Genomic DNA, 576,716 nt, shown 5'->3' with positions numbered 1-576,716 from the left:
GGCGACTACATGGCAAATGAGGTTCAATGTAGAAAAATGTAAAATAATGCATTTGGGTGGCAAAAATATGAATGCAATCTATACACTGGGGGGAGAACCTCTGGGGGAATCTAGGATGGAAAAGGACCTGGGGGTCCTAGTAGATGATAGGCTCAGCAATGGCATGCAATGCCAAGCTGCTGCTAATAAAGCAAACAGAATATTGGCATGCATTGAAAGGGGGATCAACTCCAGAGATAAAACGATAATTCTCCCGCTCTACAAGACTCTGGTCCGGCCGCACCTGGAGTATGCTGTCCAGTTCTGGGCACCAGTCCTCAGGAGGGATGTACTGGAAATGGAGCGAGTACAAAGAAGGGCAACAAAGCTAATAAAGGGTCTGGAGGATCTTAGTTATGAGGAAAGGTTGCAAGCACTGAACTTATTCTCTCTGGAGAAGAGACGCTTGAGAGGGGATATGATTTCAATTTACAAATACTGTACTGGTGACCCCACAATAGGGATAAAACTTTTTCGCAGAAGAGAGTTTAATAAGACTCGTGGCCACTCATTACAATTAGAAGAAAAGAGGTTTAACCTTAAACTACGTAGAGGGTTCTTTACTGTAAGAGCGGCAAGGATGTGGAATTCCCTTCCACAGGCGGTGGTCTCAGCGGGGAGCATTGATAGCTTCAAGAAACTATTAGATAATCACCTGAATGACCGCAACATACAGGGATATGTAATGAAATACTGACACATAATCACACACATAGGTTGGACTTGATGGACTTGTGTCTTTTTTCAACCTCACCTACTATGTAACTATGTAAATATGTAACTATGTAATTTACTGGTCACGGTCACTGATGAATGAATTTACTGGTCACTGGTGAATGAATTTACTGGTCACAGATTAATTAATTTACTGGTCACGGTCACAGATGAATGCATTTACTGGTCACGATCACTGATGAATGAATTTACTGGTCACTGTCACTGATGAATGAATTTACTGATCACGGTCACTGATGAATGAATTTACTGGTCACGGTCACAGATGAATGAATTTACTGGTCACGGTCACAGATGAATTAATTTACTGGTCACGGTCACTGATGAATGAATTCACTGGTCACGGGCACTGATTAATTATTTAACTGGTCACAGATGAATTAATTTACTGGTCACAGTCACTGATGAATTAATTTACTGGTCACGGTCACTGATGAATTAATTTACCGGTCACTGATGAATGAATTTACTGGTCACGGTTACTAATGAATGAATTTACTGGTCACAGATGAATGAATTTACTGGTCACGGTCACAGATGAACGATTTTACTGGTCACGGTCACTGATGAATGAATTTACTGGTCACGGTCACAGATGAATGAATTTACTGGTCACGGTCACTGATGAATGAATTTACTGGTCACAGATGAATGAATTTACTGGTCACAGATGAACGATTTTACTAGTCATGGTCACTGATGAATGAATTTACTGGTCACTGTCACTGATGAATGAATTTACTGGTCACAGATTAATGAATTTACTGGTCACTGTCACTGATGAATGAATTTACTGGTCACAGATGAACTAATTTACTGGTCACTGTCACTGATGAATGAATTTACTGGTCACAGATGAATGAATTTTACTGTTCACGGTCACTGATGAATGAATTTACTGGTCACAGATGAATGAATTTACTGGTCACGGTCACTGATGAATTAATTTACTGGTCACGGTCACTGATGAATGAATTTACTGGTCACTGATGATTGAATCTATTGGTCACAGTCACTGATGAATGAATTTACTGGTCACAGATGAACTAATTTACTGGTCACTGTCACTGATGAATGAATTTACTGGTCACAGATGAATGAATTTACTGGTCACGGTCACTGATGAATGAATTTACTGGTCACGGTCACTGATGAATGAATTTACTGGTCACTGATGAATGAATCTACTGGTCACGGTCACTGATGAATGAATTTACTGGTCATGGTCACTGATGAATGAATTTACTGGTCACAGATGAATGAATTTACTGGTCACTGATAAATTAATTTACTGGTCACTGATAAATGAATTTACTGGTCACGGTCACTGATGAATGAATTGATGTACTGCCACTGCTGGTCATGGTCACTGATTATGAATAAATGTACTGCCACTGGTCACTGATGCATAATGGCTGACCACTGGTCAGCCATTAATGCATCAGTGACCAGTGGCAGTACATTCATTCATCAGTGACCAGTGGCAGTACTGATAGTCTTGGCAGCAGCACTGCTTGGGGAATAACTGCTGGGTTGGCTGAGAGCTCTGCTGAAGTGCTCATTCACCACTGAGCTGATATCTCCCTGGAAATAGGTGACAGGACGCTTCTGGAGGGCTCTCCTTCTCTGGACTTCTCTGGACACCTGCCATTGAACGGAGTGTAACTTACACATGTCATTCTAAAGGCGTCTGTAATGTTGGAATGCATCTTTTTTTCTAAATTAAGCATAAAAATAAAAAAGCCGTTTATACTTACAGTGGAATGTTTTTACTTATTTTTTTTTTTGCGCAGTTGCGTATAGTTTGTATACTGTTTTTGTGTGTGTTTGCAAAAATAAAGTGGCCCGGTCTGGATGAAGTCTAGGGCCAAATTTTTTCCAGTCCAGCCCTGTACTTGCCCAACAAGTCCTAGTTCCTACCGGTAGGCTCTGTCCTTCCCAGATGCATAGCAGTTCATTTCTGCTTCTTCTGACTTACCAAGTGATGGCTGGGGCTGCAGCACAACCTTACCAGTGTAATGTGCTCTCTCTCCTCTTCTCCTCACTGACAGCCCAGGAGAGGGAGAACAGCTGCAGCATTCACTACAGTATGTGTAAGCAGCTGCACCATGTGTGACACTGTCAGTGACAGTCTGATCCATACACCTGTAATCCAGGAAATGCCTTACTCTGGGGCTATGCATCAATTTCTTTTGTTTTATATTTGAAATACAAACACTGTACATTCCAGTATGTTAAAGTTATGTTTACACAAAATATGTGCTCAACTCTTTATACTCTGTTCCTGTATTTTTTTAGGCTTTGTGCATAAATATTAGTCTCAGAAGCAAGTCAAATACTGTATACTTTCAGTTGCTTTCAGGCACGATTTGAACTTTTTTCAGATATGTGACATTTTAATTAACGGGCGGAGAGGAAACCAATGCAATCTACTATTACTTTGTGATATAAGCACAAAATAGATTCAGAAATCATACTTGTTACTGTAGCGCTACCCTTGGCTAGGGTTACTGTTTTGAAATCCCAGGTTCTATTCCTGCAAGTGCAGCAGCCAGTCAAACGGCAACTTCACACACTGATTCAGGAACACAGTCCATAAGGGTTGCCTTTGTAGCGCCCTGGGGTTTAGTCAGGGAGCTCCTCACCAAATTCCTTGTCAGGGGTAGCTACCTTAGTTAAATTGTTAGAGATCCATTGATTTCTCCCTAAGTTTGGCCTTGTTGTACTTTTCTCTTCTACCACTAGGTGGTCAGGCACTTGGTGGTACTAGGTCTGGTTATGGGTATATGGGGTATCTCAGCCAATGGGCAGAGGTTTTCTTGAATCCCTTGGCCTGCTGGGAAAGCCTATATATTTGGGGGGAGTCAGGTGATCTCTGTTCTGTGCCAACCGGACTGCCGTCTGGGTGGACGTGTGTTATCTGCCCTGGGCTGCTAGTCCGGAGATTGGGCCTATCCCGGGGCATCTGGCTGCCAGGCTGTGTGAGGGCTTATCTAGAAGTAAGAGGGCAGCGCAAGGTTGGGACTGCGGCTTGCAGTCCAACCAAAAGTTACGGTTCTGCCGACTGGAGAACCTGTCATGGTCAGAGGTAGGGAAGCTGTCGCCACTAAGGGGCTGACCACATTTACCAGGGACCACAGTGAGTAACTAAAGCAAGTACCGGAGCAAAATTCTCACCGAATGGGCACGGTGGAGAATCTGGAAACTTCAGGCGGTGATCAAGTCAGGGACCCAACCAGCGGAGGTGACGATGGCAGAGCAGCCTTGTGTATCAAGCTTGGGACCGAGCCGGTCAGCAGGGGTGAAGCTTGAAGGTATCCGAAGTGCCAAGCTAGGGACCCAGCAAGGAAGCGTGGGTGACGCTTGAGGGAGATACCACAGCAAAAGCGTGGAGGAGCTCACAGGATTCAGAGTTAGTGAATCAGAGGGTCCAGTGAGAGACCAGGAGCTCAAGGAGCTGAAGAACTACAAGTCGAAGTTGTAATAAAGCTGAGAGAACTGTTACGTTTGAAATAGGAACTGCTAACCGCTTGCCGCCCACCGACTGTCATATGACGGCCAGGCAGCGTGGCTCTCATTCTGGGAGGGCGTCATATGACGCCCTCGCCTTCCTGGCCCACCAGGGGGTGCGCACGCGCTGGCGGCGGCAATCGTGCGTGCCCGCCTTGTGTCACTGGGGACCCGATGCGCGTGCCCGGTGGCCGCGATGTTCACCGGGCACCCGCGATTGCCCGGTAACACAACAGGATCGTGGATCTGTGTGTGTAAACATACAGATCCACGTCTTGTCAGGTGAGGGGAGACCGATGGTATGTTCTCAGTACAGAGGAACAATGATCGGTCTCCTCCCCTTGTGAGTCCCCCCCCCTCTACAGTTAGAATCATGCCCTAGGAAACATAATTAACCCCTCGATCACCCCTTGTGTTTACCCCTTCCCTCCCAGTCACATTTATACAGTAATCAGTGCATTTTTATAGCACAGATCGCTGTATAAATGTGAATGGTCCCAAAAATGTGTCAAAAGTGTTCGATCTGTCTGACGCAATATTGCAGTCACAATAAAAATCGCAGATCACCGCCATTACTAGTAAAAAAAAATAATTTAAAAAATGCTATAAATCTATCCCCATTTTGTAGACACTATAACTTTTGTGCAAACCAATCAATATACACTTATTGCAATTTTTGTTTTACCAAAAATATGTAGAAGAATACATATAGGCCTAAACTGAGGAAAAAATTTGTTTAAAAAAAAATTGGATATTTATTATAGCAAAAAGTTAAAAATATTGTGTTTTTTTCAAACTTGTCCCTCTTCTTTTGTTTATAGTGCAAAAAATAAAAACCACAGAGGTGACCAAATACCACCAAAAGAAAGCTCTATTTGTGGGGAAAAAAATAAAAAACAATTTCATCTGGGTACAGTGTTGCATGATCGCGCAATTGTCATTCAAAGTGTGACAGCGCTGAAAGCTGAAAAATGGCCTGGGTGGGAAGGGGGTGAAAGTGCCTGGTATTAAGGTGGTTAAAGTGATTGTAAGCCTTCGTTTTTTTTTAATCTCCACTGTGCATCTCGTTTTGCACAGTGTGGCCCCAAACCTCGTCTTCTGGCCCCCCCGCGCGGCTCTTCCTCGCATTTGTAAACCCCCTGGGAGAAGCGCTGTCCCTGGGGGTTACTTTGCGGGCGCGCTCCCGAGTCCAGCATTTGCGTGCATAGACACAGAATGCCGGACTCTGCCCCGCCCCCCAGCGCCCGCATCATTGGATTTAATTGACAGCAGCGGGAGCCAATGGCTGCGCTGTTATCAATCTATCCAATCAAGAGCCGAGAACCCCGGGCAGAGAAGGTAATCGCGTCTCCGCGTCTCAGAGGGAACAAACGGGCTCAGGTAAGTAAAACGGGGGGGGGGGGGGGCTGGGGGGGCGGTCAGTGTCAGAAGTTTTTTCACCTTAATGCATAGGATGCATTAAGGTGAAAAAAAGGAGGGTTTACAACCGCTTCAAGTACTTTAGCCATAGGGGACAGCAAGCCTGCACGTGCAGAAGTGGCACCTTGCTGGGGCCTTTCCCTATACAGCTGTCTCCCAATTGAAGTCTCGGAGTCTGCCTATTGAAATTGCAACACTTAAGGGTGTCCTGGCCCTAACCCTCTTTCCCTTGCAAAATATAAAAGGACTATTAAAAGAAATAAAACCTCTTTTGCATCCAAGAAGTGTCTGGTGCCCAATGACTTTTACCACCTTTGCGCCTACTATGCCTCACAACCCACTACATATTGAAGGATTTCAGCTGTCTGTGGCCTCAAAGGTTCTCATTAGACTGGAAGAGGTTAGAGATTCTGCTACATTTGGCACCCAACGTGGGGCTAAAGTGTCGTCTTTGCAGCAGTCCCCCATAGCAACCGGCTTCTGCTCCATCGGGACTTCGCCTGGCTCCGTGGGAAGGTGGCAAGTAACATTTACCCTTGTTATAGACTGTGTTGTCGTGTGTGTACTATTAGCGTGGGGAAGAACCAATGTGTCTCACTGCACATGGGAAAGAATCAGCCTGGTCTTTTGACACTTCCCACCAGCACTGTAAGGGTTAAAACAGGCCCCAAAATGGACTCCTGTACAGTTTTGGCGCGCCACAGCAAGAAGGAGGTGGGCGCCACAGTTCCCGAGAAACCTTTGCATCAATCCGTTGGCAGGGGGAGGAGCTCCCGCTCTGCAAAGGAGGATAGTGCCACCACATGTGTTTGATCATGAGTTAGTGAAGGAGATGGTGCAGTTCGTGAATGAGATGGCGGATTGGAGAAAGTACACTCCGGGTGTCTATATTGACCAGAGCGGCGGAAAACCTGTCATGACCGATACAGGAGTGCGGTACACACCGAATGGTCAGCTGGCTTTATACACGGCTGGAGGCTACGAGTCTCTGGGATTGATTTGTGGAAAATTTTCTGGCCTGACCACGCAGCTAAAGGCCTTGGATTGTATGTGGACGCTGTTGGGAGCATCTGTTCGAAGTTACCTCTTCAACTCTACCTCCACGGGTCCTACAAGTGGATTGGGACAAGAGTGTTGCTGTCCTGTCGGAGGGGGATGTCCAAAGTTCCTCTGTGTTTACCCAAGCTGTGCAGGAAGCTGCTGCCCCTATCTCGGCATCTACCTCAGGACCCAGTGCACCGATTGCTCCCAAGGGTCGAGGCCAGGCCAGGATGCTGGCGTTGATGACTGGTTTGCCCGAGAGAAAAATACCAGGGCTGGGTAAGTCAGTGAGCAGTGAGCAGTGAGCATGGTGTGCCTGTGCGGGAAGTGATACCGGTGGCCACAAGGGGAGTTGACCCAGAGGTGCCAACCAAGGCGAAAGCCAAGAGATATTATCTCTGGCCGAAGAGTGTTCAACCATCTCAGGTTCGGACATTTCATCTGATAAGTTATTGGAACTCTTTTCGGACACTTTGGGGGTTATTTACGAAAGGCAAATCCACTTTGCACTACAAGTGCAAACTACAAGTGCAAAGTGCACTTGGAAGTGCAGTCGCTGTAGATCCGAGGGGGACATGCAAGGAAAATAAAAAACAGCATTTTAGCTTGCACGTGATTGGATAATAAAATCAGCAGAGCTTCCCCTCATTTCACATCTACCCCTCAGATTTACAGCGACTGCACTTCCAAGTGCACTTTCAGTGCAATTTCAAGTGCACTTTGCACTTGTAGTTTGCACTTGTAGTGCAAAGTGGATTTGCTTTTAGTAAATAATCCCCTTTGTCTTACTCAGGGAAGTGGGGAGAGAGTGATGAGAGAGGAAGAGTTAACTAGCAATGTGCAGGAAGACGAAATGCCTGCTACTACTACTACCAGTGTGCAGATTATGCTGTCAGCCAGTGCAGCTCCGCTGATCAGCATTACCAGGTCCTTTGAGGAGGACCCAGGGAATCAATGGGTTCCCACAGCTCTGCCTATTACGCCCATACCAAGCTCCAAAGCGGATCGCAAGCCGGAGGTGGTTGCTGGATATCTAGTTCAGTGCGCCCCAGATGCTCGGGTTCTATCTGGGTACGGAGATCCTAAAACCCTGCCTCGGCTGTCCAAGATACAACAGATCATCATTAAGAGAATAGCAGAAAATTACGGGTATTTATACCCTTACATTCTCCCTCATCTGAAAGAGGAGATGTGGCACCCTCTACCAATAGGTAGGTGCTAGTGTAGGATTTTTGCTGGTTTAGGCCCCATGTACACTGCTGCTGTTAAACAGATGTTCAGAGGCAGTTGGACGCTTTTTTTCAACTGCCCCTGAATTCATTCAAAGTTATCTTACCTGACCATGTGCACAGTTTCGTTTACAGTCGTTTTTAGGCGGGTGCCTAAAGTTTCTTTGAAGGCAAAAAATTAGTTCAGGCGGCGAAGATTTCCACGTTTCAGAGGCCAACCGCGGCCTAAACGCGGTACTGGCGTTTAGCCGCTTTTTTTGCTTATAAGCGTTTTTAAAGGTACCCTGTTTTTTGGACATTAAAAATCTCAAAAAATGATGGCAAATGATGAAAAGCAATTAAAAAAATATTTTAAAAAATTGTAATTGCTTGCAATGATTCATAGACCATTTATATACCCTAATGAGCCCTTGATCCAATCCAATACACCACTAGCAATGCTTGTTAGATTTGAACAAGCAACTTGTGGCAGGTGACGTGGCAAGTGGACAATCCACAACTTGTGGCAGGTGACGTGGCAAATGACAATTCGCAACATGTGGCAGGTGACGTGGCAAGTGGACAATCTACAACTTGTGGCAGGTGACGTGGCAAGTGGACAATCCACAACTCGTGGCAAGTGGACAATCCACAACTTGTGGCAGGTGACGTGGCAAGTGGACAATCCACAACTTGTGGCAGGTGACGTGGCAAATGACAATCCACAACTTGTGGCAGGTGGCATGGCAAGTGGACAATCCACAACTTGTGGCAGTTGACAATCTGCAACTTGTGGCAGGTGACCTGGCAAGTGGACAATCCGCAACTTGTGGCAGGTGACGTGGCAAGTGGACAATCCGCAACGTGTGGCAAGTGACAATCCGTAACTTGTGGAAGGCGACGTGGCAAGTGACATGCTAAATACAAGTACACTGCTGCTCTCTCAGCTGCTGCTACTCATTCTGGTCTCACAAAATGGCTGAAATAGTTAAACAACACTGTTTTTTGAGCTTGGGGAGGGTTTTATGATGTTATCTTAACTAAATGCTTCTAGATACAAACGCCGCTAAACACGGCATGCAAACGCGGCTAAATGGGCGTTTTAAATGCCGGTTTCAAGGTGTAAAAAAAAACCATTCAGAGGATTTTGCCTTAGCGTCCCGTGTACATGGAGCCTTAATCTGTCAGCGGAAGTAAATTTGGGCAGGCCTATGCTTTGAGCTAGGCCTGTCTGTTTTGATCTGGGGGCAGGGAGTGGTTAGTGTAGCAGTGGGTGTGGCCGCCTGTGCTCTAGTTCTGAGGGGCCTCCCCTGCTTCCAGGGAGAATGTTCTGATAGAGGGACAGGGCCTGGAACTAGAGTGGCAGGCAGCTTATATGGGAGCCCTGACTAATCCCCAACTGGTATTGGCAGGGGGCGGGCCTCCTATATAAGCTGAGGTAACATACCATTGGGGAGGAGTTGTCGGCCGGGTGGAGAATGGAATACTAGACAGCAGCAGGAGGGCACCCCTATCGGGGGGGGGGTGCGCCGATCGCAGGGGGAGGCCCTGGGAAAACTGTGAAGGAACTTTGCCTTTACACGGTCATTGGCAATGTCCTTATCATTACACGGTCAATGATAAGGAACCCCTGGAGCAGAGGGGCAGGTCAAGTTCTCCATCAAGGACTTGGGGCAGAGAAAGGTCGGTGAGTGTACCACAGTGGAGGGCTGGATGTGCCAGGAAGTCTGTGGGTGAACTTTACTTCTACACGGTCATTAGTGAACTCTTCGTTATTACACGGTCAATGATGAGGAGTCCTGGATCAGAGGAGAGACTGTGGGGAGTTGTGTCAAATTGATGTGGCCTGAGGGCACAGAATTTGCAAGCAGGGCTAGCTGGGAACAGTAGTCCATCACACTTAATGTGCTTTTAAACTACTAGGCCTCCAGGGAGAGGTACTGCAGGCCTCTGGCCTAGTAGTAGCGAGGAACTGAGTCTGCATTGAGGAACTATTCAGAGTGGGTCCCTTTGCTTTAAGAAGAGGATGTGACATTACACTAATAACTACAGTATAGTTTGTGCAGGAGGAGAGGATTTTCTGGGAACATCACACTTACAGGGTCAAGAGTGGTGTCCTCATCCTTACACAGTCACGGGTGAGGAAGTTCTGGAAGCAATAGTCTGCAGGAGTTACGCAGAGGAGGAGCAACCGTCTTCATGGAGATGCAGGGAAAAAAAAAGGACTGTAGCTGTTAATCATGCACATCCTTCCTTCAGGCTCAAACTATGTGCTAATCAGTAAAATCTACAAATATGATGGCAAAGTGAATTATACTATGGGCATCTCATATACCCCTTTCCCCAACCAAGTTGTATCCCCCAATAAACAAAAAAAACAAAATCAGCAAAGGACTGTTCATTGTCTCAGTCTGCAAGTAATATATGTGAGTCTGGCAGCAGGGAAATATGGTGGATGTTTGTAACTAGTGGCAACTACACCGCTACACATACCTTGTGGATTACAAATATGGGTTGTGTGATGTCAAAGACGCTCTGCCGACAGTTACCTTGCACACCCATTTAAAATGTTATTAATGGGAATATCCCAGAAAGCTGTAACGCCAGGACTGTGCTGGTCTGAATGCTACCAGCAGTTACAGGAAGCGATCACTTGAGTCCATTGGTTAAAAAGATTAAAATTAGTGGGGTGTTTCACTCTGAAGAGCGATCTGTGAACTATAGCAGGTTGTTGGTTGCAAAAGAACGACGAAAGTTTCTGTCCTTGGCTACCATGTGGGAAGACTGAAGGTGTCCGTGCAAGGGGGCTTGTGTCCCGAAGTGTGGTCCCTTGCAGTTTGGCCTGACTGCTTGTTGCTTGAAATGCAGTCATGCCCTGTGCCTAGAGTTTCCATTAACCACTTGCCGACCAGCCGCCGCAGTTTTACTGCGGCAGAATGTTACGGCTGGGTGAAACAACGTTATGTAATGTCGCTTCGCCCTGTGGCCACTAGGGGCGCGCGCCCGGAGACCATGCGAGTGCCCGGCACTCACACACACTCACACACGTTTACACACACAGATCCCGGTTCTCTGAGGGGAGAAGAGACTGATCGTCTGTTCATACAAAGTATGAACAGCGATCTGTCATCTCCCCATGACAGTCCCCTCCCCCCTTTAGTTAGAACACAGAGAGGGAACACAATTAACCCCTTGATCGCCCCCCCCCCCCCGTGTTAACCCCTTCCCGGCCAGTGACATTTTTACAGTAATCAGTGCATTATCATAGCACTGATCGCTGTATAAATGCCAGTGGTCCCAAAAATGTGTCAAAAGTGTCCGATGTGTCCGCCATAATGTCACAGTCCCGATAAAAAATCACAGATCGCTGCTATTACTAGTAAAAAAAAATAATAATAAAAATGCTATAAATCTATCCCCTATTTTGTAGACGCTATAACATTTGCGCAAACCAATCAATGTACGCTTATTGCGATTTTTATTACCAAAAAAATGTAGAAGAATACATATTGGCCTAAACTGAGAAAAAATAGCTTTTTTTAAAAAAAATGGGGATATTTATTATAACAAAACGTACAAAATATTGTGTTTTTTTTTCAAAATTGTCGCTCTTTTTTTTTATTAGCGCAAAAAATAAAAAACACAGAGATGATCAAATACTACCAAAAGTAAGCTCTATTTGTGGGGAAACAAGGACATCACCGCACGACCGCGCAATTGTCAGTTAAAGCGACGCAGTGCCGAATCGCAAAAAATGGCCTGGTCATTCAGCAGCCAAATCTTCCGGGGCTGAAGCGGTTAAAGAAGAAAAGGAATTGCTGGGAAATGTAGTCCATTTACAGTAAAGTTAATGAACGGTAACCGGTCATGGACACTGAACATGTAGCTAGTTAGAATAGGCTGTGATAGGGAAATGATTGCCTATTTCTTCAAATGATGGACTCATACATATACAGTGGGGCAAAAAAGTATTTAGTCAGCCACCCATTGTGCAAGTTATCCCACTTAAAAAGATGAGAGAGGCCTGTAATTGTCATCATAGGTATACCTCAACTATGAGAGACAAAATGTGGAAACAAATCCAGACAATCACATTGTCTGATTTTTGAAAGAATTTATTTGCAAATTATGGTGGAAAATAAGTATTTGGTCAATATGAAAAGTTCATCTCAATACTTTGTTATATATCCTTTGTTGGCAATGACAGAGGTCAAATGTTTTCTGTAAGTCTTCAAAAGGTTGTCACACACTGTTGCTGGTATGTTGGCCCATTCCTCCATGCAGATCTCCTCTAGAGCAGTGATGTTTTGGGGCTGTCGCTGGGCAACATGGAATTTCAACTCCCTCCAAAGGTTTTCTATGGGGTTGAGATCTGGAGACTGGCTAGGCCACTCCAGGACCTTGAAATGCTTCTTACGAAGCCACTCCTTCGTTGCCCGGGCGGTGTGTTTGCGATCATTGTCATGCTGAAAGACCCAGCCACGTTTCATCTTTAATGCCCTTGCTGATGGGAGGAGGTTTGCACTCAAAATCTCACAATACATGGCCCCATTCATTCTTTCATGTACACGGATCAGTTGCCCCAAAGCATGATGTTGCCACCCCTAAGCTTCACAGTAGGTATGGTGTTCTTTAGTTGCAACTCAGCATTCTCTTTCCTCCAAACACGACGAGTTGTGTTTCTACCAAACAGTTCTACTTTGGTTTCATCTGACCATATGACATTCTCCCAATCCTCTTCTGGATCATCCAAATGCTCTCTAGCAAACCTCAGACGGGCCCGGACATGTACTGGCTTAAGCAGGGGGACACGTCTGGCACTGCAGGATCTGAGTCCCTGGCGGCGTAGTGTGTTACTGATGGTATCCTTTGTTACATTGGTCCCAGCTCTCTGCAAGTCATTCACTAAGTCCCCCCCGTGTGGTTCTGGGATTTTTGCTCACCGTTCTTGTGATCATTTTGACCCCACAGGGTGAGATCTTGCGTGGAGCCCCAGATCGAGGGAGATTATCAGCGGTCTTGTATGTCTTCCATTTTCTAATTATTGCTCCCACAGTTGATTTCTTCACACCAAGCTGCTTGCCTATTGCAGATTCAGTCTTCCCAGCCTGGTGCAGGTCTACAATTTTGTTTCTGGTGTCCTTCGACAGCTCTTTGGTCTTCACCATAGTGGAGTTTGGAGTGTGACTGTTTGAGGTTGTGGACAGGTGTCTTTTATACTAATAACAAGTTCAAACAGGTGCCATTAATACAGGTAATGAGTAGAGGACAGAGGAGCCTCTTAAAGAAAAAGATACAGGTCTGTGAGTGCCAGAAATCTTGCTTGTTTGTAGTTGACCAAATACTTATTTTCCACCATAATTTGCAAATAAATTCTTTCAAAAATCAGACAATGTGATTGTCTGGATTTGTTTCCACATTTTGTCTCTCATAGTTGAGGTATATCTATGATGACAATTACAGGCCTCTTTCATCTTTTTAAGTGGGAGAACTTGCACAATTACTGGCTGACTAAATACTTTTTTGCCCCACTGTATATCAGGACGGTCACTGATCGACGTATTGCTGAAAGTCTTATAGTTCTATACTGCTGATGAAAGGGGGCGGCATTCTTACAGAGAATGGGGCCTGCTTTAAAAAAATGTAAGTAATCTAGACATTGTGGGGGATTAGCTCATGGGGATCACCTTTTTCTGGGAAAAAGGGTCAGCGTGCAGGCAATTTCTTTAAAATCTGGCGGGTTGCCAGGTTTATTTAGCTTTGGAGGTTTGCACAATAATGAAAACAAACAAAAAATAGTAAAGCAAATCCTTGCCGTCTAGCGCTAAACTATACAGCAGACTTCCTCTCTATACGGTGTGGAGCTGGTCCGCGACACCCACAAACATGTGGTAAAGCAAACCTTCCTTTTAAGTGCAAACAGAGCTCTCTCTCGTGACAGGCCAGAGCTAGCCTGTGCTCTCTTCCTGCTCATTTAAAGTCCACCTAAGCGTGGACTCAAGTGGACCACAACATCCGGATCGGAACCAAGCCTGCCACAGAGGCTGAAAAAACCCGGGCAGGATTCAGGTTCAGTCTCTTACAACAGAACGCATGCGAGGTGAAATGTACCAATTATCCATTACCTCAACTCGCATACTGTCACAACATATATACGATGTTCTCACGTTTCGTACTGCCCTCGGCTGAGGACCAGTTTAAATCACTGTGTACGTATCGCACAATGCTCTTATAGGATAGGATGCTTTTGCATTGTTTGTTTTCTCTCTTTCAGGTGTTGCTGAGTCGGTGCGTCTTCCTTGGCCAAGGAGAGACAGGGATCTAACCGGATAACAACACTAACCATTTGTATATTGTTACAACTGTGTATATTAGATAGATAGTCAGGGAGCAATGCTATTGCCTTACTGCCTTTAAAGTGTAAATAATCATTTTGATATCTAAATGTCATACGTGACTAACTATTTCATGTTCAATAATAATGTTTATTCATGGGGTACGCCACATACATTTGTTATCTTGTTATATTGTTAATCCTTTCCTGTTTTCCCTACTTATCCCAGTTTTGCCAAGACATCCACTCTCAGGCTTGGGAGCTCAAATTATTTTGCAAACTCTGTAGTTTGTAGTTTCTTGGGCAGGGGGAGGATGTAGCGCCCTCAGTCAGGAAGCTCCTCACCAAATTCCTTGTCAGGGGTAGCTACCATAGTTAAATTGTTAGAGATCTATTGATTTCTCCCTAAGTTTGGCCTTGTTGTACTTTTCTCTTCTACCACTAGGTGGCCAGGCACTTGGTGGTACTAGATATGAGAAGGACAACCTAAGGTCAGGTTATGGGCTTATGGGGTATCTCAGCCAAGGGGCAGGGATTTTCTTGAATCCCTTGACCTGCTGGGAGAGCCTATATATTTGGGTGGAGTCAGGTGATCTCTGTTCTGTGCCACCCGGACTGCCTTCTGGGTGGACCTGTGTCGTCTTCCCCAGGCTGCTAGGCCAGAGTTTGGGCCTGCCCCGTGGGCATCTGGCTGCCAGGTTGTGTGAGGGCCTATCTAGAAGTAAGAGGTTAGCGCAGGGTTGGGACTGCGGCTTGCAGTCCAACCAAAAGTGACGTTTCTGCCGACTGGAGAACCTGTTGTGGTCGGAGGTAGAAGGGAAGCTGTTGCCACTTAGGGACCAACCATCTTTACCAGGGACCAGGGACCACAGTGAGTAACTGAAGCAAGTACCGGAGCAACATTCTCACCGAAAGGACATGGTGGAGAATCGGGAAACTTCAGGCGGTGGTCAAGTCAGGGACCCAACCAGCAGAGGTGACGCTTGCAGAGCAGCCTTGTGTGTCAAGCTAGGGACCAAGCCGGTCAGCTTGAGGGAGATACCACCGCAAAAGCCTTGAAGAGCTCACGGGTTTCAGAGTTAGTGAATCAGAGGGTCCAGTGAGAGACCAGGAGCTCAAGGGGCTGAAGAACTACAAGAAGAAGTTGTAGTAAAGCTGAGAGAACTGTTACGTTTAAATTAGAAACTGTTAAGTACTGTAGCCATAGGGGAGAGCAAACCCGCACGTGCAGAAGTAGCACCTTGCTGGGGCCTTTCCCTGTACAGCTGTCTCCCTATTGAAGTCTCTGAGTCTGCCTATTGAAATTGCAACTACTTACTGGTGTCCTGGCCCTAACCCTCTTTCCCTTGCAAAATATAAAAGGACTGTTAAAAGAAATAAAACCTCTTTTGCATCAAAGAAGTGTCTGGCGCCCAATGACTTTTACCACCTTTGCACCCACTATGCTTCACAACTCACTACATATTGAAGGGTGTCAGCGGTCTTTGGCATCAAAGGTTCTCATTAGACTAGAAGAGGTTAGAGAATCTGCTACACCTTTTTGAAGTTTTATTGCAGCATTAACTTGGTTGGGTTCTGGGAGCTGTGGGGTACTCCACATTACTAACTGGAACAATGAGGAAACTCTTCCATGTAGTAGCTCTGCTGAACAGTTGCTTAAAAGAGAAGTATGGAACTGCTGCTGTGGCACACAGATGACACCGCAGGGTGTGTTCATACTGCCAGGACATGTGTAGTCGCAAGGGCTGTCAGGAAATGCATTTCAGAGTCTAGGACCTGCCTCCTTCCGCAGTCTGTAAAGCTCCAGAAACAGGGGGAAGCAGTCCAGACTAGCAGCCTGCAGGACCCAGAGCAGTCTAAAGCAAACAATTATGCTCTGCTGATTACAGGAGAACCAAAAACTAAATTTGCCTTAGGGTCCTTGCACACTGGAGCGGGGGCGTTGTCGGTGGTAAAGCGCCGCTATTGTAAGCGGTGCTTTACCGTCGGTATGCGGCCGCTAGCGGGGCGGTTTTACCCCCTGCTAGCGGCTGAGAAAGGGTTAAAACCACCGCAAAGCGCCTCTGCAGAGGCGCTTTGCCGGCGGTATAGCCGCGCCTTCCCATTGATTTCAATGGGCAGGAGCGGTGAAGGAGCTGTATACACTCCGCTCCTTCACCCCTCCGAAGATGCTGCTGGCAGGACTTTTTTTACCATCCTGCCAGCGCAGCGCTCCAGTGTGAAAGCCCTCGGGGCTTTCACATTGGAATTAAAGCAGCGGCTGTTTCGGGTCGGTTTGAAGGCGCTATTATTAGCGCAATAGCGCCTGCAAACCGCCCCAGTGTGAAAGGACCCTTAGCAAAAAAAAAATAGCAGCCTAGCCAGAAGGTGTTACATTACAATGGATATACCAACTTGTATGAAGGTATGTCAGGTAGTAGCTAAATGTTACTTATGCTAAAGACTAGATTTAGGTTGACGCAGCCCTCCACACCTCATGTTGCTGTCATTACCAAATTCCTGCCACAGCAGTCTGGCTAGGTCCTAATTGTTATTCTCCCTGCACAGTTGTGCTTTCGTGTTGATGTAATAGTATATTGTGTAATCACATTCTGTGTTTGTACACTTTAAAATTGAAATATTAGCATAGCAGGGCGAAAGTTTGTCCTACTCTTCTAGTCGTCAACTTTAGGTATACTGATGCAGAGTGAGAAAACTGTCTCTTTTAGGATTGGACTACTTGCTATGACCATAACATTAGACCTTATGTAATACTTAAAGGGGTTGTAAACATTCGTGATTTTTCACCTTAATGCATCCTATGCGTTTTAGGGGTCCAAAACAGAGCTTGTGATGGAAAATAATATAAATGGACTAGAAGTGGACTAAACCTGTAATGGTATTTCTTCTTTATAAACACAGGTCTTATTAGAAGCTGGCTTAACAGCAGTGGGAATCCTCTGGGGTATAGAAGGCACCTGCCTGGGAACCAAATTGCCTACATCAATACTACAAGGGCTAAGTTTACCTTTACAAAAAAATAATATTTGCACATATTGTTGCAGGTAAAAAATGTGCTTTTATTATTTTCTTCCAAAGGAGTCTGCAAAGTATTGCACCTGTGATTATTGGATCGCGGGTGCACTATCAGGTTCCTGCAAACTCTTTCTCTAGCTCTCTGCCCTTACCTCCCTAAAGCCCCATAAACACGATAGGTCTTTGTGCAAACTTTCCCTTGGATTTTTGTACAAAGGGCGTTGGCCATAAGTTTGTATTGCATACAGACGGCAGGACTTTTCCAGCCAACTTTCACAAAATCACATGGTTTTTCAGCTCTTTACCACCACCCTTTGGTCAACTTCTGTATTGTTGCCTGATATTATGTCAATCTCGCCACTTTTATCGGCGAGATTGACACCTTGCGAGCCGGATTCACACTGGTGCGGGGATCCGACTTGGATCCCCGCCAATGCCAGGCACTGTGTTTGGTATGAATCTTGAGGGGGAACTCCATGCCAAATTTTAAATAAAAAACCAGCATGGGTTCCCCTCCAGGGGCATACCAGGCCCTTAGGTCTGGCATGGATTTTAAGGGGAACCCCTACACCGAAAAAACGGCGTGGGGGTCCCCCCAAAATCCATACCAGACCCTTATCCGAGCACGCAGCCCGGCCGGTCAGGAAGGGGGGTGGGGACGAGCGAGCGGCCGGGCTGCGTGCTCGGATAAGGGTCTGGTATGGATTTTGGGGGGCCCCCCACGCCGTTTTTCGGCGTAGGGGGTTCCCCTTAAAATTCATACCAGACCGAAGGGCCTGGTATTCCCCCAGAGGGGAATTCCCTCTCGCGCCCGCCGCAGTAGGAAAATGTGTTTTTCCTATTTCAGCCAGCGCGAGATGTACAGTACCCTGTCGCCGAGAACCAGCGCGATCGGATCACGCTGGAAACATTCTCGCGGCTGCGTACTGTAGTTTGTACAAAAGTCCGATACTTTTGTGTACACACGATCGGACTTTGCTCCATCGGACTTTTGTTGCCGGAAAGTATATGCGTTCGCACAGCCAACAAAAGTCCGATGGGAACAGAAAGTTTGTCCGATGGAGCGTATACACGGTCGGATGTTGCACCAAAACAGCTAATTTGCATGTTTGTTGTCAAAAAGTCAGATCGTGTGTATGGGCCTTAAGGGCTTTCAGTTGGAGAGCTAGAGGAAGTGTCAAAGTACACTGTTCCACTGATAACTATAAGTGCAGTGGTGGCAAAGGGTACTTGTAGTTCATTCATAGATCCTTGTGATTTTTAAAGTGACAGTGGCTGCGGGAGAGTAGAACTCTAATGCAGCGTACACACGATTGGACTTTACGACCGGACTTGTCCGACGGACGCCGATTCACCAAATCCGGCGGACAATCCGATCGTGTGTGGGCTTCACCAGACCTTCAGCTGACTTTTCCAGTCGCAAATCTGACAGACTTTAGATTTGGAACATGCTTCAAATCTTTACGTCGTAACTCCGCCGGACCCAGAAATCCGCTCGTCTGTATGCTAGTCCGACGGACTAAAACCGGCGCTAGGGCAGCTATTGGCTACTGGCTATCAACTTCCTTATTTTAGTCCGGTGTACATCATCACGTACGAATCCGTCGGACTTTGGTGTGATCGTGTGTAGGCAAGTCCATTCGTTAAAAAGTCAGTCGGAAGTCCGTCGAAAGTCAGCTGGAAAGTGTATCGGACCAGTCCGGTCGAAAAGTTCACCCGTGTGTACGCGGCCTTATACTAATAAAATAACCTTATGGGTCCACCGATATTTTTCCGTATTAAAATTTTACATGTCTGAGACAAATCAGAGTGCAGTCTATATTGATGATAAATGATAGTACATTTGTCTTTTTTTAAATGTAGTGTAGCACCCTGGTGTTTAGGCAGGGTTGCTAGTAAATTTATTTTGCCAGGTGGTAGTTGCCCTGGTTAATTGTTAGATCCACTGATTCCTCTCTAGTTCTGGACTTGCTGCACCTTCTCTCTTCTGTCGCTAGGTGGCATTATGCTGGTGACATTAGACAAGGGCTTAGCAAGGTCAGGTTATGAATGGATGGGGTGTCTCAGCCAATTGGCAGGGTTTTCTTGAGTCCCTTGGCCTGCTGGGAGAGCCTATTCATTTGGGTGGAGTCAGGTAATTGGGGTTCGTGCCACCTGGACGGCTGTCTGGCCGGACGGGTGTTATGCTTCCCCCAAGCTGCTAGGCTGTCTGAGGGCCTATCCAGAAGCAGGAGAAGCAGCGCAGGGTTGGGACTGCAGGATTGGAGTCCAACCGAGAGTAACGGTTCAGCCGTCAAGGAACCAGATGTGGTCGGAGGTAGAGTGGAAGCTGTCGCCACTAAGGGACCAATCACCTTGTTACCGGAGACCACTGTGAGTGAGCTGGAGCCAGTACCAGAGCAGTCTTCTCACCAGCTGGGTGAAGAAGTGGGAAAACTTCAGCAGGTGCCAAGCCAGGGACCCAGCAGCACAGCAGAGGTGACATTGAGGAGCATCAGTGAGTGCCAAGCCAGGGACCTAGCATGTCAGCAGGGGTGACGCTTGAGGAGTATCTGTGAGTGCCAAGCCAGGGACCCAGCAGGGAAGCGGGAGTGACGCTTGAGGAAGATACCAATTTATGGAAGTGGAAGAGCTCAGGGGATCCAGTGGAGATTGGGTCTGAGAGTCTAATAAGAGACTGGGAGCTCAGTGAGTGAAGACCTACAGTGAGAGACTGTAGAGTGCGAGGAGAACTATTTGTGTTACCAATAGTTAAATACAACTATTGTTAGTGATTTGTTGCCATAGGAGACAGCAGTCCTACCTATACAGAAGTGGTGTCTGGCTGGAGGCCTTCCACTGTATAGCTGTCTACCTATAGAAGTCTCGGAGTCTGATAATTATCATTGCATCTACTTAATGGTGTCCTGGTCCTAACCCTCTCTCCCACAGTTCTTGTTCAAGAGACAATAAATCTCTTTGCATTCAAAAAAGGGTCGGGCACCCATCACTTACACCCACCATGCTTTGTAACCCACTCTACAAAGAAGGATGTCAGCTCTCCCTGACTCTGGAGGTCCCCATTAGGCCTCTAGAGGTCCGGGACCTTGCTACATTCCGCGCCCAATGTGGGGCAAAGGCGTTGATCCTGCAGGAGTCGCCCATAACAGCCGGTTACAGCTACATCTGGATTTCATATGGCTCCGTGGGAAGGTGGCAAGTAACATCTTTACTTTGTTTAGACTGTGTTATTGTGCATTCCAACAATGTGGGGAAGAACCAACATGTCTCATTGCTCATGGGAGAGTGTCAGCCTGGTCTTTTGACATTTTACGCCAGCGCTGCAGGGGTTAAAACGAACTCTATTAAAGTTTTGGTGCGCCCTCGAGGCCATGTCCATGTGGGACCCGCAGCTGAGCTGCTCCTTCAGCCTGCGCTGCTCACCCGACCTCTCCGCACCTGCCTCCTATTTGGTTCTGCAGTCGGGGCCAGGGGGTCGCTGAAACTATCCAGCTGAGCTGCACTATTAGTGTGAGGAGGAAGGAGCTCTTATGCTGCCTGGCCGACCAGAGAGAAGGTGAGTGCCCGTGCAGCCTCCCTGTGTGCCAGAATAGGAGAAGCAGTGGGGAGACTGAACATAGTGGAATTGATTTTTCCATATTCCTCCATGCAGCCGCTGAATGCCTGCAGGAGGGAGAGGAGGAGAAGTGATCATTCAGCGGCTGCATGGAGGAATATGGAAAAATCAGTTTCACTATGTGCAGTCTCCCCACCGCTCCTCCTATTCTGGCACACAGGGAGACTGCATGGGCACTCACCTTCTCTCTGGTCGGCCAGGCAGCATAAGAGCTCCTTCCTCTTCACACTAATGGGGCAGCTCAGCTGGATAGCTTCTGCTCCCTGGCTCCGCCCCTCCTGCTCTCCACTCCAATTCTTTCTGCCCCCCTCTCAAGCTACCCCCCAGTGCTCTCCAGCCCCCACCCCTCCTGTGCTCTCCACCTTTCCCAATTCTCTCTGCCCCAGCACTCTCCGGCTCCCACCCCCCAGCGTTCCGGCTCCCACCCCCCAGCACTCTCCAGCCCCCACCCCACAGCACTCTCCAGTCTCCAGCCCCCACCTCCCAGCACTCTCCAGCCCCCACCCCCCAGCACTCTCTGGCCCCCAGCAATCGTCGGCCCCCACCCCTCAGCACTCTCTGCCCCCCAGCACACTCCAGGTCCTCCCTGCTCTTTGCCCCCCCCCCCCCAGTGCTCTCACAGACTGGGACATGGGACACAGGAAGTGCTGCAGACAGGGACAGGGCTAGCTAGGGATCTCTCTCACCCCTTTACCGCACCCCCCTCTTTCTCACCTCCCCCTCTCTCTCTCTCTCTCTTACCCCCTCTCACCCCTCTCTCTCCCCCTCACTCCCTCTCTCCCCCTTCCTCTCTCCACCTCTCCCTCTCTCTCTCTCTCTCTCTCTCTCCCTCTCCCTCCCCACTCTCTCTTACCCCCTCTCCCCACTCCCACTGTCTCCCTCCCCTCCCTCTCTCCCTCCCTCCCCCCCTCTCTCACTCACCCTCACCACACTCCTTCTCTCTCTTACCCCTTCCCACCACTCCCTCCCTCTCCTCCAATCTCCACCACTCCCTCCCTCTCCTCTCCTCCCTCTCTCTCTCTTCCCCTCTCTCTTCACCTCTCCTCCCTCTCCCCCTCCCCCTCTTTCTCTCTCTCCCCCCCCCTCCTCTCCTCTCCTCCCTCCTCCCCTTCTCTCCACCTCTCTCTTCCCCCTCGCTCACCCTCTCTTGCTCAACCCCTCTCTCTCCCCTTTTTGCGCACCCTTTTTCTACCCTTCTCTCTCACCCCCTCTCCCTCTCCCCCTCTCACTCACCTTTTCTCTCTCTCTCCCCCTCTCACTCACAATCTCTTGCTCCCCCTCCCCTCTCTCTCCCCCTTTTTCTCCCTCTCTCCCCCTCTCTCTCCTTCCCCCCTCTCTCTCTCCCCCTCCCTCTCTCTTCCCCTCTTTCTCTCGTTCTCTCTCTCTCTCCCCCTGGTTCTCTCTCTCTCTCCCTCTTTCTCTCTCCCCCCTCTCTCTCTCCCTCCCCCCTCTCTCTCTCCCCCTTCCTCTCTCCACCTCCCCCCTCTCTCTCTCTCTATCCCTCCCCCCTCTCTCTCTTACCCCCTCTACCCCTCTCTCTCTTCCTCCCCCTCTCTCTCTTACCCCCCTCTCTCTCCCTCCCCCTCTCCCTCCCCCCTCTCTCTCACCACACTCCTTCTCTCTCTTACCCCTTCCCACCACTCCCTCCCTCTCCTCCCTCTCCACCACTCCCTCCCTCTCCATTCTCTCTCTCTTCCCCCTCTCTCCTCACCTCTCCTCCCTCTCTCTCTCTCTCCCTCCTCTCTCTCCCTCTCTCTCCCTCCTCTCCTCTTCCCCCCCTCCTCTCTCCTCCCCTCTCCCTCCCTCTCTCTCCATATCCCTCTCTCCCCCCTCGCTCACCCTTTCTCTACCCCTCTCTCTCATCTCCCTCTCCCAAGACACGGGAAATTCTTAGAGAGGTTGCCACCTTGCTGGGTCCCAGATGTTTTATTGGCTGCATATGTCTGATGGGTGAGGAGGGTGCCCTGGAAGTGGTGCTGATGAACTGTGTGCTAGATCTGTTCATCTTTTTGCAGCTATTTTTATTGCTTGAATTTTTTTTCCCATTATGGGCATGATTGGGGCCTCATGTGTAAGTTTTGCTTAAGGCCTCACAAAGCCTAGAGCCGCCTCTGCCTGTGGCCTTTAAGGGAGACAATGCTGTTGTGCCGATCAAAGCCAGCTCCTAGCATAACTATCTACTGGCCGAAGAATGCTCCACTATCTCTGATTCGGATATACCATCCAATCGGGTCTCTGAACTGTTTTCAGACACTTTATCATGGACTGGGAAGTGGACTGATAGTGATGAGGAGCTATTGTGTGACCTAGAGGAAGATGAAAGTTCCTCTGTGCCAGCAGCCAATGTAAAAATTGAATTGTCTGCAAGTGCAGCTCCCTCCTTATGCATTGCTAAGTCCTTTGAGGAGGATCGTTGGGCAAGATGGGTTCCTAAAGTTGCATTGACTAAGCCAATCTAGTTAACCACGTTTGATTGTAAACCAGACATTATTGCAGGATACCAAGTTCAACATGCAGCAGATGCACGGGTCCTAACCGGGTATGGAGACCCTAAAACACTGCCCAGGCTGTCCAAGACACAGCGCATAATCATTAAGAAAGTGGCTGAGGAGTATGGCTACCTGTATCCCTATATACTGGCCTATCTAGATGAAGAGATCCAGGATAAGGAAACACAATGGGTAGATGAAGCTGTGCAGTCTACTTCGAATCCCTTTACGATTAGATTTGCAAAAGTTGTCACCTAAGATAGCTGAGAGATATACTTTGGTGCTACAAACCTGGGGCTATGGTCGCAAAATCAACTCAGATAATGTTCCTATTCGCCGGCCATCTATCTATTCGCCGGACATCTATCACTATATTACCACTGTAAATACAAGAGGGGAAACCCTGCAGTTACCAGATCCTAGGTATTACTGGTAAATGACATTGAATTGTGTTCGTTTACTGAAACTTATTGGATTACAAATATGTGCTTTGTGGAGTCAGGACGCTATGCTGGAAGTCACTCCACTATTTTTGCAGAACTGTTGCTAGTGGGGACACTCCTGTTTGGCTGTACTGCTGGGACTTGTTCTGCTGGCAGTTGCAAGGAGTGCCTACTTGAGTCACACTGGCTTGTGTTCTGGAATTGCTAATGTGCCTCCACTAGGGTTGCCACCTTTTCTTCAAGCCAAACCCGAACACTTTCACGGCGCACGGCAATTTTTTTGTAGTACACGCTATAGGATTGTAAAAATACCTGGGACACCTTTTGGGTTACCCAAAGAGAGTATTAATGAGGTGTGCTACGGTGAACAATGGCTGTGGCCAAATTGCATTAAGAGTGGGGGGGGACTTAAAGGGGCATGGTTAAATAAAACAAAAGCATTAGTGCACCCATAAAATATGATTCGATAATAAATTAATAAAAGAAATTCAGTTAAAATATGAAACTAGCCTACCGTGGACACTCTTAGCCAGTAGGGCAGTGGATGGTGTCAGTAGAGCAGTGGACGGTGTCAGTAGGGCAGTGGATGGCATCAGTAGAGCAGTGGACAATGTCAGTAGGGCAGTGGACAGAGTCAGTAGGGCAGTGGACAGAGTCAGTAGGGCAGTAGACGGCGTCAGTAGAGCAGTGGACGGTGTCAGTAGAGCAGTGGACGGCATCAGTAGAGCAGTGGACGGCATCAGTAGAGCAGTGGATGGTGTCAGTAGAGCAGTGGATGGCGTCAGTAGGGCAGTGGAAGGCGTCAGTAGAGCAGTGGACGGTGTCAGTAGAGCAGTGGACGGTGTCAGTAGAGCAGTGGACGGTGTCAGTAGAGCAGTGGACGGTGTCAGTAGAGCAGAGGACGGTGTCAGTAGAGCAGAGGACGGTGTCAGTAGAGCAGAGGACGGTGTCAGTAGAGCAGTGGACGGTGTCAGTAGAGCAGAGGACGGTGTCAGTAGAGCAGAGGACGGTGTCAGTAGAGCAGAGGACAGTGTCAGTAGAGCAGTGGACTGTATCAGTAGAGCAGTGGACTATATCAGTAGGGCAGTGGATGGTATCAGTAGAGCAGTGGATGGTGACAGTAGAGCAGTGGAAGGCGTCAGTAGAGCAGTGGACGGTGTCAGTAGAGCAGATATCGGTGTCAGTAGAGCAGTGGAAAGTAACAGATTAAATATCAGACTGTGCCTGTGCCCCCCCAATAGAGACCTCCATTACAGCGAGACAAAAAAAACACTTACCTTCCAGGAGCCACTGCAAAGATGTATGTGTGTGAACCTGTTAGGGGGCGGAGTCTGTAATACCATGCTTTCTCCTGCAAAAGCGTCCTTGGTTGCTAGGATACCAGTCCAGTGGCCCTCCATTCACTGTCTCTGGTGGCATCAGCACTGGCGGCTGGGTGGGAGAGAGAGAGCGCACAGACAGTGCAGTGTGACCCGGCTGCAGGGCCTTAGCCCCGCTGGAGCGGGGGAAGAAGGGGGGAGGTGCGTGGTGTTTGGGGGGAGCTGACAGAGGAGGGGGGGTAGCTGACAGAGGAGGGGGCTGACAGAGAGGAGGGGGGCTGACAGAGAGGAGGGGGACTGACAGAGGAGGGGGATGAATGACAGAGGAGGGGGGCTGACAGAGAGGAGGGGGGCTGACAGAGGAGGGGGGTGACAGCGGGGGCTGACAGAGGAGGGGGGCTGACAGAGAGGAGAAGGGCTAACAGAGGAATAGGGCTAACAGAGGAGGGGGGCTGACAGAGGAGGGGGGCTGACAGAGAGGAGGGGGCTGACAGAGGAGGGGGGCTGACAGAGAGGAGGGGGGCTGACAGAGAGGAGGGGGGCTGACAGAGAGGAGGGGGGCTGACAGAGGAGGGGGAGCTGACAGAGAAGGGGCCTGACAGAGTGGAGGAGGGCTGACAGAGAGGAAGGGGGTGGCTGACAGAGGAGGGGGGCTGACAGAGAGGAAGGGGGTGGCCGACAGAGGAATGGGGCTGACAGAGAGGAGGGGGGCTGACAGAGGAGGGGGGGTGACAGAGGAGGGGGCTGACAGAGGAGGGGGCTGACAGAGGAGGGGGAGCTGACAGAGGAGGGGGGCTGACAGAGGAGGGGGCTGACAGAGGAGGGGGAGCTGACAGAGGAGGGGGGCTGACAGAGGAGGGGCTGACAGAGGAGGGGGCTGACAGAGGAGGGAGCTGACAGAGGAGGGGGCTGACAGAGGAAGGGGGGCTGACAGAGGAGGGGGAGCTGACAGAGGAGGGGGCTGACAGAGGAGGGGGAGCTGACAGAGGAGGGAGCTGACAGAGGAGGGGGGGCTGACAGAGGAGGGGGAGCTGACAGAGGAGGGAGCTGACAGAGGAGGGGGAGCTGACAGAGGAGGGGGCTGACAGAGGAGGGGGGGCTGACAGAGGAGGGGGAGCTGACAGAGGAGGGGGCTGACAGAGGAGGGGGAGCTGACAGAGGAGGGGGCTGACAGAGGAGGGGGCTGACAGAGGAGGGGGAGCTGACAGAGGAGGGGGAGCTGACAGAGGAGGGGGCTGACAGAGGAGGGGGAGCTGACAGAGGAGGGGGGCTGACAGAGGAGGGAGCTGACAGAGGAGGGGGGCTGACAGAGGAGGGGGCTGACAGAGGAGGGGGAGCTGACAGAGGAGGGAGCTGACAGAGGAGGGGGGGCTGACAGAGGAGGGGGAGCTGACAGAGGAGGGAGCTGACAGAGGAGGGGGAGCTGACAGAGGAGGGGGCTGACAGAGGAGGGGGGGCTGACAGAGGAGGGGGAGCTGACAGAGGAGGGGGCTGACAGAGGAGGGGGAGCTGACAGAGGAGGGGGCTGACAGAGGAGGGGGCTGACAGAGGAGGGGGAGCTGACAGAGGAGGGGGAGCTGACAGAGGAGGGGGGCTGACAGAGGAGGGGGCTGACAGATGAGGGGGGCTGACAGAGGAGGGAGCTGACAGAGGAGGGGGGCTGACAGAGGAGGGGGCTGACAGAGGAGGGGGCTGACAGAGGAGGGGGCTGACAGAGGAGGGGGAGCTGACAGAGGAGGGGGGCTGACAGAGGAGGGAGCTGACAGAGGAGGGGGGCTGACAGAGGAGGGGGCTGACAGAGGAGGGGGGCTGACAGAGGAGGGGGGCTGACAGAGGAGGGGGAGCTGACAGAGGAGGGGGGCTGACAGAGGAGGGGGAGCTGACAGAGGAGGGGGGCTGGCAGCATTCAGGATTCAGCGAGGGTAAGGGGGACCGGACCGAGACTGACTCATCACTGTCACCGTTCACCAGTGGCAGTGAAACTGCCACAAATCATTAGCCCTGCTGGAGCAAAGGCAGCGTGCTGCTGGCGGGAGGGCAGGCTGCATTTGCCGATTGGCATTAACACACTGACGGGGGGAGAGGTGGATGGAGGGGAACTCTCACCACTGAAGCCACACGGGACAGGAGCCGTCGGGGGGGGGGGGGGCAGGTGCTGTTGGAGAGTGTGCATCCAGCAACAGGATGGGGTCACGCTGCTTCCGAGACACAGGACGGAGCGCAGTCAGCTACAGGAGGGGGGGGGTATGCTGCTGGAGGTATGAACACCCACTTCCCACACTGGCAGGAGCCTATGCTGCTCTGTCCGGGTTTCAGGAGGAGAGAAACCCGGGCACAGCTGTCAAAACCCGGACTGTCCGGGTCATTCCCGTACAGGTGGCAACCCTAGCCTCCACCTGAAAAGTAACAGGATGATCTGACGGTCAGCGTGTTTGTTCTTCAACAAGTGAAGAAATCTTTTCTCAGTCCCTGGCTGTTGTGTGGACAGGCTGAGATTACCAATGCAACTGGATCTATTTCAAGAAGTGTGGTCCCTTTTACCATGGCATGGCTGCTTGTTGCACCTTAAAATTTAACAACGGACTGAAAAGTACACAAGGACTGTTTTCTGAATATGCTGGCCACCAGGTGGCGTGAGAGTGCCAGCCTGAGTGAGCCATTGCTCACATTATTATTATTATTATACAATATTTATATAGCGCCAACAGTTTACGTAGCGCTTTACAACTTGAGGGTAGACAGTACAAATACAATACAATTTGATACAGTAGGAATCAGAGGGCCCTGCTCACTTAGAGCTTACAATCTAAGAGGGAAGGTTAAGAGATACAAGAGGTAATAGCTGTGGGTGATGTGCTGATTGAGAAGATAAATGTACAGTTGTTAGGTGGGGGCCAGATAGGCTTCTCTGAAGAGATGAGTTTTCAGGGATCGTCTGAAAGTGGATAAGGTAGGAGAAAATCGGACGGATTGGGGAAGAGCATTCCAGAGGATGGGGGAGGCTCTGGAGAAGTCCTGAAGGCGAGCATGGGATGAGGTGACAAGGGAGTTTGAGAGCAGGAGGTCTTGGGAGGAGCGAAGAGAACGATTAGGTTGGTATTTTGTGACTAGGTTAGAGATGTAGCTAGGGGCCAGGTTGTGGATGGCTTTGTAAGTTATAGTTAGTATCTTGAATTTAATTCGGTGACTGAGTGGCAGCCAATGGAGGGATTGGCAGAGGGGTGTAGCAGACGCTGAGTGGTTTGTGTGGTGGATGAGCCTGGCCGCAGCGTTCATGATGGACTGAAGTGGGGATAGCCTATTTAGAGGTAAACCAATGAGGAGGGAGTTGCAGTAGTCAAGGCGGGAGATGACCAGGGAGTGGATTAGAAGCTTTGTGGTGTCATTGGTTAGGAAGGGGCGTATCTTGGAGATGTTGCGAAGACAGAGGCGGCAAGCTTTGGATAGTGATAGAATGTGGGGTCGAAAGGATAGTTCAGAGTCCAGGATTACACCTAGGACCTTGGCGTGGGGAGATGGGTTGATAGTTGAGCCGTTGATCTTGACAGGGAGATCAGGGGAAGTGGCACCTGAGGGAGGAAATATCATGAGCTCGGTTTTGGATAGGTTGAGTTTGAGAAAGTGATGTGACATCCAGGCTGATATGTCTGCTAATAAGTTGGTAATGCGTGAGGAGACAGATGGAGAGAGCTGGGGGGTGGAGAGATAGATTTGGGTGTCATCAGCGTAGAGATGATATTTAAAGCCGTGGGAGGCAATCAATTGACCCAGGGAGGTGGTGTAGATTGAGAAAAGGAGAGGTCCGAGAACAGAACCTTGGGGAACCCCGACGGAAAAAGGAAGAGGAGAAGAGGAAGTAGAGTTGTAAGTGACACTGAAGGAGCGGTGGGATAGGTAGGATGAGAACCAGCGAAGAGTACAGTCACGGAGACCAAAGGAGTGGAGTTTTTTGAGGAGGAGGGGGTGGTCCACTGTGTCAAAGGCAGCAGAGAGGTCCAGGAGAAGTAGTACAGAATAGTGTCCATTGGCTTTAGCCATTAGTAGGTCATTTGAGAGTTTAAGGAGAGCAGTTTCCGTGGAGTGTTGAGGGCGAAAACCGGACTGAAGGGGAAGATTGAGCCATTGCTCACATTATACAACTGTTTTATGGGAATTGCTAAGTAAATTTATTCAGGTCTGTTATGGAAAAGGGATGGCACCCTTGGATGGGGTGGGGCCCAGTTTTCATCTGTACTCATGTTTAGATATGTCATAAGGTATATTTACACCGCATTGCTGCTCTCTGCTGAGGGTAATTAATGTTCACTCAACACTCACTATAAATATATATATATATATATATATATATATATATATATATATATATATATATATATATATATATATATATATATATATATATATATATATTACACTGTGTTATTGTAGGGATAGGATGTATTTCTATGTTCCTGCACCCCATGCGTCTTTGTGCGCTAAGGAAAGACAGTGACTTCAGCTTTTATAACCAAGCTAATATTTTCTATATTTTTCCAGGTGTACATAATAGATAGATAGTTAGGATATAAGGCTACTCTGTTATCTTTTCCCCTTTTATATTGTTTGGGTGGTACTCTACACGTAAAATTGTACATATCTGCTATTTATATGCCCTTGTGTGAAATGTCACTTGCCTGTATATACACTGTTGTTTATTTCATATGGTATGCCACATGTCTTATTATTATTTTTTTTCTTCCCTCCTAGTTCCCCCGCCCATCCCAGTTTTACCAGGACATCCACTCTCAGCCTTGAGGGTTAAATTCTTTTCTTGCAACTCCGAGATGTTGTTTCCTAGGGATGAGGATGTAGCACCCTGGTGTTTAGGCAGGGTTGCTAGTAAATTTAGTTTGCCAGGCGGTAGTTGCCCTGGTTAATTGTTAGTAGATCCACTGATTCACCTATGCTGGTGACATTAGATAGACAAGGGCTTAGCAAGGTCAGATTATGAATGGATGGGATGTCTCAGCCAATTGGCGGGGGTTTCTTTAGTCCCTTGGCCTGCTGGGAGAGCCACCTGGACGGCGGACCAGGTTTGGTGCCACGTGTGTTATGCTGCACCAGGCTGCTAGGCCGGAAGCCTAAGGGCTTATCCCAGGGACATTTGGCTGCTAGGCTGTCTGAAGGCCTATCAAGAAGCAGGAGAAGCAGCGCAGGTTTGGGACTGCGGGATTGTTCAACCGAGACTAATGCGTACACACAATCAGAATTTTCGTTGGAAAAACCTTGGATGATTTTTCCGACGGAATTCCGCTCAAGCTTGGCTTGCATACACACGGTCACACAAAAGTTCTCTGAACTTTCGACGGTCAAGAATGCGGTGACGTACAACACGTACGACGGCACTAGAAAAGGGAAGTTCCATACGAAGCGCGTCACCCTTTGGGCTCCTTCTGCTAATCTCGTGTTTATCTCGTATTACCAGAGCGAGCGCTTTCGTCTCGTATTTGATTCTGAGCATGCGTGTTTTTTTGCACGTCGGGAATTGCATACAGACGAACGGAATTTCCAATAGGAACTTTTTCTGACGGAAAAATAGAGAACCTGCTCTCAATCTTTTGCTGAGCAGCAAAAGTCCGATGGAGCATACACACAGGGTGACATGCCGGTGGTAAGCAATTTTTTGCGGGCAAAGGCTGATATTGGCGTTTCAAATATCATAGCACCATGGTTGATATGGTGTCAGGGTGATCAAAGCGCATTGTTTCTATTGTTACATTCTAATATATAATGAAGTGGTTCAACTCACCATAATACAGAATAAGTGAGAGCCCTGGGCGTGTCACTTGCCACATCTCCTGCCACCAGATGCATCATGTCACTTGCCACCGTCGCCTGTCACCAGATGCAGCTTTTTAACTTGCCACATTACCTGCCGCCATTTGCAGATTGCCACGTCACCTGTCACCATTTGCAGATTGCCACATCACCTGCCACCATTTGCAGATTGTCACTTGCCACATCACCCGCCACCCTTTACAGATTGTCACTTGCAACGTCACCTGACACCATTTGCAGATTGTCACTTGCCACGTCACTTGCCACCATTTGCAGACAGTCACTTGTCACATCACCTGCCACCATTTGCAGATGGTCACTTGCCACGTCACTTGCCACCATTTGCAGATTGTCACTTGCCACATCACTTGCCACCATTTGCAGACTGTCACTTGCCATGTCACTTGCCACTAGATGTGGGTTGTCACTTTCCATGCCAGCCAGTGCCACCAAATGTGCATTGTCGCTGCATTGGTGGCAGGCTGGCAGCACTGGTCCATTTAGTGAGGGCAGGAGAGCAGAGATGTGGGGCGGGCAGTGAGAGATGATGATGTAATCCCTCTGCTCCCCGCCACACCTCCGACATTTAAGAGGCCTGCGCTGCGAGGGCAGAAGAGCGTGTGTGTGGGGGGCAGTGAGTGATGTCATCTCTCTGCTCCCCGCTGCACATCGCTCCCCCATTGAAGTGGCCCGGCTGTGAGGGCGGAAGAGTGGTGACGTGCGGGAGAGGGAGAGAGAGATGATGTCATATCTGTTTGTCCGCCCGCTCGTCTCTCTCCTCCACCTCTAATGCCACTCGCCCACCGCAGCCGCGACCCACTGGTTAGGCAGGGACATAAGAGACTCGGGGCTATGGGCTCCAGATTTGGGGCTCCGGCCTCAATAGCCACCCCCTGGCGACGCCTATGCCGGAGACCACTGTGAATGAGCTGGAGCCAGTACCAGAGCAGTCTTCTCACCAACCGGGGATGGTGAAGAAGTGGGAAAACTTCAGAAAGTGCCAAGGTGAGCATCACTGAGTGCCAATCCAGGAACCTAGCATGTCAGCAGGGGTGACGCTTGAGGAGTATCTGTGAGTGCCAAGCCAGGTACCCAGCAGGGAAGCGGGGGTGATGCTTGAGGAAGATATCAAGTTATGTAAGTGGAAGAGCTCAGGGGATCCAGTGGCGATTGGGTCTGAGAGTCTAATAAGAGACTGGAAGCTCAATGAGTGAAGACCTACAGTGAGAGACTGTAGAGTGCGAGGAGAACTGTTTTTGTTACCAATAGTTAAATACACCTATCGTTAGTGACTGTTGCAAAATTTGTTGCCATAGGAAACAGCGATATACAGAAGTAGTTTCCGGCTGGGGGCCTTCCACTGTATAGTTGTCTACCTATAGAAGTCTCGGAGTCTGCCAATTATCATTGCATCTACTTAAAGGTGTCCAGGCCCTAACCCTCTCTCCCACAGTTCTTGTTCAAGAGACAATACATTTCTTTGCACTCAAAAAGTGTCTGGCTCCCATCACTTACACCCACCATGCCTTGTAACCCACTCTACAAAGAAGGATGTCAGCTCTCCCTGACTCTGGAGGAGAAGAAGGAAACAAATAGACAGATGAATGCGTTTTTTTTTTTTTTTGGCCTTACAGGATAAGGCCACGTTAACGTTAAATGATTTGGAATCAGGGGCAGAATTGACACAATACTTCCCGCAATTCCAAATCATGGCGAAGCAACACCAGACCTGTTGCGGAATCAGAGGAGATAACGTGTTATTTATTATTGGCCTTGGAGTTATTGTTTTGACATTATTTTTTTGGTCGAATAATGATTTGATTTGATATATTTTCTATATTTTTGGATGCATAGAATGCACTTTTTGGTTAAGTTCTATTGGCAGATAGCATGTCTAATCTTGTTTTCTTTTTTTAATGCACAATAAAAAAATTGTGGAGAATAATACTTGGCTATGTATTTTACTTCAAATGACAGTTTGGGAGTAGGCAGTTACATTTAAAAAAATACAATGTAAAATTGCAAGGGACACCAACAGTTTTATCTTTGATCCTAAAAACTACGGGATAATGGTGTTGTGGTAACTTGCTCAAAAAAAATTTAAAAAATTAAAATAATATTATTCTTGATATCACTAGAAAAAAAAAGCCTTTGAAAATTAGTTTGCAATAACTCCATCAGTATCACCAGCATTATTATCCCATTAAAGAAGAAGAGAATATGCGCTGCATTTTGAGATTTCATAATTTGCCACGTCACAAATGTTAATTCTCCATTACAAACGCTAGTTTACAAGACCGACCGCTTCTGGCTCGTCCTTGCTTCCGAGCATGCGTGTTTGTACTTTGGACTTTTGTCCGACGGACTTGTGTACACACGCTCGGAAAATCCGACAACAGACATTTGTCCGAGGAAAATTTTAAAACCTGCTATCCAACATTTGTCTGCGGAAAATCCGGCAACAATTGTCCAATAGAGCGTACAGTTGGATTTTCTGCCAACAGCCTGTCATCGAACAATTCCCGTTGGAAAATCCGATCGCGTGTACGAGGCTTTAGACTGCTTGATAGGACTGCCTTGATTGTAGTAAGAGCTGAGACATGAGTAGGTTTTGTTTTTATCATTTATTTTACTCTGAAGCACTGTAGAGCACTTGTAAATAGCCTGTGTATAGCACCAATAAACTCACCACTGTTTGACACCACATCCTTGGACTGGTATTTGAGCATCAAAAGGTTGTTCACTCCAGGGAGCATTATACCTGCTCACAATACATCTCCAGCTCACAATAGATACTGTATAAATATCTATCTCTATATATAGATATCTATATATCTATATATAGATATATAGATATATCTATATATAGAGAGAGATATAGATATCTATCTATCTATCTATCTCTCTCTCTCTCTCTCTCTCTCTCTCTCTCTCTCTCTCTCTCTCTCTCTCTATAATCTCACAAAAGTGAGTACACCCCTCACATTTTTGTAAATATTTTATTATATCTTTTCATGTGACAACATTGAAGAAATGACACTTTGCTACAATGTAAAATAGTGAGTGTACAGCTTGTATAACAGTGTACATTTGCTGTCCCTTCAAAATAACTCAACACACAGCCATTAATGTCTAAACCGCTGGCAACAAAAGTGAGCAAACCCCTAAGAGATGTCCAAATTGGGCCCAATTAGCCATTTTGCCTCCCCGGTGTCATGTGACTCGTTAGTGTTACAAGGTCTAAGGCATGAATGGGGAGCAGGTGTGTTCAATTAGGTGTTATCGCTCTCAGTCTCTCATACTGGTCACTGGAAGTTCAACAGGGCACCTCATGGCAAAGAACTCTCTGAGGATCTGAAAAAAAAAGAATTGTTGCTCTACATAAAGATAGCCTAGGCTATAGGAAGATTGCTAAGACCCTGAAACTGAGCTGCAGCATGGTGGTAAAGGCCATACAGCGGTTTAACAGGCCAAGTTCCACTCAGAACAGCCCTCGCCATGGTCGACCAAAGAAGTTGAGTGCATGTGCTCAGCGTCATATCCAAAAGTTGTAGAAATAGACGTATGAGTGCTGACAGCATTGCTGCAGAGGTTGAAGGGGTGGGGAGTCAGCCTATCAGTGCTCAGACCATACGCCGCACACTGCATCAAATTGGTCTGCATGGCTGTTGTCCCAAAAGTAAGCCTCTTCTATAGATGATGCACATGAAAGCTTGCAAACTTATTTGGTTCAAATGGTGTCAAGCGTGTGTGGTGGCAACCAGCTGAGGAGTACAAAGACAAGTGTGTCTTGTCTACATTCAAGCATGGTGGTGGGAGTGTCATGGTCTGGGGCTACATGAGTGCTGCCAGCACTGGGGAGCTACAGTTCATTGAGGGAACTATGAATGCCAACATGTACTGTGACATACTGAAGCAGAGCATGATCCCCTCCCTTCAGAGACTGGGCCTCAGGGCAATATTCCAACATGATAACGACCCCAAACAGACCTCCAAGACGACCACTGCCTTGCTAAAGAAGCTCAGGGTAAAGGTGATGGACTGGCCAAGCATGTCTCCAGACCTAAACCCTATTAAGCATCTGTGGGGCATCCTCAAACGGAATGTGTGCAAGGTCTATAACATCCACCAGCTCCGTGATGTCGTCATGGAGGAGTGGAAGAGGACTCCAATGGCAACCTGTGAAGCTTTGGTGAACTCCATGCCCAAGAGGGTTAAGGCAGTGCTGGAAAATAATGGTGGCCACGCAAAATATTGACACTTTGGGCACAATTTGAACATTTTCACTTAGGGGTGTACTCACTTTTGTTGCCAGTGGTTTAGACATTAATGGCTGTGTGTTGAGTTATTTTAAGGGGACAGCAAATTTACACTGTTATACAAGCTGTACACTCACTACTTTACATTGTAGCAAAGTGTCATTTCTTTTTTGTACATCACGGGACACAGAGCCACAGTATTTACTGATGGGTTATATAGGTACCACTAGGTGATGGACACTGGCACACCCTAGACAGGAAGTTTAGTCCCCTATATAACCCCTCCCCTTACTGGGAGTACCTCAGTTTTTTCGCCAGTGTCTTAGGTGTTGGTAACGAGTAAAGATGTGCTGTGCTGAGCTCCGCTGGAATATTCCTTACTGGGGCAAGCCATGCAAACGGATCCATTCAAAGTGCCTTTTGCAGGTCATATTGAATGGTACCCGGGCCTCGTGTCTGAAACAGAACGCTAAAGCCTCTGTATGAAGGGGCGCCCCCGCTCGTTCGAGTGGGGGGAAGACTGCTACAGTTCTCAAGGGTCTGGCAGGGGGATTTTCAGGACAGATGGGTGGACAATAACTCTAGGTTACAAACTAAAGTTCTGAGAATTCCCGTCTCCTCGTTTCCTCAGATCAAATGTTCCCAAGAACCCAGAGAAAAAGAAGTCTCTTTTTCAAGCATTCAACAGAAAAAAGGGGATGACCAACCAGTTTAGGACCAAGAGGGCCGTGCCACGTCCAATAATCTAAAGATACAGAACAACAGGATTCCCCTAGGTGGACTTTCCTGGCACTTGCAATACGTAAAAGGTGTATAGAGGTGTGTAGAGAATCAAGGGCAATATAAAAAAGTACAAATTTTATTCGTATTCACAAATACATATGGATAAAAACAAGCAGTAAATAATTTTGACTAACATAGTGCATAATACATGATAGCCATAATAAGCAAACAAACAAAACCAATGATGATGAAAAAGCTCTTCTCAAACCCGACGCGTTTCGGGGTACTTAATAACTGTACAATCCTTCTTCAGGGGCATAATCTGAGAAAGAGGGGTTCATCTGACCATATGTAATTATTTACTTGTGGAGACTAGTTTTTTTCTCTAAAAACAAGAAGAACCATGGAGGAAGGGCAGGATGTGAGAAAAAGTATATGTATTATAGCTGGTATAAACGAGGATACTTAGGTGGTGAGAGGTGCAGGTTGGTGGGCTGCAGTCACCATGGAAGGGTATGACAAAAACTCCCGTCCCGCCCGTCCCGGGCGCGCACAAGCCAGAGCGGCGTGCTGAGGTCACAAAAGGCGTCCCTTAAAAAAGCAGATTAGCAGCCTCACAGCCAAGCGTCCGGTATGTTCCATGGTGACTGCAGCCCACCAACCTGCACCTCTCACCACCTAAGTATCCTCGTTTATACCAGCTATAATACATATACTTTTTCTCACATCCTGCCCTTCCTCCATGGTTCTTCTTGTTTTTAGAGAAAAAAACTAGTCTCCACAAGTAAATAATTACATATGGTCAGATGAACCCCTCTTTCTCAGATTATGCCCCTGAAGAAGGATTGTACAGTTATTAAGTACCCCGAAACGCGTCGGGTTTGAGAAGAGCTTTTTCATCATCATTGGTTTTGTTTGTTTGCTTATTATGGCTATCATGTATTATGCACTATGTTAGTCAAAATTATTTACTGCTTGTTTTTATCCATATGTATTTGTGAATACGAATAAAATTTGTACTTTTTTATATTGCCCTTGATTCTCTACACACCTCTATACACCTTTTACGTATTGCAAGTGCCAGGAAAGTCCACCTAGGGGAATCCTGTTGTTCTGTATCTTTTTCAAGCATTGGAATGACTTTTGTCGCAAAAAGTAATCATGGTGGTTCCCATGCAAAAGCAGGGATTGGGATTTTATTCAAACCTTTTCACGGTGCCAAAGTCAAATGGAGATGTCAGACCCATCCTAGATCTCAAAGATCTAAACTGGTTCCTAAAAATTCAATCTTTTCGCATGGAATCAATCGATCAGTAGTCTCCATCCTACAAGGAGGAGAACTTCTGGCATCAATAGACATCAAGGATGCATACCTGCATGTACCTATTTTCCCCACTCATCAAAAATATCTGTGTTTCGAAGTGGAAAAACGTAATTTTCAGTTTGTAGCTCTGCCTTCCGGTCTAGCTACTGCACCTCGGGTGTTCACAAAGGTCCTGGCTCCTCCTCTAGCCAGATTAAAGGCCCGAGTATAACAGTTATAGCGTACCTAGACGACCCGCTCTTAATAGACCAGTTGGTAGCCCACTTAGACCAAAGCTTGGTCACCACAGTCAACTACCTGGAAAATACCTAGGTTGGGTTCTCAACCTAGAGAAGTCTTCTTTAAAACCAGTAAGAAGACTAGAGTACTTGGGTCTGATCATAGATACAACCCAGAAGAGGGTGTTTTTACACCAGGCAAAAATCAGTGCCATAAAGGAGCTGGTTCAGGTATTCAGGGCAAAGGGTCCTTCTATTCACCTTTGTATGAGGTTGTTGGGAAAGATAGTGGCTTCATTCGAAGCGGTTCCCTATGCTCTGTTTCATTCAAGACTGCTGCAAAACAGTATCCTGTCTGCCTGGAACAAGAAAGTCCAGTCGCTAGATTTTCCGATGCGCTTGTCACCAATAGTGCGTCAGAGCCTCAGTTGGTGGTTGGTACCCGAGAATCTGCGGAAACGGAAATCCTTTTTACCAGTTACCTGGAAGGCGGTAACAACAGATGCCAGCCTTTTGGGTTGGGGAGCAGTTCTGGAAGAGACGACTGTCCAAGGGAAATGGTCCAAAACCTAGAGGACCTTACCCATCAACATTCTAGAGATTCGTGCGGCGTACATAGCCCTGAAGGCCTGGACATTCAGGTTGCAGGGTTGTCCTGTCAGGATCCAATTTGACAATGCCACAGCAGTGGCTTATATCAATCACCAAGGGGGCACCAGGAGTCGTGCAGCCCAGGGAGAGGTAAACCAGATCCTAATCTGGGCAGAAAAGCATGTGCTGTGCATATCGGCAATCTTCATTCCAGGGGTAGAGAACTGGCAGGCGGACTACTTAAGTCACCAGCATTTGTTCCCAGGGGAATGGTCTCTTCACCCCGACATCTTCCTGTCTATATGCCAAAGATGGGGGATCCCAGATGTAGATCTGTTTGCGTCCAAGTTCAACAACAAGATCGACAACTTTGTGTCAAGAACACGGGATCCACTTGCATGCAGGACAGATGCGTTGGTGACTCCGTGGCATCAGTTCTAACTGATTTATGCATTCCCTCCTATTCTGCTGCTACCACGACTTCTTCGCAGGATCAAGCAGGAAAAGAAGTTGGTGCTTCTAGTGGCCCCTGTGTGGCCCAAAAGATCTTGGTATGCAGAAATAGTGAAGATAGCGGTAGGGTCCCCATGGACCCTACCACCACATCCAGACCTGCTATCTTAGGGACCAGTCTTCCATCCTACCTTACAAACACTAAATTTAACGGTTTGGCTATTGAAACCCTCATTCTGAGGAGTTGTGGGCTTTCAGGTCCAGTAATTTCTACCTTGATTATTGCAAGGAAGCCAGCTTCCAGAGTCATTTATTATAGAGTCTGGAAGGCATATGTCTCCTGGTGTGAATCCAGGGGTTGGCATCCCATAAAGTATGTCATAGGGATAATTCTTGCTTTTCTGCAAATGGGGTTAGAGATGAAGCTGACCTTGAGTACTATCAAGGGCCAGGTCTCGGCCTTGTCAATATTGTTTCAACGTCCGCTTGCTTTGCATTCTTTGGTCCGAAGCTTTATACAGGGGTAACCCGGCTTAATCCACTGGTTAGAGCTCCCCTGAACCCCTGGGACTTGAATTTAGTTCTGTCGGCATTACAGAAACAGCCTTTTGAGCCGATACAACATATTCCCTTGGTCCTTTTGACAAATAAGCTAATTTTTCTGGTAGCCATTTCTTCTGCAAGAAGGGTATCAGAATTGGTGTATCAGAAGGGTATCAGAAGGGTATCAGAAGCAACTGCTCAGATTCGAAAAACGGATGTTTTGTTTGTGTTGCCTGAAGGTCCTAAAAAAAGGACAGGCAGCGTCGAAATCTACCATTGCTAAGTGAATTTGACAGGTAATTGTTCAAGCTTATGGTTTGAAGAGGAAAGTTCCACCTTTTCAAATCAAAGCGCACTCCACCAGGGCTGTTAGTGCTTCATGGGCAGTGCATCACCAGGCCTCCATGGCTCAAATCTGCAAGGCCGCAACTTGGTCTTCAGTCCATACATTCACCAGATTCTATCAGGTGGATGTGAGAAGACATGAGGATATCGCCTTTGGGCGCAGTGTGCTGCAGGCAGCGGTACAGGGTCCTCAAGTCTGATTGCACCCTACTTTTGTTGTGTCTCCCTCCCCTCAGATAGTATTGCTCTGAGACATCCCATCAGTAAATACTGTGGCTCTGTGTCCCGTGATGTACGAAAAAGAAAATAGGATTTTTATAACAGCTTACCTGTAAAATCCTTTTCTTCGAGTATATCACGGGACACAGAGGTCCCTCCCCTCTTCTAATACACATATATTGCTTTGCTACAAAACTGAGGTACTCCCAGTAAGGGGAGGGGTTAGATAGGGGGCTAAACTTTCTGTTTAGGGTGTGCCAGTGTCCATCACCTAGTGGTGCCTATATAACCCATCAGTAAATACTGTGGCTCTGTGTCCCGTGATGTACTCGAAGAAAAGGATTTTACAGGTAAGCTGTTATAAAAATCCTATTTTCTTCAGTGTTGTCACATGAAAAGATATAATAAAATATTTACAAAAAATGTGAGGGGTGTACTCACTTTTGTGAGATACTGTATATGTGCCCAAGATTAGACATTGGGGCACCTGATCGGCGGTTAGTAGAAGGTTACTTACTACTGACGTCTGAACTCTGTGTCACGTACTACTACTGACTCTGAACTCTGCATAATTTACTACTGACCCCTGAACTCTACATCACTTACTACTGATCTTTGAGTCATTACTAACCTCTAAATTATGCATCACTTACTACTGACCCCTGAACTTTGCGTCTCGTAATACTGATGACATTTTTAGAATGTACAGAAAATATCTGTTGATCTTGCCAGAAATGCAGTGTCCTTATCACTTCCTGTGAGCTGGCAAGATAGCTTATCTGTTATCTCTCTTATGTAAACTACTAATCCCACCAGTTACCATGTAATGGTGATAAACAAAGTCAGACATTTTTGTAGTCAGCCTACTGTCAACAAAGTATAATCTTTCTTGGATTTAATACCAAAGATTAACAAAAAATAAAAGCTGGTGCTTAAAGCAATATTGACGTGTTGTTTTTTTTAAAATAACAAACATGTTACACTTACCTGCTCTGTGCAGTGGTGTTTCGCAGAGCAGCCCAAATCCTTCTCTTCTTGGGTACCACGCTGGCAGTCCTGGCTCCTCCCTCCTGCTGGGTGCCCCCAGAGCAAGCTACTTGCTCTGGGGGCACCCAAGCAGGCACGCTCTCGACCTACGGCTCTGTGTGTCCATTCACACAGGGAGCCGCAGCTCCTGATTGACAGCAGTGGGAGCCCATGGCCCCCGCTGCTGCCAAAAGCCAATCAGGAGTGCAAGTCCCTGCAGAGGCAAGGTTCTCATGCACATCGCTGGATCGAGAGGGGGCTCAGGTAAGTATTAGGGGGGGCTGGGGGGCTGCTGCACACAGAAGGTTTTTTACCTTCATGCAAAGAATGCATGAAGGTAAAAAACCTTGTGCCTTTACAACCACTTTAAGCCGGCCATATATGGACCCAAATTCAGCAGGAACTAATTGAATTTTGATCCGGGCTGGTTGCACATAAGTTGATCTAGTAATCAACTTCTGCACATCTGTCCTGTCAGGTTTTTTCCCAATGGATCATTGCAACCGGCTATAGACAGCAGCACTGATCAGAGTATTCTGATGACGAAGAAGCCTCAGTTACAGTTAGACTACAATAACTCATGGGAAGTGATTCCCCCATCCACATCAAATGTGTGGATTGGGGGAATCGGGTCATTTTTTTTTGCTCAACAAAATTCTTAGAGCAAAATATCTAAGTAAAGCTGGCTGCAGACAGCCCAAATTACAGCCCTGTCAGCACCACCTGCTACAACAAAAGTTGATTTAACAATCGATTGGGCTGGGTGGAAAATTATCATCTGAACAGTGACCACATTCACAGGTGCTGCTGTTGCAAAATTCAATAGCAGGCAGAGGAGATTCCTCCATCCATGTTGTTAGCATGGATGGAAGAATTTGTTTTTTTTTCTCTTTTGGCCCATAGACTGAATAAGACAAATCTACTTGTGTATGGCGAGCATAAGGAATAACTGTATTGAAGATTCAGATTATGAAAAAGAGATCCCAGAATAAGAATATAGAAAAGGGGATACCAGACTAGTGTTAAAAAAAATTATACGAGAGAGCAAAATATAGTGAAAGTGAGGATTTGTTAAAAATTGAAAATAAAATATCAGTATGATTACTACCATCTGTGGTCAAGCAGATAAATATAGGAAAATATTACAGAAGCATTGGGAAATCCAACAAACAACTTTTCAGCGGGCGTTCCGCTACAAGATAAAAGTGGTCTCTGCGGCGGATTCACCGCGAGATCACTTTTATCGGCGGTGGGAGAGGGGCCCCTTCCGCCGCTTACCGGAGCCGTCGGCAGCGGCGGAGGCGATCGCGTCTTTCCCCTTGCTGGGTATGGAGACCAGTGAGGGGAAGATGACCCCCATCTGTCTCCATATCACTGCAGGGCAGAAGCAACGTCAAAACGTCACTTCCACCCATAGCTCTTAAAAGGCCATTTTTTTTTTCATTTTTTTAAATGACAATTTTTTTTTTATTGCATGTTAATGTAAATATGAGATCTGAGGTCTTTTTGACCCCAGATATCATGTTTAAAAGGACCTGTCATGCTTTTTTCTATTACAAGGGATATTTACATTCCTTGTAATAGGAATAAAAGTGACACATTTAAAAAAAAAAAAAAAAAAAAAACAGTGTAAAAATGTAAAAAAAAAAAAAAGGTAAAATAAATAAGAAAAAAAAAAAAATTTTAAACTCGCCCCGTCCTGACGAGCTCACGTTCAGAAGCGAACACATACGTGAGTAGCACCTGCATATGAAAACGGTGTTCAAACCAATCGCCGCGATTGGTAGAGCGAGTGCAATCATTCTAGCCCTAGACCTCCTCTGTAACTTAAAACATGCAACCTGTAGAATTTTTTAAACATCGCCTATGAAGATTTTTAAGGGTAAAGGTTTGTCGCCATTCCACGAGCGGGCGCAATTTTGAAGCGTGACATGTTAGCTATCAATTAACTCAGCATAACATTATCTTTCACAATATAAAACAAATTGGGCTAACTTTACTGTTGTCTTTTTTTTAATTCAAAAAAGTGTATATTTTCCAAAAAAAGTGCGCTTGTAAGACCGTTGCGCAAATACGGTGTGACAGAAAGTATTGCAAGGACCACCATTTTATTCTCTAGGGTGTTAGAAAAAAATGTATAATGTTTGGGGGTTCTAAGTAATTTTCTAGCAAAAAAAAAATGTTTTTAACTTGTAAACAACAAATCTCAGAAAGAGGCTCGGTCTTTAAAGCGGAGGTTCACACAAAAATTGAACTTCCGCTTTTCGGAAACCTCCCCCCCTCCAGTGTCACATTTGGCACCTTTCAGGGGGTGGGGGGGGTGCAGATACCTGTCTAAGACAGGTATTTGCACCCACTTCCGGGCATAGACTCCCACAGGAGTCTATGCCTCTTCCCGTCCCGCCGTGCTGTCTGCTGGGACACACACGGGTCCCAGAGACAGCACAGACCATTCAGATTGCGCTGCGCGACTCGCACATGCGCAGTAGGGAACTGTGAAGTGAAGCCACAAGGTTTCATTTCCTGATTCCCATACCGAAGATGGCGGTGGCAGCATTCGAGGACCAAGGGACGGTTCGGCCTCGGGTGCCGACATCGCTGGACCCTGTGACAGGTAAGTGTCCTTATTTTAAAAGTCAGCAGCTGCAGTATTTGTAGCTGCTGACTTAAAAAAAAAAAATTGCGGGACTCCCTCTTTAAGTGGTTAATTACTTGTTGGAAAGCCAAATCACTTAAAAACATGCTTGTAAAAAATAACTTTAAAAAAATGAAAGTATCCATATAGGAGAGGCAGATTAATGTGTAAAAAGTGGGAATATTGTAAATATATTAGGGAGGGCAATGAAACAGAAGATCAAGTGAACAAGGTGAGGCTGTATCATGAAGCAAATTGCTACATAAAGGAGGTTTATTAAAGGCAAATCCACTTTGCACTACAAGTGCGCTGCAAGTGCAGTCACTGTAGATCGCTGTAGATTTGAGGGGAAGTTCTGAAATGAAGGGAAGCTCTGCTGATTTTATCATCCAATCATGTGCAAGCAAAAATGCTGTTTTTTATTTTCCTTGCATGTCCCCCTCAGATCCACAACGACTGCACTTCCAAGTGCACTTGTAGTGCAAAGTGGATTTGCCTTTAGTAAATAACCCCCACAGTTTGTTATTTATTATTTGAGATAATAGCCATGTCATGTCCATTTTATAGGAAAGTTAATGATATAATGACAGGAAATATGTGCCTGGTGATAGGACGTCACTTTAATTTAGATCATGATGAGTCATCAAAAGATTTATTTATACAGATCCCGGACAGATTGAATGTGGACCCCGGGAGCAGGGATGCAGGGTAATCACAATGTAAACTAAATGAGGTTGGAGGGTAGGTGGATTTATAACTTGAAAGAGCACTCACCTCCACGACCTAATGAAAAATTAGACTACAGCCCTAGCCTTTAATTAGTGGAAATGTGTATTTTCTTCAAAGTTAAAGTATAACTAAAGTTTTTTTAGTTTTGGATGGAGTGGAGAGGGATTAGAACTCCTGTCAGTTTATTTCTGTCTGTGCCCCTGTTAGGGAGATTCACCCTTTCTATTTGTCCTGTTTACCATTATCATTGAAAGTGAAGGTAAAGAAAATCCCAACTTTTGGGTTGTCCCCAAAAGGTGAAATCTTCTAATGGGGACACTAGTTCTGGTGACCTGGGGGTCCCCAAGGAATTCCCTTAATTTGCAGGGATTTCCTCTTACTTCAAGTTTGGCTATGAGACAGGAAGTGAAGGGAAATCTCCGTAATTGGAAAACAGATGGCGCAAAACAATCTAAATATATCTCCTAGAATTGCAGTGTTTAGGAGATTTTCTCTCTGCATGCAGCAGGTGATGTCACCGCCCAGCGCGTGCGCTCTGAAGGTCCAGCATACCGTGCCACACCTTCAGAGCTCCGTGCTGCAGCCGAGGGCTCCCTCACACATGTGCGGGAGTGACATCATCATGGTCCCGGCCACTCATACAGCCAGAGCCCCAGAAACCAGAAGGAAGACCGGGTGAAGATGGGAGCCCTGTCAGCAGTGACAGCATGCCCCCGGAGGGCTTCATTCTAAGGTAAGTGTTTCACAATGTGCCAGTATGCGATGCATACTGGCACATTATACCATTGCCTTGCAAGGGATTATTTTTTTTTTATAATGCTGCGGTTTACTACTGCTTTAATATGGTTCACACCTATGTGTGTGGCTGCGTGTGCAAGAAAACACACTGGGTTGCCATTCATTCTCCACGTATGTAAAAATGCTGTGCAGGTGCAGGAACTGCAGGTAAATCACATGGTCAAAATGACCATGTGATTTCCCTGCAGGCCATGTTTTGAAAAAGGTGCATGCACTTTTTCTGCAGGAACTGCAGCCCACTCAAATGAAATGGGAACCCAGGGTAAGAGCAGAAAAAACTGGAGTTTAAACTGAAGTAAATGTAACACTCTCAATTTGCATTTTCATTTGTTAGGGTTCATTCACACTTGCAGTTGTGGGACAGTAATGGTTGAGCTGCGCTTCTTCCACCCCCTACCCCCAAATACTACCCCCATTAGTCGCAGAGGCAGCGGTTGAGGATTTACACATGCTACAGCTGCGATAATTTGCTCTGCCTCGCAACTGTGTGCAATGTGCGTGGTTGGGGTGGGCTAGTGAAGGGTTCAGTGGGTTCGAGTAGGCAGTAAGGAGGCGATACAATGCCTCCTCACCATCTGTCAAATGCTCTCTGAACAGTGATCCAAACGTGGGTCACTCTTTAGAGAGCAAAGCTCATGTACGACCCTGAATCAATTCAGTACGCTGTTTTGTGGTATTTACCTCAAAACAAGGAAAACCCTTCTTATATACCGCATGAAAAGACATTAAACTCACTTCACAGAAGGAAATAAAAATTAAACACAAGCGGTAATTAAGTAGTGGTCCAGGCATGCGGTTTTACCTCATGCATTCTTTGCATGAAGGTAAAAAACCTTCTGTGCGCAGCAGCCCTCCAGCTCCCCCTAATACTTACCTGAGCCTAGTCACGAACCAGCGATGTGCACAGGAGCCTCGTCTCTCCCGGGACTCTCCCTCCTCATTGGCTGAGACAGCAGCAGGAACCATTGGCTCCCACTGCTGTCAATCACAGCCAGTGAGCCAATGAAAAGAGAGAGGAGGTGGGGCCGAGCTGCGGCTCTGGAGTGAGCCTGTTTGGGTGCCCTCACAGCAAGCTGTTTACTGTGGGGGCACTCGGCAGGAGAAAGGGGCCAAGAGCGCCAGTGGAGGACCCCAGAAGAGGAGGATCAGACTGCTCTGTGCAAAGCCACTGCACAGAGCAGGTAAGTATAACACCTTTGTTATTTTAAAAAAAAAACTTGCCTTTAAAGTGAAAGTTCACCTTTACAGAAAAATCTGTAAGGTGAACTTACACAGGACCCCCTCCTCACCAGCCTCGCCCCTCCCTGCTGACCCGGAGCACAGCGATATCATGTTCTGAGCCCTGCTATAGACGCCTCACCCTTCGGCATTCTCTCGACTTCTTCCTCGCCCATGTAATGGTGCCGACCAATTTGAATGCTCTGAAGCGTCCCTCCTGATTGGGGACGTTTTAGAGATTAAGCCGAGGGGGTTTCTAAGCCCAGTCCAGTGATTTGGCTATAGCAGCAGGGTCGGACTGGCCTACCGGGATACTGAGAAATTTCACGGTAGGGCATCTGCCCTGGGGCCGCTCTGAGCTGTGGCTACAGCACTCCCTCCCTCTCTCCTCCTCCTCCTCTTATGTGTCACATATAGCGGGCATCTCCCGCTGTGTGTCACGGAGCTGGGTCTGTGTTCGGCAGCGCTGTAACAAGGTCCCGTCCCCCTAGACCGGCTCGTGTGATAGTAGATGGAACACTGATTGAATCAGTGTTCCGCCTATCACACGAGCCGGTCTAGGGGGGCGGGACCTTGTTACAGTGACACTGAACACAGACCCAGCTCTGTGACACACAGCGGGAGATGCCAGATGTGTGTGTGATCCAGGCAATGGTGAGTCTGTATTGATGGGCACAGTGAGTTCAGGGAAATACTGGCCAGCACATGCGCACTAGGATTTGCGCAATGCGAACACAAATGCACATTCACGCTTGGCCCTTTAACATTGGCACCAAATGGCATACAGTACATAAGGATGACAATTGCACTAGGGCCTTTGCTGTCTGATCTGCAGTCTCTCCCTGTATCCTGTATCCTGTGCCTATCCTTGATCTTGTTGACCCGGCTTTTCCTGACTATCCTGATTATCTCCAAACCTGACCCCGCTTGTGTTGACTCTGATTCTGCTATTCTGCTTGATCTCCTGATGCCAAACCTTTGCCTGAATTTGACTATTCTTTGCCTAACATCTTGCTGTATCTGCCTTCCTGTGTATGACCCTGGCTTGTCTGACTCTGCACTAGTCTTCTCAACCCTACCAGCCTGCATCATCTCTGCATCCGCAGTACACATCTGCAGTACACCTGCATCCGCAGCACCCGGCACCTACCTCATCCCTGCATCTGCAGCACACCTGCACCCGCAGCACCTGGCATCTGCATCATCTCTGCATCACATCAGAGTTAACTGCTACCTGCCTCTCCTATATATCTACTAACGGAGAACACTTCATGCACTCCTACCCCACCGCTCTCTTGCGGCCACTGTTGCAACCTCAGTGGTCCTTGAACCGGGGCTGTATGAGAGGCCTTCCTCTGCTCATCGGGCTCTATCTGAAGGTACGTGACAGTGAGGCTGCATTGCTGGGCACAGTGAGGCTGCAATGATGGGCACAGTGAGGCTGCAATGATGGGCACAGTGAGGCTTCAATGATGGGCACAGTGAGGCTGCAATGACTGGCAGTGAGACTGCATTGCTGGGCACAGTGATGCTGCATTGCTGGGCACAGTGAGGCTGCATTCATGGGCACAGTGAGGCTGCATTCATGGGCACAGTGAGGCTGCATTCATGGGCACAGTGAAGCTGCATTTGATGGACAGTGAGGCTGCATTTATGGGCACAGTGAAGCTGTATTCAAGGGCACAGTGAGACTGCATTGACGGGCACAGTGAGGCTGCATTGAACGACACAGTGAGGCTGCATTGATGGCACAGTGAGACTGCATTGATGGCACAGTAAAGCTGCATTTGATGGACACAGTGAGGCTGCATTGATGGCTGAGGCTGAATTCATGGTCACAGTGATGCTGCATTCATGGGCACAGTGGGACTGCATTCATGGGCAATGAGGCTGCATTAATGGGCACAGTGAGGCTGGATTGATGGGCACGGTGAGGCTGCAATCATGGATAGTGAGGCTGCATTCATGGGCAGTGAGGCTGCATTCATGGGCACAGTGAGGCTGCATTGATGGGCACAGTGAGGCTGCATTGATGGGCACAGTGAGGCTGCATTGGATAGGCAGTGAGGCTGCATTGATGGGCAGTGAGGCTGCATTAAGGGGCACAGCGAGGCTGCATTTATGGGCACAGCGAGGCTGCATTTATGGGCACAGTGAGGCTGCTTTTTTGGGCACAGTGAGGTTGCTTTTTTTGGGCACAGTGAGGCTGCATTGATGGGCACAGTGAGGCTGCATTGATGGGCACAGCGAGGTTACATTGATGGGCACAGTGAGGTTGCATTGATGGGCACAGTGAGGTTGCATTGATGGGCACAGTGAGGCTGCATTTGATGGGCACTGGTGAGGCTGCATTGATTTCTTGTACCAAGTCCGCAGTCTCTGACCATCTCTTGTACCATGTCCGCAGTCTCTGACCATCTCTTGTACCATGTCCGCAGTCTCTGACCATCTCTTGTACCATGTCCGCAGTCTCTGACCATCTCTTGTACCATGTCTGCAGTCTCTGACCATCTCTTGTACCATGTCTGCAGTCTCTGACCATCTTTAGTATGATGTCCTCCTTCCTGTGTATGACCCTGGCTTGTCTGACTCTGCACTAGTCTTCTCAACCCCACCAGCCTGCATCATCTCTGCATCCGCAGTACACATCTGCAGTACACCTGCATCCGCAGCACCCGTCACCTGCCTCATCCCTGCATCTGCAGCATACCTGCACCCGCGGCACCTGGCATCTGCATCATCTCTGCATCACATCAGAGTCAACCAGCACCCGCTGCTACCTGCACAGTGAAGCTGTATTCAAGGGCACAGTGAGGCTGCATTGACAGGCACAGTGAGGCTGCATTGAACGGCACAGTGAGGCTGCATTGACGGCACAGTAAAGCTGCATTTGATGGACACAGTGAGGCTGCATTGATTGGCTGAGGCTGAATTCATGGGCACAGTGATGCTGCATTCATGGGCACAGTGGGGCTGCATTCATGGGCAGTGAGGCTGCATTAATGGGCACAGTGAGACTGGATTGATGGGCACAGTGAGGCTGCATTCATGGATAGTGAGGCTGCATTAATGGGCACAGTGAGGCTGCATTGATGGGCACAGTGAGGCTGCATTGATGGGCACAGTGAGGCTGCATTGATGGGCGCAGTGAGGCTGCATTGATGAGCAGTGAGGCTGCATTGAGGGGCACAGCGAGGCTGCATTGATGGGCACAGCGAGGCTGCATTGTTGGGCACAGTGAGCCTGCATTGTTGGGCACAGTGAGCCTGCATTGTTGGGCACAGTGAGGCTGCATTGATGGGCACAGTGAGGCTGCATTTGATGAGCACTGGTGAGGCTGCATTGATTTCTTGTATCAAGTCCGCAGTCTCTGACCATCTCTTGTACCATGTCTGCAGTCTCTGACCATCTTTTGTACCATGTCTGCAGTCTCTGACCATCTCTTGTACCATGTCTGCATTCTCTTACCATCTTTAGTATGATGTCCTCAGTCTCTAACCATCTTCTGTATCATGTTCGCAGTCTCTAACCATCTCTTGTATCATGTCCGCAACCTCTGACCATCTCTTGTTTTATATCATGTCTGCAGTCTCTGAGGGAGTCTGGAGAGGAGTCAGGAGTGGGAGTGCTGCCAGGATGGGGGTCATGGGGGAAGTCAGACGTGTGTGGACTGTGGAGAGGAGACTATGGGATAAAACCAGAGCCACCAAGCTGGAGCTGACTGACTGAGCCTTGCATGATGCACCTGAGAGGAAGTCAGTGACAGCACCGCCAGGTCAGTCTGGGGGGGGTGGTGGTCACTGATGTAAGGGGGGAGTGAATACAATAATGTAAGGGGGCACTGATATAAAGTTTTCCCCCTTATATTGGTAACCCACCCCACCTTACCTTAGTGTATTCTTTCTTTGGAAAGGTGGTCTCTGGTCAACAGAGCCGCCCCCCCCCACACACACACACGTTCTCAGAGTTCCTGTGGTCCCCCTTGATGATTGACTACTTTTACCACTTTTAACTGGAATTTGCTTTTATATATATATATATATATATATATATATATATATATATATATATATATATATATATATATAAGCCCTATGTGCTTTCATATCTGTCTTCTTTATATATAGTGCACTCTTTAAAAGTGCTTTAAAATGCATGGTTTTCCCTTCATGAACAAGAAAATAATGACGTTATGATGTTGGGCTGGTATAAAAATGCTATGGCGCTGGTATGAAATTATTCCCAGTCTGGCCCTGTAGTATAGCAGGGCTCATAACGGGAGATCGCCGCGCTGCAGGTCAGCAGGACGGGGTGAGGAGGAGGTGCTGTGTAAGTTGACCAGACTTTTATGTAAAGGTGAACTTACCCTTTAACCACTTCAATACCCGGCACTTTCCCCCCCTTTCTGTCCAGGCCAATTTTCAGCTTTCAGTGCTGTCGCTTTAAGTCATGCAAATAGAGCATTCTTTTGGTGGTATTTAATCACTGCTGGGCTTTTTATTTTTTGCTAAAAAAATTAAAAAAGACCAAAAAGTTTATTTTAAGTTTCTGTCAGAAAATTTTGTAAATAAGTAATTTTTCTTCTTTACTGATGTGCGCTTATGAGACTGCACTGATGAGGCGGCACTGATGGGCACTGTTGGGGTGGCACAAATATGCAGCACTGATGGGCACTGATAGGTGGCACTGATATGCACACTGATAGACGGCACTTATGGGCAATGATAGGTGGCACTGATGGGAACTGATGGGCGGCACTGAAAGGCAGCACTGATTGGCATAACTGATTGGCCTGATGGGCACAGACTGGTGTCACTGATGGGCACAGACTGTTGTCACTGATGGGCACAGACTGTTGTCACTGATGGGCACAGACTGGTGTCACTGATGGGCACAGAGTGGCATCACTGATGGGCACTATTGGGGCTGAATTGTAATCAGGAAACTGATAAGTGCCCTGATTACCTTTACATGTCTTCCCTGTGAGGAGATGCCGCTGATTGGATCTCCTCACCCACACTCTGTCAATGTGAGGTGAGGGGAGCTGATAAACGGCACTTCCTTGTTTACATGTGATTGGCTGTGATTGGACACAGCCGATCACATGGATAAAGAGCCGCGATCGTGGCTCTCCTGGGATCAGGGTCGCGCTGTGTCCCAGGAACACAGTGTGCCCACAATCACCGCGCACCCGCGATTGCGGCTACACTGGGTGCCGTCATGTGACTTTTGTCTCAGAACAAGAGCTGCTCCACTCAAGCGCCATTTTATATACGGCGGGCGGGAAGTGGTTAATATAATAGCCAATTTTGAGTAGTCTCTGCCTTTTTAGATCTGTTATCTCAACAATAATGCATAAAAACCTATATATAGAAATCATTGGGGTTGATTTACTTAAAGTATATCTAAAGGGAAAACTTTTTTTTCATTTTGGATAGGGTGGAGAGGGATTAGAACTTCAGTTTTTATTGCTGTTTTTGCCCCCATTAGGGAGATTCACCACCTCTGTTTGTCCTGTTTACCATTATCATTGAAAGTAAAAGTAAAAAAAATCCTACATTATGGGTTGTCTCCAGAAAAGTAATAGAGGGGACATCTTCCAATGGGGACACAAAAAAAAAAAAAAACTGACAAGGGTTATAACCCTCCCTAACTCTATCAAAAATGTAAAAAAAAAGTTATGCCTATAGTTCTACGTTAACCTCCCTGGCGGTTTGAATATGTCAGATTTTTGAATCTCAAAGCGGTACATTGTTTTGCATAGAAAATGCATTTTATATTATAGGCCTGTAATTCTGAGTAATAACACACTTAAATCTGTCCAAACAAGAGTCTAGTAGACATCCCGGGTATGATAAAGTTTGAAACACAAATCATAAATTATAATATAATAAATAACTATAAATAATTTTTAAAAATAATATAATAATAATAATAATAATAAAATTAATTTCCCTGTGATTCACTATCACTCAATTCTGCAAGTGTTCTAATTTACTATCGCTGTTTTCTAGCTGGTCTAAAACCATTTTTGACATAAAGAGACACTTTTTGGTCACCATGGATAATCTAAAGTTTCCATGCAGAAAGAACAGTATATATAATATAAAAGTGCATGCAGGGCACTAGACCGGATTCGCTACAAGATCACTTTTATCGGTGGCGGGCCCCCCCTGCCGCCGTGATCCGGTGCCCTCCGCTGCTTACCGGAGCCGTCGGCAGTGGCAGAGGCAATTGGATCCTTCTTGTGGCCTGACATGGAGACAAGTGAGGGGAAGATGGCTCCCACCCATCTCCATATCATTGCAGGGCGGAAGCGACGTCAAAACGTCACTTCCCTCCATAGCTCTTAAAGGGCCATTTTTTTTTCATTTCTTTAAATAACAATTTTTTTTTTATTGCATTTTAGTGTAACTATGAGATTTGAGGTATTTTTTACCTCAGATCTCATATTTAAGAGGTCCTGTAATGCTTTTTTTCTACTACAAGGGATGTTTACATTCCTTGTAATAGGAATAAAAGTGACACTTTAAAAAAAAAAAAAACAGTGTAAAAATAAAAGGTAAAATAAATAAGAATAATAAAAATTTTTTTAAACGCGCCCCGTCCCGACGAACTCGCCCGCAGAAGCAAACGCATACGTGAGTAGCGCCCGCATATGAAAACAGTGTTCAAACCACACATGTGAGGTACAGCGAGAGCAATAATTCTAGCCCTAGACCTCCTCTGTAACTTAAAACATGCAACCTGTAGAATTTTTTAAACATCACCTATGGAGATTTTTAAGGGTAAAAGTTTGTCGCCATTCCACGAGCGGGCGCAATTTTGAAGCGTGACATGTCGGGTATCAATTTACTCACCGTAACATTATCTTTCACAATATAAAAAAAAATTGGGCTAACTTTATTGTCTTATTTTTTAATTCAAAAAAGTGTTTTTTTTTCCAAAAAAAGTGCGCTTTTAAGACCGCTGCGCAAATACGGTGTGACAGAAAGTATTGCAACAACCCCCATTTTATTCTCTAGGCTGTTAGAAAAAAAATGTATAACGTTTGGGGGTTCTAAGTAATTTTCTAGCAAAAAAAAACCTGTTTTTAACTTGTAAACAACAAATCTCAGAAAGAGGCTCGGTCCTTAAGTGGTTAAGGCATTATTAAAGGTCTATGCCAGCCCCTCTATTAGAGGCTGGCATAGCACACTGTGTTTGTTGTATTTAAAAATGAGCACTGTAAATATTGAATATAAACTGTCTTCAGGCCGGTCTCATCACTCGTGGCCACTTTCCAGCTCTGATAGATGTCTTCTGAGGGAGGTGCCGTGATCTCCCTCTGACGTCAGAGGGAGATGACGTGGCCGCTCGTCTCCTCCGCAGAAGCCACCCATTGGAGCTGGAAAGCGGCCGCAAGTCATGTGACCGGCCTGAAGACAGCTGACATTCAGTATTTACAATGCTCATTTTTAAATACAACATACACAGTGTGCTATACCAGCCTCTAATAGAGAGGCTGTCAGTGACAAATTTTATATTTTAATATTAAAATAATAGCGGCGGAGGGGCGGGGCCAGGACAGAGACAGACAGAGAGGGTGCTGACAGGGAGAAAAGAGGGGGGTGAGGGGGAGGGAGGAGAGCAGAGAGCAGGCAACCTATCACAGAGGGAGGCACTTTGACCACGGTGATGAGGGTGGAGCTGCCCTGGTTATCGTGGTCTGTTTAGAGAGGGCATACAGGAAGTTGTAGGTTTAGGGTTTTTTTTTACAGAGGTGGGCAGATTACATAGCACAAGCGCTGTGCTGTGTAATCTGGTTTAAGGTACCAGAATCTACATTTTTTGGGGGGGGGTTAACAAACGCTTTAATAAATCCACCCCACTACATTTAGTAAATCTACCCCATTACATGTAGAAATATATATTTATTTTTATCTGGGCATTTCGCCAGATTTGTAGGGACTTTTTTTGTGAATATACTGTACAAGCATATACACCATTTTGCAAAAAACTCCCGATCACTCCAAACATAATACAATGTACATGCCTATCACACTGGTCTAATCCCTTGTTAGCCATATGTAGTCAAGATACTTTACTTATTCACAATTATTTTTAGAGATATCTTTCCACTGACATCATTGATCATTTTAGCTATCTATAAGGGGTTAATTCTTCCCAGTGACCACAAGTGTATAGAGCATTCTTCCCACTGACCATCACACTAATGTATCATGAGTTGTAGATATAGTCATTTTTAGCAGGGGTTCCCTGAGACTGTAAAAATATTTCAAGGGTTCCTCTGTGTTGAAAAGGTTGAGGCTTCTTGAAAATGTAACTAAAGGCAAAACTTTATTTTTCATTTTGGATAGATTAATAAATTAATAAATTAGAACCCCTGTCAGTTTTTTTTTTGACCATCTATGTCCCATTGGGGAGATTTACCTTTGCTTCCTGTCCCAATGTCAAAACAGGAAGTAAGAGAAAATCTCTGCAAATTAGAGTCCCCCAGGTCACCAAAACTAGTGTCTCCATTGGAAAATTTCCCATCTAACCATTCTGGGGACAACCCAAAACTTGGGATTTTCATTTCACTTCCAATGATAATGGTAAACAGGACAAATAGAGAGGGGGAATTTCCCTAATGGGGGCACAGATGGCAATAAAAAAAAAAAGGTCAGGGGTGCTCAACCTTTTGAAAAGCGAGGGCCACTTAAGTGATTTGGTAACCATGTGTGCACCACAATGAAATAAAATGGTTCAGAATTTTTTATTTTTCATTTTTTCCTGCAGCCACTGAATACCGACTGGAGGGAGAGGAGGAGATGCCAGTTTTCAGCGGTTGCGTGAGGAAAATGGCGAGGTTCGGTTCCTGTATATGCCGCCCTTCCTGTCCAAGTTAAAAACAGAATGTGAGAGGGAGGCCGCACGGGCCCCCTAGAGCATGGGGCAGGGTCACCATTGTGACCCTTGACCCTACATCAGTGGTTGGGGGTGTGTGATAGAAACATGTCTCAACCGTGGGGTTTTACCACCCCCTAACCTGGAAATGTAAATGAGCCCTTAGTGTCCTGAGTCTCCTCTAATGCCCTGTACACATGAGCAGACTTTTTGACCGGACTGGTCCTACGGACCGAATCCGGCAGGCAATCCGACCATGTGTGGGCTTTATCAGACCTTCAGCGGACTGTTTCTGTTGAAAATCTGATGGACTTTAGATTTGGAACATGTTTCAAATCTTTACGTCGGAACTCAACCGGACCCAGTTCCTATAGAAAAATCTGCTCGTCTGTATGCTAGTCTTATGCCGCGTACACACGGTCGGACTTTCCGGCATACTTGGTCCGGCGGACCAGAGTGTGCCGGACAATCCGCCCGTGTGTGGGCGGCGGCGGACTTTTCCGGCGGACTTCTTCCCAAAAGCCCGCCGGACCTAGATTTTAAACATGTTTTAAATCTTTCCGTCGGACTCAGTTTCGGGCGGAAAGTCCGCTCGTGTGTGTGCTGGTCCGACGGAAAGCCCGCTCGTGTGTAGGCTGGTCCGACAGACCAAATACGACACGAGGGGATGGTATTGCATCTCGCGCTCGCTGCAATAGGAAAAACAAATCTTCCTATTGCGGCGAGCACGGGGCATACCAGGCCCTTAGGTCTGGTATGGATTATAAAGGGGAACCCCGCTACGCCGAAAAAACGGCGTGGGGTCCCCCTAAAATCCATACCAGACCCCGATCCGAGCACGCAGCCTGGCCGGTCAGGAAAGGGGGTGGGGGACGAGCGAGCGCCCCCCCCCTCCTGAACCGTACCAGGCCGCATGCCCTCAACATGGGGGGTGGGTGCTTTGGGGGAGGGGGGCGCCCTGCGCCCCCCCCCCAAAGCACCTTGTCCCCATGTTGATGAGGACAAGGGCCTCTTCCCGACAACCCTGGCCGTTGGTTGTCGGGGTCTGCGGGCGGGGGCTTATCGGAATCTGGAAGCCCCCTTTAATAAGGGGGCCCCCAGATCCCGGCCCCCCACCCTATGTAAATGAGTATGGGGTACATGGTACCCCTACCCATTTACCTAGGAAAAAAGTGTAAGTAATAAAACACACTACACAGGTTTTTAAAATATTTTATTAAACAGCTCCGGGGGGGGGATCTTCCTCCGGCTTCGGGGGTCTTCTTCCGGCTTCGGGGGTCCCTCCGCTTCATCTTCTCCCGGCGTCCGGTTGGTTCTTCTCCGCTCTCCGGCCTCTTCTCCCGGTGTCGCAGGTCTTCGGCCGGCCCCTCCGCTCTCTTCATGTAGCTCTATTGCGAGCGGAGGTCCGGACTTCTGGGCTTCTTGGCTTCTCTTCTCTTCTCTTCCCCCAGATGTTGACACGACGCTCTCTCCGGCTGGACTGGTCTCTGAGGGCTGCGTTGTGACTTATATAGGCGGAGACCCCGCCCCCATATGATGTCACAGTCCCTGGGCATGCTGGGACTGTGACGTTTTAGGGGGCGTGGTCGACCACGCCCCCTAAAACGTCACAGTCCCAGCATGCCCAAGGACTGTGACATCATATGGGGGCGGGGTCTCCGCCTATATAAGTCACAACGCAGCCCTCAGAGACCAGTCCAGCCGGAGAGAGCGTCGTGTCAACATCTGGGGGAAGAGAAGAGAAGAGAAGAGAAGCCAAGAAGCCCAGAAGCCCAGAAGCCCAGAAGTCCGGACCTCCGCTCGCAATAGAGCTACATGAAGAGAGCGGAGGGGCCGGCCGAAGACCTGCGACACCGGGAGAAGAGGCCGGAGAGCGGAGAAGAACCAACCGGACGCCGGGAGAAGATGAAGTGGAGGGACCCCCGAAGCCGGAAGAAGACCCCCGAAGCCGGAGGAAGATCCCCCCCCCGGAGCTGTTTAATAAAATATTTTAAAAACCTGTGTAGTGTGTTTTATTACTTACACTTTTTTCCTAGGTAAATGGGTAGGGGTACCATGTACCCCATACTCATTTACATAGGGTGGGGGGCCGGGATCTGGGGGCCCCCTTATTAAAGGGGGCTCCCAGATTCCGATAAGCCCCCGCCCGCAGACCCCGACAACCAACGGCCAGGGTTGTCGGGAAGAGGCCCTTGTCCTCATCAACATGGGGACAAGGTGCTTTGGGGGGGGGGCGCAGGGCGCCCCCCTCCCCCAAAGCACCCACCCCCCATGTTGAGGGCATGCGGCCTGGTACGGTTCAGGAGGGGGGGGGCGCTCGCTCGTCCCCACCCCCTTTCCTGACCGGCCAGGCTGCGTGCTCGGATCGGGGTCTGGTATGGATTTTAGGGGGACCCCACGCCGTTTTTTCGGCGTAGCGGGGTTCCCCTTTATAATCCATACCAGACCTAAGGGCCTGGTATGCCCCGCGACGGGGCTAGCAAGGTGTCAATCTCGCCGATAAAAGCGGCAAGATTGACATCCTTTTCTAGTCCCGTCGCACCTGAGTCACGTTCAAAATGAACGGACTTGTCCGTGTGTGGGCAAGTCCGTTCATTCTGAAAGTCCGCCGGAACTCCGGCGAAAGTCCGTCGGAAAGACGGGCGGACTTAGCCCGCCGGAAAGTCCCGGCGTGTGTGGGCAAGTCCGTCCGTTTTAAAGTCCGGCGCACCTGGCGGACAAAGTCCGTCGGAAAGTGTGCCGGACCAAGTAGGATAGAAAGTCCGCTCGTGTGTACGCGGCATTACAGACAAAAACTGACGCTAGGGCAACTATTGGCTACTGGCTATGAACTTCCTTATTTTAGTCCGATCGTACGTCATCACATACAAATCCATCAGACTTTGGTGGGATTATGTGTAGGCAAGTCCATTCGTTCGAATGTCCGTCATAAAGTCCGTCGAAAAGTCAGTCGAAAGTCCGTCGGAAAGACTGTCGGACCTTTGTTGCCCTTGTGTGTACAGGGCATAAGACTGCCTTCACACTGATGCCCTGTGGTTTACCTGCAATGCGAATGCAGCGTAGTTCACCGATGGCTTTCCTTTGGGCTAGCAGCACTTCATAAACTTCTATTATATCTTATGGGTGTGGTACACTTTCTGAAAGTGCACAAAAACACCTGCATTAAGGAGAAATTCAGAAAGCGCACCAAACCCGCAGGATATGATAGAAGTGCATTTCCCTGGCCACATTAGAGGGCTCCTATGGGCACAGGTTGAGCACCCCTGTAATAGGTGTTCTAATACCTCTCCACCCTATCCAAAACATTTTCCTTTACATATTCTTTAGGTAAATACAAAATATCTTTATAAATGTCAAATACTGAAAGAAAATTGTATCAACAATCACACACATCTATAAATACACTTCTTCCACCAATAAAAAAAGACAATGTTGTTTATTTTATACTATATTCTTTCAATATTTGAGATATTTTGTATTTACTTAATTTAACTTAGTTGTTTTAGATATACCACTTGTGTCCGGTGAAAGGAGCTTCCCTTTGACTGGTATTCTAGTCACATTTTTATTAATACATCTGCTGCAAGGACTGCACTGAGTTGGCATATTTCTACACTTTAAACAGGAGCGGCTGGTCCATTAGGGGGGCAGGGGCGTCGCCCCCCTAGTTTGCATGCTGGGATGCATGCAGGGCGCTGGACGGATATAACTGACTTTTCTTTTATCTTTCAAGCCACATGATTAGAGCTTGAGGCTCTAATTGGCTTGAAAAGGCTTGGGGTGCAGAGCACTGCACTCCGAACCCACCCACTTGTGACAATAGCGCATCAATATTCACAACAAATATCTCAATTTTCCTGGAAGTGGTGAAAGATACAAAGTTTTATACAAAGACAAGCCTAGGTGACAATCATGGCTCCTTCCTTAGATACAGTGTGTGAGTGAGTGTTGCTATTCAGGGGCAGGAAGTATATTATTGGCAGGATAAGTAGATACAAATGAAGTAAAACAAGCATTACCGAAAAAAACAAAAACAAATGCATCTAAAACCTTCAAGGACTGGCAAGCTGCAATATATTAAACTTTTATTTTTGAGTTTAGATCAGGGGTAGGCAACCCCCAGCACTGGTGCCGCAAACGGTACGCGAAGCCTCTTTTTCCAGCACTCAACCCCCTCCCCATCAGCAGAGCAGCGCAGGGAAGTGTCAGTGAGACACTGATGTATTCCAATTTCAGAATTCCCCATGTGCACTGAGGGGGAGGCACTGTGCCCCTGCACATTGTAAAAGATGGGAAACATTGTTCAGTTCTCTAACTTTGCTGTAGCTGCGATCGTCAGCTTTTGTGATGGGGAAGAGATTGGGTGCAGTTCTGCTGGGGGGGGGGGGTCCCTGTTTCCAGGAGGAGGAGGACTATCATTGGCCACTTCTAAAGCCAATTACAGTCCTGCTAGCCCCATCCACCATCTGGAGGAAGATGACTCGCTTGGTTACCACTATCAATCTCAGAAAGAAGGGATTTCACTGTGAGAAAACCACAATCAGGTGACAGTTTGTGGAATTACTGTTGAGCTTCTGGGAACTTTGTTGAAATTATTCCTGAACCTTTGCTTCACTTAACACTGAACCCCTGCACTCTGTGTCCCTTTAAGCCTCAGCCAGTATTCAGCGCATTGTAAAATAACACCCGACCACTTTTTCTCAGCTGCAGGGGCCCAACTTATGATCCTGCACACAGGCCTACTGCTTTCAGAAAATGCCCCTGACCTGAGCTGATTGCTCATCCATTTCAGATGCTCGTGTGTGACATCACATGCAAGCACGTGGGCTGGATGCAAGAAGTGGATCAGCAGAATGAGTGCCAGGACAGGTAGATGTGTCTCATCTCTGCTTCCTTTCACCACTCTGAATATCACGCATATTATAGATGAGAAGAGGGTACATCAGTGGGGAAAATGAGCAGGAGGGGTTAAAAGGTGGAACAGAAGAGCAGGAAGGTACAGCGGTGGGGCAGATGTGCAGGGAGGTACAGTGGTGGAAGAGATGAGAAGGGGGTTCAGCAGTGGGACAGAAGAGCAGGGGGGTGCAGTGATGGGCCAGATGAGCAGGGGGGTTCACTGTTGGGGAAGAAAAGCATGGGGGTAGAGCAGTGGGGAAGATATGAAAGGAAGTGTATTGGTGGGGCAGATGAACAGGGGGTTACAGTGGTGGGGCAGGAGAGTGGGGGGAACAGAGGTGGGGCAGAAGAGCGGGGGGGGGTACAGAGGTGAGACAGATGTGCAGGAGGTACATTGGTGGGGCAGATGAGAAAGCAGGTTAAAGTGGTGCAGCAGATGAGCAGATGGGTTCAGTGTTAGGACAGATGAGAAGGTGATTCAGTATTGAGACAGAAGAGCATGGGGATACAGCAGTGGAGCAGATGTGCAGGGAGGTACAGTGGTGGGGCAGATACAAAAAGGGGTACATTGATGGGGCAGATGAGCAGGGGGTTACAGTGGTGGGACAGAAGAGCAAGGGGGTACAGTGGTGGGGCAGATGTGCAGGAGGTACAGTGGTGGGAGGGATAAGAAGGGGGTTCAGCGGTGAGACAGGTAAGCAGGGGGGTACAGTGATGGGGCAGATGAGCAGGGGGTTACAGGGGTGGGACAGATGAGCAGGGGGGATTCAGTGTTGGGCCAGATGAGAAGGGGGTTAGATTGGTGGGAAAGATGAGCAGGGGGTTACAGTGGTGGGGCAGAAGAGCAGGGGAAACAGAGGTGGGACAGATGTGCATGAGGTACAGTCGTGGGGCAGATGAGAAAGGGGGTTACAGTGGTGGGGCAGATGAGCAGATAAGTTCAGTTTGAGGACAGATGAGAAGATGGATCAGTGGTGGAGCAGATGTGCATGGAGGTACAGTAGTGGGGCAGATGAGAAAGGGGGAACATTTGTAGGTCAGATGTACAGAGGGTTACAGTGGTGGGACAGATAAGCAGGGGGTACAGAAGTGGGGCAGATGTGCAGGGTAGTACAGTGGTGGGGCAGATGTACGGGGGGTTACAGTGGTGGGACAGATGAGCAGGGGGGTACATTGATGGGGCAGATGTGCAAGGGGTTACAGTGGTGGGGCAGATTTGCAGGGGGGGGGGGGGGGGGGCAGTGATCTGAGGTGTGAAGGTGCATGAATTGGGGCTCATCTGCGGTGTGGAGTTGCAGGAATTGGGGCTCATCTGGGGTGTGGAGTTGCAGGAATTGGGGCTGATCTGAGGCGTGAGAGTGCAGGATGTTAAATGTTTACAGCATTTACTTTATAAAAAATCATTTTTGTGATTGAGAGTGTAAAGTTGACATTTTTTGTTATAAAATTGGCATGCTCAATTTCTTTGAAAACATTTTTCAACACATTGTGCTCAAAAAGTTGCCTACCCCTGGTTTAGATGCATTGCTTATCCTCTGTGCTGGCTTTTCAAAATTAAAAATGCAACAATGTAGAGGTTGAATTGAATTCTCAGTTTTGTATAACTCTATTAGATGTTTCAGGTAAGGAGGAAATAGAGAAGTGGGACAGCCCCTAAAATAAGGGACAGTTGGGAGCTACTGTATGACTATACAGCAGCACCAGAAACTGGAAACAATACACCAGCTTCACTTTCAGGTCAACCATTCTTATTGAGGGTTAACCACTTCAGCTCTGGATGATTTTATGCCCTTCATGACCAAGCCATTCTTTGCTATGCGACACTGCGCTAATTTGACTGGCAATTACATGGTCATTCAATGCTGTATCCAAACAAAATTTATATAATTTTTTTTCACACAAATAGAGCTTTCTTTTAGTGGTATTTGATCATCATTTTTTTTTTTTTTTTTTGTTTTTTTTTTTTTGTTTTTTTTACGATTTACACGAAAAAACACAAATAATTTGGAAAAAAACCCCAATATTTCTTATATTCTGCTATAAAACACATCCAATAAAAAAAAATTAAAAGTCAAATTTCTTCATAAATTTTGCCCAAAATGTATTCTGCTACATAATTTTGATTTAAAAAAAAAATCCCAATAAGTGTATATTGATTGGTTTGCTTGAAAGTTATAGCGCCTACAAACTATAGTATATACTTGGAATTTTTATTTATTTTACACTACTAATTGTGGCGATCAACGACTTATAATGGGACTGCGATATTGTGGCAATCTGACACAAACTGATGCTGGGGGGAACTGATTAACTTCCACCGACATCACCAGTGACATTATTACAGTGATCAGTGCTAAAAAAATGCACTGTATTAATCACACTGGCTGGGAAAGGGTTAACATTTAGGGCAATCAAGGGGTTAAATATGTGCCTAATTATATGTAATGTGTGTACAGTGTGCTGCTTTTTACTAATGATCTCTCAGTTTCTCATCCCTGCTTTAAAATTCAACACAGAGCTCTGGGCTGTGAATGTACATAGCCAATCAGCACATCCCAGCTGTGAAATCATCGTCCGGGACTTGCTGACAGGCTCCCGCTGTGTGCAATCACAGCGGGAGCTGGCTGGGGGGCACGTATGCGAGCGTCCTAAACCCGGAAGTAGGCAGCGAAAAAACAGGATGTCGCTTTGCCTACAGCCCCCGCTTGCCCACAGTAGAATGTGGGCAGGCAGTCCTTAACAAAGTTAAATAGAAGGAATGTAACTACTCCAGTGTAACAAGTTCCATTGAGAATAGACAATAAAAAAGAACATAAGGCAACAATAGACAGGGTAAATGGATTACAATATAATGTAGATGTGCACAGGTTCGAGGAGCTCTGGCATACGACAGTAAGAGGTAGTGCACCAATGTATCAATGGGAGGAAGAAGAGTATAGATAATGTAGCGCACAGACTGAATTGGTCTGGCTGTTTGAACCCGGGTTCCATTCCCTGGTAGGCACACGCAGTCAGGCATATGGCATTTCCCAGTCAGAGAACAGGCTGTGCGTGTCTTTCTTTGTGGTTTTTATTTTGTTAGAGAACTGGGATAGGGTGAGGGATACTCCAGTAACTGTAAACTTGAAATGAGGACACTAGCTCTGGCACCCCCTTTGCAGTGTATAGCTGAACAGTACAAAACAGGAATATAGTCCTGAGTGTACAGAATAATAACTCCCAGTGGCACCCCCTTTGCAGTGTATAGCTGAACAGTAGGGATGAGCTTCGAGTCCGAGTCAAACGTAAATTTGACTTGAACATCGGGAGTTCGCCCGTTCGTCAAACAGCAAATTTTATGGGGCGTTTGCAGCAAATTCGAGCGCCCCATAATGCACTGCAAGACCGCAGTACATTGCTGTATGATGATTGGCCAAAGCATACACCTGACCTGCATGCTTTGGCCAATCACAGCACGCTCCTCAGCAAGAGCCTTAATTGGCCAAAGGCAGGGTGCCTTTGGCCAATCATGGCTCAGGGGGACTGAGCCCCACTCTATATAAGGCTGCTTACACAGCGCCTGTATAGTGTGTTATAGTGGACGGAGATAGAAAGATTAAGCTAGATTAGGCAGGCAGGTTAGTTAGTTAGTGGCAGTGTATTTGATAGATATATATACTCTGCGTAGCCTATATTTACAGTGCATTCAGCGGTGTACAGTTTCTAATACAGTGCAGGCGGTGTACACAGTATATAATACAGTGTAGTGCGGTGTTAGAAAAAAAATACCCATCATGTCCGGAAGGCCTCCAAGGAGAAGCAGACGCTCACAGGCCACTAAAAGAGGGCAAGCACCCTCTGAAATAATATTTAACAGCAGGGACCATTCCTGCACCCAACAAGAGTAACTGTGAGGGGTTACAGTGTTCTGGCACCACCAACACCCAAGGCCCAATTTTTCAGCAGAGTATATAGTGCAGTCCTTATAGTATATATACTGCAGTTCAGCGTATATAGTGCACTCAGTGTAGTATATATAATAGAGTGCAGGGTATATAGTGCAGTGTACAATATATAATATAGTGTATTGAAGTGGTTAAGGGGACCCCTATGACTGAATTAAGAAAAAACAGCATGGGTTCCCCCCATCCATACTAGGACCTTTGGGCCATTAAAAAAAAAAAAAAATTAGCATGGACTTCACCTTAATATCAATAACAGACCCGAAGGGCCTGGTATGGACTAGGGGGGGAATCCCACGCTGTTTTTTTTAAATTATTTTTTATGTATATTGCCGGGCAGGGCTGGACTGGGACAAAAATGTGGCCCTGGACTTCATCCAGACGGGCCCACTTTAATGTGTATGTATCAGTGACCGTGACCAGCAGTGGCAGTACATTCATTCATCATCAGTGACCATGACCAGCAGTGACTGCACATTAATTCATCATCAGTGACCATGACCAGCAGTGGCACTAGTAAATTCATTCATCAGTGACTGTGACCAGTGGCAGTAAATTCATTCATCAGTGACTGTGACCAGTTGCAGTAAATGCATTCATCAGTGACTGTGACCAGTGCCAGTAAATTATTCATCAGTGACCGTGACCAGTGCCAGTACATTTACTCCTACCCCCTCCGCCCGCCATGCTGCATATTACAAAAATCAGAGACAGACAGTAACAGTTTAATATTAATAATGCAGCCTGACATCAGCTTAGCTTATTTAGTGCTTGCTTACTTGTTACTTGAATTTAAAACACACTGATGAGTGATGACTGACTTTGTTCCTGTGCTGCTGTCTGAACCTGCAGGAATTTGCTGGTTCCTCCTCGGCGGCACTGGCTCCTCTTGGTTGCAGCTGAGCTTGGGCATCAGCTCGCTATGCTCCTCCCATGTTCCCATCCCGCCTCCGGCCGTGAGTGACGTCACGCTGCCGGGACGGGGCTGTAACCTTAGGGGTCGTGGCAGCGATGATGGGCGGTGCTTGTGTGCCGGGTGCAGGAGGAGCAGAGGCGAACCGCTGAGAGCCTGAGCTGGCCGCCCCCGCCCCTCCACAGCCCAGCGCTCCAATGAGCGATGAGGGAGAAGAGCACAGAGCTGTGATTGGCAGTTTACAACTCTTTGCTCACGGAGCTCTGAAAACTGAGGGATCGGCTGTGTTAGATCGCTCGGTTCTCAGTACAGAGGCGCGGGGGGGGGGGGGGGAGATGCAGCATCGGGCCGATGCTGCATGCACCGAGGTAAGTATAAATCTGGCAAAAAAAATAAAAAATTCCCTTCTCTTTTAATTTCTGTAAAATGCAGCACAAACAGGGATCAGCAAGGTGTCTGCACACAGACACTGGAGTCCGTGAGTGGTCCTTGCAATGTTTGCGGCCGCAGCAGACTTTTTTTTAATAACTTGATTCTTGATGACTCACTGCTCTCTCCTCCTGTAGGTGTGTACTGTCTGCGTTGTAGATCCGGCCGGGGTGCGGCGTCAACCCCGCCCACTAGTCCTGCTGCGTACGGAGTGAGGGACTGGTATTTTTTTTACAAATCTTTTATTTATTTCAAAAGGCACAAAAACACATCATCATCAAATATGTAACAATAAGAAATGCCAACGTTTCAAGTATATCAAGCTAACATTACCCGTCAAAAAAAAGAAAAATAACATTTCAAAATTCAGGTACAAACTAGACATATAAATCATTCCTAACAGACACCCTGAGCATATTACCGGGACAACAGAGAAGCCACTATTTCTCTATATCTAGGTGTCTATTTTATCTGATTGTAACCTATTGCAATACGTATCCCTGTGTTCCGGCCTCAAATTTTCCCAGACTTACTATACAAAGAAATTAGAAAAAAAAGAAAACTAATAGGAACAGAAAAAAAGGTACAAAGAGTTAGAGGAATATCCCCAGCAATATAAAAAGGAAAATAGAGGTAAAGAAGAAAGTAATAATAAAATAGGAAAGAATTAAAAAAAAAAAAAGGGGAGGGGGCCGGTATTTTTTTTTGTCTTGAAATGACACCGACTTTTTCTTCTTTACAATGTTTACAATGTAGCAGCTGGTGTGAATGGACCCTTATTCTGGGTTCACATTATAGTGATGCGGTAACCAGCGCGATTACAGCGCCGGTTCCCACATCGCATCTCTCCTGCAGGCAGTTAACACTGCCCTCTGCGAACTGCTGCGGATGTCAATACATTGTTAATGACACCCCCAGACTGGTTCACAGATCGCAATGCAAACTGTGGATTCGGCCAGAAATCAGATTGCATGGGTGTGAACACCCATGCGATCCAATTCCAATGCAGGAAAAAAAAGTCCCTTCGCCTTTTTTGTGCAAATCCAATGCTAATTTAGCCATACAACTGTATGGCTGAACTCACATTGCACAGACATCGCATTTGAACGGCACAGCAGTGCAGGTGCGAATCAAATGCGATGTCTGTGTTCACAATAGTGTAAACCCAGCCTTAAAGTGGATCTTATATGCTACAAGGAAAGTCTGCTTTTTTGGCAAGCCTGCTGCTAAAAGCAAGTCCCCCCCCCCCCCCCCCCAACACAAATAGTTTATCTCTCTTGCTGACTATGTAACACATATGTGTGGTGGCATGGAGGGGGGCCTTACCGCCTACATGCTGCACATATAATGCCATGGGGACTGAGCTTTCTGAACTGAGAGCATGCTTAGTGTGCACTCCCAGCAGAGTGACTGAGCTGTCCATAAACAGCTCTGTTTCTCGGTTCATGATTGGGAGCTAGGGGATAGGCTCCTGATCATGGGACCACTGTGACAGCCAATCACAGTAATCATGTGTCCTGCCTGTCCAGATTAAAGAGGAACTAAAGTCTGCAATCAGAGGCGGCTCTAGACTTTGTGAGGCCTTAGGCAAAACTTAGACATGAGGCCCCACTGTATTATGAACTGTATTAGGAGGGTACAGTATAGGGGAGTGGACAGTACAGGGGGTAGGTAAGTGGGCATAATAAAGATATATTTTCCTCAAGCAGAGCTGCACAGGGAAACTGCTCTCACAGATCCTACCTATTCTGGTAGGCTGTCACAAAGAGAGAAATAAAGGGGGATGGGTGGAAGAAAGAAAGAAAGAAAGAAAGAAAGAAAGAAAGAAAGAAAGAAAGAAAGAAAGAAAGAAAGAAAGAAAGAAAGAAAAAGATGGACAGGAAAGAGAAAGAAAGAAAGAAAAAGAAAGATGGACAGGAAAGAAAGAAAAAGAAAGATGGACAGGAAAGAGAAAGAAAGAAAGAAAGAAAGAAAGAAAGAAAGAAAGAAAGAAAGAAAGAAAGATGGACAGGAAAGAAAGAGAAAGAAAGAAAAAGAAAGACAGATGGAAGGAAAGAGAAAGAAAGACAGATGGAAGGAAAGAAAGAAGGAAAGAAAGACAGAAGGAAAGAAAGAAAGAAAGAAAGAAAGAAAGAAAGAAAGAAAGAAAGAAAGAAAGAAAGAAAGAAAGAAAGAAAGAAAGAAAGAAAGAAGGAAAGAAGGAAAGAAAGACAAAGAAAGAAAGAAAGATGGACAGGAAAGAAAGAGAAAGAAAGACAGATGGACAGGAAAGAAAGACAAAGAAAGACAGATGGACAGGAAAGAAAGACAAAGAAAGAAAGACAGATGGACAGGAAAGAAAGACAAAGAAAGAAAGAAAGAAAGAAAGGGGGATGGGGAAAGAATGAAGGAAAGAGAAAGAAAGACACAAAAAGAATGGAAAGAAAGAGAGGGGAATGGAGGAAGAAGGGAAGGAAGAACATCCCCTACATCAGTGTACTCACTGGGAGGCAGGAGGGACTGGATGGATGGATGGATGGATCAGACTCCCCTTGTCCTTTTTCTGGGCTCCAGTTTGAATCTTCCTGCCCACACATCCCCTTCTCTGAGGCAGAGCAGAGAACACTGCCGAGGAGAGTGGGCGGGGCAGACACAGGAGGAGAGGGCGGGAGGAGGAGGAGCAGAATCTCTCTCTCCTCTTCTGTCTGGCTGTGCGGGCAGAAGGGGGAGGGGGGAGATCTGTCAGAGCTGTACTGAGCGGCTCTCTCTCCCTGTCTGTGATCCGGAGATGTCTGTGAGCTCCGATCACACGTCTCACTCGCAGCCTGTTATCTCTCCCTGTAGCAGGGCGAGGGGACTCGGGACGGAGATCTCTGCTGCTGAACGAGGCGGCTCTCTAATTAGGTAAACTAGCCAGCTGTGCGAGGCCCCTATGACTGCGAGGCCTGAGGCCACCGCCTATTTCGCCTAATTAGAGAGCCGCCTCTGTCTGCAATACTTACCTTTGCTATAATAGTCCGGCGCCAGCATCATCTCTCTGGCTTCTTCGGGGTGCTGGAGGAAAGAAGGGACTTTGATGTGATGGGGGGTCTTTGCTATGAAGAGAGACTTATGGCGTAAAGGGGGGGGGCTCTAATATAAAGGCGGGACTCTGACATAAAGGGGGGCTCTAATATAAAGGTGGGACTCTGCCGTAAAGGGGGGACTCTAATATAAAGGCGGGGCTCTGGTGTACAGAGGGGACTCTGACATAAAGGGGGCTCTAATATAAAGGCGGGACTCTGATGTAAAGGGGGACTCTATTATGAAGGGGGACTCTGGTGTAAAGGGGAGACTAATATATAGGCAGGACTCTGACATAAAGGGGGGACTCTTATGTAAAGGGGGAACTCTGATGTGAAGTTAATTTCCTCCAGGGGGGGGTAGTGTACATTGTCTCCCATTGATAAGTCACAATGACATTCTATAGTGGGGGGTCTGGAGAGTTTTCATACTATGAATGAAGAAAGGCTGAGTAGCGCTGACAGTGGCAGTGTCGGTGTACAGAATGTTCCATCACCCCTTCATTCCAGTGATGGTGTCATCCCTCCATTCCAGTGGAGGTGTCACCCCTCCATTCCAGTGAAGGTGTCACCCCTCCATTCCAGTGAAGGTGTCACCCCTCCATTCCAGTGAAGGTGTCACCCCTCCATTCCAGTGAAGGTGTCACCCCTCCATTCCAGTGATGGTGTCACCCCCCATTCCAGTGAAGGGGTCACCCCCCCCATTCCAGTAAAGGGTTCACCCCTCCATTCCAGTGATGGTGTCACCCCTCCATTCCAGTAATGGGGTCACCCCTGAAAGGATAGCATACTGGACAACCGACCACCCTCCCTTGGTAATCCACAGTGACCCCGTCAGAATTCTGGAGACCCGGGGGCGTGGCCTGGACCGGCATGGCGTGAGGAGTGTTGAACGGGAGCTCCGCTTGCCATACATCCGTCTCCGCAAATCCTGGGGTCCTAATCGCCCTTAAAAACTACTCACAACATCTACTCGAGGGGAGAACATACAAGGAGAAAGTCTCCGACGAAGAAAACCACAGACGCGGCTTCTAAACTTGCCAAATATCGTCTGCAGGACAAGGCGGCCGCAGAGGAAAATGGCGCCGATCAGCCTACCCCGCTCGATTCAAGTGCAGATGACACTGCATGCGTACTTGAGGCTATCTCAGATTGCAAAAGCACCCTCACATGCAAGATAGAGGAGGTAAAGGTGGATGTCTCCTTGATCCGTCAGGACCTACAGAAGCTGAGGGAGCTGGTCACTGAGACGGAGACCCGTATCAGCCAGGTGGAGGACAGCGTGCCGCCATTACAAATCTCAACCGAAAGAATACAACATCAGCTGAATGCGGTGCTCGCGAAACAGGATGATATGGAAAATAGACTGCGGAGGTGCAACCTAAGATTTGTGGGACTGCCTGAAGGTGCGGAGGGCTCTGATCCCCCTACGTTTCTTGAAAATCTGCTTACATCTACTTTCGGGCGAGCTGAATTCTCCACTTCATTTGTGGTAGAGAGAGCACACAGACTGGCATCCAGACCTCCCCCCCAAGGTGCACCTCCTAGAACCTTCATTGCCAAAATGCTCAACTTTCGGGACCGGGATGCTGTCCTCCGCCTCACTAGGCTTAAGGGCAATATCCCATACAAAAATGGAGAAATCAAAGTCTTTCCGGACTTCTCTGCGGAGGTCCAGAAGAAGAGGGCGCACTTCGCAGAAGCCAAGCGACAGCTAAGAATCCGTCACTACTCATACGCAATGCTCTTCCCCGCCAGGCTTCGTGTGGTAGGCGAGGACAGAGCTCACTTCTTCGACACGCCCGAGGCTGTTTTCGCATGGCTGGAGGATCGAGCGGCACCGGACAGAGCACCTACTTAAAGCACCAGACGGCTGCAGAACTTCTATGTGACACCCCCGATTTCAACACGAAACTACTCCGATTACACTCACGTCGGATTAACACAGCCTTTATTTCATTAAGGTACTGTACCCCCTAAACCCTAGAAGTTATTCCTTTCATCTTTCGGGACACTAGAAGAATAGACAATACAACATCGGCGAATCGCCGTGTCCTCCCTCTTCTTCTCTCCCCCCCCTGATGTTCCTCATCTGCCGCTTAATCCTTCCCCCATCAATAAACAGACCCCACGCAACCAGCTTGTGACAATGGCGGGCTGGGACCCGCCACGACTCCCGGAAACCAACCCCAAACCATCCCTTTTTTATTTTTCATACAAATATGCTATTCTGAAGGTTACAACCTGGGAGGCACACTACTCATGCTAATGCTCGCTCTTCAGCGAGTTATTGCCCCCATAGATGCAGGTTCCATAACGGACCCTGTCTTTACAAGTTACAACTGTAATGTTCGCCATTCGGCGCAAGTTTTGTTTCCCTGGAATGTCCGGCGACCGTTCCCCTCCCCTGGGCTGGGGGGGGGGGGGGGGGCTGTGTGTCTGGATGGCCCAGAGTGTTGAAATGCAAAGTGCATAAGTTATCATGTTGTTGGAATATACATGCTACTAATGATGGAAAGAGTTTTATTCACAGGCATATATTTGATTTACCACCACATTTGTGTTGTCTCATGTCACCTGTTAGAAATCCATGGCTGCAAAGTAAGAGGCTGGAAGGTATACACGTTGGCCTTGTTGCTCCGGGTGTGCCGGACGGGATTGCGCACCACCCCAAATTGTGTGGTGGGGCGGGACACCCGCTTGGCCACCGGGCCAACGGGATTAATATTGGGCAGACTCGGTTGCTATGTCTAAGTTAAAATGTGTTACATGGAACGTGCGGGGTATTAGAGCTAGGTCGAAAAGAAACGCAGTCCTATCTGTTCTTAAAAATATGCGTGCAGAGATGATGGTCTTGGTAGAGACCCATCTCACAGGGCAACTAATGCTATCACTCAAAAAACCCTGGGTAGGTTGGCTGTACCAAGCTCCTTATACTGCCAACTCCAGGGGAATAGCGATCATTGTAGCTAAAACGGTACAATTCACCCTACTGACACTCCAATCTGACCCTCAGGGCAGATCCCTATTTTTACACGCTAGAATAAATGGACTGGAACTCCTGATACTGGCAATTTATATACCCCCCCGTTCCATTTTGATGTGTTAAATGAGGGTTTGGCATTTATGTCTCAATATCCAAGTATCCCAACGATTTGGTTGGGAGATTTTAATAACGTCATAGATAGGGAGCTCGACAGACTGACAATGCACCCTGCTATCACTACCTCGCCACAACATACAAGGTTTGGCAGATTCTTTAAAGAATTAGCACTGATAGATACATGGCGGCACCACCACCCTCAGGATAAGGTATTTTCTTGTTTCTCAGCGGCGCACAACTCCATGTCCAGAATAGACATGATCTTTATATCCCGTCCCCTTCTCCCTATGTTAGAGGAAGAGGGATTCCACCCTCGTACATTATCAGACCATGCCCCATATTGGGTTGTACTTAAATTTGACTCTCCACCCAATACATACACATGGAAACTAAATCCCTTCTGGCTGTCGATAGTTCCAGGAATAGATGAGTTGGGGATCGAATGGGACATATTTTTTCAGAATAATAAGAACTCAGCATCCTTTGATGTCGTGTGGGACTCCTTTAAATCACACGCCCGCATGACACTTGCTCACTATATTACTAAATACAAGAGGACTTCCTCTCAAGTGGTCAGACAGGCGGAGCAGGCCCTGGCGGACCTGGAGAGGCAATTCTCTTCGAATCCAACTCCCCTCACAGCAGATCAGCTAAAACAACAAAACCGGCTAGTCTCGGGTTTGCACTTTGAAAGAGCAGAGCGAAAAATATTTTACGCTAAACAGAGGACATACGAGTGCGGGGAACGGGCGGGTCGCCTCCTGGCATACCTAGCTCATATGGATATGAGACCACCCACAGTTGTGTCCCTTAGAGGTACCAATGGGGAACTGATATCCGAGCCCGACAAAGTGGCAAGCGAGTTTCGTTCCTTCTTACTGTCCCTGTACACCTCTACGGCCAATACTACCATTGAGGAAACAAAAACCTTACTAAATGACATAGATTTGCCTACACTCTCTTAAACCTACACTGATATGCTGGAGGCCCCCATTTCCACCGACGATATTTTAGAGGCGCTGTCCACACTCAAAACTTCTAAAGCACCTGGATCTGACGGGCTTCCCCTTGAATTTTATAAAACATACACAGAACACATCGTCCCTAGGCTTCACGAGTTATTCTCCCACATATTTAAATCCGGTATACTACCTCAATCTATGGCTGAAGCTTATATAGTACTCATACCCAAACCCGGTAAAAATTTAGAATTCCCCGAATCCTATCGCCCAATATCCCTTCTTCAACTTGACATAAAAATTCTGGCCAAGGTCCTGGCGCTACGCTTGAACAAAGTCATCCTTACCCTGATACATCCGGATCAAACTGGATTTATGCCCGCCAAAAACACGGCCTATAACCTTTGTAGATTGCATATGAACCTGCAAGCCGAACATGACCAGATGGGCTCCAGAGTCATAGTATCCTTCGACGCCGCAAAGGCGTTTGACTCTGTAGAGTGGAATTACCTTTGGCAGTGTTTGGCAAAATTTGGCTTCGGCCCAAAATTTATTAGATGGCTCCAACTAATGTATCAGGGCCCTAGAGCCAGGATCTTGGTCAACGGGAGAGTCTCCGACTCCTTCCCACTCTCTAGGGGTACACGTCAGGGGTGCCCGCTATCCCCCATACTCTATGCCCTTGCGGTGGAACCTTTGGCAGCGTTGCTGAGGTCACACCCGGGAATCACAGGTTTGAGGAGAGGTGGCCTGACGGAAAAACTCAGTCTATACGCTGACGACATGTTGTTGTATTTATCTGACTCTGGCTCCTCTCTGACAACAGCACTAGAAACAATACAAACATTCGGAACACACTCTGGCTTAAAAATAAATTGGGATAAATCCCAAATCCTCCCTATAGATATAGGCGCGCCCTCCCAGGACCAGGCCTCCTCTCCTCTCACAACCGTTAGCTCCATAAAATATCTATGAATTACCATCACTCGAACTCCTGAAGAATACACCAAATTAAACATAAAACCCCTGATTACAAATTTGAAACAGAAAACCCAAGTTTGGGCTAAACTTCCCCTGGGAGTCCTGGGTCGGGTGAACCTTATAAAAATGGTTCTACTCCCCAAGTTCTTATACGTCTTTTGGCATGCCCCACTTTATTTACCGCTCAGAATCTTCAAGTCAATCGAAAAAATTCTTAACTCATTTGTATGGGGGAAAGCCCGACATAAATTATCATGGCAAGTACTGAAGAATCCCACAGATGTAGGCGGCGCCGCGCTCCCGGATTTTAATTACTACTATCTAGCAGCGCAGTTGTCACATTTTTATTATTTGGACAAATGCGACAAGGAAAGATATATGGCCCTGTTATGTTCCCAACAGACTCATCTGTACACTCACCCATTTCAAATTATTTTCAGGGACCCCCCAGCCCCTGGGACATTGGGCAACCTCAAAGGCCTAATATATGCTCACTGCAAAATATGGGCAGTGGTGAGACGTAGATTGGCCTTGCCATCCACGCATTCACACACACCTCTATGGGATAACCCGGGTCTAAAGGAATTATTGCTTCTACCAGGGCGTCATATGTGGCTCGCTCGAGGAGTGAGGACACTTTCAGATGTGTACCAAGACAACACTCTGAAATCCTTCCAACAGCTCAAAGAGGACTTTGTCCTTCCCAATTCTATGCATTTTAGATACCTCCAGCTCCGCCATGCCTTGCAGACCCAATTTCATGATGGCTCTCCCAATCTTGAACAACTAGATATCCTTCATATTATCGTAGGACAAGACTTCTCCAAACTTATTTCAGTTTTTTATAACTCTCTGCTCCGCCCTGCAGCAGTGACTCTTGCCTATGGGGGGTTGAGGAATCGATGGGCTGGAGATGTGGGGGAGCTGGAGGATGACGAGTGGGAGGACGCGCTGGACAATTGCAAAGCGGTGTCTACTAGACTGGCGGACAGACTTACTCAACTGTATATCTTGCATAGAGCATACCTAACTCCCATAAGATTAGCTAGATTTAAACCTCAACACAACCCTCTCTGCCCCAGATGTGATAGCCCCTCTAGTTCATTTTACCATCTAATATGGGCGTGCCCAGCTATACAAGATTACTGGTCTCACGTGGTACAGTTCATACACGACGAAATGGGATCTCCCCTCTGACTATGCCCCAAACAATGCCTGCTGGGAATCTTCCCAGATCCTGACTCGGATAAATTCCATATCATCTTTCTTAAAGAATCACTCTTTATAGCTAGGCTACTTATAGCAAGAAAATGGATGAGGGTAGAAACGCCTACATTACAGGAATGGATCGCTGCCATTAACAATGTCCTGCCCTATAAAAAAGAAATATACGCCCACAGAGGATGCCCATCCAAGTATGAGAAAATATGGAACTCCTGGCTAGGTAACTCAGCTACATGCAGTTCATGAGCGATACCAATCTAAGGGTCTAACAAGTATGCCTCACAGTATAATCTACTGATGCAACGCGCATAACAAAACCCTGAATGTATGATAAAGCTTGATAGAAGACACTCATTTATATTGCCCGCAATCAGATTGTGAAAATGTACAAAATGCATTGTTTACCCTGTTAATCATTACATCCTTGTACGTATGTCAATGTAATGTTTGCTAATTACCTGTGTACTCTTTACAAAAATAAACAACATCTTTTTTGTAAAAAAAAAAAAAAAAAGAATTCTGGAGACCCCAATGACACACACACAACAGGCAGCTTTCGTGTGCAAAGTGAGTCTAAAATCTTTATTCAGGATTGATAGCAATATATATATGCAAGTAGGGATGGGCTGTCTGTTCGGGTCGAACATCAGTTCGACTCGAACATGGACTGTTCGCTGAATAGCGAACAATTTGGGGTGTTTGCAGCAAATTCAAAAGCCGCGGAACACCCTTTAAAAGTCTATGGGAGAGGGGGGGCGTGGCCAAGATGGCGACCAGATAGGACGTGTGTGAAGGGAGCTCCGTCCTATGCCGATAATTTATCCGTTCTCAGGGGACATAGCCTCACCCTGACGCTACCGAGCGGTGGAGGAAACAAGCGGGTATGAGAAGGGGAAGATCCGGTTCCCAGGGGAAGAGGCAGCGGGCTCCCAGGATCTCGCTAACATCCAGCGGTGCGTGCGGGGCGGCCTACACCAACATGGCGTCCCAGACGGAGCAAACCGAGTCGCCCCAGCTGGGAACTGATCAGTTCCAGGCGCTTATGCAAGCCATCACGGGCTGCCAAGCTACTCTGACCAACAAAATCGAGCAAATGCAGCTCGAGATGGGCCTTATCAGGCGAGACATGGACAAACACCGGGACCGATTAACAGAGGCGGAGCGGAGAGTGGGGGAGACAGAAGACACGCTCAGGGAACATTCCACCTCCCTACGCACGCTACAGCTTAAAATGAAGGCGATCGAATCCCGAGCAGAAGATCAGGAGAATAGAAATAGGCGGAACAATTTACGCATGGTTGGTCTCCCGGAGGGGGCTGAAGGGAGAGACCCCGAAAACTATGCAGAACAACTGCTGCGTACGCTTCTCCCGCAGGCGCCATTCTCCCCCCACTTTGCAGTTGAGCGGGCTCATAGGATGCCATCCGCTCCAGGCCCCCCTGGCGCTCCGCCACGTACTTTTATTTTTCGCTTACTGAACTTTAGAGACCGGGATCTGGTTCTCAGAGAGGCCAGGAAGATTGGAGAACTGCGTTATGAGAACGTGAAGATTATGCTGTTTCCGGACTTCTCCATCGAAACACAACGACAACGAAGATCGTTCGACCAGGTCAAGGCCCAACTGAGGAGCAAAGGTCTCAAGTACAGCATGATGTTTCCAGCACGCCTTAGAGTGATTGATGGCGAGACCACAAAGTTTTTTGTTTCCCCGGAGGAGGCTTCCAGATGGGTTGAATCCCTTCCTAGGCATCGTTAAGATGCCTGCCGCTTTGTCTCCCATTCCCCCCTGTTTTTCGATTGTTTTATTTATTTATTTTTTTTTTTTCTTTTGACCACTTTGGAAGACTCTGGTGAAGTGCGCAGCTGCCGGTGAGGTGCATGACTATCTACAGTTTCAATATGTGGGCTGGTTATCACACGGGCTTTCCCTGGGGACTCCCCTGACGGTTTGTTTGCTGTGGGGGCGGGGGGGATGCAGCATCCTCACTCTGGGGATATAAGAGCTCCTATTTCCATGACACCCTGAGGTTCTCCTTCAGGATAGAAAGTCGATCACCCTTGGATGCTCATGGTGTTTACTGCTGCGGGAATCCCTGCCTTTCCTCCTCCTGGCTGAGTACTTCTACTCTGAATGACATAATTCTCCTGGCACCCATAGAAAGATACTTAAAGGAGCCTTTTACCTTATTGTGGAGAACTCGAATCTTGAACTGGCCTGGGAGGGACGGCGCCCCCATCCCCACCTGGCGCTCTATTTTTGAACCTGCCGCTGATTAGGGGGGATCCCGAGGGTTATAACTGCTTGTTAATGTACAATGCAATTTGGAAAGTACCTTTGACTTGCTGTGGATGGGGTGGGGGGGGATCATTGTGCTTAGCCGGGTTGAGTCAGGAACAGTAACTCTCTTTCCACATATGGGAGGATAGGCATGATTTACACATTCCCTAGTCAGTCCCATTGGTCAGATGGGGATGTACTGAAGGGAAGATACAGATGCTTGAATTAGGCTTAGCTCCGTGCCTCTTTCTCCCCCTGCAGCAGGGGAAGCAGGACGTACCTCCAGGCAGATGTTTATCCTTAGTGAGTCTGAAGGAAACGAAGGTGATTTTGATATAGGGGTGGAGATGTGGCCATCCACATGACTCCCGGTAACTGCGTATAATGCCTGTAAAAGGGCTTTTAAGTTTGTGCCCCTGGATAATTCCAGGTGAGCTGTCAGCGGGGGATTCCTGGACGGTTGATTCTGTTGGGGTCCCCTGGGCGACAGTGGTCTTCATGACCGGTTGTGGGCGGGGCTCCCTAGCCCCGGCTGGGGCTCTAGGTCCTTGGTGCGCTTAGTAATACGCGCCACCCCCCAAGGGAGATTTCTCCTATCTGAAATGTTTATTGGGTTAGGTTCGGGTATAAGTACACCCCATGAGTTACAAATGGAGGTGTGGGGTGGGCTGGGGGGGGAGTTTGATTTGTTTCAGTTTTTTATGTTTTTCACTTTAATTGCCTATTTTTATGCCTTACTGTCTATGAGATTGTTTTACTATGCCCGCCATGAAGTCTTTCGGTGCTCGCTGATGTCTCTGATAAATCCTAGCTATGTGGGATACTCTCTCTCCCGGATCCCTTCGCTAATCCACTACAGTATAACATATGATGGCCCCTATTAAAATTCTGTCCTGGAATGTCAGGGGACTAAATCACAAAATTAAGCGATCCCTGGTCTTTGACTATCTTAAAAAATATTCCCCTCAAATCTGCATCCTTCAAGAGACGCATCTGGTGGGTGGTAGGGTGATGGGTCTAAAGAGACCTTGGGTGAGCCGACACTACCATGCCACGTACTCCAGCTACTCTAGAGGAGTTAGTGTCCTGGTACACAAAAATCTTAATTTTGAATTGATAGATGTGATTACAGATCCGGAAGGGAGATATGTCTTGATACATGCTAACATTGATACAGTAGACATGGTGGTGGTGGGAGTGTATTTGCCACCTCCGGCTAATATTTCTGTGCTGCAGAAACTGATAGGGTTGATTGCCCAATTCCAGACTGACAATGTGGTCATAGCGGGAGACTTTAATATACCGCCCAACCCTTGTATGGATAAATTATCTCCGGACCCCGCTGGGGACTCCGCGTTGTCTAAATGGGCTGATGTGTATGGGCTAGTAGATATATGGCGATGGAAGAATCCATCAGAACGAGCTTACACCTGCCACTCCTCTTCATATAATACCTTGTCCCGTATTGATGTGACCTATGTTAGTGGCGCAATGCTCCCTAGGGTTATTTCAGTCGAGATACTTCCAAGAGGTATCTCGGATCATTCCCCCCTACTCTGCACAATACAAACTCATACTCCCCAAGCAGACAGACTTTGGCGACTTTCTAGATTCTGGATTGAACACCCGACCATAGAAATAGAGGTGGCCAAAGAGATAAGAGGTTTTTGGTTGACTAATGCCGCCTCCACAGGGATGGCGATGGTTTGGGATTCATTTAAAGCCTATATACGAGGGTGCTATATATCATCTATTACACGAGAAAGGAACAATAATAAAATTACACTAGAGGAGGCGGAGGCCAGAGCACAGGAACTGGAGTCTAGGTTTGCCATGACTTCTAATCCTATCGCCGCTCAGGATATGAAGGTAGCATATCGAGAAGTAATGTTGCTTAGAGTTAATAAGGTTCATAAACGTCAGCTTACCCAAACACAAAAGATATTCGAACATGGTGACAAGCCAGGTAGATTGCTGGCTTGGATTTCCAAGGAGCAGTCTCCAATCTCCACCATTGCGAGTCTGCGAAGGGAGGATGGGACTAAAGTGGCGGACCCGTTGAGCATCAATCGATGCTTTAAAGAATTCTACGAGGCCTTGTACTCTACTAGGGTAAATTACTCCCCAGATGAGCTGCACAAATTTCTAGAGGGGGTGACCCTCCCGACTCTCTCTGCTGAGGCAAGGGAGAATCTAGACGCCCCGATCACGATACCGGAGGTGCGAGCGGCATTGAAATCTATGCAGACGGGGAAGACTCCAGGGGAGGATGGGATCCCCCCTGAATTCTACAAACAGTACCTAGATGACCTGACTATTAAAATGCATGACATGTTTACAAAATCACTTCAGGACAAAGACCTCCCACCATCCATGTCCCAGGCCATTATAGTTGTAATACCCAAACCGGGGAAGGACCCACAGTTGTGCTCTTCCTACCGGCCCATCTCCCTGCTCAACTCTGACGCCAAAGTACTCACCAAAATTCTTGCCAGGCGTCTAAATGAAATTATACTTACCCTCATCCATGAAGATCAATCGGGATTCATGCCTGGCAAGGGAACAGATATCAACCTGCGAAGGCTCTATGCAGTCTTGGCCTCTGGAGATGGGGGAGGGGCTGAGGAAATGGTGGCCTCTCTAGATGCGGAGAAGGCCTTTGATTCAGTTGAATGGGGCTATCTCTGGGAGGTCCTCAACAAATTTGGTTTTGGGCCATCCTTCATCTCCTGGGTCAGGTTGATATATGGGGCGCCGAGGGCCAGGGTGCGTACCGGAACAATCTTATCCTCGCCCTTTGCTTTGGGCAGGGGAACGCGTCAGGGGTGCCCCTTGTCCCCGGGACTTTTTGCTCTAGCAATTGAACCTATGGCGGCACTTCTACGGGCATCAACACAAACTAAAGGGATTGATAGAGGACCACTGCAAGAAAAGGTATCTCTATATGCAGACGACACCCTACTGTATTTGAGAGATGATGGGTGCTCGCTACGGTCGGCTCTGTCAATTATAGACAGCTTTGGGCGATTCTCAGGAATCAGAATAAACTGGGGGAAGTCAGTGATATTTCCCCTACATTCTGGGATGGGGGGCCAGCAGATGGATGGACAGTTGCGGAGGGTTTCTCGGTTTCGCTACCTGGGAGTTGAGATACATAGAGACTTAAGGCAGTTTATCCCTCTGAATCTCAACCCGGTGGTTCAGCAGGTGTCCCAGAGCTGTGCCAGATGGAGGTCACTCCCCCTGACACCGGTCGGAAGAGTTAATCTAATTAAAATGTCGATTCTTCCTAAGTTCACGTACCTTTTCCGCCAAGCCCCTGTACCAATACCACATAACTTTTTTAAGAGGTTGGATAGCATTGTGATATCCTTTGTCTGGAACGGGGGAGCTCCCAGGGTGGCTAAAGCGAAACTGCAGATGCCCACGTCGCTTGGTGGCCTGGCACTGCCGTCCCTGTTGAAATATTACTGGGCGGCGACCCTGGTGACGGTCAAGTGGTGGCTGTCGGAGGAGCCAGCTAACCCTGCCTCCTCATTGGAGGCGGCGTTGCTGGGTTCATATGCGGAGCTTAGGAACCTGATTCATAGGGGTCCTAGATCTAACTCTCGGGTTACCCTTCCTATGATTGCGACCCTGAAGGTGTGGGACTCGGTGGCCAAACAGGTGGGTGGTCCTGGGAGGTGGTCCCCTGAGACCCCATTGTGGGGGAATCCTCGATTACCACATTTTCGCTCCATACCTGATCCTATTGCCTGGGCCAGATATGGAATAACAAAATTGAGCGACATAACTCTTCAGGGGCAGCTGATTCCATTTGATGCACTAAAACACGACCGTGATATCCCGAACCATATGTTTTTCAGGTACATCCAACTAAGACATGCCTTTAGATCCCAATTCCCCTCCTCGATCTCACTCGAGATGTCGCCGGTGGAGAAATTGCTTAGATCCCCTGATCAAACTAAAACGATGTCTACCTTATACAGTCTGTTTATCACGTTGAATACCTCTGGTGTCTCCCGGCTCTTGGCTTTATGGCAGAGGGATATCCCGGAGCTAACAGATGATGATTGGGAGGAGGGTGTCCAACAGTATCTGCCCCTTGTGATCTCGGCTAGAGACAGATATATTCAGTTGAAGTTCCTCCACCGAGCATATTATTCCCCGGTTCGCCTGGCAAGAATTTATTCTGATCGCACTGCTACATGCCCCAGATGTAACTATCACGAAGCCGACTTCTTTCATATAACTTGGTCTTGTCCTGCAGTGACGGAATTCTGGAAAGAAATCCTAGCTGAAATCAATAACATTGGGAAATTATCGGTCCCGTACAGCCCGATCCCTCTTCTTCTGGGCATAAGTGACTTCCTTGACTTAACATGGGGAAAAAAGCTGTTCCTCTTCTACACCACGTTTTATGCTAGGAAGGCTATTTTGTTGAAGTGGAACCAGAACTCGCCACCTACTAAACAGCTATGGCAATCACTGATAAACACAGCACTCCCACTTTACAAACTGACATATATGGGCAGAAATTGTACAAAAAAGTTTGGGAAAATATGGTCGGAATGGGTAAAGGCAAAACACCTTACTATCCCGTAGTTGTAATCCACATGTTACTTGGGGGTGGGATTACTCCACCATTTTGCCTCCCCTCCCCCCACCCTCCTTAGGATAGGTCCTGAATACCTCCTTGGTGTGACGGGATGGGGGTTGCCTGGTATTACTCTGATAAGTACATACTACTGGAAATGCTGCAATATGCACTGCATGAGCGGATACGTGAAGCAATTCTTGATATTTGTTTATTAGATGGTATAAACTGGCAATGTAATGTTTTATTTTATTTTGTCTAAAATCTTTAATAAACTTTATGTTAAAAAAAAAAAAAAAGTCTATGGGAGAAGTCAAAAGTGCTAATTTTAAAGGTTAATATGCAAGCTATTGTCATAAAAAGTGTTTGGAGACCCGGGTCCTGTCCCAGGGGACATGTATTAATGCAAAAAAGTTTTAAAAACGGATGTTTTTTCCAGGAGCAGTGATTATTAAAGCGGAGGTTTGCAGAAAAAAAATATTAAAAGCCAGCAGCTACAAATACTGCAGCTGCTGACTTTTAATATATGGACGCTTACCTGTCCAGGGAGCCCGCGGTGTCGGCAGCCAAAGCGATCCGTCCTTCGGCTCTCGGCTGCTGCTGCCGCCATCCTCGGTAAGAGAATAAGGAAGTGAAGCCGTGCGGCTTCACTTCCTGGTTCCCTACTGCGCATGCGCGAGTCGCGCTGCGCGTCTTCTCAGGTCCCTGCTGTATTCTGTGTCTCACAGAATACAGCGGGGGAGGACGGGGTAGGTGGCAGAAGTGGCGTAGGTCACCGCAATCACTGCGGTGATCTATGCCAGGAGGTGGGAGCAAATACCTGTATTAGACAGGTATCTGCTCCCTCCTCCCCCCTGAAAGGTGCCAAATGTGACACCGGAGGGGGGGGGGAACCCAAAAAGTGGAAGTTCCATTTTTGGGTGGAACTCCACTTTAACATGCTTAAAGTGAAACAATAAAAGTGAAATATTCCTTTAAATATCATACCTGGGGGTGTCTATAGTATGCCTGTAAAGTGGCGCATATTTCCCGTGTCCGAGAGCAAAATTACATTTCTAAAAGGAAAAGAAAGTAATTTAAAAGTACTAGCAGTAGCGCCGGCATCATAAAGAATTGTCGGGTCTCTGCAATACTCATAAAAGTCATTGAAAAAAAACGGCCTGGAAATCCCCCACAGTGCATTACCAGGCCCTTTGGGTCTGGTATGAATAATAAGGGGAACCCCGAACCAAAATTTAAAAAATAAAATGCGTGGGGGGCCCCCCCAAATTCCATACCAGTCCCCTTCAGGTCTGGTATGGATTTTAAGGGGAACCCCGCGCCAAAATTTAAAAAAAAATGGTGTGAGGGTCCCCCTCAAAATCCATACCAGGCCCTTCAGGTCTGGTATGGATATTAAGGGGAACCCCGCGCCAAAATAAAAAAAAAAATGGTGTGGGGGCCCCCTAAAAATCCAAACCAGACCATTATCCGAGCACGCAACCTGGGAGGCCGCAGAAAAAGAGGGGGGCGCCCCCCTTCCTAAACCATACCAGGCCACATGCCCTCAACATGGGGAGGATGTCCCGAGGGCCTTATCCCCACAACCTTGCCCGGTGGCTGTGGGGGTCTGCAGGCGGGGGATTCATCGGAATCTGGAAGCCCCCTTTAACAAGGGGACCCCGAGATCCTGCCCACCGTGTGAAATGGTAATGGGGTACAAATGTACCCCTACTATTTCACAAAAAAAGTGTCAAAAAAGACAAGAGCGGTTTTTGACAATTTCTTTATTAATGTATTCTTCTTTCCCCGCTTCTTCTTCCATCCTCTTCTGGTCTTCATTCGGTTTTCTTCCTCCATCTTGTTCTTCGCCCGCTTCTTCCTCCGATCCTCTGCTTCTTCCTTCGGTCTTCTCGTCCACATCTTCCTCCAGCGTCTTCTTCCCCGCTTCGTTCTCTAGACGATCCACATCTATGGGAGGTTCCCGCTGTGTGACGCTTCTATTCTTCTGACAGTTCTTATATAACTGAGTTCCCTATGGCTTTCCCCGTGATGTCAGAGGGGGGTGGGGTCGCCTGGTTACGTAATGGGTGACCCCGCCCGCCTCTGACACCATGGGGAAAACCATAGGGAAGTCCCGTGCATCAGAGGGGGACGGGGTCACCGGGTGGCCCCGCCCTTAGTTATATAAGAACTGTCAGGAGAACAGAAGCGTCACACAGCGGGAACCTCCCATGGATGCAGATCGTCTGAAGAACGAAGCAGGGAAGAAGAAGCCGGAGGAAGATGAGGACGAGAAGACTGAAGGAAGAAGCAGAGGATCGGAGGAAGAAGCGGGGGAAGAACAAGATGGAGGAAGAAAACCGAACAAAGACCAGAAGAAGATGGAAGAAAAAGCGGGGAAAGAAGACATTAATATAGGAATTGTTAAAAACCGTCTCTTTTCTTTTTGAACATTATCAACACTTTTTTTGTGAAATGTAAGGGTACATTTGTACCCCATTACCATTTCACACAGGGGGGGCGGGATCTGGGGGTCCCCTTGTTAAAGGGGGCTTCCAGATTCTGATAAGCACCCCCGCCCGCATACCCCCACAACCACCGGGCAAGGGTTGTGGGGATGAGGCCCTTGTCCCCATCAACATGGGGACATCCTCCCCATGTTTCTACTGTAACAAAAACTGAGGTAAGCTTTACTTTCAGCACCTGGGTCAAGGATTCTAGTGGCTCTAGTAATTAAACACATCATTTTACTTTAATCTCACCATCTCAACAGCATAAGACTCCTTCAGCCAATGGACCCCAGACACCGACTAATTACTCGCCACAGAGAGCAGAATAAGTAAGAATAACTGTTTTACCGTGGCCACTTGTCTGCTCAACGTGAGTTTCGTGTCTCTCTGGCCGGGAGCCCACTGTACTGTATCCGAGTCGAAAGACACCATTCTGTTAAATCAAGTTAGGGAGTCTCTAATCAAGACATTCAGATGAGATAGTAGACCCAGATCTTTGTAAAATAATATAATTAGGTGTCTCTAGTTTACTAGATATTCGACATTTCTCATGACCTGATTGCTTACTTCACCTCCTTTGTCTTTAATATTCCTTTTAGATGTTTGGTTCACCTTCTTCACACGACTGGCATGAATCCAGGTCTGTTATTCCTCTACCAGAATAGCTGTGCAGGTAACTGCGATCACTGTGGTTGGGGGTCCAAAGGGATACTCCTGCTTCTTGGTGCCGTTCAATTGCTGGACCACCAAGGTGTCACCCACCTGGAAAGGGTGTGTAGGTTCCTGTGAAGAAAAAGGAGAGGTGCGAGCAACATTTCTTTCGATTTTATCCAAAGTTTCCATAAGTTTTCTTACATATTCTTCCTGAATGAGATCAAATCCCCCTCTTTCTAACATAAGTGGCTGTCTGGCCCATGGGGTGGGGAATCGCCTACCCAATAGAACTTCAAAAGGAGATTATCCTGTTTTCTTAGAGGGTGTCTTTCTTACCTCAGCTAGAGCTGATGGGAGGACCTTCTTTCAATTGGTATATGTCACGGAACGTCCCACACTCCGCTTGAGTGCTTCCGTCTGTATACCGCTTCCTAAGTTCTGGAACACAAGTCCAATTGATCTGGCTATAGGAACCCCCAAGAACTAGACAACACCAGTCTTGGAGTACATCAGGACTAACTTTTTTTAGAATCAAAATTACAAGACTTTATATGCCGTTGGAACCTCCTCTAACAATACAACTGTAACCTAATTAACATGAGCTAATTATCTAATCCTTTATACAGCCTAGGTGACTGAGACATGACCTTTCGCCCAGACTTGTGGGCACCGAGCTTCACACAGTAGTATAAACACAATAGCTGGAGCTAATTACAATTAACAATACAAACAAAACCTAATTAACCTAATTAACATGAGCTCCAATAGGAGTCGTCCCGTCTCCTACATTGTATAGAGGACAATGTGATCAGCTCATTCAATTAACAGGTTGCGTTCAGAATCAACCAAACCAATAATAGTCTCTACATACATCCTGGGAGATATTGTGGACAAATATTACTGTCCCATTTTAAGTAGTCCAAGATATATTTTCTCACTCACCCTGTGCCAGGATGGCACAGGGTGACTTAGACATAAGATGTATTCTGAGTTCCACGGCCCCTCCCGTCACAGTATACATACCTCCTGTGGCCTTCCTGATCTTATCCTTAATGGGTCTGTTCATCCCTTCCACTATACCTGAACTTTGAGGGTGATAAGGTATGTGAAACTTCCAGTCAATTTTGAGAGTTTTTACTAGATCTTGGCAGACTTTGGCAACAAATGCAGAGCCATTGTGTGAGCTGATCTGAAGCGGGCATCCCCATCTGGGAATGATTTCCTATTTAAGAATTCTCACTACTGTTTGTGCATCTTCCTTTGTTGTGACAAACCATCTATCTTGAGAACATGTCCACTTTTACAAGTAGGTATTCTTGTCTCTTACCTAAAATGAAATCAATTTGTAAATGAGTGAATGGTGTGGATGGATAGATTAGGTGTTCATGTTTTGCCTTGTGAGGGGTCCTGGGATTATTCCGGATGCATGTGATGCATCTTTAAACATATGCATTCCTGGAGGGAAGATCAGGGATGTAAAAATCCTTGTCTAATAATTCACGTGACCTGCCACCCTCTGTAACCTGCCCCAAGGTATTGTGCAATGAATAACGGAGCACTTGCTACAGAAATACATGGTCTCCCCTCATGACAAACAAGCTCAGATTCTGAGCTTTTCTGCACACCTACTGCATTCCATTGTTGGATGCAGTGGCGGCTGGTGCTCAAAATTTTTTTGGGGGGCACAAGCAAACTGAAAAATTCTGAAAAAAAACATCATTTGCAGCCTCACTGTGCCCATCATATGCAGTCACTGTACCCCATAAAATGCAGCCACTGTGCCATCAATTGTAGCCTCTGTGCCCATCATATGCAGCCTGTGCCCATCAAACGCAGCCTGTGTGCCCATCTTATGCAGTCTGTGCCCATGATATGCAGCCTGTGCCTGTCATATGCAGCTTCTGCCCATCATATGCAGCCTGTGCCCATCTTATGCAGCCTCTGTGCCCAACATATGCAGCCTCTGTGCCCATCATATGCAGCTTGTGCCCATCATATGCAGCTTCTGCGCCCATCATATGCAGCTTCTGTGCCCAACATATGCAGCCTCTGTGCCCAACATATGCAACTTCTGCCCATCATATGCAGCCTGTGCCCATCTTATCCAGCCTCTGTGCCCTTCATATGCAGCATGTGCCCATCATATGCAGCATGAGCCTGTCATATGCAGCTTCTGCCCATCATATGCAGCCTCTGTGCCCATCTTATGCAGCTGTTGTGCCCATCATATGCAGCCTCTGTGCCCGTCATATGCAGCCTCTGTGCCCATCATATGCAGCCTCTGTGCCCGTCATATGCAGCCTGTGCCCATCATATGCAGCCTGTGCCCAACATATGCAGGCACTGTGACCCCCCCCCGCTGGCCCGCCATGCCATCAGACTGGCACTTACCCCATCCGGGTGACATCAGCGAGCGGGGGATGGGCACTGGGCAGGTGATGGCTCCTGCATCCCGTGCGTCTTCTCCTCCATTCCGGGCTGTTGGGTCCTCTCCTCCTGTGTCAGCGGTGGCGGCGGAGGAGTCCGATCCTCCAGCTTCCTCTCCTGTGTGTCTCTTCCGCCAAAGCGCCGGGCATCGCTTTGGCCAATCGGGAAACAGGTCTCCTTGACCTGCCTCCTGATTGGCGGGGAGACACTGTGGTTTAAAAATAGTGAAAATTAATTCGCTATGGTCACACAACAGGGTGAGATCAGGGCGCACTCTCTGCGCCCCAAGCCCACCCTTTTTTGAAGCCTATTAGTGCCTCAGGCTCTAATCAGGTGCTTAAAAAAAAACAAAAAAAAAAAAAACACTCCCGCCCACGCTGCCATCGGAGTCCATGCGTCCGGCGTCCTGAAAGGGGCCGGGCGCATTGGATCGGGAGGCGGCGGCAGGGATTAGGGGGGCGGCGCCCATGTGCCCACAAGGCACGGGCCACCCCTGGTTGGACGTCTTTGCCTGTAGCATATGTTTGGAGATCATGCAATGTTTTATTCCAAATAAAGAACCGCGCTACAGGATATTAAAAAACTGCTGCCCCCCTATAAACAGGAAACACTAAAATGAAGCCAGAAAATTGCAAATAAAAAATGTAAAAATAGGGGATGGCGCTGTTTGAGAATAGTGTATCAATCCAATGATCAGTATAAAGTGGCAGGTGCTATGTCTGTGTAAACAGGTAGTAAGGGTGTATCAGTGCAATCTTCAAAAATGTAAAATGACCAGTGCTGTCTCTGTGCAAAGATGGCTGTAAACAATATACATATGGTAGGAATTCAATCACTATACCCAAACATATAGGTGACAAGTGTTCAACCTGTACAAAGAAAATTAATAATAAAAGTGTCCTAGTGCAATAAATTCTCTTATCTTAAGTATAAAGTGACAAATGCTAATATTGTGCAAAAAATGTAAACTAATATACTTATATAATCACTGTACCCAAAGGTGTGAGTAGGGGAACCCACACGCCGTATATGAATAAAATAAAATAAAGTGACATGTGCCAATAATACTCATATGAATTAGCCCTCATGCACACAGGCTGTTAAAAAAACGTTATGAAAACGCCAGTATCTTTGCAGTGATTTTTTAAACTTTTTTCAGCGTTTTTGAGCGTTTTTCCACGTTAGCGTTTTTGAGCGTTTTTTTTTTTTTTTTTTCAAATTTTTTTTTTTTTTTTCAATGGATCAAAAACGCTAAAAAACGTTGGTGAATGACGTTTTTGAGCGTTTTTGAGCGTTAGAGCGTTTTTACAGCTGAAAAACGTCTCTCAGAACCCACCTGGGTTTTTTTTACAGCTTAAAAACGCCTATGCCACTTGCAGCTCAAAAACGCCTAGGTGGGCATGAAGCCATAGACTAACATAGACAGGCCTTTTTAAGCTGCAAAAAAAGCTCAAAAAAGCAGCTGTAAAAACGTCCGTGTGCATGAGGACTTAAAGTGACAAGTGCAAAGATATGTATAAATGTGCAATACAAACCAATGTGCACAAAAACAGCGATAATAACATTTCATAAACCTGCTGTGTATTAATTAAAACGTATATAATGTGTTAATCTAGTAGAAAAGTTCATAGAGGTGACATAATGTTCCATCCAGTATATTTGAAATCCTCTTTGTGCAATAGAAGATGCAGGGATGTGGCAGTATTCCCCCTATGTGAATACACTCACCGAAGTGCCCTACCCCTGCAGGGGTGCGAGCATAAATGTTGATCCCAAGATGCCTGTGTTCTACCAGCTTCCCGCAGTATGATTCAGGGTCATCCACCCGCAGGGAAGGAAGAAATATCTCCACTGGCTCCCGTTTTAATGGAATTCCCGGTCTGGCATCCACATGGCATGCCATTTCCACCACCATCGCACAGGATGCCAGAGCTCCGAAACATGCCGGCATTCCCCTCACTGGCATAGGCACAATTCTTGAAAAAAATGCAATAGGGCGGAGTTTGCCCCCATGCCTCTGTGCTAGGACCCCCGCCATGGTTTTACATTGTCCCTGGCAGAGTGGCAGGTAATCCAAGTCCAGGAGCTGTGACCATTGCATTTTTAAGATACACAAAAGCATTGTACATTTCATCATTCCATTTCACACAATCTGGCATGTTAGTACCTGTGGCTTGCCTCAGGAGATTATTGTAGTAGGGACAATCAGGTATCCATTGGCGGCAGTAACCAATCATACCAAGAAAGGATAGCATGTCCTTCTTAGTGAGTGGGTGGGGCAGACCCATAAGAGCCGCAGCTCTCTTGTGACTGATTTTCCTTTATCCTTTAGAGAGTACAAAACCAAGGTATTCAACAGCCACCTGACACCATTGTAGCTTTTTCTTAGAAACCTTGTGACCATTATCTGCTAACCAATGTAACAGATCTAAACCATCCTCCTTGCATGCAACCTGGCTTGGACTACACAACAACAAATCATAGTAGGACAGAACCATGACAGGGTGTGCAGAACCGCAGGGTTGCCTGGAGGACCACTGAGTAGACTACAAGGGAATCTACATAACCCTGGGGCATTCTATACCAGGTCATCTGGCTTTTTAAAAACAAAATGTTTTGGGAGAACAAGAGTTGTTTAGTGGCTTTAACTCTTCTTTATTTTCAGGTTTCGGTTGGTCTACTGTGGTATGTAAAATATCCAGCACAAACACAATTTTTATGCAGGGGTGCTCTGTATGATGTTGGGGGGCGCATCTCCGGTGAACTCGGGTGGGGTCCTTTCTCCCCTCTGGGGCGCTGGAGCCGGGCTTTCTTACTGGAAAGGGCTTTTTCCAGTATTATTATTGTTCTTTTTATTTTACTTATACCTGTGTTATGGCGGGTTGCTTAGTGGTATCATGGAATGTGCGGGGACTAAACTCTGCTGTGAAAAGATCCCTAGTGCTTAACTACTTACGTAAACTCCACCCACAGGTGGTGATCTTGCAGGAGACGCATCTTGTTGGTTCCCGCACCCTTAGCTTAAAGAGGGCATGGGTTGGCACTCACTATCATGCGCCATATTCAAAACTATGCCAGGGGAGTTAGTGTGCTAGTTCACAGAACCCTACAATTCCAATTGCTAAACGTTCACCTTGACCCCGGAGGTAGATATATTATCCTACACTCTATGATTGAAGAGATCCCTATTGTTATTGTGGGAGTTTATCTCCCCCCCCCCCCGGCAGACATAGGTCTACTTCATACCCTGATGCAACAAGCCACGGTGTACAGTGTTGACAATGTCTTATTTGTAGGAGACTTCAATATGACTCTAAATAGTGAATTAGACAGGATGCAGACTACTGGCCCCCAGCAACAGGACCTTGCCCGTTGGGCATCTACCTTCCACATGACAGACCTCTGGAGACATTTTCATCCCTCTGATAGGGTGTTCACCTGCCTCTCCACTACGCACCGAACTATGTCTCGCATTGACCTGGCTTTTGCCTCCCCCGAACTTCTGCGGAGGGTGGTCTCTGCAGAGATCCTCTCACGAGGTATCTCAGATCATGCCCCTGTGTCAGTAACTATCCGACTTGCTCCAGTGACGGGTGAGCGGATATGGAGACTATCTAAGTTCTGGATTGCGGAACCGGAGATCCAGGAAGAACTTCCAGAGGCATTATGTGGATTTTGGATAAACAACGCTGAATCCGCTGGACCCATGGTGCAGTGGGATGCTTTTAAGGCTTGGCTGAGGGGTGAATACTGTATATGGTTCGCATTTCTGCTAAAAAAAGACGGTCTGTGCAGTCTCTGAGGCTATTAGAAGAACAGTCCAGGTTGAAGGAGGCAGAGTATGTGCGTTCTCCCAATCAGTCTCATTATGTTCATTGGCAGGATGTTCTGAGGGAGCTGTCTCTTTGTAGGGTTGAGATTACCAAGAAATCTATGTTAGACAGCGCACAACGAGTATTTGAATATGGAGATAAAAATGGTAGGTTGTTGGCCTGGCTTGCCAGGGGACAGCATACCACTATTCGCATTGGTAGACTGAAAGATTTAAGTGGCAGACTTTTGACAGCTCCAGCAGATATCAATGCGAGATTTCTGGAATTCTACAAGACTCTGTATTCCTCTAGAGCAGCCTTTGATCACTCACAATTGACCCAATATTTGGACCAAGTGACCCTTCCTTCTCTAGCACCAGAAAAAAGCGCTGAATTAGAGCAGGATATTTCCTTGGAGGAGGTCCAAGAAGCCCTAGGATCCATGCAACAGGGGAAAGCCCCAGGGCCAGATGGAATTCCTATTGAATTCTACTCTGTATATCAGGAATTCCTAGCGCCTAGATTTACTTCATTGATGCAGCGATCTCTTACTTTAGACTCTCTACCTGACTCATTCTCTGAGGCGATTGTGGTATTGGTGCCCAAACCCGGCAAGGACCCTGAAGAATGTGCCTCATACCGGCCTATTTCTCTTATTAACGCTGATGCCAAACTACTGGCCAAAATTCTAGCCAGGAGGATTGGAAAAGTGATAGAGGACCTTGTTCACGTAGATCAAACTGGGTTCATGCCAGGGAAGGGTACCGATATTAACCTACGCCGTCTATTCCTAAATTTAGCTGCCACTCATGATAATGCAGGCACAAGAGTCATAGCCTCTCTCGATGCGGAGAAGGCTTTTGACTCCGTTGAATGGGAGTATTTATGGGAGGTGTTGAGAAAATTTGGGATGGGCCCCAAATTTCTTCACTGGCTAAGTTTGTTGTATAGGGCTCCTAGGGCTAGAATCAGGGTAAATGACTCTCTTTCGGATGCCTTTCTCCTCTGGAGGGGAACCAGGCAAGGTTGCCCATTGTCCCCCAGTTTGTTTGCCCTAGCTCTTGAGCCACTGGCGACACTGGTTCGTGAGTCTCACCGTATTGGGGGACTCCGGGTTGGCCCTCTAGAGGAGAAGATATCCCTTTATGCTGACGATGCCCTCCTATATTTACAAGATGCGAATTCTTCACTGCAGGCGGCCCTTGAAATTTTCGATGAGTTTGGGCGCTTTTCAGGGATCCGTATCAATTGGTCAAAGTCTGTACTCTTCTCCCTGGACGCGCAGGCCAGGGACACAAGGGCACAACCTGTATTGAAGTGGGTGGAGGAATTTACATACTTAGGCATCAAAATAACGCATGACCTTCGTTCCTATCAAAGGCTTAATCTCCAACCTATACTCACACGCCTAAGAGACCACTGTGCCAAGTGGGCCAATCTTCCCCTTAACTTGCTAGGGCGCATAAACGTTTTAAAGATGATTTATCTACCTAAGCTCAATTATTTCTTTCGAAACTGCCCTATATGGATACCTCAGTCCTTCTTTAGGGAGATAGACGGCTGCATTGGGTCCTTCCTATGGAAAGAATCCTCCCCTCGGATAGCTAGATCGACCCTTCAACTCCCTGTTAATTGGGGAGGCTTGGCCCTACCTAATTTCCTAGTGTACTATTGGGCGGCCATGTTGGTAACGGTCAGATGGTGGTTTGAACAATCTAAGGCCAATGCTGCGGTTTGCCTGGAGGGGGCTGTGGTGGGCTCCCTCAAGGAGCTTGGTAATTTGGTGTATCGGGGTGCCTCCTCTAATCCTGCCCTTTTAGCTCCCACTAAGGTCACTTTACGAGTATGGGGGGTGGCTAGGAAACGCTTTTTAGCTCCAGATAGGTGCTCTCCCTACTGTCCACTATGGGGCAATCCAGGCCTCCCACATTTCAGGACAATTCCTGACCCACAATTATGGGCCCGCTATGGGGTTAGGGTGCTGAGGGATATTGTCTCCTCCGGGGTCCTGCTTTCTTTTCAAGACTTGGTGAGGAAGCATGACCTTCCTATGAGGATGCTGTTTCGCTACTATCAATTGAGACATGCTTTCCGTGCTCAGTTCCCGACACCGCCTATCCTTGAGGCGGATGCGGTGGAAGGACTATTAGCACAGGAAACCCTTGATAAACCCCTCTCGGTATTATACTTGACGCTGCTGCGAACAGACTCTAAAAAACTGGATGTTTTGTGGGGTAAATGGAAGGCTGATATCCCATCCCTAGATAGGGAGACTTGGGAGGAATGTTTTGAGAATAGTTACCAACTAGTGATATCATCCAGAGACAAATTGACTCAAACCAAATTCCTACATAGGATTTATTTCACGCCTCAGAGACTGCACAGAATTTACCCACAGAGATCCCCAAATTGCCCGAGATGCCATTCCATGGACAGCACCTATATGCATATGTTTTGGACATGTCCTAGACTCTCCCGATATTGGTCTGCTATTTTTGAATTTCTGGATATACGTCTCCAGCTGCAGCTGCCCAGGACGGCAGAGTTGGCCCTACTGGGCATACAGGATGATGACCAAAGACCTAGGTATACTAAGCTCCTGCTTTCCTTATTACTCTTTTATGCAAAAAAAGAGATACTGCTAAAGTGGACCTCCCCCCTCCCACCTACTGTGGGGTCATGGATGAACTCAGTTAATGCCGTTTTACCAATGTATAAGTTAACATATATGAATAGAGGTTGTCCCCAGAAATTTGAGAAGGTCTGGAAGCCATGGTCTGATCCTTTGTAAATTGTACTATCCTGTTGGTATACCTGCCTATCTGTTCCCTATCCATTGGGGATGTCTAGGCTTTGTGCTGTTGGGGCCGCCCCCACTCCCTCTTGCGTTATTGGATGTGGGATAAATAGATACTGCCTAAGATCTACTGGTGGATGGGCCTGAGGTCTTCCATTCTCTATGCTATATACCATGCACTGCCAATGTATTGTTTTTTTTCATTGTTGTATCCACTGCAATATTTCATGCCTTGTAATGTATTGCGATCCATTTTTTCAATAAAGACCAACCTTGTTGTTAAAAAAAAAAAAAAAGGAGTAATGGCACTAAAGGCGCAATGGGCACCACCAGGTTGTTTACAGCTCTAAGGTTTTGAACAAACCTATAACTGCCATCCAGCTTTTTAACTGAGTTGATGGGTGTGTTGTAGGGAGATACAACTTCTTTTAGAATGCCTTTCTTTAAGAAGTGTTCTACCATAGGGGCAATGCCTTCCTCTTTTGACAATGGATACTGTTTGTGATAAATTGGTTGTGCCTATTCTTTGAGGGTGGCCTTGTATGGGGTACAGGAGATGAGCCCTACATCTAGAGCGCTCTCTGACCATACTTTGTCAGAATCACTGGGAGTCCTGTGTCTGTCTTTTGCACTTCAGTATTCAACATTATGGGCCATATGGTGATCTTTTTTAGAATGAGCAATCACACCTCCCTGATTGGTTATCTCTATTCTAATCCCCAACTTACCTAGTAAGTCTCTCCCCAAAAGACTGACAGGGCAGTTTGGTATATCCTGAAACTGTGGTGCAACAACACTGATCAGCGTTCTACATTTACTACTGGGAGGGGAGGGGTTAACTTTCCTTGGACATACAGAGTCACCACCGGCCGCTCACCAAAGGAGCGAGAGACAAGGGAGAACACTGGGACACCACCCCCTGGGCAGCTTCACTGTTGTGGCTTAGGCTGGGTCCGCTGAATGGGGTATTTCACACCCTGATTTTGCTAAGGGTTCTATATCTGGGCAGGGGCGTGACTATTTTGTTGCCTAATGAAAGGTTCATATGGGCATTGATTTCTCCAGTGGCCCTCCTATCCGCAGTTGAAACAAATGGTTCTGGACTGCTGAGGACCCCTAGAAAATCCTCTCCCTCTTCCCCACTGCCCACCATTACCCCTGGGAGGTATTTGCTCTGCCCCTCCTTGGTAATGGGCACTTACTGTTTTTTCCTTTGCTATATAAAAAATATCCTGCAGCATCCCTATCTGTTAATGTTTTCTAAAAAAAAAATCCAAAGTACTTGTTGGCCATTCAGAAATCATTTGCCTGACCATTAAGCCCATCTGTGGTTTCAGGTTAGAGATGTAAGTCTGAATCATCAGACTAGTCATATCTGCCTGCAAGGATGACCCAGCCTCTGGAGTCCAGGTATTCATAAATCTCTTCCAAAAATCCAATACTGATTCACTTGACTTTTGTTTGCATACTATAGCAGTTGGAAGGGAAGACTTATTTTTAAAAGCACTTGTCATTTCTTTCTCAATTTCTTCCCACATTTTCTTCCTACCGTCTTCAGTGTTAAGCCCATAATCTGCTGCTTTGGTGTCACCGTCTTGTATTACAGCTATAGTCGAGACATGAACCCAGTTCCATGCAGTTGTGTGTCCGATTATTCCATCAATAATCAGGTGCATGTCTTCTTGTGTCTAAGATCTATATCTTCTTTTGTGAGACTGGGATAGATTTTGTTTGTGTATGGTGGAAGGTTAAGCGGAAGGAAGGGGGTAGTTGGGTCTGGTCTCTTTTTATCTGCCTTTTCCCTGTGCTTCCTTTCATAATCCTCCTTACTTAAACATTTGTTGGGTTTCTTATTATCCCTCTGGAACCAATACGTGGCATATTTTAACCAGTTCTTTCCTCCCTGTCTCATATAAGTCATGTCCCATTGTGGGTCCCCGGAGTACCAGGGAAATGCCTTTTTTTTTTTTATCTCCTAGACATAATCCTTTTACCATGTCCATGTGAAACTCATCATTATCACCATCCTGGGGGAAAGGATCTGAGCTATGCATAGTTTCAGTCCATCCCAATAGATATGATACCCAGGGGACTATGAACTCACAATCCGTACCACAAACCCTAGCTACATAATCTTTACATGTTTCCCCAGGGTTGGGAGGATGGGGAAGAAATTCTTTACCATGTTTTTGACCCATATTGACCGTGGGGAAGGACTGTCTTACCTTACAGTCGTCTGATCCACACAACAAATCATCTTATACTCCTAAGCGACAGAAAGAATAAGCAGAAAAGTCTTGGATCGCGGTGGATTTACCTCATAGACTATTCTCTTTCCCAAAAGGAGTAAACAGTACTGTTTAAATATTTGTGTCCTCCCAAAGGACTTTCTTAGGCCTGCCAAAGACCTTCTATATTTGTGTCCTCCCAAAGGACTTCTTAGGTCTGCCAAAGACCTTTTTCTATATTTGTGTCCTCCCAAAGGACTTTCTTAGGTCATGCCTGTGACAGACCTAGCCGGTAAAGAGACTTTTGGAGGGGACTGTATGCTAGCCTCTTGCCGATCGATCGGGGGCCCTTGCATTTGGGGGAACGGTGCTCTTTGTGAGCTGTATGCCTGGGGACCCTTGAGGTGGTATTACTGTGGATTCGGGTCCTGGTCCCCCAGGACACACAGACTCTGGGGACCCTGGATTTGCCATATTGGAATAGTGGCTGATTCATAATGCTGGGACAGATACTGTTAGGAGATGCTGATGTAAATTCCAACACCTGTCTGTCTATTGTCTGCTAAAATGTGTATTGTAAATAAGTCTACTATGGGATCTAAGAGTCATTAGATCCCCATTGTTATTTGTGTTAATTAACTCTGCTATTGTGTGAAGAAGAATCTATGTTGATTGTGATAATGTTGATTGGATTTTCTGAACTACAAGACAGCCAGTCTGGCCTAACGGTCATGTCTGAGTCATCTAGGCTATCTAAAGGGATTAGTTAATTAGCTCATGTTAATTAGGTTACAGCTGTATTGTTAGAGTAATATGAGCAGGAGGTCTGCACCTCCACTTTGAGTGTATAAAAGCCTGTATTTTGCAATAAAGGATATTCCTGTTTGAACTTACATACAGCCTGCCTGGTGTTTGTTCTGAGCTATCACAATTGGACTAGAACAGCACAGAGCTGTAGTTCTAATCCCGGAGCATTGGATGACCGAGCAATCAGATGTTGCGATCTGCAGTCTGATTGAATAGCTGCAGAGGAGTGTCGGGAGAGTGGAACCGAGCGAGCAAAGGGGCTCGTTACAATGCCTATGTAGGCATGGTCCGTCTCCTTTCTATACAATTTAAACGGGACTAAAGCTTTATCAGAGCCTCGGCAAAGAAATAATTCGTCAGATAAGACAAAATTTCACTTACCGTAGAATGACTGCTTTAACCGGGACGAGCCCCCATCTGAAAGGATAGCATACTGGACAGCCGACCACCCTGCCTTGGTAATCCACAACGACCCCATCAGAATTCTGGAGACCCCAATGACACACACACAACAGGCAGCTTTCATGTGCAAAGTAAGTCTAAAATCTTTATTCAGGATTGATAGCAATATATGCAAGGAACCCCACAAGAGGGAAGGGGTAAACTTGCTCCTAAGTTTCTAAGGGTTAACCTGGCTTCTACGGAGAGATTTTTTCATCATTAGTTTTAGGCAGCTGAAAGGAATTTACAAAGTTAGTTTACCTGCATAGACTACCTAGATTCGGCCTAAACACAATGAATCATACAGTGGAACTTTTAATTAAAACTTTGTTCAAACAAAAAAGTCTAAAACTCTAACGAGAAAGAAGTGTAAGATAAGGCATGTAAATTCTTTAAAAACAAGCTTATAGAATGGAGGGGAGATAACAAAATGGAATTGCAGTTGATCATATAGCTCTATTACAACCCCTCCATTCCAGTGAAGGGGTCACCCCTCCATTCCAGTGATGGTGTCACCCCCCATTCCAGTGATGGGGTCACCCTTCCATTCCAGTGATGGGGTCACCCTTCCATTCCAGTGAAGGAGTCACCCCTCCATTCCAGTTATGGGGTCACCCTTCCATTCCAGGGATGGGGCCACCCTTCGATTCCAGTGGAGGTGTCACCCCTCTATTCTAGTGAAGGGGCCCCCTTTATTCCAGTGATGGTGTCGCCCCTCCATTCAAGTGATGGTGTCATCCCTCCATTCCAGTGATTGTGTCACCCCTTCATTCCAGTGGAGGTGTCACTCCTCTATTCCAGTGAAGGGGTCCCCCTTTATTCCAGTGATGGTGTTACCACTCCATTTCAGTGATGGTGTCACCCCTCCATTCCAGTGAAGGGGTCACCCCTTTATTCCAGTGATGGTGTCACCCCTCCATTCCAGTGAAGGAGTCACCCCATTTTTCCGGTGATGGTGTCACCCCATTATTCCAGTGAAGGTGTCACCCCTCCACTCCAGTGAAGGTGTCACCCCTCCATTCCAGCGATGGTGTCACCCCTCCATCCCAGTGATGGTGTCACCCCTCCATCCCATCGATAGTGTCACCCCTCCATTCCAGTGATGGAGTCATACCTCCATTCCAGTGATGGTGTCACCCCTTTATTCCAGTGATGGTGTCACCCCTCTAGTCCAGTGGAGGTGTCACCCCTCCATTCCAGTGAAGGGGTCACCCCACTATTCCAGAGATTGTGTCACTCCATTATTCCAGTGATGATGTCTCACCTCCATCCCAGTGATGATGTCACCCCTCCATCCCAGTGATGGCGTCAACCCTCCATCCCAGTGATTGTGTCGACCCTTCATTCCAGTGAAGGTGTCACCCCATTATTCCGGTGAGGGTGTCACCCCATTATTCCACTCATGTGTCAACCCTTCATTCCAGTGAAGGTGTCACCCCTTCATTCCAGTGATGGTGTCACCCCTTCATTCCAGTGATGGTGCCACCTCTCCATTCCAGTGAAGGGGTCACCGCTCTGTTCTAGTGATAGTGTCACCTCTCCATTCCAGTGAAGGGGTCACCCCTCCATTTCATTGATGGTGTCACCCCCTCCTATTCCAGTGATGGTGTCACCCCTACATTCAAATGATGCTGTCACCCCTCCATTCAAGTGATGGTGTCACCCCCCCCTCCATTCCAGTGATGCTGTCACCCCCCCCCATTCCAGTGGGGGTGTCACCCCACCATTCCAGTAAAGGTGTCACCACTCTGTTCTAGTGATGGTGTCACCCCCCCCCCATTCCAGTGTTGGTGTCACCCCTCCATTCAAGTGATGTGTCACCCTCCATTCCAGTGTTGGTGTCACCCCCCATTCCAGTTTTGGTGTCACCCCCCATTCCAGTGTTGGTGTCACCCCCCCATTCCAGTGTTGGTGTCACCCCCCCATTCCAGTGTTGGTGTCACCCCCCCATTCCAGTGTTGGTGTCACTCCCCCATTCCAGTGATGGTGTCACCCCCCATTCCAGTGATGGGGTCACCCTTCCATTCCAGTGATGGGGTCACCCTTCCATTCCAGTGAAGGAGTCACCCCTCCATTCCAGTTATGGGGTCACCCTTCTATTCCAGGGATGGGGCCACCCCCCCATTCCAGTGGAGGTGTCACCCCTCTATTCTAGTGAAGGGGCCCCCTTTTATTCCAGTGATGGTGTCACCCCCCATTCCAGTGAAGGAGTCACCCTTCCATTCCAGTTATAGGGTCACCCTTCCATTCCAGTGATAGGGTCACCCTTCCATTCCAGTGATAGGGTCACCCTTCCATTCCAGTGAAGGAGTCACCCCTCCATTCCAGGAATGGGGCCACCCCCCCCATTCCAGTGGAGGTGTCACCCCTCTATTCTAGTGAAGGGGCCCCCCTTTATTCCAGTGATGGTGTCGCCCCTCCATTCAAGTGATGGTGTCATCCCTCCATTCCAGTGGAGGTGTCACTCCTCTATTCCAGTGAAGGGGCCCCCCTTTATTCCAGTGATGGTGTTACCCCTCCATTTCAGTGATGGTGTCACCCCTCCATTTCAGTGATGGTGTCACCCCTCCATTCCAGTGAAGGGGTCACCCCTTTATTCCAGTGATGGTGTCACCCCTCTAGTCCAGTGATGGCGTCACCCCTCCATTCCAGTGAAGGAGTCACCCCATTTTTCCGGTGATGGTGTCACCCCATTATTCCAGTGAAGGTGTCACCCCTCCACTCCAGTGAAGGTGTCACCCCTCCATTCCAGCGATGGTGTCACCCCTCCATTCCAGCGATGGTGTCACCCCTCCATCCCAGTGATGGTGTCACCCCTCCATTCCATCGATAGTGTCACCCCTCCATTCCAGTGATGGTGACACTCCTCTAGTCCAGTGGAGGTGTCACCCCTCCATTCCAGTGAAGGGGTCACCCCACTATTCCAGAGATTGTGTCACTCCATTATTCCAGTGATGATGTCTCCCCTCCATCCCAGTGATGATGTCACCCCTCCATCCCAGTGATGGTGTCAACCCTTCATTCCAGTGAAGGTGTCACCCCTTCATTCCAGTGATGGTGTCACCTCTCCATTCCAGTGAAGGGGTCACCGCTCCGTTCTAGTGATAGTGTCACCTCTCCATTCCAGTGAAGGGGTCACCCCTCCATTTCATTGATGGTGTCACCCCTCCATTCCAGTGATGGTGTCACCCCTCCATTCCAATGATGGTGTCACCCCCTCCTATTCCAGTGATGGTGTCACCCCTACATTCAAATGATGCTGTCACCCCTCCATTCAAGTGATGGTGTCACCCCCCCATTCCAGTAAAGGAGTCACCACTCTGTTCTAGTGATGGTGTCACCCCCCCATTCCAGTGTTGGTGTCACCCCTTCATTCAAGTGATGTGTCACCCTCCATTCCAGTGTTGGTGTCACCCCCCATTCTAGTGTTGGTGTCACCCCCCATTCTAGTGTTGGTGTCACCCCCCCATTCCAGTGTTGGTGTCACCCCCCCCATTCCAGTGATGGTGTCACCCCTCCCCCAGAGGGAGACCTTCTCTCCCAGTAATCTATTAGCACACATGTAATTATCGCTCGGTGTTGTATTATCGCACGTTGCGCCCCTGAGCTGGCTGTGCAGTTACCTGTATGACACAAGCACAGAGGAGCAGCGAGCATGCGCATTCCGGGGCCCGGGGCCGAGCATAGATGACATGTGAGCGCTCCATACAGAGTCGCGGCCGTGTGAGCAGTCATGTTTCCGGCCTTCCCCTGAGCCGGGCCCGGGGCCCTGTACTTCTCATAAGGCTCGGTGTAGAAGACATAGGCGTGTTGTGCTGCATGCAGGTTCCGGGGCCGCCTTTTCTCCTCCCTCAGCCCCGCTCTGTTGCTCTCCAGCCCGCGGTGATAATAAGATCCCAGGACACAAAATGGCGCACAGCTGTCGGTGGCGCTTCCCCGCCCGGCCCGGGACTGGCCGCAGACTGGGAGCCCGGCACAGGGTGACGGCGGTGGTCAGAGAGGAAGGGATCGCTTTGGGAGCGGACGGGAGTCCTGGCGCTGCACACGAAACCGTTGTGGCCCCTGGGGGCCCCGGAGAATGTATGGGGGTTGGACCCGGATTTGATGCGGCGCTGCAAGTGTCGGTGACCATTGGGAGCAACCTGAGACGGTTCAGGGACGTGTCCGGAGGGAGCAGCGGAGAGGTGAGAGGATGGAGGGTGGAGGGGGGCGTGTGCACCGGGGGCAGGACATGCTGGGATCTGTAGTCACACAGCATGGGGGGGTGGGGCACACCTCCCTGACCATGTGTTCATCATCATACATCACATATAGAGGGATGCAGAGGGGTACATGGATGAAGTGATGGGTGGGGGACATGAAGTATGGGTGCAGAAGTGATACTTGGGCGGGCAGGGATGATGGAGGGGCATTGGTACAGAAGTCATAGAAGGAGTGATGGAGGGGCATTGGTACAGAAGTCATAGAAGGGATGATGGAGGGGCATTGGTACAGAAGACATAGAAGGGATGATGGAGGGGCATTGGTAGAGAAGTCATAGAAGGGATGATGGAGGGGCATTGGTACAGAAGTCATAGAAGGAGTGATGGAGGGGCATTGGTACAGAAGACATAGAAGGAGTGATGGAGGGGCATTGGTACAGAAGACATAGAAGGAGTGATGGAGGGGCATTGGTACAGAAGTCATAGAAGGAGTGATGGAGGGGCATTGGTACAGAAGTCATAGAAGGAGTGATGGAGGGACATTGGTATAGAAGGGATGATGGAGGGGCATTGGTAGAGAAGTCATAGAAGGGATGATGGAGGGGCATTGGTACAGAAGTCATAGAAGGGATGATGGAGGGGCATTGGTACAGAAGACATAGAAGGGATGATGGAGGGGCATTGGTAGAGAAGTCATAGAAGGGATGATGGAGGGGCATTGGTACAGAAGTCATAGAAGGAGTGATGGAGGGGCATTGGTACAGAAGACATAGAAGGAGTGATGGAGGGGCATTGGTACAGAAGACATAGAAGGAGTGATGGAGGGGCATTGGTACAGAAGTCATAGAAGGAGTGATGGAGGGACATTGGTACAGAAGACATAGAAGGGATGATGGAGGGGCATTGGTAGAGAAGTCATAGAAGGGATGATGGAGGGGCATTGGTACAGAAGTCATAGAAGGGATGATGGAGGGGCATTGGTACAGAAGTCATAGAAGGGATGATGGAGGGGCATTGGTATAGAAGGGGTGATGGAGGGGCATTGGTACAGAAGTCATAGAAGGAGTGATGGAGGGGCATTGGTACAGAAGTCATAGAAGGAGTGATGGAGGGGCATTGGTACAGAAGACATAGAAGGAGTGATGGAGGGGCATTGGTACAGAAGTCATAGGAGTGATGGAGGGGCATTGGTACAGAAGTCATAGAAGGAGTGATGGAGGGACATTGGTACAGAAGACATAGAAGGGATGATGGAGGGACATTGGTACAGAAGTCATAGAAGGGATGATGGAGGGGCATTGGTACAGAAGGGATGATTGAGGGGCATTGGTACAGAAGACATAGAAGGGATGATGGAGGGACATTGGTACAGAAGTCATAGAAGAGATGATGGAGGGGCATTGGTACAGAAGACATAGAAGGGATGATGGAGGGGCATTGGTACAGAAGTCATAGAAGGGATGATGGAGGGGCATTGGTACAGAAGTCATAGAAGGGATGATGGAGGGGCATTGGTACAGAAGTCATAGAAAGGATGATGGAGGGGCATTGGTACAGAAGTCATAGAAGGAATGATGATGGAGGGGCATTGGTACAGAAGTCATAGAAGGGATGATGGAGGGGCATTGGTATAGAAGGGGTGATGTAGGGGCATTGGTACAGAAGTCATAGAAGGGATGATGGAGGAGCATTGGTACAGAAGTCATAGAAGGGATGATGGAGGGCATTGGTATAGAAGGGGTGATGGAGGGGCATTGGTACAGAAGTCATAGAAGGGATGATGGAGGGGCATTGGTATAGAAGGGATGATGGAGAAGCATTGGTATAGAAGGGGTGATGGAGGGGCATTGGTACAGAAGTCATAGAAGGGATGATGGAGGGGCATTGGTATAGAAGTCATAGAAGGGATGATGGAGGGACATTGGTACAGAAGTCACAGAAGGCATGATGGAGGGGCATTAGTATAGAAGGGATGATGGAGGGGCATTGGTACAGAAGTCATAGAAGGGATGATGGAGGGGCATTGGTACAGAAGTCATAGAAGGGATGATGGAGGGGCATTGGTACAGAAGTCATAGAAAGGATGATGGAGGGGCATTGGTACAGCAGACATAGAAGGGATGATGGAGGGGCATTGGTATAGAGGGGGTGATGGAGGGGCATTGGTACAGAAGACATAGAAGGGATGATGGAGGGGCCATGGTACAGAAGACATAGAAGGGATGATGGAGGGACATTGGTACAGAAGACATAGAAGGGATGATGGAGGGGCTATGCTACAGAAGTCATAGAAGGGGTGATGGAGGGGCATTGGTACAGAAGACATAGAAGGGATGATGGAGGGGCCATGCTACAGAAGACATAGAAAGGATGATGGAGGGGCATTGGTACAGAAGTCATAGAAGGGATTATGGAGGGACATTGGTACAGAAGTCATAGAAGGGATGATGGAGGGACATTGGTACAGAAGTCATAGAAGGGATGATGGAGGGACATTGGTACAGAAGTCATAGAAGGGATGATGGAGGGACATTGGTACAGCAGACATAGAAGGGATGATGGAAGGGCATTGGTACAGAAGTCATAGAAGGGATGATGGAGGGATATTGGTACAGAAGACATAGGAGGGATGATGGAGGGACATTGGTATAGAAGGGGTGATGGAGGGGCATTGGTACAGAAGTCATAGAAGGGGTGATGGAGGGACATTGGTACAGAAGACATAGAAGGGATGATGGAGGGACATTGGTATAGAAGTCATAGAAGGGATGATGGAGGGGCATTGGTACAGAAGTCATAGAAGGGATGATGGAGGGACATTGGTACAGAAGTCATAGAAGGGATGATGGAGGGGCCATGCTACAGAAGTCATAGAAGGGATGATGGAGGGGCCATGCTACAGAAGACATAGAAAGGATGATGGAGGGGCATTGGTACAGAAGTCATAGAAGGGATGATGGAGGGACATTGGTACAGAAGTCATAGAAGGGATGATGGAGGGACATTGGTACAGAAGTCATAGAAGGGATGATGGAGGGGCATTGGTACAGAAGTCATAGAAGGGATGATGGAGGGACATTGGTACAGAAGTCATAGAAGGGATGATGGAGGGACATTGGTACAGAAGTCATAGAATGGATGATGGAGGGGCATTGGTACAGAAGACATAGAAGGGATGATGGAGGGGCATTGGTACAAAAGACATAGAAGGGATGATGGAGAAGCATTGGTATAGAAGGGGTGATGGAGGGGCATTGGTACAGAAGTCATAGAAGGGATGATGGAGGGGCATTGGTATAGAAGTCATAGAAGGGATGATGGAGGGACATTGGTACAGAAGTCACAGAAGGCATGATGGAGGGGCATTGGTATAGAAGGGGTGATGGAGGGGCATTGGTACAGAAGTCATAGAAGGGATGATGGATGGGCATTGGTATAGAAGTCATAGAAGGGATGATGGAGGGACATTGGTACAGAAGTCACAGAAGGCATGATGGAGGGGCATTGGTATAGAAGGGATGATGGAGAAGCATTTGTATAGAAGGGGTGATGGAGGGGCATTGGTACAGAAGTCATAGAAGGGATGATGGAGGGCCATTGGTATAGAAGTCATAGAAGGGATGATGGAGGGACATTGGTACAGAAGTCACAGAAGGGATGATGGAGGGGCATTGGTATAGAAGGGATGATGGAGGGGCATTGGTACAGAAGACATAGAAGGGATGATGGAGGGGCATTGGTACAGAAGTCATAGAAGGGATGATGGAGGGGCACTGGTATAGAAGGGGTGATGGGGGAGCATTGGTACAGAAGTCATAGAAGGGATGATGGAGGGGCATTGGTACAGAAGTCATAGAAGGGATGATGGAGGGGCATTGGTATAGAAGGGATGATGGAGGGGCATTGGTACAGAAGACATAGAAGGGATGATGGAGGGGCATTGGTACAGAAGTCATAGAAGGGATGATGGAGGGGCACTGGTATAGAAGGGGTGATGGGGGAGCATTGGTACAGAAGTCATAGAAGGGATGATGGAGGGGCATTGGTACAGAAGTCATAGAAGGGATGATGCATGGACATTGGTACAGAAGACATAGAAGGGGTGATGGAGGGACACATGGGACATTGGTATAGAAGACATGATGGAGCGACATTGGTACTGATGGAATAGAAGGGATGATGGAGGGACATTGGTACAGAATACATAAAAGGGATGATGGAGGGACATTGGTACAGAAGTCATAGAAGGGATGATGGAGGGGCATAAGTCATAGAAGGGATGATGGGGAGGGGGGCACATGGGGCATTGGTACAGGAGTTATAGAAGGGGTGATGGAGGGACATTGGTACATAATACATATAAGGGATGATGGAGGTGCATTGGTACAGAAGACATAGAAGGGATGATGGGGAGACATATAGGACATTGGTGTAGAAGGGACGATGGAGGGACATTTTGTACAGATGTATTAGAAGGGATGATGGGGGACATATGGGACATTGGTATAGAAGGGATGATGGAGGGACACATGGGACATTGTAAAGAAGGGATGATAGAGGGGATGAGGGAGGGACATTGGTATAGAAGGGATGATGGAGGGACATTAGTATAGAAGGGATGATGGAGGGACATTGGTACAGATGTAATAGAAGGGATGATGGGGAGACATATAGGACATTGGTGTAGAAGGGACGATGGAGGGACATTGGTATAGAAGGGACGATGGAGGGACATTTGGTACAGATGTATTAGAAGGAATGATGGGGAGACATGTGGGACATTGGTATAGAGGGGATGAGGGAGGGACATTGGTATAGAAGGGATGATGGAGGGACACATGGGACATTGTTTTAGAAGGGATGATGGAGGGACACATGTGACATTGGTATAGAAGGGATGATGGAGGGACACATGGGACATTGGTATAGAAGGGATGATGGAGGGACACATGGGACATTGGTATAGAAGGGATGATGGAGGGACACATGGGACATTGGTATAGAAGGGATGATGGAGGGACACATGGGACATTGGTATAGAAGGGATGATGGAGGGACACGTGTGACATTGATATAGAAGGGATGATGGAGGGACACATGGGACATTGTTATAGAAGGGATGATGGAGGGACACATGGGACATTGGTATAGAAGGGATGATGGAGGGACACATGGGACATTGGTATAGAAGGGATGATGGAGGGACACGTGGGACATTGGTATAGAAGGGATGATGGAGGGACACATGGGACATTGGTATAGAAGGGATGATGGAGGGACACATGGGACATTGGTACAGATGTAATAGAAGGGATGATGAAGGGGCTGGTGGGGCATTAGTACATATGTGGTGGAAGGGGAGCTGTTTGTGGGTACTGCACATCTCTAGGCACCAAGGTGAACTTTCTATGGCTTGGCAGAGTTGAAGATACAGGCTGACACCTGGGAGAATACAAATGAGTGATGCCATGTGGAGCCACTGCAGGTTTCTGATTGCAGTATGGAAGAGGGAGAAATGGAGCCCCCTCAGGTGGGGTTAATAAGTGACGTCCTGTAAGACTAAGCTTGTCACAATTTGTGCTGCGTACCATAACACTCTGACTACGATTGTGTATGGATGCCTGGTTTGATGGCTGCGTATGGTGCTCATTGGCATGCTGCTTTTTGTGGTGTGTTGCCTGAGGCTAAATCCTCAGGGAAAAGAAAGCCTTAGCCTTGCTAGGTGTACGCAGGTGGCTGTTGTAGAAATGTGTGTAATGTGATGTGATGCTAGGACAGTGAGGGGGGTGTGTCTGCATCATACATACACTGTTATTCCTCCTAATGTCACCCTTCTAGCAGTTAATGGAGACAGCTGGGTCGGATAATGTTCTGCCTATATGTGGAAGGATGTGTGAATTAAAATCTTGTTTCTTTTCTGACGTCTTATGCTGCCAATAAATGCGTCACTTGCATCGTCTTTAAGACGGTGCGTTTGCAGCCTTGTTCCAAACATACAGCGACTCTCTGGAGGAATGTCTTCTATATTACTCGTGTATAGTAGAGGCTTGAGCTGTTATTTTTCTGCTACATGCCAGTGTTTGTGCTGTGTACACCCGTACGCCTGGACCTCCCCTCCTAATGTAGGGCTATCTATAACGTTTATACTGGTAAATTACGTCTTCGCTATCAGACTTGGAGGAAATGTCATGGGGGATTTCTGTCACTCTCTGTTTTTCTGCTTACAGAGAAGGGGTGTGTCCCTGTAGCAGCGTGCTTTTTTACTCCATAGCTTACTGTAAAGGACTCGTGTATTACTGCTTGTCACATCCACTTTTCTGGCTATTCTAGATCAGCTTCGTCCTGGTGCTAATATAAATTTGTGTGTTTTACAACCGTGAAGTATTTTGTATGTTGTACATGTTTGTATGTATAGTGCAGGACGGCAAGCATAGAATTGTGGAGTGGGCTGAACACTTCTTATTGTGCTTTGGACATAATGAGGGGGGCTTTGTTTTGGCGGCAGAAGAGCAGCTGCTGTCTGGGTGTTGAGAAAGAACTTGCTGTTTCCTTTCTTGCTTGTATGCCTTTGTCATGTTGGATGCGTTTGATGCCTTAAAGTCTATTTGTGGCATCTTTGGTTATTATTTTTGCCCTAAATGTCCTTTAAAATGCTTTAAAACTGTGTGTAGTGTGATGTTACTCAAGCTTTTCTGCGTAAAAGCCTCTAGTGTCGCATTTCGTAAGCTTTCTTTAATTACAACATACATTTAAAAGTATGGGAGGCAACCCAGTCTAAGTCCAAATCCAGTCCTAGTGTAAAAAGTGTAAATGTTCCCATCAGCTGGAAACTTGAGCCTGGGAAATACATGTACATAAACATTAGCATGTAAAAATTATAGTCCAATACTGCTGTCATATGCTCTGTCAGTGTTGTGTACCAAACCCACCCCCTCCTGCCTTGCATTGGCATCCAGTGTTGTGCTTCGCCTTCTTGTGCTGTCACTGGGTGTCGTGCCTCCCCCTTCCCTTGCGTGGGCACTGGGTGTCGTGCCTCCCCCTTCCCTTGCGTGGGCACTGGGTGTCGTGCCTCCCCCTTCCCTTGCGCGGGCACAGGGTGTCGTGCCTCCCCCCCTTCCCTTGCGCTGGCACTGGGTGTCGTGCCTCCCCCCCCCCCCTTCCCTTGCGCTTGGACTGGGTGTCGTGCCTCCCCCCCTTCCCTTGCGCTGGCACTGGGTGTCGTGCCTCCCCCCCTTCCCTTGCGCTGGCACTGGGTGTCGTGCCTCCCCCCCTTCCCTTGCGCTGGCACTGGGTGTCGTGCCTCCCCCCCTTCCCTTGCGCTGGCACTGGGTGTCGTGCCTCCCCCCCTTCCCTTGCGCTGGCACTGGGTGTCGTGCCTCCCCCCCCTTCCCTTGCGCTGGCACTGGGTGTCGTGCCCCCCCCCTTCCCTTGCGCTGGCACTGGGTGTCGTGCCCCCCCCCTTCCCTTGCGCTGGCACTGGGTGTCGTGCCTCCCCCCTTCCCTTGCGCTGGCACTGGGTGTGTCCCTTGCAGTGGCACTCAGTATTGCCCCCCCTTGCAGTGGCACTCAGTATTGCCCCCCCCCCTTGCAGTGGCACTCTGTGTTGGTCCACCCCCCCCTTGCAGTGGCACTCTGTGTTGGTCCACCCCCCCCTTGCAGTGGCACTCTGTGTTGGTCCACCCCCCCCTTGCAGTGGCACTCTGTGTTGGTCCACCCCCCCCTTGCAGTGGCACTCTGTGTTGGTCCACCCCCCCCTTGCAGTGGCACTCTGTGTTGGTCCACCCCCCCCTTGCAGTGGCACTCTGTGTTGGTCCACCCCCCCCTTGCAGTGGCACTCTGTGTTGGTCCACCCCCCCCTTGCAGTGGCACTCTGTGTTGGTCCACCCCCCCCTTGCAGTGGCACTCTGTGTTGGTCCACCCCCCCCTTGCAGTGGCACTCTGTGTTGGTCCACCCCCCCTTGCAGTGGCACTCTGTGTTGGTCCACCCCCCCCTTGCAGTGGCACTCTGTGTTGGTCCACCCCCCCCTTGCAGTGGCACTCTGTGTTGGTCCACCCCCCCTTGCAGTGGCACTCTGCGTTGGTCCACCCCCCCTTGCAGTGGCACTCGGTGTCGTGCCCCCCTCCCTTGCAGTGGCACTCGGTGTCGTGCCCCCCTCCCTTGCAGTGGCACTCGGTGTCGTGCCCCCCTCCCTTGCAGTGGCACTCGGTGTCGTGCCCCCCTCCCTTGCAGTGGCACTCGGTGTCGTGCCCCCCTCCCTTGCAGTGGCACTCGGTGTCGTGCCCCCCTCCCTTGCAGTGGCACTCATGCCCAGTCAGTGTTGTGCCCCCCCCTTGCAGTGCACTCAGTGTTGTGCCCCCCCCTTGCAGTGCACTCAGTGTTGTGCCCCCCCCTTGCAGTGCACTCAGTGTTGTGCCCCCCCCTTGCAGTGCACTCAGTGTTGTGCCCCCCCCTTGCAGTGCACTCAGTGTTGTGCCCCCCCCTTGCAGTGCACTCAGTGTTGTGCCCCCCCCTTGCAGTGCACTCAGTGTTGTGCCCCCCCCCTTGCAGTGCACACAGTGTTGTGCCCCCCCTTGCAGTGCACACAGTGTTGTGCCCCCCCCTTGCAGTGCACTCAGTGTTGTGCCCCCCCCTTGCAGTGCACTCAGTGTTGTGCCCCCCCCTTGCAGTGCACTCAGTGTTGTGCCCCCCCCTTGCAGTGCACTCAGTGTTGTGCCCCCCCCCTTGCAGTGCACTCAGTGTTGTGCCCCCCCTTGCAGTGCACTCAGTGTTGTGCCCCCCCTTGCAGTGCACTCAGTGTTGTGCCCCCCCTTGCAGTGCACTCAGTGTTGTGCCCCCCCTTGCAGTGCACTCAGTGTTGTGCCCCCCCCTTGCAGTGCACTCAGTGTTGTGCCCCCCCCTTGCAGTGCACTCAGTGTTGTGCCCCCCCCTTGCAGTGCACTCAGTGTTGTGCCCCCCCCTTGCAGTGCACTCAGTGTTGTGCCCCCCCCTTGCAGTGCACTCAGTGTTGTGCCCCCCCCTTGCAGTGCACTCAGTGTTGTGCCCCCCCCTTGCAGTGCACTCAGTGTTGTGCCCCCCCCTTGCAGTGCACTCAGTGTTGTGCCCCCCCCTTGCAGTGCACTCAGTGTTGTGCCCCCCCCCCTTGCAGTGCACTCAGTGTTGTGCCCCCCCTTGCAGTGCACTCAGTGTTGTGCCCCCCCCCTTGCAGTGCACTCGGTGTTGTGCCCCCCCCCTTGCAGTGCACTCAGTGTTGTGCCCCCCCTTGCAGTGCACTCAGTGTTGTGTCCCCCCCTCGCAGTGCACTCAGTGTTGTGCCCCCCCCTCGCAGTGCACTCAGTGTTGTGCCCCCCCTCGCAGTGCACTCAGTGTTGTGCCCCCCCCTCGCAGTGCACTCAGTGTTGTGCCCCCCCCTCGCAGTGCACTCAGTGTTGTGCCCCCCCTCGCAGTGCACTCAGTGTTGTGCCCCCCCCCTTGCAGTGCACTCAGTGTTGTGCCCCCCCTTGCAGTGCACTCAGTGTTGTGCCCCCAGTGTTGAGCCCCCCCCTTGCAGTGCACTCAGTGTTGTGCCCCCCCCTTGCAGTGCACTCAGTGTTGTGCGCCCCCCCCTTGCAGTGCACTCAGTGTTGTGCGCCCCCCCCTTGCAGTGCACTCAGTGTTGTGCGCCCCCCCCTTGCAGTGCACTCAGTGTTGTGCGCCCCCCCCTTGCAGTGCACTCAGTGTTGTGCCCCCCCCTTGCAGTGCACTCAGTGTTGTGCCCCCCCCTTGCAGTGCACTCAGTGTTGTGCCCCCCCCTTGCAGTGCACTCAGTGTTGTGCCCCCCCTTGCAGTGCACTCAGTGTTGTGCCCCCCCCCCTTGCAGTGCACTCAGTGTTGTGCCCCCCCTTGCAGTGCACTCAGTGTTGTGCCCCCCCCTCGCAGTGCACTCAGTGTTGTGCCCCCCCCTCGCAGTGCACTCAGTGTTGTGCCCCCCCCTCGCAGTGCACTCAGTGTTGTGCCCCCCCCTCGCAGTGCACTCAGTGTTGTGCCCCCCCCTCGCAGTGCACTCAGTGTTGTGCCCCCCCCTTGCAGTTGCACTCAGTGTTGTGCCCCCCCCTTGCAGTTGCACTCAGTGTTGTGCCCCCCCCTTGCAGTTGCACTCAGTGTTGTGCCCCCCCCTTGCAGTTGCACTCAGTGTTGTGCCCCCCCCTTGCAGTTGCACTCAGTGTTGTGCCCCCCCTCCCTTGCAGTTGCACTCAGTGCCGTGCCCCCCCTCCCTTGCAGTTGCACTCAGTGCCGTGTCCCCCCTCCCTCCCTCCCTCCCTCCCAGTTGCACTCAGTTGCACTCATGCCCAGTCAGTGTTTTGTCAGCCACCCTGCGCTTGCACTCAGTGTTGTGCCCCCCCTTGCAGTGCACTCAGTGTTGTGCCCCCCCTTGCAGTGCACTCAGTGTTGTGCCCCCCCCTTGCAGTGCACTCAGTGTTGTGCCCCCCCCTTGCAGCGCACTCAGTGTTGTGCCCCCCCCTTGCAGCGCACTCAGTGTTGTGCCCCCCCCTTGCAGCGCACTCAGTGTTGTGCCCCCCCCTTGCAGCGCACTCAGTGTTGTGCCCCCCCCTTGCAGCGCACTCAGTGTTGTGCCCCCCCCTTGCAGCGCACTCAGTGTTGTGCCCCCCCCTTGCAGCGCACTCAGTGTTGTGCCCCCCCCTTGCAGCGCACTCAGTGTTGTGCCCCCCCCTTGCAGCGCACTCAGTGTTGTGCCCCCCCTTGCAGTGCACTCAGTGTTGTGCCCCCCCCTTGCAGTGCACTCAGTGTTGTGCCCCACCCTTGCAGTTGCACTCAGTGTTGTGCCCCCCCCTTGCAGTGTACTCAGTGTTGTGCCCCCCCCTTGCAGTGCACTCAGTGTTGTGCCCCCCCCTTGCAGTGCACTCAGTGTTGTGCCCCCCCCTTGCAGTGCACTCAGTGTTGTGCCCCCCCCTTGCAGTGCACTCAGTGTTGTGCCCCCCCCCTTGCAGTGCACTCAGTGTTGTGCCCCCCCCCTTGCAGTGCACTCAGTGTTGTGCCCCCCCCTTGCAGTGCACTCAGTGTTGTGCCCCCCCCTTGCAGTGCACTCAGTGTTGTGCCCCCCCCTTGCAGTGCACTCAGTGTTGTGCCCCCCCCTTGCAGTGCACTCAGTGTTGTGCCCCCCCCTTGCAGTGCACTCAGTGTTGTGCCCCCCCCTTGCAGTGCACTCAGTGTTGTGCCCCCCCCTTGCAGTGCACTCAGTGTTGTGCACTCAGTGTTGTGCCCCCCCCCTTGCAGTGCACTCAGTGTTGTGCCCCCCCCTTGCAGTGCACTCAGTGTTGTGCCCCCCCCTTGCAGTGCACTCAGTGTTGTGCCCCCCCTTGCAGTGCACTCAGTGTTGTGCCCCCAGTGTTGTGCCCCCCCCTTGCAGTGCACTCAGTGTTGTGCCCCCCCTTGCAGTGCACTCAGTGTTGTGCCCCCCCCTTGCAGTGCACTCAGTGTTGTGCGCCCCCCCCCTTGCAGTGCACTCAGTGTTGTGCGCCCCCCCCTTGCAGTGCACTCAGTGTTGTGCGCCCCCCCCTTGCAGTGCACTCAGTGTTGTGCCCCCCCCTTGCAGTGCACTCAGTGTTGTGCCCCCCCCTTGCAGTGCACTCAGTGTTGTGCCCCCCCTTGCAGTGCACTCAGTGTTGTGCCCCCCCCCCCTGCAGTGCACTCAGTGTTGTGCCCCCCCCCTTGCAGTGCACTCAGTGTTGTGCCCCCCCCCTGCAGTGCACTCAGTGTTGTGCCCCCCCCTTGCAGTGCACTCAGTGCCGTGCCCCCCCTCCCTTGCAGTTGCACTCAGTGCCGTGCCCCCCCTCCCTTGCAGTTGCACTCAGTGCCGTGCCCCCCCTCCCTTGCAGTTGCACTCAGTGCCGTGTCCCCCCTCCCTCCCTCCCTCGCAGTTGCACTCAGTTGCACTCATGCCCAGTCAGTGTTTTGTCAGCCACCCTGCGCTTGCACTCAGTGTTGTGCCCCCCCTTGCAGTGCACTCAGTGTTGTGCCCCCCCCTTGCAGTGCACTCAGTGTTGTGCCCCCCCCTTGCAGTGCACTCAGTGTTGTGCCCCCCCCCTTGCAGTGCACTCAGTGTAGTGCACTCAGTGTTGTGCCCCCCCTTGCAGTGCACTCAGTGTTGTGCCCCCCCCTTGCAGTGCACTCAGTGTTGTGCCCCCCCCCTTGCAGTGCACTCAGTGTTGTGCCCCCCCCTTGCAGTGCACTCAGTGTTGTGCCCCCCCCTTGCAGTGCACTCAGTGTTGTGCCCCCCCCCCTTGCAGTGCACTCAGTGTTGTGCCCCCCCCTTGCAGTGCACTCACTGTTGTGCCCCCCCCCTTGCAGTGCACTCACTGTTGTGCCCCCCCCTTGCAGTGCACTCACTGTTGTGCCCCCCCTTGCAGTGCACTCACTGTTGTGCCCCCCCCTTGCAGTGCACTCACTGTTGTGCCCCCCCCCTTGCAGTGCACTCACTGTTGTGCCCCCCCTTGCAGTGCACTCAGTGTTGTGCCCCCCCCTGCAGTGCACTCGGTGTTGTGCCCCCCCTTGCAGTGCACTCGGTGTTGTGCCCCCCCTGCAGTGCACTCGGTGTTGTGCCCCCCCCCTTGCAGTTGCACTCGGTGTTGTGCCCCCCCCCTTGCAGTTGCACTCGGTGTTGTGCCCCCCCCTTGCAGTTGCACTCGGTGTTGTGCCCCCCCTTGCAGTTGCACTCGGTGTTGTGCCCCCCCTTGCAGTTGCACTCGGTGTTGTGCCCCCCCTTGCAGTTGCACTCGGTGTTGTGCCCCCCCCTTGCAGTTGCACTCGGTGTTGTGCCCCCCCCTTGCAGTTGCACTCGGTGTTGTGCCCCCCCCTTGCAGTTGCACTCGGTGTTGTGCCCCCCCCTTGCAGTTGCACTCGGTGTTGTGCCCCCCCTTGCAGTTGCACTCGGTGTTGTGCCCCCCCTTGCAGTTGCACTCGGTGTTGTGCCCCCCCCTTGCAGTTGCACTCGGTGTTGTGCCCCCCCCTTGCAGTTGCACTCGGTGTTGTGCCCCCCCTTGCAGTTGCACTCGGTGTTGTGCCCCCCCTTGCAGTTGCACTCGGTGTTGTGCCCCCCCCTTGCAGTTGCACTCGGTGTTGTGCCCCCCCCTTGCAGTTGCACTCGGTGTTGTGCCCCCCCCTTGCAGTTGCACTCGGTGTTGTGCCCCCCCCTTGCAGTTGCACTCGGTGTTGTGCCCCCCCCTTGCAGTTGCACTCGGTGTTGTGCCCCCCCCTTGCAGTTGCACTCGGTGTTGTGCCCCCCCCTTGCAGTTGCACTCGGTGTTGTGCCCCCCCCTTGCAGTTGCACTCGGTGTTGTGCCCCCCCCTTGCAGTTGCACTCGGTGTTGTGCCCCCCCCTTGCAGTTGCACTCGGTGTTGTGCCCCCCCCTTGCAGTTGCACTCGGTGTTGTGCCCCCCCCTTGCAGTTGCACTCGGTGTTGTGCCCCCCCCTTGCAGTTGCACTCGGTGTTGTGCCCCCCCCTTGCAGTTGCACTCGGTGTTGTGCCCCCCCCTTGCAGTTGCACTCGGTGTTGTGCCCCCCCCTTGCAGTTGCACTCGGTGTTGTGCCCCCCCCTTGCAGTTGCACTCGGTGTTGTGCCCCCCCCTTGCAGTTGCACTCGGTGTTGTGCCCCCCCCTTGCAGTTGCACTCGGTGTTGTGCCCCCCCCTTGCAGTTGCACTCGGTGTTGTGCCCCCCCCTTGCAGTTGCACTCGGTGTTGTGCCCCCCCCTTGCAGTTGCACTCGGTGTTGTGCCCCCCCCTTGCAGTTGCACTCGGTGTTGTGCCCCCCCCTTGCAGTTGCACTCGGTGTTGTGCCCCCCCCTTGCAGTTGCACTCGGTGTTGTGCCCCCCCCTTGCAGTTGCACTCGGTGTTGTGCCCCCCCCTTGCAGTTGCACTCGGTGTTGTGCCCCCCCCTTGCAGTTGCACTCGGTGTTGTGCCCCCCCCTTGCAGTTGCACTCGGTGTTGTGCCCCCCCCTTGCAGTTGCACTCGGTGTTGTGCCCCCCCCTTGCAGTTGCACTCGGTGTTGTGCCCCCCCCTTGCAGTTGCACTCGGTGTTGTGCCCCCCCCTTGCAGTTGCACTCGGTGTTGTGCCCCCCCCTTGCAGTTGCACTCGGTGTTGTGCCCCCCCCTTGCAGTTGCACTCGGTGTTGTGCCCCCCCCTTGCAGTTGCACTCGGTGTTGTGCCCCCCCCTTGCAGTTGCACTCGGTGTTGTGCCCCCCCCTTGCAGTTGCACTCGGTGTTGTGCCCCCCCCTTGCAGTTGCACTCGGTGTTGTGCCCCCCCCTTGCAGTTGCACTCGGTGTTGTGCCCCCCCCTTGCAGTTGCACTCGGTGTTGTGCCCCCCCCTTGCAGTTGCACTCGGTGTTGTGCCCCCCCCTTGCAGTTGCACTCGGTGTTGTGCCCCCCCCTTGCAGTTGCACTCGGTGTTGTGCCCCCCCTTGCAGTTGCACTCGGTGTTGTGCCCCCCCCTTGCAGTTGCACTCGGTGTTGTGCCCCCCCCTTGCAGTTGCACTCGGTGTTGTGCCCCCCCCTTGCAGTTGCACTCGGTGTTGTGCCCCCCCCTTGCAGTTGCACTCGGTGTTGTGCCCCCCCCTTGCAGTTGCACTCGGTGTTGTGCCCCCCCCTTGCAGTTGCACTCGGTGTTGTGCCCCCCCCTTGCAGTTGCACTCGGTGTTGTGCCCCCCCCTTGCAGTTGCACTCGGTGTTGTGCCCCCCCCTTGCAGTTGCACTCGGTGTTGTGCCCCCCCCTTGCAGTTGCACTCGGTGTTGTGCCCCCCCCTTGCAGTTGCACTCGGTGTTTGTGCCCCCCCCTTGCAGTTGCACTCGGTGTTGTGCCCCCCCCTTGCAGTTGCACTCGGTGTTGTGCCCCCCCCTTGCAGTTGCACTCGGTGTTGTGCCCCCCCCTTGCAGTTGCACTCGGTGTTGTGCCCCCCCCTTGCAGTTGCACTCGGTGTTGTGCCCCCCCCTTGCAGTTGCACTCGGTGTTGTGCCCCCCCCTTGCAGTTGCACTCGGTGTTGTGCCCCCCCCTTGCAGTTGCACTCGGTGTTGTGCCCCCCCCTTGCAGTTGCACTCGGTGTTGTGCCCCCCCCTTGCAGTTGCACTCGGTGTTGTGCCCCCCCCTTGCAGTTGCACTCGGTGTTGTGCCCCCCCCTTGCAGTTGCACTCGGTGTTGTGCCCCCCCCTTGCAGTTGCACTCGGTGTTGTGCCCCCCCCTTGCAGTTGCACTCGGTGTTGTGCCCCCCCCTTGCAGTTGCACTCGGTGTTGTGCCCCCCCCTTGCAGTTGCACTCGGTGTTGTGCCCCCCCCTTGCAGTTGCACTCGGTGTTGTGCCCCCCCCTTGCAGTTGCACTCGGTGTTGTGCCCCCCCCTTGCAGTTGCACTCGGTGTTGTGCCCCCCCCTTGCAGTTGCACTCGGTGTTGTGCCCCCCCCTTGCAGTTGCACTCGGTGTTGTGCCCCCCCCTTGCAGTTGCACTCGGTGTTGTGCCCCCCCCTTGCAGTTGCACTCGGTGTTGTGCCCCCCCCTTGCAGTTGCACTCGGTGTTGTGCCCCCCCCTTGCAGTTGCACTCGGTGTTGTGCCCCCCCCTTGCAGTTGCACTCGGTGTTGTGCCCCCCCCTTGCAGTTGCACTCGGTGTTGTGCCCCCCCCTTGCAGTTGCACTCGGTGTTGTGCCCCCCCCTTGCAGTGCACTCGGTGTTGTGCCCCCCCCCTTGCAGTGCACTCGGTGTTGTGCCCCCCCCTTGCAGTTGCACTCGGTGCCGTGCCCCCCCTCCCTTGCAGTTGCACTCAGTGCCGTGTCCCCCCTCCCTCCCTCCCTCGCAGTTGCACTCATGCCCAGTCAGTGTTTTGTCAGCCACCCTGCGCTTGCACTCAGTGTTGTGCCCCCCCTTGCAGTGCACTCAGTGTTGTGCCCCCCCTTGCAGTGCACTCAGTGTTGTGCCCTCCCCTTGCAGTGCACTCAGTGTTGTGCCCCCCCCTTGCAGTGCACTCAGTGTTGTGCCCCCCCCTTGCAGTGCACTCAGTGTTGTGCCCCCCCCTTGCAGTGCACTCAGTGTTGTGCCCCCCCCCTTGCAGTGCACTCAGTGTTGTGCCCCCCCCTTGCAGTGCACTCAGTGTTGTGCCCCCCCCTTGCAGTGCACTCAGTGTTGTGCCCCCCCCTTGCAGTGCACTCAGTGTTGTGCCCCCCCCTTGCAGTGCACTCAGTGTTGTGCCCCCCCCTTGCAGTGCACTCAGTGTTGTGCCCCCCCCTTGCAGTGCACTCAGTGTTGTGCCCCCCCCCCCTTGCAGTGCACTCAGTGTTGCCCCCCCCTTGCAGTGCACTCAGTGTTGTGCCCCCCCCCTTGCAGTGCACTCAGTGTTGTGCCCCCCCCCTTGAAGTGCACTCAGTGTTGTGCCCCCCCCCCCTTGCAGTGCACTCAGTGTTGTGCCCCCCCTTGCAAGCCCCGGTTATATCTGTGTCAGGAGTCCAGGGCTTAGAAATCCCCTTGGCATCCACGCATCTTCTTCCCAGCTGACAGGACGGACTATGCGGCTTCTGAACGGGAGGCTGCCACGGTTGTCCAGGTCAGCGGGACTGGTGAGGAGGGCATCCTGTGTAAGTTCATCTTACAGATTTTTCTGTAAAGATGAACTTACACTTTAAAGCGTTTCTAAATGGAGAGCCTGTTATATATATTCTAGGTTTGTAAAGTCCGTTACTTGCTTTTATCTTGAGACTGGGTAGCAGAAGTGCTTGAGTCAGTTTTGAGGTAATTCTCTGGATGTACTTTTGGGGCATTTAGAACCTATATGGTTAAGTTGATTGCTAATTTATTATTTTAACGAAAGAAAAAAATGTTCTACTTACCTGCTCTTCTCTTGTCCTCTTCCCATTCTTCATGCCCCATAGCAGGCCACTTCCTATGGGGCAATCGTGTGCTAGGCCCTGAGCCCCGCTCTGTGTGACAGCAGTAAGAGATAAGGAGACTCGCTGCTGTCTCTAAGCCAATGAGGAGGGAAAGAGCCTCTGCTCTCATGCACATCGCTGGCTCATGATTGAGCTAAGGTAAGTATTTGGGGGGGCTGGGGAGGAGCTGCATTCAGAAAGTTTTCTACCTTCATAAAATGCAGTAAGGTTAAAAAAACAATAAAAAAAACCCTTCTGCCTTTAAAACCACTTTAACTGTTTGTCTATATGAGTGATCACTGTTTCTATTTACAAACGCTCTGTGATAGTGTTTGGTATATATCCTATCGTTATTCTTGAGACTATTCCCTTGTGATCACTTTTCTGTTGAGCGTGTGTTACGGTCCTTTCACGCGAGACGGATCCGTGATGATCCGCCCCGTGAACATCCGCTTGCTCAGCGGGGATCGCTCCATTGATCCCCGTTGAGCTGGCGGATGACAGGGCGGTCCCTGCACACTGTGCAGGGACCACCCTGTCAGATCTCCGCTCTCCCCTATGGGGGATCGGATGAACATCGACCGCCTGTCCGTGTTCATCCGATCCGCTCTGCAGACGGATAGAAAAATAGGATTTTCCTCTGTCTGCAGAATCGGACCATAGCGGGGATGGATGATATCCGGTGTCAACGGATTTTCATCCGCTGACACCCGCTATCCCATAGGGATGCATGTATGTCTGTACTTCATCCGAAAAAGGATGGATGAAATACAGACATACTGTCCGCACTTGTGAAAGGGGCTTTACAGACAATACATCAATATCATCCGTTCTGTACCATTTGGTTGAAGTTGACTTTGGAAGTAGTAAAGTGATACTTCTGGCTATACATTGTGGCAAAAGTAGTCATAAATGCAGTTTTATGTTTCAATTCTATTTCCATTGCTCCTTCCAAGATGAACTGTACATCATGATGGTTTAGAACAGATGTAGGCAAGCTTAAAGAGGTAAAAATATATATAAAACACAAAGCGCTGTGATGCTAAATAGCTGATAATTACACATAAAACCAAGTGAGGCTGCTATCAAAAGAGTGTTTTCAGAGTCACTTAAAAAGAATAAATAATGATATTTGAAGCGCTTCACAATGTGCATGAAAATGAATATATAAGAATAAATATAAATAGTCAAATAAATCCAGCGGTGAGTAAAAATTCCTATAAAATCCAGCAATCAAAATAGTGTAAAATTATAAAAAATTAGTGACACCAAATGTGTAAAAAAATTCACATAAAAAATCCACATAAAAATAAATATATAGGGATGTATTCAGAAGGTTCAATTATACAGGTGTAGAATCCTGATTGGTATAGAGCTTTTGATCACTAGCAAAGCTGTTTAAAAACAATTGCTTAATTAAGGTGCTCATTGATAGTACCAATGTGTTTTTTGCTTCTATTCACAACCAATGTGAGAATCATAAACAGGCAGATAAGAGAAAAAAAAAACAATCATTGTGCAATAGTTAGGATACCAAGGTACACAGGCAAACTTCAATCCACTCACGTATGCCTTATAATGATAAGGCATATGCAGGTTTTACTATAGCAGTCAGCCGCCTTAGACAGGAGCAGATTCAGTGCAGTACACTGTGTGAAACTGCTGATCTGCACAGAGCTTCCTTGGCTCCTCCCACCAATGAGCACCTTAATTAAGCAAGTGTTTTTAAACAGCTTTGCTGAATACATCCCTATATATTTATTTTTATGTGGATTTTTTATGTGAATTTTTTACACATTTGGTGTCACTAATTTTTTTATAATTTTACACTATTTTGATTGCTGGATTTTATAGGAATTTTTACTCACCGCTGGATTTATTTGACTATTTATATTTATTCTTATATATTCATTTTCATGCACATTGTGAAGCGCTTCAAATATCATTATTTAAGCTTAAAGAGGTGGAGTATCTACCTGAACAACATGGGAGAAGTCAAAGATTACCGGGCACAGTATCACCTCCTCAAAACTGAAAAACTTCTATTTGCCGTGTTACCGTGTCGCAATCATGTAGATTGCACGGCACTCATGGGTTTAAATGAGGTGGTGAGGAGGTAACATCGCTTCCGCACCACCTGTCAAACACACTCTGATCGCTTTTCAGAGGAACAGCAGTGCCTGCTGCACTTGTGAATGAGTCCTTAGTTGCATTCGGCAACGGCACCTTTAGGGGCTTGTTCGTGCTTTAAATTGGGGGGTGGTAAAATCCTGTGGTTGAGTTTATCGCCCCCAAACCCTACCCCTTTTAGCTGCTGAGGCACGAGACAAAGGTGTAGACATGCCGCAGCAGGCATTAAACCCCCTGTTGCTTTTGGTGGATGCTACCACCTGGCAATCATGACCCATTCAAGTAAATAGGGCCACTCTGCAAGCTCTCCGCAACTGCATGTTTCTGCGGGGTCCAAGGGGTTAAAGTAGGTGGTGAGAAAGCAACACTACCTGCTTTAACCCCTTGTTTGCTTACTGCACATGGTTATAGGGCACTTGCAGAGTGGCCTCATTTACTCAACTGGGTCATGCTTGACAGGCGCTACACCTATCAACCATGACAGGACATATAACTCCTTCTGCGACATGTGTATACCCCATGGCCATTGCAGCTAAAGGGGGGTGCAGTTGGGGCTGGGGTGATAAAAACATGTCTTAAAGCGGACCTTCAGTCATTTTTTTTCCAGCTTTCCATCTATTAAATCTTCTGCCCTTGTTTTAACTTTGGATAGTAAAACTTTTTTTCTGCCTTATACAGCCCACTTCCTGTTTCTTGTCTGGTAAAAAGCCTAGGCTTATGACATCATGCACAGAGTTTGCTAGGAAGGGAGGTGGGATGAGTCCTAAGAGGGCCAATGATAGCTGGAGTTGTGTGTGTCTGTGTAAATCCAGGAAGTGAACAGGCAGCAGCTTCAGCTGCCCACAGTTAAAATGGTTGCAGCCAGACTCAGTGGAGGGAGATTTCTGCAGCATATTTGGTAAGTACAGAATCACAGTATATATAAAATATGCAAAGTGGTTGGAGGGAAGCTTCAGAATGGCAAAGATGTTTTTATTACAAATGATGTAAGCAGACTGCATATCCTCTTTAACTATGGGGTTTTACCACCCCCCAAACTGCAAATGTAAATGAGCCCTTACTGTTCTGAGCCCCCTGTAAGGCTGCTTTCGCACTGATGTGCTGCGGTTTACTTTCACCGTGGGTACAGTGCATTTGCGACTTTCCTGGGTTAGCTGCGCTTAGCTATAGACTTTCTTTTATATCCTGCAGGTGTGTGCACTTTTCTGAAAGCACACCAAAACTCCTGCATTAAGAAAGTGCTTCAAACCCACAGGAAAGCTGCAGGTACACTGCACCCGCGGTGTGGGTAAACCAGAGCACATCAGTGTGAAAGCAGCCCTATACTACTATGCACCACTCTGGAGACCGCTAGCCAGGGTAAGTGGTGGAGTGCAGTTGGTATCACTCCGCATGGGACAGGAGCCAGCAGTACAGCAGAAGCATCAGCTTATGTGGCTCTTGCTCCCTACTACGGCTCTGATTTCACAAGTAGTCCCTCTGCATTGCACTCTGATGATCTGGGATGGTGGGTCAGCAAGCCCAGACCGCGATCTACCAGTCACCTGGCCGCGATCTACTGGTAGATCACTTTCTACAGTTTGCTGACCCCCCCGGTTTAGAATGACAGTTTATGGGAATGTTTGATCCAGTAAAGTAGAGTATACACTGAGCAGCCATAAAATTATGACCATCAGCCATAAGAAGGCCACACACCTAATATTGGGTAAGTCCCCCCTTTTTGATGCCAAAACAGCCTTGACCTATTGAGGCATGGACTTCACATGGTCTCTGAAGTTATGCTTGAGGATACCAAATGTGATGGCTTTAAACTTGTACCTGTGTATTCTTACAATTATCACCATGGAAAATGTGGTGGCTGCCATTGCCGGTCTCCTTACAAAAATGATAGCTGTCTGCCTTCAATGAGTCACTTAGCCAGAACAAGTTTGCATATTGGGTAAGTCAGAATTCTTTATGTGCATGCCTGTTTGTGGTCAGTGACTCATAGTATCAAAGCAAAAGGGTCAGCTTGACAGTTAAGCAGCTATTCGACTGAAGCAGGCCATACAATTAAAGTGTTTGTAAAAGCTCCAGGTTTTCTACCTTCATGCATTGTTTGCATGAAGGTAAAAAACCCTCCTGTGTGCACCTGCCCCCCCTATACTTACCTGTGCCGCGATCCATCGATGTGCACGGGAGCCTCAGTTCTCCTAGGACTCTCCCTCCTCTTTTGGCTGAGCCAGCATCGGGTGAGAGCTGGGGGCGGGGCTGAGCTGTGGCTTTGTGTGTGAATGGACACGCAGAGCAATGACCCGGGAGCGAGCCTGCTTGGGGGCCCCCATAGAAAACTGCTAGCTATGGGGGCACTCAGTAGGAAAAAGGCACCAGGAGCGCCGGTGGGGAAACCGAGAAGAGGATTGGGCTGCTCTGTGCAAAACCACTGCACAGAGCAGGTAAGTATAACATGTTTGTTGGTTTAAAAAAAAAAACTTGCCCTTTAATATCACTAAGTATGAGGAACATTCAGAAATGTATCACAGCATCGCAGTCCAAATAATCAAGCTCCCGTTTCACATAGCAGCCTTTTAGACCATGTCTAGATCATTGTGACGGTCCTAGCTTGACAACAGGCTAGACGTGGTCTGAACCATTGCTGTGTAAAATGTAGAAGCCTCACTGTTTTGTACTGCCATGATTGTGTGGTAAAATAAAAGAGCTTTAAATACAAAGACCTGTGTGCAGATGTACTACGCTTTTGCATTAAAGAATTGATCATGTAGCTCATCCATTCTCTTTAGCGCAGGGGTTGGCAAACCACGGGCCGAAACTGGCCTGCCATCACTAAACGTCAGTGGCCGTGATTAATTCATGGGCACCCGGCACGCGGACATGTTTGCCGCTGTCCTCTTCATTGGACAGCGGTGAGCGGACAGTATCGCAGAGCTGGATGGGGGCGGGAACTGCTGGAGTTAACTTTTCATTACACAGCAAGTGATTGGTTGCCAGGCGATCCTAGCAACCAATCACCACCAGCCTGTTAGTGTGAAAAGGTAACTCCAGTGGTTCCCACCCCCATCCAGCTCTGTGATATTTATCTCTGCTCGCTGTACACCTGTGTTGGGCAGGAGATTTCTACCTACACAGAGTGTGTGTGTGTGTGTGTGTGTGTGTGTGTGTGTGTGTGTGTGTGTGCGGGGTGGAGGGAGGCAGAGGACACTATAGTGGGGGGGGTGGTACAGAGGACACTATAGTGGGGGGGTGGTACAGAGGACACTATAGTGGGGGGGGTGGTACAGAGGACACTATAGTGGGGGGGTGGTACAGAGGACACTATTTGAGTACAGAAGACACTATTTGAGTACAGAAGACACTATATTTGAGTACAGAAGACACTATATTTGAGTACAGAAGACACTACAGCGGGGGGGGGTGGGGTGCAGGGGACAGAGGACACTGTGGGGGTACAGGGGACACTACAGTGGGGGGGGGGGTGTTCAGAGGACACTATGGGGGTTAGGGCTAGGGAAAAAATTGATTTGAATCAAGTTGAGAGGACAAATCGATTCACATTTTCAGCAAATCGATTTTTTTTGTAGTGTCCTCTGTACCCCCATTAGAGCTGGGCGATTTTCTCCAAAAAAAAAAAAAATTGCGATTTTTGATGGGCACCGCGCCTGTCCTGAGGAGCTGCGGGCAGGAGTTTTTAGGTGAGACTGCGAGACTGGACGCCATGGACTAGGCCGAAGCCGCGGCTGCGCCTAAAAACTCCTGCCCGCAGCGCCTCAGGACCGGTCCATCCAAAAAAAAAAAACAACTTGATTCGAAACATGTATCGAGTTTACAAAAAAAAAAAAAAAAAAAAAATCGCAATTTTTTTTTTTTTTTTTTGAGAAATCGCCCAGCTCTAATGGGGGTACAGAGGACACTACAGTGTGGGGGGGGGGGTGCAAGGGACAGAGGACACTATGGGGGTACAAAGGACACTACAGTGGGGGGGTGCAGGGAACAGAGGATACTATGGGGGTACAGAGCACACTACTGTGGGGGGGTTGCAGGGGACAGAGGACACTATGGGGGTACAGAGAACACTATAGTGGGGGGGGTGAAGGGGACAGAGGACACTATGGGGGTACAGAGGACACTACAGTGGGGGGGAGGGTGCAGGGGACAGAGGACACTATGGGGGGGTACAGAGGTACACATGTAATATGCAATTTTTTCGTTTATTTAAAGTAATAATGAAAATGATGGGGCACTATTCCTCCCGGAACACCAATGATGGGGCAGAACTATTCCTCCCGGGAACACCAATGATGGGGCACTATCCCCCCCCCCCCCGGAAAACCAATGGGGCACTATCCCCCCCCCCCCCAGGAAAACCAATGGGGCACTATCCCCCCCCCCCAGGAAAACCAATGGGGCACTATTCCCCCACCCCCCAGGAAACCAATGGGGCACTATTCCCCCACCCCCCAGGAAAACCAATGGGGCACTATTCCCCCCACCCCCCAGGAAAACCAATGGGGCACTGTTCCCCCCTCCCCCCGGAAAACCAATGGGGCACTATTCCCCCCCTCCCCCCGGAAAACCAATGGGGCACTATTCCCCCCCTCCCCCCGGAAAACCAATGGGGCACTATTCCCCCCCTCCCCCAGGAAAACCAATGGGGCACTATTCCCCCCCTCCCCAGGAAAACCAATGGGGCACTATTCCCCCCCTCCCCCAGGAAAACCAATGGGGCACTATTCCCCCCCCTCCCCCAGGAAAACCAATGGGGCACTATTCCCCCCCCTCCCCCAGGAAAACCAATGGGGCACTATTCCCCCCCCTCCCCCAGGAAAACCAATGGGGCACTATTCCCCCCCCTCCCCCAGGAAAACCAATGGGGCACTATTCCCCCCCCCTCCCCCAGGAAAACCAATGGGGCACTATTCTCCCCCCCCCCCCCAGGAAAACCAATGGGGCACTATTCTCCCCCCCCCCCCCCAGGAAAACCAATGGGGCACTATTCTCCCCCCCCCCCAGGAAAACCAATGGGGCACTATTCCCCCCCCCCCAGGAAAACCAATGGGGCACTATTCCCCCCCAGGAAAACCAATGGGGCACTATTCCCCCCCCCCCCCCAGGAAAACCAATGGGGCACTATTCCCCCCCCCAGGAAAACCAATGGGGCACTATTCCCCCCCCCCCCCCAGGAAAACCAATGGGGCACTATTCCACCCCCCCCCCCCAGAAATACTTATGATGGGTCATCACAGAAATTGAAGAGTATTGTATTGTAATAGCCATAGCCGCTACCTTATATTGCAGGTGCAGCTCGGCGCTCACGGCTGCTTCTCGCCTCTTTCTCTATTCCCTCGAGGCAGTAGCGGGCGGGGCTGAGAATATCGGGGGGGGGGGCTGATGTTAGCGAGGAGGAGAGAGGCGGACGTTCCTGGTCACATGAGTGCCGCTGCCGGCTTGTACACGGGATTCTCACACTGGAACGGAAGTGAGACTAGCAGGGAGGAAGGTGCATGCCGTTAGACCAGCTAATCGATAATGAAAATCATTGTCAACGATTTTCATTATCGATTAATCATTTCAGCCCTAGTAGTCACCACAGCAAAGCACGGGTAAACTGCAGTATTAAATTTAAATTTTTGGGTTAAGATATGTTTGGCCTTGTATGTTGAAGGTTTATACTGGAAGACAGGGATGTTGCAATGGAATGAGGCACCTACAGTTGTGCTCATAAGTTTACATACCCTGGCAGAATTTGATTTCTTGGCCATTTTTCAGAGAATATGAATGATAACACAAAAACTTTTCTTTCACTCATGGTTAGTGTTTGGCTGAAGCCATTTATTATCAATCAACTGTGTTTACTCTTTTTAAATCATAATCACAACAGATGCTACCCAAATGACCCTGATCAAAAGTTTACATACCCTAGTTCTTAATATTGTTTATTGCCCCCTTTAGCATCAAAGCCAGCTTGGAGTCTTTTGTGTTATTTGTGGATGAGGATCTTCTCAGATGGTAAAGCTGCCCATTCCTCTTGGCAGAAAGCCTCCAGTACCTGTAAATTCTTGGGCTGTCTTGCGTGAACTGCACGTTTTGAGATCTCCCCAGAGTGGCTCAATGATATTAAGGTCAGGAGACAGATGGCCACTCATAACCTTCATTTTATACTGCTGTAGCCAATGACAGGTCGACTTGGCCTTGTGTTTTGGATCATTGTCATGTTGGAATGTCTAAGTACGTCCCATGCGCAGCTTCCTGGCTGATGAATGCAAATGTTCCTCCAGTATTTTTTGATAACATACTGCATCATCTTGCCATCAATTTTGACTAGATTTCCTGTGCCTTTTGTAGCCCACATATCCCCAAAACATCAGCTATCCACCTCGGTGTTTCACAGTGGGAATGGTGTACCTTTCATCATAGGCCTCGTTGACTCCTTTCCAAATGTAGGGTTTATGGTTGTGGCCAAAAAGCTCAATTTTGGTCTCCTCGCTCCAAATGCCTTTGTGCCAGAAGGTTTGAGGCTTGTCTCTGTGCTGTATTGTAAGCGGAATACTTTGTGGCATTTGCGTAGTAGCCACACCACATGTTTTCAGAGAGTCCTGTATTTCACTTGAAGTTATTTGTGGGTTTTTCTTTGCATCCTGAACAATTTTTCTGGCAGTTGTGGCTGAAATTTTAGTTGGTCTACCTGACCGTGGTTTGGTTTCAACAGAACCCCTCATTTTCCACTTCTTAGAGTTTGAACACTGATGATTGGCATTCTCAATTCCTTTGATATCTCTTTATATCCCTTTCCTGTTTTATACAGTTCAACTACCTTTTTAAAATTGGGCTTTACACTGGCAGTTAGTTGCTCACAAGGCAAAACTGAGTTTCATTTTAAGGCCTCACGCACACTGGATGTTTATAATGATGTTATAAAAACGCCAGTAGCTTTGTAGTGAGTTTTTCAGTGTTTTTGCAATAGTGTTTTTCAGCGTTTTTTTTTTCAAAGGGATCAAAAATGTTAAATGCTGGTGAGCCACGCTTGTAAGCATTCATCTGCGTTTTTCAACGTTGGAGAGTTTTTACCAATGAAAAACTCCTATCAGAACCAAGTAGTTTTGGGTTTTTTTACAGCCAAAAACGCCCTGGCATGGACACATAGGATAACATGCTGGGGAGTTTATTGACTGTAGAAAAAACATCTGAAAAAACAGCAGCTGTAAAAATGTCCAAAAGCGTCCAGTGTGCATGAGGCCTAAGGGTAAGGATTGGAAGGATCTAGATGATAACTGTGAAATAGTAGATTTTGTCATTGAAACATTATTGCAGAGGGTTCTGGTGCAGGGGAAGCTAGTATGCAAGCAAGGGGTCAGAATTACTTTAGAAGAGGTGGGATTAAAGCCATTTGAGGAAAAATGCTAGTGAGGAAAAATGCTTAAACTCCTGGCTCTGATAGGTAATTCATCAGTAGAACACCTCTTGCAATCAGTAGTTTAATACAGATAGTCAACCTCAGAGAATACTCTATTGAAGCGTTTCCAACCTCATTCCTCAAGTACCCCCGCAGTACCCACAAGCCTTGTTTTCTGAATTTTGCTTAGATAAAATCGCTGTCTTGAATACCAAGCATTGTAAAGGCAATCTTGAAAACATGACCTGTTTGGGGTTACTCGAGGATTGAAGTTGAGAGCCACAGCAAACAGGCCTGTTGCTGCTGTTTTGACTTTTTTATTGACCACTCCTCAGGGCACCCAATGGTCTAGAAATCAGTGCTGGTGTCCTGTAATGCATGATTAAAGCCCCGTTCACACCTGGGTGTTCTAGAATTGCAAAATTTTGGAACGTGGTCAAATCGCCATCAAGCGCGCAACACATGTTAAGACACACAACACACGTTGGTTAAGGGCGCAGCCTATTCAAGTGAATGGTGCTGCTCCAAAATTGTGCATTTAACCATTTATTTACTGCGCTGTAGCCGAAAGATGACTACATGTGGCTCTCTAGTTCTGGGAGGGCATCCGCCCCATGGGATGCGAATCGGGCGCACTCTGTCACTGCTGCATCCTTTGGACATCGCTGATTACAGATCGTGGTAAAGAGCCAATCACAGCAGCCCTTTACCATATAATCTACTGTGTCAATCACAGCTGGTCACATGTTGGTTATCGGTAGTCCTTTCCTCACATGCTGTCTAGGAGACACAACAACTGGCAAGGCTGACAATACATTGTTTACAGCCTCATCAGTGAAGTAGAAAAAAATACTTAATTGCTTTGAGAAATGTGTGGATTTTGCAGAAAATTTTTACTTTTCATTTATTATATGAAGAATGGAGAAGAGAAAAATGCCTGATTAGAGGTGGTGACATGTTAAGATACTTTACAGAAAAAAGGTGTACTGGGTTTTTAATTTCAGATATCTCTTCTATGGTTGTTTGATGAAAGTATGTTTTGAAGATCAAAACTGTGAGGGTTATTAGAGGTTTTTATATTAAAGAAAATTGTAGTACACCATTTGTACCACTAGATGTCACGAGTACATTTCAAATGTGGTCATGACTCATTGTAATGGTTTTGCTTATTAAAATAACTTGGCATGTTGTAAATGTTTAACCCCTTCCTAGTGGAAAGTTAAACAGACCGCCTTAATACAATTTTGCAACTTTGGCATGTGTTAGTAAAACTGTACATCTCATTGCTACTACTAGTGTATACAGGTGAATTATACCTTGTTTTTTCAGGAAATCAGGCCTTCATATAGTGCTAAATAAATATATCCCAGGGTGGATTTGATTTAAATCATGATTTAAAGAGGAAGTAATCCCTGATGGGTTTTACTTCCTCTTTGTTCCCCTGCAAAGTAAAAGCATAATGGGCTAGTATGCATCGCATCCTAGCCTATTATGTGTCACCTACCTGCAAACGAAGCCCGCAATGTCCCTGATGTCCCCACTTGTGGCTGCATATATCTTCGCCCCTCTTCCTTCCGGGGCCGCGGACTCCGGCTCTGTGCCTAGCTGGAGCCGCGTGACCTCACTCCCACGCATGTGTGCTGGAGCAGTCAGTCACAGCACTTGCGAGTGGAGAAACGGCACGGAGGTCCATCACTTCACAGCGCATGCGCTGATGACATCATCAGCGCACTACAAGGTAAATATCTCCTAAACAGTGCATGTTTAGGAGATATTTCCACTACCTATAGGTAAGCCTTATTCTAGGCTTACCTATAGGTAAAAGTCAAAAATCAGAGGTTTACAACCACTTTAAATCACTAGTAAAAAGGCTTGATTTAAATCAACTCTATTTAAATCATAATTTTTAAAGAGCAACTGTCATCTCTGTCCCGCAGTGGCTCCTCCTCTGACCCGCTGTTGACTCACCGACGGTCCCATTCACTTTAATGGCATGGCTGGTGATACGGCAGTGACACAACAAGGTGGGGGACGTGGCGGCAGCAGGTGAGTGGATGCCCGCTAACAGGTGCTGCTATGATGGATCTGAAATGACAGGTGCTCTTTTAAATGTAAGGACTCATTCTTGCTGGTAGTTAGAATCTTTAATATTTGCAAACTAAATGAAGATTTCCAATTTAGAATAATAAGCTGTCAGGGATAGTGAAACAGAGATATCAGAACCGATTTAATCTTACAGTTTGCAGTGTACATAGGTTTGCAAGACAATGGGATAAAAGAATATTCCTGAACTTTGTTTTAACTCATGGTTACTGTGAAATTGTGTGAATGCGGTGCATGTTATCTCAGCTTGCAGAGCTTGGATTCATTGAATGAGTTTACCAAAAATATAAATATTACAGTATATACAGCATCATGCTGCATAACTAAGCTCCATTTTGTGCTGAATAAACTAAATTATTAATGTATCTTAAATAGAAAACTATCTTTAGATAGATTTTTACTCAAAAAGCATTTTATTAACCACTTGCCGACCGCCGCACGACTATATACGTCGACAGAGCGGCACGGGCAGGCAAAAGGACGTATATGTACGTCCTTGCCTGCCCACGGGTGGGGGGTCCGATCGGACCCCCCCCCCGGTGCCTGCGGCGGTCGGCAAATCTCCCCCGGCGATCGGAGGTGAGGGGGAGGCCATCCATTCGTGGCCCCCCCCTCGCGATCGCTCTCAGCCAATGGGATCATTTCCCTGCCTCTGTATTGTACACAGAGGCAGAGGAAATGATGTCATCTCTCCTCGGCTCGGTATTTTCCGTTCCGGGCCGAGGAGAGAAGACTGCAATGTAAGTGCACAACACACTACACACACAGTAGAACATGCCAGGCACACTAAACACCCCGATCCCCCCCCCCCCCGATCGCCCCCCGATCCCCCCCCAATCACCCCCCCCCCCTGTCACAAACTGACACCAGCAGTTTTTTTTTTTTTTTTTTTCTGATTACTGTATTGGTGTCAGTTTGTGACAGTTACAGTGTCAGGGCAGTGAGTGTTAGGCCCCCTGTAGGTCTAGGGTACCCCCCTAACCCCCCTAATAAAGTTTTAACCCCTTGATCACCCCCTGTCACCAGTGTCGCTAAGCGATCATTTTTCTGATCGCTGTATTCGCTGGTGATGCTAGTTAGGGACGTAAATATTTAGGTTCGCCGTCAGAGTTTTATAGCGACAGGGACCCCCATATACTATCTAATAAATGTTTTAACCCCTTGATGGCCCCCTAGTTAACCCTTTCACCACTGATCACTGTATAACCGTTACGGGTGACGCTGGTTAGTTTGTTTATTTTTTATAGTGTCAGGGCACCCGCCGTTTATTACCGAATAAAGATTTAGCCCCCTGATCGCCCGGCGGTGATATGCGTCGCCCCAGGCAGCGTCAGATTAGCGCCAGTACCGCTAACACCCACGCACGCAGCATACGCCTCCCTTAGTGGTATAGTATCTGTACAGATCAATATCTGATCCGATCAGATCTATACTAGCGTCCCCAGCAGTTTAGGGTTCCCAAAAACACAGTGTTAGCGGGATCAGCCCAGATACCTGCTAGCACCTGCGTTTTGCCCCTCCGCCCAGCTCGGCCCAGCCCACCCAAGTGCAGTATCGATCGATCACTGTCACTTACAAAACACTAAACGCATAACTGCAGCGTTCGCAGAGTCAGGCCTGATCCCTGCGATCGCTAACAGTTTTTTTGGTAGCATTTTGGTGAAATGGCAAGCACCAGCCCCAGGCAGCGTCAGGTTAGTGCCAGTACCGCTAACACCCACGCACCGTACACCTCCCTTAGTGGTATAGTATCTGAACGCATCAATATCTGATCCGATCAGATCTATACTAGCGTCCCCAGCAGTTTAGGGTTCCCAAAAACGCAGTGTTAGCGGGATCAACCCAGATACCTGCTAGCAACTGCGTTTTACCCCTCCGCCCGGCCCAGCCCAGCCCACCCAAGTGCAGTATCGATCGATCACTGTCACTTACAAAACACTAAACGCATAACTGCAGCGTTCGCAGAGTCAGGCTTGATCCCTGCGATCGCTAACAGTTTTTTTTTGTAGCGTTTTGGTGAACTGGCAAGCGCCAGCCCCAGGCAGCGTCAGGTTAGTGCCAGTAGCGCTAACACCCACGCACGCAATGTACACCTCCCTTAGTGGTATAGTATCTGAACTGATCAATATCTGATCCGATCAGATCTATACTGGCGTCCCCAGCAGTTTAGGGTTCCCAAAAACGCAGTGTTAGCGGGATCAGCCCAGATACCTGCTAGCACCTGCGTTTTGCCCCTCCGCCCGGCCCAGCCCAGCCCACCCAAGTGCAGTATCGATCGATCACTGTCACTTACAAAACACTAAATGCATAACTGCAGCGTTCGCAGAGTCAGACCTGATCCCTGCGATCGTTAACAGTTTTTTTGGTAGTGTTTTGGTGAACTGGCAAGCGCCAGCGGCCTAGTACACCCGGGTCGTAGTCAAACCAGCACTGCAGTAACACTTGGTGACGTGGCGAGTCCCATAAGTGCAGTTCAAGCTGGTGAGGTGGCAAGCACAAGTAGTGTCCCGCTGCCACCAAGAAGACAAACACAGGCCCGTCATGCCCATAGTGCCCTTCCTGCTGCATTCGCCAATCCTAATTGGGAACCCACCATTTCTGCAGCGCCCGTACTTCCCCCATTCACATCCCCAACCAAATGCAGTCGGCTGCATGAGAGGCATTTTTATGTCCTCCCGAGTACCCCTACCCAACGAACCCCCCCAAAAAAGATGTTGTGTCTGCAGCAAGCGTGGATATAGGCGTGACACCCACTATTATTGTCCCTCCTGTCCTGACAATCCTGGTCTTTGCATTGGTGAATGTTTTGAACGCTACCATTCACTAGCTGAGTATTAGCGTAGGGTACAGCATTGCACAGACTAGGACACACTTTCACAGGGTCTCCCAAGATGCCATCTCATTTTGAGAGACCCGAACCTGGAACCGGTTACAGTTATAAAAGTTACAGTTACAAAAAAAGTGTAAAAAAAAAAAAAAAAAAAAACACAAACAAAAATATAAAATAAAAAATAATAGTTGTCGTTTTATTGTTCTCTCTCTATTCTCTCTCTCTCTCTCTATTCTCTCTATTGTTCTGCTCTTTTATACTGTATTCTATTCTGCAATGTTTTATTGTTATTATGTTTTATCATGTTTGCTTTTCAGGTCTGCAATTTTTTATACTTTACCGTTTACTGTGCTTTATTTTTAACCATATTTTTGTCTTCAGGTACAGCATTCACGACTTTGAGTGGTTATACCAGAATGATGCTTGCAGGTTTAGGTATCATCTTGGTATCATTCTTTTCAGCCAGCGGTCGGCTTTCATGTAGAAGCAATCCTAGCGGCTAATTAGCCTCTAGACTGCTTTTACAAGCAGTGGGAGAGAATGCCCCCCCACCGTCTTCCGTGTTTTTCTCTGGCTCCCCTGTCTCAACAGGGAACCTGAGAATGCAGCCGGTGATTCAGCCAGCTGACCATAGAGCTGATCAGAGACCAGAGTGGCTCCAAACATCTCTATGGCCTAAGAAACCGGAAGCTACGAGCATTTTATGACTTAGATTTCGCCGGATGTAAATAACGCCATTGGGAAATTGGGAAAGCATTTTATCATACCGATCTTGGTGTGGTCAGATGCTTTGAGGGCAGAGGAGAAATCTAGGGTCTAATAGACCCCAATTTTTTCAAAAAAGAGTACCTGTCACTACCTATTGCTATCATAGGGGATATTTACATTCCCTGAGATAACAATAAAAATGATTAAAAAAAAAAAAAATGAAAGGAACAGTTTTAAAATAAGATAAAAAAGCAAAAAAATAATAAAGAAAAAAAAAAAAAAAAAAAAAAAGCACCCCTGTCCCCCCTGCTCTCGCGCTAAGGCGAACGCAAGCGTCGGTCTGGCATCAAATGTAAACAGCAATTGCACCATGCATGTGAGGTATCACCGCGACGGTCAGATCGAGGGCAGTAATTTTAGCAGTAGACCTCCTCTGTAAATCTAAAGTGGTAACCTGTAAAGGCTTTTAAAGGCTTTTAAAAATGTATTTATTTTGTTGTCACTGCACGTTTGTGCGCAATTGTAAAGCATGTCATGTTTGGTATCCATGTACTCGGCCTAAGATCATCTTTTTTATTTCATCAAACATTTGGGCAATATAGTGTGTTTTAGTGCATTAAAATGTAAAAAAGTGTGTTTTTTCCCCAAAAAATGCGTTTGAAAAATCGCTGCGCAAATACTGTGTGAAAAAAAAAAAATTAAACACCCACCATTTTAATCTGTAGGGCATTTGCTTTAAAAAAATATATAATGTGTGGGGGTTCAAAGTAATTTTCTTGCAAAAAAAAATAATTTTTTCATGTAATCAAAAAGTGTCAGAAAGGGCTTTGTCTTCAAGTGGTTAGAAGAGTGGGTGATGTGTGACATAAGCTTCTAAATGTTGTGCATAAAATGCCAGGACAGTTCAAACCCCCCCCCCCCAAATGACCCCATTTTGGAAAGTAGACACCCCAAGCTATTTGCTGAGAGGCATGTCGAGTCCATGGAATATTTTATATTGTGACACAAGTTGCGGGAAAGAGACAAATTATTATTATTTTTTTTTTTTTTTGCACAAAGTTGTCACTAAATGATATATTGCTCAAACATGCCATGGGAATATGTGAAATTACACCCCAAAATACATTCTGTTGCTTCTCCTGAGTACGGGGATACCACATGTGTGAGACTTTTTGGGAGCCTAGCCACGTATGGGACCCCGAAAACCAAGCACCGCCTTCAGGCTTTCTAAGGGCGTAAATTTTTGATTTCACTCTTCACTGCCTATCACAGTCTCGGAGGCCATGGAATGCCCAGGTGGCACAACCCCCCCCCCAAATGACCCCATTTTGGAAAGTAGACACCCCAAGCTATTTGCTGAGAGGTATAGTGAGTATTTTGCAGACCTCACTTTTTGTCACAAAGTTTTGAAAATTAAAAAAAGAAAAAAAAAATTTTTTTTTTTGTCTTTCTTCATTTTCAAAAACAAATGAGAGCTGCAAAATACTCACCATGCCTCTCAGCAAATAGCTTGGGGTGTCTACTTTCCAAAATGGGGTCATTTGGGGGGGGTTTGTGCCACCTGGGCATTCCATGGCCTCCGAAACTGTGATAGGCAGTGAAGAGTGAAATCAAAAATGTACACCCTTAGAAATCCTGAAGGCGGTGATTGGTTTTCGGGGTCCCGTACGCGGCTAGGCTCCTAAAAAGTCCCACACATGTGGTATCCCCGTACTCAAGAGAAGCAGCAGAATGTATTTTGGGGTGCAATTCCACATATGCCCATGACCTGTGTGAGCAATATATCATTTAGTGACAACTTTGTGCAAAAAAAAAAAAAAATAAAAAATAAATTGTCACTTTCCCGCAACTTGTGTCAAAATATAAAATATTCCATGGACTCAACATGCCTCTCAGCAAATAGCTTGGGGTGTCTACTTTCCAAAATGGGGTCATTTGGGGGGGGGGGTTTGTGCCATCTGGGCATTTTATGGCCTTCAAAACTGTGATAGGTAGTGAGGAGTAAAATCAAAAATGTACGCCCTTAGAAATCCTGAAGGCAGTGATTGGTTTTCGGGGCCCCGTATGCGGCTAGGCTCCCAAAAAGTCCCACACATGTGGTATCCCCATACTCAGGAGAAGCAGCTAAATGTATTTTGGGGTGCAATTCCACATAGGCCCATGGCCTGTGTGAGCAATATATCATTTAGTGACAACTTTTTGTAATTTTTTTTTTTTTTTTTTTTCATTATTCAATCACTTGGGACAAAAAAAATGAATATTCAATGGGCTCAACATGCCTCTCAGCAATTTCCTTGGGGTGTCTACTTTCCAAAATGGGGTCATTTGTGGGGGTTTTGTACTGCCCTGTCATTTTAGCACCTCAAGAAATGACATAGGCAGTCATAAATTAAAGACTGTGTAAATTCCAGAAAATGTACCCTAGTTTGTAGGCGCTATAACTTTTGCGCAAACCAATAAATATACACTTATTGACATTTTTTTTTACCAAAGACATGTGGCCAAATACATTTTGGCCTAAATGTATGACTAAAATTGAGTTTATTGGATTTTTTTTAGAACAAAAAGTAGAAAATATCATTTTTTTTCAAAATTTTCGGTCTTTTTCCGTGTATAGCGCAAAAAATAAAAACGGCAGAGGTGATCAAATACCATCAAAAGAAAGCTCTATTTGTGGGAAGAAAAGGACGCAAATTTCGTTTGGTTACAGCATTGCATGACCGCGCAATTAGCAGTTAAAGCGACGCAGTGCCAAATTGTAAAAAGTGCTCTGGTCAGGAAGGGGGTAAATCCTTCCGGGGCTGAAGTGGTTAAAATAAATTTGATAAAAATCAAATCCGATTTTAACCACTTGAGGACCATAAGGATTTGCTTGCCCCCTAAATAACCAGGCCATTTTTTTGAGATGCGGCACTGCGTCGCTTTAACTGTGCGATGCTGTACCCAAACAACATTTGTTCTTTTTTTTCCCACAAATAGAGATTTCTTTTGGTGGTATTTGATCACCTCTGCTTTTTTGTTTTTTTTTTTGTGCTACAAACAAAAAAGACTAACAATTATGAAAAAAAAAATTTTACTTTTTGCTATAATAAATATCCTGAAAAAACCCCACATTTTTCATCAGTTTAGGCCGATGTGCATTCTTCTACATATTTTTGGTAAAAAAAAAATCGCAATAAGCGTATATTGATTTGGTTTGTGCAAAAGTTACAGCATCTACAAAATAGGGGATAGGCGCCCCCTAGTGGTCTTAAAGCAGCCGACGTACCATGGCAGAGATTCGCCCAGGAGAGCCAACCCTGCTGCAGCAGTATAACTGGACGTTTTAACTGGTTAACCACTTGCTGCCTGCTGACGGCGGGACGGTGCAGCTGTTGTTCTGGGCCGCCATCATATGACAGCGCAGCCTTCCAGGCAGCCCAGGGGGTGCGCGCGCCCGCCCGCTGCATCGCTCGGGTCCCAGTGCGCGTGCCCGGCGGCCGCGATGTCCGCCGGGCACCCGCGATTGCCCGGTAACCGAGCATGACCGTGGATCTGTGTGTGTAAACACACAGATCCACGTCCTGTCAGATGGTAGGAGACCGATGGTGTGTTCCTTGTACAGAGGAACACCGATCGGTCTCCTCCCCTTGTGAATCCCCTCTTCTCACAGTTAGAATCATTCCCTAGCAACACATTAACCCCTACAGCGCCCCCTCCTGGTTAACCCCTTCATTGCCAGTCACATTTATACAGTAATCAATGCATTTTTATAGCACGGATCGCTGTATAAATGTGAATGGTCCCAAAAATGTGTCAAAATTGTCTGATGTGTCTGCCGCAATATCGCAGTCACAATAAAAATCGCAGATTACCGCCATTACTAGTAAAAAAAAATAATAATAAAAAGGCTATAAATCTATCCCCTTATTTTGTAGGCGCTATAACTTTTGCGCAAGCCAATAAATATATGCTTATTGCGATATTTTTTACCAAAAACATGTAGAAGAATACATATCAGCCTAAACTGAGGAAAAAATTTGTTTAAAAAAAAAAAAAAAAATTTTGGATACTTATTATAGCAAAAAGTAAAAAATATTGTGGTTTTTTTCAAACTTGTCACTCTTGTTTTGTTTATAGCACAAGAAATAAAAAACGCAGGGGTGATCAAATACCACCAAAAGAAAGCTCTATTAGTGGGGAAAAAAATGATAAAAATTTCATTTGGGTACAGTGTAGTATGACCGTTGTTGTTATTCAAAGTGCGACAGCGCTGAAAGCTGAAAATTGGCTTGGGCAGGAAGGGGGTGAAAATGCCCTGTATGGAAGTGGTTAAATAAAACAAAATAAGTTTTTTTTTTTTTTTTTTTACCTTTCACGAGTGGAAACATTAAAACCAAGGTGGGTCCTAGAATAAAATCATGTTGCATCTGTGTGTCCGACGCGTTTCATGGCATACCAGCCAATCTTCAGGGGCGGATGATTTTATTCTAGGACCCACCTTGGTTTTAATGTTTCCACTCGTGAAAGTATTGTATAGCAATGCGAATAAGTAGTCGCTTTACTGTGTTTTATGGTTTCCTGCATCATGCTTTGTTATATATGTCTACTATTATATATGTCTACTATTATGTATGTATGTTCAAATGCACACTCTGCTGGGTGTTTTATACTAATAAACACATCCGTACTACATTGTCTTATCCCTGGGTCCTTTCATGCATTTCTCATTTAAAGTCCCAAACCCCGTCTTTCTATTCAATTAATAGGGATGGAGATTATGTTCTCGTAAATCTCATCTAAAGTCCCGCAACCCCTCCCATGTTTCGCTTCTAGGGATGGAGGATGCATGATGGCCCCAGGGTTATGTTGTGACTCTTTCAGGTTGCTGCAATCCAATCAGCTGTGACTCGTACCCCATGGTACTGTGTCCTTACACATTTGGGCAATCTTTCCTTTTCATTATTTATGTTTCATACCACCCTTCATTTTATTTTATTTTATTTGCTTTATTGCGGCAAGTGCTGTGGTGTGCGCTGAGTGACCACGGGGCTGCTCTTATCTGCACTTCCAGGAGCTGCGATGCTCTCAGGTGCCCTCCCATCGCCTCCTTTGGTCATTCATCATTGGGTGCGAGGAGATGGGCGGGTCTCTCCTCAGCGTCCCGCATCCGCCCGTCACACCAGAGGCTTCGGCGTCGGAATGTCGGGACTAGTCATGTGATCTTGGCTATCCAATAGGGGGCTTCGCCTGGCTTCAAATGAGCGGCTTCGGCCCAGACGTGCCTCCCTCATGATATGCCAGCGTGACGCTAGTTGGGCTTGTTGGACAAACACTGGGCATACTCACCTTGGCCATCTTTTGCAGTCCACTCCTACATTTTTGACACATCCTTACTGCTGGGTTTTGTGTGTCCTTGGGGCAATCCAGGTACACATACATTTTTTGTTCATGTTTCTACTGGGGTTGGGGGTGGTGACTTCTATTATTCATTTAGATTGAAACCCCTGCATTTTCCACCTGTCAGGTGGACATCTGCCCACCTGGAAATATGTCCATGGTCGTTGTTTTCCACTGGCCCCACTTCAGCTCCCGGTCTGCAGACCATTTGTTGGCCCATGTGCTCCGACTCGCACGCACATTTTGCACTCTGCAATTGAGTAAGTTGGTTGGAGCTGGATTAATTTTCATCTCTTTTTTTAGTTTCCCTTAGTTATTGGGTGATATGACCATAATTACACACTATATTTATGTCCTTTTGCAGATTTTACTCAATCATGCATCCGCCCCTGAAGATTGGCTGGTATGCCATGAAATGTGTCGGGCATACACAGATGCAACATGATTTTATTCTAGGACCCACCTTGGTTTTAATGTTTCCATTCGTGAAAGGATTGTATAGCAATGTGATTAAGTAGTCGCTTTACTGTGTTTTATGGTTTTCTGCATCATGCTTTATTATATATGTCTACTATTATGTATGCCTACTATTATGTATGTATGTTCAAATGCACGCTCTGCTGGGTGTTTTATACTAATAAACACATCCGTACTACATTGTCTTATCCCTGGGTCCTTTCATGCATTTCTCATTTAAAGTCCCAAACCCCGTCTTTCTATTCAATTAATAGGAATGGAGATTATGTTCTCATAAATCTCATCTAAAGTCCCGCAACCCCTCCCATGTTCTTGGAAATGTTGCAGTCTAAGGCAAGTCCCTCAGAGCCAACCCAGTTTACCTGCATACTTTGTCATTGTATTAGCCATTCGGTTAAAAATGCTCCCATGATTTTAGGTGGCTGAATTTAAAGCTATGACAGTATCTTAAGACACATGGGGCCTAAAATTTGAGTTTTTTGGGAGTCCATTCCCATAATGATGACCTGCTTTCTTGTAAATTAAAGAGGAACTGCAGTCTGCTCACATCATTTGTAATAAAAACATCTTTGCCATTCTGAAGCTTCCCTCCAACCACTTTGCATATAATTTTATATATACTGTGATTCTGTACTTGCCAAATATGCTGCACAAATCTCCCTTCACTGAGTCCCTACACAGCAGGACACCTCCAGCTTTGCAGCCCTGCAGCTCTCATTGGCCCTCTTATGACTCATCTCTTCTCCCTTCCTGACAAACCCTCAGGAGAGTGAGAGAGAGCTGTGCATGATGTCATAAGCCTAGGCTTTTTACTAGACAAGAAACAGGAAGTGGGCTGTATAAGGTATTTACTGGCAAAAAAAAATAAAAAAATGCTTTACTATCCAAAGTTAAAACAACAAGGGCAGAAGATTTAATAGATGGAAAGTTGAAAAAAAAAATGACTGAAGGTTGAAGGTCCGCTTTAAATGACTGAAATTTTTTCACTTTTTGATTCAGACTGCTGACTACAGAGGGAATTGACCACTGGCAAACAGAATTGTGGGCCATCCCATGATAACTCCTTGAACCACATGTTTTCCTAGCTTAGAATAACATACTCAGATAAGCACTGGGACCTTTGACTTGTAAGTGTAGTCGGAGGAAGGAAAGCTTCAAACAAACTCAATCTCTGTGGCTTGGTGGCTCTCACACAGCAAGGCACCCCTCGATGGGCACCCAAAAGTAGCTTAAACCATAAAAATACAGAAGGCAGCATCAGACCTAAACCAACTCAGAGTGCGAGATAATTGTATTTGATCTAAAATAAGTCATAAAAACAGCTAATGCATTTCAGCAGCAACACCACTCTCCATTCATCAGGGCTCAACACAGGATAAAACTTTGATGGGCTCAGAGAAACCAGTGACTTCATATGTCTGTATGGAATAATGAATAACAACCAAAGTTTGTGCCATGATTATAATGGTCATGATGTGAACAAGTAGAAGGTAACCAAATTGAGAGGATTACCCATGTTAGAACCACTATTCAACCCTCCTCGTGGAGGAGTGAAGACAGCATAATCAACACACAGTAGGTTTATCAGCAGATTACTAACACAGTGCACTGCAAAAAATTATCTGTTACATTATGTGATATGAATTACACATGCTGGGTTCACATATATGCAGGTCTGGTTTTGGTGAAGAGTCCAGTGCGGTTTCCATTCAGCGGTTCAGGTGTGAATTTGACACTGAAATCACACCTGAACCAGACTGAAAAAACACACAGGACCCTTTTAAAATTCGCACTGCAACTGGCCCGCATATATAGGAAGCCAGTCTGGTTTACATGTTATGCGAATTGGATGCTGTTTGATTTGCATATATGTGAACCGAGCCTTATAGTTAGCTAATATTTGTTTTCAGTGCATTATTGTAATTTGTATAAATGATGCTGTACTGCCTGTGAAGATGGTTCAGTGTGGTTTCCAATGTTGAACAATTCTGTTCATGAGACGCTACTTTTTATTTTTTTATTTTATTTTTTAATCTTCTTTCTTAAAGTTTTATGAAATGCGTTACAAAACCGAGCCTCTGGGCATTCCCACGAGACACTACCTTTAATCTTTTCAGAGGCGTTAAATGTACAGATCACTGACTAAATTGTAAGTCGGTGACTGCCAAATCCTAAATTCCTCAAATGTATCTTAAAACTGTGCTTTCAGACTGTGGATTTCTAACCCGGAGCTGGAACTTCCAAGAAATTATGTAATACTTGGCTCAGCGGAACTATTATCTAACCCCAGGCACTGTATAAATCACAGAGGACAATATTTGCTCGTGTTTTTGCATCAAGAATTATGTTTCAGAATCTCAACTTATTTCCTGTTTGCCTAAATATTTAGGCAAGTAGAGCTCCAACTTCAGTACAAATACACCATTTATTTTCCTCAAGTTCTTTATGCTGCCTTTCATATTAGTGCATGCTTTCACACATATGTTTTCTTTTAAACATTCCAGCCTATTTTTGGGACTTATCCAATTTGGGCTGTGTGCCAATTTTCATCATGTAGTCATTTCCTGTCCCAGCAGCCCCCACATAGTTCTAGATCTACATATGACTATATGATTGACTACATACTACATCAATGACATTTTACACTACTCGCACAAATAGTAAGTGGATTCATCAGCAGATTGGTATAATCAACCTTATTTGCCATCTACTAACACTAGAGGTGCGTATCTTCAGTGGTCTCACAATTAGATTATGATTATCATGGCAATGATTTGATTCTGCAATGCATCACGATTACTGCCCTTGGTTTTCATCAACAAATTCAAGAAGTCAGGAGAACTGAAGAATGGAGGAGTCTGGGGATAGGGAAGGAGGAATCCGTGAATAGGAAAAGAAGGATGGAGGAGTCTGGAAATAGGAACTAACGGATGGAAGAGTCCGGGGATAGAATTGAAGGCTGGAGGGGTCAAGGGATAAGAAATGAAAGATGGTGAAATCCATGAATAGACAATGGATGAGTCTGGGGATAGGGAAGGAGGAACCCATGAATAAGAAAGAAAGGATGGAAGAATCCTAGGATAAAAATGGAAGGCTGGAAGAGTCCAGGAATATTATTTAATAGAGGGGTCTGGGGGGGTGGGGGTATAGGAACTAAAGGATGGAGGGGTCCAGAAATAAGAATGGATGGGACCTCAGATTGTTCAGGGTTGTATAGGGTGGGGGTTGGAGACTGTGAATGGAGGTGGGGTGGGTGAGGGTGGTGGCTATGCAGTGGCCATTGGTTTAAATAGAGAGGTGGAAGAAGAATGGGCCGGGAGCTATGTCCGTCTGATGTGGAGTTTGGGTGATCTGGGGTTAGTGACTGGGAGACTTTTAAAACATATAGGGGGGTTGGGCGTGAGACAGTGGGGATTGAGGGGGGAGGAATGGATTGTGGAGGACATCAGGCAGTTTGACAGCCAGCTGGGGAATATGCTGTCATATCTGCTTTAAAAACAAAACAAAGTGGGCGCTCTATAAGTAGTTAGCAGCTAGCACTCAGTGAATATACAACCAAATACCCAGGGCTCCCTCTTTTCCTCCTCCAACCACCTTGGGAGCCCTCTCCTCTTCCAAGCAGCCACCCAGGGGGCCACTCCTTCTCCCCCAGCCACCCAGGGGCCCTCTCCTCCAAATGGCCACCCAGAGGCCATCTCCTTCTCCCTTAGCCACCCAGGGGTCCTCTCCTTCTCCCTTAGCCACCCAGGGGTCCTCTCCTTCTCCCTTAGCCACCCAGGGGTCCTCTCCTTCTCCCTTAGCCATCCAGGGGCCCTCTCCTCCAAATGGCCACCCAGGGATCATCTCCTCCAAATGGCCACCCTGGGATCCTCTCCTCCAAATGGCCACCCAGGGGCCCTCTCCTCCTTTAGCCATGCAGGGGTCTTCTCCTTCAGCCCCCCCCAGGGGTCCTCTCCTTCTCATTTAGCACCCCCCAGGTGTCCTCTCCTTCTCCTTTAGCGCCCCCCCAGGGGTCCTCTCCTTCTCCAAATGGCCACCCAGGGGTCTTTCCTCCAAATGCCCACCCAGGGATCCTCTCCTCCAAATGGCCACCTAGGGGTCCTCTTCTCCCTTAGCCCCCCCCCGGGTCCTCTTGTCCCTTAGCCCCCCCCCTGGGTCCTCTTCTCCCTTAGCCCCCCCCGGTCCTCTCCTCCCTTAGCCCCCCCTCGGGTCCTCTCCTCCCTTAGCCCCTTCCTCGGGTCCTCTCCTCCCTTAGCCCCCCCTCGGGTCCTCTCCTCCCTTAGCCCCCCTCGGGTCCTCTCCTCCCTTAGCCCCCCCTCGGGTCCTCTCCTCCCTTAGCCCCCCCCGATCCTCTCCTTCAGCCCACACCCAGGGGTCCTCTCCTTCAGCCCACACCCAGGGGTCCTCTCCTTCAGCCCAAACCCAGGGGTCCTCTTCTTCAGCCCACACCCAGGGGTCCTCTTCTTCAGCCCACACCCAGGGGTCCTCTTCTTCAGCCCACACCCAGAGGTCCTCTCCTCCCTTAGCCCCCCCCCCCCCCCCCCCGGGTCCTCTCCTTCTCCCTTAGCCCACACCCAGGGGTCCTCTCCTTCTCCCTTAGCCCACACCCAGGGGTCCTCTCCTTCTCCCTTAGCCCACACCCAGGGGTCCTCTCCTTCTCCCTTAGCCCACACCCAGGGGTCCTCTCCTTTTCCCTTAGCCCACACCCAGGGGTCCTCTCCTTCTCCTTTAGCCCTCCCACCCAGGGGTCCTCTCCTTCTCCTTTAGCCCTCCCACCCAGGGGTCCTCTCCTTCTCCTTTAGCCCTCCCACCCAGGGGTCCTCTCTTCCTCCAACCATCCTGGGCCCCCTTACCCCCTTTCGTCAGTAGACACCACATATACGTTATTTCACAAAGGTGATTATACCCCTCACATTTTTGTAAATATAATAAAATATCTTTTTGCGTGACAACATTGAAGAAATGACACTTTGCTACAATGTAAAGTAGTGAGTGTACAGCTTGTATAACAGTGTAAATTTGCTGTGTCCTCAAAATAACTCAACACACAGCCATTAATGTCTAAACCGCTGGCAACAAAAGTGAGTACACCCCTAGGTGAAAATGTCCAAATTGGGCCCAATTAGCCATTTTGCCTCCCCGGTGTCATGTGACTCGTTAGTGTTACAAGATCTTAGGTGTGAATGGGGAGCAGCTGTGTTAAATTTGGTGTTCTCACTCTCTCATACTGTTCACTGGAAGTTCAACATGGCACTTCATGGCAAATAACTCTCTGAGAATCTGAAAAAAAGAATTGTTGCTCTACATAAAGATGGCTTTGACAAAGCACTTCTATAGTGTGAAACGCGTCAACTTACCTGCATTTCCCCTGCATGTACCTATCCAGTGCTTTTAATATTTATGCTTCAATAAAGACTTTATACTTTACTTTCTGTGTGGGTGTGCTGCCGATCCGAAGTTTCTCTGTTCCATACATTTTCCATGATGCTTAGCTACACTGCAGAGTGCATGAGCATCATGGAAATTGTAGTTCCAAAACATCTGGGGTACCAAGGTTCGCTATCACTGGCCTAGACAATAAGAAGATTGCCAAGACCCTGAAACTGAGATGCAGCAAGATTAACTTATTTGGTTCAGATGGTGTCAAGTGTGTGTGGTGGAAACCAGGTGAGGAGTACAAAGACAAGTGTGTCTTGCCTACAGTCAAACATGGTGATCGGTGTGTCGTGGTCTGGTGCTGCATGAGTGCTGCCGGCACTGGGGAGCTACAGTTCATTGAGGGAACCATGAATGCCAACATGTACTGTGACATACTGAAGAAGAGCATGATCCCCTCCCTTCGGAGACTTTGCCGCAGGGCAGTATTCCAAAATAACGACCCCAAACACACCTCCAAGACGACCACTGCCTTGGTAAAGAAGCTAAGGCTTAAGGTGATGGACTGGCCAAGCATGTCTCCAGACCAAAAAACTATTGAGCATCTGGGGGGCATCCTCAAACGGAAGGTGGAGGAGCGCAAGGTCTCTAACATCCACCAGCTCCAAGATGTCATGGAGGAGTGGAAGAGGACTCCAACGGCAGCAAATTTACACTGTTATACAAGCTTTACACTTACTACTTTACATTGTTCCAAAGTGTCATTTCTTCAGTGTTGTCACATGAAAAGATATAATGACATATTTACAAAAATGTGAGGGGTATACTTACTTTTGTGAGATACTGTATGTGACCAGGCTGCAGAGTGATTAATCAGGGGCATGGTTACCTGCATGTTCCCGGACCAGGACAGAGATCTCTGGGGAGAAGGTGTACTGTGCAGTGTGCACTCATTGGCCATTGTCCCTGGATCAAAGCCAGCAGGATCCCAACCACTGCCACAAGCGTAGCAGCCCCAGGACTCGCAACAGCCAATCGCAGCAGAGTGAGCTGACAGACCGGGCAGCCACTTTCTACTAAAGCGGGGTTACTTCCACCGCCCGACTCCTCCAATCTTCAGTGTCCTCCCTGTGGCCCCCTCACCTGGCTCCACAAGCCTGGCTGCCGCCACTCTCTTCAACTGCAGTGCCAGCATGGACAGACCAAGCCGCCCTTCAGCTCTGGCCCCAGCCCTCCATGTCCCTGCCAACGTGTCCACAGTGTGGCTCCTCACGGACATTAAGATGAATGTGACAAGGGGGAGGAGCCACGATGACTTTTTTTTTTCCTTTTTAGTTTATAATAACAGACGTTATACTTACCTGCCCTGTGCAGTGGATTTACACATCTTGGGTCCCTCTTTAGTGCTCCTGGCCCCTCCCTCCTGGTGAGTGCCCCCACAGCAAGCAGATTGCTATGGGGGCACCTGAGCCAAGCTGCAACTCCCTGTGTCTATTCAGGCACGGAGCTGTGGCCCCGTCCCGCCCCGCCCCCTTTCTCTCCTCATTGGCTGACTGACTTTGACAGCAGCGGGAGCCAATAGCGCTGCTGTCTCAGCCAATGAGGGGAATACCGGGCAGCCATGACACTCCTTCAACAATGCTGGATGTAGATGGGGCTCAGGTAAGTATTAGAGGGGCTGAGGGGAGCTGCTGCACACTAAGGCCGCTTTCACAGAGGCGTGTCCGTGTACGGACTTCGCTTTGCGCAGCAGGGATTGCTCCGGTGATCCCTGCTAAGCTGGCGGATGACAGGTCCGTCTCTGTACACTGTGCAGGGACAGACCTGTCGGAGTTCGGCTATCCTCTATGGGGGATCGGATCCAATCCACCAGACTGATGTAAAATAGGGTTTCCATCCGTCTGAATTTAGCGGAATGGATCGGATGTCAGCGGACATGTCACCGCTGACATGCGTCGCTCCATATACCTGCATGGAGCATCCGTTTAGGTTCGCCTAAAAAGCTGACATGTGAAGGAGACCTAAGGATAGAATGCATTAAGATATAAAAAAAAAAAAAAACCTGTCTTTACAATTACTTTAACTTTGGCCCCTCTTCATGGCATCTGCATAGGCACAAGTGAGATGAGCCCAGCGCTCTTTGCCAATGATATGTTAATTTTCACCTGAGACCCCTTTCCTGATTTAAATACTCTACAAAATATTTTAGATGTGTTCCGTACCTGCTCTGGTCTCCGTGTAAATTATGATAAAAGCAAATTTTGCTCTTGCCCCTCACTCACTCTGCCTCTTTAACTCCGAGGTGGGACTTTCCCTCTGGCCCAACACTACATTGTCTACCTAGATATAAAAATAGGAAAGGACCCCTCCTCTCTACCATCTCAACTTTCCCAATTTGTTCAACAAAATCATAATGGAATTTAAGGAGTTTCCCTTATCTGTTATATCCTCTACAATCTCTTGCCCTCCTCCTGAAACACCAGCATATACACAGACTCAATAAAGCTATCACTTCTTTCATATGGTGCAAGAAAAAGCCATGGATTGTGCTCACAAAGCTGTATCTTCCGAAGAACGAGGGTGGGGCTAATTTACCTAATATTAGGATGCATAATCTATCATGTCTATTGCGGTATGGTTTAGACTGGCTCTCTAACTCCTCAACCTATGTTAACTTTGTTCTAGAAACATCTAGTCTTCCCCTATCACTTATCAGGCATTCTTCATACTAAACTTTGGTCCTTGCAACAAAACATTGTAATTGGGTACAGTGAGGGAAAAAAGTATTTGATCCCCTGCTGATTTTGTACGTTTGCCCACTGACAAAGAAATGATCAGGCTATAATTTTAATGGTAGCTTTATTTTTTATAGCTTAACAGTAAGAGGCAGAATAGCAACAAAAATATCCAGAAAAAACGTATTTCAAAAAAGTTATAAATTGATTTGCATTTTACCTTCAACCTTTTTTCTTATGAAAAGTAATTTTGTACAGAGAGGTCACATAGGTTGGAGCCCCGACCAAAATACAGCGTAAATATATTCAGCCTTAGCTTAAATATAAAAAGACTAGTGCACACAGAGGCAATGAAAAAAACGAATGAGCATATAAGTACTAAAATATTTCAAATGACTAAGAGGGCATCCGAGCCTGAGAACCCAATGCATACCGAAGGCTTAAAACGGAGACTAGCCCTAATCTTAATAGCTTACAATTCAAAAATAAAGAAGGGAAGAAGTAGAAAGAGAGGAGTAAGAGGGGGGACCTGGTTTTAACACTGGAACCTAGGTCCCAGAGGAGGAAAAAGAAAGAGTCAGAATAAAGAGAGGGAAACCCAGACAAAGAGCCTGCATTATCTCGAAACCAGGAATCCTGACCAGGGTGTAGAAAGAGAGCTCCTACAGTTCAATATTAACGCAATAAGCCCATGGCTCCCATACTTTTTTAAACCAAGGTACGGAGTCGTTAAGCCTACTTGCAAGGTGATCATTAAGCATAATCCAAGAGACCTTACGCCTGAACAAGGCAATGTGAACCGAGGAGCTCTTTAAGGAGCAAGCTATAGTAAGTTTAGCGGCTAATAGCAGAAAGTGAATAAACTGTTGTGTGGAACGAGAGACATCGGCAACTTTTTCATTTTAGTAGAGCAATACGGGGTAACTGCAGAACAGGTGTTTTCTGTGAGTTTCCGCATTATCACGAAGACTCTGTTCTAAAAGTCCCGAATTCTAGGACACTCCCACCTGGTATGAAGCATAGTTCCTAAAGATTGGCAGCCTCGAAAACAGGAAGGTGAGGTTGGAAATAGCCGTATGAGACGAACCAGGTTCATATACCATCTAGTGAGGACCTTGATACTCGCTTCCACCAGAGAGATATTTAATATGCCTTTATAGGCAGAGTGGAAAGAGGCATGCCAGTGGTACAGGTCATTCTCTGAAGCCAGATCCGAGTCCCACACCTGCATTGAAGGTAATTTGACAGAGGAATCAAGCCCAAGACCAAGTAGATAATAGAAATCCCTCCCCTCTGTCCATTATCCTGTGCACACCAACTCTCATAAGGAGCCACTCTAAAGTCTTTCAGCACCCCTGGGCCTAATGACCTTAGGAAATGGGAAATTTGAATAAATCTGAAGTTTTCTGACGTCAGCATTTTCAAACGTGACTTGCAATGTGCTAACATGAAAGTACCTCTAGGAGCAAGAAAGTGGCCTATGCGATATAAACCTTTTGTTGAGCCACCAGCGAAAAGATTATGGGTCCAGAATTAAACAGGTGGGCCAGTGGAGAGAAAGGTGAAACCAGGTTGGGATTGTGTGGGACTTGGTCAACGAGTTTGACAATGTAGGAACAAGGATGGGAAATCTGTTCCTTTCCAGTTTGCCATTTGAGATAATCTATTGGGACTTTATTGGTCACCGCCATCTCCATAGCTACCCATTCAGGTTTTTCACCCCGTGAATACACTGCTGATAGTTGAGCTATCTGGGCAGCTTGATAATAACGCATAAGATGCGGAAGGCCAAGACCACCCTTTGTTTTGTGAGCAAAGAGCACTTGTTTAGAGATTATGATTCTTGCCATTCCAAACAAAGCATATAATCTTAGATTGGAATCTTACCAGATCAAAACTCACTAACACTATTGGGAGAGAACGGAAAAAATATAATAAACGTGGCAAAAGTGTCATCTTCACTGAATAGACTTTACCCAACCAGGACAGACCATGTGTCATTCACCCCCCTAAGTCCTTTTTATAAAGAGGTGGGTAATTCTTCTTGTGGTCGCTATAGAGCAGGGATATGCAATTAGCGGACCTCCAGCTGTTGCAGAACTACAAGTTCCATGAGACATAGCAAGACTCTGACAGCCACAAGCATGACACCTAGAGACAGAGGCATGATGGGACTTGTAGCTTTGCAACAGCTGGAGGTCCGCTAATTGCGTATCCCTGCTATAGAGGGTGTTAAACGGACACCTAGGTAGGGGATAAAGTCAGATGTCCAATGAAACATAAATGCTGCTTGCAGCCAAGACTTAAAGTCCTGGGGAAGGTTACCATTCATCGCCACCGATTTTATTATCGTTAACACACAGACCTGAGATCCCCCCTGAACTTCTGTAACAAACTAAGTATCTTGGACAGGGAAATTAAGGGTGATGTAACAAACAATAGTAAATCGGCAAACCGGGCACATTTGTGAGATTGATTGCCACATTGCACAGCATGAATGTTCGGATCAGATCGTATTGCAATTGCCAGAGTTTCGATAACTATAGCGAATATAAGGGGAGAGAGTGGGTAGCCTTGTCTAGTCCCTCACTCAATGTGAATCGGGTCCGAATGAAACCCTTGCATATGCACTCTTGCCGTCTGCGATGCGTACAGCGATCTAAAAACCATAAGAAATTACTCACTAAATCCCCAGGTTCCAAGCAATTCAAACATATATGACCATGAGACGGAGTCAAATGCTTTTTCAAGATCGATAGAGAGCAACATGCCCTCTTGGTGGGGATCCCCTGACCACCCCAATTGCAAAACCGAAATTATATCAACCGCTCTCCGAATCTGGTCAGGTCCCAGTCTCCCAGGAATAAACCCTACCTGATCTATATGGACATAATTATTGATAAAAGAGGCCAATCTATTAGCCTGAATTTTGGTTAGAAGCTTCAGATCATTATTGAGCAACGAGATTGGCCTATAATTTTCCACTTCACCAGCATCTTTGCTAGGCTTGGGTATTACTGAAATATAGGCAGAATTCAGGTCCACATTCAGGGACTGACCAGCCTGAAGAAAGTTGAAAAAATGCTCAAGGCGTGGAGCTAAGGAGGTTGCAAACGTGTGTAGGGCTGCAACTAACAATTATTTTCATAATCGATTAGTTGGCCGATTTATTGTTTTGATTAATTGGATACAATTTTAAAAAATGTAATATGCCATTTTTTCGTTTATTTAAAATAATGATGAAAAACGGAGTGTTACGCTCAAACTGCATCACAACATAACTACTAAAGTAAATTCCTCATTCATAACAATGCAGTGAAGGGGCTGGCCCTAAAATGGGAGAGGGGACCGTACTGGAGGGTGGGAGGGAGTTGGCTAGTTTGGAGACCAGGCGTTAGAGGGAGTAGGTTGGGAGGGAGGGAGTTTGGAATAGAGGCATGTAGGACCGGAACTGGACCAGAGGGGGTTGCGATAGAAAGGGAGTTTGTTTGGACAGGGGACCAGACCCAAAAGGGGAGAGCGGGCTGGAGGAACTGGACCAGAGTGTGGGAAGGAGAAGCCTGTGTATTCCTCAAACTGACACCAATGATGGGGCACTATTCCCCCCCCCCCCCAGGAACACCAATGATGGGGCACTATTCCCCCACCCATGAACACTAATGATGGGGCACTATCCCCCCCCCAGGAACGCCAATGATGGGGCACTATCCCCCCTCCCAGGAACACAGATGATGGGGCACTATTTCCCCCCACCCCAGGAACACCAATGATGGGGCACTTCCCCCCCAGTAACACCAATGATGGGGCACTATTCCCCTTAGGAACACCAGTGATGGGGCACTATCCATCCCAGGAACACCAATGATGGGGCACTATCCACCCCCCCCAGGAACACCAATGTTGGGGCACTATTCCCCCCAGGAACACCAATGATGGGGCACTATCTCCCCCCAGAACACCAATGATGGAGCACTATCCCCCCCAGGAACACCAATGATGGGGCACTATCCCCCCCCCCAGAAATACTTATGATGGGGCACTTGTCATTGTATGAATGTTTTGCCACTGTAAGTAAGGAGCTACCTTATTGCAGCTCAGCGCTTACCGCTGCTTCTCTCCTCTCTCTCTCTCTCTACCTTTGAGGGCAGCAAAGTGGTGGGGCTGAGAATACACCGCTGACGTCAGCGAGGAGGAGAGAGGTGGATGTGCCCAGTCACATGAGCGCCGCTATGAGAAAGCAGCTTGTACACAGGGGATTATGTAACACTCGGATGGAGTTAGGACTGACAGGCAGGGAGGAAGGTGCGTGCAGACCAAGGAATCGATAATGAAAATCGTCAACAACGATTTTCATTATCGATTTTTTTCAATTTAATTGATTAATCGTTTCGGGCCTAAATGTGTGATAGTACTTATAGTGCCTTGCAAAAGTATTCACCCCCCTTGGCTTTTTACCTATTTTGTTACATTACAACCTTTGGTTCAATGTTTTTTTAATCTGAATTATATGTGATGGATCAGAACACAATAGTCTAAGTTGGTGAAGTAAAATCTGAAAAATATATACATAAAACTATTTTTCAGAAAAAAAAACTGATAATTGGCATGTGCGTATGTATTCAACCCCTTTGTTATGAAGCCCATAAAAAGCTCTGGTGCCAACAATTACCTTCAGAAGTTACATATTTAGTGAAATGATGTCCACCTGTGTGCAATCTAAGTGTCACATGATCTGTCATTACATATACACACCTTTTTGAAAGGCCCCAGAGGCTGCAACACCTAAGCAAGAGGCACCACTAACCAAACACTGCCATGAAGACCAAGGAACTCTCCAAACAAGTAAGGGACAATGTTGTTGAGAAGTACAAGTCAGGGTTAGGTTATAAAAAAAATATCCAAATCTTTGATGATCCCTAGGAGCACCATCAAATCTATCATAACCAAAGGGAAAAAACATGGCACAACAGCAAACTTGCCAAGAGACGGCTGCACACCAAAACTCACGGACCGGGCAAGGAGGGCATTGAGCAGAGAGGCAGCACAGAGACCTAAGGTAATCCTGGAGGAGCTGCAGAGTTCCACAGCAGAGACTGGAGTATCTGTACATAGGACGACAATAAGCCGTACGCTCCATAGAGTTGGGCTTTATGGCAGAGTGGCCAGAAGAAAGCCATTACTTTCAGCAAAAAACAAAATGGCACATTTTGAGTTTGCGAAAAGGCATGTAGGAGACTCCCAAATGTAAGGAAGGTGCTCTGGTCTGATGAGATTAAAATTGAACTTTTTGGCCATCAAAGAAAACGCTATGTCTGGCGCAAACCCAACACATCACATCACCCAAAGAACACCAGTGAAACATGGTGGTGGCAGCATCATGCTTTGGGGATGTTTTTCAGCAGTCGGGACTGGGAAACTGGTCAGGGTTGAGGGAAAGATGGATGGTGCTAAATACAGGGATATTCTTGTCTTCTCTGTACCACTCTGTGTGTGATTTGAGGCTAGGACAGAGATTCACCTTCCAGCAGGACAATGACCCCAAACACACTGCTAAAGCAACACTTGAGTGGTTTAAGGGGAAACATGTAAATGTGTTGGAATGGCCTAGTCAAAGCCCAGACCTCAATCCAATAGAAAATCGTGGTCAGACTTAAAGATTGCTGTTCATAAGCGCAAATCATCCAACTTGAAAGAGCTGGAGCAGTTTTGCAAGGAGGAATGGGCAAAAATCCCAGTGGCAAGATGTGGCAAGCTCATGGAGACTTATCCAAAGCGACTTGGAGCTGTGATAGCCGCAAAAGGTAGCTCTACAAAGTATTGACTTTAGGGGGGTGAATAGTTATGCACATTGACTTTTTCTGTTATTTTGTCCTATTTGTTGTCTGCTTCACAATAAAAAAAAAAAAAAAAAAAAAAATCTTCAACGTTGTAGGTATGTTCTGTAAATTAAATGATGCAAATCCTCAAACAATCCATGTTAATTCCAGGTTGTGAGGCAACAAAACAAGAAAAAAGCCGGGGGGGGGGGGGGGGGGGTGAATAATTTTGCAAGGCACTGTAGCTGAAAAACCATATGGCCCCAGTGCCGACGACTGGTTTAACTGTTTGATTATGCTTAAAATTTCTTGGATCGAAATTGGGGCATCCATCACCTCTTTATGCCCTGCTGTCAACATCAGGAGAGGTACTGACTGGAGAAAGGTCTGTAAGTCCTCTGGATCTTTAGAGGTTGAGGCCTTATAAAGAATGCTGTAGAAATTATGAAACTTTGGGAATGCTTTAAGGGGGTCTTGGGTATATGTGCTGGTAGAGCACCTAATTTTAGGGGGCGCCTCCTGCCGCACCCTGGGGGTAAGTTTAGATGTTAACATGGTACCCACTCGGTCTCTGTGTACATACAATTTAGCGGTGGACCAGCGTAGAGCTTTTTCAGTTCTGATTTGCATATTTGCGTTATGTCGGCGTGAAGGGGTTAATGATAGGATCAGAATCTCAGTATTGTTCACATATCGTCTCAGGTGTAAAAGTTTGCGGTTATTGGTATTTAATATAACTCTTTTCAATGAGTCCTCCAACCCTTGTGTCGCTTTCTCTTCACATACCATGCGAGAAAGCTTACCACTGTGCTTTGAATAGCATTGTCTTGCCTATGTTTTATATTGCAGCATTTGTCTTAAATCCTTTCATATTTGTATGCCATATATACATTTCTATTTTTTGTAGCCCATTTCTTTATGATGCTTTTCAAGATAGGGGTTATACTTACTGTGGTTATATGTCCTAAACTTCAAACATATTTTGAAAAGAAAAACTCACTATGCTTCTTACTAAATACCTTGGAGTGTCTACTTTCCAAAAATGGGTAGTTTTGGGGATGTTTGTACTGACTTGGCATTTTTGGGCAGAGATAGGCAGGCAGAACATCATTATTTCAAATAATTAAACCGCAGTTTATAGACTTTTTTTTAACTTTGACACAGACTAAATAATAAACAAAATTATGGTCTAAATTTATTAAGAAAAAATCATTTATTTGCAAAGTTTAAAGTGGTTGTAAAGGCTTAAGGTTTTTCACCTTAATGCATTCTCTGTGTTCATATTACCCCCAAGGTCCCCCTCATACCTACCTGAGCCTGATCTTGATCCAGCGCTGTGCCCGAGAGCAGTGGTACTCTTTCACCTCACAGAACAGAGGCTGCAGCGGGAATCTAATCCTGTTAAGAGTGAGCGGGGGCTGGGGGGGAAAGAAGGGGTGGAGTTGTAGGGGCGGAGGAACTGCATCATGCTGTCTGTGTCTAGGGATGCAGGCAGTATGGCTCGGGATCGTGCCTGTGGCCCCATGGCAAATGGATTGCAGTGGGGGCACTCGTTGAAGAGAAGGAGCCAGGAACGCCAACAGGGGACTCCAGAAAAGGAGCATCCGGCTGCTCTGTGCAAAACCATTCCCTCTGTCCCTTCCTCCTCATGTCACAGTTCTTTAACAATTCCTAGTTAGCAGCTGTGCAAATTCTGTGTAGAAATAGTCTTTATCTTCAGAAGTGGAGGACACATGCACAGTAAGTCTGCTTGGATACAAAGGCATCTCTTGGGAAACACAGAACTCCACAGCACTCTTCCCAAAGTGTACAAACAAGCACAAAATTCCACAAAGCCAACTATTGATAAAAAAAACCTTTATTTGTACTTATCAGGTAAAATAAAGTGGTACCTTGTTAACATGTTTCTGCCAATCCTGGCTTTGTATGTAGCAAAGGTGTTTGATCCATCTACTCCGAAAAAATAACCTTCCAATTTGGTGGAAGAGCATCTGGAAGCGGCTGGTTTGGAGCACCAATGCTTGGGAGCCAGAAGCACCTTAATAAATGCTTTCCTATTTTCGTCTCCCAGAAAAGTGAGCAGCACAGTAATGACATCACCATATCTGACTTCAAATATTCTAAGGCTAGCAATCAGAGGAAGCGGTACCTTAGATTCATACCATGGATATACATTTTTAAAGTTGTAGGCAAAGGAATGCTGAGGTACCTTTGCAGCCCTCAAGCTCATCCTAAAATGTCTCTGCTGACTTAACCGTAGAAGTGATCTGACCAGCTTGATAATTTCTACAGGCCAGTGATTTGCGATTCCTCCATCCCCCTGTGATTCCTGGGCCCTCCTGTGTTTCCATGGACTGCCAGAAGTCATGTCAAAATGGTGAGTTGGAGAAGATCAGGGAACATCCCTTCTCTGATCCACTCTAGAGCCATTGAGAGGCAAGTTTAATGGATCTTCTCTTGCAGGGAACTTACAGATGCAATTTATTTTTTTAAGGGACTCTTTATGTCCAGTATGGCAGATTAACAAAAAGCATCTTGGTCTCCTAAGGCCCCTTGCATATAGGGCGCCCTGGCTGCTGTGTGTTTAAAGTGACACTAAAGGTTATTTTTTTAAAAATAACAAACATATCATACTTACCTCCACTGTGCAGCTCGTTTTGCACAGAGTGGCCCCGAACCTGCTCTTCTGAGGTCGGCGCTCCTCTTGGCTCCTCCCCGCATCCGATAACTCCCTGGGAGAAGCGCTCTCCCGGGGGGGGGGGGGGTGTTACCTTATGGGCTCGCTCCCGAGTCCAGCATTCAGCGTCCATAGACGCCGAATGCAGGACCCTCCCCCGCCCCCCTGATGGCCGCATCATTGGATTTGATTGACAGGAGCGGGAGCCAATGGCTGCGCTGCTATCAATCTATCCAATCAACAGCCGAAAACCCCCTAGCAGAGAGGCGGCGCATCGAGGGTTCAGGTAAGTAAAACGGGGGGGCTCTGGTCACTGCCAGTGTTTTTTCACCTTAATGCATAGGATGCACAAACCTTTAACTCCTTTGTGCCTACGGGTAAAACTAATTTTAATGCCTAAGTACAATTTTGCAACTTTGACATGTGTTGGAAAACCGTACATATCATCACGACTACTTTGTGCATCCAGGTAGTTATACCTTGGTTTTTTTAGGACAAATTGGTGGTAATTTTTCAAATGGTGATTTTTTTTTTGCTCCTGCTCCTGACGATCGCAGTGATACCACATAACACACATCCACCTGCTGTGTGTTTAAATTCCATACTATGGTTTTTCGTGCATACTTTTTGCTATTAGGCCACTTGCACGCCCCTTGTGCAAGTGGCCTAATAGCAAAAAGTCTTTAGGAAACTCTGCCTTTTCAGTTATACAGTTATATATGTCTAAATCTGAAAATGTTTAGCTTGCATGGTGCAGTGGAGCTCTTTCTGCATTGTTCTTATATAAGCTGTCTTGTCCTTCAGCATGGTGTGAATGTTGGGTAGAACTCACGATTTTGAAAACTTTGTCTTGCTTTTTTAATTTCACCACATTGCTGTCCGCTTAACGCCTCATTCACAAGGACGATGAGGCTTGTATATCCTGAACTAGGCAGTTTTTTTACAGCGTCTCTAACTTTCAGGTGCAGCATGGTGCAGGCAGCCCATTGAATGCTGATAGGGCGCATGTTGGTTCGGGGCCACTCACCTGCACTTGTGTGCCTGTCAAATTATGAAGAGCTGTTGTGTTCATGCTGCCGATGTTTAATGATTGGCTTCATAAACGCAGCACCTGGAATTTAGAGTACGGAGTTTAGATTGTTTGGGCTATGCGGGCATTGTTGCCCCTGTAAGTGAAGCCTTATGGAAATGTATGTAGACCATTTTGCTTTTATTTTTGTGCTGTGTAAATTGTCCAGATAACAACGCTAAAAATTGATTACTTAATGCCAAATCTTTTTTTTTCTCACAGGAGGACCATTTTCTAGGATTTGGCCCAGATGAAGATGTTAAAACGCGCAGCCCTACAAAATTCCCCACAGGTACCTAAATTCATTAGATTTATTGTATAAAGCCCATTCACATATGTGCTCACTGTCAGCTTCATTAAAGTGTTTGTTAACCTAAAAAAATAGAAATAAAGATTCTGTTCCTTTTAAAGCATGTTATACAGCACAGTGCTTGCTGTTTAATTTGGCCCCCTGAATCACCTGAAATACCTGGCTGATCCTGCCAGTTTCTACCCTTCCCTCTGTAAACTGACCACGGTTTATCATGGCTGCCGAGCCCTGACACCGTGGTCAGTTTACGTGCCTTCATCATCCGCTCTCTCCTCCTCTGTGCTCTCCTCTGTCCTCCTCCCCTCCTCCATCCCTGCCTGCCAGCTCCTTGTCCGTGCCTGCCCCCTCTGCACCTGCTGCTCAAATTACTGGTAATTTCGTACAGTAGCTTCTCTGTTTATGTATGTAATGTCCTCCTGCGTCTGTGCCTTATATGAATTCTGAATGAACTCATAAGCATTTTGCCTTCAACATCCTCTTGTGTACCTAATCTTGTGGCTGACTTCTGTATTCAGGATTCTTGTGAAAGATCCTGGAATTGTTAAGTTCAAAACTCTTCTGTGTTAGTGTCATTGCAGCGCTGGGCTCCATGTAAGGAGTTCATGGGCACTGTGACCAGCACACAGTGGTAGGCATCAGGAGCCTTGGATCCCTGATGTCTCTTTAAAGGTGGACCTGCTTCCCACAAACGATACAAAAAGTAATAATAAAAAAAAAAATTTATATATAGATATATATATATATATATATATATATATATATATATATATATATCTATATATAAATCCCATCACCCTATATACAAAGTTGGAGGAGATGTTCCTGTGCAGTATGTACCTATTTTCTGCCCTAATTTAAATTAACGTAATTTTTAAGATTTTTTTTTTTTTAATATACAGAATTTCTGAGGCCCCTTTCACAGGATCAGCCCACAAAGATCCGTTTGTCTAGCAGATCCGAGCAGGCCACCCATTGACTTGTATAGGCAGGCCTGCCATCCGATCCGACAAGATCCGCTGAAAACAGACGCATGGCGATACGTTTTCCATCAGTCCAGCGGATCGGATGAAAACAGACATTCTGTCTGTTTTCATCCGATCTTCCATAAAGAACAGTGGGGCTCTGACAGGTCCGTCCCTGCACAGTGAGCAGAGACGGACCTGTCATCTGCCTGCTCAGCGGGAATCAACGGAGGCCTAATATTTGCCATTGTTGATGTTGGCATCATGTATAGCAATTGTTACACTATCGTTTGTTTAAACAAAAGATATTGCTTAACTTTCTCATTTTACATAAATATGTTGGCTATATCCTGCACTTTTGGCTTTGCCTAGCATTGTGCAAGGTTTAGCTTTAATAAAAGTTGATTGTACAGGTGGATTTTCTTTTTTGTATTTTTTTCAAGTAGGTTATGCTTTAAATATAATTAACAATTTCTAGTGATTAGCACTTCAGATCAAGTCAAGTCCCAGAACACAGCCGGCCATTCACAAAGCGCTGCGCGATAGGAAACGGGCAGTAAAGCCGCAAGGCTCCGCTGCCTGTTTCCCTTAGTTCGAATGGCGGCGCCGGGACCCGATCCGATGGACGGATCGGCATCGGGCGGCTGACATCACGGGCACCCTGGACAGGTAAGTGTGCTTATTAAAAGTCAGCAGCTACAGTGTTTGTAGCTGCTGACTTTTGATTTTTTTTTTCTCCTGGACCTCCGCTTTAAAAAAGAACCTACATTCTACTAATTATGGGACATTAACAATAGTGTACTTTGCTGTTACTAAGTTATAACTCATTGCACTTAAAAAAAAAAAAAAAAAAAAAAAAAATCAAATAAAGATCTTTCAAGAGCTGAGCAGTGCAATTTTGCATTTTTCTTTACCTAAAATAAATTATACTTGCCTGCTCTGTGCAATCTGTTACCCCCTTTTCTGGACTCTCTCTAGAGCCCTCTCACTCCCAAGCCGTACTTTGTACTTCCATAGATAAACACAGCATGGCTTGGCCACGCCCCCTGCTCCTTCCTCACAGGATTTGACTGACAGCAACAGGAGTCTGGCTCCTACTGTTGCCTGTGTCTCCTGTGAGACCAGAAAGAGAGAGCAGAGGTGATGCACCTGGGGACAGTGCTGGATCGATAAGAGGGCTTTCACCGAGCCGCGGGGGCCGTCGAGGGTAAAGTGGCGCTATTTTTAGTGCCGCTTACCGTCGTTTTAGCGGCCGCTATTCAACCGCTAGCAGGACGGTTTGCAAAGTGTATCTTTGTTGCTTGTGTCTGGCTGGCTGTTTTTTACCTGTATGATGGTGCACGACGGTGCTCCATTTCGCCTTGGTTCACCATGGCGCATGTGCGTTCGCAAGAGTGCCGCTGTGCTCAGAAGTTGTTGTTTGGTGGCCATGGCGCATGTGCATTCGCAAAAACGCCGTTATGCTCAGCAGCTGTTGTTTGGTAGCCATGGCGCACGTGCATTTGCTAAAGCGCAGCTGGACTTAGCAGTTGTTTGTTTGGCGGCCATGGCGCACGCGGCTTCGCTGCACATGAGCAGTAGCCTTTATCTGGGCGCACAAAGATTTGCATCGTATGTGAATACAGCCACGCCTGTTCGCCGGCACCGCACACATGCGTGCGCACACATGCACAGAACATTCGGGCGCACGCCCAGCTTGTTTAACTGCTTGCCGACCAGCCGCCATAATTTTACTGCGGCAGGATCGGCACGATCCCGTGAACTGTCGTAGCTATACGTCGGCTCGCGGGATCGGGATAGCAGGCACGCCTGCTGCACAGCAGGTGTGCCGATGCTTGTGGCCGACGTTCACGATGAACACAGAAGTGTGTGTGTGTAAACACACAAATCCCTGTTCTGTTCTGAGAGGAGTGACAGATCGTGTGTTCCTATTAGCTAGGAACCACATTCCGTCACTTCCTCTAGTCAGTCCCCTCCCCCTTCAGTTAGAATCACCCCTTTCCTGCCAGTGACATTTTTATAGTAATCAATGCATTTGTATAGCACTGATTGCTATATAAATGCCAATGGTCCCAAAAATGTGTCAAAAGTGTCTGATGTGTCCGCCATAATGTCACAGACCTGATAAAAATCGCAGATCGTCACCATTACTAGTAAAAAAAATAATAAAGATGCTATAAATCTATCCCTTATTTTGTAGACGCTATAACATTTGCGCAAACCAATCAATATAGTACACAATATAGTTTACTTTTTGTTATAATAAATATCCCACCTTTTTTTTTTAAAAAAGACAAATTTTTTCTCTGTTTAGGCCAATATGTATTCTTCTACATATTTTTGGTTAAAAAAAAAAAAATATGTAGAAGAATACATATTGGCCTAAACAGAGAAAAAATTTGTCTTTTTTGAAAAAAAAAGGTGGGATATTTATTATAACAAAAAGTAAACTATATTGTGTTTTTTTCAAAATTGTCGCACTATTTCTTTATAGCGCAAAAAATAAACTGCAGAGGCGATCAAATATCACCAAAAGAAAGCTCTATTTGTGGAAAAAAAAAGGACGTCAATATTGTTTGGGTGCAGCGTCGCCCGACCGCGCAATTGTCAGTTAAAACGACGCAGTGCCGAATCGCAAAAAATGGCCCGGTCATTCAGCAGCCAAATCTTCATGGGGCTGAAGTGGTTAAACTGTGTAGGCAAAGCATGCGGTGCTTCCACAAGGCAGCTGTGGGACACAGAGCAGGCTCTGAACAAACACTAGCAGCGGTTCATTTTTCCTTACCCGGGTTACGTGCGTCATCAAGTGTTGCTTGGCAGGCTAAAGGTTCTTAGCAGGATTGTTACACAGGGGCTTGGTGAGCCTTATTAAAGTGTCTCCCTTCTGAGGTGTTTTTATACTACACCCAAGTACTCTCTCTTTTTGTGCCTAGTAAATGTCTTCAAAAAAGGAGCAGGACAAACACTGTAGGGACTACTATGTCGTCGGTAGTTCCTGATGAACCTAGTCGTATTCTGAGTGTTGTATCCCCTGAAGGACCAGAGGCTTCCGGGCAGTCTGAGCCGCTGCACCTATCTGGTATTGTGCCTACAGTCAACGCTGCTGCTTCACCCTTTATAACCAAGGATGAACTGTCTTCAGCCCTAGCCGGGTTTTAGCACAAGATTGCTGGCATGATGGCCTCCATCCCGCAGGGTGGCAAGAAGCGTGACAGATCCCCCTCAGTGGAGCCTCCTAGTCTGGAGCAGGAATGGTTTGAGAATGGGGAAGAGCTAAAAGCTCAGGATTCAGTGGAGTACCCGGCAGATGAGTCTGCTTCCGAGCAATCTGGACAAGAAGATATCCAGTTGATATCTGCCTCTCAGTCGCAGAGGCTTTTGATACTAACTCTGACAGAAATGATTCGTTCCGCATTTAAGTTGCTTCTTACAGAGGTGACTGAGCCCCCTGATCCTTTTTCGGATCCCTGAGACCTCTTCAGGCCGCGCAGGCTTTTCCCCTGCACCCCCTGTTGGAACAGGTGATGTATGCTGTTTGGGAACATCCTGACAGGACTTTTGTTCCTCCTAAAAGGTTTTCCCTTTTATATTCCATGGATGAAAAGTTTGTTAAAAAATGGAGCATGCCAGCCTTAGATGCATCAGTCTCTTCCTTAAACAAGAACTTAACTTGTCTGGTAGATAACGCACCCGACTTGAAAGACCATGTTGACAAGAAATTGGAGTTATTAATAAGGGCTTCCTTTTCTTTGGCCAGTTCAGCTATTCAGCCAGCTGTTGCAACAGTTTGGTATTTGCCAGTCCGTAAAGGATCAGGTCAAACGGCCCGATAGGCCTAACCAGGAAGATGATCTGGCTGAAAGTAAGACAGATATTCCTCAAGTGCTGTGTTTTGCTGACGCCTTAAAGGATTCAATACAGCAGGTTTCTCGTTTGACTCTCTTGTCTGTTCATATGCGCAGACTTTTATGGCTTAAGAACTGGTCAGCCGAGCTTCCTTGTGAAAAGTTATTGGCAGGTTTCCCTTTTCATGGGGAATGTTTATTTGGTGATCATTTGGACAAATACCTGTATATCCAAAAGATTTCCGGAGGGAAGAGTTCTCTACTTCCTGTGTAGAAAAGCACCAGACGTCCCTCGTTTAAAACCTCAGGGACTGCTTCCTCAAATGTCTCGGCGTCAAGGTGGTTCCGCCGCCGCCAGGGGCAAACCGCAAGGCCAGGGCCAGAAAAAGCCCTTAGTCCAAAATTCTTCTAAACCCAGCACCAAGCCCTCCTTTTGAGGTGACGCCCCCACCCCATCGGGTGGGGGGAGGGCTGCTGCACTTTGCGGACATTTGGAGAACAACAATTCAGGACGAGTGGGTCACCTCAATTGTATCTCGCGGTTACAAGCTGGAGTTGCGGGGGTTCCCCCTCAGAGATTTTTAAGATCCAGCATTCCCTTGGATCCTCCAAAAAGAAACTTATTGCTTCAGGCACTACATCATCTAGGAGTGATTGTAGAGGTTCCTGTATTTGAAAGGGGCACAGGGTTTTACTCAAACCTGTTTACGGTTCAGAAACCAATCAGGGACACAAGGCCCAGTTTGGACCTAAGATCCCTGAACAAGTATCTATTGATACAGTCCTTTCAGTTGGAGTCTGTCCGCTCAGTAGTAACCTCACTCCAGAGGGGACACTTTCTAGCCTCCATCGATATAAAAAGCCGCATATTTACACGTACCTATCTTTCAGCCTCATCAGAGGTTTCTACGTTTTGCAGTAGAGGAACGTCGTTTTCAATTTGAGGCTCTACCCTTTGGGCTTGCTACAGCTCCTCGGGTGTTCACAAAGGTCCTAGAACCTGTACTGGGTCTTTTAAGAGCCCAAGGGATCCTGGTGCTCGGGTATCTGGACGACCTCCTGCTCAGAGATCACTCATTACAGGCTCTAGAACAGAGCATAATATACACAGTGCGGTATTTGAAAAGCTTAGACTGGATCATAAACACCAAAAAATCAGCCTTGAAACCAGCTCAAAGTCTAAAGTATTTAGGTCTGATCCTAGACACAGTCCAAGCAGGAGTATTCTTGCAACCTGTAAGGATCTGTGCCCTGAAGGTTCAGTTGCGTCAGACAAGGGGCACCAGACAACCCTCCATTTGGCTCTAAATGAGTCTTCTAGGGAGGATAGTATCCTCCTTCGAGGCAGTGCCCTATGCCCAGTTCCATTCCGGGCCTTTACAACAAGACATCTTGTTGGCTTGGAACAGAAGAGGAAAAGCCCTGGATTATCCAATGTGCTTATCTCCTTAGGCAAACTTAAGCCTAAACTGGTGGTTGCAGGATTAGAACCTGCGAAAGGGAAAATCCTTTCTCCTGGTAACTTGGAGAGTACTGACTACATATGCCAGTCTCCCAGGCTGGGGAGCAACCCTAGAAGGGCTCACAGCTCAGGGGAAATGGTCAGGGACAGAACAGATCCTGCCCATCAACGTCCTGGAATTACGGGCAGTACGTCTGGCCCTACGGTCCTGAGCGTTGGAGCTTCAGGACTGCCCTATCAGGGTTCAGTCCAACAATGCCACTGCAGTGGCCTATATAAACCACCAAGGCGGTACCAGGAGTCATTCAGCTCTGAAGGAGGTGAACCACATACTAGCCTGGGCAGAGGGACATGTGCCGATTTATATCGGCAGTCCATATCCCGGGAGTAGAGAACTGGAAGGCAGATTATCTCAGCCGCCAGCAGATCTGCCTGGGAGAATGGTCCCTACACCCAGAGGTGTTCCAGGAAATTTGCCAACGTTGGGGATGGCCAGAGGTCAACCTACTGGCATCCAGGTTCAACAACAAACTACAGCAGTTTGTGTCCCGAACAAGAAATCCTCTGGCAATTGGAGCAGATGCTCTGATAGTTCCATGGAGCCAGTACTCCCTGGTTTATGCTTTCCCTCCGATCCCTCTCCTTCCACATTTGTTGCACAGGATTCGGAGAGAGGGGATTCCAGTAGTTTCGGTGGCACCAGCCTGGCCCAGAAGGCCCTGGTTCTCAGAGATTGTGAGACTGACAATAGATGGGCCATGGACGCTTCTACGTCCTGATCTACTGTCTCAAGGTCCTATATTCCACCCCAATTTATAGTCCAATTTGACAGCATGGCTAATGAAGCCAGGGTGCTGAAGGACTGTGGCATCTTGGGACCAGTAGTGTCTACCCTAGTGAATGCTAGAAAAGCGATCACTAGGAAGATTTATCATAAGGTCTGGAAGACTTATATTGCTTGGTGTGAAGCCAGAAAATGGCATACTTGGAAATACGTGATTTGGAGAATTCCCTCTTTTCTACAGTCAGCTGTGGAAATCAAATTTGGCTTTGAGTACAATCAGAGGTCAAGTATCGGCCCTATCGGTATTCTTCCAAAGGCCTTTAGCCTCTCATTCACTGATCCGAACCTTTTATGCAGGGGGCAACTCGCTTGCTTCCCCCCATTAGGTCATCTTGGGTCCTTGGGACTTGAATTTAGTGCTGTCTATGTTACAGAAGCAACCATTTGAACCTATTAAGGAAATTCCATTGGACTTGCTGTCACACAAGCTAGCCTTCCTGATGGCCATCACCTTGGCTAGAAGGGTGTCGAAGTTGGCGGCCCTGTCATGCAGGGAATCATACTTGATCCTTCACCACGACAGGGTCGTGTTACGTCCTGTTCCATCCCTTTTGCCAAAAGTGGTGTCAGCTTTTCATTTAAATCAGGATATTATTATGCCTTTTTTCTCTCAGCCTCGTTGGCAGAAGAGAGACGATTGCATTCTTTGGACGTTGTCTGAGCACTCAAGGTTTATTTGTCTAGATCTGCGGAGATCCGAGGATCAGACTCTTTTTTTTTTTTCCTTTTACTAAAAGGACCCAAGAAGGGGCAGGCAGCTTCCAAGGCTTCCATTGCCAATTGGGTCTGTCATTTGATCATTCAGGCCTCTGAAACATAAAGCTCCTCCCTTTAGGAGGAGTGCTCATTCTACCAGGGGTGTAGGAACCTCCTGGGCTTTTTGCCATCAGGAATCTGTAGCTCAGATTTGTAAGGCTGCTATCTGGTCTTCAGTGGATACGTTCTCAAAATTTTATCAAGTGGATGTTCAAGCAGCCGAGGATTTGGCTTTCAGCCACAGTGTACTGCGGGCTGCCATATAAGTTCTGATGGCTATTGTTTGGCAGGGTGTCTCCCTCCCCTCAAGGTTATTGCTCTGGGACGTCCCAGAATTGAATGAATATTAGCCTGACTCTGTGTCCCATGATGTATGAAAAATAAAAATAGGATTTTTTCATCATACCTGTAAAATCCTTTTCTTTGAGTACATCATGGGACACAGAGATCCCTCCCCTCTTTTTTGAGGATTTAGTGCTTGCTACAAAACTGAAGTGCTTCCTGTGTGGGAGGGGTTATATAGGGGATCACTTCCTGTCTAAAGACCTTTGGTGTAGGGCCCATTCACCTGGAGATGGAATAAAACCCAGCAGGTAATGAATATTAGCCTGACTCTGTGTCCCATGATGTACTCAAAGAAAAGGATTTTACAGGTAAGTATGACGAAAAATTCCTATTTTTAAGTACACAATGGGAGCAGAGCATGTATGTAAAACAGAAACGTACTTAAAGTGAAGCAATACCTTTATTCACTTCTCAATGCATTTACTGCAATGCAATAGTAATTTACAGGCAAAACTGATTACCTGGGCAAGCTGGCCGACCCCAAAATCAGATAAACCGGGAGTAGTGCCATGTCAAGCTGACAAAGGTTTCACATAGACGCCAATGTTAAAAACCGGGAGCAGTGCTTTGTCAAGCTGACCAATATTTTCTATAGACGTGAGTGTGCGCAAAGTGAGGGTAGGTGAAGCGGGGTATGCCTGTATTCAGTTGACATTTGGGAAGTAGAGTTTAACCAGAGTCACTAAGGTGCATTCAAAGGGTACCTTTCAGGAGAAATAGTGACCTTGCTTATTCGCACGCCAAAGTGGCATGTCATGCTGTGACAGTGCTCACACCCCTCAATTTGCAGTCAAGTGTAGTGCCATGATACTTATGAAGAAAGCAAATGCAAATTTTATTTTTTCAGTTTGAAAGTAAAGTGTCTTGGAGAAATACTATGTGCACTCTTTCCCCCACCTCAGGCCACCCAATACTCTTGTTTTTTTCTTCAGAGACCTTCACACATTCCATATAAGTAATTTTTTTGGCTGTTTAGGAATAATGTTAGTTGTGTGGGCCATAAGGCCATAGCGAGTTATGTATTTCTTTCATACTGGGGAAGTGCGAGGATGGAAAGTGGAGAAGTCTGAAGGTGGGGGGTGGGAAAGGGATAAAAGAAAATAGTTATATAAAAAAAATGGGGAGGAAGGAACAGAAGCTTAGAAAAGTAGTGGGGTAAGAAGACCGAATTGAAGATCTAAAGTAATACGGGCCATGGGCTATAGAATGGTGGAAAGACATCCACAGTCCAGTATAAGTATGGTGGGGGGGGGGGGGGGAACAACAAGAAACTAGTTATAGTTCTGCCATATTCACTTATGGGGGATACTTCACAGTCCCTGTATAGTCTGCAAACCTTTTCAAGGCAGGATTCCAGCCTTGAGGGTAATAGATCTTGGCTACACCACAAGATCATCATGATCCATCACTGAAGGTGGTGAAAGCATATCTTTCATCCCTTGGAAGGCAGTTCATAATGGGAAAAGGGGGAGAACCCCCTCATGTCAAGGTTACATGAGGTGACTGTCACCCACTCTATCCTCTTTCTACAGGTGAATGAAAACCGAGGATGTAGAATTTACAGTCCTTGCCCTGTTATCAAACCTACCTCATGGGGAACTTGATTTGGGTGGCCTTCAGTAATTTTTATGCCTAACGCCGAACCAGGTTTTGCATCCTCTTGGGTGGTACAGTGCAGGGTCTACAATATCAACGGTGTGTGGTAAAGTGACTGATTTCAAAGTGCAAAATACAAAATGAATAATGTTGAGACACTACAGTAATTCTTCTGTAATCAGATCAAAAAGGAAAAATGTACTGGTAAAGGTAGCAGTGCACATGCAAATGAATAAATGAACAGAAATAGATCAATACTGTAAACAATAGCCACAGTGGGTTGTAAAGTGACTGATTTCAAAGTGCAAATTAATAATGTTGAGACACTACAATAATTCTTCTATAAAATGAGTGCAAATATAAATGGGCAAAATGCAAAATAAACTCTGCAAAACCAGCAGACATTCTCTCAGTGCAAAGTGCAAATAAGTTTGTGCAAAACGGCAATAGAGTCCTTTCTTCTTTGTGCAAAGAACATCAAGGTGCAAACAAAAGGTGCCAAGGAATAATAAACTCCTCTTCGTGCAGAAACACACACTGGTAGCAATGGCCTCTTACCTTGCGGTAATGAGGTAACCGCATGTGTATACAAATCTGTAAGATTTACTTCTTCCTTCTACCATAGTACTGGGCAACTGTGGATCTAGAGATGTCTTTGTCTCTCAGTGGATGCAAGGGAGATATCAGAAAAGAGAGGGGGTCCGGATTGTGTAGTATTTTAAATAAACGTAGCTTTTATTGATAAAAACAGTGGGGGTACTCACATTCAATCATAAGACAATGGACAGAACTCCATGAGCTGCGAGCTCGTTTGCCAGCATCAATACAGGTGCCTTTCCGTCCCTACGCGTGGTGTCACGGTCACGTGACTTCATCATGTTTCCCATGATGAAGTCGCATTCTACATCCTCAGTTTTCATACATCTGTAGAAAGAGGACAGAGTGGGTGACAGTCACCTCATGTTAGAGCTGCACGATTCTGGCTAAAATGAGAATCACGATTTTTTTGCTTAGAGGATAGATCACGATTCTCTCACGATTCTCGCGGAGTAACATCATCTTTCACATTAAAACAAAAAAAATTGTGCTAACTTTACTGTTTGTTTTTTTTTTATTTATTGAAGTGTATTTTTTCCCAAAAAAATTGCATTTGAAAGACCGCTGGGCAAATACAGTTTGACATAAAATATTGCAGCAATTGCCATTTTATTCCCTAGGGTCTCTGCTAAAAAAAAAAAAAAAAAAATATATATATATATATATATATATATATATATATATATATATATATATATATATATATATATATATATATTCTCTAATGTTTGGGGGTTCCAAGTAATTTTTTTTAGCAAAAAATATTGATTTTAACTTAAGAAAAAAGTGTCAGAAAAAGATTTAGACTTTAAGTGGTTAAACTTCCTGCATTTACACGTTGTTTAAAGCTTGGCAGATTGCCTGGGTTATTTGTTTACACAGAGAAGTTTATCCCTTTGATCTAAGAAGGAAGTTAGATACAATGTTTCAAGTTCTAAACTTGGCAGACTGCCTGGATGTTTTCCTGTGACAGCTGAGTGAACAGATAATCTCTCCACTTGTTTATATGAAAGAATCAGCGAACTCATCAGGGGAGGTGAATCGAGATCACGATTTTTTAACGATTAATTGTGCAGCTCTACCTCATGTATATAAAGAAACGTGATTTTGCGCTAACCATACAAAAAATAAAAAAATTGTGCTGCTGCTCGTGTTAGTCCATAAATACAAAAGACCCAAAAAATAAATAGTAAATAGTGTAACCAGCGCGCATCATATCTTAGTGTGTATTAAATATAAGTGATCCCCATAGTTATGACTACTATTGGTATGCCACACTTAAAGCCATTTCAATCCGGCCAAAACTCATGAAAAACGTTATTACTATAGACATATATTAAAAAAATCGTGAAATTGACTTATTTTTCTATATTAGGAACATTTAAATCCTATACTCACACCACGTGTTCAACAGTGAAACAAAACATGTGTTATTAATTACAATGTTACTTATGAAAATCAATCCGCAACAATGTAGTGAGCACCCTGAAACATGTGTTGCTAGTAACAATGTTACTTGTGAATATCAATTCGCAACAATGTGGTGAACACCATACATATCTAAATTAGTGCTAAAAATGTTTATCAGTGGGACACTTATTCCCCTTGAACATCTTAGATGTAGAAACAATGATCAGTCCTTGATGGAAATATGCTAGGTTGATATTAGCACCAATCTTCTTTATAGAAAGAGACACACCGATATTTCTCCTTTTCACAAATATGGTAAAAAAGGCCGCTTACCGGATCAGATGGATCTCAGGTTAGTGAGATCAAATGAGCATGTTGCATTAGCCTGCCGGCCTTAGATTATCACCTGTGCGTTTTCCTTGGAGATTTCCTCAGCCACTGTGCTCCAATTCACAGGCAGATCTGGGCATTTTCCTGGGAGATTTCCTCAGCCACTGCGCTCCCATACACAGGCAGATCTATCCTCACTGATACAATGTATCCGGTTTCAAAATATTAGTTCATCCATACAGAAGATACACCTCAGTGGGAATAAAATGAAAAGGGCTCCATAGTGCAAATGTGTTTCATAGATTTATTCAAAATCTCTTTCACAGTCACTTTAAAACAATTCTTTCCACTGCAAATAATGCAGTTTCCCCTGCAGATGTCTCCGTTCCCAGTGGAAGCCTGTTTAGGGGAAACGCGTCGGGTGGAGCTAGAAGCTGTGACGCCATTACGTTTGTCTGGTCTTTCTCCATGCAGTCAGCCGGTTTGCTCCCGCTCTGCATGCATGCTGATTTTTAGCTAATTTTTATCTGGTTCCCATTTTTTATCTGAGTTCCGTTTGGTGTATACTTGGGAGTTTTTTTGAAAGAGATTTTGAATAAATCTATGAAACACATTTGCACTATGGAGCCCTTTTCGTTTTATTCCCACTGAGGTGTATCTTCTGTATTGATGAACTAATATTTTGAAACCGGATACATTGTATCAGTGAGGATAGATCTGCCTGTGTATGGGAGCGCAGTGGCTGAGGAAATCTCCCAGGAAAACGCCCAGATCTTCTGATCTCACTAACCTGAGATCCATCTGATCCGGTAAGCAGCCTTTTTTACCATATTTGTGAAAAGGAGAAATATCGGTGTGTCTCTTTCTATAAAGAAGATTGGTGCTAATATCAACCTAGCATATTTCCATCAAGGACTGATCATTGTTTCTACATCTAAGATGTTCAAGGGGAATAAGTGTCCCACTGATAAACATTTTTAGCACTAATTTAGATATGTATGGTGTTCACCACATTGTTGCGAATTGATATTCACAAGTAACATTGTTACTAGCAACACATGTTTCAGGGTGCTCACTACATTGTTGCGGATTGATTTTCATAAGTAACATTGTAATTAATAACACATGTTTTGTTTCACTGTTGAACACGTGGTGTGAGTATAGGATTTAAATGTTCCTAATATAGAAAAATAAGTCAATTTCACGATTTTTTTAATATATGTCTATAGTAATAACGTTTTTCATGAGTTTTGGCCGGATTGAAATGGCTTTAAGTGTGGCATACCAATAGTAGTCACCTCATGTAACCTTGACATGAGGGGGTTCTCCCCCTTTTCTTGTAGTGTCTCAACATTATTCATTGTGCATTTTGCACTTTGAAATCAGTCACTATACCACACACCGTGGATATTGTTTACACTATTGATCTATTTCTGTTCATTTATTTATTTGTATGTGTACTGCTACCTTTATCAGTACATTTTCCCTTTTTTTGATCTGATTACTTGGTTCTCCTTTAAACAGCGCAACACCAGCTCCCATTTGTTTTAATATTCTTACGGGCATTGATTGACCCTTATTCGGTGCTTGCAGCAGTTTTTCATATACCTTTCACTTTCCACACAGTAGCGCAGGAATATATATACACTTTATTACAGAGCAGGGTCTGCCATCATAACAGAGGTTGTGGGGAGTCAGTGGAGTATGAAATGGACAGAGCACCTGATGAAGTGTGCAAGTGGATTCCTGCAAGAATAAAAGGGATGCCCAGTGTAGCATCAATCTAGGTTCGGATGGACCCATCCCGTATGGAGTTTGGCTTCATTAGTGTAGGGGTTGGTGAAATGTTCTTCCCTCTGAGAGGGAGTGCTATTTCTGTTGAGGGAGTTTTGTCTATTGTTTCAACATGGGGTGATTTGGCGATGACCTCCTTCGCTTTGATGTCTAATTCAACAGGTGGCCCCAGCGGTATGAGCTGCAGCTGAGGTCTCCGTTGTCTTCTTATGGAGAGGCTATGGCTAGCATTGTTAAAGTGATATTTTTAAAGGCAATTTTTTTTCTTTATAAATAAACATACTTCTTTGCAGTGGTTTTGCACAGAGCAGCCCCAATCCGCCTCTTCTCGGGTCCCGCGCTTGTGCTCCTGGCCCCTCCCTTTTGCTGAGTGCCGCTAGAGCAAGCAGCTTGCTAAGGGGGCACCCAAGCAGGCTCGCTCCCAAGCCACTGCTCTGCCTGTCTATTCACACAGAACCGTGGCTCGGCCCTGTCCCCTCTCTCTTAATGGCTCAATGGCTGTGATTGACAGCAGCAGGAGCCTGTGGCTCCCGCTGCCTACTCAGCCAGTGAGGAGGGAGAGTCCCGGAGAGCTGAGGCTCTCATGCACATCGCTGGATCGCAATGGGGATCAGGTAAGTATTGGAGGAGCTGGGGGGCTGCTGCACATACATTTTTTTTTACTTTCATACATGAAATGCATTAAGGGAAAAGAACCTTGAGCCTTTAGAACCACTTTAAATACTTCCGGATCGCCGAACACTGATATAGGTCCTTACTTTGAAGGAGGATATCGTTGTTATGGCAGCAGCTAGCTGCCATAACCCCAGTATCCTCTTGTTCGGCCGGCGGTTCGCTACAAGGTAAAAGTGGTCTCTGCGACGGATTCGCTGCGGGTTCACTTTTATCGGCGGCGGCAGAGGGCCCCCCCCATCACGCTCCAGTGCCCTCTGCCGCTTACCGAGGCCGTCGGCAGCGGCGGAGGCGCTCGGGTCCCCTCTGTGGCTGGGCATGGAGACAAGTGAGGGGAAGATGGTCCCCACCCGTCTCCATGACATTGCAGGGTGCAAGCAACGTCAAAACGTCACTTCCACCCATAGCTCTTAAAGGGACATTTTTTTAAAATCCTTTTTTTTTAATGAAAATTTTTTTTTTTTTTTTTTATTGCATTTTAGTCTAAATATGAGATCTGAGGTCTTTTTGACCCCAGATCTCATATTTAAGAGGTCCTGTCATGCTTCTTTTTAATTATATTTTTACATTCCTTGTAATAGGAATAAAAGTGACACAATTAAAAAAAAAAAAAAAAACTGTGTAAAAGAAAAAAAAGTGTATTTTTTCCAAAAAAAGTGCGCTTGTAAGACCAGTGCGCAAATACAGTGTGACAAAGTATTGCAACGACCGCCGCTTTATTCTCTAGGATGTTTGGGGGTTCTAATTAATTTTCTAACAAAAACAACTTGTAAACAACACATCTACAAAAGAGACTTGGTCCTTAAGTGGTTAAGCTCCAGCTATTTTCCACCTGCGCTTTTACCTTTGCATTACATGGTAATTAGCACAGCTAAATATGGTGATGACAGTGATACATTCAGACTGTTTTTACCGCGTTTTTGTACAGGTCACCAATGTAAAAAGCAGAAAAATTTTCTTTTTTGAGCGTGAGGCATTTTTCAGGCATTTTACTTCAGGAGACAAAACGCTCAGATGTGAACAGGTGCCACTGAAATGAATGGGATTTTACTTGTTGGGTGTTTTTCAGGCATTTTATGATGGTGTGAATGCAGCCTCAGAGTGGTGTTCTAGGAAGTGTTAGGACTGTGCTCGACCTTCCCCCTGCTATTTTGGCAATAAGGAGAACGGCAGGTGTTGTGTCGCTCTAATACAGCTGATATTGCTTGCCCATAGGTAAACTACTGTGAGTCATCCAAGGAGAAAAAAGTGTTGCAGGATCACTAAGTTAAAACCAAGGGGGAAAGTCTGGAAAAAAAAGAAACCTTATTCAGCCACTATATTTAAGGACTGAAAAACTGAAATATTTATCATAATTTTAGTATAGGCCACAGGGCTTGTAATTCTAGACCATGGGTTATATACACACTACCTTCAGGTGATTGGACGCTGGCAAAAACATTGCTGGAACATGCTTATATAACCCCACCCACTCTGAGGCACCAGTTTTTTTTGCTAGTGTTCTTAGGTGATGGACCTCTTCCCTGTGGAAGTTTTCTCTTTTTTGACCAATCCTTTTTTCTTTCGTCTGATTCCTAGTGCCTATGGCTTTCTAGCAGTTTCCAGTTCAGTAATCCTCTGTGTCTACCTTGGGGATCATGCCCAGACTCCACTGCGTGGGGCTGGCCTGTAATATTTTTCTTTGTGTGGTGAATCCTGTGTTGGGTGATTACCTTGGCAAGTTGTTGCAACAAATGTAGTTAGCCGCAGCATGATCTACAGATCCAAGGCAGTGGTCCGTCCCTATGATTCCCAGACCCTGAAGACCTGTTTGCGATATGCCCATTGAGACAGGTGAAGTCTGGACCCACTGGTACAGCAACATAAATAAGGTAAGACCTTTTTGGCACCAGGGACTGGCTGCGTGGAAAAAAATTATGCCAAGGCTCGGGGGAGTTCAACTCGCCATAATGCAGAATCAGGGGGAGCCATGAGTGTGTCACTTTCCACGTCGCCTGTCACCAGATGCAGATTGTCATATACCACGTCGCCTGCCACCAGATGCAGATTGTCATATACCATGTTGCCTGCCACCAGATGCAGATTGTCACGTCTCCTGCCTTCAGATGCAGCTTGTCACTTCACCTGCCACCAGATGCGGATTGTTATATGCCTCATCGCCTGCCATCAGATGCATCTTGTCACATCACCTGCCACCAGATGCAGCTTGTCACCTCGCCTGCCACCAGATGCACCTTGTCATTTGCCACATTGCCTGCCACCAGATGCAGCGTGTCACCTCGCCTGCCACCAGATGCACCTTGTCACTTTCCACGTTGCCTGCCACCAGATGCAGCGTGTCACTTGCCACGTGGCCTGCCACCAGATGCGGATTGTCACAGTACCTGCCTTCAGATGCAGCTTGTCATGTCACCTGCCTTCAGATGCAGCTTGTCACGTCACCTGCCATCAGATGCAGTGTGTCACTTGCCATGTCGCCTGCCACCAGATGCAGCGTGTCACTTGCCACGTTGCCTGCCACCAGATGCAGATTGTCACTTGCCACCAGTTTCAGCTTGTCACATCACATGCCACCAGATGCAGCTTGTCAGTTGCCACGTCGCCTGCTACCAGATGCAGCTTGTCAGTTGCCACGTTGCCTGCCACCAGATGCAGCTTGTCAGTTGCCACATTGCCTGCCACCAGATGCAGCTTGTCAGTTGCCATGTTGCCTGCCACCAGATGCAGCTTGTCAGTTGCCACGTCGCCTGCTACCAGATGCAGCTTGTCAGTTGCCAGGTTGCCTGCCACCAGATGCAGCTTGTCAGCTGCCACGTTGCCTGCCACCAGATGCAGCTTGTCAGCTGCCACGTCGCCTGCCACCAGATGCAGCTTGTCAGTTGCCACGTCGCCTGCCACCAGATGCAGCTTATCAGTTGTCTCGTTGTCTGCGCCTGCCACCAGATGCAGCTTGTCAGTTGCCATGTCGCCTGCCACCAGATGCAGCTTGTCAGTTGCCACGTCGCCTGCCACCAGATGCAGCTTGTCAGCTGCCACGTTGCCTGCCACCAGATGCAGCTTGTCAGTTGTCACGTTGCCTGCCACCAGATGCAGCTTGTCAGCTGCCACGTTGCCTGCCACCAGATGCAGCTTGTCAGTTACCGCGTTGCCTGCCACCAGATGCAGCTTGTCAGTTGCCACCAGATGCAGCGTGTCTCTTGCCACATCACCTGCCACCAGATGCAGATTGTCACTTGCCATGTCTCCTGCCACCAGATGCAGAATGTCACTTGCCATGTCACCTGCTACCAGATGCAGATTGTCACTTTCCTGCCACCAGCTGAAGCTTCCCAATTTTTCCTGCAACCAAAAAATATCAGATGCATCTTGTCCCGTTTTAAATGTAAAGGCAATTTGTTGACTGGCAACAGTGACCGCAGAGAAAGGCTTCTGGCAGTCTCTCCCCGGCGTTACAGCGTCCGAGGGTGAACTGGCACATGTGCATTGGCTGGGTCCCAGAGTGAAAGCAGGCAGTGAGCGATATGATCTCTCTGCTCGCCCGCAGCTACACATAACAGAGCAGCCTTTGCGGTTCGGCTGTAGAGAGGCCGCAGCCTGGTGGTTGGAAACCCCCGCTCCTAGACCATTTCCAAACAATACCAAAACTGAAGTGCTTGGAAAGTGGATGCATAGGCGCATAAAAAGGAGTTATTAATTTATTATGATCTCTTTGTACTCGTCTCTAATGCATTTGACACTGTAAGTAATTTTTTTTTATTACAATTTAAAACTTCTGCCTGCCTTATCTGCAGATGGCATGCACAACCTATTTACTACACTTCTTCCTGCTTTCTGCTACAGAACCACAGGGGACATGGTCAGCACCTGCGTAGTAATGGCTCCTGCGTATCAGGCATGCAACCCACATATCTTTCATTTCCATTGTGTTAGTACCCCACAGGAGATCCCCGCAATTAAAGCGTACCTATGGTCAAAATGTAAAACCTATATATTTCCACATTGTACTTCAATTATTTATAGCCTACACTTGGACAACCTTTTACTGAAGGACTCCTCTGCCGTGCCATTTGTTTCCGACGTTCAGGACCATTCAGTTCCTTTGAATATTTGGCTGGTTAATCAACTTTCCAAAGTCTGCTGTCCAGCTGTGTCTCATTTTGAACACAGCCCAAGCCAGAATCTTCTTCCCTCCAGGCAAGATTGCCTCTTTAAGGCCCCAAACACTGACCCTCAGATTCAAGAGGCACCCCTCAGTTTGCTTTTTGCTTCAGGGTTCTGGGTTTAATGGTGGCCTACTTTGAGGCAGTACCTTTTTTACAGTTTTATTCCAGGACTCTTCAACTCAACATGCTCCTGGCAAAAGGCAAACAGATCCATTCTCTGAACTGTCCTATGCTTCTATCCAGTCGGACAAAGCTCTCCCTAGCAACAACACTGGACCCTCTTTTGGAAGGTCACCCAGTCAGGGTTCAGTCGGACAGTTCCACAACAGTGGCCTACATAAACCTTCAGGATGGCACCAGTAGTCAAGCTACCCTAAGAAAATCAATATTGATCCTCTTCTAGGGGGAATTTCACCTTTTGGGGAAATTCCACCCAACCGGGGAAGTCGGGAGTGGCGATGGGGACCCGAGAAGAGGAGGCCATTGCAAAGAGCAGGTAAGTATAACATTTTTGTTATTTAAAAAAAAAAAAATGACCTTTAGTATTACTTTAATCCTTTTGCTGCCATGACATTCCATACATCAGCAGCAGCGGAGTTTTCACATACACTTTTGGCTGCTACAGCCATTCGATCACTTCCACACAGCCTGGTAACAGTTGAGGTAAGAAACATTGGCGAATGGACGTTTGCTGATCTCCCCTTCCTACTAAGAACCCCGAAGCAATGAGTAAAACCTCACTTCCGGGTCCAGCTGTCCCTTTTCCCATCCGGAAAGTGACAGCCTGGAAGAAGCTAATGGAGGGCATGTGAGACGTCAAGATTTTAAAAGACCCCTGATGTCTCATCAAAGGGAACATGCCACCAAAAAAAAAGTATCACATAGGTGATTCAAAATTAGGTTTTGTAAGGGGGGGGGGGAGTGTTACACCCAAGCACTCCACAAATCACCGTGCATGCCAGAGTGAGAGAAATAATTGTAGGCCCATTATTCATGGTGAACTCTAAACTGATAAGCTTTAAATCACCACCTGTGGAAAATTTAATGTACTGAAGTTTGTCGCTGTACTATGGGCACACACAATTAAGCCTTGGCATGTTGGGTATCTTGGCGTAACCTCATCTTTTATATTTTACCAAAAATTGGGTAATAGTGTTTATGTGCCCTAAAATAAACATTAGTACATTTTTTTACCGAAATGTTGTGCTTGTTAAACCGTTGCGCTAATAATATGTTACATAAAAAAAAATTAACCACCACGGTTTTATTCTCCCAGGGTGTCTGCTCTAAAGTAATATATCTTCTTCTTTTTTTCTTTTTTTTGGGGGGGGGGGGGGGGGGTGTTTAAGTGATCTATAGGCCTAAAATGTAAAGTTAAACATATGCAAAAATGGCTTTATCCATTTGTTTCCAAAAAACGTCTTGGTTCATTCTCTAATTGGGACCTTTTTGTAAGGTGTTGCTTGTGTAAATCCCCAAATTTGACCTCCTGTGTTGACCTGTAAGATCTGAATCTGGTGCTTTCGGTACTCGAGACAGAACCCCCCCCCTGGAAATCCTTCTGGAAGATTCACCATATATTCAGGTTATCGGAGTGTACCTGGCAGACCTTGCCTCCATTTGCCAATCAGGGACATCCTGCATTTTACTCCACTGTTGCTAGGTCACACTGAGAGAAAGGGTACTCCCTTTCCATAACAAAGCTCATTCCACCAGGTCTATTGGTGTCTCTTGGGCTATTCAGCATCAATCATCTGCTTCCCAGATTTGCAAGGGTCACCTGGTTCTCTGTTTACACTTTCTTCAAGTTTTATCAGATGGATGTTCATGTCTGGGCTGATTTGAGCTCTAAGGTGCTTCAAGCTGTCTAATAAATGTTTATGGGCTCTTACACTTGTTTTTTGTTGGACTTTTTGGCAGTTTTATTTGCTATGTTGTTGCCCACCGCCTGCTTGGGAACATCCCATGGTCTGTGGATACAAGTCTGTACTGTATGATTAAGATAAAGTTAATTTTTAACTTGCCCGTAAACACCTTATCTTGGAGTACAGTATAAGACACAGGACCCTCCCCTCTGTCCCCTGTAATCATTCCTTATTGATTGAAAAGAAAAACGGGAAAACACCTGGAGTCTCCTTGAGTGGGTACAGTTATGAGTGTGTCCCTAGGGGCCTTCCTATCTTTTTTTTTTTTTTGCCAGTGTCCATTCTCCTGAAAATAGCCTGCATATAACTCATGATCTGTGAATACAATCCCCTGTCCTATTCTGTACTCTAAGATAAGACATTTTACAGATAAGTCAGAATTCCCTTTTTTCTTTGGCTTAGATATGCTTTCAAGGACATACCTGTTCTTATTAAGGTGCCTAGGAGTAAGAAGAAAAGAAAATATTTGCTTTCCCTTTCTCTTTTCCTATCTTTACAAAGATTTTGTTAAATTCAGTATTTTCGTGACAAAATATACAGGATAATTCTGACCAACTTTTAATGCCTTCTTTTTTTTTTTTACCATTCAGAACAGTCAACCCCAAGAAAACCTCGTGGAAGGCCACGTTGCAGTTTGTCCAGGAGTTCTGATGTTTCTTCCCAGCCAGCTGAAAATCATAGTCATGCCACTAGCAAGCAAGAACTTCGACCTACAAATAAAACAAAGAAACCAGAGAATACACCAGAAGAGAAAAGACGAGGAAGACCCCCTGCACATGGAAATGTTAAATTAAAATCTTCACAAGAAAACCATAATGAATCAGAATCCACTAAATCTTTTCGTGAAGAGAAAACAAAACGGAGGAAGCCCTCCGCTGCTTTTAAACATGCTGCCAAAATAAAGAAACTCCGAGCAGTCAAACTCTCTCCACTGAAGCCCAAATTCAAAAGTGATAAACTTGAGCTTGGAAGAAAAGGTGTTGTAAAAATTGTTAGGGGACGTGGCAGGCCTCCATCCTCTGATAAGTTTAAACCAGCACAACCTAGGATTCTTTTGAGACAGACTCACCCAGAGAAGCCCCAGAGAACCCGCAAAGAGGAACCTCTCCAAACCTCAAAAGAAGTTGCCAGGGTGTCTGTGCGCCAAAGTCCTCGACGACTTAAGCCTGTAAGGATAATCCCTGCATCCAAGAGAACTGATACCACCATTGCAAAGCAGCTTTTGCAAAAAGCTAAAATGGGCGCGCAAAAGAAGATGGGACTTGAAGCAGCAAAGCTTCAAGGGCGTAAGGGAGGTACCCAGCTTAAGAATATACGACAGTTTATCATGCCTGTGGTGAGTACAGTGTCTTCTCGCATCATAAAAACACCTCGAAGGTTTATAGAAGACGAGGACTATGAACCTCCTATCAAGATAGCTAGGATGGAAACTGCTCCAAGTGGACGTTTTAGTTTAACATCTTGTGAATCTAGTGAAAAGTCAAGTGCAGTTTCACAGCAATCTTCACAGGTTACTTCTGATGAATCCCGCTCAAGCAGCCCTAGCATAGACACTTCAACAGAATCGCAGGTTTCAGAGGAGACGACTGCTATAGCAGAAACTCCTGGACGAGTCACAGATATTCCTTTGTCTGCCCCTCAGTCAGTCCTAGAAAGCAGTGGAGTTAGCACAAGAAATAGACGTATTCCCAATTGCAATAGAAATATTAATTCCAGGCAAGCAAAGAAAATTTCTCAGCCAGTTCTTCAGCAGTCCTCTGCATCTCCACCTCCTCCATTGCTCAGTCCTTCAGCACCTTTGCAGGCCCCAGCAGCCCACTCTGAACATTCTTCATGGCTTATGCCTCCTGCTATTCCCATGGCTACAACTTTCCTTTCTGGCTCACGTATATATGAAAAACGGAGGTCCATATTAAGGGAACCAACTTTCCGTTGGACATCTCTAAAGCATTCCAGGCTAGAGTCTCAGTACTTTTCCTCTGCTAAATATGCCAAAGAAGGCCTAATCAGGAAACCCATATTTGATAATTTTAGACCTCCACCACTGACCCCAGAAGATGTAGGTCTTGCTTCAGCTTCTGGGTTCAATACAGCCTCTGTTGTAGCTCCTGGAAGACTCTTTTCTGCACCTCATTCTTCTGGGGCTCGATTTGATTTACATAAAAGAAGCCCTCTGCTCCGTGCACCAAGGTTTACCCCCAGTGAAGCACATTCACGCATATTTGAGTCAGTCACTCTACCACCATCTATTGATTCCTCTGGAACATCCACCATTATAGGTATATCTTCTAGAAGAAGGAGAAGAAAAGTCTTTAGTCCAGTGCGTGGCTCTGACACAAGATCGCCATCTCACTCTATGAGGACAAGGAGTAGAAGAGAAAACGGCAATACTGCTGCACCCCTCATACCTCAGTCATCCAGTTCACTTGCAAGCTTATCTGTCAGTTCCCGGACCACCAGTGCCTTAAGTCCCAGCTTTTCTTTCTCTTCCACTTCAATTTCTGCAGCACCTGTGGAGTCTGCAGAGAAATTTCCGAAAACAAGAAGGCAAGCCAGCACTTCAGGGGAGCCTTTCTCACCCTCTTCCAACAGTAGTTCTTCCCTTTTTCCATGGTTTATATCTGGCTCCCAGTCAGATAGAATAAAAAATAAGAACAGAGTATCAGATGATGCATCAAAAGAAAGAGACATTGAAAAATGCAGGGAAAAGGAAAGAGAGAAGGAAAACTCCCATGACTCAAGAAAAGAAAGACGCAAGAAGAGCTCAGGCTCTTTAAACAAAAGCGGCAAGGAAAAGGTTGATGGAGAGGCACTTGCTGCTTCTACACCAATAAAAAATGTATCAAAGAAGAAACAAGTGATCACAGAGCCCTCAGTAACCACTACTCCACCACCCCTTGCTGCAGCCTCCATGTCGGTCAAGAACAAGTTATCAAAAAAAACTTGTGGCATTTCTGACAAACAAGATAATGATTCTAGTGCCAAATCCCCACCCACAAACATCCAGATACTCTTGCCTGAACAGCCTGCAAGTCCTGTTAAGTCCACTACCACCTCTACCACCACCATCAGCTCTGTATTAGACCAAGCAAACAAAATTCTTGTGTCAGAGAAGCATATGGCCACTATAATAAGAACAGCTAAATATCAATTGCAGAGTATAGAAAAAAGCAAGTTGCGAAAGCAGACTGAACAGCCCAAAGCACAGGTGAGCAAATTCTAACTTTGCAAAGCACACGTTAGTCTTGCGCTTCGGTGGACCTTAGTGGGTCTTGTTCATTTCTTTGCATATTCTAACTTCCTACACTGTGTATGATGGCCTTAAGCCTGTGGGACTGGTAATTTTGTTTATTTTAAAATAAATCTATTTTGTTAAACTGTTAAAGTTTTTTTTTCTTCTTCTTACCCTGCAGGGTAATGTCATAATGCGCTAGTATGCATCGCATACTAGCACATTATGTTAAACTTGCGTTTAAACAAAGCTCTTCCAGCACAGAGATGTTAGAGCTGCAGGCGTGCAGAGCCGCAATGACGTCACAGCACAGGGCTCTGAAGGAACTACACGGGTCGGCGTTCCTTCAGAGCGCATGAGCCAGTGATGTCACCGGCTGCATGTACAGTAACAATATTTACACTACTTATAGGTAAACCTTATTATAGGCTTACCGATGGGTAAAAAAGGTTAATAATGGAAGTTTACTTCCACTTTAAAATCCAAGGTAAACCAATGTGAAAACGTAACGCTATGTTCAAGGCAATTCTGAGACCACAGCAATATAGTGGAAGAGAAAAAAAGTCCCATGTATTGGCACTGTATGCAGCTTTCTGTTTCTTTGTTCTATTTATTTCACACTGCCTTGGAAGTTTTCATGTTTTGTTATAGATTGTTGAACACCCCCCTTTTGTTATGGACATGAGTAGAAAGGAAGGTAACATGTAGTTCGTTACGGTAAAAACCGGGGCTGTTTGGATGTATTTACTTTAAAGTGTAGCTTTTTAACCTCAGTGCTAATATTCAACCACTCAGAACATAGTCCCAGGTGGATGACCAGTTGCCATCCCACCACAGGTCACACAAGAGTCCATTTAAAGCAGGGGTAGGCAACCAGTAGCCCTCCAGCTGTTGTGGAACTACATTTCCCATGAGACATTGCAAGGCTGGCAGTTACAATTACTCCCAGAGGCATGATGGGACTTGTAGCTCTGCAACAGCTGGAGGGCCCCAGGTTGCCTACCCCTGATCTAAAGTACCACTTGATGGTCTACGCCCGGGTTGTTGCATACTCCTTCCGACAACACTTATCCTATATTCCTCACCCTATTGCGCGAGTACCTCACAGGGGATTGCCCTTTTCCATAGCTATGGTGGAGACCAGGTCTTGAGGGAGCCACGGCAAAACCTCAGGCGAACATTTACGGTGCAGAAGGTCTGCACAACACTCAACTTCAGAGGGATGATGTTTCCCTGGCTTGTACCATAACAGGAACCCATATTAACCCCGGTCTCTGCATCCAATTCTAGTTCTATTTCAGACATGCAACAAGCGACCTGACAAAAACAGAATGTTCTTCCTCTGTGTCACTATTCCTAGAACAACTATTGGCCCTAATGCAGCCATCTCAATCTATAAAGACATTCCCTAATCATAAACAAATAGAATGTACAACGTATGATGATTGGATCACTCCAGAAAAGATTTTTACTCCAGAAATTTTGGCTGAATTCATGTAGTCGATGTTGCTGCCCCTTAAAACAAGTTTATGCAGATAGGAAGTTTAAAACGCTCTTAAAAACTATCTTTACTCTGTCAGGCCCAGCCCTGTAACCAGCTCTTGCTGCAATTTCAGCATGTCAGACTGTGGTAAACTGGTTCAGGCTGAACAACCAACTTGATCCTATTTTCCAGGGCCTTGCTTTAACAAAGCAATTGCAGCAATTACCTTATGTTCTGCTCTTTTGAGTAGATGCCTTAGAACATGTGATGAGACAAATTTCCAGAATTATTCCAATCTCCATTCACATGCACAGAATCTTGTGGCCCAAAGCCTGGACAGCTGAAGCTGCCTGTAAAAAGTGTCTCACATGTATGACATTTCAAGTCAGACTTTTTTTTGGGGGAGGCAATTGAGTTTGTAAAAGCTGTCATATCACAAGAGAAGGAGTTTTGCTTCCACAGTGTAAGATTCAAAACCTCCCTCTTCAGTATCCTCTACCTCCTCAAAACACAGAGCATCTAATTGCACTACTTAGGCTTCAACTTGAAGACCTAGTTTTGCCCTTCCTTTTGGCACATGACTTGGGCCACAAAGCCCACCAAGTCTTCCCCTTAGCTCTCTTTCCAATAAGGGACACCATTTCTCCTAAGAGAGGGGAGATGCCTGTTAGTTTGCCTCTCTCTGGGTCACGGATGTCCCAGAGCTGTAGATTCCAATCCATGGTTTGAAAGGAGTACAAAATAGAGTTCAAAACTCTACCACACCACTTTCCTCTCTCAAGTCAACCAAAAACTGCCCAAGGACTTTTAGATTTGCAGAATGCCCTGAGCTTTCACTTTTCCCGAGGAAAAGGTGGTGGCAGTACCTTATCGGGACTCAAGGTTCAAAAATTTCTATTTAAAACCTGTTTATGGTACAATTCACTGAGTTTCTGGCTTGCTCTGCCTGCTGAGCCTTTAAACCATGTCTCTAGTGGCTTCTGCGCCATATGTTGAAGTTACTATTTCTCATTCTGACTTGCTCTTATCTCTACCTGAGAAGATAGGAGAAGGAGACTGTTTTGACTCCTATGTGCAGCGTGTACTACCCCCTTCAACAGGAACTTGCTGGACTCGTTCCTGTTTGAATGGAGTTTTTTAAAACTGTAGTTTACACCCAGTATAGATCTGACAGTGGCCCACCTTAGCAAGAAAGCCATGGGGCAGTAAAGGACATTCTGATATTCAAGGATTCTACTGATCAGCAGTTAGACTACCTCTTTAAAATGCTTGTTGGTGGACCTAGCCCTTTGCCCCGTTCTGGGGGTGACTTTATTTTGTTAAACCATGGCAGAATGTTCAAAAACCCCTTTGGAGATTACTTGACTGAGACAGTGTATCCTTCGCTGATAGAGCATGTAAATCAGATGGCTTCCACCTCAGCTGTGATGACCCGCTAAAATCCTCTTGGCTTGTCTTCCATATTGGGCGTTTGTAAATACACATGCACAGAGCACTCTGGTTAAAGTGCTGGTTAGAGAACACTGCATCCAGGGAGCACCTAACCTGCATGGTCTTTGAGGGATGGCTGCTTTCATTTGGGCACTAATATCAAGGATGTTACTGGAAGCAAGAGCACCCACCTTCCTCAGCACAAGAAGCATAGGGAAAGGTCTACTAAGTCTCCTCCTTTTTGTTACTTTATTCCTGGGGTATGTATGTCCTTGGCCTCCCAAAATTTGCTTCACTGACCCCCGCAAAGTCTGGGGTGGGAAGCCAGCTAAACTCTGCTTAGTGCTAAGACTGTTAAGTCTCTTCTTGGCCCCCCTGTTGTCTACCAGAGCGCTGGCCTCCCCACTGTAGAATGTCTCTCTCTGATTTGTCAGAGATCTCAACAATTAAGTTAAATCCTGAATCTAAAGTCAGCACTGGAATCCATTCATTCCCAGCAGACAACTTAGATCAGAATGGAGCGTCATGTCCTTAGCCTTCAGTCTGGGATTTATCCATTAGACACTGTTGCCTGAGTTGTGGGTCTGTAGGTAACCCTTTTTAAAGGCAGCCCACTTTCCCCAGTCACTTTCCAAACTTATCCAGCAATCCACCCTGTTTTCATGTGACACTTTGGCCGTGTTTCTGTGCTGACCAAATTGTCTGACCCGAGGATCAGGTTGGTCCCTGATATGGAGGATAAGCCTTCTACCCTTGGATTCTAAAAAGTCTTCCATTTACACCACCTGGAAGATCCTATCATACTTGGAGAATTCCCATCTCCCAGTCTACATTCTGGCATTTCAGCTGACGTGGTTCCTGAATTGGGGGAAAGCGGGTGTGGTGGTGTCTGTATCCAGTTGGACAACACCATGTGCCTCAACCATCTAGAAACAGGAGATCTTCGTGTGTCAAGAGAGGTAGTTCAAATCCTTACTGAGTAGAACCTTGTTTCTAGTCCTGTTAGCTTTTCCCTATTCAGGTACGGGTCCCTATTCGTGTTGGGTCATGCAGTTCTCATTGTACTTCTGGGTGGTACTATCTCCAAGCTGGGTCTTTAGGATCGGTTGCTTCCTCTGCTGTCAAAACTGCTTTATTGGTTGTGTGTATCTCTTGCAGCATTGTGCATCAATTTTTGTGCAAGGCTACCACCTGTTTTCTGCTTCTCACGTTTTGTTTCTACCAGGCGGAGGTTATTGGCCCTATATAGATCCTTAGGGTGGCTCTTAATCTACAGGCAGCCCGAATTTGCAGTTGTTCTTAGGCTTGTTGGTGTTTGTTTGCTGGTTGCCCACCCCTCTGGTGGACTGCTTTTGAATGTCAAGAAACAGACTACTTTTTGTGTCCCTCCAATGATTGAAAACTAAAATTATTTTTGTACATACCATAAACACAGATTGCAGTAATTCATGGTATATGTGCATTGCCGTGCATCTTGAGTGGAACCCCAGCCACTAATACAGTAAGAATCAGTGCACATGTTGTGTAGAACACCATGATCTAAGCTGTGAATACTTGTGCATTCACGTCTATGCACTGAGGTGTGATGAAGGATCAGGTGTGCGGTGCTGCATTTGCATGTGTTAGTTGCCAATTAAAAATTAATGTACAGTATGTTATCTGCAAATGCAGAGGTGTGAATCCACCAATCCACCCTTAACCATTAGTTTACCAACGTAGCTTTATAAATATGCTTGTATTAGAGATCTTAAAACATTGTATTGATTTTTTTTCAGCCAGAGATCAGCTTTCATGTGAAAGTTATCTGTGTGGCTATGAAACCACCCAATTGTGTTTTAGAGCATAGAGAAGCACAATCTTTGCGTGATTGGCTGCAGTGGAGAGCAGAAGTATCATTTGGGGGCCTAAAAGAAAAGGCTGCTATGTAGACGCGTTTTTTATTTTATTTTTAATTTCATAAAAAAATTTCTATTTTGTTTACATTTACTAAAATTCATTTTGTGTATTTGTATATGCATTTGATAATCAGTTGCACAAATATCATCTGACATTTTATTCTTCAGGACCACTGCTTTCAGAAAATGTATAATCGTTTAGGGGCTTAAAGTAACTTTGTAGCAATAACTGCAGTTTTTCAAGTGTGTGAAATAACTGACCATGGCAGAAAATCAGTTAAAGATGCCTCCACTCTGCAACTTATGGTGTCTGCGCAGTATTTTAATTGTTATGTTTTATATTAGGGTCAGGAAAGTGATTCTTCTGAGACAGTGCGTGGGCCCAGAATCAAACATGTCTGCCGAAGAGCTGCTGTGGCTTTGGGCCGCAAGAGAGCGGTGTTTCCTGATGACATGCCTACGCTGAGTGCCTTACCCTGGGAAGAAAGAGAGAAGGTTCTGTCTTCCATGGGGAATGATGGTAAGCTTTATGAAGTTTAAAAAGTAAAGGCTTTTTGAGAGTTTAAATATTCTTACTTTTCCTCCTTTTTATTAAAGCTGAGCTAAACTTCCCTTTCCTTCCACAGTCTCCATCCCTCAATAGACTGTGTAGAAGACTCCTGCGCTGTCAGAGGAATCCTATACTAAGGGAGTACTGCTGCAACACACAAAAACTGCTCCAGATCAGATCAAAGAATAGTAATAAGAGGGTGGTGGCTGCGCTGTAATAGGGGGGAAGGGGGAGGAGTGGGGATCGACAGGGGGGTAGGGCTATGCTAAAAAATAATAAAGATCATGTGACCGTGGTGAAATAAGGCAAACTCAACTATGGGTGTATAATCAAATACAATAAGAATATAAAAATGTAAGCACAAACACAATATATGTATATATATAAAATAAATATATATATACCAGCAAAAATCATATGCAAGGATAGGTGAATCTACTAGGAAAAAGACATAAATCCAAAGTCTATCGTGATAACATAATAAATACCTCCAATAACATTGCTAGAACCTTGTCTATAGCAAAAATATAAAATAATCAACAAATAAATCCACACGTGGAATAATAAATAATGTGAATACAAAGTGAAAAAAGGTGTCCATAAACAGTAGTCCCAGTGATTGGTGTTGGTGTCCCGCCAACACTTGGCGAAAAAATACCATAAAAATAAAAAATGATAATAGTAAAAAATGACACAAACTGACAGCAGTCCCACCACCAAATTTAACAATCCTGGATGTGAATACGATGTTGAATGAATCAGGGAAAAGGGAGAAACCAGTGTGCTGACAGGTGGGGGCACCTTCGTGTTCCCAGGCCCCTTACCTTACGGCTGTAAGGTATACAGCATATGCCAAAGAAGCTCCACAGGCGGGGGAGTTCAGCAATACCGCAGATAACGTTGATTGATGTTGCCGTGTATCATATATGAAAAAACAAAGAGCGAATGCTACATAGTATGATACCGTTTGGTTTAGAGGCACAGGTGGGAGAGAGGAGAGGGGGGTTTGCACTCACTTTTAGTCAATGAGCGCACGCCTCAACCCACGAACGTCGAGCTCGTATAGTCCCAAGTTCTGGATCATCTGAGGGACTCTCCCCGCTTTCAAATCCACCACCCGTTATGCAGATTTGTTTAGTGCGGTATATAAAAAACAGAAACCGCACATAGCATAATCCCGTCTAACACATACTTTATTAAAATATCTCTAAAACTCGTACACTTACATTTAAAAACAGCTGGGGGGTAAAACATCCACGAGCGCCGGGTGGGACTGCTGTCAGTTTGTGTCATTTTTTACTATTATCATTTTTTATTTTTATGGTATTTTTTCGCCAAGTGTTGGCGGGACACCAACACCAATCACTGGAACTACTGTTTATGGACACCTTTTTTCACTTTGCATTCACATTATTTATTATTCCACGTGTGGATTTATTTGTTGATTATTTTATATTTTTGCTATAGACAAGGTTCTAGCAATGTTATTGGAGGTATTTATTATGTTATCACGATAGACTTTGGATTTATGTCTTTTTCCTAGTAGATTCACCTATCCTTGCATATGATTTTTGCTGGTATATATATATTTATTTTATATATATACATATATTGTGTTTGTGCTTACATTTTTATATTCTTATTGTATTTGATTATACACCCATAGTTGAGTTTGCCTTATTTCACCACGGTCACATGATCTTTATTATTTTTTAGCATAGCCCTACCCCCCTGTCGATCCCCACTCCTCCCCCTTCCCCCCTATTACAGCGCAGCCACCACCCCCTTATTACTACTCCATCCCTCAATGTGCCATCATCTTCTGGGTGCCAGTCTTCAGTCGACTTCATTGGCTGGGGCAGGATGATGTCTTTCCTGGGCTTGTGCAGGAGTCGGTCTTCCTGGCACACAGGGACTGTGCCGGTGATATAATCAGAGTTGCGCAAGGTTCCTTTCATCCCTCTAGTTCCAAATATATGCCAGGAACCTTCTTTTGTGAAAAAACCTTGCCCCTTTACAAACGAGCTAAGGTTGGTTCCTCTTTGCAGTGATGGGGCGCCCCCACTTGTCAGAATGGGGGAACATCGGTCAGCCTTCTGGTCTCAGGACATCTTAAATGTCTGGATCCTGATTGCCATTGCCATGGGCTACAAATTTGAGTTTTTAACTCCTCCGAAGCTACATGTTTTCAATCTTAATTGTAATCCAGCTAAGACCAGGGCAGCTCCTCTTGCTGTCATTCAATAGGTTTCTATCTCAGGGGGTCATTACCCTTGTACCAAAGGAGAAACACTATCAGGGTTTCTATCCAAACCTCTTTACTGTTCCCAAACCAAATAGAAGAGTGTAGCCTATTCTGGATCAAATGACTCAACTTGTTTCTGCAGGTTCTGAAGTTATGTATGCATATCTCCTTGCAGGACACTTTCTGGCTCCAGTAGACATTCAGGATGCTTACTTAAACTTTCCCATCTTTTCTCCCCATCGGTGCTATCTGTACTTAGCTGTGGGCAATCAGCATTACCAGTTTGTCGCCCTATCGTTTGGCCTATCCACAGCCCTCAAGGTTTTGACAAAGTTCTGTGTTTAAGAGACTCATGTTTTGGAGTACCTGAATGATCTCTAGAAGGATCAGTCCCCCCTATCCCTGTTAGCCAAGCCAGTTAGTTTGATCCTCAACACACAGAAGTCATTCCTGGAACTGTCTTACAGATAGGAGTACATGGGCCTGACATTGGACACTGCGCTTTCAGGATCTTTATACCTTGGGGTATATTACTGCTCCCCCCACCAACACTCATGCCTGGGCCCTTAGGGCTTAGAGGAGGCCCTTGTTTCATGCCTGCACAAGAGACCCTTGAAATAACTTTATGTCAGCATGGGACTAGATGACCATGTGTCTGACCCATAAAACCAGACTCTTCTAGCACTTCTGCTGTAGTGTAATGCCAACGATCAAGGTGTGAACGATTCTCCTGACTGATGCCAGCCTATTGGGCCTGGGAGGACTTCTGAATGCCTTCTTGGTACAGAAGAGTTCGTCGTTGGAGGAAGCCATTCTTTCCATCAGTATCCTAGAGCTAAGAGCGAGGTGGTTGTCCCTTCAATGCTGGACCCCTCAGTTGCAAGGGCATCTAATGAAAATCCATTGGGATAATATGATGACCAAGGGGGCACCAGAATTCATGCCGTCCAAATGGAAGTGGACTTGATCCTCTCTTGGGCAGAGCTGCGTTTCGGGGAGTGGGCTCTCCTTATAGAGGGATTTCAAGCCCTTTGCCACAGGTGGGGAATGCCAGAAATAGATTATCTGGCATCCAGATTCAACAACAATCTGGGCAGGTTTGTAGCCAGGTCCAAGAACCCTCTTGACTTCACAGTGGACACTCTGGTGATGCCATGGGATTAGATCAATCTGATCTACACCAACCTCTCCAGACCCCCCCCCCCCATCTGCTCCACAGGATTGAAATGGAGAGCATTGTCGTGATTCTGGTTGTACCGACTTGGCCCAGAAAAATGATTTTTAAACATGCTCAAACTCCTAGCAGACTCTCCGTGTGCCCTCCTGGATTGTCCAGATCTACTCTTCCAAAGGCCAGTATGCCATTCTGCTTCTCAGTTGATGGCTTTTTGATGCCATGGCTGTTGATGCCCAAGTCCTAAGGGACAGGAGCCTGTTAGATATAGGCATACCTGCCCTCTTAAAGGCTAAGACGTCAACTTTCCATACAATCTGCTATCACACCAGATACACTGCAAAGATATTTCATCCTAAAAAGGAATTTGTGGGACTCATTCTGTTCTTCCTGCAATCTGGTCTGGATCAGCATTAGCTGAGAGTAAATCTCTGCTTTAGCAATTTTATTTTAGAGATTGTCATTCTCTGTGGAACCTTTATCAGGTTCTGTCGGCTTGTCAGAAACAACCCTTCAAACTTATTTGGGGTATTTCCTTACATGTCCTTGTTGCTACCAGTAAAATCAATTTCTTGGAGTACAGTATGGGATATAGGTCCCCTTTCTTTTTTAAACCAGTCACCAATTGTGCTAGCGGCATAGAATCCATGGTAAAGAATAAAGATCCTATGTCCCATACTTTTATTGTGATGCTTCTCTGGAGTTACAGCTCAACATTCCTTGTTTGTGAATTTTTGTTACCTCTTAAAGCGGGGGTCCACCTATCTATCGTTTTTTTTTTTTTGGAGTTCATTCACAAACTTTTCTTCTCATGATTATCTACTCACATGTTCTGTGTAATAAGTCCGCCTGTGTCCGATTTCGTTGTAAAGAATAACTTATAAAATTCACTGAAGGCGGTTTCCATCTTCATTGTGGGCATTTGAAGCCCACAAGCATGTTTTCCTGGATGCAGTGAATGCTGTGCTCCCAGCATTCACCGAGATGTTGTGATGACACTGTTGCACAATGCATGCTGGGAAGCCTGAGACTATCTCCCAGGGGACTGTGGGAGGTCTGGGAGAGGCTAGAAACACGCCTACTCCCATGGGAGGAAAACCAGGAAGTGCTAAGAAGATTAGAAAAAAAAAGGTAATTACGGCGATTTAAATTTTTTTACACAGCATGTCGGCATCTAGGCAAGGAAGAGAATGCATAGAGATAATGTTCAAAATTTGGGTGGAACCCCGCTTTAAGTACCTCTTAATTATTGCTGCATGATAGGGTTGTACAGCAAGGATCTTTTCTTGGTCACCAACTAGATGTCACTGTGACCTTCATTGCAAAATATTTTGAACAAGTGTGAGCATTTTAAAAAATATTTTGAAAAGAACCATTTTCACCAGTGCTTTGTATTGCAGATTTGTTCTTGTTTTGAGTATTCTGGCATTTTGTTGTTGAAAGCTACTGAATGAAAACCTTAAAGGAAATGTATAGTCTTTGTTCACTGACTTTTTACATGCATATGTCAAGAGAGCAAGCAGCCTGATATAAATGATGTAAATGTTTAAATTGCACTTTCTATTTGTAGTGTATAATTTGTTTTAATTTCATTACCTGAAGTAATGCATCTTTACTAGGAAAGTTGCTCTATGGTTCTGTGTTTGTTTATTTTTTATTATATCTTTTCTACCCTTCCTTATGCAGACAAATCCTCTATAGCCGGTTCAGAGGAGGCTGATTCCCCTGCTCCACCCATTAAACCAATCAAACAAGTCCCCCGCAACAAGACTCCACAGGAACCCCCTGTAAAGAAAGGTCGACGATCTCGCAGATGTGGACAATGTTCAGGTTGCCAGGTACCTGAAGACTGTGGCATTTGTACAAACTGCCTGGATAAGCCAAAATTTGGGGGACGCAACATCAAAAAACAGTGCTGCAAGTAAGGATATTGTAACAACATGTTATGTTCTTCCCTAAAAAGGGTGTTGGCATTGTTTCCTTGGTATGGCTTTATTCTTACATATTAATGTGTTTATTTTTTAATAGGAATACAATTTCCTAATTTAAATACAGCTACTTTTTCAGCTTGGATAAATAATTTGTACGTCTCTTTTGAGCATATTTTGTTTTTTCTATAGGATGAGAAAATGTCAAAACTTGCAGTGGATGCCCTCTAAAGCTTATATGCAAAAGCAAGCAAAGGGTAAGTTAATATGCAGATTTTAAACTTTTTATGATACTCCTAGAATAACATGCTTTTTGTAACATTTTAAAGTTATTTTAGCCATCAAAGAAACACTTTATAGCTTTAGTGAACATACCATTATGAAGGATGTTCCATGTCATGCAGGCTGCTGGATCCTGTAGAAATCTTCACTGCAGGGATGCCTTCTTTGAACTTCCTCTGCTGTGGGGGGGCTCATACCTTTTGGCACTTCTGTGAATTTGCTGTGGAAAAAGTTCTTGACGAGGACCCGCCCCCTTCCCCCCCATTCATTGCTTTCACCGCCTAGAATACAAATAGATTGTTTTACAAGCAATTAAAGCATGGAAAGAACATGTCTTTATGGTGGAGGAGGAAGGAGGTGGCGGTACTTAACCCCCCACAACACAAAAAGTCAGAGACAGCATAACAGGGTATCCCTGTATTGAAGTTTTCTGTTTTAATGTTTTATTTAGCAGCGAGGAAGAAAGATAAGAAATTGAAGTTTGCTGATAAACAGGAGGCTACAGCTGTGAAACCTTCAACAGAACTTAGTCCAAAAAACGCTGTGAAATCCACTGCTGCCACTCCTACAAGAGAGGATCCTCCACACACACCACCCCCAGCACCAAAAAAAGCCGATCCCCCAAAGTGCACTGCTGAGAAAATGCCAGAGGAGGAGAGTCTGCCAACACCTTCCTGTGAAATTAAGCAAACCCTTTCTGCCCAGAAAACCACAAAACAGCTTCCACCACAGCCTGCAAGCAATCCAACCTCAGCCCATAGCAGCCCTACTCCCATCTCTCGGAAGGAAGCACCGAAATCCTCAACATGTGAGACAAAGAAGAAGCAACTTGCTGTCCCTCCAGAGACTGGTGAGTGCCATATCTTTCAGCTACCGATAAAGATTTTTTACACAAAAGCTTGTTACCTTGCTGATAGTTAAAATACCATCTTATAATATAATCAATATTGCCCTTTAACATGTAAAGGTAAAATGTGCAACAACACATCACTTTTTTGTTATGTTCTGGTGTAAAGAGCTTGCTACTGTACATTTTTTCTTGCTGAGCTATTGAGAAAATAGCAAACTGATCAAATGGCCCTGATTTATACAATGATTTATGGTATACTTGCTGTCTAATGCTACATCCTTCACAGTCAGTGAAACTATAGCTATATTAAAAATTGGAATATGTCTACCAATTTAAAAGAAAAATAAACTTGCATCTTCAGAAAACCTTGCAGGTCCACCCAGAGGAAGGCAAAAATCCATTATTAAATATGGTCTAGTTTAATTAATATTTTTTCCTGAGCTCTGTGATGTCACCCCTCCCCCCGGATTGCCAACACAGCTGATCTCCGCACTGGCTGCAAATGAGCAAGGAGCTGCAATTGAGTACAGGTAAGGCAAGTATACAGGGATGCACTTTCCAGAGTCACTGTCACTTTGCCCTGCATACAAGGTAACAGTGTCTTGTTGAAAGGAGAATTTTTTAGAATGGAAATATGACCGTTGTTTAATTGCTCATTTGGTTTTTAAAGTTGCAGGTTCCAGGGCAGTCCTTATCCTGGTTTCACTACCTAGTAACCCAACAGTAACTCTGACCATAGAAATAGTGAGCACCAGACCAAAATCGGATAAGAGTCCAAGATAGTTTAATTGTTGATAGGTCATTCAAAAACTGCTCCAAACACATGCCAGATCAGTGATTTACTAGGTAAAGTCCAACCTATTCATACTTCATTGGCTGCATACTTGTTTCATGTTAATGATTGATAATAATGCCAGGATCAGGAAGATGGCTAAAGAGCCTACAGCATTAAAAACAAGTCAGAGTGGCAGCTTCCATGTTTTCTTCTCCTACAGATTCACTTAAAAAAAGGAACTACAAGCATCTAGAAAATGCCATTACCTGAGCCATCAGAGTATGCGGAAATTGATTTCCTTTGCTGTGCTTTTGTAAAGGGAATTAAGAAGCTGCATATTGTAGAATCACTTGTAGTTTAGCAGAAATGTGTCTGTGGCCATTTTACATAGAACTGATTGCGTTAAGGTGAGCCTTTTGGCTAAAACATTGTTGCAGTTTTGCTAGCCATGGTAATCAGTTTAGTGGGTTCATTTAAGTGGAATTACTGCTTAACCACTTGCTGTCTGCTGAATGTGTAAAAACATCCTGAATGCAAGTGATTATAAAAAGCTCATTGCTGCAGCTGATCAGCTTGGTATTATTTTTTTTACTGCCAGCTTTCGGCTGTTCAGCAAGTGTGATCTGGGTGGCTCTACACTGAGAAGGGCCACAAACAATACCATAACCTCCCTTGCCCAGTAAGGTTCTTGGACTCTTCCAATATTTTGGGGAGCCTGGAGCTGCAGTAAACCAGGATAGCAAGCTACAGGGAAGATTGGGAAACTTCCTTTCTGCATTCTCCTCTGTAACTAATGAACCTGCAACCAATGATGATTTCATCACTTCTGGTTTCCGTGCTGAAGCAACTTATCCAGAATGGTTAAAGTGGGAGAAAACTCTCATCTTTGACTTTTACCTATAGGTAAGCCTATAATAAAGCTTACCTATAAGTACTGTAAATATCTCCTAAACGTGCACTGTTTAGGAGATATTTACTGTACATGCAGCCAATGATGTCATTGATACATGCGCTCTGAAGGAACGACGGCCAGGGCCGTTCCTTCAGAGATCTGTGCCGTAAATGGTGGCTCACGCGCATGCATGAGAGTGACGTCATCGCGGCTCTGGCCAGTCACACAGCTGGAGTCTGCGGACCCGGGAAGGAAGACCGGGTGAGAATGGAAGCGCCTGCATCGGTGACAGCTCGGCGCTGGAAGGCTTTGTTTTCAGGTACAGTGGGGATCGAAAGTTTGGGAACCCCAGGTAAAAATGTGTATTAATGTGCATAACGAAGCCAAGGAAAGATGGAAAAATCTCCAAATGGCATCAAATTACAGATTAGACATTCTTATAATATGTCAAAAAAAGTTAGGTTTTATTTCCATCATTTACACTTTCAAAATTACAGAAAACAAAAAAATGGCGTCTGCAAAAGTTTGGGCACCCTGCAGAGTTAATATCTTGTACTGCCCCCTTTGGCAAGTATCACAGCTTGTAAATGCTTTTTGTAGCCAGCCAAGAGTCTTTCAATTCTTGTTTGAGGTATCTTTGCCCATTCTTCCTTACAAAAGTATTCCAGTTCTTTGAGATTCCTGGGCTGTCTGTCACGCACTGCTCTTTTAAGGTCTATCCATAGATTTTCAATAATGTTGAGGTCAGGAGATTGTGAAGGCCATGGCAAAACCTTCAGTTTACGCCTCTTGATGTAATCCCCCGTGGATTTTGAGGTGTGTTTAGGATCATTATCCATTTGTAGAAGCCATCCTCTCTTTAACTTCAGCTTTTTCACAGATGCCATCAAGTTACCATCCAAAATTTGCTGAAATTTTATTGAATCCATTTTTCCTTCTACTCGTGAAATGTTCCCTGTGCCACTGGCTGCAATACAACCCCAAAGCATGATTGACCCACCCCCATGCTTAACAGTTGGACAGAGGTTCTTTTCATTAAATTCTGTGCCCTTTCTTCTCCAAACATACCTTTGCTCATTCCGGCCAAAAAGTTCTATTTTAACCTCATCGGTCCACAGAACTTGTTTCCAAAATGCCTCAGGCTTGTCTATATGTTCATTTGCAAAGTTCAAATGCTGATTTTTGTGGTGAGGACATAGAAGAGGTTTTCTTCTGATGACTCTTCCATGAAGACCATATTTGTACAAGTATCTCTTTATAGTGGAATAGTGTACCACAACTCCAGTGTCTGCCAGATCTTTCTGGAGGGATCGTGCAGTCAAACGTGGGTTTTGAATTGCTTTTCTCACAATCCTGCGAGCTGTTCTGTCTGATATTTTTCTTGGTCTTCCAGATCTTGCTTTAGCTTTAGCTTCCACTGTTCCTGATGACTGCCATTTCTTAATTACATTCCGAACAGAGGATATTAACATCTGAAAACGCTTTGCTATCTTCTTATAGCCTTCTCCAGCTTTGTGAGCGTCAACTATTTTCAGTTTCAGTTTTCTAGACAACTGCTTAGAAGAACCCATGGTGCTGATTGTTGGGGCAAGGTCAGATGAGTCTGGCCATTTAAAACCTTTGAGATTGACATCACCTGGTCTTCCCAGACGATGATTGAGAACAATCCATGACACTGGCAGGTCTCAGCTTTGCAAAGGGGGCAGTGTATGCTATAAATTCTGCAGGGTGCCCAAACTTTTGCAGACGCCATTTTTTTGTTTTCTGTAATTTCGAAAGTGTAAATGATGGAAATAAAATCTAACTTTTTTTCACATATTATAAGAATGTCTAATCTGTAATTTGATGCCATTTGGAGACTTTTCCATCTTTCCTTGGCTTCGTTATGCACATTAATACACATTTTTACCTGGGGTGCCGAAACTTTCAATCCCCACTGTATGTTTAACATAATGTGCTAGTGTGCGATGCTGAAAATTTGTGTTTGAAAAACAGCTGACCAAATATTGTATGACATAAAAAAATTGCAATAGCCACCATTTTATTCTTCAAGGCCTCTGCCTTTTGAAAATATAGAAAGTTGTACGTATTTTTCTTGCAAAAAATGCTGATTTTAACGTGTGAAAAATTAAATTGCCCTAGACAGCAAGTGGTTAAAGAAGGACTTTTATATGCTTCATTTGCATCTATAAAAGTAATATAAATCTGTTATAATTGTAGATCACCTACCACCTTTTTTGTGGAAACAAACTTTCTTAATGTCATGGTCAGGGGTCAGTCTCGGATACTAGTATCTACAGCTGTAGAGAGGCTCCCACCTGACCAGCATAAGTACACAAGCAGGTCGCCTTGGTGGATGATGCAGGTTCACCTGAGACGCAGGATCTAAAGACTAACTCATATTCACCAGAACTCCTGATAATGCAGATGGACTTTGTTGCATGTTAAGTATCAGGTTGCAATACTCTAGATTGCCCCACCAGGAGTTGAGCAAGCCAGCATCCTGTAGCATATATTGTAGGTGGGGATCAAGCAGAAGTGTAGTACTGTAAGTAAACAAGCCAAAGGTCAATAAAAAGTGGTTGCAGGTTGAGGTTAAGTGGAAGCGTAGTCGAGGAACAAGCAAAGGTTGATAACAAATGGTTGCAAATTGTGATCAAGCGGTGCATAGTCGAGGCAAGTCAAAGGTCAGTAACGAGTCGTAGTGAAGATGAGAACAGTTTTAGGTATGCAAAGGAAATCTGGATAATAGAAAGGCAGAGACCTGTCTTAATTCAGGAAGTTCATGGAAGGAGCAAAGAGTTCAGAGTTCACCAGAGATGAGACAAGGCAAGATTGTCCTAAGGGTTTAGATAGGGACCTGTCCAGCATCTCAAATGGCACAAAGAAAAGAGCTAGACTTACACCATAGAGGCCGCGGGTTCTGATTCGGACCCTAACAATTTATCATACAGTACAGGACACAAGCAAAGTATTTATAAGCCCTTGGTTATAGGCTTGTACCTTCAGGTGATTGGACATGGGCAAAGTTTTTGAGGACACCCCGTTAGTCCTAAGGTGATGGACCTCCAAGGGATCACAGGATTGCTGCAAGGTGGGCTTGATGCCAATGGTTGCCAGCATTGATTAGTGTGTTCTGGCAGAATCTCCCCTTGGCAAAACAAAGAGGCACAGCGGGAGAGATTGCCGCACTAACATCGCTTGTGTTAGTATTCTACCATCCTTATGCCCTACTCCAAAGCATTCTAAGGAAATCACTCTTTAGTGCCTAGATGTAGCTAGAGCCATTAGTCTAGCTCAAAGTTACAGCTTCATTTAGATTAATTTCCTATTTGTCCTGTTCTTGGGACCTCGCAAGGGACATTTTGCTTCCATTGCAAGGTGGGTAAGTAGGCTGATCATACCTTCCAACAGATGGCTGTTTTGTGGGCATTTCAACACCAGGCCTCTGAAGCTTAGCTGTGTAAGGACGTGAACTTGTTCTCTGCTCATACTTTTTCAAAGCTCTACCAGGTGGATATGCAGTCTTTTACAGATGAAGCTTTCGGCCGCAAAGTACTTGCAGTGGCGTTCTGAAGTTGGGCTTTCTGACTCTTATTGTTGGGCCAGTTGGCATAACTCTGTTGAGTAGTTGCGCAGCCGTCTCATTCATTGTTTAGAGACTTTTTTGAGAGCGGTTACCTAGTTTTGACAGATACCTGCTCTCACTTCTGGGGAAGGGGTGTGGGGAATGATTGAACTTTAAAGTGAAAGTTCACCAACAACCACCTCCCCCCACGCCCCTGCTCGCAACCTCATTTGACACATTAGAGATCCCAGGAGGCTGCGTGTGGTTCAACTCACAATGCTCAGTGAGACTCTTGCACATGCAGTGGGGAGCAGTTGTGAGGCTGCAAGGAGCCACCGCTTGCTTCCCACAGTAAATATGGCAGTGCCGGTGACTCGAAGACAAACAACCGGTCCGGGTGTGGACAGCGCAGGATCCCTGGCCAGGTAAGTGTCTTTTTTTTTTTTTTTTTTTTAACAGACTGAAGATCCTAAGTAATATTTATTCCTGATGTTCACATGTGGATGCTTCATCTAGTACAGTGGTTCTCAACCACTGGGAAGTGGCCTCCCTCCTCCTGGGCCTCCAGGAAGCTGCAGATCCCCTAAACTCCCAAAGTGCTTTCCTGCTCCATGGTGCCATCCAAACTCCAAAGTCCAACCATAGATACTTGTAGTGCCCCTCAACCTCTCAAATTGCCCCTAATCTCTTTATGAGCCCTCCATAACCACAGTTCCTCTCAGCTTCCCGCAGTACTCTCTCGCTTACTGCAGAGCCTCCAGCCTCCAACATTTCTGTTAAAGGGAGGTGGGAGACAGAACATAATAGCATCCACTAGCTCTTATTTAGGTAAAAGGTGAAGGTTGATGGCAAGGCATAGCAGAAGCAAGGACTAGGCTCAGTGCACACAGGTAAAGGAGGTTTTTGTTTACTTTGAGGCTTTTAAATCACACATAAAATGGGTTTGGGCTGTCATAATATATGTGAGCCTTTAATTTTGCTGCGTAACGGCTATATGTAGGACATCGATCTGTATGCATTATATGTACCTTTTCTGCATTATGTTATGGGATGTATTGTTGCTATGTATCATGGTTTGAATACCTGTTGTTTCTTGTACCACTTATACAGTATTTCACAAAAGTGAGAACACCCCTCACATTTTTGTAAATCATTTATTATATCTTTTCATGTGACAACACTGAAGAAATGACACTTTGCTACAATGTAAAGTAGTGAGTCTACAGCTTGTATAACAGTGTAAATTTGCTGTCCCCCCTCAAAATAACTCAACACACAGCCATTAATGTCTAAACCTCTGGCAACAAAAGGGAGGTACACCCCTAAGTGAAAATGTCTAAATTGGGCACAAAGTGTCAATATTTTGTGTGCCCACCATTTTTCAGCACTGCCTTAACCCTCTTGGGCATGGAGTTCACCATAGCTTTACAGGTTGCCACTGGAGTCCTCTTCCACTCCTCCATGACGACATCACAAAGCTGATGGGTGTTCGAGACCTTGCGCTTCTCCACCTTCTGTTTGAGAATGCTCAATAGGGTTTAGGTCCGGAGACATACTTGGCTAGTCCATCACCTTTACCCTCAGCTTCTTTAGCAAGGCAGTGGTTGTCTTGGAGGTATGTTTGTGGTTGTTATGTTGGAATACTGCCCTGCGGCCCAGTCTCCAAAGGGAGGGGATCATGCTCTGCTTCAGTATGTCACAGTACATGTTGGCATTCATGGTTCCCTCAATGAACTGTGTAGCTCCCCAGTGCTGTCAGCACTCATGCAGCCCCAGACCATGACACTCCCACCACCATGCTTGACTGTAGGCAAGACACACTTTGTGTTTGCACTCCTCACCTAGTTGCCTCCACACAAGGTTGACACCATCTGAACCAAATAAGTTTATTTTGGTTTCCTCAGACCACAGGACATGGTTCCAGTAATCCATGTCCTTAGTCTGCTTGTCTTCAGCAAACTGTTTGCAAGCTTTCTTTTGTATCATCTTTAGAAGAGGCTTCCTTCTGGGACGACAGCCATGCAGACCAATTTGATTCAGTGTGTGGCGTATGGTCTGCGCGCTGACAAGCTGACCCCCCCACCCCTTCATCCTCTGCAGCAATGCTGGCAGCACTCATATGTCTATTTCACAAAGACAACCTCTCGATATGACACTGAGCATGTGCACTCAACCCCTTTGTTCGACCATGGCGAGGCCTGTTCTTAGTGGAACCTGTCCTGTTAAACCGCTGTTTTGTCTTGGCCACCGTGCTGCGGCTCAGTTTCAGGGTCTTGGCAATCTACTTATAGCCTAGGCCATCTTTATGTAGAGCAACAAATCTTTTTTTTAGATCCTCAGAGAGTTCTTTGCCATGAGGTGCCATGTTGAACTTCCAGTGACCAGTATGAGAGAGTGAGAGTGATAACACCAAATTTAACACACCTACTCCCCATTCACACCTGAGACTGTGTAAAACGAACAAGTCACATGTCACATGACATCAGGGAGGGAAAATGGCTAATTGGGCCCAATTTGGACATTTTCACTTAGGGGCATACTCACTTTTGTTAATAGCGGTTTAGATATTAATGGATGTGTGTTGATTTATTTTGAGGGGACTGCAAATGTACACTGTTATACAAAAGCTGTACACTCACTACTTTACATTGTAGCAAAGTGTCATTTCTTCAGCGTTGACACATGAAAAGATATAATAAAATATTTACAAAAATGTGAGGGGTACTCACTTTTGTGATGTACTGTATGTTCAATAAAGAGCAATCCTGATTGTTAAAAAATGTTGCTGCATAACATTCATCAGTCCTTATTAAGGGTTTGATGTATTGAACCACAAATATTTTCACATACATGCCTGAATTAGTCTCCTCTTTGACAGGCTCAGAGCAAAACAAACAGAAGAAACTTGCTGGTAGACTGGCAGTCTTGCCAAGATCAAAATCAAAGGAAAAGGTGAGGAAAGCAGTGTAAACTTTTATACATGTGTATTTGTACTTGATGCAAGCTCTTAAATTATTACTAAACACACACTGTTTTTAATTTACATTTACCCTTCTATTTCTGTATATGGGTGATGGCACTGTAATTGTTTAAAAAAATAAATCAATAAATACCTCTAACTACCTTTTTTCTAATTGATATACAGCTGTCACATGACCCAGGTCATTCCCAGCCTGTCTGCAAGAAAACATAAGCAGGAGGAGCTTCTAGTCCTCTGCTGCTGGTCACACTTTCAAAATAAAAAACAGCCTTTGGAATACAGAGTAAAAATAAATAATATTAATAAACTGTTTTAAATAATCATACAAATATATACAGTGTGGAAAATAATTATTTGATCCCCTGCAGGTTTTGTAAGTTTGCCCACTTATAATGAAATGAAGAGTCTATCATTTTTATCATAGGTGTATTTTTCAAGGCATTGTAGGTGTATTTTAAATGATAGAGACAGAATATCAACCAAAAAATCCAGAAAAAACACATGATACAAATGTTATAATTTGAGTTGCAGTTCAGTGTGTAAAATAAGTATTTAATCCCCTACCAACCAACAATAATTGGCTCACACAGGCTGGCTACAGTAAGTGCTCATGTGGTAGATTAGTCGTGTCAATTTAAGAAGGGACTCCTAATGATAACTCGTTATGTGTATAAAAGATACCTACCTGTCCACGGATTCTCTTGCTTCCATTCAAAAAGCTGTCAAAGGACATCAGGGACAAGATTGTAGATCTGCACAAGGATGGAATGGCCTACAAGACCATCAGCAGGAAGCTTGGTGAGAAGGAGACAACTGTTGGAGCAATTATTCACAAATGGAAGAAATACAAAATAACCATCAATTGCCCTCGTTCTGGAGCTCCATACCAGATTTCGCCTCATGGGGTAAGGATGATCATGAGAAAAGTGAGGGATCAGCTCGGATCTACATGGAAGGAGCTTGTGAATGATCTCAATGCAGTTGAGATCACCTTCACCAAACAAACCATTGGTAACACAATACACTGCCATGGATTGAAATCCTGCAGCACCCGCAAGGTCCCCCCTCCTCAAGAAGGCACATGTACAGGCCCATCTGAAGTTTGCCAATGAACATCTAAATGATTTGAAGAAAGGTTGAGAGAAAGTGCTGTGGTCAGATGAGACCAAAATTGAGCTATTTGGCATTAACTCGACTCACCGTTTTTTTTTGAGGAAGAAAAAGGCTGACTATGACCCTAAGAACACCATCCCTACAGTCAAGCACAGAGGTGGAAATATTATGCTTTGGGGCTGTTTCTCTGCTAAAGCTACAGACCGACTTTGCCGCATTGAGGGGCCAATGGACAGAGCCATGTATTGTAAAATCTTGGATGAGAACCTTTTTCCCTCATCCAGAGCGCTGAAGATGTGTCGTGGATGGGTCTTCCAACATAACAATGACCCAAAACATACCACCAAGGCAACAAAGGAGTGGCTCAAGAAGCAGCACATTAGGGTCCTTGAGTAGTCTAGCCAGTCTTCAGACCTTAATCCTACAAAAAATGTGAAAACGGTTGTAAACCGCTGGACTTTTTTTTTTTTTTTTCTGCAAGGCAAAAGCATAATGTTCTAGTACATTATATGAAACTTACCTGAAAACAAAGCCTTCCAGCAATGCTTTGACATCGCTGGAGCTCGCTTCCATCTCCACCTGTCTTGCTTACTGGTTCGCAGACACGGCACAGGGCTCTGAAGGAATGGCACGGGTTGCCGTTTTCAGAGCACATGCGCCAGTGATGTCACTGGCTGTATGTACAGTAAATATCTCCTAAACGGTGCACGTTCAGGAGATATTTACACTACCTATAGGCAAAATTCAAAGTTGGATGTTTACTTCCTCTTTAAGGATTTAGAGAAGATCTGTAAAGAATTGGACCAAAATCCCTTCTGAGATGTGTGCAAACCTGGCAACCAACTACAAGAAATGTCTTACCTCTGTGCTTGCCAACAAAGGTTTCTCCACCAAGTACTAAGTCATGTTTTGCTTGGGGATCAAATATTTATTTTACTCACTGAACTGCAACTCAAATTTATAACATTTGTATCATGTGCTTTTTTTGGATTTTTGGTTGATATTCTGTCTCTATCATTTAAAATACACCTACAGTGCCTTGAAAAAGTATGCATACCCCTTGAAATTTTCCACATTTTATCACAAATTGTGAAGTGGAAGGAAAATGATAAATGGTTTTCACGTTTTTTTGTTTGTTTTTTTTTTTTTTACAAATCAACATCTGAAAAGTGTGGCGTGCATTTGTAGTCAGCTACCTTTACTCTGATACCCCTAACTAAAATCCAGTGGAACCAATTGCCTTCAGAAGTCACCTAATTAGTAAATAGAGTCCACCTGTGTGTAATTTAATCTCAGTATAAATACAGCTGTTCTGTGAAGCCCTCAGAGGTTTGTTAGAGAACCTTAGTGAACAAGCAGCATCATGAAGGCCAGGGATCACACCAGACAGGTCAGGGATAAAGTTGTGGAGAAGTTTAAAGCAGGGTTAGGTTAAAGAAAGGTATCCCAAGCTTTGAACATCTCACAGAGCACTGTTTAATCCATCATAGGAAAATGGAAAGAGTACGGCACAACTGCAAACCTATGAAGACATGGCCGTCCACCTAAACGGACAGGCCGGGCAAGGAGAGCATTAATCAGTAAAGCAGCCAAGAGTTATTTTGCAAAGAAGAATGTGCAAAAATGTCACCCCCTAGTGATTTGTGCAAAGCTGGTAGAGACATCCCCAAAAAAGGCTTGCAGCTGTAATTGCAGCGATAGGTGGTTCTACAAGGTATTGACTCAAGGGGGCTGAATACAAACGCACACCACACTTTTCATATATTTATTTGTAAAAAAAAAAAAATGAAAACCATTTTTCCATATAATATCTTGCTCCCATTGTGTTTAACTGGTTAGCAGGCATGGAGTAGGAGGGAGGGAGTGGGCTGTCATTTACCATTGTGTATACACCCACATATGTGACTCTATAGTCACATGGGCTGCTCAGATGTGATATGGGGGAAATGTTCAGCATAGAAACTCACTGTAAACTGAGCATGTGCAGAATTGCTACCACAGCTGCAAAATCCCTAGCTGAATTGGGGACATGAACAGAAAGTGGAGATAAAGAGCAGCATGATCAGCCAGTTTTTTTGTAGAATACTAAAAGCGAATGTCATAATGACTGAGCATGTAATACAGCTTTTATTGTTGTTTTCTGATGTGGGTTTAGTGACACTTTAAAAGCTGATTTGTATATTTATATGAATCATTAAAATGACCTCTTTCCTTTTTTGATTCTTTTTTTTTTTTCTTTTTTTTTCTTTTAAAGCGGTTGTATACCCCGCTTGGTGATTTTTACCTACAGGTAAGCCTATAATAAGGCTTACCTGTAGGTAAAAAGAATATCTCTTAAACCTGCGGGAGCTTTGTTCTAAGGTAAGTATGCATAATATCATATGCTTTTGTCTTGCAGGTTTTTTTTTTTTTTTTTTTTACAGCAGTTTACTACCGCTTTAATGCTCCAATAGTGGTCCAACATGAAATTAAATTTTAGGCCTGTAATCAATCCACTGTGAAGAAGACACAAAAGGATTGATTTACTAAAACTGGAGAGTGCAAAATCTGGTGCAGCTGTGCATGGTAGCCAGTCAGATTCTCACCGGCTTGTTCAATTAAAGTGTTTGTAAACCTAAAAAAAAAATGTTGTTGCCTCTTTAAAGCAATGTAATATGTTTTTTAATATCACGATTTTACCCAGCCCTGCCTGCTTTGTGTTATACCTGGTTGATTCTGCCTGTTTTCCTCCTCCTTAGAGTAAACTGACCACGCTAGCATGGCTGCCGATCCATGCTAGCGTTTTCAGTTTGCGTCTTGTGTTTTCCCACTCTCATTCTTCTGTACAGGCATGCAGCTCTGTGGTCTGACAGTGGATCCCCAGCCAGTCCTCCACTTCCGTGGTCAGTGCAAAGCCACACCCATCCCACTCTGGATACGCCCACGGCCAGGTCCGTGTATCGCTCTGGGATCTATTGTGATCACATGACCTGCTTTTCAGGAGCCAGGGAATACATTAATGGAATTTTTTTTTCTCTAAACAAAGTCATGACAGGTTTACATTTCTCAATTGAAACTGTTTTTGTGGGAACTAAAGTTTACAACTACTTTAACCGATTACCGACTTTACCAATAAAATAAGAGTTTAAAAGTCAGATTAAAGTCAGTTTTAAACTTGTGTAACTAAAAGCAAGCCAGTTAGAATATATCATAGAGAACCACCATTCTCAGAACTCCTGGTGCCCCTCACTTATTTAAAGGTTCAGTCAGATAATTTGGGAGCTTACTGCTTTTAGTTAAATTGGATTCAAAATACTACAGGCTTACGTTTTCTACTTTATCAATTATATCAAATAAAAATGGCAACACTGTACAAAATTCCTAAACATGACCCCTTTTTTAAAGTAGGCAGTCCAAAGTGATCTTTTTTGCACTCATTTTTTATTTTATTTTTCAATTGAGGAAACATGCTGGTATTGTAGCAGTTTAAACATGGAGTTGGTTAATGCTCAGGCTAGGTTCACACTTGTGCGGGTGGTTGCTGGTAAATCGCACTTGTTCTGCACCCGCAACCACCTGCAGCCAAACCGCGCTGCTCCTTTTGCAGACATCCGTGGCTGCAATTCTTTTCTAATGGCACCCCCACACATCTAAAAGCACATCGATTTTTCTTTTTTTCCGGGAAATCACGTGCCTCAAATGCAACATGCGATTCTCTCTTTGTGTGCATTTTAAAAAATGGTGCAGGAACTTTTTTTTTCACGCATGAAATGCAGGAAAAGCATGCATTTAATTGAAGTTTTGCCTTCAATTATACTTTAATGTGCAGGATAAGGGAAGTGGAGTTAATAAAAGATCACATAGAGACCGCATTGAGACGGACAGGAGGAGAGGTGGGTGATTAAAATGAAAAAACAATTCATTACAACTTCTCATCTATCTGTTGCTCTTCCTTTCTTTACTAATCTTCATAAGTCCTTACTTTTGTGAGAAGAAGGGGAGAGCTTTTAATTGTAACACTAGTGCTTACATGTGTTATCGCTGTCAGTGGTCATCAAAGCAATCACAAGGTACAGAGCCACTCCAATTGCCTCTGTAAATTGTGTCTGTGATCTGAGCTGTTCAGTGACAGCCCGAATCACAGTTATTCACAGGTGCACTGGCCATGTGTTTTTTGAAGTTCTGTTTGTAATCGGCACTTCCGAAATGCACATTTACTGTTCTGCCATTTTAAAAGTTACAGTGGAAGGGAAGTTGTAAAAAACCTGTTGGTGCCCATTCACACCACTGAGGTGTTTTAGCGCACATCTGCTATGCCACACGTTGCATTAGGTGGCCTATTCATTTAAATGTTTATTGATCGTTCTAATGCTGGCCTTACACACATGGATTTCTCATGGGATTGTCTGCCAAGCAGATGTTTTGGTTGGTCAGCTGTCTCAAATCGTAATTTGCAATCCAATTTAAAAATTTGTTCACATCAGTTTTGAACTTTCTGAATGATTATAGTTTTGTGTTTATGGCTAGCATAAGAGACATAAAGGAGTTGTAAAGGCAGAAGTTTTTTTATCTTAATGCATTGTATGTATTAATATAAAAAACCTTTTGTGTGTAGCAGCCACCCCAGCACCCCTAATTAGACACAGCAGCAAAAGCGTTCGACATAGATCCCCACACACGGATCATGTGTAAGGTAAAGTCTACAGGCTTGGAAATATCAGTTTTTAAATGGATAGAAAACTAGCTAAAAGACAGAATTCAGAGAGTAGTGGTTAATGATCCTTACTCTGAATGGTCTATGGTTATCAGTGGTGTACCCCAAGGTTTAGTTCTGGGACCCTTACTTTTTAGTACCTTTATAAATTATATTGGGTCTGGGATCAAAAGTAACATTTCTGTCTTTGCAGATGACACCAAGCTATGCAGTGGAATAGACATCCTTTCAGGATGTCTCCAATTTACAAGCCGACCTCAATGCACTGTCTAATTGGGCGACTATGTGGCAGATGAGGTTTAATGTTGAGAAATGTAAAGTTATGCACTTGGGGGCTAAGAATATGCATGCATCATACATACTAGGGGGAGTACAACTGGGGGAATCCGTGGTGGAGAAGGATCTGGGGGTTTTGGTAGACCATAAGCTCAATAATAGCATGCAATGCCAAGCTGCGGTTTCCAAAGCGAGCAAAGTCCTTTCTTGTATTAAAAGAGGTATGGACTCCAGAGAGAGAGAGAGAGATAATTTTGCCCCTGTTTAAATCATTAGTAAGACCTCATCTGGAATATGCAGTTCAGTTTTGGGCACCAGTTCTCAAAAAGGATATTGGGGAACTGGAGAAAGTGCAGAGAAGGGCAACCAAACTGATAAGAGGCATGGAGGAGCTCTGCTATGAGGAAAGATTAGAGGAACTGAATTTATTCACTCTTGAGAAGAGGAGAATAAGGGGGGATATGATCAACATGTTCAAATATATAAGGGGTCCATATATTGAACTTGGTGTTGAGTTACTCTCTTTACGGTCAACACAGAGGACACGGGGGCACTCTTTACGTCTAGAGGAAAAGAGATTTCATCTCCAAATACGGAAAGGTTTCTTCACAGTAAGAGCTGTGAAAATGTGGAGTAGACTCCCGCCAGAGGTGGTTCTGGCCAGCTCAGGAGATTGCTTTAAGAAAGGTCTGGATACTTTCCTTAATGTACATAATATAATTGGGTACTAACATTTATAGGTAAAGTTGATCCAGGGAAAATCCGATTGCCTCTTGGGGGATCAGGAAGGAATTTTTTCCCCTGCTGTAGCAAATTGGAGCATGCTCTACTGGGGTTTTTTGCCTTCCTCTGGATCAACTGTGGGTATAAAATTGGGTATATTGGATTGTACAATATTTTTTATTTTATTTATTTATTGTTTTTAAGGTTGAACTGGATGGACTTGTGTCTTTTTTCAACCTGATTAACTATGTAACTACTTACCCGAGCCCATCTCTCTCCAGCATTTTCCACGAATGTCTAAGCCATTCGGGACACTGCTCCTAATTGGTTGAGAAACAGCAGCAGTGCCATTGGCTCCCATGGCTGTCCATCAAAGTCAGTCAGCCAATCGGGGCAGAGAAGAGGCCGGGTCAGGGCTCCGTCTTTGAATGGACACACACACAGCTGTGACTCGGCTCCAGTGCCCCCATAAGAAGCTGCTGGCTATAGGGGCACTTGATTGGGAGGGGCCAGGAGCAGCAAAGAGGGACCCGAGAAGAGGATGATCCAGGCTTCTCTGTGCAAAACGAACTGCACAGAGGAGGTAAATATAACATGTTTGTTATTTAAAAAAAACAAACCTTTACAATCACTTTAAGGGCAAGCCAAAACCTGACGATGATACTCATTTCAGTCTGGGTCTAGGTTGCAGGCATTGCCATCGTTTCTCATCACCTGCATTTTAGCATCTCTCTCCTATGATATCTTTTGTCTCACAACATATACAGTTCCTGCCGCCGATATTGTGTTTCCAGCACGATGGGATCGTGCTAGAAATCACCTCTGCGAGGCTGTGCTTCTCACGCTCCCCGCCCCCACAAGATGCGAGCATCCATGGGAATCTATTGGGGGCTGCGAGCAGAAGGAGCGACAGAGCTCGGCGCTGGCTTCCGCGACGGGGCTCGCAGGTGTTGGCGAGGTTGACACAATATCGGTGGCACCTTACTGTAGGTTATCTTTGAATGAAGATGCTTGTATGCCCAAGGTATTATTCACTGTAACCTGCATTCCCATTTTTTCAGACTTGAGCATAACATTTTGAAGCTGTTGCATCAATGCATAGAAATGTTGTTGTTTCATTTCTTTAACGAGCTACCCTATTACATTTGAATAAAACTTACCAGTATATGTTATTGGGGTTTTGTCTCGTCAGGAGAAGCCAATAACTCCCAGCAAGCCTGAGGTTAATTTCAGCCCTCTCAGTTCTCTGTGCAATGGCAGTGTCTCCAGACAGAAACCTTTATCTGATGGAATACATCGAATTCGAGTGGATTTCAAGGTTTGTAACTCTTTTTTTCAGATTTTGTTTGTTCTTGCCTATTTAGTCCAGATAACAAAGGAATGATCCAGTTTTTGTAAACCTTTTGTGTCATGTTCTCAAATGGTTATGATTTTTCCACAGGGGGATTGTGATTTAGGTAGTGCCTGGGAGATGGGTGGCCTCAGCATACTCACAACTGTACCGATAACCCCACGTGTAGTTTGCTTTCTGTGTGCCAGCAGTGGAAATGTTGAGGTGAGTTTATATTGAACAGTGATGTATTTTGAAAATGGACCTACAGCCTGATTTTGAGATGAATGGGGAAGACTTAAAACCTCTGTCATGTTGTTACTATCTCTCTTTAGGAGATTAACTCATACTTAATGTCCATTGTCACTGTTACAGAAAGTGATAAAAAAAACTTTTATGAATGTCACTAGAACAGGAGTAGAGGAGTATTCTTCAGTCTTCTGATGTCTTTACTAGTAGCAGCTGTCAAATTTGTCAAATATTCCTTCCTTGTGTACTTCTTGCACAGGAAGTGAGGGTAAACTCCATCCTAAACTAGAAAAAAGTGTTGGCTGAAATTCCACTTTAAAAGATATATATTTGATGTAGTCTGTAAAAATGTACAGAACGACACTGTTAAAGGAAAATTATCTAGTTCTAACTAAATCTGTCATTTATACTCTTTCTCCATTGTGTTTTTCTCTTATTTTGTTTTCTTGCTTAAAGTGACTCTATTTAAACTAAAAGTGTCCAAAAAATTTACCTGTGAAGATAATACAGAATTAAATAAAAAGCTACTTCACATGCTACCTGCACCGCTGGTTCGTTAAAGACAAATGCCTTAATGCTTCTTCAGAAACTGACACTTTTGGGTCGATTAACCCCTGGTCTTGTGCCGCACTCAGTGGTTCCTGCCCTCAACCCTCATGTCACTACAGCACGTTAACACTCCACAAATGTTAGTTTCTGACCAATATTTCCAAACCAGGGATTTCAGTTCAACATAGTAGTAGCATTCATCAACATAAGGATGTGAAAAGGTAAGTATTCACTATCTGCTTTACAGTTCCATCTTTTATGGACAAGGTTGCTGTAAAGGTAAGCTAGGTTGGTTTTCTAAAGAACATGGCAGTACCTCTTCTGTTTAGACGGAGTCTCTCTCCAATTGAAATTCTGTCATTCCATCAGCTTGGCTCGTTCTCCAGCTTTCTTATTAATTGGGATAAGTCTGTCCTCTTCCCTATAGATACAGTATATCTAAGCCTAGTTCTGGGGCCTGCCAAATCCGGGTGGTAACTTAATTCAAATGTTTAAGGATTTGGGTCTAAATGTTTAGGGATCTGGAGTCTGATGCCTTTGCTGATACTGCACTGGGTCTGCAAAAGGTATGGCATGAGATGAAGGTTATTATGCATTATGATAGGATTTCAACGTATATTCCTTTGTGGGGGAATCCTAGATTAGGGGTGCTGCAGGAATTAGAAGGGTTCCACTTCTGGTATACCCATGGTGTTCGATATGTTGCGCAAATGTGAATCCAAAACAAAATAAGAGCCTGTCAGGATTTGCAAGAGATGCAACACCTGCCTGCTTCTTCTAAAGGTTTTTTTAAGTATCTTCAACATAGGCATGCCCTGATAATTCAGATTTATAAAAAAAACCTCACCCTTCAAAATATGCTGCTAATAACCTTTTTGAAGGCTACTACTGGAAAACTGGGGTTTTATCTTGTCTCTATATAAACAATTGCTGGAAAAGTATCTGGCTAATCTAACACTTCAGGTCATAATGGGTGGGAGCGAGATCTCAGATGATTTCTGATTAAATATACTGGAACTAGTGACCCAGGTGTCCCTGTCCCTAACGCAAAGACTCACTCAATCATTTATGATCCACAGTGTACCCGTACTCCCCTTACATTATTTAATTGGGGCTGTAGGCCTGCTCTGGACTTTCAGCAATATCGGGTTAATCCAGCCGATTGTTTGTTTCGATCGACTTGTTCGATACTGGTGAGTGATTGTGGATACAGTTAATGGTGCATATCAAACACAGCTTGGAACCTTCCCTGTCCATATACCTGTTGGAGGACATAGATGAGGAACAATTTCCTCCTGAAGAGTACCAATCCTAAAGTATTATGTATGGCTCGTAAAACTATTGCCATGAAATGGTTATCTCCTAGTCTCCCTATGCTGGAAGTTGGAGACAACATGTTAATGCTATCCAGTTAAGAGAACAACAGATACATAAACATAGGAGTAACGCCAACAATTTTTCTAAGCTTTGGGACCCCTGGCTAGTGGTTTTGGGTTCAGCCCTTTCTTCTCTGGTCTCATTAAGGCTACTACAATGTTCGTTAGACCTGTGCCAAATGTAGCATTCCCAGGGATTCACCTTAATTTCAAATATACCTCCTATTTTTCTTACATGTGTACCATGAAGTGAGGCTAATACCGCACTTGACTTTTGGTAATAAGAATGAGATGCAACATGGTTATGTTACCTCTACAGTGCATCTGTAAAGTATTCACAGCCCTTCAGTTTTTCCACATTATATTACAGCCTTATTCTAAAGTGGATTAAATTAATTATTTTCCTCAAAATTCTACAAGAAATACCCTATAATGACAATGTGAAAGAAGTTGGTTTGAAATCTTTGCAAATTTATTAAAAAAAACGAAAAATAAATACAAAAAACACCTGTACATAAGTATTTACAGCCTTTGCCATGACACTTGAAATTGAGCTCAGGTGCATCCTGTTTCCACTGATCATACTTGAAATATTTCTACAACTTGATTGGAGTCCACCTGTGGTAAATTCAGTTGATTGGACGTGTCTATATATGCAGCTAACAATGCATGTTAGAGCACAAATAAAGCCATGAGGTCCAAGGAATTGTCTGTAGACCTCTGAGCTGAGACAGGATTTTATCAAGGCACAGATCTAGGGAAGGGTACAGAAGAATTTCTGCAGCATCAAAGCTCCAAATGAGCACAGTGGCCTCCATCATCCATAAATGGAAGAAGTTTAGAGCCACCAGGACTCTTCTTAGAGCAGTCACCCGGCCAAATTGAGCGATTGGGGAAGAAAGGCCTTAGTCAGGGAGGTGACCAAGAGCCTGGTGGTCACTCTGACAGAGCTCGAGCATTTCTCAGAATTCTCTGGTCTGATGAAACAAAGATTGAGCGCTTTGGCCTGAATGACCAGTGTCATATCTGGAGGAAACCAGGCACCGCTCATCACCTGGCCAATACCATCTCTACAGTGAAGCATGGTGGTAGCAGCATCATGCTGTGGACATGTTATTCAGTCAGGATCGAGGAAAAAATGAATGCAGTGACATCCTTGATGAAAACCTGCTTCAGAGCGCTCTGAACCTCAAACTGGGGTGAAGGTTTATCTTCCAACAGGACAAGGACCCTAAGCACATAGCCAAGATATCAAAGAAGTGGCTACGGGACAACTCTGTGAAGGTCCTTGAGTGGCCCAGCCAGAGCCCAGACTTGAACCCGATTGAACATCTCTGGAGAGATCTAAAAATGGCTGTGCACCAACGCTCCCCATCCAACCTGATGGAGCTTGAGAGCCCTGCAAGAAAGAACTGGAGAAACTGCCCAAAAATAGGCGTGTTAAGCTTGTAGCATACTCAAAAAGACTTGAGGCTGTAATTGGTGCCAAAGGTGCTTCAACAAAGTATTGAGTAAAGGTTGTGAATACTTATGTATATGTGATTTTTTTTTTTTATTTTTAAGAAATTTGCAAAGATTTCAAACATACTTTTTTCATGTTGTCGTCATAGGTTATTGTTTGTAGGATTTTGAGGAAAATAATGCATTTAATCCATTTTGGAATAAGGCTCTAACATAAAATTTGGAAAAAGTGAAGAGCTGTGAATACTTTCCGGATGCACTGTATATTCTGTTTTATTAGACTTCTTCTGTCTTGTGTTTTAGAGACAAGTCAAGACTTGCCACAATCGTCTTTATGACCATTTTTTGACAATAATTTGGAGATGTATTTGTTTCTGAAAATTTTCATAAAAATCATGCAGGACACGTGTCATTCAGTTGTGTGTGACCTTCAGCTAATCGGCTCTGATAAGCTTTCTGTCCTACAGTATTATAACTTGAAGTGCAGCGCTAGAACATGTCAACTTAAAATAAATAAAATGCAATATTAAACAAATTATTCTGCTTCCAAAATATGTGCAAATTCTATTTAGAAAAATATGTATATAGGCCAACATATGAATTTTGGGGAATTGTGGATCTTCATCATATCAATCAAGTGAATAGGCCTCACTGCTTGCTAGAGTCAAATGACCCTCCTATCACTGAGAAACCAAACTGCTTAAAATAGAAGGGAATAAGTCGCCCAGGATGTCACAATGAAAAGAATCCACATTATGGAACACAGTGTATAAAAGAAATAAAAACAAACATAGTGCAGTAATATCCAAAACCGATTATATATGCAAAATGTAAAAAATGCCCACACACATGTGAAAAAAAAATGTGATTACCACAATTCAAAAAGCGCCACAGCAATAATTGTGCAAATCCCAATAATGTGAATGTATAGTGCCGATAAAGTCACCCAAGTGGAACAGCAGTCAATAAACAGGTAAGCCCCTTACCAGAACACATGTGACATCCGTTAATAAATGGTCAGAAAAGGCTTGTGAAGGCAAAACTTTAGCTCTGTCAGGGTCCCCAAGAATGCCCCGCTCCACTCAACATAAGGCAATGTAAAAGAGCAGCAACAAAAACAGGGAGGCCAGTTCCATAGTGTAGTATTTTTTAACAGTAACTGCTTTATTAAAGCAGACTGTGCAGGCACATAAACATAGATCATTACCGCAACAAAGTTAAAAAACCTCCAGTGAAAACATCCTGTATGACAGCCAGTTTGCGCGATGAAGTCACATTTCGTCCATCTGTTTTAATAAAGGGGTTATTGTTTGGAGCTGGCTCCCCTTTTTTTGCTGCTTCTTTTTTTTCCATTGATTTATGCTGAGTGGAGCGGAGCCTTCTTGGGGTCCCTGATGACAGAGCTGTGGTATTGCCTTCACAAGCCTTTTCTGACCATTTATGACCTGATGGTCACATGTGGTCTGTAAAGGGGCTTACCCATTCATTATTGACTGTGGTTCCACTCTGAATTCCTTTGTCGGCACTACACATTCACAGGTTTCCACGATTATTGCTGTGGCAATTTTTGAAGCGCTATGTGTTGTAATCATGTTTTCTTTTCATGTGTGTTGGGATTTTTCACATTTTGCACGTTTAATAGTCTTTGAACATATTGCACTATGTTTGAACTTATTTCTTTTATACACTATGTTCCATAATGCGGAGCACTGTTGGGAGAATGTAGATTCTTTTCATTGTGACATCCTGGGCAACTGATTCATTTCTATTTTGAACTCTGTTTGACTTCTCAATGATGGAGGTTTCTTTAACTCTGGTAAGCAATGAGGCTTATTCACTTGATATGTAGAGTAGCCACAATTCCCAAATATTAATTTTTGGAGGCAGAATTATTTATATTTTAACTTAGTTCACATGTTCTAGCGCTGCACTTCAGGTTATTTTGTTTTATATTGCGTATTTACAATATTGGTACTAGCTGCTCTATTGCTTTTCTTTTCACCTAAGTGCAGATTTTCTGTCATTTATTGGCACTGTTTTTACTGTCCAACAGTACAGAATACCAGCAGAATCTTGGACAATTGGGTTATATACTCCCACCTTCAGGTAATTGGACACTGGAAAAGCAGAACTGTAAGGACCTCCATGTAACACCTCCCACTCCCGGCAATCCTCAGTCTTTTGCTAGTGTTCTTAAATTTTGGCTCTCTCCTCTCTGTTGAGAGAAATTACAAGTTCTTTCTTGGGATTTTCCTGCACGGATTCCTTCTACAAGTATCCTGTGTAGCAATCCTCTAAGCTAGCACAGCTTCCAGATTGGTACCCTAGGGATGCCACTGGGACCCATTGTACCCATATCCTGCTGTAAGGAAGAAGTGGGGCTGACCTGTAATGTTGATTTGGCACTGGACCCCAAGCTTGGCACTCCTCAGCACAACATAGGGGTAACCCCAACAATTTATGTAAGCTTTGCAACCCTTGGCTAGTGGTTTTGGGTTCAGCCCTTTTTTCTCTGGTCTCAGTAAGGCTACTACAATGTTCGTTAGACCTGTGCCAAATGTAGCATTCCCAGGGATTCGCCTTAAATTCAAATATACCTTCTATTTTTCTTACATGTGTACCATGTAGAGAGGCTAATACCGCACTTGAATTTTAGTTATAAGAATGAGATGCAACATGGTTATGTTACCTCCTACAGTGCATCTGGAAAGTATTCACAGCGCTTCACTTTTTCCACATTATATTACAGCCTTATTCCAAAGTGAACTAAATTCATTATTTTCCTTAACATTCTACAAGAAATACCCCATAATGACAACGTGAAAGAAGTTGGTTTGAAATCTTTACAAATTAAAAAAAAAAAAAAAATATCACATGAACATAAGTATTTACTGCCTTTGCCATGACACTTCAAATTGAGCTCAGGTGCATCCTGTTTCCACGGATCCTACTTGAAATGTTTCTTCAACTTGATTGGAGTCCACCTGTGGTAAATTTAGTTGATTGGACATGTCTATATAAGGTCCCACAGCTAACAATGCATGTCAGAGCACAAATAAGTCCATGAAGTCCAAGGAATTGTCTGTAGACCTCTGAGCTGAGACAGGATTGTATCGAGGCACAGATCTGGGGAAGGTTAAGAACTTCTGCAGCATCGAAGCTCCCAATGAGCACAGTGGCCTCCATCATCCGTAAATGGAAGAAGTTTGGAGCCACCAAGGACTCTTCCTAGAGCGGGTCACCCGGCCAAATTGAGCTATCGGGGGAGAAAAGCCATAGTCAGGGAGGTGACTAAGAGCCTGGCGGTCACTCGGACAGAGCTCCAGCGTTTCTCTGTGGAGAGAGGAGAACCTTCCAGAAGAACAACCATCTAGATTGAATGCTTTGGCCTGAATGACCAGCTTCATATCTGGAGGAAACCAGGGACTGCTCATCACCTGGCCAATACCATCTTTACAGTGAAGCATGGTGGTAGCAGCATCATTCTGTGGGGATGTTTTTCAGTCAGGATCGAGGAGAAAATGAATGTAGCAATGTACAGAGACATCCTTGATGAAAACCTGCTTAAGAGTGCTCTGAACCTCAAACGGGGGTGAAGGTTTATCTTCCAACAGGACAACGACCCTAACATACAGCCAAGATAACAAAGAAGTGGCTACGGGACAACTCTGTGAAGGTCCTTGAGTGGTCCAGCCAGAGCCCAGACTTGAACCCCATTGAACATCTCTGGAGAGATCTAAAAAGGGCTTGAGAGGTCTTGCAAGGAAGAATGGGAGAACCTGCCCAAAAATAGGTGTGCCTGTGTAGCATCACACTCAAAAAGACTTGAAGCTGTAATTGGTGCCAAAGGTGCTTCAACAAAGTATTGAGCAAAGGCTGTGAATACTTATGTAAATGTGATTTTTTGTTTTTATTTTTAAGAAATTTGCAAAGATTTCAAACGTACTTTTTTCACGTTGTCGTCATAGGTTATTGTTTGTAGAAATTTGAGGAAAATTATGAATTTAATCCATTTTGGAATAAGGCTGTAACATAACAAAATTTGGAAAAAGTGAAGTGCTGTGAATACTTTCCGGATGCACTGTATATTGTTTTATTATTGAAACATGTGGTGTGCTATATTGCCTGATTTAACAAGCCTCTAATCACCCCAGTAGAGGATTTTGTGGTCCTTTAAAAACCAGGTCGCCTAGAGACTTGCACGTCTTTTTTTTGGGCGTCCTTTGCTCTAGTAGACTATGGTATGCAGCCCGCCATTGTGGCTATGAAGGTGACATTTACGGTTTAGGCTGAACCCATGGCCTGGGAACTGGTTTCTATTCCCATACTGTAGATCCTTTTGTCTCACAGCACTAGAAAATCTTCCTGGCTGCCTTGCAATGTGTCGTGAACAACACGGGAGACAACCTCAAACAGATGTAACACCTGCAGTGAATGTTCTTTGCAGGGGAACATCCTTTTGGTCAGCTGCTAGGCTTTCACTAGGAGGCCACCAGCGCTAAGAGCCTGTTGCATAACTTCCAAAGGCTACCATGGTTATGTGTGTGTACCTTACAGGTTTTGGAAGGGTTCCTTTTGTCTCTCCCCAAGTCTTCTATTTAATTCTGGTATCCAGTTTTGTAGCAGGCACAACTTCCAAGCCAGTCAAATTGGGCCCATTCCCCCCTTGCAGTGAGAAGGTGCCCCCACTTCTTCAGGTCGTTGACTGTTGGCCTTCGTGGCTGCCTGGGGCATTTTAGATCGTGGATCCAGAATGTCCTCTTCCTGGGGTACAAGTTGGAGAATGTTTTCCTCCTTCACCCTGCTTTTTGCCTTCCAAACTGCCTTCTTTCTCACATTTAGGGATCTGCCGGCTGCACTGCTGCAGCTGCTAGCCTTGGGGGTGATAGTCCTGTTTTATTGAAGGAGCCTTTTGTGGGCTCCTTTTCCAACCTATTTACCATTATGAAGGCTTAGGAAGGACTTTCATCCCATCCTGGACCAAAAGTCTCTGAATTTCTTTCTTTGGGTTCAGAAGTTCTGCATTGATTCAACCAGGTTAATCATCGCCTCACTCCAACAAGGGGATCTCCTAGCTTATGTGGACATTTATGGATGCCTATTTGAACAGTCCCTTTCTCTTTCATGCCAGTGCTTTTCGCACTTTGGCAGGGATGAGTGTCACTTTCAGTTCATCACTCTTCTCCTTGACCTGTCCGCAGGTCTTTACGAAAGGGCTGGCCCTAGTTCATGCTTCGTTTTAGGGTGTCTACTTTGTGGGCTCTCTGGACGACCTGCTGCTGTAGGATCGATCAATCCAGGCTCTTGCTTCCAACATACAACAGATGGTACAAGTGCTGCAGAGATCATGAGCTTCCTTAACTTGCAAAAGTCTGCACAGAATTCTTCTCACTTTGCCTTGAAACCACCAAGCTTTGGTCTACTTCCTCCAGCTGAGGTCTAGTCCCATGCCTCTGTCACCCAGTTTAATCTGGTGTGTTGGGTCTTTTTAACCTGGCCTTAGAGTTGGGGAAGTAATTTCCACTTTTGACCTGTAAGATACTGGAATGGTAGGTAGTTCTTTGGAATGTTAATGGTCCAGGGAACCTGTGTAGAGGTGAAATCCTTCCTATTAACATTTGGGAGCTTTGATTGATTTTCCTAGCCCTTAAACATTGTCTCTCTCTGCTTCAGGGGCTCCCAATGAAGGTACAAGCAGACTACACACTGCTGTGGCCTGTGTCATGCATTAGTGATCCACCAGAGGTTGCACAGCTCAATCTGAGGCAGATCTACAGTAATTACAATTTGGGCAGATAGTATTTTCCAGCCCTGACTGCCATGCACATCTTCCAGTGAGGAATATTGGCAGATGGCGCTGGACATCAGCTGGGCCCGGGAAAGTGCCCCTTTCACCTACTGGTGTTCCACTATCTCTGATGTAGGTGTGGGGAGCTGGAAAGTTTTTTGTCTTTTAGGTCCAGGGTTCATGGGGCTTTTACTGTGGATGCTCTGGTGACTCTGTGGTATTCTCCCTGGTCTACATTTTTCCTCTAAAAGATGTGTCATCTGTTCTGCTGGATCGAGGTGAGGGTCATTTTGGTGATCCATGTGGCACAAAATTTGCCTAGTAGAGCTTGGATTTCGGATGTACTTTTTGTGGAAACGCCATGTCTACTTTCAGGCCGACCACATTTTTCGTCTCAAGAACCAGTCCTCCATTCTACTTCTTGATCCTGAGAATCAGGGGCTTGGCATGTTCAGTCATACTTTTTTTAGCTTCTGAATGATCTGAAGCGAATTCTCACATAGGCAATCTTCTCACTTGGAAAGCCTAGTTGCATGGTGAAAACTAAAGAAGACAGAACTCTGTGAGATGAATTTTGGGTGCCTTCCAGCCAGATCTGGGTCAGCATTTTTCAATGACCACTGGTCTCACTTCTTGATGAGAAACCTTTATTCAAGAGGTCGAACATATAGTTTCCTCCAGATGCTCCCGATGACACCTTGGGATCTCAACCTGGTACTTTTGGCCCTATCTTGTAAATTCCCTTGGCTGACCTGACGCATGAGATGTTTTCCTTGTCATGTCCTATCCAGGAGGCATAGGTGTGCACAGCCTATTGCATTAGGGTGTGCACCTCAAAACCAACCAAACATGCGTACCCCCCCTTGAGCACGCCTATGCCAGGAGGTAGGTTTTAGAGCTGGCTGCATTATCTTGTAAAGAACCCTTTTTGGTGTTTACAAAATGATAAAGGCTGTTCTGAGACATAAGACTTTCTTTTTTCTGTAGGTGTTTTTTTCCCCCCCACATTAACCAGGACATTGTCCTGCCACTCTTTTGTCCGACTCCTATTGTCCCGAGGTTCTCTTCACTGTGTGGATATAGCCTGTACTGTTTTCAGGTTTGCCTCTAAGCTACGGTTTATTTCAGAGAACTGGATTGTATTTGTCCTTCCTGAGGGTTCTTGCAGGCGATTGCACTTTATTTTGGGGGTGTCTCATGGGCTTTTCAGAACCAGACATCTGTTGCACAGGTTTGCATGGCCATCGCCTAGTCTTCTGTTCATGCTGTGATGTTTTACCAGGTGGATGTTCCAGCCGCTGTTATGTCAGCTTTGGTTACAAAGTGCTTCAGTTTGTGTCTTCAACTTCTGTTCTGTGAGCCTGTTGACATTTTGTTTTTTTGTGTTGCCCACCCCTCATTTTTGCATTGCTTTTGGGTATCCCAATGGTCTAAGACTGCCTGTGTCCTGTATTGTACGAGAAAGAAACAGGATTTTTGATTTGCCTTTAAAATCTGCTTCTTATAGTACAGTAGAGAACACAGGACATTCCCCTTTTCTTATTGCGTTCTAAAAAATGTAGGTTTGCTGGGAATGAGAGAGTTTATATGGTGGTCCTTACAGCTCTGCTTTGCGTTCAATCACCTGAAGGTGGGAGCAAATAATCCAGTTGTCTAAGACTGCTTGTGTTCTGTACTGTACTCCAAGAAACTGATTTTACAGGTAATTAAATTATCCTGCTTCTCTTTTATAATTGTAGTTGTGCGTGTGTGTGTGTGTATGTATGTATATATAGCTATTACTATGCACTCCTAATTCTTTGAATTTTTTTTCTCCTATGTGTCCTTGTTTCATTTTAGTTTGTATTCTGCCAAGTTTGTTGTGAGCCATTTCACCAGTTCTGCTTAGAGGAAAGAGAACGACCTACAGAGGATCAGCTGGAGAACTGGTGTTGTCGGCAATGCAAGTTTTGCCATGTATGTGGTAGACAGCAGCAAGTTAACAAGGTACTAACTTTTTCTGCTTTTAAGAAGAATTGCTATGTGAAACATCTCGGATGTAACATTTTGCAGCAGCGCAGTTACCATTGACCTAAATCCTTATGCAAGAAAGAGGGTTTGGGACTTTAAATGAGGTAGGCCTAGCATGGCCAAAAGATGAGTCAATGTGAGAAGACCTATTTTATTCAAAACTTTAAAAACATGACAAGGCAAAATGAGTACATGCATGGTAAAACAAGCATATCAATTACATATTATTAACCAGATATTCATGAAAGCATTCATAGCAACTTAGAGATGACATATTGAGGTATAGGACAGTTGTCCATCATATAGGATCACTTGAAAAGCAACATGGTGAGGTAACTTGGAAATGGTTGAAATAAAAACTATCTAAAAAGAAAATGGAGCATCAAAATTAGCCCGCTGCACGTTACGTGGTTTCCTACCACATTATCAGGGGCATGAAAGCATAAATAAAACAATATGGTCCAATGTTACACCCAAACAAGAGGGAGACTATATATGTAAAGGAGGAGAGAAATTAACTCATCCCACTGAGTACTTGCATATCAACTAAGTTTAAACCATGTGAACATGAAAACTGGCGGCTGCATAAAATGTTCATCCCAGAAGCTGAGGAAGGGGCCCGCAGGAAATCCGGACACACATCATGATCCCCAGAGTAAAGGAAACAAGTGATCAAAGAGAAATCCATTTGGGCTCCAATGCTGTAAGGTGAGTAAATCGGGTAGACTGTGAATACATGAAGGTATATAATAGTGTTAAAAAGTATTGAACAGTACCTGGAGCCCAACACCAAGATAAAAGGTAGGTACAAATGAAGTGTGAAAATAGTGGAAAAAGCCATACCTGCTCAAAAGGAAAAGAAGAGTGCAGAGGATATAAGAAAAATGATGAAAGCCAGCTAATGCTGTCTTCAGTCAAACACTTAAAAGCATAGGCAAAAAGCCCAGCCAGGTGATTACCTAATGCTGTGACAGAGAAACATGATCCACAGATCTGAGCAGTATGCTGCTGGAGGTCCTGCCATGAGAGCTAGCAGAGTGAACTGGGGATCCTTGTGTGCTCAGCGTGACCATATGCTTTACCACTTCTCCATGAATTGGTGAAAGATATAAAGTGTTTAGTGAGTGACCTGACAAGCAGACTGTATCTCTGACTTATATTCTCTTTTCTGTCTTATTCTTCTTTCCTGCTTATTGTTCCCTGTAGCCACTCCTTGAGTGTAATAAGTGCCGCAACAGCTATCACCCAGAGTGCCTGGGACCAAACTATCCTACAAAACCAACAAAAAAGAAGAGAGTCTGGGTAAGTCAGTTTACTATAGTACTACAAAAACTAGTTTGTTTTGCAATTGGCTTTGCATTAAAAAATGTACTTACCAGACCATTATGTGGTCTGTAATAAGACAGAATAACTATATACAACCTATTGGATCTGCTTTTTGTGGAAAACAAGTTAATCTTTCTTCTTTTTTCAACCTGTTATGGGCAACTGATATTACTGAAATGTTTGCAGTAACAGAAAAAGTAATCAAATTTCTAATACAATCCCATGTGATTTATTTGTTTAGATATGTCATTGTATTTAAGGAAATCTAAAGCAGTAGAATATTTGTTTTCCAGATCTGCACTAAATGTGTGCGATGTAAGAGTTGTGGGTCCACCACACCTGGTAATGGCTGGGATGCACAGTGGTCACATGACTTCTCACTGTGCCATGACTGTGCCAAACTATTTGCTAAAGGTAAGATTGGAGAATAATAATAGAACCTCCTCAAGGTGTATACCCAATAATAAAATATACTTTGTAACATAAAGTGTTAATATCACACAGTTGCTACATATTGTATATTATCCCTCAAATGCAGAAAACCTAAATTCACAATGCAACGTTAAGTGTAAAAGGGTAACATGTGAGGCGTGGCCTAAAGCTGCATGTGGTAAGACGTGCCTGAGCTGAGCTCCGCCGACGAGATCCTGAATCTACCATCCTGTCCCTCTCTTCTCGAGACATCCACCCGGTATCTTACCTGCAGTGCCTCGGTCACCCCTGGAGAGATGTCGCCACCTCGCAAACAGGCCGACAGGGTCGCTAAACTTGATCGATTCCGCCGACAGGACGGAGATCCGCAGGCCAAAGATGGTGCCTCCCCCTCTACCACCTGCATGGCTGATAAGGCAGAAATCCTGGAGGCGATCGCTACCTGCCAGACCTCCCTCACTACGAGGATTGAGGAGGTGAAAGTGGACATCTCCCTACTCTGCCAGGATATGCGACACCTGTGGGAGAGTGTGGGTGAGTCGGAGCAATGCCTGGGACACGTTGAGGAAGCCCTCCCACCTCTGCACGAGTTGGCAGATCAGGCACACCGCTTCATCACCCAGCTCCAGCAGAAACAGGACGATTTGGAGAATCGTTTGAGGCGGAACAATCTTTGCTTCATAGGCCTCCCGGAAGGAGAAGAGGGTAACTAGCCAGCCACATTCCTTTAAGACCTGCTCGTCAACACCTATGGCAGGGAGGCCTTCTCCCAATCGTTTGTTGTGGAGCGAGCTCACCAGATGCCTGCAAAAAAAACACCTCAGGGAGCACCTCCACATGTCTTTATTGCCAAGTTTCTCAACTACAGGGATCATGATGCTATCCTGCGACTAGCTCAGGAGAAGGGTAATATCCCCCTGCAAAACCATCAGATTTTGTCATTCCCCGACTTTTCATCGGAGGTGCAGCAGAAACGCAGTCAGTTCACCGAGATCAAGCGGCGTCTGCGAGGCCGCCACCTCAAGTACTCCATGCTATTTCCCGCTTGTCTCCATGTGGTCGGTGAGGACCGCGTCCATTTCTTTGAAGAACCGGGAGCTGCCGTTGAATGGCTTGATCGATTAAATCCTGCTTGAGTCGTAAGTACTGTACAGGCACCTGCTGCGAAACTCTCCTACCTACCTGTATGATGCTGCCCACGGCCCCTGCTACTCTGTCTGTAGTTTACTGGGGACACTGGACGTGTGTTTTTTCTTCTGTTTCAGCCCCTGTTGTGTTGCTTATGCTACTTTTCTGTTGTTCCAATGTGCCCCACATGCCAACACTTTTGGGCAGCCCATTGACCAGGTTGCAACGTATTTTACACATGGAAATACAATATGTTTATTCACCGCTGGTGGACATGGAACAGCTCTGGGGTTAGATTCACATTTCACTCGCCTACCACAGGTGATAGCCCCTCCGGCGCCCGACTGCACATGCAGTACTTTTCAGAGGATTTTTGACCCCCTACTGGGACGCTTACCTTACAAGATTAATACCCCAGTCGGTGGACCTGAAGCCTCAGACACCAAGCTGGTGCTTACCTTAGAATCCTATGTTTTTTTCGGTTTTGGGACTTATTTTCTTCTTTTTTCCTGATGAACATTTTCCATAATTGTCTGCCACTTACTGTTATGCTACATATCTGGTGTATTTTATTCTGTACCTATTTGCCAATGCCTACTTATGAGCTGCTCAAGACCAGGGTTCCTCTGTCCTACCTTACGCATGTACTATGGCCAGTTTGAAGTTTCTCACATGGAATGGTCTACGCGATAAACTGAAATGCACTGCTGCTCTGTCCTTTCTAAAGACACAACATGCAGACATTTTAGTTCTGTTTGAGACCCACGTGGAGGGGTCCATGCAGTGGGCACTGCGGCGTCCCTGGATTGGATGGGATGGACATTTCTTGCCACACATACAGCCTACTCCAGGGATGTCTCTGTGCTCGTGGCCAAATCGGTGTCCTTCGAGATTCGGACAGTGGTAACAGACCCCCAGGGCAGATATATTTTCTTACTTGCCAAGATAGCGGGTGATTTGTTACTAATACTAGCTTGGTATGTTCCAGTGCCCTATAATTCCACTATCCACAGTAAGGGCTTTTCGTTTATGGCCAGGTATCGATCTATACCAGCTGTATGGCTGGGAGAATTCAATACGGTTGTGAACTCATGTCTGAACCGAATGTCCTTGGGGCAGCAGTCTCCCATGCCAGATCGTGACACCAGGTTCAATCGCCTGATGACTAGTTTTAATTTGGTGGATACCTGGCGATACTTGCACCCCACCCACTAGGTTTACTCCTGTTTTTTTGGTTCACACTCGTCAATGTCTCGTATAGAATACATATGGCTGTCCCGTGCCTTAATCCCTAGGTTGCGGGCTGCGAGATTTGGCCTCCGAATATTATCAGACCACTCCCCATTTTGGATTGAACTCTCCTTATATACTGCTCCACCATCCTTGAATTGGAGATTGAATCCATTCTGGCTAACCATTCTCCCTGATGGCGACAGGTTGGCTTTGGAATGGACAATTTTCTTCAATAACAATGCAGATACAGCCTCTCCCTTAGTGATCTGGGAAACCTTTAAGAAACATGCCAGACTATTACTTACTGAATCCATTTCTAGGCTTAAACGCAATTCTAAAGCAGACTATGTACATGCCATGACTCAGTTGGCGATGTCGGAGGACCGTTGTGTCTCCTCACCGTCATCTTACTCCCTGGCACAATTGACAGTTAAAGAAGCGTTGCATGTTTATACTGCTTTAAATACATCCAGAAGTGTTGGTTCAGGGGAGTTACCACCGTTATCCGTGTCCCACAACTGATTTCTGTGCAGTGCCTGTAGTTGTCATATGAGCAAAGCGCTCCAGTCTACTCCTGGTATCTCTGGTTTCCCCCTCCTAGCACAACCCCCCCTTCCTTTTGTCTTCCTTCTGTGTCAGGAAATTACACAGGAACGCTGTTGGCACAGGACTGGTACAGAGTTTGATTACCGCCTCCTACCCACAATTTCTGCTGCTGGGACAGTAATTGGAACCCTCACCTCCTCCCGGCTCTCTCCTCCACTCTGCTCCTGTCTGTCATCCAGCTGGCAAACTAAGAAAGCTGAGTGGGTGCCTGAGTTGTCCTTAGCAACTGGTGATGTCATCAGTTGGTAGGACGCGGTCTGGACAGCTCACTGGTCTGTAGGTTGTAAATCCTCTCATCTCAAATCACCCTGCTATCTAAGCAACCAATGTCATCAGTTGATAGGGCTCAGACGGACAAGTTCAGTGGTCTGTAGGTTGTAAATACCCCCTGCTAGCACATATTTAGCCTGATGTCATCAGTTGGTAGGACATGGTCTGGCTAGTTGTTGTACATCCTCTCACTCCAAATCCCCTTTGTAGCACAAATCTCCTCTGTACTCCCCCAAATTTCCCCCTCATAGCACAAATCCTCACCTCCAAAACCCCCGCTTCTAGCACAAGTTATCCCCATCCCCAACATTTTCTCTCCTAGCACAAATTCCTCCCCCTAGGAGTGGTAATTTGTTGGGGGGGGCGATTTGGGATTAGAGGATTTACAGCCCACAGGCCATTTAAGTCGCCCACCCACATCCTACCAACATCTCCTTGTCTCTTTGTTGCTTGCTAACAAATTTGGAGCCACACGGTGTGGGTGAACCCAGGGAAGCTTTTTGTCAATGTCCAATCACCTGAAAGTTGCGGTATATAAACTATAGTATATGAATTGGTTCATCTGTCCTGTACGTCACAATAAGAAACATGTGTCACAGTGTAGCTATGCCTGTTTATATTGATATCTTAAAACACACACATGCCCATACACCACCCCTTCTGTTTCAGTGACATAACCACAGGCTCAGTAGCAGCACTGACTGGACACAGATCTTGTCCTTTTGTGAAATATAACAAACCAAAACATCTAGTTTATCCGTACAGTAGTAATCCATGTACGGATTGCTATGTTGGCTCTTCAGACAGTACCAGTGTTCTGACAGCATGTTTCAAGATACAGCTTCACCCTTGATAAAGTTGTGCTTTCGTGGTGACTCTACATTTCATGATGTTAAATTGAGATCATGTAGAGTCTGAGTCTGCTTGCCTGTCAACCTTCCAATGTTGTGGTTTTTGTTTGTTTTTTTGGTACAAAATCCCTGCGCTATTATTTATAAAAAAAAAAAAAAAAAACCTAAAAAGTCCCTTTTTTCTGCCAGGACAATGCTGTCTTTTAAACTGACCAAAGAATCAGCAATACTCAATTAGTACGCAGCACTACCAAGAAGGTGACAGCCTGTATCTAAAATTAGCAAATATACAGTAGCTGCCCCATGTACATACATAATTATAGACTACACTTTGAAAAAGCTTTTTTTAAAAAATACTTTAATACACTTGTAAGCTTTTATATTCCCTAATATTTTGTGTTTTTGTGAATGAGTATACAAGTTTCCACTTAACATTTTTAGCATTCTTTGTTTTACTTTAGGCAACTTCTGTCCTCTGTGTAACAAGTGCTATGATGATGATGATTATGAGAGTAAAATGATGCAGTGTGGAAAGTGCGATCGCTGGGTACATTCCAAATGTGAAAATCTGACAGGTATTTGTCACATAAGCAATAATTGTTTTAAAAAAATAATAATGGCACTGTTAGTCATGGGGCATGTACAAATCAATGTCTGGTATGTTAGAGGTGCATTGGTGTGCCATTCAAAATAAATGGCACTGTACCATGAGCAATATTTTGATCTGAAATATGCATAAAGAAAGATCATGTATAATAAACTGAAACAATACTTAAAATCTTTGCCCTACATTGGTCATATGGCTATATAATCTCCTTCTAGGCATATATACTGCAACTATATGTTTCCCTATTAGTTTAAAACTATTCATATCTCTGGGGAAGTTTCTTTTATACTAAAAGTAATGAGGTTTAGGATTCACAATTGGGTGGTTTGATTACTCATAGTTTTAAATGCTAAAGAGTTTCTCATGACTCAAATGAACTGGTGAAGCTGCTGAGGCAAAATGAGAGGTTTTCAGAACTGCAAATCAAATTACTAAGCTTTTTCTATACTCCTTGCAATGTACCAAACACAAGACAACCCACAATAAATGAATTTAATTATCTCCATTGGCATGCAGAATCGTACAGTTTCCCACAATATGTTAATTTAATTCTCTCCATTGGCATGCAGAATCATACAGTTTACTTTCATTTTCTATAAGTATGTTTAAGATGATGACCTCCCTGTTCTAAATGCATAATTCGCTAGTTTCTATAACTATTATAGCATTTTTAAATTAGGATCTGTTTTCTAGAAAAAATGTTATGCTTCTACACTGTTTGTGTAAATAATAATTTATTGTTTTTCTTCAGATGAGATGTATGAAATCCTTTCAAACTTGCCAGAAAGTGTGGCCTACACATGTGTAAACTGCACTGAACATCACCCTGCAGAATGGAGGCTAGCACTGACAAACGAGTTACAGGCCTCCCTCAGATATGTCCTAAACACATTGCTGAATTCTCGAACTGCCAGTCATCTTCTGCGCTACAGACAGGTGGGACCTGAAGCATGAAAAAAAATCTTTATATTTATATATCCTAAAACATTTTTTTTCTGAGAGCGCATGTTGTTGTTGTTTTCTATGCTGTCATCAAAATGAGATGTAGGGAATGTATATTATTTTCAAGTTTGAGCTGCTTATTACTTCAAAGTTGTATTTGGTCGGGATTTGAACAGAACCTTCTTTTTAAACCATATCCTTCTTTACATTAGTCTGCAGTACCTGAATTTGTCACCTTCTACTTGCCTCTCAGGAATGATCTGCAGATTGCTGTGCTAGTGCAAAGGAAAATTGGTTGTGTAATTCCTATCATTGCTGTAAAGGAACAAACGTACAGTGCTGTAAAGTAGTATTTGCCCCCTTCCTGTTTTGTTTTTTTGCACATTTGTCACAACTAAATGATTCAGATAAGGGAATCACAGTTCTGCACTCCTGTGACCTGTTTTTAGCAGGCAGCGGGCTAATGCCCACTGTCAGTTGATGTCACAGACCCAGTCCAGGCGATGTAAAGGATCCCAACCATATGGTTGAGATCCCCCCAGAAGCCTGGATCAGCAACTAGCTTAGCCTCTCAGCAAGCCTCTGAGAGCCTGAGCCAGCCGCTCTCGCTCCCTGCACAGCCCAGCACTCCAGTGAGCGCTGGAGGGGCAGAGCAGAGGGCCTGTGATTGCCAGTCAATGGTTGTCTGCAGACTAAGCACCAAGCAATCACCGCTGTTCGATCGATCATTTCTTGGCCGGGGGGGGGGGGGCGATGGGCCAGCTGCAGCTGGGATCGGTGCTGCAGCCATCTAGGTAAGTATGATTGTTTATTTTTTTTCCAATCCCATACTTCTCTCTCTTAATTTCTCTCTTTTTTCTTTTTGTGCATGCAAAGATATCTTCCATTGATTGGATTTATTTTACCTTACAAAGCCAAAGGCTCATTGGTGGAGCAGTCAGTTGGCGCTTGGAGATTCTTCCAAGAACTTCCATTGCACTGGCATATCCCCTACCTTACAGCCGGCTGTAGCTGCCTTCTGGTATTACCAAAACTATGGCTAAATGGTCTGGAGAAAACAATGCTGAATGCTCTCTTACTATAGATGAGTTCTCATCTTTCTTGCAGAGCCCTTGGCCCTACTATTCTGTGTAGATACCATGAAAAATACTATCTGTTAGATCTCCAGAATGCTTTCTGGGTCTTTGCACAGAATATTATGGCTGAAAGCCTGGGAAACTGAACCGGCATAAGAAAGATGCCTTTTGCGTGGGCCTTTTGATGACAAGTTTCCCCTTGTAAATGCCCTTGATGAATACCTTGAGTTGGCTACTGATGGGAGGGTCATTCACCATGAACATCGGCTATGATGGGTCCTTCTGGTCATGGTTCTCTTGAATTCAAGGGAGCGATCAAAAAGCTTTCCTTACAATAACAGTTCTCCTCCTCCCCCGGATTGGAGACGAAGGGATAGCCTTTTGACACATAGCCCCAATTTAAAAGAGAACTCTGAACCATTTTTCTTTCATTGTAATTTATAGCAGAGATGAATAATAATTTTCCATTGTTATCCATGCTCTCTCTCTAAGAACAGTATTTTCCTAACCTCGCTTGATCTTAAAGCGTTTGTTAACCCAAAAAAATAAATAAATAAAGGATCCCGCTCCTTTAAAGCATGTTATGCAGCACAGTGCTTATGCTGTATCATTTGGCCCCTTGTAACACCTGAAATACCTGGCTGATCCTGGCAGTTTCTACCCTCCCCTCTGTACGCTGACCACGATATGTCAAGGCTAGTGAGCCCTGACACCATGGTCAGCGTATGTGCCTCCGTCATCTGCAGCTATCTACAGCTCTCCTCTGTCCTCCTCCCCCTTCCCTCCCTGCCTGTCAGCTCTCACTAGCGCTGCTCTGCTCCTCTCCCTGCTGCTTTAAAACTATCTCATCTTTATACCATTGCCTCTGTCAGATAAAAAGCTGTGTCCTAGTGCCTGTGCTTTATAAAAAAAAGCCGATTTCTACCTGTTTTCACAGCATCTGCCAGCGATCACAAACTCCAGTCTCTCTCCTCCTTTCCTTCCCGCCTCCCCAGCTGACGCCAGCAGGGGAATCTCGGTCCGGTCGCTGGAAGTATCAGATGGGGAGAGCATGGAGTTACATGATCGCTGGGAGATGTTGTGAAAACAGGTAGAAATCGGCTTTATTTATTTATTTATTTAGAAAGCACAGGCACTAGGATACAGCTTTCTTATCTGACAGAGGGGATGATTGAAAGATGAGATAGTGGCTTAACAATCACTTTAATGGCGTGATTGGTGTTTGCCTACTTCCTACTTGAATGGAATTTTTTTCTTCTATATAGGAACCCCTGTTTCTCTAAAGCAGCCCATGCTATCAAGCCTGTATTGTCTTGTTGCAACCTCTGTTTCAGCATCAGAACTCACATGTGGTCTCTTCTGACCTAGCCCTTGCCTGCATAATTATTACCGACCTACATTGGAGAGGTTTCCAGCACGTGTGCCAGAGGGTTTTTTGGTCACCTTTGACCCATTAGCTGTGCTATATTGGAATAGGCAGACACACACCGCAACGGGATACCAATAAAATTGTCTTTATTGTAATGTAGACAGATGCAGTCACAGGCATGGACAGAAGGATAACATGTTTCACACATCTTGTGCTTTGTCGTAGTCTGGCTATGACTAAGCACAAGATGTGTGAAACATGTTAACCTTCCGTAGATTCTGAGTTTCCTTGTTTGTCGCGGTGGCGAGTGGGGCCAGCACCTGTGGGGTTACCTGCTGTGAGTTCTACTCTACTCACCTGGAGCGGTGATTTCTCCTCTGCCTTCCTGCCAGCAGTGCTATCTTAATGTAAGTTAAGTCCTCCTGCTCAGTTGTCCCTGCCAACCTCTGAGTTTTTGTTTGTTATCTTGAACATACTTCCACCTTGTTCTGCTTACAGTGTGCCATCTGGTCCCTGTGGGTCCTGTTCTATCTTGTATATCCTCTCCCTGTTTTCCTAACCCCTTCACCTCTTGGGAACCTTATGCTGAGAATGGTTCTCCCTGGTTACGTGTGGGGACAAGGTAGCTTAGCCAGGTCCCTACCCTTTGTAATAAATGGTTCCCCTTCTGTGTGGACCTAATAGATACACATCCCACTGCTTTTTATTCCCATTAGCAGTGTTACTCTTCTCTATTTTTTTCCATCTGAAAACAAGGGTGACGTGGAAGCCTGTTGTACCTCTGCTTCCCTTTAGTTTCTTTGGCTAGGAAACTCCTAAATCTTGCTGCATGGCATACTTCCTATAGGGGTTAGGGGTCAGGCAGTACATCTGTGACTACATGCCTTGCATCCTGCCCCCTTTTCTTTTGTTCTATTGAGGGAGCCCATAATCTATGAATCCTGTGTCCTGTACTATACTCCCAAGATACAAAATTTACAGGTATGTCAAAATTCTTCTGTTCTTGGAGTACATCAGGGGCAGTGGCGTCACTAGGGTTGGCATTACCTGGTGCTGAAAAATATGATATCACTATTCCCCAATAATTTTTTTTCCCCATATAACACTGCCAAATTAAACTATGCCCTAGGGACAGCCGGCAGTGCAATATATAGGGATCTGTATGAGGTCAGAGCAGACAGTGCAGTATATGGAGTATGGAATGTCTATGAAGAGGGTTGGATCTGTCTCTGATAGAGAATGATATGGGGAATCTGGTTAGGATGGGATTTGTTGCAGTGAGGTGGTGCAGGTTTTTAGGGATTAAATCAGGAGGTGAAGCTCTTCCCTACCGCCTGGCAAACACCCTCCGAAAATTGATCCACTGTAGATCACTTTTCAGCAGATGACACAAGCATGCACTAATCCACATCAATAATGCCCCTGAGATGTGTCACTACAACCATGTGGTTACTGCTGCAGCATCTAATGTTACTTCAAGATACTTCCTAAAATAAATCAACTTAAAGCGGAGCTCCAGGCTCCTTCAGAAAAAAATAGTGTTTGTCAACCCCAAAAAAAAAATTACAGATCCTGGTCCCTTAAAGCAGATTACATAGCACAGTGCTTGTGCTGTGTAATCTACTCCTTTCTAAACTGTAAAAAAACCTCCCTGAACCTGCCACTTCTTGTACCCCCCCCCCGCGCTGACCACGAAATTCAGGGCTGCTGACCACCGTCGTCAGTGTACGTCCCTCCGTCATCCGCAGGCCTGCTCTCAGCTCTCATTTCTCCCCCCTCATCCTACCCTCCCTGCCTGTCAGCTCTGTTTCTCTGTCTCCGCGCCACCTGCCCCCCCCCCCCATGGGCAAGTGATCTCCCCGGCTGACGTCAGAGGGAGATCTTGGCCCCCTCCTGCAGAAGCCATATATCGGATGTATACAGCGGACGCAAATCATGGGACCGGCCTGAAGGTACCCCTTAATATAGGCATTTACAACGCTCGTTTTTATAATAGACTTATAGAGTGTTTTATGCCAGGCTCTAATAGAGGGGCTGGCAGTGATTTGTACATGTGGGTTAACAAACCCTTTAAAAGTCAGCAGCTACAAATACTGTAGCTTCTGACGTTTAATATTAGGGCACTTACCTGTCCAGAAATCCAGTGGCGTCTTCACCCCAGCTGATTTTTCAATTGGCTCTCGGGTACTGCCCCCGCCATCTCCACTAAGGGAAACCGGCAGTGAAATTGTGCGGCTTCACAGCTGGTTACGTACTGCGTATGTGCGATGCACTTTGTGAATGGACTGGCTGCTGGGGGCGGTGGAGGGGGGACACAAAGTGTAAGTGTAAGTGGGAGCGGGCACCTGTCAAAACCAGGTACTCACCCCCCCCAAAAGTTGACAAATGTGATGGGGGGGGGGGGTCAGACAAGTGGAGCTTCCCCTTTTTGGGTGGAGCTCCGCTTTAATAGAAACTACAGCAGGGAAAAGAATTTCACTGTGGGCACAGTGAATACCCACAATCTTTTAGATATGGGAGAGGGCAGTATGCAATATGGCCAAGCTAATGTTCAGAGCCCGGGCCCAGAAGCCCGGGCTCTGAGAAAACCCCCCAACCTCCCAAGCACCTGGTTCTGCCGTCTTCTTTTATCTGGGGTCCTTGTGCATTGGGCAGTGCTTCTCCCTAGGAGGGGGGGGGGGGGGAATACTCTGGTGCTGGGAGCTCGGGGACCATCCAGAAGCTGAGCACCTCTAAAACCACCACGCCTATTACTTCCTCCTGGGCACTGAGTTGGGCAGCTGGGCCGAGGAGCAGAAAGGAAACTATTTAACCATTTTCAGGAGTATTCTGCAGCCGCATGTCCAGACGAATAAATTAAAGTCCCGGTCTGTTCGATATCAATCCGCTGGGGCCGGCCGGACCGGCTTCTGTATTTAGAAGTGACAGCAGTGAGAGCTGGAGAGGAAAGCACACACAGGGCTAGCACCAGAGGCATTCTATTTAAACAAAAGCTCTGCCTCCCCCTCGCTGCCCTCGGGATGGTGTCACACCTCTGGCGGGTGTCACCCGGGTGTGGTCCGCACCCTCGGCCCCCCCCCATAGCAGTGCCACTGATCAAGGGACATGGAGAAACCCTCTCCTTTTGGTTGCTTTCTTTATTGCTACTAGCTGTGCTGGGAGAGTTTATGCAAAGGCAGGAATCCCTGCTCTTTTTTTTGACCATTGTCTGTTCAGCTGAAGGTGGCAGCAATAACCAAAGTACTCATGAGTATTAATTCCTGTAAAATATGTATATAGTTGTTGCTGAAACTTTCTTTTGAAAATAGTAGAAGTTCAGGAATTGAAAATATTTAACAAAAATACCTACCTACCTGCTGCAGCATCGATGCAAACTGTCCCCAGCCACTCCTGAGGCTGAGAACTGAGCAATCATGTGACTACTGATCACTCCAGCTGCCAGTCAAGAATCAGGGTGGATCCTGACTTTATTATCTGGAGCCTAGAGCGGATCTGTGACGTCTCCTGATAGCAGGCTTTAGAATACTGCTGGCTGATTCTGGCTGTGACCTACATGAGAATTATGACCACGAGCTTTGGCCATACTTTTCTTTTAAATATTTTGAGTCAGGGATTTAAAGTAGAAATAAAAGCCAATATAAGTCAGGCTTAAATGCTGCTTCCCCATTCTCATACCCATGCTGCATGCAGTTTGTAAACTCGCTGTGTAAATACCCAATTGTCAAGGCTTACTGACAAAGAGGAGCCACAGCTTAGCAATCACGTGACTGCAACAAAGCAGTTCCAAAAAACCCCAAAAAGGAATTTACATTGAACTATTTTACAAACCGTATGCAGCATGAGGCGGAAGCAACATTTTCAAATCTGTCTTATGTTGGCCTTTACTTACGCTTTAAAGAGTAACTCATTTTTTGATGAGATAAAACAATTCCCTCAGGGTAATCTGTACTTTGCAGGAATTTAACAAATACTGTAGCAGATTCATACCTTTTTTGTTGCTGTGAAAAAATGGCTGTTTGTTTCACCAAACTGCATACTCATTGTGAATGGGGTGTAACGGTTCACTATAATCAGCTGGTCCATTTTCTGTGTTCTAATGAGGAAAGCTGCAGTGTCTGCATCCATTTAGAACTGATTAACCCTTAGGAGGTATTTCACTAAAAATTTTTTTTTTATATGACGGTGCCTAAAATCTGACTTGTATCTTAGTACAGACTTTTAAGAAAATTGGTGAGCCAATCACCAAGCAGGAAATTACATTTCTGGAGGCGTTCTTTACCCCAGCTGGGTACAAACCGCCTCCAGGTTGACATATTGCATTTCATTTTACTGAAAAATACCTTGATGCAGACTGAAAAGTAAAGATTATATTTAGTAACATAAAATTGTAACAGTTTGTGTTTAGCAGTTTTATATGCTATCTTTTTTATTTATTTGCCCTATGTTTTCCACATAAGTGGAGTTATTCTTTAAAAGAAGTAACAGGAGTTGCACACTCAGGCTAATGTCATCCGGCTTGCTTGTTTATCTTGAGTGCACCTGCTTAGAATAATGGAAATATTTATACTGCTGACAAAGTTTGGACAGGTAATATGTAGAAAATTATAGGTAAATATGTTCTCACCAGTTTTGCTGCAGTGGGAACATTAGACACGAATAGATCCAGTGACTGCACAATACAAGGGCAGAGTTTAGACACACAGGCTATTATAACTTTAACCTTGATCCTGTCTATTCCTGTGTCCCCCTGTGTGAACTGACCACAGTAATCCCCCACCCCTCCCCTATCCTCCTGACACTATTCCGCTGCAATATATAACACAATTACTTTTATCCTCTCTGTTTTTGCAAGATCTAAAGTACTGTGTGTCAGTTTTTATTTAAAATTATAATCCTAAATACCCTCTTTTACAGCGCCGCTCTGCGGCCACGTGACCTCCCTCTGCTGGCCTGCTGACGTCAGAGGGGAATCTCAGCCCCTCCCGCTGCTCTCCTTAGTTCAGGGAAGGAGACCGGAGGGAGGTCACATGACCACAGATCGTCACTGTGAAAGAAGGTATTTAGGATTATGATTTTAAAAATGCTGACACACAGTACTTTTAAGATTTTGGTAAGACAGAGAGGATACAAGTAATTATGTTATGTGCCTTCACAACCACCTTAAAGAAAATGCTTTTTGTTTTATAATTAAAGGTTGGTTTTGAGAATAATTGTTCTCTTTTAAATAATTTAGGCAGCAAAGCCACCTGACTTAAATCCAGAAACCGAAGAAAATATGCCTTCAAGGAACTCTCCCAAGGGTCCTGATCCCCCTGTTCTTATCCAAGTTGGAAAGCAAGATGACCAACCACCCTGTGATCTGGAGGGAGTGAAGAGGAAGATGGACCAAGGCAGGTACACTTCTGTGGTAAGTTTCAATGTGTCCCATGATAAAAAGGTTGGTCTAACCTTTTAACCTAATAAATTAGTAAGCCACTAAGCAAGGATTTAAAACTTCACCTAAACTTAGTTTTATGGTGATTTAATATGTTAAAAAAAAGATATGTTCAAGAAAAATTCAAAGATTAGTCAAATTGTCTTTTTATCTGAAGGACTATATGGGAGATTAGGCAAACTCCTCTGCATGAAGAGAGGGAAAAAAAGATTTTAGCAACAGTTTATGAAGATGTTCATTCATTAGAAGATTGGTTTAGCTTTGGAATGCTGTACTGCATGCGATAACAATGGCAAAGTCAATGATGAATATAGAATACATACATACATACATACATACATACATTTTAGAAGTAGAAAAAAAAAGATCAAATAGTGCCATACTGTTTACATCCCTTCTGACTCCTTTCACAGCTGGAACTGAGTGATGACATTGTCAGAATTATCCAAGCTGCTATGAATGCAGATGGGGGCCAGCCAGAGCTTAAGAAGGCAAACAGTGTTGTGAGATCCTTTTTTACAAAGGTGAGTATTTCTATGTGGTTGCCTGTGTACATGTTTTTAAATGCATCAACTGTATTTTATGCAAGCTGTTAGCCAGTACCTACCTGGCATCTAATTTTCTTAGTGCCACCATACAGGACAGAGGCTTCTTTAATTACCGTCAGGTGACACTGGCAGAAAAAAAGTCTGGAATATCCACAAAATAATCCCTCCCACTCCCAGCTAACCTTGGTATCCTTAGGTGATGGACCTTCTTCTCTCTACCAAGAGAAGCTTACCACCTTATATGGAGGTTTCCATCCTATCTCTCCTGCTGTGTGATCTAGTCCAGGATGTTTCTTCTATTATTCTTCTGCTCTTCATGCATCTTCTGGAATGGGTGAGTCCTCAGCATGGTTTTGGGTAATAATTCCCGACCATGCGTGATATAAGATGCAGGGATGGCCTGTAATGTTGTTTCCTGCAATTGGTTCTTCTATGGGTGTTCCCCTTGCCAAGTGGTGCAACACATGTAGTTAGCCACAGGTAACTTTACAGGTTCAGGGCCGTGTCCCTGAAGACCCCCAAAGTGGAAAAGCCCATTTTGGGGGGCAAAAAAAGGGAAAGGTTTATCCCTTGTTAATCTGGTCTATGGGATTGTGGTGAGTACAGATTGGAAGCACTTTAAACATTTAGCCCAGGGTCCCCTTCTGCCTTTAGAACCCCTTTGAGAGTCATAGGGAGTGGCCTACCAGTTATCTAGTGGTCATGGCAGAGAGCTAGGAGGCTGGTGTTTTTATTTTGGTACCATATACAGTCAGTGGAGTGGCTATTGTGACTCTCCTGTGTCTGTGTGCATCCCCAAAGTGGTTCATCACAAACTGGACACTCCTGCGCCCTTACTGCGATGCCTCAATTCAGGGGAGTTATTGTGACTGCACATCTTGCCTCTTCCTCTTTGCAAATGGGACTTCCGACCAGCAAATTTCCTGCTTCTCCCTCTCTACTGAGGGCACATTATAAGTGGCTTTACCTGGGTTACAGCAGCCTTATAAGTGCTTGACAGTGAGGCATTCCCTCTCCTCATCTACTGCTATGGCGGTTGTGAGTATTCTTCTTGGGGCTATTTCACAAGCATGGCAGAAGGAGAGGCTCAGGCAGAAAGGGTCAGATAGACTTGTTTGCGCAGACACTGCTTTTATCTCAGTAGGGGGTAGTAGTTCTTCTCAGGGCCCCAATACCCTTTCCTTTGATGGTTGTCCAACTCTGACTCCTTACCTTCCTCTGGCCATTTGGCTGGCCCATGAGCTGCACCAGCTTCTTCTTTTCTATATGGAGAATAATTTTCTGCCACATCTCCGATTTCACAGGCAGGATATCTGTCCATAATGAGGCTATTAAAAGCAGGGGTCACAGCTGCCCCTTTGACCTGCTCCTTATCCCCCTTAAGCATCAGATCAGGATTACACATCTGTTAGAGATTTCATCAAAGGTATAGGATCCCATAGCTACACTTACTTGACGCTGCGAGCTTCTTCTTAGTCTTGGAGCAACCAGAGTATGCTCACTCTAAATTTTCCAGTATGGGGTCCCCCAAACACCCTAAACCACCCAATATCTTCACAATAACACTTGCTGGTAGAGCTCGTCCTCTATGTGGACTAATACAATCAATTTCTTATTTAGTGAAGCATGATGGAGTGATGTTTTTCCTATGTGTGGAGACCAGGCTGAAGCCATTTGATAGTTTCCACAACCATGGTTGTACATTAACAGAGGGCTGCCATGCGCCATTTTGTTGTGGATCTATCTCTGAGCTTGAGGAGCCTACACTATCAAGATCAGCACCTGGAAGCAGGTTAGAATCTGCTGAAGGTGCACATTGGGGCATTTGAGCAGTATAGCTTTTCAGGGTTTAAGTGGATCTGCTTGCTGCCATCCAGCCTCTTATGTTATAGGGCAGTGATGGCGAACCTTGGCACCCCAGATGTTTTGGAACTACATTTCCCATGATGCTCAACTACACTGCAGAGTGCATGAGCATCATGGGAAATGTAGTTCCAAAACATCTGGGGTGCCAAGGTTCGCCATCACTGTTATAGGGGGTCATTACCTCTGTACCAACAGGAGAATGCTTTCAATGCTTTGTACTCAAACCTTTTTACGGTTCGCAAGCCTGGGAAGTCTGGCCCATTCTAGATCTAAAGGCTTTCAACTTGTTCCTACGGGTTCAAAAGTTTTGCATGTTAATTGCCATGTTTGTCATTGCCTCCCTCGTGGGGAATTTTCAAACCTCAGTAGAGTTGTATCACTCTAAGGGAAGCATACACAAATCCTCTCTTGGGCACCATTTACATCCCAGGTGTGGAAATATAAAATAAAATCCTCAATACAGAAGGTTTCTAGCCCTTTGTCACAGATAAAGAACTCTGGATTTGAATCTGCTGGCATTCAGATTCACCAATAAACTGGACAGGTTTGTTGCCAGGTCCAGGAACCCTCTGGCCTTCATACTGGATGCTTTGGTGACTCTATGGAACCAGTTTAGTCTAGTCTATGCCTTTTTACCCTTCCAGATTTTCCCTTCCCTACTTCTCAGAAGGAGGGCATTCCGTTGATGCTTAATACACGTAATTGGCCGAGAAGGATTTGGTACTCAGACATACTTGGACTTCTGGCAAATACTCCATGGGCCCTATGGATTGTCCAGATTTTATGTTCCAAGGACCAGTGTTCCATCTTGCTTCTTGCACGCTGACTTAAATTAGTTGTAAACCTCAGTCATGGAATCTGAGCAAAGCACATATATCTGTAGTGTTTACTTATCTCTCTCCAAAGCTCTGAGTGTCATTTCTCTCTGGTGCTTCGCTCCTCTTTTATCAGCATGAGTCACTTTGCAGAAATGTTCCCACACGGGATAAAATTGTGTCGGGGAAGGAAATAAGCACAGAGCTGTCTATTCACAACATCGTTCTTCTGCTGTGTGGTGGGGTGTGTGTGTGCCTTTCCTCCAATCAGCTCTCACACAGTGTAACTGCAGCCTCCCCACCCCCTCCTCTGTGCTCTTGACAGATGAAGAAAGATTCTAACACTTTTCTGCCCTTTTGAAGGGGTGTAGAGAAGAGAAGACTGCAGATAAACAAGTAAAATCTGTGTAGGAGGATATTTTTCATCTGAGGCTGTTCACTGGGTTTTTGTGAGGGTTTACAAAAACTTTAAATGACATGGCTGTCTTTCACATTCGGCCACTCCTACCCTCTTAAAGACTAAAAAGCCAACTTCTTGCAAAGTCTTTCTTCACACCTGGAATGCCTATATCAAGAAATTTTTATACTAGAAATTACTTTGTGGGATGTATTTTGTCTTTTTTTGTGACTTCAAGTACTGGTAAAAGACAAATCTCAGCTTTGATTGATCTGCTTTAGAGACCTTTTGGATTTCACTTTGTAGTTAAGGCCTTTGTTCATGGTGTAGCTCACATTTTCAGAGATAAGTCTGGTTCTCTTGGCTCTTCAGAGATCACCCTACAAACTTTTTAAGGACATTCCCTTGTCTGACCTTACCTGTAAGGTGGCCTTTCTTGTGACTGTCACCTGTGTGAGGAAAGTCTTAGTGTAAGGTGTAAGTAGCCTTTTTGTGTGTTGCACAAGAACAAAGTTGTCTTGAGCCCTAAGGTCTCTTTCCTCCAAAAGGTGGTCTCTGCTTTCCAACTTAATCAGGGTTTTGCCCTTCATTCCTTGTCCTGCTCTAAAACACCCTAAGGAAATTTCTCTCCACTTTCTGAACATGGTATGCTGTGACCTTCTTTAAGAAATCAGATTCCCTCTTTGTTCCCTTTTAATGTTCATGCAAGGGTCTCTTTGCCTTCTGCTCCACCATTGCTTAGTGGATCAGGCAAGTTATTATTATAGCCCATAGTTTGAAGGATAGGATTCCTCCCTTCTATGTTTAGGCACACTCAACTTGATCTGTTAATGCTTCATGGGCTTTTCAGCATCAGGCATCTGCTTTCTCAGATCTGTACCTGCCACGTGGGTTTCTGTTTACATGTTTAATTTCTACCAGGTGGCTGTTCAGGCCTCTTCTGATGACAGTTTTAGTTGTAAGGTACTACTACAAGCTGTTCTGAGTCTGAGCATTTCTTGACCTGTTTTGTTATGTGGGCCTGTTCCTTTGTCATTCACCCTTCAGTTGGTCTTTCAGGCGCCCCAGTTGTAATGAGTAAAGAAGCCTGTGTCCTGTACTGTACTCCAGGAAATAGTTTTTGTTTGTCAAAAATCCTATTTCCTTTTTGCTGGACGACAACATCTGCACCACATGTATCCAAGTTCATTAGACTTTTGTTTTTCATTGGACATTTCTCCTCCATCTGTTACTTTATAAACAATTGTAAAGTCTAACTCCACTTGCTTCCTAACCAGCATTGCTGATTGGAGCAGTGTACAGGGTGGGCTTGTTGAACTGCTGGGGAGCTGGGCCACTGGTTTGTATAGTTCGACTCTCCTGTGTTCTGCCATCACACCATATTTTAACCTTTGTTACAGCACTTAGCAGCTAATTGCGATTGAAGTTTGTGACAGACAGGGTTGCTTTAAAAAAATGTCCTGGTTTGTTCATTAAGGGACACTCTTTTGTTCTTCTGATACAATTCTATAATACTGCCTCCTACAGAAGGATTTGGACACTGCCATACATAAAAGCTGTCTGCCAGCCAGGTATAACCCCTCTTACTCTGGTATGCCTCAGTCTTAGATGTGGACATCTTTTGTCTATAGATAAGCGTTTATCCTTTTTTTTTTTTTTTTAACTAGCCATTCCATTCCAGTGTAATTTTTTTTCTTCCGTCAAGACATCTACATGCTTCGGAGATTTACTGCCTGGACAGCTAACTGAATAGGGTTATTTTTGGGGACATTTTGGACTTAGAGTCCCTCCCAGAACCTCACCGGACCAATAATTGCATGGCCTGCCTGGATTCTGTCTTTTGGGAATGGGGCTCTGCCATTGGCACTTACCAGACCTTCTGGTACTGTCAGCCTCAGGGCACTTTCCAGCTGTAGAGCCTGCTAGTGTGACCCTGTCGGTGAAGACTTTTAATGAGTATTGTACTACTCATTAAACTACAACGCTGTTTGGTAACATTAAGTGCCACTGGTATGCCCCTATTTTTCAGTTTCACAAGAAAAGGTTGATATGCTAAGTAATTACGTACTGCAAACCTAAGCTTGAATGTTGTGTGCATACTTCTGCATGCTCCTTTTTACCTCTTTTTCCTTAACTTGAGTAAGCTTCTTTCTGCCATTGTTCCCATCTACAAAAGACACATGGTTAAGCAGGGTATACATGTTCCATCTTTATTTATTTTTGTCATTCAACCAGCGGGTTGAATGGGAAAAAAAACCTGACTGATCCTTGCATAAACACAAATGTGTGATGCAGGAATCTCCCCTGCCATGCTATTGTATTGTGACAGCCATTGGCTGCAAGCGCTTAATTTCTCCTTTTTAAGCAGTTGGTTATTCAGGCACAAGGAGAGCAGCCCTGAACCACTAGGTTGCTCTAGCTCACAATACACTAACCGTTCAGAGGCAGCCTGCAGCGTCCTAATGGACTTCACACAGGTAGCTTGGTTTGTTGTCCTATAATTGAGTCAACTCACTGATCCCTTTTCTGTGCCTTATTCTGGGAAGAGAGCCTTGCTGGATTTGTTGGCCTAACTTGCAAATCTGAGCGCAGTGGCTGTAAGAGTTGTATACTGCCCTGTCAGCCAGAATCTTTCTGACATTCTTGATGCTGTAGTGGCCTCTGCTTTTTGTTATACTGTCTGAAAGGTCTCACAAGTCCTTTATTGGATGCATTTGTTTTTGAGGCGCCTCAATGAGCTGAAATAACTACCAGGACAAAAGATACAATATCAGCCGTTGTCAGTGCTGTGCAAGATGCATTGAAAATGCAGCAGACTATAGATTCTATGAGTGCATTTTCCAGTCTGGGATCCTTGAAAGGGCCCACGACTATAAAAACTGTTCTGGTACACTCCTCACTTTAACCTGTTCTGTGTGAAGATTAGATCACTCCTGACAAATTGACTTATCCCAAACACTTTGCAGATCTGTGAATCAAATCTGGTGGTATCCTGCCTTAACTCTACATTCCACTTTGATTTAAAAAAAAAAAAAATTCTAAAAGTATGCTTGTTACTCAAAAAAGTACCTACTATTGCTCGGTTTCTTTTAAATCTCAAAATTCCTTTTCTTTATTGTTATGATCTGACTTCCTGTTAGAAGGTTCCACCTAGTCTGTCATAACCTCCCCTCATTAGGAAGACTTTTGAGCCTTAGTTAACAATAAAGGATGCTTACTTGCATATTCTCATCTTTTCAGTGCTTCAGTGATATCTGTTTTGCTGTGGGCACTCAATATTATTAGTTTGTTACCCTACCATTGTGTCTCATCATTTGCACCTCAAGTGTTCCCTAAGGTTCTGGCCCTTGTGCTAGCTTTACTACACTCCCCTTTGTAGGATACCTAAACAACAACCTATTAAGGGAACAGTCAGCTCAAACTGTCAATGTGATGTGGCCTTTCCAGACCTTGAAGTTTCAGAAATTAGTACTGGAACTGACTCTGGCTTCAGCTATGTATAGGACTAGACCTACATAGTCCAAGCAATGAGCTTTATTTCCAAAGTAAAACATCTGACTTCCAGACTCAAGTTTGGCAGCTGTCTAACTTTGAAATTCTGCATGAGAGTTCTGGGCTTGATGGTAGCCTCCTTTTGAAGCAGTGTCATTTCCTCAAAAGAAACATTCTGTCATTGTGGAACAAATCAGTTCAGTCTCTAGACAAACTAATTTGTCGGACACCCAGGACTAATTTGTCTGACACCCAGCACTCGGGCTTTTACACTGGGTTTACAGCTGAGGCTTTAAACAGGCGCTATGCAGGTGCTATTTTTAGCACTGTAGCGCCTGAAAAAACCTCTAGTGTGAAAGGGGTCTTAGGGGTATTTAACTTTTTCCACTCAAGGTTGCATTCCTTGATGCCCTCATCTCTTCAAGTGTCTGAACTGGTGGCATTATACTTTAATGAATCTTATTTGGTGTTACTCAAGAATTTGGTAGTATTGAAGTCTAGAGATGCCTTATTTCCTCAGGTAATCTAGGCCCTTCACCTCAACCAGGACATTATTCTTCCATCTCTGCCTGGCTTCAGTACATCAAAAGGAGATTTCCCTTCACTAATTAAATATGTTTTGAGCTGTATGGGTTTTTGTCATTCCTGATGATTTCTATAAAGGGGATACAGCTTCCTGCTCCACCACTTATCCGTAGCTCAGACAAATCATTGTTCAAGCTTATGGCCTTAAGGACAAGTTTCCACCTTTTCCTGTAAAAGCATACTCTACTGGATTTGTGAGTTCTTCTTGGACTTTTCTGCATCAGGCAACTGGTTTGCAAAGCTGCCACCTGTTCCTTTGTTCATGTGTTTTCTTAGTTTAATCAGGTGGATTTTCAAGCTTCTTCCGATGAACGATTCGGGGGTATGGACCTTTTAGCAGCTCTTTGTGCCGCAGGTTCCCCCTATTTTTATTTTGTGTTACATGGGCCTGTTAGCATTTTATTTGCTTTGTTCCCCACCACTAAGTTGGACTGCTTCTGGGCATTTCAAACATATTAGAATTACTGACGTCTCTGTCGTTTGGATATTTTTTTTTTTTACTTACCTCTAAATGCTTGTTGCTAGGTGGTCCCTCGTAGTCTGCCTCTTCCAGTGCCTGGGCTGGTGACATCACTTCCCTCTCGACACAGGAAGGGCTCAGCTCTGCTCCCTCCCTCCTGTCAATCATCTGGGACCCATTACAGGTCCCAGGTGACTGAGCGGCCAATCACGGCACGCGGCGCCGCTCGCGCATGCGCAGTGGGTGCCAGGCTGTGAAGCCACAGCCCGGCGCCCACAGTTGCAATGCTGGCGCCGCTGAACGGAGGGGGAGACGAGCGGGGCTTCGATCCCCCGCATCGCTGGACCCTGGGACAGGTAAGTGTCCAATTAAAAGTCAGCAGCTGCAGTATTTGTAGCTGCTGACTTTTAATTTTTTTTTTTTTTTAATGGACCTCGGGTGGAACTCCTCTTTAAGCAACACATATACAACCCCTGTGTGTTAATCTATTCTTAAAAAATACTGCTGTCTACAAAACTGAAGCATGCTGGCAGTGGGAGGGGTTATACCTGGCTGACGAAGGGCTTTTTTGTTTGCCAGTGTCCAGGCGCAGTATAACCTTATGACATCATAGTAACAGATCCCTGTGTCCTTTGGCGAAACTTCTTTTATAGTAAGTTCTGAACTGCCTTTACACACACATGAAATTTAATGGCTATAACAGCTTCAACTCTTCTGGGAAGGCTGTCCACAAGGTTTAGGAGTGTGTCTATGGGAATGTTTTATCATTCTTCCAGAAGCGCATTTGTGAGGTCAGGCACTGATGTTGGACTAGAAGTCCTGGCTAGCAGTCTCCGCTCTAATTCATCTCAAAGGTGTTCTATCGGGTTGAGGTCAGGACTATGTGCAGGCCAGTCAAGTTCCTCCACCTCAAACTTGCTCATCCATGTCTTTGTGGACCTTGCTTTGAGCACTGGTCCAAATCATTTGGTGGAGGGGGGGATTATGGTGTGGGGTTGTTTTTCAGGGGTTGGGCTTGGCCCCTTAGTTCCAGTGAAAAGAACTTTTAAGGCGTCAGCATACCAAGACATTTTGGACAATTTCATGCTCCCAACTTTGTGGGAACAGTTTGGGGATGATCCCTTCTTGTTACAACATGACTGCGCACCTGTGCACAAAGCAAGGTCAATAAAGACATAGATTAGCATGTGTGGGGTTAAGGAATCTGACTGACCTGCACAGAGTACTGACCTCAACCCGATAGAACACCTTTGGGATGAATTAGAGTGGAGACTGCGAGCCAGACCTTTTCATCCACATGACCTGACCTCACAAATGTGCTTCTGGAAGAATGGGCAAACATCCCCATAGACACACTCCTAAACCTTGTGGACAGCCTTCCCAGAAGAGTTGAAGCTGTTATGGCTGCAAAGGGTGGGCCAACTCAATATTGAACCCTACGGACTTAGACGCCATTAAAGTTCATGTGCGTGTATAGGCAGGTGTCCCAATACTTTTGGTAATATAGTGTGTGTGTGTGTGTGTGTGTGTGTGTGTGTGTGTGTGTGTGTGTGTGTGTGTGTATGTGTGTGTGTGTATATATATATATAAAATTATGATTCATTTATTTGTTTCTATTTTTATTTATAAAGTGTTTAATATAAGTTTATAATAATTTTATACCTCCTGGGCCTTCTCTATACCATCAGTTGTGTGTTATACATTTTATCTGAGTTCTGATATATGCATATTTCTTAATTTTCTCTAGCAAATGGAGCGTGTTTTCCCTTGGTTTAACGTAAAGAAATCTCGCTTTTGGGAACCAAATAAGGTTAACAGCAAGTAAGTTGTGGATTAAAGCTTTGGGTGTTTTATCTTTGAGGTCCTTGAGCCACCTCATAGATCTGGAGCAAAATGATGCCTAAATAACTATAGCATTGGCCTTTGGGAGGGGAAAAGAAAAATTAAGATATTGTCAGAAGTGTTTTGCTCTTTGTGAACTAATAAATGCCTGTTATAGACTCTCCTACATTGCTCTTTTAAGGCAACGTCTCTTCATAGCCCACCCTGACCCACATATACTTACTTTCCTGAAGCTCTGTTCCTTCTCAGTCTTCTATGTTTGTAAGATGTGTGTTGGATCATGTCAGGGCTTGCTCAGGTTTGAAGCTTTAACCACTCATCAAACAGTGTTTATGCTTGGGTATTGATCATTCAGGCCTGGTTACAACTATGTAGGGGAGTAAAAGTTGTCACATTTTTACCTTCGCTTTTATTTCACTTAATATAGCCAACACTTAGAAGTCTTATGTTGGGAAAAATAATTCTATATTCTGATTAAAATCTTATTTCTATTGTGTTTAATTTAGAATGAAGAGCTTTGTATTGTATGTATATGGTTAGTGATGAAGACAGAGTTGAAATTCTGTAAAGATATTAATGTTAAACCTGGACCACTTAAGTCCCTTCTAGTAATTCAATTTAAGTATGCACTCAGAGAGTGCAATGTCACCACAAAGAAGACAAAGAGAAGCATGAGCCCTGAAAGAAAGAGGAAGGAGAAAATGAAAAAACGGGACTAAAAGGAAAGGGGAAATCAGGGGTAAGTCAACGGGAAGAAAGGAAAGAGAGGAAGGCATGGGAGGTACTTCGGATTCTTCAATTAGGTCTACAATCAACACTCCATAGTGTTCAAATACAATAGAAGCAGTGCATTTGGATCAATGCAACCTTGGTAAAACCTTGCCATTCCTGGACCCCACACCACGGGCATAGCCTGTAATATTGCTTCGGGCACTGGATCCTGCTTGGATGCTCTTCTCAGCACTTTGGGCCACGTTCTGTCCCAGGGCCATGATCCATCCCTATGGAACCCAGACACTGAAGACCCCTTAGGGCGTATGCCTGCCACAACAGGCAAAAGGACTGCAACATAGACAGCTAGGACAAGGTTACCCTGTATTGCTCGACTATTACTGTAGTGCCACAGCAAATATGAGACACAAAAAAAATCTATTGAGGAGTGTGGCGAATAGGGCGCTCTGGATAACAAGGAGACGTTACCAAACAGTAAATAACTGGCTCTTGAAATGTGAGCCAGCAGCACTTCAGAAGAGGGAAGCGCACACTATAGGAAAAACAAAGGCTAGAGGAAGGTGCTTTTAAGTGCAGTAATAAAATGCTTTAATGACAGGGAAGGGTTAAAAACGCTTACAAGATGGAAGTGAAAAACAGACATATCAATGAATCCATAATGTCCAGCGGGATGCCTCCTGGACGTAGAGACAGCTGCTTTGTCTTTCACAAAAAGCTATTACTTTCCTTACACTATTATGTGTATCCTGATTAGTTCGTGTTTAAAGACTAAGTTCATCTTTCACAAATAAATAAATAATAATGCACATATTTTTGCAGGTAAAGGTTTTTTAAAATTATTATTTATTTATTTATTTTATTATAGCCGGCAGAGCATTACACCATGATCAGCAGATCGTGGGTGCAATGTCAGGCTCCTGCACAGACTTTCTTTAGCTTTTTCCCTGTATCTCTACAGGTTTTCTGTTACAAAGCTAGAGGAAGAATGAATGAACTACAAGCATACTGAGCAGCGCACACAAAGCCTATTCAAACTACAAGTACATCTTCTGCGGTGGAAGACTGTTCTTGTAGTTTTTTTTCATTCACAGAATCTCTGTAAGTGAATGTTGCTTCTATGTGGGTGGAGCCTTGAACAATGCCTCCTAACATTTTTGGCTGTGGACAACTTGAGTAAGGGAAGATGATTCCTGGAATCCATCTGCCCTTAGCTCAGGCATGCAGGCAGGAGGGTGTGCTTAGCTGAGGCAACCCCTCCTGAAGACTCTTGGGATGTATTACATCATTTGCCTAGTTCTGGAGACCAGGAAGTAACTGAAGAAAAGTAAAAAAGAAAAAAAAAAAAAAAATTTTAAACAAGTAAATATGATATACTTTCCTATCTATTTACAAATGCTAGCAGCGTAAGGATTTAAAATCGTTTTACAGCGGAACCTCACTCTCTCAATCAACATCGACTATCAGGAAACCAGGATTGTGTTTGCAACTTATTCACTCATGCAGTGTAAACTTTTTAAACTTGGCTCCAAAATTCAGAGCTTAGTCTCAGGTGGATGACCAGGTGTTCCCTCATACCACAGCTTGCACACTTTACTGCCACGTACTTTCTCCCACCTTTTACCAGGGGAACTTTACTGCAGGGTGATCACCACCGGGTTATTGCATATTCTTTTTTCAGACACACCCCATTTTTGCACCCTACTCCATGCGTACCCCACAGGGGAATATCCTCACAAATATCAATAGTGGAGACCAGGTGCAAGGAAACTGCAGCAAATGCTCGGACAAACATTTGCTCCGCCAAAGGCCGAAAACCTTCAAAAAGCTCAGAATGATACTTCCTTGCACAAAAGCACAACACTATTTTAACAACAGTCTCTGCATCTGATTCCAGCTCTATCGCAGGTACGCAATTTGTGGCCTACCTAAGGCAGAGTTTTCTGCAACCAACTCAAACAGCCATCACTGTCCAGAGCTCAAAAGCACCAGGGTCCTTCAACACTCACCTTCTCTTCTTTTGTTTGGATCCTGATATGCCTGCTCTAGAAGAGTTAGACGTAGATGGGAATGAGGGTGACACAGAAGCTAATGTTAGAGGAGACCATGGAAGATTTATCACCCCCAGGCATCTATACATGTGATGTTACAGCTTCACGTAATATTCTTGCCAATGTTAATGTGCTCACTTTCTGCTGTGGCAAAAACTTCGACACTACCACATTTGATTCCCCTTCATATCGCCATGCCCCTTTGGCTACTAAGAGACTTGCTATGTCTAAAAAAACACGCACTGTTCATGACCAAATAGAATGGGCAATGTATGAAGATTTGGTCAATCTAAGATTTTCAGCCTTCCAAGAATCGTTGCTGAGCTCTATCCAATAGAAAAAAAGTGGTCTGTCCAGTAGTAGACCTTGCCGTCTCATTATTAAACACCTTACTCTACCTAGAGGTTCCTTCATTTAGAGATTCTACTGACTAAGTTTGAATTGTTAAATGATCTTTACTCTGGCAGGCCCAGCTCTGCAACCAGCTGTTCTTGCGATTACTAGTTGTCGAACCGGGCAATAAACAATCAACATGATTCTGTATTCCAGGACTGCATCTAGACTGAACAATTAAAGCATTTACCTAGAACAAATCCTGAGACGGATGTCTAGAATGGCTCTTGATTTTTGTTCATATGCACAGAATCGTATGGCTGAAAGCTTAGTCAGCTAAAGCTTGCCTGTAAAAGACACATCACATGTATGCCTGTTTTGAAGGAGGATGTCTTTGGTGAAGCCCTTGAAAAATTCATTAAAGATGCCACAGGAGGAAAGGTCCTTCTTCCACAGAGGAAGGTTCAAAAATGACGCTCTTCATGGGCTTCTACTTTCTCAAAATGCAGAACACCTTAGCAGTCTAGCCAGGCTTCAGCTTATAAGGAAAAATTCATCCTTTTATTTTGGCATAAGACTTGGAACACAAAATCCACCTACTCTAGCCCTAAGCCCTCTTGCAATGCAGGGCAGGGGGTGTTTGTTAGTTTTTGCCTTTCTCTGGTTCCCAGATGTCCCAGACCTGTGGGTTTAGTCAGTGGTTTCCAAGGGGTACAAAATAGAATTCCAAATTCTACTACCTTAGCGCTTTCTCTTTTAAATCAACCAAGAGCTGCTCACGGTCAGTCATATTTGCAGAACATCTTAATCCATCTCTTCTCCCATGCAAAGTGTGAATTAGGGTGCCAATTTAAGTGTATATATATTTTGCATTAATTATAATTCTTTATGGAAGATGATTATCCAAAGTTGAATCTAGCATTGGGATCTTTATTGTTTTCGACTCTTCTGTAGAACACAAAGATTTGTGTAGTGTGTATGAGAATCTCTCTGTTTCGCTCGGCTGCTATTGGTTGCTTGCTAATAAGAGATGATGATGAAATGTGTCCCCTTATGAGGGTTCTACATTGGTGCCTGTTGTCAGCACATTTAGAGTCTTTTTAAAAAAGGTATTTACTTTAAAAGTTCTTTAATTTCTCCTACATTGGCTCGAGTGATGTGGAACGATTCTCTTCTTTCCTTTGCGGTTTGATATTGATGTAATCGTGAATGTTATATTTCTGGATTTTGCTTGATCCCTTTTTTCTTCTATATATTTTGATGATTGTTTTTATTATCTTGTAGAACATATTATTGTGGGGGTAATGGGATTGCTATAAAGTTGGATGTTGTTCTGGATTGTAGTAGTCTAGACTTTTGAATTTCACGTTCTATAACTCAACATATTCAACCGGATATGTCAGAAATGGGAGACTCTGGATGTGGGTATTCTGGCTTCCAGGTTCAAAAACAAGTTACTTCTTATTGTGGCCAGGACCAAGAGTCCTCTAGCATTGGTATCCTATGATCTGATAATTGCCTAAACTCAGTACAGACTAATCTATGCCTTTTCTGCAGTGCGAATTCCAACTTGACTGCTCCGCAAAATAGACCAAAAGAAAAAAAACAGTGATTCTCATTGCACTAAACAGGCCCAGAAGAACCTGGCACAGAGACATACTCAGACTTTTAGGAGACAAGCTCTGGACCCTTCCAAACAGGCCAAAGCTGCTGTCTCAGGGACCCTCTGAGAGTTTGAGTCTTCCGTTCCACATTGTTTCAAGCAAGGAAAGCCACCAGAAAGATCTACTATCGAATCTGGAAATCCTCCCTCCTTTGCATGGTGTGAACACAGACATTTCAATTCCAAAGATTACTCTGTCCCTTGCATTCTAGCCTTCCTTCAACAGGGACTTGACCAGAACTTGGCCTTACGTACTCTAAGGGTTTCGGCCTTGTCCATTTCTTTCCAAAAAACATATGGCTTTTCTTTTCTTTGTAAAGACCTTTTATTCTTGGTGTCTCTTGTATCAGTCCACCATTACAGCACCCTGTGCTTACTTGGGACCTCAATATGGTTTTCTCTCTACCCTGCAGAAACCACCCATTAGGAAGCTTCCCTTGGATGATCTCTCCTGAAAGGTAGCCTTCTTGGTGGCGATTATGTCTGTCAGATGTGCCTCTAACTTAGGGGCTCCCTTGTAAGGAGCCATCTCTCATTCTTCACAAGGACAAAGTAGTCTTATGCCCACGACCTTCTTTTCTTCCCAAGGTGGTCTCAGCCTTCTGCCTCAATAAAGACATAGTCCTACTTGGGCGCTCTACTCCAAAGCACCCAAAGGAGATTGTTGTTCACTGTCTAGACGTGGTCAGAGCTATCAGAGTTTAAATCAAAGCTAAAGCTTCTGTCAGAAAGATGGTTTCCCCAATTGTACTACCCTCAGGGCTTTGTAAGGGACATCTTGCTTCAAGATCTGCCTTCCTAGGGGGATAAGACAACTAAGTTCAAGAGCTTACACACTTAAGGACAATACACCTTCTTCACTAGTATATGCTCACTCTACTAGATCAGAAGGAGTTTCCTCTAAATTTCAACATTAAGCCTCTGCCTAGATTTTTAAGACTACCACCTGGTCTTCTGTACATACCTTCTGAAATTTCTATCAGGTTGACGCCCAGTGTTCTGCAGGTGCAGAATTTGCCCGCAAAGCAGCATTTTGATCTAGGCCTGTGGACCGTTGCAAGTTGGCATAGTTCTGTTTGCCTTGTTGCCTACCCTTTTTATTCATTGCTTGGATGTGTTCCAGGATCTATGAATATCAAGCCTTTGTCCAGTGCTGTATGATTAAGATAAAAGGATTTTTTTTTCTTGACTGTGAATTCCATATCTTTGAGTACAGTACAAGACACCCACCCCTCTGTTCCTGTTTTTTTTGCAAAACTGAGGACTCACGGAGTGGGGTAGGTTTTGTAGGGGCACCGAGGGGTCTTTAAAAGCTTTGCCAATGTCCAATCACATGATGGTACCAACATATGACCCAGAGCCTAAATGAATATTCAGATAATATCACGCCTGTGTCCTGTACTGTACTCAAAGATATCGAATTTACAGGCAAGTCAAAATAAAAAAAATGTCACTCTTTAAAGAAATGAGTGTTAAAAATGGCAGTTTTAGATTCAGGCAGATTAGTACCTGATCAGATTTTGGGAGTGCATTCACAAAGTTGATAGTCAAATTTTGCATGTCTCTTAAGTTATGGCCTAACATTTAAAACCTTTTTCATGGAGGTTTTACTTTTACATCACCGTAACTTTAATTCTTCGTAAAATAGTTTATTTATAGGAATATACTTTATTTTAAATTTTCACAGGTAAATGTGTAATTTTTTTTACAGCTTCTTAATATAAATAATGCATTGTAAAGACCTTTCAGTAGTTTACTGATCTTAAAACTTGACTTTTCGTTGACTACAGTAACAGCATGTTACCCAATGCAGTCCTACCGCCATCTCTGGATCATAACTATGCTCAGTGGCAAGAAAGGGAGAACAGTCTGGCTGTGCAATCACCTCTAATGAAAAAAATAATTCCAGCCCCTAAACCCAGATGTCCTGAAGACCCAGCATCACCACAGCCTACACACTCGCCAGTCCCAGCTACAATAGGTTTGTACATTATTTTTTGTGCGGTGTGGCCTTTAGATTGTAATTTCCTTGAGGGAAAAGATTGATATAAACGTAAAACATTTAAATAGCTGTAACAATTGTTGGCGCTATATATATTCCTGTATAAGTAATCTAAATAATTTATTTCTGCAGTTCATTTACTTGTACTTAGTAGTTGTAAAGCCTAAACATTTTTTACTTTAATGCATTCCTTGCATTAAGGTAATAAATGTTTATGTAGTAGTAGTGTGTCCCTTGAGGGTAAACCTAGAATGTTTTATTATTATTATGGTCTCCTAGTTCCCATCATCACAGCATATACAGGGGATCCCCTAGTTACAAAAATCCGACTTACAAAGGACTCCTACTTACAAACGGAGGGAGACAACAGGAAGTGAGAGGAAATCTACCCCTAGGAAGGGAAATTCACTCCTGTAAGAGCTATTATGGGGAAAAAAATGTACCTGTTCTGACTTACAAACAGATTCAACTTAAGAACAAACCTACAGTCCCTAACTTGTTTGTAACCCGGGGACCCCCTGTACTTGCAGCGTCTTATGCCCTGTACACACGACCAGTTTTGCCGTTGGAATTAACTCCGAAGGTTTCTCCGACGGAATTCCATTCAAGCGGTCTTGCCTACACACGATCACACCAAAGTCTGACCGTCCAGAACGCGGTGACGTACAGCACATACAACAGGACTAGAAAAAGGAAGTACAATAGCCAGTAGTCAATAGCTTCCGTCTCGTACTAGCTTCAGAGCATGCGTCGTTTTTGGTCCGTCGGAACAGCATACAGATGAGCGGTTTACCCGATAGGAATTGGTTCAGCCGGAAATATTTAGAACATGTTCCATTTCTAGGTCCGTCAGAATTTTCAAAAAAAAAAAAGTCCTATGAGGCATACATACGAACGGAATAGACGATGAAAAGCTTCCGTCAGACTTTTTCTGTTGGACATTCTGCTCGTGTGTACGCGGCTTTATGGTGCATAGCTCTGACAGAGTTTTTGTTGATGTTCTGTTAGGCCTCATTCACACTATGTAGCACTTTGCACATGTGCACTTGTTCACGCTTTATACATATGGCAGCCTGTTCATTTCAAAAGGCTGCTCTACATGAAATAAAAGCGGCAAAATAGCTTAATTATTTTTTGAGCTTTGCTTGTTTTGCCTCCTTGTTTTCCACATTTAGGGTGCCATTAACAGTAGATGCAATTTTACACCTGTTCCAAGCACTTCACAGGTGTGAATGCAGCTGGCTCATGCACACTGCGGCTCAAAAAAAAGCTGCTTTTACAGGCATTTGAGCGTTTTTTTCTCTTTCTAAAAGCTTGAAGAAGCTTGTGCTATTTTGTGCTCTTTTGTATATTTTTATTGAGCTTCTTTGAGCTTTTTTTTAGCATTAGCCATTTTTTTCACAAACCCTCCCCTTAGCTCCTTTTTCCTTTTTTTGGTGCATTTTCAAGTTTCTTTGAGCTTTGTCACACTTTTTCGCACATTTTTGGGCACTTTGGTGTCTTTTCTGCTCGAAAGCGCCTCTCAAAAATGCAAGTTTGTTGGGGGTTTTCTGCCTTTAAGAGCATATGCCTGTAAACGCCTGAAAAAGCCATAGTGTGCATGGCCACATTGGCTAACATAGAAGGGAGTTTCCAGGCAGAAAAAATTTAAAGCTCAAAAGCCTGTAGGAGCCGCTTCTTTGAGCTGCAGTGTGCATGAGCCCTTAAAGCGATCAGTGCCAAATTACTGCCGCTGATAGCTTAGCTGCACAGACTAGAAAGGGATTCAAAAAAGTAATAAAGTCCTCTAAGCACACATCTTCAGTTTGTACAAAATGTTTTTTCCAATAGTTGCTCTAAATGGGCAGCACAATGGCTTATTGGTTAGTTTCACATCTGCTTGGCATCATTAGGGGCATCCATTTGTATCCCAACCATGACACTAGCTGCATGGATTTTGCATGTTCTCCCTGTGCTTGTGTGGTTTTCCTCTAGGTATTTCAGTTTCTTCCCACAATCCAAAGATATGGTTGAAGGTTAAATGACTCCTGTCTAAATTGACCGTAGTATGTTTATATATGAATGTAACTTAGATTGTAAGTTCCTTAAGGACAGGTACTGCTGTGAATGTCAATATGTGTGTGTGAAGCGCTGCGAAAATTGTCAATGCTATTTAAATACCTGTAATAAATGAATAGTTTTTACATTCAGTGCGATTTTCATTTTCAAAAATGTTTTTTGGTTTCTGTTTTTGAACCTGCAGACCAAGGTAGAGAAGATAGCCCAGAATTGTTACCACCACCTGGTGTAGAAGATAATCGCCAGTGCGCCCTGTGTTTAAAGTTTGGAGATGACCATGCTAATGTAAGTGCCATTGGCTACCTTTTCACCTCAAGAACACAGCACCTTTGTTATATAAGAAGTCTTTTAAAAGAAACCTGTGTTGAGAGAAACACGCATACTGCCATTATTGTGCTCTCCACTTAACAAAAAAAAAAGGTTTTGCTTATAGTGCTACTTTAATAGTGTATGTGTATCTATATATTCATTATCACACACACAACAAATACACATTAATAATACAGAACAGCAGACTCCCTAAGCAAAATGGGTCAGCTGAAAAGACCAGCAGATGCTCACTGCCTGAAGGTTGCGGTGTCTGCTTGATGGAGCCAACTGATTACGGGTAAATCAACCCCTAATAAAAAAAAAAAACAAACAAAAAAACACCTCCATAAATTTATAGTTTCCTGGATATCATGTTGATCCACTGAAAATCTGTGACTAAGAACAAGCAAGCAAACCATAAGTCAGACCTACTTTAGCTACACTGAAGTTACTGAAACAAGAGGTTACATAGAGTATAACAGGCCAGCAAAAATACTTTTTTTTTTCCATTTTGCATAGAGTAAGGGAGGGTCATAATCCCTGTCAGTTTATTTTTTGCCCTCTGTGTCCCTTTGGGGAGATTTGCCTCCACTTCCTTGCCAAAAGAGGAGGTGAGAAGAAATCCCTGCAAATTAATGAATTCCCTTGGGGACCCCCAGGTCACCAGAACTAGTGTCCCCATTGGAAGATTTCCCCTATTCCCCCTATTACTTTTCTGGAAATAACTCAAAGTTTGGAATTTTCTTTTACTTTCACTTTCAATGATAATCGTAAACAAGACAAATAGAGGTGGTGAATCTCCCACAAGGGGGCACAGACCGCAATAAAAACTGACAAGTGTACAAATCCATTTCCACTCTGTCCAAAACTAAAAAAAATAAAAGTTTTGCTTTTAGTTGTACCTAAATTTTCTTTATTGTACATCATGGGACACATAGTGTCTTCTTGAATCCTAATGACCGGGCTATGCTGCCATCTACAGGTGGCTGAACACTGGCCAAAAAAGACAGGAATTCCTCCTACCTCTCCTCTTACCTCCTTCCTCCTCTAGACGTAACCTCTCCCCCCGTAGGCAGGACTTCAGTTTTCTTGCCAGCGTCTGCTTTCACTGTAGTGCCTTGCTGCACTGTGTTGTTGCGCGCTCCTGCTGTCCTATATGCTACAAAAGTGGTCTCCCAGGTGACAAATGCAGAGGTGGAGCTGTGTTCCCTCTGCACTTTCTGAGACTAGTACAGGATAATGACCACGTCACAGGGTTTCATTGTGTCAGCCATATTGCCCACCTCATGTAACTTTGGTAGCAGTAACAGGGGCAGTGATACACCCAGCGTTCATACCATGGTTAAAGGGACCACATTTGCAGCTCTCTCTTTTCCTTGCCATTGTCAGCACAGCAGCTACACCTCCAGGGTCACATGAGCGCACCTTCTTGGGGTGGTAGGGGCACTGGCAGCCTTAGAGGTCTTCTAGGGTAACCAGTGCACAGTTGGCATTTGCGTAATGCCCTCTGAGGACTGGGCTTGCTATATAAGCAGGTCAAATGTCTCAGACAGCAGAGAGGAAGGGACATGGGGGAATGTGTCCCAAATCACGGAGGGATGGGGGTGCTTTACATTTTATTTTTTTATTTTATTTAAATTTACTTTTTAACACTGTACCTTTATTTTTTAATCAACTTTATTGCTATCATAAGAGATCAACATCTACTGTAATAGCATGGGTTGTGACAGGTCCTGTTTCATGGAGAGATCTGGGGTCTGTTAGACCCCATATATCTCCTCTGGCTTCTAAAGTATCTGATCAAACCAAGACCTCCTTCTGCTGCCTGTAGAAGGGATTGAGTGGCTTTCAATCTGAGGAAGTTATATGACATCCTATGGGCAGGAAGTGGTGGAAACAAGTAAAAGGATGGAGCCGGCAACTCTGTAGTCCATATAGCGATTATAATAGTTGGTTTCAAAAAGTGACAAGCAAAGCAGCTGACACATTACGGCAACAGCCTTAGTCGTAGAATGCTACGACCAAGGTTGTTGCCGAAACGTGTCAGATTCTTTGCTTGTTACATTTTTGTAACCAACTATTAAAATCACTATATGGACTACAGAGTTCTCGGCTCCATCCTTTTACTTGTTTCTGCTGTAGTATGTAAGGACACACTGAGCCTGAGCACCTGAACGAGGATCTTGCAAATTGGACTGGGAGTTCCCGGTTGTGTGCGCTGTCTCTTTTTTTTTTTTTCTTTATTAATCTTTATTTTTATTTTATATAATAAGAAAAAGAACATACATACATATAATCTATGGTCATTCTTACCACAGAACATTGCATTTTTCCAGTGTAGACCAATATGTTGGTACAAAAACAAGATGTATAACAAATTGTAATACGTAGGGGTAAGGGCGGGAGGGGAAAGGGGGGAGAGGGATTAAATCATCTCCAAACTTTATTACACTACTAAACAGTCATATTGAGTCCTAAGAGGGGGCCCCGCCGTATCAGCTTGGCCGGACCTATCCCCCTCAGCCCTCCATTTTAGTACAGGAGGGAGGGGCCTCTTTTTTATTCAGTGCCCTAGGATGCCCACCGGGCGGATTCCCCGGAAGGGGGGCCATAGGCCTCCAACTAACCTTCGCCTAAGGGGAGCGCCCCCTGGGCATCCACTGGGTCAGTGCGGACATAGAGGTGCCTACGTTGCCAGGCAGAGCCCCTGACCAATACGTCTAAACAAGTAACAACTCTATTATTTAATAAAGGAGATACAAAACTTGTCTGTAGTCGCTAGCGACGCATAACGTCTCATATGAGCCTTCAGCTATATACCTTGTGAACCATGCATTAGGAAAGAAAAGGCCAACACCCTGTGCAATCAATGGGGCGTTGAAACATTCCACTCAGGTACGCACGTCACCACCAACAGGCCTCCTTAGCTTCAAGGAGGGCTCCGCTAACTCCAACAGCGCGACATCCAGGCTAGAGGATACCGGATTAGTGTCGATGATGAATCTCCGCCACTGAGCCCAAACACCATCAAAGCACTCACTCCTATCTTTGCACCTCGCCACCCACTCCTCCGCCTCTCTGATATCATCCACCTTCTGTAGCCATTCTTTTATGGTAGGGACCTGTGGGCGCTTCCAATAGAGAGGTACAAGCCTTTTAGCGGCATTTAGTAGATGAGGAAGGGCGCTTTTTTTGTAATGGCTTAGAGGAAGGGTGGGGAGGTGCAAGAGGAAATGCTCGGGGGAGAACGGGATCTCAATCTGCAGGGCATTTTTAATGGTAGTCTGTACTTCCATCCAGAAAGACCTAATCATTGGGCATTCCCACCATATATGAAGAAGGGTGCCTTTCTGACTGCAACCTCGCCAGCATCGGTCCGAAACCGAGGGGTAGATACGTGCTATGACAGCCGGTACTCGGTACCAGCGAGTTAGAAGCTTGTAGTTAGTTTCCTGCGTTCTAGACTCTATGGAGCTAGAGTGTGCTAGTTTATACATGTGTAGACGTTGTTCTGGCGTGAACTCCACCCCTAGGTCTCGTTCCCATTCCCTTATGAAAGCTGGCTTACCAGCGGTGGGAACCGAGCCCAGTAGCCTGTATAGCTCAGAAATCAAATGGGGAGTTGGCTCTTCTTCTGTGAAAAGGCTTTCTAGTGTGGTGATGGTGTCTAGCCCTCTCATTGGGGTCCCTTCTGTTGCAATAAAGTGTTGGAGTTGCTGGTGCCTCCACCAGTCCATAGGGAATCTGCCGTGGCTATTCCGCAAGGCGTCTAGGGGTATCAGCTTGCCCTTATCCACAAATTTACCATAACTATAATTGCCGTCTGACACCCACGTACCGAAAAAGGTTTTCTGCTCCCCAGGAGGGAACCACTTATATCCCCCCAAAGGTGCCAATGGGGAGCCCGGGGGCACCAAAGCACACAGGGCGTTTGTGCGGTCCCAGACCCGTAGGATATGAATGGTTAGCGGTGAGGTCGTCTGTGAGAGTCCTCTGTGTTCACGGGGCAGCCAGGGTGCGTATGACAGGTCCCGGCCTGCTAAGCTCTTCTCCAAGGAGACCCACATTTTTGAACCCCCGTGATGACGCCAGTTAAGGATATGTTGGATCGCAATGGCTCTATAGTATCGTCGTACATCCGGGAGGCCCAAGCCACCCATTTCTTTAGCCTTCTGTAGTAAAGACACCGCCAGTCTTGGTTTTTTACCATGCCAAATAAAATTAATCATTAGGCTTTGAAGCTGAACAAAGAAGCTCCTGGGGAGGGTGACTGGCAGCATCTGTAAATAAAAGAGCACCCTAGGAAGGATGTTCATCTTGAGTATGCTGAGTTTGCCTAGCCATGTGAAGGAGGTCTTGGTCCAGTTCTGTAAGTCTCTACGCACCATGCTCAAAAGGGTGGGAAAATTAGCCGAGTAAATAGTGTCAAATCGATTTGTAAGTTGGATACACAGGTACTTAATAGACGTTTTAGTCCAGATAAATGGGAAAGCTTGTTGCAAGTCAGTAGCCATTTTTATAGGGATGGTGATGGGCAGAATTTCGGATTTCGAAAAGTTTATTTTAAGGTTTGACACATGACCGAAAATTTTTAGTTCCCTCATAAGGTTTGGCAGTGACACTAAGGGCTGGGTCAAATGAAAGAGCACGTCGTCGGCATAGGCCGATAGTTTGTGTTCCGTAGACCCTACTGTTACCCCTCTAATATCAGTGTTTGCCCGTATTGTTCGAAGCAGAGGCTCCAAAGCCAGAGCGAACAGTAGGGGGGAGAGGGGACACCCCTGCCTCGTGCCATTCCGTATGGGGAATCCCAAGGATAGATGGCCGTTCACTTTGACCTTCGCACTGGGGGTCGAGTAAAGCGCCATGATCCATCTCAGCATATGAGGGCCCAGTCCCCAAGCCTCCAGAACTGCCTTAAGGTATGACCAATCGATCCTGTCAAAAGCCTTTTCGGCATCTGTGGACAGAATAAGGTAGGGGGTGGAATTCTTATGGGTACATGCCCATTGTATGAGCTGTATGGCCCGGATGGAATTGTCCCTAGCTTCTCTACCTGAAATAAATCCCGTTTGATCGGGGTGAATAAAGGAGGGCAGGACGTGTTTAAGTCGATTTGCCATGATCTTAGCAAAAATTTTTATATCGACGTTAAGTAGCGATATTGGTCGATAGCTTTGTGGGAGAGTGGGGTCCTTGCCCTCTTTCGGCAGCACTGTGATGTGGGCCAGTAGAGCCTCAGGGGGAATCTGGTGGTTTGTGGCCAAAGAGTTAAAATACCTGCACATATGATTTTGTAGCAGGGGGAGAAACTTTGCATAATACGCTTTGGAGTATCCATCCGGGCCAGGGCTCTTCCCATTAGGTAGGGCCTTCACTGTTGAAATAATCTCCTGAGGGGAAATGGGAGAATCAAGGTCTAGCTGCTGCTCTGGTGTCAGGGGGGGGAGTCCAGCTGCGGCGAGGTATTCGCCAATCGCTTTTAGTTTTGCTGACCATCCTGTGTGTGAGATATCCTTATCTAGGTGATATAATTCTGCATAATAATCTCTAAAGATTGAGGCAATCCCAGAGGAGTGTAATGTAGCTGTACCGTCAGGGGACCGGAGCGAGTGTATGTGGACTGTCATTCTTCTCTTCCGAAGCGCTCTAGCCAGCATTCTGCCGCATTTGTTTCCCTGTTCGTAGTATTTATGTGAAAGGTGGCGTAGTTGTCTGCGCACGCGACGGTCGAGGAGGCGAGAAAACAACTCCCTCAGTTCAGTCAGCCGTTCGCGGGCGTTAGCATCCCCCTGACGTTTGTGTTTAAGTTCCTCTTCCTGCAAGGCTGTCAGCACCCTCTTGAAGTCTATCTGTCTTTCCCTTTTGAATTTGGAACCCAGGGAGATCAGTTCACCCCCGAGTACCGCCCTATGGCTTTCCCATACCACTCCGTCTGCCATTTCCTCGGACACATTCTCCGCAAAATAGTGTGTGATGGTCTCAGAGACCTTAGCTACCACTGAGGCGTCGTCCAGGAGGTTTTCGTTGAGCCTCCAGGACCAGGCCCTCCGTGTTTCGTCTGGGACCCGCAACACGGCCCACACTGGAGCATGATCTGAAATAGTGATGTTGCCTATTTCAGCTGATTGCAGCAATTCAAGGGTGTCATGGTCCACACACATAAGGTCTATGCGTGTATAAACGTCATGTACCCCCGAGTAGTAGCTGTAGTCCCTCTCAGATGCATGAAGAGCTCTCCACGTGTCTATAAGAAGGCTATTCTGCAGTGACTTGCGAAAATGCTTGAGGAAGACTTGGGAGTGAGTGGGGCGGCCATGGGATGTGTCAACGAGCGGGTCCGGGCTCACGTTAAAATCCCCTCCAAGAATTAGGTGACCCTCCCTGAATTCGTTCAATTTATCTAGCACAGAATCAATAAAGGAGAGTTGTTGGGCATTGGGTGCGTAGAGAATCGCAAATGTAAATTTTTTGTTGGCCAAGACCCCCTTCACGAAGACGTATCTGCCCTGTGAGTCGACCTGAGTCTCTGAAAGTTGGAATGGGCATGACTTATGGAATGCGATGGCTGTACCTCTTGATTTGGCTACCGGGGAGTTGCTAAAAAACCATTGGGTGTATAGGTGTGTGGGTATCTTTGGAAGGGACTGTTCCCTGAAGTGAGTCTCCTGCAGGAAAACCACCTGGGCCCCCAGTCTCTTAAGTTCCAGCCATAGCCTGTTGCGCTTATGTGGAGAGCAGAGCCCCCTGACATTGTAGGACAGTACCTTTAGCGACGGCGCACCTGACGTGGATGATAGCTGATCGTTCACCCCTCCTCTGGTTCCCCCATGCATGGCTCAGTCGGCCAAAAGGCAACCTGCAGATCAAAGCGATAAATGGTTAGCTTTAGAGAATGATCTAAAACACAAAATAATATCAAGGGGGAAGTGGGGAGGAGGGGAGGGAGAGGCTAGGGAAAGGTGGGAGGTGGGAGGAAGGGGGGCTTGGAGAGGGTTAGGTGGGGAAGTGGAAGGGATCGGGAGGGAAAAGGTGGGACGGGGATAGGGGTAGGGAAAAAAAAACAAAAAAAAAAAAAAAACAAAAACAAAACAACAATAATCTACAGAGCTCGCCCGGGAGGGGGGTATCAACCCAAAAACCGCCCGGGTGAAAACTCGGAGTCCCACAAGGGACTGTCACCTAGTAAGGTGAGGCCTAGGTGGGGTACGTGGGAGACCACCAAGGAGACGATTAGCCCATCCTTCCGTCCAGTCCATTCCGACACATAAACAGGGTGGGGAAAAAAAAAAATATATATATATATATATATATATATATAAAAATATGTGCAAAACTAAAAAGGGGGGGGGGGGGGGTAAACAGTACATCTCAACAAAGGGAGAAAGGAGATTGTGGAACCCGGACTCCCCAAAAGTGCAAAAACAAAAAAGAAGAGGGGAGGACAAGGTGGCCGGGCTAGGAGCTGGACCACGGACCCCCTAGTCCATCATGATGCCTAATGGTTCTTGTAGTAGAAAGGTAGTGCAAAGGGCCTACTGTGAGATGCCTCGCAGGAGGAGGTAGAATGTAACAGCAGCGTGTCCGTTAGGCCCAGAGCCCTGACTGAAATGTCAATGATGGAGAGGGGATTCCGTCCAAAAAATTAGGAAAAGCGATAAGGGTGGCGGTGGCTCGTTTAGTCACTGGTTGTGGAAGTGCCCGGACGTGGGCCCTCCGTTTGCCTGTTGTGGCCCCGGGACCGCCTGTTTCCTGCCGCCTGGATCCAAGGTTGAGGTAGCTGGGGTATTGGGATGTCCGGGGTAGTGCGCCAATCCGGGAAATCTACAGGGTTAAGCTCCAAGGTATGTAGGAAGCGGGGGAGGTCATCCTTTGTGCGTAATATAGCCCAACGGCCATTTTTTGAAGCCTGGAGGCTGAATGGGAAGCCCCAGCGGTATGTGAGGCCTGCCGCCTGGATTTCCGTTAGAAGTGGGCGAAGGGCCCGTCGCTGCATTAGGGTACGCCGTGAGAGGTCCTGGTAAAAGGACAGTTGAGCTCCATCGAAGTCAAAGACTGGTCTGTTGCGCATCTTTTGCATTATGCGATCCTTCAATGTAAATTTGTGTAGCTTACAGATCACATCTCTGGGGTTGTCAGGGTCCTCTGATGGGGGCCGAAGTGCCCTGTGAGCTCTGTCTATCTCAATCGGCACCGACGGAGGCAAACTCAGGATTTCACGGAACACTCCCTGTAAGGTGGGGACAATGTCCTTAGGTGCAGTGGCTTCTGGGAGGCCTCGTATGCGAATATTCGCTCGCCTGCTGCGGTTCTCCATGTCGTCTAACTGGCACAAAAGAGCCTCAATTTGATGACTGTGTGTGACGGTCTGCTCTCTGAGCTGGGAGATGGCGGGTATAGAATCATCGAGTTTCTGCTCCAAAGTCTCTACCCTGTGACCCAGCTCAGTGGTATCAGATTGCAGTTGTTCAATATCTTGCCTGAAGGCCCTCTCAATCCTGCTTGTAAAGCGCTCTAGGTCTTCTTTAGTGGGGAGAGACCATAAATGCTGTCTGATGTCTCTGTCCTCAGTCAAAGCTGCCAAGTGTGTGTCCCTGTCCTGTGATGATGTGGAGCGAGGGGATGCAGGGGGGATGGAGTCGCTTACCAGCCTGGGAGAAGAGATAGGAGATAGAGCTGGAGGCGCTGGCTGAATCTCCTGTTGCTGCAGCGTGGCCGTTCGTTCCGGCGCCATCTTGGATTTCCCCCTCTGCTGACGGGGGGTGTCTAGAAGAAAGGAGTCCAGCGATCCCTGACCGTTTGGGTGGGCTTTTTTCGTCTGGGAAGAAGCCCGCCGCCGCTGTGACATACCCTGTGCGGAAATCGGGGGGTAATCACCCCTGTAGCTGCTAATTATGCTGCGGACTGGACGGAGCTCGGGCTCAGCACGTCCTCACTCCTCCATAGCCAGGCCACGCCCCTGCGCTGTCTCTTTTCATCCTTCACGTGAACTATCAGATCCAAAGGGTACTCATTTGCTTCTGCATATGAGGGTTTTGGGCTTTACAGTAGCCTTCTTTTAAGGCAGTCCCCAAATTTCACTCCAGGTCACTTCAACTCAACATCCTTACATTGTGTAACAAACAAATTCATTATCTGGACCATCCTATGCATCTATCAAGCCAGACAAATCATTCCTTCCTGTGCCCTGTAAAGTGGTGACAATGGATGCCAGCTTTACTGGCTGGGGGGGTGACTTTACAACTCCCTAACTGTGCTGGATACCTGGTCCTCGGCGTTAAGACTCCTCATCACATTCTGGAACTGATTGTCATCAGATTAACCCTAGGTTCAAACCTATGCATTTTTAGTGCGTTTTGCAGTTTAACCCCCCCCCCCCAAAAAGCACCTTGCAGGACATGGGCTTCTTCCCGCCAACCCTGGCTGGTGGTTATCGGAATCTGGAAGCCACCTTTAACAAGGGGCCCCCAGATCCCGGCCCCTCCCCCTATGTGAATGGGTATCGGGTACATTGTACCCCTAACCATTCACCCCATAAAGCAGTGAAATATAATAAAAAGTCCTTTATTAAAAAAATAGCTCCGAGCCATCATCTCCCCGATCCGTCTTTTCCCTCGCTGCCCCCTGTGACGTCGCAAGGGATGGGCTCTCCAGGTGACGTCATTGGATGGCCACGCCCCATTGCTATATAAGAGATGCCAGACAGCAGGGGACAACACAACAGAGGAAGACAGCCACAGAAGAAGGGGGAGGGGCTGGGATCTGGGGGGGGGGGCCCAGATTGCGATAAGCCCCCTGCCCGCAGACATTAATTTTGAGGGTGGGGGGGGGGCATGCTGTTTTTTTTTTCGCAATTTGTTTTTTGCCAGCATTTTTTTTTTTTTTTTTTTTACATTCAGCTGGGCCCCATTCTTTCTTCTGAGAGGTCACCCAGGAAGGGTGCAGTGGAGACAGTACCACAACAGTGGCCTACATAAACTATCAGGGGGTACTACAAGTCAAAAACTGTATGCAAGTGTAAAAGAATTGCTGCTGTTTTGAAACAATGGGTGGGCACAACAAATTTTGATTTGGATTTCTATTCTGTTCCTTTACTTCCCACTTTGTTAACTGATAAAAATAAACTATTAACACTTCTTTTTCTGAAAGCATTCTTATCTTACAGCATCTTTTGCACCGTACTGTATATCAGGAATATGAAATGTTGGGGTAACATTCTTTAAAACAAGTATGCATATCATGAAATCACAACACACTTTTTTTTGTGTACTTGTTCTGTGTTAGGGATGCAAACTTCTTTCAAGATGGTACATTTGCAGCCAGACAGCTGGCTTTCACATAATTTGAAGTTTCGTAAGTTTCGTGTTTGTCAGGAAAGGTTTCCTTTTTAATGGTAATGTTTGTTTTTTGTTTTTTTTTTTGTAGGATGCTGGACGCCTGCTTTACATTGGACAAGATGAGTGGACACATGTTAACTGTGCTTTGTGGTCAGCAGAAGTTTTTGAAGATGATGATGGCTCTCTTAAAAATGTGCACATGGCAGTTATCAGAGGGAAGCAGCTGGTATGTTTTTATGGGGCTGTTGCATAGACTGACATGCTTTTGAAGTGATGCTGAGTGAGGGAACATTTGAAAGGACTCACACAAAAGAGCACTAGATACATACTGTAGGTAACCGAAATCCTCAGTGTAGGAAATATCTTGACAGGATGATAAATACTGAGCAAAGGGTTGTTGTATTATCATAAAGTAAAGGCCTGCTTTATGGAATCCTCAAGCCAAACAGTAGATCCCTTTTTTTGTGGTAGAAGTGAATAAACTTGTGATGTCAGTACAGTGAATAAGCCCTGTAGTGTCGGCTTTTGATAAAGTTGCAGTGTGCTTTTTATTTTGCTACAACCCATGAAGCAAATGCTTTCCTTCACATTTTGTGTTTATTGTTATTTTTAACCCACAGTTAGTTGATGCTGCATTAGGTGTTGTTGGAATGTATCAGCCAGCTTGAATGAGGGTGACTTGTGACATGCTAAGGCCTTGTGTATACGTTCATTATGTGTGTAACCATTTTCCTTTATCATCCATTAAGGGACACAAAGTCTTAAACCTTTAGGTTATATTGCTGCATACCAGAGAATTGGACACTGGTAAAGAAAAAACAAACTGTGGGTTAGCCCAAACCATAACCCCTTCTACTACCAGCATGCCTTTTTTCCACTTTACTAGAAGGATGGAGGTATTTTCTCAGCTCCTCTGTTTTAAGAATTAACCTACTTTTTTTTAGCAATTTTTTTTTTTTTTTTTTCATTTTTTAGACGCTATCTTGCACTACCACCTTCACTTAATTCTAAACAGCTGGCGTTTGAAGTAGGGAAAAAAAACACCCAACCAAACGTGTATTTATAAAATATGCCATCTAAAAGCAAATAAATCTATGCACCTACTGTGTATCACCAATTGCAATAATGCATAACGACATGTAAAAACACAATGTTGACATAGATTGACTTGGAAGGCAATATATTGCAAATGACAGTGTCCTTAAATTGAATCTTCTAATATCCTTGTGCAGTATGTGAATTCATTAAAAAAACACTGGTACCAAAATGATTGTGATTTCCACCTTTCTCAGTGGGGACATGCTCACCTTCTTAGATGAACATTTTGTATCAAAAGTCTTGCAGCTCATGTGCCCTTTAAAGCCAGGACAGGGCTAACTCCATAGACAAATTCAGCTCACACGATGTAGAGAAAGGAAACCATAGTGCTCTCCATAACATTCAATGGGTTTATTATAAAGATAAAAGTTACAAATTTGTATTAAAGCAATCAGGCTCATCTAGTGACTGCAAGAAAACATCTCTCAAGGGCTGGTGCAATGCAAACTCTCACCACTCACAGAGAGACACTGGGGTTTATTTACTAAAGCTAGAGAGAGCAAAAGTAGTCACAATTCTGCAGAGAAACCAATCAGCTTCCAGGTTTTATTGGTAAAGCTTAATTAAACAAGCTGAGGTTAGAAGCTGGTTCCTCTGCAGAATTGTGACTACTTTTGCCCTCTCTAGCTATAGTAAATAAACCCCACAGTTCGATAACCTCCAGGCTGTCCTAGGCAGCATCTCCCACGTGCAGAGTCTCTCTGTTTCGCTTAACTAATTTTTATCATCAGGGGCACCTGGACTGCAGAACTCTATTGCAGAAAGTGTTTTCTCCAAATTAGCTTGGAGCAGCAGCATTTTTTCGGTTCCATCTTAGATGCTATTTTTAATGTTGCTACCAAGAGTAATAATTCTCACCTTCTCCAGTGGAAGAAGCCTAAGATGTAGACTTGCATGTCCTTTACCACATCTCAAAAATTTTTTTTTTTTTACTTCATTATGCCCAGACTCCGGTTTCTAAAGTAAAACATCTATGTCTCTTTAGTGACTTGCCAATCTTCATTGGGCTTTCTACAGATCTCTAGACTAAGGTCTTCACCCCATTCTTTGCTTCAAAACATTTTCAGAGGTTGTACAATAATTTGCTTACTGTCCCAAAACCAGAAGGGTGCATTCGCCCATCAGAGTGGGGAGGATGTCTACTGACATTTGCGGACACTTGAAAGTATTGCATTCCCATTGCTTGAGTGTACCCGGTGGTGTCCAAAGAAGTTACAAACTGGAGCTTCATTCTTGCCTGCTCCCTCACTTTCCCACCTTTAATCTCCCGGTGTCTTCTCCATGCCTGGCCGATTATCTGTTAAGCACTCTTTGGACTCTGGGGCCATGGGGTCTTTTAACAATAGCCTGCTGTGGAAAGTTTTCAAGGATTTTACTCCAGCCTGTACACTGTTCCCAAGCCCATAATGGGAATTCACCTCACAGAGCCTTAAATGCTTACCAGTTTTTGGCTCTTCAATTTTGTCTGTCCTCTGCACCTATGGTGTTCGCCAAGGTGATGACTCCAGTGTTTGCGCTTTTACGTTCTCAAGGTATCCTGTTTGTGGGCTATCTGCTGGCCCGCTTTTCTGGGAGAATCATAGGCTCTGGAGGACAATGTACCTCTGTGTTTAGATGTTATGGAGTTTCAGATAGATGCTGAACCTTCAGTATACATTGCTGATAATCTAAGGCTAATTCTGGACACTTCCCGGGCCAGGGTTTTCCTACCTCAAGAGAAACTCCAGGCTTTCCAGTCTCAGGTTAATGCGCTCCAGTCCTGGAGCTATCTAACTCTTCACTTCTGCATGAGAATCTGGTCTGATGGTAGCCTACCTTTGAGGCGGTTCCTTTTACCTATTTGAGTTCACAGAATCTGAAGCACAACATCCTATCATAGTTTGACAAGTTACTCCTGACTCTAGACAGATCAGTTTGTTAGACATCAAGGACTGTTCCTTCTCTGGTGGCTTGGGAATCTGGCTATGACATTGAAGAAGTCATTTTAGTCTGTGTTTTGGTAGATCTTGATTACAGATGCATTCCAGTGTTTGACTGATCTATTATCAGGTTCTCTGCTTCAGATTTAGTTAGGCAACGTTGTGATGGTGGCTCATATCAGTTGGGGAGGAACAGGAAGTTTTGCTGTGGCCAAAAAGGGTGTATTCTCTTCTGAGCAGAACAACATGTTCAGCTCTGTCAGCCATGTACATCCCCAGCGTGGACAGTTGGTAGAAATATTTCCCTTAACTGGCAGTGCCTGAACGTGGCAGAGTGATCTCTGCACCCATCTAATCTCATCAATCCTAGTTTCTCAGGATTGAAATGAAGGGCTTACTGGTGGTTCTCCATGCTCCGAATTGGCCCAAAGAGTGTTAGTACACCGGCCTAGTAAGACTTCCCCTTGGGCTCTGCCAAACTGTCTGGAACTTCTGTCCCAAGGACAGATTTGCCTCTCTGCTTTTCTGTCATGGTCTTAACGTAAATGGCTGTTGACCAAGATTTGAAGTAGTAGGAGAGTATCCTCCCCACCATGCTCAAGGTTAGGATGTCTGCTTCTCATAAGGGCTTTTGTCAGACGCTGATAGCATACTTTGCTGTGAGTCTAGAGCAGTGGCGGCCCATCCACTAGGGGCGCACGGGCACCGCCCCCCATCCATGCATCTGGACCCCTAAACTACATGCAGGGTGCCGGATGCATGGATTCCAATGGGGGGGGGGGGGGGTTGTTGTTTAAGCATGAGTCAAATAATTCTTAGAATTACATAACAATAATTATTTCTCACATATTAAAGCTGAACTGCAGGCAGGCTAAATTTGCTAAATAAACACCGTTCAGGGCTGTCTTCATGCACGGGCCAACCTGGGCGCTGCCCAGTGGCCCCAGGTGCATGGGGGTCCCTGCAGTTCAGTTCCCCCCCCCCGTACTTTCCGTCGCTTTTCTTGCACTTGCTGATTGTGTGGGAGGGGTGTGTGTACTGCTCCGATCAAATGGGATGAACTGGAGAGGAGAACAGGGGGGATCGGAGCAGTATACATCCCATCCACACAAGCAGCAGCAGTGGTAAGATTGTCACCAGATCTAGGGGGCTGCCCCCCAGGTCAGCCAGCTGCACCCCCCAAAAGCCCTTTATAACTCCTAATGCTGTGCCTACAGTCTCCTATCACTGCATGGCACACAGCTTGAGCACAGGCACTGAGAGTACCTTTTCCCCATCCGATTCCATTACACACAGCTACGATGTGCACAGTATAGAGTTGGCTGCTGCAACTGAACTGCCTTTATGACCATGGATTCCACAGGTCAGAACTAAACACAGTAGCCAGCTATACACTGTGCACATCCTGGCTACTGTATATGTAAGAGAATCAAATTTCAGCTCCAGTGTCAGTGTGCTCTGTGGGGAGCAAGAGATCTTAGTGACTGTGTTAAGGCTGTGTACAGTGCATGGATGGAAGACAGAGCTCTGCCCAGTGACCCCTGTACTGTGCCCACCTACCCACCCAGTACTGTCTCCCCTGTACTGTGCCCTCCTCTCCGCCCTGTACTGTGCCCTCCTGTCTTCCATGTACTGTGCCATCTTGTCTGCCCTGTACTGTGCCGCTCTGTACTGTGCCCTCCTGTCCTCCCTGTACTGTGCCCTCCTGTCCTCCCTGTACTGTGCCTCCCTGTCCTCCCTGTACTGTGCCCTCTTGTCCTCCCTGTACTGTGCCCTCCTGTCCTCCCTGTACTGTGCCATCCTGTCCTCCCTGTACTGTGCCCTCCTGTCCTCCCTGTACTGTGCCCTCCTGTCCTCCCTGTACTGTGCCCTCCTGTCCTCCCTGTACTGTGCCCTCCTGTCCTCCCTGTACTGTGCCATCCTGTCCTCCCTGTACTGTGCCCTCCTGTCCTCCCCGTACTGTGCCCTCCTGTTCTCCCTGTACTGTGCCCTCTTGTCCGCCCTGTACTGTGCCCTCCTGTCCTCTCTGTACTGTGCCCTTCTTTCCTCCCTGTACTGTGCCCTCCTGTCCTCCCCGTAATGTGCCCTCCTGTCCTCCCCGTACTGTGCCCTCCTGTTCTCCCTGTACTGTGCCCTCCTGTTCGCCCTGTACTGTGCCCTCCTGTCCGCCCTGTATTATGCCCTCCTGTCCGCACTGTACTGTGCCCTCCTGTCCGCACTGTACTGTGCCCTCCTGTACTGTGCCCTCCCGCACACACTGTACTGTGTACAGACATGCATATATACAAGCCACTGATCAGCTAGGAGAGGCATTTATGACAGGGGGGCAGTGTGCACAGGGAGGCGAGGAATAACATAACAAAGAGTGAGAGCAGTGTGTTCAGGCTGTGTACAGTGCATGGATAGGAGACAGAGCTCTGCCCAGTGACCCCTGTATAGTGCCCACCTACCAATCCTGTACTGTGTCCACCCTGCACTGTGCCCACCTGTCCGCCCTGTACTGTGCCCTCCCTGCACTGTGCCCACCTGTCCGCCCTGTACTGTGCCCTCCTGTCCACCCTGTACTGTGCCCTCCCATCCACCCTGTACTGTGCCCTCCCGTCTGCTCTGTACTGTGCCCTCCTGTCCGTCCTGTACTGTATCCTCCTGTCTACCCTGTACTGTACCCTCCTGTCTACCCTGTACTGTTCCCTCCTGTCCACCCTGTACTGTGCCCTCCTGTCTACCCTGTACTGTTCCCTCCTGTCCGCCCTGTACTGTGCCCTCCTGTCCGCCCTGTACTGTGCCCTCCTGTCCACCCTGTACTGTGCCCTCCTGTCCGCCCTGTACTGTGCCCTCCTGTCTGTCCTGTACTGTGCCCTCCCGTCCGTCCTGTACTGTGCCCTCCTGTCTGCCCTGTACTGTACCCTCCTGTCTACCCTGTACTGTTCCCTCCTGTCCACCCTGTACTGTGCCCTCCTGTCCGCCCTGTACTGTGCCCTCCTGTCCGCCCTGTACTGTGCCCTCCTGTCCACCCTGTACTGTGCCCTCCTGTCCACCCTGTACTGTGCCCTCCTGTCTGCCCTGTACTGTGCCCTCCCGCACACACTGTACTGTGTACAGACATACATATATACAAGCCACTGATCAGCTAGGAGAGGCATTTATGACAGGGGGGCAGTGTGCACAGGGAGGCGAGGAATAGCATAACAAAAAGTGAGAGCAGTGTGTTCAGGCTGTGTACAGTGCATGGATGGGAGACAGAACTCTGCCCAGTGACCCCTGTAATGTGCCCACCTACCCACCCTGTACGGTGTCCACCCTGCACTGTGCCCTCTCGTCCGCTTTGTACTGTGCCCTCCCGTCCGCTCTGTACTGTGCCCTCCCGTCCACTCTGTACTGTGCCCTCCCGTCCGCTCTGTACTGTGCCCTCCCATCCGCCCTGTACTGTGCCCTCCTGTCCGCTCTGTGCTGTATCCTCCTGTCTGCCCTGTACTGTACCCTCCTGTCTGCCCTGTACTGTTCCCTCCTGTCTGCCCTGTACTGTTCCCTCCTGTCTGCCCTGTACTGTTCCCTCCTGTCTGCCCTGTACTGTTCCCTCCTGTCCGCCCTGTACTGTGCCCTCCTGTCCGCCCTGTACTGTGCCCTCCTGTCCGCCCTGTACTGTGCCCTCCTGTCCGCCCTGTACTGTGCCCTCCTGTCTGCCCTGTACTGTGCGCTCCTGTCCGCCCTGTACTGTGCCCTCCTGTCTGCCCTGTACTGTGCCCTCCTGTCTGCCCTGTACTGTGCCCTCCTGTCCGCCCTGTACTGTGCCCTCCTGTCCGCCCTGTACTGTACCCTCCTGTCCGCCCTCATACTGTGCCCTCCAGCCCGCCCTCATACTGTGCCCTCCAGCCCGCCCTCATACTGTGCCCTCCTGTCCGCCCTCATACACCCTGTACTGTACCCTCACGCACACCCTGTACTGTGCCCTCACGCACAACCTGTACTGTGCCCTCACGCACAACCTGTACTGTGCCCTCACGCACACCCTGTACTGTGCCCTCACGCACACCCTGTACTGTGCCCTCACGCACACCCTGTACTGTGCCCTCACGCACACCCTGTACTGTGCCCTCACGCACACCCTGTACTGTGGCCTCCAGCACACCCTGTACTGTGACCTCCAGCACACTCTGTACTGTGTACAGACATACATATATACAAGCCACTGATAAGCTGGGAGAGGCATTTATGACAGGGGGGCAGTTTGCACAGGGAGGGGGAATAGCGTAAGAAAGAGTGAGAGCAGTGTGTACTGAGGGAAAAGAGGGTCAGTATATACAGGGGTGCAGTGTGTACAGAGGGTGGCACAGTGCGTACAAGGGGTGAATTAAATAATAATTTACTAGGGCGTTTTTAGGGGTGGAAATAGGGGCGGACAGGGTAGGGGTTGAGCGGGGCAACTGGTGGCGAATAACTCTTAAGGCCTGGCTAGTAGCTCTGCCCTAGCGATTGACTATAGCTTGACATAACATTCATTCTGATATATCTCAAATGCTGGTGGGTGAGTAGTAAATTCCAGCTATACAGGCGGTTACAAGAGCCACAATTAGGATACATTCCTGCACTTGCACTTTCTAAATTTTAAAATGCATTTAATTTTTTTAATGAATACATAACCACATGCATATTTGTGTATGCATTTTTTGTCTTCTTTTCTGCAGAGATGTGAGAATTGTCTAAAGTTGGGTGCTACTGTTGGCTGCTGCCTGTCTTCATGCACAAGTAACTACCACTTCATGTGCTCAAGACTTAAGAATTGTGTGTTTCTTGAGGATAAGAAGGTATACTGTCAAAGACACCGGGACCTAGTTAAAGGGGAGGTAAGTTTTATATTCATTTGGGTGAATTTTTTTCCTTTGAAAGGGCTATAAACTTGTGAAGTGTATTGCAGATAGAATGTTTTTTGAAAAAAAAAATGGCAGATACTTTTCTAAGAAAAGAAAATGAACAGGGTTGCTTGTATGTATAGGTACACAGCACTGTCTTTTGCTGCTGTGCTTGTCTGACCTTCAAAAAAGGATTGGAAAATGTGTAGACTTATTCTTACCTTGGACTTTAAAACCTTCCTAAGTAGAGAATTGCGCGAGTTTTGCCTATGTGAGCAAAAACATTTTTTTTAAGTAACTTATATGTTCATCTGTAGTGTCAAAACATACATTAACTTTGCATATAAAATACCCACCCCTGCTAATAAGGGGTAACAGCACTTGCCACCAATGACTCAATGTGTATACATAAAGAATACAAAACACAAATATAACAACTTATTAAAAAAATATATTAATTATTCAATAGTCCACATGCGTATGTGCTCAGTGTTCATAATATTCCATATTCAGTTTGTGAAAAAGTGCTGGTAAAAGTGGTGTTCCCAGGTGAGATTGCTACAGGCAAATAAAGAATCCTGAAGATGAGGATACACACTGCACTTACTGGATCACATTGACCCCTTGTTTTAGCAAGTGAGTCAATATAGCGCTCTTTACAGCCACTCCTGGTAAAGTGCACGTCTGCGTCTTCTTAGGCGGTCTCCCCCACTCCTTCTCTATTAATATGGGACTTGATTTTTATTGCCCCGTAATTTAAATTGGGCAAAAATAGCTTGCTATATCACATACATTGGCTCCAGCTCCTCCAGCCTCGACTCTCCTCTTCACCTTTCACAGAATTCACTCAAGATGAATATACTGTATACACAGATGCCAAAAAAGAATAAAATGCCACATAGCATGGTACCGTAAAAATAACCATAATAATCTCTACTCTGCTACTGATCACCTCTATGACAAAATCTCCCCCCTGTCCTGTCCCAACCTAGCTACTTTCGTTTACAACAGCTCACTGTCTTCCTCCCTAGACAAGCTGGCCCCCCTCACTACACGCAGAATTAGGCCCCGACTGCTACAACCCTGGCAAACAGATGACACCAGAAGTCTCAGAAAACGTAGCCGCGCTCTTGAGCGCCTGTGGCATAAGACTAAGACCCAGGAAGACTTCACACAATATAAATCTGCCCTCCTAAAATACTACTCCTGCCTTCACACTGCCAAACAGACCTACTTTATCACACTCATCAACACCTTCTCATCCAGTCCACGTCAACTCTTCTCTACCTTCAACACTCTACTCTGTCCTCCACTGCCTCCACCCACCAACTCACTCACTGCCCAGGAGATTGCCAATCACTTCAAAACTAAGATTGATACAATTCATGAGGAGATCGCCAATGCGCAAAAACCTCCCCCATGCAACACTCCATGTCCACAGATACAATCATTACTTCCCTCATTCAACCCTGCTACTACTACTGAGGTTGCTAAACTTTTATCTAGCACTCATCTAACCACTTGCCCCCTGGATCCTGTTCCCTCGCAAATGCTACGCTCACCCTCTGACTCGATTCTACGCTCTCTAACTCACATTTTCAACCTCTCCCTCTCTTGTGGCATCTTCCCAAACTCTCTAAAACATGCGCTAGTCACCCCCATACTAAAAAAGCCCTCACTGAATCCCACCAATCTCAACAACTTACGTCCCATCTCCTTACTCTCCTTCTCCTCCAAACTTCTTGAAAGACTGGTCTACAACCGATTAAGCGACCATCTGACCATGAATAAACTTCTTGATCCCCTTCAGTCCGGTTTTCGACCTCAACACTCCACGGAAACTGCTCTCCTTAAACTCTCAAATGACCTACTAATGGCTAAAGCCAATGGACACTATTCTGTACTACTTCTCCTGGACCTCTCTGCTGCCTTTGACACAGTGGACCACCCCCTCCTCCTCAAAAAACTCCACTCCTTTGGTCTCCGTGACTGTACTCTTCGCTGGTTCTCATCCTACCTATCCCACCGCTCCTTCAGTGTCACTTACAACTCTACTTCCTCTTCTCCTCTTCCTTTTTCCGTCGGGGTCCCCCAAGGTTCTGTTCTCGGACCTCTCCTTTTCTCAATCTACACCACCTCCCTGGGTCAATTGATTGCCTCCCACGGCTTTAAATATCATCTCTACGCTGATGACACCCAAATCTATCTCTCCACCCCCCAGCTCTCTCCATCTGTCTCCTCACGCATTACCAACTTATTAGCAGACATATCAGCCTGGATGTCACATCACTTTCTCAAACTCAACCTATCCAAAACCGAGCTCATGATATTTCCTCCCTCAGGTGCCACTTCCCCTGATCTCCCTGTCAAGATCAACGGCTCAACTATCAACCCATCTCCCCACGCCAAGGTCCTAGGTGTAATCCTGGACTCTGAACTAACCTTTCGACCCCACATTCTATCACTATCCAAAGCTTGCCGCCTCTGTCTTCGCAACATCTCCAAGATACGCCCCTTCCTAACCAATGACACCACAAAGCTTCTAATCCACTCCCTGGTCATCTCCCGCCTTGACTACTGCAACTCCCTCCTCATTGGTTTACCTCTAAATAGGCTATCCCCACTTCAGTCCATCATGAACGCTGCGGCCAGGCTCATCCACCACACAAACCGCTCAGCGTCTGCTACACCCCTCTGCCAATCCCTCCATTGGCTGCCACTCAGTCACCGAATTAAATTCAAGATACTAACTATAACTTACAAAGCCATCCACAACCTGGCCCCTAGCTACATCTCTAACCTAGTCACAAAATACCAACCTAATCGTTCTCTTCGCTCCTCCCAAGACCTCCTGCTCTCAAACTCCCTTGTCACCTCATCCCATGCTCGCCTTCAGGACTTCTCCAGAGCCTCCCCCATCCTCTGGAATGCTCTTCCCCAATCCGTCCGATTTTCTCCTACCTTATCCACTTTCAGACGATCCCTGAAAACTCATCTCTTCAGAGAAGCCTATCTGGCCCCCACCTAACAACTGTACATTTATCTTCTCAATCAGCACATCACCCACAGCTATTACCTCTTGTATCTCTTAACCTTCCCTCTTAGATTGTAAGCTCTAAGTGAGCAGGGCCCTCTGATTCCTACTGTATCAAATTGTATTGTATTTGTACTGTCTACCCTCAAGTTGTAAAGCGCTACGTAAACTGTTGGCGCTATATAAATATTGTATAATAATAATAATAATAATAACCAAATCATTTTATTGAAAATATATGCACTCACATTAAAAGTTAAAAACTTTCCCATCAAAACCGCAATCTACAATGTGTATCCCTTTTCAGCAGCTCTCTGCTCCTGGTCCTACCACAGGCAGCTGTTGTGTGCAATCGTACTACACTTACTCTGCTAATGCACACACATGGACTGGCTCAGCCCCTGACATGTTTCATTGGAATGATGACTTAATCTGAGGAAGGTCACTTTTATGCAGCAGCTGTCACTGTTACTTTATTATTTAGGGGTTTTTGATTGCCATAAGTGCACGTATATTTTGGTATATACCTTAGCTTTGAACAACCCTGGAGGACTTAAATTCAGTTGTTACATACAAAATCAGCTTCCAATAATCTTCAATTTGTAATATAGGTCCAAGATCAATGTATTCTTTGAAAATTTTGAGCAAAATAAAAGATGTTCTTCCAGAAAGATGAGCAGAGGTGCAATATCACCATGTTCGTTTGATTTTCATTTACTAAAGCCCAGTGAAAATCTTTGATCATCTACCTCCAGGATGTTTGTGTAAAAGCACATTTTACTATCACATTTTATTTCATACGGGATCTGATTAAAAGACCCAGGTTCTTCTGGTAAGCTAAAACCGTTTATAGTTTAACAGCTCAATGACTAGCACATTTGCCTTGTAGCACTGGGAATCTGGGTTGTTGATTCTCATCAAGGACATTGTGTACTTGGGGATTGTTTGTTTTTGCGTATATGTGTTTTTTATACACTTTGATTAATCTCCCACAATGAAACAATATATTTGTTGGCTAATTGGCTTTCAACCAGATAATGTGTGGATGACTATAGAAGGGGATATCAGAGTGTAAGCTCCTTCCGAGGTGGGGGAATTTGTTCAGGCATGATAAAACTCATCTGCCAAACTTTATATTTTTATTGCAAATGCCTTTTAAATTATTAGAAAATTTATAATAATAAAATGTACAATTAATAATAAAATGATTATTGTGCTATTGTTGATGATCCCCAATCTAGCATAAATATTGATCAAAGTAACATTTTCCAGAACAGATAATAGGAAATATGTCTTTTAGAAAGGTGCAAGCCTGCTGTGTGCATGCTTATGTAGTTTTTCCTTACTTTGTTTTTTTTTTTTTTTTTTTTTTTATTGCAGATTGTGTCTGACAACAGTTTTGAGGTTCTCAGAAGAGTTTTTGTTGACTTCGAAGGAATTAATCTGCGTAGAAAGTTTCTGAGTGGTTTAGAGCCAGAAAACATACATATGATGATTGGTGAGACTTTAGACCAAATGGGAAATCCTAGATTTGCAGGGGATGCATGCCGCTAGATTGCATTAATAGTTCTATAGGTGTTTGCAGATTCCTGATATAATTCTTTTCATCCATATAAAGGGCAACTGACTTTATAACATTAAAATAATACAAAAGGTGTGCTCGGCCACAAAAACATGAAAAGTCAAAATACTGCTGCAATCAAATAATCCTTGAATAGTAAGGAAATAAAGATAGTAAATATAGTAAGATGCGTTGTGATTTGACTGTCCTAAATGCAAAGCAATGTATATTCAAATGTGAAATAGCTGTCACTAGAATAGTGATCTAAGTGTTCTACACATAATTAAAACAAATTTAGAATAACCCACAATGTATACAAAACATGTGAATACTTAATCAGGAGAACCTGCTACAAAAGATCGCAGATAGTGAAAACAAATGTGTACATCAGGGGTGTCCAAACTTTTTTCAACATATACAGGGCCAGATTTGATGAAGTGAACATGCGTGAGGGCCGACCATTTTGCCTGACGTTCTTTGAACCATTAAAATTTGTTTTCTCGGCGGCCTCTTTAATACAAAGTCCAGCCTTCCATGATGGACAGAACAGTCGTCCAATGGCAGCGCAGGAGATGGGGCTTCCTATTACAGAGGCCACCATGTAAACGGGAAATTCTCCTGTGTGTACGGCACTCGTCCCGCCCCTCTGTGTCCCCTCCAAGGCAGCCAGCATATATAACTTTTGTTGCCCCCGGCGCTCGGGGATTCGTTGGAGGCCACAAAAGATATACATGTCCAAATTACCAGGCCGGCCGTTCGAAACAGAAACACGGCCAGCGTGCCGGACTTTGGACATGCCTGTGTACAACAAAAAATAAACAATGTTCCACAGTTCACCTGTTCAAATGGAAATAGAAGTGATTCCCACAAACCGTTCCAACAGGATAATCGTGGTATATAATCGATCAATTCCACATGAAAAGTGCATAACCACCACGCTCCGTGTATAAGGTGAGCCGCTTACCAAAAGATATGATCCCACCAAGAGACCATATGCATGTGTATGAATTATCCTCTGACGTCAAGTGGTCAGCCGGCTTCAAGAAGCAAAATCAAACTTGTATATTTCTTTGATCTTGTTTTGTCACATCAGGCAATATGTAAGGCAATGGCAATGGAAGAGGCTCATAGCGCATTACTGTATAAAAATGTATTGTATAAAAATGCACTTACTCCGACACTGTGGAACATTGTTTACTTATTTTTTTTGGCGTACACATTTGTTTTCACTACCTGCAATCTTTTGTAGCAGGTTCTCCTTATTAAGTATTCACATGTTTTGTATACATTGTGGGTTATTCTAAGTTTGTTTTAATTATGTGTAGAACACCTACATAATTTTTCTAGTGTCAATTGTTACACATTTTAATATACATTGCTTTGCATTTGGGACTGTCAAATCACAGCGCATTTTATGCATTCACTAACTTGAGTATATGACTGACTAAATTGCGCTTGGATAATCTCTAGCATTACTCCTTTATATTGTCAATTTGCTTTTAGTGCCTATAGTTCACTTTTGCTATCCTGGTACCTGTCCTCATGTTTTTTTTTTCTCGTTTCTTTATAGGTTCTATGACAGTAGACTGCCTTGGAATTCTAAGTGACTTATCGGATTGCGAAGAGAAGCTCTTCCCAATTGGATATCAGTATGTATCTCTTTTTTTATGAATGCATTTTTAATAAATATTCTTGTTGTACTTTCATAACTCACATATTTTTGGACATTTTACCATTATAAAGACAAGCACCACAAAAGACTTAACTCTTTAGTTTTGAGAATTTTTACCAGCTTCACATTTTGTATTGTATACACATTTCTAAGTTTGCTACATTTTGTATATGTAAATATATGTTCTCTTGGCTAGATGTTCGCGAGTGTACTGGAGTACAACCGATGCTCGAAAGCGCTGTGTGTATACCTGCAAGATTCTGGAGTGTAGGCCACCACCCTCTGAGCCTGATATTAATAGCACAGTACATCATGAAGAGAACCGAACTATTGCTCACAGTCCTCCGCTTCGTGATATGCATGGTAAGATTTGAGGAAACACTTGGGCTTCAGTTTTAGTATGGTTTATTTTTGCACACACTTAGGATTGTGTTTGAGCTTGATGCCTATTAATTAATATATATATATATCCCACTCGAGTCTCTTCCCACTTTTCCGCTTTCATGCAGTAAAACTCATGAATTTTACTGCATGAAAATTCATTTTAAGTAGAAAGCTTATTATTGCCTCTGTGGTTGGTTCACATCTTTGGGCTGCTGTTTTGTGTGTTTTGAAAGGGTAAATAAAAGGTTAGCACCTATACATAGGGATGATTGATTGAGCCCTATAATGGAAAATAATGGAATGCAACTTCTCATCTCATTCTGAGAATGCTACTTGCCTGGTCTCCTATTCTGATTTTCAGGATTCAGTAATTTGAGCCACTGACCTAGAACATTTAAATGAAATATGTGGAGAGTTGGAACAAACTTTTGTTTCACCACTTGACTCCCAGGCCTATTCTGACACTTCTCACATGTTAAGAGAAGTAAGGGATTTTTTTTTTTTTTTTAGTTTCATACTTAGGTGGATGCAGCATCGGACCCCCGGTGCCTCTGCACTGAGAACCGAGCGATCGAACATCACCGATGGCTCGGTTCTCACAGCTCCCTGAGCAGAGAGGTGCTGCCTGTCAATCAGCAGCTCTCCACTCTGCTCCCTCCTCACTCACTAGAGCGCTGAGCTGTGGAGGGGCAGGGAGCGGCTGTCTCAGGCTTTCTGCGGATCGGTGAGAGACTGAAACAAGTGTTAGTCTGCTCTCTGCTGAAAACGGGTCACAGGAGTGCAAAACGAATCGCACTCCTGTGATCCATAGGAGAAGTACAGCCAAATAAGCTTTGGCTGGACTTCTTTTTTTGCTGGAAAATTACTTAGAATCCCCAAACATTATATGTTTTTTAAGCAGAGGCCCTAGAGAATAAAATGGTGGGTGTTGCAATTTTTTGTGGCACACTGTATTTTCACAGCTATTTTTTTAACACAATTTTTTTGAGGAAAAATACACTTTAGTGAACTTTTATTGCACAAAAGCACAATATAATATCCGATTGGTAAAATCTAAAAGATGATATGCCAAGCAAATAGATACTAAACATGTCAAGCTTTAAATTGTGCACCAAGCTACGGTACTTAAAAACAAATCTCCATAGGTGATGCTTTATAAGCCTTTACAGGTTACCAGTTTAGAGTTACAAAGGAGGTTTGGTTCTAGTATTATTTCTCTCATTATAATGTTTGTGGTGATACCTCACTTGTGGTACAAACACCGTTTAAGGGATGAACAACATCCTTTTTGATAGCGTGGCCCGTGAAAGGTACTCTTTACTGAGACACCTGAGGTCTATTAGACCCCAGATCTCTCCTCTGCCCTCCAATGCATCTGATCAAACCAAGATTGGTTTTATTAGATGCTTGTTCAAGCTGGTAATAGCTTGATTATATAAGACTGAAACTGGAATTGACAAAATCCTCATCACTTCAGGTTTCTGATGTCACACAGTGGGAGGAACAACATCAGTTCCTCTCGCTGTGTCCCAGGAACTGGTTGTCGCTGGTCGCATCCTTACCGGGCTCCCCGATTGCATGGGAGAGACTGGTAAAGGTGGCAGTGGGAGCAGGATTGTATCCCCTTCCGCTGCCTGTAAAAGTAACCCAGCAGCTTCTTAGCTGCTAGGAATACTGTTACATTGAAGGCCGTGGAGATGACCGAGATATCACCCTTCCAAACCAGCAAAGTACCGGTACCTTGCTGGTTGGCAAGTGGTTAAACTGAACATGTTCACTGACTGTATGTAAAATATTTACATTTTTTAATCACATATTAAGGGATACAGGATGAAGTATTCAGGAATCATTAGTATAATGCATGCTGCTGATATGCTCTGCGTTATGTGCTCTCTTGGTGGACATCCTTGGTTTAATGTTAATTTAGTCTCCAGTTGAACCCTATATACACTACAACCACCTATAGCCCAAGGGACTTTGTGAGTCACATCACAAAAAATGTATATTCATAAAAACATATGAAAATACACTTTTCCCTTCTGGTTCCTCCCCTTTCACTCTTCCACAATTGAGGATAGTTTCCCCACTTCTGCAAAAGTTAATTACTATTTTAGTGCTGCAGCTCAGCAGTTCACTCTTCCTTGCTTAAGCGACAGTGACCTAGTCACACCCTACTGCCTCCTGAGATGTGCATGTCACACACACACGGGGGACTGTTTTGCTAAGGGGCACATGCACGCTACAAGATTCTGTGCATGTAGACCTGACACCACTCTCTACCTGGTATTGGAACAGTCAGTGTGCTGCATGCATGCATACAAGTGTCAGAGGTCTCTCTACAAGGTAACCAGTGCCAGACACCAGCAGAATGTGTGTACATGAGTGGTTTTTGCAGTGTCCTCCCTAGGAGGTCTGACACAGATGGTTCCAACCACCATTCCTTGCCTGAGTTGCAGTACTTCTCATTAGTCTTGAACCCCTTCAGGGGTAGTTCCTTTATGTAAAGCAATTCTTTATGTAGAGATATTTTTAGCTACTATGTTTGAGTTTCTGGGAAAAATTGCAGCCATGATGGTAGACTCAACACTCTCCTTCAGAATTGCTTCTGTAAAGTCAGCCGGGAATGAAAATTGTACTTCACCTTTATTTGAGAAGTTGGTACAAAAGTAGTCTCAATCTATAGACATAACTAAAAAACTATAAAGATTGTGACTCTGTAAATAGTCTGGTGGCTGACGGAGGGACACAGAGTATACTGGGGCATGTAAGCACTGTATAGGTGTGGATACAGGCATTTAACGGCATACCTACTGGGCATTAGGCTGAGCAGTGATAGTGGCATTTTTTTGCTGGACTACAGCTGAGCAGTGGATGCATATTGTGAGTACCTCTGCATTTTGTGCTTAGGACTATGTCTTCCCGAAAGAAAGGTGGGGGGAAGACAGCGGGGAGGAGCACAAGGGTGCCACTGTCAGGATCCGGGGATCCTAGTTACGCTTCCAAAGTACTATCCTCCCCTGAAAGGCCAGAGGCGACTGGCCAGTCAGAGCCATTGAGGCTGTCAGGCATAGTGGCTAGATCCAACATTTCTCTGTACCTGGTAACCTGTAGAAATTTTTAAAGCGTCGCCTATGGAGATTTTTAAGCATATCGTAGTTTGTTGCCATTCCATGAGTGTGTGCAATTTTAAAGCATGACATGTTAAGTATTTATTTACTCGGCGTAACATCATATTTCATGTTTGGGGGTTCTAAATAATTTTCTAGCAAAAAATACGTATTTTAACTTGTGAGCAACAAATGTCAGAAAAAGGCTTAGGCATGAAGGGGTTACCGCTTGCCAACCAGCCGCTGCAGTTACACTGCGGCAGGTTGGATCGGCTGCGTGAATCGCCGTAGGCGTACGTCAGGCTCGCACACGGTGATCACTCGCCCATTGGCCAGCGATGTCCGGCGGCCACTCGCGATCGTTCCCCGCAGTGACAAAGCGGGGATCTGACATAGTAAACAAGGAAAATCTCCATTCTGACGGGATCACACAGAGATCCTGTCTTTCTGCTATGCAGGAAGACGGATCTGTGTGTTGTCCCAGGCAGCCCATCCCCCCCACACAGTTAGAAACACACTGAGGGAACACATTACTAGTAAAAAAAAAAAATAATAATAAAAATGCCATAAATCTTTCCCCTATTTTGTAGACGCTATAACTTTTGCACAAACCAATCAATATACGCGTATTGTGTTTTTTTTTTTTTTTTACCAAAAATAAGTAGTAGAATAAATATTGGTCTAAATTTATGAAGAAATTTGATTTTTAAAAAAAAAATTATTGAGTATGTTTTATAGCAGAAAGTAAAAAATGTATTTTTTTTTTCAAAATTGTCGGTCTTTTTTTGTTTGCGAAAAAAATAAAAACCGCAGAGGTTATATACCACCAAAAGAAAGCTCTATGTGTGGGGAAAAAAGGACGGACATTTTATTTGTATACAGCATCGCCCAAATTTCAGTTAAAGTAACGCAGTGCCGTATCACAAAAAATGGCCTGGTCATTTAGGGGGTAAATCTTTCCAGGGCTGAAGTGGTTAAACTCTACCAGGTTTTTGTTTATTTTCTGCACATTTTGGCACCAAGCCTCTGTGGCCCAGCTTTGTATGGCCCCCATTTGGCATCTGGTCCTCTCTTCATACTATTTCAGTGTACCAATGTTTCGGCAGCATTTTTTCCTTATCGTACATCACGGGACACAGAGCCACAGTAATAAATTAATGGGTTATATGGCACCTTCAGGTGATGGACACTGGCACACCCTAAACAGAAAGTTCAGTTCCCCATATAACCCCTCCCCTTACCGGAGTACCTCAGTTTTTTTGCCAGTGTCTTAGGTGTTGGTCACGAGCAAAGATGTGCTGTACTGAGCTCCGCTGGAATATTCCTTGCTGGGGCAAGCTATGCAACCGGATCCATTCAAAGTGTCTTTTCCAGGCCAAATTGAATGGTACTAGGGCCTCGTGGCCGAAGAAATTAGGTTTTGCCTGTAACGCTTCTCTTTTTAGAGAGCTGGACCCCGGGATCCAGTATTTGTTTTTTTCAGCCATATTCCTGGTGGGGTGAGTTACAGGCCCAGGGCTGTGGATCCCCCAGTAAAAAGGGGGCCCCGGTCCCTGAAGGTTTTTTAACGGAGTCCACCGTGAGTGGTGAAGATTGGGTCTGTTACCACAGAACCCTGCAGCTGGATAAGGTAAGGGAGATTCCTAAGGAATTTTTCTAATTCTTGTGGGTTTTCTCCATTAAAGTAAATGTTGTCATGCCTATAGTCACCACCGGGGGCTGTCAAGAGCACGTACCTGATTCCATGCTTGTCAGTCTCGCTCTGTGTCACAAGCTGCACTCTTCCTCCGACCCAAGCTCCAGGTAAGACGTGGGAAGGGTTTTTTTTTCTCCTTGGAATGTCCCCCCACCTGGATTGCTTCACTCCAGGAGACAGAGGGAGCATGGCATCAGTCGGAGGTGTGCCGTGCCGCTCCCGCTGCCATTCCAATGGTTCCCGCCGGCAGCTCTCCTCCACCCCAGCACTCCTCCATGTGATCCGGTTGGATCGGAGCCCGCTCACGCGGGAAAACGGTCTATTTTGAAATAGATGAGGGGGGCGCAGTGGGTGGTCGGAGGAAGGGGGCCGGCTTAGCGGCGTTGGCGTGCTTCAGCGTCCACAGCGTGGGCTGTGTAGCTATAAAATGCACCTTTTTTCAGGTGCATACAGCTGAAGGAGGGACATAGAGCGGACGGGTGGCATGTGAGTGTGGGTGACACAGGCATTCCCAGGCATGTTTACTTAAGCATCAGGCTGAGCATAATAGCAGCGGCAGTTGCTGGACTATTGCTCATCAGTGGGTGCATTTTTTTTGGTAGTACCTCTGCATTTGTACTTAGCACTATGACCAGAGGGGGTGGTACAAATACCACAAAAACCAAGGACACAGAGGGGTCACCCTCAGGCTCTAAGGACCCTCCCTCTGCAACACCATCCCCCCCGAAAGACCTAGGGAGGCTGGTCAGAGTGAGCCATCGGGATCATCAGGGGCTGCAATTGCTTCCGGCACTTCAGCCCCTCTCTATATAACTGAGCAGGTTTTCTCCTCAGCTGTGGGTGGATTGGAGGAAAGATTAGTGGCTTTTATTGCATCTTCACAGAGTGGAAGAAAACGCATTAGGTTCCCTTCTACCACCCAGGATCCTCAAACAGAGGAACAGTGGGAGGGGGAAGATGAATCCCCCTCAGGGAGCCGTGAAGAGGTTGATGATTCCTCTTCTGAGGGATCAAGTGGGGAAGGGCCTTCTTCAGCTTCACATGCTGAGAAGTTGTTGGTGCATTCTCTTACTGAAATGGTCCATATTTAAGCTACCCTTAACGGTGTCGGTTGAAGAGCCTACTTCCTGTTTGGGTTCACTAAAGCCTCCTCAAGCCTTGCGTGCCTTTCCTGGCCATTCATTACTAGAGAAGCTTATGTATTCTGAGTGGGATCGTCCAGATAAGCATTTTTTCCCTCCTAAAAAATTTTCAGCACTTTATCCTATGGAGAAAAAATTTACTAAGATGTGGAGTATACTAGCAATTGACGCTGCTATATCCTCTGTAAATAAAAGTTTGACTTGTCCGGTTGACAATGCGCAAATGCTTAGGGATCCAACTGATAAAAAATTGGAATTCCTGTTAAAAATCATTTTCACCTTGGCAGGTTCAGTGGCTCAACCTGAAGTGGCGGCAATTGGGATATGTCAATCCTTGAGAGACCATTTGAAACAGGTGCTCAAGGTGTTCCCTGAACAGCAGGCCCAGGAGTTAGCCGAGCTGCCAGCGGCTTTGTGTTTTGCAACTGACGCAATCAGAGATTCTATTCTTCAAACCTCTCGCCTTACGCTTGGGTTGGTACATATGTGTAGAATCCTATGGTTGAAAAGTTGGTCAGCCGAAGCGCCATGCAAAAAGCTCCTGGCTGGTTTTCCTTTCCGCGGTGAAAAGCTGTTTGGGGAGGATTTGGACAAATATATCCAATAAATATCAAGTGGGAAAAGTACCCTTTTGCCAGTTACGAAAAAGAGTAAACTTCCCTCGTTTAAACAGGTTCTTTCTCCAGTGCCAGGGGCATCAGCCTGCAGGCAGTCGCGACGGCCTCCACCTTCAGGTACAAGAGGTAAACCCCAGGGACAAAAGAAATCCTGGGGGAGGAAACCCACAAGACAGGACGCTAAAGCCTCTTTATGAAGGGGTGCCCCCCCTCACTCGAGTGGGGGGAAGACTTCTGCAGTTCTCAAAGGTCTGGCTAGAAGAATTTCGAGACAGATGGGTGGTCTCCACAATAGCTCTAGGGTACAAACTAGAGTTCCGGAAATTCCTGTCTCCTCGTTTCCTCAGGTCAAATGTCCCCAAAGATCCAGAAAAAAAGAAGTCTTTCTAGCGTTAGACCGACTTTTGTCGCAAAAAGTGATCATGGTGGTCCCCATGGAAGAGCAGGGGTTGGGGTTTTATTCCATTTTAGATCTCAAAGATCTAAACCGGTTCCTGAAAATTCGCTCTTTTCGCATGGAATCAATCCGATCAGTAGTCTCCATCCTACAAGAGGGAGAACTTCTGGCATCAATCGTCATCGAGGATGCATGCCTGCATGTACCTATTTTCCCCGCTCACCAGAAGTATTTGCGTTTCGAAGTAGAAAAACTTAATTTTCAGTTTGTAGCCTTGCCTTTCAGTCTAGCTACTGCACCCTGGGTGTTTACAAAACTTCTGGCCCTTCCTCTGGCCAGATTAAGGACTCAAGGTATAACAATAATAGCATACCTGGACGACCTGCTCTTGAAAGACCGGTCAGTAGCCTGCTTGGACCAAAGCATGGTCACCACAGTCAACTACCTGGAATACCTAGGTTAGGTCCTCAACCTAGAGAAAACTTCTTTAAAGCCAGTAAGAAGATTAGAGTACTTGGGTCTGGTTATAGATGCAGCCCAGAAATTGTTTTTACCCCAGGCAAAGATCAGCGCCATAAAGGAGCTGGTTCAGTTAGTCAGGGCAAAGTAGGGTCCTTCCATTCGCCTTTGTATGAGGTTGCTGGGGAAGATGGTGGCTTCATTCGGAGCAGTTCCCTGTGCTCAGTTTCATTCGAGACTGCTGCAAAACAGTATCCTATCGGCCTGGAACGAGAAGGTCCAAGCACTAGATTTTCCGATGCGTTTGTCGCCAAAACCTGCGCCAGAGCCTCAGTTAGTGGAGGATATCTGAGAATCTGCAGAAGGGGAAATCCTTCTTAGTGGTTACCTGGAAGGTGGTAGCAACAGATGCCAGCCTTTCAGGTTGGGGAGCAGTCCTGGAAGAGGCGTCTGTCCAGGAGAAAATGGTCCGGAAACGAAAGGACATTGCCCATCAACATTCTAGAGATTTAGGCAGCGCGTCTAGCCCTAAGGACAGTCAGGTTGCAGAATTCTCCTGTCAGGATTCAATCCGACAATGTCACAGCAGTGGCTTATATCAGTCACCAAGGGGACACCAGAAGTCAGGCAGCCCAGGGAGAGGTAAACCATATCCTAACCTGGGCAGAGAAACGTGCCGTGCATATCGGCAATCTTCATTCCAGGGGTAGAGAACTGGCAGGCAGACTACTTAAGTCACCAGCAGTTGTTCCCGGGGGAATGGTCCCTTCGCCCCGACATCTTCCTGGCTATATGCCAAAGATGGGGGATCCCGGATGTAGATCTGTTTGCGTCCAGGTTCAACAACAAAGTCGACAACTTTGTGTCAAGAACAAGGGATCCACTTGCATGTGGGAACAGATGCGTTGGTGACCCCGTGGGATCAGTTCTCACTGATTTATGCATTCCCTTCTATCCTGCTGCTACCTCGACTTCTTCGCAGGATCAAGCGGGAAAGGAAGTCGGTAGTTCTTGTGGCCCAGAAGATCTTGGTATGGAGAAATAGTAAAGATGGTGGTAGGGGCCCCATGGCCCCTACCACCACGTCCAGACGTGCTATCGCAGGGACCAGTGTTCGACCTACTTTTACAAACACTAAATTTAACGGTTTGGCTATTGAAAACCGCATTCTGAAAAATCATGGGCTTTCAGGCTCGGTGATATCTACCTTGATTAATGCGAGGAAGCCAGCTTCCAGAGTCATTTATTATAGAGTTTGGAAGGCATGTTTCCTGGTGTAAATCCAGGGGTTGGCATCCTAGGAAGTATGTCATAGGTATAATTCTTGCCTTTCTGCAATTGGGGCTAGAGATGAAACTGGCCTTGAGTACTATCAAGGGCCAGGTCTCGGCCTTATCAGTATTGTTTCAACATCCGCTTGCTTCACATTCTTTGGTCCGAAGCTTTATACAGGGGTAACGCGGCTTAATCCACCGGTTAGAGCACCCCTGTACCCTTGGGACTTGAATTTATTTCAACATATTCCTTTGGTCCTTTTGACAAGGAAACTAGTTTTTCTGGTAGCCATTTCTTCTGCAAGAAGGGTATGAGAGTTGGCAGCTCTTTCTTGTAAAGAGCCATATTTAATCATTCTCAAAGATAGAGTAGTATTGCGTCCTCATCCTAGCTTTTTGCCAAAGGTGGTTTCAGGTTTTCACCTAAACCAGGATATTGTTTTGCCTTCATTTTTTCCAGAACCCTGTTCTAAGCAAGAAAAGTCACTACATTCTTTGGATGTAGTGAGAGCAGTCAAAATCTATTTGAAGGCGACTGCTCAGATTTGGAAAACAGATAATTTGTTTGTGTTGCCTGAAGGTCTTAGGAAAGGACAGGTAGCATCGAAATCCACTATTACCAAATGGATTCGGCAAGTAATTATTCAAGCTTATGGCTTGAAAAGGAAGGTTCCACCTTTTCAAATCAAAGCGCACTCCACCAGGGCTGTTAGTGCTTCGTGGGCAGTGCATCACCAAGCCTCCATGGCTCAAATCTGCAAGGCTGCAACCTGGTCTTCAGTCCATACATTTACCAAGTTCTATCAGGTGGATGTGAGAAGGCATGAGGATATCGCCTTTGGGCGCAGTGTACTGCAGGCGGCAGTATAGGTCCTCAGGTCTGCTTGCACCCTACTTTCGTTTGTGTCCACTCCCATCAGGTGGCATTGCTCTGGGACATCCCATACAGCTATTACTGTGGCTCTGTGTCCCGTGATGTACGATAAAGAAAATAGGATTTCTTATCGTACATCACGGGACACAGAGCCATAGTAGTTTCTATGTGGATTATAGGTCACCTTCCGGTGATGGACACTGGCACACCTTAAGACAAGAAGTCCACTCCCTATATAACCCCTCCCACTACTGGGAGTAACTAAGTTTTTTTGCCAGTGTCTAAGGTGTTGGTCATGAGTGAAGATGTGCTGTGCTGAGCTCCACTGGAGCAATCCTTGCTCGGGCTAGCTAAGCAGCCGGATCCATTTAAAGTGTCTTTTAAGCCAAATTGAATGGTGCCTGGGCCTCGTATCTGAAGAAACAAGGTTTTGCTTGTAAACGCTTCTCTTTTTAGAGAGCTGGACCCCGGGATCCAATACTTTTGGTATTAGGGCCATAAAGTTTTACTGGCGGGGTGCTATTACAGGTCCAGGATTGTGGGTTCCCCCGAGGGTCCCCAGTTCCTGAAGGTTTTTTAACGGAACCCACCGTGAAGGGTAAAGATTGGATCTGTTGGTTTTACCACAGAAACCCCTGCGGCGGGAAAGGTAAGTGGAGTTTTCTAAGAAATTTTTGAATTTTCTTATGAAATGTCTCCTTTACTTAGCAAATGTTGTCATGCCTATGTGTCACCACTGGGGGCTGTGTATGGAGCACGTACCTTCTCATGCTTCCTCAAGAAATCACGCTGTGTCCGGAGCAGCCGGCTTTTTTTTTTCTCCAGCTAGCAGGCAGACTTCCCGTAAGTATGGGAGGTTTTCCTCTTCCCCAGATACCCCCCACCTGGGCTGTACTCTCCCCCTCTTTATTAGGTAAGAGCGTTAGGTGAGAACAAAAAAAAAAAACGATCAGCACGCCGCCCTACTCGGTGGCAGCTTCCAGGTCCCCTTCTTGCCATTCTCCCCTCACCGAACAATCCCATAGGATCAGAGGCCCGTGCTCGCGCTATGACGCTATGAGAGATTCTATTCTTCATGCCTCAGGGCCTATGCTGGGGCTGGTACATGTGTGTAGAGTTCTATGGTTGAAAAATTGGTCAGCCGAAGCGCCATGCAAAAAGCTCTTGGCTAGTTTTCCATTTCATGGTGAACGGTTGTTTGGGGACGATCTGGATAAATACATCCAAAGAGTTTCTAATGGAAAAAGTTCCCTTTTACCAGTTAAGAAGAGGTTTAAGCGTTTTTCTTTTAAACAAGCTTCTTCTCCAGTGCCAGGAGCATCAGCCTCCAGGCAGTCACGACGGCCTCCACCGTCAAGTTCAAGAGGTAAAACTCAGGGTCAACCCCAGGGACAGAAGAGGCCCTGGGGGAGGAAACCCACAAAACAAAATACTAGACCCATTTTAGGTCTCAAAGATCTAAACCGGTTTTTGAATATCCGCTCTTTTCGCATGGAGTCAATCCGATCAGTGGTCTCCATTCTACAAGGTGGAGAACTGCTAGCGTCGACATCAAGGATGCTTACCTCCATGTACCTATTTTTCTCACTCAGAAATATCTACGCTTCAAGATAGAAAAATAATTTTCAGTTTGTAGCTCTGCCTTTCGGTCTAGCTGCTGCACCTCGAGTTTTTAACAAAGGTCTTGGCTCCCCCTTTAGCCAAATTAAGGGCTCAGGGTATAACGATTACTTAGCTTACTTAGACGATCTACTCTTAATAGATCAGTCGGTAGCCCGCTTAAACCAAAGTTTGGTCACCACGGTCAGCTACCTGGAATACCTAGGTTGGATTCTCAACCTAGAGAAATCTTCCTTAAAACCATCAAGGAGATTGGAGTACTTGGGTCTGATCATAGATACAGCTCAGAAGAGAATGTTTTTGCCCCAGGCAAAGATCAGTTCCATAAGGGAACTGATTCAGGTGGTCAAAGCAAAGAAGAATCCTTCTATTCGACTTTGCATGAGTTTGTTGGGAAAGATGGTGGCTTCATACGAGGCCGTTCCTTATGCTCAGTTTAATTCGAGACTGCTGCAAAACAGTATCCTATCAACTTGGAACAAGAATGTCCAAGCTCTAGACTTCCCAATGCGTTTATCCCCAGAAGTGCGTCAAAGCCTCAGTTGGTGGTTGATGACCAAGAATCTCCAAAAAGGAAAATCCTTTCTACCAGTTACCTGGAAAGTGGTAACAACAGATGCCAGCCTTCTGGGCTGGGGAGCAGTCCTAGAAAAAGCGTCTGTCCAGGGAAGATGGTCCAAATCAGAAATTACCTTGTCCATCAATACTCTAGAGATTCGGGCAGCTCGTCTGGCCCAGAAAGCCTGGACGCTCAGATTACGGGATTGTCCTGTCGGGATCCAATCTGACAGTGCCACAGCAGTGGCCTATATCAATCACCAAGGGGGCACGAGAAGTCGTGCGGCCCAGAGAGAGGTGAGTCATATCCTATCTTGGACAGAAGACAACATTCCTTACCTATCGGCAATCTTCATTCCAGGAATAGAGAATTGGCAGGCGGACTACTTGAGTCGCCAACAGTTGTTCCCGGGAGAATGGTCTCTTCACCCCGACATCTTTCTATCAATATGTCAAAGATGGGGAATTCCGGACGTGGATCTGTTTGCAACCAGGTTCAACAAAAAGATCAACAACTTTGTGTCAGGGACAAAGGATCTGCTGGCATGCGGAACAGATGAATTGGTTTTTCCGTGGAATCAGTTTTCACTGATCTATGCGTTCCCTCCTGTTCTGTTGCTTCTGCGACTTCTTCGCAGGATCAAGCAGGAAGGGAAGGCAGTGATTCTTGTGGCCCAGGAGATCTTGGTATGCAGAGATCGTAACAATGGCGGTAGGGGACCTATTACAAACGGTAAATTTAACGGTTTGGCTATTGAGACCAACATTCTGAAGGAGCGTGGGTTGTCAGGTTCAGTAGTTTCTACTTTGGTTAATGCTACGAAGCCGGCCTCCAGAGTCATAGATTATAGAGTCTGGAAGGCATATGTCTCCCGGTGTGAATCTAGGGGTTGGCACCCCAGGAAATATGTCATAGGTAGGATCCTTGAATTTCTACAGATGGGATTAGAAATGAAGCTGGCCTTGAGTACTATCAAAGGCCAGGAGTCGGCCTTATCGGTATTTTTTCAACGGACACTTGGTTCGCACTCCCTTGTTCGTAGCTTTATTCAGGGGGTAACGCAGATTAATCCTCCGGTTAGGTCACCCCTGAACCCTTGGGACTTGAATTTAGTCCTGTCGGCGTTACAGAAACAGCCTTTTGAGCCAATGCGAGATAATCCCTAGGTCCTTTTGACAAGGAAATTAGTTTTTCTAGTTGCCATATCTTCTGCAAGAAGGGTGTCAGAGTTGGCTGCTCTTTCTTGTAAAGAGCCATATTTGATTATTCACAAGGATAAGGTTGTATTACGTCCTCATCCCGATTTCCTACCGAAGGTAGTGTCAGGTTTTCATTTAAACCAGGATATTGTTCTGCTTTCATTTTTTCCAGAACCTCGTTCTGCAGAAGAAAGGTCACTACGTTCTCTTGATGTGGTGAGAGCAGTCAAGGTCTACTTGAAGGCGACTGCTCAGATTCGTAAAACAGATGTTTTGTTTGTATTGCCAGAAGGTCCTAAGAGAGGACAGGCAGCATCGAAATCTTCTATCCCTAAATGGATTCGTCAAGTGATTGTTCAAGCTTATGGTTTAAAGAGGAAAATTCCACCTTTTCATATTAAAGCGCACTCCACCAGGGATGTTAGTACTTCCTGGGCAGTGCATCACCAAGCCTCCGTGGCTCAGATCTGCAAGGCCGCAACTTGGTCTTCAGTCCATACATTTACCAGATTCTATCAAGTAGATGTAAAAGGTCATGAGTATATCGCCTTTGGGCGCAGTGTACTGCAGGCTGCAGTATAGATCCTCTAGTCTCTTGGTGCCCTACTTTTGTTGTGTCTCCCTCCCATCATTTGGCATTGCTATGGGACATCCCACATAGTAACTACTATGGCTCTGTGTCCCGTGATGTACGATAAGAAATTAGGATGTTTAAAACAGCTTACCTGTAAAATCCTTTTCTTTGAAGTACATCACGGGACACAGAGGTCCCTCCCTTCTTTTGGTTTTACACGTGTATTGCTTTGCTACAAAACTGAGGTACTCCCAGTAGTGGGAGGGGTTATATAGGGAGTGGACTTCTTGTCTTAGGGTGTGCCAGTGTCCATCACCTGAAGGTGGCCTATAACCCACATAGTAACTACTATGGCTCTGTGTCTCGTGATGTACTTCAAAGAAAAGGATTTTACAGGTAAGCTATTTTAAAAATCCTATTTTTTATAACAGCTTACCTGTAAAATCCTTTTTTTGGAGTTCATCACGGGACACAGAGGTCCCTCCCCTCTTTATGGTTACACGTGCATTACTTTGCTACAAAACTGAGGTACTCCCGGTAAGGGGAGGGGTTATATGGGGTTTTGAACTTCCTGTTTAGGGTGTGCCAGTGTCCATCACCCCGCGATGTACTCCAAGAAAAGGATTTTACAGGTAAACTGTTATAAAAATCCTATTTTTTTATGCCAGAAATCAGCAGTACAAGAGGGGCAAAGGCCCCATTTAGCATAACCTACTTACTTATGTTACAGGAGATCTGTCTTTGTCTAAGTTGTTTTCTAAATCTCATGAGTACATGTACTAGTGATCTTCACACCACCAGTGTTGCCACATAGGTCACATGACCATTAGATACGCTGTCCCCATAGACTGACATGTTTTGTCTCAAGGCAGCATGAGACGTCATCACAACAGAGCTTGTTGCTTTCATTTTCAGCTATCTATGTTGGCTTATGTTCAGGCCTTCTCTGCGTGTAAGATCCTTCAGGCTGGTCTTTGAGATGCACACAGTCCCCAAGTTCTTTTTTTTTTTTGTGATCCTGTCAATGTTCTTTATTTGCTGTGGACCACAGCTCAGTTGAATTCTTTTTGGGTTTTAGTCTTCCTGTGACCCTCAGTGGACAAGATGGAAATCAGTGGACATGATTTAAAATCGAATTTTTATACTCCGAGTAAAAATAATTTTCTTGTAGTCCATTGAGGAGCATTGCTGGTACTGCTTTGCTACTAAACTGAGACATGCTTGAGAGAGCTGGCCTGTCATTTTTTAGTTTGCTAGTGTCCAGTGCTCCTGTAGGCAGCAGTATAACCTGACAATATTACTTAGGGCTCATGCACACAGGGCGTTAGAAAAAACGAGCTGCAACGCCACTACCAATGCCAGGAAAAAGCAGCTGTAAAAACATGCTTTTAGTAGCTTTTTGTATTGCCGTTAATGCATGTTTAGCCACGCTAGCTTTTAGCAGCGTTTCTCTGCCTCTATTCAAAATCAATGGTTCCCTATGAGAGCCCATTGATTTGAATAGAAGTGGCATCATAAGTCGGATCATAATGATCTCACTTGCAGTGTGACTTGTGCGCTGAGGATCTTGAAGAGGAACCCCGTGCCAAACTGTAAAAAAAAAAAAAAAAACGACGTGGGATCCCCCCCAACATCCATAAAAGACCCTTATTGGAGCATGCAGCCCGGCAGGTCAGGAAAGGGGGGGGGGACGGGCGAGTGCTTCCCCTCCTGGGACCATACCAGGCCACATGCCCTGGTGGGTGCCTTGGGGAAGGGGGAGTCTGCGCCCCCTACCTCAAAGCATCTTATCCCCATGTTGATGGGGACAAGGGCCTCTTCCCAACAACCCTGGCCGTCTCTTCTCCTTCCGATTTCTTCTCCTTCCTGTGATGTCTTCAGCCTCTGGTTCTTTTCCTCTCAACGCTGATGACTTCTTCCGCTGCCGGTTCTCCTCTCTCCGCTGTCTTCTCCCTCTGTTCTTCCTCCGACGTTCTCTCCACACTCTATCCCGGTGTAATGCTAGGGCCGCTGTGTGCCAGTTCTTTTATATAGCCAAGGGGCGGGGCCACCCAACAACGTCATCTGGAGGCTCTGTCTCCTTGTGATGTCACCGCCTGGGGCATGATGGGGCGGTGTATTCACATGGGGACGGAGTCTCCGGATGATGTCACACGGTGGCCCTAGTATTACACAGGGAGAGAGCGTTGAGAGAACAGAGGGAGAAGAACAGAGAGGGAAGTCATCAGCAGTGAGAGGAGAAGAACCAGAGGATGAAGACATCGACAGAGGAAGATGAAATCGGAAGGAGAAGAGACTCCGTAACTGCTTTAATAAATTACTTTGTAAAAAACCTGTTTACTGTTTTTATTTTTGACACTTTTTTTTTTTTTTTTTTTTAGGGTGAATGGGTAGGGCCTGCTGGGCTACATGCTCGGATAATGGTCTGGTATGGATTTTGAGGAGACCCCCCATGCCATTTTTTGGCTTGAGGGATCCCCTTAAAATCCAGACCAAAGGGTCTGGTATGGAACTTGGGGGGGGGGAATCCCACGCCTGTTTTTTTTTTTTTTTTTTGTAGTGGGGTTCCTCTTTAAGATCCTCAGCGCACAATTTGGACCGCAAGTCGGATCATCACGATCCGACTTCTGGTGAGACTTCTATTCAAATCAATGGGCTGTCATAGGGAACCATTGATTTTGACATAAAAAAAAACGCTTGACGCAGCTTAACAGCGTTAAGCCGTGTTTAGCTCTTTTAGCTGCATCAGGCATTTTTACAGCTCAGCAGCCTCTGTTCCTGAACGCACAGGCTGTCGTTTTATTCTACTGCCCCTAAATGCTTATGCCTCCAAACGCCTCTGACAATTTATGTGTGCATGAACACATAGGCTAACATAGAGGGTCGTTTAGAAACAGTTAAAAAAAATATCAGACGCCCACTAATAGCAGCTGTGTAAACATCCTGTGTGCATGAGCCCTTATTAGCAAAAAAAAAAAAAAAAACACATTTTTAAATAAATACATTTTTAAAATTTTAAATGCAAATACTTTCATATTCATAGTCAGAGCAGAGGTGTACTTTAAATGGATAAATGTTGGTGGAAGATTCTTTACTTGCTGCATTCCAGTAAGGAAGTGTTTTTTACACTGCTTGAAGGGTTTTAAATTTTAAAAAGTCACGTATTGTGTCAATATTACAGTTAAAGTGGTATTGAACTCAAATTTGCAAAAGTCGCTTGTAGGCAGAGTTTTTATAATGAGTGATCTAGGGTCAGTACAGCTCTGTAGCACTCCATATGACAGGTATGTCTGTCATGTCATAATAGCGCTCGCAAAACTCTGTGAATGAAGGATGCGGCCAGGGTGATAAGATCCCCCACTTGCTGGAACTAGATGCAGCGAATCAGGGAGCTGCTGCAGAAGTGGGAACAGGTTACATGTTCCACCCTAAAAACAGATGGAACGTGTAACATGTAACATGTTCCCAAAGGTGAACTTTTCCTTTAGGCCTGCTTTAATATAAACTGTTGCTAAAGTGATGAAAAAAATTGCAACAAACTTATGATAGGCAAGTTCATACAAATTTGGTACTGGTTAGTAATGGCAGAGGATATCAGCTCAGCTGGCTGTCAAGCGTAGGAAATCCTTTTTAGTCATTCCTAAAAATTAACTTGTTCTTATAAAAATCTTTTCTTCCAGCATTGTGATCTAAACTGATAGATAGATCTGATAAATGTGCAGTAGGTTCACAATGCTTGTTAATTTAATCTCATATCTAGTAACAAAATAGTGGCAGCTTTACATCAGGCTGTTAAGTTTTTACATGTGTGCTTTGGGTAAATGTAATTATTTAAGCACATTTACAGTATGATAGTATATATTAATTTACTCCTTTTTTCCAGAATTAAATCTTCAGGAACCAAAATCTTCTGGTCTCCTTTCGCCAGACCCACCACCTTGTAATTCTGTTTCTTTGACTTCTTCCCGGACTCTTGGCAGGAGCAGGGTTCGCCACAGATATCCCCATAATCAGCGCTCTCCAGGACCTCGACCCCTTCCATCAGCAGGTAATCGTTGTAGTTGATCATAGTTGCAACTATGGGACAAAAGTTTTACACAATTTTAAGGATTCTACAATACTACAAACTTAACACATTTATTGGCATAAACAGTTATTAATTACCACCTTCTGGAAGTCCTTAATAATTTAATTAATACCAGCAGAAAATGGCCACTTACGCACTTTACAATATGTTTCTGTTTACTTACAGGTAGCCCTGTTACACATGAAATTGTGACTGTTGGGGATCCTTTGCTATCATCTGGATTTCGTAGCATAGGCTCATGTAGGCATAGTGTCTCTTCAGTACCACAACTTCAGAAGCAACGTTTGATTTCTCCCTCTCAGACTGACACTACAAAGACTAAACTACCTATTGCAGATACTATTACAGACCACAAATCTAACAATATGGAGTCAGGCGGAGCATCTTCAGCTCCTCTTCAGAACAGTTACTCATCAATTGATGGCCATGGAATTTCAATGGAAAAGGGGGACAAACAATTGGAAACACGGCAACCTAGCTCCTCAGACTTAAATGTAAAGGTCATAACTCCCAAAGTTGAAAAGGCGAAGTCAGCTGCTCACAGAAATTATGATCCTGCTATCAACCAAAGCCCTAAAACACATCAACCACAAGATATATCTATCCCCGATTTTAGCACAAGCAGATCTGGTACTGGAAAAGATGCAGCATCATTTGTGTTAACTTCCAAAACTACTTCTGCTCCTCAGCAAAATAGGGCAATAAAAAGGGAAAAGGATCAGCATGTAATATTTTCTCTCACAGAGAAGACGGTTTTCCTTGAAGAAGTCAAAGAAACTCCTATACCTGTTTCAGTGACCAAAGAAAAACTGCCAAAGTCAAAGAGTCTGGTAAAGGACCATGCTCAAGAAAAATCTCTGGGTAAATCTGTTTCTGACTCTGAACACTCATCAGGGGAGAGCCAAGTTCAAGCAGATACTAATGGGAAACATTCAAAGTCGGAGACTGTCGGTTTCAAAGGGCGTTCACACAACAAAACAGAGACCACTGTGCACAGTGCAGTGGCTTCACAGTTAGAGTCATCAAGTGGTGACTACTCAAGTTCTAGAAATTTAGACCAACAAGCATTGTCTCCTGGCAGGATTACAGAGCTTTCTGATGCTGTGAAGTCCCAAAATAGCCCTGAAGGCACAGGAGAACTAGGTACAAACCATACTAGCTCCAACATGGACTCTGAGAATCAGGATGGAACTGCTTACCCACAGGACTCAAACATACTTCTCCAAGATGGAACTAAAACCCAAGAAGGCAGCTCATATAAAAGGCGCTATCCAAGGAGGAGTGCAAGAGCCCGCTCTAACATGTTCTTTGGATTAACCCCCTTGTATGGTGTACGTTCTTATGGTGAGGAAGACCTTCCATTTAGCAGCAGCACTCCAGGAAAGAAGCGTGGAAAAAGATCAGCTGAAGGTCAAGTGGATGGTGCTGATGACTTAAGTTCATCTGAAGAAGATGATGCTTATTACTACAACTTTTCTAGGACTGTAGTTTCTGCATCTGGGGATGAAAGACTAACAGTGCGTTCCCTATTCAGAGATGAAGGAGACCGTCATAGAATAGCCCAACTTGATGGTGTTGATGATGGGACAGAAAGTGATGCCAGCATCAGTACCACCACAGGAAAATCTAGCCACTCTGGGAAAAGGGCAAATAAACAAAATGGAGCAGAAAAGCTGGCTGCGTCAGAAGAACAAATAGGAAAAGTTCATGCTGGTAAAGGCAGCAAGGCTTCTGACACCAAAATGGACAATTGTAATACTGTAAAGCAAGATACACTAGAGCCACAGCTGAGCTTGGAAGCTTCACGACGAAGTCATGGAGCCGACAAAAATATCTTGGACACATTTAATTCAGAGCTGCTGAAATCTGATTCTGACAATAACAATAGCGATGACTGTGGAAATATTCTTCCTATTGACATTATGGATTTTGTGCTGAAGAATACTCCATCCATGCAAGCACTAGGAGAAAGCCCAGAGTCCTCTTCCTCTGAATTACTAACACTGGGAGATGGTTTAGGATTAGATAACAACCGTGGGAAAGATATGGGCTTGTTTGAGGTATTCACACAGCAGCTTCCATCATCCGAGCCAGTAGATGGTGCTGTGACATCAGCAATGTCTGCAGAGGAGCAATTTGAACTACCACTAGAGCTGCCTTCTGACCTTTCTGTGCTCACTACTCGTAGCCCAGCTCTTCCTAGCCAGAACCATAACAGATTAGGTGGAATCCCAGAATCCCAGTTGTCCCCAAATGAACGTTCCTTAATGTCCATGCCACCATCAGAAACGAGCAGGAAGAGGGTGACTGTTACAGAAAAGCCTGTGGCACCTGGTGAGCGAGATTCATCTCTATTATCGCAGAGTGTAGACAGGACAGCAGAGGGTCACATAACTACAGATAGATACATGGCAGGACGTATGGAACCAGAACATATTTCCAGCCCACCATGCGCACAGGTAGATCATTCAGGAAATCAGGAACTAAGACGAAATAGTGGTACCCCAAATTTGCAAGTTCCAGTGTCACCCACCGTGCCAGTTCAAAACCAAAAGTACATTCCAAACAAATCGGAAAGCCCAGGCACATCTCAGATGTCGACTAGTGCTGTACAGAGCACTTCAGCTCACCTTAAATCCACTGCAGAAAAGTTAGTAGTTGTTAATCAGAATATGCAACCTCTGTATGTCTTACAGCCTTTGACTGGTACTGTTACACAAAAAATTCAACTTACATCGTCTGTACCTTCTGGCTCGAGTCGCCTTGATGGGGATGTACCAGTGTTAAGTTCTGTCGGAGGAGGACTGACTTTAGCCACTAATTTGAGCCCTTCATTAACCTCAACATTTCCACCTGTCAGCAAGGGTCTTCTCCCAGTGCCTCACCACCCACACTTGCAATCATTTCCTGCTGCTCCACAAACTACATTCTTGCCTAGTCTCACTAATCAGCCTCCAGGTCTTCTTATTGGAGTTCAGCCCTCATCTGACCCCCAACTTCTAGTTTCAGAATCCAGTCAGAGAGCAGAATTGAGCCGTTCTTCAAATGCTCAATCTGCTGGTATGAACAAGAAAAGACAGATTTCTCGCTTACAGTCTAAGAAAAACAAAAAGTTGGCACCTTCTGTTAGCCCAGGATTGAGGCATGCTCCTGAAGTGATTTCTAACATGACACTTATTAACTTCTCTGCTCCGCAACTTGCTGGTAGTTTACCGACGCACCCTAATTTGATTGACCTCGGCAGCCTCGGAAATACTGGACCTCATCGCAATATACCTAATATTATTAAGCGATCCAAGTCTGGAGTTATGTACTTTGATCAGACTCCACTGCTTCCACAAAGTGGGGTACCGTCAAACTCTGGCGAAACTGTACCTGGTATTATTGGATTGGATCCTGGGCAGCTTACAAGTAAAATGCCTGCAATTGCTACTGGCTCACCAGTTCTAAATGTTGTGTCTATGAAGACTACTGCCACAGCTCCTCCAGTCACTGGTCATGTCACTCTAACTAGTTCAGGCATTTTGGGTCCTTCAGAAATTGGACCAGTCAGTAACTTTTTAATCAAGACAAATTCACAGAGTTTGGGTATACAGGACAATCACGTGACTCTGCCTCCAGGCTCTGGGATTTTCTCCCAGGGGCCAACTGCAGGGGCTATGGCAACTACCTCTAGCATATGTGTAGTGCCCACATCCCATCCTGTGGCTATGACACTGGCCCAGACAGTGAATGATCCTGACTGCCTATTTCCAGTTGCTCATAACATGAACAGACTTATCAGGACTCCAATTCTTCCCGATCTCACTGGTAGTTCAGATCACAGGTCCTCTTCTGTGCAGCCACCGCCTGACTCAGAAGGAAGAATAATCTCCACAAACACCACTTCAGCTACTAGCATGCTTAGAACAGCTGCAACTATCCAGAAGACAAAAAGTAAGGGAAAAAGGCAGACTACAGGTGTGGACAAGATAACTAAGAAAAAACTCAAGACTTCACATTCCAGACAGAGCCCAGCTACAGTACAGGATGAGAATCAAGGTGGCAAGCAGTCTGGTTCGTTCTCCTCAGGGTACGTTCTGGGTTTTTTTGCCTCCTCTTTTTAAGCTTTGCTCAGGCTCAAGTTTACTTGTGATACCATTAATACAGTGGGTATAGAAAAGAACCACATTTTGTTGCTTTGCAGCCTAAACTGAAGACACACACTTTGTTTTATCCAGCTGTATTTACTCAGTGCAACCTATAACATCCAAGTAAAAGATATAACACCAACCTGTCAGAAAAAAATAATTGAAAACAGCAGCACAGAGTTGGAAAAAGGATCACCTTCCTTATGGCAGTATTTTGCTAAACAACCTTTTGCTTTATTGCAGCCTTTAGTCTGTTGGGTTATGTCTCTACTAACTTTGCATATCTAGACTTTGCAATATTTGCCCAAAATTCTTTGCAGAACTGCTCAAGTTCAGTTACATTTAATGGTGATCGTTTTTGTACTGCAGTCTTAAAGTCATACCACAGATTTTCAATGGGGTTTAAAGCGGTGTTCCGCCAAAAAAAAAAAAAAAATTAAACATAATGCAGCTGCTGGCTTTTAACAATAGGTCACTTACCTGTCCTGGAGTCCAGCGATGTCGGCACCGCAGCTGATGTTTCCATCAGCTGTCAGGTGCTGCCGCCTCCATTGCGGGTGTCTGGTGCGCCGTGAACCCTACTGCGCGTGCGCAAAGACCCGCTCATCTCTCCTGCTGGCCCAGCTACAGGGAGAGGAGGAGGGAGCCCTGCGGTGATGTCACAGGCCACGGCAACGGACCGCCCGGAAGCGGGAACAGGATACCTGTCAAAGACAGATATCTTGTCCCCCGCCCCCCCCAAAAGGTGCTAATTGTGGCACCGGAGGGGGAGAGGAGACAAATGAGTGGATGTTCCACTTTTGGGTGGAACTCCGCTTTAAGTCTGGGCTTTGACTAGGCCATGCAAGAACATTCGCCTTTCTCCTTCAACCACTGCGTGGTCATTTTTGCTGTTCTTGGGTCATTGTCCTTTTGGAAGGTAAACCTTCTTCCCATTGACGACTTTCTGGCAGAGGACAGCAGATTTTCTTCAGGAATTTAATGGTATTTTGCCCCATCCAGTTTTCCTTCTATCCTGACAAGTGTTCCAGTCCCTGCTGCAGAGAAACGCCACCATAATAGTATATTGCCACCTCCTTGCTTTACTATAGAAATAATGTGATTTGGATGGTGAGCTGTATTGGATTCCCACCAGACATATCATTTAGTGTTGAGGCCAGATAATTAAATTTTAGTCTCATCTGACCAGAACACCTTTTTCCATGTGGCCTCAGAATCTTCAAGGTGCGTTTTGGCAAAGCTCAGTTGTGACTGCACGTGGCCTTTCTTGAGTAATGTTGTTTTTTTTTTCTTGCAACCCTCCCATACAAGCCACATTTGTGGAGAATTTGCAATATTGTTGTCACATGCTCACAATGACCACTCTTTTTTTTCATAAATTCCTGCAACTGCTTCAGAGTTGCTGTAGGCCCCTTGGTAGCCTCTCTGATCAGTTTCCTACAGGCTCTTGTATCCAGTTTGGAGCGACGCAGAGTCTGTGTTGTACCAAATACCTTCCACTTCTTAAAGAGGAACTGCAGTCTGCTCAGATAATTTGTAACAAAAACATCTTTGCCATTCTGAAGCTTCCCTCCAATTACTTTGCATATTATTTTATATATACTGTGATTCTGTACTTGCCAAATATGCTGCAGAAATCTCCCTCCACTGAATCTGGCTGCAACCTGTTCACTTCCTGGATTTACACAGACACACAGGGGCACACCTCCAGCTCTGCAGCTCTCATTGGCCCTCTTATGACTCATCCCCTCTCTCTCTCTTCCTGGCAAACTCAGGAGAGTGAGAGAGAGCTGTGAATGATGTCATAAGCCTAGGCTTTTTACCAGACAAGAAACAGGAAGTGGGCTGTATAAGGTATTTACTGGCAGAAAAAAAAATGTTTTACTATCAAAAGTTAAAATAACAAGGGCAGATATTTAATAGATGGAAAGATGAAAAAAATGACTGAAGTTCCGCTTTAATAATAGATTTCACTGTGCTTCTAGGCATTGATATCACCTTTTGAAAAAAAATTTGTATCCATTTCCTGACTTGTGTCTGTTCACAACTTTATCCCAAAGATCTTTTGACAGTGCCTTGCCACCCATAGTTGATTGCTTCAGTGGCACCATCAGGGACTGAAATGCTCCAGGAAAGCTCTTTTCATGCTGAGCTAATTAAAATGACCACAGCTGATCGCAGTTGAATGTCAAATTGCTTTGCGTGCCCTTGAGAAGGTGATTAGCTACACCTGATTGAGTTTACAAGTAATTTTTAGGAAGGGGGGGGGGGTGATTCTGTTTTTGATTTTTTTTTTTCCCGACATCGTGTTATATCTTTCACTTGGGTGTTATAAGTTGTACTGAGTAAATACAGCTGGTTAAAAAAAAACGGTGTCTGTCTTCATTTCAGACTGCAAAGTAACAAAATGTGGTCATTTTAGGGGGGGGGGGGGTAGTGATTATTTTTTGTACCCACTGTATATAGTCACTGACCTAGAATTGTCATGCATGTTAGAAAGTCAAGAGGGAGGTCAACTCCTGATCTGCATACTTGTTGCAGGCTGCTGCATCAGAAATTAATGAAGCAAATGGTTAAGCATGACAGCCAGGCAACTAGTATTTTTAGGAGAAGTCAGCAGAGTCCGCCTTCGTATTCCCTTAGTACTTTGTAGCACAGTGTATTTTCAGTGAGCACATTAATGTATTGCAGTTAACCACTTAAGCCCCGGAAGACGGCACTGCATCGCTTTAACTGACAATTGCGTGGTCATGAGATGTTGTACAAAAACAAATTTGACGTCCTTTTTTTTTCTCACAAATAGAGCTTTCTTTTGGTGGTATTTGATCACCTCTGTGATTTTTATTTTTTACGCTATAAACAAAAAAAGAGTGACAATTTTGAAAAAAAAAAAAAAAAACAATAATTTTTACATATTGCTATAATAAATATCCTCCAATTTTTAAAAAAAAAACAAATTTCTTCCTCGGTTTAGGCCAATATGTAATCTTCTACTTTTTTTGGTAAAAAAATCGCAATAAGCGTATATTGATTGGTTTGTGCAAAAGTTATAGCGTCTACAAAATAGGGGATAGATTTATGGCATTTTTATTTTTATTTTTTTTTACTAGTAATGGCGGTGTTTTTTATCGGGACTACGACATTGCGGCAGACAGATCGGGCACTTTTAACACTTTTTTTGGGACCAATGACACCAATACAGTGATCAGAGCTACAAATAGCCATTGATTACTGTATAAATGTCACTAACAGGGAAGGGGTTAACATTAGGGGGCAATCAAGGGGTTAAGTGTGTCCTAGGGAGGTGTTTCAAACTGTGGGGGGATGGGACTGCCTGGGAGAGGAGATAGATTGTTGTTCCTAAGCATTAGAAACAACTGATCCGTCTCCTCACCCCTTACATAATGGAGATCTGTCTATTTACATTGACAGACCTCCGTTCTGTCTGTGTTGAGCGATCGCAGGTGCCAGCAGACCTAGTGGTCTTAAAGCCGCCGACGCATGGCTACCACGGTTTGCCTAGGGGAGCCAACCTGCCGCAGTATAACTCCGGTGGCTGGTCGGGAAGCAGTTAAACAAACCTTGTTGCAAGACAATTCATTAAAACCACAATCTTCCTACAATTCTGCCTATTTATTGTTTTTTTTCCCCTTAAAGTGTTACTAAACCCACAACAGTAAAATCAGTCTGTATGTGCAGTAAAACATGCTTGTTATACTCACCGTGGAACCTAAGGGGTTAATCTTCTGCATTGTGTAAAAAGGCTGCTTTATCCTGTATGCACAGATTCTAACCTTCTTCCACTGACTCCAAAACAAGTCCGAGTTAGATAGAGCCTTTGGAGTCAGGCTGCACATGCTCAGTTTGGTGTGTATTGCTAGAGATTTCTTGGGAGAGTGCATGTGATCCGCCAATCAGCACTGTCCAGACAGAGGGTCTGGAGTCATGGAGCCTCATAGGAAAGCTCAGTGCAGTATGAAAACACCTCCTACAAGCTTCACCAGAAATCACAGGACTGCTATATACTGCTGAGGAGAAAATATATTTAGCAGTTTATATAGCGCCTTGAAAAATTATTCATACCCCTTGAAATTTTCCACATTTTGTCATGTTACAACCAAAAACGTAAATGTATTTTATTGGGATTTTATGTAATGGACCAACACAAAGTGGCACATAATTGTGAAGTGGAAGGAAAATGATAAATGGTTTTCAATTTTTTTTACAAATATCTAAAAAAGTCCGCTGAAGGTCCGCTGAAGCCCACACATGGTCGGATTGTCCGACGGATTCGTTCCGTCGGACCATACCGGTCGGAAAGTCCGGTCATGTATACATGGCATTAGAGTCTGCAAAAGACTTGAGACTGGGGCGGAGGTTCACCTTCCAGCAGGACAACGACCCTAAACATACAGCCAGAGCTACAATGGAACATTTCCCTCTCTAGATGTGCAAAGCTGGTAGAGACATACCCAAAAAGACTTGCAGCTGTAATTGCAGAGAAAGGTGGTTCTACAAGGTATTGACTAGGGGGGGGGGTGAAAATGCATGCCACACTTTTCACAATTTAGTAAAAGATGTTTAAAACCATTTATCATTTTCCTTCCACTTGACAATTATGTGCCACTTTGTGTTGGTCTATCACAAAAAAAATCCCAATAAAATACATTTACGTTTTTGGTTGTAACATGACAAAATGTGGAACATTTCAAGGGGTATGAATACTTTTTCAAGGCACTGTATTTACTAAAATAATTAAATTTCCATGAAACAAACAAGGGCGCACATACATACACGTTCAAGGTGCTAATCCTGTTTCACCACTGTCGGTAGTATAAAGAAGAAGAGGAATTGATTGCACACTTGAATCCAAAGGATGCTGCTAAAGTTTTCTTCATTGTCATAAGCCAGACAGACTTGCAAGAATGTATAGTTGACGCGTTTCAAACGCGTCAACTATACATTCTTGCAAGTTTGTCTGGCTTATGACAATAAAGAAAACTTTAGCAGCATCCTTTGGATTCAAGTGTGCAATCAATTCCTCTTCTTTAATTGCATTTCCATGTTCTGTGTACTGTGGGAGACCAGATATAGTGAGTGCAGGATCCTGGGTTTAGTAACACTTTAATCGTACATTACAAGACAAAAAGAAATATCCATGACTACATACTAAAAAGCAAATCAAATGGGACTTTTTAAAGAGAAGCACGGGAATAAAAAAATAAAAATAAACATACATGCCTAGATGGCTTCAGCATTTATTCAATACTGCAACTAAGGATTAGCCGAACACCCCTCAGTTCGGTTTGCTCCAGAACATCCTAACGGGCAAAAAATTTGAAAGGACACACAAACACCGTCAAAGTCTATGAGACATGAACATGAAAAATCAAAAGTGCTAATTTTAAAGGCTTATATGCAAGTTATTGTCATAAAAAGTGTTTGGGGACCCGAGTCCTGCCCCAGGGGACATGTATCAATGCAAAAAAAAGTTTTAAAAACTGACTTTTTTTGGGAGCAGTGATTTTAATAATGCTTAAAGTGAAACAATAAAAATTAAATATTCCTTTAAATATCGTGCCTGGGGGGTGTCTATAGTAAAGTGGCGCAGTTTTCCTGTGTTTAGAACAATACCCTGTTACCAATTCACATAGGGGAGGGGCCGGGATCAGGGGGCTTCCAGATTCCGATGAGCCCCCCACCCGCATACCCCCACATCCACCGGGCAAGGGTTGTGGGGACGAGGCCCTTGTCCCCATCAACATGGGGACAAGGTGCTTTGGGGTCAGACCACATGGATAAGGGTCTGGATAAGGATAAGGGTCTGGTATGGATTTTGGGGGGTACCTCTATGCCTTTTTTTTTTTTTTTTTAAATTCTGGTGCAGGGTTCCCCTAAAATCAGGTCTGGTATGGATTTTGGGGGGGACCCCTTTGCTATTTTTTTTTTTAATTTGGCGCAGGGTTCCCCTTAATTTACATACCAGACCTGAAGGGCCTGGTATGGATTTTGGGAGGACGGCATGCAATTTTTTTTTTAATTTTTGGTTCAGGGTTCCCTTCAATATTCATGCCAGACCCAAAGGGCCTGGTAATGGACTTGAGGGGGAACCCATGCCGTTTTTTTCAATGAGTTTTATCTATATTGCCGAGACCCGAAAATTCATTACAGCCGCGATCAGTTTTAATTGACAATTTTTTCTTTAGAAATATAATTTTGCTGTGGTACTGTTCTAAACACGGGAAAAATGCGCCACTTTACAGGCATACTATAGACACCCCCAGGCATATATTTAAAGGAATATTTCATTTTTATTGTTTCACTTTAAGCATTAAAAAAATCACTGCTCCCGAAAAAACAGCCGTTTAAAAAAAAAAATTTTGCATTGATACATGTCCCCTGGAGCAGGACCCAGGTCTCCAAACACTTTTTATGAAAATAACTTGCATATAAGACTTTAAAATTAGCACTTTTGATTTTTAATGTTAGTGTCCCATAAACTTTAACGGTGTTCCGGCGGCTTTTGAATTTGCCCTGAACACCGCATATTGTTTGGTGTTCGCCGAACAACCAAAATTCGTCCCGAACTTATGCTCGGGCCGAATCGTTCGCCCATCCCTAACTGCAACTGTCTCTCTTCAGTGAGCAGTGGGAGATCAAAGATCGCTGACCGCTCAGCTCTTGATTCTGCTCTGAGATCAGAGCAGTGTCTGTCAGTCTCTGCTCTCCCCCATCAGCGCTCATTGGAGCACCAGACTGTGGAGGGGGAAGGAACAGCTGGCTCAGGCTCTCAGCTGGGCATTGAAATGCTGAGCCAGCTGCCAGTCAAGGATCTGGGCGGATTCTGACATAAGTGCACTTCTCTGACCCACAGCAGAGAAGTATTGCCAAAAGAGCTTTGACAATACTTCTCATTTTAAGTTACAATAATAATCCAAACCAGAAAATATTGCTGAAAGTACTATATAGCTTATCAAATATGAAAAAGATTTAAAAAGTATATAAAATGTTACCATACATATGGAACAAAGTGAAACAGTTTGAAAACCTTCCAAATTAGCATAGGTATAGAGTAGTAAATATAGAATGGGTTAAAGTTATAGATGTCAAACAACATTGAGCCCAGAGCACCTTGATGCGTTTCATGGACACCCACCCACCTCCTCAGGAGGAATGTTGGGGAGGTATCTATTATATTTTATAGTGCCAGCAATAAAAAAGACTTCCTGTGTCCTAAGACCCCGCACATCATACTACTGAGTGTTTTTGTTTACCGGAGGGGTGAAGGGGCCAGCCTTAACTCTGTATACTTAACAGACACCTTTCACCTAAAGAAGTGAATGGGTGACCCCGAAATTTTCTTTTTCTTTTCTCTCTTTTTTTTTTGTTTGTTTTTTTGTGTTTGAGAACATAAGTTTATTGGACTTTTTTCTAGATTGGATTATTGTTGTACCTCAAGGTACCACTAGGGAAAGCCAGATATGGATTTTTTTGGTGCCCAGTTAACAATAAACTGGGCAGATATGTCTCAAAGGGTTTTGCGGTATTTGTCCTGATGGTGACTCTTTTGGATCGGTTTTACCTGATCTGTGCTTTCTCTCCACTGCAGCTTGTCTGTTGCACATAAGAAACATGGAGGGCTGCATCTTCTTAGCTAAGAACATCTTTTGTGGACATCGTAACACTCTTGGCAGACAAGATGCGATTTACCAAATTTGCTGAGCCATAGGATACTCCATCCTGCTGTACAGTCATCTGCTTTGACGGCATTGAGGTTGAAGCCCAAGTCCTGAAAGATGGGGATGTTTCTGACTCTGTAATCTCTCCCCTCCTCAAGATATGAAAGCTAATTTCTAGATGAGTGCATCACCTTATGGAAAGCCTTTTTGGCCTTGTGTGAGGCTCATAAGTTTTATCATGGACATTAGGTTGTGGCACGCATTTTGGCTTTTCTCCAGTCTGGTGTGGAGATGTCTCTGGCTTTAGATACCATCAAAGGACAGGTAATTGCCTTGGTGGTTCTGTTTCAGAGACCAGTCACATCCTGTTCCTTGGTAAAAAACTTTTGTACAGGGTGTCACATGGGTTATTCCACTTATGTGGCCCTCTTTGTTTCCATGGGATCTTAACATAGTCTTGCCTATTTTGCAGAGCTCTTTTGGAGAGATTCCCTAGTTGCTCCCTATGCCCAAGGTTGTCTTTTTGATTGCCATTACCTGCAAAGACCTACTCACAGGGTCTTTGAGTTGGCTGCACTTTCTTACTTCACCAGGATGTAGTAATGAGGGCTTGGTCCTGCATGCCAGTCAAGTTCCTCCACCTCAAACTTGCTCATCCATGTCTTTAGAGACCTTTCTTTGTGCACTGGAGCACAGTCATGTTGGAACAGGAAGGGGCCATCCCCAAACTGTTCCCACAAAGTTGGGAGCATGAAATTGTCCAAAACGTCTTGGCATGCTGACGCCTTAAAGTGGATATAAACCCGATTCATGAAATTTTGAGCTGGGCACCTACAGCTGTAGTGTTTTGTTATCTCTCTTCAAAGCAATTAGTCTCCTATCTCTGTCCTGCTCCTTTCCTCTTTTATCAGCCATCAACTTTTGACAAGCCCCCCCAGCCCAGAGATAGAAGTGTGTGTCGTGGAGGTTGCTATAAATAGATTAGCACACTGTTGCACGATTCGCGTTGAATGGCGCAAAACTATGGTAGCTAAAAATTTCTATAGGTGACGATTTAAAAGTTCTTATCAGTTTAGAGTTACATGGAAAGTCTGGTACTAGAATTATTGCTCTCACTCTGACATTCGTCAAGATACCTCACATGTGTGGTGCAGTCGCCGTGTATATTTGCATGTAGGACTGATGCATGCGTTCACATTTGTGCCAGCACAAGGGGACAAGGGTGCTTTAAACAATTTTTTAAAATTTAAAATAAAAAAAAAAAAAAAACACTTTTTTTTTATTTTTTTATTTGCTTTTCCAAGGCATGAACAACATCCCTTGTGATAGCATGGGCCATGACAGGTCCTTTATTTAAAGATCTGGGGTCTGTTAGACACCGTATCTTTTGCTCATTGGGTGTGCACCAAGCTGCTAGCCATGCTATGCTCTTGTGACATCCTCCCACTGTGGGATATTTAGATGACCTTCTGTTGTAGGGAACAGTTGGTGCAGATTCTGTCAGACAATGTGTCCTTGATTGTCCCAACATTACTATAGTTTGGATTAGGGCTGCAACTAACAATTATTTTCATTATCGATTAGTTGGCCGATTATTGTTTCGATTAATCGGTTAATAACCTTAAAAAAAAGTGTAGTGTATAATTTAGTTAATATGTAAAGTTTAAAAAAAGGCAATTTATTCCTAAATATCTTTATACGCAGGGGTAAATATAAATAACCAACTGTTTGGTTAGGGAGTAAAATCTTTAATCTCTCTGAGAATAACAGACAGAAGAGATATACTCTATTAGAGGTTGAATCTGGTAAATATCATCAGACTCAGATCAAATTTTTTTATTTAAAGAAAAAAAAATTATAGACTGTTTTGCAGATTTTCAAACAGAACTGTAATATTACATGCTTTTCTGCAGCTTCTCCATTGAAGTATATTGAACCAAAAAGCACCCTTTCCAAATACACAGCAGCTGAAAAAAGCATAGATGTGAACGTTAAATGAACTGTAGTGCATTTCTGCAAAAAGCACCAAAAAAACACATGGGTGAGAACCAGGCCTAAGACATTTAGTAACATAATGGAGTAAAAAAAAAAAAAAAAAAATTAGCCCTTTGTTTTTTTACTGTGCAACAGTGAAAGTAATATTTACAGTAGAGATTGTTTTCTCTTTTTGTACTATATAGGGCTAATTTTTAGCTTTTTTAACCCCATTATGTTACTGGCCGATTAATCGATTATGAAAATAGTAATCGATTAATTTCATAATCGATTAGTTGTCGATTAATCGATTAGTTGTTTCGGCCCTAGTTTGGATGGCTTCTGAACCTTCAAAAATCAATGCTGGGACCGACTTATCACTTGAAGTATCTAGGTCTAGTCCTAAACACAGATCAGGCCTGAGTTTTTCAGCCCCGGGAGAAACCTTAAACTCTCTGCTCACATACTCATGCTCCTAAAGCGGTAGTAAACCGCCCAAAAAAAAAAAAAAAAATTCCAACAAAATGGTCCCCTGCAGGATAATAGCATAATATGCTAGTATGCATTGCATTGCACATTATGAAAGACTTCCCTTAAAATGAAGCCCTCCAGTGGTGCGCTGTCACTGCTGACAGGGCTTCCATCTTCCCCCAGTTTTCCTTCTGGGTTTGCGGGCTTTGGCTGTTTGACTGGCTGAGCCGTGATGACGTCACTCCTTCAATGTGCACGGGAATTATGCCATCGGCATGGCTTTATCAATGGATGGCACGCCGTCTAGTGAGAACGCAGTGTGCGGGGGCATGTTTAGGAGATATTTACTGTACCTCTAGGTAAGCCACTCATGACGTTTCTTCAGCAGCTGTGCCGTGACCGGCAGCTTCCGCATGCATGCGCGGGAGTGACGTCATCGTGGCTCGGGCCAATCGCATCGCTTGGGCCCGCGAACCTGCAAATAACTCTGGGAGACATGTCTCCGGTCACAGCGGTGTGCGGGGCCGCTGCAACAGCTTCGATCTAAGGTATTTCATAATGAGTTAGTATGCGGTACATACTAGCTCATTATGCCTTTGTCTTGCAGGGTTTTTTGGGTTTTTTTGGGTTTACAACCACTTTAAGTACAGGCGTCATTCATACAAAAGTAGTCGGGAGTTCTGGGTCTGATGGTAGCCTCCTCTGAGGCAGTCCTATTTGCCCAGTTTCACTCCAACACCAATTCAAGGACTGATTTACAATCCTCTTTCAGAATTACTGGCTTTTATGGCATGGCTTTTGAAATCCAGGTTCTGAGAAGGAGGCATGTGGATTCCCAATTCCCAATGTTTAAAGCTAGGAAGTTTGCTCCTTGCAAGATTTATCAATACACATGAGGTATACTTCACCTTGTATAAGTTCTGGGGTTGGGAAATTTTGGAAAATGAATCCTCTCCTTTCAATGGGAGAGTCTGGACCAGTGTTTGCTTCTCAGCACTATTCAGGGTTGGGTTTCTTTTCTTGCTATCTGATTCCAAAGGCCATTATCCTTTCATTCTGTGATTGAGAACTTTTTGCAGGAACCTCCTCATGTAGGTCCCACTGTTGGTTCTCATATGAATGTGGGATCTGAACTTGGTTCTCTTTGCACTTTGAAACTGCTGCTTGAATTCATTAGGCATTTGTCTCTTTACTCTCACACACAAGGTGGTAGCATGGTAGCCATCACCTGTGCAAGGCTTCTTCATGATATAGACAGTGAAAATGTGAAGAAGTGAAAAACTAGTTTTGGTCTGTTCTTTTGAAGAAAGAGCCGGATATATTCCAAAATGCACATAAAATACGTGAAAATTAACATTTATATACACCAGATTTTGTTAAACCAGTGAATAACCAATTGGCTTGGGGGATTGGTGAGGAGTGTTTTTTTTTCCCACCACTGGAACAATTTGGATCATACTTTAAAGAGGTTTTTACCTCCCTCTGGTTCAACTATGGTTATAGGCGTTCTGTATATGGAGTTTTTATTTTTTTAATTTAGTTTTTAATTCAATTACCGTAGTTTCTCTTATTCGAGCTAGAAGGGCTTGTGACTTTTTTTTTTCAACCTAACAATGTACCTCTGTAGTGAAATTTGATGATTTATTTCTCCTTGATGCCTATACCTGCAAAGGTGAGGGCTTGTTTTAATGCTTTTACTGCTTGTTCTGAATATTTTAGTGTGCATAGTCTGTTTGCAGGTTTACTTTAAAACTTGTATACACTAAATAGGTGGAAGTAAAACTGGTGAATTAAGGAGGTTTGGGCATCCTTATAGATCATGTTCCCGATGGATTAAATTTAAAGATTCTCTATAATTTTTTAGTAATTTTAAAACCTAGATAAGGAAAATGTTATTGTATATGCTACTTCTTTCTTCACTAAGAAAGTAAAGACATTTTTTGTCATTTTATTGTCATTTTAGAAAGAGCACATCTAAAACTGATGGCTGTAATGTAAAGACAGGATCTTCACAAGTGACTGTGACCGAGAAGACAGTAGGGTGAGAACTGGAACTAAATGAGTTGTACTAGGTTTCACTAGTCTCTTTTTTTCAAGTGTAATCATCTTGTTTTTTTTTTTTTCATTTGTTTTTGTTTTATTCCTTGAACAAGTAGTAAGTACAAAAAGAAATATGCCATATATAAGAAAGGAACTGTATATGCATGTTTAAAATAGAACTATAGGCAAAACTTTTGTTTAAGTGAGTGAGGGAGGGATATAACCCCTTGTCAGATTTTTTTTTCCACCATCTGTGTCCTATTTTGGAGATTTCCTTTCATTTTCTGTCCCATAGCCAAACTGGAAGTGAGAGGAAATCCCTGGTAATTAAGGGGACCCCCAAGTCACCAGAATAAGTATCCCCATTGGAAGATTTCCCCTCTATTACTTTTCTAGGGACAGCCCAAAATGTGGGATTTTCTTTACTTTCAATGCTAATGGTAAAAAGGACAAATCGAGAGGTGAATCTTAAAGTGGTTGTAAAGGTAGAAGGTTTTTTTATCTTCATGCATATGCATGAAGATAAAAAACCTGTGTGCAACAGCTTCCCCAGCCCCCCTAATACTTACCTGAGCCCATCTCTATCCAGTGAATGTTTAACGAGAGACTCAGGTGCCGAGCACTCTGCCTCCTGATTGGCTAAGACAGCAGCGGAGCACCATTGGCCTCCGCTGCTGTCAATCAAATTCAGTGAGCCAATGAGGAGAGAAGAGGGGGCAGGGCCTAGCCATTTCGTGTCTGAATGGAGACATGGAGCTGCAGCTTGGCTCGGTTGCCTCCATAGCAAGCCGCTTGCTGTGGGGGCACGCAACAGGAGGGGGGGGCCAGAAGCACAGAAGACGAGGATCTGGACTGCTCTGCGCAAAACCACTTCACAGAGCAGGTAAGTATAACATGTTTGTTATTTTGAAACACGAAAAAAAAAATGACTTTAGTATTACTTTAAAGGAAATCTGTAAGTTGACCTTACACTGGACCCCCTCCCCATCCCCCACTGTCCCGCTGTACCAGTGTCCTGCAACCCGCACCCCGCTGTCACGCTTCGGGACGCTGCTTCAACGGTTTGGTGATTTGAAATCCTCTGGCTTAATCTCCTGTCCTTACCTCTCAGCATGTATGGACAAGAGGCAATTGGTCAGCACCGTCACATGGACGTTGCTAAATCCATCTAACCTGTCCTGTCAGTGCTGTGAGGACAGGAGAGAAAGCCAGGAGGTTTTCAAATCCCTGCACTGCTGAATCGTTTTTTGGTGTCTTGACAGCGGGGGATCTGGTACAGCGGGAGCAGGAGGGATGGGGTTCAGTGTAAGGTAAGTGAACTTATACTTTAACGGGGGCACAGTCAGCAGTAAAAACTGACAGGGCTTCTAATCCCTCTCCACTCCAACTGAAACAAAAAAAAAAAAGTTTTGCCTTTAGTTATACGTTAAGGAAACTTATAGTACATGGGATTGTATGTTGCATGGGGTCTATGTGGCATTGTTATATAAATAATGTCTCTGAGTTTAAAACACTTTGAAAACTTCAACAAAGGGGTTTTGGCAGGGGAAACCAGAGGAGAGCGTGGGTGGATGGAAGAGGGATTATGGTATGAAACTGACAGACAGCTACCTTTTTGGCAAGAAAAACATTTATAGAATCACAGATCCATGCAACTTTGTCATATAGCACAGACTTCAAGGTCAAAGCATTTTGTGAGCAGTTCAAATGTATATGTCAGCATCCAGCTCTGGCTACTAAGAACACTGTCACTGTTGGTTTGGTAACCCTGAAAGTTGCTGACCAAACACCACCTCAGTAGATCTGTGTCATCTGCCAAAGTATTGCAGCGATGTACCAGCTTTCTCAGAGCTAGTAAGGAAAACTTCCAGACTTGGCTTATAAATAAGTTGCACACCTGGTAGCCCACATTATGTATCTAGAACATTTGATAGTCATGTAGTTGATTGCCTGAGCCTCAAACCATGGGTTAAATGGCTTGATGTCTCCTTTTTCTATGCAACACGTTGTCTTCCCATTTGAATGCAGGGACCTGTTAAAGAAATTATGTGAACAATTAGTATTTTAGATTCACACAATAAACAATATTACCCCAAGAGGTTTAAACAGAAACTTGACTTTTACCTACTTTAAAAATTTATAGTAGTAAACACACATATATAAACACACTTTTAATTTCTCCTCATCCACAGAATTGTAGTATGAGCTTATGTTTTTTATTTCTTTTAATGAAGTGATTGGGCCCATAATGGGCTAATACAGTTGCGGGTGTGCAAGGATCCCAAAAGCACATGAACTTGAAACCAGTGATCACAGGCACAATTGAAAAAGAATGGGGTCTTATTTTCCCCCATGATACAAGGTGTAACAAGGCACATGGATATTCTAAAAAGCAGAAAAAGGGTATCGCCATTTAGGTGTAAACATTAAACTATCACTAATTATACTCAGGTGTCGCTCATGGGAGGCCAAAGAGGTCACAATAGATACATATTATGCATAACAGTTACAGGAAGAAAGTGAAAGCATCAGGTTAGTCGTCATATTAATTGTATATGCAAGAGAAAAGTGATCAAATCCAATCTGGCTGTTTGTGCTGCTCCTTTCAAGCTATTTATGTTTTGAAGATGGGCATGTTACTAGTGCTAGGGAGGGGGGAAATCATGCCCTTGAAATGCAAAAGCAAAACATGACTTTTAAGCTATTAGGATAAGGTCTAGCTGAAGTTTGGTTAATAACTCTTGTGTATGCAGAGCAACAATGGCGGCATGTTAGCTGGCCACAAGCAGCCACTTAATTTATTAAGGTATTAAACCCAAAAAACAAAAATGTTATATACAAACCAATCATTGGATAAGGTGGCTTCATTCATTTCCTTTTTTTAGAATTTTTCCCTCTGTTTTCACCTGGTGATCTGGCCAGTAAGACACTGTATTAGGGTGCCTACACTGTGGATGAAGGAGCAACTGAGATACCTTTGGATAGCAGAATTTTTCGTCTGGGTGGAGGGCAGTGTTAGATACACTAGCAGATTTAAATACACTAAAGTTTAAGCCAAACTCCAGCTCACCAGATGAAAATATAACCCCAATTTCAAAAACGTTGGGACACTGTAAAATCTGCATAAAAACAGAATGTAATGATTTGCAAATCTAATAAACCACATTTTCACAATAACAATAGAAAATATATGAATATTGTACTATTTTAAGAAAAAAAATAAGGTCATTTTGAAATTCATGGCAGCAATACAACTCAAAAAAGTTGGGACAGGGCAACAAAGAGCTGGCAAAGCGAGTGGTGCTAACAAGGAAGATCTGGAAGAACATTTTGCAACTAATTTGGTTAATTGGCAGTAGTTAAGCAATATGATTGTGTATAAAAGAGCAACTTAGAGAGTCAGTGTCTCAGAAGTGAAGATCGGAAAATGGTTCACTAATCTGTGAAGCTGCATCTAAAAATTGTCGAACAGTTTCAGAATAATGTTCCTAAATGTAAAATCTCAAAGACTTTAAATATATCTTCATCTACAGTACATAATCTCAAAAGATTCTGAGAATCTGGAGAAATCTCTGCGCCAGGGACAAGGCTGAAACTCAATATTGGATACCCATGGTTTTTGCCATCCAAAAATGCAAGTTAAAGCTCTTTCACGAAGAGAAGCCATATGTGAAACAATATCCAGAAACGCCACCATCTTCTCCTGAGTCAAAGCTAATTTAAAATGGTCTGTTGAAAAGTGGAAAACTGTTCTGTGGTCAGTTAAATCAAAATTTGACATTGTTTTTGGAAGCTATGGGCAATGCGTTCTCCGAACGAAAAAGGAGAAGAACCTTTGTGCTTGTTATCAGCACTCGGTTAAAAAAGACCTACATCTCTGATGGTATGTGAGTGCATTAGTGCATAGACAATGAGCAGCTTTCGAATCTGGAAAGGCACCATCAATTCCAAAAAATATATCTGGGTTTTTAAGCAGCATATGCTCACATCCAGACAACGTCTTTTTCAGGGAAGGCCTTGTATTTTTCAGCAGGAAAACACTAAACCCACATACTTCATCTATGATAACAGAGTGGCTTAGAAGAGTCTGAGTGCTTAACTGTCCTTCCTGGAGTCCAGACCTTTCACCAATTTGAGTCATCTTGAAACGATAAATAATTAAGACCCAAGACTGTTGAGCAGTTAGAATTCTATATCAGGCAAGAATAGGGCAACATTATTCTCCCAAAACTCCAGCAGCTGTTCCCCTCTGATCCCAGATATTTACAGAGTGTTGTTAAAAAAAAAAAAAAAAAAAGAGAGGGGGATGCTACACTGTGGTAAATATGGCCTTGTCCCAACTTTTTTGAGACACATTTCTGCCATCAATTTCAAAATTACCTTTTTTTTTCTTTAAAATGGTACATTCTCTCAGTTTAAATATTTGAGATGCTTTCTATCTACTATTGTGAGTAAAATATGGGTTTAAATCATTGCATTTTATATAGATTTTTTTTCCTAACTTTTTTGGAATTGGGGTGTAAAAGAAAGAAAGCCTAAAAAGGAAAACGAGTGCTGCCATCACTTCTAAGAATTGGTAAGCTGCAATAAAATAAATGTTTGCTTTTGGGCGTAATGCCTGTTTCTGAACAGCATGCTGGAGCCTTAGAATCTTCCAAAGCAGAAAGATCGCTGCTTCTGGCTTTTTCTTTCTAATTGGACAGAAGTGATTCTTCTTCACTTCATATGAAGAATGGATATGGATATGAAGTGCCAGAAAATAAGTGCATCACCTGTCTGGCTATGTAGTGTGGCAGAGGTGTGTAAAACCGAAGACTGGCTGTACAGACTGCACAGAAAAGACTGGCTGTACAGAATGCACAGAAAACCTATACAGGTGTCCCATGTGCATTTACATTTTAGCATGTACCTGTTAGTTAAAAAGTGCGCTTTAAACTTGAGTATGTTTAGGTGTGGATATGCATCTTGATAGCAAAAAAGTTTATTTTCATTTTTTTTCTGGTTTGGAATTTCCTTTAGGGGATGATTGTCGAAGTAAAGCAATCCTTTTTTTTTTTTTTTTTAATTTTTTCTTTCTCTCTTTGAATTTTTGTAGACAATCACCAGCTGTAGTAGACCTAGAGCTGTCAGCAAAGGAGCAGAGTCGGCCAGAAACAAAACCGGATGGTATGCATCTCTCTACTTATAGATTATGCCTGTGAAACAGCTTGTTCTATGAGTAGATGTTTCTACAAACCAGGAATGCGTAATCTTACTAGCTGTTATGGTTACATTGTGGTCATTGATCACTCAAATATTTCCACATATAGTTTTGCCTTTGACAAAGGTATCCTACCTACAGGTTTGGGTTTTGTTATCTGAAACCTGTTATCAAGGATGTTTGAAAGATTGTCTAGTATGTAACCTCTGTCTATCCATAAAAAAAAGGAATCTATAGACGGACTTTGATCACATTTTTTTTTTATTACCATCATAATGTGACACAGTACTCAAAAATTCAGACGTCTAATTATATGGGCCTGTGACAAGATGAGTACTGTGGCAAGAATGGTTCATTCTTAAAAATGCAACTTGGCTATACCCTTTCCTAGGTGGACAGTGCTTTATGTAATATGTTTTGTCTTCTCTAAACCAAAAATAAAAATGCAATATGGTGCAGGTTTTCTATAGATGTAGTGGCTGCATTAATTTTCACTTTTCATGCTAAGAGCATTTCCAGCAAGTACAGAAATGACATTTTGATCTTGCCTGAAATGCAGTGTTATTGTCACTTCTGTGAGTTTAACAGAATGCAGAAAGGACCCTATCTTTAATGTGTAAACTACTGTTGCTATATGAATCCACAATGTAATCATGTAAAGGAGATGAACAAAGGAAGACATCAGTGCTCCAAAGGTACACTGGGGGGGCGAGTAGACATGAAGACAGTAAGTGTACTATTCCCAGTACTGCCAGCTAACAAAAAATGGGGGAAAAGCCTGAATAAAAAGAAAATGAATCCATCCTTAAATTTAAGGACTGATAAGCTACAGTATGTTAAATGTTTTGTTTTTTAATCAGATACACTTTAAAACAAGCTTACACAGGCTAGCTTGGCTTAATTGTTTTCCACTGCATCTGAATGAAAAAAAAAAAAAAAAAAAAAAAAAAATATATATATATATATATATATATATATATATATATATATATATATATTATATGAATATATATATACATACACACAGTATCTCACAAAAGTGAGTACACCCCTCACATTTTTGTAAGTATTTTATTATATCTTTTAATGTGACAACACTGAAGAAATGACACTTTGCTACAGTGTAAAGTAGTGAGTGTACAGCTTGTAGAACAGTGTAAATTTGCTGTCCCCTCAAAATAACTCAACACAGCCATTAATGTCTAAACCGCTGGCAACAAAAGTGAATACGCCCCTAAGTGAAAATGTCCAAATTGGGTCCAATTAGCCATTTTCCCAAGTGTGTCTTGCCTACAGTCAAGTATGGTGATGGAAGTGTCATGGTCTGGGGCTGCATGAGTGCTGCCGGCACTGGGGAGCTACAGTTCACTGAGGGAACCATGAATGCCAATATGTACTGTGACATACTGAAGCAGAGCATGATCCCCTCCCTTCAGAGACTGGGCTGCAGGGCAGTATTCCCACATAACGACCCCATACACACCTCCAAGGCGACCACTGTCTTGCTAAAGAAGCTGAGGGTAAAGGTGAAGGACTGGCCAAGCATGTCTCCAGACCTAAACCCTTTTGAGCATCTGTGGTGCATCCTCAAATGGAAGGTGGAGGAGCGCAAGGTCTCTAACATTCACCAGCTCTGTGATGTCATCATGGAGGAGTGGAAGAGGACTCCAGTGGCAACCTGTGAAGCTCTGGTGAACTCCATGCCATAGAGGGTTAAGGCAGTTCTGGAAAATAATGGTGGCCACACAAAATATTAACACTTTGGGTCCAATTTGGACATTTTCACTTAGGGGTGTACTCACTTTTGTTGCCAGCGGTTAAGACATTAATGGCTGTGTGTTAAGTTATTTTGAGGGGATGGCAAATTTACACTGTTATACAAGCAGTACACTCACCACTTTACATTGTAGCAAAGTGTAATTTCTTCAGTGATGTCACCTGAAAAGATATAATAAAATATTTACAAAAATGTGAGGGATGTACTCACTTTTGTGAGATACTGTGTGTGTGTATGTGTGTGTATATATATATATATAAATATATAATTGTACTGCAGAAGACTTGATATTCATGACTACATAGGTTATGCTATTACCTTGGGCGATCATGTGCAGGCACATTAGTGCCAGGTACAGCAAGTATTGGGATTTCTTTTCTGGGAGTGACATGCCATAGTCTGACACTACTCTCAGCTGGGTTGTCGCTTCTTTTTGGGGTTAACCCTCAGCTAGCCTTGGCCTCACACAGGCAGAGAGGTGGTGAATGTGGTTTGATGATGGTTGGGCTCCAAATCCCTTTATCGGGTAGGGGGGAAACCTTGAAAATATTGTATTGCAATGGCTTCCCATAGGGTCAAATTATCTCTGAATCCCTTATTTGTCAAGAAATACATTTTATGCAGCTATATCTGGGCTGCATGATTAACTCTCAGGGTTTTTTTTAAACTATGTTTTCCACTGGTTTGGAATGCCTGGGACACAAATGTGAGCACTTGCCTTCCCCTCCCCCCAATTTGAGAGACGATGAGCCATTGGAAACTCTTCATATTAAGAAAGAGGAGGAATCTCTTAAGGATCAGGAATCCTTTGTGGACTATTACTCCCTGGAGGATTCTCATGGTCCATACACAGAAGACCACAGTGGGCTTTCTGGCAGATGTGGTGTGGAGTAAGCTGAAGTTATTGCTGCCAGAATCCTCTTCCCATAAAAGGCACTGGATTTGGGTCTTGGGGCCACTAAAAACCCCAAGACCTTTACAGTGCACCCTTCACTCACAGGAAGTGATATATGTTGATTGGGCTCACCCTAATGCCCCATGCACACGATTGGATTTTCCGACAACAAATGTTGAATGTGAGCTTGTTGGCGGAAAGTCTTTATGCTCCATCGAACATTTATTGTGGGAATTTACGCCAACATATGTTGGCTAGTAGGTTCTCAAATTTTCCGCCAACACATTTTTGGTGTCAGACTTTCCAATCGTGTGTAGACAAGTCTGTCGCACAAAAGTCCACGCATGCTCGGAATCAAGTACGAGCCGGAAGTGCTCGGTCTTGTAAAACTAGCGTTCGTAATGGAGATATCACATGACTATTGAACTGCCTTTTTATCGGCTCGCCATACGTCTTGTACGTCACTATGTTCGTAATTGTTGGCCAACATTTGTGTGACCGTGTGTATGCAAGACAAGTTGGAGCCAACAACTTTCGAACAAAATTCCACATTTTTCTTGACGGAAAGTCCGATCGTGTGTACGGGGCATTAGAATGCGTTTTCACCACTTAAGCCTTTTTGCTTACTAGTGCCCCTGGAGAAGAAATTCAACAAGAAATGGGGTTTCTCAGCTGTTGACCCAGATATTTCCTATTTTAATGAGAACCGATAGGCTGGGTGAATAGGGTTCCGGTCTTTAAAGATGCCACATGTGGGGTTAGAGGCCCTCTTTAAAACATCCTTTTCTCTAATAGACTCAGCCTGCGTTGGCTTTATTGGGAGTTCACTGAGCCATAAATGTCTGGTTGAAGTATATGCTCTGTTCCAGAGCATCAGACCTTGAGGATCCTGGTATTTGGCAGCCTCTGCAAGATTTTTCGAGAGCCTTGCATCCCTCAGTAGATGTCTTGAAAGATTATATGTGGCAGCTTTTAAGGGTGGGAACGTCTTTCCACGTGAGAAGGATCCAATTACTCAAATGTTGGTCAGCGGAACTTCTTTGCAGGAAGCAAATCGAGAAGCTGAGGGCAAACGCTTGTTTAGACCATCTTTTGGATGCCTTTTTCCAGAAGGTGACTGGGTAAATTCATGCTTTTACCCCTAAAGAAGACAAAGGTGACAGGTCAAAAACAAGTGCCGCAAAAGCCTACATTCCGGTTCTGAGAAAAGAATTGGACCTCCAAGTCCTTCAGTTCCAGAGGCTAAACCTCCTTGCAACTGGGTCTGCCACTTGGTGCTTAGAGGCTACAAGCTGGAATTTTTCTGCTCTCCACCCTGGAGAGGTCTCATGACTTTTGTTGTGGCCTATTCTGGATATCAAGAGTCTTTCAATTTCTTGAAGGTACAAACATTTAGGATGGAGTCCACCCAGTTGGTGATTGCTTCACTTAAACAGGAGGACTTCCTGGCTTCAGTGAATATCAAGGATGCCTAACTACACACCCCGATTTTCCGTTCTCGCCAACGATTCACAGTGGAGGAGCACACTTATCAGTTTATCGTTACCTTTTCGCCTGTCCATTGCCCCATGGTGTTTACCAAGGTTTTGGCTCAAGTTCTCTTGAGTTGTTGAGGACCCAGTTTATCCCCACTCCCTTGGTGGGGTACCTGGATGACTTGATCCTCAGGGAGCAATGGTACAAATACTGGAGTGGTTCGGCTGGGTGCAGAATCTTCAGACGTTGGCATTGGTTCCCTACTTGTGATTAGTACTTGACATGGAAAAGTTGAAAGTATTGCTTCCCTAGGGGAAATGCCTGAATCTTGGAGCCCAGGTGGAGTCTCTGAGGTTGTTGGAAAAGACCTGGATTTGAGCATGTGTGAAAGTACTGAGGAAGATGGTAGCCACCTATTATGCAACCCTAAATACTCAGTTTCACTTCAGAACTCTTTAGGTCAATATCCTGTCATTGCGGGACAAACATCAGGAGTCTGTAAATCTTGCATCTGACCCCTAAGATCAGGTCAGCGCTGGCATGGTGGATATCAATGCAGGTGCTGAACACTGCAAAATACTTTTAGATGAATTGGAAGGTCTTGGTGACAGATAATATCCTGCCGGGCTGGCAATTTTTTTTGTGTTCAGGGAACGTGGTCTTCAGAGCAGCTAAAGTTGTCTAAACTTTGGCCGATTCGGCTGGCTTCCCTACTCTCGCCTGCTATCAGGTTCTCTCTGTCAGGGTGAAGTCTGAGGATTCCACAGCTGTGGCATACATCAACCATCAAAAAGGGGACATGAAGTTGCACTGCTCAGGAAGAAGTGGACTTGATTTTGTCTCGCATGCAACATCAAGTTCCAGCCCTATTTGCCATGCACATTCCGGGGGTAAAAAATTTACAGGTGGAGAATGAGCCCTTCACTCGGAGGTGTTCTCAGAGATTTGTTTGCAGTGGGGGACAGGTTAATTGGCAAACTGGACAGGTTTGTGTCCCAAACCACTGATTCTTTGTGGTTTCCAGTGGATGCCCTGGTGAATATTTGGGATCCAATTTCCCCGATCCATGCCATCCCTTCGCTTCCACTTTTTCCTCATCTGTTGCGCAGGAAAAGGTGGGATTCATTCTGCTGAATCGCATCACAGTGGTTTGGCCAAGAAGAACATTGTATGCTGAACTTGTAAATATCTTGACAGATGAGCAGAGGGCTCTTCTAGATTGTTCAGATTTGTTGTTGCAGGGTCCAATCATCTTCTATCCTGCTTTATGGTCGCTGGCTTTAACAGCATGGCTGTTGAAGCCCAAGCCCCAAGGGATAAAGGAGTGTTTCTGACTCTGCAATTTCTACCCTTATTAGGACTAGAAAGTCTTCCTCCAGGAAGGAAAACATGGAAAGCTTTTTTTTTTTTGGTCAGTGAGGCACATCATTTTTATTCCCAACAGTATGTCGTGGAGCACAGTTTTGGCTTTTCTTCAGTCTATTGTGGAATTGTCTCTGGCTTTTTAAGTACCATCAAGTGACAAATATTGGCCTTGACCTGTCGTGTCTCATTCATTGGTTAAAGCCATTGTGCAGGGTGTCATACAGATTATTCCGCCTATACAGCCTCCCTTGTCTCCGTGGGACCTTATCTGTGAGTCTTGTCTGTTTTTCAGACTTTTGCTTTTTGATTCTCTCATAGAGATTCCTTTATTGTTAATTACATGCAATGTATTCTTTTTGGTGTTCATTACCTTGACAGGGTCTGTGAGTTGACTGCACTTTTCTGGTTCTTCATCAGGATAAGGTGGTGTTGAGGCCTCAGTCCTCTTTCTTTTCCTGAGGTGTTTTTTCTTTGTATCACCACCCTTTTGTCCTATTCCTAAGATTTCCAAGGAAAAGGTGCTTCACTCTTTTGGATGTTGTTCCAGCAAGTTTATCTTAAGTCTACAGCTTCATTTCGACAGTCTGATTGTGTTTGTTCTTCATGGGAGGCCTCATACATGTTGGGCTGCTTCTTGATCCACTATTTGTAAGTGGATTCTTCAGCTCATTTCTTAGGCCTAAGGGTATCAGAAGCAGTCCCAGTCAAGGCCCATTTCACGAGGAGTGTCAGTTCTTTGTGTACTATTCAGCATGGTCTTCAACTTATGAATTCTACCAGGTAGATAGATGTTCATACCTCTGTGGATGCTCGTTTTGGGTGAAAAGTCTTGCATGCGGCTTTGTAGCAGGGTCCCGTTTCTTCTATTTTGGCCATGTTTGGCATTGCTGCTGTTCAGTGTTTTGGGAAATCCCAAGTAACTATGAATGTTAAGGTATCTGTGTCCTGTGATGTGCAATTAAGAAATTGGGATTTTTGGTATATCTGTAAAATTATTTTCATGGAGCACATCACAGGACACACAAATTTCTCCCCCTGCCTTTTCCTCATTGCTTGCTACAAAACTGAGGCTGCGAGGGCAGAGATTCCTTCCTTTTTTTGGACAGTGTTCATTAACCTGAAGGTGGCAGCATGACCCAAGTAGTCATGAATATGTCCATTGATGTGCTCCAACAAAAAGGTTTAAGATAAAATAAAAATCCACATTTTTTAGATCATGTCTATATTTACAAATACTTTTAGAGTATTTTTGAAACCACTTAATGAAAAGCGTACCATCTTTTAATGCTATACTTAAGAAAAGAATTGGTGTTTGGGAAATTTTTACAGGCATTGTAATGTGCATATATAAATAGGGTCACTCAGCAAAAGGCTCAAACCAAAATCTGTGCTAATTAAAATTCAGGGGCTGCCATTTCTGACCACCTTTTGAGAATACTAGTTGACTAGCTTTTACTTTTACCTTACTAGCTTTAATATGTACTGAGTTTACTTTCTCAGTATGTGGATCAAGAAATTATTATTTATTTATTTATTTTTTAGATTGGTACAAGTGGACACTACTTAAGAAGTGCCCCTTGTGCTGTAGGTGGCTCTTTTAGTTGCAATTTCTCATCCTCTAGCCCCTTATATCCCCTCAGTGATAATCTTCCAGTGCTGTGGGAGTTAATACGAACCTTTCATTCATTTGCCTATTGTCCGTTCATAGAGATTTTCTGGAAGCCACAGTACAGCTTCTATGAATGATGAGGAGGATGGCCAACGTAGTCGGCACTCTTGACAAGTGTCTGACAGGTCCAGCAGCTTGTATTAACCACTCGCACTCCCACTGTAGAGAAGATTTCAACTAAGAGCAACCACTGGCTCTTCAACTAAACTTAGGCTTTAAGTCTTTGCATACATGTTCCAGATCAGTGACTTACAGTATTGAAACAATGGGGTCAGAATCAGTAAGGCAACTAGTATTTTTAAAATAAGTTTTCAGCAGTGGCAGCATTTGTTTCTTTCTTGACAAGGTCTCTTTTAATACAGTTTAAACATAATTTTCCAAATGAGCAACATTCTGGCTATAAAACTAATAACATAATCATATCCTGTAATAGATCTCGTACCTTTCTTTATCCAAAATGTTTAATAATAATCTGTGCTTGTGGCGCTAAAATTAGTGCCTTGTATTGCGAAGATAAAATTGTTCATTCAGGACCTTTCACAAATAAATAAGGGACACATTTGTTTGCAGTGTTTTGCGATCAGTTGTTACTGTATGTTTAAAAGTGAAAACGTTCTTATGTGCAGACTCTAAACAACCTGAAGATGATGCTGAGTTTAGTTCTCCTCTGATGCGGTTGCTGCAGCAGGAACATAGGCAACAGGACTCTATGCAGGAGACTAAGCCTAGAACTGGCCTTCTTTTTGAGATCTCAAGTGATGACGGTTTTCAAATTTCTTCCAATAGCATTGAAGGTAAGTGCAATTTTATACATGTTAAATCGTTATAAAAATCAAATAGAATCTTCTTAAAACTGCTGGTACAAATGGCAATGCTAAAAATCCCAACTTCAACAATATCGCATTAACAGAATAGTATAATTACAGCTGTTGCAGATAATTGGCTAGCTTTATTTTAGTATGTCAAGCATGGTAGTAAATGTTCATCAAGGTTAAAAAAAAAAACACACATGTTGCCCATCAGGCCAGTTCATACCACTGAATAATAAAAAAAAAACAGCATGCAGTATATTTTTTTCAGTGTGGTGTGATACAGTACGCGGTTCCATGCTGCAGCCAGTGGATTTTAATGAACTGTCACTATGTTTACATAAAGAAAAGTATAGTGCCATTCAGTCGCAGGAATACAAAACCCCCATGTACAACTGTTTTTCGATGCTGAAGGAAAGAAATCATCTTGATCCCTCTACTGCGATTGGATCAATTCCTTGGTTCAAATGGTTTCTCTTAGCTGTACTTTTAATATCAATTATTATTTGCAAGAGCCAGCAATGATGAGTTTCCATAGTGCAAAACAAAGCATCTATGTTGTTCTCATGGATACATTTCTGACCTGTTGCTATATACAGCAGCATTTTTATTTTCTATACCGCTGTTTCTTTTATCATAAAAAAAACGTCTTTGAGCTTAAAGTGATTCTAAAGGTATTTTTTTTTAACATGTTATACTTGCCTTCTCTGTGAAATGGTTTTGCAAAGAGCAGCCCCGATCCTCTTCCTATTGGGTCCCCCGCCAGTGGCCCTGGCTTCTCTCCCCTGTCAAATGCCCCCAATAGCAAGCCTCTTGCTATGGGGACACTGAAGTTTGCGTTGTCTATTCATACACAGAGCATGGCTCGGCCACGCATTAAGGTTAAAGAACCTTCTGCCTTTAGAACCACTTTATTGCCTAGTACACACGGGCCAAAAATCATCTGCTTTAGTAGGGACCGGGCCATTTTCGGTCCGTGTGTACAGCTGTCTGTTCAACAAAAGCCAGTCTTATGACCTGTTTCTGTGTGATGGTCAGGCTGAAAAACCAGCATACGATCAGCATTTGCAGCCAATGTCTGCCAGCCCTGATCGGTGTAGTTCCCCTGAGTCTCCCTGTCAGAATACAATGACTCAGCGGGAGAAAGCCTGCATGAACATAAACTGCAAGGCAGTGTTAATTTTGGCAGCAAATTTCGATTTAGTTTTAGTCTTAAGACTAAAATGGCATTTTAGTTTTAGTCCCATTTTAGTCTTCTGCAATTATTTTAGCTTTAGTCGTATTTAGTTGACTAAATCTCCAGTACATTTTAGTCGACTAAAATGTCCTACGTTTTAGTCGACTAAAATCTCCAGTACATTTTAGTCGTCTAAAACTCATTTTAGTCATCTAAAATCTAATGGGTTTAATTAAATTGTAATGCATTGGTTAACATTTCTCTACAATTTCCAAACTCATTATATACTGCTGGAGTGAAAAATCCCATATATTGTTTAAGGTATTGAGGTATGAACATGCACTACAGACCAGTGTTAATTTTGAAGTCAAATTTCAATTTAGTTTTAGTCTTAGTTTTTTGACTAAAATGCCATTTTAGTTTTATTCCCATTTTAGTCTTTTGACTAAAATGCCGTTTTAGTTTTAGTCTTATTTTAGTCATCTCAATTGTTTGAGTTTTAGTCGTAAAAAAAGGATTTTATGGTGAGTACAAAAATCCTGTTTTATTGGTGTAGTGTACCATGTTTTTTCTTTGTCTTACAGAGGCCTGGAAATCCTTGACTGATAAAGTACAGGAAGCGCGATCCAACGCAAGGTTAAAGCAGCTATCTTTTGCAGGTAAAGTATTGATTTTCTCTGTTGTAAACAAGCATTGCTGAGATGAGTTCTTCCTGAAACAGCATATATAGATATATATAAAAAAAGCCACCACCTTCTGCACACTACCTTGCTACTACTTGATAATGGTCTGGGCTGGCATTTGCCTACACATAAACCAAGGACAGCATTTTGGAGGGGAGTTGGGGGTTATGTGTTCACCAAAACCTGGATGTACGAATCATTCTTTTGAGGTCTGGTAGAGGAGTAATTGGAAGGTAAGTAAATTGCTTATAAGCAAATTCATTGCTTTGCCCAGTATGGCAGTATGTGTCAAGATCACTTGACTGACTATATAAAATAACATCTATTTTAATTGTACAGTACAGGACACAGAGTTCATTCCTAGACCATGGATTATATGCCACTACCTTCAGGTGATTGGACACTGGCAAAAGCTTTGCTGGGAATTGTTTATCTGTGGAAACCCAGTGTATCCATAAAAACCTGCCCACTTTGTGATGTTTCCGTTTTTTGCTATTGTCTTAATTAACTCCTTCTCTTATTGTTGAAGATATTTTTCACTAGTTTATCTTTAAAATCTGACTGCTTATTTCCTTATGGGTCACAAGCAATTTTCAGATCGGTTACCTTCGTCATTTACATCTTGGTAACATACCCAAACCCGGCAACTGTGGGTCCGGCTTGTAATGTTTGCTTCAGGCAATGTGTCTTGCATTTTGGCTCTCACCTTAATACAGGGTTGGTGCATGGATTTTTGACACCCTAGGCGAAACCTCTTTTTGCGGCCCCCTTGGCTCCGCCCCTGACTCCCACCCCCTTTGACCTGTCCATATATACAGTGGAGGTGGCGGGGTAGTGATTTTTGCGGCGCCTCTCCACCTATTTCTTCAGCCGTGGTCTGCAGGCCCACACCTACACCTGCACCTCTGGACCCGGCCTGAAGACAAATAGTGGCAGCACCGGCTTGCTTCCTCACGCCAGCCATGGTCCACAGGTATACCGACAGGCTAGGGTAGTATACGGACAGGCTAGGGTAGTATACGGACAGGCTAGGGTAGTATACAGACAGACTAGGGCAGTATACGGACAGGCTAGGGCACAATCAGCCTGCCCATTGAATTCCCTCAGTCAGCATCCATTCCATGTGTACTCCACCATGGAAGCTCTTCACTTGCTAGTAGAACCCAGAAAGGTTATTCCCCATCCTGATAATTTTGATGCTTTGTACCCTATGGAAGGGTAGTTTAACGCCGCATACACATGGCCGGACTTCCCGACAGAAAAAGTCAGATGGGAGCTTTCGGTTGGACATTCCGACCGTGTGTATGCCCCATGTAGAAATCGATATGATTATTAATATTATATCTGCGTATTAATTTGTCTAGTCTCTATCATTAGTTGGTCTATTAAACTCTGAGCACATGCTATTGTTAATATCACAATAATACCAGGTTAGCTATGAAACCAAACACACGGTGCTGCTAGTAAACAATATCTTATTTTTATTTCCCAAGGAGTTAGGAAACTATCATAAAAGTACTAAAAGAGTATTACAATGTTACATAGCTTACAATCAGAACACACTATACTAACAGCACATCTCTACGACATATAACAACAATGAAATATCAAAGATACTTATCACACATGGTTTCCTCTGCGGGTTCTGGATGTAAAAGGGGTCTGGGCCTCATGGAATATAGGCCCAAGCCCTCGGTCAGAGCAAGGTCCCAAGATAGCAAAAGGGATGACCTTACAGCAGGCTTCTCAGTAGCCAAAAGAGAAAGATCAAAAGCCTATGTGTTCCTTTCATTCAAACATACACGCCCACTCGTAGCCACCCCCATTTGCCTTTATCCAATACACATTGCCGAGGAGGTATCCCTCCCAAATGTCTGCCCATTCTCCAGGAAGCATGCTAAATTGTCCAGCAGGGCCAGCGTCTCTTTGAAACTTGTATTCCCACATGTCACAGCAGGTGGGCTTGAGCCAAGGCATTGTTCTTCTGATCACAGAGCTTTGATGTGTTTCATTCCTACCTGGCTGTGTCAAACAGGAAGTGAAATACCAGAAGTAAGATATTAAACCATGTTGCTATCCAACACCCCATCAGACTTTTTCTGTCAGTATTGTGTGTACGCGGCATTAGAAGTGATGGACTGTGGACACAGCCATTTTTGCGCTAATCAATCTAGTTTTCCAATGATATATTCCCTGTTTTAGGGATTCATTTGATAGGCATCTGGAGACTTGTTGAGTCCTGCTTTGTCTTGGCAGACCTGGCCCTGCAACTGGCTATTGCCAGATTGTCGATTACCCAGACCATGGCAAACTGAACTGGAGAAATCAATGGTGAACTTTCCCCAATTGATATATGATCCTAAAATTGTTGCAGAATTGCAGCTTTTCTAAATCACATCACATGGACCCCTCTTTTCTACATAGGTCTCCCTGACCTACACCAAGGATCACCAAGGCTACCTGATTTACGAGTGGAGATGTCCTTCAGCTCTTGTCTCTTCCAAAGAAATTGGCCTTGGCACTAGTTGACTTATGTAACTGACCCAGTACTGGAAAAAGTTACAGGCCTCCTCTCTCAGTACCCCTTAATGTACTTGTTTATCCTCCACATCTGGTCTGTATGTACCTTGGTACTTGCTTGCCCATCTTTAATTATATGACTACTGTCTAGATCATCGCCCAGAGATTTTCCAGCATGTCAAATTCTTTTACACTCACCAGTTAGACTCATTCCAATATCTGGGTTAAGCAATAAAATATGTGGCGCTTAACTACATAATAAAAGCACTAAAAAAACTACATATGTGAAACTCTCAACCATACCAGGAGGATCCAAGACAAGGGACTCCAAGTATTAATTATGTCTAAGCAATTAATCTTCCACTATATTGTGCAACCAAAGGTCACAAAAAAACAGTATTGCATCAAAAAATGAATCACTTTCAAGCTGAGGTGAAGCCTCTAAATAATAATTTATCAAAGAGAAATTATTCCAATCAGTAAATGTTTCTCAATAATGGTGGATGAAGGGGAACATAATAATAAAAAGTAAATACACATGTGTAGCGAGAACAACACAAAACAAATATGACATAACAAATCAATCATCATCTAAAAATGTGTCAAGGTAACCAAATCCACCCATAGTGCAACATAAATAATGATTTAACTATTCAAAATGTACCGCTCCAACAATGATGCATCAAAATAAATAATGAGAAAAAAAACAATTTCCTCAAAAGGTAGGTAAGTGCAAATAAAAACAGTGCAGCATCAATGAGGTCTATAAATAATAATAATAATTATTATACTTGGAGTCCCTTGTCTTGGATCCTCCTGGTATGGTTGAGAGTTTCACATGTGTAGTTTTTTTAGTGCTTTTATTATGTAGTTAAGCGCCACATATTTTATTGCCCTATTTGTCTTTGATTGGTGTGTGAACACTTTTATGCTGGCAGCTACTATTTTTTACCTTGATATATTTTTTTCCTCGTTTTATTCATCTTTTTAGTTTGAGCACTAGTATTTACCATTTCTTAATATCTGGGTTGGGTGCCCCTCTTCTCTGAGGCATGCAGATTGCTCTTCCCCCCACCCCATGCTCTGTAATTTATCATGTGAGGTAGTAATCACCTATTGTGATGATGGGGAACCCCATCCCACAACTTGTTCCCATTTTTCATACTGCAACTTTTTCTGTATATAATCTCAAAAACACCTAGCTCTTGGTAGAACATATAAATTAAAAAAAAATCCTGCGAGCTACCCTAAACAAGCCCTAAGCTACAATTGACATCAGGTGTGGTTAAAAACAACCCGTGTGAGGCCGGGTTCACACTGGTGCAACACGACACTCCTCCTACTTTGGATCTGACTTTACCCTGCGACTTGAAGTCAGAGACGCGTCCGACTTCAATGAACGGGGATCCGACTTGGGTCCCCGCCAATACCGGGCACTGTGTTTGGTATGAATCTTGAGGGAGAACTCCACGCCAAATTTTAAATAAAAAACCGGCATGGGTTCCCCCTCCAAGAGCATACTAGGTCCTTCGGTCTGGTATGGATTTTAAGGGGAACCCGCAACGCAGAAAAAAACAGCGTGGGGGGTCCCCTCAAAATCCATACCAGACCCTTATCCAAGCACGCAGCCTGGCCGGTCAGGAAAGGGGGTGGGGATGAATGAGCGGCCTCCCCTCCTGAACCGTACCAGGCCACATGCCCTCAACATGTGGGGTGGGTGCTTTGGGGCAGGGGGGGGCCCTGCGGCCCCCCATCCCAAAGCACCTTGTCCCCATGTTGATGAGGACAAGGGCCTCTTCCCGACAACCCTGGCCATTGGTTGTCGGGGTCTGCGGGTGGGGGGGCTTATCGGAATCCGGGAGTGAATGAGTATGGGGTACATGGTACCCCTACCCATTCACCTGGGGGAAAAAAGTGTCAATAAAAAAAACACACTAGACAGGTTTTCAAAGTAATTTATTAGGCAGCTCTGGGGGTCTCTGGCCTCTTCTCCGCTCTCTCTGGCCTCTTCTCCGCTCTCTCTGGCCTCTTCTCCGCTCTCTCTGGCCTCTTCTCCCACTCTCCGGCCTCTTCTCCCGCTCTCCGGCCTCTTCTCCCGCTCTCCGGCCTCTTCTCCCGCTCTCTGGCCTCTTCTTCCGCTCTCCGGTTATTTTCTGCCGGGCTCCTCCACTATCTTCTGCTCTTTTACCCGCTCTTTTGCTAGCATTGGCCCGGTCTTCTCCGTCGTCTTCTTCCCTCCAGTCTTCTGATGTTGACATGACGCTCTCTCCCGATGTAATGCCATGTGCGCGGTGCGCAATGACTTATATAGGCATGGGGCATCGTCACAGGGTGATGTCATCCAGTGACCCCGCCCCCTATGACGTCACCGCCCGGGGTATGATGGGGCGGTGACATCATAGGGGCGTGGTCACCGGATGACATCACCCGGTGACCACGCCCCATGCCTATATAAGCCATTGCGCACTGCATAGTAAAGTAGCTTCAAATCCTATGTGTGCAAGTAGTCTGCTCAGACAAGCATGAGACTCAGGAGTGGTTCAACAGCTTATGTAGACCAAACTTAGTTGTGCGGTCACACAGCTTGGGGTGAGCGCAGCCACACGGGGGAGAGGAGCACGTGTGCAAAGTCACCCTCTTAGTGAACAGGATTTTTCTTCACTTTTTGGAATATTATTGCATCCATGCAATTTAACATCTGAGTATTTGAAAATTACAGAGGACATTGTTGTGTTTTTTAATTATAAGATATGGGTGTAATGGCGCTACCTAAAAACTTAACTGGGATAGCCTTAAAGTGATAAACCCCTACTATTGGTTATGTATCTATAAGGTATTAGACATCAAAGGATACGTCCCCCTTATATTATGAGTAGTACTTCAAATACATAGGTGTGTTTACAATGATGTATGCTTTGGGAGAAATATAGTGCAACCAATCAAGTGTCGCACAGCAAGAGGTTGTCTTACAGCGTCTGGTGGTAGAGCCAGAGGCTGTATTACATAAAGTGCATTTATTGAGACCGTATTCCATATACTATAAAATTATTTTTATACATAATTAGTGCCCGCATCACCAGTTAGATACATCATGGAGAATGTGTTATCCATAAAACAGTACACATGCTGTGTATATAGGTCAAATCACCTTGATCAAAAACCATATGTGTGATAAATCATGGATCAAAATCGCATGCATGCAAGACAGAAAATGTTATCAAGAAAATTCCAGTAATTAAATCTCAAATAAAATATAACAGTCCCATAAGTTGGTACTATGTTGACTTTATGAAATTCCCAATGGTGACTTTGGTGCTGCAACAGTTGTCTGGTGACTCTAGTGCTCCCCCTTATGGTTGCCTACTCACCAGCTCCCGGAACCCCAACAGGGGTATTACGCCTGTAGTATATTAGACTGGGTTGCTCTGCTTGCTGTTTCCTGCGATAGGTGCCTTTGATGTAATCAGCTCCCCAAGCCCCATACAGGGGTGATGCGCTTATGCTGGAATTGAAATAGACCACTGTGCGTACTATATTCTATGGTAGATGTCTCCTGTGCGTCCCGATCCGTGGAGATGCATAAAAAATAAATAAATAAAACAAAAAAATAAAAAAAACACAAATAAAAAGTCCAAGCACTATTGTATTCCCACCCAGTGCAGATGGGATAGGATACCAATAGTCCCAATAGGCAGTAAACGAATTTTAAAAAACTCATTCATCTGGTGGCTGTGGTCGCCGTCTCTACAGACCAGAAAGTCCTTCTTTCTGCCGCTCTGGGTGATGGGAACAATGGGAACAACGGATGCCAGCCTGTTTAAGCTGGGGAGGGGTCCTGGGATTGGACTCGGCTTAGGGTCACTGGACTTGAGAAAGCTCATCTGCCCTTCTCTGTCCTGGAGTTTCGGGTGATCAGGTTGTCACTGCCACGTTGGATGGTTTCCTGTGGGGTCTACCAGTCGCGGTCTGATCAGACCACGCCACCACGGTGGCTTCTGTCAATCATTAGGGAGGCATAGGAAGTGCTGCATCAACACTGGAGGAGTCTCACATCCTACAATGGGCGAAAAGTTTTTTTCCATCTCTGCAGGTGTCAAATTTTGGCAGGCAGACTCTTCCCCCCCTCTCACCGGGTCCCTGTACCCGGAGGGGTTTCATGAGCTTCGTCCTTGCTGTTGACACTGGTTCTGGATCTTTGTTCGTCCCGCCTCACCTAGTGGGTTCTGAGGTTCGTAGCAAGATTGCTGGATCTTCTGGCAGACAAGATTGATGTGCTGGTGGCTCCATGGGATCAGTCCAATTTATGCTTTTTTTCCGCCCCTTCATTTATTTCCTTGCTTGCTGCACAGGATGGAGGCGGAAGTTCTACTGGTCTTTCTGGTGGTTATGAACTGGCCTTGGCGCCCTTGGTGCACTGATGTGGAGTGGTTGGTGGCAGATGCTCCTTGGCAGCTGTCTCTCCGGGAGGATCTTCTATCCCAGGGGCCGGGTTTTCCACCCGGCTTACCATTGTTGGCTTTGATGGTATGGCTATTGAACACCAGGCTCTGAAAGACAGGGGGTGTCTTGCTTGGTGTTTCCGACTGTTAAAGGCTCATAGCCTGCTTCCCAGAGCATTTATAATCGTGAATGGAAAGCTTGTATAGTTTGGGACGAAGCTTTGGGGTTCCATCCTTGCTCCTTCTCGGTAACTCAAGTGTTGGCTTTCCTTCAATGCGGTGTTGATCAGAAACTCAATCAAGGGTAAGGTTTCTGCCTTGGCTGTTTTCTTTAGTGTCCCTTGGCCATGCATTTCCTTGGTATGCACATTTATTCAAAGGTTTCGTCTTGTGGTGCCCCATGTGCGTACCCCATTGCCAACGTGGGACCTGAATTTGGTGTTGTCAGCTCTTAGGAAGCCTCCTTTTCTTTCGCATTCGGGATCTTCCCTTGCTTACGCTTTCGTAGAATGTTGCGCTCTTAGTCGCTATCACTTGAGCTTGGCAGGTGCCGGAATTGTCAGCCTTGGCCTGTAAGCCATCTTATCCCTTTTTACTCGAGGACAAAGTGGTGCTTCGGCCGTTCCCTTCTGTCTAACGTTGGTGTAGGATTTCCACTTAAATGCAGGGGCTCTGCACTCCTTGGACGTGGTTCAAGTGAATCGCATGTACCTTTCTGTAACAGTTGCTTTATGGAGATCCGATTCTCTTTATGCTCACGGACAGCCCGCTGTTAGGCTTTGCATCCTCTTCTGCCACTGTTTCCCATGGGATTCAATATAGGAGAAAAGGTGACCGCACTCCAGGTTGCAGAGGGTGAAAACTTTATTCCATAAAATCCATAGGGGTATCAAAACCTAGTCACAATACAATCATAGTACAGACAGAAAGCCGCAAGGTTGACGCATTTCACAAAAACCTTTGCTTAATCATAACCTACATGCACCTGTGGAGTTAACACCTAAATAGAAATAATGCAGCTGGATTTACTTGATGCCTAATCAAGCTGCTAGAGACAAACATCGAATCCCTGATTTATACAAAAAATTATGAAAGCAAACATTCAAAAAACACACACGAATTTATAGAACTTGTCTAAAATCTAAAAGTGGTGTGTGGGTGCCATAAAAATGGAGACAAAACATGCAAAAAAATTTGCAAGTAAGTCACACATCGTATGTTTCTGTCTGTATCGTGATTGTATCGTGATCTATGTTTTGATGCCCTGTGGATTTCATGGAATAAAGTTTTCATCCTCTGCCATCTGTGGTGTGCGGTCACCTTTTCCTTCTATATTCGTTCAGACCACGGACTGGACCAGCACCCTGTCATCAGAGGGAGGATCCCTTCACCTGGACCGGTGTTGCCTCTCCTATTCATTGCATTGCCATGTGATTCGGTAGACTCGTGCCATTAAAAAGCAGGAATCTCCCTTCCCTGTTGCGGCTCTCTCTACTGGGGCGTTTGGTATCTCCTGGGCGTTCCAACATCAGGCGTCTGTTTTCTCAAGTTGTGGTCATCTGTGCTTGTTTCCTATGTTATATGATTATGGTGTGCTGGCGTCTTCTGATGCTTATTTTCGGCACATGGTTTTTCGGGTGACCACCCTTGGGGTGGTTTTGAGTGTTGGCATGTTGCCCTGGGTTTTTTTCTCCATTAGTTGGGTTGCCCTCTTCTCATCGTTGTACTGCTTGGGGACATCCCAGCTTAGTCATGGATAAAGAAGGAGCAGCTGTGTCTGTCAACGAATTAAAGGGAAAACTGTATTTTTTTTTTTTTTTGCTACTCCCTGTAAAATCCCTTTCTCTGAGTTCATTGACGGACACAGCAGCCACCCCGGGGGCTGGAGGCCTATAGCAGAGAGGGGGTTTTATGCCCAGTAACTGCTGCACCTCTGAAAAGAGCTCCTTGGTCGGATCGCTTTTTGAGGGAGTTGGGGGGTGTTTTATTCCTACTGTGAAGCAAAGCATCACCATGTGCACACCCCCAGCCACTGCCTTTGCAGCTTAAGGGTAAGTGGTTGGGGAGTGGTAAAAATGCAGCTCAGCCACATGTTTTGTTTCTACCACCCTTCAACTGCATGCGAATGGATCCCTTACAGGCCAGATCCCCAGGTAATAATGTTACAGAAATACAAACATGAACTATGTAAATAAAAATCATTGTCATTGAGCGTAAAGAGTCCATGTAACAATAAATGGCATCACCCACAGTGTAAATATGACAAGCTGAGGTGAACTATGAAATCCTCCACCGCACACCAACACACCGGGCCTCTTACCGCAGAAAATGGACCACTAGGTTATAGGTGATCAGATAAGTATGATATATCTACTATAGCAGGACTCCACTCTGGTACCAGACAGCTAAATCTCACAGGGTCATAACATGGAGTGAATACACAGGTTCATATGTAGGATAAAAGAGAAGCAGCTCCTCATAGGGTAGTATGTTCAATATGATTTTATTAAGTAAAAAGATACAGGGTTCTCACATTTGGAGAATTAAAATGAGCGTTTCAGGAACACAAAAAGTCCTTGGTTAACATTTGTTTCCAACCAGCAAAATGGCCGCGGTCAGCACATTTAGTGTCGTGACATCAGATCTCCGGGCTCCATAGTTCACCTCGGCTTGTCATATTTACACTGTGGATGATGCAATTTCTTGGAACATGGAATCTTTAGGCTCAATGACAGTGGATTTTTATTTACATAGTTCATGTTTGTATTTCTAGCGCTGCATATCTTTATACTTTTTTTTAATATTGTTACCTATATTTTATGCTAGCTGCTGAATAGACATTAGTGCAGTGATTAATTTTATTTATTAATAATGTTAGAGGGAGCTCAGAAAAACTGCTGTGTTAATGCTAGTGACAGACTATCATATGGCACAGTGGCCATTGTGTTACTTTAACACTGACAGAGTGCTTACAATGGTCCGCTTGTATTCATTTTTGTAAATCCTTTAGCCAAAAGCATAAAAAAGTTGCTGTAACCGCTTAATAAGTGTGAGCTGGAGTTCGCCTTTAAATTGGTAATCACTTCTGTAAAGTTCATCTAGATCTACTAGTCCATATAAAATTATCCTCTCCACTGACTGACAATACTGTTGTCCAAGGGGGATGCTATCTCGCTCTTCCTTAGATACAGTGGGGGAAGTGAATGTAGCCACCCCTTACACAGGAGGTGTGCTAACTGGCTAATCGCCAGATAAAAGAAAAACAAGGATTGAAAGCTTGAAAAGAATGGCTGCAATCAGGATTGTATTCTGTGGATGTGTTGCATTTGTTCTCTTGCCAACTGACCCCTCTTCTGTTCCTGATAGGGCGGTCCCTGTAGGATTCCTCTTCCACCTGGCTGAATGGTTAATTTGTCATTTTTCCTGAGAATCTGCCCTCCTTCCCTACTTGAACCCATTCCCCCAAAAAAGGTTGGGGTTCTTGAGTTCCTTACAGCATCCAGCATGGGTCCTTCTCAAGGACCAGCCTTGTTTTTTGTTGGCGTTTTCAAGACCGTTTTGTTTTTATGGGTGACTATTTGAGCCTCTGCTGATCCCTGCTTCAGTTAATATTGTCACCTGTCTGTCTAGGTAGGTTGACCCTTCTTATTCTTTCTGTAGGTGTGCTGCTGCACTCTTGGATTCTCTGTTGCCCACCTCTCCATTTATTGCTTGGGGGCATCCCATAGTCTAAAAATCATCTCCTGTGTCCTTCTACTGTATGGTTAAGATAATAGGAAGTTTGAAGTACCTGTAAATCCCATATCTTGGAGGACAGTGCAGGACACAGGTCTCTCTCCTTATTTTCTGATCTCCATACTGCTTGCAAAAAAACTGGAGTAGTTGAGGATTGAATTTATACACTCGGAGCCCGCTTTTTCACATAGTGAAATCTGCTTTCACATGTCCCTTGGTGGTGCTTTTAAGGAGTAGAGAATGGTGATCAAGTGCTGCAGACTGTGCCAGCACTGATTGGTATCTTTGTGGTGAAATCGTCCTGTTACATAAGTTCTGAAGCCCAAGAAGACATCGCCGCTGGACAACTAAAATGCAACAAAGAAGATACCTGATGAAGGACCCTCCCACTCTGAACGCCGGAAAAGGAGACTCAGTATCTGTGATATCACGTGATCGCTAATTTAGGTAAGTTAAAGTTGCTCTTATATTGTTTTGTGTGTGTTTTTTATTGTGTAATGACCACATTTATAATAATGTCCATTACTCCCTTTTATAGATGACTATAATTGAAAACATTACTACTCATTTCTTTATCGCTTTTATTTTGCGTGTTCCATCCATAGGTGTGAATGCACTGAAGATGCTTGGAATTATACACGATGCTGTCGTGTTCCTGGTGGAACAGCTCTATGGTGCCAACAAGTGTCGCAGGTATAAGTTCCGATTCCACCATCCAGCTGGAGAAGAGGAGCCACCTCTGAACCCCCATGGTTCAGCAAGAGCTGAGGTGTACCATAGGTGAGCAAAGAAAAAAAACATACTTTTGGAGTTAGGCTTAATATGCATAGACCCAGGATTATAGGTTGGTACTTTCAGGTAATTGGACAGCTTTTGAGAACATGTCCTCTGTAACCCTATCCCATTGTGTGAGTGCCCAGTTTTTGTTTTTTTTTAAGATTGTATTTTTTTTTAACAGACATTTTGCATAGTATAAAATAGGACAGTACAAAATTACCTCTTTCCACGTAGGCTCACAGAATGCAAATGCCAATTAACAATGCAGTAAATAAGACATACATAGTGAGCCAGGCAAAATATAGTCAAGTCGGGTGCTAATACTGAAATAGCAGTAACTTTTGTCTAAAGCAGTGAAATGAAACTGTGCATATACATTAATTGAATCAGTTTCTGTACAATACAATGTCAAAGGGATGTATCATCTGCAAAATACAAATGCATGTGTTTCCCAAAAGAGGGCAAAAATACAGTATGGAAAAGAAAAAGATCAAGAGTAGAAAGAAAAGATAGAATAGAAAAGAATAAAAGGAGAAGTGGGAAGGGAAAGAGAAAAGGTATAAAGGGAAGGTGGGAGGAGATTCTAATCAGGCTACGGTATATAATTTGGGAGCGGTTCAATGACTAAATTGCCATCTTTAGAGAACAATTTTTGAAAATGAGTCCTCAGTTTTTTAAAGTGTCCTAACGTTATGGACCTCTCCTATGGAGAATTCACTTTTAGATTATCTAGTTTATTATCTTAATTCAGATTTTTCAATCTTTAATTCTTTACCATATTCTGTTACAACAATAAAGGCAGTACATCCGGACTGGTGTAACCTTGTTAGAACCTTGGGAGCTGTACCCGAACCCCTCAATGTGGGGATGACCTGTAAGTTGCTTTGGGCACTGGATCCTGCTTAGGAGCTCTTTGGCATTACGTGTACTGTGTGTAGTTAGCTGCAGGGTGCTATACAGGCCCAGGGCCACTGTTCATCCCTATAGACCCCAAATCCTCAAGATTCCTTAGGAGTTATGCCCGCCATGATGGGTTAAGCCTGGACTCTATATAGGGACCAGAGACGTTGGACAGGTATGGCAAGGTTACCCTGTTTATTGGACTGTTACTGTAGCTCCATAGAAAGTATGAGACCTATTATCTCTGTTACCTGCTTTACAAGAACACCACAACTGGTTCCGCCCAGAGCCTTTTATAAGATACTCAGCCGCTTCAGCACTCCCTTTTGCCATGAGCACTTTGTTACAAGACGTTAGACATTCTGGTTGCTGCGTACTTCTTCTTGGACATGCTTATCTAATTTCGGCGTCCTACTCCATGACTACCCCAAAAGGGTCTACCATCACTGATGGCAATCAGGCATGAGAAAACTGCAGCAGCTCAGGCATACATTTATCTGCTGAAGGTCTGAAAAACACTCAAACTGCCCAGAGGGACGATGCTTCCCCCTCACCGGAGCAGGACCCTACCTTAACACTGGTCTCTGCATCCAAATATAGCTCTTTCAATCAAAGGTAGACTTTTCTCCAACTATGTCATAATTTCTCTGACACTCAACATCTTTAGTACAGCTATCAATGTCCTGGACTCAAAGCGCCAGGCTCCCTCTGCGTCCTCACCATCTGTAGTGGAGCCTGAACGTGAAATGCCTACTCTAGAGGACAAAGGCATTGAGTGGAATTATGAGGACCAAGCAGCGGTGTTCGAGGAGGCTGCAGAAGATTTCCAACCCCCAGGATCCTATACACCTGATGGTACAGCTTCATGCCAAATGCTTGCCATTGTTAAGTTCATTGCTATATACAAAAGCCTTGGCATTGTCACACTCGCCATGCTCCTTTGGGTACTAAAAAAACTGCCAAGTCTAAAAACATTTTACCCATTCATTAACCATTTCAGCCCCGGACCATTATGCTGCCTAAGGACCAGAGGACTTTTTCCAATTTGGCACTGCGTCGCTTTAACTGCTAATTGCGCGGTCATGCAATGCTGTACCCAAACGAAATTTGCGTCCTTTTCTTCCCACAAATAGAGCTTTCTTTTGATGGTATTTGATCACCTCTGCGGTTTTTATTTTTTGCGCTATAAACGGAAAAAGACCGAAAATTTTGAAAAAAAATGATATTTTCTACTTTTTGTTATAAAAAAAATCCAATAAACTCAATTTTAGTCATACATTTAGGCCAAAATGTATTCGGCCACATGTCTTTGGTAAAAAAATGTCAATAAGCATATATTTATTGGTTTGCGCAAAAGTTATAGCGTCTACAAGCTAGGGTACATTTTCTGGAATTTACACAGCTTTTAGTTTATGACTGCCTATGTCATTTCTTGAGGTGCTAAAATGGCAGGGCAGTACAAAAAGTACAAATGACCCCATTTTGGAAAGTAGACACCCCAAGGAAATTGCTGAGAGGCATGTTGAGCCCATTGAATATTAATTTTTTTTTTGTCCCAAGTGATTGAATAATGACAAAAAAAAAAATGGGTGATGTGTGACATAAGCTTCTAAATGTTGTGCATAAAATGCCAGGACAGTTCAAACCCCCTCCCAAATGACCCCATTTTGGAAAGTAGATACCCCAAGCTATTTGCTGAGAGGCATGTCGAGTCCATGGAATATTTTATATTGTGACACAAGTTGCGGGAAAGAGACAGATTTTTTTTTTTTTTTTTTTTTTGCACAACGTTGTCACTAAATGATATATTGCTCAAACATGCCATGGGAATATGTGGAATTACACTCTCATTTGCAGCTCTCATTTGTTTTTGAAAATGAAGAAAGACCAGAAAAAACTTTTTTTTTTTCTTTTTTCAATTTTCAAAACTTTGTGACAAAAATTGAGGTCTGCAAAATACTCACTATACCTCTCAGCAAATAGCTTGGGGTGTCTACTTTCCAAAATGGGGTCATTTGGGGGGTTTTGTGCCACCTGGGCATTCCATGGCCTCCGAAACTGTGATAGGCAGTGAAGAGTGAAAACAAAAATTTATGCCCTTAGAAAGCCTGAAGGCGGTGATTGGTTTTCGGGGTCCCGTACGCGGCTAGGCTCCCAAAAAGTCTCACACATGTGGTATCCCCGTACTCAGGAGAAGCAACAGAATGTATTTTGGGGTGTAATTTCACATATTCCCATGGCATGTTTGAGCAATATATCATTTAGTGACAACTTTGTGCAAATGGACTCGACATGACTCTCAGCAAATAGCTTGGGGTATCTACTTTCCAGAATGGGGTCATTTGGGGAGGGTTTGAACTGTCCTGGCATTTTATGCACAACATTTAGAAGCTTATGTCACACATCACCCACTCTTCTAACCACTTGAAGACAAAGCCCTTTCTGACACTTTTTGTTTACATGAAAAAAAAAAATTATTTTTTTTTTGCAAGAAAATTACTTTGAACCCCCAAACATTATATATTTTTTTAAAGCAAATGCCCTACAGATTAAAATGGTGGGTGTTTCATTTTTTTTTTTTCACACAGTATTTGCGCAACGATTTTTCAAACGCATTTTTTTGGGAAAAAACACACTTTTTTAAATTTTAATGCACTAAAATACACTATATTGCCCAAATGTTTGATGAAATAAAAAAGATGATCTTAGGCCGAGTACATGGATGCCAAACATGACATGCTTTAAAATTGCGCACAAACGTGCAGTGGCGACAAACTAAATACATTTTTAAAAGCCTTTACAGGTTACCATTTTAGATTTACAGAGGAGGTCTACTGCTAAAATTACTGCCCTCGATCTGACCTTCGCGGTGACACCTCACATGCATGGTGCAATTGCTGTTTACATTGGACGCCAGACCGACGCTTGCGTTCGCCTTTGCGCGAGAGCAGGGGGGGACAGGGGTGCTTTTTTTTTTTTTTTTTTTTTCTTTATTATTTTTTTGCTTTTTATCTTATTTTTAAACTGTTCCTTTCATTATTTTTTTTTAATCATTTTTATTGTTATCTCAGGGAATGTAAATATCCCCCATGATAGCAATTGGTAGTGACAGGTACTCTTTTTTTGAAAAAAATGGGGTCTATTAGACCCTAGATCTCTACTCTGCCCTCAAAGCATCTGACCACACCAAGATCGGTGTGATAAAATGCTTTCCCAATTTCCCAATGGTGTTGTTTACATCCGGCGAAATCTAAGTCATGAAATGCTCGTAGCTTCCGGTTTCTTAGGCCATAGAGATGTTTGGAGCCACTCTGGTCTCTGATCAGCTCTATGGTCAGCTGGCTGAATCACCGACTGCATTCTCAGGTTCCCTGTTGAGACAGGAGAGCCAGAGAAAAACACGGAAGACGGTGGTGGTGGTGGGGGGGGCATTCCCTCCCACTGCTTGTAAAAGCAGTCTAGAGGCCAATTAGCCACTAGGATTGCTTTTACATGAAAGCCGACCGCTGGCTGAAAAGAATGATACCAAGATGATACCTAAACCTGCAGGCATCATTCTGGTATAACCACTCAAAGTCGTGAATGGCGTACCTGAAGACAAAAAAATGGTTAACAATAAAACACAGTAAACGGTAAAGTATAAAAAATTGCATACCTGAAAAGCAAACATGATAAAACATAATAACAATAAAACATTGCAGAATAGAATACAATAAAAAAGAGCAGAACAATAGAGAGAGAATAGAGAGAGAGAGAACAATAAAACGACAACTATTTTTTAAAATTTTATATATATATATATATTTTTTTTTACACTTTTTTTGTAACTAACTTTTATAACTGTAACCGGTTCCAGGTTCGGGTCTCTCAAAATGCGATGGCATCTTGGGAGACCCTGTGAAAGTGTGCCTAGTCTGTGCAGTGCTGTACCCTACGATAATTCTCAACTAGTGAATGGTAGCGTTCAAAACATTCACCAATGCAAAGACCAGGATTGTCAGGACAGGAGGGACAATAATAGCAGGTGTCACGCCTATATCCGCACTTGCTGCAGACACAACATCTTTTTTGGGGGGGTTCGCTGGGTAGGGGTACTCGGGAGGACATAAAGAAAATACCTCTCATGCAGCCGACTGCATTTGGTTGGGGATGTGAATGGGGGAAGTACGGGTGCTGCAGAAGTGGTGGGTTCCCAATTAGGATTGGCGAATGCAGCAGGAAGGGCACTATGGGCACGACGGCCTGTGTTTGTCTTCTTCTTGGTGACAGCGGGACACTACTTGTGCTTGCCACCTCACCAGCTTGAACTGCACTTATGGGACTCGCCACGTCACCAAGTGTTGGTTTGACTACGACCGGGGTGTACTAGGCCGCTGGTGCTTGCCAGTTCACCAAAATGCTACCAAAAAAACTGTTAGCGATCGCAGGGATCAGGCCTGACTCTGCGAACGCTGCAGTTATGCGTTTAGTGTTTTGTAAGTGACAGTGATCGATCGATACTGCACTTGGGTGGGCTGGGCCGGGCCGGGCGGAGGGGAAAAACGCAGGTGCTAGCAGGTATCTGGGCTGATCCCGCTAACACTGCATTTTTGGGAACCCTAAACTGCTGGGGACGCTAGTATAGATCTGATCGGATCAGATATTGATCCATTTAGATACTATACCACTAAGGGAGGCGTATGTTGCATGCGTGGGTGTTAGCGGGACTGGCGCTAATCTGACGCTGCCTGGGGCGACGCATATCACCGCCGGGCGATCAGGGGGCTAAACCTTTATTCGGTAATAAACGGCGGGTGCCCTGACACTATAAAAAATAAACGAACTAACCAGCGTCACCCGTAACACTTATACAGTGATCAGTGGTGAAAGGGTTAACTAGGGGGCAATCAAGGGGTTAAAACATGTATTAGGTTGTATATGGGGGTCCCTGTCGCTATAAAACACTGACGGCGAACCTAAATATTTACGTCCCTAACTAGCGTCACCAGCGACACTAATACAGCGATCAGAAAAATGATCGCTTAGCGACACTGGCGACAGGGGGTGATCAAGGGGTTAAAACTTTATTAGGGGGGGTTAGGGGGGTACCCTAGACCTAAAGGGGGCTAACCCTAACTGCCCTACCACAGTAACTGTCACAAACTGACACCATGCAGTAATCAGAAAAAAAACAAAACAAAAACTGCTTGGTGTCAGTGTGACGGGGGGGGGGGGGGGTGGATCGGGGGTGTTTTGTGTGCCTGGCATGTTCTACTGAGTGTGTGTGTGTTTGTGCACTCACATTGATGTCTTCTCTCCTCGGCGCCGGAACGGAAAATACCTAGCTGAGGAGAGATGACATAATTTCTGTTTAGCATACAGCAGCAAAGGAATGTTCTGATTGGCCGGCGGCGATCGCAAGGGGGGGGGGCGCCACGAATGGATGGCCTCCCCCTCACCTCTGATCGCCGGGGGACAAAAGAAGGACCGCCTCGGGCACCGGGGGGGGGGTTGGGGGGTCCAATCGGACCCCCCACCCGCGGGAGGCAGATCACGTATATGTACGTGATTCTGCCTGTCCGTGCCGCCTTGCCGACGTAAATCGGCGTGAGGCGGTCCTTAAGTGGTTAATAAATAGAATGGGCAGTTTATGATGGTTGGGTCAGTTCTGAACTTTTTTACCATTTTTAATCATTGCTGAGCTCCATCTGCTGTCTGTCTTAAAAAAAAAAAACAAAAAAAAAACTGTATTTACTGATTGAAGATGTTCCTTCTCCTGACAGAAAATTTGTGATTCTTAAAAACTCTTTACTCTTGTAGGCCCAGCTCTGCATCCAGCTATTGCAATTTGTGTTTGTCATTATTCGTGTTGTTAGACTAGGGCAGTGAGCAACCAACAAGATTTGGTCGTCTGGACCATACTTTGATGAAGCACTTACAAACATCCTCCTTTTCTTTTTTTTGTGGTAAAACCACAAAAGTTGGAATGGAAATATCCAGAATTTCTCTTATTTCTCTCCAAATTTACAGACTCTTGTAGCTAAAGGCCTGGTCAGCCGAAGCTGCCTGTAAAATATGTCTCGCACCAGCCTTTGACTCACACCATGTCACAGGATGAAAGTTTCTTCTTCCACAGTGGAAGATTCCAAGTTCACCCCCTTTAGGGTTTCTACGTCCTCAAAAATGCAGAGCTCCTCAATGCTGTACCTAGGCTTCAACTTCTAAGCATAAATTCAGCCCTTCCTTTTGATCCAAGAATAGGAACACAAAATTCACAAAGTGTACCCCAAAGCCTTATTCCCAGTGAAGGGGCATCCTCACTCCTAAGAATGGAGAGACGTCTGTTAAAGTTTGCTTTTCACTGGGTCACCGATGCCCCAGACCTGTGGGTTCAATCAGTGGTTTCAAAGGGGTAAAAAAAACATTTTCATACTGTACCCCCTTACTCCTTTCTTCTCTTAAACCAACCAAGAGAAGAAAGGAAGTCAGAGTTGCAAAATGCCCTGAACCATCTTTTGTCCCAGTGAGTGATCTTTACAGTCCCTCTCTGGAGGACAGGTTCAAAGGCTACTATTCAAATCTGTTCACGGTACCAAGGGGTTTTTTGTCCTACCCTGTCCCTAAAATCCCTAATTAAGTACCCTCAATTTCCAACATTTTGTATGGAACCTGCAAGGTCAGTTATTTCCTCTCTGAGACCAGGGACATACATAACATTTGTAGGCATCCAAGATGTCTGTCTACGTATTCACATGTATCCTTCTCACCAGTGCATTCTGCGCTTCGCAGTAGGAGACACGCACTTCCGATTTGTTGCACTGACTTTTGGCCCATCCTTGGCTCCTAGAGTATTCACAAAGGTACCTGCACCCCTTCTTGCCTCTTAAGAACGAAGGGCATTCAGGTCAGTGGGTATCTAGACAATCTTTCCTCTCAGGAGAAGGACTCATCTAACTTTAAACTATCTGCAAACATCCACAGGGACTATTTAGATATATCAGGCTTTTGGTTTGATAATCAACTTTGAAAAATATGCTCTCCAACCTTCCCTTTGCCTGGAATACTTGAGCCTCATTCTAGACAGAGCCCAAGCAAAAGTCTTTCTTTCAGAAAACAAACTGGTCTGTCTCAGATCTCACACCCAGAACTTAAGGTCAAATAGACAGCCCTCTGAGAGATTCTGTATGAGAGTTCTTGGCCTCATGGTGGCCTCCTGTGAGACTGTTCCATTTGCCCAATATCATTCAGTGCCTTTCTAAATATGCTCCCTCTCTCAACCTCTCAATGCTTTTGTTCAGCTAAGCAGGGAACCCCCTAGCTTGGTAGATTTCCAACCCAGCCTTGACAATAGGCAAGTAATTCCTACCTTACCAGTGAAAAGTGATAATGGATGCTGGCCTCTCAGGCTAGAGAGGAGTGCTACAGTCTCACAGTTATGGAATCCCAGCTCCCCATCAACATCTTGAAGCTCAGAGCTTCACCACTAGAACCCCCTTCCTCAGGTACACTCTATCAGAGTGCAATTAGACTATGTCACAGCTCTGGCCTTCATCAATCACCGGGAGGTACCAAGGCTCGTGCAGCCTTGAGCCTTGAAGGAGGCAATCCTGATGATCTCATGGAAAGAGAAGCACTGTTCAGTGATCATTGCTGTTCAAATCTTCTGATAATTCCCTCAAGTCAAATCAGCCTAATTTATGCCTTTTCTTCCACCTGTGTGTATTATGCCTTGACTGCTCTGTAAAATAGAGCAAGAAAAGAAACCAGTGATTCTTATTACACAAAACTAGCCCGGAAAAACCTGGTCCACAGATATGCTCAGACTTCTAAGAGACGACCCCTGGCCTCTTCCAAACAGGCTAGGCTTTCTTTTTCTGGTCTCAACCCCAGTGCTCCAAAGCATCAAAAGGACATTTCTCTTCATTGGCTGTGTTCAGAGCCATTAGAGTATATCTGAAGGCTACAGCTTCAATCAGGAAGATAGACTTCCCACTTTGTCTTATCCCCAGGACCTCACAAGGAACATGCTGCTTCATGACCACCATTGCTAGGTGGGTAAGACCACCCATCTCAAAGAGTTTACACCCCAAAGGATAAAGCACCTTCTGCACGAATACATGCTCATTCCACCAGGTCAGTGGGAGTTTCTTGGGCATTCTAGCATCAAGCCTCCATTGTCTTTGTAAGGCCACCACCTGGTCTGCTGTTCATACCTTTTCCAAGTTCTACCATGTGGGCATCCAATCCTTTGCGGTTGCAGCTTTTGACCACAAGGTTCTTGCAGCAGCACTCTGAGTTGGGTCTGTTGACCTTTGGTGTTGGGCCTGTTATCACAGTTCTATTTGCCTTGTTGCCCACCCTTCTTATTCATTGTTTGGGGATGTTCCAGGGTCTGTGAATATGAAGCCTGTGTCCTTTTCTATATGATTAAGATAAAAGAAATGTTAAAATACCTCAAAAATTCCATATTTCTACCCTCCCCTCTTTTCATCTTTTTTTTGTGTTACTCTGCATTTCTTACTAAAACACAGAGGACTCAGAGTTGGAGTAGGGTTATAGCCCTAGTGTCCAACATGCGGCCTGTGGGCTGGATACAGCCCGCCTGCCCCATGTATGTTGCCTGCAGGCTACGGGGCACTGTACAGTAAACAGAGTGGCACTGAATTAGACTGTGCTGTGGGTGGAGCTGTCACCGCTACAGTACAGGAAAAATTCCGCCCTGGGGAAAGAGAGAGGCATGGGAGAAATGTGATGTGTAAGTGATCAACAGTGGGGGGGGTTTGTGTTAACTTTCACTGTGAGTGACTACAATGTATGTGGGGGATAAATATCACTGGCAGTGACCACAATGCAGGAAGGAGGGGTTAAATGTTTAAATGTCACTGTCAGTGACCAGCAATGTGGGTGGGGGGAGTTAATATCAGTTCCACTGACCAGCCTTGCGGGGTGGGTTAAATATTACTGCCAGTAACCTGAAATGCAGGGAGGGTTAGCTTTCACTGTCACTGATCACCTCTGTGTACATGTGTGCGTATTGCGGGGGGGGGGGGGGGGGGTTAATAATGCAGCAGGAGCAAAAAATATTTGGCACTGAGTTGTGAACATGTGCGGCTATTGTGCAGCCCTCTAAAATTTTCAGGTTGACAACACTTAGGTTATAGAGGGATGTCCAGGGTGTGTCCTCAAAACTTTGTCACTGTCTGTCTAATCACCTGAGTGTATCAGCCTATAACCCTGCGTCTATGAATATCAATCATGTGCTATATTATAGTCCATAATATAGAATTTACAGGTTAGTTAAAATTGTTTTTCCACTTCCAGTGTGAGGCACTGGTAGTGTAACCTGGGCCTCACAGCTTCTTCCTTGGAAGCTTACATCCCCAGTGCCTTTCCTTTTAGATGATCTGCACTGTTACATGTTTCAGGAGGCAGAGCTAGATCGCCAGAAATAAAAGGTAGATGGATTCACCTGTCACTTGTGAAAATGGTTACTGTCAGAAAAATAGAGAGGGAAAACAAACAAGCCATGCAAAGAATAAAATGCCTGCAATTATCTGTAAGTATTTGTAGGTTGCCATTATTAAACATTTCTACAGGTGCCTTTGTTGTAATATTTAAGATAGGGTGAAGTTCCCCCTTAATGAGATTGGGCACTGGCAAACAAAGCTGTAAGGACAGCCCAGTATAACCCCCCCCCCCCCCCCCCCCCCGCATGCCTCATTTTTTTGCTACTGTCTAGGAGAATGGACATCTTCTCTCTATTCTAAGAGAAGCAAAACTTTTCCACTTTTTCTCAAGATTTGTTTTCTTGTCTAGCAAGATTTTCAGTTGCTGCAGAGCCAGATCGGCTGGTCCTCAGCTATATGGAAGAAGTGAAGCAGGCATGTAATGTGCCCTCTGAGCCATGGACTCTAGTGAGGTGCTCTCCTAGAAAGTTAGCCGCCGAGTATTTTACAAGTCCTTGGCCATGGTAAACCTATCTGGTGGAACCTAGTCCTCTAGAAGTGTGCCCTCCAGGAGGGGGGGAGTGTAGCTGGATATGGCATGCCCCTGGGTCCTGCTTATCCACCCCTCTCCTATTTGGAGAGGCCACAAGTCTTTGGACCACGGTAAGTTAGAGCTTTTGTCCTTTGCTATGGGAGCAGAGTGTGTGCTTTCTATGTCCCACTCTGTCCCCTAAAGGGTAATTCCAGAGCGCCAAAAGCAGCTTACACAGGGCTTTACTACCCATGAGCCCCTACTGAGTTTGCATAGCTTCTGTTGGTGTTCTACTTGCCATGCTCATGCCATTTTTCCAAAGTGCACATGGACAAGCTTAGCCTTTGCTTCAATATCCTTCAGCCACATCCTCATCACGATCCAGGACATTCAATTGGGTTTCCTCTGGTGTTACTTAACCCCAGAGGTAACTCTTTCCTTGACTATATCTAGGTAGGAATTAGCTACTGTATCTGAGTTTATGGGAAAAATGCAGCCATGATAGCTTACTTAGAATGCTGGGGCTGCTTCCACACCCTCTCCTCCAGAGTCCATCTGCAAATTGCTTGGAGTTGCCAATGCTTGGGCACAGTCAGGTTAGGACAGCCCCCTTTACTCTGATACTCCTCACTAAAATCTAGTGGAATCAATTGCCTTCAGAAGTCACCTAATAAGTAAATAGAGTCCACCTGTGTGTAATTTTATCTCAGTATAAATGTGAAGCCCTCAGAGGTGTGTTAGAGAACCTTAGTGCAGCGGTCCCCAACCTTTTTGGCACTGGAGGGGGGGTAAGCGATTTGTCGCAGGCAATTTGTCGGGGCATTGGCTGGTGTTGGCGCTTCAATCATCACGGGCACCATGGTTGATATGGTGTCAGGATCATTGAAGCCCATTATTTCTATTATTACAATGTAATGTAACATGAAATAGTTCAACTCCTCATAATGCAGAATTGGTGGGAGCCCGGAGCGTGTCACTTGCCACGTCGCCTGCCACCAGATGCGCAATGTCACTTACCACGTCGCCTGCCACCAGATGCGTAATGTCACTTGCCACATCACCTGCCACCAGATGTGGATTGTCATCTGCCATGTCGCCTGCCTTCAGATGCAGCTTGTTACATGCCACCAGATGCAGATTGTCACTTGCTACGTCACCTGCCATCAGGTGCGGATTGTCACCTGCCACGTCGCCTGCCACCAGGTGTGGATTGTCACCTGCCACCAGATGCGGAATGTCACCTGCCGCGTTCTTGCCACCAGATGCAGAATTTCACTTGCCATTCTGTCTGCCACCAGATGCAGAATGTCACTTGCCACGCTGCCTGCTACCAGATGAGGAATGTCTCTTGGCACACTGCCTGCCACCAGATGAGGAATGTCTCTTGCCACGTTGCCTGCCAGTGCCACTAGATGTGGATTGTCACTGCATTGGTGGCAGCACTGGTTCATTTAGCACAGAGGCAGGCCTCTGTGCTGTGGTCATTTCTGAGTGAGGGTAGGAGATTAGTGATGTGGCGCGGGCGATGAAAGATGATGTCCTTTCTGCTCCCTGCCGTAGCTCCGACATTGAAGAGGCTGTGAGGGCGGAATATCAGTGATGTGGGGCGGGCGGAGAGAGATGATGTCATCTCCGCTCGCCAGCCCGCTACTCTCATCTGTCCGCCTGCCTTTCTGATCCACCCGGCTCTCTCATCTCCCCGCTCGCCTGCCTTGCTATCTCGTGCCCCCCACCGCACCTGCGGCCCAGCTGCAGAGAGGCCACGGCCTGGTAGTGGGCCGCAACCCGGTGGTTGGGGACACCTGCCTTACTGAAAAAAACAGCATCATGAAGGCACACCAGACAGGTCAAGGATAAGGTTGTGGAGAAGTTTTAAGCAGGGTTAGGTTATAAACAAATATCCCAAGCTTTGAACATCTCACGGAGCATTGTTCAATCCATCATTCGAAAATGGGAAAGGGTATGGCACAACTGCAAACCTACCAAGACATGGCCGTCCACCTTAACTGACTGGCCGGGCAAGGGTAGCATTAATCAGAGAAGCAGCCAAGAGACCCACGGTACCTTTGGAGGAGTTGCACAAATCCACAGCTCAGGTAGGAGAATCTGTCCACAGGACAACTATTAGTCGTGCACTCCACAAATCTGGCCTTTATGGAGGAGGAGGAGTGGCAAGAAGAAAACGATTGTTGAAAGAAAGCCATACAAAGTCCCATTTCCAGTTTGGTAGAAGCCATGTGGGGGACACAGCAAATATGTGGAAGAAGGTGCTCTGGTCAGATGAGACCAAAATTTTACTTTTTGGTCTAAAAGCAAAATGCTATGTGTGGAGGAAAATTAACACTGCGCATCACCCTGAACACACCATCCCCACCGTGAAACATGGTGGAGGCAGCATCATGTTGTGGGGATGCTTTTCTTCAGCAGGGACAGGGAAGCTGGTCAGAGTTGATGGGAAAATGGATGGAGGCAAATACAGGGCAATCTTAGAAGAAAACCTGTTCATGCAAAAGACTTGAGACTGGGGCGGAGGTTCACCTTCCAGCAGACCGACGACCCTAAACATACAGCCAGAGCTACAATAGAATGGTTTATATCAAAGCATATTCATGTGTTAGAATGGCCCAGTCAAAGTACAGACCTAAATCCAATTGAGAAGCCGTGGCAAGACTTGAAAATTGCTGTTCACAGATGCTCTCCATCCAATCTGACAGAGCTGGAGCTATTTTGCAAAGAAGAATGGGCAAGAATGTCACTCTCTAGATGTGCAAAGCTGGTAAAGACATACCCAAAAAGACTTGCAGCTGTTTTAGCAGCTAAAGGTGGTTCTACAAAGTATTAACTCAGGGAGGGGCTGAATCTTTTCAGATATTTATTTGTAACAAATTTTGAAAACCATTTATCATTTTTCCTTCCACTTCACAATTATGTGCCACTTTGTGTTGGTCTATCTCATAAAATCCCAATAAAATACATTTATGTTTTTGGTTGTAACAAGACAAAATGTGGAAAATTTCAAGGGGTATGAATACTTTTTCAAAGCACTGTATAACTCCAAAACTTAAAAATACCATCTCAGTCTTTATTGATGCAGTCTGCACATGCCTAGACTCAGAGCTGCCTGCATTAGCTGCACCCAAATTTACCAGCCTGGGTTTTCTAAAAAGCCCCCAGCCAGTTAAGACTTTTCCAGTGCATTGCCTATTGCAACGGCTCTTTCATAGCGGTTGGCCTAAACCAAATAGTCTTTGTTTCCCCTAAACAATTTGCCTAGCAACAACTTGTGTAGGAGTTCCTAAATTAAAAAAAAAGTGCATAGATCCCTTTCATTTCTTGAAAACTTTCTTGACTAACTTTCCTTGTTGAGGACATACCTTTGTTTAGGACCTGTTGTATGAAAGGCTAGAAGCCCTTTCTGAGGCCCTATTTACCCTCACACATCCTGCTCTGCAACCTACCAATGCAATTTGGCCTGTCTGTCTGCCAGAGTTTAGCTGCCTGGCAAGGGATGCTAGATCTGTACTAAGGGATCCTTCTGTCCTCCGGCAGCTGGAGTTTATGCCTGTAGCTTTACTCTATTGTGTTCAAAGGCTAACAGGTATTCTATGTCAAATCTCCAGAATGGAGGTAGAGTGCCCTTTGCTTCAAGTGTTGGTCAGCAAAGCCTCTTGTGTATGCTCTCTGATGGGGAAAGCCTTTTTGGTGAATCCCTGGACAGCTTTCTTAAGGAGGTCACAGAGTTCCTTTGTTTTCTCCAAAGCAAAGCCTGATGTTCCTAGAACCCGAAGTCTTCCAATTCCTTAAGCAAGTCATCCTCACAATGAATGGGTGCCACCACTTGGTCTTTTGGCCATCTGGTCCCAAAATATTTTGGATGTTTAGGTCCAGAACGTTGAATCTAGAGGCTGCAAGCTAGCTTTTCGATCTCTGCCTCTCGCCCATTTTATGCTGTCAAACCTGCCATCATTCAACAAAAAGTTGGCAGATCTTCATACTGCTGTGACATCTCCTCTTCCAAGGAGGCCATTGTACCGGAAAAGGTGAGGTTCCAAGGTTTCTTTCAAAATGTTTTTATTAAAGAAAATAAAAATGTACAGTGTACAAAAGGGGTACAGGTACAGTTGTTACAAAGCGTATGGTTACAGATTTCACTTACAAATGTTCAAACAATCACAGAGTGCAAACAAGAACATTGATGAAACACATAAATATCAGTTCCCTCCGGCATGGGAGATTAGGAAGGCAGCTGATGAATACAAGAAAGAGTCAAAAGAAGGATCACTCAGTCTTAATGCAGCTTGCGTAATAAAGCACCAGGCCCTAAAGCAGGGTCCAAAGCCGCATTTACTGCCTAGATATTTGTGGTATCTACGATCTCTGCATTGGGGGAATTGGCAAGCAGTCTGACTAATCCAGCTGTGGACACGAATGCAGTCGCTAGGCTAGAGGGATTGGACTGCACTAAATAAAAATCCTGTAAAGAAGGCAATAGGAAGGGGATGAACCCACACAAAACTGATAAAAAGGGGGGAGGGGGGTGGTATTGGAGGGCTTAATATACCCCAGGGGGTAGCCCCTAGTAGGTAAAGCCCACTTATTCACTGTAAATTATAAATCAAGTAGGTGCTTGCATAGCCAGAAATTGGTCTAACCAAAGTTGCCAAATCCATAAAATTGTATTGTGCGTATCAGCGAGGATCGCAGTTCGTTTTTCATTTACCAGTGTACCATGGACCTATCGTTTTCACCTAGTCAAAGGAAAGGGCTGATGTGTTCCATGCCTTAGCAATTGTCTGTTTCGTGTCCATAAAGATGTGTCACTAAAGCTTGCTCCCATATCGCTATACACATATGTAGCAATGCCTGCCACAGGTCTTTACATAGATTCAAGTGCAAAACTGTATTGACCATGTTATACACACACCGGTCCATAAGCGTAGAGCTTTTGGACATGTCCACCATATGTGCTTCATATCGCCTGGGTCTGAACACCCCTGAAAACATAAGGCGGGGTAAGTGGGGAGATAATTTGCAGTTCCCACTGGGGTGTATTACCATGTGACATCACCTTGAATGAGTTCTCTAAAGCCACCACATTCTGTGAGGAATAAAAGCCTCCCACGTCTTGTTCCAGTCTCCTGGGGGCCTGCAATGCACCGAGATCCTGCTCTCAGCCCTGGCAATAAGAAAGAGCCTGGGTATTAGAGGAGTTTAGCTGAGGCCCCAATCCTTGTGTGGTGAGCCAAGTTTGACACCTTGTTTAAAGGCCATCGTAGGCATGGACCACTCATGATTTTTAGTTAGGGATTCCAAAAAGTAATGGATTTGAAGGTATCAAAATTTTTCAAAATTGGGGATGTCGTAATCTTCTTTCAGTTGTTAAAACAAGTGTGTGCCAGGAGAGGTTAATAGGGTTCAGACCGAGGTTAGGCCTCTGTCACACCACCATTGATAACTTTGCAGGTTTTCCAATTCTGGAGGAAGTTCCAAGGTTTCGACTCAGACCTGTTTACTGTCCCCAAGACTAAGGGTGGTATCGGCTTCCTTCTGGATCTAAAAGTTTTCAACACCTACCTCCAAGTAGAAACCTCCACATGGAATTTGCCTGTTAGCCATTGCCTCCCTCCCTCCTGGAGACCTTCTGTCCACTGTGGCTATTAATGATGCCTACTTGCATGTCCGCCATCTTACTAGGAAATTCTGCATTTTTCGGTGGGAACCAAACATTACCAGTTTGTTGCCTGTCCGCTGCACCTCAGGTCTTAACTAATGTGTGTTTCATACCCTCCTTTGCTCTCAGGGTATTTCCATGTTTGGCTATGTAGACAGCTATCTTCTGAGGGGGAACAGTTGGCTCTGTCAGCCAATTTCCAATGGATTGTGCAGCCCCTACGCTGTTTCCTAAAACTCCAAAAATCGCGCTGGAGCTGTCTCATCGCTTGGGAGTATCAGGGCCTGGTCCTGGATATGATCATGTCCCAAGATCTTCCTTATCCTGGACAAACCCCAGACTTTGTTTCCATGTTTATAACTCTACAGTTCAGGAGCCAAACCACCCTCCACTTTTGCATGAGGGTTCTGGGCTTAATATGGGTCCCCTTTGAGGCAGTTCCATATGCTCCATTTCAATCCAGAATTCAACATTCTATCAGCGTGGGACAAAAGGGCTGCTTCTCTAGACTATCCCATATACCTGAAAAGTGAAACCAGGCTTGCCCTGGCATGGTAGGTCACAAATCCAGTGCTAAAGTCAGAAAAATCATTCCTCTCATTGGTTCAGTAGGGTCTTGTGACAGAAACCCACCTGTCTTGGTGGGGTGGAGTCCTAGATACCTTTACAGAGCAAGCTCGTCCCCCCAATTGGTCATCTTGAGCTCATGGTGATTCAGTTATCTCTTTAACGCTCTTGCCTGTGAAGTCATCCTACCAGTATTAAGTAAGACATTGCCATAGTTTATATCAACCAAAGGTTTTACTGCTTAAAGAGCGGATCTGAATCTGACTTGGCAGAACTTTAAGTTGCAGCCCTACTTGTGCTGCACATCCCAGTACGAGTAAGCCATGTTGGGGGAAGCGCACATTTTGGACCTTAGAGTACATTAAAAGAACATGGGTCCCTTGGGTCCTTTCCTATATTCTTATGATCCAAACCTACTATTGTTTGATACAACACTGAGGTATGCTGGGAGTGAAGGGAGTTCTGGGAGCTGTCCTTACTGGCTTTGTTTGTCAATATCTAATGCGAAGGTGGCAGCATTAACCCTTTTGCCCAAATACAGTTGTGCTCAAAAGTTTGCATACCCTGGCTGAAATTGCGAAATTTTGGCATGAATATTTGGAAATGACTGATCAATGCAAAAAATGTAAGGATATTGGTCATATAAAGTAATTTATTATCAAAAAGTAGTTTGGCTCCTTTTTAAATCATAATAACAGAAAGCACAATATGACGATACTTGAACATAAATGAACTGCATGGTAGAGTTGCCAGAAAGAAGCCTTTACTGCACCAATGCCACAAAAAAAAGCCCGGTGAGGTATGTCAAGGTGTTGTTGGGCATATTGTAACCAGGCTTTGTTTATGGCATTGGTGCAGTAAAGACTTTTTTTCTGGCAACTAGACCATGATTATAATTTTTTGTTCAAGTATCATTGTTTCATGAAAAACAACCACATCGTTTTTTCCATAGCAGCCTGTATTCTCCTAAAGTTACCCGTGGATTTATCTTTTTATCCCGAACAATTCCTCTGGCAGTTGTGGCTGCATTTTTTCTTGGTCTACCTAACCTTGGCTTGGTATCAAGAGATTCCTGAATATTCCACTACTTAATAAGTGATTGAACAGTACTGATTGGCAAATGTAAGGCCTTGGATATTTTTTTTATATCCTATTCCAACTTTATAAAGTTCCATTACTTTGTTATGCAGGTCTTTTGATAGTTCTTTTCTGCTGCCCATTAGCTTGCTCAGTGCATTCAACTATATGATAAGAAATGGCTTCATATGATCACTATCCTTAAATTAAAGACATTTTTTGGCATTACCAGTCATATTTTCAATATTAATGTCATATTTTCACAATTTCTGCCAGGGTATGTAAACTTTTGAGCACAACTGTACATCCTGTGTCATGCACTCCAAGAATAGGATTTTATTGTAAATTAGAAATCCCATTTTTATTTTTTTATTTATCTATTTTTTTATGTGGGAATGTCTGGAAAAACAATGGTGAATTTGAGAAAATGTGTTTAGTAGTCATACGTAATTTTTCTATTCCACTGTTTCGCCTTTTTTTTGTTTTTGCTTTTCCTATTTAGCAAAATGTGAATTAATTGCTGCTTTAATGATTCCCCTGTTCTCTAGGAAATCAACTTTCGACATGTTTAACTTCTTGGCTTCAAAACATCGGCAACCTCCAGAATATAAACCAAATGAAGAGGATGAGGAAGAGGTGCAGCTGAAATCTGTTAGGTAGTCTGTGTTTATTTTATGCTTAAACTGCTGAAGCATTAAAATTTCTTCAGTTATAATTGTCTTTGCAAATAGAATGGCCCATAGCTGTGCTTTAAAAGAGGAAGTTTGGATTCAAACAGAAGTCCAAAATACTTTCACTAGATTGTCAATTTGTACAAATATATAGTAGATAATTTTCTAATTTTTTTGATCCGTTCTAAAAATGTAAATGAGTTACATGGCAAATTTGAGTAATTTTGTTGGTTATGCATATCTTGGTAGTCCTCTTGGATGGAAAGGGAAGGCATGATGTAAATTGCCACATCCAATGCATCTCTTTATCAAGGGCTTCTCTTATTTGTACAGCATATCATATTCTTGCTATATGAATAGTGCAATCTAGCAGCTAAAGAGGACAAGCACAGCCTATTCACATTGGATGGGTTGCAGGAAAGTCAGTTTTCATAGATCTGTGTATGAGTCCAACCTCCTAGCAATTGTGGTATGTTTGCACAGGTGTACTGGATTTTTTTCTGTATTTTAGTGACAGTTAGCCATGTTGACCTTAGCAGTAGAGGGGGTATTGTAACATGGTCATTTTAGATACTGGGCTTCTTGAAATGATTGCAGTAGGTAACCATTACATTTTTTTTACAGGAGGGCCACCAGTATGGACCTGCCTATGCCAATGAGATTCCGACATCTTAAGAAGACATCCAAAGAGGCAGTAGGTGTCTACAGGTAGATAACCACTTTATTTGTGAATGAATGTAAATGATTCATTGACTATTCGACAAATTACTTTCTGATATAAAGAGTAGAAGGTCAGCATGTATGGACCATGTGGCTTGTTTTCCAGCCATAACTTTTCGATCATTTTTTAGTTGTTCCATTAGGGCTTTGCTCTTTTACAATATGTTTAGGTTATACCTTATAGTAGAGTAGTCCTTATTATTGGGCCAAACCCACCACCATGCCCAAATCCCCTCTCCCCCATTTTAGGATTTTGGTTGAGGAGGAGAGATATAAAGGTTAGCACTACTAAAACCACGGTCATCGTTTAAAAAAATGAGTCAATGACCTGGAAAAGGCATACATATACAAGTTTGGACTCTTCAGACTTCACTGAGTACTTCAGGTCAGTGACTTTCTTGGTAGTGGAGTGAGGATCAGGATGACTGCCCATGCACCTTTGAGAAACAGATCAGCAGGGGCAGCTCCCCTATTTCTAGCCTAGCAAAATCATTTTACCAGTTATTCCTAAAGTGAAACTGTGCCTAAACTATGCATGTTCAAGTATTTTCATATAAGTGTGCTTTGACTGCTAAGTAAGCAGTAAAAGCACTTTAAAACAAACCGTCATTTACCTCTGCAACTCTGTCATTACAAAGATGCAATTTTTCTTTCTCATCTATTGAGGGACACAGGAAATCATACTGTGGGGTTATACTGATACCTATGTAAGGATTTAGACACTGGCAAGCAAAAAAAAAAATCTGTAGGACAGCTCAGGATAGCCTTCTCTGTTGAGAAAAGCCTAATCAGTTTTTGCTAGCCTTTGATTTTTGCTTCTTATTCACTTTGACTTCAATCAATATTGCTTGTTGCATCATTGCTTGGGCTGGTCTCTATTAGGCAGCGATCCAGATCAACCTTTCCTTAGCTTAGCTTTGGAGTTCTGTACCCAGACTTCGCTGGACTGGATGTTGCAGGGCTAGCCTGGAAATGATCTTTAGGCCCTTTGTGCTTTGCTTGTGGCACTTTCCAGACCCGGTACTGGTAAAAATTTAGAGTGCTTTCCAGGTCCATTGCATTTCCCGCTACTGCCAGTTTCTCTGTAAAAGGAGTGAGCATTGAGGACCGATGTTATGCACTGGGTGGAATGTCACATGCACACATTCTGTGCTCTTTCCTGTCATTCAGCATAGAAAAAAACATTGACACCCTGCTGCTCCTGCTTTGTAGAAAACACCCTGTTGAGCTCCACTCGTTTCTTACTGCTCGCCCCCAGAAACACTGGTCACCCTCAGCTATTGGACTCTCGTCATCCACCAGCTCTCTTGGTTTGTAAGTGCCTGAGGTCTTGTCTTGTACCTTGAGCCTTATACTGACCACAAAGTATCTAAATGCGCTCCTTCACCTTCCCTGCACGGTCATTCTCTGACCTTTCTGAGTCCAGGCCACCGGCGCCGTGATCGTCTCTGACTCTCAACAGGCTATAATGAGACTTTTTTCAAGGCACCACAAACTCCTGCTGGGACCTCATACTTACAAGAGACCATTTCAGCTCTTATTGATGTAATGCACACTATCTTGCAAATTAAGAATTAGCCTGCTGTCTCCAGCCTTTGGTCCTAATACTGGCCACTACTGCAAAGACCTTTCCACTACAACTGCTGTTCGATGTGTTTTTCTGTGCGGCTTGTTAGCACCTTGGACCTGAGATTGTGTTGGAGCCATTCACTTTCAGAGAGAATTTGGTAAACTGTTGTCTATACTCACTGTAGGTCTGAGAATGACTCACAATACCAGGAAAACCACAGAACCAGTAGATGGTGTGCTTACTTTTAAGGATTCCACTGACCAGCGGTTGGAGTCTCTTCTTAAATCCCAGTATTCACTGGTAGGTTCTGCCCTCTGCCATGTGTTTTCTGTGACCTTAATCCTGTCAAACTTTTGCAAAATGGGTTACGTCTCCCCCAATAAGATCTCTCCTTCACTGGGGTAGCCCCCTTCCTAATTGAGTATGTGGAACAGATGTCTGGAGCCCTATGCTTCAGTTGTGATGGCTTGTTAAAAACATCTAAACTTGTCCTCTCCTTGGTCTAATGTTAATACAGATGCACAGAGTACTCTGGTTAAGATGCTTGGATGCAGATGCTATATTCAAGGTGTGTGTGTGACACACTTGGTCATCGAGGGACACTTCTATTCAGTCCTACCCATGATATCATCATTAAAGATGGCATAGAAGGCCAGAGCATATACCTGCCTCAAAGGAATAAGTCCAAGGAAAGTCTCATGAGCTCCAGCCTTCCTGTCAGTCTGCTTCTGAAGTGAGTACAATCAGGCTCACTATGTCTAATTCCCAGACAGTTGACAAGGCAGGAAGCAGGATATCTGGTAAGCCCTCAGAGAAGCCTTCATCATGAAGGTGCGGTCCCAATTTTTGCAGTTGGGAGATGGTTGCTAATTCTTGAGGGTTCTTGGGTAGTTTACCCTTCAGGCATTCAGATGTAAATCGCTCACAGACTAATCCCTTGTTTTTTATGGCTATGATTAAGGCCTATTGCTGAAACACATCAGCCACAGTATTTTGTACACTCTGCTCAATGAAATAATAGGATTTTTTAAAACAGCTTACCTGTAAAATCCTTTTCTTTCGAAGGACATCACGGGACACAGAGCCACAGTAATTACTGATGGGTTATATAGGGTATCACTGGTGATTGGACACTCGCACACCCTATCAGGAAGTTCAACCCCCTATATAATCCCTCCCCTTGCAGGGATACCTCAGTTTTGTAGCCAAGCAATATAGTGTATTAGAAGAGGGGCGGGACCTCTGTGTCCCGTGATGTTCTTCGAAAGAAAAGGATTTTACAGGTAAGCTGTTTTAAAAAATCCTATTTTCTTTCTCGAACATCATGGGACACAGAGCCACAGTAATTACTGATGGGATGTCCCAGAGCAATGCTACCTGAGGGGGGGGAACCACGACCAAGTAGGGTGCAATCAGACCTGAGGACCCTGTACCGCTGCCTGCAGCACACTACGCCCAAAGGTGATATCCTCATGCCTTCTCACATCCACCTGATAGAATCTGGTGAATGTATGGACTGAAGACCAGGTTGCGGCCTTGCAGATTTGAACCATAGAGGCCCGGTGATGCACTGCCCAAGAAGCACCAATAGCCCTTGTGGAATGTGCCCTGATCTGAAACGGAGGAATCTTCTGTTTCAAACCGTAAGCTTGAATGATCAATTGTCGAATCCATTTAGAAATGGTAGCTTTTGACGCTGCCTGTCCTCTATTGGGACCCTCTGGCAGCACAAACAAAACATCCGTCTTGCGGATCTGAGCAGTTGCCCCGAGATAGGCCTTAACTGCTCTTACTACATCCAATGAATGTAGAGATCTTTCTTCCGGAGAACAGGGATCTGGAAAAAAGGAAGGCAGAACAATGTCTTGGTTAAAATGAAAATCAGAAACCACCTTCGGTAAAAAACTAGGATGAGGGCGCAGTATCACTCTATCCCTGTGTATAATCATATAAGGCTCCTTACAGGAAAGAGCTGCTAATTCTGAAACTCTTCTAGCAGAAGAGATGGCCACCAGAAAAATTAACTTCCTTGTCAACAAGACCAAAGGAATCTGACTTATTGGTTCAAAAGGCTGTTTCTGTAACACAGCCAGGACCAAGTTCAAGTCCCAGGGGTTTAGGGGCGCTTTAACCGGAGGATTAGGACGCATCACCCCCCCTGTATAAAGTTTCGGGCCAAAGAATGCGAAGCAAGTGGCCGTTGAAATAATACAGATAAAGCCGAGACCTGGCCCTTGATGGTACTCAAGGCCAGCTTCATCTCTAATCCTAATTGTAGAAAATCAAGAATTCTACCTATGACATATTTCCTGGGATGCCAACCTCTGGATTCACACCAGGATACATAAGCTTTCCAGACTCTATGATAAATCATTCTGGAAGCTGGCTTCCTTGCATTAATCAAGGCAGATATGACAGGACCTGAAAGCCCGCGACTCTTCAGAACGTGGGTCTCAATAGCCAAACCGTCAAATTTAGCGTTTGTAAGGCAGGATGGAACACTGGACCTTGAGATAACAGGTCTGGGCGTACCGGTAGTGTCCACGGGGAACCCACCGTCATCCTTACTATTTCTGCATGCCAAGTCCTTCTGGGCCAAGTGGGGGCCACTAAAAGTACCGACTTCCTTTCCTGCCTGATCCTGCGAAGGAGTCGTGGCAGTAGCAGAATAGGCGGGAATGCGTAAATCAGTGAGAACTGATGCCACGGAATCACCAACGCATCCGTCCCGCATGCAAGAGGATCCCTCGTCCTTGCCACAAATCAGTCTATCTTTTTGTTGAATCGGGATGCAAAGAGATCTACATCTGGGACCCCCCATCTTTGGCATATGGCCCAAAAGACATCGGGGTGTAGAGACCATTCCCCTGGGAGTAACTGCTGGCGACTTAGATAGTCCGCCTGCCAGTTCTCTATCCCTGGAATAAAAACTGCCGATATGCATGGCACACGCCTCTCTGCCCAGACTAAGATCTAGTTCACCTCCTTTTGAGCAGCTTGGCTCCGGGTGCCTCCCTGAGGATTGACATAAGCCACTGCTGTGGCATTGTCAGACTGGATCCTGACCGGGCAGCCCTGTAACCTGATAGTCCAGGCTTTTAGGGCTAGATATACCGCCCGGATCTCCAGAATGTTGATGGGTAAGGTCCTCTCTGTCTTGGACCATATCCCCTGAACCACAGACTGTTCCAGAACTGCTCCCCAACCTGACAGACTGGCATCTGTTGTTACCACCGTCCAGGTAACCGGTAGAAAGGATTTCCCCTTCTGCAGGTTTTCGGGTATGAGCCACCAATTGAGGCTCTGACGCACCGCATGCGACAGGTACATCGGAAAGTCTAATGCCTGAACCTTCTTGTTCCAGGTTGACAGAATACTGTGTTGCAGCATTCTTGAATGAAACTGAGCATAGGGAACTGCTTCGAATGAAGACACCATCTTCCCTAGCAGCCTCATACAAAGGCGGACAGAAGGACCCTTCTTGGTCCTGACTGCCAGAATCAGCTCCCTTAAAGCAGTGATCTTTGCCTGAGGTAGAAATGCTTTCTCCTGGCTTGTATCTATGATCAGACCTAAATACTCCAGTCTTTTTACTGGTTTTAGGAAAGATTTTTCTAGGTTGAGGATCCAACCTAGGTGTTCCAGATACTTGACTGTGGATCTCAAGTTCCCGTTCAAGGAGGCTACCGACCGGTCTATCAATAGCAGGTCGTCTAGGTATGCTATGACAGCTATACCCTGAGCTCTTAGTCTGGCCAGAGGAGGGGCCAAGACCTTTGTGAACACCCGAGGTGCAGTGGCTATCCCAAAAGGCAGAGCCACAAACTGGAAATGGCGCCCTCCTACCTCGAAGTGCAGAAACTTCTGATGAGCAGGAAAAATGGGCACATGCAGATATGCATCTCTGATGTCTATCGATGCCAGAAATTCTCCTCCCTGCAGGGTAGAGACTACTGTCCGGACTGATTCCTTAGGAATCGGTTCAGATCCCTTAAATCCAGAATGGGTTTGACATCCCCATTTGGTTTTTGGACCGTAAAAAGGTTGGAATAGAAGCCCAATCCTTGGTCCTTTGCGGGAACCATCATAATGACCTCCTGCGACAAAAGTCACTCTAACACTAGAAGAAGCGACTGCTTCTTCTCTGGGTCTCTGGGGACACTTGATCTGAGGAACCGAGGAGAGGGAAATTCCTGAAACTCCAGCTTGTACCCTAAGGTTACCGTGGAGATTACCCATCTGTCCTGGAAATCCTCCTGCCAGAGACCTGAGAACTGTCGCAGTCTTCCCCCCACTCGAGTGAGCGGGGGCGCCCCCTCATTCCGAGGTCTTAGTGTTTTGCCTAGTAGGCTTCTTCCCCCAGGACTTCTTCTGTCCCTGAAGTTGACTCTTGTCTCTGGACCCAGATGGAGGCGGCCGTCGAGACTGCCTGGAGGCTGAAGCCCCGGCGCTGGGGAAATAGTCCGTTTGAAAGAGGGACGCTTACTCTTCTTCTTAACAGGTAAGAGAGTGCTTTTCCCACAAGAGATTATCTTGATATAGTTATCCAAGTCCTCTCCAAACAACCTTTCACCATGAAATGGAAACCCCGCCAGGAGCTTCTTACATGGTGCTTTGGCTGACCAATTTTTCAACCATAGGATTCTACGTATATGTACCAACCCCAGTGAAAGACGGGAGGTTTGCACGATAGAATCTCTAATGGCGTCAACCACAAAGCATAAGGCTGCTGGAAGTTTAGCCAACCCCTGGGCCTGCTGTTCAGGTAATACTTTGATGACCTGCTTAACATGGTCTCTTAAGTATTGACAGACTCCAATCGCTACTACTGCAGGTTGAGCCACTGAACCTGCTAAGGAGAAAACATCCTTCAATAGGGATTCCATCTTTTTATCTACAGGATCCCTGAGCATCTGAGCATTGTCTACAGGACAAGTCAGACTATTATTTACGGAGGAAATGGCGGCATCAATGGCCGGTATTCCCCACATTTTAATAAACTTTTCTTCCATCGGATAAAGTGTTGAAAACTTTCTCGGCGGAAAAAAACGCTTGTCTGGGTGATCCTACTCAGAATAAATGAGCTTTTCAAGTAAATTATGAACAGGAAAAGCCTGTGCTGCTTGGAAAGGTTTCAGTGACCCCAAAGCAGAAGAGGATTCTTTAGCAGTTTCAGGTAGGGGCAACTTAAATGTGGAGCGGACCAATCCAGTAAGGATCTGCACTAAGACTTTCTCCTCTTGGGAAGTCGCAGAGGGTCCCTCTCCACCTGATTCCTCTGAAGAGGAATCATCCGTCCCATCCTGATCCTCTGAAAGGGATTCGTCTCCTTTATCCCAGAGCTCCTCTTCCTGAGGGTCTTGGGGAACAGAGGAAGGCCTAGTACGTTTTCTTCCACTAAGTGAAGCTGTAATCACGGCCATTAATCTTTCCTCTAAACCATTAATGGTTGAGGAAAAAACCTCTTGAGTAATGTATACAGGGGCTGAAGTGCCAGAAGCAGGTGTAGCCCCTGACCCAGACGGCTCTCCCTGGCTAGCCGTCCCTGGCCCTTCAGGGGGGAGGATGCTGCTGACAGGGGGCCCTCAGAACCTGAACGAGATCCCCTAGTGTCTCTGGTTCTTGGGGTGCTTGAACCTCTTCTACCCATAGTGCAAAGCAACAAGGTGTGAGGTATCACAAATGAACACTGACTGCTGAGCGATGTAGTTTGGTTAAAAGCCTTGCTACCCAATGCTCAGTCTGGTGTTACTTCAGTAAATGCTGCCTAGGAGAATGCCTGTGTCCCACCTTACATGCGACCGTCAGCTCTGTGTCTCTCCAAAGGCTGTGTGCACCTGTACAGAGTACCTTAATAGCCTGCAGCTGGCCTAAATGGGAGTCTAAGCACCTGTGCTGATGTACCGCCCCGCCCCCCCCCCCCCTCGAATTTTGAAAAAAACAGCGCTTCCCACGCTGGCCGACTCTCCTGGCTGGGGGAGAGGGAGGAGGGAGGGAGGCTGGTAGTGAAGGGCCTGCCTGACAACAGCAATGGTGGCGGGGGCTGCGGTGCCTGAGCGGTATAACCACTGTCTAGACCCCTGTGGCCTCCCCCTAGCCTGGGGGGGGGGACATTCATACATGAGAAATCCCCCCATCCATCCTACCGTGAGCCGGCCGGAGACGCTGTGAAATTTGTGCAGCATGAACACTGAGACAGACAATCCAGCATGACAAGGTTTGTGCTCTTGGCAGCCCCCGGTGGTCACAATAGGCATAGCATGCATTTACCTTAAAGGAGAAACCTACTAGAATTAGAAAATTCTGTGGAATCTCCTCTTACCTTACCAGCCGCAGGGTTCAGTTAATACAGACCCAATCTTCACCTCTCACGGTGGGCTCCATTTGAAAAAACCGTCAGAGACTGGGGCCCCCTACGAATAGGGGGATCCTGCAGTTCTGGGTCCGTAAAGCACCCGGCTAGAAATTAGGCTAGAAAACCATTTTCTAATATGCGGGGTCCAGCTCTCTAAAAATAGAAGCATTACAGGTAAAACCTCGTTTCTTCGGACACGAGGCCCGGGTACCATCCAATTCGGCCTAGAAAGGACACTTTGAATGGATCCGGTCTGCCTGGCTTGCCCCAGTATAGGATATAGGATATTCCCTTTGGAGCTCAGCACAGCACATCTTTACACGTCCATCACCTAAGACACTGGCGTAAAAACTGAGGTATCCCTGCAAGGGGGAGGGATTATATAGGGGGTTGAACTTCCTGATAGGGTGTGCCAGTGTCCAATCACCAGTGAAATGGTGGAAACAACCTGCGCTAATGAGCAATACGTGATAGAAAAATATTAAAATAATATTCACAAAGTGCAGCTGCAAAAAAAAACTCCAAATATCCATGAAGTGATAAACATATAAATAAAACTTAAATGCGCTGGCAGTAATATAATTGAAGAGTGTCTAGGAGACACAATGAATGTGTGAATCCCAGCAAAAATGATGATAACGACAACAAGTGCATAAAGTCATTACCCAAAAATCCAACAAATATTAATATATGCTGAAAATAAGTAATCACACATCAAAACAACTTATAATCAGTCCATGACTGGGTTCAAAAAATGAAATAGAAAAGAAAAAGTCCACTTAGTATGTCTCATCACTGAACCATGAGAGCTGATGAGCTGAAGAGACTCTTATCGAATGTACATTGATTGCAGAAAAGGGAGTAATAGATGTGCGCTTACCCCAATTGTTGGACCTCCTCTATGGCAAGGTCGTATGGGCTTGCAGATATAACCCTCTGCAGGGACAGAATGTTGATATCCGGGTCTTGACAGCATGTACCACCGACTCCAGTATGGTCCGGATAGTCCAACTGCTCCAACATCAGAGGGGGGACTCAGGGATGGAAGAGTCCATAATCAGGAAAAAAAACATAAGGAGAGGAACTCCAATAGTGTAATAACGTTTAGAGTTTGATTGGTTAAAATAAACCACAGATATACATTTAAAAGATTCCAGTAAAGAAAAATATTTCTCTAAAAAAGCCGGCATAAAACAAAGGCAGAACGCCCGTGCAAATAGGAACTTCAGAACACGTGATGGCAAGCACTGCGAGGCCACGCCCTACATGTTTCGTCATACGTGACGTCTTCTACGGGGCACGGGCGACGCAATGAACCATCACCTTATATGTAAACAGACAGATTGTAACCACGCCCACGTCTCCGCCCATGTCCGTCATTCGACAGGGCATGTGTGGAGATTCGACGAGACCGTCATTAAAGACCACCCTCGGGGCGGAACATAAACAGAAAATGAAAACGAAAAACCAAACAAAACGAAAATACATCCAAGCCTCATTTTAGCGCCAGCCCGACATACCAACAGGCATGCGCAAGGATATACCAAGCCTCGGTCTGGCTAACATTGAAAGCCTCCTATAGAGGCGGACCATGATCAGAAAACCGGAAGGGCTTGAGCGTGTACCCTGGATAGAATTTGGAAACAAACATCCATGGCACGCCAGGAACTTCCGGTACTTAATGAATAAAAACAAGTTTAAAAACCCTAATATCACACTTAAAGTTAAAAAGCCACTTGAGCAGTACATATAATGTACGTGGCTATAATCTTAAATTTTACCATCCACTTAGTATAATGAAAAAAATTTTTAATGCACTGTATATCTGAAAATAAAAATACCTTAAATTGATGAAAAGGAGTACAAATTCATTAGTTGGGTTGTGCATAGGCGAAATCAAAAAAATGAATAATAAATAAAAATAAAAAAAAAAAAATAAAAAAAATAAAAATAAAAATAATAATAAAAAAAATAATAATAAAAAAATAAATATAAAAATAAATATAAATATAAATAAATAAAAATAAAAAATAAATAAATAAAAAATAAAATATAAAAAATGGGACCATTATATCTTTGGGATTTCGCCCAAAAAAAATTGTTCAAATTTCAACCTGACAGCCAGAGCAAGACTCGGCCTATCCCTTTACAATTTACAACTCAAAAAGAGGAAAAACAATAGAAACTCAAAGATATGATAGAGCAATTCAGATGATCATGAACCTCCTAGAAAGGGGGTTCCAATTGCCCTATACAGATAACTATAGTAACGGGGGCATATGCGATATTATGTCTTAAATTTTATCATGCGTTATCAATAAACGCATTGCTCTCAATATCAACATTAAGCCCTCGTGGTTTAAGACACCCCATCTTGTATATCCACCCCATTTCTAGCTTGGATATAGCTCGTCTCTTGGGCCCTCCTCTCCAGGGAACACTCAATCTGTCGATACCCACAAATTGAGTGCCCTTGGGATCTTTATCATGTACATTAAGGTAGTGTTTAGATACCGGGTGTCCTATAAACCCTCTTCGAATCTTGCTAATGTGTTCGTTTAACCTGACCTGAAGCGGGCGGACCGTGCGTCCCACGTATTGAAACCCGCACGGACAGGTCAAAAGATACACTACATGGGTGGTAGAACATGTAATGAACGATTTTATTGGGAAGGTTTGTGAGGTACTGATAGCATGAAAATGTGTCACTTTCCGATCTTTAATGGCATTAACCGTACAAACCGCACATTTTCTACATCTAAAATACCCTACTAAATTTTGAAAAAACATTGGTTTCCTTATCGGAGGGTCGCACACACTGGGAGCCACCGATGCTCTAATCGATGGTAATCCCTTAAAAACCACCTGGGGTTTCTCCGGGAGTAGGGGGCCCAATATATTGTCATTTTTGACAATATGCCAATATTTATGTATCAATTTTCTTATTGTGAAATGTTGGTGAGAATAATTGGTTACAAATGGGCAGATGAAATCTTTCTTTGTGGCATTCCCTATTTCTGTGTGGTCTTTTAATAGGGATTCTCTATCTAGTTTCTCAACCTCCTCAACTCGCTCTCTTAAAAAAGAGGCATCATAGCCCTTTTCGAGAAATCACTCTGTGAGGACCTGGGACTGAGTCCTGAAATCGCCAATAGAAGAACAGTTGCGTCTAATTCTGACATATTGGCTCTTCGGGACTGAATCCAGCCAAGCTTTATGATGGCAACTATCTCGCGATATGAATGCGTTTCGATCTGTGGACTTAAAATAAGTGGAAGTCAATATCATATCTCCTTCCCCCCATATTTTAAGATCCAAAAAGTTTATTGAACTCAAGCTGGCTTCATAGTTGAAATGAATCCCCCTATCATTCTCATTCAAACTTTCCATGAATCTACACAGAGAGTCTTGGGTACCATTCCATAGGAGGAGGACGTCATCAATGTACCTTGCCCACAAGACTAATTCTGGTCTACGTTGGGCATAGATGACGTCCTCCTCCCATTTACCCATGAATAAATTAGCCAGGCTGGGGGCAAATTTTGCCCCCATGGCTACTCCTTTTCTCTGCAAAAAGAAAAGATTCCTATGCCAGAAAAAGTTGTGGGTTGTAGTATACTCCAGCAAGTCCATAATGAACCTCTTTTGTTTCCTTGGCAATGTCACGTCCTTATACAGATAGTATTTCACTGAGGATATACCCCAGGCGTGGGGAATCGCCGTGTATAAAGACGTGACATCCGCCGTAACAAGCCAATATCCGCTCCTATACCCGCAGTCCCTAAGTAGATTGATGGCATGTCTGCTATCTTTAATATAGGCAGGTAGTGAACGGACTATGGGCTGCAGGAAGTTGTCAATATATTTGCCAGCCCTCGAGGTGATTGAATCGATACCGCTAATTATTGGGCGGCCGGGCGGGTGGACAGGGTCCTTATGGACCTTTGGGAGATAATATATAATTGGTATCCGTGATGATACCGGAACCAAAAACAGTTTTTCCTTTTTATTTATAACCCCTAATCTAAAACCATTCTCCACAATGTTCTCAAGTTCCCTTTTGTATTTACTCCTAGGGTCTGATTTTAGGGGAATGTATGTGGTGGTATCTCCTACTATTTTATCCAGCTCCTGGAGGTAGTCATTCTTACTCAGAACCACTATACCCCCCCCCCTTGTCAGCTGGTCTCACAACTAGATCCTTTCGTTTACAAAGTTGGTCCAAACCTGATTCCAAATCCTTGCTCATTTTAATGTTTTTACTTTTTATACTCTCCAAATCCCTTAGAAGGAGGTCCCTAAAAACTTTAATGGAAGCCGGTAGGCCACCTGGCGGATTGAACAATGAAGCGTTCGCCAAACCTGAATGTTTGACGTTCGTGTGATTATTATTTAGGGTGTTAATGGGATTAGTCAGCAGATATCGCTTAATATTCAGTCTTCTGGTATACTTATGTATATCCATGTATGTCTGGAATTTATTGAGCGGTTTCGGGGGTGCAAATTTGAGCCCTTTATCAAGAATAGCGGTTTCATCGGAAGTCAAGGGAATACCACTGAGATTGAAGATACCTTGCCCGGTTATACCCGTTTTCTTTTTGCTCCTAATCTTCCTCCCCCCTCTGACTCCTCTCTTTCTTCTATTGATCGTTGGAAGCTTTGTTCTCCTCTGGGAAAACCCCAATGTTGGGGTTGTGAGTATTCCTCCCGATGAAATCGTCGGGGAGTATACTCATCCCTTTGTGTATTCCTATGAGGGGGAAAAGAGGGCTGATGCCAGGATGACTGGTCATACCCCCTGTCTCTCCTTGGAGTATGATATCCCTGGTTAGGCCCTCCGTAATTATCACTATCTCTAACATAATGCTCATCAAGTGGTTGAAAGCGATTATGTGTAGGTATAGGATATCTTGGGGACCGACTATCCACGTAAGGCCTACCATGATAGTCATATTGATTATCATAACGACCATCCTGGTATCCTCCTGATTGTGCTTGATGATATTGATTCCCTTCATTATGATGTCTCTTAAATTTTTGATTTTTAATTTTCTTTTTGGGAGCCTGAGTAGGAACTCTCATATTCCGAGCTGGAGACTGTGTGTAAGAAATAGGGTTAGGTCTACCTGGGGAACGATAGGACACCCTTCTGGGTGGTTTAGAATATTGTTTCTGTGGTGATAGAGATCTATCTGGTTCCCTCGGCTGTCTATCCTGACTAGAAATTCCAGGGGCCGACACCTCCATATTACTGTTAGCCTCAGCTTCCTCTGCAGCAATTTTTATCTGCCATTGGAATACAGATCCATTTTGATAATCAGTAAAGTCCCTATTGAATTTTTTCCTTTTCTTGTTTTTTTGTTCTATTTCCTCCTTCTCTAAAATTTTCCTTAAGTTAGAGGACCGCTCCTTGTATTCTTCACTTGTACTAAAGGGGGATAGTTTCTCTTTCATGAGTTTGATCTCAACATCTAATCTATTTAACTTAGCTCTCTTCCTGGGAATCAAAAATTCTAAGAATTTTCCTCCAGCTTCGTTGAAATATCTGTACCAATCTTGAAGGTCAGATTCACCTTTCTGGGGGCCAACCTCCCATCTCAGGCTCCTTGGAACCATTGATACAGATACATAGTGTTCCAAGAAGAATATGTCCCACTGGGTGTGTACCTCGGAGATCATGAGATTTTTAAGTCTCATAAATAATCCACCGAGGTCACTCTCAGGTTCATAATTCCCCTCAAATACACCTTCTTTGGCAATGGTGTGCTTGGAGCGATAATCAAATACATCCATATTAATTTAGTGGCTAAGATTAATTAATGTGTTAGTTAAAAACTAGTAAGGTGCAAAGAAAAAACCAACACAAATTAATGTGAGGACAAACGCTCAGCTGCAAGTAGGTAGATATTAATTATAACTAAAGAAATGGTGGAAACAACCTGCGCTAATGAGCAATACGTGATAGAAAAATATTAAAATAATATTCACAAAGTGCAGCTGCAAAAAAAACTCCAAATATCCATGAAGTGATAAACATATAAATAAAACTTAAATGCGCTGGCAGTAATATAATTGAAGAGTGTCTAGGAGACACAATGAATGTGTGAATCCCAGCAAAAATGATGATAACGACAACAAGTGCATAAAGTCATTACCCAAAAATCCAACAAATATTAATATATGCTGAAAATAAGTAATCACACATCAAAACAACTTATAATCAGTCCATGACTGGGTTCAAAAAATGAAATAGAAAAGAAAAAGTCCACTTAGTATGTCTCATCACTGAACCATGAGAGCTGATGAGCTGAAGAGACTCTTATCGAATGTACATTGATTGCAGAAAAGGGAGTAATAGATGTGCGCTTACCCCAATTGTTGGACCTCCTCTATGGCAAGGTCGTATGGGCTTGCAGATATAACCCTCTGCAGGGACAGAATGTTGATATCCGGGTCTTGACAGCATGTACCACCGACTCCAGTATGATCCGGATAGTCCAACTGCTCCAACATCAGAGGGGGGACTCAGGGATGGAAGAGTCCATAATCAGGAAAAAAACATAAGGAGAGGAACTCCAATAGTGTAATAACGTTTAGGGTTTTATTGGTTAAAATAAACCACAGATATACATTTAAAAGATTCCAGTAAGGAAAAATATTTCTCTAAAAAAGTCGGCATAAAACAAAGGCAGAACGCCCGTGCAAATAGGAACTTCAGAACACGTGATGGCAAGCACTGCGAGGCCACGCCCTACATGTTTCGTCATACGTGACGTCTTCTACGGGGCACGGGCGACGCAATGAACCATCACCTTATATGTAAACAGACAGATTGTAACCACGCCCACGTCTCCGCCCATGTCCGTCATTCGACAGGGCATGTGTGGAGATTCGACGAGGCCGTCATTAAAGACCGCCCTCGGGGCGGAACATAAACAGAAAATGAAAACGAAAAACCAAACAAAACGAAAATACATCCAAGCCTCATTTTAGCGCCAGCCCGACATACCAACAGGCATGCGCAAGGATATACCAAGCCTCGGTCTGGCTAACATTGAAAGCCTCCTATAGAGGCGGACCATGATCAGAAAACCGGAAGGGCTCGAGCGTGTACCCTGGATAGAATTTGGAAACAAACATCCATGGCACGCCAGGAACTTCCGGTACTTAATGAATAAAAACAAGTTTAAAAACCTTAATATCACACTTAAAGTTAAAAAGCCACTTGAGCAGTACATATAATGTACGTGGCTATAATCTTAAATTTTACCATCCACTTAGTATAATGAAAAAAATTTTTTAATGCACTGTATATCTGAAAATAAAAATAAAAATACCTTAAATTGATGAAAAGGAGTACAAATTCATTAGTTGGGTTGTGCATAGGCGAAATCAAAAAAATGAATAATAAATAAAAATAAAAATAAAAAAATAGAAAAAATAAAAATAATAATAAAAAAAATAATAATAAAAAAATAAAAATAAATATAAATAAATAAAAATAAATATAAAAATAAATATAAAAATAAAAATAAAAAATAAAATATAAAAAATGGGACCATTATATCTTTGGGATTTCGCCCAAAAAAAATTGTTCAAATTTCAACCTGACAGCCAGAGCAAGACTCGGCCTATCCCTTTACAATTTACAACTCAAAAAGAGGAAAAACAATAGAAACTCAAAGATATGATCGAGCAATTTAGATGATCATGAACCTCCTAGAAAGGGGGTTCCAATTGCCCTATACAGATAACTATAGTAACGGGGGGCATATGCGATATTATGTCTTAAATTTTATCATGCGTTATCAATAAACGCATTGATCTCAATATCGACATTAAGCCCTTGTGGTTTAAGACACCCCATCTTGTATATCCACCCCATTTCTAGCTTGGATATAGCTCGTCTCTTGGGCCCTCCTCTCCAGGGAACACTCAATCTGTCGATACCCACAAATTGAGTGCCCTTGGGATCTTTATCATGTACATTAAGGTAGTGTTTAGATACCGGGTGTCCTATAAACCCTCTTCGAATCTTGCTAATGTGTTCGTTTAACCTGACCTGAAGCATGCGGACCGTGCGTCCCACGTATTGAAACCGGCACGGACAGGTCAAAAGATACACTACATGGGTGGTAGAACATGTAATGAACGATTTTATTGGGAAGGTTTGTGAGGTACTGATAGCATGAAAATGTGTCACTTTCCGACCTTTAATGGCATTAACCGTACAAACCGCACATTTTCTACATCTAAAATACCCTACTAAATTTTGAAAAAACATTGGTTTCCTTATCGGAGGGTCGCACACACTGGGAGCCACCGATGCTCTAATCGATGGTAATCCCTTAAAAACCACCTGGGGTTTCTCCGGGAGTAGGGGGCCCAATATATTGTCATTTTTGACAATATGCCAATATTTATGTATCAATTTTCTTATTGTGAAATGTTGGTGAGAATAATTGGTTACAAATGGGCAGATGAAATCTTTCTTTGTGGCATTCCCTATTTCTGTGTGGTCTTTTAATAGGGATTCTCTATCTAGTTTCTCAACCTCCTCAACTCGCTCTCTTAAAAAAGAGGCATCATAGCCCTTTTCGAGAAATCGCTCTGTGAGGACCTGGGACTGAGTCCTGAAATCGCCAATAGAAGAACAGTTGCGTCTAATTCTGACATATTGGCTCTTCGGGACTGAATCCAGCCAAGCTTTATGATGGCAACTATCTCACGATATGAACGCGTTTCGATCTGTGGACTTAAAATAAGTGGAAGTCAATATCATATCTCCTTCCCCCCATATTTTAAGATCCAAAAAGTTTATTGAACTCAAGCTGGCTTCATAGTTGAAATGAATCCCCCTATCATTCTCATTCAAACTTTCCATGAATCTACACCAGTGATACCTATATAATCCATCAGTAATTACTGTGGCTCTGTGTCCTGTGATGTTCGAGAAAGAAAGTAATTTATTCAGTTGCCAACTCGCTATTCTACATTTTCAAAAGAAAATTTCTTTCCATTATCTGCATGTGGTTGGGTGGGGTTATGACCTTGCTTCTTTCAGAAAGACTGATTCTCTTTTTCATCCTGGATGGTTTCCTGTAAAGGCCTGTACACACGATCCGAAAATCGAAAGAAAAATTTGTACGACGAGCTGTCTGCCGATTTTCGGATCGTTAGTACGGTGCTTTCGACAGCCAATTTCGCTTTTTCGTCAGACAAAAGATGGATGTGCAGTCTATAAAATTTTTGTCGGATGTGAACTCCGATTTTCATTTTATTAGTGCGGTTTTCGTACGAAAAAAAATCGTAAGAGCAAGACTACGCATGCTCAGAAACGAAACAATACATACAAAACTATTCAACACATTACATCTCTTCTGATGTTGTATTCTGTTGTACGAAAATTTTCGTATTGTGAGTAACCTCTTCACTTTCAACATGAGACTAGCATGCCACAAAAAATGGACTTTCGGTCATCCGAAAATCTAAGCGTGTGTACGAGGCTTAAAGAGGTTTTAAAACGTTTTATTTTTTCACCTTAATGCATCCTATGCATTAAGGTGAAAAAACTTCTGATGCTGATTGGCCCCACAGCCCCCCATTTTACTCACCTGAGCCCTGCACAGTGAACGAACGAACTGCACAGTGGAGGTAAGTATGACATGTTTGTTATTTTATTTTTATTTTTTTAAACAAGGGTTTACAAATCCTTTAAGGATGCACAAACCTCCTTATTACACCATCTCTAAGTGGCTCATACAGATCATTTTACAAGCTTCCAAGGATCGAGTTAAACAGGTTTTGAAGGCTGCCACCAGATTTTGAGGTCTCATGATGCCAGCCAAGATCCTTCAGACAGCTCTTTGAGTTGCAGGCAGTTCCCAGTTCTTTGTTGTTTTTTGGGCCTGTTAGCATTTGCTGTCACCCACCCCTCAGTTTGGACACCCCAAAGGTGAAAAAATTCCTGTGTCCCCCAAAGTACATGAATGAAAAAAACAAACAAATGCTTTGCAGTTTAAATGCTTTGGTGTTCTAACAGCAACATCTCATCAGAGCTGCATGCTTCGTATGAAAAAAAAATTGCTTTCTTCTCAGATCTCCAATACACGGTCGGGGTCTTTTCTGCAAGAGGACAATTGATGCCGGGGAGATGGTAATAGAGTACTCAGGAAATGTTGTCCGTTCAACTTTGACTGACAAAAGAGAAAAGTATTATGACGGAAAGGTGAGAAGCCAAAAGCAGATTTACCTTTTTTTGTTTATCAGTTTTATTAGTCAAATAACCACACATAGATCCTTGATACTTAACAATTCTTTTCCATTGTAGGGAATCGGTTGCTACATGTTCCGTATAGATGACTCTGAGGTTGTTGATGCCACTATGCATGGCAATGCTGCTCGCTTCATCAACCACTCATGTGAGCCCAACTGTTACTCCCGTGTCATCCCCATCGATGGACAGAAACACATAGTTATATTTGCAGTGCGGAAAATATATCGTGGTGAGGAGCTCACATATGACTACAAGTTCCCTATTGAAGATGCTAGCAACAAACTAGCTTGCAACTGTGGAACCAAGAAGTGCCGCAAGTTTCTTAACTAGAGACCTTCCTACATGTATAAAAAAAAGGTGGAAATTGAGCACCCTCAAGATTTGCAGGACCATTTCTCAATGCCAAACCCACCACCTTAGTCCTCCTTCATTGCTTCATTTCACTCCTAAGTGGTTAAGGATGCAAGACACTTTAGATCTATCACCAGTAATAACAATACATTGCTGTATAATAGTGTCCATACGTAATACCTGGAGTTTCAGTAAGGACCGTCTTAGTCCACTATACAGTGAAGATTTGTGTTTGTGTACTGCTTTGCTACCACCTAGCAGTAAATACCTTATGGTTAGTAGTTTTTTGATCTTTTATTGCTAGTATCCAACATTGCATGGCACTGTTACATAAAAACAAAAAACTACAAAAATGAAAAAGTTCTGATAGACTGCTAATGGGCCTTATATAAAAAGTATTGCAGAGGTGATGAGAGCTGCACTTCGGTGGACAAGTCTCATGTCTTTTCTCACCCGTCTTGTCCTGAGATATTTACATCTGGTGAGTCTATGCAGTTTTAGCAGACAGGAGATCAAGGGACATCACTGAGGTTTCCCTCTGCCTCCAGCAAGAGAGTTATAACCGCATGAACAGAGAAGCGACCACAGGCAATCTGCCATTTGGTTCAGGCAAATGGAGCGGGCAGTGGTGCTGGAAAGAGTTGCTCACCTTAACTGTTCAGGCACTATAATATTTTTGGGGCATTAGCTAGCAGTGACTTTTATTATCTTCGCTTCCATATTTGTATACAATGAAACCGATAATGTTATGGTCCTAATAAGAAATATACTGAATGTTTTACTGTAGAAGCCAAACCACAGAATCAATGGAGGGATAACACTCCTTGAGTTACCATGTCATGACAAAGTTTAAATGTGGCACTTGTCATTTCTTCTTCTTTTTTTTTTTAACCTGCCATTTTAGGTTTTGTACAGAAGAGGAAGACATTTGAATAGTATTAGTAATTAGGAATAAAGCAGGAATGGTGTGGGTCTCCTGCCTTGCAGGAAAAAGTTTATTTATTGTAAATTGTAAAACCATGCATTGAAGAAAAATATCGTACTCTTTTAAAAAGAGCTTTTATATTTGCAGCAATGGGGCTGAGCTCAAGACACTAAGTGGGGCTGAAGAGCTCCCAGTCACCACCACATTTCAAAGCATCCCCCAAATCTTTCATCATAGCTGATATACTATCCTATTTTTATTTGCACCGAGTTGCCCTTTATATAGATTAGCAATCCTTCATCTCCCATGTTCTGTTTACATCTTCTCATCTTTGTATTTAAGATTTTGTTTAACTAAATGTAAATATTCTCTATTTTTCTAATGGAAGCACTTAAATGATGGATATGGAAGCACTTAAAGCATGAGAGTGATCAGAATTATGTGTATCAGGTTTTTTTGTTCGTTTTTTTTTTTTTTTTTTTTTAAATTGCTTATTTTTTTATCATAAACTGCTGAACATGTAAACATCATAGTTCGCTTTGAGAATAGTCGACTGCTGTTTTCATTCTCTTTTGTATATTTTCTTTGTCGATATGTTGAGGAAACTGCAGGGTGTGTCTATGCTGTAGAAATTATTTATTGTTTTAACGTATGTTTTATTTTCTCCAGATAACAATCTCAAGGTTTCGGCATCATCATGCTGAATTAAAATGACAGCATCTTTTCTTTAATGAAAATAAGGAGAGGGGTTTACATTTATAAATTACTCTCAGGTAGAAGTTGTTATTTTAGATTACATAGATGTGACTACTTGGTTGATGGATACACAGTTGATATTCTTTTAGACAACCAACCCTGTACAGAGTGTTACATTTGAAGCAGATCATTGCTAGGGCTCATATGTTCAGAGTTCATTCTTGCTCTGGTAGAGTCTCCTTGCATTATAGCGTATACTACCAGAGTAAAATAAAATAAGGATTTATGTTGGGTTGATGGTGTAGTTCTTAAAATGTCTTGGTTATGCAGTGCCCTTATTATTCAGCATTCCTAAAGTTAGAGTTATCACCTGCTAATGGCTTGGCAATCATTCTGTGTTCTAAACTGTAGCCATTCTTTTCATTAGCTGATACTAACTTTACAGCTCTGACGCTCATTTTTAGTGGACAGAAGTTTCTTCCACCCGCTAAATTACCAATCTATGTCTTCTAGTTGAGGGAAGGGTTTCTGTTTAAACGTGTTTTAGGTGGACAGAGAGTGGTTTCTCCCAGTATTTGTAGACCCCGGCTGGGGTGGTGTCACCATATCCCCTCTCATGGTGAATTCTTAATGTAATCACTGGGTAGCCTGGCATGAGGCTGGAGTGGTGCAGTCAAAGGTTGGGTCACTGAGGCATTAACGCTCAAGTTTATCTGTTTGTATTTTGCCTTCTCTGGGTTATCCTTTTCCTCCCCTCATCAGCATACTAATGAAAATTTGAAATAAAGCCTTTCCCTTTCTAGATCTTATTTTAGACCTGGTATTGTCATCAATGGGTTCTTGTGCTTCCCTAGACAAAGCAGGCAGATCATGGCTGGTGAGAAGGGTCCAGCAGGATTCTGTACATGGCTTCCTAAAAAAACGAGGGTGGCTCTATCTGACTTGATGCACCTTCTAATTCACGCTGTGAAAAAGCTTAGAGCTTGCAGTGAAATTATAGTAAGCAATTTCAGGAGAACTGTGAAAGGCTGAAGATAAGGCTGGGGCTTGGATTTAAAGAAATGCACACAGTTATCTGGTTAGAGTACGTTTGCATTTCATACTTGGCTTTAGTAAGTAGAGAAAGCTACAGGCAGAATTGCCCTTGATTATACATATGTAAAGTACATGCCAAACTTTAAAGCAAACCTGTGGTGAGAAAAATAATTGGGAGTGCCTATGTTTTAAATGCTAGTTACCTGGCTGCTGGTGATCCCCTAGCAAGAAATTGGAAGTAAAGAAAGGTCATGGAAATGTCATTAGTTCCTATCTGCCATCAGCGCGAGGACTGCCTCCTACAGTATCCATCAGCAACACTTGCTGACGTGAGTAAGCAATGCTAATTGGATAGCTATGGGAGTGAGGTGGAATGATGAAGAGAGACTTATCTCTGAACCAGCAATTTATTGCACATTACTATGAGACAATGGTATTTTCAGCTGGGAGATTAACAAAAAAAACAAAAACAAAGGATGAAGCATATAAAATGTAGGATTTGCTTGGGCCCAGACTTCAGTTGGGCTTTAAGAGCCACTAAACCCAAAACAGAAATACCCAGTTATGAAGTACTAAAACCTTTACATGAGCACAACCTATCAAACATTCTTGGGTTTTTCAGGCTAAGTGCAATGATCTTTATTGGGCTTACCTATAAGGAAGTATGGTATGGGCACAAGCACATATAAAAGTGGATGCGTTCTTGAAAAAATAATGGGAGAAAATGGCACATACATTTGCGCAGTACACTCCCTTATTTAAGGTAATTTCACACAACTCCAAGCCCTAAAAAAAAACTCCCACACACAGCCATTGTGTGCTGGTAATACAATTGAGCCCCACTTTGGGGGGAAGGGGACCAACCGTAAAAGGTGCCCCCAGACCCCACTCTACTAATGACTCTGGGCCTGCTTGCAATGCACCTAATAATTTTGCCCTCTGCTTCCTGAGTCTATTTCGCTATTTGATTTTTTTATTGGCACTGTTGGTCATTTATGCTGAGGTTTTTACTACAGTCATGCAAGACCTTGTGGCCCAAATTGCCCAGTTATTTGCTGACTGACCGCAAAGGCCATAAGCAGGTTTCCACACCACCTGATTCAGATTCTCCTACCTGATTTACCCACTGCCCTTGAGGCTTCCAAGCTCTCAGCAAAAAATCGCAGTTCACTGCTAATACTCCCAAATTCAGAGACCGTTTCTGTTCTTATTTATGACGTGCACATCGCTCTGAAACTACAGGGATTGGACACTTTCTTCTACCAGTGCGGTTTCCAGTATTGGGTCCTTAAAAAACTCCTAAGTCCACAAAAACACTCCCAGTGCTCCTGCTTCTACAATTGGAAATGCCCGGACTATCGGCTTGCTTCACCAAGCGCTTAATAACCTTGTATCCATTTAGGCAAAAATTTGTCCCACCTTAAAGCGGTATTAAACCAAAAATGTACCATGGAAATTGTGCTTCACCAAGCGCTTAATAACCTTGTGCCCATTTAGGCAGAAATTTGTCCCACCTTAAAGAGGTATTAAACCAAAAATGTACCATAGAAATTGTCATGGACTTGCAGCGCTGAGCAATAAGTATATATACATATGTATATATACTTATGAATGTTACTGACTTATTAAATTACTTGCGTTTTAGGTTTAGTGGCTTTTAAAAAGTTTACATGTGTAGTTGTACACCTATTCAACATGGGTGACACTGCGAACAGTTTGTTATTGGTCTTAGTATATTTTTAAAACCGCACTGAATATGCGTGCTAAAAATGAAGTACATACAGTCTTAGGTCCCATTCACGCGATGTCGCAACATCCGGCATTTCACATATCCACACTTTTTTTTTTATTTGCTGTGCTACACACACAGAAAAGTCCATTAATTTCAATAGATTTCCCTACATGCGAGAAATGTGGTAAAGTAGCTCATGCATTTAACAGCATGTTTGCTGCTGTTTTTTTCTTGTGCAGAAACATGAGTCTGCTTGTTGCGTTTGGGATGTAATTAATAATGTTACCACAAGCGTCACATACTACTGTAGTGTGAATGCAGCCTAATAGGGAAAGAGAAAGTTTCTGCAATGATGGGTATATTTCTCATTTTTCAGTACTATACTGTAAACTAGCTGAGAGTGTTTAGCTGCGGTAGTGGCCTTGTGGAGAGGTCACCCTTCCTTTTTTTTTTTTTGTAACAGCCCAAAGCTGTTAATTTGTTAGAAGTCATGATACTCTGACAACCCGTGACAAACTGTTCAGCAGTGGCATCTCGTGAGTAGAAGTCCGCATAACCGCATCATCTGCTGCGGTCAGCACCTTGTAATCAGAGGTGGGATGATATCATCCATGGCGTGGAGTGCAGGCAAACTGCCATCAAATGGGAAGGTCAAAATGGATTTTATTGCTGGCTGAGATGTCCTCTCTGCAAGGCTAAGTAAGAGTGTGGTGTACTTTTAACACACTAAAAGCTTCTGGTTTTTTTTTTCACTTTAATAAATGTAGATTTTTTTGTTTAACTTCCACAATGCATTCCACAATTGTACATCTTGAGACAGCTTCTTGTAAAAGCATTGCCTGTAAAGTTACTCCTCTTTCTTTGTTCACTAAGGCAATAGCAGTATAGCCACAGAAGAGCCAGGGAACATAGGACAATTGTACCATCTAGCTGTTATAGACATTGGCAGCCATGTTGCCCTCAGAGGTAAAATAACATGGAGATCTCCTGGTGTGTGCTCCTTTTCTTTATCTTTTTCCTTTAAATGAAGTAATCATGAGTAAAGTTCAGTTTACAGCTTGGTAGGCTTTTCTGCTGGATGCAATCTTCTCTGTAAGGGTTTGCATGCAATGTTTTAAGTCATTGTAATACACTTACTTGCTCTCAAATCATTGTGACATTTGAAAAAACAATAGTAAATAAGCATCTGTATATAGCTTTTAGTAGAGCAGACATTCGTAAATACATTCATAATGAGGAGCATTTATTATACAAGGTAGCAGCCCTCTAATCCTGACACTGCAGACTGTCTGTGCCCCCCCCAGGAGTTGTGCCAGTGGATATAGCAGCAAAGCATAGGTGTTTAATGGATCTATGTAAAGCTGGGTATACACAGAAGGGGGGGGGGGGGGGGTGTCCATTCAACCAGCAGGTTGAACAAAAAAAACAAAACTTGACACACTCCCACATCCACCCAAGCCATGTGAATGTGGGAGTCTCCCCACCACGCAATTGTATTCTGACAGCAGGGCCACCCTACCAGAATACAGCGATTGGCTGATCGAACACTGCTTCCAGCAGGACCGTTTGACAGAACCTTGATCTAACGACTAGCTTCTGTTGTTACACACATAAAAAATTGGCCAGTTCCTAGTGAACAGCTGAATTGTATTTGCTGCTTAAGCAAACTTTCATCCTCTCCAGTCTTCTCTCTGCGAGGGTATATTCACATCTGGGTGTTTTGTGGAAAGCTTGTAAACTCACTTAAATCCAAATTCCAGGCTTATATGTAAAAAAGAAAAAAATGTGATTTATTTAAAATATATACATTTTATATTTTGGAGTTCCATGCATATAAAAAAAAAAAAAAAAGCAGTTAAATGCATGTGCAGTGCGTTTATTAACCACTTTTTTATGCTGAGGCAATTTAAAAAAAAATCCACACACAATAAAATCTGCTTTTTTTCTAGAAAATTACTTAAAGAGGAGCCCCACCCAAAATAGAAAGCTCTGTTTGTTAAACTTACCAGGGTTTTCATTATTGTTTAGCTACCCAAATGAAAAGTTTTACCTTTAGCTATACTTAAACTCTTCCCCGCTCTATTCAAAGCTTAAAGCAGACCTCCATGTTGTCTGTCATTTGAAAATAGTTCATTTGGACCAAGCTGGTCCAAATGAACTGTTTCCTTCAGTAAGTGCTGCAGTATCTCAAAGCATTTACTATATGTAGCTTCAGCTTCATACAGTTCATGCACAGTGCTGAGGTCCAGCTGTGAGACAGACTAATGTGAATGAACACAAAGCTTCCTCTGGCTGAGGAGGAGAGGCAGGCTGATGACGCAGGGGTATAGGCCTAAAAACATTATTGTGATGGATCAGAACACAATAGTCTAAGTTGATGAAGTAAAATTAGAAAAGTAAGGGAAACCGTCAGTGAAGCCTTGCACTTTCTAACTGGCCCAGCAGCAGAGGAAGGAGGAGGGGGGCCGAACTTCCAAGGAACAGAGCCACGGTGCTGTTTCCTGGAAGTGGGGAAGGGTACCTGTCAAAAATAGGTACCTGTCCCCCCCCCCCTCCCCTCTGAAAGGTGTCAAATGTGGCACCAGAGGGGGGGGGGACAACATATAAGTGAAGGTTCCACTTTTGGGTGGAACTCCACATATTGAAATTCTGGCTAGCAGAAATTCTGTGCAGGGGAAGTAATTAGATACAAGTCTGTTATCCTTTTTTGCAGATCCTCATTTGGCCACTAAGAGATACCAAAGGCTGTAGGGTGTAAGTATTACATTTTGAGATGTTCCAAGGATTAAAATATAAAATCATTACAATTGTCTTAGGCCTAATGGAATTATGGTACCTAACCAGGGGACAAAATCTGTAATAAATGGAAGGGTAACCATCCTTTTTGTACATGCCATACTTTGCCACCTAAGTCCCAGTCCCACTGCAGTGCTCTACAACCTGTGATATGTGTCAGGTGGAGCGCAGACCATTTAGGCGTTTTTACTGGTCCAGTTTAAGGCAGCCATATAGCACGGGGGCACAGACAGTCATACAGCAATGGGCCACTGACAGAGCCACGGATGGCTGTACAGAAATGTGCAGATATTCTTTAACCGGACTCCCCTTTCTTTTTTTGTATCTTTGGTAGATTACAGTGAATCTGCTTGATAGACATGCTGTCTGTAACATTTCAGAACTAAACCTTGCACCTTGTTTGCAAACATATTTAAGTGGCCATTTGGCCACATACCACCGTAGGACAGTGTTACTTTGGCTGCAGTCTCTTTGCCTGCTAGATAGATTGCTGCAGTTTTCTTTTCTCTGCTTCATAGAATAGGCTTTGTACATCAATTGCATTTAAATCTTTTAGGCTTTCCATAACATAAGAGGAGTAACAAACAAAGCGGCATATGATGTACATTCCGGGCAAATTCTTGGCGGGTATTTTGTAATCTCTTAGAATATGTCCATTGTGACAAGTACTGTACCATAAGATTTTATTTTTCTGTTAGATTATATATTTCTAATGTCTTTAGGATGCTAGCCTCTCTGCATTTAAGGTCTAATTAAAAAAAAACAAAAAAACAAAAAAAAAATTTAAAAAAAAACTTGTTGTTTTGGATGTATGACATTCTGCCTAGATCCAGTAACGTCATTATAATAAGACCTTATAACCAGTATAACGCAGATCTTTCTCACCTTAGAAGAAACTGTCTCAACTCACTTGTGACCTACAACTGCCATTCTGTGTAAATCTTTCCATCCTATTTTCTGCTGCTCTTCCAGATTGGTTTCCTTTTTCCTAATTTTTATGTAAAAAGAAAATCGGAGAAAGGAAAGTGTTGTTTTATCAGTGTTATTTAAACAAAAAAAAAATGACCGTTTAAAAAAAAAAAAAAAAAGTGTCCACTTGGACAGCAGACACCTGAAAGAAAAATGTAAAACTGTTTCATAAGAAAAACAGAATTTGTCAGGTTGTGTGAATGTAAAGTGTACATATTTGTAAAATACAGAGAGGAGTTTGCTTTTTTCTATGCACTTTTTTTTTATTTAAGTGGTTAGGTTACTTAATAAACATGTCCAGTTTCTTGATGTACCAGTAAGTGTCTGTTTCTTTTTTTTAATTCACACATTTTACAGTTATGTATTTTATTGTTTTTATATTTGCTGGAAAGTTACTATATGACACACACAATGTGCCCCTTTCACTTTTCTTGGTTCAATTCAGTGATTACATTCCTAGACTTAAGCACCAGTGTGGCCCTGGACCCCATGTAGCGGTCAGGTGTGTCTGAGAGTTATTATACGCCAGATGCATTGGAACTGTGCTCAACAGCCTTGTCCAGTACAGTGCCATTGCAGACTTGGTTCCTATTAAGCTAGTTCACATTACTGCATTGTGGTGGTGTGCGCTGAAATAAAAAACGGAAAAAAAAGTATGGTGTGCCAGTACACTGCGGCTGATGGGTCTGAAGTAAATGCATCAGCACCGCACCCAAGAGGCTATGGTTTATTATGGTGGACTTACTAAAAGAGTTCAGAATCTTCAATCAATGATATTCTTTTCAAACATGTCACCTGCACGATTGGGTTTTAACGTGAACTGGGATTTGCTTTTCACATGATTGGATAATTGAAATGAATATTCACTTACCTCCAGACCGTAAAGTCTGGAGAGAAAAAAAAAAAAATCTCCCTGCAAGTTAAGGGCATAATGTGCTAGTATGCATCTCATACTATGAAAGACTTGCCTTAAAATGAAGCCCTCCAGCATCACATCACCGCTGACAGGGCTTCCATCTACATCCAGTCTTCCGTCTGAGTTTGGGGGCTCTGGGTGTTTGAATGGCCGAGCCACGACGACGTCACTCCCGCACATGCACACAGGAGCTGCAATCGTGGCACAGCGCTCTAAAAATCACCTGCTGCAGAAATAGTGAATATCTTCTAAACAGTGCCCGCTCAGGTGATAGTCCTTGTACCTACAGATAAGCTTTAATATTAGTTTCCCTGTAGATACAAGTCACCACGCAGTGTTTACTACCACTTTAAGGCTCCATTCACACTTGTACGCCTCCAAAGTTGCGTGGCATGCATTATTAGTCTGCTTAAAAAAAGGCATCAGTCCATCCAAGTCCTACCAATAAAAGGGAAAAAAAAAATAAAAATTATACAATCCTACAATGGATATAAGAAGTCTACACACCCCTGTTAAAATGTCAGGTTTTTATGATGTAAAAAAATGAGACAAAGATAAATCATTTTAGATTTTTTCCCACCTTTAATGTGACCTATAAACTGTACAACTCAATTGAAAAACAAACTGAAATCTTTTAGGGGGGGGGGGGGCAAAAATAAAAAGACTAAAATAATGTGGTTGCATAAGTGTGCTCTTACTGGGGATGTAGCTGTGTTCAGAATTAGGCAATCACATTCAAACTCATGTTAAATAGGAGTCAGTACACACCTGCCATCATTTAAAGTGCCTCTGATTAACCCCAAATAAAGTTCAGCTGTTCTAGTAGGTCTTTCCTGACATTTTCTTAGTCGCATCCTACAGCAAAAGCCATGGTCTGCAGAGAACTTCCAAAGCATCAGAGGGATCTCATTGTTAAAAGGTATTAGTCAAGAGAAGGGTACAAAAAAATTTCCAAGGCATTAGCTATACCATGGAACACAGTGAAGACAGTCATCATCAAGTGGAGAACATATGGCACAACAGTGACATTACCAAGAACTGGACGTCCCTCCAAAATTGATGAAAAGACGAAAAGAAAACTGGTCAGGGAGGCTGCAAAAAGGCCTACAGCAACATTAACCACTTGCCGACCAACCGCCGTCCTTATACTGCGGCAGGTCAGCACGATCCCGCGAGCCGTCGTAGCTGTACTGCGGCGGTGCCGATGTTCGTGACAGGTGGTCGCGATGACAGCCGGCCACGAGTGATCGCGGGCACGAGAGGCAGAACAGGGACATGTGTGTGAACACACAAATCTCTGTTCTGAGAGGAGATGTAGATCGTGAGTACCTAATAGCTAGGAACCACGATCTGTCATCTCCTATAGTCAGTCCCCCCCACAGTTAGAACACACAGGGAACATAGTTAACCCCTTCCCTGCCAGTGACATTTATACAGTAATCAGTGCATTTTTATAGCACTGATCGCTGTATAATTGTCAATCGTCCCAAAAATGTGTAAAAAAAAAATAAAAACATTTTAACAGGGGTGTGTAGACTTTGTATATCCATTGTATACCTACAGTTGCTCCAAATGCAAAAAAAAACCCCAGCAAAGCATGATCCAATTAGCTCCAGCAGGGAAAAAAATCCTTCCTCATCCTCCAAGAGGCAATTAGATATTCCCTGGATCAACTTTACCTATAAAGGTTAGTATTCAGTTATATTATGTAAATTTAGGAAAGAATCCAGGCCTTTTTTTTTTTTAAATTAAAGCAATGTAGCTGGCCAGAACCAGCTCTTGAGGGAGTCTCTTCTCAGTAAGAGCTGCAAAAATGTGGAATAAACCTTTCTGTATTTGGAGATTACATTTCTTTTCCTCCAGACATAAAGTGTGCCCCCTTGTCCTCTCTGATGACCTTAAAGTGAATAACTCAACACCAAGTTCACTATATGAACCCTTTATGTATTTGTACATGTTGATCATATCCCCCTTAATCTCCTCAAGAGAGAATACATTCAGATCCCCTAATCTTTCCTCCATGCCTCTTATCAGTTTGGTTTCCCTTCTCTGCACTTTCTCCAGCTCCCTGATATACTTTTTGAGAACTGGTGCCCAAAATGGAACTGCAAATTCCAGATGAGGTCTTAGACCTCTTTCACACGGAGGCAGTGTTCAGGCGTTTTAGCACTAGAACTAGCAGCGCCTGTAAAGCACCTGAAAACTGCCTCCCATTCTCTGCAAAGGGTGCTTTCACACCTGGGTGGCGCTCTCGGGACTTTCGGAAAAGCGCTCCCAAAATGCCTCCTGCCCATTGCAATGAATGGGCAGCGATTCGGAAGCCCTGCAACACAGGTGTTTTTAACCCCTTCTTTGGGGTTAAAAGCACCCCGCTAGCGGCCAAATAGAGCGCCGCTTTACCGCGAATGCATGGGCGGCCACAGTGTGAAAGGAGTCTTACTAACGATTTGTACGGGGGCAAAATCATCTCTCTCTGGAGCCCATACCTCTCTTAATACAAGAAATAATTTTGTTCCATTTGGAAACCGCAGCTTGGCATTACATGCTATTAAGCTTGTGACTTTGGAATGCAACTTTGGATGGATGTGACTTGTTGTCCCTCTGCAAAGTCGGAAGCACTGTTGCATGTAAAACATTCCGGTACAACTTTTGACAGTTAACATTAAAGTCTATGGCCCTCAAGTTGCATGAAAGTCAGACCAAAGTAGTGCATAAATTGCGACTTTAGGTCATACTATTATAAATGGTTATCATTGGAAAATGGGGGGTGTAACTGCTTTAGACGATCAACCCCAATGGATCAGTCTTGGTTCAAATATGGTGGGGTAGTGTAAATGTACTGCACTTATTTTAAAAGCCTGTTTAACATGTACCCAAAATCTGTTTTCAGCATGTTTGCAACAAAAAATGTTCACCTGTAGATCCTGCCAGTACACTTCCTGATGGAAGCTGACAACTCTAAGCCACTGCTTTACAATTAGAAGTTATCAGATAGGCACCCTTAAAATGTCAACTGAAGGAGTTCATATGGCAGGCTGACAATGCTACTTAAGTGAGAGGTACTGGCTTAATCTTGGCATTCTGAAACAGGAAGTGGTGTTATGGGAAGGATTACCCAGCAAGAAATCCCACTGTACTCCAACTGCAGATACCACAGCCATGGCACAGGGTTGGTGAAAGTTCAAACAAAAAAGAGAGGGCGCACCGGCCTAGTGCATTATCCTTAAAAAAGTTTATTAAAACGAACACAAAAAAACTACTACTCACAAAGGTAGATGAAAATCACGCTAGAATGATCTTTTTGGTAAGTGGTGATCAATCCACTGATGGCAGTCTCCAGATCCTACGGGAAAGACGTGCAAATCGCTGCCGGTTGACGCGTTTCGAAGGTAGCACTTTCTTCTTCAGAGCCTAACAGTATTCATCTCTTACAGCTACTTATATATGGGTGCTCATCAGGGAGGCACAAATCAGACTGACTCAAAAGCCACTCCCATATAGGTGGGCAGTCCAGAGGCAGACCCTGACATTGCAAATTGGAAACAGCCTGTGTACACGTATACACACATCCACATATAGGGATGCCCAGGGGGCATAACGTCCACGACACATGACGCTTACACCAGAAAGGGGGGCGGGAGAAGGGGGAAAAAAAAGGAGGAGGGGGGGGAGGAGGGAGAGCCTCCCTGTAACCAGCCACCAAACTACAACGATCACAAGGGTTGCACACATAGGCAGATCCACACATATACACCCAGCGACACATCTAACAGCCAAGCAAGCTCACATCCCATGGAAGCGGCCTCTTATATAAACAGAAACAAAAGCAAAACTATGTGTATGGGTGTTGTACTTCAGTCTGCACATAGAAAACAATAGAGGAAGACCTAAAGTGCCTGAAGACAGCAGGGGCACTTGTACTGGCATCAGAATGAACCCAGCACGGCCACCTAAAGCTGACATCAAGGGGAACTAGTCTTTTAATCTCCAAAACGAAACCGCATGCTTTAAATAGCAGATGTGTCTTACCTAGAGGACGCTGTGATGACTGTAGGCGGCGGGTGGAACGCATGCCATATTTGTTGTGATGCTTTGCGGTCCAGGGGGCGGAAGTGGAGGCTCAGTGTCACTTCCTGTGCGCCCGCTGTCGCGCTGAGTGTGTGTCAGCAATGGGAAATGCTTTCCACCATGTTAATGAAGGCATACTATAGAGGCCTGGAGCGGACACATGGCTGAACGGACAGCGGCGAAATCATTACATCAATAAAGGGATAATGAAAGACAGAGGGAAACAAAGTATAAGTGAATGGTTGAAGGGAAAAATATATATGTCAAAAAATGTGTATATTAAAATGATATTAACGAAGAGATAAATATATATGTGTGTATGTATGGGACAGATTAGACAACTGGGATAGATACCAATATCATCCATGCATTCATAGACAAACACAACCCCATACATGGAATGTGTGTGCACATGCACACAAAGAGAAGCATATCTGTCAGTGATGATCCCTAGATGAAAGCAGACAAAATGTGCACACCAATTCTCGAGACAAATTAAACAAGTGCGCGTCGGCGCACATGTTTAACAGTGTGCGTGTCAAGTAACATGTGCGCACTTGTTTAATTTGTCTCGAGAATTGGTGTGCACATTTTGTCTGCTTTCATCTAGGGATCACCACTGACAGATATGCTTCTCTTTGTGTGCATGTGCACACACATTCCATGTATGGGGTTGTGTTTGTGATCGTTGTAGTTTGGTGGCTGGTTACAGGGAGGCTCTCCCTCCTTTCTCCTCCCCCCAGGTCCTTTTTTCCCCTTCTCCCTCCCCCCTTTCTGGTGTAAGCGTCATGTGCCGTGGACGTTATGCCCCCTGGGCATCCCTATATGTGGATGTGTGTATACGTGTACACAGGCGGTTTCCATGGTGCAATGTCAGGGTCCACCTCTGGACTGCCCACCTATATGGGAGTGGCTTTTGAGTCAGTCTGATTTGTGCCTCCCTGATGAGCACCCATATATAAGTAGCTGTAAGAGATGAATACTGTTAGGCTCTGAAGAAGAAAGTGCTACCTTCAAAACGCGTCAGCCGGCAGCGATTTGCACGTCCTCCCCGTAGGATCTGGAGACTGCTATCAGTGGATTGATCACCACTTACCAAAAAGATCATTCTAGCGTGATTTTCATCTACCTTTGTGAGTAGTAGTTTTTTGTGTTCGTTTTAATAAACTTTAAGGATAATGCACTAGGCCGGTGCGCCCTCTCTCTTTTGTTTTTTGTTTAATTGCTAGGATATCCCTATCCTTGAAGGCAGCAAGGCCGAAAGCTACCGTCCATCCTGAACTTTGAACTATCGGGCCTACACATTTATGTGCAAGAGTGTTTGTTTTGTTGTATTGGTGAGGGTTCATAAATCCTAAGAGCAACATGACAAAGTCAATATGCCCAATGTTTTGCTAGCACACCAGCTTTCGCTAGGAATTCAGGTATGTAAAATCAATGGAACCAAGTTATTGTATTCAAGCCATTTTTCCTTTAAAAAAAAAAAAAAAAACAGACCTATGCAAAGTAACATTTAAATACATTTACTGTCATAATACCAAATTAAAATCTGTGCTGCAGCCAGTAACAGTGTTCATCATACTGCAAGAAATATAACAACTTTTGTATACACAGTAAACAAAAAAAAACAAATAGCAACCCAAAATTTTTAAAGGAAAGCAAGGCATTTTAAGGAAAATTGTATGCTTCTAACCTAAAAGGTCACTTAGTCCCAAGCATAATTGCTGTGGCACAAAGCCAATTTTAAAACAGGCTGAACTGATTTTAACTTGTAAATGCCGCTGACTGTTTTCACTTAGGTTTAGGAAACATTTTTGGGCTTCTTTTTTTTTTCTTTCTTTTATAAAAAAAAAAAAAAATCTATCAAAGAAATAGGTTTCTCCATGTAGCTATGTCAGAACAAAGTTGCTATAAAAGACAGGGGATACCAGTTATTAGAGAGAGTGCCCATGAGAGGACGAGGTCAGCGGGACCTATTAATAAGATTAAAAATTTGTAAAGCTTTAGCAACACTGTAGCAATGACTTTCAGTTGCTTGGTGGCCTAAGGTATAGCCAACTTTGGATGCAATTAAGAATATTGCATTATTAAAAATAAACTGGAGCCTGGGCTGATAACATATCTGGGGGCAGGCAAACAATATTCAAGATAGGGAATATTACGGAATAGGCCAAAAAAAAAAAAAAAGTGAAGCTCATTACTCAAGAATGATGAACCTGTCAGGCATCTTAATGAACATGCAAGAGCAAATCTGCACATTTCTAAATGCTCCACTCCAATAATAAAGGAAAAGAGCAAGAACGGCTTTTCTTTTCACAATAGGACGTAAAAAAAAAAAAAAAAAAACTGTTTAAACTCCAGAACAAAGTGATAGAAAATGAAAGTGAAAAGTGAATCGATTTTGTGGAAGATCTTTTCTGAAACCAGGAGTTGGATATTACTGGGCATGTGGACAAGTTATCCCCATCATACATCTTGCAGGTTCAGGTAACGGTTTACTTTTAATAGTATTTCATTTATTTTTCACAGAACAGCAGCAATCCGAGCCTTTTTGATGAGACAAGATAAAAGGTGAAACAGCTTTGGGGGAATCATGGTGTGGTTAAGGAAAAGCAAGGAGTATCCTGAAATAGTTCTAGTTCCGGATTATCCCTAAATTCCGTAAAAGCTAAAACATCTCTTCCTGGGTCTATGAGGTCGTTTGAGTTCCAAAGCTTTACAATTAAGACACTCTCTAAACATCGATGTTACCCGGTTCTCAAAGGCGGCAACCATTACCTGAACAGCACAGGTGTAAACACAGTACAGTACACAATTATGCACCTCAGGGGAAAGGTATAGGAATTACTGTAAGGCCATTTTGGAATATAGCCAAGAAGCCTGCAAGGGATCCTGGGAGTATACAACAAAAACCATGCTTAAAGGTGGAGGTAGGTGCAGACCAATGATCCATCACCATCTTCAGCACAGGTTCACGCTGACAGCGGGAAAAAATCGTGCAAGTTCAGCTGAACTCGCACGATTTCATTCCCACATGTCAGTCCCGACTTTGGGGGAGATTTCAGAGACATTGGTGTGGGTTTCTGCACAGATGTCTATTGAAATCGCACCCCGAAGTCACCAAAAGTAGTACAGAAACTACATTTGGGAATCGATGGGACGTCGCACCGATTCGGATGGTTCCATTGCCGGCAATAGCACTGATAGCGATGCAATGTGAACCAGGGCTCAAAGTAACCTCATTCAGGAGAATAGATAACTCCAGGAAAGCCAGTAGGTTGGACCACTCTGTTGAGGTTTGGCAGAGGGTAGTGCAAGTACACTGTCAATTAACATTCTCAAAGGGTATGATGGAGAAGACTCTGAAGTGTTTTTGAGCCTCAGACAGAGTTCTGGGTTATTAGAAATCAAGTGAAAGATGCCATACTTCCCACAATCTATTTGAATGGGAAACACCTTTTATCTCTGAGCAATGGTGTGGCAGAGTGAACAATTCATGCCTCTAGTAACAGAGGGAGGGGGGCATTGAAGATGCTGACCTCTGACTCTGTAAGCGAGCATTGTAAGTGGACAACAATATCCACTCTTTAGCTTTGTAGTGATTACACATCAAGGTGTCTGAAGACTGGGCACTGCCCATTTTACAGGGCTCTTGCCCTATGGGACCTGTCTAGACAAAGTTTAACCACTTGCTGACCAGCCGCTGCAGTTTTACTGCGGCAGAATGGCACGGCTGGACGAAGCAAAGTTATGTCACGTCGCTTCACCCTGTGGCCACTATGGACCCACTGCACGCTATGGACCCACTGTCACGATCACCGCCGGGCTACCGCGATCGCCGCTGAGACATGGAGAACCGGGATCTGTGTGTGTAAACACACAGTTTCCGGTTCTCTGAGGGGAGAACAGACAGATCGTCTGTTCATACAGAGTATGAACAGCAATCTTTCTCTTTCCCTAAACAGTTCCATCCCCCCTTCAGTTAGAAAGACAAACAGGGAACATAATTAACCCCTTGATCACCCCCTAGTGTCAACCCCTTCACTGCCAGTGACATTTTTATAGTAATCAATACATTTTTATAGCACTGATCGCTGTATTAATGCCATTGGTCCCAAAAATATGTCAAAATTGTCCGATGTGTCCGCCATAATGTCGCAGTCCTGATGAAAATTGCAGATCGCCGCTATTACTAGTAAAAAAAAAAAAAATAAAAATGTCATAAAACTATCCCTTATTTTGTAGATGCTATAACTTTTGCGCAAACCAATCAATATACGCTTATTGCGATTTTTTTTACCAAAAATATGTAGAAGAATACATATCGGCCTAAACTGAGGAAAAAAATAGTTTTGTTATACATTTTTGGGGGATATTTATTATAGCAAAAAGTTAAAAAGATTGTGTTTTTTTTCAAAATGGTCGCTCTTTTGTTTATATCGCAAACAAAAAATAAAAACCGCAAAGGCGATCAAATACAACCAAAAGAAAGCTCTATTTGTGGGAAAAAAAGGACGTCGATTTTGTGTGGGTGCAATGTCGCATGACTGCGCAATTGTCAGTTAAAGCCATGCAGTGCCGAATCGCAAAAAGTGCTCTGGTCAGGAAGGGGGTAGAATCTTCCAGGGCTGAAGCGGTTAAAAAAAACAAAAAACAATGGATATAACCCCCTGGCCTAAAGAGTCAACAGGATGATTATGTAGAAGGCTTTACTGACACCCGTGATGAAGCCAAACTCTCAGGTGATGCCTCTAAGGCCCCTTTCACACTGGGGCGTCGGCGGTAAAGCGCCGCTATTTTTAGCAGTGCTTTACCACCACATTTGCGGTGGTATTCAGCCACTAGCGGGGCTCTTTTAAACCCCACTAGCGGCCGAAAAAGGGTTAAAACCACCCGAAAAGTGCTGCTGCAGCAGCGCTTTTCTGGTGGTATAGCCACGCTGCCCCATTGATTTCAATGGGCAGGGGCGGTATATGCACCGCTCCAAAGATGCTGCTACCCTGTTTCCCCGAAAATAAGACCTAGCGTGATTGTCGGTGATGGCTGCAATATAAGCCCTACCCCCCAAATAAGCCCTAGTTAAAGCCCTTGTTGGTCTTATTTTCAGGGTAGGGCTTATTTTCAGGGAAAAAGGGTAGGGCTTATTTGGGGGGGGGTAGAGTTTATATTGCAGCCATCACCGACCATCACGCTAGGTCTTATTTTCGGGGAAACAGGGTAGCAGGACTTTTTTTAGCGTCCTGCCAGCGCACCGCTCCAGTGTGAAAGGGGTTTAAATGGCATTGACAGGACACAGGGATTGATTTACTAAGAATGGAGAGTGCAGAATCTGGTGCAGCTGTGCATGGTAGCCAATCAGCTTTCAGTTTTGTTTTTTTTGTCAAAGCTTAACTGAACAAGCTGAAGTTAGAAGTGGATTGGCTACTGTGCACAGCTACACCAGATTTGCACTCTTTAGTTTTAGTAAATCAACCCCACATAAGAAGTCTTATGTCAAATCGCCCCAAATAAATGAGAAGGTTGTATAAAACAGAAAAGTTTTCAATTTTACAAACTTTTATATATATTATTTTTACATCCTTAACTAACCCAATGTCTGCAATTAGTAGCTGCCTGAGACTGCCAGACCCCCATCTTAAGCTTGGCACATACACTTCATTGTATCAGCTCTGAAACAATGATCTCAGACATTTCTAGGGAATAAGGATTCTCATAGGTTGGTTACATTTTTTTTTACATATATGTCCACATATATTTAAATGTAACTCCTTTCTTTAGAATACACATCAAGCCGTATTCCACTCCCAGTCTGGATACAGTATTGAGAATAGTTGAAGCACTTTTTATCATGTAGACAGCTTTACTAATATCTTAAGTCCCTGAAAATGAGAAATAAGTTTCCTCTACAGAGTTATTATATTGTGTATCTTTTTACTATCTTATTGGATTTCCATCAATCCATTTATTTTCACAGTTCTTGCACTTTAAGAATGTACAGGATTCTATTCCAGCTCCAAACAAGGCTTCAGAAGATTTTCAGTCTGCGGCTGGATTAAACATTTCTTCTGGTGTTCATAAGCAGGTCCCGTTGTAACCCCACATCCTTAGTTATTCTGGATTTTTCTGTAGGGGCATCTGTAATTAGTGTAAGCTTGTTGAACACACCACGACCAAAATAGTCTGCAACCACACTGAATCCGTCATTGGAGTACTTCAGCTAGAAAAATAAAAAGAAAGATAATAAACTGAGCCACCATTCTCCCCAATATTCTAAATATGCCATTTCTAGTAATTAAAGACTAGATGAAGGAGTGTTTCCATAGATGAAACAATCTAAAATGAGGTTTTTAAAGGAAATGTAGTTGCAAAGTCAAAAACCAAAACAGAAACCAAAGTAGCTTAGAGGCTTGAAAGTTCGATCCATGTATGGCCATTCCCATTCATGAGAAGTCGAACTGTTGATCAACTTTTCATGAATGGGCTTGGTGGTATATTTTTGCTCGATCAGCACATGTAGCCAATCGGCTGCAGCACTAATCAATGTATTCTGACAGTGAGGGGAGTCCTGCTGTCAGAACATAATCAAACAGTTGGGATGCTTTCCCCATCCAGCTCGAATGTGTAGATGGGAAAATCAGTTAAGTTTTTCCCTTTCAGTCAACTGGCTGAATGAAAAAAAACTGAGCCGTATATGGCCAGCTCAAAGCGTTTGTTACCCCAACACTTCATATTCCTGATATGTGCCTGTGGTACAATGTACTTGTATGAGAAAGTATCCTGTTCTCTTTGTATTGCTTCCTTTGTGTGAAATGCCTGGTGATCCCGCCAGCCCCTCTGCTTTCCGATTAGAACCTAAGCAAGAGAGAACACCATGGTCAGTTCTCTAGCTAAGCTGGGAAATCCATGTACTCTCCTCCAATGATCAGACTTGTCCTGACACCCCCCCCCCCCCCCGCTGCACAGTCATTCACTGGGAAGCTCAGTGTACTGCTGCTGCTCCTTCTCCTCCTCCAGCTCTTATGCAGCTGAGAACAGAGGGAATGTGATCACTTAGGAAAAATAGGTAATTATGTTTTTTCATATGTTTTTCCTTTCATTTCTATTGGAAATTGAATGGTTGTTTTACAAGGTGATTGTTTACAAATCACTTTAAGTCCGTAAATCAGCCAAGAAAGAAGTAGGGGCTGTGAGGCAGCAGAATAATTTCAGTGCTTGCAATACTACAAAAAGCTTAAAGCATAATTCCAGATTTCATTTGGTCCATCCTGGCCCAAACGAAAAAACATTTCTCTTACTAATACATGTGGACACAGGACAGCCCTCTATAAAGCTGATGCTCCATACAGTATACACACAGCACTGCCAATCTCATTCCCAGAACAAAATCAAGTCAGAAAGACTGATTAATATAGGCACTGCTCAGCAAAACCCTTAGGAGAAGAAAAATGCTTCTCGGGATTAGACCAGTTACCATACAAAACAAGCGTGAGTGTTACATTCAGGCTGGGAACTTAAAGGAGAAGTTCCCCTTTTGTAACATGTTACATCCATATTCAGGGTGTAACATGTTACATATGCACCAGCCCCCGATACCCTGTTTTGAGAGCAAGCGAAGGATCTTCTCCCCCCGCTAGCTGTCACAATCTGAAGTGTTCTGTGAATGGGAAAATGACAAGGTCTGGTGGCCTCTGCGGCTGTCAGCTTGCAGTTCTCAGTGAACTACCATGGTGCTGTTGAGCGCTGTGGGAGTTTATGGAGCTTCCTGTCAGTCTAACTGCCTGCCCATATCAGAGATACAGGCAAACAGATACACAGTCTGCAAGACCATGGCATTACACCAGGGGTCTCAAACTCGCAGCCCTCCAGCTGTTGCGAAACTACAAGTCCCATGAGGCATTGTAAGGCTGACAGTTACAAGCATGACTCCCACAGGCAGAGGCATGATGGGACTTGTAGTTTTGCAACAGCTGGAGGGCTGACAGTTAGAGAACCCTGCACACAGAATCTGCTGATCGTGGGTGCAATGCTTTACAGGTCCCAAAGAAAAAATCTATTTTTTTTTACCTGCAAAAAAATGTGCATTTATTTTTATTTTTTTTGTAAAGGTGAACTTATCCTTTCAAGCAGTGTTAAGCCAAAAATGTAAAATATTGCAGCTTACCAATCCTTAGATGTGGTGGCTGCATTAGTTTTACTTAATAGGCTTTTGTCCCTGTTTTTACCTGGTGATCTGGCCAGTAAGACACCTCTTGCATTAGAGTGTGTCCACTCTGGATGAAGGAGCACAGGAGGCACCTTTGGACAGCAGCATTAGCAGCGCTAGCAGATTTAGATACAATAACAAATTGAAGCCCAGCTCACACTGCAGTTACAGCAACAGATTTTTTTTTTTTTGGGATAAAGGTTGAACATGACTATATACAAGCACCCCTGTTAATGGTAAATGGTTTGTATGTTGGAAAATGTCTTCATCAGCGCCATCGGCTATAGCCAGCAGTGCTGATGAATGTTTTCTGATTGCGGGGAAATCTCTTGACTGTCCAAATACAATAGCTCAGCGGGAGGGATTCCCCATCCACATCACACGTGTTAATCGGGGAAGCACATCAACCTGCTGGAACAAAGGAAAATGGACCTGGCCTTACTGGCCAGGTGAAAATAAAAGAAAGACAGACTAAGAAAAAATACTAATACAACCAACACATCTAAAAATTGATAAGCTGCAATATAATAATTTGCTTTTGGGTTTAATACTGCTTTAAAACCGAACTTTAGATTTGACTTTAAGGCTCGGTTCACATATATGCGAATCAGATAAATTTTGAGCCGCATCCGATTTGCGTAAAAATGTGAATCGGACCGGCTTGCAATGGAGCCATTTCAAATGTGCAAGACAGCCGTAGTCAGTTTTTGAAAAAGATTTCTGAATGATTTTAGGTCTGGTTCACATGCAAATTCAAGTAAAGATTTGCACCTGAATCGCACCTTAAGTGTAACCTAAAGTGTAAGTCCACCCTAAAACTAAAATCCCTGCATCTATAGATATCCACATTCTAACACTAACCTATCTAGCCCTGTAAAAAAGAAATCAGTATACATACCTTTTCTGAAGCCGATCCAATCCAGTCTCCAGCGGCAGAAGCTTTGCAGAAAACACAGCCGACAACGCGTGTGAAATGAATGGGGAGTGACGTCACCCATAAAGTTACTATGGGGCTTCTGTTGTCGGCTGTGTCCCCTGCACCCGCCTCCACAGCGAAGCCGCAGATGACAGCTCAGCGTAGGATCGGCTACAGAAAAGGTATGTATACAGATTTTTTTTCTTTACAGGACTAGATCGTCAATGTCTGTAGATGCAGGAATTTTAATTTTAGGGTGGACTTCTACTTTAACCAGTGATCAAAGCTGCACCGGACTCCTTTTTAAAACCGACTGCAAACCACAGCCGGACATGTGTGAGCCTAACTTTAAATGGTTCGTTCACAATCTCTACCTTAGCCATTCAGAGGAAGCCTTGCATTCATTCAGAAAATACAAGGCTTCCTGTGAATGGTAGAGTAGCACTCAGCCTAACTTGATTTAGTTCTGTGAATGCGATGGGAAATCCCTGTACTGCTGATGCTACATACAGTTTATACAATGCTGACAGCAACCACATGTATTAGTAAAGGAAATGAAAAAAAGTTTATTTGGCTCCACTTTGACCAAACTATAGTGAAATGAAACCTAGATTTAGGCTTCAGCACAAACTCCAAGCACGCATGCAAACTAGCAGTTGAAATAAACATATACAGTGGAACCTCAGATTACAAGCATAATCCGTTCCAGAAGAAAGCTCGTAATCCAATGTACTTGCATATCAAAGCGAGTTTTCCCATTGAAGTCAATGGAAACGAAAATAATTTGTTCCGCATTGACTTCAATGGGATGCAATACCGCATGTGGCCAGAGGCGGGGGGGGGGCTGGAGAGCTTCTGAAATGGCCGAAAAGGCCCGAGGGACAGTTTGGCTGACCTCGGCAAACCTCGGAAAGGCTCCATTCACAAGCTTTTCCGAGGTTTGCCAAGGTCAGCCGAACTGTCCTCGGGCCTTTCCGTGCATTTCCGAACAGTGCCAATCGGCGACTTTCAGCTCTGCTCGACTCCGGCGCCCCCCACCTCAGGACAAAAGCGGTACTGCCACCGCTTTTGGCCTGAATCCTGCTCGTTTTGTGAGACAACACTTGCAAACCGAGTTAGGATTTTTAGAAATACAGTGCTCGGTTTGCGAAACGCTTGTTAACCGCGTTACTCACAAACCGAGGTTCCACTGTAACATTCAATTTTACAAGGCAATAGATTTGTATCTCTTTAGTAAATTTTATGGTTTACATATCTCTGCCATGCTGCAACCAGAAAGTGAACAGGTGTTGTTACTGATCCAATTTACGTGAACTGTTGAAACAGAAGGAAATAAAAAAAGTCTCCCCTGCCAGGCTGTGTAGTGTGTCAGATGTGTGTAAATCACAAGAATATATAGTAAAATATAAAAAAGGCTGTTTTAATGCACACAAAGGCATACCATGTGATATGAACACATACAAACAATTCCCAACTTCTGGATTCACATCTGAGCGATTTTTAGCCAATTTCAGGCATTTTTATTTGAGTATTTTTGAGTATGTAAATGAGCATAATAGAAGCGTAATTCAAAGGTTTAAAGGCATATGCAGGCATTTTGGTTTTAGCCAATGGAAAGTCGTGTATTTGGGGGAGTGGTGACCAGTTCTTACAGGCTTAAAAAAAACCCAACAAAACAAAAAAAAAAAACACGTTTATAGTCATTGCCATTGAAGTCTACGGGTCCAAAAAGCCCACCTATGCTTCCAAAGTAGTTCATGTAATTTATGGAGAGTCAGGCAAGAAGCTACAGGTACCTGAGCATTCATAAGTGAATGGACACCATTTAAAAACTCATTGGATTTTGTTTGCTTTGAGCTACACAACTCTCAGGTGTGAATGGGGCCATACAATTTAAAGTGCAAGAATTAATTTATACTATGCAGTATGCGTTTGTTTACATTAAAAAGCCCTTCATTGTTGGCGACACTGACCAGCAGGGAGAGATTGTAACTATAATGTGTGGGCAACTAACTTCTTGGATTACCTTCTATGGAATAAATAGAAAATGCCATATGAAAAGGCGGGCACAAATAATTCATTTTGTGGGCAACGGTCTTTAAATGTCACCCCATGGTACTGGCTCTGGCTCTTATCTGGCTCTTATCCTACAGTGCCTTCAAAAAGTATTCATACCCCTTGAAATTGTCCGCATATTGCGATAGACCAACACAAAGTGGCACATAATTGTGAAGTGGAAGGTAAATGATAAATGGTTTTCAATTTTTTTTACAAATAAATATCTGAAAAGTGTGGCGTGCATTTGTATTCAGCCCCCTTTACTCTGATACTCCTAACTAAAATCTGTTGGAACCAATTGCCTCCAGATGTCACCTAATTAGTTAGTAGAGTCCACCTGTGTGTAATTTAATCTCAGTATAAATACAGTTGTTCTGTGAAGCCCTCAGAGGTTTGTTAGAGAACCTTAGTGAACAAACAGCATCACAAAGGGCAAGGGTCAAACCAGACAGGTCAGGGATAAAGTTGTGGAGAAGTTTAAAGCAGGGTTAGGTTAAAAAAAAAATCCCAAGCTTTGAACATCTCACAGAACACTGTTCAATCCATCATCGGAAAATGGAAAGAGTATGGCACAACTACAAACCTACCAAGACATGGCCGTGTACCTAAACTGACAGGCCAGGCAAGAAGAGCATGAATCAGAGAAGCAGCCAAGAGGCCCATGTTTTTTTAAATAAACATGTTAGACTCTCTAAAAAACAGAGTCTTGCGAGCTACCATGTGAAAATCCAAATGATAATTAGAGATGATTAAAGGACAGCTGCTAGCACTGATCACGTCCCATATGCTTGTGCCAAATGCTGCGCTATCCAAATGTAATCATATGGTAAATCGTACTAAATCCTAATATTACTGACTGCAGTTAAATAGTAGTGGTGAGATATTCCATTCCTATGTAAAAAAATCTAGTGAACATAATAATGCAATCTCATGCAATTAAAAGTTGCGATCATAAACAATTGCAATCCTATGCGATACTCCCAATGACAACCTGTGTAGCATACACACCTCTATATACAGGCTGCATTCATATGCAATAGAGAAATATGAAACCCTGTGCGATAATTGCAGTGACAGCGCAGCATTATATCGGTATAAACATGTTAGACTCACCTGCTCTGTGCAGTAGTATTTCACAGAGCGGCCCCAATTCTCCTCTTCTGGGGTCTACCGCCAGTGATCTTAGCTCCTCCTCTTCTCTGTGTGCCCCCATAGTAAGCAGAGCGCCATAGACACACAGAGCAGCACTTGACCCCACCCCCCGCTTCCTCCTCGCAGCATTTAATTTGACAGAAGCAGCCAATAGCTGATGCTGCTCGAGCCCATGTGTGAGAAGGGAGAGAAGACCGCGTCTGTCCACAACACTGGATCGATTGAAGACTAATGTAAGTATTTATGGAGATGGGAGCACAGCAACCTATCAAATGTTTTTTTTTTTTTAATCTTAAATTTAGGGAATGCATGGTGTTTTACTGTGCAGGAATTGTCAGTTATAGACAATGGTGCAGTTTTAAAGAGGAGTTCACTTTTTTTTTTCTAACTTTATTGAATTGTCAGTGCGACATTTCATTCAATTCTGTCCACCACAGCGCAACTAAAGGTGGAACAGAAAAAAAATGAAGGTATTTCAAATTTCCCCACCACACTGCATTTACCCGTAGGCTGCATTCAAGTGTTTTCTGTGTGCCTTTGTAAAGACCCATGTTCTTCTAGTGCAGAAAAACTCAAGTCTTCGCACAACTGTGAATGAGCCCTAAAGTGGTACTCAAGTCAAGTACTTTTTTCCTAAATCAGATACTAATAAAACGTACTCTTCGACCTCACTCAATTGGTAGAAATACCATCAGCTTGCATCGTTTTTCTATTCAATCTCAAACAGGACATCTTTGTCTAGAGACCCGACATCATTTGAGACCCTCTAACTGTGGGGGGGATTCCCCCTACACACACCCTCTTTCGCCTATATACACACACACAACATTCTCTTATCCCATCTACACCTTGACCCTCAACCATGTGGAAAAGTGGGCTACAGAACTAGGTACTACATACCCACCGGAACAATGGGATAAAACTTGCACACTAACTCACCATTTATCCCTAGCCAGTAAGGCACATGAGACCAGTTTCAGAATTTTGTCTTGCTGGTACAGGTTCTGTGTCTTCCTTTATCATATCTACCCCTCAGTACCTGACTGATGTTGGCACAGTCTGTCCCACCCAGGGACAATGAACCACATTTGGTGAGCATGCTCCCCTATCAAAGCTTTGTGAGATTAGATTCTTATGAACTACAGTAGTTACAAATATAGCGTCCCCAACTATCCTCATGTGGTACATCTCTCTACGATGCCGGTCTCTATCAAGGGTGTCCTTACACACTTCCTTACGGCTATTGGCGGACAACACAGGTTCCTACCATACTGGAATTGGCCAACAAACAAAGATCATATGAAGTCACTCCTAGACCAGGAAACAGATACCTGCAATCAGTGTACCCATGAATGTCTTTAGAAAATTCCAGGAATGCAAAGACCACATTAGAGCCTAACATGGCCTGGTTATCTTCCTAATATAAGGGCAATTCCCATGGAGTGCAACCCCTATCTCCCCTCCCCTTTTATTTTTAAAGCGGTAGTAAGCCGCCGGCTTTTTTTTTTTTTTTTGAAACCTGCAAGGCAAAGTTATAATGTGCTAGTATGCATCTCATACTAGCACATTATGTGAAACTTACTTTAAAACTAAGCCCAGCAGTACGCTGTGACAGGGCTTCCATCTGCACCTAATCTTCCTTCCGGGTTGGCGGGCTCCTGTCCTGTGATTGGACAAGCCGCAATGACGTCACTCTGTGCAGGAGCTGCTGTTCATGGCACAGGGCTCTGAATGAACGGCACGGTATGCCGTTCCTTTTGCGCGTATGTGCTGGTGATGTCACCGGCGGCTTCACAAATAAATATCTCCTAAATGGTGCACGTTTAGGAGATATTTACTGTACCTATATGTAAAAATTGTTCATGGGAGTTTACACCCACTTTAATCCCTTCTTCCCTATTTTATGAGACACCCTGTGAGCCCTTTTTACCTACTCTTCTCACCCTTTCATCTTTTGTTATTATCTCTTTTCATCTTTTCTGGCAGAGAGTTCAGCAAGTTATCAGCTCATAAGATTTCTGGCAAAATCAACAGGTAATTTTTGTATTTACTCAAACAGATATAGAAAAACATTTTCAATGGCATATTTAGCAGATGTTCATTGTTCAGGTTTACATACTTCAACCAGTGTGGTGCAACCAGTTATTAACCACTGCTTGGATGAAAAGTAAAAGCCCTGGGCAGACACAGTATATAGGCTGAATGTGTTATCATGCTTATTTCACCAATTTGAATAGAACAGAGCAAAGTTATTTTTCTTTTGAAAAAAAACAAAACAAAAAAAAACACAAACCTGGTGCTGGAAGTGGTCATAGAGGTCTTTCTTCTCTTCCTGAGCCCTGATCATATCAAGGACTTGGCGATTCTCAGGCAGGCAGGTTGGGCAGTCGGAGTCACTGTCTGCATAGCTCTCAAAGCAGTGTTGGTGAAAGGAATGACCGCACAAGAAGTGCACAGACGGAAGTTCTAAAGCGCTACTGCAGATACTACATTTAGTCTTCTGGAAAATCTTGGGGCTTCATAAAAAGAGACAATCAAAATTTCACAGTTCTAAACAATAACAATGGTAAAGCTAAACTCTATGCACAAAACAAATGTAAATATATCCCTCATAAGCCACACAGTATAAACATTCACTCAGTGTTTCCAAAAAAAAAAAATGTTATTACCTTGTAAAAGTAGCATCATTATGCTGCACAGAATGTGCAGAGACTAGAGCTATGGGAGGGACCCAGCAGGTCCACTTACTACAGGCTGCAGAGAACTACAGGAAGGAGTAGATACAAGACCGGTCACCAATCACAAGGAGCAGCCGTGACAGTCTATTACAGGAAGCTCCTACACAGAAGCAACATTTCATGCTGAATTACTACACAGAGCTGGAAGCAATACACAAAGTATAGATATGCTGTTTGTATTTAGGCAATATTTGCTTATTTTGATGTTCAGCTGTAAAGCCTAGTCCGTGTTTTCCTTGTACTTCAGGCTTCCTCTGAATGATTGAGAAGCACTCAGCTCAACATGATTTTGATGCCTTTGATGCTCCCAGAACAGCATCCAATGCAGCATATGGCATGTAGCTGATGCTACTACAGAATGATACGGCACTGACCGCAGCAGAATAATAGTCAGCCTAGGTTCACATTGCAGCGATTTAGCATGCGATTTGAATGTCAAATCGCATGCCAAATCGTCAGCTATTGCCGGCAACGGCACTGTCTGAATCGGTGTGATGCCAACTTTGCGGTGCCGCACCGATTCCCAAAAGTACTTCCTATACTGCTTTTGGTGACTTTGGGATGCGATTTGTATAGACAGCTATCTGTGCAGCAACCTGCACAGATGTCTCTGAAATCGCCCCCCCGAAGTTGGACTGACATGCGGGTATGAAATTGTGAGAGTTCAGCTGAACTTGCACAATTTCAATCCCGCTGTCAGCATGAACTCGGGCTTCTAGAAATTTCTGGTCCAAACTACTTGAAGTGAAAAGAAACAGGGACTTACAGTAGGCTTGAAATCAGAAATTAAACAAAATGGTAATGTTTTAAAAATTGGTGAAGTCTGATTGTTTTGCCAGTAACACACTTCTTATCCAGGTTGTTTTCTTTTTAAAAAGGTTTGCAGTAAGTATGAAGGACAACCTCCCAGACAATGTCAGGAGAGAATCACTGGTGGGTCCTGTAAATCTGAAGCACAAATAAATTAAGCGATTGTACTATAGCTAAAACCTCTTTTAGCTTTGGGTAGAAAAAGCAAAGGTTGTCTTTGAGGTTTTTATTGCTGTTCTTGCTGGGTAGATTCACCCTCTCTATTTGTCCTGGTTACCACTGTCACAGCAACAAAAAGTGATAGGAAATCCAAACTTTTACAGCTGTCACCAGAATAAGAGAATGTAAATACTACATTGTTACATAGTCATGTTGAAAAAAGACACAAGTCCATCTAGTTCAACCAATAAAAAGGGGAAAATCAAAAGGGAAAATCTGTACGGGTGACAAATAGGAGGGCAATTCTTAATTTGTAGAGATTCCCTCAAACGTCCTGTTGCATCTCGGGGAAAAGGCAGTAAAGGACACAGACAAAAAAAAGAAAATCCCTACAGTGCTGTTAACCATTTACTACTTTACTCAAAACAAAATCTATACGTATATGCAATGAAAGTCCATCCATTTTTATGGGTTATTGCTAGAGAGTGCCAATCAAATTCTTCCATTGTGATACGGATTGGCGGCTGTAGGCAGCAGAGACCACTCATCCAGCAATAGCTGATAAATAAGGCCAAGAAGGCTCTCCAAGAGGTCTCCAATGAGATGTGTAACCAATTTTGTCTTTTACAGGGATGGTTAGGAATTGCTCATGACATTTTGGCAGGTGTGTTTTTTTTTACAGAAGGTAGTTTCTGCTTATACAGTGATCATATTTACATGGCTCAAATTTGTGACTAAAGTGACTGTAAAGTTGAGTTTTGTAGTTTATAGAAATCTCTTCTGAAAGACTTTATCAGATCCTAAACAAAGGAAAGCAAAGTTTTCAGTGAGTACGTATTTTATCATTGCAGTGTTTACTGCGTTTGATGGAACTCAGATTTTTACATGTATCATTCAATTTTGTTACTGCATTAAAGATAGTTTTGTAGTTTAGCTACAGAGCTATCAGTAGTTAGCATGCTAGTTAAGCCCCTTTACCAATGATTCTCACCTCCCCCATCTCCAACTGTCTCCAGCATGGCACTTACTCAAGACTAAAAGACTATTCCTCTACACCTTAACATGTCAACTCTCAGGCATGGGGATTTGCAGCTCAGAAGCTGCACCATTGGACATATGGAAAGAACCATATGCTCCCTTATACCTGGAAGATCTCAATATATCAGAGGGGCCTTGGCAGATAAAAAGGGACATAGGGGGGAGCAGGGATGGTAAGTAGCCGCAGTAGAGGAGCGGTGCTAACAAATGAACCCAGCTACTTTGCCCTAGATGACCTATTTCCCAACAAGAAGTTAAGAAAGACTGCCTCACAGCTACAAACTCACATTTTAAAAGGTATAATGGGAAGAAATAAGAGGTAAGGGACTGAAAAGACTGTATATGAGGCAACAGTGCTGTGTACGTGCAATTGTCTAAAAGATGTTTATTTCATGTCTTTAATATACTAGAAAATTAAATTGCACATTCATCTTTTCTTACCTGTTACGCAGTTCATGGATATCTCGGCGAATGCGAGCCGTTTCCTCCCTGTACTTATTAACAGTTCTTTCATCTTCTTCTGTCTGCTGGCTCAGTTTCTGCATTTTGTTGATTAAATAGTCCCTGATCACAGACAGAGTGGCTGTGGAATTATGAGCCAGGGTCTGCACCACTGTAACAAAAGATCAGGGATATACAAGACATTTTTCACAGAAAATACAAATTGACTTAAAACCTTTATGCCCTGTACACACGGTCGGATTTTCCGCCGGAAAATGTGTGATAGGACCTTGTCGTTGGAAATTCCGACCGTGTGTAGGCTCCATCACACATTTTCCATCGGATTTTCCGACACACAAAGTTTGAGAGCAGGATATAAAATTTTCCGACAACAAAATCCGTTGTCGGAAATTCCGATCGTGTGTACACAAATCCGACGCACAAAGTGCCACGCATGCTCAGAATAAATAAAGAGATGAAAGCTATTGGCCACTGCCCCGTTTATAGTCCCAACGTACGTGTTTTACGTCACCGCGTTTAGAACGATCGGATTTTCTGACAACTTTGTGTGACCGTGTGTATGCAAGACAAGTTTGAGCCAACATCCGTCGGAAAAAATCCATGGATTTTGTTGTCGGAATGTCCGAACAAAGTCCGACCGTGTGTACAGGACATTACACTGATTAAGTTAATTTAACATGGCATAAAAACAGTATAGTTTAACAAATTAATATTACGGTTATTTCTTTTAAGCATTGTAGACTTTAAACATAGTTTGGCTACTAGCCACTCAAGTAGGATGCCTACATTGTTTATAAGGAAATGTTGATCCAGAATGCCTACTAGATATGTCTGCCCCAATTATGTTGGTGATATCCAGTAGCAATGCTTCACTGTCAATGGAATCTAGTACCATTGTTTCCTTCACAATGGTGGCAAGAAGCAATGAACCCTACACATTGGTGGTCAGTAGCAATGCCCCCTTACCCACTGGTACACAGTAGCAATGCTACCTTTACAATGGTAGCAACAATGGGGTAGATTTACAAAACTGGAGAGCACAAAATCTGGTGCAGCTCTGCACAGAAACCAGCTTCCAGGTTTTTTTGTCAAAGCTTAATTGAATGAGCTGACGTTAGAAGCCGATTGGCTACAATGCACAGCTGCACCAGTTTTTGCACTCTTCAGTTTTAGCAAATCAACCCCAATCCCCCCCCCCCCAAACATTGGTGGCCGTTAGCAATGCCCCCTACACATTGGTGGCCGTTAGCAATGCCCCTCTACCAGTGGCGGCTGGTCCTTTATTTCTTTTGAAGGGGAGGCAAACGACCACCCCTGTGCCCCCCCCCCCCGAAGGACAGTTCGGGACAAAGCCCCACATTTACCCCATTGAGGAAGCGGGAGGGCAGCCTGTCCGGCGGGCGGCAGCTTTCTCCCTTCCTCCTCCTGTGGACCACGGCAACCTCCGCCGTGCATCTCCCTCCTCCTAAGTGTACAATAGGATCGCCTGTCCTTTCAGCCAATCGGCAAATGGGTATCAGACCCGTGCTTCCTGATTGGCAGAGAGGCAATTCAGTGTTAGAATAGCGAATATTCGCTATTCTAACACACCTGGGTGGGCTCCAAGCGCAATGCTCTGCATCCGGAGCCCACCCTATTTCGAAGCCTGTTAGAGCCTCTGGCTCTAATCAGGTGCTTCAAAAAAAAAAAAAAACACCCCACCGCTGTAATTCATGCTCCCTTAATGGATGGGCTGCCCCTGCCCTCTACACTGGTGCACTTACTGACTTTGGGCTTGGTCTTGTGGCAGCAGCATAATGCTGGTAGTGCAGAACACCATGATATGAAATGTCAGTTATCACAGTCTCCCAGAGACTAAAGACTGAGGAATCCATCTCCTCTATTCGGATAGACTCATACAGGCATGGTCTTTACAATGTTTAAGCAACTAATTAAAACGATTGTAAAGGAACATTTAAAAAATAAAAATAAACATGTCTATACTTACCTGCTCAGTGCAATTCCAACCTCAAACCTCCTCTTTTCAGGTCCCCCACCGGCACTCCTGGCTATCTGTCCAGTGTCCTCACGGGAAGCAGCTTTCCTGGGGGGGGGAACTCATGCATGCTCACTGCCGAGCCACGCTGTTGTGTCTATTGACACAGACAACAGAACTCAACCCCACCCCCCCCCACTCCCTCGTCACTGGAGTTTATTGACAGGAGGGGGAGCCAATGGTTCCCGCTGCTAGCAATCTGCCCAATGAGGATGGAGACTGCGGCGAGAGGATGGGATCAGGCTCAGGTAAGAATAAGGGGGGGGGGGGGGATCCTGGAGCAGAGAAGGTTTCTTACCCTAATGCACTAAGGTAAAAATCCTTAATGCTTTAGAACCACTTTAATAAAACAAAACTAGTGAATTACTAATTATATTGGTTGATGAAGCTTGCCCACCTCTGAAGCTACCTGACATGGACTGGTTCTTTGGGTTTTCCTTGCTTTCATAGAAACAAAACACAAGGGACAACCCTTTGCACTCTCAGAATTTTTCAAGAAAGCAGGTTGAAGTTGATTTATTTTCTAATTGAGCAACATACACCAGATTTCATCATCTTTAGCCATTTCAATTGAGTCTTACAAAAATAAACAAGCTTATAAAGTTAAGAGCCTAGATGACTAACCTAATAGTGGAGGCATGAGATTTTTACTTTCGATATGTTTCAGCACAGTGGCAATGTGTTCCTTACAATCTTCCTCTTTGCGGGCAAAGTAACCAAGCGCTTGCTCCCACAGAGAACTCTCTTGCTCCCCATACTGTTTACAAGCTTCAATCACTTCTTGGTACTGATTGTTTTGCATGTGATAATGCATAATCTGCTGAAAACTGGGAGAAACCAAGCAATTCAATAAAAAAACATGCATTACTTACTCTTAGTCTTTATAAAGGCAGTCAATGAGTGGAGGTACTTACAGTTTGCCTTGTTCATACAAATACAGCACTCCTTTCTGAAAATTGTGCATTTGGCATAGGACAAGAGCTTTATCAAACACATTCTTAAAGCGCCCACTCTTCAGAAGCGTCATGACATCATTTTGGAGTTGCTGCCTTGCCTGTTAATATAACTTTTATATTAGGTTAGGCACATATAGCCTGACAATAAAATACTATTCAGACTGTAATGGGGCAGTGAAGAATGAAAAAGGATGCTGAAGTAAAAAGAGTCATCACTTAAATTTAAAGAAAGAGTACACACATTGCTTGAATTTCACTAGCTATGTAACATTTTCTTTTAGTACTTAAATCCGCCAAAAAGTTGGTGAAGCCAAGTTATCCCTTGGCTTCTTATGTCTTGGGCACTCCAACAATAAGACCTCCTCATCATAATTATCAATTATCTGATCTTGTTCATCTTTTGGGTTCTCCCACTGTCTCTGTGTGGTCCTGCACCTCTGGTTTGCATGTAAAAAAATAAAATATCCAAGAGAGGAAGTTCTTCATAATGCTACAGCAGGTGTGCAGACACAGAAAAGGCATAGCTCACCAAATAAAGTGCCTGAGAGGTAAACTGGCAGGTGATTTAACACTTCAGCATTTACCAAAAATGGAAATATCAATTTGGGGTGGACAGATCCTTCAAAGTTTAGAACTAATAAGCACTTGCTTATGCTTGTAAATGTTGTTATTCTTGTATTCAGTAAGTATTTACTAGGAATTCAGTAACCAGCCACCTGCAGGGATGAGCCCAATTGCCCTCCAGAGCTTGAACCTTGCTAAATGGCTGTTACCAGAACCAGATTTCCCAGTCTTGTATTTAAACATCAGCTTGACAACTAAAGGGCTGTGCAAGCATGCACAGATACAAACGTAGGCAGGGCAGATGCTAAGCACACTTGGTACGTACTTGTGGGTCTCTCTCATGTGCCCAGTTTTGCAGACGTAATTCCAGCAAAGTATCATATACCCCCTGAGGCGAATCATTCTGTACTTGTATCATATGTTCAAGAAAGTTCTTTAATTCACAAGGATTGTTGGCAAAAATAGGAATGAACTCTTCAGGATTTGCCTGGAAAAAAAAGCACACATAACCACATAAAGAAAAAAAAAAAAGACAGAGGAAGTTTCAAAAAATGGTAAAACACATTCCAATTTTTTGGATGGATTTAGGTAAAATAACAATTTTACTTTAGCACCGCTTTAACCCAAGGATGCAGTGTGTTACCAAAAAGAAATGACTGGGGAATGGAATGTGAGAGACTGCCAACATCCTATATTGTAAACATGGAAGGCATGCAACTAGTGCATGAAGAGCAGCCCCCTTGGACTTTTTAGGCAGAAAAAAGTATAGAAATATATAAAAAGGCAACTATGTGCCACTTTTATTAAATACAAAACAGTAAATATTGCCAACAGACAACAATCATTAAAAATTATGTATACAAAGTACACCAATGGAATTCATAATGTTTGAATATGCATATACAGTGGGGATGGAAAGTATTCAGACCCCCTTAAATTTTTCACTCTTTGTTATATTGCAGCCATTTGCTAAAATCATTTAAGTTCATTTTTTTCCTCATTAATGTACACACAGCACCCCATATTCACAGAAAAACACAGAATTGTTGACATTTTTGCAGATTTATTAAAAAAGAAAAACTGAAATATCACATGGTCCTAAGTATTGCTGTGACACTCATGTATTTAACTCAGGTGCTGTCAATTTCTTCTGATCATCCTAGAGATGGTTCTACACCTTCATTTGAGTCCAGCTGTGTTTGATTATACTGATTGGACTTGATTAGGAAAGCCACACACCTGTCTATATAAGACTTTACAGCTCACAGTGCATGTCAGAGCAAATGAGAATCATGAGGTCAAAGGAACTGCCTGAAGAGCCCAGAGACAGAATTGTGGCAAGGCACAGATCTGGCCAAGGTTACAAAAAAATTTCTGCTGCACTTAAGGTTCCTAAGAGCACAGTGGCCTCCATAATCCTTAAATGGAAGACGTTTGGGACGACCAGGACCCTTCCTAGAGCTGGCCATCCGGCCAAACTGAGCTATCGGGGGAGAAGAGCCTTGGTGAGAGGTTTTTTTCCCTCATTAATGTACACACAGCACCCAGTATTGACAGAAAAACACAGAATTGTTGACATTTTTGCAGATTTATTAAAAAAGAAAAACTGAAATATCACATGGTCCTAAGTATTCAGACCCTTTGCTCAGTATTTAGTAGAAGCACCCTTTTGATCTAATACAGCCATGAGTCTTTTTGGGAAAGATGCAACAAGTTTTTCAAACCTGGATTTGGGGATCCTCTGCCATTCCTCCTTGCAGAGCCTCTCCAGTTCTGTCAGGTTGGATGGTAAACGTTGGTGGACAGCCATTTTTAGGTCTCTCCGGAGATGCTCAATTGGGTTTAAGTCAGGGCTCTGGCTGGGCCATTCAAGAACAGTCACGGAGTTGTTGTGAAGCCACTCCTTTGTTAATTTAGCTGTGTGCTTAGGGTCATTGTCTTGTTGGAAGGTAAATCTTCGGCCCAGTCTGAGGTCCTGAGCACTCTGGAGAAGGTTTTCATCCAGGATATCCTTGTACTTGGCCGCATTCATCTTTCCCTCGATTGCAACCAGTCGTCCTGTCCCTGCAGCTGAAAAACACCCCCACAGCATGATGCTGCCACCACCATGCTTCACTCTTGCCACTGTATTGGACATGTGATGAGCAGTGCCTGATTTTCTCCACACATACTGCTTAGAATTAAGCGGCCAAAAAGGTCTAGCTTGGTCTCATCAGACCAAAGAATCTTATTTCTCACCATCTTGGAGTCCTTCAGGTGTTTTTTAGCAATCCATGCGGGCTTTCATGTGTCTTGCACTGAGGAAAGGCTTCCGTCGGGCCACAGAAGCAAATACTCTTGCGCACAGGTGTGTAAGCTTGTTGATCCAAAGAATTCAAAGTGGACAATAAATTTCGGCCTTGCTGCCCTCCAGGATGGGAAATTATATAAGGTTGTCAAAACCACATAAATTATAATACACATTATTTCAGATATTACTACAACTGGAGTACCTACATGTGTACGCATATAGGCCAGTAGGCACATACATACACACACATGTGCACTCCAGGGAAAGAGATATAGAATAAAATTTCTGATTCTGATAAGCACAGCAAGGAGAGAGATATAGAATAAAAGTTACTGATTCCATATGAACTCACATATATGGACCCATGTACGTACAAGTCTAGTCGTACAATATGTGCATATTTTTAGGATGTCTTATATAGAGAGCATGATACCAATACAGTATTTATGAACCTAGATCTTAAAATTACCTATAATCTTCTGTGGATGATAAGTGATAACCTGCCTCCTGTCCCCCATGAGGGGGTTTTCTAGGCAGCAAAAGATAATTAAAAAATGTATATCGAAAAAATATCGTAGTTGAAACTATGATATTTTTTCGATATACATTTTTAAATTATCTTTTGCTGCCTAGAAAACCCCTCATGGGGGACAATCTCCTTTTTTGATATTCTCATTCGGGGTGTGCAACTATTTTTGTCTTCCCTCATATGAGTGTCTTTCATTAAAGTCAATGGTCAAGGTACTGCCAAAGTTAAACTAGGGTCAGTCCATGAATATAGCATGTATCCCGACATGTTTCGGAAATCTTTATTAGTACATATTTTCCTTCATCAGGGTAGATTGACTTGGGGTGACTTTATCTTTGTATATGGATTTCATGAAAAAAACATAGGAAAAACAAAAAGGATAAAATGACATGTACACCACGTTGTCTGGAGAAAACTCAGACAAGGACCTGGCGATGTGCAGCTGCGCAGACAGGAAGCAGCCACGTGCTTACCACATGCAAGAGACTCCCTGGTATATACCCAGCAGAGCACATTTTTCTTTCACAGCAGATGAAAAAATATGGTGCAGTCAGGCAGTAGTCCTCAGACTGAGAGAACGCTGGATGTAAGCATGCACCTTAAATAGTATAAGACTGTGTAGAAACCAATCAGGCAAACTAGTAATGTGTTGCTGGTAGTTCCATTATTCTAATGCCATTTTATCCTTTTGCTTTTTCCCTGATGAAGGAAAATATGTACCAATAAAGATTTCCGAAACATGTTGGGATACATGCTATATTCATGGACTGACCCTAGTTTAACTTTGGCAGTACCTTGACCATTAGCCTTGGGTTTGCTATAATTCGATATATATGCATATTCATGTATTATGAATTCCATTGGTGTACTTTGTATACATATTTTTTAATGATTGTTATTTGTTGGCAATATTTACTGTTTTGTATTTAATAAAAGTGGCACATAGTTGCCTTTTATATATTTCTATACTCATATACTTTTTTTCTGCCTAAAAAGTCCAAGGGGGCGGCTCTTCATGCGCTAGTTGCCTGCTTTCAGTGTGTTACCAACTACTAAGTATGACAGGAGGAGATCTGCAGCCATCCTACAGGAAACCCTCTTGCAGAAGTAAATTGTTCAGATGATTGCTCTACATGGTCTTCAAATGAAAATAATGAGCCTTTTACACAGAACCAGGTACATCCTACGATGCTTCATCACGACATCCATATATATTCAATGGTAATAGTTTTACACTGCTAAACAAATTAAACAGTGGTTAATGAACACCCAGGAACATGAAGTTAAACAAGCTCCACGCTTCCCTTGTTCCCGGATCTAAACATCATCATAAAACCTTTATAGGAAAGCCTTTTTTTTTTTAATACTTTATTTTTGACAACTCACAGAAAAAACAGAGACCAATGACAAACTCGTCAAAATATCACAGATTAGAAAATCATAGCACGTGGAAAACAGGTGAGGTCATAAGCAACACACAGACCATGAAACAAACATTCCGGGAGGCCCGGCACTAAAGAATCTCTGTACCCCGTGAGATTTATGTTTTACCCGGTGGATACCGGCATGAAAAAAAACGGAACCAGAGGAGATATAAAAAAAAAGAGAGAAGACAAAGCGAAGAGAAGGAAAGAGAAAAAACAGGGGAAGGTAAGAGAGAGAAAAAAAAAAAAGTTGGAGGCAGGTCTAGTAAAACCACCACCCTGACAGATCCAGGATGCCCATTGGTACAATTTCGATATAGGATAAATTAATTCAGCAAGGTCTTGTACTCAGAGTATACAAATTTCTGTCAGTAGAAACACTTTGAGGAATTCATCCTAGGGGCCTCTCTCAGTGAAGGAGTCAAGGCGGGACTCGCGATCCAAGATGGTGCTCGGTGAGTGTTTTCAAGCCGCACGTGCAGCATCTCCTATCCCATCACCGTGGCTGCCGTCCACCTCACCTCCTCCCCCCTCTCCACCAGCCTCCCCAGGCAGTTTCGCCAACAGCATGGACCCCAGAGAGACCCAGGAGGGTAGTAGCCTGGTCGCATGCGGGACCCCCCCCCCCCCGACCGAGATGGTCACCCCCGCCACATCTGTCTACCTTCGGGGACCCCCCGCCCCTCCGCGGGGAATATAAACATAACAGAGGCCCTAGGGGACAGGGATATGCGGTCCCATATTCTTGCCCTCCCCACCAGGGTGGATCTGAAGGGCTTTGTGACCTGGATGGAGAAGGTCCTCAGACAAGACATTGAGGCCTTACAGGCAGACACAGCCCACATTGGGTGAAGAGTGGAGACGCTGGAAGCTTCAGTGGAAGACATCACCCCTACCCTGCAGACACATTGCCAAACATAGCAGGATCAAAGTATTGACTCCTTGCTTGATCAACTAGATGATGTGGAAAACCGCAGCCGCAGGGCTAATATCCGCATTAGAGGCCTACCAAGCTACCGCACTGAGGGACATACTCCCCATTTTACAGGGAGTTCTCAAACAGATACTGGGCAGGGAGGCCCCCGCTAATACTGAAATAGATCGAGCCCATAGTGCTCTAAGACCTCCCTCGGATGATCCAGATAAACCTTGTGACATCATATGTAAACTGCACAAAAACTCCATGTCAGGGGGGTTCGCCATGTAGACTTTGATGGAGCTAAGCTGTCCCTGTTTCCGGATCTCTTCAGACGTACGCTGATGCAGCGCAGAGCCCTTAAACCGGTGCTGGAATCCTGCAAGAAGCCTATTTGATTTACCTTCAGTCCTTTCTGTCACTAAAAATGGCCATCAAGTAACCATGCGAAAGAAGTTGGATCTGCCCCATTTCCTCTCTCGCCTTGATCTGCCTATGGTGGACATTCCGAATTGGCGCACACCCTCAGAGACTCCAACACCGGCTCGTCCAGCGACATGGCAGACGGCACGTCGCAGGCCTCACAACAAGCCCAGCCCTGGTTCCGCACCTCCTGCTAAGCAAGGGCCCTCTACCACAGCTGCACTACAATGGACTGTCCTGGGCCCTGCTGATTTTAATGTTTTTTTTTTAGGATTGCTGCTGTTGCAGATATTTAACTTGCACATCTAACCCTTGTTTGTGCTCCTTAGCTGGGCCGGGACCCCCGGTTGGGTTCTCGCCTGTTGCATCTCCACTCACCCCCAATAGGTGAACGCGTGTTGGTTATGTTCCCCGGACTGGGACATCTGCGGTGTTCGGGTCACTCTTTCCTTTTTGGGCCATCTGGCCAGGGAGTGCCCCCTACATCGCCGATACAGGTGTTCTTCACTCACCCTCTAGGTGGTTAGTTCTTTACTTACTTGTTTTATGTATTCGATATTTTTTTTTAATTTTATTTTGTTGGTTCTTACTTATGCACTTTGTCTCCACAGCACTCAATGGTTTTCTGGGTCGGTCTGCCGCAGGTCTCTCTCCGTAATCCTTTGATCCCTGGTACTACGCTGCCTATTGCACTGATATGGGTTTCCTGAAGATAGTATTGTATAATGTCCGTGGCTTAAGCTCTCCGTCTAAACGCAGTAAGTTGTGGCTTGAAACAGAGACTGAGGGCACACATTTTACTCTTGCAGGAAACGCATTTTCGAACTGATTCGCTCGCTTTGTGTGTAAACATTTCAGTTTGAGCTACTGAATTCTGTAAGCAGGAGATAAGAAAAAAAAATCGAAAAAATTAGCCTAAAAGGCCACCAGCTGTCCAAAAATGAAAATGGATATCAATATGCAATGTCATTTATCCAACGTGACCACTTCCCCTCTGGAACAATTTTTTCATTTTTCAGACACCTGTTAAAATCTGCATTTTTGGCTATAAAGTTACTTAAAATCCTCAGCTCTTTCTGAGAAAGGTGAATGTGAAGATAGCAGTCTTGGTAAATAAACAGTTTCCCTTAATGCAAATTTCCTTAGCACATTTACTTTTAGCAGCTGCCACTCACCTTCTTTCCTCCCTCATGCTGAGCAAAGTTGGTACACAAGTCTTTCAACAGCTGTGTTGTCTCATTGGGCACATGATACATAAGTATCTTTCCATAGCATTTCATATTGCTTTCTATTTGAGGGAAGGGAAGGCGTCCTATGTATCTCAAAGCTTCTTGAAAATTCTATAATAAACACAAAATAGTTTTGACAATATGCATTAGATGTACATTTCTGAACACAATCATCTTACTTGACCTTGGTCATTTACAACTGCTTGTAGTAAAATGGGCATAAACCCTGAAACTGCGATGCTTAACCACTTCAATACAGGGCACTTATACACCTTCCCGCCTAGACCAATTTTCAGCTTTCAGCGCTATCACAATTTGAATGACAATTGTGCAGTCATGCGACGCTGTACCCAAACAAAACCCCAAAAAAACAAATAGAGCTTTCTTTCGGTGGTATTTGATCAGCTCTGGGGTTTTTATTTTTTGTGCTACAAATAAAATAAAAAAAAGACAGAAAATTTTGAAAAAATAAAAAGTTTTTCTTCGTTTCTGTTACTAAACTTTGTTTATAAGCAAGTTTTCTCCTTCACTGATGGGCATGTATAGGCAGCACTGGACGCATTGATAGGCAGCACTGATCAGATGCGCTGGCAGGCATCACTGATGGGTACAGAGTGCCATCCCTATTGGGCAATGATTGCCATCCCTGGTGGGCTCTAGTGGGCTTACCTGGTAGTCGGGGGAGGGGGGACACGGACATTGTAAGCACCCCTGCCAGTGTTAAAAGGTCTGTCCCATCCCTGTAAACTGATATTTTTTAGCAGAGCTTGTTCTTTTGAAAAAGAACAGACTAACTGGCTGGATCACCAGGTGAAAATAGAAGAAAGTAAGCCTAAAAAATGGGGCAGACATCGCATCTGAGAATGGATAAGCTGCAATAAGTTACAAGTTTCCTTTTGGGTTCAATACTGCTTTAAACTAAGGCTTATACATAGATGAGATTACCATTCATCCCTGTATGGTAGGTCTGTCCCTGGGAAACTAAATGTACCTGACAGTGTTTCTTACCTTCTCCTAAGTTCTGCATTACTTACTCCTGACCTCTGAGTTACTTACCACTGATCTTTAAACTCTGCTGTTCTGCTTAGTACTGACCCCTGAATCCCATGTTACATACTACTGATCTCTGACCACAGTGCACATTTTGAAGATTACATTTTCCACAATGCACAAAGCTAAAGATGTGAGTAAAAGCTTGTTTTAAAGGTGATTCTACTGCTTGTTCAGAATATGCAAATATTTTAATGTGCATGTTCTGGACACAAGTACACTTTATGCTCTGATGTTGAAAACTATTTATTTAATATGTAGGCAAAGAGTATAGTCAGACATTGAAGAAAACCACTTACTTTGATATCTTCTAGCTGTATTTTTAAGTACCATTCATGATGGGCATGCTTCTCTGCTAAGTACAGGGCATGTGAATGATAACCAGCTTGCCGAAGAACCTTAATAGCTATTTCTACATCAAAATGTACCTCATCCACGCTTGCCTGAGGAATAAATAAGCAAAAGTTGTTGAGTAACAAAAAACACCTTTAAAAAAAAAAAAGCTAAAATGAGGCTCACAGAACTGATACAATTGTAATTAAAGCGGTTGTAAACCCTGCTTTGTTTTTTACCTACAGGCAAGCCTATAATAAGGCTTACCTGTAGGTAAAATGAATATCTCCTAAATGTGCATCGTTTAGGAGATATTTACCCTGCATTCAGCCACTGACATCAGTGGAACTGAAGGGCATGCATGGGAGTGATGTCATCGTGGCTCCAGCCACTCACAGCGCCGGAGCCCACGATCCCAGAAGAAAGGACAGGAGAAGAAGTCGCCAGCCTTCTCAGTGGTGAGCAGGCCCTGCTGGAAGGGCTTTGTTCTAAGGTAAGTATTTCATATGCTAGTATGAAATGCATACTAGCACATTATGCCATTGTCTTGCAGGGTTTTTTTTCTCTTTTAAGAGGTTTACTACCGCTTTAATTGAAAAAGACAGATTAAACATTTAACCTGAAGAAACTGTATGGTTTGAAGGAATGATTAGTAGAAAACCATTATAAAGAACAGAAGACATTGGCTGTGCTCACTTTAATGAACTCCTCCAGATGGGCGCTGTCCTTTAGCTTTGTATAGCAGTTTAGTAAGAGAGTGGTGTGGTCTGCATTGGCTAGAGATTGTAAATGCAAAGCCTGAAGGTACGCTGTCAAATTATGTATCCTCTGGGCATCCAGAAATTTTCGGATAACATAGGAAGGCTCTAATTTTCCAATTGTTCTGTAAAAGAAAGGGAATGAAGCAACTGAATAGAAAAGATGAAGAATACTGGGTACATAAAGCAAGGAAAAAAAGCAAAAATATAAAAGTTTGCAAGACAAGAGCTATCTTGCTTCAATAAACAATCTGCAAGGCAATGATGCACATTTTAGAAACCAGCTCACCATCAAAAATACCCTGGTGACCAAACATTCTCCCCATAAGCTCTCCCGCTCTGACCTGCATTGCCCGATGGGCAAATTGATGGTAAGCAGGACCTAAGTTCCTCTGTGCACTGTATGATGTGATTTATGGCCACCTTCCTGTCACTTAACAGCACATACAGTAAGCTTGACTCTGGTAGAGAAAAGGGAAACAGGTTGTTCATCTGACAAATAGGTCTGAGTGGGGGAGCTATGCAATTAAGGCTTTCCACTATATCAAACAGCTGTATCACACAATAATAAATTATGTTTGGGGCTGTGCCTTAAAGTTAACAGACACTGGGCAAAAAAGAAGAGGCGGAGGAGGATGATACTCAACCCCACTTTATTCCTTGCAGGATAGAGCAGTGAAGAGACCATGTGAGCCATAATAATGAAAAACAAAAAGAAAACCTTGTGCATAAGGAGCGACAAGTGGATTTCTTGGAGAGGCTCAAAAAGGAAGAGAAATCTGCAAAACAAGCAAGACTAAATTTAGCTCCCATGAAGACCAAGGGGGCAGAAAAGATCTGCCTCTTGATAGCACTTAAAGCCAGAGACATTCCCACGCCAGACTGGAAAAAAGCCAAAATGAGCCCTACGACATATTGGTCGAGGATGAAATGTACAAGCCTCACAATAGGTGAAAAAGGCTTTCCATGTATGTTAGCATACCTTCCTGGAGGTCAACTTTCTTGCCTTAAAGAGGGTAGGATTTTCAGAGTCAGAAAAACCCTCTCACTTGGGACTTGGGCTTCAATAACCATGCCGTCAAACTGACTGCAAAGCAGGATGAAAGATCGGACCCTGCAATAGCAAATCTGGACGATCTGGAAGAGCCTATGACTCTTCTGCCAAGATATTGCTAATCTAACCCATTCCAGCTCAGCCAAGCCTCAGTTTCATAGCAAGCAATGAGGAACACAGACAAGAAGAGAGATCCCCAAGTCCTGGGATACACCCAGAAAACAATTTTACAGAACATATGAATATCACAACCTTTTTGGCCAAGCAACTGCACTCAGAATCACCAGAATGCCCTCCATCTTTATCCTACGCAACAGGCAATGGAGAAGCTGCAGTGCAGGAAAGGCATAGATCAGGCAAACCTGATCCCAGAGAAGCATCCACTGCAAACACCAGAGGATCTCTGGTCCAGAACACAAACCTGTCCAGTTTGTTGTTGAAACAGGACGCTAAGAGAGGCACATCCAGCATTTCCCACCACAGACCAATCTCTGTGAACACCTCCAGGTGAAGGGCCCATACTCCCAGGTTAGGCTTCTGATGACTTTGCCCGCCAATTATAGTGTACATGGCGGGAATGTAAGTTCACAGAGGGACAGATTGTAAGTTCTGCCCCAGACAAGATCAGGTCTGCTTCCTTCTGAGTAGTCTGACTTCTTGACCCTACCTTATGTTTGATTTAGGTCATAGCTTTGGCATTGTCAGACTGCACTCTGACAAGGAGACCCCTAAAGTAGACCCCCAAATTGCCCAAAGTTTCAGTGTGTTGATCATCAGCTTTCAATGTGTGGAGATCTACAATTCCAGAGCAGACCAGATTTTTGGCGTCAGATGCTTTGGCAGGTACAAGGACTCCTGACCTTTTTCCCATACCGGCAGAAAGGGAGATACTGAGCTGAAGAGCTCTGGAGTGAAACAGGTTGGAATAGAAGCTGTGAGACTCCTTATGGAGTGTTCCAAGGCATCCACGAACATCCATCCAAGACATCTTCTAAGAACAATTAGATGGCAGAATCCCCTTGGTCCAATTCTATGTAATGATACGTGTGCTTACCCCACACTTTAAGGGCTTGGAAATCTTACACTGTAGCCACTGCAGGCTGCAAATTCACTCCATTAAGGATTCCTTAATGAGGATCTCTAACCTCTTATCCAAAGTGTCTTTAAAGAACACAACATCACGTTCTCATTTACGTGGGAAATGGCCAGGTCAATGGCCAGAGAACTGCATTTCTTGTAGAATTCCTCCTCCATGGGGAACTGCTGAGCGAATGGATTCTGAGATAAAAACACCTTCTTTGGGTGGGCATAAAACACTTCCAGCAAGTTTTAGCAGCAATCAGGACCCTAATTCAGTAACTGAGAGAAAAGGACTCTGGAAGTGGTAACGTCAAGTTAATGTGCACCACGTCCACCTATCTGCCTTTATGGGACTATGGCTTGCTGAAGGATAGTAGGCCAATAACACCCTATTAAAAAGGCAGAAGCTGGGAATTAAGGTGGCATGGTCTTGACATGGCGGAGTAGAGAGACATGCTAATAGAGCTTCAACCGTTCCTCCAGCAAACCAGCTATTACCGCAGCAGATATACTTCTCCGTATGAGCAAATCAAAGAAGGAGACGGAGAAGGATAAGCACATACAAAAGACATCTGCTCAATCCGAGATCCAACACTATTTCCTGTGTACGCAGGCTTCCATAGTCCGGGCTTTAGCATCTGAGACACGAGGCGGGTCGTGTATAGACCTTTCAATGGCGGCTTCACTTACCACTTCACTGACCACTTCAGGTGGTCAGTGGAGTGGTAAGATTCGTTGGAGTCTAGGGACTACCAGTGGCTGAGTCCCGCAGAGCAGTTGAATGCACCGCCTTCTGTGCTGGGGGACCCGGATCTTAGGGCTCTCCTGCAGGCTCTGCCGACACAAAGTGATATGGAGGCGATGGTATCTAGCCTGGAGGAAGTACACCGCATCTACAGTTGGTCCGGACAGAGGTACAGTCGTTATCGGACAGACTTACTACAGAAGAAATGTCTCTGGCTTTCCTGGAAAGTTGCATCTTCCGGATGGAACAGGTACAGACCTCGCAACTTTCCATGTATCTTCCTAACAACTCCAATTGGAAGAGTTAGAGGTTCCAGAGTTGTCGTAATAATTTAAGGTTTAGGGGTATCCCGGAGGATATAGGACAAGAATTATTACCACCTACGGTTTTGGCAATATGCCAGAAGTTGGCTATTCCAGCTCTTTCTCAAGATTTGGAGTTTGACAGAATACATAGAGCTCTGGGACCTCGCTCGACAGATATGAAAAGACCTAGAGATGTTATATGCCGTCTACATCGCTATGCGCATAAAGTGTTGCTAAGTCACAAGGGAAGCAGGAGAGATTGACTATGAGGGGGCCCTTGTGAAAATCTACTTTACAACGAAGGGCACTATTACGCACACTCTTGGATAAAATCAGGCAGGTATAGGGCATTTATTGTGGGGTAACTCCATCTCTTTAATTTTTTGGGGGATAGAAGCATTTATGATCTCAAATTGGCTGCAGCCCACGATGAGGCGACTATGGCGAACTGTAAATATAATGGAGTAATAATAACTCCATTATAGGGTAAGGGTAATTTTTCCCTTGTTTAGGCCCACCAATGACTCGCAGGCTACGTGGACTTTAAAAAGCAATGTGGAAGTGCTACATTTTATATACATATATATATATATATATATATATATATATATATATATATAGTGTCATAAGCTTCAAAGGTACTCTTAAAATGCACTTAAAAACATATATATATATATATATATATATATATATATATATATATATATTAGGATTAATGATTAAGGTTTAGGAATCATATATGTGTGTATAGGGGTACATGTGTAGGTATAGGCATATACATGTATATGGTTCCCCTTTATTTGTTTTTTTAGTTTTGTTTGTTGCTTGTCTTTGTATTACACAGTCCACTTGTGCTGCGAGGATGGTGGATTATCATTTGGGGATGCATGCACCCAGGGGGTTCCCCCCAAGGAGCCGTGGACAGGACCCCCTTTGTAGGGCGATATGTGCACACCCCCCCCCCCCCCACATCACCGTTATGGCATACTATTAAATAAACTTAAGGTGCAAAATTAAAGTTTTTGTCTTGATGGGGTTGAGAAGATGAGGTAGAGCCTCACTTTAGGCAAGACCAGGAAAGAAGACGGGGTAAAATAGGGAGATAATATACGGGGGTTCAAATGACCTTTAGATTATCTGAGTAAGTATATTGAAGCTAATAACTAGTCAAGAAATCTAGGTATTGAAATTGACATGTAAGAAATTGTATTTCCGTTTTAAAACTATGGTTTATAGATTTTCTCAGCAATATGGCATAACTTCAGAGTGGGCCTGTCGGTGAGATATAGAATGGAGTGGGACGTGGCACTGCAGCACGGGCACATACCGGTGGCTAGATGTCTTTGGTGCCCTCCTGGTGTTCTGAGCGTACTTTAATGATGGTACACCGGATAGCTGTACATTAAATACTTAATGTCTAAATCCATGCGCAACGGTTTCATGGGTTTACTGGTTTATGGGAATGTTGCAGTAGAGAGAGAACAACTGATACACTAAAACTCTGCAGCATCCTAGGATTTGGCACATACAGGTGGTCCGGGACGCCATTTTGGGGTGTGCTGGCCATCGCTGTGGGGCTGGGCTGTGGTGCTGCGGACTGTCGATGTGTTTTGTACTGGTATGTCTACTCTGAAGGGGATATTCTATTCTTGACTGGTGGCTTCATATAGTAATATGTATTGGTGCTTCCTGCACCTCCCTGGTCTTGTTGGATACTGAAATTGTTTTTCACCTACAGAACATTAATCTGAGTAACCTGGAATATATGTAGGAGTGCCTGAATGAAAATATTATTCATGGGGTGGGGTAAGTTTTGGTATACACTGAAGAAAAATATGTTTTTTTAATGAATAAATAGAGGTTAGTAGGTAATTACGAGCATTCTCTCAGTCTAGCCGCCCAAGGACCACAGTCTTCGTGGACCTTATATGCACAATTTACACAGAAACTTTTATATGCACTATGTAAGATACACAATTTATGGGGGAAAATTTTTCTTTTTTTTTTTTTCTTTTACACAATTTGCATTTTATAATATCTTAGGTTTTATAGTGAATTCTTTGAGGGATAGAAAATTTTGTATTTTGGTTTTAAAGTGTGTGGAGGGGGGGGATAGGTACTTACTTATATTTTATATACATTTTTAGTTATTTTTTCTTTTGAGAAAGACAATATGCACTAATCACATAGTCTACGTATACTGTGGGGGTGGCTGACGGTTGAGTTGGATAGGAGCATGGCTGGAGTGAAATGCGCCATGGGTGACCAGGGGAATATGACACGGATATGGCAAAAAACGATACTAAGATATCTTGGTCACCCATTGGAAAGTCTGTGGCTGTGAGACCAGGAACAGGCCTGAGGGAATTATAATATAAGGAGATGGATTTTATTAGATGTTATGATGCAACGTAATTAGTAGGGGCGGTAATATATAAATATAATGTTGGGTTTTTTTTTAATAAAAGCTTCTATTTGCTGCTTTCTTTTACTCTGTATAATAAGTATAAAGGTATACAAATCTGGTAAAGTTGCATTATACTACATAACTATAAAAATGGCTGGAGGAATATGGTCCAGAGCCTAGCTCTTTGGCCATTTCCAACCACCTCTCCACATTTTGCACCCACGTGTTCATCAGTGGGTGCTTTTTTCTGTTTTTTTTTCTTGTTTTTCCTTTCCCAGAGAAGATGGATGCGGTGCGTGTGACCTCATTAAAAACGCCAAAGGACTTAATGTTCCTGAAAAATGAAGAATGCTCCTCAATGATCTGAAGTGCTCACGGACCGATGTGGGGTTTGTGCAAGAAACTCATTTTAAGGCAGGTGGACTGCCTTTCCTTCAGAACAGATTCTTCCCTTGTGTATATCATGTCTCTAATCAAGAAGCAAAAACTAAACGAGTTTCCATTCTGATCTCTATTCGAATTCCTTGGTCGCTCACGGACAAATGCTCTGACATAAGTAGCCAGTATCTTTTCCTCAAAGGACATATTGGTAGCATTAAGGTTGCGTTAGCTACTATATATGCACCAAATGTACATCAAGATGCCTTTCTTGGTAAAGTTCTTTCAAAGTTAGTGGAGTTTGCGGAAGGTAAATTGATCCTCGGTGGGGATTTTAACGTTCCTCTGGACCCTAGAGTAGATACCTCTTCTGGTATGTCCTCTGTCTCTACCGGCCTCGGGAAACATATCCTGTGGAAGTTACATGAACTGCAGCTGGTGGACGTTTGGCGTACCTTACATGCGGGGGAGAGAGATTATACTTTTTTTTTTCTAACCCTCATCAATCATATTCTTGTATTTTTTTTTTTTTGGTCCCCCACCAGTTACTCTCCTCAGTTCCAGAGATCTCTATAGGACATATAACATGGTCTGACCATGCTCCGGTTACGCTTCTTCTTTCTCTGTCTGGCTCGACTTACTCCCCGGACTGGTGCTTGAATGAAAGCTTATTGCAGACTCCTGAAATCCGGGATGATCTGGTTGAAGAGCTTACAGCATATTTTCAGATAAACGACACTCCGGGGAGCGATCCGGGTATAGTGTGGGAGGCACATAAGGCAGTAATTCAGGGGATCTTAATTAAACATGGATCCCGAGTGAAGAAGGCTCAAGAAGCACGAATAAAAAAATTGCTTGATGATATCCAGGCTCTTGAATTACAACATGAGAGGACACCTGTACCCTCTTTGGGGAATGATCTTACCCATCTGAGGCGACAGATATCAGATCTCCTTCGCTTCAAAGCTAAAGCAGCAATACAATCCGGTAGGAAGTTATCATACGAATTTGGAGATAAATGTAGTAAATTGCTGGCTAGGAAATAAGGGACAGCTTTGTACATACCCCATATAAAAAGGGAATAATGGACAAATACTTTCCTTGCCGAAAGATATCGCTCAAGCGTTTGGGGAATATTATTCCTCTCTATATAATCAGGCATAGTCTTCTTCATCTCCTTCTTTCTTGGAAGAATATCTCTTTCTTCTGCATGCACGTCTCGTTTGCCTTCCCCAGTTCGGTGCAGTCTAGAAGCTCCTATTACTAATCGAGGAATTACAAACAGTAGTAAAGAAGGTTAAATCTGGGAAGGCACTCGGCCCTGACGGATTTACCATACAGTATTATAAAAATCTTTTCCCGTTGCTAGGTCCGTATATGATCAAGTGTTTAATGCCCTAGGACAGACGACCGCATTTCCCCCGGACGCATTTTTGGCACATATTTCAGTTATTCCAAGGGGAAGACCCGTCTGACTGTGGAAGTTACAGACTTATCTCTTTACTTAATGTGGGCTTTTTACCAAAATTACTTGCCTCTCGCTTACAACCTCAGCTCTCCAAGTTGATCCATATGGATCAGGTGGGTTTTATTCCCTCTCGTGAAGCGAGAGACAATACTATAAAGGTACTTAATTTGGTTCAATATGCCAACCAAACACCCTGTGTCTTTCTGAGTACCGACGCAGAAAAAGCCTTCGATAGGGTAAATTGGACTTTTATGTTTGCAGTTTTAAAACGCGTGGGCCTGGGAGACCACATGCTTCAGTGGATTGCTAGGGTGTACTCTACTCCACAGGCCTTGGTTAAGGCAAATGGAGTGTTTTCAAAGCCTTTTTCAAACTCGAATGGTACCCGTCAGGTCTGTCCCCTCTCACCCTTACTATATGCTCTTTCATTAGAGCCATTACTGAATAAAATTTGCCAAAACCCTGATATATCGGGGCTCAAAGTATGAGGTCACAATTATAAATTTCAGCTTATGCAGACGACCTGCTCTTTTCTATGCCCAACCCGCATGTTTCATTACCTAACCTTATGAATGAGATTGAATGGTATGGAGTTTTATCAAATTTAAAAATAAACTACACTAAATCTGAGGCCATGGGAGTTGCATTGCCCTGCTCTGGGCACAGTACTATACAAGTTAATTTTAAATTTAAATGGATGTCCTCTGCGTTAAAGTACTTGGGCACCTATATTCCACCAAATTTAGTCAACACTTTTGCGGTGAATTTTCCACCTCTATTTAGCTCAGTACGATCTTTGTTAGATAAATGGCACCAAGGCCTGCATTCTTGGTTTGGCCAATGTAACATTATTAAGATGAATATCTTGCCAAAATTTTTTTATCTTTTTCAGGCATTACCTATTGTTATTCCTATGGCCTATTTCTGTCAAATCCGTGCCCTTTTTACTAAATTCATATGGGCGAGTAAAAGCCCAAGGATTAGTAGATGTCTTCTGACGATGCCTAAGAGCTTTGGAGGAGTAGCTGCTCCAGATGCATTTAAATACTATCAAGCAGCCCATCTTGGCAGAATAATAATTGACTGGTGCAGACACAGATTTTAAACTCTGGACGAACATAGAACAGTTTAGTCCCGTGCCTTTGAGTAGAGCATTATCGTGCTATGCAACCTTACCGGTCTCTCTTAAATCACATCCTATTATAGGCCCTGCACTGCGAATTGGTTCTAAGATCTGTCAGAATCCTGCGTTTTCCTCCAGTCACCTGTGTTCCCCATTTTGGGGAACCCTGGTTTTCCGCCAAGTTTGGGACCGGGTGTAATCGGCAGTCTTACAGAGAGGGGTTGTTTTCAAGCCTCACACTTTTTGACATCTGATACTTGACCTATGATGGATTCATTGATGCAGCCGGGGGGACAGCTTGAAATAAGTTTTTGGCAGGCGCTGCAGGTACGTCATTATTTTGAATCTCTGGGATCACCAGTGAACTATCGATGACGGCGTACAAAATTTGAGTTGTATTGTGAGGAAAAGGAACCTCTTTCCCATACTATTTCTAAGATGTATGCTTTGTTAATAGCCCCTTCGGATGATTTTTTGATGTCGGGCTTTAGTAAATGGGAAAGAGATCCCAATAAGACTTTTACACCTGTTCAGCGTCAGAATATCATTTATCTTTCATTGAAATCATCTATTTGCACGCAAACCCAGGAATCCAAATTATAAATAACTACCCCGTCAATCCTTCCTCAATTTTTCCAGAGGCTTCGGACCGTTGCTAGTGATGCCGAGAGGGACAGGGGACTTTACTTCATATCTTTTGGTCTTGTCCAAAGATTAGACAGTATTGGTTGGAGGTACAGGAGTTTAAAATATTTACAGATTTCCCAATACCAGAGGAGCCTGCCTTTTTCTTGTTTCATTGTTCACAAATCCCACTTCAGAAATATAAAAAATAATTGCTTCACCATTTGGTGCCGCTAAAGCATATATTACTTTGTTGAGGAAGGACTCTCGACCTCCTTCCATCGCTATGTGGCTTAACAACGTCAGAAGTATTGGTGCCCTGGAGGGCTTGGTGCTTACTGCTCAAGATAAAAGGGAACAATATACTAAAATGTGGTCTTCTTGGGACTCATTTGTATACGCAGAAGAGGGGAAGAGATTATTGGGGAGCTGTACTGGGGAGTGAGGTCCCTCCCGCCTTATCCTTTATTAATGCACGTAAGCAATGCATCTCCTCTGGAACTTGTCCTTGTTCCCTTTTTTTTTTGTTTGTTTGTTTTTTGTTTTGTTTCATTTTTTAAAATAAAAATAACAGGAGAGTTGAAGGTTCCATATGAGTAAACCTTGGTACATTATTGGAAGTTATTTGCTAAAATGTGAAAATAGGAATGAGCCTTATTGATGTAGGAATATCATGTTTTTATTGCATTTAGACATGGAATTTTGAGTTCCTTTGTAATATATTAATATTATAGGAGTGTTAGGGCTGGGCTCAGCCCTTCCTTCTCTGAGCTGGCCGCTCAGCTGTCGGCTAATTGCCAGTTCCCATCTCTCTCCACAGTTACTCATCTGTTGTTGATATCCTGCTCATCAGTCCTACCTACTTAAGCCGTCCAGTCCAGAGGAGCTCTGCCTTCGCCTTGGTCAACATCACAAGTGAAGTAGCATCTCCTGCGTTCCTGTTTAAAGACTGGCTTTAATGACATCCCTTCTGGCTCCGGATCCTGCTTGCGGTTCCACTACTTTGATCCCTGACTTCTGGTATGGCTGACTATCCGATCCGGTTACTGAACTTTGGCTGTTTTGACTACGTTTGTTCTTTTTACTTTTATTATTAAACAAGTGTGATTTAACTGTACTTCTGTCTCGGTCTGATTTCATGGTTTCTGACAAGGAGATGTGTGTACTTATCTTTTTGGAACATCGATGTTGTAATGGAATCTTGGCTCTTTTGTATAAATAAAGAACTTGAAAAGGGAGAAGCCACCCAGCTGGGGAGGAGTGTCATCCAAAACTACGAAGTGGCAAGTTACCCCAAAGAGACTGTGCCCTTGCATGTGAGGTTTGGGTACAGTCCTTCTTGACCTTCTGGCCATAGGTGACAGATATAGATGAAACCCTTTTCTACCTCAGAAAGGGTTTTTGGATTAGGCAAAAAATAGGGGACTATGCCCAAGAAATTAGATCTTCAGAGAGACACCTGTAGGCACATTCATCACATAAGAATACTTTTCAAAAGAACTGAGGACTAGCTGAGCTGGGAGGGGTTATGCCTGGGCAGGGAATTCTTGCCCAGTTTCTATTCACCTGAAAATAACAGCATACCCAAGTAGTCACGAATGCAAAGTACCCCATGTTCTGTTATGTACAATTAAGAAAACTATACCACCAACAAAACTGGTGTCTACAGTGTGGATAAAGAGGGCGGGGACGATCAACCTTAGCACCACATCCCAAGTAAATAATAAACAAAGAAAGGGGAAATGGGGTAAATAAACCCCGGGACTTTTAAGGTGCTTAGAATAAACGATAGTTGAAGTAAATAGACATACATAATCTATCCATACAAAAGTTTTTTATTTATTTAATTTAATTCATACAAAGAAAAAGGTTAAAAAGTCTCTCAATATCCATATCTGGTTTGACAAAGACAATGGAAAAAAGCTACTCAATAAATACCACTCAACATGTTTTGCTCATTGTGAGCTTCATCAGGAGTTCTGGTATGAATTGTGGTATACAGGCTGAGTATTTTGTTAAAGTAGAGATTTGATGAATGCAGTGTATAGCATTCAAAGTATGGGTAGGTCTCACTATCGGTTCCCATATAATTTGGTCACAGAGGGGCTAAGCATAAATGAGTCCTTAATGGAAAACTTGAGTTGAATCAAGAGTTGTTTGCTGGAGGCTAAACAGCCTTATTGCAAAGTTAAGGCAGCAGTTTGAAATCCTCCTGGTGTGAAGATTTACTGCTGAGCTGGTTTGGGTAGATCAAAAGTTATTGTATCAGGGAGTAGATGCATGAAAATGCAGAAGTGTGGAGATTTGGGCAGGCAAACAGTGGAGGGGAGAGAGAGACAGCCTCCCCTTCCGATGACGAGCCTATGTAGGAACAACAAATAACAAAATACTCAGCCTGTATACCACAATTCATACCAGAACTCCTGATGAAGCTCACAATGAGCGAAACATGTCGAGTAGTATTTATTGAGTAGCTTTTTTCCATTGTCTTTGTCAAACCAGATATGGATATTGAGAGACTTTTTAACCTTTTTCTTTGTATGAATTAAATTAAATAAAAAACTTTTGTATGGATAGATTATGTATGTCTATTTACTTCAACTATCATTCATTCTAAGCACCTTAAAAGTCCCAGGGTTTATTTACCCCATTTCCCCTTTCTTGGTGTCTACAGTGGTGCAGTAGAGTATAAAGTGAAAGCTGTTTGAAATTGCTCAAGAACTGTATAGGTCTAGTTTAAAGTACACCTGTGGGCTCGAGCACTAAGGCCCAGTACAGTATTAACAGACATTTGTGTTTGTGTATATATATATTTTTTTTGTACCAAAGCTGACTGGTATGCCGGCAGTCCATATAAGTGAATGGATCAGCTATACAAACTCACCCTCCCAACTGAATTTTAAAAAAAAGTTACGCAAGGACTGATTCAAACACATAGTAATACAGGATATGAACTGTACTAGGTTAAAGCACCTGCCCTGTCATATTTTAGACACAGAGGCACAGTTTCTGACATACACCAGTGAAAGGCTGCCATGACAACTTTATTGAGCAGCAAATTGAGAATTCCGTTTTTCTTTAATAGAAAGTAAAAATGGAGATACTGGTGAGTGCTTATTATCTTAGGAAAATTGTGGGAGCTTTTAAGAAAATATATGAAATGAAGGAACACTGTCATCGTTTAAATGTTTCAAAGAACATAACAGAATATGTAAAATGGTAATCAAGGACGCAAATATTCAAAACGACAGATTGCAAAAGATAGGACAAACTCAAAAAAATTCTTCAAATATATGAATAGTAAAAAGGTCAAGTCTGAGTATGTAGGCCCTTTACAATATAATCTAGAGTGGGTGACTGCGGACAGAGAAGGCAAATTTATTAAATACTTTTTTCAGCTCAATGTATACAAAGCAGCATGGGGGAGCTCCATAATGGGGATGTATAGACACAGCCCCAAATGATCCACAATGGCTCAAAAGTGATATGGTCCAAAAATATTTAGACAGAATAAAGGTGGATAAAGCACCTGGACCAGATGGCATCCAACCACGGATCCTAGCAGAATTGAGCTCTGTCATTTCAAAGCCATTGTTTCTAATTTTTAGGGACTCGTTAATGACTGGAATGGTACCACTGGATTGGCGTAGGACCAATGTGGTGCCCATATTTAAAAAGGGATCAAATTCTTTACCATGTGACTATAGACCTGTTCGTTTAACTTCTATAGTTGGGAAGATATTGGGGAGTTTAATAAAAAGACCACATAGATGAGTTCTTGCTGAAAAAAAAAAATGTAGGCAACAGACAGCATGGGTTCGTGAAAGACAGAAGTTGTCAAACAAAGCCGATTTCTTTTTATGAGGAGTTAAGTAAAACCTTGAACAGAGGGGTGGCTGTGGACGTAGTATACTTGGATTTTGCAAAAGCATTTGACACAGTTAACCACACACGGCTAATGTGTAAGGTAAAGTCTACAGGCTTGGAAATATCAGTGTAAATGGATAGAAAACTGGCTAAAAGTTAGAATTCAGAGAGTAGTAGTTAATGATTCTTACTCTGAATGGTCTAAGGTTATCAGTGGTGTACCCTAAGGTTCAGTGTTGGGACCCTTACTTTTTAATAACTTTATAAACGAGGATCTGGGATTAAAAGTACCAGTTCAGTCTTTGCAGATGACACCAAGCTATGCAGTGGAATAACGTCTTTATAGGATGTCTCAAAACTTACAAGCCGACCCCACTGCACTGTTTAATTGGGCAACTGTGGCAAATTAGGTTTAATGTTGATAAATGCACTTGGGGGCTAAGAATATGCATGCATCATACATACTAGGGGGAATTAATGGTGGAAAGGGATCTGGGGGTTTTGGTAGATCATAAGCTTAATAATAGCATGCAATGCCAAGCTGCGGTTTCCAAAGCGAGGAAAGTCCTTTCTTGTGTTAACAGGTATGGACTCCAGAGAGAAAGAGAGATATCATTTTGCCCCTGTACAAATCAATAGTAGGACCTCATATGGAATATGCAGTTGTTTTGGGCACCAGTTCCCAAAAAGGATATCAGGGAACTGGACAAGGGTAACCAAACTGATAAGAGGCATGGAGGAGCTGAGCTATGAGGAAAGATTAGAGGAACTGAATATATTCTCTTGAGAAGAGGAGATTAAAGTGACTATAAAGGCCTTTTTTTTTTTAAATAACAAACATGTCATACTTACCTCCACTGTGCAGCTCGTTTGGCACAGAGTGGCCCTGAACCTGTTTTTCTGGGGCCCCCGGCAGCTCTCGCGGCTCCTACCCACATCTGATAACCCCCTCCCGAGTCCAGCATTTGCATCTATAGACACAGAATGTCAGACTCGCCCCCGCCCCCCGTGTCATTGGATTTGATTGACAGCAGTGGGAGCCAATGGCTGCGTTGCTATCAATCTATCCAATCAAGAGCCGGGAGCCCGTGGAGAGAAAAATAACACGTCCCTGCCGACTGAATGAAGGGGTTCAGGTAAGTAAAATGGGGGGCTAGGGGACCGGTGACTGCCAGGTGTCTTTTCACCTTAATGCATAGGATGCATTAAGGTGAAAAAACACGAACCTTTACAACCCCTTTAACCACTTACAGACCGGAAGATTTTCCCCCTTAATGAACAGGCCATTTTTTACGATACGGCACTGCGTCGCTTTAACTGACAATTGCATGGTCGTGCGACGCTGTACCCAAACAAAATTGACGTCCTTTTTTCCCCACAAATAGAGCTTTCTTTTGGTGGTATTTAATCACCTCTGTGTTTTTTATTTATTGCACCATAAACAAAGAAAGCGCGTCAATTTTGAAAAAAAAAAACAATATTTCCTTTTTGCTATAATAAATATCCCCCCCAAAAAAATAAAAAATAAAAATATTAAAAATCAGTTTAGGCCAATATGTATTCTACATATTTTTGGTATAAAAAAACCACCACCACAATAAGCGTATATTGATTGGTTTTGCGCAAAAGTTATAGCGTCTACAAAATAGGATATAGATTTATGGCATTTTTATTATTAATTATTTATCTATTTTTTTTACTAGTAACATCGGTGATCGGTGATTTTTAGCGGGCAGCGGACAGATTGGACACTTGACACTTTTTTGTGACCATTGACATTTATACAGCGATCAGAGCTAAAAATAGCCACTGATTACTGTATAAATGTCACTGGCAAGGAAGGGGTTAACACTAGGGGGCGATCAAGAGGTTAAGTGTGTTCCCTGGCAGTGTTTCTAACTGTATGGGGGCTGGGCTGACTGGAGGAGAAAGATCGCTGTTCCTAATCATTAGGAACAACAGATCTCTAACTCCCTTGTCAGAACAGGGATCTGTCTGTTTACACAGACAGATCCCCATTCTAGCTTTCGTTCCCGCGATCGCTGATGGCCGGCGGCCACGCGCATCTAGTACCCCGCCGTACATCAGGCACGCATGCCACCTGGAGCCGACATATACCTACGGCGATTTGCGGGAACGTGCCGACCTGTCGCCGTATAACGACAGCGGCTGGTCGGCAAGTGGTTAAGGGGGGATATGATCAACATGTATAAATACATAAGTGGTCCATATAGTGAACTTGGTGTTGTTATTCACTTTAACCACTTAACCACTTGCCGACCGCCGCATGCCGATGTCCTAACTTTGCCGGCGGATAGTGTTGTTATGGCAGCACCTAGCTGCCATAACCCCGGTAACCCCGTTTTCGTGCCTCGGTCGGCTACAAGATAAAAGTGGTCTCTGCGGCAGATTCGCTGCGAGATCACTTTTATCGGTGGCGGGAGAGGGCCCCCCTCCCGACGCGATCCGGTGTCCTCCGCCGCTTACCGGAGCCGTCGGTAGCGGCGGAGGGGATCGCGTCTGTCCTCTAGCTGTGCCTGGAGACCAGTGAGGGGAAGATGGCGCCCACTCATCTCCATGACACTGCAGGGCGGAAGCGAAGTCAAAACGTCACTTCCGCCCATACGTCTTAAAGGCATATTTTTTTCAATGTCATTTTTTTAAATGACTTTTTTTTTTATTGAATTTTAGTGTAAATATGAGATTTGAGGTCTTTTTGACCCCAGAGCTCGTATTTAAGAGGACCCGTCATGCTTTTTTCTATTACAAGGGATGTTTCCTTGTAATAGGAATAAAAGTGACACAATTTTTTTTTTTAAACAGTATAAAAAAAATAATAAAATCATATAAAATAAATAAGAAAAATTAAAAAAAAAAAATTTTTAAACGCCCCGTCCTAGCGCCCGCATATGAAAACAGTGGTGAAACCACACATGTGAGGCATCGCCGCGGTCGGTAGAGCGAGAGCAATAATTCTAGCCCTAGAACTCCTCTGTAATGCAAAACATGCAACCTGTAGAATTTTTTAAACGTCGCCTATGGAGATTTTTGAGGGTAAAAGTTTGACGCCATTCCACGAGTGGGCGCAATTTTGAAGCGTGACATGTTGGGTATCAATTTACTCGGCGTAACATTATCTTTCACAATATAAAAAAAAAATTGGGCTATCTTTACTGTTGTCTTATTTTTTTATTCAAAATGTGAGCTTTTTCCAAAAAAGCTCGCTTGAAAGACCGCTGCTCAAATACGGTGTGAAAAAAAGTATTGCAATGACCGCCATTTTATGCTCTAGGGTGTTAGAAAAAAACAATATATAATGTTTGGGGGTTCTAAGTAATTTTCTAGCAAAAAAAAAAACTGTTTTAAACATGTAAACACCTAAATTCCAAAACGAGGCTGGTCCTTAGGTGGTTAAGGACCGAGCCTCTTTTCGAGATTTGTTGTTTACAAGTTAAAAACAGTTTTTTTTGCAAGAAAATTACTTAGAACCCCCAAACATTATAATTTTTTTTTTCCTAACACCCTAGAGAATAAAATGTTGGTCGTTGCAATACATTCCGTCACACCGTATTTGCGCAGCGGTCTTACAAGCGCACTTTTTTGGGGAAAAATACACTTTTTTGAAATAAAAAATAAGACAATAGTAAAGTTAGCCCAATTTTTTTTTTTTAATGTGAAAGAATGTTACACCGAGTAAATTGATACCCAACATGTCACACTTCAAAAGTGGAATCGCGACAAACTTTTACCCTTAAAAATCTCCATAGGCGACGTTTAAAAAATTCTACAGGTTGCATGTTTTTTTTCTTTTTTTAATTATTTTTATTGTATTTTCAATACAAACAATACACATACAACTCAAGTGCTAGGATACATCCGTATAATAGTTCAAGCCAGCATATTACATTTCTGCGGTGTGTGGTGTTTATCATATCATTAATCATCAAGGTGGTGCGTTTCTCCTCATTCCCAACTCAAGACCTCATAAGTCAAAATCCCTCCCCCAGACCTGTTCTAGGATCACAAGACTCCAAGCTCATAGCATCACAGAACATTGCTTCGTCTCAACTAAGCAGTTTCTGGTTCAGCTAACCAAGTATGCCAGACCTTATATTTCATCGGACATCTTATGTTCTTATATAAGAGGAGGTTATTATTAGCCAGACGTTTCCATTGCATCAAAGAGGGAGGGGTGGGTTTCTTCCATTGTATGGCGATATTCTTCAGGGTGTAGAAGAGTAACAACCCCACTAGTGTGCGTTTCGCTATAGTTGGTACAAGCATTTCAATTAGTCCCAAAAGACAAACCTCCATTACTTGTGGCAGTGTGGCTGGTGCGACTGTTTATCATGTCAAGCACCTCCCCCCAATATTGCTGGATTTTTGGGCAGTGCCAGAAAATGTGTGAAAAATCTACTGGTGAGATTCCACATTTCCAACACTCTGCGGGACAATCAGGGTTCATTATATGGAGCCTGTGTGGAGTGAAATACGCTCTGTGTACAATTTTGAATTGCACTAACCTATCACGTATAGAGACTAAAGAGCTAAAAGGGAAATCCCAAACGTCGTCCCAATCATCGTTGTCTAGAGTGGGTATGTCATGCTGCCAGCGAGCCCAGAGTTTATCAAGAGATGGTAAAGACACTGAGAACAAGTGTGCATATAGCTGTGAAGTAGGTTTCTCTGCACAGTTAGTTCTGAGTGTTTTCTCCAGCCCCAACTGAACCATGGTGCATGAAGAGCGTGGAAATTGCGCAGTGAAAGCATGTGACAGTTGGAAGTAACTAAATTGGTAGTGATGTGGTATATTATATAAAGAGGAAAGATGTGACTGGGATAATAACGACATTCGTGACACTATTTGTGATAGAGTTTTTACGCCGTATTTGGTCCATGCATAAGGATCTGGGAGTTTATAGATGTGGGGTAAATTTGGATTCAGCCATATCGGGGCATTTGGGGAATTCTCAGTTGGTTTATATTTTTCTATAACTAAGCCTGCCCGCCAAGCTCTCAAGGTGGTGTGCATAGAGGGTGTCAGGGGGTATGGGGCACGAGGGCCTCTGAATATCAGGAACTGGAGGGCCTCTAACGAACCCACTACCATGGCCTCAAGGACTGTGGATGAATTTGTTTTATCAGGGTGTAGCCACCAGGCCACCGTTACCAGCTGGGTAGCTAGAAAATATCTGTAACAATCGGGAAATGCCATACCACCCTGTGTTGTCGGCCTCATCAAGGTCGTCAACCGATATCTGTGCGGCGAAGGACCCCACAAAAAAGATGAGAATAATTGGTTACGTTTTTTAAAAAAGGACCTGGGTATCCACTGTGGAGAGTGACGAAAAAAGATAAATGTATTTGGGAATGATTTTCATTTTAATAAGATTCACTCGTCCCCAAACGGATAGAGGTAATTTACTCCATGAGTTGAGTTTCATCTTAGTGTCTACAAGAATTGGGGCTAGGTTTAGCAAAATTAAGTCTGAGGCTTGGGTGGATATATGAACCCCCAAGTACTTAAATGTGTCTACCCATTGTAGGGGACAGTCCGGAGGGGATGTAGTCTTAGCAGCTTGATCTATCGGAAATAACAGGGATTTGGACCAGTTTACCCTAAGTCCAGTAACCTCTGTAAAGGCGTCTAGCACAGTCAATGCACCCTGCAGGGATGGGCCAGCATCATTGAGGAACAGCAGCATGCCATCATGCCATCCCCTCCAACAAACCAATACGGAGACCCTTGATATGAGGAGAGGTGCGCAATGCCTCCGCCACCGGTTCAATAGCTAACGCGAATAGGGCCGGGGAGAGAGGGCAGCCCTGCCGAGTTCCTCTAAAAAGTCTAAAGGGGGTTCACAATCCCCCCCCCCCCCCCCCCCCAGTCTCACCGATGAGGTGGGGAATTTATATAACACCTGAAGCCACTGGATAAACACTAAAGGGAATCCCATCCTGCGTAATGTTTCCCACAGAAAGGGCCACCCCACGGTGTCGAAAGCCTTTTCTATGTCAAGTGAGGCTATTGCCCTCAACCCCGTGTTGTGGTGTTGGGCATGTATGTTAGTGAACAACCTTCTAAGGTTTACATCTGTGGACCTACGGGGCATAAAGCCAGTTTGATCTGGATCTATTAAGGAGGGCAGGAGGGTATATAGTCGAAGGGCCAGCAATTTAGTCAATATTTTAAAATCATTATTCAGTAACGCAATTGGTCTGTAAGAGGCACAGGATGTTGGGTCTTTAGGGGATTTATATATTAAGGTCAGGTACGCGTGGTACATGGAGTCTGGTAGTTTGCCATCAGTTAAACAGATAGTGTAAAGTTGGGCCAACAGAGGTGCTAATAGATCTCCATGTGCCTTATAAAAATCAATTGGAAGGCCATCATGCCCAGGCGCCTTCCCAGAAGGAAAGGAGTGAATGGCGTTCATGACCTCTAAGGCCGTGAATGGTTGGACCAGTGTCTCCCGTTCTTGGTCTGAAAGCCAGCCGAGTGCCAGTGGATCTAACAGATCCTGCAACTTCTCAGGCTGGCAATCAGAGGTTAAGGTGGATGTATATAGGGTTTTATAGAAGGTGCTGAAAGTTTGCAAGATTTCCGAAGGGGCGGTTACCCTCCCACCATCAGGGGTCTGCAATGCGGAGACAAGTGTAAGCGGTTGGTCGTTTTGTGTCAACAAGGCCAAAAGACGACCATTTTTAATCGCCCTGTTCAAAAGTCCTCTGTTTACCTCTAAGGGCAGTAAGTCGTGTGACCTCAGATAAGTGCAAGTGTAGTTCTCTTTGGGCTGCCATCAACAATTCAAAGTGAACAGGGGTGGGATCTGAGCTGTATACAAAGGCATTATTTGTCACCGATTGTTGCAGTGATTGAGTCTCCTTTGACTGCTGTTTCTTAATGTGTGCAACAGACGAAACGTACTGCCCCCTAGTGTAGGCCTTGAATGCATCCCAAATAATTCCAGGAGAGGAGGACTTGGCGTTCCGTTCCCAGAACTCAGCTAGTAGGGGGGGTATTGTATCAGTCAGCTCCGGATGCGAGACCCAGTGTGCCCCCGGTCTCCAAAGTGCAGCACTCCTAGACGCAGGAGAGCGGAGTACCACTGCCAATGGGCTATGGTCTGACAACCCGCTTGGCAGATAAGAAGCCTCCAGCACATCTGCCATCAGCGTAAGATTAGAGAAAGCCAAATCTATGCGCGATGCAGTTTTGTGAGATATTGAGAAGCATGAATAGAGCCTGGTGGTAGGGTGTTTCCACCTCCAGATCTCCTCTAGACCCATTGCCTGAGCCCAGGCAGACAGATCTCTAGTGTTTGGGTGGGTTAGGTCTATCCAAGTCCGGGGACATGGTGGCGTTGAAGTCGCCCATTATTAGTATTTTGCCCGGGCCGCAAGATGCAACCTTTTCCATAACAGTATATAGTATATCGGTGAAAGGCGGAGCTATGTATATGCTAACCACAATATATCTTTGAGACCATAGTGTAAATACTACAATAACTAAATTTGCCCTGTTGGTCTGTACACACTTCCACAATCACACATAGAAAGTTCTTGTGTATTAGGATTGACACTCCTCTTGCATACGTGGAGTATGTGGCACGAATAGCCCTCTGTATCCACGTTTTTTTTAATGTCAGGATTTTGCTGCCCATGAGGTGGGTCTCCTGAAGGAGAATGAGTTGGGGGGGGAGTGAGATTTTAAATATTGGAACAGTAGAGCCCATTTAAATTTGGAGCCGAGACCCCTTACATTCCATGAGAAGACTGTGAAGGAATCAGCTAGGGGGTCAGCCATTTGAGGTAAGTGAGGATGACCAAGTAGGATGGGTGAGGGGACGCACCAAGAAACAACCTATGAGCAGCATAATCTCTGTTACATCACACCAGGTACCATCAGCACTTAAACAGTTTACATACCATAGAACAAAAAGGAAACAAAAAAAAGGAACAAAAAACTTAAAGACATTGACTAAACAACCCAAGCACAATGTGCCTTCTTTACTATGTCCCATCCTCCTCCAAAAAAACAAAGGAGAGAGCCATGAAATAGTTTTACTCCTAAACCAGAACTTAGAACTGCAGTTGCAACTTTAGATTAGTGCACTACACTCCAGTCGCCAGGCGGCTGGCCGATGTCCGTCTCCTTCCAATGGAACGGCTCTGGAACTAAAGAAAACCACCAAGAGCCTGCCAACAGGGGAGGTGAGTGGGGGAGGTATCCCAAAAACAGGGGAAAAACGAGGGGGGGGGGGTGACTCAGTCCTATATGACTTCTTCTGATATGTAGGTGGGATGTGTCCTCAGCAAAGTGGTGAGCAGTCCAGTTCCTAATATAGTGCTTAAGCATACCACATGAAAAGAAAGAGGGGGTCTGGAACATTGAAAAGAGGGGGGGTCAGTGTATATCAGCCTTAAGTCCCGAATCAATGTCACTTATGCAAGTAGATTGACATCAGGATCTGAAGACCACCAAAACAGGGGGGGCATGAAAATAAAAGGTGTAAGTTTAAACCTTAATGGATTAGATCATACCCAGGTAGCAGTATTTGCCATGTTATAGATTCATCCACGCCCATCCAACCAGGAGATTGCTGTCTCCTGTTCACCATCAATCACGCGGAGCTAGCTTGGGTAGAGTAGGCTGAATTTTAGGCCTTTTTCTCTGAGGCGACGTCTTGCTTCAGGTAAGGAGCGGCGTCTCTGCTGTACCTCTGGAGAATAGTCAGGAAAGAGCATGATTCTGGCATTAAAGCGCAAGTCCTGCTTTTCCCTGACTGCCGCAAGCAACTTGTCCCGGTCTCTGCAATTCAATAATCTTAGCAGGAAGGGCCTCGGTGGGGATCCAGGAATTGGAGGAGTTGGAGGGACTCTGTGTGCCCTCTCCACTACATAGGTAGGAGGCAGGAATATCTAGCAGCGAGAGGAGAAAGGTTTCTGCAAACTCCGCAGGCCTGGAGCCCTCCGCACGCTCGGGAAGGCCCAGTACACAGATGTTGTTTCTCCTAAGTCTATTTTCGGTGTCTATGGACTTTCTTGTAGGGCCTTTACTTGTAATTGCAGTGCACGGAGGTCTTGGGAGTCAGATCTAGAATCATCCTCCAGCTGGGAGATGCGGCCTTCAGCCTCCACGAACCGGGACCTAAATTTGTCCATGTCATGCCTTATAAGGCTGACATCCGTGAGCAGGTGGTCAATCTTGACCATAACAGAGTCGTTGCCCGCTTTAATAGCCGCTAAAAGTTCCACATGGGAAGTCGCCTGAGCGGCGGTCAGCACTGGGGAAGTTTGAGTGCCAGCGGACATTGTAGCTGCAGGGAGCCTCGTGGGCAAGATGGTGGCTGAAGACCGGGTAATAGTCGTCGAAGAGGATCGGGGCTTACCCGGAGACGGCGGAGAAGCCCGCTTGGTGCTGTGAGTCCTCTTAGACTCCAGGGAGCCGGATGAGGTGGTACAGTGGAGTTTTTCAGCCCAGGATTATCTTCCAGGATAAGTGTAGGAGCGGAGCTCAGCCTCGGCACGTCTTCTCCTTCTCACATTCAGCCACGCCCCCTACAGGATGCATGTTTTGAGTTACAGAGCAGGCCTAGGGCTAGAATTATTGCTCTAGCTCTAACGATCGTGGCGATACCTCACATGTGATTTGAACACTGTTTTCATATGTGAGCGCTACTCACATATGCGTTCGCTTCCACATGCGAGCTTAGCAGGACGGGGCACGTTTAAAATTTTTTTTTTTTCTTATTTAAATTTACCTTTTATTTTTACACTGTTCTTTTAAAAAATAAAAAAAAACTGTCATTTTTATTCCTATTACGAGGAATGTAAACATCCCTTGTAATGGAAATAAAACCATGACAGGACCTATTAAATATGAGATCTGAGGTCAAAAAGACCTCAAATCTCATATTTACACTAAAATGCAATAAAAAAATAAAATAAAATATTTGTCATTTAAAAAAATGGCCCTTTAAGAGCTATGGGCGGAAGTGACATTTTGACGCCACTTCTGCCCAGCAATGGTATGAAGACGGTGGGGGCCATCTTCCCCTCACTCGTCTCCATACCCAGCATGTGAAAGGATTCGATCACCTCCGATAAGCGGCGGAGGGCACCGGAGTGCGGCGGAGGGGCCCCTCTCCCGCCGCCGATAAAAGTGATCTTGCGGCGAATCCGCTGCAGAGACCACGCTTATCGGAAAGCGGACCGCCGGACGAAGAAGAGGACACCGGGGTTATGGCAGCTACCCTGTTTCCCCGAAAATAAGACCTAGCGTGACTGTCGGTGATGGCTGCAATATAAGCCCTACCCCCCAAATAAGCTGTAGTTAAAGTCCTTGTAGGTCTTACTTTCAGGGTAGGGCTTATTTTCGGGGAAACAGGGTAGGGCTTATTTGGGGGGTAGGGTTTATATTGCAGCCATCACCGACAGTCACGCTAGGTCTTATTTTCGGGGAAACAGGGTAGCTGTTGCCATAACAACGATATTCCTCTTCAAACTTAGGAAGTGGTAAAGGTCATCACAGAGGACAAGGTGGCACTCCTTACGTCTAGAGGGAAAAAGCTTTCATCTCCAAATATAGAAAGGTTTCTTCAAAGTAAGAGCTGTGAAAAAGTGGAGTAGACTCCCTCCAGAGGCGATTCTGGCCAGCTCAATAGATTGCTTTAAAAAGGCCTGGATTTTTTCCTTAATGTGCATAATATAACTGAGTACTGACATTTATGGGTAAAGTTGATCCAGGGGAAATCCGTTTGCCTCTTGGGTGAACAGGAAGGAATTTTTTTTTTCCCCCTGCTGTAGCAAATTGGATCATGCTTTGCTGGGGTTTTTCGCCATACTCTGGATCAACTGTGGGTGAAGGATTGTGTATATGGGATTGTATGATTTTTAATTATTTTTTTTATTGGTTGAACTAGATGGACTTGTGTCTTTTTCAACAGGATTAACTATGAATATAAATACAGAAATTGTATTATAAAAAATTTGAACCGTACAAGCTACAGTATAAGATAAATTAATGACTGTTCTATAAGTACTTTTTTTTGTCATTTTTGGTGGGGACTGCCATTTATATTTAGTAACGTTAGCGCAGACTTTTTTTGCTTTACAAAAGTATGATTAAATCTGCCATGTATCCTAATCTGAAATGCATGTTTTGAATGGACTGACATTTCAAAATAGACGTACCGGATATATTGTTGGATAGCCCCATCATGATCTCCTTTATTATACAGATGATCTCCATATTGGCGAAAGATCTCAGATAATCCATCACTGTCCAAGTGCTGACTTTTTGCCAGAGAAATGGCCATTACATACAGGTTTTTCTTAAACAGCATCTGTGGGAGATACAATAAAAATTAAGAATAGAACAGATGTTTTTTCAACCTCATCCTTAACCCTTCCTTTAATCTTAAAACTTTGCAAATGCTCTCACGTCTCTATTTTCTCCTCTGTTCCCCCCCCCCTTTATAAACTGTACTTATTGGCGTATAGCACGCACTTTTTTCCCCTTAAAATCAGGGGAAAATTGCGGGTGCGTGTTATACGCCGATCCCCTGCGATCCCCCGCTGACTGTGAGCGGAGCGATCGCCGGCCGCCATATACATAGATAGCGGAGTTTGAAAATGTCGCCGCCGGCGCCGAGATACATAGCCGTGACTTGCGGCGGCTCTCGGCCACTTTCGGCTCCACTCGTAGTCCCGTCCGGGATGGGCGTGACTGTGAGCGGAGCGAGCGCCGCCCATATACAGATAGCCGAGGGTACTCGGCTAGCTCCACTCACAGTCACGACTAGTCCCGCCCTATGATGGACACAGGGACTGGGCGTGACTGTGAGCGGAGCTAGCCGAACCTAGCAGAGTACACTCGGCTATCTGTATATGGGCAGCGCTCGCTCCGCTCACACTCACGCCCATCCCGGGCGGGACTACGAGTGGAGCCGAAAATGGCCGAGAGCCACCGCAAGTCACGGCTATGTATCTCGGCGCCAGCGGCGCCATTTTCAAACTGCAGTGACACTGACAAGTCACTGCAGTTTAACTACAGCCTGGGCAAGGCTGCAAATGGACACAGGCAAAGTTGCAGATGGGCACTGACAAAGCTGCAAGGCTGCAAATGGACACTGATAAGGCTGCAAATGACACCAAGGCTGCAAATAACTGCAAGGCTGCAAATGACACTGGACAAGCATGCAGATGGACGCTGTGCAAGGCTGCATTGATGGGCATTTAAATGTAAGGTTTTTTCCTTAAAACTTTTTTTTCCTTAAAATTCCCTCCTAAACTTGGGGTGCGTGTTATACGCCGATAAATACGGTAATTTAAAAAAAAAGGTTTTTATAACAGCTTACCTGTAAAATCCTTTTCTTGGAGTACATCATGGAACACAGAGCCTTAAGAAATTACTTAATGGGTTATAGGCCACCTTCAGGTGATGGACACTGGTATACCCAATCCAGGAAGTTCACTCCCTGTATAACCCCTCCTTGTTCCAGGAGCACATCAGTTTTTGTAGCAAAGCAATATACTTAAATCACAAAAGAGGGGAGGGACCTCTGTGTCCCATGATGTACTCCATGAAAAGGATTTTACAGGTAAGCTGTTATAAAAATCCTAATTTTCTTTATCGTACATCATGGGACACAGAGCCTTAAGTAATTACTTAATGGGACGTCCCAATGCAATGCTACTTGAGGGGAGGGTGACAACCCGGAGGGTACCCCCAGACTTGAGGACCTATATTGCTGCCTGCAGTACACTGCGCCCGAAGCCGATATCCTCATACCTCCTTACATCCAGCTGATAAAATTTTGTGAAAGTTTGCACTGAAGACCAAGTTGCGGCCTTACAGATCTGAGCCATGGAGGCCTGGTGACGCACTGCCCAAGAAGCACTAACCGCCCTAGTAGAGTGCGCCATAACTTAAAAAGGGGGAATCTTACCCCTTAAATTATAAGTTTGAATTATAACTTGCCGAATGCACTTAGTGACAGTGGATTTCGACGCTGCCCGGCAATTCTTAGAACTCTCTGGCAGCGTAAATAAGACATCAGTCTTACGAATCTAAGCAGGTGTCTTTAAATAGATTTTCACTGCTCTCACCATCTCAAGACAATGTAGTGACTTTTCTTCCCTGGATCATGGTTTTGGAAAAAACAATGGCAGGACAATATCTTGGTTCATGTGAAATACTGAAACTACTTTTGGCAAAAAGTCTGGACGAGAGCGTAACACCACTCTGCCCTCATGAAAAATCAAATATGGCTCTTTACAAGAAAGAGGAGCCAATTCTGAAACCCTCCTTGCTGAGGATATAGCAACCAAAAAATACCAACTTCCTTGTCAGAAAGACTAGGGGAATATGTTGTATCGGTTCAAATGGCTGTTTTTGTAACAGACAAAACTAAGTTCAAGTCCCAAGGGTTCAAGAAAGGTTTGACTGGCGGATTAAGCCGCATCACCCCTTGCATAAAACCCCGGACTAAAGAATGTTTAGTAAGTGGTCTTTGAAATAAGACCAATAAAGCTGAGACCTGGCCTTTAAAAGTACTCAAGGCCAATTTCATTTCTATCCCTAATTGTAGAAAGGCAAGAATTCTGCCTATGATATATCTCCGAGGGTGCCAACCCTTGGATTCACACCAGGAAACATAAGCCCTCCAGACTCTATAATATATAGTTCTGGAAGCTGGCTTCCTTGCATTAATCAGGGTAGAGATAACTGACCCAGAAAGCCCACGTTTCTTCAGAATGTGGGTTTCAATAGCCAAGCCGTTACATTTAAGGAGACTGTAAGGTAGGATAGAATATCGGTCCCTGTGAGAGCAGATCTGGCCGTAGTGGGACCATGGGCCCTCCACTGCCATCTTTACGATTTCTGCATACCATGACCTTCTGGGCCATGCTGGTGCTACCAGAATTACCGGCTTTCTTTCCAGCTTGATCCTGCAAAGAAGTCGAGGCAGCAACTGAATAGGGGGAAATGCATAGATCAGTGAGAACTGATCCCAAGGGGTCACCAACGCATCCGTTCCAAATGCGAGTGGATCCCTTGTTCTGGCCGCAAAATTGACTAACTTTATGTTGAATATGGACGCTAGAAGATCTACGTCCGGAGTCCCCCATCTTTGGCAAACAGACCGAAAAATGTCAGGGTGAAGAGACCATTCCCCTGGGAATACCTGCTGGCGGCTCAAGTAGTCCGCCTGCCAATTCTCTACTCCCAGAATAAAGACTGCCGATAGGCACAGAACATTCCTTTCTGCCCAAGTTAGAATATGGTTCACCTCTCTCTGCGCTGAGAGACTCTTGGTGCCCCCTTGGTGATTGATATAGGCCACAGCTGTGGCATTGCTGGGTTGGATCCTGACAGGACAATCCCGTAACCTGAAAGTCCAGGCCTTTAGAGCCAGACGCACTGCCCGAATCTCTAGGATATTGATGTGCAAGGTTCTTTCGGCTCTTGACCACTGTCCCTGGACATTTGTCTTTTCTAGTACTGCTCCCCAGCCTGAAACGCTGACATCTGTCATTACCACTTTCCAGATAACTGGTCTGAAGGATTTTCCTTTCAGCAGATTCTGTGTTAGTAACCACCAACTGAGGCTTTTTGACACCCTTGGGGACAGCCGCATTGGCAAGTCTAAAGCTTGAATTGTTTTGTTCCAAGCAGAGAGGATACTGTTTTGCAACAGTCTTGAATGGAACTGGGCATAGGGAACCGCTTCGAATTAAGCCACCATGGTTCCTAGCAACCTCATGCAAAACCGAATGGAGGGATCACCTTTTAGCCTGACCATCCGCACCAGCTCTCTTATAGAGTTGATCTTTGCCTGAGGCAAGAACAGCTTTTCCTGGGCTGTGTCTATGATCAGACCCAAGTATTCCAGGCTTTTTAGCGGTATTATGGAAGATTTCTCTAGGTTGAGAATCCAATCCAAACTTTCCAGGTAACTGGTTGTAATGGGTACGCTTTTCTCCAAACGAGCCACCGACTGGTCTATTAGCAATAGATCATCTAGGTACGCTACCACTGTTATGCCCTGTAAATCAAAGGATAGGGAGTGGCGCTGTGTTAGGAGTGTAAATAAAAATTAACAAGAAATGAAAATGTGTGAATAACACTTTTATTCACACATTTTCATTTCTTGTTAATTTTTATTTACACTCCTAACACAGCACCACTCCCTATCCTTTGATTTATATTTCTTGGGGGACCACTTAGGTGTTCCCTTCCTATCTAGGGGGGCTGCAGGTGGGAGTCAGTCCACGAGCGCGGATCCGTTGATATATTTATTTACTGTTATGCCCTGTGCCCTTTACCTGGCTAGAGGTGGGGCCAGCACTTTTGTGAACACCCAGGGTGCTGTGGCTAGCCCGAAGGGCAGAGCTACAAACTGGAAATGCTGCTGTTCTAACTCGAATCGCAGAAACTTTTGGTGAGCGGGAAATATAGGAACATGCAGATATGCATGCCTGATGTCGATTGATGCCAGAAGTTCTCCTCCTAGAAGGGTAGAAACTACTGACCTGATCGTCTCTAGGTGAAAGGAGCGGATCTTCAGGAACTGATTTAGATTTTTCAGATCTAGAATGGGTCTCACATCTCCATTTGGTTTTGGTACCATAAAAAGATTTGAATAAAACCCCAAACCTTGCTCTTTTGTGGGGATCTGTATGATCACCCCTTGAGATATTAATCGCTCTAGTGCCTGAAACAGAGATGGTCTTTTCTCTGGATCTTTGGGAACACTTGACCTCAGGAAACGAGACGGTGGAAAGTCCCGAAAATCTAGCTTGTTCCCGAGCGTTACCGTGGAGATGACCCATCTGTCCTGAATTTCCACTTGCCAGGCTTCTGAAAACTGCAGAAGTCTTCCCCCCACCTTGGTGAGGGGTGTTGCCTCTTCATGATGAGGCTTTAGGATTCTGCTTTGCAGGTTTCCGACCCCAGGACTTCTTTTGAGCCTGGGTCTGACCCTGAGGTTTTCCTCTAGAGTCTGACAGCGGAGGCCGTCGCCACTGCCTAGAGGCAGAAGCCCCGTTTAAATGAAGGGCGTTTATACTTTCTTTTGACTGGCAAAAGAGTACATTTCCCACTAGAAATTGTTTGGCTATATTTGTCCAAATCTTCTCCAAATAGTCACTCCCCATGAAAAGGGAACCCAGTTAGGAGGTTTTTACATGGTGCTTCGGCTGACCAATTTTTTAACCACAGGATTCTACGCATCTTTACAAGCAGCGTAAGGCGAGACGTCTGGTGAATAGAATCTTTAATGGCATCTATGGCAAAGCAAAATGCTTTTGGTAGTTGAGCCAGTTCCCGGGCTTGTTGCGCAGGAACCTCTTTAAGGGCCTGTCTAAATTGGTCCTTTAGGGATTGACAGACGCCTATTGCAGCAACTGCAGGCTGAGTAACGGCACATGCCAAGGAAAAAGTAGATTTTAACAGGGATTCCGACTTCTTATCTGTTGGATCCTTAAGCATTTGTGCATTGTCTACAGGGCAAGTTAAGCTTTTATCCACACTGGAAATCGCAGCGTCAACTGCTGGTACTTTCCATCTCTTGGTGAATTTCTCCTCCATGGGATAGAGAACTGAAAATCTCTTAGGAAGGAGAAAATGCTTATCTGGGTGATCCCATTCAGCAAAAATAAGCTGTTCTAGTAATGCAAAGGCAGGGAGGGTTTTAAGGAACTCAAGGAAGAAACCGAGCTTCAGGAGACAATGTTAGGGGCATCATGAAAGTGGAACGAACCATCTCCATAAGAGTTTGTATCAGCTATTTTTTAGATTGTGAGGCTGAAAAAGGTTCATCTACCATTGTTTCCTCTGTAGAGGAATCATTGGTTTGTTTTCCTCCTGATCGCCTGAGGGTAACACCTCATCCGGTGCCCACTGTTCCCCTTGCAAAGGTTCTGAAGTGGGAGAGGGGGATCTAGCATGCTTCCTATTCATTTGAATGGAGGATGCGAATAAAGCCGCTAATCTTCCTTCCAGACCCTGCAGGGTGGAGGAAAGGACATCTTCAGTCACGTATACAGGGGCTGAGATGTGAGAAGCAGTTGCACCATCAATTTGTTCCACCTCACCCTGGCTTGCCATAATTGGTAATTCAGGCGAGGATGACAGCGTGAATATGTGACTGGAGACCCTAGCGCCTGGGGGTGAAACCTTTAGTACCTTTTTGGCCTTTGTGGTGTCTTTTTTTAGTAGGCATAGTCTTAAGCACAAAAACAGAGGCACTATACAATTGCACTTAATTGCTGAATATAGTCATGACAATAAAGCCGCTATAAATTTCAGCCTAGTGCTGGGAAAAAAAGTGTCCTTCCTGTATTAGGAATGCCAGTTTGCAACCCTCACGTGCCCCACAGCTCCTGTTTCCCTGCGTGCAGACTGCTTTGCTTCCTCCTCGTCAGCTGAGGAGAGACTGTCCCAGCTGTGGTTTTATTTGTTTTTGCCTGCCGTGCGTCCTCGTGGACGTTCCCGGCGCTGCGCTTAGTCCCTGTCCCCTCCAAAAAAATCCGCCCCTCTATTTCATTTAAAATGTTCCCGCGGCGACTTTTGGGTCAGGTCAACAAACAACAGCATCAACAGTAAAAATATTAGCAGTAGCAGAACAGCGGTACCTCCGTACCCCTGCAAAGGGGGGGGGGGTAATGTAAGGGGAGCACATTGCTGAAACCCTCAGTCCCTTCAGGGGGGAGAAAGAAAACGTTTTGTCAGATTTCTTTTAACCTGAGAAAAAATCCCCCTCCACCTGCTGCTGCGGCCACACAGAGACTGAGCTTTACAGTGAAGACAACAGATTAAGGTACGTGCATAGACTCCCTCTAGAGGAGAATTTAAGGCATGAAATTTTTTCCCTAATAGAAGAATACATAGGTGGACTTTTCAGTTCCTAAGTTTCTTCCCTTACTTTATCCCGCCGCAGGATTTGCTGAATTAACAGACAATCCAACCTTCACCCATCACAGCATGCTGCGTTTAGCAAACCTTCAAGGACTGGGTCCCTAGATATCGGGGTTCCAACTCCCTTGGACCTGTAAAAGCACCCCACCCACCAGGAAAGCTTTAGGTAACGTAGCAAGACCTAAGCCCTGGGTTCCTGGGGTCCAGCGCTACAAAGAGACGTTACAGGCAAAACCTCATGCTTCAGATACGAGGCCCCAGGTACCATCCACTTAGGTCTCAGTGGCACTTTGGATGGATCTGGTCTATGGAGGCTATTTAAATCCAGCATGGATCCCTCCTGGAGCTCCTCAGAGCACATCTTCACTCGTGACCAACACCTTAGACACTGGCGAAAAAACTGATGTGCTCCTGGAAGGAGGAGGGGTTATATAGGGAGTGAACTTCCTGGATTGGGTATACCAGTGTCCATCACCTGAAGGTGGCCTATAACCCATTAAGTAATTACTTAAGGCTCTGTGTCCCACGATTTACGATAAAGAAATGCCTTTATTCTGTCAGGTTATTTACTATTGTGAACACCTTTTTATGTTTTACTAAAAAATTTACTTTTTATCCCACTATTTCAAATCACACCTTTTGCCATTTATTGTCCTAGGGCAAAATTTTTTCCTGAGCATGATGAAGATATCCTGTATCTTCTCAAATTAGATCTTGCCATTCTGCATGGTGGTTTTACCAGACTGTAGACATATGCAAATACACTTGTTATTGCCACAATTACAGTGGAAAAAAAAGCTAATTTTTTACTTAAAGTGATTGCAAAGTCACTTAAAAAAAAAATAAAAAAGTACAAGAGGTTTATACTTACCTGCTTTTTGCAATGGTATTGCACACAGAAGCCGCTTACCTCCTTTTATGGAGTCCCACGCCAGCACTCTCAGCTATTCCTTTTCTGTGTGTGCCCCCGATAGCAAGCCGCTTGTTATGAGGGCACACATGCGGGCTCACTCCTTAGCCAGGCAGTGTGCGTTCATAGACACACAGCGCGACTTGGCCCCACCTCCAGCGCCTTCCTTACAGAATTTGATTGACAGGAGAAGGAGCCAATGGCTCCCATTGCTATCAGCAAAGCTTATAAGACCAGGAAGAGGAAAAAGAAGACTTGCAGTTGATAAAGGCAGTGCAAGGTTTTTTACCATAATGCAGAGAATAGACAACTTATTAGGGTCGCCGCTACTGCACGCTCATATAACCTTACCCACTCCTGTTTTTATGCAAGCAATAAGGAGCGGGCTTCCAAGATGAGGAGTTTTCAGGCAAGTCAAAATTCCCTCTCTAATTGTACAGTACAGGACTTCACAGACCATAGAAAATACAGAAAATTTGGAAACATGTTGGGTGGGAGGGGGAGGCAGATATCCCCTACAAGGGCCTGCAGGTCAGACTAAAATGGGACCTAATTCTGTGAACAGAAGCCATGGCTGTCAGATATACCCTAACAGTATAAATGACATTCAAGCAGGGTAGGGAAGTTTTCTTGGCATGTTCAGGAGCAGGACAGAGGGAATGGAGGATAATAACCTAATAGAGGTGGAAGAGAGAGACCAACTTGGAAACCTAGACCTCCAGAAAAGGTTGTCTAGGTTTCAAGGCCACCTTGTTCCTGGGCAAAACAAGAAAGGCTCTTTACAAGAGAGCTGCCAGCTGTGAAGCATGTATAATAGATGTAATGGCTACCAGGAGGGCAACTTTAAAGAAGAGGTCTGCCAAGAGGATCTCTCTAATCAGCTAAAAGGGGGGTCTCTGAAGTCCCAAGAGCACCAGGTTTAGATCCCAAACGACACAGAAAGCAAGATTGGGCAATCTATATGAGCAACTTCATGAAGAAAAGTCTTGATTAAGGATTGCAAAGAGGATTTTGAAAGAGAATGGATAAGGCAGAAACCTTTCCCTTAAAGGGTAACTCCACTTTTTATGAGGGGAAAAAAAATAAGTAATATAGCATTTGACACACAAGCCATATCGTAAGATAATGTTATTAAAAATTACATTTCCTTTTCAATCTGCAGCGCTGTAACTTTCTATAAAATACAATGCAATCTGCCAACCTGGAGGCGTTCTGTACAAAGATTGTGTATGGAATGCCCCTCAGAAATGTAATTTCCTGCTTGTGTGATTGGCTTACTCATTTTTCCAGAAGTCTGCACTAAGATACAAATCAGGTTTTGAGCATTCCCACATCCTCTGCAAGAAACATTTCTGTTTTGGTGAAATATTCCCAAAAAAGGTTAATCAAACCTAAAGGGATTCAGACCCTGTACATTGCAAGGATTTTAATGAACCTTGTTGCAGAGTCCTACCTTTTGTTATTCTGAGGAAATGGCTGTTTGTATGTGACCATGTGCAAAGTGAATGTGAGTGACTCTATAATTATCAATCAGCTGCTCAGCAGTAGGACTCTGCAACAAAGTTTGTTAAAATCCTTGCAATGTACAAAGATCACCTATTAGCTTGATGGCTTTCAGTTCCCAAAGGTTGATGGAAAGTCTTGACTCCTCTAGTTGTAACCTCCCCCACAGTAGTCTCCACCTTTCAGGACATGGGAAGGAATGACTCCAGGTCAGACTGAAAGGAGGATGGCGAGTTGAAATGTCCTGGAGTGAAACCTGGGTAAAAGGGAACTGCATGGAAGGCGGCTACCATTATGCCCAGGACAATCATGCAGAAGTGAACTGAAGGGTGCCTTTTGGATCCGAGGGTATGTGTGTGGGATCAAAAGGGGACAATCTTTTATGGAGGCTAAGGCTGTGTCCAAAAGTAGAACCAGGTATTATAGATGGTGTGTCTTTGGAAAGTTTATTAACCAGCTAAAGGTTTGATGGAACTGAATCATCCTTAAGACATTGGCAGAGAAGATTGTGGCTGAAGAGTCTTTCAGCCTAAGGTCATGCGAGTACCTTGTGACACAGATACCCTGGACCTGCAGGAGAGAAAGAAGCAGGGAAAGCACTTTTGTGAACACTTGTGGTGCAGAGGAGAGCATGAATGGTAGTGCTATAAATTGAAGCATTGGTCTCTTGCAGAAAGCGTTGATGTCAGGGGAAGATGGGGATGTAGATAGGCTTTTGTATGCCTACGGATGCACGGTTACCAGAAGAAATCTGTTTATAGATTTTAAGTCTAATTTTGGGACTGTAAATAGGTTTAAAAAAAACCTCAGAACCATTCCACTGGGGGGGGGGGGGGGACTGGTACAACCGGGCCTTGCGACTGATGTTTCTGCAAGGTAGCCAGTAATACTGCTTATTTTGAGCAGATGCTGGCAGATTGGAGGGTAGGAAGCAAGGAGAGGGCAGATATAAATTCTATTTTGTACCCCTTCAAAATGACAGATTGGACCCAGGGGTTAGGAGGTCTCCAATTCAGATTGTCCCACATGCCAACAAATTTCCCCTCCACTCCGCAGACTAGGGGCACCCCTTCATTGAGGCGAGGGTGTCTGAGCAGGCTTCGTGGATGTAGGGATTTCAGCCTTGCGATGAAAGAGTGAAGCTTCAGTTTTCAGGTTGATGTTTACATCTCCTGGAAAAACTACAAAGAGAGAAGATTTTTTTGACATCCTTTTTAACGCTAAGTGTCTGTAGACTACCCGATCATTGTTTCCATAAGAGGGGGTGACCTATTGGTGCGAGAAATTTTTTTTTTTTCTTTTAGCAGCTTCAGTCAGCTTAGAGAGAGAAGGTTTGCCACGACAGAAAGGATGCACAGTAGATGATGATTGTATCTTTGAGGGGGCACATGGATGAGATGCGCACAGTAAGGGATACAGAATGTAGAGTGAAGTGTGATTTTTGGATAGTGGGGGTCTGAAACATCTCCCATCAGTAGCTGCCTCAACATATTGCCAACTTGCCAAGGAAGCTCACTCTCAAAAGGACATACACAAAAGGCATTCAGTCTTCGTCAAACAGGGTGCATGCAGTGAACCTGTAAGGGAGCTTGAGCTATGGGGTTGGAGAGGTGTCAGAGTTGGACATTGCTCGAGAGCAAGAAAAACACTAGTAACTTAAAAAAACTGACATTTCCTCTGGGCCTGTAGTAGACTCATCACTGTCTGTACTGTGTGTTCATGCTTCCAAGCCAATCCTCCACTGCCAAAATTAGGGTATTTCCCTGCAGGGTGCTCACTGAATAGACATTAGGGGGGTTTGTTTGTCTGGTATGAAGGAGTTGTGGTATCCCAGACGCTAACCGAGTTCCAATGGCTGTTTCCTTGCAGAATTGGGCAGCTGGCGGTGTGGCAAACAATCAGCTTGCATTGTAGGCTAAATTGTGAAACAGCACAAATAGGGAAAAACACCAAGAGTGAAAGTCCCCTTACATCTGTCCCCGTGAACTGCTTACAAAGGTTTGAACCGCAAGCCGAGTGAAAACAAGGCTTGCACCGCACGCCGGCTTAGGAAGTATACGGCAACATTTCCACACCCATTTTGAACTGCTGGAATAGCTTGGTGCCAGCTCACGGGCACCAAAAAATGTGAGTGTATAGTCTCTTTTTTAAATCTATTTTAAATAAACAGCATTGACATACTGCGCAATGATTGCTGTTTGTTTTTTTATGACGATTTTTCTATGAGGATGGATATGTATGCCCATAGTATATTGGGGTCAGCAAGGATAGATGTTGCAGATAGTTATCCCTTCTAAATGAACCAAAGGTGCATTTATACCAGCATCTGGTGAGTGGCCAATCCATGTGGTGGTGGTGTTGTCACTGAAGTGGTGAACTTGTCACAAGGAATCACGGATCATTAATTTAAAAGCACAAGAATAATATATTCACTAAGGACAGTTTCCAATGAAACCCTTGTATAAATTGGCACATTGCACAATAATAATAATTGGATATTATAAGCTTGATATTTTGAATGTATATATTGATGTTATGCTGGAATATATTTAATGTTTGTTTGGTTGTTTTAGTATCACGGATAAGATGAAAGAATGATCACATATCATTGTATAATTTATATATTTACATACACACATTTTTTTATTTTTTTTGCTAATAATTTTGTTATACATATGAATTAAAAGAGTGGTGTATCTGACTTTAAGGTATTGGGGTAGTGCAGTCAACATTATCTTTATTTTTTTCACTCACTGGTGGATTTTTTTGATTACAGCAACCGATTTTTTAATTTTAATATTTTAATTATAAAACACAATATAGTTACTTTGCGCCGGTGACTCACACATGCTTATTTGTCCATGTAAGTGGAGTTACTCTTTAATTGTAAAAAAAAAAGATTTCATTTTGTAAACATGTAAAAAACCAATTTACCAAACCAATTTGTCTTCTACTGAAGTAAATTGAAAAGATGGTTACCTCTAGTTTAGTCTGTGTGTCCTTTTCATGGAAAGCATGCAGGAAGCCATCACCCGTCAGAACATAAAGAGAGCCCCATTCAGCCAAAACATCAACCACCTCAGTCAGTGTGCAGCTGTATGCAATAAGCTTGTTTCCCAAATCATAAATTGTCAATGTCTGTTTGTCAGGTGCATGGGTATCTCCTGAGCGTGCAGCAAAGTCTGATCTGCAAGTGAAGCACATGTGAGACAAAACAAAAGCAAAATACACAATAGCAACAATAACATACTGAGAAAGTACATGTTGAGATGAAAATAAACTTTATTAACAAAAAATAAATAAATAGTAAAAAAAGCCTTAGGTTGGCAGGAAGCAGAATAAATCATTTTAACTGCTGACCTCTCTCTTGTTACGATGATCAGATAGCCCCGATACCAATGCACAATCAATTTCTGTCCTTCAAAAGCAAAGCAGGGCCCTCTTTCATCTGGTTGGTATAAATATACACATTCATTACCAGCCACCACAAATTGCATGTCTTGAGATGGATCAGACAAGGCTGAGCAACGCAGCCCACAGCCATGAGAATCTAGTTCTGTGAATGGGTAATCCTTAGGTGTCAACTCATAAGCCTGAAAGAGTAGAAAAATTGGTAAAAAAAATTAGAATGATTCCATAAGAAAATAAGAAATATAGTAGAACTAAACCTCTCTCAAAATAGTTTTGTAGAGCACAGTGATCAAAACTATAGGTTTTCCCCTTTAATTTGTAGAACTTCATGTGGATGTGTGCACCCTTCAGCAGCAGCTGGACATCATAGTTTTACTGTGGTGACTACAGCAGAAGTGGGAGCCTGCCGAAAATGGTGACAACTGTGATGATGCACTGTCATTTTTCATGATTCAACATACCAGTGTGGCAGGGAGGTGTAGTCAATCACAATTACAGCATTTTCAAGAAGCTGGCAAAATGTACAAGTCGCCACACAGGCAAAATACAACCTGAAGCTGGCTATAGACATTAGACCATAACAAACATGCACAAATAGTCTGATGGCTGAATAGGACTCATGAGTGAAGAAATACACCTTTATAATGGGTCCAATTCATGTAATGTATTTATCCAGGGAAAGGATTGAGTTAAAAGTAATTGTAAAGACCTCACCGATGCTCCTGGCTCTTCCTATTCTTTATGTGCCCCCAATAGCAAGCCGCTTGCTATAGGGGCACACCTGCTGGCTAGCTCCAAAACCACACAGCTTTCATCTATAAACACAGATAGCACGGTTTGGTCCACCCCCCCATCACAGGATCTGACTGACAAAAACATATGAGAGTGGAGAGAAGCAAAAGAGTGGCTACAGACACGCAAACGCCTAGATTGGGTGAGGAAGGTATTAGGGAGGGCACGAGGGGGGATACTACTACTACCTAAACATTATTTACCTTAATGCAGAGAACGCATTAAGGTAAAAAAAAAAAATGTTAAGGGTTTAGAACCACTTTAATAACTTGAATTTCACTAGCTGAGAACAAATAATGCCAAGCTAGGGGAAGGTGGTTTCCATCCGAGCATGTCTGCACAGTGTGTAAGTAACCAAAAAAAAAAAAAAATAAGTTTGGGGAACCTTGTAAGATGGGAATAGCTTGTTTAAGTACCGCATCCTTGACTCCCCAGGCTCCCTGACCTTGTTGTCCCTGAATTGACAGTAAAAGGAATCAGGGAAGCATGTGCAAAGGAACAACAAGACGCTCACAGTATTAATAATGATGATGAAAACGCACTCCTCTGGCCACCAAAATCCATATTTCTGCCAAAATCCATATTTCTGCCAGATGGAGAAGACTATTTTCCATTAACAAAGTCAAGTAAAGAATTAAAGTACCCTTTAAAGCAGTAGGAAATTCTCCTTGAGAAAGTACAAAAAATGTGCCACCCTGCAGGTTTAAATCAAATGTACTAGTATGCACCCCATACTAATACATTATGAGAGACTTGCCTACAAAACGGAGCCCTCCAGTGCTGGGCTGTCACAGCTCCCCTCCATCCCCGGCAGCTTCCATGTTAACCCAGTCTTCTTCCCAGGTTTCATATATTTTGCCACTTGATTGGTCGGGCTGCAGTAAAATCATACCCGCACGAGAGTCACTTCATCACAACATGCAGAGCAAGCTGTAAATGCGGCCTAAGCTGCGCATGCACGACTTAGATTGCATTACCGCTGACAGGCAGGGGGGACATTTATGACAGGAGATATCTAGGGTCCACTCCCACTCTCTAGTAATTGGCTCAGCGTTGTCACGCAGGTTAAGGGAAAGATTCCATAGCCTTGTGTGACCTTCGACAAGCTGGTTTTGAGCTTAGCAGGGGCTGGCTTTCCCTGCTGGCTAAATGGAGTGGCAGGCTAACGTGGAACAATGAAGATATGTTAGTCCAGGTTCACACTGGTGCAATGCGGGGAAACCCTGCGATTCAGTGCTGGTACCCACATCGCACCTGAATCACACACTGGTTCACACTGAGATCTGCGAACCGCTGGGGGTGTCAATGTAAAGTTAATGACACCCCCAGATCACTTCGCAGATCGCAGTGAGAACTATTAAATGGTGCAGGAATCGGATCGCATGGGTGTTTACACCCATGCAATCCAATTCCAGCGCAGACCAAAAAAAGGGTCCTGCATGGCACCCGCGATCTACTGATCGTGGGTACAATGTTTTCCATGCTCCTATGAAAAAAAAAATAGTAAATGCACATTTTTTTTACCTGAAAAAAAATGTGCATTTCTTTTTTTAATTTTTTTTAAAGTGAACTTATTCTTTCATTAAAAAACATTTGAAACTAAATAAATCCGTAAACAAGTGATGGCATACAATCACTATTTTTTGAACACACAACTGAGCCAGATGATCTAACACGACCAAAATTATTATCATGCAAGTCAGATTACACTGGAGAGCAGCATTAATATTTTATATAAGTAAAAAAAAAATCCATTACCTTCACATTTTCTGTTGTTACAACAAATAGATGGGTCGTCTTGCCAGTTTGCCTGAAAGCCATGCCTGTAACAGGATAGCTCCCTTCCTGCAAAATTTGGATCTTACTGTGTCTGTCACGTGTTATGTCACCCTTGGTTAACACCACGCTCCCATCTGCAAAACCTGAAGCAAAAAAAAGGAGGAAGTGAACAAAAGAGAAAAAGCATTAAGAGCCCTATGCAGCATAAAAAACACGAGAGACAAATGAAGGGGGATTTGACTTATACAAAGGAAGGTAAAACAGGATTTTTTCGTACCATAAAATCAGTTTCTTGGAGTACATTAAGGGACACAGGGTCAAAAAAAGTCAGCGACAATTGGGTTATGTTGCTGCCTTCAGGAGGATTTGAACACTGACAACCAAAAAGTAATTGGCCAGCCAGGGACACACTTTTAAACCATGATGCTTCAGGTTTGTAGAAAAGCAGTATAAGGAGTAGACGCAAACACCAAGAAGTGGGACCTGTCTCTCTTAAATGGTGACCTAGACAGATGCCCCCTGAGAAGGCATCATTATCAGTACCTTCAGGGAAATCTTGTTCCTAAACTGCGATATTTTAAATCATTGTCATACTGACATTTCAACCCCTGTTTTTAAATGCAAACTGTTAGACAGGATAATTTGGTTGGTTGCAGGCTGGTTGGTAAGTTGAGGTGGGAATTTTCTTTGGTTTTGTTTGACATGCGTCTCCCTTCTATGTGCTCCTTGCTGTGAAGGCCAGTTATAGGTGGGGGGAGTGGCCATTTGTTTGTACTGTTGGAATACTGGTAAGGGGACGCGCTAGACATCTTTGCTGCCATTGTGCTATATGCTGGGTGTCCTGTGCACCTCTGTGCCTTTATTCACAATAGAAAACATGTGAAAAGGTTTCAACTGAGAAAATGTACCATTCTAAGAAAAAAAAAATAAGGCAATTTTGAAAAATTTATGGCAGCAACACGTTTTAAACCATCTTAGGCTTCATGTACACTTGAACTATACTTTGACCGCCAGCCGCGGGAAAATGCAAAATCGCACCATTTTACTGCGATTTAGCGCCCCACGGTCAAAACGTTCCTATTCTGAATGTGATTCTTCCACGTTCAGAAGAGGGAGATTAGGGGAGGTTGAACCTCCCCTAACCACAGCAGCTCCTAAACGATCCTAAAATGTGTACATGGATACATGGGCTTTTATAGAGTTGAGTTTAGGAGCTTTGGCAAAAAAAAAAAAAATTAAAGAAAAAAAAAAAAAAAAAAAAGCTCTTAAACTCTAGTGAACATGGAGCCTTAGCGAGAAAAGAGGCACTGGGCTTCAAGACAACCATGTCTTTATGTAAAATAAGAAATGGTTCCTTACAAGTCAAGTCAAAGTTGCTAACTGAGTCGCGTAGCTCAGCAGGTAGGACTATTTGAGCGACACATTGTAAAAAGGTCTTCATTAAGGAACAACAGGCAAGCGGTCTTCACGACAAGATCAAAAGAGCTGAGAACTGAACCTTAATGGAACTAAGGTCCAAATGTTTATCTAGACCAGACTAAAGAAAGGTCAAAATATTTTCTTGGATTAAACTTTCTTGTTCTGCATTAGGCAAAGATTGCTTTCCATGTGTGATGTAGACCTTGCGTGATGTGGACTTCCTAGCCTTTAATAGCATAGGAATTACTAAAGCTGGCCATACACAATTAGAAAACCATTCGAAAAAAAATGGTTGAGTTTCTAAAGATCTGTTGAGCCTGCATGCGATAGTGGCATTATTGTATTGATACACACGCACCGTCCACTTTATCAGGTACACCTGTTCAATTGCTTAGTAAGACATTGCATATCAGCCAATCACATGGCAGCAACTCAATGCATTTAGGCATCTAGACGTGATGAAGACGACTTGAAGTTCAAACCAAGCATCAGAATGGGGAAGAAAGGGGATTTAAAGTGGATGTAAACCCTCACATAAGCCCAGTGATGAGAACAGCCTCAGATGATACACAGAGATGAAACCAATCTCTCTACATATGTTTCACATGTATATCTGCTGTCTTTTGCTTTATATACAGTGAGGAAAAAAGTATTTGATCCCCTGCTGATTTTGTACCTTTGTCCACTGATAAAGAAATGATCAGTCTATAAGTCTATAATTTTAAAAGGTAGGTTTATTTTAACAGTGAGAGACAGAACAACAACAAAAAATTCAGAAAAGGACATTTCAAAAATGTTATACAGTGATACCTCGGTTTGCGAGTAACGCTTTATACGAGCTATATTTTTTTTTTAAATTCTGGACTTGATTTGCGAGCGCTGTCTTGCAAGATGAGAAGGGCTCAAGCCGCTAGTGTATATATTACCGTATGTGGCCAGAGGTCCGGGGCGCTGGTGGTTCCCAGCACTTCCTGGAGATCTCGGAGACACTTCCAAGCTGGGTGGGGCCAGTGTAAAGTGCGCCAAAGCGCCCGAAAGTGACAACAGTTCCTGAGTGTCTCCAAGTTCTCCAGGAAGCGCTGGGAGCCACCAGCACGCCCGCACCTCTGGCCATATACAGTAGTGCATACACCAGAGTCCCCGCACCTCTGGCCATATACAGTAGTGCATACACCAGAGTCCCCGCAACTCTGGCTACATACAGTACTGCATACACCAGCAGTGGTTGTGGAACAAAATCACCTGAGTTTCCATTATTTCTTATGGGGAAACACGCTGTGATATACGAGTGCTTTGGATTACAAGCATGCTTCTGGAACGAATTATGCTCGTAATCCAAGCTATTACTGTAAATTGATTTGCATTTTAAATGAGTGAAATAAGTATTTGACCCCTTCGCAAAACATGAATTAGTACTTGGTGGCAAAACCCTTGTTGGCAATCACAAAGGTCAGGCGTTTCTTGTAGTTGTAAAAAGGGGAAAAAAACTGCGCTCAAGTGTACATAGCAGTCCTATTGAAATTAGGTGATATTAATCACAAATAAGTAAAAAGTCCCAAAAACAAAAGCAGCAGCACACAGCAAAGGATGCACGTAGTAGATGGAAGAGAAAAGCTGCGCTATATATAAAAAATGCAGATCAGCGGTGCGTTGTGTTTCCGGATCACTGAAGTACAGTTCAAAACATATGACACCCAAGTGAGCTAATCCTTAACCGTGCCACCACCTAATAAAAAACTCGCTTAGCAGATAGTAAATAAGAGGGAGCGGATGGCTAAAACCCAGCCAAGGCCTTTAATACACCGACAGAAGCGTCCGGACAGGGGCAGTCACTGGTTGGATCTGTGCTCCAATTTCTTCCACAGCGTGGGTGACCCATAGACCTCAGTAATTGGCAGGGTATTCAGAGTATGAAAGAAAGGCAACCATAGCGTAATCTCGCTTTCACAAGGTTTAATATATAAAAAAAAAAAAGAATTGCACTTACATCCAATTGCAGAGTAATCGCGTTAAAAACAGAGCCGGCCAGCTACAATAGAAATACCCGTCCTCGTAGGACAACAGCTTAGTGACGTATCCTCCTCCAGACGCGTTTCGTCACAGGTTGACGTTGTCAATGGGAATCCCATCATCCCAATATGCAGTTTAGTACATCCAAAAACCCAAAGATGCAGGTGGCTTGGCACTCCCTAATCTATGGCTATAGTATGTTGCGGCCCAGTTGCAACACCTTGTGGGTACCTTTCACTCTACCTTAACTACACCCTCCAGCACCCCACCATCAGCTACTGTACTATTATTTAAAAATTTACTGGAGCAAATTCTGTTCCAGAAGGTGTGGAGGCTGGGATTTTTAACAAACCCCATAAACAGTACCCCACATATAAATTTAAAATACACAAAATTTGTAATAAAACCCGACAGTTGCAGAAGGTGGAGAGGTTTACTTCGTACAGCCCGATATGGGGTAACCAAACATATGATGAGTTGGCTAAACTGGAGCAGGGTGCTAGATGGAAAGCATATGATGTGACCCATTTAGCTTAAACCTTTAAACGGGGACCCGGTTACCCTTTTCAGCTTTACAGGGGAAATTTTCCCTCTGTCCCTATTATGCTGTTACAACACGTAGTTGGAGGCCAGGGCAGAGACACACAGTGGGCCTTGTCACCGACTCCGGTTTTCCATCTGATTTCCTCAGTCTTCGATTCTAAGGGCCTAATATCTCAACGCTACAGTATGCTGCTGAATGACTTTGTTGATGCGCACCCTAATGGGATGAGACAAAGTTGGGAGAGAGATGTAGGTCCATTGTCAGGGGAACAGTGGAAAGAGGTTCTGCAAGCTGTGGTGATAAGCTCCATGATTTCCCAACTTTATATAATACTGAGCGCACACTTCACTTCAGTTAAACTCCACATTATGGGAATGACTGCAGAACCTCAGTGTTATAGGTGACTTTATTCACCTCCTCTGGAGGTGCCCAAAGCTCCACCGGTACTGGACAGAGGTTCTGGGTACCTTCAATAGGGTATTCCAAACTAAGATACCCCTGGACCCAAAATACTGCTTGCTGAACAGTCTTAATGACCTTATACTGGAAGAACACACGGGTGGCTTTCACTCATGCTCTCTTTCAAGCCTGTAGAGTTCTGCTGTTACAATGGAAAACACCTGGCTCCCCTTCCCATCTGCAGTGGATGGCTAATATGGGAAATGACACTTATCTTTGAAAAATATGTTTACCAACAAAGAGGTTGCCTGGGTAAGTTTGAGAGGTTATGGGCACCTTGGCTAGACACCCCTGGATTGAGCCCCTGAGAGTTGGTGCAACTGCAGGTGATGCAGGGTCTGGCTAGACTTGAATAAGTATAATGGGTGGCAGACAAGACACTGGTGCAACGTTGAAAGATATGGCAGATCAAAATGGGTAGCGCGATATATTAGTAACATATGCATATATGGTATGTATGGATATTTTAAATTGAACAAAAAGTACCAAAATGCTGTAACGTAACCTGTGCATTGTTTATCACAATAGTTCTGGATATGCTGCTGTGAAATGTAGATTGTTGCTGCCGAACTATAAATGGCTCTGTTAAATTGAATAAAAACCCAATTAAAAAAAAAAGAAGAAATCTTATTGTTGTAGGGAGGTAAAAATAAAAAAACTAAAATAATACGGTTGCATAAGTGTGCACACCCTTAAACTAAAAGTTTGTTGAAGCACCTTTTGATTTTATTACAGCACTCAGTCTTTTTGGGTATGAGTCTGTCAGCATGGCACATCTTGACTTGGCAATATTTGCCCACTCTTTTTTGCAAAAACACTCCAAATCTGTCTGATTGCGAGGGCATCTCCTGTGCACAGCCCTCTTCAGATCACCCCACAGATTTTTAAATGGGATTCAGGTCTGGGATCTGGCTGAGCCATTCCAAAACTTTAATCTTCTTCTGGTGAAGCTATTCCTTTGTTGATTTGGATGTATGCTTTGGGTCGTTGTCATGCTGAAAGATGAAGTTCCTCTTTATGTTCAGCTTTCTAGCAGAAGCCTGAAGGTTTTGTGCCAATATTGACTGGTATTTGAAATTGTTCATAATTCCCTCTACCTTGACTAAGGCCCCTGTTCCAGCTGAAGAAACACAGCCCCAAAGCATGATGCTGCCACCACCATGCTTCACTGTGGGCATGGTGTTCTTTTGGTGATGCTCAGTGTTGTTTTTGCGCCAAACATATCTTTTGGAATTATGGCCAAAAAGTTCAACCTTGGTTTCATCAGACCAGAACACATTTTCCCGCATGCTTTTGGGAGACTTCAGATGTATTTTTGCAAAACTGAGTCGGGCTTGGATGTTTTTCTTCGTGAGAAAAGGCTTCCACCTTGCCACTCTACCCCATAGCCCAGACATATGAAAAATATGGGAGATTGTTGTCACATGTACCACACAGCCAGTACTTGCCAGATATTCCTGCAACTCCTTTAATGTTGCTGTAGGCCTCTTGGCAGCCTCCCTGACCAGTTTTCTTCTCGTCTTTTCATCAATTTTGGAGGGACAACCAGTTCTTGGTAATGTCACATATTTTCTCTACTTGATGATGATTGTCTTCACTGTGTTCCATGGTATATCTAATGCCTTGGAAATTCTTTTGTACCCTTCTCCTGACTGATACCTTTTAACAATGAGATCCCTCTGATGCTTTGGAAGTTCTCTGCAGACCATGGCTTTTGCTGTAGGATGCGCCTAAGAAAATGTCAGGAAAGACCTACTAGAACAGCTGAACTTTCATTTAGGGTTAATCAGAGGCACTTTAAATGATGACAGGTGTGTACTGACTCCTATTTAACATGAGTTTGAATGTGATTGCTTAATTCTGAACACAGCTACTTTCCAGGTTATAAGAGGGTGTACAGTACACACTTCTGCAACCACATTATTTTAGTTTTTTATTTTTACTTCCTCCCCCCTAAAAGATTTCAGTTTGTTTTTCAATTGAGTTGTACAGTTTATAGGTCACATTAAAAAGTGGAAAAAAGTTCTGAAATTATTTATCTTTGTCTCTTTTTTTACATCACAGAAACCTGACATTTTAACAGGGGTGTGTAGACTTTTTATATCCACTGTATGTGCCCAGCTCAAATAAACGTGGCATGGTTCTTGTTGGCAGACGGGCAAGTCTGAGTATTTCAGAAACTGCTGATCTGCTGGGATTTTCATGCACAACCATCTCTAGGGTTTACAGAGAATGGCTTGAAAAAAAAGAAAAATATCCAGTGAGCGGAAGTTGTGTGGACGAAAATGCCTTGTTGATGTCAGAGGAGAACAGGCAGACTGGTTCGAGATGATAGAAAATAACGACTCGTTACAACCAAGGTATGCAGAATACCATCTCTGAATGTACAACACATCAAACCTTAAAGCAGATGGGCTACAGCAGCAGAAGACCATACTGGATGCCACTCCTGTCAGCTAAGAGCTGGAAACTGAGGATACAATTTGCACAGGCTCACTAAAATTCAACAATAGAAGATTGGAAAAACTTTGCCTGATCTGATGAGTCTCAATTTCAGCTACAACATTCAGATGGAGGGTCAAAATTTGGGGCAAACAACATGAAAGCATGGATCCATCCTGCCTTGTATCAACGGTTCAGGCTGGTGGTGGTGTAATGGTGTGGGGGATATTTTCTTGGCACAATTTGGGCCCCTTAGTAGCAATTGAGCATCATTTAAACGCCACGGCCTACCTCAGTATTGTTGCTGACCATGTCCATCCCTTTATGACTACAGTGTACCCATCTTCTGATGGCTACTTCCAGCAGGATAATGCACCATGTCACAAAGCTCAAATCATCTCACCACTGGTTTTTTGAACATGACAATTTGCTCACTGTACTCCAATGGCCTCCACAGTCACCAGATCTCAGTGCAATAGAGCACCTTTGGGATGTGTCGGAATGGGAGATTCACATCATGGATGTGCAGCCGACAAATCTGCAGCAACTGCGTGATGCTATCATGTCAATATGGACCAAAACCTTTTTAAATCTACACTAAGAAGAATTAATCTAAGAAAAGGATTGGCTGCACACCAAAAAGTATCAAAGTCCTTTTTATTACATCTTTCCGCAAAAGTGCAAAACACCACAGGATGGTAGCAGGTCAGGTTGACAAGTTTCACACAGTTACATCATGCTTACTTATGAGTTATGTGTAAGCACAATGTAACTGCGTGAAACGTGTCAACCTGACCTGCTACCATCCTGTGGTGTTTGTTTTGCACTTTTGTGGAAAGATACAATAAAAAGGACTTTGATACTTCGGTGTGCAGCCAATGCTTTTCTCATATGTATCGTCACGGTAGGCGAGTCAAGGCATGCACCCATAGGAGGAGTCCTCATCATTGACTCTCATCTCACCTGGGAGTAGTGTATCTCTTGTTTCCATTGCCTATGAAGAATTAAGGCAGTTCTGAATGCAAAGGGGGGGGGGGGGGGGGGGGGGGGGGTCCAACCCGGTACTAGCAAGGAGTACCTAATAAAGTGGCCGGTGAGTATATGTTACCTAATTATCGACATATTATCAATCAACATAAACGGTAAATTCTTCTGTTTTCAATCGATTCCACTACGAATGTTTAGAAAAATCAATCATTTAGGCTAAAAAAAATTCCGTTTTTTTTTTTTTTTTACCATAAAACTTTGCATGTCGATAATTGAAAATAGCCCACTAACACAGCCCTCAAAATGTTCACTCGCCCGCTTGCATTTGGCGAGTGAATATTAATTTAGGCCGTTTATTCCGGCTCGGGCGGGTGGTTGATCTGCTTGGCTCGGCTTGGGCGTGGAGCGTGTCCGCTCGGCTCAGACAAGCTACACAAGCCGCCTCCCCCAGTCATCTCTATGGAGGGCTCCGTGTGCCGCTCTGCATGCTGGGAAGTTTAGTTTCCATCGCAGTCCCGCGGATTCTCACCGACATGGCAGACAGGAGGCGACGAAGGAGACGTGCGTCCCAGGACAGTGAGGACGAGGAAGAAAAGTCCAGCAGTGAAAGGACGGGCTTCAGGGAATAGCCTATCCGGAAAGAAGTGAGAACTGAGAGGTCGGGGAGACAGTCAGGAGACAAGTCCGTGTGTGTAAGTGTGCATAGGCTGGCAGTGTACAGGGATGCTGGGCGCAGGCTGTCCATTTACTGACTCACACCCCTACCTACCTTATTCAGCTAAGTGGAGCACAGTGCAGCCACCCACAGCAGCCTATCCTAACTCAGCTCACTGAAACCACATACCAATGTAAGGCAGGCTCTGATTGGTTACTAGGGATACTGCACTGAGTATTCATGTTCTTGTCTCTAAGGTGTGAGGATGTACAGACAGTTGGGCCTAGTTACTCAGTGCAGTAGGCATAGCAACTGTACTGGCTTCTGATTGGTTGTTATTCGACCCCATTTACACCTAGCGTTTTACACGCAACACGCATTGCAGCCCATTAATTTAAATGGGGATACCCTACACAAGGCAGAGTAGCCTTTGCCACATCAGTTTTGGGTGTTTTTCTTTTTTTACACCACTCATTTCACAATGTTTGCACATTTTTGCATGCAGAAAAATGCATGTGAGCTTGCGGTGTTTGGGATTCCATTACCAATTAATGGCGCAGCAAATGTGATGTGGTTTTCGCATGTTTTATAAATGCATGCAGAACTACACAATTACAAAACGCACAGGTGTGAGTGGAGCCTTAGTGATGGGTTCAGTGCGAACCCAGAAATAAGGGGTCACTCCCGCCCAGTCACCTAGTGTAGCACATCGCTCAACCCTGCAGTCTGTACGTAGCGCATATTTATTTAACAAGGCAGTAATGATATGTACAGTGTCTATAGCAGCCAATCATATTTTATCTTTATTTTTTTTATCACAGTCAGATCAATGAAATATGCTTTATGTTAATATTGTTGTTTTTAATATTTATTTTTGAACCTTAATTCTGCATAAACATTTAATTCTGCAAACATTTAACAGTGTAATTTCATGAGATAATTTAAGAGGGCATAATTAGGGGCGGGGCAGGGTAGGGGGTAGGGTAGAGCAACTGGTGGCAAGTAACTCTTAGACCCCTTTCACACTGGGGCATTTTTCAGGCGCTTTAGCATTAAAAAAAGCACCCGTAAAGCGCCTGAAAGAAGCCTCATCTACAATCCCAATGTGAAAGCCCGAGTGCTTTCACACTGGGGCGCTGCACTGACAGGGCGTCAAAAAAAGTCCTGCAAGCAGCTTCTTTGCAGCGCTTTCATGTTTTTGCCACAGGGCTGGATGCGCTGATGGCCCGAGCCCTTTCACACTGCCAGTGCCCGAAAAACGCCCCAGTGTGAAAGGGGTCTCAAGCGGCGCTTTACCAGCGTTTTTCGGGCGCTGGCAGTGTGAAAGTGCTCGGGCTTTCACATTGGGATTGCAGATGAGGCTTCTTTCAGGCGCTTTACAGGCGCTTTTTTTAATGCTAAAGCGCCTGAAAAACGCCCCAGTGTGAAAGGGGTCTTAAGACCTGGCTAGTAGCTCAGGACTTGAAATTTTGAGCCCTGCACTAACATTTAGAAAGTCAAACGATCAAGCATATCATTCGCTTTTTTTCTTACGCTTTTCTAACGGTCTATGGCCAGTATTAATCAGAAAAGCCAATATCTCTTAAGACCTGGGCTTCAACAGCTATGCCATCATAGCCAGAACCACGAAGCAGGGTGTAAACTGGTCCCTGAGAAAGAAGATCCAGGTGGTCAAAAGAGCTAATAGGGGAGTCTGCCGGGTGGGAGTCTGGTGAGGTTGGAGTACGACAACCTCCGGAGACAACTCCCTCTACCTCAATGCAGTGGAGAAGACAAGAATAGAGTTTTAGAGGAGAAAAGGCGTACTTTAGGTTATACTGATTCCACAGAGCCACCAAAGCATCTACTGCCACTGCCAGAGGATCTTTGCTGTTGGATGCCAACTTACTCAGTTCGTTGTCAAATCTGCAGGCCAAGAGGTCCGCATCTGGTATCCTCCACCTGAGACAGAGGTCCTGAAGCACCTCTGTGAAGAGACCCATCTATGGGCATATTCCCAAGGGAGTCACATCAGAGGCTGGACCATGGCCTTGGACCGACCTGTGCTCTGCAGCTAAAAAAGAAAAAAAAAACACTAGGTGTATGGGGAGCACCACAAGCAGAACCCGTAGTTCCAAGGATCACATTACAGGCAAGTCCTGCAACTTTTGGACCGATTAGCCTAGCCTTGGAGGCCGTAATTAGACCCCAAGATTAGCTAATCCAGATTGCTGTGAAAGAACACAGTAACAGAACGATAAAGACTTGACTGACATAAGTAAAAATGTCTTTTAAAAATGGTTAAACTTTTCTGCAAAGAGAAAAAGATGCCCATCCTCCTAGGACACTGGCAAAAAACTGGATCATGTGAGTGGGAAGGGGTTGTACCGGGCTGAAAAACAGCTTTTTGTCTGCAAGTGTCCAGTTCCTCCAGTATAACCCAGTTGTCTCTGAGTTACTTCTAATACTGTGTCCCTTAACCCTTAAATGCCTGAAGGTAAACAAAGGATGAGATCACCTTTAAAGGAAAAATAATAAATGCACATATTTCTGCAGGAAAAAAAAGGGTATCTAATATTTTTTTCCTGCAAGAGCCTGGAAAGCATTGCACTCATTATCAGTAGATCACTGGTGCCATGGGGTTTCCTGCAGACAGGTCAGTGGACTACAAGAGCATTTACCAGCGCCCCCACAGCCCATTGAAACTATAAGTCCATCTTGCTGTTTGGCAGACGGTACCTTTAGAATATTCATTCACAGGAATCTGAATATATGGATGCGGCGATGGGGGCAGGGCCCCAGACAGTCTCACTGTTTTTAAAAAGTGATAGTGGGAGCAGGGAGAGGATCCCTCACCTGCTGTCACAGGGAGGGGGGCATGACCTGAAACATGGTGAAAATTCCACCCTTAGTACAGATGGAACATGCAACATGTTCCGAAGGTGAACTTAGTCTTTAATGCTTGAATTTGGGCTGAAACAACTAATCCACATAATGAAAATAGTTGTCAACTTATTTCATAATCGATTAGTTGGTCAGCTGATTAGTTGGCCCATATACACAATGCATTATTTCTTTACATATCACAAAATACAGTGCAATACATGTACAGGTCAGTACACCATCCATGTCGGTATACACAGTGCAAACCCAAAGCTCAATATGCCATTCATACATGTCAGCAAGTGCCTAAGAATTTGTGAATGTGCGAGGAGCAATGCCTAAAGGGACAAGTTGTCCTGGGCAGGAGAAAGATGTGAGTGATTCTAAAAAGGCAGAAGTTTTTTTACCTTGCTATAGGGGCACCCTATACCAGGGGTCCCCCCCCCCCGCCTGTGGGCCACATCCGGCCCACTTGTATGTTTCTCTAGCCCACAGCTCACTCAAGACACTGCTGGTCTGCTTCCTTTCGAAACCCCTGCTGTTCTTGGCAGCAAGTCCCTCTCCTCTACTGGGCAGAACCCACTATATCAGTCCTGGGCCTGCAGATGGGCAAGTGAAGGGCACACATTGGGGGGGGAGGGCTGTTACTGGGAGTGTGTGGAAGCAATCGGGCGACTGTGGACCTGGGTTAACCCACTATAGTAGCAACAAACTGCTGTTTTTGTATTATAAAAAGGGCTTTTTTTTTTAACCCCATCACAACAGGTGATTAAAAAAAAGCTACTAAATGTCTTATGCTGGACATACTTGTATCGATTTTTGGACAAGCATATTCATACGTCATTAGAAAAATTCTCTTGCTTTTAACATTCAATTTTAAAATGAATGTAGATTCCGAATGAAAACCACAAACACTGTCCAAAAATGAGTTTGATCGAGAAATGTTTTCTATTCTGCAGGGAATTTTCCAGTCACCGTGGTCGAAAACATTGATTTGACCCCACTAATGATTATAAAATCGACTGTTCTTGAGATGAAAAATTTTTAAAAAGGAAAAATTTGTTTGTGTATGGCCAGCATAAGTGACAGCAGGCGCAGGTAGCTTGTATCAAGCTACCTGCCTATGACAAGGGAGTATGTCGTGCATAATATTATATTACAATCTGGTCTGAAAATCTGGAAAACACTTTAGGTCTTTTTAATTTTCTTTTCAATAAAAATTTTGATCTCTGCGTCTGATGATGTATACAATTTTCACCATCTAATAGTAAAATATATATATATTGATTATTTTTACAGGCGGCAGAAGGGGACCCCCCTTCAACCTCCTCGCCCTTGCAATCGGCGAGCCGGAGAAGGAATCCGCCTGCGGCAAAAGTTCACCATAGGGAATACCATGGGCCAGAGGGTCACTGGCAGTCTATGACTTTCGGAGGCTCGGATGCTATGTTATGTGGTCACGTCGGGCCCGGCAGATGTAAACACTGCCGTTGCCTCGGCTGAGAAGCCAAGACCGTTTTTCTTTTTTTTTTCTGATTTTAGGTTTTCCAGCCCAGAGGCGAGATCTGGGAACTGGGACTTCTAGATCCCAGATCTCGTTGTTAACAGGATGCCCTATTCCTATTACAAGGGATGTTTTACATTCCTTGTAATAGGAATAAAAGTGATAAAAAAAAATAAAATAAAATAATTTAAAAGGAAAGTGTCAAATAGAAAAATAAAAAGTAAAATTAACAATAAAAAAAATACAATTTTAAAGCGTCCCCGCATGCTTGCTTGCAGAAACGAACGCATACAGAGGTTGTGACCACATATGTAAATGGCGTTTTAAACCACACGTGAGGTATCGCTGCAAACGTTAGAACGAGAGCAATAATTCTAGCCTAATACCTCCTCTGTAACTCTAAAGAGGTAACCTGTAAAAAATCCATTTATCCATTTACTCGGCATAACATTATGCAAAAAAATTAAATAAAATCTGGCTTTTTTTTTTTTTTTTTGCATGAAAGGTTTTTTTTTCAAACGTTTGAAAAACTGCTGCGCAAATACCGTGCGAGATGAAAAGTTGCAACGACCACCATTTTATTCCTTATGGTCTCTTCTAAAAAACAAACATATATCATGTTTGGGGGTTCTGAGTAATTTTCTAACAAAAAATTATGATTTTTACTAGGGCTGAAACAACTAATCGATTAATCGACAACTAATCGATTATGAAATTAATCGATTACTATTTTCATAATCGATTAATCGGCCAGCCAATTAGTTGGTCTGCATACAGAATGCATTATTTGTTTACATATCAGGAAATACAGTGCAGCACACATACAGCTCAGTACACCGTCCATACATGTCAGTAAGTGCCTGGGAACTTGTGAATGTGAGAGGAGCAATGCCTCATGGGACATGTAGTCCTGGGCAGGAAGTAAGTGGTTCTAAAGGCAGAAGTTTTCTTTACCTTGCTATTGGAGCTCTCTATACTGTACTTAACAGCAAAAAAGCAGTATAGAAACAGATCAAAAGCAAACTGCATAGGTGTGTACCGAGCCTTATTCTGGCCACACAGATCAATTTTCAGACGAGAATATTCATATGAAAAATCTTTGTACATTCGCTGAATGAAAGAATGTTGTTTGAAATTTTCACTTGCTTTTAACATTCTGTTTTAAAAACAATGTAATTCCTGAACAAAAACCACATACACTGTTTGAAAATTCCTTTGACCAAGCAGTTTTCTATTATTTCTAAATTTTCCTGTCACTGTGGTTGAAAACAAACGTCAATTTGACCCCGCTAACGATTCGAAAATCGAATGAACGTTCTTAAAATTACATTTTTTTTTTGAAGGAAGATTTTGTTTTTGTATGGCCGCCAGCATATAATATATTACAGTTCAGTTTGAAAATCTGCAAAACAGTCTAACTTTTTAATTTTCTTTAAATAAAAAAATCAGAGTCTGATGATATTTACCAGATTCAACCTCTAATAGTATATACAGTATATATCTCCTCTAACAGTATATACAGTATAGATCTCATCTAATAGTATATACAGTATATATCTCCTCTAATAGTATATACAGTATATCTCTTCTGTCTGTTATTCTCAGATTTTGCTCTCTAACCATATAGTTGGTTATTTATATTTATCACTGCATAGAGATATTTAAGAATAAATTGCCTTTTTTTTAAACTTTACATATTAACTAAATTATACACCACAATTTTAAGGTTATTAACTGATTAATCGTTTAATCGAACCAATAATCGGCCAACTAATCTATTATGAAAATAATCGTTAGTTGCAGCCCTAATTTTTACATGTACAAGAGAAGTGTCAGAATTGGCCTGGGTGGCAAGTGGTTAAAGAGATTGTAAAGGTTCGTTTTTTTCCCATAAAAATAACAAACATGTCATACTTACCTGCTCTGTTGCAGTGGATTTGCACAGAGCAGCCCAGATCCTCCTCTTCTTGTGTCCCTTTTCTATGCTCCTGCCCCCCTCCTGTTCAGTGCCCCCACAGCAAGCAGCTCTCTCCCCTGATTGGCGAGCTGACTTTGACAGCAGCGGCAGCCAATGCTGCCGCTGCTGCATCTCAGCCAATCAAGAGGGAGATTCTCAGACGGCTGAGACACTCGTGGACATAGCTGGACAGAGAGGGACCTTAGGTAAGTGTTAGGGGAGCTGCTGCACACAGAAGGCTTTTTATCTTAATGCATAGAATGCATTAAGATAAAAAAAAAAAAAAAAACCTTCTGGGCCAGTTCCATGCGCTTTTTTTCTGCAATAAAAATGCGTGCACAGCATTTTTCATGTATTCCAATGGCTCTAGTTCACACCATGCGGTCAGTTTCAGATGCAGAAACTGACCAGAAACTGACTGCATGGTGTGAACTAGAGCCATTGGAATACATGGAAAACACTGTTCATGCATTTTGTGCAGAAAAGAAAGCGCACGGAACTGAACGAAACTTCGTCTGGTGTGAACTAGCACTCTGACTTTACATCCCTTTAAGGACCAGGCCTATTTCTGACATTTGTTAAAATCAGTATTTTTTGCTAGAAAATTAAAACCCCCAAACATTACATTTTTTTTTTTTTTTTTTTTTTAGAAGAGACCCTAGAGAATAAAATCGAGATCATTGCAATATTTTATGTCACACTGTATTTGCACAGGGGTCTTACAAAAGCAATTTTGTTGGCGAAAAATACACTTTATTGAATTAAAAAAAAAAAAAACAGTAAAAAATAGCCCATTTTTTTTTTTTATAATGTGAAAGATGTTACGCTGAATAAATAGATACCTAACAAGTCATGCTTTAAAATCGCGTGCACTCGTGGAATGACGACAAACTGCAGTACTTAAAAAACCCCATAGGCAACGCTGTAAACATATTTATAGGTTACCCGTTTAGAGTTACAGAGGAGGTCTAGTGCTAGAATTATTGCTCTCGATATAACCATTGTGGCAATACCTCATATGTGTGGTTTGAACACTGTTTACATATGTGGGCGCGACCTTTGTATGCATTTGTTTCTGTGCGCGAGCTCAAAAAAAAAAAAAAAAAAATCTTAATTTATTTTACATTTTTTATTTTTACACTGTCCTTTAAAAAAAAAAAAAAATAAAATTTGATCACTTTTATTCCTATTACAAGGAATGTAAATATCCCTTGAAATTGAAATAAGCATGACAGTGTCGCTTTATTGTGAGATCTGGGGTCAAAAAGTCGAAAAATCATCCCTTTAAATGGGGTTGTAAATCCTATGCATTAAGGTGAAAAAACTTCTGTCACTGAGCAGCGCCCCCACCGTTTTACTCACCTGAGCCCGTTCGCTCACCACGCCGGGGATGCGCTCACCCTCTCTGGCCGGCATCTTGGCTCTTGATTGGATAGATTGACAGCAGCGCAGCCATTGGCTCCCGCTGCTACCAATCAAATCCAATGACGGGGGGGGCGAGGCCGAGTCTGACGTTCTGCGTCTATGGATGCAATAGCTAGACTCAGGAGCGCGCCTGCACAGTTACCCCCCAGGAGAGCGCTTCTCCTAGATGGTTTGCCGATGCAAGGAGGAGCCAGGAGCGCCATTAAGGGATCCCAGAAGAGGAGGATCGGGGCCATTCTATGCAAAACGAACTGCACAGTGGAGGTATGACATGTTTGTTATAAAAAAAAAGGAAGAAAGAAAACGAGGGTTTAGTAACCCTTTAGGGCCAGAATGCGGAAGTAACGTTGCTCCGATCATCCAAGGGCATAGAGCTGAGTGGGGGCTACGGGGGGGGGGGGGGGGTCAGCTCTCCCGCCGCCTCTAAAAGTGATCCCATAGAGAATCTGCCGCTGGGATCACTTTTATCGGAAAGAGAAATTGCCCACTGTATAAAAAAATACCGGAGTTATGGCAGCTAGCTGTTGCTGCCATAACCGTGGTATTTAAACGTCAAACTAATGACGTATATATATACAGTGGGCCATATAGAAGTGGTTTACATATTAACTAAATTAACCATCATACTTTTTTTTTTTTGAGGTTTTTACCTGATTAATCGACTAAACAATAATCGGCCAACTAATCGATTAATGCAGTTTTGCAACTTTGGTACATGTTAATAAAATTATACACATCACCACACCTACTTTACACACGGGGTAGATTTACTAAAACTGGAGAGTGCAAAATCTGGTGCAGCTCCGCATAGAAACCGACAACAAGTTTCTTTGTCAAAACTTAATTGAAAAAGCTAACGTTAGAAGCTGATTGCTTTCTATGTAGAGCTGCAACAGATTTTGCACACTCTAGTTTTAGTAAATCATCCCCACAGACTTTTTTTTTTGGATTAGGAAAAAAAAAAAAAAAAAAAAGTACAATTGGGGGGGGGGGGGTGTATATCAAAACTAGAGAAGATGTGCATGGCAACCAATCTGGTCTTATCTTCAGCTTGTTTAGCTGAGCATGGAAAATGAAATGATCTGATTGGCTGCCATGCACAGCTACCGATTCTGGTTTCTCCAGTTTTGATAATTTCCCCTAAATGTATCTTTTTTTCATTCAGAAGGAGCACAGGGACTGGTTTTACAGAGAGAACACCAAGTCACAAGATTTAGTTAGTTAAAGCTATATGTATTAAAATATTTGGTTTTGAATACCGTCAGCCAAATACCAAAGTAAAGAAAAATAATGCACCAAACTATAAGTACTAGATTTCTAAAAAAATTAAATAAATGGAAGATTATTCTGACAGCTTCTTGCGGGTTACAACATATACACATTAGTTTATACACACATAACAGAACACATCTTATACACATACCAATAGCCATGAAGTTGAGGTTTTCATGAACTGTGATGCAGGACACAACTGTGGGTTTATTGCCAGGAATGGCTGGAAAAATTCTAGTGCAAAGTGGGTTACCACCATCACGTTTTTCCAAATTCCAAACTTTAATCTGTCAAAGAGAATTTTTTATTATTACAAATATATAAAGAAATTCTGTGTTTTCCACCACTGTTTTACTTAAAGTGTTACTAAACCCACAACAGTAAAATCAGTCTGTATATGTAGTAAAGCATGCTTGTTATACTCACTGTGGAACCTAAGGGGTTAATCCTCTGCATTGTGTAAAAGAGCTGTTTGATCCTGTCTTCTCTGATCCTCCTCTTCTTCCACAGTCCCCAAACCATCTCCTGATAAGACAGAGCCTTTGGGGGCACTCTGCACATGCTCAGTTTGGTGTGTATTGCTAGAATTTTTTTTTTTTTTGCTTGTGATCAGCACAGGGCCAATCACTACTGCCCAGACAGAGGGTCAGGGGTCCTGCAGCCTCAAAGGACAATCAGGGGAGAATGAAATCTCCCCCTACAAGCTTTAATCAGTGCTCAGCCAGACACTGATAGAGGTAACAAGACTGCTTTATACTGCTGATGAAAAAAGGTATTTAGCAGTTTATATTTCCTAAAATAATTGCATTTCCTTGTTCTGTGTACTGTGGGAGACCGGATATAGTGAATGCAGGCTCCTGGGTTTAATAACACTTTAAGCTGGCCATAGATGGTTCATTTTTCTTGTTCAGCAAGAGGGCTAAACAGGGAAAAAAAGGAACAGATTCCTCCATCCACACAAGTGAAGTGGATGATGGAACCCTTCCACCAGGACTATATATTCTGACAACTGAACTCTGCTGTCAGAATACACGGATCAGCAGCTGCTGTCTGACAAAACCTTTCCTGCTTGTCCTATTGACTTCAGTCAAAAAAAGAGCCACACAGTCTGTCTATGGCCAGCTTTAAAGTTCACCTTTAAAAATAAAATGTTAAAAATGCAAATTTTTTAATTTATTTTTTTACCATTTTTTTTTTGTTTGTTTTTAGCAACCTGGAAAGCATTTTACCAGTGATCAGCAGATTGCTGGTGCCATGCAGGTCTCCTGCAGACTGTCAGCATGAGCTGTCTGCCCGTACATCATACAGCCAGGCAGCTTCAATACGAACATGAAGAATCAATGAACTACCAGAGCGCTCAACAGCGCCGTGGTAGTTCATTAAGAACTACAATCCAACATCTGCAAAAGATGTTGGTACTTGTAGTTCATTCATTCACAGAACTCTGTGAATGAATGAAGGAGGTGGCCATGTGGGGGGAGCACCATATGGCCCACGCTCTTTTTTAAATGCGACAGCTGGTACTGGGAACTTCTCCCCGTACTGCTGTCACACACAGGGCTCAGATCGTTGACCCACTGCAGGAGTGGGCACATAGTACACGTTCCACCCTAAAAACGAGTGGAAAATGTTCCCAAAGCTGAACTTATCCTTTAAAGACACCTGCAGACTACCATTTTAGACAGGAGTGGTTCATTTTTACAGTTGCTCTTGCTATGTATTAGACAGCTATTCCTGGCTGTCATTTTGATAGCGGGTAATTGCTAGTAATAGTGGTCACATGGATAAAGAGGCTAAAAGGTCAGAGATACACCCTAACAAAAGTTTTGGATTGAATCTTCTACATTTAAAATCCTCAATCATATACAAAAAAAAAAAAACCACAACTTACCAGCGGGTTAGTGCCTTCTTCATCCTCCCCTACAGAAACAAGGATATTGTGTTGTTTGAGTTGATGAAGATGGGTAACACGAAGCTTGTAAGCCTGGAAGGAGGTGAGCTGAAGGGATCGAGACAAGAACCAAATCTGCCCTGTCATATTTAATTTTCAGTTAAAGACATAACCCACAAAAGAAAGTACAACATCCAACTGCAGAAACATCAATATGCCAGCATATAGAAACTATAAAAGGGTAATGACATGCCTCCTTGTCAACTACATCAGCTGAACTTTAGGCATACATCTAAATGCACAGATAAAGTACATATATGAGAGTGTTTTTTACTTGTCAAGAATTTGTATTTGTCAATCCGTTCTTGAGATTTACACAGCTCTGCCACACAGCATAGCCCTGCCTAATGAAGGAGAAGACCTGATGTCATTCTGCTGCAGTTCAGTAATACCTACAGGTCTTGTACTTCTCCCACCCTATGACTGTGAAAGGAGAAACTGCAGATTAATATGCTCACATCTGTCACTCAGCTCTCTCACCCCATCAGCAGAGTAGCACACCTGACGGGCCCCTCATGAAGTCTTCCCTTCTTTAATCTGCTGTGAAAAAGATTTAAAAAGAGGCTGTTACCAGGTGAAATTAAGGTACCAACACTGCTTGCATGTAACAAACCCCTTTTCTAGAGATTTACAACCTGGGGTTCCTCTTAAAATAAGCATCTTCGTAAACTTGCCTTTTGACTCACTATTGTGATTACAATGTGACCCACAGACAATACCGTTTTTATAAACCATTTTGGTTTTGCTACCATATACTGTGCCTGAGAAGCCCACAATACACGGTTTCTCCTTGTGCATAGCATCTTGGTTACAACGTCTTTGAATACTTCCCTTCTAAAACAAAAGTATAGCTGACCACAAGCCTAATAATAAACTGCAGCTAGCTGCTGAGAAAAAGGTCACAATGACTAATAAATTCCACATAACATAAAATACATCACATACTGTAATTACTAAACCTTCCTCTGTGTTGCATAGAAGGGATTGCAGGTTTTCCTACAATCAGAGGGAAAGGGTCTGTATCTAAGAAGGTGCTCAAGGGACACCAGTCATGACGAAAAATTAATTTGTTTATTGAAACTCAAGGGCAGCCAAGGTGTTTCAGGGATCTGAGTACCCTTCCTCAAGACTAATAAACACAAACACAATAAGTATAAAAATGTAATATACAAAAAGAGAACAGGGCAACTCTACAAAACAAACAGATAAATAAGCTAACAATGAATAGGTATAAAATATCTTCTACTGGTGGCAGCCATTAAAAATATACAAATAAAGCAGAAATTAAAGTGGTTTTAAAGCCTTCCATATACCCAGTGAAGTGACTGGCCCCCAGGTGATACAGAGATGAAACAAATCCTCCTACATAAGTTGTACCTGTCTATCTGCAGACGCCTCTTCTCTACAACTGTTCAAAGTACAGAATTCATAAAGCTTGTCTGAGCTGGGAGAAAAGGGGAGTGGAGAGCTGAAACTTCACTCTGCAGAGCTCAGTGAGGAGAGCTCCGAGCGCTGGTTGGAGGGAACAGACACACCCCCTTCACACAGCTGAGGCTGTCAATCAGCTGGAGGTCCCTCCTGTCCCCCTTGGTGTCAGGAAAACTTGTCAGAAGTGATTCATTCAGATAGAGGAATGAAGCAGCAGACAAAAATGCCACTTAGTGCTCTGGTTTGAGACAAGTACACACTATAGAGTTGTATGTTTAGTTCATGGTTTACAACCACTTTAAAGTGAATATAAAGTCAAATCATTTTGGTTTTCGATAGAATAGGGAAGGCTTCAAACTCCATGGAGTTGATTTTTACTGACTGCTGGAAAGATTTTACTTCACTTCTCTGGGAGACAGAACAGGAAATGAGAACATTTTTCTAAAATTCCCACCTAGAAGAATTGTCATAGAAACAGGGAGTCCCAAATGGAGGATTTTCCATCACTTCTCACTTTGGTGACAGCTTTTAAAGTGATATTAAACCCAATTTATTTTCTATTTAAGTGATTAGTACTTAAGTTGTCTTCAGCTTCTTTTTTCTATCTCCCCTTTTACACTGTTCTAACTGCTGGCTCCAATTCTCATTGTGAGCATGGCTCCTTGCCTTGCAGGGTCCTATGGAGGCCTGCCGGAGCCCCCCTAATGTGAGTGCTCAGAGAATACATGCAGCCACTACCTGCACTGGACATCCAAAGTCAGTCCAAACAGAAAAGATGACATCCTAACAGGAGCGCGTGAGACACTAGGAATGATGGGACATGTAGTCCTAAGGAGGGTAATCAGAAACGCTTGCTTACATTCAGAGTACACGTTCCCTGACCAATGTTCATGAGAGCTGTATGGAGGACACTGGAGGCTGAACAATTTAAAAAGTAGAGGCTTTTAAAATTTAAAGTACCACTTTAAATGTTGTATTCGCCATCATTTTTTGTCTCAGTGATGACATTCATCAGGACTAGGGGTGCACCAAATGGAAATTTTGGTGCCGATACAGAAAATGAAGGATGCACTAGGCCAAAAAATGAAACCAATACTGAAAGTGACAGTTTTTAAAAAATATTTATATTGTTATATATAATTGTATTATATTCGTCTTTTTATCTAATATCATCAATTTAAAATAATATTAAAGCCGAGTTCCACCCTAAAGTGGAACTTCCGCTCATCAGATTTCCCCCCCCCCCCTCCGGTGCCACTATAGGCACCGTTCGGGGGGGGGCAGATACCTGTCTAATACAGGTATCTGCAGCCACTTCCAGGCTTAGACAGCCGAAGAATATCTGCAGATGACCGCCACCCACCCCCCACCCCCCGTTGCGTTCTGGGAAAAACACAGTTCCCAGCACACAACAGGGACCAGTGCAGAGGCGCAGCGTGACTCGGGCATGTGCAGTAGGGAACCGGGCAGTGAAGCCGCAACGCTTCCCTTCCCGATTCCCTGACCGAGGATGGCGGCGGGGGCAGCCGAGAGACGAGCGATCGATCGGCTTCGGATACCGACATCTCTGGAGCCTGGGACAGGTAAGTGTCCATTTATTAAAAGTCAGCAGCTGCAGTATTTGTAGCTGCTGGCTTTTAATAATTTTTTTAAGGTGCAGCTCCTCTTTAAATTTATTGTTGGCCATTATTGGCAACTTTAGTGCAAGAAAGGTCAAGAAAAATGCAGTCCCTGACCATCTCTTGTATCATGTCTGCAACCTCTTACTTAAACACACTGCTAATAGTAGTAGCAAAATTTTCCATTCAGTGCACCTCTAGCAGACATGATACAAGAGATCAATGCAGCCTCACCAGTGCCCGTCACATGCAGACTCACCTGTGCCCAGCAGCCTCACCAGTGTATGTCATATTCAGCCCATCTGTGGCCAGACCAGAGGGGCCATCACTGTGTGTCACGGAGCAGATTTGCCTGGACCGTAGTAACAATGTCCCACCTCCTGTGATCACGTCACACTGATTCAACGCCCCTCCATTGGTTCAGTGTGCCGTCTATCACAGGAGGTGGGACATTGTTACTATGGTCCGTGCAATTCAGCTCCGTGACACACAGCGATCGCAGCGAGGAGGAGGAGAGGAGGAGGAGGAGGAGGGAGGGATGGAGAACTGGGCGCACCAATATGACACTCCAGCAATCGGTGGCACCCGAGGCATACCCCCCCCTTTCAGTATCACCCTTTTTTTCTTTCGGCCGATACCAAAAACATCATTTTCGGCAGATATTTTGGTGCACCTCTAATCAGGACAAACAGAAATTATGAGTCTCAACATTAGGGGCGCTAAAAACAAAACACTGTTCTCCTGATCACTGGGGTCCTAGGCCTTCCTTTTTCTATCCAAGGCTGAAAAAATACAATTTTGCTTTTACAAATACTTCAGTTATAAGAATACAAAACAATTTCAATTTTGTTTATGGGTTGTAAATAATAAATGAACATGGCTTGTGACCTCATTTATATTTGAAATGGGGGGGGTAGCAAAAATAGGATGTTAAGCTATGGTTTTACCGCCCTCTGATCACCCAATTTACCCTAACAGGCATCCAGAAGGGGAGGTACACATGCTGCAACCACAATGCTTTACAGTAACAGAAAAAATTATACCACAGGTCACATTCAGCAGACAGTATCGCTGCCAAACACGACCCATCCAATTGAATAGGGTCATACTGCAGGCTCTCATGGGTTCACCTGAGAGGCAACATATCACCTCTCAGTCCCCTCAACTGCCCTCTGAAAAGGGATCAATGGCGAGCCGCTTTTTTGAGGTTATATGTAATATTCCCATTGCACACATTCCTGGAAATGGCAGATGGTAGTAGGCAACTGATATAGCAACTGCCAGCTAGAAACGGGTAAGACCAGAGATCAAAGCATATATTGCCACCACACTATGGATCTTCAAAGTAGCATCCAAATATTTATTAAAATAATCACATCACAGTTGTAAAGAGTAACTCCACTTTTGTTGAGGATAAAAAAACATTCCCCCCCTGGGTGATCCATGTACATTGCAGGGATAACAAACTTTGTTGCAGATTCCGACCTTTTGTTATTCTGAAGAAAGCCCTGTGTGTTTGTGTCCATTAAGGATGAGCTCTGGCGTGTTCGCTCAGCCCACGTGCCGAGCCCACCAGGAAGTCGGCACTGTGCTGATCACAGGCAGTGAGACATTTCCCGATCTCTGCAGCCGCACATCAGGAAATGTCTCACTGCTTGTGATTAGCGCAGCGCCGACTTCCTGGCGGGCTCTACGAACACGCCGGAGCTCATCCTTAGTGTCCATGTGCACAGTGAATGTGAATGGGAGTGACTTTTTCATTCAGCTGCTGCACTTGCAATGTTCTAATGAGGAAAGTGTCAGGGTCCGCATCCCTTTAGACGCGATTAACCCTTCGGGGGTATATAACCAAAACTGACATTTTTGCTGAAGAAGATACAAGGATTCCCAAAATCTGATTTGTATCTTAGTGCAGACTTCAGGGTAAGTCAGCGAGCCTATTACACAAGCAGGAGATGAGATATCGGGGGGGGGGGGATTCTGTACACCATCAGCATACAGAACACCTCCAGGTTGCCATATTGTGTTGAATTTGTGAATTTGACAGAAAAATTACAACAGCTGCAGACTGAAAAGGAAAGGTCATTTTTAATAACATTACAATATGGCTTGTGTCACAATTGTATACACTATATATTATTTATTTGTGGGTTTTTTTTCCCATACAAAAGTGGAGTTACCTTTACAAAGGTGCAATGTTTTGGGGTCACGCAACAAATCAGTGCTATTTCAAAGACCCATGGTGTGCTGGTGATATATGCTTTGATTGCTTTTCAGAGGGGTGGCTAGTGTAAGGGAGCCCTAATGACAGAAAGAATGATAACAGCACAGTTATGGCGCAGCACACAATCACCCATAGGGCTCATCTGCACCTGCTTTGCTCTCTAAAGAGCAACCTGCATTCAGGTTGCTCTTCAGAAAGCATTTGACAGTCAGTGATAAGACATTGTATCACCTCATCGACTGTTTTAACCCCCTGAACTCTGGACAGCCACACATTGTGGGAGGTTGCAGTGTGGCCACATTTACTTGAATGGGTCGCACTCACTAGGCCATTTCCGGGGGGGGGGGGGGGTTATCATTCCTGACGCAGCATGTTCCTCTACAGCAAAAGAAGGGGGGTGATTGTGGGGCGGTAAAAACAAGGCTCCCCTGTCGGCTTTCACCACTCCCCAATCGCAAGAGTAAACAAACTCATACTGGGGGACTTGCACCGATTTTTGGGCTAGGTTATCACCTGTAAAGGAAAGCAACCAGCAGAGGGCGCTCTAGCCAGCCCAGTCACTGACAGCCCAGTTCTCATCACCCACTCACTGACGCTCTGCTGACACAATGGACATTATCCATTTACTATGGAGAGAAGGAGTCCAGGACACACTATACCAGACACTCTCCTACACACCGCCATGTATACAAGGATATCCCCAAACAGCAGGCTGCCCCGCCCGGAGTCACACACTATAATCCCCGGCGGCAGGGACAGAGCCTTCCCGCCCTCCCCGGGGAACCGCACCGACTCCTTCTCAAAGAACACGAAGCGCCTCCACTGCAGGTACACAGCCATCTTCACTGCTTCCCTTCACACCAATCATGTGACCGTCACCTGACACGGACAGTGACAAAACGTAACGCACAGGTCCTGATCGCCACGTCGCGTAGACGGCAGAATCTAGGCCCGCCATCTTTTCTTTGGGCACATCTGCCAGGAGTAGCATCTTAAAGATGAAGTACGCCAAAAAGTATTCTTTTTTTTTGGTCATTTTTTCCTCAGTAAAAATAAATTGGCTCTACTGATGTGTGCCCCATATCTGGCTGCTGTAGCATTTTGTTGCACATTTCTTTTTAAAAGAGCTTTTATTGCCAGACAACACCAAAGTCATAGTTCCCTGCTGTCCCTGATTCTGATTCTGTCCCTGATTTGGAACAAAGTCCCCCTGTCCATCTTCCCTCCTTATTTGTCCCTCATTTTGGTCTAATCTATAAAATTGTATATAAAATGTAATATTCGGCTTTCAAAAGGTGTTTCCCAGTGCTAAACCTTTCATCCAATCTCTAATTTGCTGCATTTGTAAAATTCAAAAGCCAGTATAAAGTAATAGTAGTGGTAAAAAAGACTTGTGGGTTTAACTAATCTTTTATATATATATATATATATATATATATATATATATATATGGCAGGGGGTGTATCCTATTAGGGTTGCCACGTAAATCCCAGACAGCTCAGGTTTTTAATCATGTGTCCGGGTTTCAGGCAGACTGGAACCCGGACACATTATTCAGACCAGGCTGTGGCTCCTCAAGTAACCAAGATAGTCACACACAAATTTGTTGTCATCCAGGAGCTGCAGGCAGATGTCTGGGGGCAGGTTCGGCATCATTGGGTGGCAGGGTGATGATGTCAGCAAGAGCAATTTGGCCACACCCACCGCTCGCTGTGGCACGCAATGCGCACCACATTACTACTCTCTTTGGGGCATCCAAAGATGTCCCAGGCCGCTAAAGTGTTCGGGTTTGGCTTGAAGAAAAGGTGGCAACCCTATGTACTATGACTGCATACCTTTGCTAGTAGGTGTCCCTTGTTCCCATGTTAAGAAATTGGGAGGTGTGCATAAGTCATTATAAACAATATCCTAAGGTGGGCAAGTATAAAATCCAGCAGAGATTCATACTGTCATAATAAGTGCCACCATAAAGAATAGAGCCAGCTGATCTAATATAATGAAAACTAGGCTTATACACCAGTCTTAATGACCACTGCCCCCACCTATAACTGGCCTTTGCAGCAAGAAGCACATGGAAGGGCGACACATGTCAAACAAAACCATAGAAGATTCTCAGCTCAACTTACCAACCAGCCTGCAATCAACCAAATTATTCTAACAGTATGCATTTTAGTATGAGCTTTATTTAGCACACATTTGATAATGCATGCATAAGCTGCAGAGCCACTTCATGGCACCCCATTATTATCCGCAGTCCTAACTATATACATTTTTGAGAGTCGGTTTGTTACAGGCTCGGTAAGTTGAGCTGGGAATTTTCCCTGGCTTTGTTTGACATGCATCGCCCTTCCATGTGCTACTTTATGTAAAGGCCAGTTATAGGTGGGGGGCAGGTGCCATGGGGCAGGGGTTGTGTGAACTGTTGTAAAACTGGTGAGTGGATGCACTGGACACCTTTGTTGCCATTGTGCTATAGGCTATACTTCCACATAGACTATATCAGGGAATGCTGAAACCAGTGTTAATTTTGTTTGACGAAAACATTTGTCAAAATTTTCAAAATCAATTTCGTTTTCGTCAACGAACGAAAAGGAAACGAAAATGTGAGGGAGGGATGTTTACCCATGTGAACGTCCGGTTTCCCTGGAGTTCCGCTTGTGTAGAGCCCGTGAGTGCTTCCGCTCCCAGCAAGCAAGCAAGTCCATAGCGTGCTTAGCAGTTAGCACTGTGAAGCATTACAGGCCTCCTCAGACGACCAACCAGAGCAGCACTGTGCATTACAGGCCTCCCGACAAGAGTCCAACCGTCCAGAGCAGAGCACTGTGGGTGTGCACATTACAGGCCTCCCCTCAGACCACTGTGTGCATTACAAGCCTCCTCAGACCACTGTCCAGAGCACTGTGTGCATCACAAGCCTCCTCAGAACGTCCAGAGCACTGTGCAATCATTACAGGCCTCCTCAGACTGCCAATATCTATAGCACTGTGTGCATTACAGGCCTCCTCAGACCACCGTTCAAGAGCACTGTGCAGAATTACAGGCCTCCTCAGACCACAGTCCAGAACACTGTGCAGCCTTACAGGCCTTCTCATATCACCGTCCCAGAGCACTGTGCAGATTACAGGCCTCCTCAGACCACCGTCCCAGAGCACTGTGCAGCATTAAAGGCCTCCTAAGACCACCGTCCAAGAGCACTGTGCAGCATTACAGGCTTCCTCAGACCACAGTCCAGAGCACTGTGCAGCATTACAGGCCTCCTCAGACCACCATCAAGAGCACTGTGCAGCCATTACAGGCCTCCTCAGACAGGGAGTATAATGAGTTTGGAAATTGTAGAGGAATGTTTAAATAATGCATTACAATTTAACTTAAACCATTAGATTTTCATCAAAATTTTCAAAATCAATTTAGTTTTCATCAACGAACGAAAAGAAAACAAAAATGTTAGGGAGGGATGTTTACACACGTGAACTTCTGGTTTCCCTGGAGCTCCGCCTTTGTAGAGCCCGTGAGTGCTTCCGCTCCCAGCAAGTGAGTCCGTAGCATGCTTAGCAGTTAGCACTATGAAGCATTACAGGCTTCCTCAGACGACCATCCAGAGCAGTACTGTACATTACAGGCCTCCTGACGAGAGTCTTAACTCACAACCGTCCAGAACAGAGCACTGTGAGTGTGCACCTTACAGGCCTTCTCTCAGACCACTCTCCAGAGCACTGTGTGCATTACAAGCCTCCTCAGACCGTCCAGAGCACTGTGTGCAATGCATTAAAGGGTCTCCTCAGAATGCCCATATCCAGAGCACTGTGTGCATTACAGGCCTCCTCAGACCACCATCCAAGATCAAAGCACACTTACATATAAAACAGCAGAATCTGGTGTAATGCCCCGTACACACGGTCGGATTTTCCGATGGAAAATGTGTGATAGGACCTTGTTGTCGGAAATTCCGATCGTGTGTAGGCTCCATCACACATTTTCCATCGGATTTTCCGACACACAAAGTTTGAGAGCAGGATATAAAATTTTCCGACAACAAAATCCGTTGTCGGAAATTCCGATCGTGTGTACACAAATCCGACGGACAAAGTGCCACGCATGCTCAGAATAAATAAAGAGATGAAAGCTATTGGCCACTGCCCCGTTTATAGTCCCGACGGACGTGTTTACGTCACCGCGTTCAGAACGATCGGATTTTCCGACAACTTTGTGTGACCGTGTGTATGCAAGACAAGTTTGAGCCAATCCGTCGGAAAAAATCCTAGGATTTTGTTGTCGGAATGTCCGAACAAAGTCCGACCATGTGTACGGGGCATAAGACAGCAGTAATTATATGGAGTAAATCTGTATATGTTGCAGCTGTCAGGAACAGAAGAGGAGGTAAAACCAGCTGTATACACTCATGGATGGAAGGAGGGACGAGCGCCTCAGCAGAGCCAGCGTTGGAGCGTGCTGGAAGATCAGGGCTTGGTCTACAGTACAATATGAACTGAATTAGCTTGACATACATGGCTTGAATATCAGCTGATTTCAGCTGAATCTACTGAAATTCAAGCTACTGGTTGCCCTGTCGGCACCACCCGACTCAACAAACTTCAACTGAAAAATCAAAATAGTCAGGTGGAAAATTGTTGGCCGAACACTGGTAGCACCCTATCAGAGGCAGTCACTGTTCAGGCATTCAGGTAGCTGTAGGTTTTGCAGCTGTTTGAATAAAAAAAATCTGGCAGTAGAGATCCTTCCAACCATGTTGTTGAAGCTGGCTATACATGTTTCAGTTTTTTCTTTCAATGAGCGGGTCGATGAAAAAAAACTGACCTCACATTTGTTGTGCATGGGGGGAATCCTCCCTGCTGTGTCATTATATTCTGACAGCAGGGAGACTCCCTCTTTGTCAGAATACACAGTGCTACAACCTATTGCCTGCGGCGCTTATCAAGCAAGAATATACCAACACGATGGTTGAACAGAAGTCAATTGGTAGACTTCTGCTTAACCACAGTGGCGACACATGAATTGGAATTTGGCTGATTCCTGCTGAACTGGAAAAATTTCGATCCATGTATGGCCAGCTTTAGTGTGGATAGAGGTATCTATTAGGCTGAACCTGAGAAAACTCTGTGTATTTCTAGCGTTAGTCAGCCCCATAGGGGCCTGTGGACCAGGTTTGCTAATCCTCAGCATGCTGTAGAGTTGTCCACATGAATATTAGGAAATCCCGATTCAATAAAGCAAAAAATACTCAAATGCAGATTTACAATTTATTAACATGAATTATTGTACATTTACAGTTCAGCAGCTAGAATCTACCTCCCCTATATAGAGACATTTGTTCTCCTGCTTGATAACTTACACATTACTCTCCACCTAATTTTGTCTAATTCACAGAATCAGCTTTCTTTATCTAAAACATAGCAAGACACATCCCTAGTGACACAAAAACATTATATTGTGTACGACATTTTAAAAATTATATACTAAAAATGTTAACTTAAGTCTAAGGGTGATTGGATTATTTCTGAAATCTGCATTATTGAGTCCACCTATGACCTAAAGGTTGTAAACTAGATAAGTAACACGAGATGAACTTTAATTCCTATACAAAATGTTATCAAGAGGTTTACAGATCCTTTAGATGTGGTCGATAGAGAGGTATCAGTCCAAAGAATTCAGCACTTGTAACTTTCATTATAGGAGCTTGCCAACTTAACACCAAAAAGGGCCAATAAGATCTGACAAGGAATCCAGAAATCCAATGGAACAAAGGAAAAAAAGCACTGAAGGTGTCCAACTGTGCAGTAGCCAGTGCTGCTGAAGTAAAAGGAGATATCTCGGGAACATCACAGCTTTGAATATATATTATCAGTCTTTTTAAAGAACTGTCTTTGCAAATAGATGTGCATATTTTTTATTGTGTATAACTGCTAGTTCTGATAGAACACCCCAAAACATATTAGCTGGAGAGCAGGTATTAACTCTTCCTTCTTTGGCAGCAAGTAATCAAATGTTAAAAAAAACGTATATGTTAAATATGTGCAGGACACAGTGTCTTTCATAGTTCCTTCGTTCATCAATATGCTTGTGAAGAGCAGAGTATCCGGTGGTGGTCTGGCTATAAATTCTCTGTTTGGGGGCTTCGTTATACGTGCCATTTCAGTCTGTGAGTCCTTCTACAATGAAAAATGTCCCATGTTCTCACTCTGTTGTGTGCGCTCTGCAAGCCACTCCGAGATCCTTTCCTTTAATTCTGTATTTGGTTTCAGCTGATCCATAGTGAGAGGACTTCGGTTAAAAGGGTCAGTCTGATCACTGTAGGTAAAAGAATGCATACAATTAATTTAATTAACATCCAGTATATACAGTATGGTTTTTTATTTCGTACACAAAGGTAGGTTTGCTGACTGAATGTGGATTGCAACAACAAAAGCTTAACAAAGGGATTGTCACCTTTTAAACAGCCGTACATACACGAGTCCATTTTTTCATTGCAACAGGGTGGTTGTGCAGAAGTTGATCGGTAGATCGACTTCTGTACGACCACAGTGCCCATGCATGGATCAAAATTTGGTCAGTCCCTGCTGAACCTGCCACATTTCAATCCATATATGGCCAGCTTTAGTGAACTTTGTGAAAGGTTTCAGAATCTAAAGCAGTTTCTTCCCCTCTTGGAAGAAGCCGGTTAGAATAATCAAACTTTCATCCATTTTCTGATTATCCTTTCTCCTACCCCCCCCCCCTCTCAAAATGAAAAAAACATTATGTTTTATACATTTTTTTTATTTTTTGCCCTATTTTTTTCCCCAATGCCCAGGTTCTTTATTCTTGCCTATTCAAGGATGACATACCAGGAATGCTAAAGGTCAGGCTGGAGTCCCTCTTGCAGGCATTCCTGCACATGTGCACAGCTTCATGGGTTCCCTCATGTGATTTCCACATTACGCATTCCAGAAGGCAGCTCTGTGGGATCTCGCGCATGTGTAGAAATGTTGCACGGGGGGGGGGGGGGAGATCAAAACAGCAAAGCTGGAGAGGGGAGGTGTAGGAAGAACTTTCCATACAAGCAAGACATCGCTGGACTCCATGGACTCGACGGTACGTTTTTTCTTACTTTTATTCATTCACAAGTTTCAGGATTTAATAATGTTATTTTTGATAGTAAGGGTGAAGTTCCTCTTAAAAGGGAAGCATACATAATGTTTAACTGAACGACTCTGCCTAGCCTATGTGAATGGTGGAAATACAGGAAAAAAGCTCTCTACAACTCAAAGCAATGATAAAAAAAATTATATATATTTTTGCAAACATCCCCCCTTCTCCCTATCACATCATTACTGTAGTATTTTTCTTTCTGAAATACTTTAAGAAGAAAAAAATAGCACATTATGGCCACTAGATGGAGCTAATGATTACAGGAAATCACTGTATATAAGATAAACAGCCAGAATTTGTCAAGGGTGGGTGAAGGGTGAATGTCACATTCGTCCAACATTTTTTTTTTTTTTTTTATAAACAGATTTCATAGTGTATCTATGGTAAGAATTTAAAGCGGGAGTCCGGCGACCAATCTTTTTTTTTTTTTAGGTCATTGAGACACTTTGCTAATCCCAAAATAATACTCACAGTTTGGGTGTAATATTTCCGCCTCTGTTTTCGTACTGAAGAATAACTTAAAAAATGTGATGCTGGCTGTTTCCATCTTGCTTGTGGGCATGTGAAGCCCACAAGCATTGATTTCCTGGATGCAGTGAAAGCTGTTCATTCACAGCTTGTTCACACGCATGATCATTGTTTCCGCATTGAATCTTGGGAAGCCTGACACTAAGCTCCCAGGAGACAGTGCGGTGCCGGGGAAAGGCAATAAACTCGCCTACTCCCATGGGAGGAGAGACAGGAAGTGCCACAATAAAGTACAATATAAAGGTAATTACAGCGATAAAAAAAAATTTTCGTGCGGCATTTGAACATCTATGCAATTAACTGAAGGGGGTAAGATTAAGTTAAAAATTTGAGTGGGACCCCGCTTTAAAGTCATATATTAATTTTCGCATTGTATTTAAATTGTGTCTAGCCTACTCCTATTAATTTGAATGGTCCTGAAGTTTGAAAATGTACTTTTTGAAGAATCACATTTACTTCCCTGAATTTTGTGACATGTAGTCACTATGCCCTGTAAATATGCACTTATGTGTCACACATTTTCACAGAGCCTGCATTCTACAGAGATGCTGGGAGGAGGCAGAGTCGGTATAGGAGTCACTGCTTGTAGGCAGAAAGGTAACATGGGATATGTAGTTCTTAGACATTTAAAGTAAACAGCAGAGAAGAAGCTGCATATGTGAAATCCAAGAAGTTGAGGAAAAAGATGGCCAGCAGGCAGGCAGCTATCACAATATGAAAGGAGATTTTTCAAATAGGCTTGCATTGGATTGTCAATGCTTTATGCATTTATTAGACTATGCAGCACATTTTTATAGTACCATATGAAGGGAATAATATCATACCCATTTTATTCATCCAATAGTTACCTTAGTAGATGTCGTGCAATGGTTGACCTATCCACAGTGACACGGGAGGATGGCAGAATGACCGGATCTGACATCACGGTACTCATAATAGGATCAAGAAACTCATCAGGTGCATCAGCAAAGGTCTCTTCTTCACGCTGTTGTCTGTCTGCCAAAGACTAAAAATCAGAAAAAAATGTAAAGTGTATGTAAAACAAGAAATATTTCTTATTTGCTCCCTTGTGGTCTGTTATAATAAAATGTATAAGTGTGTGTGTGTGTGTGTGTGTGTTTGACAAGTGCAAAAGAAAAAAAAATAGTTGTTCATCCAGCAAGAAATCTTGTTAGCTGATAACAGTCCAGAGGAAGAGGGTACAAGAAGTTATCAGTTAGTATTGTTCCCTGTGGAGCCTCAGACCCCAACCACACTGTTAGATTTTCTGCAAATTTTTGTCTTCAGATTTACCAAAACCATGTAGTGCAAGGGCCCTGCCTGATTGCATACAAATTTAAACTCTTAAGGTTTGACCTCATATTATATGGTTTTGCTAAATCTGAAGACAAAAATCTGCAGAAAATCTAATAGTGTTTATGGGGCTCAGTCGCACTGTTTTCACCTATCCTTAGCACACTGGGAATGCCGATATTAAAAAAACCTATGATATAAAGGGTATTACTGAAATCTGTCTCCAAGAAAAAAAAAAAGGGGGGGGGGGGTCAGCTGTAATTGTTGAATACATATGCAGGCTTTCTTATCCAATTTGTAGTGCTACACAATGGTTATGCTTTACTGTTTTTTCTCACAACACAAGTCGATAAAGCTGGTTTACTAAAGGAGTTGATAATTTTGACTCAATAAATTGTAGCTGTGTTCACTTTGAACACCCAATCACGTGCAGTTGAAATAAAGAGGATTTTGCTTTTCACACAATTGGATAATAGAAGTGAATTTGCTCTCAATTTATTGATTAAAGAATCCCAACTCAGATGTTAGCCAACTCATTGAAAATAATACTACTATGATGCTGATAAATGACCTCAACAACAGTAAGGCAGAGGCATTGTAGCTCATCTTTCCTACAACATAACAATGAAAATACATTAAATCTTAACCACTTTCACCCCCTTCCTGCCCCAACCAATTTCCAGCTTTCAGCGCTGTCACACTTTCCATGACAATTGCACGGTCAAGCAATGCTGTACCCAAACAGATTTTTTATCATTCTTTTCCCACAAATAGAGCTTTCTTTTGGTGGTATTTAATCACGCTGGGTTTTTAACTTCTTGCTAAAAAAAACGAAAAAAGACAGAAATAAATAAAGTTTCTTAGTTTCTGTTAGAAAATTTAGCAAACAGGTAATTTTTCTCCTTCATTGATGTGTGCAGATCAGGCTGCACTGATGGGCACTGATAGGCTGCATTGACTGGCATCACTGATAAGCACAGACTGGCTTCACTGATGGGTGCTGTACTGATAATCAGTGCCCTTGTAACAACATATTTGGCGACCCATCGCAGTTTGCTACAGAAGTGACGTTCTGTCGCCGCCATCTTGCTACACCCCACACTCGTCCACAGTAAGGATACACTAAAAAGGGGGAAAGCGGACATGTTGTTACACCCACCAGAGTTTTGCATTTTACACATATTTATAACAGTAAAGTCAGTTTATATAGTGAAATACAGTACTTAGAACTCCGTCTGACTACTTAGATCTTGAATTTTAAAAGCAGCGGCAACCCTGCTCATCTCACAGGTTTGCTAATCTGACAGAAGTTCACTGCTTTTAAAATTCAACATCTAAGCGGTCAGACGGAGTTCTAAGTACTGTATTTCACTATAGAAACTGACTTTACTGTTATAAATACGTGTAAAATGCAAAACTCTGGTGGGTGTAACAACATGTCCGCTTTCCCCCTTCTTAGTGTATCCTTACTGTGGACGAGTGTGGGGTGTAGCAAGATGGCGGCGACGGAACGTCACTTCCGTAGCAAACTGCGATGGGTCGCCGAATATGACGTTACACCCTGATGATCAGTACAGGTCTCGCCTGTGAGGAGATGCCGCTGATTGGCTCTCCTCTCCTCACACTGTCAATGTGAAGTGAGGAGAGCCGATGAATGGCGCATCTGTGTTTACATGTGATCAGCTGTGACTGGTCACATGGGTAATAAGTCGCGTCATCGGGACATGGCATGCACGGGTAGTGAGAATGGGCGACGTCATATGATGTCGACCCAAAAGGAGAGGGGATCCCGCCTGCTGTCATTTGTCTATACAGTGGGTGGGAGGCGGTTAAAAAAGATAAAAATACAAAAATAGTAGATGGAGTTTGTAAAATCTTAAAATTACAATCTAAGAGCGACAGATTGCAAAAGATAGTAGGACAAACCCCAAAAAACTCTTCAAATATATTAATAGTAAAAAGGTCAGGTCTGAGTATGTAGGCCCTTTACAAAATAATCTATAGTGGGTGACTTGGGACAAAGAGAAGGCAAATTTAGTAAATACTTTCTTCAGCTCTGTGTATACAAAAGAGCATGGGGGAGCTCATGTTCATAATGGGGGTGGTAGTGACACAGCCCCAAAAGATCCACAATGGCTCAAAGTGATATGGTCCAGAAATATTTAGACAGAATAAAAGGTGGATAAAGCACCTGGACATGATGGCATCCACCCACGGATCCTAAAAGAATTGAGCTCTGTAATTACAACGCCATTGTATCTAATCTTTAGGGACTCATTAATGAAGGGAATAGTACCACTGGATTGGCGCAGGGAGAACGTGGTGCCTATATTTAAAAAGGGAACAAAGTCTTTATCAAGTAACTATAGACCTGTTAGTTTAACTTCTATAGTCGGGAAGATACTGGAGAGTTTAATAAAAGACCACATAGACGAGTTCTTGCTGGAAAAAAATATTTTAAGCAACAGACAGCATGGATTCATGAAAAACAGAAGTTGTCAGACAAACCTGATGGTGGCGATGGATGTGGTATACTTGGATTTTGCAAAAGCGTTTGACACAGTTCCCTACACACGGATCATGTGTAAGGTAAAGTCTACAGGCTTGGAAATATCAGTTTGTAAATGGATAGAAAACTGGCTAAAAGACAGAATTCAGAGAGTAGTGGTTAATGGTTCTTACTTTGAATGGTCTAAGGTTATCAGTGGTGTACCCCAAGGTTCAGTGCTGGGACCCTTACTTTTTGATGTCTCCAATTTACAAGCCGACCTCAATGCACTGTCTAATTGGGCGACTGTGGCAGATGAGGTTTAATGTTTAAAAATGTAAAGTTATGCACTTGGGGGCTAAGAATATTCATGCATCATACATACTAGGGGGAGTACAACTGAGGGGGATCCATAGTGGAGAAGGATCTGGGGGTTTTGGTAGATCATAAGCTCAATAATAGCATGCAATGCCAAGCTGCGGTTTCCAAAGCGAGCAAAGTCCTTTCTTGTATTAGGAGAGGTATGGACTCCAGAGAGCGAGATATCATTTTGCCCTGTACAAATCATTAGTAAGACCTCATCTGGAATATGCAGTTCAGTTTTGGGCACCAGTTTCAAAAAAGATATTGGGGAACTGGAGAAAGTGCAGAGAAGGGCAACCAAACTGAAAAGAGGCATGGAGGAGCTCAGCTATGAGGAAAGATTAGAGGTACTGAATGTATTCACTCTTGAGAAGAGGAGATTAAGGGGGGATATGAGGACAAGGGGGTACTCTTTACGTCTAGAGGAAAAGAGATTTCATCTCCAAATACGGAAAGGTTTCTTCACAGTAAGAGCTGTGAAAATGTTGAATAGACTCCCTCCAGAGGTGATTCTGGCCAGCTCAGTAGATTGCTTTAAGAAAGGCCTGGATTCTTTCCTAAATGTACATAATATAACTGGGTACTAACATTTATAGGTAAAGTTGATCCAGGGAAAATCCGATTGCCTCTCTGGGATCAGGAAGGAATTTTTTCCCATGCTGTAGCAAATTGGATTCTGCTTTTATGGGGTTTTTTTTTTTTTTCAACCTGACTAACTATTTAACTAAGAGGAAAAACTCTTGGGAGACAGTTAAAAGGGATTTTCACCATTTTATTATCCAATGTATATATCTTAAAAGAAGGACCAACACTTCTAGATATATTTGATATGTTGGGGAATAGCATTATTGGAGAGACACAAATTAATTTTCCTAACAGCCCGGCATATCATAACTGCTTGGCTGTACAAGACTCTTTACTGATCAGGATGTTTCCATGTAAAGTAAACAAAAAAGGAAAAAAAGGTAAAAAGAGGACATAATACATGTTAGCTTTTTAGATTGGGGAAACCTTCTTTGTGGTTTCTTTACAAGGAAGACTAGAAAGCAATATTTCATCACTTTCTTAACCACTTCCCATCTGGAAAATCCACCCCCCCCCCCCCCTTTCATGACCGGGCCATTTTTTTGCTTTTTGGCACTGTCTTATCTTAACTGACAATTGCGTGGTCATGCAACACTGTGCCCAGATGAAATTTATATAAATTTATTTCACACAAATAGAGCAGTGATCAGTGACTTATAGCGGGATAGTATGACGGGCAAGCTGACACTAACACTTTTAACACTTTGTGGGAGCCAGTGACACTAATACAGTGATAAGTATTAAAAATATACACTGTCACTGTACTAATGACATTGGCTGGGAAGGGGTTAACACCTAGGGTGATCAAGGGGTTAACTGTGGGTCTAACAGTGCTTGGTGCATTAACTGCGTGCTGTTTTTACTAAGGGATGTGCCGGTTTTTATTCCCTGCTGTGCAGGGAAACCAAAAAAAAACACACATTCCTGCTGAAAGGACAGAGCCCTGTATTGTTTACATACACAAAGCTCTGTCCTGTCAACCTCTCAGTCAGCGGGTGCTGGTGGTCAAACATTGGCTGACACCAGCACAGCCGGCCGCGCACGCCCCCTACCCTGAAGTGCCAGATCACGTATTAGATACATGATCCAGAGCAGAAGAGCCACTCTGCCGCCTAACTCCTACATAAGGTGGTTGACAATTGGTTAAGGTAGAACTCCTACAACAGTACCCTGAAAAACCAAATCTGCAAAAGGTACCACAGATATAATCCCCTGCCTTGAGTAACATAGCCAGAGAGATAATATGCACTCCTGATGCATTAATATACAAGTTATTGTCAAGCGGCTCAAGCCACACAAGTACAGACCAACTGTGGCACAGATGACGGACTTAAAGAATTTAGGTAAAATTTCAAGCTTCTCATCCACAGATTTCCGAAGGGCAATAGCATCTACAAATGATGCTATCTACCATTTACCACCCTTCAGTTCCTTGAGGGCATCAGCATGATGTTTTTTAAAACTCTTCTTAAAGCATCAGTCCACCCTGATATTTAGTATCCATTGACATTTCATTTTTAATAGACAATGGAAAGTTTAACTGCCAGACAATTCCTAACATCTCTCAAGAACTCTGTTGATGAGATATCTGCACTTGAGTTCTTGGGTCTAAATATATTTTTTAATTCTAGATTTAGATTTTAGAATTAGGTTCTGGCAACATTTTCTTTGGACAGATTTGTTGCACATCTGCTTCAGCTGGATGGAGGATTTAAAAAGAAGTGTAAGCAAAGGGACTAAAAAGCTTGCACAGAGAAGGAAGTATGAAAAGACAGTAAAGCTAACCATACACTGATGAATATGTGTCAGTTTCAGCAGAGACCAAACAAATTATGATCAGTGTGTATGATGAGAAGTCAATCATTTGATCAACTTCTGTCAAAGGGACATGTTGGCAGACCTTTCTCCACTCTTCTCTTGGGTGCAGCAGTCCTGGACAAATGACTGGGGTAAGGGGGTGTGGCCTAGCGCATGGAGCTGTAGGACACACATTGCGGCAGCTCCTGATCCCAACGGCTCTCACGGGGTCAGATCTCCTCCATCACCACCTGCACAGCCTCCAAAATGCCCAGATGGGTAAAGGGAAGCCCAAGGAACATCCCAAGCCCACCTGCGAATGCACAGAGGGTGATCTGGGCCGGTTTGTGACCCGAGCATCTGCGGCCTTCCTAAGCCAGGAGAAATCCAAGATGGCGGCGGCACCTCCCTCCCCGGCCCGCTCTGAACCAGCAGACATTATGCAGGTACACTCTAGAGGCTGCTCAGCCTCCCTTACTGACATCCCTCCTGCAGCCCCCACAGTCCACACCATCTCTCACAGGCATCCCTGTGCTCTGAGGACGGATGGGACATGGAATCGCAGATGCGATCCCTACCCACTAAAAACGATTTTGAACACTATGTCTCCCGCATGGAGAAGACCTATAGAAAGGTGATTAATGAACTTAAGAAAGATCTGGGGACCCACGTGGAAGATATAGAAAACACCACTGATGGCATCTGTAATACACTGCAATCCTATGAATAGACTCTTAACTCCCACACTGTTATGCTGCAGCAGTTTATGTATCACCAGGATGACATTGAGAACTGTAATAGACGGAACAATATCAGGATCCGTGGCATCCCTGAAAAGGTAGAACACAAAGACCTAGCAGAGGCAGTCACTGCCATCTTTAACCAACTTCTCCAGCAGCCTAAGGATGCCCCCATTGAACTGGACAGAGTGCACAGGACCTCGGGCCCGAGGAACCCTGACTCCTCTTTTACCCATGACATGCTATGCAGGGTACACTTTTACAGAGTTAAAGAGGAGATCATGAGAGTACGTACGCAGGATTCCATTCGGCTGAATGATACTCCTGTCATGCTGCTCCCGGACCTCTCGCAACAAATGCTGGCCATGAGACAAGCTCTTAAACCACTCACATCTCTACTCCAAGAGAGGCGGATCAAATATCAATGGAGGTTCCCTTTCCAACTACGGGTTCACCATGAAGGCAAGACAGCCCTCTTTCGTACCCTGGGAGATTTACCATGGTTCCTGAGCACGCTAGAGTTACCTTGGGTCTCCTTGCCTGATTGGCCCCTCACACCCACCACCCCGGGTCTTCCATTCAACTCGCAATGGCAGAAGTCCGGCAAGAACAAGCGCCCCAGAGGCCCATCCCAGAGACCCCCAGATTATTGACTCTCCTATGGCTCCTACTGATCACACACCTTTACCCTGATGTCGGGTTTGTTCCCCCTGTTCCGGCACAGGACATGCACCCCCCACCCGAGCTTTGATGGGACGGACGTCTGGTATCACCTGAGAGATCCCCACACTGACAGTGTTTAAAAAAGGAATTTTTCTTTTCTTTTTACTATGATAACCTTCCCCCCTTTTTTTTTCTTCTTTTTTACACAGGTATCCGGACTCTCAGGGGACTTATTTTACAGATAGTGATCGGTTGGTTTAATTTTACTGATAAAGAAAATGTAGAAGAAAACTGCGCTAAGATCAAACTAAAAAATGGTTGCGAAACTAATTTCCAACTATTCAGTGGTTCGGGGGCTGCAATTAATGTGTACTACATCAATACAAAAAAATAGTGAAAAGAATAAAAAATGTGCTACCCATAAATACCTAACCAAAAATGAATGTGAACCAAATCTAAATAAAGTCCTGTGTAGGAGTGATCATCAATGTGAGTGATGAATGTTCAAATAAATAGATAAAAATTAAGAATAACTGATTAAACAGAAACCAAAATTAATAATAAGTCCATGTGAAATAAGCTGCTGAAAATAAACATCAATAATTTAATAAAAAATCATAGGTGCACAAATTAAATTGATCCTAAAAAACATAACACGAGCAATTGAATAAAAATGCACTAGTGCACTGTGAAGTAAAATCCATAAATTATAAAAATATTGTCCTCAAATATCTGTGAACAAAAAGAAAAGCTGTGTAGAGTCCACCGCCAATTCAGCAGGAATGCGCCATCTGGGTGGGGAGCCGGGCAGGCGGCTGACAGTGCAGAGTGCAGGTACCACGTTATCTACACGATGATCTGATTGGTTGTGAGGTGGTCTTCCAGAGCCTGGGATCGTACCTGCTGTCTTGTGGAGGCAATTTGTGGTCTATTACATGCTCTCCTTGATCCTCTGTTATGGGGGATCATGGTGTTCTGGTAAGGGCGCATTCCTGCTGGGCAGGGTAGGCCTCCCTGACTTTGAGCTATACCACAGGGTGGCTCTACTATCTAGGGTTCTAGAATGGTTCCCTTGCCCCTTCCCGAAAGCATCCACCATGGTGGAACAAGACCTGTCCACCCTTGACCTCTGGGCCCTACTCTGGGGCTATGGGCAACATCACATTTACTCTCCACCACCTCCCTGTTGACAATCGCTGCCCTACACCTATGGTACAAAAAAGGAATGCTCTCACTATTGTCCTCGGATCCCTCGCCCCTCACATCTTTGTTTGACCATCCTGCACTGCCTCAAGGCATGGGCTCCAACTCGGTAGGCCCCTACTCCCATTCCACATGGCCAGTAGCAAGCTCATTTGTAGACACCACCTCAGGCGCTCCTGCAGTGCCAAATGCCCAGGGCAAATGGCTCACAGACCTCCGCATATCCTCCTTTTGTTCTGACCTCTTTTCATCTTCCAAAACTCACAGATCCCTAACGGGATACGAACAGCTGTGCTCTCTCTCAGAAACACCCAGGCATTTACTCTCTACCATGTACACACTACAACACGCACTGATACATGATCAACCCCCCTCTTACACCAGGAGGTGGTCCACGGATCTGGGAAAGGAACTCCACTTGGTGGATTGGCAAAAGTCATAGCACTTTACGCACAAATCCTCAATATCCTGTTACTCCCAAAAGAAAAACTTTAAACTTCTCTCCCGCTGGTACAGGGACCCTCAATCTCTACATAAAATATTCCCGCCAGTACCTCCCTTGTGTTGGAGCTCGGCAGATGGAAGCTATCTCCATATATGGTGAGACTGTCAGTCCATTCAACCCTTCTGGTCAGAGGTTTTTGCCATATACAGCAATGTATACGACCGGCCTTGGGCGCCCTTCCCGGAGATAGCTTTACTATCCATGCTTCCTGGCTCCATAGCCTCCCAGAAACGCACCTTACTGCGATTCTGCTTGTCAGCCGCCAGACTGCTTATCCCCCTATTTTGGAAAACTACCACCACCCCTCCATTGACCTTATGGGTCTCCGCAGTCAATGACATCATGCGCATGGAAGAGATGCTGGCCCTTGATAATGACACTTCTGACAAATTTAAGACCCTATGGCTCATTTGGATCGACTACTCTGCCTCGGACTCCCTAAAAACGTTATGGACACCCCTAGGTCAACTCAGTTGTCCACCCTTATTCTATCACGCACGTTTGATGCACCGGGGTCGGCTCTGTCCCACTCTATCCCTGTCTTCTCTTTCCTTTCTTCTTCTTCCCTCTATTACTATTTTTTCCCCCTCTCTCCCACTGTCAGTATTCTTTTTATTTATTTCACAGTCAGATATAGTACTATACAATATTATTGGTCCTCACTGCTCCTCGTATAGACTATCACCGTCTGCTCCTAGAAGGCGGCGATGTGTTAGTGTCTACACTGGAAATGTTTCCAAGGATATACGGAAAGTGTGACTTGCATTGTATTACCCTATGTTGTGGACATCTGAAAGTTATCTGTATTATTTTATTCTGTTAAAAGCAATAAAAACATATTTGACTCTAAATGACTGGGGTAGGGAACTATTTCCCTAAACATACTCCACATTGCATTACAATGCAAGACTATTTACTGCCAAAGCATTTACTCACTTTAATCTTCTCAGCCAGATTAGTGAATGCCACGATCATATTTCCCGGCTTGTTTATTTTCTTTAAGACCCGTACAGTTTGAGCAAATAGCATTGGTGAATAGGAGCGACCATCCTTGGGTACTGAGGCACAGAAATTCTCTTCATCACTGAAAGAGAGAGAATAAGTACCGGGTATAACTACAGTTTGCATCTCTTTTGTGTTCTTTTTATGTGCACCTTTTATTTCTTTACACCCTCTACATCACATGTAAGGTTTTTACCTCAAAATGGTCTACAATGCATACATGGGACCAGATAATACCAAATTTCTTTTGTTTTTCAATCAAAAAGGGTTTTATTGCTCATAAAAAACAAACAGTACATTTATACATGAACCATAATCGACATTTTTTTCCCCAAGTATTAAAATAGCCATCCATCAAGTGTTATAGTTTACAGCTTAAAACTTTCAACATTCGGACTATATGTCCCGTCTGATTTGACCAGAAGTATGTTCTCCAGTTACCTCACACCTTCCTCCTCCATCCTTCATTACACATTTTCTACAGCTACATGTCATATTTGTCATGTGGCCTAGCTCCCAACCCTCTGGCAGATTCCTCATTCCGTCTTTGAATTTAAGCACTTCTTAACAATCTCATCTGTACCAATTCCACGGGGCTTATTCCAGGCACATCTAACCACGGGTCCCACAATCTATCAAATTTTCCAGGGCTCCCCCTGTGCTGGTATATATATTTTTCCATTATAAGTGTTTTTCCCATGTTTTGTATCCATGTTGTGCACCTAGGTAGCGTAGCAGATTTCCATCCCATCAGTATTACCTTCCTGGCCTGAAACAGTGCTCGTGCAAAGGCGACCCTCGTCCCCTCCTCCGCAATCACCCCCTCCAAAACTCCCAGTAAGCAACACAACGGATCTAGGGGGACATTGGCCTGGAACACCTGATTTAGTGTAGCCAGGACCTCCGTCCAATACCTATGGAGTTTGGGGCAACGCCAAAGGAGGTGAATCAGGTCCCCAGCTGCTGCCCTGCATCTGCCACATAGTGAGTCTGGTGCTCTGCCCATTCTGTATAGCTTTACAGGGGTATAATGTACTCTCAATAGGATATATAGTTGGGAGACCTTTTGCACCACGTTTAGTGAGCAGGTGTTAACCGCTTGCAAAGCTTCTTCCCACACCTCCCCGGAAATGGGGCCCACATCCGCCTCCCATTGAGCAGCCGCCCTCGTGGAATACCCTTCTAAGAATGACGATAATAGCATGTTATAGCATTGTGAGATTATGCCTTTAGTCTCTGACGCCTCCTGCATCATATGAAAAACCGGTGTGGGGGACTAGGACCAGTCTGTCGCATCCCCTTGTGCTTTAATTGCATGCTGTAATTGTAAATAATAAAATAACATACTGGTAGGCAGAGAATATTTAGCTTGTAAATCCTTAAAAGATAACAATGTTCCATTACTAAAAATCTGGTTCAAATGAGTGATACCCCTGCAGTGCCACCTGGGTCCTTGTTGGATCTTGGCTAGTTCTGCGTATGTTTTATTTTCCCAAAGCGGGCTATACTTGGTAAAGCCTGTCACATTTTGCAGTTGTTTAGCCTTGTTCCAAACCTTCTGGAGAAGTGTATATGTGGGCATTTGCTTGTTGGGCCTTTGGAAAAGATGGGCCTCCAATCCCTCGGGAACTGACTCCGCCCCTGTGCCCACCAGCATAAGCTTGGCCGATGAACCCATCGGCGAAGGAGCCATGGCACCTATCAGATGCTGCAATTGTGCTTCCAGGTAGTATATCCAGGGATTGGGGAGGGCAAGGCCTCCCCCCTCCTTTGAATACTGCAGCTGTTCTAATTTAATTCTGGGGGGTTTGGTGTGCCACAATAACAGCCGGAATAAGGAGTTAACCACCCTGAATATCTTCAGTGTAATAACTACCGGCGTGTTATGTAGCATGTACAGAAATTGTGGCATCAGAATCATCTTTATGAGATTAACTTTCCCTGCCAGGGACATTTTAAGTTTATTCCATACATTTATTTTATCTCTAAACCGCGATAGCAGAGGGTAGATATTCAGGCTACAGAATTCAGTAAGTTTGGGTGAAATGTTTATACCTAGGTATTTAAAGGTAGATACTATGGGTATCTGGCTCGGGGGTCTCTCATTAGTTATCGGCGATCCATCTATAAACATTAACGCTGATTTAGTCCAGTTAATAGTGAGGCCTGAAAAGTGGCCAAACTTCGTTATAAGGGACATTACCTGATCTAGGGACCCCTCCGCGTCTTCCAAGAACAGAAACATGTCGTCGGCGTAGAGCATGATTTTTTCATGCAGTTTGCCATACCGAAAACCCCTAATCTGTGGACAATCTCTCACCTGCGCCGCAAGGGGCTCTATAGCCAGTGCAAAGAGCAGGGGAGACAGAGGGCACCCCTGTCTGGTCCCCCTGCCCAATTCAAAGGCATGCGACATTCTATCTGCCATACGTATGGCTGCCCGTGGTGTATCATATAAGGAGGAGTCTGCATGTTTAAGTATAGTCGTCTAAGATTGGTTGCTGTAGATGTTCGAGGCATAAACCCTGCCTGATCTGAGTGGACAATTGATCTGACTATCCTATTGACCCGCATTGCCAACACTTTAGCTAGTAATTTAATATTGCTCTGTAGCAGCGATATAGGCCTGAAAGAGCCGGGATCTAAAGGGTCTTTACCCATTTTTAGCAGTAGTATGATATTAGCTTTAGTCATGGTGGTGGGCAGCCTTCCCAATGTAAAGGAGGCATTTAATACCTCAAGCAGTTTGGGTAAGATTATTTCGCCATATTGTGTATAGACCTCCATGGGAAGCCCATCGTCCCCCGGGGCCTTGCAAATGGGAAAAGAGGCTGCCGCCTCCCTCAACTCGTTTAGCGAGATTGGTGCTTCCATCTCTCCCCTCGCTTGGTGGGTCAGAGTTGGAAGTGTTATTGTACCCATGTATGTCTGCAGTTCCTCGTCTGTGTAATTGTCACATGGTTTGTATACCTCAGCATAAAAAGATGCCAGCTCCTCTATAATTTTCTTCAGACCAGACGTCCCAAGGAGCTACGTATCGCTCCTATAGCAGGGGACGACTGTTGAGATCTGGCTATCCTAGCCAACAGTCTGCCAGTTTTTTCACCCTCTTCGTAAAATGCTTGTTTGGTAAAAAACCGTTTGCGTTCCGCGGCGGAGGATCTCAACCAGTCCAGAGACTCCTGAGCCGATATCCATGCCTCCCTCACGGACTCGGATGAGTCTAGGACAAAAGCAAGCTCCAATTGCTTCACCCAGTCTTCCACCTGCACCAATAAGGCTGAGGAATTGTGTTTTATGTCTGCAATTTCAGCTATGTACCCCTTAGGCATGCCTTAAATGCATCCCATCTCATTAGTAAATCAGTTTGTCTCTGGTTGTCAGAAAAGTATTGTTCTATCTGTTTCACTATTCTATCGTGGGAAGTAAAAAGTTTTAACCAAAAGGCATTCAGTTTCCAGGGTGCTCTCGGTAGTGAGGTCGCCGGCCTGGTAATAAGGTAGGCGGCCAGAGGGGAGTGTTCAGAAACCCCCCGGGGTAAATAATCCACCTTATGCAGAATGCTTAGAAGTTGCGGGGACCCCACGCACAGGTCTATACGGGAGAGTGACCCATGGGTTTTGGAGAAGCACGAGAACTGTTTGGTCGTGGGGTGTTTAGCTCTCCACAAGTCTGTCCATCCCACCTCTACCAGTAATCTACTCAAAATAGTGCCTCTGTTCCCCGAAAGCGGTTGTGCCGGGGGATGCCTGTCAAGTCTGGGATCTAGGTAGCCATTAAAGTCTATACCAAATTTCTTAAAGTGGAACTATACTGCATCTCAGCACCACAAACCAAAAATGCCATTTAATTAATTTTTAATATTCAAAGCAAACTCCCCTCATCCATCCATGTGTCTATACTTTGTTTTGCTGAGAAATCACTTTGAAAAACACCCCACTGCATTTCTGGCCATGGCCATCTTAAAGTGAATGTAAACCCTCCATATACCCAGTGAAGAGCCTCAGGTGATACACAGAGATGAAACAAATCCTCCTACATAAGTTTTACAACTATACCTGCTGTCTTCATCTTTATGTACTGTTTAGAAAGGGCACATCCTGTTAGAATTTTCTCTTCCAGATTCACCTGTGGGTGTGGATTCTTGCTATACACTGTGAGAAACACACCCCCTCCCAACACATGCAGAGCTTGCCTCTGAATAGTTCAGCTTTGTGCTAATTTATGTATAACTCCCTCCCTGACACAAACTTCAGGTTCTGTCTGGGAGAACTTGTCATCAGGCTGATAACAGACGAACACGGAGCAGGAGACAGCTACGGGACATAGTGCTTGGAAGAAAGAGAACAAATCTCTGCAGATATATGTGCCAAGCTCAAATTTCATGAATCGGGTTTACATCCACTTTAACCACTTGCCAATCGCCTTCTGCATATATACTGCGGCAAGGCGGCTCGGCTGCGCAAACAACGTACCTGTACTTCAGTCTGTGCATGTGGCACTGTGGGCACCGAGAGAGGCAGAACGGGGACCTGCCTATGTAAACAAGGCAGATGCCCGTTCTGACAGGGGAGGAGAGAGAGATCAGCTGTTCCTAGTGATCAGGAACAGCGATCTCTCTCTACTCCCTGTCAGTCCGTCCCCCTGACAGTTAGAAACCCCTCCCTAGGGAACACTTAACCCTTTGATCACCACTAGTGTTAAATATTTCCCTGCCAGTGCCAGTTATACAGTGATCAGTGCATTTTTATAGCACTAATCGCTGTATAAATGTCACCGGTCTCAAAAAAGTGTCACCTTGGGTCAGATTTATCTGCCCTGCAATGTCGCAAGCCCGCTAAAAATCGCTGATCCCCGCCATTACCAGTAATAACAATAAAAAAAAAAAAAAAAAAGTCCCTAAATCTTTCCCCAATTTTGTAGACGCTATAGCTTTTGCGCAAACCAATCAATATACGCTTGTTGCGATTTTTTACCAAAAAATATGTAGCAGACTACATATTGGCCTAAACTGATGAATAAATTTGTTTTTTTAGATTTTTTTTCAAAATTGTCAGTCTTTTTTTGTTTATAGAGCAAAAAAAAAAAAAACCCCGCAGAAGTGATAAAATAACACCAAAAGAAAGCTCTATTTGTGGGGAAAAAAATACATCAATTTTGTTTGGGTACAACATCGCACGACCGCACAATTGTCAGTTAAAGCGAAGCAGTGCCGTATCGCAAAAAATGGCCTGGTCATTAAGGGGGTAAATCCTTCCGGGGTTGTGGTTAAATAAGGGCAGATGGTTCATGTCGCATTTACTTCCTGAAATCCATCTGCCCTTAGTTTAGGCATGCAGGCATAAGGTGTGCTTAGATGAGAAAACCCCTCCTCCCCTCCTGAAGACTCCTGGGATGTATAACATCATTCACCTAGGCCTGGAAACCAGGAAGTAACTGACGAAATATAAAAACAAGTTCAAAACAAGTAAATATGACCCACTTTAATATCTATTTGCTAATGCTAACATAGATTTAAAGCAGTAGTAAACTCCGCTTTGCAACTTTTACCTACAGTTAAGCTTATTATTAAGCTTACCTGTACGTAAAATTTATATCTCCTAAACATGAACCATTTAGAAAATAGTCACATATTTTGCAGCCAGTGACATCGCCTGCACATGCGCACTGCGCTCTCAAGGGATGGTATACTGAGTATGTCATCCCTTCAGATCGCTGTGCCACAACCATGGCTCATGTGCACATGCTCAGGAATGACGTCATCAGACCTAGCCATTCAAACAGCCAGAGCCCTGCGAACTTGGAAAGAAGACTGAGTGAAGACAGAAGCCCTGTCAGTGGTGATGCTGGAGGGCTTCGTTTTAAAGTAAAAGATGCAATGCGATGCATACTAGCAGAGGATGCCATTTGTTTTCTTTTTTCTGGATGTAAACATCCCTTGTGACAGTAATAGGCATGTGAGAGGTACTCTTTATGGAGAGATCGGGGTCTATAAGACCACAAACCCCTCCACCACAGCACTTCAAAGTATGCAAAATGTCAAGATCGGCATTTTAAATACTTTATTTTTTAAAACTGGCGCCTTTAAGATGGCAGTAATCCGGGAAGTAAGGTCATGACATCGCTTCTGTATTACTAGATCCGAGACCCGAACGAAGCATTGGCTTTGTTCGGGTCTTCGGCCAGCCGACAGACGTGCCGGCTGGTTGCTTGGGCCTCCCGGTGTGACGGGAGAGCCCGGGCAAGTGGCAGAAGGCGGTGGGAACGTCCCCTCCCGCTGCTTGTAATAACAGCCGAGCGGCTGCTGAGCCACATTGGTTGGTATTACAATAAAGTCGACTGTCTGCTCTAAATAACGGTACCGGGGAGATGCATCACCCCGGTAAAACCCCTTGAAGCAATATCGGTCAGTTTTTTGACTGATACCTCTAAAAAAAGTGAATATCGGCCGCACCAGTAATCGGTCAATCCCTAATAAATACCAATAATAAATAAATAAAAATAAATAATAATGACTGAAAGGTAAAAAAAAAAAAAAAAAAAAAAAAAACACTTTTAGCTAGAAGATCATACACTGAAGAAGCCATTGAATAACAGGTTACGTTTACCCCTTAAACCCCTTATGACGTAATACAACGTTTACCTTAAGTTCAAGTAGATGGTGCAGATATCGGAAACCAGTTGCTGTGGCTTGAAGTCAAATTCACTAAAATCTTTCACTTTCAAGGCCCCCATCTTAGGACCCACGAGATGCTGGAGGAAGTAGTTAAGCATAGAAATAATACGTTCTGCCAAAAATGGCTGGACAAAAAGTGAGCATATATCTAAAGAAAAAAAAGAAACAGATTTTGTTAAGCCAACAAGCCACCATCCACAGAGTTGGAGGCAGAAAGCAAGTTTGCTAATAAATATCATATCTCAATATGACTGCTGTACCATGAATTTGATTACAGGAGAGGATGACCTCATCAATACGCTGCTGCTGCTTCACTGTCCAATCAGCAGGCTGGCAGAAAAATAATGACCGAGGTAGCAATGACATAAGATAGATGTAATTACCTTGATTTCAAAGCTTAGGAATGACCAGGCACAGGGAAGATGTTCAAACCTTTATTTCTCTCAACCTATCTTCTAAATATAGCCTTTAGTTTACCTCAATCTAACCATTAGACCTAAGCCTGAACCTGAGCTCTACCCTAAATTAACCCCTAACCCAAACATCTGAAAGTATTTCACAGTGTATGTCATTTACCGTGGTCTTTCAAGAAATATTTTATTCCTCTAAAAACCCTGCAAGTACAGAAACATATTTGCTGAAGTGCCTCTCATCTCCTAAGGCTTGTTGTGGGCTGACAACACATTTTTGTGAACTGATTGGTGTCAGCCCTGCCCAGTTGTCTTTTGTGAAACTACTCAAACCATCCCCCTATTCTATACAACATAAAGTGTAATTGTTAAAATATGGATTTTTTACTAAATCACACACTTGTAGAAAGTATTACCCAAAAACAAAAGCAAAAGAGAGTGCACATCCACCCTAGTGTAACACAATTTTATTAGATTAACAAAAAAAAAAACATAATCCAATGCACTCACAAGGGATGGAGAACTGACAGACACATTGTTCCTAGCCGCCTCTCCTGGATCACCACAGTCACTGTCCAAAGGGGGGAAAACATCCCAGTAGTGCTGGATGGAAGCCTCAGTTTTCCTGTCTCAATGGAGCCGCCGTCACTCAGCAAGGCTTGCAGGGACCCGCTGCGCATGGGCCCAGTACAGCCAGTGCCACGCATGGGTGGAATGTAAAAAAACATTTTTTCCATTCTACCCGTCTACGGCGCCGGATGGACCACTCGCTGAGTGACAGCGGCTCCATTGATACAGGAAAACGGACACTTCCATCCAGCGCTTCTGATATCTTTTCCCCCCTTTGGACGGTGAATGTGGCGATCCAGGAGAGGCGGCTAGGAACACTCTTCAACGTGTTTGTCAGTTCTCCATCCCTTGTGAGTGCATTGGATTACATTTTTTTTTTTGTAATATAATAAAATTGTGTTACACTAGGGTGGATGTGCACTCTTTTGCTTCTGGGTAATACTTTTTACAAGTGTGTGATTTAGTAAAAATACATATTTTAACAAATGTGTCCAAAGCTACAAGTGTCATCCCATTATTTAGACATTTCCTTTTTCCTCCTGGAACCTGGAACAAGTATTAAAAAAATCAGTCTTACATACTTTACCTGATGTAAGAAATGCCAAGGTCCCAATGGTTTCATTTGACATGATGTTGTGGAACCTGGCTAACTGGCCAAACATGAGTAGATTGGAGTCCTTCTCCCGTCGGCTCTCGGTGCTCAAATTATCCCATTCGCCCCGGTCCCTTTCTATTTGAAGTACTTTAATTTTGCTCAGGTACTGGAAGTCAAGAAAGAGACAAGAAAAAGGGAAATCATCAGAACACACCTAATCTGGAAATTCCATGTAGAGACACTGGGGTTGATTTACTTTGCAGGTGCAAGTTGTGCTCATTTTCCCGACAGCTTCGTGAATGTGGTGAAGATTCACTTTGTAAACAATACCCATATTTAAAAAAAACAGCATTTTTGCTGGCACATTTGGATGATGGAAATAAGCAGAGCATCACCACAGTCACTAAGCTCTGGGGAAATGAGTGCAACAGCAGAGAAAAGTAACAGTATCTCTGCAAAGGGAATCCCCAGCCCCTATACTCATCTTACCAGCACTCCTTCCTCCTCTACAGCCAGCGCAAAAATGTCAGCAAACTTGGCAAATGGAGACTTCACTCTTCATGACGTGACAATGCTTGGGGCCAAGCAACCTGCTAGATCTGATCACTGTCACAGTGATGGAGGGTTACATGCTCTATACCCAAAAGTGATGAGTTCTGTGGATGGCTGCAGTAGAGGGAGTGCTAGCAAGGTGAGTATAAATGTATTGGGGGAAAGGGGCCTTTCAGAGACGATTTCATCTGTCACTTTGCCCTGCATGAATAAAATGATGGGGTCTATTAGACCCCAGATCTCTCCACTGCTGGATCAGTTTGATCAAGATCGACTTGAGCAGATGCTTTACAAGGCAGTAATAGCTTGTAAACAAACAAACCAAAACTGGAAGTGAAAAACTAATCGCTTCCGCTTTTTGACATCACATAGTGGGAAGAACATACACAAGCCCCTCTCACTCTGTCTAGTGCACCTGATGCGAGTGGTCACATTGGTATCAGACTCCCGGTGGGACAGGAGAGCACGGCAAAGACATCAGGCAGCAGTGGGAGGGGGGCTGTATAGCCACTCAATCACTTTTACATTGTAGGGAGTTTCTGGTGGCATAAAATAATATCTGGGTTATGGCTACAACCATGACCCAGATATCACCGTTCCCATCCAAGGACATACAGGTAACAATGGGAAGCAGTTAAAAACAAAAATGTGGTATATTGCAGTTTACCAGTCCTTAGATGTGGCAGCGGCATTCGTTTTCTGTTTTCAGACTTCTTTTTCTTGAATTTTCCCCTGGTAATCCTGCAAATAGCACCCTTCCTGTTCCTTCATAACTACGCCTTTTTCTCCACTGTATTATGGAAACAGCCATGGGGTGGACTTCACACGTCTCTTTTCACCTCTATTATATGGTGGATTCATCGTAGTAGTAACACAAGAACGAGGTTTTTACATCCTTTAAAGTGTTACTAAACCCACAACAGTAAAACCAGACTAAAGCATACTCATTGTTGGACCTAAGGGGCTAATCTTTTGCATTGTGTATAATGGCTGTTCGATCCTGTCTCTCTGATCCTCCTCTTCTTCCACTGTCTCCAAAAAATGACCTGATATTTACAGAGCCAGGGGACGGATTACACATACTCCGTTTAGTGTGTATTGCTAGAGAGTTTTTTTTTTTCTTGGGAGAGTGCATGTGATCAGCACAGGGCCAATCAGCACTGTCCAGACAGTGGATCAAGGGAGAATGAAAACGCCTCCTACAAGCTTTACTAGGAATGGATAGAAGTCACAAGGCTACTATATGCTGCTGATGAGAAAAGGTATTTATCAGTTTATATTTACTAAGATAATTGCATTTCCATATTCTGTGTACTGTGGGAGACTAGATATAGTGACTGCAGGTTCTGGGTTTAGTAACACTTTAAGGCATACACGTAGTGACAAAGACACTGTATTTCTCGCAAGATCAACAGGTATTTTGTGTAGGTTTTTAGCCTGGAGAATGAAAACGAATACAGCCACCAAAACTAAAAACAAGAAGTGTGTTACTTGTAGGATCACCAGGTGAAAATAAGGGGGGAAAGGGAATAGGGAAAATATTGTAGCTATTGTATCTGAGGACTGGTAAGCTTCAATACATAAAACTTTTTGTATGCATTAAAACCATCACGCTTATTATTGTTCCATTTTTTTTTTTTTTTTTACCTGGATAGCCTCATCCAATAAGAATACAGCATCATTCATCAATAAATTGAGAAATCGCAAAAACAGTGGTGGGTTCACAGCTTCAAGGTTTTCTGCTGCATAGTCAGCTAGATTCTGTGGAACACAAAAGTGTTGTTAATAAAAAGGAAGATTAGCCAATCACAGATGAGCATGCCAGAAGTAGCATGAATTATGGGGAACCGCTAACCTTTATACTCTGCCGATATGTGTCCTGTCCCCACATATATCTTAAAATAGGGTACATAGGCCGCCGATAGTTAAACTTCTGCTCAAACTGATGGGGGTCCCCTGTGGAAGAATATTTAGCATACTTAATTAAAGTAGTGTAAAGGTAGAGCCTTTGTGCGATGAAACACTATTCTGCTATACATACCTGTAAATTCTATATCGACAAACACTTTTATAAGAGCTTCTGCGAGGCGTGGTGCATGCCGGTATGAACAAAAGATTCGCTGGCGGTGGAAGACACTGGAGATTAGTGGATTCTGAGTTTGCTCCAAATGAGGCATCACAGCCTCCAGTACCTCTGCTAACTTGGCACGAAGGTGAGGATTTTTCATTCTGAAAAAAATATATTAATTACATTTCTATAAAGTATTAAAAAGAGCAACTGCAGGCAACATGTGCAATCTGTATAGAACAACAGAACCTAGCAGGCTTTGTAAAAGTCTTTAAAGTATGGCTGCAACCTCCTGCAAGGCATTCTGTGCTGCCCAATCTTCCATAATAGGTCTAAAACCCTCTTTATGTAATGTTTCCCACAGACTGCAGTGGGCATGAAAAACTGGCACAAGCTTTTTTTTTTTCCTGAATGAGGGGTATAATACACAAAACACTGGTAACTTTTACATGGTCTCCAGAGTTCAGCAGTAATGTATTAACCAATATTACTTACTGGACTCCGGAGACCATGTAAAAAAGTTACCAGTGTTTTGTGTAGTATACCCCTCATTCAGAAAAAAAAATCTATTGTATTAACCTGCTTAAAAGAGAAGTATTGAATCATACTTACCTAGGTGGATGCAGCAACTGTCCCCCGCCGGCTCTAAGGCTGAGAACCGAGCGATCAAACACTGTTGATTGCTTGGTTCTCAGTGCTCTGTGAGCAGAGAGTTGATGACTTCTAGTCACCGGCTCTCTGCTCTGCTCCAAACCCCCCTCCCCACTCACTGCAGAGCTGGGCTGTGGAGGGATGGGAGCAGCCAGCTCAGGCTCTCAGCAACTTGCCAGGAGACTGATTTGGGTACCGATCCAGGCATGTGGGTGGATCTCGACCATATGGTCACGATCTTTCCCGAACCTGGACTGACCCTGTGACGTTAGCCGACATCCGGCTTCAGCCTGTCTGCTGAAAACAGGTCACAGGAGTGCAAAACAATCTGCACTCCTGTGATCCACAGGTGAAGTACAGCCAAACGAGCTTGGACTACTACCTCCTTTCACATATACATACACCGATCAACCATAACATTATGACCACTGAAAGGTAAAATGAATAACATTGATTATCACATTACAATGGCATCTGAAAAAGGGTGGGATATATTAGGCAGAAAGAGAACATGTTGTCCCTGAAGTTGATGTGTTGAAAGCAGAAAAAATGGGCAAGCGTAAGGATTTGAGCAACTCTGACAAGGGCCAAATTGTAATGGCTAGATGACTGGGTCAGAGCATCTCCAAAACTGCAGCTCTTGCGGGATATTGCTGGAAACTACAGGCCTGTCAGTCTAATATCAGTAGTATGTAAACTATTTGAGGGGATAAGGGACCATATCCAAGAATTTGCTGATAAAAACAATATTATTATTAGTAATCAGCATGGGTTTACGAAAGGTCGCTCTATACAATACAAGAGCAGAGTGACTGATCATCAGTCTGCTGCTTCTCCTTTCAATGACCAGTTACTGGCTGGGGACGGGAAAAGACCTGTAAGTGTTACTGCAAAAAAAAAAAAGCATCAAAAATGTCTCCTGCTCTGCCAGACAGGGCTGTACTAAGTGGCAGAGCTATGTAAATATCCGGGCTGGATGAAAAGAAAAACAAGTTTTTAAGCAGGTAAAACAGCTGCCTTATATATGCATTTCATCAGTTTATGTACGTTCTGCCTTAAAGTGCTTGCAAACCTCAAATATGAAATTTGAACAAAGCATATCAAAGTAAAGTGTAATTTCTGTCTGCTGCTTCTTTCCTCTGCTATCAGCATGAGTCACTTATGACAAGTTTTCCTGACACCAAGAGAAAAATGGTGACAGGGGAGGGAGCTCCAGCTGATTGACAGCCTCAGCTCTGTTCCTGTGTGAATTGTGTGTGGGGGGAGGGGGGGTGTTCCTTCCCTCCAATCAGCTCTCATCTCTTCTCACTGAGATCTGAAGAGTGAAATTTTATCTCTCCGCCCCCTTTATTTTGACAGCTCAGACAAGCTTTATAAATTCTGGAATTTTAATGAATGTAGAGAAGAGAAGACTGCAGATAAACAGGTACAACTTATGTAGGAGGATTTGTTTCATCTCTGTGCATCACCTGAGGCCAGTCACTTCACTGGGTATATGGAAGAGTTTATAACCACTCTAAGTAACAGAATCATAACCCACATGGGGCAATATTAGACAGGCTCCTGAAAAACTAAAATACATTTCCTAAACGTTGATAATACAGAAAATTTCTTACTCTACCTGTCCAGTGCAGTAACACTTTCCACATTTCCTGGCATTCTTACCTTTCAATATTGCCTAAGAACACAGTAATAAAGTCCAGTATCTGTTCTAAAGATTCAGCTGCCGTTTCCAAAAATTCATCTGCAAACCGTCTCAGGAAGATGAAAAAATCACCAAGATTATCAGCGAAGAACTCTGTTAAAAAACAAAATGCAGAATATTTGTCAAACTAAATCCCAACAAATATTTTTATGATATTTGCTGATGTCTGTTGGCGTTGGATGACACATAAAATATATTGTAGAGAATAACAACGCACTCCAGTGATTGCCCATCGTTCCTTCCTCTGTCACAGCTGCCATCAGAAGACTAATGCCCTGTACACACGGTCGGACATTGACCGGACATTCTGACAACAAAATCCATAGATTTTTTCCGATGGATGTTGGCTCAAACTTGTCTTGCATACACACGGTCGCACAAAGTTGTCGGAAAATCCGATCGCTCTGAACGCGGTGACGTAAAACACGACGTCAGGACTATAAACAGGGCCGTAGCCAATAGCTTTCGTCTCTTAATTTATTCTGATAATGCGTGGCACTTTGTGCGTCGGATTTGTGTACACACAATCGGAATTTAACCGATCGGATTTTGTCGTTGGAAAATTTTATAGCCTGCTCTCAAACTTTGTGTCATGGAAATTCCGACAGAAAAAGTCAGATGGAGCCCACACACGATCGGAATTTCCGACAACACAATCCAATCGCACTTTTTCCGTCTGAAAATCCGACCGTGTGTACAGGGCATTATGCTTGGCCACTAGGCCAGTTGTGATGGAGGATTGAGACCTGGGGAATTGTTGGAAAGGTTAAGTATCATTAGGTCAGCAGAAATCCTATTCTTCAATACAAGTGGGTTAGGAGAGCCCTGCTCATTGCTCATGAGAGCTTACAAACGCTTCACACAGGTCCTTTCACTTTTCTTTAATAGGAAAATCGCAGAGTCTCATTTATCACTTCAGCTCCGGAAGATTTTTCATAACCAGGCCATATTTTATATAAATTTCACACAAACAGAGCTTTCTTTTGGTGGTATTTGATTATAATCTGCTACATGTCTCGTAAAAAAAAAAAAAAAAAAAAAAAAAATCACAAAAGTATATATATATATATATATATATGTATATATATATGTATATGTATATATATATATATATATATATATATATATATATATATATATATATATATATATATATATATATATATATATATATATATATATATATATATATATATATATCTCACAAAAGTGAGTACACCCCTCACCACATATTTGTAAATATTATATTCTATCTTTTCATGTGACAACATTGAAGAAATGACACTTTGCTACAATGTAAAGTAGTGAGTGTACAGCTTGTATAACAGTGTAAATTTGCTGTCCCCTCAAAATAACTCAACACACAGCCATTAATGTTTAAACCACTGGCAACAAAAGTGAGTACACGCCTAAGTGAAAATGTCCAAACTGGGGCCAAAGTGTTCAAATTTTGTGTGGCCACCATTATTTTCCAGAACTGCCTTAACCCTCTTGGGCATGGAGTTCACCAGAGCTTCACAGGTTGCCACTGGAGTTCTCTTCCACTCCATGATGACATCGCGGAGCTGGTGGATGTTAAGAGACCTTGCGCTCCTCCACCTTCTGTTTGAGGATGCACCAAAGATGCTCAATAGGGTTTAGGTCTGGAGACATGCTTAGCCAGTCCATCATCTCAGCTTCTTTAGCAAGGCAGTGGTCGTCTTGGAGGTGTGTTTGGGGTTGTTATCATGTTGGAATACTGCCCTGCGGCCCAGTCTCCGAAGGGAGGGGATCATGCTCTACTTCAGTATGTCACAGTACATGTTGGCATTCATGGTTCCCTCAATAAACTGTAGCTCCCCAGTGCCGGCAGCTCTCATGCAGCCCCAGACCATGACACTCCCACCACCATGCTTGACTGTAGGCAAGACACACTTGTCTTTGTACTCCTCACCTGGTTGACGCCATCTGAACCAAATAAGTTTATCTTGGTCTCATCAGACCACAGGACATGGTTCCAGTAATCCATGTCCTTAGTCTGCTTGTCTTCAGCCGTGTTTGTGGGCTTTCTTGTGCTTCTTCTTTAAAAGAGGCTTCCTTCTGGGACGGTAGCCATGCAGACCAATTTGATGCAGTGTGCGGTGTATGGTCTGAGCACTGACAGGCTGACCCCCCACCCCTTCAACTTTTGCAGCAATTCTGGCAGCACTCATACATCCATTTCCCAAAGACAATCTCTGGATATGACGCTAAACACGTGCACTCAACTTCTTTGGTCGGCCTGTTCTGGGTGGAACCTGTCCTGTTAAACCGCTATATGGTCTTGGCCACAGTGCTGCAGTTCAGTTTCAGGGTCTTAGTCATCTTCTTATAGCCTAGGCCATCTTTATGTAGAGCAGCAATTCTTTTTTTCAGATCCTCAGAGAGTTCTTTGCCATGAGGTGCCATGTTGAACCTCCAGTGACCAGTATGAGAGAGTAAGAGCGATAACACCAAATTTAACACATAAGCTCCCCATTCACACCTGAGGCCTTGTAACACTAACGAGTCACATGACCCCGGGGAGGAAAAATGGTTAATTGGGCCCAATTAAGAAATTTTCACTTTGGTGTGTGCTCACTTTTGTTGCCAGCGGTTTAGACATTAATGGATGTGTGTTGAGTTATTTTGAGGGGACAGCAAATTTACACTGTTATACAAGCTGTACACTCACTACTTTACATTGTAGCAAAGTGTTATTTCTTCAGTGTTGTTCACATGAAAAGATAGAATAAAATATTTACAAAAATGTGAGGAGTGTACTCACTTTTGTAAGATACTGTATATAAGTACTTGTGGACAGCCATGTTTTTTCATTATGTAGGCAGGCTCTGCTTTTGTTTAGCAATGTTACACTATAGCTGTGCTTCATTACAGATACTTACAACATGAATCTACATGTCACCCAACCCACTGAAAAAATGCACTAGCTGTGTGTCAGGAAAGCATAGTGATGCCAGAGTGATAGAACAGAGCCCCCTGTAGAGGTGAATCTACAGACCTCTACATTTAATACAACAAAATATTCAAAGCAAGCATGTACAAAAATGTGAAACACGTGTATTGATAAAAGGGAAATTAGGGTAAAGATTACAATAACTCTCAACACATGCTCACTGAAAACACTATACTTTCCTCTTATAGGATAAAAGAAAGAGTAACTGCAACACATTCAAAACAGGCTAAAAGTATCAAGGATATAACAGAAGATTAAAATTTGGCCTAGCTCTTCTCAATCTTTTTTCTGCCTGAGCTGGTAGATGAAAGGAAAAAATAATTACAAAGTTATGCAGAAGTATTAAAACTCAGTAGAACAGTAAAGATCTTGAAAACAAGGGCAGTTAAATAGTCAGTTCCTGACTTTGTGCCTGTCCACTAAAAACTCTGGCATTTGACATGTGAGTGACTGAGGTTGGAACTTAGTGCTGGGTCAGGACATGGCATAAAATGATTGTAAACCTATTTTTTTTTAAATAACAAAACAGGTTATACTTACCTGCTCTCTACAGCGGTTTTGCACAGAGCAGCCCAATCCTCTTTTTCTTAGGTCCCCTGCTGGCGCTCCTGGCGCCTCTCCCCTGAAGAGTGCACCCCATAGCAAGCAGCTTGCTCTGGGGCACTTGTTCGGGCTCGATCCTGAGCTGCGCTCTGTGTGTCCATTGACACAAAGAGTGCGGCTCCACCCCGCCCCTCTAAATGGCTGCCAATGGCTCCAGCTGCTGCCTCTCTGTCCAATAAGGAGAGAGCAAACAAAGCTGCTGCTCTCGCCCACAGCACTGGATTGAGATCGAGCTTAGGTAAGTATAAGGAGGCTGGGGGAAAGCTGCATACAGAAAGGTTTTTTACTTAATGCAGAGAATGCATTAAGGTAAAAAAAACTTATGCCTTTAGAACCACTTTAATATGAACTTGGAAAGAGGCTAAGATCCTGTGGACAGCTGGAGCATAACATCTAAGACCTCCTTGAGGACGCAGGGATCAGGTATGATCAAGCACAAGACACCTGCACTTCAACACTGTAATTACCTAAGGCACTCTTTGTCTCAAGACAGGTTAACTGAAAGAAAGGTCAGTGGAAGTTGCAGCACTTTAAATTGCAGCTACTCACATATTAGAGAATGTTACCTGGTACATAGGCCAGGGCACTGTGCTGTACATCCTGCAGAGGAAAGGCGAGTGGAATCAGTTCTGTGCCTCGATTACCCAATGCGATTTGCACCAGCAGGACTGCAGTAGAGACTTGTAGATGGAGGCAGTTCTGTAGGGTCTGGGGTTCACTTAGAGATGCTTTCAAGCACAAATAAATTGTCATAAGGCGCTCAAACTGTTCTCTTAGGTTCTCTGCACCAGGACTGCCATTCTGCTGGGCATCTCTCCATGCTCCTTGCAGTCTGTGCAGGCTTTGGTTCACTTTTACCATTTGCTCATGCAACCTGAAATCAGCATTTAAATAAGTATTTTATTCACAATCCTACACAGCCTTAAAATAATAAAATAAAACAAAACAAAACATTTTCAGCTGTATTAGAAGATTAACACAGAACAATGCCGCAGTGCAGTACACCAATACTAAAGGCTATGCTTTTGCATCCAACACTTAATGAGATTTCTTTTTAACTGAAACCAACAAAGAAAAATGTAACGGCACAGCTCTTCATTACTAAAGACCATGCTTTGCTTTTGCTTACAATTTTTTTAATTCACTTTTATTTTAACCCAAACCAACAATTCCATATAGTGCAGATAAACACAAAATTACTGAAAGACAAACACTTCTAAAGCCACAATTTGAGGCCATGTTGTTGAATCATTTGTAGCAGCTACATAATTGTTCCACCATTTCACTCACCCTATGCCCAAATGAAAAGCTATTTTTCATGTACCTGTGAAAGCCTAAATGAAGTGTGTACTGCGTGAGCACCAAGTTTTCTGTCACTAAGTTGAAGGTCGGAGGAAAGTCTGGCTGCTGGTCATCGGCTGTTGGAATCAAACAAGTCTCTTTGTTGAGTCCTATATGGAGAAGAAAAATGGCAAAGTTAAGTATATAGGAAATGAGGGTACATTAGATAAGAAGGGTAAGGATTGGGTAGATAGAAAGAAATACTTATTTTTTTAACTTGAAATGTTAAAACAGTTTAGTTTTTCTTTTGTAGGACATTAAGTATAACAAAAAGGCATTTTTGTAGGTTTTGGATAGAGTGCAGAGGGATAAAAATGCTTGTCAGGTTTATTGCTGTCTGGGTACCCATTAGGGAGATTCGCCCTCTCTATTTGTCCTGGTAACCATTATCATTGAAAGTAAAAGAAAACCCAAAATTTTGGGTTGTCCCCAGAAAAGTAACAGAGAGGAAATCTTCCAATGGGGACACTAGTTCTGGTGACCCTGGGACCCCCCGGGATTTCCCTTAATTTGCAGAGATTTCCTCTCAATTTCTGTTTGGCTATAGGATAGAAGTGAAGGGAAATCTCCACAATGGGATTAAGATGGCAAAAAAAAAATCTGAAAGGGGTTATAACCCTCCCTTGCTCTATCCGAAAAAAAAAAAAAAAAAGTTGCCTATAGTTCTACTTTAAGTGTAACTAAAGGCAAAATTCTTTTTACTTAGCGTTGGATAGAGTAGAGAGGGATTAGAACACCTTTCAGTTTTAATTGTTCCCCGTTTAGGAGATTAGCCCTGTCTATTTGTCCTCTTCATTGTAATCATCAAAGTGAAAGTAAAGGAAAATCCCAAATTGTGGGTTGACACTAGAGGAGAAATCCATTCCAACCCATTCTGCATGATATCACCTGTCTTGACAAAAAAAGTTGGCTGAACAGTGACTGTAGTTAATCAGCTGCAGTCATTGTTCAGCTATTTTGAGAGCTGGGTGTCCCAAGCAATACATGGCATCTGGATATTCATCGATACACACTGTTTAGCATGGATGAGGAAATCTATGGATTTCTATGAAGATATCTTTAAGTGTATGGTCAGCTTAAGAAAGATATCACCATTCTTATATAAGAAATACAACATTAGATACAGCACCTCCAATAATGAAAAAGAGGACAACTTGTACATTGTCTGTGCTCACCCTTCATGTGGACATTCCAGGTCCTTCGTTCCTCTTCACTGATCTCCCGCAGAGCACAGTAAGTGGAGTTAAATGTCAGCAAGCGAGCAGATTTTGGCTTACAAAAAGGTTGGCACAAGCGAAGTAAGGCAGCACCCAAGTTTAAAAAGAAACTATCGGAAGCATAGGTCTGAAGGAAAATTTCAGGGACCTGGCTGGCCCAAATTTTAGCACGCCCAGCATTGGCATGTAGACAGTTCCCTAGCCATAACAAGATTTGGTGCTTGGTATCTGCAGATAACTGAAGGAGGTTCTTCAAAAGCTGATGAATCTTCTCATGAAACTGAGCCATGAACTGATCAAGAGAGAAATGACAAAAGATTTTATTTAATAAGTAAAGAGTTACATACAACGTGCAGCTAACCAAAAATGATCAATATATATTCTGTCTTTAAACCAAATTCCATATTTCCACATATTTGAACTTATTCTGCTGTTTAAAAAGAGCCCTAAAATCTTCTATACAAAACATTCACAGGTTACTAAGAATCAGAAAATGAATGAACAGTGTGTTGAACTTATGCATTTACAATTTGAAGAACACGATGGTTCTGATTCATCAAGCTACAATATAGAATGCTGCAAAATTGCATCGAAAGTGATATTATCACAATGTAACACAATGCAAATGTCACAGCCAATTCACAAAGGATCTTCCCTGAGTGTAACAATAATGTGCAAGGCCCCTTTCACGCGGTTGTTGCGATCTGCCTGTCAGTCCATGTATTCCTATGGACAGGTGGGAGTAAATGGGCTGGTGTCCACTTACACCTGCCTACTCCCAAGTCGGCTAAAAAACATGTAAGAGGACTCCAATCTCCTCCGTTTAGGTGGAGCGGATTGGAGGTAGCCGGATGTAAACGGGCAGTGGAGTCCGCTTACTCCCAGTCCTCCATAGAGCTCTGGGCTCTGTCCGCTCTGCAGAAACTGAGTGGACATGTAATCCACCCGCTCTGCTCCGATCAGCAGGGGGATCAGCTCAGAGATCTCCTGCTGACCGCAATAGAGTCCACCCCCTGTGAAAAGAGCCTAAGTGCTAGGATTGCTTTAGAATAGAGTTTCTCAAACTTTTTACCTGGGAAGAACCCTTGGCAAAAAGCTTGAAATCTCAGGGAACCCCAGAAATAACGTTCACATCTATAGCTCACAGAACACTGGTGTGATCAAGCTGTTGATTTAACAACATTTTTTTTTTAAACAGTATTAATTAAAATCAATATTAAAATGTACCTATTTAATGTGAAACTCATGCTTGCTATTTTCTGCACAGATGCTCAATTTTAGGTGAAACTTGAGATAAGTAGTGTACAGGGCACATTACATGAGGGGCAGCAGGTCACATTACATGAAAGCAGGGCACATTATGGGGTACACAGCAGGGCACATTATGGGGTACACAGCAGGGCACATTACATGAGAGCAGGGCACCTTATGAGGCACACAACAGGGCACATTACAGTAGCAGTTTTCTTCATATGCAGAGCAAATCAGGGAAGTGCCTGTGATGACTCCTTTTGTGGCTCATTGTTCCTTGCTGGCCCCTTCTCTCTCATCCATCACATGTCATGTCATATCACATTCAAGCACCTGGGATAGACAGAAGGGGCCAGAGTGAAACAGTATGCCACAACCAGCACTATTACAGATGCTTCCCTGCGTCGCTCTGCATGTGTTGGCAGTGGGGATGCGATCTACCCATCAGATGCCTGTGATTGATGGGTAGATCGTGGTGGTACCCCTGGGCACCTCTTTGGGAACCCTAAGGTTCTGCAATACCCTGGTTGAGAAACTCTGCTTTAGAGTGTTAATATAAAATCTTTCTCCTTCTGAGCCATGTAGGCTGTTGGCCCCTATGGCTTTAGTACCAGTGGGTATGTGGACCCTGCTATGCCGATACCAGCCCAGATGATTATCAGCATTGGGGAAATGCTTTCAAAAGAGGTTGCAAAATGAAGTGCGTTTTCTCTGATCTGGTTTACGACAAGAAGAAAAACAGATTGGCAACCTTTAGTAAATTGGGCTCTGAAAGGATTGTTATTGTTTTACCTGGTGGATATTTGATTCTTGGACTTTTATCTCCTGCGAGCTGGAACGTGATGGGTTTACAAAATATCCATGATTTTCTACCACACCAGGGGTACGCAATAAGCAGGAAATGCTAAGAATTTCACCCAGTAAAGTCTTTTGGTATTGATGTCCATTTGATATATCTTGAGGCTGAATGTGTTTCACAAAAACCTACATAAAAGAAAAAAAAAATAACTTTCTGTATACAAGGAAACCACAGCATGAGCGAACAATTCCAGTGTCACTGTAGCCAACTATCATCACCGAAGTTATTTTATTACTGTAATGGAAATTGTTACCTATATTGCAATGTTTTCAACAAACAAAATTGCTAGTTCAATGAAACCGTAAGCAGATTTAAATCAGAATTTCAACCAAAAATAACAAGATAAAATAACAAAAAAAGCTTTTGGCTACAACCCTTTTTTTTTTGGTAGGTGTCCTCAGTCTGATGGCCAGCATCATTCAACCCACTTTCTTTGATCCCAGGTTGCCCTGGACCTGCCCCAGTCTGTGACTGGACAGTGAAAGGAGAAGCAGCCCAGTAATGAGTTAATTTCTCTGGCAATCTGCTTTTACCTCCTATCAGCATGCTTCTTGTCTGCATTTAAGCTGATTGGCTCCTTTTACTGCACTTTCCTCTCACACTACAGCCGTGGCCAAGGGTTTTGACAATGACGCAAATATTAATTTTCACAAAGCCTGCTGTTTCAGTGTTTTTAGGTCTTTTTGTCAGATGTTACTATGGTATACTGAAGTATAATTACAAGCATTTCATATGTGTCATAGGCTTTTAATGACAATTACATTACATTTATGCAAAGAGTCAATATTTGCAATGTTGACCCTTCTTTTTTCAAGACCTCTGCAATTCACCCTGGCATGCTGTCAATCAACTTCTGGGCCACATCCTGACTGATGGCAGCCCATTCTTGCATAATCAATGCTCGAGTATGTCAGAATTTGTGGGGGGGTTTTTTTGTTCACTCGCCTCTTGAAGATTGACCACAAGTTCTCAATGGGATAAAGGTCTGGGGAGTTTCCTGGCCATGGACCAAAAATGTCCATGTTTTGTTCCCTAAGCCACTTGTTTATCACTTTTGCCTTATGGCAAGGTGCTCCATCATACTGGAAAAAGGCATTGTTCATCACCAAACTGTTCTTGGATGGTTGGGAGAAGTTGCTCTCGGAGGATATTTTTGTACCATTCTTTATTCATGGCTGTGTTCTTAGCCAAAATTGTGAGTGAGCCACTCCTTTGGCACAGAAGCAACCTCACACATGAATGGTCTCAGGATGCTTTACTGTTGGCATGACACAGGACTGATGGTAGCGCTCACCTTTTCTTTTCTGGACAAGGTTTGTTCCAGATGCCCCAAACAATCGGAAAGAGGATTCATCGGAGGAAATTATTTTACCCCAGTCCTCAGCAGTCCAATCCCTGTACCATTTGCAGAATATCAGTCTGTCTGTTCCTGATGTTTTTCCTGGAGAGAAGTGGCTTCTTTGCTGCCCTTCTTGACACCAGGCCATCCACCAAAAGTCTTCTCCTCACCTGCCTGCTGCCATTCCTGAGCAAGCTCTGCACTGGTGGTGCCCCGATCCCGCAACTGGATCAACTGTAGGAGATGGTCCTGGTGCTTGCTGGACTTTCTTGGGCACCCTGAAGCCTTCTTCACAAATGCAGTGGAAATGTTTTTAATGGAATTAAGTTCATTTTCATGGCAAAGAGGGACTCTTCATAACATTCTGGAGCATATGCAAATTGCCATCATAAAAACTGATGCAGCAGACTTTGTGAAACTTCATATTTATGTCATACTCAAAACTTTTGGCCACAGCTGTACAGTCCTGAAAACCTGACACAGCCTGGGACCTTGGCTTTTAAACTAATAGTGGGGCCAAGAAAACCAGCTCTTATGAAGGTCTGCCATTTAAATGTGTCAGTGGTGATGCTAGGGACAGTGGCTGTATGCTGTCTAAAAGGATCTACTACAGGGATTTTTTCTAGGCAGCGATGGTTGAGTGAGCATGTCTACTCCTGGATGTTATTTTATATGACAAAGCAAGTTTGTCAAGAATATTTGTGAGTACCAGTCTTTACTATTTTTAATTAAAGCAGAACTAAAGACAAAACTTATTTTTGGATAGAGTGAGGGATGATTATAACCCCTGCCGGGTAGTTTTTGTTTTTTGCCATCTGTGTTTCATTGTGAAGATTTCCCTTCACTTCCTGTCCCATAGTCAAAACAGGAAGGAGGAGGAAATTGACGGTATTCCTGGTTGTCACCAAAGTCACCAGAACTAGTGTTCCCATTGGAAGAGTTCCCCCATTACAATTCTGGGGACAACCCAAAATGTGGGATTTTCTTTTACTTTCACTTTTGATGATAATGGTAAACAGGACAAATATAGACGGCGAATCTCCCTAATGGGGGCACAGACAGTAATAAAAGCCTGGCAGGGTTTCCAATCCTTCTCTTCTCTATCCTTTAGTTATACTTTAAGGTGTAACAGGATGCTTGTACACTTTCTGCTTTGTCTTTGGTATTTTATAAAGACCTCAAGTCATTCAGTATTAAAATTACAGCTACAACAGTGAACATTTATCTGGAAAGACATAATTCAAAGTTTCCCTGCAGCAAGATTATTTCCTTCTTTCCACTTGAGCGCTGACAGTTTGAATCTAATTACAGCCTGGCTCTGCGGGAACTGCTAGAGGCTGACACCAAGCCATGTTCAGTTACTTGTACTGCTTTTATTAAAAAACATTAATTTAATTATATATTTATGATTACAGAGCTGCATCCATTTGTGTTTTTTTAATTCTTTATTTATAGTTTTTTGCAGGAATATAAAATACACTGAGTGTCAAAAAGAACAGTCACAAGGTCTGACGGGAAACCTGCGGAATGGCATCAAAAAAAAAAAAAAAAATAGTACAAAAAGCTAAATATATTAGTATCCTTACAATGTTACCAACATAGATCAGAATAACAAGGACAGATATTAACTGAAAGATCCAGATCTATGGAAAGGGTTCGTCTTTCACATTTCAAAGTTAACCGGAAGTTTCAGTATGTTCAGGTATACAGAAATAAAAGAAGACTGGAAAGGGGGGGGGGGGGGGGGGTTTGGGGAGTGGAAACACACAGTCTGAGGTTTGCCTCCACCTCCTACAGACGGTGGTTGTTATTGGTAGTTTCAGTCTCTTAGGGGCAAGACTGGTCATGGTCCTACAGTTCTACTCCAGCTACTATAGACAGGAGGTGTGTATTGGCAAAACAGGAAGCCTATATTTCCTTCACGAGGTGGGATCTGCCAAGTAATTGGAGGAAAAGGTGGAATCAACTTGTGTTTATTTTTTATCTGCCTAATATACAGATTTACAGTTATTTAAACTGTTATCCTAAATTTCAGATCAATCCATAGCTGCATCCTCCATATTTATCACAAATCAGTAGCAAGAGATGTTTTAAAGCTTGAAAAGCAGGTTTGCTATTGATACATTTCATGCATGTAGGAGTTTACAGACTTTAAAGGCCAAGTTCATGTTTTTGGAAAAAAAAATAAAATAAATAAATGCAGGAAAAAATTTGATTTTTGATTTACCTGTAAAACACTTTTTTTGGAGTACATCACAGGACATGTTTTTTTTTTCATGTTCATGACTATTTAGCTGACTAATGTTGCCACCTACAGGTGAAAGGACACTGGCCATAAAATGCTGACTAATGCTGCCACCTACAGGTGAAAGGACACTGGCCATAAAATGCTGACTAATGCTGCCACCTACAGGTGAAAGGACACTGGCCATAAAATGCTGACTAATGCTGCCACCTAAAGGTGAAAGAACACTGGCCATAAAATGCTGACTAATGCTACCACCTACAGGTGAAAGGACACTGGCCATAAAATGCTGACTAATGCTGCCACCTACAGGTGAAAGGACACTGGCCATAAAATGCTGACTAATGCTGCCACCTAAAGGTGAAAGAACACTGGCCATAAAATGCTGACGAATGCTGCCACCTACAGGTGAAAGGACTCTGGCCATAAAATGCTTGCCATAAAATGCTGACTAATGCTACCATCTACAGGTGAAGACACTGGCCATAAAATGCTGACTAATGCTGCCACCTACAGGTGAAAGGACACTGGCCATAAAATGCTTGCCATAAAATGCTGACTAATGCTACCATCTACAGGTGAAAGGACACTGGCCATAAAATGCTGACTAATGCTACCATCTACAGGTGAAAGGACACTAGCCATAAAATGCCGACTAATGCTACCACCTACAGGTGAAAGGACACTGGCCATAAAATGCTGACTAATGCTACCATCTACAGGTGAAAGGACACTAGCCATAAAATGCTGACTAATGCTGCCACCTACAGGTGAAAGGACACTGGCCATAAAATGCTGACTAATGCTGCCACCTACAGGTGAAAGGACACTGGCCATAAAATGCTGACTATTTAAACTGTTATCCTAAATTTCAGATCAATCCATAGCTGCATCCTCCATATTTATCACAAATCAGTAGCAAGAGATGTTTTAAAGCTTGAAAAGCAGGTTTGCTATTGATACATTTCATGCATGTAGGAGTTTACAGACTTTAAAGGCCAAGTTCATGTTTTTGGAAAAAAAATTAAAATAAATAAATGCAGGAAAAAATTTGATTTTTGATTTACCTGTAAAACACTTTTTTTGGAGTACATCACAGGACATGGGTTTTTTTTCATGTTCATGACTATTTAGCTGACTAATGTTGCCACTTACAGGTGAAAGGACACTGGCCATAAAATGCTGACTAATGCTGCCACCTATAGGTGAAAGGACACTGGCCATAAAATGCTGACTAATGCTGCCACCTATAGGTGAAAGGACACTGGCCATAAAATGCCGACTAATGCTACCACCTACAGGTGAAAGGACACTGGCCATAAAATGCTGACAATGCTGTTACCTACAGGTGAAAGGACACTGGCCATAAAATGCTGACTAATGCTACCATCTACAGGTGAAAGGACACTAGCCATAAAATGCTGACTAATGCTGCCACCTACAGGTGAAAGGACACTGGCCATAAAATGCCGACTAATGCTACCACCTACAGGTGAAAGGACACTGGCCATAAAATGCTGACAATGCTGTTACCTACAGGTGAAAGGACACTGGCCATAAAATGCTGAGCAATGCTACCACCTACAGGTGAAAGGACACTGGCCATAAAATGCTTGCCTTAAAATGCTGACTAATGCTACCATCTACAGGTGAAAGGACACTGGCCATAAAATGCTGACTAATGCTGCCACCTACAGGTGAAAGGACACTGGCCATAAAATGCCGACTAATGCTACCACCTACAGGTGAAAGGACACTGGCCATAAAATGCTGACAATGCTGTTACCTACAGGTGAAAGGACACTGGCCATAAAATGCTGACTAATGCTACCATCTACAGGTGAAAGGACACTAGCCATAAAATGCTGACTAATGCTACCACCTACAGGTGAAAGGACACTGGCCATAAAATGCTGACTAATGCTGCCACCTACAGGTGAAAGGACACTGGCCATAAAATGCTGACTAATGCTGCCACCTACAGGTGAAAGGATACTGGCCATAAAATGCTGACTAATGCTACCATCTACAGGTGAAAGGACACTGGCCATAAAATGCTGACAATGCTGTTACCTACAGGTGAAAGGACACTGGCCATAAAATGCTGACTAATGCTGCCACCTACAGGTGAAAGGACACTGGCCATAAAATGCTGACAATGCTGCCACCTACAGGTGAAAGGACACTGGCCATAAAATGCTGACAATGCTGTTACCTACAGGTGAAAGGACACTGGCCATAAAATGCTGACTAATGCTGCCACCTACAGGTGAAAGGACACTGGCCATAAAATGCTAATGCTGCCACCTACAGGTGAAAGGACACTGGCCATAAAATGCTGACTAATGCTGCCACCTACAGGTGAAAGGACACTGGCCATAAAATGCTGACTAATGCTGCCACCTACAGGTGAAAGGGCACTGGCCATAAAATGCTCACTAATGCTAAAATCTACAGGTGAAAGGACACTGGCCATAAAATGCTGACTAATGCTACCGCCTACAGGTGAAAGGACATCGGCCATAAAATGCTCACTAATGCTGCCACCTACAGGTGAAAGGACACTGGCCATAAAATGCTCACTAATGCTAAAATCTACAGGTGAAAGGACACTGGCCATAAAATGCTGACTAATGCTGTCACCTACAGGTGAAAGGACACTGGCCATAAAATGCTGACTAATGCTGCCACCTACAGGTGAAAGGACATCGGCCATAAAATGCTGACTAATGCTGCCACCTACAGGTTAAAGGACACTGGCCATAAAATGCTGACTAATTCTGCCACCTACAGGTGAAAGGACACTGGCCATAAAATGCTGACTAATGCTACCACCTATAGGTGAAAAGACTCTGGCCATAAAATGCTGGCTAATGCTGCCACCTACAGGTGAAAGGACACTGGCCATAAAATCCTGACTAATGCTGCCACCTACAGGTGAAAGGACACTGGCCATAAAATGATGACTAATGCTGCCACCTACAGGTGAAAGGACCCTGGCCATAAAATGATGACTAATGCTGCCACCTACAGGTGAAAGGACATCGGCCATAAAATGCTGACACTTACAGGTGAAAGGACACTGGCCATAAAATGCTGACTAATGCTACCACCTATAGGTGAAAAGACTCTGGCCATAAAATGCCGACTAATGCTGCCACCTATAGGTGAAAAGACTCTGGCCATAAAATGCTGGCTAATGCTGCCACCTACAGGTGAAAGGACACTGGCCATAAAATGCTGACTAATGCTGCCACCTACAGGTGAAAGGACATCGGCCATAAAATGCTGACTAATGCTGCCACCTACAGGTTAAAGGACACTGGCCATAAAATGCTGACTAATTCTGCCACCTACAGGTGAAAGGACACTGGCCATAAAATGCTGACTAATGCTACCACCTATAGGTGAAAAGACTCTGGCCATAAAATGCTGACTAATGCTGCCACCTATAGGTGAGAAGACTCTGGCCATAAAATGCTGGCTAATGCTGCCACCTACAGGTGAAAGGACACTGGCCATAAAAAACTGACTAATGCTACCATCTACAGGTGAAAGGCCACTGGCCATAAAATGCTGACTAATGCTGCCACCTAAAAGGTGAAAGGACACTGGCCATAAAATGCTGACTAATGCTGCCACCTACAGGTGAAAGGACACTGGCCATAAAATGCCGACTAATGCTACCACCTACAGGTGAAAGGACACTGGCCATAAAATGCTGACTAATGCTACCATCTACAGGTGAAAGGACACTAGCCATAAAATGCTGACTAATGCTACCACCTACAGGTGAAAGGACACTGGCCATAAAATGCTGACTAATGCTGCCACCTACAGGTGAAAGGACACTGGCCATAAAATGCTGACTATTTAAACTGTTATCCTAAATTTCAGATCAATCCATAGCTGCATCCTCCATATTTATCACAAATCAGTAGCAAGAGATGTTTTAAAGCTTGAAAAGCAGGTTTGCTATTGATACATTTCATGCATGTAGGAGTTTACAGACTTTAAAGGCCAAGTTCATGTTTTTGGAAAAAAAATTAAAATAAATAAATGCAGGAAAAAATTTGATTTTTGATTTACCTGTAAAACACTTTTTTGGAGTACATCACAGGACATGGGTTTTTTTTCATGTTCATGACTATTTAGCTGACTAATGTTGCCACTTACAGGTGAAAGGACACTGGCCATAAAATGCTGATTAATGCTGCCACCTATAGGTGAAAGGACACTGGCCATAAAATGCTGACTAATGCTGCCACCTATAGGTGAAAGGACACTGGCCATAAAATGCTGACTAATGCTGCCACCTACAGGTGAAAGGACACTGGCCATAAAATGCCGACTAATGCTACCACCTACAGGTGAAAGGACACTGGCCATAAAATGCTGACAATGCTGTTACCTACAGGTGAAAGGACACTGGCCATAAAATGCTGACTAATGCTACCATCTACAGGTGAAAGGACACTAGCCATAAAATGCTGACTAATGCTGCCACCTACAGGTGAAAGGACACTGGCCATAAAATGCCGACTAATGCTACCACCTACAGGTGAAAGGACACTGGCCATCAAATGCTGACAATGCTGTTACCTACAGGTGAAAGGACACTGGCCATAAAATGCTGAGCAATGCTACCACCTACAGGTGAAAGGACACTGGCCATAAAATGCTTGCCATAAAATGCTGACTAATGCTACCATCTACAGGTGAAAGGACACTGGCCATAAAATGCTGACTAATGCTGCCACCTACAGGTGAAAGGACACTGGCCATAAAATGCCGACTAATGCTACCACCTACAGGTGAAAGGACACTGGCCATAAAATGCTGACAATGCTGTTACCTACAGGTGAAAGGACACTGGCCATAAAATGCTGACTAATGCTGCCACCTACAGGTGAAAGGACACTGGCCATAAAATGCTGACAATGCTGCCACCTACAGGTGAAAGGACACTGGCCATAAAATGCTGACAATGCTGTTACCTACAGGTGAAAGGACACTGGCCATAAAATGCTGACTAATGCTGCCACCTACAGGTGAAAGGACACTGGCCATAAAATGCTAATGCTGCCACCTACAGGTGAAAGGACACTGGCCATAAAATGCTGACTAATGCTGCCACCTACAGGTGAAAGGACACTGGCCATAAAATGCTGACTAATGCTGCCACCTACAGGTGAAAGGGCACTGGCCATAAAATGCTCACTAATGCTAAAATCTACAGGTGAAAGGACACTGGCCATAAAATGCTGACTAATGCTACCGCCTACAGGTGAAAGGACATCGGCCATAAAATGCTCACTAATGCTGCCACCTACAGGTGAAAGGACACTGGCCATAAAATGCTCACTAATGCTAAAATCTACAGGTGAAAGGACACTGGCCATAAAATGCTGACTAATGCTGTCACCTACAGGTGAAAGGACACTGGCCATAAAATGCTGACTAATGCTGCCACCTACAGGTGAAAGGACATCGGCCATAAAATGCTGACTAATGCTGCCACCTACAGGTTAAAGGACACTGGCCATAAAATGCTGACTAATTCTGCCACCTACAGGTGAAAGGACACTGGCCATAAAATGCTGACTAATGCTACCACCTATAGGTGAAAAGACTTTGGCCATAAAATGCCGACTAATGCTGCCACCTATAGGTGAAAAGACTCTGGCCATAAAATGCTGGCTAATGCTGCCACCTACAGGTGAAAGGACACTGGCCATAAAATCCTGACTAATGCTGCCACCTACAGGTGAAAGGACACTGGCCATAAAATGATGACTAATGCTGCCACCTACAGGTGAAAGGACCCTGGCCATAAAATGATGACTAATGCTGCCACCTACAGGTGAAAGGACATCGGCCATAAAATGCTGACACCTACAGGTGAAAGGACACTGGCCATAAAATGCTGACTAATGCTACCACCTATAGGTGAAAAGACTCTGGCCATAAAATGCCGACTAATGCTGCCACCTATAGGTGAAAAGACTCTGGCCATAAAATGCTGGCTAATGCTGCCACCTACAGGTGAAAGGACACTGGCCATAAAATGCTGACTAATGCTGCCACCTACAGGTGAAAGGACATCGGCCATAAAATGCTGACTAATGCTGCCACCTACAGGTTAAAGGACACTGGCCATAAAATGCTGACTAATTCTGCCACCTACAGGTGAAAGGACACTGGCCATAAAATGCTGACTAATGCTACCACCTATAGGTGAAAAGACTCTGGCCATAAAATGCCGACTAATGCTGCCACCTATAGGTGAAAAGACTCTGGCCATAAAATGCTGGCTAATGCTGCCACCTACAGGTGAAAGGACACTGGCCATAAAATACTGACTAATGCTACCATCTACAGGTGAAAGGCCACTGGCCATAAAATGCTGACTAATGCTGCCACCTAAAAGGTGAAAGGACACTGGCCATAAAATGCTGACTAATGCTATACCTACAGGTTAAAGGACATCGGCCATAAAATGCTGACTAATGCCACCTAAAAGTGAAAGGACATCGGCCATAAAATGCTGACTAATGCTGCCACCTACAGCTTAAAGGACATCGGCCATAAAATGCTGACTAATGCTGCCACCTAAAGGTGAAAGGACACTGGCCATAAAATGCTGACTAATGCTGCCACCTACAGGTTAAAGGACACTGGCCATAAAATGCTTGCCATAAAATGCTGACTAATGCTGCCACCTACAGGTGAAAGGACATCGGCCATAAAATGCTGACTAATGCTACCATCTACAGGTGAAAGGACACTGGCCATAAAATGCTGACAATGCTGCCACCTACAGGTGAAAGGACACTGGCCATAAAATGCTGACAATGCTGTTACCTACAGCTTAAAGGACATCGGCCATAAAATGCTGACTAATGCTGCCACCTAAAGGTGAAAGGACACTGGCCATAAAATGCTGACTAATGCTACCACCTACAGGTGAAAGGACACTGGCCATAAAATGCCGACTAATGCTACCACCCACAGGTGAAAGGACACTGGCCATAAAATGCTGACTAATGCTACCATCTACAGGTGAAAGGACACTAGCCATAAAATGCTGACTAATGCTACCACCTACAGGTGAAAGGACACTGGCCATAAAATGCTGACTAATGCTGCCACCTACAGGTGAAAGGATACTGGCCATAAAATGCTGACTAATGCTACCATCTACAGGTGAAAGGACACTGGCCATAAAATGCTGACAATGCTGTTACCTACAGGTGAAAGGACACTGGCCATAAAATGCTGACTAATGCTGCCACCTACAGGTGAAAGGACACTGGCCATAAAATGCTGACAATGCTGCCACCTACAGGTGAAAGGACACTGGCCATAAAATGCTGACAATGCTGTTACCTACAGGTGAAAGGACACTGGCCATAAAATGCTGACTAATGCTGCCACCTACAGGTGAAAGGACACTGGCCATAAAATGCTAATGCTGCCACCTACAGGTGAAAGGACACTGGCCATAAAATGCTGACTAATGCTGCCACCTACAGGTGAAAGGACACTGGCCATAAAATGCTGACTAATGCTGCCACCTACAGGTGAAAGGGCACTGGCCATAAAATGCTCACTAATGCTAAAATCTACAGGTGAAAGGACACTGGCCATAAAATGCTGACTAATGCTACCGCCTACAGGTGAAAGGACATCGGCCATAAAATGCTCACTAATGCTGCCACCTACAGGTGAAAGGACACTGGCCATAAAATGCTCACTAATGCTAAAATCTACAGGTGAAAGGACACTGGCCATAAAATGCTGACTAATGCTGTCACCTACAGGTGAAAGGACACTGGCCATAAAATGCCGACTAATGCTGCCACCTATAGGTGAAAAGACTCTGGCCATAAAATGCTGGCTAATGCTGCCACCTACAGGTGAAAGGACACTGGCCATAAAATGATGACTAATGCTGCCACCTACAGGTGAAAGGACCCTGGCCATAAAATGATGACTAATGCTGCCACCTACAGGTGAAAGGACATCGGCCATAAAATGCTGACACCTACAGGTGAAAGGACACTGGCCATAAAATGCTGACTAATGCTACCACCTATAGGTGAAAAGACTCTGGCCATAAAATGCCGACTAATGCTGCCACCTATAGGTGAAAAGACTCTGGCCATAAAATGCTGGCTAATGCTGCCACCTACAGGTGAAAGGACACTGGCCATAAAATGCTGACTAATGCTGCCACCTACAGGTTAAAGGACACTGGCCATAAAATGCTGACTAATTCTGCCACCTACAGGTGAAAGGCCACTGGCCATAAAATGCTGACTAATGCTGCCACCTAAAAGGTGAAAGGACACTGGCCATAAAATGCTGACTAATGCTATACCTACAGGTTAAAGGACATCGGCCATAAAATGCTGACTAATGCCACCTAAAAGTGAAAGGACATCGGCCATAAAATGCTGACTAATGCTGCCACCTACAGCTTAAAGGACATCGGCCATAAAATGCTGACTAATGCTGCCACCTAAAGGTGAAAGGACACTGGCCATAAAATGCTGACTAATGCTGCCACCTACAGGTTAAAGGACACTGGCCATAAAATGCTTGCCATAAAATGCTGACTAATGCTGCCACCTACAGGTGAAAGGACATCGGCCATAAAATGCTGACTAATGCTACCATCTACAGGTGAAAGGACACTGGCCATAAAATGCTGACAATGCTGCCACCTACAGGTGAAAGGACACTGGCCATAAAATGCTGACAATGCTGTTACCTACAGCTTAAAGGACATCGGCCATAAAATGCTGACTAATGCTGCCACCTAAAGGTGAAAGGACACTGGCCATAAAATGCTGACTAATGCTGCCACCTACAGCTTAAAGGACATCGGCCATAAAATGCTGACTAATGCTGCCACCTTAAGGTGAAAGGACACTGGCCATAAAATGCTGACTAATGCTACCACCTACAGGTTAAAGGACACTGGCCATAAAATGCCAACTAATGCTGCCACCTATAGGTGAAAAGACTCTGGCCATAAAATGCTGGCTAATGCTGCCACCTACAGGTGAAAGGACACTGGCCATAAAATGCTGACTAATGCTGCCACCTACAGGTGAAAGGACACTGGCCATAAAATGATGACTAATGCTGCCACCTACAGGTGAAAGGACATCGGCCATAAAATGCTGACTAATGCTACCATCTACAGGTGAAAGGACACTGGCCATAAAATGCTGACTAATGCTACCATCTACAGGTGAAAGGACACTGGCCATAAAATGCTGACAATGCTGCCACCTACAGGTGAAAGGACACTGGCCATAAAATGCTGACAATGCTGCCACCTAAAGGTGAAAGGACACTGGCCATAAAATGTTGACTAATGCTGCCACCTACAGGTTAAAGGACACTGGCCATAAAATGCTTGCCATAAAATGCTGACTAATGCTGCCACCTACAGGTGAAAGGACATCGGCCATAAAATGCTGACTAATGCTGCCACCTACAGGTGAAAGGACACTGGCCATAAAATACTGACTAATGCTACCATCTACAGGTGAAAGGCCACTGGCCATAAAATGCTGACTAATGCTACCATCTACAGGTGAAAGGACACTGGCCATAAATTGCTCACTAATGCTGCCACCTACAGGTGAAAGGACACTGGCCATAAAATGCTGACTAATGCTGTCACCTACAGGTGAAAGGACACTGGCCATAAAATGCTGACTAATGCTGCCACCTACAGGTGAAAAGGACATCGGCCATAAAATGCTGACTAATGCTGCCACCTACAGGTGAAAGGACACTGGCCATAAAATGCTGACTAATGCTGCCACCTACAAGTGAAAGAATACTGGCAAAAAAAACACAACAGGCTTCCCTGCCTAGGCATAATCCCTCCCAACACTGCACAGTCTTCATGTTGTTGCAAGCAATGAGAAACCATACAAAGAGCACTCCAAGAAAAGGTATTTTAAGCATAAACCAAAAATCCTAATTTCCTTATTGTACATAATAGGACATAGGGTTTATTTATATTCAGGACTACTTTGGATGTCCCAAAGCCCTGAACAAGATTGGGGAGCAACATAGCACAATGGCAAAAAGCCCAAAACCCCAAAACACAACAGGGTAAACCTCAATAGAGGTACTGGAGTCTGCAGAGGCGAGTATATCTACCTGGTAAAACGTAGTAAACGTGTGGACAGAGGATCAGGTAGGAGTCTTTCAAATCTAAACAGCTGAAGCTTGGTGCTGAATTTCCCAGGAACCTCAGAAAGAAAGAATTCCTTCTAAGGAAATTAGCTAAGCAGACAAAGATATGTGCCTTAGTATGCTCAATTTTGTCTTTGTTTTGCTTACCTTTGCAATGTCTTTTTGCTTAGTACAGTATAGAAGTATGTCGAGATAGCTGTAAAGAAGCATCTGACATAAATCCAATTCCCTGACACGTTCCAGAATAACATCAAACACGGGTAAGAAGACTTCACTGAAGGAGCGTACATCTTCATCTGCCAAAAGTGCCTCAATGACTTCCTCTAAGAATTCTACCACCTCATCAAAGTCTGAAAGAAAGTTTTGCAAAGACTGATAATCAGAAGCTTGCAAATCTGGTTAAAAGCAGAAAATAGAATAATTTCTTTATAAACAAATTCTGTTATATGATATGTTATATCAGTATAAATACAACACTTTGGGGCCTATTTATACAGTGCATCCAGAAAGTATTCACAGCGCTTCACTTTTTCCACGTTTTGTTATGTTACAGCCTTATTCCAAAATGGATAAAATTTATTATTTTCCTCAAATTCTACAAACAATACCCCATAATGACAACATGAAAGAAGTTTGTTTGAAATCTTTTCAAATTTATTAAAAATAAAAAACGAAAAGCATCACATGTACGTATTCACAGCCTTTGCCATGACACTCAAAATTGAGCTCAGGTGCATCATGTTTCCACTGATTATCCTTAGGCTCGGTTCACACTGGGGCGACTTGGGATCCGACTTGTATGCCCTCAAGTCGCCCCAAGTCGCCCCAGAAAGAGATTCACATTTAAGTGAATGGGAGCGTCTTAATAGACACTACTGAGGTCGCTCCGACTTCAGAGCGTACTCCCTGTACTACTTTGATCCGACTTCAGCCTATTGACTATCATTGAAGTCGGATCGCCGTCTCGCATGATCCGACTTCGGCATGCGACTTGTGCTCAGATGATCTTGAGGGGGAACTCCGCGCCAAATTTTAAATAAAAATCCGGCATGGGTTCCCCCTCCAGGGGCATACCAGGCCCTTGGGTCTGGTATGGACCTTGAGGGAAACCCCCTACGCCGAAAAAACTGCGTGGGGGGTCCCCCCCAATCCATACCAGACCCTTATCCGAGCACGCAGCCCGGCCGGACAGGAATGGGGGTGGGGACGAGCAAGCGCCCCCCCCCCTCCTGAACCGTACCAGGCCGCATGCCCTCAACATGGGGGGGTTGGTGCCTTGGGGGAGGGGGGCGCGCTGCGGCCCCCCCACCCCAAAGCACCTTGTCCCCATGTTGATGAGGACAAGGGCCTCTTCCCGACAACCCTGGCCGTTGGTTGTCGGGGTCTGCGGGCGGAGGGCTTATCGGAATCCGGGAGCCCCCTTTAATAAGGGGGCCCCCAGATCCCGGCCCCCCACCCTATGTGAATGAGTATGGGGTACATCGTACCCCTACCCATTCACCTAGGGAAAAAGCGTCAATTTAAAAAAAAAAACACTACATAGATTTTTAAAGTATTTTATTAGACAGCTCCGGGGGTCTTCTTCCGTCTTCGGGGGTCTTCTCCGCGCTCTCCGGGTCTTCTGCCGGGCTGCTCCGCTATTTTCTGCTCTTTTGCCGCTCTTTTGCTATAGCGGAGGAGCCCGGTCTGCTGCCTTCTTCTCTTCGGGGGTCTCTCCGGTTCTTCTCCGCGCTCTCCGGGTCTTCTGCCGGGCTCCTCCGCTCTCTTCTGCCGCTCTTTTGCTAAAGCGGAGGAGCCCGGTCTTCCGTCTTCTGCCCTCTTTTCTCCTGATGTTGACACGACGCTCTCTGGGGCTGGAATGCACTCTGAGCGCTCCGCTCTGACTTATATAGGTGGTGACCACGCCCCCTTATGCCGTCACAGTCCCTGGGCATGCTGGGACTGTGACGTTTTAGGGGCGTGGTCATCGCCCAATGACCACGCCCCCTTATGCAGTCATAGTCCCAGCATGCCCAGGGACTGTGACGGCATAAGGGGGCGGGGTCACCGCCTATATAAGTCAGAGCAGAGCGCACAGAGAGCATTCTAGCCGGAGAGAGCGTCGTGTCAACATCAGAAGAAAAGAGGGCAGAAGACGGAAGACCGGGCTCCTCCGCTTTAGCAAAAGAGCGGCAGAAGAGAGCGGAGGAGCCCGGCAGAAGACCCGGAGAGCGCGGAGAAGAACCGGAGAGACCCCCGAAGTCGGAAGAAGACCCCGGAGCTGTCTAATAAAATACTTTAAAAATCTATGTAGTGTTTTTTTTTAAATTGACACTTTTCCCTAGGTGAATGGGTAGGGGTACGATGTACCCCATACTCATTCTCATAGGGTGGGGGGCCGGGATCTGGGGGCCCCCTTATTAAAGGGGGCTCCCGGATTCCGATAAGCCCCCACCCGCAGACCCCGACAACCAACGGCCAGGGTTGTCGGGAAGAGGCCCTTGTCCTCATCAACATGGGGACAAGGTGCTTTGGGGTGGGGGGGCCGCAGCGCGCCCTCCTCCCCCAAGGCACCAACCCCCCCATGTTGAGAACATGCAGCCTGGTACGGTTCAGGAGGGGGGGGGGCGCTCGCTCGTCCCCACCCCCATTCCTGTCCGGCCGGGCTGCGTGCTCGGATAAGGGTCTGGTATGGATTGGGGGGGACCCCCCACGCCGTCCTTTCGGCGTAGGGGGGTTCCCCTCAAGATCCATACCGGACCCAAGGGCCTGGTATGCCCCTGGGGGGGAACCCATGCCGGATTTTTATTTAAAATTTGGCGCGGAGTTCCCCCTAAAGATTCATACCAAACACAGTGGCGGGGATCCAAGTCGGATCCCCGTTCATTGAAAGTCGGATCCACAAGTCGTGTTGAAGTCGGGTTGAAGTCGCGTTGCAAAGTCGCGTTGAAGTCGTGTTGCCCCTGTGTGAATCGAGCCTTAAGATGTTTCTACAACTTGATTGGAGTCCACCTGTGGTAAATTCAGTTGACTGGACATGATATGGAAAGGCACACACCTGTCTATATAAAAGGTCCCATAGTTAACAGTGCATGTCAGAGGACAAACCAAGCCACGAAGTCCAAGGAATTGTCTGTAGACCTCAGAGACAGGACTGTATGGAGGCACAGATCTGGGGAAGGGTACACAAAAATTGCCTGCAACATTGAAGGTCCCAATGTGCACAGTGGCCTCCATCATCCGTAAGTGGAAGAAGTTTGGAACCACCAGAACTCTTCCTAGAGCTGGTCAGCCTGCCAAACTGAGCAATCAGGGGAGAAGGGCTTAGTCAGGAAGTTGACCAAGAACTCGATGGTAACTCTGACAGAGCAACAGCATTTCTCTATGGAGAGAGAACGATCTGGAAGAACAACCATCTCTGCAGCACTCCACCAATCAGGCCTGTATGGTAGAATGGCCAGACGGAAGCCACTCCTCAGTAAAAGGCACATGACTGCCCACCTGGAGTTTGCCAAAAGACACCTGAAGGACTCTCAGACCATGAGAAACAAAATACTCTGGTCTGATGAAACAAAGTTTGAACTCTTTGGTCTGAATACCAAGCGTCATGTCTGGAGGAAACCAGGCACCGCTCATCACCTGGCCAATACCATCCCTACAGTGAAGCATGGTGGCAGCAGCATCATGCTGCAGAGATGTTTTTCAGTGGCAGGAACTGGGAGACTAGTCAGGATCGAGGGAAAGATAAATGCAGCAATGTACAGAGACATCCTTGATGAAAACCTGCTCCAGAGCGCTCTGGACCTCAGACTGGGGCGAAGGTTCATCTTCCAACAGGACAACGACCCTAAGCATACAGCCAAGATAACAAAGGAGTGGCTACAGGACAACTCTGTGAATGTCCTTGAGTGGCCTAGCCAGAGCCCAGACTTGAACCCGATTGAACTTCACTGGAGAGATCTGAAAATGGCTGTGCACCGATGCTCCCAATCCAGCCTGATGGAGCTTGAGAGGTCCTACAAAGAAGAATGGGAGAAACTGCCCAAAAATACAATGTTTGCCCGAAAATAAGACCTAGCTCTATTTTCCAGGAGGGCTGCAATATAAGCCCTACCCCAAAAATAAGACCTAGTTTGAAGTGCTTGTGTGCTTTTCAGGTAAACACAGTATAATCCTCTGTTACGGCAGTGTGCAGTGTGCAGTGTGTGTGTGTGTGTGTGTGTGTGTGTGTCTCTGATCTCCTGGCTGTCGGTGGGGAATCTCGGCTCCCCTCGCTGCAGTGTTCAGAGTGGAGAAGACAGCTCGGGGCAGACGATGGAAGCGCTGAGCGGCAATATACGGTAAGGGTGTTTGCACAGTTGTATTGCAGCAGCACCTTTTGCATTATATGATCCTTTTACTGGTATGTTCATACTGGGGATTCCTGCATGGCAAGCCCTACCCCAAAAATAAGCCCTAGTGTGTTTTTTGTGTCCAAAATTAATATAAGATCCGAGCTTATTTTCAGGGAAACACGGTAAGTTTGCCAAGCTTGTAGCATAATACTCAAAAAGACTTGAGCCTGTAATTGGTGCCAAAGGTGCTTCAACAAAGTATTGAGCAAAGGCTGTGAATACACATGTACATATGATTTTTTTCGTTTTTGATTTTTAATAAATTTGCAAAGATTTCAAACAAACTTCTTTCACGTTGTCATTATGGGGTATTGTTTATAGAAATTTTAGGAAAATAATTATATTAATCCATTTTGGAATAAGGCTGTAACATAACAAAATGTGGAAAAGGTGAAGCGCTGTGAATACTTTCCGTATGCACGGTAAATGTATTCAAAAGATTTACACAACATTTTCTCGGGATTCACACATTTTTTTTGACTGAATCCAATCAGAAAAAGTATGAATCATGGGTGAAATTTGTGTGAATATATTTATAAATAGACCACCCCCTCAAGTGCATAAATGCACAATCTTTTTTTACCAAAAAGTTTGGATGGAGCCATGAAGAATTAGAACCTCTGTCAAGTTTTTCTGCTGCCTGTGTCCCGGCTGGAGAGATTCAGATGATCTTCTATTTGTCCTGGTGACCATTGTCATTAGGACAGAAAGCGATGGGCAATTCAAAATTTGTGACCAGCTTAAAGCGGCGTTCCAGGCAAAATGCTTTTTTTTTTTTAAGTCAGCAGCTGCAAAAACACTGTAGCTGCTGAATTTTAATAAGGTCACTTACCTGTCCAGGGAGCACGCAATGCCGGCCCCCTGAGGCTGATTAGTCCATTGGATCGGGTGCAGGCGCCGCCATTCCAACTAAGGGAAACCGGCAGTGGAGTCTTGCGGCTTCACTGCCGGTTTCCGACTGTGCATGTGATTGGCCAACTTGTCTTCTGGGATACACACATAACCCAGAAGACAACGAGGGGGGGCTCGCCGCAAAAGAGAATGTGACGTCCTCAGCCGCGGCCCGGCTGTATCGGAAGTACTCTTAGTACTTCTAAAAAGGTACGAAAGTGAAAAAAAAAAAAAAAAAATTTAAATATCCAAAAACTAGGGGTGGAGAGGTGGTCTTTCGTTTAAGACCACCTCTCAAAATTGGGTGGAACTCCACTTTAAGGTAAATATTCCAATGGGGACACCTCACAACAGTCAGAGGGGAATTCCCCTCACTTTCTGTTGCAATCTCCCAGAGACACAAACAGCAAAAACATAAAATGATTTAACCCTTCCCAAAATAGTTTGGGCTGTGAATACACTTTAATACATCCACTCCAAAAATCTGAAACAATTTTACTAACCCATATTAATGCAAAGCACCATAAAATCGAAATGAAAATATAAACACTACATTCTAAAGCCCAAATTTAGTCACAAATGAAAAGCAAAAAATCAGCACAAGGATATTACTTACAGTCAGTAGGATGTGTCTCGTGTGCTGCTGGCTCCTGCATTAGCTGAAATCTTCCTCCTTCAATTCCTCAATCCGGAAGATTGTGGCGAGAGTTAAAAGAGTCGGCACTCTTCATGAGAGCACAGAACAGGTCCTTCAGCACTGTTAACTTCCATCACACCGGAAGATTATGGTGGGGTTAAAAGAGCTGATGGACCAGTGACAGGGGCATAGTCGACACTCTGATGAGAAAATTTGGCAGGTCCTTTGGCTCTATTAACCCGGTCGCACCTGAAGATTATGATGACAGGTGTAGGTGGGGATCAGAGGACAAAGATTTCAGCTAATGCAGGAGCCAGCAGAACAAGGGATACATTCTATTGACTACAAGTAATGATTTTTGCTTTTTTCATTTACTACTAAACTAAGGGCCCTTCCACACAGATCAGTTTTTCTTTTGGTTTTTGCCTTATCAAAAGCGAAAGAAAAATGCATGACCATTAAATCCTATGAAACTCTTCATATCAGTTAGTAGTTGGTCAGTTGCGTTTTTAAAAGATTTGCATGGTGCATGCTTAGTGCGGTAAAAAAACTGCACCAAAAACACACCTTCCCATTGAAGTGAACTGAAAACGCATAAAAAACGTGGCAAACACGCATCAAATACACCTGCGGTTGCATTTTTGGTGCATTTTTTGAGTCACATGTACTTTTTTCACAGCAAAGTGCACCAGAAATGCAGCAAAAACACATATGCGTTTTTGCAGTGAAGCAGTGTGAAAGCACAGATGCATAATAAATCCATGCATGCATCCATTTTCTTTTTTTTTTTTTTTTTTTTTAATATCTGTATTTTTTTTTTCTTTTTTATAGACAGTAGTACTCACTTGCCCCTTGTAATCCCTCAAGCATCAAGTCTATCACCTGCGCTGGAACATCTTGTCCCTGATAGATCTCTGGGGTTAGTAGAAGTGTACGTGCGTTTGAAATAGCCAGAGCCTTGCAACGCACTGCATATGGCAGGAGATTCTCTGGTACCTTAGTGACCTGTACAGATAGAGAAAAGATGGTTACAAAGATACAAGCAACTCAAACGAGGGAAGAAATCAAACTTTGCATCAATTATCTTGTAGGCAGAGCATATACCAATTGTACTGTATCACCTTAGTAAGTATACGAGGAAATACATTACAAGGTGAAAGCATCGTCCAAAAATGATGAGCAAGAAATAACTTCACTGAGCAGCTAAGTACAAGCAGGGAGAAACATACTCCCCAGGAAATGCAAATAATTCTCCCCAAAAGGAAATAACTTCACTGGAGTGCTATGTAGCATTGCTTAAATCCACTCATTCACTTAAAAATAAATAAAACTGCCATCAGGTATAAAGTGAAAACACAACGCGGTGCCTGTACACCCTGTATCAGCTTCCATTTTCCCTTCTACTGTATCTGTATGTTCCAATGTCAGGTAAGTATGATCAGGCAAAGCTTCCTAGCAGTAACAGAGCTTGTCTGCCCCCTTTGCACACATTATATTGATGGACCAATTCGAACGTATGCGTTCTGTGAAAAATTGGGCAAGCTCTGATAAGACTGGGAAGCATCAGTTTTGCCCACTCAGAATGCCGTTCCAGCACAGAAGGAGCAATGAAAGCTTCTACCTCTAGGTGTCCTCACTTTCTACCTGCTAGCAGCCTTAGATTTTCTTAAAGTGACAGTCACCTTATTGGCAACCTGTCAGGACAGAAATGTAAGACCCCTTTCACATTGGGGCGGTTTTCAGGCGCTTTAGCGCTGTAAATAGCCTCTACTAAGCGCCTGAAAACTACCTCCCATTCATTCAATTGTGACTTTTTTTGCACTGGGGCGGTGCGCTTGTGGGGACGTTCCAAAAATTCCTGCAAGCAGCATCTTTGGGGCGATTTGGGAGTGCTATATTTAGCGCTCCCAAAATGCCCTGCCTATATGAATGAATGTGCAATGCTTCCGAATCGCCTAAAAAACGCTTCGGAAGAGCCGCAACACAGGAGTTTTTAACCCCTTCTTTGGGGAAAAAAGCGTCATGCTAAAACAGAGTTTTAGCGTTAACGCGGCCCCAGTGTGAAAGGGGTTTAAGAGCTGCCAATGCTGACCTATTCTGGAAGCTGCAGTCCTTCTCCTTGCTTCAGTTTTTAGTAAGTCACAGTCTCAGAAAATGTAAACTCATATCCAGACACAAATAATGCAATGCTTGCTCCAGATGATCAGATTTGTCAATTAATAAAGGAAGGATAAGAATGACAGCCCTGCAGCCTGGACAACAAGTCAGCAGTGACAGCTCTCCTATTTTTATCCTGTTTGGTTTCTTAAAAAGCCTTCCTATCAGTACATAGTACTACAGTGAAGCCACTTCTGTGGTGCTTCGCATGCTGACCAGAATTACTCGTCATATACTAATAAGGCCCCTTTCACACTTGTGCAACTTCAAAGTAGCGCGATTTTACCACATTTCACGGCTGCGATTTTGCCACAATTTTATCACGATTTTGTGCGATTATGACGCGATTTGGGAGCAGTACTACTTTGTATGACTTTGCCACAACTTTGCCATTGTCAGCTTGTGCTTACAAAGTCGTACTGAAATCGTGTCTTTATTATTAAGGTACGATTTGCATGCTACTTGAGGGTTTAACATTGAGGTCTTTGGACATCAACTCGCATTGGAAGTTGGACCAAAGTAGTGCAGGGACTACTTTGAAGTCGGCACGACTTAAAGTCGTGCCAATATGAATGGTAGTCACTGAAAATCATGGAGAATGACTTGTCATACGATTTTGCAGTACAAAATCGTGGGACAAGTCGTATAAGTGTGAAAGGGGCCTAAGACAAAGTAGGCCGAAACAAAACTGGCCACAGTTGGATGCCATGAGTTTGCAGAGCATGTGCAATGCTTTAAAAACACATAGGGTGAGTTACTAACAGGCTTGCCATGTAAAAAATGGCATTTACCCAGAAGTCCTTTCTCCTTTTGGAGAGACTTAAAGATTGATAAATAAATCCTTATGGCCTGGCTAAATGTTCACCTCCTTCTTGGCTCTTTGGAAACAGGAAAACAGGAAGGGAAGGATGTGTTTTTCTCCAGCATCTCTCTCTGCAGACAGGTTTGGTGCTCCAGAAGTTGTCATAGATATCAAATATTTTCCCGGCTCAGGCAGAAGAAGGCGAGTAAACAGAGCCTACAACAAATGCAACAAATGGTAACATATCTAGAAAAATAACATGAAGACAAAATACTCTCACAGATCAGACTAGCCTACCAATACAACATTCATTTCTATACCAACTTATTTGAAATAAAGAATTATCCACTGTGTTATACCTGTTCGATATTGTCCATGTCCAACCAATCCTGCCCATCCAGTTCAGAACCCAACTCTTCCAGGTACACACAGCGCAGAGGGATTCCATTACCACTTTTCATACTGGGATCACCTAGAAAAGAGATTATGTGAAGTCGTCTGTACAGTATCTCACAAAAGTGAGTACACCCCTCACAATTTTGTAAAAATTTTATTATATCTTCTCATGTCACAACACTGAAGAAATGACACTTTGCTACAATGTAAAGTAGTGAGTGTACAACTTGTATAAGGGTTCTTGCACACATGCAGACCGCTCAGGTCCACCTGTCAGTTTTTCAGGTGGACCTGAACGGACGCTCCATGCACCTCTATGGAGCGATGGATTTCAGCGGTGACATGTCGGCTGACATCTGATCTTCTCCGATCCGCTAAATGCAGACAGATGGAAACCCTATTTTCCATCTGTCTGGCGGATCGGATGAAAACAGACAGGCGGTCTGTTTTCATCCGATCCCCCATAGAGGAGAGCAAGGCTCTGACAGGTCCGTCCCTGCACAGTGAGCGGAGAAAGACCTGTCATCCACCGGCTCAGCGGGGATCAGCAAAGCGATCCCTGCTGAGCGAGCAGAGTCTGTCAAAATGGACAGCCCTGTGTGAAAGGGCCTTACAGTGTAAATTTTCTGTCCCCTCAAAATAACTCAATGCACAGCCATTAATGTCTAAACCACTGGCAACAAAAGTGAGTACACCCCTAAGTAAAAATGTCCAAATTGAGATCACAGCAAGGCAGTGGTCATCTTGGAGGTGTGTTTGGGGTCGTTATGTTGGAATACTGCCCTTTGCATTAAAAAAAGAAAAACAAAGAAAATTAGACATGCTATCTGCTAATAGAACTTAACCAAAAAGTGCATGTTCGTAATTGTTGGCCAACAATTGTGTGGCCGTGTGTGTGCAAGACAAGTTTGGGCCAATGCCCTTAGGCCAAAATTCCACGGTTTTGTTGGCCAACAATCTGATCGTGTGTACGAAACTTTAGGAGCAAAGCTAAATTTTAGACAACAAAAACCTAATTAACAAGAATGCAACTACAGGTGAGTCTAATTATTCATTAACCACTTCCATACCGGGCCTATTCTGGCACTTCTCTCCTACATGTAAAAATCCAGATTTTTTTGCTAGAAAATTACTCAGAACCCCAAACATTATATATTTTTTTTTAGCAGACACGCTAGGGAATAAACTGGCGGTCGTTGCAACTTTTTATGCCGCACGGTATTTGTGCAACAATTTTTCAAACGCATTTTTTTGGAAAAAAAACAGTTTCATGAATTAAAAAATAACAAAGCAGTAAAGTTAGACCAATTTTTTTGTATAATGTGAAAGAGGAAGTTACGCCAAGTAAATAGATACCCAACATGTCATGTTTTAAAATTGCGCACACTCATGGAATGGCGCCAAACTTCGGTACTTAAAAATCTCCATAGGCGACGCTTTAACATTTTTTACTGGTTACCAGGTTAGAGTTACAAAGGAGGTCTAGTGCTAGAATTATTGCTCTCGCTATAACGCATGCGGCGATACCTCACATGTGTGGTTTGAACGGCGTTTACATATGTGGGCGGGATTTACGTGTGCATTTGCTTCTGTGCACGAGCTACCGGGGACAGGGGCGCTTTAAAAATTTTTTTTCTTTTTATTGCTTATTTTACTTTATTTTTACACTTTTCTTTCTTTTTTACACTGGAAATCTCTATGATCGTCATCCAGCGGCGGACGATTCTTTCTCCGGGTCCCTGATGGCATGGGAGAGCCCGGAGAAGCACTGGAGGGCGGCCGGGGGGGGTGAAGTTTAACAGTAAATGGAACTGCTGGCTCTCTACAGAGCAATCTTGGATGGTTTTTCCGATGGAACTCTGCTCAAGTTTGGCTTGCATACACACGGTCACACAAAAGTTCGCTGAACTTTTGACCGTCAAGAACGCGGTGACGTACAACACTACGACGAGCAGCGAAAATGAAGTTCATTGCTTCCAAACATGGGTCGAATTGTTTCCGAGCATGCATAGGAATTTTGCCCATCGGAATTGATACAGACGATCGAAATTGCCGACCAAAAAAATTGTGAACATGCTCTCAATCTTTTGCTGGCTGGAATTCCGCCAGCAAAAGTACGATGGAGCATAGACACGGTCGCATTTTCAGACCAAAAACTCTCATCGGACTTTTGCTGGCGGAATTTCCGCTCGTGTGTACGGGGCATTACTTTGCAACTGTTTTTTTTGCTTGATTCGGGCGTAACTGGATGCTCTAGAGTGCGGGGACGTGCATGACCCAGCTCCGCCGCAGCTCCGGAAGACATCCTGTAAGCTGGAGCCAATGCAGTGGCATGGGGATGGCTTACCCCTGATCTAACCGCTTCGCCTAGGAGAACCCGGTCTTCATTGAGGGGGTCGGGGGTTCAGAGAGAAAGAGGAGAGCCCCTGGTGCATCTGCAGTCCCCCTGCCACCGTCTTCTGGATACTTCCGTGCTGCGCGGACGGTCTGACGCTGAATAGAGGGAGAGTTCACACAGCCTGTCCACTGGTCGTTTAGGGGAGAGACCTCAAATTTGAAACAAATGAGTGGAGCCAGCATTTGTAATATACCTACCAGAGGAGACTAGGTTTGTTCTTTAGTGACACCCGGTGGACATTCAGTACTCTGCATTTGGGGGGAAAAAAAAAAATTAAGGGGGTCCCCCCTTGGACTATTGTGGTGCCATTTTTCGGTTTCATTATTCTGTCTCCCCTTTTTCTTCCTCTCTCTTGGGTGCAAGTGCTGTCCTGCCCTGAGTTGGGGAGGCGGTGCTGGGTTATTATAACACATTGCCATGACGAGGAAGAGGTGGGGGGGGGGGACCCAGCCACAGGACAGTGCCAGCCTCAGTACCCAGTCACAGTGAAATGTGAAGTGGAACCAGGCAGCAGCCAAATTAGAGAGATTCGCCCATACTCCGGATCAGACACTCAAAAAAGGAGGGCAATAGAACCTGCAAATGCAATCTAAGGCACGCGCTGGGGGCGCAGCTGTGAGGAAAACCCAAGATCAAGGGCAAGCCGTAGCAGCACCAATGGTAAATCACACAGGACTGAAATCTGCAGGGGAGGATACCCAGGATATCCCAGAGTCCCGTCTGGGACTGGAGCCTTAACAGAAGGAAAATCATCATTGAAAAAGAGATCCTGCAAGCAATTCACTGCTTTTTTCGGTGAACTGTCTGACCAGCTTAAAACTATCAGGGAAGAGCTATCCTTTGTCAGGCATGACCTACCAAAAGTTTGAGAAAGGACCACTTCCCTCGAAGGGAGCGTTAGTTTAGTAGAGGATGACCTGAACCCCCTCAAGCAGGAGATAAGAACTGTAAGAGAACAAATGGCTAACTATGAGATAAAAATGGATGATATGGAAAACAGAATGCAAATGAAAAATGTAAGGATTGTGGGGCTCCCCGAGCGCAGTGAGGACCTGGATCCTGTAGTATTTCTTGAAAATGGTTCAAGGAATTATTTGGAAAGGATACTTTTTCACCCTTTTTTACAATGGAGAGAACTCATAGGGTGCCCTCCAGACCTCCTCCACCAGGGGGGCCACCCAAGATTCCTCCTGGTAAAAATGCTCTTCTACGAGGACAGAGTAACCATATTACAGAAGGCCAGAGAAATGAGCAATATCATCTATGAAGGTGCTAGTGTATCTATATACCCAAATTTTTCACCAGAACTGCAAAAGCAGAGGGCTAAGTTTTTTTAAATCAAACATAAATTACAACAACTCAAAGTATCTTATGCCCTGTTCAGCAAGACTGCGGGTGACCGCCCTGGGTGAGACTCTGTTTTTTGATACCCCGGAGGGGGTGGTGGGGTGGTTGGCATCCCATAAGGGAGAATTATAGAAGAACCAGAAAATATCGTTCCAAAGATAGAAGTACAATAACTGCTTGGGTGATTTAAGAACAAAGTTGATCACTTATTTAGCACTTTAAGGAGTTGGGGCGGGATTAGAGGGAGTAATGTGTATACGGTTACCTTCCACAAAGGGATCTGGGGTAATTTTTTCTTTTTATTATTTGCATATGCTTTTTCAGTTTTTTTTTTTGGGGGGGGGGGGGGTTTATACACGAGAGCAATAATATTTGTCATTTTGAACACATGGGAAGGTCACTTTGGAAGCCCCCAGAGAGGACCCAAAGGGGTGGTGAGTGAATTGGGAATGAGAAACGGATGGTGTGACTGGTATGAAAGGTGTATGAGGGGGGATGTATGAAGAATAAATGCACTTTATATAGGAAATATTTTGTAACAAACTTTTCACAGAACAAATATAACGAGAAGAATAGGTATTGGTCAATAAAGAAGGACCACACAAAGTATATGGAAATGACACAATTGGGTTTAGGTATATTGAATTATATACATTTGTTGTACACTAAATGGTTAATTCTGAGCAGGTAAAAAAGTTAATTATATGTTCTTGGGACGTCCGGGGCTTAGGAGATCCCGCAAAAAAAACTGCAGTTCTTAGCAATGTATGGGGTGGGATTACTCTGCCTACAGGAGACGCACATTACTAGCATCTCTGTACCGCAGCTGGGTTGGAGAGATTTCCGAACCCAGTACCATTCAGTTCATACCTCCTATTCTAGGGGGGTGAGCTTTCTGATTAGATCCGGGGGTACTGTTCACCTGTAGGCAGATTAAGATTTATGAACTCGGGCGCTATATATTCTTTTTATATTGTATCATAGAGAATAGAACCTAGGTGCTTGCTAATTTATATATCCCTCCACCTTTTAATATTTTAATTTTGTATAAGTTAATGGAGTTTGTTCAGGACAAACCGGGCGTGCCAGTTATTATGGGCGTTTTTAACACGGCCATGGACCGGAAGGCGGATAGGCTCCCCCACGGGACACAGATGGGTGCTATAGTTGATGACCGATTGTCCCTATTTTTGGGAGAGGCCAGGTTAATGGACATATGGAGAGTAAGGAAGCACAGCAGTACTTTTTTCCAAGACACACTCCACTCTTTCCAGAATTGATTTGGCATTGGGGAACGAGGAGGCACTACAGGTGATAAAAATTGTAAGTTACATGCCAAGAGGTCTTTCGGACCACTCCCCGGTGACATTGTCAGTAGAAGAAAGGGAGAATTATCGTCCCAGGGAGTGGAAAATAAGTCCCTTTTGGATGGAACTGATGGGTGAGCCAGATGAGGTGCTAACAGCCCTAACAGAATTTGTCAATTTGAATAGAGGTACCGCCTCGGCGGGGGTGATTTGGGACACTGTGAAGGCTTTCCTTCGTGGTATAATGATACAAGTGTCAAAAATTAAAAAAACAACCAAGGACTGGGAAAAACTGCCAACAATGGAAGAACAATATGTGAATAATCCGACCCCAGATACACTCAGGGCTTGGTCAGAGGAACAACAGATCTATAGGACATTAATGATTTGGAAAGCAGAGAGTAAACTTTTCCAAAGACAGAACACCTTTGGGGAGGGCGAAAGGGTGGGGCGGATGCTGGCCCACTTGGTTAAGACAAACTCACCCTCATCTATAGTTCCTACGATTAGTATAGGGGAGGGAAGGGTTTCTTCACACCAGAAATCATAGATAAGTTTAAAGAATATTATGAGCATTTGTATAGCTCTCGGCAGGAGGAAATGGGCGAGGAAGTGGACGCTTTTTTTTTTTTTTTTTTTTTTTTTTTAGGGGTTTGGCGATTCTGGCCCTCTCTGAAAATGACAGGGAGGAGCTGGACTCACCTATAACACTAGAGGAACTACAACGGACCACAAGGGAGATCTCCAGCACCCAACGGCCTCCCAGCGGAGACCTACAGACGCTATGGGTAGGTGTTACTTCCCGAGCTGCTGGAGGTCTTAAACTGGTTATCAGTGGTGGGTGAGCTTCCCCCTTCTATGATGGAATCTACTATAGTTGTGATACATAAGGAAGGCAAGGACCCACTTAGCTCATCCTCATACAGACCCATCTCTTTATTGAGTACAGATATAAAAATCTTGGCAAAGGTCTTGGTGGCTAGGTTAAATAAAGTTATTCAGAAACTTGTCCACCCTGATCAGTCGGGATTTATTCCTGGAAGATCCACCAGTATAAAAAAAAGACGTATGTATTTGAACCTACAGATCCCAGCGGACGGGGATGGATCAAGGGCCATTATGTCTTTGAATGCCGCCAAGGCCTTCTATAGCCTTGAATGGCAATATCTGTGGAGAGTCCTGGCCGAGTTCCAATTTGGTTTTATTAACTGGATAAAAATGCTATATAAATTGCCAGAAGCAAAAGTGAGAGTGAACAGTGAATACTCGGAAAAGTTTTGATTGCTGAGGGGGACGAGACAGGGGTGCCCGATGACACCCCTGCTCTTCGCCCTCGCAATCAAACCCCTGGCAGTGGCCCTCAGGTCTTCCCCCGGAGACAAGAGGATTCAGAAGGGGAGTAGTAGAAGAAAAAGTTGCAACATATGCGGATGACCTTTTACTATTTCTAGGAGATACGCAGACTTCCTTGATGAGGGTAATGGAAATAATTACAAATTTTGGCCAATTTTCCGGACTTACCATAAACTGGGAAAAATCTGCATTGCTGCCAGTCGATCCCCTGGAAAGTCCCTTGCCTGAGGAGGTTGCCCAGATTCAAATAGTGGATAAAATTAAATATTTGGGAATTTAGACCCTAAACAGTACATTATTAATACTAATACTATTGTCCCACTTTTGGAAAAATTTAGGGGGAAATTAAAATATGGAAACTCCCATTATCTGTGGCAGGACAATGTAATTTGATCAAAATGCTATGGATGCCGCAGCTTTTGTATGCATTACATAACTCCCCAGTGTGGGTATACAAAAAGTGGTTCTAAAAGTTAGATTCCATTTTCAAAGAATTATTCTGGAAAGGTTGTCCAGCAAGAATCCGTCTGCGTACTCTACAATTACAAAGCCAGTAAGGAGGAGTTGCACTTCCACATCCTCAGAGCTAATTTTTGGTGGCACAACTACAGCATATGGGGGGAGGTGTAGTGGGCTGGAAGGGGATATGTAGGGAGGGAAATGCTGCTATAAAACACTGCACATGGATCATTGGTGGAATCCATGGATGCGAGCTCATTCCCTTCTAGGTTCCTCACACTAATTCTAATGGTAAGAGTATGGGATATAGTGAAGACATTGCTTAAAAGGCCATATCTCGAGCTTATACCCACATATATATATAAGGGGAACCTGGAAGGGATGGGGGTCCCACCAAGTAGGGGGAGGTGGAAACAAGAAGTAGGAATTATAACGGAAGAGCAATGAAGTAGAATCCTTGAACTTGGCCCCTTGGTCTCACTCTCCCCCTCCCAAAGGATGTCACATCAATTTTTGTTATACAGAGCTTACTGCACCCCCCAAAAGCTTTTTTTGTTTGGCTGAAAATTGGATGAACATTGTCTGAGGTGTAGGGAAACAGAATATGACTTAATCCATATGTTTTGGAGGTGTCCGAAGTTATTCCGATAAAAGAAAAGGGGTAAGCGCAACAATGATGAGAGGTGACATAATGAAATGGGAGGGTAGTGTGATCGAGAGTGAGAGATGTGAAATTAGGTGGGGAGGACGGTTGAGAGTGGGTACTGGGATTGTGAGGAAGGAGACGGAATGGAAGTGGGTTGAATGCTTGGAGAGGTTGAGCAGGGAGGGTGGGCATGGATGAACTGAATGAAGTGTGAAGGGGAGGAAGATGGGCCAGTCACAGAATAAACAACCGAGGAACTCATTGTGAATGAGCTATATAATTTTAATCTTGTATTTGTGTATGTAAAATGGTGCCGGGATGGGGAGGGGATAACGATTGTTTGTATGGTAAATGTGATTAATGAAAAATTTTTCAATAAAAAAATTAAGTAAAAAAAAAAACAAAAAACTTTGCAACTGACCACGTCTTCTTTTGTTTGGCCTATGGCTGGATATGCCCTCTCTTCCCTGAGCATATAACAGTCTCCAATGTGCGGGGGGGGGGGGGGGGGGGTTGTATAGTTGCCTACAGGGACTGCCACATGTTAGAGGAGTTGTGTTAACTCTGGACTTGGGGTGGCCACGAAAGATGCACCTATGTGTACTGTGTTCCATTATAGATGACTGGGCTTCTTAAAAGTGTATCTTACCTGCGGAGAAGGGATGGGGAGAAGGGGATAGTAGCTGTAGTTTGTGCAGGTTTTTTTTTACTGTGGGATTGTTATTTGTACCTGTGTTTTTTTGCCTGGTAAAAATTCAATTAAAAAAAAAAAAAACTTAAATTAAAAAAAAAAAAATCCAAGTGCTCTGTGAAAGGCGGCCATGTCAAGCGAGTTACTTACTGTGTTCACTATATAGAAGGGCTACTGCTCAGCACAGGACCCAGAAGAGCAGGCAATCATTGTAGTAGCGGTGGCTACTACAGTCATTCGCTGCTTCCGGAGTGTTCCCACAGGTATGGAATATGCATACTTACATTGGTGCAAGCTGGGCCAATGTAACTATGCAATAAAAACCATATCTGAAGTTCAGCTTTAAAATATGTGTTACTTATTTATTACGGGTAATTACATTGCACACTTTACATTTTGTACATTTGCATCAGCCTCTGCCTCAAAGAAGCATACAACCCAAGGTCTCTTATGTCACATACGTATATACACATACTAGGGCCAATTCAGAGAGGAGCCAACTAACCTACCAGCATGTTTTTGGATTGTGGGAGGAAACCAGAGTACCCAAGAAACACAGGAAGGACATACAAACTCAATGCAGGTAGTGTCCTGGATTTGAACCAAGGATCCAGGTGTTGCAAGGCATAAGTGCTAACCACTAAGCCATGGCGCTGCCCCGAAACAAGTTTAGGTCGCTACTGGCTACACAACAATCTTTTTTATGCAAGACTAATTGACTAAGAAGTGGTCCACAAGTCACACTGTATAGACAGGCTTGCACTTGGGTGTTTCACCCAAGATTCACATATTTTTTCCAACTAAAATACAATCACAAAATGTGTGAATCTCAGGTGAAAGCTGTGTAAATCTAGTGTGAAAACATTTAAAGATAGACCATCTCATACTCACTATTATCCAATGTAATAAGGAAGATTCTCTGAATCATATGATTGATGTTCAGCTGTTCACATATCTCTTGTTGAGATCGAAACGATCGGCTTATTTCTGCCACAGAATCATCACAGTCATCTAGGCTCTCTGAAACACTATTGTCAGAATCATCGAGACTCTCGCCTGCATCATCTATAAAAAGAATAGATTCTGGTTACCATGAAATAATACTGGAGCGGCTGAAGTTATTTATAACAATGAATGTGGGAAAGGAAACAAAATGTCAGTTTTCATAAGTGTATAATGGAAAATGGACACTGTCCTGAATGTGGCGTGATCCAGGCAGGGTTTGGACAACCTCTTAAAGAGACCCTGTCATCAGATCCTTTATTACAACAACAATCTTCCCATAAGTTGTATGTGCATTTAAATATATTCTTATGCCCCGTACACACGATCAAACTTCTCGTCGAAAAAAGATATGGCGGCTTTTCCGACGGGATTCCGCTCAAGTTTGCCTTGCATACACACGGTCACGCAAAAGTTCGCTGAACTTACGGCCGTCAAGAACGCGGTGACGTACAACACTACGACGAGCCGAGAAAATGAAGTTCAATGCTTCCGAGCATGCGTCGAATTGTTTCCGAGCACGCATAGGAATTTTGCGCGTCAGAATTACCACAGACGATTACATTTTTGGATAGGAACTCTTCCGACCGAAAAATTAATAACATGCTCTCAATTTTTTGCTGGCTGGAATTCGGCCAGCAAAAGTCCGATGGAGCATACACACGGTCGCATTGTCCGACGAAAAAATCTCATCTGTCTTTTTTGGGAACATTGCTGTTGTAATAAATTATCTGACAGGATCTCTTTAAAAGGCTGTCCAAGCTCCACCCAGATCAAGCTGCATTCTGGACAACTTCAAGCATTCCCCCCACCATTGTAAAAATTCAATGCACCTTATAAACCAGTCCCTCAGTGAGAACATAGTACTAACCAATGGCAGATGTGTGTGAATTACAAGACTGGCTGTACAAATATTATTATTATTATTATTATTATTATACGGGATTTATATAGTACCAACAGTTTACGCAGCGCTTTACAATATAAAAGGGAGACAGTACAGTTACAGTACAATAAAATACAAGAGGGTTAAGAAGGCCCTGCTCATAAGAGCTTACAATATAATAGGGTGGGGCAAGTGGTACAAAAAAAAATTGTACAGTGGGGGAAATTATTTGATCCCCTGCAGATTCTGTAAGTTGCCCACTTACAAAGAAATGAAGAGTCTATAATTGTTATCACAGGTGTATTTTAAATGATAAAGACAGAATATCAACCAAACCCCCCGCCCCTCCCAAAAAAAAAAAAAAAAAACACATGATACAGTTCAGTGAATAAAATAAGTATTTGATCCCCAAGCAAAACATGTCTTAGTACTTGGTGGAGAAACCCTTGTTGGCAAGCACAGAGGTAAAACGTTTCTTGTAGTTTGTTACCAGGTTTGCACACATCTCAGGAGGGATTTTGGTCCACTTTTTTTTACTGATCTTCTCTAAATCCTTAAGGTTTCTTGACTGTCACTTGGCAACTCGAAGTTTCCACTCCCTCCATAAATTTTCTATAGGATTAAGGTCTGGAGACTGGCTAGGCCACTCCATGACCTTAAAGTGTAAGTAAACCCCCCTATCGTTTTCAGACAAGGAAGCTGCCATCTTTGCCTCTGTTTAATCTACAACTGCCATGTGATCAGTTATGACACCAGCCATTGGATGGTTTGACAGTTTAGTTGAGAGCACAACCAATGGGAGCGTTACCTTTTTTCGGCACGTTCCGGAAATGAAACTGTTTTATGGATGGGTTTACTTCTGCTTTAATGTGCTTCTTCTTGAGACACTCCTTTGTTGCCTTGGCAGTATGTTTTGGGGCTTTGTCATGCTGAAAGACCCATCAATGACCCATCTTCAGTGCTCTGGCTGAGGGAAGAAGGTTCTCATCCAAGATTTTACAATACATGGCCCCATCCATTGGCACCCAAATGGGGTAAAGTCGGTCTGTGACTTTATCAGAGAAACAGCCCCAAAGCATCATGTTTCCACCTCCGTGCTTGACTGTAGGGATGGTGACGCTGCGGGGCTCACATCACGTATATTTTCATATAGAGGATTTTTATTCTGTGTCCATGTCCTTGTCATTTTTTGTATATGTATTTAATAAAGCTTGTTATATTGTTACTTTAACTCGATCCCTTTGGTTTGCTGTGCCTCAAAGTCCAACCAGGGGCCTTTTTGAGCCCCTTTCTTTCTTTTGTCATATTAACCTCACGGATGTGGCAGTAGGAGTGTTTATCTTTATATTTTTGTAGGGATGGTCAGTCCCAGAGTGAAGAAGATTTAAACGATGTAAATCAGCGGATTCTTGCAGCTGGGATGACAGGTATATAGTCTGTATAAAGTAATGACAGCCATCACTGTTCACATGTAGCTGCACACCATGGAGTTTCCTGTGAATAAGGATGGATGTCTGAGCCTGGATGTATCTGATTGACATTCATCCCTAACCACAGGTAAACTAATTGGTGTGTGTCTACATCTGAATAGCGATGGCTGCTGTCAGCCTGTCCTTACTTTATGCAGGCTGATTGGCGGATGCTATTTGCATGCACTTGTAATTTCAGCTGCAAGAATCTGCTGATACATGGCGCTGGAATCCGTCATATGTGGGTAAAGACACGTGTGAAGGAAGCCTTAGCCCTGGTTCACATTGATGCTACTTTGAAATCTCGCTTCTTCACTTGAAGTAGCACGATTTCAAAGTAGCAAGGTCAGCGCGATTTCAGGTGCTACTTGATAGACATCTGTGTGGCTTCATACACAAATGTCTATTGAAGTCGCACCTGAAATCGGCAAAAGTAGTGCAGGAACTACTTTTGCAAATCGATGCGGAACCACAAAATCTGTGTCGCACCAATTGGAACAGTGCCACTGCCTCCAATAGGCTGCGACTTGTCATGCGATTTGATCTCTCAAATCACATGACAAATCTCTCCAATGTGAACCTAAGCTTAATGTCATTTTTTTTTATTTTTCAATTATTTTACAACAGAAGTCTGAAGTTATGAGCACTGTTACGTGATAAGATTTAGTATTGCTTGTATCCATTTTAATTTTGACAAAATAATTACCTGTTTGCTCGCTGAGCTGCTGCTTCTGTCCAGCTGCAAACTGACGAGCTTCTGCAAGAGACCCAAACAATGCAGCAAAAGGATTTGCCGAGATGCTGTTGTTGTTCTGTTGATCCGTCATCTTATATTACAGCAAGTTCCATGTAGTGTCCAATCAACAAGAACCTGTAGGATATCAACAGTCAAATTTGCCTCTTTAAAAGCTTTAGATATTTACATTTATTAAATATACCTTAAAAACAATACTATGATTATAGTCCAGCATGTAAGCTTGATTGTTACTGTACTGATTAAAAGATAGAGGATTCATCACTTATAATCTTTGAAAAAAATCACTAGCCCGAATGCGACGGAGTCACTTCTAGCAAAGCTTACTGAAAAAAAAAGCTAACTAATAAAAAAAAAAAAACGTACCTTTTGCAGAACGGATAAGAATAAGTATTTGGTCCTCTATCAATCAGCAAGATTTTTTGCTCCCAGGTGTCTTCTATACAGTTAACGAGCCGAGATTAGGAGCACTCTCTTAAAGGGAGTGCTCCTAATCTCAGCTTGTTACTTGTATAAAAGACACCTGTCCACAGAAGCAATCAGATTCCAATCTCTCCACCATGGCCAAGACCAAAGAGCTGTCCAAAGGTGCCAGGGACAAGATTGTAGACTCACACAAGTCTAGAATGGGCTACAAGACCATCGCCAAGCAGCTTGGTGAGAGGGTGACAAGAGTTGGTGCGATTATTCCCAAACAAAAGAAGAAACAAAAAATAACTGTCAATCTCCCTCGGTATGGGGCTCCATGCAAGATCTCACCTCGTGGAGTCATGAGAACAGTGAACAATCAGCCCAGAACTACACAGAAGAATCTTGTCAATGATTTCAAGGCAGCTGGGACCATAGTCACCAAAAAACAATTGGTAACACAATACGCCGTGAAGGATTGAAATCCTGCAGCGCCCGCAAGGTCCCCCTATTCAAGAAAGCACATGTACAGGCCTGTCTGAAGTTTGCTAATGAACATCTAAATGATTCAGAGGAGAACTGGGTGAAAGTGTTGTGATCAGATGAGACCAAAATCAAGCTCTTTGGCATGAACTCAACTCGCCGTATTTGGAGAAGGAGGAGAAATGCTGCCTATGACCCCAAGAACGCCATCACACAGTGGTGTAATTATTTGCAAATGGAAGAAACACGGAAGAGTGGCAAGAAGAAAGCTATTCTTGTAAGAAAGCCATAAGAAGTCCTGTTTGCTTTTTGTGAGAAGCCATGTGGGGGACACAGCAAACATGTGGAAGAAGGTGCTCTGGTCAGATGAGACCAAAATGTAACTTTTTGGCCTTAAAGCAAAATGCTATGTGTGGTGGAAAACTAACACTGCACATTACCCTGAACACACCATCCCCACCGTGAAACATGGTGGTGGCAGCATCATGTTGTGGGGATGCTTTTCTTCAGCAGGGACAGGGAAGCTGGTCACAGTTGATGGGAAGATGGATGGAGCCAAATACAGGGCAATCTTAGAAGAAAACCTGTTCAAGTCTGTAAAAGACTTGAGAATGGGGCAAAGGTTCACCTTCCAGCAGGACAATGACCCTAAACATACAGTCAGAGCTACAATGGAAAGGTTTAGATCAAAGCATATTCATGTGTTAGAATGGCCCAGTCAAAGTCCAGACCTAAAGACTTGAAAATTGCTGTTCACAGCAAGGTGGTAGAAATATCCCCAAAAAGACTTGCAGCTGTAATTGCAGTGAAAGGTGGTTCTACAAAGTATTCACTCGGGGGGCTGAATACAAATGCACGCCACACTTTTAACATATTTATTTGTGAAAAATTTGTAAAACCATTTATCATTTTCCTTCCACAATTATGTGCCACTTTGTGTTGGTCTATCACATAAAATCCCAATAAAATACATTTATGATTTTGGTTGTAACATGACAAAATGTGGAAATTTTTAAAGGAGTATGAATACTTTTTCAAGGCACTGTATATGCCAGGGTCCTGAGGGCCACACACACACACACACACACAATAAGTACCAAAGGGCTCCGGTCTGCAGATTGAGCACCTGGGGCCTACACCAACTTATTCAGACCAGGGCCCAGTAAATTCTTTAAAACCTTTCATGCCACATAAATAAACAAACAGTCTATACACATATAGAGTATGGGAATGCAAAATATGTAATGAAATGCTTGAAGGCTCTGGATGGGGCTGGGTGTCACTGAGGGGGGGGGGGGGGGGGATGAGGGTACTGAAGGGGGTTAGGGGACTCTGCAGCAGACCTGGTAGCCCTGTAAAGGATGAGGTCTCTGGAGGGAGTTGGGTACCTTCTGGAGGCTGGTGGCTCTGTAGATGCCCTGTAGGAGATAGAAGGGCACCATGGGTGGTTGAGGGGTATTGTGGGACACTGCTGAAGGCTTTGCAGCACACTGGGGAGGTGGAGGGCTCTCAGAAGGCCTGGGAGCACTGCAGACAATTATGGGAGGCTGGGAGCACTATGGGAGTTGGGATGCGCTCTGGTAGGTTAGAGGATCTACAGGTGTCTGGAGGCTCAGGAGGAGAGAGGCCACGGCCCCGTTTATAACCAACAGTGCACAGCACCCTATATGCACACACAGCAATCAATCACCATGCCTCTGTACACATCCTCCGTGTCATCTTTACAAGCAAGTGGACATAAACAAGACAACAATAATAAATAATAAAGTTGCCCCTCGCTCCCCAGTATACCATTAACATTAGGGGATACGTCATCTCTCTGCATATTACAACATTCTCAATACATGTAGTTGTGTTAAGGCAGGCAGAGATCCGAAACACACAGCAGACAGATAATGACATATGGCTGTCCTCTACAACACAACCAACACCTCTTCATATCTGTCATCATACAGGAGGACTGCGTACTGACATCGGCAACACCTACAGGATAGTCACAGGTGATGGTCCAACAGTGTGTGCCTGCAATCACATATCTCCCTGTATATAGAATGTCACTGTATGGAATTACTGTGCAGTCTATGATGACAGTTCTCAGTGTATATAATATATATGGACTCATTCCACTGGCTGTGATGTCAGTGTATACAATATTTATGAAATCACTGTGCAGTCTGTAATCATATCTGTCAGTGTATAAAATATATAAAATATATATATATATATATATATATATATATATATATATATATATATATATATATATATATATATATATATATATATATAAAAAACGCGCTAAAAAGCAATTGTAAATGCTGAACTGCAGCTGCAACAAAAAAACACTAATATCAGTGTAATAAACTAAAGCAAATAAAATAAGTACGCTTACAGTCAGATGGTCACAGATATAAATTCATGTGTTACTTACATAAATGAATAAATATATATATGCTCTGAATAAATGATAAATCAAATACCAAAATCAGAAAGTGCTTATAGGTAAATAAACTCCAATATTAAATTGAGTGCACAATAGGTGACCAAACGTGTAAATAAATATATATAGATGAATCCAATTTCATAAATTATAAATGAAATCAAAAGTGAATATAAAAATGGGAAAAGTGAGTAGAGTCCATTCATAAGAAACTCAATGAAGGCGCGTCAGTCCCATGAAGGAAAAGTCCCATATCCACAGTTCATTGAGAACAGCCAGTGTGGGTGAAGAACAGAAGAAGGTGGTGTGAAGGGACATCCAGACAAACAGTGAATCCGGTGTTCTTCCGAGAAAGTTCCGCTCGGTAGGATCCGGCGGAAATAGCCAAAGGGGAATAGGTCCAAATCAGCTGTACACGGCACCTGTAAGAGGGCCGCTCGCCACGCTTCGGGCACGGCCTCGCTTCGCTCGGCTCTTTTAGATTCCCCCTCTAGGTCCACTTGGATGGTAGGGAAGGAACCTGGACCCAGAGCACAGGTACCATGTACAGCTGATTGTCGATCTTGAGCTTCAGCTATCTCCGGCGGGTGTTAGTAGTTCGTACTGCGCAGTCGCTGCGCCACACAGAAGGGGAACTTATCCGCCGAGGGAACTTATTCGGCAAGACACCAGAGGACACTATAGATAGACCCTTACCAAAAGCGGTGGACCTCCCTAATAGCAAGGTCTTGTGTGCGTGCAGATACAGCCCTCTGCAGGGACAGCTGGATGGCAGCGTCCGGATCAGCCGATGAATGCAGCATTCCAACGGAAGACGATTCCAGTGTCTCCTCTCTACTTCCACCACCCTAATTCTTCCTAAAGTGCTAAAATAATATAACCCGTAAATGATATCAAATATCACAGCTGCTGTATACTGGACTGTTCTAAGCATGGGAAACACGCGCCACTTTACAGGAATACTATAGACACCCCCCAGTGGGTGCCCCCGTCCAGGTGGACGCGCTGGAATCGTCTTCCGTTGGAACGCTGCATTCATCAGCTGATCCGGACGCCGCCATCCAGCTGTCCCTGCAGAAGGCTGTATCTGCACTCACACAAGACCTTGCTATTAGGGAGGTCCACCGCTTTTGGTAAGGGTCCATCTATAGTGTCCTCCGGATTCACTGTTTGTCTGGATATCCCTTCACACCACCTTCTTCTGTTCTTCACCCACACTGGCTGTTCTCAATGAACTGTGGATATGGGACTTTTCCTTCATGGGACTGATGCGCCTTCATTGAGTTGCTTATGAATGGACTCTACTCACTTTTCCCATTTTTATATTCACTTTTGATTTCATTTATAATTTATGAAATTTGATTCATCAATATATAATTATTTACACGTTTGGTCACCTATTGTGCACTCAATTTAATATTGGAGTTTATTTACCTATAAGCACTTTCTGATTTTGGTATTTGATTTATCATTTATTCAGAGCATATATATATTTATTCATTTATGTAAGTAACACATGAATTTATATCTGTGACCATCTGACTGTAAGCGCACTTATTTTATTTGCTATAAAATATATATGGAATTAATGTACAGTCTATGATGACAGTTCTTAGTGTATATAATATAACCCCGGTGTATAGATTATATATGGAATCGCTGTGTGATGACAGATCCCAGTGTATAGAATATATATGGAATCGCTGTGTGATGACAGATGTCGGTGTATAGAATATATATGGAATCGCTGTGTGATGACAGATGTCGGTGTATAGAATATATATGGAATCGCTGTGTGATGACAGATGTCGGTGTGTCTATAGAATGTCATTGTGCACAATGCACACACATACCTTCTCCGAGTCTGTGACTCAACGTTTCCGCCTCTTTGACACTTCCGCTTCTCTCCCTGGCAGCAAGAGGGGTCTGGCTGCGGAGTAGAGCTCCACGTTTGACAAGAAGCATGTGACCTCCACTCCGCTTTTTTTTTTTTTTTTTATTGAACTTTATTGTAACAACCAATCAATGGCTGTAGCTGGAGCTCCACTGTCGACAGGAAACATGTGTCCTCCAATCCACTTTTTTTTGTTTAATGAACTTTAATGTAACAAACATTTACTAGACATTAGAAACAACATGTGGAAGTGGGAGGTGACATGTTTCCTGTCACATCTGCCGGTATCTGGCTGCAGACTGGAGCTCCACTCTCCACTGGAATCATGTGGCCTCCACAGATTTTTTTAAAATCAACTTTAACCCTTTCGCTGTCAGAGTCATTTTTGCATTTTCTGCACACATGTTTAATAAATCGTTTCAAGATTACATAAAACCCCCAAAATAATATATATATATATATATATATATATATATATATATATATATATAATATATATTTTCTGAAAGCAGACACCTGAGAGAATAAAATAGTGGTAGTTGAAAAAAAGTGTCACACGATATTATCGCAAAGGTCTAGGAAACGCAAAATTCCAGTAAAAACACACTAACGTCAATTTAAGGTCAAACCAATGCAAAAAATTACCCAGTTTTTGGTAAAATATAAAAGCCGAGGTTGCACCGAGTAAATAGATACCCAACATGCCAAACCTTAAATTTGCGTGCGTCTGTGAAAACAACAAACTTCAGTACCCTATATTTTCTGTAGGAGATGCTTCAAAAGCCCCCTATAGGACATCAGTTTAGTGCTATCAAGGAGGTCTGGTACTAGAATTATCACTCTCACTCCGGCGTTTTCAAGTGTAGGTTCTCCTGACGCTTGTATTTATGTTCCTTTGTGCGTATATGTCAGGGTGGGGGGGCCTCCAAATTTTTTTTTTTGGGGGGGGGGGGGGGTATGTGCTTGAAAGTAACTTTATTTTTTTCTGCCCAACCACTTGATCTCCGGAAGGTTTTACCCCCGTCATGACAAGGCCATTTTTTCTGATACGGCAATGCGTTATTTTAACTGACAATTACGCAATTGTGCAACGGTGTAGATAAATGAAATTACCCACAAATAGAGCTTTCTTTTGGTGGGATTTGATCACCACTGCATTTTTATTTTTTGCGCTAAAACATAAAAATATCGACAATTTTGAAAACAAACAACATTTTTTACTTTTTGTTATAAAACATATCCAATAAAAAAAAATGTGAAAAACAAATTTCTTCATCAATTTAGGTAATATGTATTTTGCTACATGTTTGTGGTAGAAAAAATCCCAATAAGCGTATATTGATTGGTTTGTGCAAAAGTTATCGTGTCTACAAACTATGGGATTTATTTAGGGAATATTTATCTATGTTATTTTTTTTACTTATTCTTTTACTAGTAATGGCGGCGATCAGTGACTTATAGCGGGACTGCAATATTGCATGGGACAATTTGACACTAACTGACACGTTTGACACTTTTTTGGGAACAAGTGACACTAATACAGAGATCAGTCCTAAATAATATGCACTGTCACTGTGCTAATGACACGCGCAGGGAAGGGGTTACATCAGAGGCAATCAGAGGGTTAACTGTGTGCCTAACGTGTTGCTGTGTGCTGCTCGCTGTGGGTGCTATGCGCGGTGTTTCTACCAAGCAATGTGCTTTGCAGGAAGAAAAAACAGCACATTGCTGCTGTCAGAAGAAAAGTGTTTGTTTACACAAAGGGCTCTCTTCCAAAATGTCCGGCACCCGCTGATTGGTTGCTGCTGCAGCCAATCTCAGCACAGCCGGGGTGGCGGGGGCATGCGGGTGCGCTCCCTACCCCAGCCTGCACATCACATACTAGGTCCGTGATCCAGCGCAGAGCGGTCGCCCTGCCATAGTGGTTAACTATTTGGGAGGGATGAGGGTCTGTCAGTGGAGGGATATTTGGGGGGGTCTGTCATTTTTTAAATGTGTGCAAAAAAACCTGCAAAACCAGCTCTGGCAGTGAAAGGGTTCAAGGATAAGTTCACCTTCGGGAACATGTTACATGTTCTACCCGTAAGATTTGTTAGTTAACCACTTGCCGACCGCCTCACGATGATATATGTCGGCAGAATGGCACGGGCAGGCAGAATCACGTACCTGTATGTGATCTGCCTCCCGCGGGGGGTCGCAGTGCCCGAGGCTGTCGGCATATCTCCAACGTCGATCGGAGGTGAGGGGGAGGCCATCCATTCGTGGCCCCCCTCCCGATCGCTCCTGGCCAATGAGATCATTCCTCTGCTGCTGTATGGTAAACAGCAGCAGAGGAAATTATGTCATCTCTCCTCGGCTCGGTATTTTCCGTTCCGGCGCCGAGGAGAGAAGACATCCGAGTGATGGTAAAACACAAACACACACAGTAGAACATGCCAGGCACACATTACACCCCCCTTTACCCCACGATCCCCCCCGATCACCCCCTAATCACCCCACCCCCCCATCACACTGACACCAAGCAGTTTTTTTTTCTGATTACTGCATTGGTGTCAGTTTATGACAGTTAGTGTGGTAGGACAGTTAGTGTTAGCCCCCTGTAGGTCTAGGGTACCCCCTAACCCCCCCTAATAAAGTTTTAACCCCTTAATCACCCCCCGTCGCCAGTGTCGCTAAGCGATCATTTTTCTGATCGCTGTATTAGTGTCACTGGTGACGCTAGTTAGGGAGGTAAATATTTAGGTTCGCCATCATCGTTTTATAGCGTCAGGGACCCCCATATACTACCTAATAAAGGTTTTAACCCCTTGATTGCCCCCTAGTTAACCCTTTCACCAGTGATCACCGTATAACTGTTACGGGTGAAGTTGGTTAGTTAGTTTATTTTTTATAGTGTCAGGGCACCCGCCGTTTATTACCGAACAAAGGTTTAGCCGGCCCCCTGATCGCCCGGCGGTGATATGCGTCGCCCCAAGCAGTGTCAGGTTAGTGCCAGTACCGCTAACACCCACACACCGTACACCTCCCTTAGTGGTATAGTATCTGAACGGATCAATATCTGATCCGATCAGATCTATACTAGCGTCCCCAGCAGTTTAGGGTTCCCAAAAACGCAGTGTTAGCGGGATCAGCCCAGATACCTGCTAGCACCTGCGGCCCAGCCCAGCCCACCCAAGTGCAGTATCGATCGATCACTGTCACTTACAAAACACTAAACGCATAACTGCAACGTTCACAGAGTCAGGCCTGATCCCTACGATCGCTAACAGTTTTTTTGGTAGCGTTTTGGTGAACTGGCAAGCACCAGCCCCAAGCAGCATCAGGTTAGCGCCAGTACCGCTAACACCCACGCACGCACCGTACACCTCCCATAGTGGTATAGTATCTGAACGGATCAATATCTGATCCGATCAGATCTATACTAGCATTTTGGTGAACTGGCAAGCGCCAGCGGCCTAGTACACCCCGGTCATAGTCAAACCAGCACTGCAGTAACACTTGGTGACGTGGCGAGTCCCATAAGTGCAGTTCAAGCTGGTGAGGTGGCAAGCACAAGTAGTGTCCCGCTGCCACCAAGAAGAAGACAAACAGGCCAGTCGTGCCCATAATGCCCTTCCTGCTGCATTCGCCAATCCTAATTGGGAACCCACCGCTTCTGCAGCACCCGTACTTTCCCCATTCACATCCCCAACCAAATGCAGTCGGCTGCATGAGAGGCATTTTCTTTATGTCCTCCCGAGTACCCCTACCCAACGAACCCCCCCAAAAAAGATGTTGTGTCTGCAGCAAGCGCGGATATAGGCGTGACACCCGCTATTATTGTCCCTCCTGTCCTGACAATCCTGGTCTTTGCATTGGTGAATGTTTTGAACGCTACCATTCACTAGTTGAGTATTAGCGTAGGGTACAGCATTGCACAGACTAGGCACACATTCACAGGGTCTCCCAAGATGCCATCGCATTTTGAGAGACCCGAACCTGGAACCAGTTACAGTTATAAAAGTTACAAAAAGAAGTGTAAAAAAAAAAAAAAATCACAAAAAAATATATAAAATTAAAAAAAATAGTTGTCGTTTCATTGTTCTCTCTCTCTCTCTATTCTCTCTCTATTGTTCTGCTCTTTTTTACTGTATTCTATGCTGCAATGTTTTATTGTTATTATGTTTTATCATGTTTGCTTTTCAGGTATGCAATTTTTTATACTTTACCGTTTACTGTGTTTTAACCATTTTTTTGTCTTCAGGTACGCCATTCACGACTTTGAGTGGTTATACCAGAATGATGCCTGCAGGTTTAGGTATCATCTTGGTATCATTCTTTTCAGCCAGCGGTCGGCTTTCATGTAAAAGCAATGGCTAATTAGCCTCTAGACTGCTTTTACAAGCCGTGGGAGGGAATGCCCCGCCCCCACCGTCTTCCGTGTTTTTCTCTGGCTCTCCTGTCTCAACAGGGAACCTGAGAATGCAGCCCGTGATTCAGCCAGCTGACCATAGAGCTGATCAGAGACCAGAGTGGCTCCAAACCTCTCCATAGCCTAAGAAACCGGAAGCTACGAGCATTTCATGACTTAGATTTCGCCGGATGTAAACAGCGCCATTGGGAAATTGGGAAAGCATTTTATCACACCGATCTTGGTGTGGTCAGATGCTTTGAGGGCAGAGGAGAGATCTAGGGTCTAATAGACCCCATTTTTTTCAAAAAAGAGTACCTGTCACTACCTATTGCTATCATAGGGGATATTTACATTCCCTGAGATAACAATAAAAATGATTTAAAAAAAAAATGAAAGGAACAGTTTAAAAATAAGATAAAAAAGCAAAAAAATAATAAAGAAAAAAAAAAAAAAAAAGCACCCCTGTCCCCCCCTGCTCTCACGCTAAGGCGAACGCAAGCGTCGGTCTGGCGTCAAATGTAAACAGCAATTGCATCATGCATGTGAGGTATCATCGCGAAGGTCAGATCGAGGACAGTAATTTTAGCAGTAGACCTTCTCTGTAAATCTAAAGTGGTAACCTGTAAAGGCTTTTAAAGGCTTTTAACCGGTTCAATACAGGGCAATTTCACCCCATTCCTTCCCAGGTCAATTTTTAGTTTTCAGCGCTGTCGCAGTTTGAACGTCAATTGCGCGGTTGTGCGACGTTGTACCCAAAAAAAATTGACGTCCTTTTTTCCCCACAAATAGAGCTTTCTTTTGGTGGTATTTGATCGCCTCTGCGGTTTTTATTTTTTGCGCTATAAACAAAAGAAGAGCAACAATTTTGAAAAAACACAATATTTTTTACTTTTTGCTATAATAAATATCCCAATTTTTTTTTTTAAAAAACAAATTTTTTCCTCAGTTTCGGCCGATACTTTTTCTTCTACATATTTTTGGTAAAAAAATCGCAATAAGCGTATATTGATTGGTTTGCGCAAAAGTTATAGTGTCTACAAAATACGGGATAGATTTATGGCATTTTCAAAAAAAAAATATTTATTTATTTTTTTAGCGGCGATCGCAATTTTTTTTCATGACTGCGACATTATGGAGGACACATCGGACACTTTTGACACATTTTTGGGACCATTCAAATTTATACAGCGATCAATGCTATAAAATTGCATTGATTACTGTGTAAATGTGACAGGCAGTGAAGGGGTTAACCACTAGGGGGCGGGGAGGGGTTAATATGTTTCCTAGGGAATGAATCTAACTGAAGGGGGAGGGGACGCTCAAGGGGAGGAGACCGATCAGTGTTCCTCCGTTCTGGGAACACAGATCGCTTTCCTCAGAGCTGACAGGCTGTGGATCTGTTTGTTTACACACACAGATCCACGGTCCGCGGACATCGCGGCCGCCGGGCACACGCACCAGGTCCCGAGCAACGCGGCGGACACGCACACCCGGCGGCGCGCGTGCGCCCCCTAGACGGCCGGGAATCCCAGGACGTCATATGACGTCCACCCAGGATGGGAGATCCCATCTGTGGATGACATATGACTATAGGCGGGTAGGGAAGTGGTTAAAAATTTATTTATTTTGTTGCCACTGCAAGTTTGTGCGCAATTTTAAAGCATGTCATGTTTGGTATCCATGTACTCGGCCTAAGATCATCTTTTTTATATCATCAAACATTTGGGCAATATAGTGTGTTTTAGTGCATTAAAATGTAAAAAAGTGTGTTTTTTCCCCAAAAAATGCATTTGTAAAATCGCTGCGCAAATACTGTGTGGAAAAAAAAAATGAAACACCCACCATTTTAATCTGTACGGCATTTGCTTTAAAAAAATATATAATGTTTGGGGGTTCAAAGTAATTTTCTTGCAAAAAAAAAATAATTTTTTCATGTAAATAAAAAGTGTCAGAAAGGGCTTTGTCTTCAAGTGGTTAGAAGAGTGGGTGATGTATGACATAAGCTTCTAAATGTTGTGTATAAAATGCCAGGACAGTTCAACCCCCCCCCCCAAAATTACCCCATTTTGGAAAGTAGACACCCCAAGCTATTTGCTGAGAGGCATGTCAAGTCTATGGAATATTTTATATTGTGACACAAGTTGCGGGAAAAAGACAATTTTTTTTTTTTTTTGCACAAAGTTGGCACTAAATGATATATTGCTCAAACATGCCATGGGAATATGTGAAATTACACCCCAAAATACATTCTGTTGCTTCTCCTGAGTAGGGGGATACCACATGTGTGAGACTTTTTGGGAGCCTAGCCGCGTACGGGACCCCGAAAACCAAGCACCGCCTTCAGGCTTTCTAAGGATGTAAATTTTTGATTTCACTCTTTACTGGTCTATCACAGTTTCGGAGGCCATGGAATGCCCAGGTGGCACAAAACCCCCCAAATGACCCTATTTTGGAAAGTAGACACCCCAAGCTATTTGCTGAGAGGTATAGTGAGCATTTTGCAGACCTCACTTTTTGTCACAAAGTTTTGAAAATTGAAAAAAGAAAAAAAAAATGTTTTTTCTTGTCTTTCTTCATTTTCAAAAACAAATGAGAGCTGCAAAATACTCACCATGCCTCTCAGCAAATAGCTTGGGGTGTCTACTTTCCAAAATGGGGTCATTTGGGCATTCCATGGCCTCCAAAACTGTGATAGGCAGTGAAGAGTGAAATCAAAAATTTACACCCTTAGAAATCCTGAAGGCGGTGATTGGTTTTCGGGGCCCCGTACGCGGCTAGCCTCTCAAACAGTCCCATACTCAGGAGAAGCGGCTAAATGTATTTTGGGGTGCAATTCCATATATGCCCAAGGCCTGTGTAAGCAATATATCATTTAGTGACAACTTTGTGCAAAAAAAAAAAAAAATTGTCACTTTCCCGCAACTTGTGTCAAAATATAAAATATTCCATGGACTCGACATGCCTCAAAGCAAATAGCTTGGGGTGTCTACTTTCCAAAATGGGGTCATTTGGGGGGGGGGGGTTGTGCCATCTGGGCATTTTATGGCCTTCAAAACTGTGATAGGTAGTGAGGAGTGAAATAAAAAATTTACGCCCTTAGAAATCCTGAAGGCGGTGATTGGTTTTCGGAGCCCCGTACGTGGCTAGGCTCCCAAAAAGTCCCACACATGTGGTATCCCCATACTCAGGAGAAGCAGCTGAATGTATTTTGGGGTGCAATTCCACATATGCCCATGGCCTGTGTGAGCAATATATCATTTAGTGACAATTGCCTCTCAGCAATTTCCTTTGGGTGTCTACTTTCCAAAATGGGGTCATTTGGGGGGGTTTTGTACTGCCCTGCCATTTTAGCACCTCAAGAAATGACATAGGCAGTCATAAACTAAAAGCTGTGTAAATTCCAGAAAATGTACCCTAGTTTGTGGACGCTATAACTTTTGCGCAAACCAATAAATATACGCTTACTGACATTTTTTTTACCAAAGACATGTGGCCGAATACATTTTGGCCTAAATGTATGACTAAAATTGAGTTTATTGGATTTTTGTTATAACAAAAAGTAGAAAATATCATTTTTTTTCAAAATTTTCGGTCTTTTTCCGTTTATAGTGCAAAAAATAAAAACCGCAGAGGTGATCAAATACCAGCAAAAGAAAGCTCTATTTGTGGGAAGAAAAGGACACAAATTTCGTTTGGGTACAGCATTGCATGACCGCGCAATTAGCAGTTAAAACGACGCAGTGCCAAATTGTAAAAAGTACTCTGGTCAGGAAGGGGGTAAATCCTTCCGGGGCTGAAGTGGTTAAAAAAAAAACTGGCTCCTAACTTTTTTAGCTCCTAGATTCAAAGCAAATTTGTCAAGCCCTGTCCTATGCGATAAAAAATAAAAGACGTTGAAGGGTTGTAAACCCTTGTGGTTTTTCACTTCAATGCATTCTATGCATTGAGGTGAAAAACCTCTTGTAGTGCACCAGCCCCCCGGAGCCCCTTTTTACTTACCTGAGCCCGATTGTTACTGCGCCAGGGACGAGCACACCTGCTCCTGCTGGTGTCTCAGGTCCTGATTGGATAGATAGCAGCGCAGCCATTGGCTCCCGCTGCTGTCAATCAAATCCAATGGTGCTGGAGCCGGGGTCGGAGCCGAGTCCTGCTGTCTGTGTCAAAGGACGCAGCAGCAGGACACGGGAGCATGCCCGCATGGGTGCCCTGAGGGAGAGTGCTTCTCAGACAGGGCACTCGAGAAGAGGAGGAGCCAGGAGCGCTGCTGAGGGAACCCAGAAGAGGAGGATCAGGGCCACTCTGTGCAAAACCCACTGCACAGAGGAGGTAAGTATAACATGTTTGTCATTTAAAAAAAAATAAACCTATAGTTATTCTTTAACCACTTCCCGCCCGCCCTATAGCGGATTGACGTCCGGGAAGTGGTTCTGTTATCCTGACTGGACGTCATATGACGTCCAGCAGGATAACATGCCGCAGCGCGCCCCCGGGGGCGCGCATCGCGGCGATCGGTGGAGCGGTGTGTCAGTCTGACACACCGCTACACTGATCTTGGTAAAAAGCCTCCGGCGGAGGCTCTTTACCACGTGATCAGCCATGTCCAATCACGGCTGATCACGCTGTCAATAGGAAGAGCCGTTGATCGGCTCTTCCTCACTCGCGTCTGACAGACACAAGTAGAGGAGAGCCGATCGGCGGCTCTCCTGGCAGGGGGGGTCTGCGCTGATTGTTTATCAGCGCAGCCCCCCCGCAGATCACCACACTGGACCACCAGGGATCGCCACTAGGACCACCAGGGAAGGGGCAACATGTGGATGGCCAGGTATGTACCCCATGGCCATCCACATGTGCCCAGTGTGCCAAATCTGTGCCAATCAGTGCCCACAAATGGGCACTGATTGGCACAATTATGTTGCAGTGTTGCCCAGCAATGCCACCCTTAGGGGCATCACTGCAAACAAGTAATGCCATCAGTGCCACCCATCAGTGTCCATTCATGCCACCTGTCAGTGCCCATCCGTGCCCATCAGTGCCCATCTATCAGTGCCCATCCGTGCCCATCTGTGCCAACTATCAGTGCCACCCATAAGTAGCCATCAATGCCACCTACAAGTGCCCATCAATGCCACCTATGAGTGCCCATCAGTGCCGCCTATAAGTGCCCATCCGTGCCACCTATGAGTGCCCATCAGTGCCGCATACCAGTGCCACCTATCAGTGCCCATCAGTGCCACCTATCAGTGCCCATCAGTGCCGCCTATCAGTGCCCATCATCAGTGCCCGTCAGTGCCACCTCATCAGTACTACCTCATCGGTGCCACCTCATCGGTGCCCATCAGTGCCGCCGTATCAGTGCCCGTCAGTGCAGCCATATCAGTGCCCGTCATTGAAGAAGAAAACGTACTTATTTACAAAAAGTTTTAACAGAAACAAAGAAAAACTTGTTTTTTTTCAAAATTTTCGGTCTTTTTTTATTTGTTGCGCAAAAAATAAAAACGGCAAAGGTGATCAAATACTACCAAAAGAAAGCTCTATTTGTGGGAACAAAATGATAAAAAATTTGTTTGGGTACAGTGTAGCATGACCGCGCAATTGTCATTCAAATTGCGACAGCGCTGAAAGCTGAAAATTGGTCTGGGCGGGAAGGTGTCTAAGTGCCTGGTATTGAAGTGGTTAAGCAAAAAAAAATAATAATTTTTTTTTTTTTTGCAAAAAAAGAAATTTAAATTCAAGCACATTAACTGCTTGCCGACCAGCCTGCCGTACAATGGCAGGTTGGCTCTCTTGCATGAATTGCCGTATCTGTACGTCGGCTTCCGCAAGCGGAGCATGCCCGTGGGTCGAGCGGACGTGATGTCCGGCAGCGAGCCGCCATCGCCCGGTACAGAGGCAGAACGGGGATCTGCCTTTGTAAACAAGGCGAATCCCTGTTCTGACAGGGGACACATGACAGGGATCTACTGTTCCCAGTCATCAGGAACAGTGATCTCTGTCATGTCGTTGGCAGCCCATCCCCCCTACAGTTGCAACACACCCAGGGAACACAGTCAACCCCTTGATCGCCACCTAGTGTTAACCCCTTCCCTGCCAGTGTCATTTTTACCTTGATCAGTGCATTTTTATAGCACTGATCAATGTAATAATGTCACTGGTCCCCAAAAAGTGTCATTTGGGGTCA

The 576,716-nt window shown here is 44.3% G+C and overlaps 3 protein-coding genes across 3 annotated transcripts; 1 reads left to right on the top strand and 2 right to left on the bottom strand.

Moving 5' to 3' along the window:
- The first annotated feature begins 100,791 nt into the window (after nt 1-100,791).
- On the top strand, nt 100,792-386,915 carry KMT2A (lysine methyltransferase 2A). Its single transcript, XM_073602468.1, has 36 exons — nt 100,792-101,159; nt 156,993-157,062; nt 178,372-180,989; nt 186,168-186,342; nt 191,478-191,712; nt 191,912-191,976; nt 192,453-192,851; nt 200,965-201,038; nt 209,064-209,189; nt 209,313-209,426; nt 220,464-220,610; nt 221,841-221,936; nt 222,254-222,374; nt 226,942-227,055; nt 227,839-228,023; nt 235,708-235,881; nt 236,322-236,432; nt 245,819-245,892; nt 252,480-252,670; nt 254,934-255,034; nt 265,484-265,621; nt 273,098-273,256; nt 277,677-277,794; nt 279,428-279,506; nt 279,726-279,892; nt 297,315-297,479; nt 297,684-301,590; nt 313,736-313,813; nt 318,908-318,978; nt 326,821-326,988; nt 328,765-328,839; nt 340,163-340,337; nt 359,055-359,162; nt 359,802-359,885; nt 377,921-378,050; nt 378,153-386,915. The coding sequence occupies exons 1-36, from the start codon at nt 100,884-100,886 to the stop codon at nt 378,426-378,428; spliced, it is 11,364 nt and encodes a 3,787-aa protein (XP_073458569.1). The 5' UTR covers nt 100,792-100,883; the 3' UTR covers nt 378,429-386,915.
- Nucleotides 386,916-393,093: 6,178 nt separating this feature from the next.
- Nucleotides 393,094-486,656, bottom strand: VPS11 (VPS11 core subunit of CORVET and HOPS complexes). The gene is made up of 16 exons (XM_073602467.1): nt 486,458-486,656; nt 480,429-480,577; nt 478,689-478,824; nt 460,981-461,144; nt 458,380-458,612; nt 457,999-458,206; nt 445,877-446,028; nt 421,568-421,754; nt 420,838-420,981; nt 419,435-419,599; nt 413,003-413,164; nt 412,072-412,211; nt 411,782-411,984; nt 409,102-409,273; nt 406,209-406,431; nt 393,094-397,803 (listed from the first exon to the last, which is right to left on the bottom strand). Exons 1-16 carry the CDS (start codon nt 486,597-486,599, stop codon nt 397,639-397,641), a joined length of 2,745 nt encoding a protein of 914 aa, XP_073458568.1. The 5' UTR covers nt 486,600-486,656; the 3' UTR covers nt 393,094-397,638.
- A 4,347-nt stretch (nt 486,657-491,003) lies between these two features.
- On the bottom strand, nt 491,004-566,400 carry UBE4A (ubiquitination factor E4A). Its single transcript, XM_073602466.1, has 20 exons — nt 566,105-566,400; nt 560,873-561,037; nt 557,701-557,874; nt 548,572-548,684; nt 548,276-548,428; nt 546,099-546,258; nt 539,500-539,702; nt 525,478-525,669; nt 523,393-523,726; nt 522,201-522,327; nt 521,443-521,750; nt 517,260-517,392; nt 514,917-515,104; nt 514,731-514,831; nt 514,523-514,636; nt 512,315-512,489; nt 510,716-510,896; nt 504,007-504,154; nt 494,282-494,439; nt 491,004-492,065 (listed from the first exon to the last, which is right to left on the bottom strand). Exons 2-20 carry the CDS (start codon nt 560,991-560,993, stop codon nt 491,927-491,929), a joined length of 3,222 nt encoding a protein of 1,073 aa, XP_073458567.1. The 5' UTR covers nt 560,994-561,037; nt 566,105-566,400; the 3' UTR covers nt 491,004-491,926.
- Between the last annotated feature and the right edge of the window lie 10,316 nt (nt 566,401-576,716).

The sequence above is a fragment of the Aquarana catesbeiana genome, linkage group LG10 (assembly GCF_042186555.1).
Source record: "Aquarana catesbeiana isolate 2022-GZ linkage group LG10, ASM4218655v1, whole genome shotgun sequence".
NCBI lineage: Eukaryota > Metazoa > Chordata > Amphibia > Anura > Ranidae > Aquarana > Aquarana catesbeiana.
The sequence above is the reverse complement of the archived record's forward strand: the minus strand, read 5'-3'. Positions and strand labels throughout refer to the sequence as shown.

What these genes read in the sequence shown, in the direction of transcription:
- KMT2A (XM_073602468.1), top strand. Translation starts at nt 100,884, where the DNA reads ATGGCGCACAGCTGTCGGTGGCGCTTCCCCGCCCGGCCCGGGACTGGC. An exon ending in AAACATACATATGATGATTG is followed by an intron (nt 277,795 to 279,427) that starts GTGAGACTTTAG and finishes GTTTCTTTATAG; the next exon opens with GTTCTATGACAGTAGACTGC. An exon ending in GAGGCAGTAGGTGTCTACAG is followed by an intron (nt 359,886 to 377,920) that starts GTAGATAACCAC and finishes CTTTCTTCTCAG; the next exon opens with ATCTCCAATACACGGTCGGG.
- VPS11 (XM_073602467.1), bottom strand. Translation starts at nt 486,599, where the DNA reads ATGGCTGTGTACCTGCAGTGGAGGCGCTTCGTGTTCTTTGAGAAGGAG. An exon ending in GGGCAGCCTGCTGTTTGGGG is followed by an intron (nt 480,578 to 486,457) that starts ATATCCTTGTAT and finishes ACTGAAAATTAA; the next exon opens with ATATGACAGGGCAGATTTGG. An exon ending in ATCATCGTAACAAGAGAGAG is followed by an intron (nt 458,207 to 458,379) that starts GTCAGCAGTTAA and finishes CTTCACTTGCAG; the next exon opens with ATCAGACTTTGCTGCACGCT.
- UBE4A (XM_073602466.1), bottom strand. Translation starts at nt 560,993, where the DNA reads ATGACGGATCAACAGAACAACAACAGCATCTCGGCAAATCCTTTTGCT. An exon ending in CCTTATTACATTGGATAATA is followed by an intron (nt 548,685 to 557,700) that starts GTGAGTATGAGA and finishes TCTCTTTTCTAG; the next exon opens with GTGATCCCAGTATGAAAAGT. An exon ending in ATCTGGCTGAGAAGATTAAA is followed by an intron (nt 494,440 to 504,006) that starts GTGAGTAAATGC and finishes TCTGATTTTTAG; the next exon opens with TCTTTGGCAGACAGACAACA.